The sequence below is a fragment of the Pipistrellus kuhlii genome, unplaced genomic scaffold, assembly GCF_014108245.1.
Source record: "Pipistrellus kuhlii isolate mPipKuh1 unplaced genomic scaffold, mPipKuh1.p scaffold_m20_p_3, whole genome shotgun sequence".
NCBI lineage: Eukaryota > Metazoa > Chordata > Mammalia > Chiroptera > Vespertilionidae > Pipistrellus > Pipistrellus kuhlii.
In genome coordinates, this window is record NW_023425529.1 from 53,368,173 (window position 1) to 53,944,888 (window position 576,716).

Consider the following 576,716-nt stretch of genomic DNA (forward strand, 5'->3'; position numbering starts at 1 on the left):
AACAGTGTGCTAGTTCTGAGTAGAGGGATTAAGTGTGATTGCTTGATTCAACATGGTTTGCTGCTCCTGTCGTCTGCCATGAAAGAGCAGCATGTGAAGTGAGAGGAGCTCTCTCAGTCCTCAGGCACAGACAGCTGGTTATATATAGATGAAAATGGTGTTAAACAAGGTCTCTCACAGTTGTAGAATTAGAAGTCTTGGCTTATGGACTAAGGAATTCACCTTAGAGTGAATTTCATGCTACAATAAGCAAATATAGATGTTTTGCTTTCAAAGGAGCAGAAAGTGAGCCCCATTTATTCATAACTGAAAGTGTCAAGTTAATTTAATAAGTAGCAAGTAGGATGGGAGAACCAATATAAATAGGACTCATTAAGGAAAATATTACCATTCAATCAATTCTAATGGGCTTTTTCATACTCCAAGGAGCTTAAGGGACTGGATTATTCCTATGAAATTTTGGAGAAACATAAATCAAACGGATTGAAATTTTATATTTTCAAAACAACTTTGAGTAAAGACCAAATATCTATGTAAATCAATTAGATTGAGTTGTATTTGGCTCAGTGGTCAGGCAATAAATTGCTTTGTTTACAACACTAATTTATGTGTGAGAAGATGGCTTTAAGCTTAGAGTGATTAATGTTTCCATAAGTTGCTAGATAATAGTCTGGTTTTGTTTCAAATTTAGGAGAATATGGAAGAAGGATGGAAGTTCTTCTCAAGAGCACTTAATCTGAGCTTCATTGGAAAATGAGAATTGAACAGAGCAATACTTACTTGTTCCCATGAAGAAATCATATGACATTCAGCAGGTGCCTGTTGGCATTTGGTCGTGACGACATGATGGCATCACGGCCATGGGGTTTTTATAATAGAGATAGCCAAGACATGGAAGAAATCCAAGAACCTATCACTAGATGACTGGGAAAAGATGTAATACATATATACAATGGAATATTACTTGGCCATAAAAAAGAATGGATTTTTTTTCATTTGCACCAACATGGATGGACCAAGAGGGTATTATATTAAGTGAAATAAGACAGAGAAAGACAAATACCATATGATTTCACTTATACGTGGAATCTAAAGAACAAAATGAACACACAAACAAAATTGAAACGTCCATACAGATACAGAGAGCAGATTGATAGTTGCTATAGGGGAGGAATATTGGGGAGCAGGGCAGGAAAGGTGAATGAATTAAGAAGTACAAATTGGTATTTATGAAATAGTTACAGGAATATTAAGTACAGCATAGGGAATACAGTCAATAATATTGTGGTAACTATATTATTAGGTGGGTACTGGCAATATCAGGGGACCACTTTGTGAAATATATGATTATCTGGCATAATAGTATATGCTATAAGCCTAAAATTAATACAAAATAATATTGAATGTAAACAGTAATTGAAAAATAATAAAATAACACATTATGCTTCAGATTTAGAAAAAGTTTAAATACAATTTCTGACCTTACTTTTGACAGAGATATTTAAAGGAATTAATGCATATTTATTGATTCTAACAATGCCTCACTACTACAGCATCATCAAGGAAAAAATGATTTCTTTACATGAATTTACATTCATCTTATTCTGTGGTCTCAGAGTCATGTTCTTGCATTTGCATTCACAATCTTTCTTCTCCTTTGGCACATAGTTCTTCCTTTCAGTTTCCAGTGTGCCTCCTGCAGTAGGTTTCCTCAAATTGCCTTCTAATTTCCTACTTCTTATTTCCTAAGGGCTAGGAAATCAGTTGAAAAACTGTTTAAATTGCATATAAATGGAGAATGAATAAGCTCTGAAAAAGCATCTGTGCCTCTCTCAGAAGTTAAATATAGTAACTTTACTGCTTGGATTAAATTATCATCTCTGGCTGCTCAGAAAATTTTATTCAGGAATTCCTACCATTAGATTGCATCCCAAAAGACTGAGCTACTAAAATAAGTGATTTTTCACCTGAGAAAAGTTTTGCCATATGGACATAATGCCTGTATCAACTTGGTTGCTCAATGCTACAGAAATTCTAGGTTAGAAAGCTGGATTGTAGCCGAAACCGGTTTGGCTCAGTGGATGGAACGTCAGTCTGCGGACTGAGGGGTCCCGGATTCGATTCCAGTCAAGGGCATGTACCTTGGTTGCGGGCACATCCCCAGTGGGGGATGTGCAGGAGGCAGCTGATCGATGTTTCTCTCTCATCGATGTTTCTAAATCTCTATCCCTCTCTCTTCTGCTCTGTAAAAAATCAATAAAATATATTTTTAAAAAAAGAAAGCTGGATTGTACAAATATGTCATTATGATGTTATTACAACAAAATAAATTTTAGAGATTGTTTAAACATCTATAAATAAAAAATGGTTAAATAAATTATGTCCCATTCACACACTGGATATTCATAGCTTTAAAATACATTTATTAGATATAACATGAGAAAGCATTTTTATTGTCAAATAAAGCTAAGAGTGATGACTTAAAATAGCATATGACTTAGCTAATCTTTACTGAACACGTGCATTGTTCCAAGTCCTTTATTTACAGGAGCATCTCAACTATGGGGGGACGTGTACTTGAAAACTGGGACTAAAAGTTTACCAAAAATGTTAGCTGGTGATTGTCTCCAATTGATATAATCTTGTTTTATATAATGAGCATGTATTATACTAATGAGGAAAATATTTGTATTTGTAGGTTGACTATCTTTTTAAGAAAATCATACAAAACAATAGCAGAGCAGATTTTTATCTCAGTTCCCCTTGACCTATGACACAAAGATCCAAAGCAGACAAGCTCCAGGTTTCTTACATATGTTTGGCAATCCCACAGTAGCTAATCAGCAAAAGTATGTCCTTATATTATTCTATCTCCTCTATAGCCAGGTGCAGTGTTAATTCAAAAGACCCATTTCAAATGGCTGGCACTGACAAACATACACATACTCAAACATGTACTCATTGCAGCTATGAGTATCCACTCTTTGGTTTCCTGGTTATGAACTTCGGTTTCCTATGTTATGAACTTTTTATTCCCTAGCAACTTTCAAGTATATAATATAGTGTTGTTACCTGTAAACTTCTGAGAAGGCTTGTTCACACTGACGTTTGAAGGAGGAATCATTTATAACAAAGGAAGGGCCACTAGTCTGAGGCCAAAGAGATGAAAGAAATCATCTCAGGGAAAATATATATATTTATATAAATAATGAACAGGTATATGTTGGTTCTATAAACCTGCCATTCTGCATAACCTTCATTCCCTATTCATCCCATGTCCATCTCTAATGCCAACAATGATGCTAGGAAACAGGCTGATTGCAGCCTTCTGTTAATGGACCAGGTTGATAATCCCACTCAATCAATCTTAACTCGGAGAACCATTTAACCATTGTATGCCTTCTGATTTCTTGCAATCAGAAGTGCCATTGTTGCAATGAAGTATTCTTGCCAAAAATCAAACTGATTCTGTTCTCCTTTTGGGTACATTTGAAATTTGCTATAGCAAAAAGTTTTTAAGGAATATTGGTGGGTTGGCTGAAATCCTAGGAAGGCTCAAAACAAAGTTGCCAGCAACAGAAATAATGGAGTGGGACTCTTTCAGTAGGCAGTCTCTGCAACAAACATCACCTTGGAAATTACTTCAGTTCAGATTTTCAGCAGGAAAGAGTCCCACTCCATTATTTCTCCATAATTTCTCCCATAAGCCCTTCCTCTCTTTCTCACCTGGAAAACTACTATTCAATTTCAATACTTTGAAGCATTACTACGTCCAGGTATCCTACCTTGATTCCACCCCAAAAAGCAATATGACATGGTATTTAAGAACACGGTTCATGAGTTCAAACTGCTGGCTCTCTAACCTTTGTCAAGAAATTTAATCAATCTGTGCCTCATTTCCTCATGTATAAATTTGGGATAATTTCTCAAAGGACTACTAAGAAAATTGAACAAGATACTATACACAAGAATGGTTTGAAGTGTTCCTGGAATATCACAAGCACTCTATATATGTGAGCTATTTTCTTTATAAATTAAGTTAAATATCTTTGTTTTGTGGTTCCAGTCTTTCATGGTCTATCCAAATGTGTGGAAGTTGTACATTGCCTTACACAAGTCTTATCCATCTACCTTGTAGTTGGAAAACTACAAAGCTTAGAAGATTACTCTGACTCCCTTGGACCTAAGGCTTTACATGCAAGCTCTGCCCATGGACACACTTTGAAGAACAGAATTCAGCGGCAGGTCATCATCCAGACAATTCCAGGCAGTCTCTGCAACAAACATCACCTTGGAAATTACTTCAGTTCAGATTCCTCGGTATTGAAAGGCAATATGGTGAAGGCAGCAACATCTTGAGCCAATTCATAAAGGTAGAAGCTCTGGCAGCTATGAATATCCACTCTTAGGTTTCCTGGTGTCAATAGGCAAAAGCACTGTGGCAGTAGAGGTGACAGCCTTGACTTTGGCACAGCCTTTATGTGGCCTCAAGGGAAGTAGCTTTCCTGTAGGTCAGTTCCCTGTTGTTTTGAAGACGATCCACGAGACCCAGCCCAGAATCTGCCCTTCCTCCCTTCTCAAGCTTTTGTAGGCACCTAATTCCCTAATTTAAATTCCTTACTGCTTCAATTATCTTGGATGGTTTCTATTTTCTACCCTGGAGCCCTAACAATTTAACTGAACCCCGTATTAGCTGTCATTTCTCCCAACATAAACTTTGCAATCCAGTCAGGGAGCTTCAGTAATCTTAGACAAGCAGGTTAGCTAAGAAGATTATACAATTTAAGTAAATAGCAACATAAAATTCTGTAATTCTAAAGCTACTGAGGCCGAAACCGGTTTGGCTCAGTGGATAGAGCGTCGGCCTGCAGACTGAAAGGTCCCAGGTTCGATTTTGGTCAAGGGCATGTACCTTGGCTGCGGGCACATCCCCAGTTGGGGGTGTGCAGGAGGCAGCTGATCGATGTTTCTAACTCTCTATCCCTCTCAATTTCTCTCTGTAAAAAAATAAAATAAAATAAAATATAAAAAAATCAATAAAATATATATATTAAAGCTACTGAGGTTGTCATGAATTCTATGGGAAGTCTGAAAACGTATTCCTCCTCTGAGTCTTCTCCAAGGTGGCCTTTTCTTTTCTTTCTTTTTTTTTAATATATTTTATTGATTTTTTACAGAGAGGAAGAGAGAGAGAGATAGAGAGCTAGAAACGTCGATGAGAAACATCGACCAGCTGCCTCTTGCACACCCCCTACTGGCGATGTGCCCGCAACCAATGTACATGCCCTTGACCAGAATCGAGCCTGGGATCTTTTCGTCCGTAGGCTGACCCTCTACCACTGAGCCAAACCAGCTTCAGCCGAGCTGGCCTTTTCATTGCACCAGCCACTCTGAACTCTGTGGGCACCAACATGTTTCAGTAGAAACCTTCCTGTGAGGAAATAACCTTAACTCAATCTCTCCATACTCTGTGCTATTTAAAAAATAAAAAATAAAAATTTTAAGTAGCATCTGATAGGTTCAGGGTCTTATGAAAATTTTTGTGAAACATCACAAGTTTTTTCTAACTCCCTCTTTAATGAACACTAAAGGTTAAGCATGAATCCAAGATGCTGACCTGATAAGCAACTTGAGTAGATAAGCTGTGACCTCAAAATTGTCTCTATCTCTGACACTGAACCCCTGACATGGGAAAATCCCAATATTCCAATTCTCTTTTCTCTGAATCCCAGTTCATTCCTAAGAAGCATCTTAGTCATGATGCCCATGTGTGTGGAGGCCAGTGTATTTGTTTTCTATTGCTGCTGTAACAAATTACCACAAATGTGGTGGCTTAACACCCATTTATTAGCTCACAGTAATGGAGATCAGAATTCCAGAGTGACTCTTGTGGAGACTTTGAAGGAGAATTCACCACCAGGCTCATTCAGTTGCTGACATAATTGTTCCCATTTCCTTGCTGGCTGTCAGCCAGGGGTCCCTCTCAGCTCCTAGAGGGTGCCTGCTGTCCTTGGCTCATTCCCCCTCCTTCAATGCCACCAACAGCATTCCCAATCCTAATGACTTCTGTTGAATCTCTCTAATTTCCTCTTTTGCCTTCCTCTTATGGCTTAAGGGCTCATGTGACTCCATTGTTCTCTAGGTAGCTAGAACATCCAGGAATCTTCCTATTTTAATGTCAGATGATTAGCAATCATATCTGCAAAGTTCCCTTTTGCCACATGAGGTGATATATTCATAGACTCAAGGATTAGAGATTATGGAATATTCTTAGGGATCTAATTCTGTCCACCAGCATCAGCATTGTCAGAGACTGAGGCTTTCCAGCTGGAGTACCTGCTCACAGAGCATTCATGGAACCAGGAAGGAAGGCGGAGAGCTCTCTATCCACAGGTCCACTTCAAAAACCTGGGGATAAAACTTGTTTGGTAAATCTTAAATCACTGCCAAAAATAAATGTACTAGCATAATTTCCTTTTCAGTATCTTATCAAAAAATGTGGAAGCTAGTTTGGTCATATGCAAATTATAATTACAAGGTCAATATTCTAGAATCTAGATAATGCGTTCCTTTGTTTTGACAGTGTGTGACTATGGGTGACAATCAGACTAATGTGAATTTTTGTGGCTCTGTGTGTATATGTGTAGAGTCAATGTAATCTTGAGCTTAGGGAACTCAAATATTTTATAGTAGGCAGTAAGTCTGCCTGAACTCTTTACCCCAAATTAAATAATTATTTTTATGATCATGAACAGTAAACAACTCTACTTTTTGCTCCAGAGGAATACACCATCTCCACCTTCCAAGGCTGTTTGCTATATATAAAAAAAATAATAATAATAGTCCAGAACACATATGATCAATAGTTTGGGAAAAAAAATAGTCCAGAACAAATATGGTCAATGCCTTTGCTTATAAGACAGGTAAAAACATGAGAGACCCATGGAGGTCTTATAAAAGAGAAAGAAAGAATGAGAGAGAGGGAAGGATAAAGGATAGAGTTCAGCATTTGAAGGATTTTTAAAAATGTATTCCAAAGGTAACAAATTACCTCTATAGGTAAATGTTGTTTAAATTAAACTAGTTTAATTTTTTATTTAAATTCTTTATTATTTAAAGTATTATGTAAGTCTCCTTTCCCCTCCTCCCCCCATTGACCTCTCCCTGGCCACTCCCAACCCCTAGCATATACCCTCATCCTTTCTCCCACCCCATCTGTGTCCATTGGTTTTGCTCATATGCATGCATACAAGTCCTTTGGTTAACCTCTTACCCCTCACCCCCTGCCTTCCCTCATAGGTTGGACAGTCTGTTTGATGCTTCTATGACTCTAGTTCTATTTTGGTTCCTCAATTTATGTTGTTCATTATATTCCACAAATGAGTGAGATTGTATGCTATTTATCTTCCTCTGACTGGCTTATTTTACTTAGCATAATGGTATCCAGTTCCATCCATGTTGTTGCAAATGATAAGAATTCCTTTTTTTTACAGTAGCGTAGTATTCCATTGTGTAGATGTACAACAGTTTTCTTTTCTTTTCTGTTTTCTTTTTTTTTCAGGGGAGAGTGCAAACGCAGTCCCCCACTACCACAAATTATGCAGTCGAGTTTCCCACATTTGGGGAAATTGCAAGGGTCAGCACATCCAGAGTGCAATGGATAAGCCTCGCCCTGGGAAAACCACCTTCGTGATCATGGTGTCTCATCTGCCAGCTAAGTATGTACAACAGTTTTCTAATACACTCATCTACTGATGGGCACTTAGGCTATTTCCAAATCTTAGCTATGGTAAATTGTGCTGCTATGAATATAGGGGTGCATATATCCTTTTTGATTTGTGTTTCCGTTTTTGTTTTTTTTTTGGTTGGTTTTTTTGTTTTGTTTTGTTTTGTTTTGGTATATATTCCCAGAAGTGGAATTACTGGAGCAAATGGAAGTTCCATTTTTAATTTTTTAAGGAAACACCATACACTAGTCTGCACTTCCATCAACAATGCAAGAGAGTTTCTTTTTCTCCACATCATCTCCAGCACTTGTCATTTGTTGAATTGTTGATAATAGCCATTCTGACAGACGTGAGATGGTACCTCACTGACATTTTATTTGCAACTCTCGAATGATTAGTGACTTTGAGCATGTTTTCATATGTCTCCCAGCCTTCTGTAATGTCTTCTTTCAAAAAGTGTCATAATATTTAGGTTCTTTGCTCATTTTTTGATTGGATTGTTTATCTTCCTTTTGTTAAGTTGTATGAGTTCCCTATAAATTTTGGAAATTAAACCCTTATGGAAGATAACATTGGCAAATATGTTCTCCCATACAGTGGGCTTTCTTGTTGTTGTTTTTTGTTTTGTTTTTCGATGGTTTCTTTTGCTGTACAGAAGCTTTTTATTTTGATGTAGTACATTTGTTTATTTTCTCCTTAGTTTTCATTGCCCTAGGAGCTGTATCAAAAAGATATTGCTGTAATAAATGTCTGCTATTATATTTTGCTGCCTGTGGCTTTTTCTAGTATTTTTATGGTTTCCCATCTTATGTTTAAGTCCTTTATCCATTTGGAGTTTATTTTTGTGTATGGTGTAAGTTGCTGGTCTAGTTTAATTTTTTTTTGCATGTATCTGTCCAATTTTCCCAGCACCATTTATTAAAGAGACTGTCCTGATTCCATTATATGCTCTTGCCTTCTTTGTCAAATATTAATTGAACATAATGGCTTGGGTTGAACTCTGGGTTCTCTGATCTGTTTCATTGGTCTATATGTTTGTTCTTGTGCCAGTACCAGGAAGTTTTGAGAACAGGAGCTATGTAGTATAGCTTGATTTCTGGTATTGTGATCCCTCCAACTTTGTTCTTCTTTCTCAAGATTGCTTTAGCTATTCGGGATCTTTTGTTGTTGTTCCATATGAATTTTTGGATAGTTTGTTCTAGGTTTGAAGTATGCCTATGTTTTTGTTTTTAATATATTTTTTTATTTATTTCAGAGAGGAAGGGAGAGGGAGAGAGAGATAGAAACATCAATGATGACAGAGAATCATTGATCCCCTACCTCCTGCATGGCCCCTCTTGGGGATCGAGCCCACAACCCGGGCATGTGCCCTCCCAGGGAATCAAACTGTGACCTCCTGGTTCATAAGTCAATGCTCAGCCATGAAGCCACACCAGTGGGGCTGTAAGACACTTTTAGTAGGCATATAAAAAAGATAAGGACCACGTAGAGTGCTTGGTGGCAGAGCCAGAGAAATCTTTCTTCTTTTCAATTATCATTATTATTCTATCTTGCCCTCCAGGTTGGAGTAACCTGGGAAACATTTTTTACTTATAGAAAAGTGGCCTCATTTCTGAATGCCGATATCTCTAATGACCAAGTTAGAATTACTTGTGAAATTCTTCCCCCTTCCACAAGCAAATACTGCCGATTCTTTGGTACAGAAACATGCAGATTTTATGTGTAATAAAATTTTAATGTGATCATTATATTAAATATATGTGAAAATTCTAATATTTGTTGTAGTCATATAGTTAAAATTCTACCTACATCTCCCTCCTCAGTTCACTGTCTTTAAATACAGCTTCCCTTCTGCCTTTTAAAATAACTCATCTTAACAGCATTGTTTTATTCAAAAATTTTCAGGGGGCTTTCTTTGAATAACTCCATTTCTATTCACTAACAATTTTCTTTTTTTCTAAATTAAAAAGCTACAATCTCAGAGGAAAGAGTACAAACCCAATTATAAAGATTATATACATTTCTTTCATCAAAATCCTCAACATTTATTTTAATCACAAGATAACTTTCATGCCTATAGTATTTTTAGTTTAAACTGGCAAACTGGCCTGTAGTTTTCAGATATTGTTTTTCTTGGCTGACTGTTTTATACATCTTTCACATAGTTCCATACATACTTGTGGAACTATAAATTATACCACAAACTGTTTATCAAAATTTTCTCATAGTACCTACTTATTTTTTTATTTGAGAGAGAAAAAGGAAGAATAGGAAACAGTGCTTGTGAAAGAGAGAGAGAAAAAAATATCAATTTGTTGTTCCATTTATTTATGCATTAATTGATTGATTCCTGCATGTGCCCTGACCAAGGATGAAACCCATAACCTTGGCATATAAGGATGTTGCTCCAACCAACTGAACTACCCAGCCAGGGCTCTCCTTGTAACTTTTAAGGCATAAGCAAGGACAGTCCTATCAGAGACGACTGAGTTGGCTGTGCTGGTGTTACCACGGTGTCAGGGACATTGCCACAAGGAAAGTCCATTTGAGCAGAAACTATTTGCTCATAGCTGGGACCATCACTAAAAATAGTGATAAGCACATAGTCATTGTCCAGTTCTTATTTGTTGAATGTCTAAATGAGTGCTTAAGAGAATCTACCCGATTCCTGCTACCTTTAGGATAAAGACAAAATTCTTCCTTGTTGAGTCCTTAGCTCTCAATGGCCTCTCTATCTATATCTCTTGAGAGACCACTATTTTCTATCCTATGAAGCACAATTGCTTTGCCCAGGACAATTCTTGGACATTCCAGGTCACATTTACAAAGAATCTCTTGCTTGACTACAAAAATAGGCAAAGAGCCATATTGTAGATAGATTTTATTGGATTAATTTTCTAAAAGCAAACTCATTCCCCATTGTTGTCAGACACTTCTCCAAACATCATTGTATTAGTACCGGGAAGCTGAGGTAACGAGTAATTCTAAAATCTTTAGTGGCCTGTAGAACCTGAGTTTAGTTTTACTCACTCACAGCATATGCCCACAGATGATCAACAGTGGGCCCTGTGCCACCCTCAGTCCAGCAACACCCACACTGAGGGAACAGAAAAACTGCCAGAACATGCCAGTCACATGACAAATGAAAAAGAGAGAATGGCAGAGAACATCTTGGTCCTAAACTTCTGCTCAACATTATATTAGCCAATGCAATTTATATGGTCACACCTGAAATCAATCAGCAGGACAAGAATGTATAATTCTCCTCTAAGGAGGGGATGCAAATATTGGTAAACAGTAGTGCATTCTACCACCACATGTACTGAAAACCAGAATGTAGAACATCAAATCAGTCATTTTATGGCAACTGGGTCTAAACCCAAGTCATCCTCACCAAGACTAGGAAAAAATATCAAAATATACCAAAGCATATATTTTATTGTTTATTTTAATAATTGGAGAAATATAGACTAAAAGAGTTCTTTTCACTAAAAAACAAAAAAAAAAACAAACAAAAAAAACAAACTTACAGCCCTAGATGGTTTGGCTCAGCGGATAGAACATCAGCCTGCAGACTGAAGGGTTCTAGATTCAATTCTAGCCCATGACCAGGTAGCAAGCTCAATCCTAAGGAGGAGGCCTGCAGGAGGCAGCCGATCAATGATGATTCCTTCTCATCATTGATGTTTCCATCTCTCTCTGTTTCCCTCTCTCTCTCTCTCTCTCTCTCTCTCTCTCTCTCTCTCTCTCTCTCCCTCCCTCCCTCCCTCCCTCCCTCCCTCCTTCCCTCCCTCCTTTTCTCTCTGAGATCAATAAAAATAAAAAGTGCTGCCGAAACCGGTTTGGCTCAATGGATAGAGCGTCGGCTTGGGGACTGAAGGGTCCCAGGTTTGATTCCGGTCAAGGACATATCCCCAGTAGGGGGTGTGCAAGAGGCAGCTGATCGATGACTCTCTCTCATCGATGTTTCTAACTCTGTATCTCTCTCTCCCTTCCTCTCTGTACAAAATCAATAAAATATATTAAATAAATAAATAAATAAACAAACAAAGTGCTATTTTTTAAAAATTTCCAAAAAACATTATAAAATTAATTAAAATAGTTGCAGATTTCTCCCAAACCACTAGAGAACACAAAAGCAAATTAAAGGAAATTCATATAGCCCTGACCAATGTGGCTTCATTGGTGAGATGCTGTCCTGTGTACCAAAAGGTCACTTGTTCAATTCCCAGTCAAGGTCAAGGCATATATCCAAGTTGTGGTTTCAATCCCCAGTTGGGTGCATATAGGAAGTAACCAATCAATGTTTCTCTCTTTCTCTCTCTCTCTCCCACATCCCTTCGTTGATATTTCTATCTCTCCCTCTCTCTGAAATCAATAAAACATGATTTTTACAACAGAAAATTCATATAGCAAAATATTTTTATATACTTTTATTGATTTCAGAGAGAGGGAGAGATGGAAACATCAATGATTACAGAAAACCATTGATCAGGAGTCTCCTGCACATCCTGCAAAAAGTTTCAAACAAAGGTTGCTGGCCAAGCTAAGGAAAATCTTTCAAAGTGGTTAACATATTTCTTGAGTATTACTGAAATCCTGATAAACTTAGAAAAGAATTTTGGCCAGGTATCACAAGAAATTTGTACTTGTGAACTTGTAATAAATATGTACTGTTTTTAGGCAACAAACTGAAGGCATCAGAGTTTATCAATTACAGACCCTAATGATTGATAGTTCTTTTTTTTTTGTAGACAGGGAAGAAAATTTCACCAAATATGTAATATCTGATTATTAGTATCTGATATTGTTAAGCAAACAAACAACAACAAAACACAGGATGAGATGAGGAACAAGGGCCCAGCTACTATAAAATGTCAAGAACATAGAACTAAGAACAGATGCAGCACAGTCACTAACAAAATACACAGCTGGGGTCAAGTCACCTCTGAACTTAAATTTCCTTCCAGTCATAACATTTTCCTTATCAAATTATCTATGAGGTCAGTTTGGAAAAGTAAATTTTTTCTAATGAAGGGGATGGAAACTTTATCAAAAAAATTAAGGACTTTGCATCAGGGCAGAGAGTTGAATCAGTCAGGGCACAGCAACTGAAGGCTCTAATGGCCTATTCCACACCTGACCCACTCGCTCTCTGTCTGCCAAGATTTGCCTTCAAGTTGAACAGTACTGGACACAATTGACAAAAAATAAATAAAAATAAAAATAAAAAATTGTAGCCCAACTTCACAAGGCCTGACATAGAAAGTTTATTGGCAACATTCCATTTGACCAGCTCTATTTGACAAAAGACTGCACACCTATGCGCTTTCAAGTTACATCATAGAAATAAAAGGAGACTTTTAAAAATATCTTTCTTTATGGTAAGATAGACATCATAAAGTTCCCCATTCTAACCATTTCTCACTGGCATTAATCTAAGGTGATCAGATTTTAACATTGGTAAAGTGGGACACCATTGACCGGGGAGGGGAGTGTTCTTGATTAAAAATTTGGTCTATATGAAGCCACAAACATTTTCAGAGCCAAAGCCGGTTTGGCTCAGTGGTAGAGTGTCGGTCTGCAGGATGAAAGGTCCCAGGTTCGATTCCGGTCAAGGACATGTACATTGGTTGCGGGCATATCCCCAGTAGGGGGTGTGCAAGAGGCAGCTGGTTGATATTTCTCTCTCATCAACGTTTCTAGCTCTCTCTCTCTCTCCCTTCCTCTCTGTAAAAAATCAATAAAAATATATTTTTTTATTTTTTTCATAGAATGCAAAAATAGTATTGTAATATATTTTTTAAATGTCAACATAAGTACAATTTACAAATATAATAAATAAAAAATTATGTATAGTATTATTTTATTCTTTGGCATATTTCTCATTTGAGTGAATTTTTTTTTAGTAGATTGCTCTCTTTGTTTAAAAGATCATGAAATTTTTTACAAGAATTTGTAAAATTATATTTCACTCATAAAATGGCTTTCAAAGTCTCAACACTTATGATTTTTCTGATGTCCACACTTTACTGTAGAAAAAAACGCATTCAGTTGCAGCATTAGTTCCTGGTAAGGACAGCGCATATTCCACAATTCTAACAACTGATCAACAATGCGAACTTTGATAAGCAGTTCTTGATAATCAGTTCTCAACAATTATTTGTTATTATTAAAGTTTAACATTATAAAATTAACAAAAATAATATAAAACTCATATCCTGGCTAAATAACCACATGGCTGCCGAAAGCTGTATATTCACTTCCCATTCTCCTGCTGTTCCCTCGTTTGTTGTGCATTCTTTCCAAAAATCTGGACTTTTTTAAAACGCCGTGGGATGCGGGACAAATTGTTAAAAATCGGGACTGTCCCACCAAAAATGGGACGTCTGGTCACCTTACATTAATCACATTCACAATGTTTGCCTCTGTCACCATTTAATTTTTTTAATGAACATTTATATTCATTCATCTGCCACTGCTGCAGGCTCTATGCTAGACTCTGGGGATTACATGTTCAAAATTGACATGATCTGTGCCTTCTCACGGCCTTCAAGGACCACAGTGGGTGCTGTCTTCATGCCCAGGGGAAGATGAGCAGGGTTGTAAGGCACAGTGGATGCACCGCAGAAGTCACGTGGAGGAATGGGCGATTTTCCAAAGCCCAATCAGGAATCAGAGTTGGCAGGTCTCAGGGCCCAGAAGGGGCGGGGCCTGTAAGAGGGCGGGGCGGAAAGCTATGGGCGGGGCTTGGGAGACGCGGGGGCGGGGATGAGGGCGGGGCTTGGGCCGGGCTTGGACTCAGGCGGGAGGGAGGGATGGGCTGTGGGCGGGGCCTGGGGGGGCCTGGGGCCTGGGCGGGGCCTGGCCGGGGCGTCAGGGCCGCGGGCCGCAGGTGCCGGCGGCACTGGGCCTGGGCCTGGGCCTGCACCGGGTGCCCCTCGGGCCGCGCGGCCCTGAGTGGCGGCATCTCCCCGGCCCGGCCCGGTCCGGTCCGGGCGGCGGCCTGGCAGGAAGCCTGAGTGGGATGCGGCTGACGCGGAAGCGGCTGTGCTCGTTTCTCATCGCCCTGTACTGCCTCTTCTCCCTGTACGCCGCCTACCACGTCTTTTTCGGGCGCCGCCAACGGTCACCGGCTGCGTCTTCGCGGGGCCTCCGGAAGGGGGCGGCCCCGGCGCGGGAGGGGCGCGGCCGAGGTAGGACCCGGACCTGCGGCCTCAGTCCCGGGCGCGCGCCCGGACGCGGGGTCCCGGGGCGGAGGGGGCCGGGCGGAGCACGCCGCGAGGCCGGTCCCGCTCCGGGTCTAGCCCGGGGCCCCGCCTGCGCTTTTGCTCCAGCTTTGCGGGCCCCGGGCGCGGGATGTGGGGGGGGAGGGGGGTGCACCAAGACCTCATTCCCGCCGGAATCCCACACGCTGCCCCCCATCGCCACCCTCAAAGCCGACAGACCCGCTCACCTTTGAAACTTGTCTTAAATGTCCAAGACGCGGTCACAGTGTTGCCGGGAATGCCGCTGGGCTCAATGCATCTACTCAATATTTCCACATTGAAACCGGGAGCCTTCCCGAAGGCCAGGGCGCTTTCCCTCCAAATCCTGGTCCCTGGCCTGTAGGGTGACCTATACCAGGGTCGGACAGACATTCATCTCGCCTCTTTTTTTTTCTCGGAATTTTGCACAAGAGTATGCAAAAGTGTTGGACACTTTATTCGAAGTCAAATTTTTATGGATAGGCTACGTATAGACAATCAAGAGTTGCAAAAGTTATAAGTTGTAACTTGATACATAGTGCCCACTTACTTTAGAAGGTTTTTGTTTGGGAGTGATAATTTTGTGTGTTGGGGTTCAATTTTATCTCTAAGATCTTTCATCATAAAGGATTGATAGAAATTAGATTCTAATTCCTTTTTGTAATGTGTATATTTAACCAGTTCAAATTGAGTTCGCCTCCTTGAAAAGCTGAAGTTAGGATGAAATTATAACTCGTTAACATCTAATTTGAATGGCTTGAATTTAACTACAAATCCAGCTCTGCCTTACTAATATAAACACTGCTACTGTTTTTAAAACACAGAACCATCTACTTTGGGAAGTGAAGAATGGAATCCTTGGGAAGAAGATGAAAAAAATGAGCAACAACACAGATTTAAAACTAGTCTCCAAATATTAAATAAATCCATGAAAGAGAAAACAGACTTCCAAGTACAAATCTGGGGCAAAGCTGCCATTGGTAAGTTAATGTGTACAACCAAGATATGTAAAAAGCATCAGAAAATGTACCTTATTAATATTAAATTCAATTCATTTTAATGCATTTATAGTTTATTTCTTCATTTGTTCAAGGTATGATGCATTTTTTCAGGTTTTTCCCCCAATATTTTATTTCTCCTGTTAGGCAATATCTGTGTAAATACACTCATTCTATTGTTGGTCTTTAGTTGAGCACAGGTTGATTTGTCTACATGACAAAGAATGGGTCATGTAGACATTATTTTAGTTATTTTGAATCTAATAAGCACAAAGTAGCAGATGTGTTTTACCAAATTTTACTTTCATTAACCTATTCCCCAGGCACGGTAATAGCATATCAGTTATAGATATTCCCATTTAAAAAGGGAGAAAATGGTAGTAATATTGAGTCACTGGTCCAAACAATATTGAAATTCAACCAAGAAAACTCCATTAGTTTCAAGGCCTGGGAATAATCCGTGGCTTAAGTTTTGCTTCTGGCCCTTCAGCTCTGGCTTTGAAGTCATTCTTCCTTTTTCATGAAGGTTAGCAAGTGTTTTCAGATCAGTAGTTTTACAGTCTGTTTCTTGAAGATAGTATTTTGGAAGTCCAGCCACCTCCTTTCATTTCAACTTCTCTGAGTCTCTTTTAGTCCAAGCTGCCAGTGTTTCTGCTGATATAACATTTTCCAGAACCTTGTGGGTCTCCTGTGTATGTCATGAGGACTTGCTGCGTTAGAAAAGAGCTTCTCCACAGCTTTCCTGGACAGCCCATCTCCATTTCTGGCTTCTGCTAAGATTACTGAAGGAGATTCATAAAGTATGCGTACAATATCTTCAAAGAGCTCTCTACATGACTAAATAGAATGATCTTTTATATTCTGAGGCTCTAGCCTAAAGATATCAAGTCATATCCTTGGCGTTCTCTCAAGAGCATGCTTTCCTGACAGTGAATCTCCTAAATTTTCACCTCTTTTGCAATCTGCGTAAGCTGAGAATTTCCTAAATCATCCAGTCCTGGTTCATTTTTACTTAACAGTTTTTCCCTCAATCTCTCTTTCTCATGTTTTATTATAATCAGTAAGAAGAAACTGGGCCACAGCATCAACATTTTGCTTAGATATTTGCTTGGATATTTGCTTCAGCTAAATATCCACATTTATTGTTTACAAGTTCTGCTTTCCACATAACTGCAGGACACAACTCAGCTAAGCTTCCTGCTGCTTGCTATACATAATATGCCACTTGACAAAGAGATACATTCTGAGAAATGCCATTAAGTTATTTCATCCGTGTGTAAACATCATAGAGTATACTTACCCAAACCTAGATGGTATATCCTACTACTGTAAATAGATGTGCTATACTTTTCTATGACTGGCAGCACAGTAAGTTTGTTTACACCAGCATCACCACAAATTCACGAGTAATGCATTGTACTATGACTTGATGACATTGCTAGGCATAGGAATTTTTTTTTAAATATATTTATTGATTTTTTACAGAGAGGGTGAGAGAGGGATAGATAGTTAGAAACATGGATGAGAGAGAAACATCAATCAGCTGCCTCCTGCACACCCTCTTCTGGGGATGTGCCCGCAACCACGGCACATGCCCTTGACCGGAATCGAACCTGGGACCTTTCAATCCGCAAGCTGACACTCTATCCACTGAGCCAAACCGGTTTCGGCAGGCATAGGAATTTTTTAGCTCCATTATAATCTTACAAGAGGCCTGGTACATGAATTCATGCATGAGTGGGATCCCTCAGCCTGGCTGGCTATCAGGGCTGTCTAGCCCAGTCCCAATCTGCGCCAATTGGGGCCAGCCAGTCAGGAAGAAGGGCCACAGGAGATTGGCCAACCCCAGGAAGTTGGCTGTGGGAGCACAGAGTATCAAGGGGAAGTTCCTCTGTTGAGTATCTGCCCCCTGGTGGTCAGTGTGCGTCATAGTGACCAGTCCAACCAGTTGTTCAGTCTTTCTGTCACTTAGGCTTTTACTAGGTGTACTGGTTAATAATGTGGATTTTTTTTCAATAGATGGAGTCACACATATGTTAATATGTATGCGACTTGATATGTATGCTGTTATGTTGTATTGATAGCAAGTTTCAAAACTTCAAATGTCAAATTTGCTGAAGGTGTTAACATCATAGAGATTTTACATTTAAAAATGTAGAATTTCATGCCAAAAAAGTATTTGCAGGAAGTTATAATTCATTACTTTATTTTGAAGAAAAGTGCTGCTGAATACTTTGAGAAGCTTATGGTGAACATGCTCCATCTCAAGATACTTGTGAATACTGGTTTAAATGCTTTAAAAGTGATGATTTCTGCCAGGTCCGGTTTGGCTCAGTGGATAGAGCGTCGGCCTGCGGACTGAAAGATCTTGGGTTCGATTCCGGTCAAGGGCATGTACCTTGGTTGCGGGCACATCCCCAGTAGGGGGTGTGCAAGAGGCAGCTGGTTGATGATTCTCTCTCATCGATGTTTCTAACTCTCTATCCCTCTCTCTTCCTCTCTGTAAAAAATCAATAAAATATATATATTTTTTTAAAAAGTGATGATTTCTAAGTGAAAGACAAAGAACATCCAGGTCAACAAAAAGTTTGAAGACCAACAGTTACAAATTATTGGATGAAGATGCGTGTCAAACTCAAAAACAACTTGCAGAAAGATTAAACTTTGTTCAGCAAAATTTCCAATAGTTTACAGGCAATGGGAAAGATTTTAAAGGCAGGAAAATGGGTGCCACATCAACTGACAAAAGACAAATAGAAAACCGAAAAATCATCAGTAAAATGTTGCTTCAACAGTACGAAAAAAAGGTGTTTTTTTTTGCATTGAATTGTGACTGGCGATGAAAAATGGATTTATTTTGAGAATCCCAAATGCAGAAAATCATGGGTTGATCCAGGTCAACCATCAACATCGACTGCAAGACCAAATTGCTTTGGAAGAAGACAATGCTCTGCGTTTGGTGGGATCAGGAAGGTGTGGTGTATTACGAGCTTCTAAAGAAACCATTAATACTGATCGCAAAAAAAAAAAAAAAAAATACTGATCGCTACCGACAACAAGTAATCAATTTGAACCATGCTTTGATCGTGAAATGACCAGAAAGTTCCAGAAGACACAGCAAAGTAATTTTGCTTCATGTGGACGCACCATCACACACTTTAAAACCAGTTAAAGACACGTTAAAAGATCTTGCTTGGCAAATATTAACCCACCCACTGTATTCACCAGACCTTGCTCCAGATTACCACTTGTTCTGATCGATGGCACACGCACTTTCTGAGCAGCACTTCAAAACATATGAAGAAATGGAAAATTGGGTCTCTGAATGGTTTGCCTCAAAACAAGGAAAGTTCTATTGGAGCTATATCCACAAATTACCTGAAAGATGGGGAAATGTGTAGTTAGCAATGGACATTACTTTGAATAAAACACTTCTGATGTTTCTCTTGAAATTATCGTGTTTTCTTTGATTACAAAATCTACATTATTAACCGGTACACATAGTATATACACTGAGTGGCCAGATTATTCTGATCTCTGAACATATAATAATCTGGCCATTCAGTGTATATCCTATATAATAAAAGGCTAATATGCAAATTGTCCCCTTGACCAGGAGCGTGACCAGTAGGCAGGCCAGCCAACCACCCATGTCCCCTCCCCCTGGCCAGGCTGGCCGGACCCCACCCATGCACGAATTCATGCTCTACACACACACACACACACACACACACACACACACACACACTGAGTGGCCAGATTATTATGCATTCAGAGATCTTAATAATCTGGCCACTCAGTGTATATATAGATGGGACCACCATCCAATATGCAGTCCATCATTGACAGAAATGTTGTCATGGGGAGTATGATTATATAACAAATGCTTGTCTACTTTTCTCTATTTTAATAACCTGATTTCATTTCCTGAACCCCACCAACAGCACTTTTAATGTACATATTTCTACCAACAGTATGCTTATGATTTAGGTATCCCTTAAGATGATAGGTTTTTTCCTACAGTGCTCCCAACTTTTTCTGAGTTCTCGCTAGCAGAGTCAGTAACATCCATATTTCTGCCTACAATTTGTTCAAGGCAATTTAATCTAGTCTTTTAAAATCATACTCCTCAAAATTCTTTTAGCTTCTTTCCATTACCTAATTCCAAAGCTTCTTCCAGAATTTTAAATGTGTTACATTATACTCCATTTACAGGTACTAATCCTATATAATAAAGATATAATATGCAAATTGACCATCACACCCTCACACAAGATGGCTGCCTCCATGTGGTCACAAGATAGTCACCACAAGATGACCGGCAGGGGAGGGCAGTTGTGGGCAATCAGGCCAGCAGGGTAGGGCAATTGGGGGCAACCAGGCCAGCAGGGGAGGGCAGTTGGGGGTGCCTAGGCTTGCAGGGGAGGGCAATAAGGGTGACTGGGCCAGCAGAGGAGGGCAGTTGGCGGGGGGGGGGGGGGGGGGGGGGGGGGAACCAGGCCTACAGGGGAGGGCAGTTGGGAGCGACCAGGCCAGCAGGGGAGGGAAGTTGGGGGCAACCATGTCAGCAGGGGAGGGCAGTTGGGGAAGACTGGGCTGGCAGGGGAGGGCAGTTGGGGAAGACTGGGCTGGCAGGGGAGGGTAGTTAGAGGCAATTGAGCTGGTAGGGGAGCAGTTAGGCATCAGTCAGGCTGTCAGGGAAGTGATTAGGGGGTGATTATACTGGCAGGCAGAAGCATTTAGGGGCAATCAGGCAGGCAGGCAGGTGAGCGGTTGGGAGCCAGTAGTCCCAAATTGTGAGAGGGGTGTCCGAGGGGTCCCAGATTAGAGAGGGTGCAGGCTGGACTGAGGGATACCCCCTACCCAATCCAGTGCATGAATTTCATGCACCAGGCCTCTAGTAATATATAACTACATAATCTCTAGTTTCCTATAGCTGCTATGACCTATTACCAAAAATCTATTTTCCTAATCAAATAAAATAGAAGAGCAGAACTTATTCGTATTCCACATACTAGAGTAGATCAGACAGTAAATGGTTTTGTTTATGTAATTACTAGGTTTGTATCTCTGGGAGCATATTTTTGAAGGCATACTTGATCCTACTGATGTGACCGCTCAATGGAGAGAAGGAAATTCAATTGTAGGAAGAACACATTACAGGTATTAATTTTACAACATTAACCTTTGCTTGTTTGCCATATTACGTTTTATGTAAATACTAGAAGAAAAATAAGACAAAACTATATCATAGAAAATATTTCCATTTCAACTTGTTAAGAATAGAGAAATCTCACCCAACCAGTGTGGCTCAGTGGTTGAGCCTCGACCTATGAACTTCACTGAAAATACTAAAATTGTTTTTTACTTTAAATAAAATCAATGTATTGTTAAGACATTTTAGAGCTTTTATTTTTATAAAACTTTTAATTTTAACTGCATGTTTTGTAAAGATTTTTAATAGACAAGATTTAATTTAGAAAAATTTTGATAATTTTATCATATGAAAGAATGCTATTTTCTATTAGATAATTGCTTTTATTGCAATAAAAAAATAATTATTTTAAAATGCTTATTTCCTGTAAAAATGATATTATTAAGAGAAAATTTTTAACCAAAGATTCTGTTTTCTATTAGGATTCCATTTCTTAGAGAAATCAAGAGGAAAAAATCTCATTTCTATTATAATTGAATTTTCAGTGCATTCTTTTTTATTTTATATTCACTTGGAAAGCAGTTTAATTGCATGAATCTTTTCAAAGTAATCATTCTTGAAAAGTAAATAGATTTTTGTTGTTTGTTTTTTAATATATTTCTATTGATTGCAGAGAGGAAGGGAGAGGGGGAGAGAGGTAGAAACATCAGTGATGAGAGAGAATCATTTTTTGGCTGCCTCCTGTACGCCTCCTACTGGGGATCCAGCCTGCAACCCAGACGCATACCTTTGACTGGAATTGAACCTAGGACCTTTCAGTCCAAAGGCCAATACTCTATCCAGTGAGCCAAACCAGCTATGGATGTAAACAGGTTTTTCATATCATCCTTGGTAATGATTGTTTTTCTTTTCATCTTCTGGCTTTTATTGATCTAATCCCATTTAAGAGTTTATTATATATATATATATATATATAGTCCTAAATTTACAATAGCTGAATTTGGGTGTTTGAAAGTAAATTAGTATTATGCATGTAAATCAAATATTTGTTATTTTAAAAAGTAAATGTGTTATCATTATTAGTGTAATAGTTCTACCCATAATATGTAGAATTTTCAGAAAAAGTCTTAAAAAAAATTCTTAGAAAAGTTATTATATACTGTTACTATAATGATAGCAAAGGATTTGAGCAAACAGCATTAATTCCCAAAAGAAAATCTACCCTTCTGAAATTTTTACCTGACATTTTATATTATGATCAAATAGCAATGCTATTTTCTCTTAGGATTTAAGAAAACCATGTATCCGCCGAAACCGGTTTGGCTCAGTGGATAGAACGTTGGCCTGCAGACTGAAGGGTCCCAGGTTCAATTCCGGTCAAAGGCATGTACCTTGGTTGCGGGCCCATCCCCAGTAGGGGGTGTGCAAGAGGCAGCTGATCGATGATTCTCTCTCATTGATGTTTCTAACTCTCTATCCCTCTCTCTCCTTTTCTGTAAAAAATCAATAAAACATATTAAAAAAAAGAAAAAAAGAAAGAAAGAAAACCATGTATTCAAAGAAGTTCACTACTGTGGCAGATTTTTAAAAACAAGTTATTCAAATTTTAAGCTCACTAAAAGTAGTATGCCTAATTTATCCAGAATTAATAAACTTTTTTCTTTTTTATTAAATTTATTGATGTGATGTTGGCTAACAAAATTATGTAGCTTTCAAAACACATTTCTATAATACACGATCTGTATATTGCATAGTGTGCCCACCATCCAGAGTCAAATCATCTTCTGTCACCATACATTTGACCCCCCCTTATTCTTTACTACGTATACCCTTCCCTCTGTTACCACCATATGTTGTCTGTGTCTGAGTTTTTGTTTGTTTTTCTTGTTTGTTCATTTGTAGCTTTCAGTTTATATCCTACATATGAATGAAATCATATGGATTTTAAGTTTTTTGGTCTGGTTTATTTTGCTAAATTCATAAACTTTTATGAAATTGCAAGTTTTGATATTGGTTTCTAGAGAATCCAAGATGGCTGCTCGGGTAGGCAACTAGCCGCAGCCGCACACAACAATTTCAACAAAATACAACTAAAATATAAAATGAACATTACCCAGAACTACTGGAAAGTCGACTGACTGGAAATTCTACAAGAAGCAAGGAGAAAACCAGAAGGAAGCGCGGAGGAGCTGTAAAAGCCCAAGGTACGGAGACACACGGCGCACGCGGAGAGGACAGAGCCGGAGAGGAGGGAGGCCGAGTGCCTGGCTGGCGGTCCCAAGCGGGCAGGAGAGAAAAGCTCCGACTGTGCTGGGCCCAGCTCCAACTGCTCTGAACCCCAATTCTAGGCCAGACCCCGGGGACCCAGGCTCATCCATAGGGAGCCAGGCTGTAAGGCGGGACTCCGGGGAAGCGGCGAAAGGAGGTCCCGGAGGCGCGCACACTGCGCGCAGAGAAGGGCCGGCCAGCTGTGCCGCGGGATTGCCCTGACGGGAAGGAGACAGGGGCTCCAGACTGCTCTGAACGCCACCTTCAATCCCACTACCAACTGAACTGAACCCCAATACTGGACTCATTGGGGGAGAGCATAGACAGTTTGGCAGCAGGCGAAAATCGAGGGCACCTTTCTCTCAGAGGCACTGGCAACAAGTACTGAAGGACCCTGAGTCTCAGGAGTCGCATAGGGCGGGGCTGACGGAAGCCAAGGCTATAGGCTCCACCCTGAAACCCCGCCCCATCAGGAAAGCTGCCTGCGAAAATGCCTAAACCAAATAGATCACAAAGGAAAGAAATGGAGGACAAAAAGCAACTGGATATAGAGTTCAAAACCACACTTATAAGATTGTTCAAGAATCTCCTAGAAAAGGCCGATAAGATAAACAAGACCTATGAGGATATGAAAAGGGATCAACTAGAAATAAATAAGGGATCAACAAGAAATAAAGAATACATTGTCTGAAATAAAAAATATTTTATGGAGTCCTAAAAACAGAATGGAAGATCGCAAGAATCAAGTCAAAGATTTGGAACATAAAGAGCCAGAAGACACTCCTCCGCAGACGCAAGAAGGCCAGAGAATCCAGAAAGTTGAAGATAATGTAAGAAACCTCTGGGACAACTTCAAGCGAACCAACATCAGAATTATGGGGGTCCCAGAAGATGAGAGAGAACAAGATATTGAAAACATACTGAAAGAAATAGTGACAGAAAACTTTCCCCACCTGGTGAAAGAATTAGACTTACAAGTCCAGGAAGCGCACAGAACTCCAAACAAAAGGAATCCAAAGAGGACCACACCAAGACAAATCATAATTAAGATTCCAAGAGCAAAAGACAAAGAGAGAATATTAAAAGAAGCAAGAGCAAAGAAGGTAGTTACCTATAAAGGAGCACCTATACGATTGTCAGCTGATTTCTCAACAGAAACCATGCAGGCCAGACGGGAAGGGCAAGAAATATTCAAGGTGATGAATAGCAAGAACCTACAGCCAAAGATAATCTATCCAGCAAAGCTATCACTCAGATTCGAAGGTCAGATAAAGAGCTTCACTAATAAAAAAAAGCTAAAGGAGTTCATCACCACCAAACCAGAATTATATGAATTGCTGAAGGGGGTTCTTTCAGAAGAGAAAGTAAATAAAGATAAAAATTATGAACAACAAATACGTAACTATCAACAAGTGAATCTAAAAACCAAGGAAACTAAAAAAAAAATCTGAGGAACAATATTAACTGTTGAATATAATAGAATCAGAGGTATGGAAGAGGAGTGAACTGTTTATTCTTGGGGAAAAGGGGAGAGGGGGATGTGGGAAGAGACTGAACATAAACTGTGCACCTATGGATGAGGACAATGGGGGGTGGGGAAAGGGCAGAGGGTGGAGTGAGAAGGGGGGAAAGGAACATTTGTAATAATATGAACAATAAAAATTTATTAAAAATAATAATAATTAAAAAAAAGAAATTGCAAGTTTTGAGTTGAGTTAAGCTGCAGGGGTTATATATTAAATGTTTCAACACTTTCATCCTTATTTGACCAAAAGTGCATCTGAAGTAATGGGTCACCTTGAAGAAATAAATGGAAAGCGTTTCTACAATAACTACTATCAGGTTACTTGTAAATATCTGTAATGTAGTTTGTTTAAATAAATCTTTTCATTTACAAAGAGTTTTGTCATTTACTTTTAGCCTCACAACAATTTCGAGGCAGAAGTACAAAGAATATCATTAGTGTTCCAGGGTTGATCAGGCTCATGAATGCCGGTTTTTACCAGTTCATAGGCCCCAAAAATGTAGTCCAGGATACCAGGCAACTCAGAATGGACTAGAACTGCCAGTCCACATGCTTGTATTGATGTGACCACATTCTTCCATATAGGCAAGCTACAGTTGACACCCAATTAAATATGAAATCAAGATATGGGATTTAACAATGGGCAGTACTTCTGTTATTGGGGAATTGGGGTGCCCCCTTTCCCCACTGGATGCTGGAGATGGAGTCCTTATGATATCTCAAGAAAAAGAATTTTCTGAGACTCGCACAGGAAGATGAGTGATTTTTATTTGCGTGGAATTGCATTACTGGGTTTCCAAAGACCCATTTTCCTTTGTTCCATCATAGAAGATGTGCAGCTGGGTTTCAGTAGAGCTAAAAGCAAAGTCAGTGGCCAGTTTCCATTCCATGATGCAGCCGGGTCCACTTCAGCATCAGGCTACATACAGTTCATTAGTCCATTGTATGTGAGGCTCCACAAAGCCATGGGCCATGTGGGCGAGTGGAGGAAGCATCAATCAAGAGCACAAAGGAACCAAGAGAGAGAACTTCCTTCAGGGAATTAAGCACCCCAGATCTTATCCTGCTTGCAGTGGCCACACCCACTCTGGCCAATGACCTCTGTTCCCAGGTGTAAGCATCTCTGCTAGTCCCCGAGCATTACTGGGCATGTGTCTATTCTTCCCTTTGCTGGACCCCTGGGAAGTGTAAAGTTGTAGCCTCATGGCGAAGCTGCCAAAATGACATCCCTATAATATTTGGCCTTCCCTTTGCTCCTTTCCCATTACTAATAGCTAGACTAATTACAGTGGTGTCACTTCCAAACTGTGTTTCAGAAGGAAATAAGTGACTCATTATTCACCAATGAGTCAGTAACATAGTCTGTCTCAACATATGAATACATAAATACGTTTGGGCACCCTGAACTTCTGAGTCAGCCTCATGGAGCTCTCACCTCTGGGCAGTGGAGCCGTGTGGTTGAGGTGTAGTAAGTACATAGACTTTGCAGCCAAAATATCTCAGCTCAAATTCCAGTTTACTTATTATTAGCTATCTGACATTGAGGAGGTTTCTTCTCTCTGTGCCTGGATTTCTTTAAGTTTAAAATAAGACAAATAGTAATTTCTACTTCACTAGATTGTGTTGAACATTATAAATGCATTAAAAGATGTATAGTTGCCCCAGCTGGTTTGGGTCAGTAGATAGAGCATCAGCCTGTGGACTGTCCCAGGTTTGACTCAGATCAAGGGCACATGCCTGGGTTGTGGGCTCAATCCTCAGTAGGGGGCGTGCAAGAGGCAGCTGATCAATGATTCTCTCTAGTCGTTTCTGTCTCTCCTCCTATCCTCTCTGAAATCAATAAAAAATATATAATTAAAAAAAAAAGATGTATGGTCTCTGGCACATAATAATCACTATATAAGTCTTGTTTTTAAAAAATATTTAAATAGATACTGCAACATCTCCCTCCCTTTCAGTTCTTTTTCTGTGCTTCCATTACTGTCTACTATTTCTCCATCATGTACCTCCCCACAAATACCTTATTAATATATTCTTTATATTAATATATTCAAGTAGGTTGCAAGCTAGCCTGGAATCTATTCTGTCTCTTGAAGGAACTTTGCCTGTCTCTACTCATATCTATCACATGTTGATTTATGGTTTGAAATCTTCAGGCAACTTTAGTTTTAATTTTTAAGGTGGAATCTTATTTCTGCTCATCATGGACTTTGCTTATCCCCAAAAGACTCCCTTCCAAATCCTGTAATTTCCATGTGTAGACATTATCATAATATATGTAGAAATTTCTATTCATTTGATAAGACAAAAGCCAGATGTTAACTCGTTATCAATATTCAATTCTAATATTTTCAATAAGCATTTGTCACTTATAAAAAAAAAGTTGAATTTATTTCCAAAGATCATGATAGAATAAAATATGTCTGATCCTATTTTTTTAGAATTTCCAGATATTGCTACTGTAAGAAGGCAGCAAGCTCAGTACCTATCACAGTTAGTGCAACATTCAACTTGTAGATTTTATATAAAATGATTTAAAATTTCTGGTTGTTCTCTTTTTCCTTTGTGTCTTGTTTTGTTGTTATAGCTTCATCACTGGTCCAGCTGTAGTTCCGGGGTACTTCTCCGTTGATGTGAATAATGTGGTACTCATTTTAAATGGAAGAGAAAAAGCAAAGGTCTTTTTTGCCACCCAGTGGTTACTTTATGTACAAAATTTAGTACAAACTCAAAAACTCCACCATGTTGCTGTTGTTTTGCTTGGAAATGAACATTGTAACAACGACTGGATCGACCAGTTCCTCAAAAGAAATGGGGGGTTTGTGGAGCTGCTGTTCATCATATATGACAGCCCCTGGGTTAATGACACGGATGTTTTCCAGTGGCCTTTAGGAGTAGCAACGTAAGTACAAAATATTAGGCATGTTTCTAGGCTTTAAGACCTGAGTTTCAGAACCAAGGCGATTGTGTTTTAGATTTACAATAAATGTAGTTCTTTTAAGATCATTGAGGCCAGGTACAATTTTTCAATGGGAAAAAATATAGTTTGGTCTCCTGCTTCAACAACAATTATGATGTTTTTAGAGTATTTTCACCTTTTATGAGGGAGGCAGATGAATTACATTTTTGCGTTTCAAAATCACAAGGCATGGGATGAATTTTTAAGTTTTCAACAGTTCCTTAAAGAAAGGTTAGCAGAGGGTGGCAGACAAGCAGACCCTCTTAAAGCCATTATTGTAGAATCTCTATAATTACTAGTTAAAAAAACCACAACACAGCACTACTTTTCTTTAAAGGCAATATTAAATCAGGACCACACTGTACCCTTGGGCTTGGAAGCATTATAATATGCTCAGATCTGCCACTGAGATTGGTTGAATTTGCACGTTTCTATTAAAAAGAAGAATTAATTAATAACTAAGGTTTCTCAGAATGTCATATATAAACTCTTTAACATGGAAAACTTATCCAACCTGAGCATCGACCCATGAGCCAGAAGGCCACAGTTCGATCCTGGTCAGGACACATGGGCAGGTTGTTGGGTTGATCCCCAGTAGGGGGTGTGCAGGAAGCAGTCAATCAGTTATTCTCTCTCATCATTGTTTCTATCCCTCTCGCCCTCTCTCTTCCTCTCTCTGAAATCAACTAAAAACAAAACAAAACACGTGAAAACACTTTTTATCTTTATGTTAATAGAGGGTTTTGTTTTTAATTAAAAGTTAAGTTTGCTTTAAGATGAATTGCTTCTGTACATAAACTTCTCTATGGCAGGGATTTTGTCTCTCTCTCTCTCTTTTTTTTTTTTTTTCATTACTTTATCTGCAGAACCTAAAATAGTGCCTGCACAAAGTAGGCACTTAGTAAATCATTGCTGAATGGGTGAATTATGAAAAAGTTCACTAACATGATGTATGAATCAAATATTTATTGTACAAGATGTGGCCTTAGACTGCTGCCTAGTTGGCTATACGAATATTACCAGAGCAGCACATTAATAAGGCAGAATCCCTAGCTTACCACTACAGTATTCTGATTCAGTAGATTTGGGGTAGGATCAGACAAAAAGGTTATATTAAGTACTAGAGGCCTGGTGTACAAAATTCATGCACGGAGATAGGATGTGTCCCTCAGCCCAGCCTGCACCCTCTCCAATCTGGGACCCCTCGAGTGATGTCAGACTAAATGGGCAGTCTGACATCCCTCTCACAATCCAGGACTGCTGGCTCCCAATCCTTCGCCTGCCTGCCTTCCTGATTGCCCCTAACCACTTCTGCCTGCCAGCCTGATCACCCCTAACCACTCCCCTGCCAGCCTGATTGACACCTAACCGCTCCCCTGCCGGCCTGGTCACCCTTAACTGTCCTCCCCTGCTTGCCTGGTGACCCCTTACTGCCCTCACTTGCCAGCCCCTAACCGCCCTCCCTTGCCAGCCTGGTTGCCCCTAACTGCCCTCCTCTGCAGGCCTGCCCCCCCCCCCAAATGCCCTCCCCTGCAGGCTTGATTGCCCACAACTGCCCTCCCCTGCTGGCCATCTTGTGGTGGCCATCTTGTGTCCACATGGGGGTGGCCATCTTTGACCACATGGGGGCAGCAATCTTGTGTTTTGGAGTGATAGTCAATTTGCATATTACCTCTTTATTATATAGGATAGCCAAGGGATAGATCTGAAAAATCTATCCCTTGAGTAGAGCCTATATTTATAAAATGTTTTGAAGCCAAAAAAATATAATACTTTTTCACAGTAGTGCTAGCTAACTTATTAATACAGAATGGGATGGAATCTCTGTAATTCTGATAATGTTGAACTAGGCCAGTAGTTCTGTTTTAAATCAGTGGTTCTCAACCAGAAGTAGTTTTACTCGCTACCCCCTATCCCAGGAGACATTTGGCAATGTCTGGAAACCTTTTTGGTTGTTACAAGAGAGGGAAGAGAGGTGATACTGACATCTGGTGAACAGAGAGAAGCCAGGGATGTACCCTATAATGTAGAAGACAGCTTCCGCGACAAATAAGTGTCTGGCCCCGAATAGCAGAAATGCTGAGGTTGGGAAACCTGTTGTAGACTGTTATATAAAGCTTTGCTCTTACATGAAGGTTGTATTTCAGGCACACAGTTTGATTTCTGTTATAATACTTCCAAATGCCCATAAAATGGGCCAGTTGCATTAGGTCTCTCCTGTATGGCGCACAAGTTTTTTTGTTTGTTTTTTGGTTTGTTTTGGTTTGTTTTTAATCTACCTAAAGCTTTTGAAATGGGAGCTCTTTGCTCTAGCAATATGTATTCTATCACCTGGCTAAAGCACTCGTTAAATCATGATCGTTATGAATATGAAAGATTATTTATAATTATAAGGTCTTGAATTCAACCTGCCTTACATGTGTAATAGAAGTTGAAGAATATATTGCCGAAACCGGTTTGGCTCAGTGGTAGAGCGTCGGTCTGTGGACTGAAAGGTCCCAGGTTCGATTCCGGTCAGGGGCATGTACATTAGTTGCAGGTACATCCCCGGTAGGGGGTGTGCAAGAGGCAGTTGGTCGGGGTTCCTCTCTCATCGACATTTCTAGCTCTCTATCTCTCTCCCTTCCTCTCTGTAAAAAATCAATAATATATATATATATATATATATATATATATATATATATATATATAAATTCTTTAAGAAAAAAAAGTTGAGGAATATAAAAAACAAAGCCCTTTGACCCACAGTCTCTATTGCAGTTTTGTAAAAGTGTCATTGTGAGAATCCTCTTTTTTTAAGTCAGTAGATTTAAGGACTTTTCAAAAGTAAGCATGGAAAATAACAATGTGGGTTCAGAAAGGCATTCTAAATCTCTTCTTTCTATATCATCATGCTAAGATGTTGGATTATGGGAATTGTGCCAATTCTGTTGTCATATATTGTTAACTCGCGTGTACTTGTTTTTATAGGTACAGGAATTTCCCTGTGGTGGAGGCAAGTTGGTCAATGCTGTATAATGAAAGGCCCTACTTATGTAATTTCCTAGGAACTATTTATGCAAATTCATCCAGACAAGCACTCATGAGCATTTTGAAACAAGGTGGAATTGATAAGCTCTGTTGGGTCTCAGTAAGAGAACAGTAAGTTCTGTGTTTACTTGATTCATTCATGTTGTTCTCCCATCTAAGATTTGCTTTATGTGGCAGCATAGGTTTCCAAAGAGACACAAAGAGACAGGGTTAACTCCACTTCTATTTGTCTTCCCCATGGAGATAGATTGGTAATTGAAGCTGTGAAGAACTTGGGTTGTACACGTTTAAAACAGGGAGGATCTGGGTGGATCTCCTATAGCTATAGTTCACCTTGAAGAAGAACACTAGTAGCTGTCATATGCAATATCAGTTGTTTGGGTTTCCTCAGTCATATTTGTTAGGCAGACTTGACACACATTGTTTAGGGAATGTGCCATAAGGCCTCAGGTCATCCCTGAGTTGTTCTTCAAACCAGCTCAATTGTTCCATTATGGGCCTGGAGCACTCCTTCCACCTCAGAAACCTGACAGCACCCAAGGACAGGGCCTACTTACTGTTCTTCAGATCCCCAGATCTAACACAGGGCCCTGCATAGAGTAGGCCAGGATAAAGGGGCAGCGGATGGATGGATGCACACATTGATTTAATAGGGTTGACTTTCTTCCATTGTTTTACCTGGTAATTACGAACAGATGTTCGTGGAGTGAAAGAAAAAATTTTGGAATTGTTTTGTTTGTAAAAGATCAAATGGAGTTTTGCATGTGTGAAGCAGTCACCAGAGAATGAATGTCCTTCTAGAGCTAGAAATGCATTCATTGTAGCAGATACTCTCTTCTAGAAAGCATAACTCCTAATCCCATTATTTGTGTAACCATAATATATCCATTCAGTCAACAAGCATTTATCAAGCAACTGCTATGTGCCAAAAGCTGTTTTAGCCACGAAAAAAATAGTCACAGGTACCCTCTTAAGACTTAGATGCTTTTTGGAGGGCACAAGTCAGTAAAATATATTATAGATGAGAAATGCCATGTTTAAAAAAAAAAAAAAAAAAAAAAAGTTGAGCAGAGAAGCGATATAGAGAGGATGAGGGATCAGGAGTGGGGAATTTGCTGGTGTAGAGTGGCCAAAGAAAGAAAGCACTAGCTAGGAGGTTACATTTAAACTCAGCCATGAAGAAGGTACAGGGTGAGCCTCGTGTCTATTTGGTAAAAGAGTAGTTCAGGCCGAGGGAGGGCAAATGTGAGGGCCTAAGGAGGAGCCATGCTTACCATGGTTGAGAACAAGGGACTGTGTGCCTGGAATGGAACGAGTGAGGGCAGGGTAAAATGGCTAAAGTTTTTGGTGGGAATAAAATTATTCTTGTAATTCTTCTCATACCATTGGGCCAGGAGGTCAAGACAGTGTCCTCCTTGCTTCCCATTGCTGCTTCCAGACCCTTCTCCCCTTTCCCTTCTTAAAACCTCCAATTTTTGAATCTCACTCCAGCAGACAAAAACATCCATTACGTTTACTCTTGGAAGTCATATTTACTCTTGGGTTTATCTCCTTAATTCTTTGAAGAGTTTAGGTCCTGCCACACTCTCTCTGACGTTACTCCAGACTCACTTTTGGTGACTCCCACATCTTCGTGGATGGTCCTTCCATCACCTTGGTCTTACAGTTCTTTTACCTCCTCTCTTCCATGATCTGGTCTCCACGTGACCACGTGTTCACTATCAAGGTCCTTTCCTAGACCTTATCCTACACATACTGCTGCTTCTCCATGATCTCAAGTTCCAGCATCTCTCTCCATAACCGCCATTTCCTGTCAGGCCAGCTCATTCTCTGTAATAATCTCCTACACTTTAGCTGGGACTTACAACCCATGGTTCCTACTCCCTTTTCGTTGTCCTTTGCTCACCTCATACCTTTACTTGCTTCTTTACCCCACTTAAATGTCATAGTCAATCATGGTTAGATATTGACTATGATTGTTCTGCAACCAAACACTTAGAGGAAGCTGCCAATCAATCTCACTTTTAATATATGCCCTTGATCCTCAAGTGTCCAACAGTCATCCATTTCCCTTGTCTCTGTATTCTTCCACTCTCCGAGAGGACGTTTCTTAACTTGTTCTCTCTTCCAAACCAAACTACCTTATGATATCATTGCTCATTTTACTGAGAACAGTCAGGAGAGAACATCTAGCTTTGAATTGGCCTCTCAGCTTCTACCCTTGCCTCTGGATAGTCTGTTAATACAACAGCCAGATTGATTCTGACACAACACAGGTCAGGTCAGTCACCCCTCTGATCCATACCTGTAAGACAGGATTCTCTGACCTCATCCTTCCCCCATAGCCACTCTGCTTCAGGCTTCCTTGGGTTCATTGGACATGCCACACACACGCTATCTCATGGCCTTTACACTTTATTTGCACTCTGTTCCCCCAGATATTTGCATGTTTTGTTCTTTCATTTCCAGCTCCGTGCTCAAGTGTCCCTGTAATGAGACATGCCCCTGATCACCTATTTAAAATCGCATCACTGCCCCCTCAGAAATTTCTCCCTCACTCTGCTTCATTTTTCCTCACAGTATTTAACACCTTCTAAGTAGTTTACTGACTTTGCATGGTTGCTATCTGTCTCTATCACTAGATCTAGATTATAAGCTCCAAGGGGCAGGAATTAGGAGGGTGAGATAGAGAGAGATGACCTTGGCAGAAAATATTGGCTGGATTAACATCCATTCAGAAATTTTATGATGACCACTGGATTTAAAAAATGTGTAGCTGTAAACGTTTCAAATTCTTAAATATTTTCAAGGAATATATTGGGTAAGATTTTCTTTATCTGTTTTGCCTGTCATCTCTATAATAGTTTGCCATTGCCTATAACTGACATTAAAAGGTCAAATCACCCAGTTGGTGTGGATCAGTGAATCTAGAGGTCACTGGTTCTGTTCTAGAACAGGGCACATGCCCTGGTTGCAGGCTCGATCCCCTGTAGAGGTATGCAGGGGGCAGCCTATTGATGTTTTTCTCTCATCGTTGTTTCTATCTCTCTATCCTTCTCACTTCCTCTCTCTATTAAAATCAATAAAAACTTTTTTTTAAGTAAAACCTTTCCCCCCAACCTCCACAAAAGATATGCTTAGTAAAGTGAAAACTACCGCTGTTTTTCTGATTTTCCAGGTGGCAGCCTCAGGAAACAAATGAAAGCCTTAAGAATTATCAAGAAGCTTTGCTTCAGAGCGACCTCACTCTGTGCCCAGTAGGGGTAAACACGGAATGTTATAGGATATATGAGGCTTGCTCCTATGGCTCCGTTCCTGTGGTGGAAGATGTCATGACAGCTGGCAGCTGTGGAAATACATCTGTTTCCCAGAATGCTCCTCTGCAGTTACTCAAGTCCATGGGCGCTCCCTTTATCTTTATTAAGAACTGGAAGGAACTTCCTGCTATTCTAGAAAAAGAGAAAACTATGACTTTACAGGAAAAAATTCAAAGAAGAAAAATGTTACTTCACTGGTATCAACACTTCAAAACAGAGCTAAAAACGAAATTTACTAATATTTTAGAAAGTTCATTTTTAATGAACAATAAAGGTTAACTATTAATTATCCTTTTGAGCCAAGATCTGATTTTTAAATGATTTCTGACATTGTGAGTGTGAGTGTGTGTGTGTGTGTGTGTGTGTGTGTGACTTTATTTATAAATGTTCTTCAAGGTGCCCTTGTAGACCCTAGATTATGTCTGTCACGCTTGATCAAGTGCTCCCTTGCTGGGCCACTCCTGAAAATGAAGCTGAAATGTTCTTCAGCTCCCTTTTATAAAGATGAATGACTCAGTATTTATTAACTCTTCTCACCCATTAAACCCACTCTAGGGGAGCAGCATTGTAAAGTGGAAACACTGGGCTTTGGAGTCAGACAACCTGAGTTAAAACCTTGCCTCTGCACCTATCAGGAGACCTTGAGGAAGCCACCTAATTGCTCTGTGACTTGGTTTCTTTTGATGTAAAATGGAGATAATGGTACCTTGTAGAGTAAGTTGTAAATATGAAATGAAATAATATATGAAGAACCTAATATATGCAGTGAACTCTAAATAAATAGTAATTTCTGATTTCTTTTTTATTCCTTATTAGTTGGGGTTAAATTTAAATATCGCATGCTCTTTTACATATTTGGGAGTAATCATATGTCATGTTGGAAATGTATGTGGGCAAGTCTTGTGGAGTTAGACTTCTAGATGACTCACGTATTGTTGGATCATGTGGAGGTGGGTGCCTGGATGCAGAAATTGGTCATAATCTATACAAAACATGGACTGGGGACATCAGAACCAAAAAATCAGTACCTGGACTCTACGGAAGTTGCCACTGAAGGCCGGAGAAAGACTGGCCGGCTCAGAAGAGCGCTTCATGCAGAGGCTGCCTGAGGCCCTTGCAGAGCAGTGGCTTTGATTGAGGCTGATGAGTGGTCTTTATCTTCAGGTCCTTGGGCTTCTGAGAGGATGCAGGGGAACATGGGCTCAGTCTGTTACTTTGCCTGGCTTTTTATTTTTCCAGAAATTCTGTGGCTTAATTTCTGTGAAACCAGGGCCTTAACATCATTGCTAATAAGGCTTTTTATTTGTTTTGTTTGTTTCCTCATTTTATGAATGGCCATAGATATTCCATAGGTATAAGTTCCCCCAGACTTTCATGGACCCAGAGCTCACACAGGGGACTCCACATCACCAGAAGGTCTGGCAGTCTGGGTATGAAAGGCCTTACCCTAACATCATATTGAAGAATTGTTGTGGCCACCATAACCCTGTTCAGTTCTGAGGGAACCGTCCCTGCTAAGCACACCACAGGTAGAGAACCACTTTATACTATGTATGTGTCTGTCCTTTTTTCTGACCCACTTCAGGTGACAGCTATGGACGCTTTATTCAGGCTACCCTGTCAGTAGGCTACCAGATGACCCTGAACATTAGTATCAAAAAGTAATAACTGGCCGAAACCAGTTTGGCTCAGTGGTAGAGCGTTGGCCTGCGGACTGAAAGGTCCCAGGTTCGATTCCGGTCAAGGGTATGTACACTGGTTGTGGGCACATCCCCAATAGAGGTTGTGAAAGAGGCAGCTAGTCGATGTTTCTCTTTCATCGATGTTTCTAGCTCTCTATCTCTCTCCCTTCCTTTCTATAAAAAATCAATAAAATATATATTTTTTTAAAAAAGTAATAACTGAGGCAGATAGCTAGTTCAAGGCCTTTGTAAACTAGAAAAATACCCATGGGAACCTGTGAGTCAGCTGCAGGAGCAGAAACTGAAAGGATGCAATAATAGGAGCTATAAGGTGGAGTTGGGCTGTGAGAGAAGCAAAGATGCTAAGGACAAGCTCAAGTAGAGAATCTGCCCAGAGCTGTTGGGATGGTTCCTCTGGGTTTCAGCTCCAACACCTGTGAACTTAGAGATGCTTTTTTATCTTAGAGATGCTTCGTGTATCTTCAGAATTATCTCCTTTCTTTAACCTTCACCCCTCTTTGCTCCTGGTTACTTGAGCTGACTTCTAAACCAAAAGAGTCTACCAACACTACAACCAAATGCTTCATCCCTGAGTCCCCCATTTGTCTTCCATGAAGAGGAGCTGCCAGGTCCAAGGTTAGAACACAGTTCTCCTGTGAGTAGGTCAAAAGTCTCTGTACTATATTTCACCAGCAAGACTGGATCATCTTTCTCTTTACCTGGCACTTGCTGTTGCCCCTAATGCTTTCAAAGCCTGCTTTCTGCATTGATGTGTTTATTGGCAGCAAAGCCTTCGGAATGTCAAGATCATGCATGTTAATCTATATAACTAACACTGCATTCATTACCTTCTTCCTCCAAAACACACACACACAAACCTATTTGCTCTCACACCTCCTTAATCTTAGTAAATGGTGTCAGTAACCATGCTGTTTCTTAAACTGGAGTCTGTGAATTCCTATTTCTTCCATTCCACCCCTCCAAGTAGTCACCAAAATCTGTACTTTACTGCTTTCCAAATCCATATTTGGTTTAGGCAAATTTTCTAAATAAAATAATCTTTTTTCAGGTAGCAAATTACTACAAAAATAATGTCATTAAAATTAATTCCACATTTAGGAAAATACGAAATATTGTTTAGAAAACCTACTTGTGAGATAGATTACTAATCAATAAAGTAACCTGAGATTGAAAGCTATATGTGGCATACAAAACTTCTGAAATATCGAACTTAATATGGTATCAGTAATTTCTAACATAGCCCTTATCACAAAAAGCAAAATTCTTTGTTTTATGTATTGGGACAGATGTTAACTAGACTTATTGTGGTGGTAATTTTCCAGTATATACAGATACCAAATTATTATGTTGTACACCTAAAGGTAATGCAATGTTATGTCAGGTATGCCTCAATAAAAAGAATTATTTCTACTCTAAGTCCTCCATAAATATGGAACTACTTGAATGTCTGAGAATTAGTTTTCACAAACATCACAAATTATTGTTTAGTCGTTAATTATATTTGTGGCCAAAAAAACTAATTACAATACCATCGTAAGGGCTATAATTATTTAAGTCAATTAGAAAAAAAAAAATGTATCTTTGGGTTTGATACACTCCACTGGCAGAATTTTCTGTAGCAGAAATACAGATGTTTTTAAAGTTACCAATTGAAAGGAAACTGTTCCTGCTTTGTGATGGCGATCTCTGTCCGGAGCCCTGCATTTATGTAAGGGAAGCTGCCGCCAAGGCAGCCGCCCAGGGAAATTATGGTCTGGGCTCTTCAACCGTCAGGATGTATCATTGTTGAAATCATTTTATTACAGTGATTATTATGTGTCTTCTTTTACTGTTAAGAGAACTTAAAAAAAAAAATAAAGTAGCAAAGTTTGTCTGTAGCTGAAGGTGCTATGTAAGGTGATGGCTTCTGCCATTCTGGTGAGTTACTTGGTGTTCCTGGGTCTCTCCCATTCATGTCATTAAGGTTTTTCTCTGCTAATTTGTTTTTCTCCTGCTAATCTTTCTCATGTTGATTTAATTACTAGGCCATCCAGAAAACCTTCAAGGGAAGAGGATAATTTGTCCTTCCTGGACATCCTCCTGATGGGGGTCCAGAACAAGTTGTCTTCTATGCCTCGATCTCTCTTCCTATCCCTGGACTTCACCTGCATGTGGGGTCTCTGACTCTCACGTATGTGAGTCCCCATACATACGTATGTATTAAATGTAGTTGTTTTCTATTGCTGATCTGTCTAATATCTATTCGATAATTAGATCAGCCAGGAGAACCTTGAAGGTTAAGGAAAGTTTGGTCCTCCCGCTATATGATAAAATTTATCTAGGTACAGTGGAACCTCAGTTCTTAAACTTAATTTGGTCGAGAAGGTTCTTTGAAAACAGAAGCATTTTTCCCCTTTAGGAATAATGTAAATTGAATTAATCCATTCCAGACCCCCAAACAATTCCCTGTTTTAACCTTGCTTATATACAGCACATGTCTAATGTATTGTTTAATCCATAAGCACTTTAAAAACAAAAAGGACATGAAATTTACAAAAAGGAAATGTACAGTGAAAAATTAAAATTTAATTTAAGGATCAAAAAAAAAAAACCACAAAAATATTCACAGCACAAGTTCCTGAGACGTTATAAGCAGTAAACGGCCTCATACTCCAGCATTCTCTCCTTTGTTTGCTGCCTGAGAGATGAGTGACTGATCATACAGGTATCAGCACGGAAGAGTTACCTGGTTGAGAAGCTAATTGTTTGAGATGGGAGACCTTAGAAAACCGAGGTTTGACTGTAGCTATAAAAGGTAAAAAATATGGAGGGGAGGGAGAAAGGAAAGATAAGTAGGAAGAAGAGGAAGGAGGAGTGGAAAGTAAGGAATATGGACTGGTATAATAAAGTTTGTGATTTTTGCTGAATCAACTTCATTTTGGAGGAAAAATGCTTCAGGGAACTAGGTAAGTACTGTATCAGGATTGTGGACAGAAAAAGAGGTTCTATGTAAAGTAAGGTGACCAGATGTTCCGCTTTTGGCGGGACAGTCCCGATTTTTAACAATTTATCCCACGTCACTCGGCATTTTAAAAAAGTCCCGATTTTTGGAAAGAATGCATGACAAGCTAGGGAACGGTGGGAGAACGGGAAGGGAATATACAGTTTTCGGCAGCCATGTGGCTATTTAGCCAGGATATGAGTTTTATATTATTTTTGTTAATTTTATAATGTTAAACTTTAATAATAACAAATAATTGTTGAGAACTGATTATTGAGAACTACTTATCAAAGTTCACGTTGTTGATTAGTTGTTAGAATTCAACCACCATTGTTTGGACTTAATGAACAATGGCATTTTTTGGGATTGGCAACGACGAAAACATTTTGTAACTGTTTCTCAGACGATACACATTGTACTGCGTGCTAGTAAGCTAGTTAAACAAATGATGTCATTACAAATCAGCTATTCAGATAATTTAGGTAAGTAATTTATGTATTTATTTCATAAATACATAAATTTTCTTCAATTTAGCAGACAGTACTCGTATTATTTATATTTTATAGTGGCAGCAAAAAGTCTAGCGCCAGCCTTGAAAGTGACACGACTATGCATAATTTTTTTTATTTATTATATTTGTAAATTGTACTTATATTGAAATTTTAAAAATATATTACAATACTATGTTTGCGTTCTATGAAAATTTTTGTTGCTCCATATAGACCAAATTTTTAATCAAGAACCTCTCCCTCCCCCGGCCAGTCAATGGTGTCCCGCTTTACCAATGTTAAAATCTGGTCATCTTGCTGAAACCGGTTTGGCTCAATGGATAGAGTGTCGGCTTGGGGACTGAAAGGTCCTGGGTTCGATTCCGGTGAAGGGCATGTACCTTGGTTGCGGGCATATCTCTAGTGGGGAGTGTGCAAGAGGCAGCTGATTGATGACTCTCTCTCATCGATGTTTCTGACTCTATCTCTCTCCCTGCCTCTCTGTACAAAATCAATAAAATATATTTTTTTAAAAATCTAGTCATCTTAGATGCAAAGAGACAGAAGCTCAGTTAAGGTAAAGATTGACCTTTGTAGGGAAGATACTGGCCTAGGACATGACTAACCACCGTAAACTGCTTTTAGTTTAAGAATTGTAATATTATACCATTCTTTACGGTTATTTTAGGTCTCTGAGATTGCAAGGTTGCCCCCCCCCCCCGCCCCCCACCCCCACCCCCGCAGCTTGTCAGATTAGCATGTGGCCCTTTTTTGTCCATACTGATCAGGGCACATACTAGATTGTGGCTTCAGCTCAATCTGGGCGAATTCTGAAGGCAGCCGTTGATGTATCAGTATCTCTCTCACATCCATGTTTCTTCCCCTCCCTCCCTGGAAAAAAAAAAAAGGAAAAAAAAATCTTTACAGGTTTGGACATGCCAAAATAAGAAACTCACACCTAGAGAATTTTTGTGAGTTTATTTGAATCAAACTGTTGACTGTTGCCAAGAAATAAAATCTCAACAGATTGAGAAAATGCTCCAGAGAATGGCCATTTGCACCTAATTTTTGTACATTACAATCAAAAAGAGCAAATATAAGTGGGTTACATGAAGTCCATTGGTGATTGATTAGGGAGATAATTGAAAACCTAGCAGGGGAAACCTCTGGGATTGGAAAAAAGTAGAAGGATACATCTTTCACGTGGGTGGGTACAGGATAGTTCACAGTCAACAATTAACACCATAAAAATAACAATGAAAGGATTTGTAGTCTCTGCTCCTGTGTGTGGACTGTGCCCTAGGGGTCTGGGAAAGGGGAAGTAGCCCTGACATTCCTAAGGGATGTTATCATAGGTGCAAAAGACAATAGACCGCCGGAGAAGGCTGGAGAAGGTAGCTAGGAGATGCTGTATCAGCCACCGCAGCCTTAAAACAAAGTTTGTGTCTCTTTGGACTTTAAAATTGTTCCTGTGCAGCTTATTTCATTTTTGTTTAATCAAATAAACAAGACAGGTAAAGACTGATTTTTGTCAGGGAAGATTCTGGCCTAGGATTTGACTACCTGCTACAAATTGCTTTTAGTTAAAGTTTTTATTTCGTACCATTCTTTGTGGTTACTTTAGGTCAATGAGTTTGCAAGGCCCCACACAGGCCTCCCCTGAACTTGTCACAGCATGTAGCTTTTTTGTCCACAGATGTTTCTTACCTAGACAGGATTAAAAAATAGATAATATAAGGAAAAGACATCGTTAAGGGTAAATTATTAATTTATAGCAACATTTTAAAATACTTTATAGGGGGATTTCTGTCACACAGACTTAGAAGAAGAGAAGGAAAACAAGCCAAGTAGAAATACAGGAACAAAATTTTAATTGTAATATGCAGTGGAAGATGGACATTCACTGCAATTTCGGCTTTGTCCAGGAGAGGGAGCTGCGAAACCACAAATGCTACCGTAGTAGTGTCATGGTTTCCTGAGTTTTCCTTTGTTATTTCTCAACTGAGGAAAAGGGGACAGCAGGGAGCTGGGGGAAAGAATGCTGTTGAATTTTAGATAGAGAAGTCTTCTGAGTGAGCGATTGTCTCCCACACTGCAGCAAGAATCAGGCCGAAGCCGTTCATTCTTAAACGAACCAGCTAGAATCCAGAATGTGTTCATTGTTTAACGAAAGATGGGTTTGTGTTTTTGAAGTTTGCACAATCAGAAACCTAAAAAGAAGGTCATTTTTTGCAAAAGAGCAGTGTTCGAGTTTCTCAGTACTTCAATCGCTTTTAAATTCTTAATGACAAAAGACAAACGTGAGTACTTACATTTTATTAGATATAATGCATTCATTAGTTTCCTCCTGTAAATTTCACTTGTTTCTGAAGTTAAAGAAGTCCTGCTTAAACACCCAGCAAGGCCTGTGGGGACCCAATAACAAGCTCACATGCGCACATCCTGTGCAAGTGAGGTCTGCCTGCTATATTGTTTCCCATCACCAGACAATTCAAGGAAGGGGGATGACAAACAGCCTGTAAACACGTCCATCCTTGCTAGTGCTAGAAATCAGGAAAATGCAAGTTGAAATGAAAAGGAGATACAGTTTAGATTTATCATATTGGTAAAAATTTTAAAGTATTTAGGCACCTTCATGTACAGTGGAAGAGTTGAAACTGTTACCATCACAACACAGAGCAATTTAGCACATAAAATACAGTTAAGGATGCGTATACCCTGCAGTCCAGCAATTCCGTCCCCCTTACATTGAAAACCTGGCTGCACATTACACTCCCTATCAGGACAGATTGGCAGAGGAACACACAGGAGATTCGATGATAGAACAATCCTATTTCTTTTGGAAAAAGAAAGAATGAAATACAAAGCAAATATAGCAACATTCGATTTGATAAATTTTAGTAAATGCAAACATGGGTGTTTATTTTGTTATTCTCTCTGCTTTCTGTATGCGTGGAATAGTAAGTTAATCGTTTAAACTCGACCCATCCTGCACCCTCTCGCAATCTGGGGTGAGGCCCTCTGCCCCAAGTGCAGGAATTTTGTGCACCGGGCCTCTAGTTTAAAATAAAATGAATGCATGGAATTCCATTACACTGTCTCAGTAGGGTGCCAGGTAAGTTGACCAATCCTGGTGAAATTTTATAGCAGTGGACTTGACCTCTTTAGTTCCTTGGGGCTAACAGAAAACCCACAGGACTTAGGAGTCCAAAGACCTGCATTCAAGGGACTTCTACTATCTTGACAGCCATACACAAGTCCCTTCACCTACACTTTTCTGTAACAGGTACCGGTAGTTTGGGGTTTGTTTTGTTTTGTTTTGTTTGTTTTGTATTTTTATGGAGGTAACATTGGTTAATAACATCCTATAAGTTTCAGGTACACAACATTATAATTTGACTAGAGGCAGGTACCTCTGTCTGGCCTGCATCCTCTTATAATCTGGGACCCCTTGGGGGATGTCAGAGAGTCAGTTTCGGCCCGATCGGGCTTCTAGTCTATATATATAAAAGCTTAAGCTATGATGCACACTGACCCAGACCTTGCTGATAGTCCCTGACAGCCCTATATGGTTCACCCACATCCTGGTCCCAGACAGGAAGGAGGAGGGACCCTGATTCCTTGCAGAATCAGCCATTGGTTAGATTGCTGCTGAGGCTAACCTCCCGTGGTCCTTCTCCCTGGCTGGCCACTGCCGCGCCCCCCCCCCCCCAACTTCCCCGCATCAGCCCTGATCACTGAATTTGTGCACTGGGCCTCTAGTGCGTATATAAGATCTTTGGTTAATCTTTTCTCGACCTCCCCCATCCCCCTTCCCTCTGAGATTCATCGGTCTGTTCCATGTTTCCATGCCTGTGGTTTCTGCTCCTACATTGAGCATCTACCCCTTGGTGATTAATGTACATCATAGCTACCAGATGGTCAGATGGTGGGCCAGTCAGCTGGTTGGCCAATTGCTTAGGCTTTTATATACATAGATATCTGTGTATATCAGCTTGCTCACCACCACAAAAGTCTAGTTTCTACCCATCACTATATATTTGACCCTCTTTATCCATATGGAACCTGAGAAAGTGTTAAACTAGCTGCCACATCCTATATAATAAAAGGCTAATATGTAAATCAACTGAACAGTGGAATGCCCAGTCTCTGTGACACACACTAATCACCAGGGGGCAGATGCTCAATGCAGGAGCTGCAGTGCTAAGAACTCCTGTGGGAAGCGGGCCTAACCCAGCAGGCAGACACCCCCTGAGGGGTCCTGGACTGGGAGAGGGCACAGGCTGAGCTGAGGGAACCCCCCCCTTCTGTTCATGAATGTCATGCACCGGCCTCTAATTAGGCATTAAATAAAAATACATTTTAAAAAAAGAAAGGAAAAGTTTGGTAGATGCAACTTACATGGTAATGAGGTCTTGGGTGATAATTATAGTATTATGCATCGTAAGTATATATGGTACACACAATATATGTGTATGTGACTTTTTTTAATTAGATGCATTTAAAAATATATTTTATTGACTTTTAGAGAGGGGAGCTTTGGCCTGCAACCCGGCCATGTGCCCTGACTAGGAATGGAATCGGCCATGATGTAATTTGAAAAGCATATTTCCTGAGTTGCTAATGCCACCCCTGGCAATGGGGCTTCATATTTATTCCCTAGCGCTGTGTCCATTAGCACTTGCTTTGTGGAAAATGCCAGAAAACCTATTTCAAACCAGTTTAAAGAAAGACATCAACAACACAGAGGAAAAAATATCCACAGTTGAGGATTTAAACAAACAAACAACAAACAAAAGACCTAATCCATAAAAGTTCAAATTTATACCAAACCATTAGAACAAATGATAATCACTTTCCAGAGCGATTTACAAAAAAGCTTCACCTTAAATAGTAAATGTCTCCCTTCTATTTAAATGGAGTTCTATTTACCAACCTTAGCTTCTCTGGCTCCCTCCCCAGGAGCAGAGCTATATGTAAGCTGAGAAATAACTATATTCAGACAGGTGACAAAACCAGGCAGCCTGCAAATGTGTGCTGCCAAAGTATAACGCCACGAAGGGGAGGATCCGTCATTCATTTCCTAAAATAGAAGCATTAGCGATACATCGATTTCTTGGTATAGTAAATCTTTTTGTTGGAGTTGGCTCCGCTTACTAATCCATCTCTGATTCTGACAGCTGAGTTGCAGCTGCCATTTCCTGCCTAACTTTGGCTGTTTTCCTCTGAGTAATAATGCCATCTCTCTTCTTCTGTGTTGTTGTTGTTGATGTTGTTGTTTTGTATAAGTGATGGGATTTAATACTTTCCTCAGGATGAGCTCATTGAATATTCATATTCTGCTTATATCGTGAGGCAGCCACATGGGAAGTTGTAGTAGGATTTCCAAGCAAAAAATAGCAACTTGGATGAGGAGAGAGTTATGTGTGGGGGTATGGAGGTTGTGAATATGAGATTGAGCGCAGCACGTTCTATTTTAATACTGATTTGTACAAAATGGAACAGGTGATTTTAAGCAGTTGGTTAGAAATATTATAAAGTAGTTTTATTCAAAGAAAATGAAAGATATTTAAAAGCTCTAATTTATGCCGAAACCGGTTTGGCTCAGTGGATAGAGCGTCGGACGGCGGACTGAAAGGTCCCAGGTTCGATTTCAGTCAAGGACATCTACCTTGGTTGCGGGCACATCCCCGGTGGGGGGTGTGCAGGAGACAGGAGGCATCGATGTTTCTGTCCCATCGATGTTTCTAACTCTCTATTCCTCTCTCTTCCTCTCTGTAAAAAATTAATAAAATATATTTTTAAAAATAAAAAAATAAAAAAGTAAAAGCTCTGATTTATTTTCACTTTGAAGAATTTTCTTGAAAATCAGAGAAAAGATTTTTTGGGGGTGAGAGAGCTAAATAATACAATTTAATATATTTTATTCTTTTAAAATATATTTTATTGATTTTTTTTTTACAAAAAGGAAGAGACAGGGATAGAGAATTAGAAACATTGATGAGACAGAATCATCGATCAGCTTCCTCTTGCACACCCCCTACTGGGGATGTGCCCGCAACCCAGGTATTTGCCTTTGACCTGAATCGAACTTAGTACCTTTCAGTCCTTAGGCCAACGCTCTATCCACTGAGCCAAACCGGTTTTAGCTAATTTAATATATTTTAAATGTGGGTTGTTTTTTTTTTTAATTATTATTGATTTCATAGAGAGGAAGAGAGAGAGAGAAACATCAATGATAAGAGAATCATCGATCAGCTGCCCCCTGTACGCCCCCTACTGGGGATAGAGCCTGCAACCTGGGCATGTACCCTGACCAGGAATCGAAACTATTTCTGGTTCATTGGTCTGCACTCAACCTTTGAGCCACACCAACCATTGAGCTACAATTGAACATTTTACAAGGATCATCCATTGCCTTGTTTCCTTTGCTTTTTCTCTCCCTGTGACCTTGAGGTTTTCTACCTCTGTCTGTTCTATCTGTTCTCTCCTGCTTCTCTCCTATCTTTTGCTCCAGGGCCTCACTTAATCACACCCTTATTGTTATATCCCACCTTCTTCTCTGCCAGGAAAAGTGCCTCAGAATGAGATTGGCAAGATCCTTGGACAGCTTTTTTTTTTGCTTCTCTGATGCCAGGAAAGGGGAAATGGATATCTATGCGGTCCATTTCCACAAGCTGCTATTACATTATGGGCCAAGTTTTTTTTGTTGTTGTTGTTGTTGTTTTTTAAACAATGATGAATATTTCTTGATTTACCTGTTGACTACCTGGCAATTCACACTGGACTAATCCAATTTATGAGTGAGTAGGATTTGCTTAGATTTGGGCAGGGTTCAATTGATGTTCAGAAGTAGGTTTTTAATTGTTGAATTTTGTCCATACCAATTGTAGAGTGCGATGTTCTACCATTTTGTTAAATCCTATGACATTGCCCTCTCTTATGTTGAAAATGGTCAAATATCAGCAATGTCCGATAGTTTGACTTAATATAACCAAGTCTGAGCTCATACCACTCACCTCACAACAGCCAGTAAGTCGAGCGATGAGGGATTGGAATAAGGAAAGTGACTTTATTTGGAAAGCCAGAAAGCCAAAAAGATGGGAGCCCTAGTAATGCCTCAAGCCCATCTTAAGAAAGTAGAAAATTTGACCTTCTGTTATGTCTAGGGGAGGGGAAAACAGAAGAGGCAATAGATGTTTAGTGATCCAAGACATGTGGGCCCCAGTAGGGGTCCGAAGAAGACTGTGAAACTTCTTTGTTCTTAACCCATTGACTTTAGTCCTTGTAAGCCTGGTCAGGAGGTTCCTGCAAATCTTTGATAAACAAAGACTTTTGGACACACTGGTACTTCCTTTATCTCCTTGGGAGAGGCACTTTCTGGTAAGGGGCTATTTTTGTAAAACTCAAGCTGCAAGCAGAATTCCTCTAATGACTAGCATGTGTATGTCTAAGACTAAACAGAAGCTATTAACCCAAAAGCCATGGGAACAGGGCAAGCTTGAACAAGATGGAGTCAGAGGGGCGAAAATCACTCTATTACATTAATAGGTAATAAATATTTGTTTTGTTTTTTAAAAAAGTATATTTTATTGATTTTTTTTTTTTTTTTTTTTACAGAGAGGAAGAGAGGGGATAGAGAGTTACAAACATTGATGAGAGATAAACATCGATCAGCTGCCTCTTGCACACACCTCACTGGGGATGTGCCTGCAACCAGGGTACATGCCCTTGACCAGAATCGAACCTGGGACCTTTCAATTCACAGGCCGACGCTCTATCCACTGAGCCAAACTGGTTAGGGCGATAATAAATATGTGTTGATTAGAACTGAATAGGCCATAGAAATTATTCTATAAAAGATTTGAAGCAACGTGTAAGAAATGCAGACACAGTCAACTACAAATTCACTTAACACCAGACAAAGTCTCAATTAACATAGGAGGTTCACATAAGGAGATAAATAAAGACAGATAAACACACTGTAAGGTCCTCCAAGATGGCAAGGGTTTTGCTATAAACTTGGAAGTTAACTTGCTAAACCACAATGACAATGACAGAACATTTATGTAGCACTTATGTATGCAGCTTGGTGGCTAAGTGCTTGATACATACGAATTTTGCATTTTATTTCTACCACAAACCTCAAACCAATCTGGGTGATTATTATCTCCATTTTACAGATAAAAGGGTTAAAACAAAATTTTTATTATCTTGGAAGAGAAAACAGTTCAGTTTCTTAGAACTACATTAAATTGGGGGGGGGGGGAATGTTGACAGTGTCAACATTGCTTGAGTAAATGCAGAAAGTCTTTTGTAAGGATATGCTTTTAGTACCCTTGGCCTTGGGCAAAGATTCTGACTGAGAATCACCTGGGACTCCCCCTCACCCAAAACTCGGACCCTATGGGTCCTTGCTCCTCCGAGTGTGGTGTGTATTATCAGCAGGACTAGGTTCTGAGAAATGCAGGCTCTCAGGCCTCACTGCAGAAGGCACCAGGACCTTGTTTTACCTAGACTCCCAGGTGACTTGTGTGCACATTCATGTCGATAAGTGTGGCTCTACGTGTAGAGGAGGTCCTATGTGTCCGAATGCCAAACAGACTCCCCCGGTGATTCTCTTGTAGCGATTAGTGGTAAGACCGCACTTCATAGAACACTGGCCTCGGACATCAAAACAAAATGCAACCCAACTGCTCACAGTTGGAGAAGCCAAGCAAGGAGTTAAGGAGTCAAGACCACAGAAGACATGCGTGCACAATGGTTGCTCTATCCACTGGGCCAAACCAGCCAGGGCTGTATTTAACTTAAAAAATTTATTTAAATTATTTAGCGCTGGGCCAAAGTGAAAGTATAGTAAGATGGATGGTTTATTTTGTGGCTGCAAGCATCCCTACCTATTCCAGGATATCTGGTCAGATGGTATAGTATTTTCTATTTCTGGAAATTTGGGGTGGTCCAGGAAGAAAAATACTAGTTGACAGAATGGTTTAATATGTAGTAGGGATTCCACTGTGAATCTCTGCAAATTTCTCACAACATATCCCTTAAAAAGTAGAAGTGTGGTTGAGTGGTAAGCTTTAGGCCCGCAGGGGTCCTCAAACTTTTTAAAGTGGGGGCCAGATCACGGTCCCTCAGAGAGCTGGAGGGCCGGACTATATGAACTACTAATTCCTACTGTAACACCTCGGCTGCGCTCACTGCCCAAAAAACCTGGCGGGCCGGATCAGACTCCTCTTGGCCCGCCGGGCCGTAGTTTGAAGACCCCTGCAGGGGTAAAGTGCAAATAGCAGTCCCGGCTTTATAACTAAGAAAACGGCTACCACAAGGGGGAGCAAAGCCACAGAATTAGAATCACAGTTGCCAAAGTTGGATCACCTGGATCTCTGGATGTTAAGTCAAAACATTCTCCATATCCAGCTTTGTGAGGCAAAGAAAACTCTTAAATACGGAAAAGAGAACTTGACAAAGAGAAAACTGTGAAAGGATAATTGACATGTCGCCCTAGTCGGTTTGGCTCAGTGAATAGAGCATTGGCCTGCAGTCTGAAGGGTCCCTGGTTCGATTCTGGTCAAGGGCACATGCCTGGATTGCAGGCTTGATCCCCACCCAGTAGGGGGCATGCAGAAAGTAGCTGATCAATGATTCTCATCATTGATATTTCTATCTTTCTCCCTCTCACTTTTACTCTGAAATCAATAGAAATATATATATTAATATATTTGCCTTGCCAATTAGACTGAACGGCTGGACCAGAAGAGCTTCACCAAGGGAAAACTGTGAATCAGTCACACACATCTCACTGCAGACGCATTGCTTTCACATGCTTAAAGGGACTATCAGTTCATAGGAAGCAGAATGGAGAATTAGGAAAACCGACTTTGGAGGCAGTCTGCTATGGGCTGGAATTCTGGTCTCGGCAGGCCTTTCCACATTTACTGAACTTTCCAGATTCTCGTCTGCAAAATCAGAACAATGCTGTCCACCTTGTAGGGTTCTTGTGAGAAGGTATGCAAAATGCTCTGTATAGTGGATGAGACCCAGTCCTCAGCAACAATGTAATGGTAGCTTACCAATATTGACATTAACATTCAAGAAAAGTTATTGGCTGTTTATGGGACACCATAATGAAACAAAAGATAATTAAGATACTGTCCCTAAATTATTATCATTAATTTTTCATCTTCACCCAAGGGTATGCTTTTATTGGGTGGGGTTTGGGATGGGAATAGGGGGATGAGGACAATTATGTGATACCATAACCAATAAAGAAATTTTAAAAAAAGGTATGCTTTTAACGATTTTATTTTTATTTATTTTTAATAACTTTAGAAAAAGAGGAAGAGACAGAGTGAGAGAAAGGGAGGGAGAGAGAAACATTAATGTGAGAGCAATACATTAAGGCAACTATCCGGGGTTTGGACTTGCAACTTAAGTATGAGCCTTGACTGGTAATTGAACCTATAACCTCCCAGTTCATGGGACAACGCTCCAATCAACTGAGCCACACTGGCCAGGGTTTTCCCTTGGGTTTTAATAGCTTACTTTCAAAGACTAAAACTGAGATAATAATAAATTGCACTTCTCAGGTGTAAATATAAAGTAAATCCCAGCCCAGCTGGCATGGCTCAGGGGTTGAGCATCAGCCCATGAACCAAGAGAGTCATGGTTCGATTCGGGGTCAGGGCACTTGCCTGGGTTTCAGGCTCCATTCCCAGTGTGGGTTGTGCAGGAGGCAGCTGATCAATGATTGTCTCTCATCATTGATATTTCTAGTTCTCTACTCCTCTCTGAAATCAATAAAATATATTTAAATAAGTAAATTCCAGTGACACCATGGATGGCTGATATGAATCACATTTAGATTTGACTACATCATCGCACAGCAAGATGCTTACCGCCGGTCTCTTTCTCCCCATGGCCAACCTATCTTTCCACACTGCCAACAGTTATCTTTATAAACCACGTATGTGATCATGACACTTCGCTATTTAAAAGGCTCCCTGCCATCTGCAGAACTGTGTCCAAGAGCTAAGCACAGGAGGCTCTCCCAGCTGGCCCTGACCTTCCTCCCCAGCCTCTGCTTTGGATATTCTGGCTCTTCACCCTAAGCTCTTTCACAAGACAGTTACACATGAAATTAGGGCAGTCAGGGTTCCATAGTTAATCTCCTGTGTGCAAAATGAAAAATAACAAAACAACCCCCCCCCCCACACACAACAAACCTTAAATTTTAAAAATATTTTTCCTTACATTCTAGCCTGTTGTTATAAAATAAACAGATTTGCTTAAAAACACATTTTTAGCTCTAGCCGGTTTAGCTCAGTGGACAGAGCATCAGCCTATGGACTGAAGGGTCCCCTTTCTATTCTGGTCAAGGGCATGTACCCGGGTTGTGGGCTGGATCTCCAGTAGGGGGCAGGCGGGAGGCAGCTGGTCAATGATCCTCTTCATTGATATTTCTTTCTCCCTCTCCCTACCTCTCTGAAATCAATAAAAATATTTTAAAAAGATCACAGTTTTTAAAGCTGTGCAATTAAATACAACGTGATGATCAACTGAAACATTCATGCATATGAATATTTTTCAGCTCTCAGAGATCTGGTATTTTAGTGAAGGACATCTTGTAAGTCCATTGGCAGTTGTCTGGGTATGATACAACACCCCCTCCCCCTCCCCCCAATGCAACCCATAAACTCTCTGGGTTGACCAAACTACTTGCATTAAATCCTGTTCAAATACCATTTCTCGGTAAAGCCTTTCTCCCCAAATCTCTCTTCTCCTTCCTCAGGGCTCCCGAAGCCAGGAGTATTTCTCTCTTACAGCACATTGTGCCGCTGTAATTTTTTATTTATACCACAATAGATGTGAGATCCTTTAGGGCAGGGTCTGAACCACTGAGTCCCCCGCTCTTAGCTCGGCGTTTGGCCTGCAGGAAAAACTTTAAAATTTAGTTTGTCTCTGGATACATGAATGAATGATCACAGCCTAAAATTCCCTACACTCTTCAGATTTTGCAGGAAAAGTTTTCGTATTGGGCACGCCTTTGGATACATCACTTTGATAAATCAGGCCCATAATATTTGAGAAGTGATTTGAAAAGAGCCAGAAAAGGAGATTCTATCTATCTATCTATCTATCTATCTATCTATCTATCTATCTATCTATCATTTTCTGTCAAAAAGGCAGTGACCTCTTAGGTGTAACCCATTCCCACTCCCGGCTTTCCCACCATCCTAGCTCCCCGAGCTGCTGCTAGGAGGGGAGAGTATTGTGTTGAGATGGGGACTGAGGAGCTTCTCCTTCCTTTGATTTTTAAAAACCACGTCGTTCACCATCCAGTCTCGTTTTCCTACTGGTGCCCAGCATCTGGGAGCCACCTCCCTTCTGTCATGGAGCCCTCTAGCTCGGGATTTCTGCCACGGAGACTGAAGTGAGCCCCCTCCAGGTCCCCACTCACGGCGGCCAGAGAGGAGTCCCAGGTGGGGAAAGGGTTTCCCAGCTTCGGGAGCTGAGATCGCAGGGAGGGGCGAGGCCGGGGCGGGGCTGCGCTCGGCCCCGGGAGACATCCATCTTCCCTGCCCAGCCCGGCCTCCCCCCTCCCGGCGGGCGGGGACGGAGAACCGCAGGGGCGCCGCGCCGTCCCCTCCCACGAGCCGGCTCCGTCTCCCCGAGTCCCGCGCGGGCCGCCGGGCGACCGCCGCCCGCAGCTCCCTCGCCGGGAGCCGGGAGCCGGGACCGGGAGCCGCGGGCGCCGGCCCCTCCGCGGCCACCGGGGGCGCGGCTCCCCCGGCGCGCGTGCGGGTGCGGCCGGCGGCCTCCAGGGGGCAGCAGCGGAGCGGGGACGGGGAGAAGCGGCAGCGTCGGCGCCGGCGGCTGTGAAGGCAGAGGCCCCTCGTGGAGCCGGCTCCGGAGACCTCCACTCCGGCGGCGCTGCGCCCGGGACGCGTTGCAGCGGCGTCGCAGCCGGCCCCCCGCCTTCACCCGGACCCGCTGGGGCACAGCGATCTCCTTCGTCCGAGCGGCGGCGGCACCTTGGCGGACGGGCGCGCGGCGGGCGCGGCAGCAGCAGCATCCCCGCCCGGCGGGACCCCGCGCGCGGAGCCGGCGGCGGAGCAGGAAGGGAAGGAGGCTCGCTGCGCCCCGCGGGGCTCGCCTTCCCCGGGGCTCTCCCTCCCGCCCGCCCTCCCCCCCACCCCCGGGGCCTGCCCCCAGCGCCCGGTGCGGCTCTAACAATGGTGCGGAGCCCCGGCTCGAACCCTGCGTCCGCCCCGCGGCCGTAGAGGAAGTGGCCGGGCCCCGGGCGGGGTGGGCAGGGAGCCGCCCCCGCCGCGCGCTCGCTGCTGGAGTTGGTCTGCGCGCCCGGCCTCTCCGGCCCCCGACCCCGGGCACCCTCCGTCCGGAGCACCGACGGCTGCTCGAGCCGGGAGCATGGTGCCGGCGCCCGGGCTAATCTAGTCCTCGGTTCGCTCCTTTTCCCCCTCCCCCGCCTCTCCCGGACCGCCCGCCGGTGCTGCCTGGGGCTCCCGGCGCGTGGCCGCCCAGCCCTCCGCCTCTCCGAGGAGCCCGGCGTGCGACCGCCTGACCGAACTTGCCCATTGGAGGCAAACCCAGAACAGCTGGATAATGTCCACTCCGAGCAGATTCAAGAAGGACAAAGAGATCATAGCCGAGTATGAAAGTCAAGTCAAAGGTAAGGGTGGGAGCGGCCGCCGCGCTCCTTTTGTGTGCCTTCTTGTCATTGTGCTCGCGGGGAGTTGCGTGTCGAACTTGGGGTCTGCGTTTGGAGAGGGAGGTTGGGAGCGCCTGGCTGAGCCACCGGGAGGCTTGATCTCGTAACAGACAAACCCCAGCCCCGATCCCAGCCCCAATCCTGGCCCCGTCAGACTCACGGGAGCCGGACACCAGCGCGCTCCTCCTCACGGGCTTTAACTCAACCAGCGCCTTCAGCTGGGCAACTTCCATGGGCGGCGGGCAGCACCCGCGGCTCCTGCCCAGTTCTCACCATCATCATCATTATCCCTATTATTCTTTTAAAAGGATGCCATTGTCACTCCGCAGTTTTGTGTGTGTGTGTGTGTGTGTGTGTGTGTGTGTTTGTGTGTTTTAAGGAGTCATTTTCTGGAAGTCAGGACACCAAGTGGTCTAGAGCTTCGTTGAGTGCAGGCAGTTTTGACGTGGACACTGCTCACTCTTAATGTATTAGGGCGAGGCCCCCTTTTATCAAGCAACTCCCCGGAAGCCTGGCAGTTATGCCAAGCAAGGACTAGTTGGTAGACCTGACTCCTCCTTTTTTCCGAAGGGCCGGGATTCTCACTGCCATCTTTCACCCTCACACGGGAATGTTGCTTTATCATTTGCTGGAAGCCACTCGCGTGTAAAATGCAGATGTGAATGTTTAAGTACGCAGTGGGCATTTACCTTGTCAACGAATGAAGGAACCTAATAAAGGTTGAGGAAACATTTTTTTTTACGTGCTTTTGCGGTGTGAGAATATGTTTTCTCTCTAGAACAAGTATTTTGTGTTGCCGTTGAAGTGTTTCATTAACATAGATGTTTATTGTTGTTCCCCCCCACCCTCTTTGGTGGTCTCTCAGGGTAGCTCTCTCTATTGAGACAATGGATGGAGTGTGCAGGGACCTACTGCTCTTTGGAATATTCAATGCAAAGTTCATTAACATTGCTGTGTAGACACCTGTGTTTGTACAGCTACAGTCTTATGAAAGGCGTTCCTGTGCTCGCCTTGGGTGTGCTTTTGTGTGGCCAAGTTGTGAGAATGCCTGGAGTCCTGGGAAAGGCCCTCTCACCTGAGTGTGGGTCTGGACCGCACATCCTGACGCCAGGCACACGGAATGCCACCCCAGGAGCCAGGTTTCCTTCCTGCTGACCTCTGCAGCGGAGTTAAGCTAAACATGGCTGGGGAAGGTTTTTATCCGCTTGTAATGAAGATAATTTATACTTATAGGACCTGGCTCCATTGAACCTGGACATTTTATTAGCAGAGAAGTAATTATTTCTTTAGAGACAGGAAAACTTGGTAGTGAGTGACATCCTTTCTTTTCCTTTTTTAAAAAAAAATAAAAAAACATTTTTTTTTATTGGTTTCAGAGAGGAAGGAAGAGGGAGAGAGAGATAGAAACATCACTGATGAGAGAACCATTGATTGGCTGCCTCCTGCACCAGCCCGCCACCCTGGCATATGCCCCTGACCAGAATCGAACCTGGGACCCTTCAGTCGGCAGGCCCATGCTCTGTCCGCTGAGCAAAACCGGCTAGGGCGTCCTTTCTTTTCTTAATGAGTCCAACATAGCTTAAACTCTTTCATGCTACGGTAGAATGCCTGATCATAATCACCGTTCCTCTGTGTGGTGTTCCACGTGGCTCTTTGTGGCAGGTCCTGCATGGGTGGTGGTCTGGCCTTCCCGCTGCATGTATTTCTTAGTATTGGCTCAGTTATTTCTGCTCTAAGGCCATTTTCTCATCTGAAAAATATTCTCATGATTAACTTCTCTCAGAGTATGTGAATTCTATAGTTATATGGTTAGTTAATGCTTGAAGAGTATTACACCCTCTACATTAATTAAACAGCAATCAAATGGGAGGTGTTGCAGTGTTCAAAATGTGTATATCCAACTCAGTCCAAGGAAAAAATAAGAATGTGGTGGATTATTTTTGGAGCAAACTCTATCCCACTAGGGATCTTTCCTCTCGTCCCTTCAGCCCTCACTTACGCACACCCTGGAGTCCTCAGGCGGCTGTGTGGCTCTTTACTGCACTTGACCTGCCCTTCTCATGAGGACCTGTGAGCAGACTTGGATTACCTCTCCTGCAGTACTTGCGTATCTTCTGTCTAACCCAGATCATTATGTCCCTCTGCAAATACGGGAGTAGGGGAATACTGTGAAGTCCGACCATGCACACATTTAATGGCACAGATTCAGCTGTACGTGTATGCAAAACCAAGAGGAGAGCGGGAGAGAAATGATGGTGAAATAGTGCATGGGGCCCCCTGTTCTCAGTGAGAGTAGGTTCTGTGGTAAGGATAGCATGAGAGTCAGGACTCTGATTTTCCGTTTAATTTCCTGAGTCTTTTCAGGCTCAGTGTTCTTACCCTACTGGAGTGCTAATCCAGTGTTTAAAGATACAGTATGTGTTTTTGGGACAGCCAACTCTTTTAATTCTAGCCAGTTACTTCATGTGATGAAAAACAAAAGAAATGTGGCCTATCTATCGCTGGAGGAACACTTGGCTGTGTTGGCCTCATTAGGAGAAGATGAAGGTCTGTTCCCAGTGAATACTGATTCACACAGATACTGGTCTCTCCGGGTGAATCGGTATATGAGTGATTTCAAAAGTCTTTTTTTATTATGTGTGTTTTTTTTTTAACCTTCTGACTTAGAACTCTGGAGTATTGGTTTTTTTTTTTGTTTTTTTTTCTCCCTCATACTCTCTCATTTCCCTAAAAACAGTTGTATTTATTTCAGAATTTCTGATACAATATTTTGATCTACAGCACATGTGTCAAACACAAGGCCCGCGGGCCAAATCCGTCCCGCCAGGCCTTGCAATGTGGCCCGCACCACGCTGTCATCACTGCACTCCGCTGCGTTTCCATCACAATGACAGTTTATGACTGTTCAGTAAACCATTCGGCCCGCGATTTAGGCTGGATTTTAGATTTTGGCCCCTTCTCTGATTGAGTTCGACACCCCTAATCTACAGGAATGACTCCAGATGTGGGATTTTTGCCACTGTGGTGGTCTGCACATGTTTTGGGAACAGATTTTTGTTTTTTTTCTCAAGCATGAACAGAACTATCCTAGGTGATAATGTATATTTTTATGTGTAAGATTATAAATGTATCTAGTTAGATGTATCATATTGGGCAAGTCATGTAGCTTCTGTCTGAATTTTGATTTTCTTCTCTATAAGATAAGGCATTTGGACACTCATCCTACAGGTCCTTGAGTCTAATCAAAGATGTCATGTCAATTCATATTAATCACCTGGTAAAATTTTCATGTCATTTTGCATTTTCTCTCAGCTGCCATGTCTTGGGGAGAATTATCTTTGCTTTCACTTTTTTTCATAATGAATTCACAAACATTCCATATTGAGTGCTCAGGGAATTAAAATGTAATGCAATAGAGAATACACGAACATAATGAAACCATGTTCAGAAAAGTATAGCAGAATTTTAAGAGGAGAATTGGGAATCATACAAGTAAAGAATAGAATAGCTGTGGCTGGTGTGTTCAGTGGTTACAGTGTCGGCCCAGGGACTGGAGAGTTGCGGGTTTGAGTCCCAGTCAAGGGCAGGTACCTGGGTTAAAGATCCTATTCCTGTTCCTGGTCAGGGCATGTGTGGGAGGCAACTAATCCATGTGTCTTCCTCACATCAATGTTTCTTTCTTTTCTCTCTCTCTTCCTCCCCCTCCCTTCTCTCTCTAAAAAGAAAATTAAATAGGAAAAATATCCTCATTCCTCCATTGAGGATTAAAAAATTACATACACACACACACACACACACAAACACACATACTAAATAATAAAAGGCTAGTATGCAAATTGACCTAATGGCCAAATGACCAGTCGCTATGATGCACACTGACCACCAGGGGGCAGACGCTCAATGCATGAGCTGCCTCCTGATGGTCAGTATGCTCCTACAGGGGGAGCACTGCTCAGCTAGAAGCTCTGAGCTGGGCTCACATCTGGGGAGCACAGCAGCAGTGGCGGGATCCTCTCCTCGCTCTGCGGCAGCAGTTGGACATCTCCCAAAGGCTCCTGGACTGCGAGAAGGCGCAGGCCAGGCTGAGGGACCCCCGCCCCCAAGTACACAAATTTTGTTCATCGCCCCCTCTATCTATCTATCTATCTATCTATCTATCTATCTATCTATCTACCTACCTACCTACCTACTTACTGAGTGGCCAGATTATTATGACCACCCCATCAGTACTTTGTTGGACCACCTTTTGCCTTCAATACTGTGGCGATTCTTGGCATTGGCTCCACAAGATGTTGAAAGGTAATGAGAGGAATCTGACACCATGCCTGATGAATAGCACTGTCCAGTTCTGTGTGCTTTGATGGTTGTGGAACCAGCTGCCCGATGGCTCTTTTTAACTTCGTCCCACAAATGCTCAATTGGATTGAGATCTCATTATTGTGAGGGCCACCTAAGCAAGATAAAGTCTCCCTCATGTTCCTGAAACCACTCCTGCACAATATAAGCACCATGGCATGGCGCATTGTCTTGTTGGAAAAAGCCATCTCCATTGGGATAGGCCATCAACATGATAGGATGAACTTGATCAGCAACGATACTTAGGTATGTTGTGCTATTCAGAAGTTGTTCCATACAAATTAAAGGATCCAAATTATACCAGGGAACATTCCCCAGACCATAACACTGCCCCACCAGCTTGGAGGATTGTTCTCATGCATGTGGGGTGCATGCTTTTCATGCTGTTTCCACAAAATTCTCGCTCTGCCATCTGCATGATGCAACTGGAAACGTGATTCATTGGACCACATGACTTTTTTCCAATGCTTGACTGTCCAATCCTTGTGTTCCTGAGTGAATGGAGATGTTTTATCTTGGTAACTGCAGACAGTAAAGGTGTTCAAATAGGCCTTCAGCTTCCATATCCCATAGGATGCAGTGTATGGCTAATTTGCCTACACACGTCAGGTGGTCATAAAAATCTGGCCACTCGTTGTATATGATGCATAAAATGTTGCTCAACTTCCCAAAGATTTAGAATCCAGAGAAATTAATGTCTTGTTTGTTTAGGTCCTTAAAAAACATGACTGGATGCCGAGACCGGTTTGGCTCAATGGATAGAGCGTCGGCTTGGGGACTGAAGGGTCCCGGGTTTGATTCCGGTCAAGGGCATGTACCTTGGTTGCGGGCATATCCCCGATGGGGGGTGTGCAGGAGACAGGAGGCATCGATATTTTTCTCTCATCGATGTTTCTAACTCTCTCTCTCTCTCCCTTCCTCTCTGTACAAAATCAATAAAATATATATTTTTAAAAACCACATGACTGGAAAAGTGTATGAAATGCAAGCCATTGACTATGCTACTTATTAGCATCTCTGGCAGAAAGCTTAGCAGTGGGAAAAGATTGTTAACAACTGGCTCCCCAGAGATCTGGGGACTGTCTGTGGGTTTTAGTGATCTGTGCAATTTTTGAATTCTGTAGCCAAAATAGTGTGGAGCACATATAAAAAAAATATCAGTTTATGTATGGGAACCCAAAGTATCAAAAACCATTTCGAGAGGTGGAAAGCATGGATGGGAAGTTGTGTTTGCTTTTAATAATGCTAGTTGTTAGTTGCTAAGACTTGACAGCTATTATTCGCAGTCTTTTCCTAGGAATAATCTCATACTCCTCTATGTGCCACATGTTCAGGAAATGCCAAGAAAATCTGTTGTTCTTCGACTCCGCTGCCTTCTGGATTACAAACAGCCCATTTTGGTAGCAGATGGAACATGAGCAAATGCCAGTTCAGTCCGAAATGACCCAATGTCATGCAATAGGTTTTAACAGGGGGAAAAGAAGTACCATTATCATTTATATGGAATCTATGTGTACATCTAATGTTCTTGCATCTATGTGGAATAGAAAACAGCAATAATTTAAATGACGAGTTAAAACTTTATAGCTAGGAGGGACTTTAAACACTTTCTGTCCTACCCTCGTTTAAATTGTTGCTGTTTTCTGTTCCACATTATTCACGTGTAATTCTGAGGCACAATTACAGAGTTATATAGTAACTGCTAGGTACTGGAGCCCAGCTCACCTGCTTTTCAGTCACAGTGGCTTTCTTTTAGACAGTTTTAAAAATATATATATTTTATTGATTTTTTATAGAGAGAAAGAGAGAGGGATAGACCGATCGGCTGCCTCTTGCACACCCCCTACTGGGAACGTGCCTTCAACCAAGGTACATGCCCTTGACGGGAATCGAACCTGAGACCTTTCAGTCCTCAGGCCAACGCTCTATCCACTGAGCCAAACCGGTTTCGGCAGCAATGGTTTTCCTGTAGATCCCTCACCAAGTAGAGCAGAGGCAGGACACTTACCTACCTAGACTTTCTATTCATTGAAGGAATCATAGCTGGACCTAAGAGAGAATAGCAACTCTGGCCTGTTAGCAGCAGTTCATGAAATTGAGGAACTGTAAGTCCATTGTCTTTTCAACCAACATCATTTTAAGGAACCACAGTGCCCAGGCGCAGTGCCACAGGCTGGCCTTCAGATCCGGACAGACGGGTGAATATGCACAAAGGCAGCTTGCTTCGTATTTTGGTCAAGCTGATTGCAGTCATTGCAACACGCCCTCTTACGCTGCCCAGAAAACCTGACTAGTTAGATGGAGTTCAGAAAATATTAAGGAGTGGTTTTGGAGACACTTTTGAGCAGAAGCATGTCCTGTCACACAGCGAGGGTTGGGGGTAAACCTCAGCTCTGACCATGGAGATGGGTGCGCTCACTCCTGCGCTGTGCTGTGTGGTCTGGCTTAAGAGCCACACACTCTCAACGCTGGTTCCGACTGGAGAGTTTACTTTTGTGGATTGACCAGACCCTTATGTCATTCATGCAGCCTGTTTTCACGTCAATTCAGATATCTAAGAATCAGAATAAGGAAGTGGGAGGATGTCTGATCACTCCATCTGTTTTTGTTTTAGTAGTTTGAAGGCAGAAGTTGGGATTAGAGACAGTTACTGGAAGAGATTTTTTTTGTTTGTTTGGTTTTTTTTTGTTATTTGAAGGTGTTTTTGCTTGTTGGTCCTAGTTTCTTGTTTATTAAATATCCAGTTGATATCTCGAGATGAGGAAGAATGGAACATAGGGTTTAAGAGCAGAAACTTTGGTGTTAGCCATCCAGCCCTGCCCCTAATTAGATGTGCGACCTCCAAGAGTCAATGCCTTCATTTGTGAAATGGGGTGAATAATAGTACTTGCCTCCTTGTCTTTGTGAGGCTTCAGTGAGGTGATCTGTGGAAAGCATTTACAACAGGCTTCACACATAATAAACCGTCAATATAAATTAGGAATTGTTCTCTGTTTAATTTTGGTTTTCTTTACATCTCTGCTTTCATTACATTCTGAGTCCCACCTCCTTATAAGGTGGATTTTATTTTATTTTTTATTTTTATTTTATTTTTTAAAAAATATATATTTTATTGATTTTGTACAGAGAGGAAGGGAGAGAGATAGCTAGAAACATCGATGAGAGTCATCAATCAGCCGCCTCCTGCACACCCTTTACTGGGGACACGCCCGCAGCCAAGGTACATGCCCTTGACTGGAATAGAACTCGGGACCCTTCAGTCCCCAAGCCGACGCTCTATCCACTGAGCCAAACCGGTTCCGGCATAAGGCATTTTAAAAAAATCTTAGTACTAGAGGCCCATTGCATGAAGATTCGTGCAATAGGCCTTCCTTCCCCTGGCTGCTGGTCCCCGTTCTCCTCCAGCACCCTGGACCCAGGCCTTCGCTCTGGCCGCTGCCTTCCATCTTCGCCCCGGCCAGAGCCTTCAGTCTTCTCTGCTCCAGTCAGAGCGCCACTCCTGGAGCTCCCTCCACCCCCTGCCGTCCCCCTCATAGCAGGCATCCTGCCCCGCCCTGCCACTCCATGCCTGCATATGCAAATTAACCCACTTTGTTGGGTTAATTTGCATACTCACTCCTGATGGGCTGGTGGGCACTGTGGAGGTATGGTCAATTTGCATATTTTCCTTTTATTAGTGTATATAAGTAATAGAGCCTAAGAGCACATTTCCTAAGCCGCCATGTATAATATTTGCTTATAACTTGTTTTAAACTTTCTCTATATTTGTTCAGCAATGCTATACGGAAAATTGAAGCTTAATAAATGGATTTTACTTACCCATGGTGAAAACAATTCTCATGACATCAGATAAAGTCACTGACTTAATTTCATTGTCTTGAGAAAAAAGATTTTCTTTGAAAATCAATATAGAAATGAAATTTTCACTTATAACTGCTTATTTGCTTCTGCTTCATTAGAAAACACTTTGGCCAGGCTGGGGTGGGTCAGTGGTTCAGTGTCAGCAGATGAACCGGGAGGTCCTGATTCAATTCCCAGTCCGGGCACATGCCCAGGGTGCAGGCTCTATCCTCAGTAGGGGGTGAGCAGGAGGCAGCCGATCAATGATTCTCTGTTATCATTGTTTCTTTCTCCCCCTCTCTTCCTTTCTGAAATCAATAAAAAATATTTTTAAAAAGGATTTTTTCACCTTTATTGAGATATAATTGACATATAACCAATAGTACTTAGATATTAAAAGTTATCTATATACCCTGGCTGGGTAGCTCAGTTGGTGATTGCACGTTTAATCCCCAGTTAGGGCACATGAAAGAATCAATCAATGAATGCATAAATAAGTGGAACAATAAATCAATATTTCTCTCTCTTTCTCCGCCCCCCCACCCCAGTCCTTCCCACAGTCCTTCCTCTCTCTCAAAAAATCAATCAATCAAGAAAAATTTGAAAAATTACCTATGCATTTTCTGGTACAGGGCTTTATTAAACACTAGTGACTCTGTGCACGATTCATGCACATGGAAAGGAAATTAATTGGAAGGTGACCTCCAGGCAGGACTGGGTGAGACAGTCTGGACACACCCTGGAGCCAACCACCTGCTGGTCCCTCCCCTGGCAGCACACCTAGGGGGGCTCTGCAGCTCAAAGGACATCTGTGGAGTCCTGTGGTCTGGTGGAATCGTGTGGCCCCGCGAGGAATTGGGCTCCCTCCTCTCTGGTTCTGGGGTGCATTACCCGAGAACCACCACTGCCAAGTCATCGCAGCTCAGCAGCTCCTACATTGAGCATCTGCCCCCTGGTGGTCAGTGTGCGTCATACCTACTGGACGGTTGGACAGTCGGTCACTTAGCCTTTTGTGTACATAGATTATTGAATGAATAGAATAATAGTTTTGGATTGGTATTTCTTTATAGAGTTAAACAAATTAAAAGTTTAATTGGGGTCTTAAGAGATTCAAATACAAGAGACACATTCACGTAGCAACTCAAAATGCTCTCTGGAGAGAATAAGGAACAGCAGGTTTCATAAAGGCAGAACCCACAAAATGAAATTCTTTAATGCAAATGAAGGATTGCTGAACTAGATTAACAGGGATTGGTTAATTTCAATATGCAAACTGGGGAGGCGAAAACGACAAAAAGGAAGTAAAGCCCTAGCTGGTTTGGCTCGTGGGCTGAAGGATTGTGGGTTTGATTCTAGTCAAGGGCATGTATCCCGGTTGCTGGCCCTGATCTCTGGCTCTGGTCAGGGTGTGTGTGGGAGGCAACCAATCAGTGTGACTCTTTCACATTGATGTTTCTCTCTCTCTCCACCTCTCCTCTTCCCTTCCACTCTCTCTGAAAATCAACGGAAAAATATCCTTGGGCCCTAACTGGTTTGGCTCAGTGGATAGAGCATCGGTCTGCAGACTGAAAGGTCCCAGGTTCGATTCCGGTCAAGGGCATGTACCTTGGTTGCGGGCACATCCCCAGTAGGGGTTGTGCAGGAGACAGCTGATTGATGTTTCTAACTCTTTCTCTCCCTTCCTCTCTGTAAAAAAAATCAATAAAATATATTTTAGAAATATCCTTGGGCAAGGATTAACAACAACAACAAAAAGAGCGTAAAATCCATATATGTTCAGGTAGCAGTTGTTCCAAGATATTTATGGTTGGGCCCTGAGCTGAGTTTAGCAACAGTTTTTTAACAACTTAGCAGCAGCTCTGAGAACTGAGGCACAGGACGTGCGTAGGCCTCGCTTCCCTCGTAGCCTCCTGACTTCTGTTTTACGTAATTCACTTAGCAGTGCTTCTTCCATTTCATTTTTTATTGTCAATAGGATAAATTAACATGGTGGACATCCAGAATTATCTAGTGTGTTCAGTCAAGTATGGCCACAACATTAATTAGGTGGGGAATGGTTAACTAAATTCCACTGGGGAGTGGTTGACTAACTTGTGTACAGGGATCATTACGGAATCATTAACAATGGTTCTTGAAGAATGGGGAAGTATCTCACAAAAATTATTTTTTAGAAAAGAGACTATGGTTATGACAAGCTAAATGGACACACAGTGATGCCATCCATGGACATGCCTGCCCTACCCGGTGGTGGAGTTTCAGCCTGAGGAGGAAACCAAGTCAGACCTCAGTCTAATTTGTCATTTGACAAGTAAGAGAAAATGTCACTTCCCCCAACTCAGATGTCCCATGAAGCCAGACGTTTACAATAATCATAGCAGCATCCGGCAGTCACTGATTGCTAATGGTGTGCAGGTCACTGTGATGGCTGCATGGCGTGGCTGGAGGGCTTTCTATGTACACACCAAGCCTGAACGCAGAGCAGAAGGCAGGAGGAATTTCCGGTGAGTCCTCCTGCTTAGCATAGGTTGTACTTCCTGTATTTTCCAACCATGCTATACCCCCTGATGGGTTTCCTGGTTTAATGCAGGAATCTCACTTTGAGCTTCACCCTCCCTCAAGATGGGGTGGGGCAAGGAAAATCCAAGGAAAATTTAGTCTTGGGTTGAACCTCTTGATAAATGATTTGTCCACGGGACAATGTCAAGCTTTTTGTTTACTTACTACTCAGTGATACACTTTGGTTTTTCTTTCTTTTTGAGTTCAGCCAACAGAGTGTGTGTGTGTGTGTGTGTGTGTGTGTGTTAATATTTTGCTTTTGACATTTAAGTTTTTAATTCAGCTGAAGTTTGTTTTTCATGTTGTGAACCAGAGGTATATTTTTCATATGGATGAACAAATTTTTTTTAGTTCCATTTGCAAACCAGTCCCTTCTTTTAAGACGTGATCTTCTAGCTACTTGTATCCTGATCAAAATTTCGTATATGTATGAGTTTATCTCTGGACACTCTATTGTGTTTCATTGGTTAAGTTAAGATTCTTATGCCAATACTACATTATCTTAATTACTATAGTTTTCTATTAAGTCTTTATATCTGGTAGGCCAAATCTTCTTTCTTTATTCTCTTTCCGAAGTTTCTTTGTAATCTTGTTTTTTCCTTTTCCAAATACATTTTAGAATCAGGTTTTCCTTTCATGGAAAACCCATTGGCATTTTGATTGAGACTGCATGAAATTATAAATCAATTAGAAGAGAATTGGCATCTATATGATAATCTTCTTATCCATGGATATGAATATTTCTCTGTTTATTAATTTTTAAAATACCTTACTGTAAAGTTTTATATTCCTTATGTTTTTGTTATATATGTTATAATTAATTTTTATTGCTAATGATCTTGAGATTTTTTTAAAAGTTGTTTTTTAATTGTTTCTGATGTTCAGAAATGCAGTGTATTCTGCATATTGGTCTTATGCCCAACCACTTTGCTTTTCTATTATTATTTCTAATAATTAAACAAATATTTTTACTAAAACTTCTTTGCAAATAAAGACAATCATTTCATCCTTCCAAACATTTTGGCTTTATTTATTGTTATTTTTTACTTTATTTTTTATTTTTACCATAGGTAGAATTTTGAGTGCCAAGTTAAAAAAAAGTGGTGACATTGGCTTTTTTTTTTCTTTTTCTTTTACTTCTGGATTTAAAGGGAATTTTTTTAGGCTCTTCCCTTAAAGGATAATACTTGGTTTTGGTTTATAGATACTTTTTATAAGGTTAAGTAAAGTCTCTTGTACTTCACAGTGTTTTTTCTTTTTTAGTCTGTTAATACAATGAGTAATAGATATAGCTTTCCTAATATTAAACTATCTTTGCACTCCAGAATTAAACCTTTCTTCATTGTAATACACACACACACACACACACACACAGAATTAAACCTGTCTTTATTGTAATACACACACACATACATCCGCGTGCGTGCATGCACAATCATTTAGTTTGGCAATATTTAGTTTAATGTTTTTTGGTTTTTTTTTTATCTCTAAATTCTTGAATGAAATAGGTCTAGGGTTTTTCTTATTGATAATGTGTTCGGGTACATATCTAAGTTATATATGAGTATGTTGGAGAATATTGTTTCTCTTTCTGTTTTGTAGAAGATTTTGAAATTTTGAAATATTCTTTTTCTATTTGAATCTAGTTATTTTCTTTGTGTGAAGAACTTTTTAAAAATATACATATTTTATTGATTTTTTTATAGAGAGGAAGGGAGATGGATAGAGAGTTAGAAACATTGATCAGCTGCCTCTTGCACACTCCTTACTGGGTATGTGTCCACAATCAAGGTACATGTCCTTGACCGAAATTGAACCTGGCCGATGCTCTATCCACTGAGCCAAACTGGTTAGGGCTGTGTGAAGAATTTTTTAAACTGTTAATCAGGAGTTATTTATTTATTTTATTAGTTATAGGATTACTATTTATATTTCTTCTTCTTTGAAAAGTTGTATTTTCCAGAAATTTATTTGTATCTTTTCAAGTATATATTGACATAATATTGACAGTATTCTCTTTTTTTTTTTTTAAGTGGCTGATCTGTATTGAATTTAAAATATTTTAAAATATTTATTTCTGCCTTCTCTTGATGAATCTTAAAGGGGTTTGTCTATTTTTCTCTTTCTTTTGTTTCCTGCTCTTTACTACTACCTTCCTCATTTTCTTTTGGCTTATTGTTGTTTATTTTCTTAAGTTGGATACATAGTGCATTTATTTTTATGGGTTTTTTTTTTTTTTTGCTACTATAGAATGGTTTCTTCTTTAATCCATGAGGTATATATAATTATGCCTCTACATTTTTAATTTATCTTTAAAAATATATAATTACAATATAATTTTAGAGTAATAGCTTTTGAAATTAGTTGGAATTGTTTGCTCTTTTACTATTTTCTGGCGAAGTTTGTGTAAGGAATCATCTGAGTTGACTCAAGTGTTTAGCAGAACTCATCTGTAAAGTCATCTAGCTCTAGTGCTTTCCTTAGGAAAAGAATTATTGCTTGCAAATTTACAGGTTTTCTCATAAACTGATACAAAACTGTTTATAGTGTTCTTATATCTTTGTAATCTTTGCAGCATCTGCAGTTATGCCTCTTCTCTGTTAGTAACAATTGTGTGTGTGTGTGTCTTCTCCCTTCTTGATTGACCTTGCCAGATGTATGTTTATTAGTCTTTTCAATGAACTAGTTTTGCTTCATTGGTTTACTGTATTTTATATTTGTTTCCCTTTTCATTAGTTTATCCTCCCTATTCCCTTCCTTTAACAATTTTTAGCATTTTTTAAAAATATATATTTATATATATTTTTAAATATATTTTATTGATTTTGTACAGAGAGGAAGGGAGAGAGATAGTTAGAAACATCGATGAGAGAGAGACATCAATCAGCTGCCTCTTGCACCCCCCCCACTGAGGATATGCCTGCAACCAAGGTACATGCCCTTGACCGGAATCGAACCCGGGACCCTTCAGTCCCCAAGCCGACGCTCTATCCCTTGAGCCAAACCGGTCTCGGCTAAAATATATTTTTATTGATTTCACAGAGGAAGAGAGAGAGAAACATCAATGATGAGAGAGAGTCACTGATCAGCTGCCTCCTACACGCCCTCCACTGGGGATCGAGTTGGCAACCTGGGGAATGTGTCCTGACCTGGAATCAAACTGTCACCTTCTGGTTCATAGGTTGACACTCAACCATTGAGCCATACTGGCAGGGCTACATTCTACAAATTTTTGTGTTAATGTTTTTATCTTTCAGTTCTGTGCACTTTCAAGTTTACATTATGATTTTTTTTCTGTAACTCATGATCTTCTGAAAAGTGTGTTTTAAATTTTCTAGGTATATAGAGTTATTTCATTTATCCTTTTGTTACTGACTTAATAACATTGTCATTGTAGAATAGGGTCTGAATTTTTGAAAGCTTTCTCTTGACGTTTTTTTCCGACCATGCATGCTATTGAAAATTGTCAGCCTTCACCTTTCCCAGCCTTCCCCTCTCCCTTTCTTTGCTTTACATCTTCATCTCTCCGTAGCGCTTTTTCTCATTTGATCTCTTTTTTTACTGACTTTAGGGTCTTTTAAAATTCCTTATGTGAAAGCTGGTGATATGATTAAAATCATATTTTAAAAATATTTTATCCAACATTTTAGTTTCAACCAGAAGGGTCATGCAGGCATACCTATCTAAATTTACTATAGAAAGTAGAAGTCTGATATATTCAGAGGCATGGTGTGTGTGTGTGTGTGTGTGTGTGTGTGTTTAACCCATCAGTACATTACATTTTAAATAATTGAGATATAATTGACATATAACATTGTTAGTTTCAGGCATGTAACATAATGATTCAGTATTTGTAAGAATTGTGAAATGATCCCCACAATAGCCTAGTTAACATCCGTCACCACACATAGCTACAACTTAATTTTCTTGTGTTGAGGACTTTTAAGTCTACTTTCTTTAGCATCTTTCATACAGTTATTTTTAATTTATCCAACATTAAGTTCTGTACTAGCAAGAGAATCCTGTAAATTCAAGTTACCATGGGAAGAATAAGTGTTTTTTCATAAAGATAATGACAGGGATCTGGTCCTTGCCATCCAGAAATGATGTTTATAATCCAAGCTCTGTACACTGAGGAGGATACACAGACAAGAGAGCAAATAATGTTACACTGACACTTTTTTAGTTCTCTGTATATAGGTGTGTATGTGTCTGCACATGGAAAAATCCAGGATATGGACTTTAATGATGGGAATGTGTAATGAGGACCAGTGAAAACCTTTCATCGATGTGAGAATATCCAAACCTGTAGAGAATTTGTATGAGTTTATTTGAGCCAAACTGAGGTCCTGTGCCAGGGAGCAAGATCTCAAGTGACCCAGAGAGAGAACAGCAGTTTTGCAGCTTCTTTTATGCATTTGAAATTAAGGAGAGACTGTGAGGAGAAAAGCAAGTGTACCGGTTAATAATGTGGATTTTTTTTTCAATAGATGAAGTTACACATATGTTGATATATATGCGATTTGATATTTATGCTATTTTGTAGCATTGCTCCTTCAGATTAACACTTGTTTGGATGGATGGCACCCACACTTTCTGAGCAGCACTTCAAAACATATGAAAAAGTGGAAAATTGGGTCTTTGTATGGTCTGCCTCAAAACAAAGAAAAGTTCTGTTGGGACAGTACAAATTAACTGAAAGATGGGAAAATGTGTAGTTAGCAATGCACTTTTGATGTTTCTCTTGAAAATTATCATGTTTTCTTTGATTATAAAATTCACATTATTACAGATAATTTGGATTAATTATTAACCAGTTAATAGTGAGGATTAACTATTAACTGGTTAATATGGATTAATTATTACTGGTTAATAATGTGGTTAACTGTTAATAATGTGCATTAATTATTATTGGTTAATGCGGATTAACTGCAGTTAATAATGCAGACTAACTATTAACTTGTTAAAATGTGGATTAACTATTAACCGGTTAATAATGTGGATTTTGTGATCCAAAGAAAACACAAAATTATCTCTCGATAATTTCAAGAGAAAATCGAAAGTGCTTTATTCAAAGTAATGTCCATCGCTAGCTACACATTTCCCCAGCTTTCAGTTAATTTGTGGATACTGTCTCAATAGAACTTTTCTTGTTTTGAAACAAACCATTCAGAGACACAATTTTCCATTTCTTCATATGTTTTGAAGTGCTGCTCAGAAAGTGCGTGTTCCATCGATCAGAACAAGTGGTAATCTGAAGGAGCAAGTTCTGGTGAATACAGCAGGTGGGTTAATACTTCCCAGGCGAGATCTTTTAACGTGACTTTAACTGGTTTTGAAGTGTGTGATGGTGCGTTATCATGAAGCCATGTCTTCTGGACCATTCAAAGCATGGTTCAAATTGATTATTTGTTGTTGGTAGCGATCCATATTAACAGTTTCACCTGGCTTCAGAAGCTCATTATACACCACACCTTCCTGATCCCACCAAACGCAGAGCATTGTCTTCTTTCTGAAGCAATTTGGCCTTGCAGTCAATGTTGATGGTTGACCTGGATCAACCCATGATTTTGTGCATTTGGGATTCTCAAAATAAACCCATTTTTCATCACCAGTCACACTTCGATGCAAAATAGACTTTCTTTCATGCAACATTTTACTGATGACTTTTCGGTCTTTTGTTCAGTTGATGTGGCACTCATTTTCCTTCCTTTAAAATTTTTCCCATTGCTTGTAAATGATCGGAAAATGTTTGCTGAGCAATGTTTAATCTTTCTGCAAGTTGTTTTTGAGTTTACACGCATCTTCATCCAATAATGCTTGTAATTGTTGGTCTTCAAACTTTTTCAGTTGATCTGGACCTTCTTTGTCTTTCACATCGAAATTATCACTTTTAAAGTGTTTAAACCAGCGTTCACAAGTATCTTGAGATGAGCACATTCATCATAAGTTTCCCGAAGTATATGATAACTTTGAGCAGCACTTTTCTTCAAAATAAAGTAATGAATTCAACTTCCCACAAATGCTTTTTTTTTGGGGGGGGGGCACAAAATTCGACATTTTTAAGTGTGAAAATATCTATGATGTTAACACCTTCAGCAAATTTGACATATGAAGTTTTGAAGCTTGTTGTTAATACAACAAAAGAGCATACATATCAAATCGCATATATATCAACATATGTGTAACTCCATCTATTGAAAAAAAAATCCAAATTATTAACCTTATTAACCGGTAACAAAATTATGTACTTTTTAAGGGTTAATATCAAGGGTATTACTTCTTGTATTTCAAAGGTATGTTAATCTAGATGCACAAGAACAATGGCCAGGGCTGGCGTAAAGCTTTTCCCTAAAGAAGTTATAGGCCTGGAGCATGACAACCCTCCATGACCTTCCTGGTTAGGAATTTATGATCAGAGGTCATGCACCCTTTTTTTCTGTCCTCACTGATACAGGCAGAGCATGAAAATATGCACACCTCTCTGATTAACCTGAGATTCTGTTGGGACCTCTGGATGAGTCTGAATTTTCATTGTTGCAGGTGACAACTCTTTTTCTTGTGGCGATGGGCTTCTACCCTCTGACCCCTTGGGGTTCTGCTCCAGAGCTGCCTGCAGAGACTTACAGTCAGGGCTCCTGGAAGACACAGCCCCCTCCAGCCGCTCTGGCATCCCAGCAGAACAGCCGACCTGGCACAACAAAGCCCGTAGGAAGGTGCTCGCAGTTCTCCAAGTGCCTGATGTCCCAGTTTCTGGGTTTTCCTTTCTAACTCCTTCCTCCTCTGGTCCTGGAAGACCTCTGGACTTTTGCCCTTTGCTTTTATTATTCCGAAGGCGAGGCTTACAAAAACAGCTCCCTCCCTCTGACCTCCTGCAGGGCCGAGAGAACAATAGGTGTCTGCTTATCTTCAGTCAGACAATTTTCACCTCTGAGGAAGTTCAGATTTTAGACTGGCTGTGAAGTTAGCCTGTGTAAAAAATGGAATTAAGCTGCCCGACACTATTTCCCTTGGAGAGGGAGTAGGAAGAAGTCAGTCTGCCCTCTTGCTTTGCGTTTGTAATGGCGGTGTAGCATCTTCTGACACACAAGCTCTTCTGTGAGGATCAATGAGGATTTTTTTCTTGGGTTCATATTGGTTGTCCACGTGGAGTACAGTTCCGCCAAGTTATAATCCATAAGCACCATGAAAGAGTCAGAACTCTGAGCCAGAGGTGCGGTCATTGGTGGGGAGAGGAGTGCGTAGGTCCCAGGCTTAGAGGCGTGGCGCGGGGGTGGGGGGTGGGGGGTGAGGGGTGGGGGGGGGAGGAAGGGCCCCACAGAGGGTCTGGCTGACCCCTTGTTTCAATTGATTTTCCCTTATTTCTTCACTGTGCCCAGTTTTTTGTTTTTGTTTGTTTCTTAATATATTTCTATTGATTTCAGAGAGTAAGGGAGAGGGGGAGAGAGAGAAACACCAGTGAAGAGATCAATTGGCTGCCTTCTGCATGCCTTTTACTGGGGATGGATCCCACAACCTGGGCATTGTGCCCTTGGCTGAAATCGAACCTGGGACCCTTCAGTGTGCAGGCCGATGCTCTATCCACTGAGCCAGTGTTTCCCAAACTTTTGACATATGTGTACCCCTTCTATAATTTTCGTAACGCTGAGTACCCCTCGTACTCATGAGAACGTAGAATTAGGCGCAGCTAAGCACGGTGCAGTGCATATCCCCATCAAACTCTGGTGCAACGCGTGCCCCCACCGAACTCTTCCCGTACCCCTGGGGGTACGTGTACCACACTTTGGGAAACACTGAAAGCCAAACCGGCTAGGGCACTGTGCCCAATTCTCATCTTTCTTTTCATTACTATAGTGAACCCATTTCTTGCTACTAACAAGGCAAAGAAAACTGGTACTTTTTGAGAATTTAACAAAGAGAATTGTTAGCTTTTGCATTCCTTAGAAAATAATCTTCTGAGGGCACTATCTCCCTCATCCGTGGTCTGGCTCTCTCGTGGCCAATCGTGGTGTGGAAATAGAACACAGAAAATAACAGAAGTAAAATAATTCATAAAATTTATTTTATTATTATTTTATTTATTTATTTTTCATTTTTTAAAAAAATTATTAAGGTATTATATGTGTACTTATCTTATCAATTCTCCTCCACTCCTAAACATGCCCTCCCTCCCCAGAGAATTCATAAAATTTAAGTCATGTGCCTTTCTGAGTAGGTGATGTCCCACTCCTCAACTCCAGGATGTGAATTACCCCTTTGTTCAGCGCATCCACACTGCATACGCTCCCCACCCCATACTTACTTAGTAGCCATGAACTCTCACAGTGCTTGTGTATAAGGAACTCTTATTTTACTTAATAATGGCCCTAAGAGCATGAGTATTGATGCTGGCAATTTAGATATGCCAAAGGGAAGCCGTAAAGTGCTTCCTTTAAGTGAGAAGATAGGTATGCGTAGGAAATACCATAGTATCTGTAGGTCTGGGAACTCTTAGAGGTTTCCGGTGTCCACTGTGGGCTTGAACATGTCTCCTGAGGACGAAAGGGGTGCTGCTGTTCTTGCAAAAAAAGGAAGAGTAAATGAATGCTTTTTGAAATGGCTGCTCCATTTTAAGTGAACTTCTATTACAATTGTATTGAAAATGTTTGTGGGAACTCTCACATGTTTCACCAAAAGTGCACGTTTGAAGGATTTCCAGATACTTAATCTACAAATAAATATCTCCTGTGTGAAGCTGGGAACTCTACTGCCTACATTTTGTTTAGCGTTGTTGTCTTATCTGTCAAGCATCTCATTGTGAAATAATTTAATGAAATAACTTAATTAGACCGCTGGGGTCTGAATCCTGGCCCAGCCAGTTTCCAGCTACTTACCTGTGGACGAATGGCCAACTCTCACCCTGCCTGACTCTCCTGGCCTGTAAAATGGAGAGGAGAACAGTACTGACCTTCAGAGCATTGTTGAGACAACTGGTGTGTTGAATCCAAACAACTGCCTGGCACACAGTGATCGCTCAAAACAACAACAACAACAACAACAAATGTTAGTGTGTGAACTCCAGCTCTAGAAGCAATAATAACAAGCTTTAGGTTACAGAAGACTTAATAGCCAAGAGGAGCCTCTGGAGACATGAGAGCTAAATGTACTGTGGTGTCCTGGCCGGGGCCTGGGAACAGGAAAAGGATGGGTAAAAACGAAGGAAATCCGAATGAAGTAGGGGCTTTAGTTCATTTTTTAAAATACCGAGTAAGAGTAGGAAAATAAAACATGTTCTGTTTTAAAAAAATCTCACTCAGAACTTTTTTTTTTAATATATATTTCATTGATTTTTTACAGAGAGGAGGAGAGAGGGATGAGAGAGAAACATCGACCAGCTGTCTCCTGCACACCCCCTACCGGGAATGCACCCGTAACCAATGTACATGCCCTTGACTGGAATCGAACCTTCGACCCTTCAGTCCGCAGACCGACTCTCTACCACTGAGCCAGACCGGTTTCGGCTCACTCATAGAACTTTTATGGCTATAAAATACTTGCTGCTAAAGTACAAAATTGGTAAGGCAAAAATAGAAATTCTTGCCTCATCTGGGTGGCTCTGTTGGTTGGAGCATTGTCTTATACACCAAGAAGTTTTGGTTTTGATCCCTGCTTGGGGTGGGGGTGGGGGGGCAGCAACCGATTGACATTTCTCCCTCTTCCCTCCCTCTTTCTCTGTCCCTTCTTCTTTCTCTAAAATCAATAAACATATCCTCTCAGGTGAGGATTAAATAAAAAGGGACATTCTCAAATGGATTAGAGTATATTCTTCCAATGGCATCATTTCTATTTCAATGTAATATTTATATATTTACATACTGAACAAATGTGACCATTTGCAGAATAGTTACTATAGACTTTCTTTTTTAAAATATCTTTTATTTATTTCAGAGAGAGGGGAAGGGAGAGGGAGAGAGGTAGAAACATTGATGAGAGAGAAACTTAGAAGCGAAACATAGATCAGCCGTCTCCTGCATGCCCCCTACTGGGGATCGAGCTTGCAGTTCAGGCATGTGCCCTGAGCAGGAACTGAACCATCAACCTCTTGGTGCACAGAACAATGTCAACCAATTGAGCCACCCAGGGTGGGCTAGACTTTCTTTTTGCTCAACAATATATCACCTATACAGGCTGCATAGAACTGGTTCACAGAGCAGTGCTGTTCAGTAAACTATTACCAGGAGATAAGGTGAATCATGGTACTGCTTTCCTATCCAGAAAGGTTTACTGCAAAAGAATGTCAGCTAAGCTAAATAGTGCTTCCTGATGCGATGATTTAGGTTCTGGCACAAAACTCTTTATCTCATTGGGGATCTGTCCACAAATAGTTCACTGATCTTCCTTTGAGTGTTACATAGAGATCAGCCTTATCCCTTTCCTAGCGATTAGTGTTACTTGTTCTTTGTTGCTTTAGGGACAAGATTGTCCTTGTAATTCACCACGGGCCACCTGTGTACCTTAATCTTCATCAGTTTCCATGATTGGGCCTCCTGTAGGAAGGCAACATATGTGTGGAGGCTAATATTTTAGGTAAATCCAATGCAAAGTATGGTTTCAGTTGGAGCCTCAATCTTCTAACTTGAAAATGAGTATGATGATTGCACTTATTTTATAAGATTGCTGTGAGATTATAATGAGATTATACCTGTCAAGAACCTAGCATCTCTCTTGGCAAATAGAACTCAATAATAAAATTATTATAATAATAATTATTATTACTACTACTATACTATTACTAGAGGCCTGTGTATGGGATGTGTGCACTGGTGGGAGGCACGGCCTGCGGGGATTGGCCACTGTGGGAGCAGCTGTTCATCCCGGTCAGCTGAGCAGCGTTCCACTGTGTGAGCACACTGACCTCCAGGCGACAACTCCTGCATTGAGCGTCTGCCCCCTGATGGTCAGTGCGCATTCTGTCGACTGGTCAACTGGTCATTCCACTGTTCGGTCGCTGGGCTTTTATTACATAGGATTACTTACTACTACTTGAAGCTATTGTCTTAATTAGTGACAAGTTTTGTTCTTACAAAATTTAAAACTCATCTCCAGAGAGACTAAAATTTCCTAACACACTTTAAATCTTACAAAGCAAACACTAAAAATACGCATTTTAATGGTTCTTTATAAAGGCAACTGGAGACATCTAGCCAACCAACAGAAACTATACTTTTCTGAATTGTGTTGGTTGGCTTCCTATGACAGCCTCAAAGAGACACTTGGTTACAATTCCTTGCATCATTATTGTTAGCCTTGAGGGCTAATGAATTCCATGTGTATTACTGCAGCTGTAGATGTAGATTGTTTACCTTTAACCTGCACTAGTTGCTAATTCTGCACTAGTTGCTAGTTAAGGATTGCCAAAAAGAAGTCTATCTGCCAAACAACTGAAGATATTTTAGTTATTTCAGCCACTGTCAAAGGCATAATCCTGTCATGTGCTTCCGGAGAGAATATATATTGAATATATACACACACACACACATATGAAGTGTTTCTGCTCTCCCTTGGGGCATGGCAGCACCCTTCTTAAAGAACACCCAAGGTGGACACTCACTGCATGTCCTTGGCCAGCAGCTTACCAGTCTGCCAGTTATGTCACTCTGATGTTTCCTCTGTTCACCTACAGGTATTAGCTATGCTATTAAAGTCTTCATGATTGGTTGTTTTGGAGTTAAAATCTAATCTAATAATGAGTGAGTAAAAAGTTTGGGTCCAGACTGATACTTTTGACCTGATGCGGAATGCCTGGTTATAATGTAAATGTTGCTTGCAGTTATCCCTGTTACTGGTATAGTACCAGCAGCTGACGTTTTCAGTGGGTATCTCTTGAGGGAGTTCATATTGGTATCATTTTCGTATTTATAGGGAGAATGAAACTCAAAACTTAGAAATTGTTTCTCCAACATAAAAGGTACAGCCTCCAGGGTTCAAACCTGTGTTCCAGCCACCCTGCAGAGGCAGGTCAGGATGCTGCCTTATGAAAAGTTTAAATGGTTAGATTTTGTGTCAGTTACTCTCGTTAAACTTCCCCAAAGCTAGCAAGAATAATCACCATCTTTGCCTTAATAAAGAGTTTATATCCATTCAGATAAAAGTGCTTTTTGTTCAGCAATTGTGTGTGTACTGACATTAATTTTTTGCCTTATTATTTCAAAGGATTACTTGATGAGGAAACTCATGGTGGAGTTGCCTCTTTGTATGCAGTAGAAAGGGCTTTTGCTGAGGAAAAAGTCCTAAACTGGAACACTTGCTAAATTTAGTGCCCTGTTCCTGGGGGCAACAAAAATCATTGCCTTCCCCTTTGTTCCTCTCACTGAGAGGCCTCCGTGGTTCCCAAGGGAAGAAGCCCCTCCCGGTCTTGATTTCTTCTGGGAAAAGAAGTTGTATCTCTTCAGATAGTTCTCTAAATTTACTGAAGACTTGGCTTTTGGTTGCGGTTGTTTCTCTGTGAGTGGTGTTGGCACTTCTGGGAGAAAGAAACACCAGTGTCAGAGCCACCTGGAGGGATGATGGAAGCCACGTGCTGGGCCCCTCCCCAGGCCCTAGAATTTGCATTTCTTTCACCTTCCCAGGCAACGCTGGTGCCTCCCCACTCTTTGGGATCCATTGCAATAAAAATCAAAGCAGTTTTGTAACTTCCTCAAGTTAGCCAGAGTAGATGCAAAGTTTCCTCCCAGTTTTCCCAAGGTCTTTACTTTTCCTACAATTGCGCTCCATGGACATGAAATCATGGCAATTTGAGCTGAGATTGTAGAAAATGCACCCAGCCCCTGCTTCTAGCTTTGCTACCCTCCCTCGCCAGTGTGTTAGTTTCTCAAATTATAAAGAGCCTTTTCACATCATACCCGGGGAACCTGGAAACTAAAAGTGAGAACATGATGAACCCTTATGAAATAAAGGTTCATGTTCCCTGCACCTCTGCACATGCTTTAGAAGTAAGGAGAAAGGAGACAAGATAAGGTCCCCTTTTCAGGACCTCCTGTAGCACATCTCCATTTTCTTCTGTCACTACCGACTCTGAGGACGGGCCAGAGACCTGACACCTGCTGTGGAGCAGCCAGTGTGTGCTGTTTGTGGGTCATGGTTCATTTGAGTTAGTGGAAAGATGAGAGTTTTTCTGTAAATAGGTGATTCTATTATGCTTCATGAGAACTTGTATTTGATTTTTAAAAAAGAACCTTAGGTCCATTGACAGTTTATGAAATCCCTGTAGCAATAGTTGCAAGGGAATTGCAACTTATGTGAGGGTTAGGATCGCAAGTCAAACAATAAGGAGAAAAATTAAACAAAATTATATTCTTGAAAATCCCTAAGTCACCAGGCTAAGAAGAACTACATCCATGAAAGCTCAGAAGCCAAAAGTTAATTTACATTTCTCTTTGCTTAGAGCAGAGGCCTCACCCTTCCATATGGCAAGGTCTAGTTGAAAGAGCAAAAAGGATGTTGAGGACAATAAGACTTTCCCTTCATCCATCAGTCAGTCCCTTCCAAGAAAATATGGCCATGTAGTTAAATTCCAATAAATTAAATGTGCTTATAATGCGACTGCATTATATTGTTAAGATAATTGAAACATTTGATTCTGAGTTACTGGTTTAAATTCTTTTAAAGTCATGCAGGAATTAAATATGATCCTTTCATTCATTCAATAAACATCTATTGAATATCTCCTTTATGAAACTATAGACGCCCCCAGAGGCAGGTGTTTGCTTTTTTTTTTTTTTTTTTGGTTTTTTTTGTCACCTGCTTTGGCTTACAGGAGTTGCTCAGGCAGAGTTCATTGAATGAATAACTAATGAAGCACAGCTTGTGTCTTTTTATGTATTGTGCCTTAGTTTTCTTTTATTTTATTAATCCTCAAGGATATGTTATTCATTGATTCTAGAGAGAGATGAAGGGAGAGGGAGAAACATCGATGTGAGAGAGAAGCATCAATCAGTTGCCTTCCAGATACACCTCGATGAATTTGAATCCGCAGCCTGGGAATGTACCCTGACCAGGAATTGAACCTGCCACCCTTTGGTGCATGAGAGGACTAACCAACTGAGCCACACTGGCCAGAGCTCTTTTCCTACCGTTAGAGATGAAGAAGTAAAAAATTATTTGCTATACTACTATATTATGTTAGAGGTGTTTTAAATGTATGGGAATGTTGTGCAGGAAAAACATTAGTTCTGCCTGAGAGAGTATAGACTCATGGGAGAGACATTTGAGTTAGCCTTGATGGATGACTGAGAGTTCTCCTGGGAGGGAAAGGCTTTCCAGGTAAAGGAAAGTCTCCTTGAATGATTGTTTTTCCATTTTAGAAATTATTAGCTAAGTGTTTTAAATGCTTTGAGCTCATAGAGAGATAAGAATAGAAAGGTAATGCTGATAATAGCCAGTAGCTACTCTGGGCCTGGCAGAGTAACTATACTTTGCAGACATGCTTTTCTTTGCATCTCACAAGAAACATAAAGGTACCCTGTTTCCCCGAAAATAAGACAGTGTCTTATATTAATTTTTTCTCCCAAAGTTGCGCTAGATCTTATTTTCAGGGAATGACTTATCTTTTCATGCTCTAGGTCTTATTTTTGGAGGATGTCTTATTTTCGGGGAAACACGGTAGACACTGCTGATTCCATTTTCCAGATTAGAAAATTGAGAAAAATTTAATTTGCCAGAGATTACCACAGACATAGTTAGTGAGATGATCACCACGATATTTTATGTTCTTAGATGGCATTCAGATAGTTTAGACTGTCTTGAAGAGTGGTGATCCATGGAAAGTGATATGGTCAGAAGTGAGAGTAAGAAATCTGGAGTGCAGGGAGGCGAGTTTAAAAGATTTCTTATACTCTACAGTGACACTGAAGAACTTAGTTCTTGACCTTAAGGGTGGAAACATTCATAAGAGATATGAAGGAGACAGGAGTGATGGAATCAAAAGACTCACAGGAAAAAGAAGTGAATGATAAGTTTACAAAAGGGAGAACAAGATATATACAGTGATGTGCCGGAAGAAAAGATCATGTGGTCTCTTTGTTTTGGTCTCCTTGAAAACCTTTTTTTGTGTGTGTGTGTGTGTGTGTGTGTGTGTATATATATAATAACCAAAATATATTAGTACCATAGTACATGCACATAATTTATAAATACAGAAATGAAAACACATTGAGATTCTGCTCATTTTTTCTTTTTTTTTCTTTTTTTCTTTATGGGATATATCATCAAAAAAGTTTGGAACTGCCCTAGCCAGTTTGGCTCAGTGGATAGAGCATTGGCTTGCAGACCAAAGGGTCCCAGGTTTGATTCTGGTCAAGGAATGTACTTCGGTTGCAGACTCCTCCCCAGCTCGGGTCCTGGTTGGGGCGCTTGCAGAAGGCAACCAATCGATGTGTTTCTCTCACATCGATATTTCTCTCTGTCTTTCCCTCTCTCTTCCACCTTCTCTAAAAATCAATGGAAAATAGCCTTGGGTGAGGATTAAAAAAAAAAAAAAAGTTTGGAGCCTACTGATTCAGATGTATCCAAGAGCTGTGTCACCATCCAGAGGTACGTAAGCCACTGGGGCAAGAAAGATTGAATAGGTGAAGTGAAAAGATGACTGCCTGTAATTTTCCTTCTGCAGGTGATCCTCTTCCTTTTACTTTTCAGAATAACCAAAACATCTCTAAAGTTAGGATAAAGGGACCAAAAGGGAAAGGTATTTCTTTCCTGTGGGAAAGATTCTGGTCTAAGCTGTTCTTGGCATTGAAGAGTGTAGAAGTGGAATGGACATTGAGGCCATCCAATCCAATGCCTTCCCCATCCAGCATCTCAGACAAGTAGTCACCTTGCTTGAACCCTTTGGAAGGTAGGCAGCCCAATCTTTCACAAGGGGCAAATTGCTCCCCTGTATGCAGGCAGCTTCTACACATTTGTCCTTTTCCTCTCCCTTGAAATAGTTACAGAGCCAGTAACATCATACATGGTGTTTTGGAGTTGACTAAGCACACGTACGTGCAGAGTCACACTTGATGCTCATACTTCTTCTCTGGCGTGGACAGGTACGTGTTTGTTATGATTAAAGAAATGAGGCAGTGAAGATTAGAGTCCATGGAAGAGCATCTTAGTTGTTTTCCCCATAAACATAGGCCATACCCGATTTGCATGTTTTGTATAGGAGGCATTGCAACACTGGGAGCTTTCTGAATTGAGTTTCAGTTCTGGTTCTACCATTTTCCGATAACAAGAACTTGGGCCAGTTGTGTGTTGCCTTTGTGTACCTCAGTTTCCCCATCTATAAAATAGGGACACTGTTCTCCATCTCAGAGCAATGTCAGGAAGAATAAAATTAGATAACTCTTGTAAAACTATTGTCAAAGCTTAGCTTAGAATTAGATGTGCAACAAACATTAATTTACTTTTCCTATGTTATTTCAAATACGTTTTAAAAAATCTATATACATCATGATGTTTATCTTTAAACATTTAATTTTATATATGGAGATTATCCTGGTTCCTCCCCTCCCCCCAGCTATATTGAGGTATAACTGCCATAAAACATTGTGTATATTTAAGGTGTATGACACAATGACTTGATATATATTATGAAATGATTATCATAGTAATGTTAGATAACACATCCATTACTTCACATGTTAAAAGCTTTTATTGTGTGTGGTGAGAACATATAAGATCTATTGTCTTAGCAACTTTCAAGTATATAATATAGTGTCTATAATAATAAAAGTATAATATGCTAATTAGACTGGACAGCCACACTACCTTCTGGACGTCATTCTGAATGTTTTTCCAGATGAAACCAAAGCAGTGGGGGCCAAGGCAGAGGCAGTTAGGGATGATCAGGTAGGCAGGGGAGGGCAGTTAGGGGGCAATCAGGCAGGCAGGGGAAGGCGGTTAGGGGTGAACAGGCTAGTAGGGAAGCAGTTAGGGGTGATCAGGTCGGCAGGCAGAGGCGGTTAGGGATGATCAGACCAGCAGGGAAACAGTCAGAGGTGATCAGGTTGACAGGCAGAGGTGGTTATGGGCAACCAGGCAGGCAGGCAGCTGAGCAGTTAGGAGTTAGCGGTCCAGGATTGTGAGAGGGATGTCCTACTGCCAGCAGTTGGACATTCTCCAAGGGGTCATGGATTGGAGAGGGTGCAGGCCGGGCTGAGGGACCCCCTCCCCACATGCATTTTGTGCACAAGGCCGCTAGTTAACTATAATACAGTGTCATCATGCTATACATTAGTTCCTCAGAACTTATTCATCTTACAAATGGAAGTGTGTACCCTTTCACCAATATTTCCCTATTCTTCTCACACCTAGCCCCAGGCAACATCCATTCTAATACCTTATTTCTAAGAGTTTGAATTTTTAGGTCCCACATATCAGTGAGATCATACAGTACCTGCCCTTCTTCATTTGACTTATTTCACTTAGGATCATGACCTCACATCTATTCATGTTGTTGTAAATGGCAGAATTTCCTCCCTTTTTAATGGCTGGATAATGTTCTATTGTGTGTGTGTGTATCACATGTTCTTTATCCATTCATTGATGGACACAGGTTGTTTCCATGTCTTGGCTATCCTGAATAATGCTGCACTGAACATTGCATATGTGTGTCTTTGGAATGAAACATTTGAAGAAAAAGGATCCGTTACATTGGACTCTCTTCATTCCTTCATTCGTCTCATGTTCTGTCTGGAGAAAAAAAATAACATTTTTATTTTCATCCTGAGAAGCTGCCACTTCCTGGGGTTTTAAATATTGATAACGTGAAAGCACTCTGACCGCTGTAGCTCATGTTTAAGTGTATGCTTAGTCTGCCAAACTGTAAGCTTTCTGAGGCCTGGGGGCCAGGGAGGACTTTTCCCTGTTACTGGCACATAGCACTGTGCTTACTAGTATAATGACTCACTAGGTATGACTAACTGTATTAAATGTTATGTATTGCTATATCTGTTGAAATTTAGTGGATGTGGGTTTATTAATATACTAGTGGCCTGGTGCATGAAATTCATGCACTGGGGGAGGGAGGGAAGGGGAAGTTGTCCCTCAGCCCAGCCTGCACCCTTTCCAATCTGGGATCCCTTGGGGGATGTCTGACTGCTGGATATCCCTCTCACAATCCGGGACCACTGGCTCTTAACCATTCACCTGTCTGCCTGCTGATCGCCCCTAACCACCTCTGCCTGCTGGCCTTCTCACCCCCAACTGTCTCCCTTGCCAGACTGCTCACCTTCAACTGCCCCCCTGCTGACCTGCTCATCCCCAACTGCCCTCCCCTCCTGGCCTGATTGCCCCTAACCACTTTTGCCTCGGCCCCACCACCATGGCTTTATCTGGAAGGATATCCAGAAGGTCTCCTGATCTAATTAGCATATTACCTTTTTATTAGTATAGATCTTAGGAGATTACTGCTATATCTTTTAGCTCAGAAACACACACTTCAGATAAAATATGTAAATTCAGAAAAAAATGTTTAATGTACAGAATTATATTGAGTGCCTTTCTCTGCATAGAGACAGTGGAAGGGATTAAAATACTTCATTATCAAAGTTGACAGCACTTTGGACCTCCCTAGAATTTTTCCTCTTGAGGAATGCATGTTTTTATCGGTCCCCTAACACTCTGGGTGTGCGGGTGGTGCCATGAGCCCTAAGTAAACTTACGAATTCAGTCCAGGGTACATATGAGAGGCCTCATTTCCAGAATTCCATATCTCCTCTTCAGATTTAGCCAGTAGCATAGTTCTGCAAAGAAGTCTTTCCCCATCTCTTTAAAAAAAATTTCTCCCAGCAAGTTTAGCTATGTAGGGAGATTGTTATCTGTTGTATCTTTTTTTTTTTTTTTTTTTTTTAATCAACTTCCTGGGCTCTTGAGGGATATTAAGCAGAGAAGAATTCAAGACCAGACATAGAGTGGGTGAGGGTATCTCTCCGGATGTGACTTTGACTTTTTTCCAAAAGTTGTAGTGAATCATTTGGGAATGATGCATTATGCACTCTGTGTATTTTTTTCTCTCCGTGGTAGAGTTGCTTGTGTATCTTAATTTTTGTACTGGCCAGTTCTTCTCTGTCGCAAATGCTTCTTTCTTCATTTTAGTCACTATTTCCAAATTCCATTTTTCTGTGTGCTGAATCACAGGTCTTTCAATTTTCTTCTGCCGTTTTGGCATTTAGGTGCCTCAACATTAATTGAATTGAGAAAAAAGTCCTAATGTCCTGAGTTTGGCACAAAGTGTCCGCATTAGGGGGCTCCACAGTTACTGACTTTTCCTTAAGTTCCAGAAAAATATGTCTGATATTTGCCACTTTAGCTTTTCTAAATATTAATGCTATTTAATGTAACTAAATTGTTTTTAGAAAACATGGCACATAGCACCGTAGCCACGAGGGGTTTGCTGCGCAGAGGACCACACCCAATGAGATGGGATAGGACTTCTCATTGGGAACTTTTTGTTGTTGTTGTTAATCCTCAACATATTTTTTCAGTTGATTTTTTAAAGAGAGTGGAAGGGAGGGAGAGAGATAGAGAGAAACATCTATGTGAGAGAGACAAATCGATTTGTTGCCTTCTACATGTGCCCCAACCAGGCGCCAGGGATTGAGCCTGCAATGAAGGTACATGCTTTATTATTATTATTATTATTATTATTATTATTGGGAGAGGGAGAGAGAGATAGAAACAACAATGATGAGAGATAATCATTGATTGGCTGCCTCCTGCACACCCCCTACTGGGGATCGAGCCTGCAACCCAGGCATGTTCACAAGTGGACTAGAGACCTTGTGCATGGAATTGAACCCAGGATCCTTTAGTCAGCAGGCTGATATTCTGTCTGCTGAGCCAAACCAGCTAGGGCTGGTTGCCTCTCTTAAGTGCCCCAACTGCAACCCAGGTATCAAACCCAAGACCCTTCGGTTCTCACCCTGACACTCTAGTCCAGTGGTGAGCAAGCTGCGATTCTCGAGCCACTTGCAGCTCTTTGGCCCCTTGAGTGTGGCTCTTCCACAAAATACCACGCACGGGTGCGCATGTACATTGTGATTGAAACTTCGTGGCCCATGAGCAAAAGATGGTTTTCGGCTCTCAAAAGAAATTTCAATCATTGTACTGTTGGTATTTGGCTCTGTTGACTAATAAGTTTGCTGACCACTGCTCTAGCCACTGAGCCAAACTGGCCAGGCCTTATTATTGATTTTTAGAGAGGAGAAGAAGAGAGAGAAATAGAAGGAAACATCAATTGGTTGTTTCCTGTACACACCCTGACAGAGTGTTGAACCTGCAAGCTGTGTATGTGCCCTGACTTAGAATCTAACCTCTGCCACCTTTTGATTCATGGGATGACACTCCAATCAACTGAGTCACAACAGCCAGGGCTTCATAGTTTTCTTCTTTTTTTTTTTTAATGCTTTTATTGATTTTTAGAGAGAGAGGAAGGGTAGAAACATCAATGATGAGCGAGAATCACTGATCAGCTGCCTCCTGCATCCTCCCTACTGGAGATCTAACACATAACCCAGTCATGTACCCTGATGGGAATCCAACCATGGGTCAACACTTAACCACTGAGCTACGCTGGCTAAGCCATAATAGTTTTCTTTTTAAAAAATTATGTCATATGAATATCTAAGAAGTAAATCAGTTATGGCATGTACAAGTGTTGAAATATTATGGGACCATTACAATTTTAACTGAAAAGTATTCAAAGACGAGAAACTATTCAAGTCATACCATTAAGTGTGTCGGGGGAGGGGAATATATGGTGAATAAAATACCTTTTACATCAGAATATTACAATTGTTATTTCTGAGTAAATGAAACAGGTGACTTAAAAATCTTCTTTGCGTAGTTCTGTATTTTTCAATTTTCTTGTAACAAGTATGCACTACATTGATGATTAAATGAATGAGTACATATAAAGCACTAGGATGATCCTGGTCTCATAGCAAGCTCTCAGATCCAAGCTTTTACTATTGCTGTGAGGTTTACTTTTATAAGAAAACTAGTGGCCAGGTGCATGAAATTCGTGCACTGGTGGTGGTGGTGGTGGTGGGGGGGGGGGGGAGGTTGTCCCTCAGCCCAGCCTGCACTCTGCTCCAATCTGGGACCCCTCAGGGGATAACCAGCACTCAGACATCCCTCTCACAATCCAGAACTGCTGGCTCCTAACTGCTCACCTGCCTGCCTGATTGCCCCTAACTGCCTCTGCCTGCCAGCCTGATTGTCCCTAACTGCTCCCCTGCTGGTTTGATTGCCCCTAACCACCTCTGCTTCAGGCCTGTATCCGGGACCCAGGATTCCCTCCTCTAGCTGACCACAGGCACCTGGGATCGGGATCCACGCTTCCTTCCCTCTGGTCAACCCTAGGCGCCCAGGCCAGCTGCAGCTGCAAGGGATGGTGGGCAGGTAGCTTTGACTGGGCTACAGCCTCAAATGCTGGTGCCGGGGACCATAGGGTGGGTGGCTTCTTTGTCTGTCAGGCCACAGCCAGCCACAGGTGCTGGTATCTGGACCGCAGATGGGCGGCTTCTCTGTGTTCCCTGGGATGCAGTGTGGGCGACTTCTCCAGCTGGCTGCAGCCTGGGATCATGGGCCAGGCGGCTTCTTCATCTCCCAGGCTGCAGCCAGCCTCAGGTGCTGATGCCTGACTTCTCCAACTCCCATTGGCCTGGAGTGGTTGGAGGTTGGGGCTGCTGCCATATTTTCAGGTTATTTTGCATACTCACTTTGATTGGCTGTTGAGCATAAGGGAGTGATGGTAATTTGCATGTTTCTCTTTTATTAGTGTAGATTATTTTTTCAGCTTACTCTAATTGAACTTAATTGTTTGTTGAATCACCTCTTTAAATCTGCCCTCCATTGGCTGTGGTCCATAAGTTATATTCAATAAACAATTGTTTAGACCCTCAAAGATCAGATTTTTAAATGTTTTCTGTTATTTTGGTTTTTTAGCAGGAAGGTCACCAGTAAGAAAGCTGTTAAAAATTCTCAGTTAGGTCCCAACTGGTTTGGCTCAGCGGGGCCAGGCCAAGGTGGTTGTAAGTAGGGGCCCTGATAACCCCGCTGGTCACCCCACAGATTGTCCCTGATCGCCGGCCAGTGCAGGAATTTTGGGCCCTTCGTGATTCCATAAAAGGACATAATTTAAGTCTGTGGTTGGTTACAAGTTGTAACATGTGAAGTTCCTCTGTAACATACAATGTTTTTTAATTGTAGATAGTCACTTCCCAAGGCTGCTGATCACTATGAGGGAGTAATGAAGTTGAGCAAGAATTACCAGCTGCTGTTTATGAAAGCAGCTGATAAAACGAACTTAATGAAAGTAATGTGCTGACAGCAGTGTTTGTTCTTTGAAGCATAATAATTATTTTAAAAATCTTATTTATTGATTTTAGAGAGAGAGTGGAAGAGGGGAGAGAGAAAGAGAAAGCATTGATTTGTGGTTGCTTCTTGTATGTGTCCTGACCAGGGATCGAACCCGCAACCTTGGCAAATGGGGACAATACTCTAACCAACTGAATTCCCCAGCCAGGGTATCTTTCTAAGGCAGAATATATCTAAAGTGTACCAGAGGAAATAAGAATAATGTGCTTTAAAAAAAAAAAAAAGTGCCTTTATTTATTTTTAAAAAATATTTTGTATTGATTTCAGAGGGGAAGGGAGAGGAAGAGAGAGTTAGAAACATCAATGATGAGAGAGTATCACTGATCTGCTGCCTCTTGCATGTCCCCTACTGGGGACTGAGCCCTCAACATAGGCATATGCCCTGACTGGGAATCAAACCCAGGACCTCCTGGTTCATAGGTCAACACTCAACTATTGAGTCATGCCGGCTGGGCAAAATGTGTCATTATTTGTATGAAAGGAATATAAAAGTTTGAAGAACCCTTTCCTTTATCAGAGGTAAAGCTGGAGAAATGGCATAATGGAAAGTAACTATTATTTTGGAAATAGAAGTAATTCAGAAATATGAACTCAGAAAACAGGCACCTGGAGGAATTTTAAATATCATGAACTATAGACCTTGTGAACTTCAAAAGACCTTAAAATTTTAATGGTTTTTGGAATCTCAGAAATGGTGTTGAAATACCCTAACATAGGAAAGAATAATCAGGGGAGGTCGAAGGAGGTAATTTGGAGATAAATGGTGATGGAAGGAGTCTTGACTTGGAGTGGGGAACACCCACAAGTTGAATTAAAGAAATAAAAGAATAATCAGGAAGGTTAAGGCAATCAGAGCCTCATAGCCTGTTATGGGAAGTAGCATTTGGCAAAGCCTACGAAGCTACTGTAAATGAATGTTAATCTCATTTTATCAGCACTTGTATTATACTTATTATGTAACTGGAATATTTTTATGAACCTATAAATATGTTTAATAGTGAAATTACAGTGTTTATGAAACTCAGATTCCAAAAAGCATACAACCCTTTGATGTAGAAGAATTATGTTTAAATACTACAAAATTCAAGATGTTTCTACCATTTAGCAGTAGTCTGTATCCTATGGGACAAGTATTTCTGGTTAAAATGCTGTGGCAAACAGAATGAGTGACATATGTCAAAACGGGCGACGAAGAAAAATGTGATTCAGTTAATTTATTATTTATGCAAAAATAGATAACCAATTTCACTTTTTAGGAGCAAATACAGTTTACTCTATTTTCTCACTAGAGTTTACATCATTTTGGTTTCTGTGTCCCTATCTGCTTAGAAATTATCAATAGTTATGACCCATTTTTAAAAATATATAAACCCAGCTTTGTAATTGAACATCTCATCCTAAAGGAGCAGTAATGTTGAAAATGAAAATAATGGATGGGAATGCCTCTTTAATTTCGTAATCTCTACTTATTTCGTGTGCGTGTGTTTTGGGAAAGCTTGAATCTGTGCCAATGCTTGCTTGCTTCTTTGCAAACATGAACCCACAATAAAAGTATTCTTCCCTTTGGTAGGATTTAAATGCCTGTTGTTCTTCTGGAAAGTATAATCTAATAGGAAAGTACAGTTCATATTAGACCAACAACGGCAACAAAAAAAGCCTGTAATTAAGCTGTGTCTCAGTCATATTTTTCCCCTGTCTTTTGTTGAAACAGAAACATGAATTCATTTAAGTAAATAAAAGTTTCCAAGGGGTGCAACATTGTTTTTTAAAGGTTATAGTAATGTTACAAATATCTGGTTACTTCATTTTGATTCTCTAAAATATTAACAAATTCTCCTTTTAAAAAAAATTTGGGTGTATCTGGTTACTTTTCATTTTGAGGTTAACTTGAATTAATTTCAGTTAATTTGAATATTGCTGTCCTTTGTGGACACGACAGAGAAGTGATTAGGAGGGTGAGAGTGATGAAAATAAATTCTAGATCTAGCACTCCCTTAGCTTAGTCACCATCATCCTAATCAGTGGCCTCACTTTCGTGGGGTTGTTGGGGGGATTACTGAAATCCTCACACATATTTGGAAAGTGCTAGGACTGTATATGCCTGGAGTCGTTGACGGTTCTCATGCCGAGCCCCCTTTTGTTGTGAGTTACTTTCTTTCTTTTTTATTTTAATTTCTTATAAATTTTATTGATTTTTTAATAGAGAGAAAGTAAGAGGGATAGAGTATAAGAAACATTGATGGGAGAGAAACATTGATTAACTGCCTCCTGCACACCCCCCCCACTGGGGATGTGCCCGCAACCAAGGTACATGCCCTTGATTAGAATCGAACCCGGGACCTTTCAGTTCGCAGGCTGACGCTCTATCCACTGAGCCAAACCAGTTAGGGTGTGAGTTACTTTCTTTAAAACCCTTTGCCTTTCCACCATCCCCATTTGGGAGAACTAGCTTGTTGGTACCCTCTCCTTTAAAAAGTTGACAAAGAAACATAAATCTGGAAGGCAAGTTGGCTTTCTTTGTCTAATGACAATGTTAAAGGAGTTTTGATAAATAAGATGCTTGGGCCTAATGCCTAAAATGAGATTGGGGCTCATATTACTGATTCATTGTCTGTGCTGTTGCTCACCTTATTGGTATAGTACAGGAGTTGACAAACTTTTTTTTTTTTTTTTTTTTTTTTTTTTGCTAAGGGCCAGGAAGTAAAGATGTTAGCCTTTGTAGGTCTTTTTCACAACTTACTCTGCTCTGTCAGAGCCGCTAAGCCCAGCCACAGAGAAGATGTACGTTAATGGGCATGGCTACCTTTAGTGAAGCTGTGTTTATGAAAACTGGCTGTACGCTGGATTTGGCCTATGGACTGTAGTTTGCCAACCCTGATGCAGATAATTGAGACTTTTGGTGTTTTCTTTTTATAATTAGAGATCAAGTTTTGCCTTCAAAGTTGTAGCAATTCATTACTTAGTTAGTGAACAGTCGAACTCCAGGTCAAACTCTCAGTTGAGGGGACAATTTGCATAGTAGGCTTTTATTACATAGGATATTTGAATTTAGAGAGACAGGAAGTGAGAGGAATAGAGAGAAACATCATTGGGCTGCCTTCTGCACACCCCCTACCAGGGATGAGCCCACAACCTGGTTGTGTGCCCTGACCTGGAATTGAACCAGTGACCTCTTGCTTCATGGGTATCTAGCCACACTGGCTAGACAAAGCTACATGCTTTTTAAAAAGATGTTTTGTTATTTTGTACTAGAGTCCTGCTGCATGAAGAGATTCATGCAATAGGCCTTCCTTCTCTTGGCTTCCAGCACCGGTTTTCCTCCGGCACCCAGGACCCAGGCCTTCGATCTGGCCAGGGTCTGCCCTCTTTGCTGCAGACTCTAATTGGAGTCTGCCATCTTCATCTTCATTGCAGACTCCGGAGCCTGCAGTCTTCATCTTCGCTGTGGCCTGAGTGCTGCTCCTGTAGATCCCTTCACTTCCTGCCCTCCCTCTCATAGCAGGTGTCCTGCCCCGCCTGGCCACTCAGTGCCTGGAACAACTGGGCAGCCGTAATCTTTGGCCTTCTAATTTGCATATTCCCTCCTGATTGGCTGGTGGGTATAGTGGAGTGATGGTCAATTGCATGTTTCTCTCTTATTAGTGTAGATTTTTTTTGTTCATACCCAAAATTACTTGGAGCTATGCCTCTCAAACAATTTGTGCTGGAAGACTACTTTTTTCTAATCTGTCATGGACTAATGCATTTAAAATATATAATAAATAGTCGCCACTTATCCACTGGGGATATGTCCCAAGACTCCCCATGTGGAGATCTGAGACCATGGATAGCATTGAACCCTCTATATACTGTTTACTCCTATACATACAGACCTATGACCAAGTTTAATTTATAAATTAGGCACAGTAAGAGATTAATAACTAAGAATAAATAGAACAATTATAACAATGTACTGTAATAGAAGTTATGTGTACGCGGTCTCTTTCCCTACTAACTGACCTGATAACTAAGACGGCTACTAAGTGACTGAGGGGCGGGGATCCTGTTCAGTGTGGATATGCTGAACAAAGAGATGAGTCCCTTCCCAGGCCGCACGGAGCAGGACAACGTGAGATCTGATCACACTGCTAAGAATGGCACGCGACTTAAAAGCTGTTAATTTCTGGAATTTTTCATCTAATATTTCTAGATCACACATCGCAGGTAACTGCAGAAAGTGAAACCTTGGATAAGGAGGGAACTACTGTAAACGACTTTTATTACAAAGATAAAATAAAGACAAACAGAACACATAAAGCCCCATTTTCTTTTTTATGAGACCCAGCAAACACATAAAGCTTCTACATGCTTACTCTAATGTCCCCACTTATTTCTTTGGGAATCGGTGGTACGCAGTCTGCTGACGGCTGATGGTCCACCAGCCACACTTGCAGGAGCACTGGTTTAGGGGGAAGCCAGTTCATGGGAGTCCTTTAAAGTCCCCACATCCGTCACCTCTTGAATAGACTTAGTCACTAAGTTTATTAGGCTGCCCCTTCTTAAAGTTAGTCACCAACTGCAAGTGAATTATTTACTGAACCAAATTCATGTTCGACCCAGCCCCACTCCCCTGCTAGTACCAGATGGTTTGGCTTAAGGTAACTCATAGGGAGTAGGCCTTGATCCTCTGCTGTGGACCAGGGTAACCCTGAGCTGAGAGTCCCAGTGGCTGGAGTGCTGACTCTGAGAGTGCAGCCCTCCCAGAGAGTGGGTGTGGGAATCTTAGGCCCTCAGCTTCCCCTCCATTCTCTGTGATCTCACCGCACCTCCCATTGTCTCTATTAAACCATACATTATACTGCCTTTTTTCCCCTGACCTCCCCATCCCCCTACAAAATTGTGGACTTTACAAGGATAGAAATTATTTTATTCTTTTGGCTCCCTGGCTCTCGGCACTCCCTGGATGCATCTTGCGAAAGTATTGATGTGTGAAGGAACGAGTGGGTGATGCTATCCAGGCCTCTCACCAGCCTGACATCCTTTATCTCCATGCTCTTCACTTTGCTAGGGTCCCTCTCAAGAACATAACCAGGTTGGGAGGGGCGAGGGAGGAGGACGGGTTCCCTCCGGAACAACACATGGCTGTCAACACTTCTACAATTCCCATAATCAAAAGAGCATGCACCGTGTGTTTTGGGAAGTCGACTTTTTCTCGTCCCTCAATTTTTTTTTTGATACTGATTGTGTAATAGCAAGACAGCTAACAGCTGTCACATGGACTCTCTGGAAACTATCAAGGCCACACCTTACCTTAGCTGAAATTCAATGGCATGGAGCTCTTGAGATTATAGATAGTGATTTTTTGGAGTAAACACAATGGTGTGTGAACATATGACTGGGCTGGAATGTATCACAAGTGATTGTGTGTGATATTAAGGATCATTGACACATAACAATAAGCCATTTAAGGATATTTTCTTTTACGTATATGGAATACCGTCACTCTATGATGGGGCTGGAAAGGGGTATTAGAATTTCATTTGCATGATTACAATCATTTTCGAGGAAAAAAGAACTTAACCAAAAATAAGTTGCTAGCCTATAGAGTTAGATTAAGGTTTTGGCAGTTAGTTATGTTTTTATTTGTTGACCAGTGAAGTTCATAGCATATTGACTAGAGGCTGGCTTTGGATCAGGATGCTTGGGTTTTCATCCCAGCTGTCTGACCGAGTTCAAGTTCTGTGACCTCTTTGCGCCTCACTTCCTGTATTTGTAAAATGGGGGTAATAATAGTATGGAGGCATAGGTTGGAGGCAGAGGTTATTGTGAAGACTAAATGCGCTAATCATGTAAAGCACTTAGTGGTGCCAATATTTCTTTAGCACTCATTATTGCCACTTAATGTGTGTAGGTTTTTTGTTGGTGTGGAAACACATTTGAAAAGAAATAGCCCTTGGAGTACCCATGGCAGTTGTCTTTGAAAACTACTCTTATGTGCAGAGTGACTGGTTTAACATGTAACCATCTTATATACAGTAATTTATTCCTCTGGAATCCTTTTTGAAATAAAAGTTACTTTTAACCTTTGTACATTGAACATCAAGATGATTTAAGCTTATTAAAATAAATTACTAAAACCCTAGCAAAAACAAGAAGCAAACCATATTAAACAAAATTGTAATTCAGTGGACTATAATGAGAAAATATGATGAAAATTAGCAGCATAGAAAAGAAATGAAAAATTGAACACTGAGTTGTATAGACAGCATGAACATAATTAAATTTTGTAGTTTAAGATGAATAGATAAGTAATAGCTATAGTATAATATTGGGATTAAGGACGGCTCTTTTTTTCCTTTGCACTTTCCAAAGTTTATGCTGCTGAAACGTTTTTATAATTTTAAAGACCAAACATCTGTTATTCACTCTCATTGCTCAAAATGATAGACATTAAAAAAATTATATTGGGTCCCAGTAAGTCTTTTAGTATAGCTAGCAAATTTATTAAACTAACTTACAAAATGTTTGTTAAAATCAAGAAACTGCTTTGTAAATTAAGTAACTTCCTGGTTGACTCAGAACAAACAAGTTTATGTTTAGGTACCCCCATGCTAATTAGATAGCTAATACAGACTCCAGACAGTTCCTTCAAAACTCTCAGTCCAGGACATTTTGCAGACATTTCATAAAGGAACTTCTCAAGGCCAGTGGGAAGCCAGCAGCAGAAACTTCCTCTGTGATGCATTCAGGGGATCTCCAGAGATCATCGCCGGTTCCTGAATCGGGCAAGGAGATATGTATCCAGTTTCCACCCGGGAAAGTGCAGATCTGGTTCATCATGTGATCACTTCTCCTTCACAGGCAGCCTGCCAGCCTGCCAGGCGACATCTGCCCCACAGGCCGTGCGGACCCACCTGCCATCGCCTTTATTCCCATGGGTAGGGGGCAGGCCAGCCGGGACCTTTCCCATTTAACCCTGAATGTCTTCATTTTCATGACGTTTTCAGAGCAGAATGAAAGACTCAGCAGGCAAAGGGTGGTGTGACTGAACCCAGGTCAGTGTCTTCAATTGCAGGACTGTTTCTTGGTTACAAATGGGGCTGCCCTTTGTCCATCTGAGGCTGTTCCCGGAGCTTCTCTTAGAGCAGAACACATTGTCCTAGTATCAGGCTGGATCCTGGTCAGGGCACATACAAGAACCAACCAGAGAGGGAATGAGTAAGTGGAACAACAAATCGATGCCTCTCTCAAATCAACCAATAAAAAATGTTTTAAAGTAAACAGAACCAAAAAGTGCCAACGCAGGTGGTAAGAACTTTAGAGAACTATATCTATGCTATGAGCAATTCCTCATTTGCTAAAAACCAAGTATGCATTAGTTTTCGAATACTGTAGAATATATGTGCACACATCATAGATGAAAACCTACCTATCTGTCAAGTATTTTCTCAGGAAATTGTCTTCTGTTTCCCTTGGAAACAAACATTCTCATGTAAAATAGTTTGTGTTGTTCCCCCCCCACCCCAAGTCCATTGTCGTATCTTCAATATCTGTTGTACTTACTATGGAATGATTGCCTGTGAGGTCTTGGGTAGCCAGCAAAGCGTCTCTCTCACCTGATAAATTCAAACATCCTCTAGGACAGGTAAGGCAAAATAATAAAAATCAATAAGCATATATTGAAAAAGCTTAGGAGCTGCCTTATCTGAAGGACCTGGGTGAATTTCAGCTATACATTTTTATTTTATTTTATTTTTTTAGAATATGTTTTTATTGATTTCAGAGACGAAGGGAGAGGGAGAGAGAGATAGAAACATCAATGATGAGAGAGGATCATTGATTGGCTGCCTCCTGCATGCCCTACACCGGGGATTGAGCCCACAACCGAGGCCTGTGCCCTGACCAGGAGTTGAACTGTGACCTCCTTCCTGATTCATACATCGACGGTCAACCACTGAGCCACACTGGCTGGGTTATTTTTCTTATTTTTTAATGGAATATCCTATGTGGTAGATTCTGACAGGTATTTCATTGCAAATGCTTTTATTCTTATGAGGTCTTCATAGATGGAAATGTTTCACACACACACACTCATGCACTGACTAAAAGTAGATGACATTCTGCATATACAAAATTGTCAAACTTGGTAAAAATGCTTCTAATACCAGAATATGCCTGGAGGCTGACAGTCCTACCCAGGGCTTGCTCACCATCCAGCGAGGCATGCCTCTGTTTTGACATTTCCTATGGAGGGAAATGTTTTTGAATATATACAGTAAGCACTATGGAGAGCATTAGCCACTGGGATTTTTACATGTAATAGTTGAATACCATTGTTTGGTTTGATTCCTATATTATTTGAGTGAATTTTTAAAATCGACTACTGTGTATGGAGGTCAGCGGGGACCGTTCACCTTTGTCCTTCTCCTGCGCTGTGGAGAGCCATTGGCAGGAAGAAGCACGTTTTCCTATTTCAGAGGTTCCTGGTTCCTGAACTGTCCATGGATAACGCATTGTGGAGGGAATAGTGTCTGGCTCATTAGGTTCAAATTTGCCTCTTACGTTTTCTAGAATGTATAATGTAATGAGAATAATTTAAGCTATCTTTCATTAAAAACTGTCTAAGATTTATAGCAAGCTGCAGTTTGAACAGAAGTAAAAACAGGTCTCTAAGAGGGTGTTTTTTAATTTAATTTAATTTAATTAATTTATTTTTTACTAATATAAATAATTCAAAAATACTTAGAAGAGAAAAATGCCAAATGACATCAAGGGCCTTTCCACATGTTAGGATTTTAACCAGTGGGGTCTCATGAAGGCCCATGGACTCCCCAGAAAGTAGCTCACTTTTTCTGCATGGGGGTATTTAGAGGCGGGGGGAGGGACAGCCTATGAAGAGGGCTAGGAAGCCCTAATGGGAAGCCAGCATGTGGTGGAGGTGGCAGGCAGGGGTTACCCGCTCTTTTTGGAGGAGAGAGAACAAGAGGAAAACCTTTTCCATAAATGAGCCATTTGGATCCCTTGGTTGTCGAAGCTGACCATGGAGAGGAGAGAGGAGGAAAAAGCTTGGCAGCCAGGAGAAACTCTGAGGGGAACGATGTGAGACCCTCCTGCCTGACAAGGAGTAGCAGGCAGTGCCTGCGGATGGGAGCGGGTGTGCCACCTGGGTCCTCTGGTGTCCTCACTCGTGTTGTCTCAGGTCTGCAGCCTCACCCGTCTCATGAGCGTTTATTCCCGGAACAGAGGCTGCTTTGTTCCCAGCTCTTTCCCTCTTGGCTCATCTTGTCACCGGCTTTAGAACTCTCCTCCTCTTGCTCTGAGTCGTGATCTGTGGGTCTCTCAGGTAGTAGTAGCCTGAGAAGCTCTACTTCTTCTTGACAAAGTTCAGTCATTTCCCTTCCCTTCCCTCCCCTCCCCTCCCCTCCCCTCCCCTCCCCTCCCCTCCCCTCCCCCCCTTTTTTTTAAAAATATATATTTCTTTATTGATTTCAGAGAGGAAAGAAGAAGGAAAGAGAGATAGAAACATAAATGATGAGAATCATTGATTGGCTGCCTCCTGCACACCCCCTACTGGGGATCGAGCCCCCAACCCAGGCTTGTGCCCTTGGCCGGAATCGAACCTGAGACCCTTCAGTCCGCAGGCCAATGCTCTGTCCACTGAGCCAAGCCGGCTAGGGTTCTTTTTTTTTTTCTTTTTCTTTTTTTTCTTGAAGATCTTTTTGACCAAGAAAATAACTCTATTTTGTTTCGGGGAGTGGGCAGGTATCTGGTCTCGGAACTTCTGGAATTGCTTCTTGGTGCTGGCGGCCTTGGTGACATTGAAGTGCCGTGTGTGTGTGTGTGTGTGTGTGTGTGTGTGTGTGTGTGTGTGTGTTTTCCTTCCTGGGCATACAGTATGGGAAGTGTATCGCACCTGATTTTCAAAACCTTGATAAGTATTTTGTTTAGCTCTTTAAAGCTGCAGCTTACCCTATCTTTGGATCCTGTCTCGAAGGTGGGCTTGGGAAGAGGCGGAGCTGGTATTACAGGACGTGTTCCTGAGGAGAGGCAGACGCTGTGAAAACAGACACACTCAGGTGCCTCATTTCCCTGCAAAATGGCTGCTGTGGTTGAAACTAAGTTGGTAGGTAGAGACTTCAGCGCATTTAATTAAAAGTACTGCGCTAAAGAAATTGTAGCAATTATATATTATTAACCTAAGTGGTGCCGTGGCTTTGAAGTTGTCTGCCGTGGCCCATTATTTTCCTTGACTGCGTGCCACCGCGATGGAGCGGGGCTGTGTGGTTGTGCAGAGTGCACGGAGAAGATGGGCAGCACAGCGAACCCAAGCACACAACCGGGACCTTTGGGACTCTGCACTGTCTGTCGGAGCTGTTGCTGAGCGAATCCGGTCTGCTGCTGCCGTGGTTATTTTGACTGTGTTATACTGTTTTCCCTGCCCACTCCCCCATCCAGGCCTTGTTTTGCTAACTGGAAAATGCATGTGTATATCAACTGAAAACAGGATGTCATTTCTGGGCTTCAAGGGAGAAGTGTGTAAGATGAAATGAATGAAGGAGGAGATGGAAGATTTGAGAACAGTGCTGAGTCTATTATAAGAAAACCAGGCAAGGTGAACGTAGGGGTTATAAGTCACTGTGTGTGTGGGGAGCAGCAAGGAGGTGGGGGAGTTTTCTGGCCAAGCTGAGATCAAAATGTGCTTTTTGGTAATAACAGCTCTGCAAGTTGTCCAGGGTTTCAGCGAAAGGAATACAATAAGGTTCTAGATCTGATTGTGTCATTTTAATCTGTGCTCAGCTACACTTATTAAATAGGCTTATTGAGTGCCCAGGACCTACTGGGCAGCTAAAAATGGCTAGGAATCATTGGGCCAACCCCTTCAATTCTACGGAAAGAAAACTGAAACGGGGGCTAATGGACCTGCCTCAGGTTCAGGGCTCCGTCCTCCAAGCCTGACCCCACTTCAGATGCCACCTGTTTGTCTTTGGGGGTCCTCTAGGCTTCTCATCCACCAGCTACAACTTTGAAGTTCCCACATCCCTCCCCTTAGGTTCAATCATTTGCTGGGTGGCTCTCAGGAAAACAGTTTACTGACTGGATTGCCAGGTTACTGCGAGGCGATGCAGCTCAGGAACACCTGATGGAAGAGGTGCTCAGGGCCAGGGTGAGGGGAAGGGAGAGGAGCTCACACACGCCCTCCAGATGCGCCACCCTCTCAGGACCTCCACGTCTTCCCCGACTAGGAATCCCTTCAAACCTTTCCTCCTGGGTTTCCATGGAGGCGGCATCGCAGAGGCACAATGGATTACATCCCTGGCCATCGGTGACATTAATCCTCCAGCCCCTCTCCGGTCCCCAGAGGTGTGGGGCGGAGGCTGAACGTTGTTCCAACCCTCGGATCTAAGGGTTGGTTTCCTGACCACCAGTCCCTAAAGTCCCCTCCTGAACCTGATACAGGAGTGGTTAAAAGGGGCTCGTTTTGAATAACAAAAGACACTCCTTTCACCTTTGTTTTTTTTAATCACTTCACAATCTTCAAGAGTTTTATAAGCTCTGTTCCAGGAACTATGGAATAGATTCTTATCATAAATCTATGATAAAGAGGACCCTGGGAAAGGAAGCCAAAGCCTGTTGCCCTCAGGTGATCAATTATAGGGATAGTGAGAAGTCCCGCTAGTCACTAGTAGCCCCTGGTCACTACCTATTTAGATGTCACAGTGGTCCAGGGAGCCATTTACATCCAGTTGGCCAGAAGCCCAGGTGACAAGCTGGCCTTGCAATTGGCTTCTTGTAGAACTGAACCTTTAACCTGTGGGATCTGATGCTGTCTCTAGGTAGATAGTTGAGTATTTAAAGATGAATAAAAGTTATTTTAAAATAAGCCTACTTAAAAATTCAGTTCCTCAGTCATACAGCCACATTTAGATCGGGTTGGCCAGCACCATGCCAGTTATTTACTATGAATCTGGGTGTGGACTTCAAAGACCTGAATCTGAACTCCACATTCACTGTTCGCCCTGTTTCATAAGCTGTAAGGTAAAAGGAGGTTGCATATCCCACAATGCCTGTGAAATGCTTCTTGTGACACCAGAAGTGCCTACTACGTAAAGGCAGGATTTGGGGTTGTTAACTTGATTACTATTGAAAAATATTAGCCCTGGAAGGTCTTTGCCTCTTTGCTTGCTTCCTGGGGAACTCAGGGTCTGGATGGTATCCCAGGATAATGGGTAAGACCGTGAGCTCTGTTTGCTCTTCCAGCTCTGCCAAACATACTGAGTGATGATGGCAATTATCACCTGTTTTCTTGTCAATAAACAGTACAATAAAAGGACCTATGCCATAGAGTTACTGAGGAGGTTAAATTATATAGAACCCACATTACCGTATTTTCCCGAAAATAAGACATCCCCTGAAAATAAGACCTAGTGCAACTTTGGGAGAAAAAATTAATATAAGACACTGTCTTATTTTCGGGGAAGCAGGGTACTTATTTTAGTGCTCAGAACTTAGTTAATGCTCAGTAACTTGTTATAAATAATAGGATGATGACATTGAGAACTTAGTAGAGAGAACACATTGCAGAATATTCTACTTGAATTATCTGGTAAGAGTACAAAGTCTGTCTAGATATTTAGCACTCAAGGAGAGAAGATGTGACATTAGAAGTTTTGTGATTTATAAGAGATGGGATTTCTCACTATCCCTATAATTGATCAATTGAGGGCAGTAGGCTTCTGCTTCCTTTTCCGTGTTCCTCTTTCCTCTGCACAGTCTCAAAGGCAAATAGATGCCTAAGAGAAATAAGCAGGCAATGCCCATGCATAAAGCCTACTGTGTGAGAGACTGTGGAGAAAGAAAAGGACTGCAACAAACTGGAGTGTGTGTGTGTGTGTGTGTGTGTGTGTGTGTGTGTGTGTGTGTATTTGAGGCCTGGTGAAATTCGTGCACGGAAGCGGGGGCGGGCATGTGTCCCTCAGCCCAGCCTGCACCATCTCTAATCTGGGATTCCTCTCACAATCCAAAACTGCTGGCTCCCATCCACTCGCCTGCCTGCCTTCCTGATTGCTCCTAACACTTCTTGCCTGCCAGCCTAATCACCCCTAACCACTCCCCTGTCACCCTGATAGATGCCTAACTGCTCCCTTGCCACCCTGATCACTCCTAACTGCCCTCCCCTGCAGGCTTGGTCCCTCCCAATTGCCCTCCCCTGAAGGCCTAGTCCCTCCCAACTGCTCTCTGCTGGTCTGATCACCCACAACTGCCCTCCCCTGCTGGCCATCTTGTGTCCACATGGGGGCAACCATCTTTGAGCACATGGGGGTGGCCATCTTGTGTGTTAGAGTGATGGTCAATTTGCATATTAGCAGCTTATTATATAGGATACCTGTCCGAGTGGCCTAAATCCTCTGCTAAGCTTCAGCTCCCTACTACAGTGAAGGAATGGAGGGCTAGGAAATCTAGATGTGGATATGAAATCTCCATATTTCCAGTATGGGCTCACATTTTATTTCAGACTCTGTACACACTAGATAGACTCTGTCGAGGTAAGAAACATTCAAAACCTATAAAGAATTTTTATAAGAGTTTATTTGAGTCAAAAATCATGACAATTGCTGGGAAGGAAGCAAGATCTCAAATGCTTCAGTTTCTTTCATGCACTTGAAATTAGGGAGGGGTTGTTATGCACAGAATAGTTAACAGGATGAGCTACTCTCTTGAGGGCAGTCACCCTTTAGAAGGAAGGTCCTGAAAAGAGGCATCGCAAGGGTGTGTTTACCTAGATGCACATAAACAATGGACAGGCCTTAAGCTTAAGGTGAAGATAAACCTTTTACTATCCATAACCTGCCAGTTAGGAATTGATGATCAGATCACCATCTACTTTGGGTTAGATTTATTACAGACACACATACATACACACACACTCCCCCCCCCCCCATAGGAATTAGGATAATATGTTCCTTAATAATACGTACAGCCAGATTTAGGGGAGGTAATAGTATGAGGACCAAGGCTACTTGAGCAGTGTTTAGGAGAATAACATTTGGACATGCAAACTGTGGTCTCAACGTTACTATTGCTGTATGATTCATGGCTTGGTTACTTGTAACAAAGGGATAGTTTCACTCTTATCAATGAAATCTGTGTACTGTCTATGGTACAAGGTGAAAACAATTAAAAGGAATTCAGTGAGCCTTCTATTTAGGCAGTAGCTCTTGAGCATGCTCTCAAGAGTTCCTTTGCTAATAACCCCAATTTACCTTGCCTGCTCTTTCAGATGACTTAAAATAGCACGATTTCCCCGTCTTCTTGAAATGGTGGTGCTTCTTCACTTAGTAAAAACGTTTCTGCATTACATTTCACTTAATTGCATTTTCATGGGTTTTTAAAATCCTGAGCCTCAGATTCACCTTGGGAATACAGTTAACTCAGACAAACCTTCTGGGGGATTTTGTTTGGTTAGCATTTGGATTTTAGATTTTTATTTCCCCCTCGATGTTTTTCAAATGTATTTCTAGATTAATTAATATAGGGATTAGCGAACAATAGGGCACAGAAGGCCTACTCATCAAAGCTGAACGTATTTCAAACACTCAGTAAGAGAAAGGAAGGCTTGGGTATGTGGGACGGTGGTGTCTCATCCTCGGCACAGCTGCTCCGCTGTGATAAGGGAGCAGAACTCAGTATGTGCTGAGCCAACCAGAGTTTATCCTGCAGACTATTGAGGGACCAGAGGAAGAACTTCCTGCAAAATACAGCTGGTGTTGGCCTTTAAAGCGTTGCAACCTGAAAAGCTGCGATGCATCCTTGCAGGGGGGAATCTAACAGGATTTCCTGTGCTGGAAGCGAAGCTTATTGGAAGTCTTTTAATTCATTCACATGAGTGGAGACCAATATGGCTGTTAAGAGCTTCGTTTTGCACTTATGAAATCTAATCTACTATAGTCAGCTTGGTACGTGCTATTTCTAATGTACAAGAAAATGGTGCATTCTGTGTTCATTCTAAACATAGTATGATCTCGAATGGGAACATTTTCCTTGAACATTTCATATATTTCTTCTCGTAATTTAAAAATGTAATTCTGCCTCCTAAAATGGACTTTTCATCGGGCACTTCAGTCTCTGTGCCAGTATGGGACACTTCCTCAAATTAAAACTTAAATCATGTTGAGTTTTAAACTGGATATGTTGCTAAGACTTTGAAAATATTCACATTACATAAATGGTATAGAACTGAAATAGACACCAAAAATTATAATTCAATTAGAATAATCTTACCTAATAATAGACAAACATGTAAATTGACCGGACCATCGCTATGCCTATAATCAATCAGAGCGACTATGCAAATTAATCCCCAAAAAGATGGCAGTTAATTTGCATATGTAAGCGCCCAGGGCCTGTGTCCCAGGAACATCCTGGCACCCAGGTCACTGTGAGGTAAGGCCTGGGCAGGAGCGGACCCCCTGCCATTGATAGCAGGGAACTGGGGGTTGCTTCAGCCTAATGCAGGAGCAGACCCCTTGGGATTGGCAGGGAGCTGGGGGTCCCCTTGGGCCTGGTGCAGGAACGGACACCCTGCGATCAATTGGAGGCTTTCGGCGGAGGCTTTCGGCCTGGTGCAGGAGCGGACCCCCTGCGATAGATTGCAGGGAGCTGGGGGTTGCTTCAGCCTGGTGCAGGAGCGGACCCCACTGGTCCCCTTGCAGTTCCTATTACACATGTCGTGTGACTAAGTTCTGACAATCCTGATGTAAACAGAAATGATGTGTGCAACTTCTGTGGTGGGTCCTTAGAAGGACTGTGCTCTCCTCTTTCCCCTTTCTATAGTTGGGATGCAGATGTGATGGCATGAACTGAAGCTGTGTCTTCAGGACCATGAGCCAGAAGCCAGGTACTGAGGATAGAAAGGAGAAAGATTGAAGAAGCAGGTTTTGTTTGCTCCAGCCCAGGTTGGCAGGAAGTGCCTGGCACTTCCCTGATCACTTGGCTAATAGATCATGGTAGGCTTTCTAAAATATCTATTTTTGACCAAGTCATATGGTTACATGTACAGTCACACATCGCTTGAGGATCTGAGGGTCCCTGCTTTTGCCCCTGGTTCTGGGTTTTTAACATAAGTGACAATTCTGATACTGTTAGTGTCTTACTAAGGGGCTGTCCAAAGAATTCTGATACTGTATCATATCTTTGAAAGTTGCTAAGAGACTAGATATAGAAGTTCTCATCCTAAGAAAAAAACAATTGTAACTGTGTATAGTGATGGGTTGAACTAAACTTATTGTGTTGATCATTTTGCAATACTTTACATACAAATATCAAATCATTGTTTTAAACTAATGAAATTAATACATGCCAGTTGTATCTCAATTTGAAAAAGAATTCTGAAGCATGCTATGTTCAATTACAAAACAAAGTGATATGATCCTTTATCAGAGTCCAGCTTCTCTGATAAATGAGCTATCATTCTCATTGAGTGAATGAGAGCTGGGCAAAGAGGAGTCCCTGTGAGGGAAGAGTAGGTGGTCTGACTATCTCAGTAAAGGACCAGCATCTTTGGAAAAAGCGAAATAGATGTACCAGAGCTCACGCAGTTTTCATACTGGGGAGTCTAAAAGCTCTACTCAAGCCAAAACCGGTTTGGCTCAGTGGTAGAGCGTCGGTCTGCGGACTGAAAGATCCCAGGTTCGATTCCAGTCAAGGGCATGTACATTAGTTGCGGGCACATGCCCGGAAGGGGGTGTGCAAGAGGCAACTGGTTGGTGTTTCTCTCTCATCGATGTTTCTAGCTCCCTATCTCTCTCCCTTCCTCTCTGTAAAAAATCAATAAAATATATTAAAATAAATAAATAAATAAATAAATAAATAAATGCTCTACTCAAATACCAGCTTTGATTTATACGCAGCTCTAAACTAGCAAGTCTAGTAAGTCTGCTTCCTAATTCACAGAACAATGAAGCGAGTGGATGGGAAAGGGAAAGGGCGCTTTGCTCTGTAAGCAGGCCCAGGGACAGAAGTGAGAAGTCACAGCAGACAGGATGACAACACAGGAAGGACTTAAGCCACAGCAGCCTGGGACAGACACTCCCTCATACCTCCGTAAGCCCTTTTGCTGTATTGGAACGATAGCACAGCAACATGTAATGCTTCGTGCTTATAGAGATGAGCCTGAGTCATCAACCTTGTGTGCTCCGTATTGTGTAAAAGATGGGAATCAATCCCGATGCATGGAGGAATGGTGACTTGCCCTGAAACTACAGGGAAGACTGACAGATTCAACTGCGTCCACAGGAGTAACTCCCACACGCAGAAGAAATCAAGCAAAAGAGAACAAGGCCAACAACCAACGGGGAAAACTAGTTTTCCTATTTGTGACAGGCAGACGGTTAATATTATAACCTAGAGAGGGGTCCAGAGTTTTCACTCGAAGAAGGGCTAGTCCATGCAGCTGATAAGTTAAAAAAAAAATTAAAAAGTAAAAAGTTTGTACAAAGGTAGTAGAACTAATGCTACTTTAAAAAACATGTGTTTTTACATTTAAATATGATAATAAGCCCTGGCCAGAAGGCTCAGCTGGTTGGAGTATCATCCCCCATACTGAAGGGTTGCAGGTTTGATTCCTAGTCAGGCTGCATGTGGGAGACAGCCAGCTGATATTTCTCCCTCACACCGCTCTCTCTCTTCCCCCCTCCCCTTCCTCTCGCTCTAAAACTCAATGAAAACATGTCAGGTGAGGATAATAAAAACTCAAAAAAATTTTTTTTTATTATCCTCACATAATAAGCACATATGAGGATAAATTAAAATATAACAGAAAGGTATAGGACTTTGTATAAGACATTCTAGGAAGATTGTCAGCAAATGAGTATGTGACATTTCTGATTCTTTGTTTGTTTTGTCTTTTTGTGTGTACGTGCCAAAGGGATAAAAATGTTTAGGGCCCCAGGAAACGTTGCGAAGACCATCTTATACCATTGTGGCAATTTTTCTCAATTACCCTGTAGAATTTGTGAGAGCATTCTCCAAGGCCCCAAATTCTGTGGAAGTTTTAATTTAAACACTTAAGACGTTTTGTCTCTGATATTAAAAAATGCTGTATTTTGGATTAGATTATGAAGAGCCCCCTGACAGATTGTTACTTCATATTTACTTTAAAAAAAAAACAAAAAACTTTATTTAGGTATGTCACCATAAAATTCACCCGTTATAAGTCTATGTTTCTGTGACTTCTGTAAATGAATATAGTTGTACAACCATCACTCCAGTCTAGGTTTAAAATATGTCCATTACCCCCAAAGTTGTTCCATTACATTTTTGTGTAGTTAATCCTTGGCCCCACCTCCAGCCTTATGCAACCCACTGATCTGCTGCCTGTCTGTGTATAAATTTGCCTTTTCTAGCTGAAACTGGTTTGGCTCAGTGGATAGAGCATCGGCCTGTGGACTAAAAGGTCCTGGATTCGATTCCGGTCAAGGGCATGTACCTTGGTTGTGGACACATCCCCAGTAGGGAGTGTGCAAGAGGCAGCTGATCGATGATTCTCTCTCATTGATGTTTCTAACTCTCTATCCCACTCTCTTCCTCTCTGTAAAAAATTAATAAAATACAATATATATATTTTTAAAAATTTGCCTTTTCTAGACATTTCTTGTACATGGAATCAAACAGCATGTGTTGTTTTACATCTGGCTTCTTTCATATCATGTTTCTGTAGTATGGGTCCGTGGTTCGTTTCTTTTCATTGCCGAGTGGTGTTCCATTGTATGGATTTCACATTTTGTTACCCAGTCACCCTTTCATGGGCATGGGACTGTTTCCATCACATTTAATTTCTGTGTTTACAATCAAATTGGTACCAATAACCATCATAAGGCTAAAGTTATGACACATTTTCTTAATCTGAGTATTATTTCCCAGGATTTCTTAGTATTAAAAGGGTCCATCCATCATTCACATTTAAAGAAACACAGTTTAGCTATATACCGTATTTTTCGGACCATAAGACGCACTTTTTTCCCCCCAGAAGTGGGGGGAAAAAGTCCCTGCGTCTTATGGTCCAAATATAGCCTACACATATACTTTTTAAAAAAAGTTCTTTTACTTGCCCGGCTCTGTGTGGTCTCTGTGCGCTTGCCCGGCTCTAAAATGGTTCTAAATGCGGCTGTTTACTTTACAGGATTGATTACATGTGTTTATGACTGTGATGTTGGGTTTTAATGCACATAAAATATTTTAGGACACTATTTGTTTCAGAATCTTTTTTTCTTCATTTCCCTTCTCTAAAAACTGGTGCGTTTTATGGTCCGGAGCGTCTTATGGTCCGAAAAATACGGTAATATGTATAAGCAGCATCTTAGTAATATCTTAGTGACTGGGGACCCCCCCCCCCCAAAAGTGTTAGATAAAACAAAATTTATATTTCTTTGCACGGTTTGCTTAAACTCATTGTGAACACTATGTCTTGGGTTCATTCGGCCTAGTAAAGTTAGAACAAGTTGTTACAGTAACCTATCAGTATCATTAAGTGGGTCCTTAAAGGAATAATTATTCTGTATCTGTTCTTCAAATGAAATTAGTTTATATATTGCACTTTACTTCAGTAAACCTCAGGGTACTTGTATCTGTTCCCTGAATATCTAAAAAAAAAAAAAAGCAATCTCCTCGCAACACACTGACTTGTGGTAACATATCAATAATAGGCTTTGGGGGAATTAATTTATTGGAATTCTAATAATGGGAGACAAAATTGAAGAGAGTTGAGCAACCAGGATCCAGGGTAGCTCTGTGGAACAAAATTATAAGAAATCAAGGACACTGTCTCTGGGATGCTGACATTCAAATAATTCAACTCCAAGTGCTTCAGTCCTGGTGTGACTCTGCTCAAATCAGATTCCTGGGCGACTGGGCTCTGTTTATCCCTGAGGGGCTGAGCATGGAGCGTAGACCCATTTTGAGGAAATACCAAGCTCCCACACTTTTCTTTTTCCTCTCTTCTTTTCTAGGGCCTTACCTTTGACACATCTTCACTATTTTTAAAAGGTTCTCTTATATTTATCTTTCTCTGGCTTATTTCGCTTAGCATAACGCTCTCCATTTCCATCTATGCTGTTGCAAATGGTAAGAATTACTTCTTTTTTACAGCAGCGTAGAATTCCATTATGTAGATGTACAACAGTTTCCTAATCCACTCATCTGCTGATGGGCACTTAGGCTGCTTCCAAATCTTAGCTATGGTGAATTGTGCCGCTAAGAACATTGGGGTGCATCTATCCTTCCTGATGGGTGTTTCTAGTTTCTTGGGATATATTCCTAGAGGTGGGATTACTGAGTCAAATGGGAGTTCCATTTTTAGTTTTTTGAGGAAACACCATACTGTTCTCCACAGTGGCTGCACCAGTCTGCATTCCCACCAGCAGTTCAAGAGGGTTCCTTTTTCTCTGCATCCTCGTCAGCACTTGTCGTTTGTTGATTTGTTGATGATAGCCATTCTGACAGGTGTGAGATGGTACTTCATGATCTCACTCATTTGTGGAATATAATGAACAACAGGAACTGATGAACAAAAACAGAACCAGAGACATAGAAGCAATGAACAGACTGTACAACCTCTGAGGGAAGGCAGGAGATGAGGGGGTAAGAGATCAACCAAAGGACTTGTATGCATGCATATGAGCATAACTAAAGGACACAGTTTGTAGCGGGGGAGGGCTTATGCTTGGGGGTGGAGGTGGCCAGGGAGAAAAGGAGACTCATATAATACTTTAAATAATAAAGAATTTTTAAAAAAAGTTCTCTGTTAACCCACCTTGATTATCAAACTAGTTCCTGCCCCAGCAACTGGATTTCAGAGTGACTGGGAGTTTCCCATGGGGTTGAAACAAAGCCACTCGCTCACTCGCCTGCCACCAGCTGAAATCACATGCCTCCGAGCCTCAGCTTTTCAGCGTTTGTGCTCCTTTCTCTTTCTTTCTAGTTGTAAAACTTCCACTCAGCCAACTTTCCCGTGGTTCTGGGTGATAGATGTTCTGTCTTTTAGTTGTAGTTTTGAAATTGTTGTGCACAGCAGCAGTTTAGTTGGTTACCTTTGCCACCATCTTGGTTTCTCTCCTCACTTTATTTTTTTTAAAATATATTTTTATTGATTTCAGAGAGGAAGGGCAAGGAGAGAGAGATAGAAACATTAGGGATGAGAGAGAATCATTGATCAGCTGCCGTCTGCATGTCCCTTCCTGGGGATTGAACCTGCGACCTGGACACGTGCCCTTGACCAGAATTGAACCTAGAACCTTTCAGTCCTCAGGCTGATGCTCTATCCACTGAGAAAAACCAGCCGGAGCATCTTTTTATTTTTCTTGATGGTGTTCTGGGAGACATAAAAGTTTTTACTTTTTTTAATTTTTATTTTTTTATGATGAAGTCCAATTTACCTATTTTTTCTATTGTCACCTTGTTTATGGTGCCATATCTAAGAAACCATCACCAAAAGTAGTATTTATTTGTATTTTCTCTTTTAAGAGTTTCATGGTTTTAGCTCTTATGTTTAGACTTATGATCTATTTTGTGTTATTTTTTTTTTAAGGTGTGAGGCAGAAGTTCAAATTTATTCTTTTCAAAGTACATATTCAGTTGTCTAGCACATTTGTTGAAAACTGTTTTTTCCCCATTGAATTTTCTTGTCATCCCTGTTGGAATTCAATGAGATGTAAACAAAGGGGTTTATATTTGGATTCTTCCTTCCATTCCATTCATTGATGTATACATTTCTCCTTCTGCCAGCTTTGTAGTAAGTTTTGAAGCGTAAGTCCTCCAACTTTGGTCTTTTTTGTTTTTTTTATGATTTGTTTGTTTGATTGCCACCCTGCATGGCTTCCATTCCCATATGAATTTTAGGATTGTCAATTTTTGCAAAAAATTAAACTAGCAGAGACTTTGATAAGGATTGCTTTGAATCTGTAGGTCAATTTGGAGATTGTCTCCTTAACAATATTAAGTCTTTGGATCTATGAACATGAGATGTCTTCTCACTAATTTGGATCTTTAATAGTGTTCAGCAGTGTTTTATAGTTTCCACTGTACAAGTATTGTACTTGTTTTGTTTAATAATTTTTCCTAAATATTTTAATGTTGTGAATGGGATTTTGTTTTCTGATTGTTCATTGTAAATGTATAGAATTAAAATTGATTCTTATTTATATTGATCTTTTATCCTTCCACATAGCTGAAATTATTCTACTTCTCTTTTTAACTACATTAACTCTACAACAACAATCTAATAAAACCCAATAGCATTCATTTATGCATTTATAATATCAACCACAATTAATTGAACTGCTGTGAAATTTATGAGGGCATAAGTGGGTTTGAGCCTTGTCCTCCAGGATCTTAACTTTCTTACAGGCAGACATAGCCCTCCATTTGAAGGCCACCTGATGGCCTGACCTTCATCCTGTCTTAATTGTTTGCGTTTTTCCTTTTCCTACAATAAATTCCATATGTGTCCTTTCTGATCTGAGATATTTTTGACTCTGTGGCTGCCCCAGTCAAATATAGCACTCCTGTGTTCCTACTGTCATTTGTACTTGGCCCCATTTCAGAAATTATACTACTATCCTGGACATTTCTGGGTGTCTGTGTGCTCATGGACATGGCCTTTGTTCTTCCCATTTACTATTTGCTTGTAAGAGTGTGTATAAGGCAGGGTTCTCTAGAGAAACAGAACCAATAGGATATGGAGCAGGCCAGCAGTCTGGAAACATGGGAAGGAACTGGTGCTGCAGTCCTGAGGCAGAATTCCTTCTCTCTGGGAAACCTTAGTTTTTGCACCTACGGCCTACGTGATCGAGGCCCATCTACATCATGGAGAGTAATCTCCTTTACTTAAAGCCAACTAATTATAGACATTAACCACATCGAAAGAGGACACTCACAGCAACAATGAGATTAGTGTTAGATTAAGTTCTTGGGGTACACAGCCTATCCAAGTTGACACAAAATTAGCCATCCGTGTGTAAATTCCTATGTCTTCTGTTTATCTTTTATTTACACTGGGGAGTCAAATGCAATGCTAATAATTAATAGATGTTTTATAAAGGCTTGATTGCATGATTGAATGACCTGAACAAGGTTAAGTTCAGAATCTAGCTTGCAGACTTGAGACAGGTAATTTTGGCAAGTTTATGCTGCTTGGCAGGTGTTTGGTATTGTCTTAGAGAGTTAGCAGGAAATTGTTTTCTTCAATCTCTGGCAGACCAATTATTTTAACTAAATATATTTATGCCTTCTGTGTTCTTTCCTACCTCAAGGTCACTGAAATACAAATACTTTTTAATGTTCTTTGGTTGACTCTCCTTCTAACTGTTTGTGACTGTTGAACTTCGCATTCAGATGAACACAGGTCAGCACAATTCCTTGCCCATCTTCTCCGGGTCCGTTTGTACTTGCAAGCATTGACATGCCACTCCGTGTATTCCTCTCTCCACAGGGAGAGTAACATGGGGTATTGCGAAACACAGTGGAGTCATGCTACAGTGTTGTTAAGAAAGAAAAATTCTGGCCTTACAGAAATATTTTAGCAAAATTAAGAGCCTAAAACAAAATGAAAGTGTCCTGCCCGGCCGGTGGGCTCAGTGATTAGAGCATCAGCCTGCACACCAAAGGGTTGAGGTTTCAATTCTCAGTCAGGGGCACCTACTTGAGTTGCAGGTTCGTTCCCCAGCCCCAGTCAGGGCACATGTGGGAGGCAACTAATTGAGGTGTTTCTCTCACATCGACATTTCTCTCTCCCTCTCTCTCCTCTCCCTCCCTCCCTTCCATTCTCTAAAAGTCAATGGAAAAAATATCCTCAGGTGAGGATTAACTACCCCCTCTCCCCCCCAAATGGAGAGGTTGTTGGTCATGGTTATAGATACCACAGTAATATTTTTGCTTGTCTCTGTGTGTGTGTGTGTGCGTGTGTGTGTGTGTGTGTTTAAATATGTTTATTACTATCAGGAGCCTGCATGGGGTGGTGGTCCCAACCAGTGCTGAGCTCAGGATCTGAGTGGTCTGTGAGGGGTTGATGGTGGCTGGGAAACCGGAAGGAAAGGGGTGGGTCTGGAGGCCAGCTCCAAGGGCCCCTCACATATACTAGTACTTAGGGGAGCGGCTAAAGGACTCATGCAGGCTAATGCCATGCTGACAGCAAGACTAAGAACTTCTTGGAAACCTAGCTGCCCATCACAGTTGATGTCCAGCTTCTTCATCATGCGGTCAGGGACCCCGGGGTCCTCTGGTTCTTTGTGAAGGCAGCAGTTCTGTCTTCCTGAGGTCCCGGACTTCATTCTTGGAGGAAGTGCACTGCCACTGTCCTGTCCAGCATGCCTCTTGGCGGAGCTGAGCGAGGCACCCAGGCTGCGAGCGGGTGGCCCTTGAGCTCTCTCTTGTCCTTCATGTTCTCTCTGTGAGGAACGACAAAACCAATGGAAATTTTTGCTTTTAGGGGACAGTGCTGGTATTAACTTCTTGTAGGTCAGCCTTTTGGCCAGTGGGAGCAGTGGTGGGTCAGCCCATCCTGGTCTCCAAGGCCTCCTCCATGGTGGAAGAGATCTAATATTTGTCCTGAAGCTACAGGGTGAAGATGTACTAGTACCATAGAAGTCTTAGGAGAACAGAGGTGAAAGGAGTAGGACTCAGAAGCAGTAAACTGACAATAAAGTTAAAGTATAAGAAAAGAAAAAAAGCTTTGCCTTAGATGGCTTGGCTCAGTAGGTAGGGTATTGGCCTGCGGACTGAAGGGTCCCGGGTTCGATTTCGTTCAAGGGCATGTGCCTGGGTTGCAGGTTCCATCCCAGTGTGGGGCATGCAGGAGGCAGGCAATCACCAATTCTCTGACATCATTGATGTATCCATCTCTCTCTCCCTCTCCCTTCCTCTCTAAAATCAATAAAAAATATTAATGGAAACGAATGACAGTCATTAATTGAGGCCCAAGTTAAAAACAAAAAAAGGAAAAGAAAAGAAAAGCTTACTAATATTATCTAAGATACTAAAGGCCTATTGAATGTCTATGCCATCTTTAAGGTGGCCCCTAGAACACTGCGGCCTCTTACGTTTTTTTCTTGTTTCCCTACTGATGTGCCAGCAACATCTAAGGTGGCCTTGGTTCTATCTCTGGAATTTGTGCTGATCCTGGCAGCTTCTGTGCCGCAGTGTGTTGAGGTGGTGTTTTGTCTAGACTCCGATGCCTTAGGCTGATCTTTTTGAAAAGACCACTAGATTTGGCTGCTGCAGGCTCCACAGCTGCTAAATTAAGATAAACTCTTACATTCCTGACCCCAAATTACTACATCCCCTCTGTGTGAAGTGGCACCGGGAGGCTTATTCTAGGATCCTCAGTTGTTGTCCAGATCTCCGTGAACTCCAGACAACCGTCCGGCCTTTACAATCTTGGAGCATCACCCTGATTACTTTACATTTCTCAGAGGTGCTACATGTTTTAAATAACGCCTGCATAAACAGTCTTGTCTCATTCCGGTTTCCTTTTAATAACCCAAAACTACTGGCTTCTAATTTTAGGAAGAACGAAGGAAGGATCCGGACAGAAAATAAGCTCTTCTCTATTGATTTTCCTCAGTCATTTTACTCTGGAGACCTATCATTAGCTCTATTTTCTCCACCTGTAATACATGTTTAGGTGTTCACTGATGTTGGAGAAATAGTGGGTGATGCACATGGTTAGAATTAGGGAGCCTTCTTCGTCCTAAGTTTAGAAACTTATGTGAAAGACTCAGGTGGTGGTGGAGAAGAACAATATTATCCATCCGTCCAATTTTATTTCCTTTTACTTTTAATGATATTAATAACTTGGTGACACTTATCAATCACTTACAGTTTGTCAGGTACTGTTATGAGTGCTTTACTTGTATTGATTCACTTAAGCTCACACTGTGGTAACCGTGTGAGGCAGAACTGCCACTGTCTCTCCTTTAGAGCAGAGGAAACTGGTGGGGTAAGTAAATTATCCAAGGTCATGAGCAAGTAAAAGCAGCACTAGAGAGAGCCCACACTCTCTACCACTGTGCCCATATGCAAGAAGAGAGAGAAAAATAAAAACAAAGAAATACAAGGGAGACTCTAACTCTACCCCTTCACATCTGAAAACTCTCTCTAGGCCTGGCACAATGGGAATTTTTCTCCAGTGTTTTAGAGTTAGCCCAACCCTACAACGCCAGCTCTAAGAAAAAGGAACTCATCTATATATATATAAAAGCCTAAGCAACCTTCCGACCATTTGACCATCTGACTGGTAGCTGTGACGCACAATGACCACCAGGGGGTAGATGCTCAGCCGAGCTACTTGGCAGCTGCGGATCTTGGGTGATGCACCCAGAACCAGAGAGGAGGGAGCCCGATTCCGGGGTGCATCATCCGAGAATTGCCCTCTCACAATCTGGGACCCCTCAGGGATGTCGGAGAGCTGATCTCTGTAAGCAAGACCTAGGGACCCTACTGGTGCATGAATCCATGCACTGTGCCTCTAATATAACTATAAAGGGGTATTTAATGAGTTCCACCCAGAGGGATTAAGTTCACTGGTGATTGTCACTGGAGTTGTTTTTATAATACTATTTTGAATACTCAGCGAGGGTATCAGCTGCTTTCTTTTTTCATTCCTCTGTATGAAATTTCACCAAATGGGGTGCATATTCTACTTCTAAGACTCTCCCTAACTGGCCCCTTCCCTTCCCTCACTATTTAATTATATAGAAGTTCTTGCTTTTCTTACCTCTATTCTTTCTAGATAGATAGATAGATAGATAGATAGATAGATAGATAGAAAACTTTTATTTATTTTTTAAAAATTTTCTCATGTTCAAAAACATATTTTACAAAAGTATGAGTCTGTGAAGGATTTAAATTTTTTTAAAAAACTAGCTCTTCACCAGGAGTAGTTGAGAAGTACTTGTCATTTTTCTTCCCTGTCCCTGTGCTAGGCTATCGGCACCTTCGGGGCAAGGTTCATCTTTCTATGAACAGTATTTTCCTGGCAACACTAATGAATTTGGCACGAAGAACAGTGAAACTGCAGTTCTCATGGAACTGTCCTTCATACGGCACTTGTCCCTTTGTAAAGACTTAATTATGCTTTTGCCCTTGTACTTCTGTCAGACTTTGCCCTTGTACTTCTGTCAGACTGTACTTGTCTGTTTATGGTTCTTTCTTTTTCACTAAATCCTTAAAGGTGGTTAAGACAGGTCTGAATCACATATACATCTCAAATGCCAGCCATAGTGCCCGATACAGAATGAGTGTTCATTCAGTGTTGATTTAATGAACACATGAATGAGTTCTAGCTGTTTATTTTAATGGCTTTGGTGACCCAACTTGATTCATCAGCTTGCAGGCTCCACAGATTCCTGATGCTTTAATCCAAAATGTTAAGGCAACGTTTAAAACAGGCCAGAAGAATTCATTTCTAATGTATAACTAATAACCACTTATAAAGTCGACGACATTTCAACATTGCTATAAATAAAAACTACTAGCTTAAATTTAGGTAGAGCTATTTTCCCCCCACATGAACAAACTGAGATTTGCATGCTTTTATGATAACTTGCACTAATAAAAGGTCTTTGTATCCTGTTGCCACTGATTCACATGATTATAATCCTGCTGCCTAGGCATTCCCTCCCTTGAAGATTTAAATTTTAGTGTTGTTGTTTTTTTGTCCTTGAGTTGCTCCTCTTTTAAAAAACATGATAGCTAAACAAACAAACAAACAAAAAAACCCTACAAATTTCTGTTTAAAAACCATTTCCTAGGATCCATTCACTATTTTTTTTCCTTCTAGACGTGTTTCCTGTTCTGCAGATTTACTTAATTAGGGCTGTGAAAATGCCCTGAAGGATCTATTTTTTAAATTTGCATTTGAATTCTAGCTTTCAGGAAAGCATTAACCTTGCTGGGATTGTTTTTGGATGTTGCACTTCACCTTTTCCCTGGTCCTTAGGCAGCCCCCTACCTAGATTTTGTTTTAGTTTACAGCATGTCACATTCTTTTTCCTCTGATGCATTTATAAGAAATAGCCATCACAAAACAAAAATTTGAGGTATTTGAAATATGAGTAATGCATGTAGAATAAAATATATGTACATTTACCGGTGGTGAGGGCCTTGGGGGAGGGGGAAGGAAGGGAGAGGACTGGAAGAGGTTAATGGGGGAGGGGAGGAGGACCTATGTAATACTTTCAGCAATAAAGATACTTTAAAAGTATATTTACATTAACTAGTCAAAAGGAGAAATAGAAAAAGTTGCAGCCATCTAAAAATTAATCTTGAGATACTCCAAGCCAATAGCTTATTAAGAAGAATCCGCCAGGTTGGGTATTTTTACGGTGAGGGTTCAGTGTCTCCCCCTGCAGATCAGTGTTTTTGAAGAAGAGGCGGTGGGCAGGGTGGGCTGCCATATGAAGCATTTCCTTTCAGGGAACCAGAAAACGAAAATATAAATGCACTGTCAAATGCTGGCATCCAAGTAAACGCATTTCCAGAGGAACGGATAGAACCGGGATATTCTGTTAGAGTGGAGTATGATGCGAAACCAAAGATTATAAGCAGGTTGTATTCCTAAAGAAGGAAACTATGTGTGAGGGGAAACCAGCCAATAAAGAGGAGGACAGCGAATAAAGGCAGCGATCCACATTTTGAAGATTTCAGCCGGGGACACCGAGTGGGCATAGCAACCATCTCCAAGGAGACCTGTGGAAATGTGAAACATGCCGAGGTCACACAGGCGCCCAGGGAAATTCCATATTGATGAACAGCTTCTGGGTGGGTCTTTCTCTCTTCGCCTTCGATGCCTCCCGCCTTTTACGCAGCATTTATTGGGAGAAGAAAGGAAAGCCAAATGTGATTTGCTCCGAAGAGAAAAAGTGACTCTCAGCACAGAAACTCTGCTCCAAACATTGTGAGCAGCCTTTCACTAAACGTCAAAGAGGCTGTTCAGACACTTGGATATTAATGAAGCCAGAAGTCCCACGGATGAAATGCAGGCTTTGGTCCTAGCTGGTGGTGATGGTTATTGTTTTATTGAAAAAGATGCAAGGGTAGATCCCAGGGCTGGAAGCCACGCTCCCGAAGTGGTTCTCCGTGAGCCCTTCATTACTAACTAGGCAGGGTCCCTTTCTTTCCTAACCTCCCATCCCGGGGCTCTGCCAGGGCGGATGGTGAGAGAGGACATGCCGCCCACCAGGAGCAATGGTTTCCATAATGGTTCCTTCAGTCAGAAGACATTTACTGCTTGTCGGCAGCAGCCCAGCCAGCGTTATGTCAGACGCTGGGAAAGCAAATGTCGCAGTGGTGTCAAGATGCTAAAAGTTTAAAGGGGAGATGGGCAAAGTAAAATAAAGAGGAGACCAGTGATTACAGGGTATGGGGAATGTGCTCAGGGTGTACTGAGCCTAGAGGGGCTGGAAGGAGATGACAGGGGATGTGTTACTCAGGGAGAAATTCCAAGAGTAAGGAGTGGCTTTGTTGGGCTTGGGGTGAACCCATGAACCCAGAGGTTACTGGTTTGATTCCCTGTCAGGGTACATGCTGGGGTTGCAGGCTTGATCCCCAGTAGGATGTGCAGAAGGCAGCTGATCAATGACTCTCTCTCATCGTTGATATTTTTGTTTCTCCCTCTCCTTTCCTCTCTCTGAAATCAATAATATACAGTGATACATATATACATATATACATACATATATATTCATATATATATACACACCAATGTGTGTGTGTATGCAGTTTGGATGATGTAAAAATCTTGGATCATGAGACAAGTCTGGGAATTGCAAGCAGGCCAGTAGACTTAATGAGTAGACAGGATGTAGGATGTGGGATGTGACAATAATCAAGTACCTCTTCCTCTGCTCCTTCCCCACCTTCCTCCTCCTCTAGTCCCTCTTGGTAAATTCTGGAGATACAGCAGTTTGAACTGGAGAGAGAGGTGCTTGATCAAAACTGGAGGTCAGGCCATTGGGAGCTGCTGACTCCCTTGGGATTTCCGCTCTGGTCTCATTCGCTTGGCAAGGTCAGTTTACATATAGAAGTCACATGTACATTGTCAGGGCTCTCACTTACGGGATTAGTTAAATTGTATGCTTCATATCTATCCCATGGAATAGTTTTGCAGATTCAATGAGCAAATAATGTGTAAAACACTTAGAATAAGCACTGCCTGATATACAGTATGCACTACATAAAGGTTTGTGACTGTTGTTAGGAGTCATTATTAGGATTCGTCTCAGATTCTTCCACGTCACTGGAACCTCTGGGATGCCCTGTGTATCTGCAGCCTGAACAGAGCTGGCGCTGAAGGGCCCAGAGCTCTCCAGAGGCTATTGTGTGTCTAGAGGGAGGGCTGGCATGGACCTTTGGCTGTAGTCCAGATAGAAAACGCGGGTGACTTAACTGAAAGGTTCATCTTTATTGGGAGTGTGCTGGGAACGCTGGGAGCCCACAGCACTGCAGAGTTTGGTCCTTCTGAGGCAGAGATGTTGCTATAGTGATTTTCAGAAGGGACCACACGGGTTTCACAGCAACAAAGGCCCCTGGGTTTTGATACTATAAAATAATGGAATCATTTACGATGTGAAGGACAGACTTTGCTTTTTGGTTTTGGTTTGATTTGGTTTGGTTTGGTTTTGAAGGGATGTATTATGGCTGACAGTGAAAATCTCTTCTCAAGAATTGCTAGTTACTGTTTGAATCTCACCTCCACTGCAGAACCAGCTCAGTCCCAAGTTGAAAACAGTTTACAATAAGCCTGCTTTTTAGAATTCTCGGACACACAGACTTCCGAGGTAGTTGTGAAGCGTTAGCAGGATGACGTGTCTACAGTTCTTTGTCATAGAGAAAACCTTCAATAAATGGCAGGTGCTATTTTTACTCTTCTTGTCTGGCTGGTCTCCTAAACTGGTGGCTAGGGCAGATGCAAATTATACAATATTATGGCATCTTCACTGGAAGTCCAGTGGTTACACGATTTCCCTAGCATACCTCTTTAGTTTGACCAAACTGCAGAAATTATAGGATTCCAAATTGGTCCACATTTTAAAATTGGGTGTGGAGGAGAGCGGTCCTAGAAAACTGCCCAAAGCCCCAATCAGGTGGCTCCATTGGTTGGAGCGTTGTCCCATACACCAAAAGGTCGCCGTTTTCAATTTCCAGTCAGGGCACATACCGAGGTTGCGAGTTCAAGCTCCGGTTGGAGTACATACCAGAGGCCGCCAATTGATGTTTCCTCTCCCTCCCTTCTTCTCTCTCTAAAATCAATAAAGACATATCCTCAGGTGAGAGTAAGGAAAGAAAAAGTGCCTAAAGAATTCAAATTGTTCACAGTCATCAAAAAAAATAAATAAAGTCCTTTATGGGGAAAATTATGTTATTATTGCATCATCATCATCATAATGTGCTGAAGGAAGTGCTAACTTTTTTCTTTAGTCATCATAAACACCCCATGACCCTGTTGGATAGAGGAGGAAATTTATACCCAATGAAGTTAAGTAACTCACTCAAGGTCACCCACCTAAGAAGACAGACTGGAGTCTGGATTTGACTCCAGAGTCCAAGCACTAAACCTTTTCTGTTCTGTTGCTTTGATTGTGCTGCCTGGGCCATCTACTCATTCATTCATTCATTCATTCATTCCATAAATATTCACTGTGTGCACCAGGTATTCTTCTAGGGGACACTATGGTGGACAAGAATGTCAGACTCCACAGTTATGGAGTTTACATTCTGGTGGGAGAGACTTAAACAAGGAAATGAGTGTGTGTGTTATGTGTGCATATGTACATATAGACCTTTGGGAGTAATGTATGCTATGAAGAGAAAGTCCTGAGAAGAGGTACATTTGTTATTTTATATAGTCAGGGGAAAAGTGAAATGTTAAAAAAAATATCCCTCATCTTGGTTCAATGTTACTTTTATTTAATGTGTATTACCTAATATTTACTATATGCATGCTAACATGTTTGTAAATTACATTATGAACCATAGCCCTAGCCGGTTTGGCTCGGTGGATAGAGCATCAGCCTGCGAACTGAAGGGTCCCAGGTTGGATTCTGGTCAAGGGCACATGCCTAGGTTGTGGGCTTGATCTTCAGTGGGGGGCATGCAGGAGGCAGCCAATCAATGATTCTCTCTCATCATTGATGTTTATATCTCATTCTCCCTCTTTCTTTGTCTCTGAATTCAATAAAAAAATATTAAAAGAAAATTATGAACCATAATGGCCTATGAATTTGCCATCTAAGCACTGAGCATTACCAATTTTGTTTCATCTTCTAGTGCCTTGGCCTATCTCACCCACCTGCCTATCTTGTGCAGTGACCACTTACATTTTTTGTTAATTCTCTTGTCTTTTATTAGGGGAAAAAAGTGTTTATCATTTATGAATATATGCATGAATACTAAATATATTGTTTTGTCTTGCCCTATAAAAACAGTATCATCGTCCCACATTTTGTATGTATCTGTAGTTCATTCATTTTAACAGCTGATTTATGGTCTGTGGGATAAATGTGCAAAGCCAATCAATTCATTGCCCCGTTTTCCAGCTTTTTGTTCTTTGATCAGTGCTGCTAAACATTCTTGTGTGTGCCTCTTGGTGCACATGTACATAAGTTTCTCCAGGACATTCTTGGGAGTGGAATTGCTAGATCAATGTCCAACTTCACATGATAATACCAATTTGTTTTCCAAAGGGGTGCTACCAATTTACATTGCCACCCAGAAGTGATTAAGCATTCCAGTTGAGTCAGTGGTTGTTAGGAGACATCTTAATTCTTAGTTCCTTATCAAGGTAGAGTACGCCTCCAGGATTATACCCCAGACTTACTTTTCCAGCATCCATTCCCACCATTCCTTAAGTTATCCATCCCATTCCAGAATTACCCTGCTGTTTGCAGTTGCCACAAGTTAGATCAAGTGACCCTCAAGTGACCTGCTCTGTGCTTCTGTAACATTCTGGGCATACAGTGCATGCAGTCCATGGGCCGATGCTGTATCCATGGAGCCAAACCAGTTAGGGCTGTCATTTGTTTTTTTATACTCCCAGTAGTATAGACCTTGGTACAGAATAGGGTCTCAGTCCAATGCTGATGAATGAGTGAATGAATGAATGAATGAATGAACTTGTAGTCAACCATAGGAGTAGGCCTGTTTGGTTACTAAAAGGGGGCATATACCCTAGACTGGCCATTTGATCTATACTTTTCTGAAGACTAATGTGATAATCAAGAATTTCTTCTGTATTCTATTCTGTCTGTATCTACTCCTTCTTCATGTCCTAGAGATTTCCTTTGCTCTAGGCTGTGGAATTAAACTTCAGTGAGTTCCTCTTTGGAAAGTAGATGGACTAGGGAAACGCATAGGATAACTGGAGAGCCGCAGAGCATTTGATGGCAGATGCTCTGAGACATCTGCTCTGTGTTTCCTGAGGACTCACTAGTGGCCCAGGAAAAGAACTTTGTCACCTTTCTTTGTAATTCTCACCACCTAAGTCTGAAATTATATTAATATATTGGCCAATCCAGAAATCAAAATGCTAAGAGAGAGATAAAAATATAAATGATGAGAGAGAATCATTGATTGATTGGCTGCTTCTCATATGCCCCACACTGGGGATTGAGCCCCTGCCCCAACTGGGAATTGAATTGTGACCTCCTGGTTTATAGGTAGATGACAATCAACCACCGAGCCATGGCTGGGCATCATTAATTTTTTAGAGTGAAAGGAGGGGGAGTGACACAGAGAGAGAAATAGCAATTGGTCGCTTCCCACATGCATCCCGGACAAGGGCCCATGATGGAGCCTGCAAGGTTCACCGTTGACCAGAATTGAACCAGCGACCCTTCAGTCTGAGGGCCAATGTTCTAATCACTGAGCCAGATCAGCTAGGGCTCTCTCAGTATTTTTAACCAGTCTTAAAGAAATTTCATGTGATTTTATACTAAGGAACTAAAAATTTGAGGTTATAAGCTACGTGTACATGAGAAAGGTGATATTTAAAAAAAATATATTTTTTTTTATTGATTTTTTACAGAAAGGAAGGGAGAGGGAGAGAGAGTTAGAAACATTGATGAGAGAGAAACATTGACCAGCTGCCTCTTGCACACACACCCCCCCTCCCCCCACCGGGGATGTGCCCGCAACCAATGTACTACATGCCCTTGACCGGAATCGAACCGGGGACCTTTCAGTCCGCAGACCGATGCTCTACCACTGAGCCAAACCGGTTTCAGCAAGAAAGGTGATATTTAATGGCCTTGTTCTGTCTCTCTAATCAAAATCATCTATTTCCAAATGCACATTTTAAATTTCTTCATTGCATAATATAATCCAGATAATTTTCTCTCTCATTAGACTAAATAAGACACTATAAAAAGAGTCTCCTTTGAGTTTCTTGGTTTTATATACGTATACAAGATTGTCAAATTTTGTTAACTTCAGGAAGAAGTCACTTGAGAAAATACTGCATGGCTCTTAAGGAATTTAATTAATTGGTAACTTGAATACTCGAACTACATAAGACATTTTTAAAATTTGATATGTGAAAAAAAAAAAGGTGTGAGCTCTACCAAACCTTTTTATCGCCATGCTATTTTACTTCTGAGGTTCTTCGATTTATTACATTATTCTGATTACACCTGAGAGAAAGTGGGTGTCTTCCTTTTTTTGGTCTGAGTTATAAATGAATTGGGCTTCTAAAAGGCACTCCCCTACCCCAACCTTTGACCAAGAGTTAAATAGATCCCAAATTCTCTATTAACTACTCATGGTTATGCTGTGTTCTCTGATTCTATATTTTAATAAATCCTCTAATTTAGGCATGGCACAAGCAAAAAAATTTTTTTTCTAAGTGCCAGGATCTAAAAAAAGTGCCAGTAGTCACCGGTTTATTGTATGACTTTAAAACTGAATATGTGTAGTCATTCTGATAACAAGCGTACAGGGCTGAGTAAATTTATACCTTTAATGAAGAGTGGGGTTCTTGACTTCATCCTTTTTGGCCTGTGTGACCTCTTACTGAGGATCCAGGAGGGAGCCCTTCGGGAGCTCCCAATGGGGACACCTTCTTTGAATGTTACCTGGTTGCTGTGTGGCTTGGTCCTTGAGAACCAACTTGTTTGAGGATGTGAACCTTATCAAATGTGTGAACGCCTCCAAGAGACTTCTCACCTTTAGGCGCTGTCTTCCCAGAGCTTGGCATATATAATACTAGTCGTGCTGAGATGATACATATTTGCCAAGTGCCTGATTGGAATAAGAACGAACTATTTTAAAACTTTTGTTTAAAAAATGAGTTCACAACTTGAGCCAAGTCGTGCCATCTGGTCGAAGGCTATTTATAGTTCCTAAGTGGTGTCCTTTTAGCATGGTACAGGAGGGTGACTGTCACTGCACTTGACGTTATCCATAATTATGTGTCCATAATGCTTAAAAGAGCAGATGCTTTAAAGTAGGTGTGATTTGTTGCCTGGATCTTGATTTAGCAGCAGACGCTCTTTTTTAGAATGAGTGGCCTGCCTTCTGTAGCCTAGGGATCAGCGATAGTCTGCCTTTGGTACGTAGCACACCAGCATTCATATCCAAGGTGAATCCGGTGCTGACTTCACTCTGGTATGAACTATTTGCTTCTAACATCACGACTTAGGCTCTCATCCTAGGCAATTGAATGCTAGGCCTTTACATTTTTATTTCATGGTCATTTGGAAAAATAAATGAGATATAGAGCATCTGAATGTTGATGAGTTTTAAGTTACATTAGAAGAAGAAAAATGGCTAATAGTTCATCCATTAAAAATCTTCATTGTTAAAATTACACCAATTAGGAAGATCTATCTGGTGTGCATTTTACTGCAGATGAATTATCTCTGGGAGAATTAGGCCAACTCTACTGTTAAGAGCCTGGGGTTTGCAGCTGGATTGCCTCGAAGCACATCCTGGCTCTTCCCATTCGTCGTCTCCAGGACCTTCGGGGAATTGACGAAGTGCTTCAGTTTCCTCGTCTGTCAAATGTGACTGAAACTAGAACTTACCTTAAAAGGTTGTTTTGAGAATTAAATGAATTTTGTTAGGGCTCTTGGGTTCTTGTTAAATAAAATTTAAAAATAAAACACTTCATAATACCTCAAGCTTTTCATCCCTAGCTGCACCTGAGAGCCACCTGGGGAGATTTCTAAAAATAACAATATCTGGGCTGTGTTCCAGGGGTTCTGATAGGTAGCTAAAGTTAAAAACTACAGCAATATGTTAGTTTCAAAAACACAGTAGGTTTAGATGAGTAACACTCTGCATTATAACAGTATTCTGAATTTCCACTAATTATGGCACTATGTAACAGGGAGACTCTGTTTGCTTCATTTCCAATAGCATTGGGAAACCTCAGAGAAAACAAAAAAAGATCAGTTTAATAATGAACTTCCATAAGAATGATTGAATTTTCACTTTATTGTATTGCCAAGGAGAAATAACAGAAAATTCTAACATTCAAAGGGAGCTCTGAGACCACCTCTTTTTTGTTCAAATAATTTTTTCTTTCTTTCTGAGAGTGAACATTTTATATACCTAAAGCGCACGAGGAAGGAAAGCTGTGTCCAAAGGTAAGATGATAAAGCATAGACACTTTAAAACACCCCAAATGCAAATTGGGAGGAGGTTGGCCTCTCTATTCAGCAGAGCTCTGTAAATGTTAGGTGTCACCTCTTCTCTCGTTTTAGTTGTGAATGCAGACAGTGTTGGGGGAACCAGATTCATTTGAGAAAATAAGTTATATCAACTTTTTAATGTCTCTGAAGAAAGAAACCAAAGTACCTCACTTCTGTTGGAAGTGACTGATTGAGTTGTTCAGGATTGTATTAATGGAAAAGATAATCATAGTCTTTGGGATAAGAAGGGGAATTCAAGTGTCGAGAGTGTCACTGAAAGCCACATATGGCACAGACAAGCAATTTCAGATAGTATTATAATGCTATTTTTATATCTGAAGATGAATATAGCCAGAGTTTTTGCATAAATGTCTAATTGGTTTCTATTTCCATTTTTGTTTATGGTCACATGCATCAAACAATTTAATCCAATGCATTTGTATAGCCAGTGTGTCTCCACCTTCCACCATCATTTTTATTTTATCTTCACCCCAGGATTTGTTTATTGACTGGGGATCGAACCCACCCTAACTGGGAATCAAATCTGTGATCCTTCAGTGCATGGGACGAGGCTCCAACCAACTGAGCCACCCAGCCAGGCCCCCATCATTGTGGTTTTTTTTGTTTGTTTTGTTGTGTGTGTGTGTGTGTGTGTGTTTTGTCTGTGTGTGTGTGTGTGTGTGTGTGTGTGTGTGTGTGTGTGTGGAAAAGAACCCAGTCTTGTAGAGGAAATCTCATAACTTTTGCAGTGTGTTTCTTCATCAATAATGAGGTAATGTTGGTAGTATTTATTTTTGTAAAAGTTTTTGGTAGATGATTCACATTTGTACTGTGTCTGGGTTGACTCAAAAATTCATCATGAATGGGTAATCACCCTAGGCTTTGATTTCTGCATCCTGAAAATGGATTAAGATGGCTTTAATTTTGACCAAACATTTTTTTCTTACGTTTTTGTCTATCTCCATGCATTATTATTTCAAGCTTAAGTTGCTCTTTAGTGCTCTGTAGTCTGGGATTCTCCCACGATCTAAGCACAGACCTCTCTGTGCACTCAATAAGTATCTGTAGACTGACGGACTCCTGGACATCTTGAAGACAGTAATTGCAGTAAGTTAATTAATGGAGGTAAAAGGGGATTTGAGGGCCCACCGTAGACACTGCATGTCCCTTTCCACCTGAACGTTCAGATTGTACTGCTTATTTTCATGCATTTCCTGAGGGGGCCCACAACATCCTCTGGCATTTTGAACTTACTATCTCACACCCAAGTTTTCCCAGTAACCATTTTAACCTAAGTTCCTTGTGTTAAAGTTCAGACTTGTTTGTTTCTGTTTGATTAGTGAAGATGGAGTATAATAGACAGGCAAAAAAGAGAATGGTGAGACCAGAGGCTTTGTCGTTGGGGATTGCTTTTGGGACAAAAGCCTTAATGTAAGGATACACAGCAGGATGGGCCCTGAGCCAGGCCTTGAGGAGTAGGTTTCTTCAACTCACATATTACTTTTGCAGCAGACGGTCTCCTCAGTGATGGTTTCTTCAACTCACATATTATACATGTTCATGGGGAAAACTTCAGAAATAACAATGATGGTTTCTTCAACTCACATATTACTTTTGCAGCAGACGGTCTCCGCAGTCGTATCTTCCTTTCTCATGAACCTTCCTATGAACCTTCTCAGCAGTGTCCTTGGCTCTGCACCAGCCTGTGAGCATCACGAGAGCCGGGTGTGCCTTTGTCGTGCACACCAGTCAGTCACTGGGGGCTGGCATACAGTCTGGCTCATAGTAGGTGCTCAGTAACTTATTTGTTAAGTAAAAACAAGCCTATGATCTCCTATGGAAGTTTTGAGCAATGGGAGACTTATCATATGGATCTTATGCCATATAAAATTGTGCCTTAAACCAAGAAAACCTTGTCAGCAAAATCAGAGGCCAAAAAGCAGATGCATTAGATTATTTATTTTTATAAGACTTATGCTATATTTCCTTAAAATAGTCACTTATTCCAATGTTTTGAAAGCGTGGTTTAAGTGTATACAAACACTGCTTTACACAGAAGTGTCAGTGCACTTACTTCTTTTGAAGTGAATTATCTGAGAATCATGCTTCCTAAAATTATATTTATCCTACCTAATGCATGTCATATCTTTAAATGGAAAAAAATAGCTTAAATTATTAATATAAAAGAAATTGCTAAACATCAGAGAAATTATGCAATACTTTCTGGTCTAAACACAACATTAACTCACAGAAGACACTGTATTTTATTGCCAGAAAATTTAATAATCTTTCTTATAAGTCTTGGTTTAAAAAAAAAAAAAAAGCATCTGAAAAGTTACTATACATGTTTTGGAATGCTGTTTTATTAAATCTTCCTTCTTAATTTCCCAAAGAAAATGAACAGCTTATCTCAACATTGATTGAACTAGCAAGTGTCTTTTGAGATTCCTTAACGGTATGGGAGTTTAAATTTTAAATTGAAAAGCCGGGAAAATGTATATAAAAAAGGAGACATTCCTCTCATGTGTAAACACACATAAATAGAAAAAAGGAGAAAAGGGTGGAAGATATTCTGAACTATTAATAATGGTTACCTCTCATGCTGAAACTAGGAGTGATTTTTGTTTGTATATTTCTGAAGTTTTCCCCATGAACATGTATAACTGGCATAATTTTATTTAAAATGTTTTTAGAAAAGAAACTGTGTAACAGTGTGCAGTGATGCCGAATGAGGTACGGATGGAAAGGGCCCTCTGCGTAGGCAGGCGTCCTCAAACTTTTTAAAGTGGGGGCCAGATCACGGTCCCTCAGAGAGCTGGAGGGCCGGACTATATGAACTACTAATTCCTACTGTAACACCTCGGCTGCGCTCACTGCCCAAAAAACCTGGCGGCCGGATCAGACTCCTCTGCGGGCCGCATGTGGCCCGCGGGCCGTAGTTTGAAGACGCCTGTAGGGGAATGAACTCACAGGGGCTTGGGCAGCCAGGATACACAGCAGGATGGGCCCTGAGCCAGGCCTTGAGGAGTAGGTAGTACAATAACAATGATGGTTTCTTCAACTCACATATTACTTTTGCAGCAGACGGTCTCCTCAGTCGTATCTTCCTTTCTCATTTTGTTCCGTTATTGGGGTTCCTTTCCAGTGGTCGGGAACTGGTTCAAGGTTGGACCTGTGGCCCAGCGTTGGCCGGGAAGATGGGGAAAGGAACATTTTTAAAAATATATATATTTTATTGATTTTTTACAGAGAGGAAGGGAGAAAGAGGGATAGATAGTTAGAAACATCGATGAGAGAGAAACATCGATCAGCACACCCCCTACTGGGGATGTGATTGCAACCAAGATACATGCCCTTGACCAGAATCGAACCCGGGACCTCTCAGTCCGCAGGCAGACACTCTATCCACTGAGCCAAACCGGTTTCAGCAGGAACATTTTTTTCAGACACTAAAAGAGAAGATCCTTTATGACCTGTGCCCTTTGTCTGATCTCGTCTGGCACCTGTAGCTGCCGAAGAAGAGGAACCTCCTGCAGCCACAAGGGGAACCATACTCAGGACAGTAGAATGCAGGGCTAGGAGGAACCAGGGTCATCAGCACCGTTATTCAGCTGCTGTGCTTCGGCAGAACTAGTTTCTTCTTCTCTATTTATAGGTATATACCTTTATACCTTAATTCATGTCCTGTTGTTTAGAGCCAGTTTGAACTGGGCTGAAAGCATCCTCACTGATACAACAATTCTACAATTTCGCAACCCTGTTCAGATCCAATATTGATTTTCTTATGAACTCTGTGAAGTAGATAAGATAGTATTAGTCAGGGTTCTCCTGATAAACAGAACCAATAGGGTGTGCGTGTGTGTGTTTGAGTGTGGAGAGAAAGAGAGGGAGGGAGGGAGGGAGGGAGGGAGGGAGGGAGGGAGGGAGGGAGGGAGAGAGAGAGAGATCAGTTGATTTAAGGAATTGGCTCACATGATTGTGGAGGCTTGGTGGGTGCAAAATGACACAATTCCTCCTTGTTCAAAGGATATTGGTCTTTTTTTTGTTTTTGTTTGTTTGTTTATTTGTTTTAAGGCCTTCAACTGATTGTTTGAGGCCCACCCACACTATGGAGGATATAATCTGATTTATGCGGAGTTCATTAATTTCAGTGCTAATCTCATCCAAGGAATATCTCACAAAAACATCCAGAATAATGCTTGACTAGATATTTGGGTACCCTGGCCTAGTCAAACTGAAACAGACAATTAATCATAATTATTCCCATATACAGATGATGTCGCTAAAGTTAAGTGGCTATAACTTGCCTAAGATTTCAAATCCAAGTTAGCTAATTTTAAATCTTTCTTCCTTCTCTGTGCTCTTTCAAGTGAAAACGCATCTTCATGCAGATGAAGGGATGTGGTGCTTATAACCAGTCCGTCAGTTCTGAATTAAGTGCCTGCTCTTGCCAAGCCACATTCTAGGAGCCAAAATGGAGGCAGAGGAGGGAAAAACAACCAGGAGAGCGGGAGAAGGTGCTTGGATTCGGCTCAGGGAGTCTCGCATTGGCTTTAGTGGATGATACTCATTGATGGTTAGTGATTACTTGGTCAGAAAGTTCATCATAAACCATCAGGCTAAATAATTCTTATAAAAGTGGGAAAAGCTGTGATGTTGATGACAACGTCCCAAAATCCGGAATCATATAGAACAAAGAAAGGAGGAGGATCTTTAAAAGTCCTTTCATCTTGTTGACAGTTTCTCAGTTGTTACATATAATTTGCATATAATCTATCACTTAAAATAAAGGAATCCAGAAACCACCAAGAACTTCTTTTTAGTGTGGGTACTTTAGTATTATCACACTTGAAAATAAATTTATCATTATTTTATGCATTACATATTGTAAATCAAACTTGTCCGTGACATCAGTGCCCCATATGGACGATTAATTAAAGCTGGGATGATGAATTTGCATAGTTTGCTATGCTCTTCAAATACTGATTTCACTGAGGATTAAGACACGAAAGTCCTGCCCTAACAGGTTTGGCTCAGTGGATAGAGCGTCAATCTTTCGCCTGAAAGGTCCTAGGTTCGATTCCAGTCAAGGGCGTGTACCTTGTTTTCGGGCACATCCCCAGTGGGGAGTGTGCAGGAGGCCGCTGACCGATATTTCTCTCTCATTGTTGTTTCTAACTCTCTATCCCTCTCCCTTCCTCTCTGTAAAAAATAAATTTAAAAGAAAGGGGGGGGGGGAGGCAATTATATGTGTACAAAGATATGTACACATATAATACTTAAAAAAAAAAAAAGACAGGAAAGTCCTGACATTTTGATTACTCTGTGTATAGGGACCTTTAGCATGAGAACACATACAGCCTTTTGAAGCTTCTTAATGAGATGTATAGGGAGCTTGCCTAAAACCTTTCTCCCTCACTAATCTATACTAATAAAAGGGTAATATGCTAATTAGACCGGACATCTTCCCGACAAGCCACGGTGGCAGGGGTCAAGGCAGAGGCGGTTAGAGGTGATTAGGCCGGGAAGGGGGAGCAATTGGGGGGTGGGGGCGATAAGTCCGGCAGTTGGGAGTAGTTAGGGGCGATCAGGCCAGCACGCAGAGGCAGTTAGGGGTGATTAGGTTGGCAGGCAGGCAACCCAGTTAGGAGCCAGCGGTCCTGGGTTGCGAGAGGCAGTCGGACATCCCCCAAGGGGTCCTGGATTGGAGAGGGTGCAGGCTGTGCTTGGGGACCTCCCCACCCCCTGGCAACAGATTTCATGCACCAGGCCTCTAATTACCAATAAAGTGAGTGCACTCTAAATGGAAAGCCACAGCACTTTCTTCTTCTATATTTTCTTCACGCACATCAGCAGACTTTGCTTTGCCCAGTGTTAAGCGCCCGTTTACAGTGTGTGAAAACAGCACACTGTTTCTGGAAGCATCCTTAGGCACAGTGAGCCTGGCCTATGTATGCAATGACCTTCCCACACAGCAGCTGGCAGCTGGGGTTACCAGGTCAGCCAAAAAGTAAGTTAAGTGTTCTGCACATGAGCACATTAGCACACATGTGCACTAAGCAACGTGTAACCGTTTCCAGAGGGGGACACCAAATGCTTCCTGTTGAGAGGAGTGCACCCGGCGGATTGAAAGCTGGCCGAGTGGCCTGGGAAGACCACTTCTTAAAGGAACCAGGGCGCGGCGGCCATGCACAAGAGGGAAGAGGGGAAGCTGCAGGGCCTGGGGGGGGGGGGGGGGGGGGGAGCCTGTCTTTTAACAAGTGTTTGGATGCCTACGCCCCACTCGGTGCCTTCTCTGCTTCTAAATTTAAATGCTTACATTTTAGTCAGTTCGCATTTCACTTCTCTTCGAGTCACATAAATTATGTAGGACCCTTTAAGAGCCCTTGCAGATGGGGACTAGCAGGTGCCACCCTAGTTGGCGGTGGAACCTGCCAGGCTTTAAGAGGGGTCTGGCTGTCCTCACCTGTCACCTGCTACGGCTGAGCCAGAGTGTGTTCTTACTTCCTGGTTTCTTGTGTCCTGAAGCTTGAACCCTCTTACACCCTCCATCCCATCCTCATGAGAAATGGAGTAGAAAAGAGTACTTGATTGCTTTCTCTATTCCTCCTTTTCTTCCCTTTCTGGGTTATGTTGTCAAAATAGAAATGATGACTTGGGCAGTTGAACAGCTAGAGGGTGGTGTTAATTATTATGCTATTTGTGAACATATGGAAATAGAGTGAAACAATATATATATATATTTTGCCACATTGGCACTTTCTGCTTCTGTTTGTGAAAATTCTTTTAGAAATGTATTGTGTTTTTCTCAGCTTGTCTTTCATGTGAAAGAATGTGCTTCTCAATTTAATCTGAGTAAAATACAATTTTTTATTTTATTTTATTGAGTTTTTACAGAGAGGAAGGGAGAGAGAGAGAGAGAGCCAGAAACGTCGATGAGAGAGAAACATCGACCAGTTGACTCTTGCACATCCCCCCCCTGGGGATGTGCCCACAACCAAGGTACGTGCCCTTGACCGGAATCGAACTTGGGACCTTTGAGTCCACAGGCTGACGCTCTATCCACTGAGCCAAACCAGTTTCGGCTACAATTCTTTTTAAAATGTAAAACATCTTATGAACTGAGCTTTCAATTAATTGTCAGGAGGAAGTATATCCTCAGGGAATCAGTACGAGAGGGCCAGTCCCCAAGACGGATCTCCGACTCTCGGGGTGACCGTGTAAAGTAGAGCAATAACACGTGCCCTCCCTCCTCCAGGGGTTCCCAATGAGAACACCTGGACGCACGCGTGTGCAGAAGTGTGCTCCTCAGGAGGGCAGCTGTGAGTGTGAGTATTTATAATCTCTTTCTGTTCCAGAAAGGGCATAAGGGAGTTTGCAAGAATCTGTAAGTACAACAGAACAAAGATTAAATGGAAGAAAACCTAGAACAAAGGAGGAAAAAAGAAGGCATACGAGGGAGCTAGAAACGAGTGAAGAAAAATGCACCCCATACTGCCCTGAGCGCCGAACCCTTTATTCAGAGCACCGTGAAGTGAAAAACATGTTGTTTCTCAGCAGAATAATTGTTCTTAGTGTTGAGATAGCATTTTCTCCCTGGAGTGCTCACAGAGAAACTCTAATTATGTTAACTGCCTGACATCATGACCTGGGAAGGTAGCTTAATGGCTCTTACACTTTTATTTCCTTTCCGTGAAGCAGAGAGAATGAATTTTTTAAAAGATCGGTTAAGGCCCTGCAACTCGCAAGCCCAACGAGTGTGTTCTTTTCCCTCCTAATCACTTTTTCGTCTAGAAAGCGAAACTTTCTTTTTCTCTCTCTCTCTCTTCCCTTATGTCTTCCTATGAAGGTACACTCTCCTCTCACCCTCCTTTCCAGCCTTCCTTTTTGCTGTTGCCAGTGTTTTCATAGAGAAGGACTTACAGCCCTTCCTCCCAACATGACATCCTGATACTGTCAGACTTGTCTTTCTCAGACAGTTTGCTTATCTATTTTTTCTACTAAAAAAAAAAAGCTAAGCCCAAGAGCTAGAGCCAAAGAGGGCTGTGAGTCCCGGAGGAAGGGAGGAAGGAGAGGGGGTGGGCTGTGTCACGGGGTGGGAGCTCAGTCTGGAATCGAAGTCTGTCAGGAAACAGAAGGCAGCTTTTACATTTCCTTCACTTCCAGGATGGCTGAGGATTCTGCCTGGAAGCCGGGCTTTTTTGTTTAAAATGTAGGCCACAAGGAAAACTGCCTCTGGTAGGGCAGCTGAATGGCTAATTGTTCTTAATTGTGTTCCTCTTTGCTCAGCCGACCACTAACTACAGTATCAGCTTAAAGACAGTGTTTAGGGGAATTGTTTGGGCCTCCACTTGTTTCTTACATCCCTGTGTTTTCGTCCGTGGAGGCGGCACGCCTCCAAGTGTCACCGTGAAGGCCCACGTGGGCACCTGTGTCTTGTGCACAGTCGGCATATGGAGAGCGGAGGCTGCGGAACCCGTCATCATGGCAATAGTCGTCCCCACCTTCAGGGACCTGAGAAGAGGCGGTTTTCCCCTAGTTGTGGGCTGGGGTTGTTTTTTCCAGATGTGCTCCAGAGACTATCAGAAGCTTAATGGACTCTGAATGGGAGCGATGCTTTGAAATCGTGTAGTGTTGCAGGTCTATGAAAGTTAAGTTCATGATGGCGAATAAGATATTTGGTGCGGAGTTAATGCCTGATAAATACACCTGAGATTGCTCAGCTTTCTTTCCTTCAAACACCTTTTCACCTGCTCTTTGCAGTTTTGTTGCTTGGTTCATCTGCTGAGATTAACTATAATTTTTTGTGTTTCTGGTTGGATTAAAAAAAAAAAAAGGAATGGCTGTTAGCTCTTGTTGCCATTCAGTAATTATTTGAAGTAATTATTCTTTTTTTTTTTTTTTAATATGAAACGCTTCACACATTTGCGTGTCATCCTCGCTTAGGGGCCGTGCGAATCTTCTCTGTATCATTCCAGTTTTAGTACATGTGCTGTCGAAGTGAGCACAGTAATTATTCTTTTTAAACCGGAGACCTAGATGATAGGGCGTTTGTGGTCAAAATAAATTAGTCAGGCCCGTTGGGTTTGACTGTCAGCTGGACTAGTAACTTATCTTGAGAATGTCTATGCTGATCTGTAGCTAACACAACAAGCTAAATAATTAAGGGGTGAAACTCGTGGTTTTCTTTAAAATTATAACTGGGCTTTCACTTCAGAATTCTACCTAGATTTCATCGAATCTGGCCCTTGACAGTCAAATGTGTGAACATCCTTTGCAAAATCCTCCATGTGGCCCAGTTTTTTCACAGAGAAGGACTCACAGCCCTTCTTCCCGGCATACCAGTTCTACAGAAGAGCAAAAGAGTTCATTCCTCTGAGTAAAAAGCTCCTTTGTGGCATATTAGTCTTTTTTTTTTTTTTGGGGGGGGGGGGTCTAATATCTAACATTTTGCTGAAAATAATTGAGTGCTATTCCCTGGGGCATTGATGCAAATGAGCCTGGATTCCATTCACTGAATGACCCCACCTGGTTGTGATTTCTGAGCTTTTCTGTCTGCTTTTCATAGGAATGTTATGTAGTATTTTCTTATTATGTTATCTTTCCTAGTTGGCAATTCTTGACTCCTATTGCTTCCATTACAGGGTATTAGAATTTTGTGTAAAATAAGAGTAAATGTATGTTAACAATGACCTTAGGGGAACTTCTTCGAATAAAGAACATGACATTCTGTACACTTATAATCACTCCATCAATTCTGCAGGGCTTCTCCCTCTTTCAGCTCTCTATATTTGCACTCCAGTAAGAAAAAACTGAAGGGAGCCTTGTTGAAAAAATCCTCTAGGGCCCTTCTCCATGGTATAATGACCAGATAATTCTGTAAGAAAAAACACCTATTGTAGCTCTTTAGTTACTAGAAAGGACAAGCTTGAGAATAACTGTACACACTATAACTTATAGGTAGACTTTCTAAGCAATTGAATGACTGAAGGGCATAGATGTCTAAGTAAAGTATATCATTGTGAGTTACACTTTTATTACCTTTTATTCCAAGCCATCTCAAATTATTTGGGAGATTTGGTAATAGTTTGATGGATAAGATGGCATTCTTTTTTCTTGCTCATTGCTTCAAAATTCCACACAGGTGTTATTTTAGTCCTAACGGGACCGTTGGTGATTTTGCTGGTTGGCTCAACTGGGCTGGATCTGCAGAAGAGGCTTTTTCACAAAGAGTGTCACAGTTCCTCACTAGCTGCCTTGGCAAACATCTTAATGAGCCATTATTAGCATCACTGAAACTTGCCATTGAGCATTATCAGTCCGGTTGTTCTTGCTTCTTTCTTTCCCTCTGAGCCTGCCCTCTCTCCTGTCCTCCGAACCTCCCCACATTGCATCCCATCTGTTTCTTCGTCTCATTTCCTTCATCTCCCAGCATGCACTCTTCCCATTGTCCATCCATTTGTTATTGTCCTTAGCACAAAGCCCGGCCTATAAAAGAACTCATTAGATAGATAGATAGATTGTTTTTATGAATACATCTAAAAATTATTTTAGCCAGCTTCCAATAAAAGCATTACAATATGAAAGGGCGGGGGGGGGGGGGGGGGGAGCCCTTCAAAGTAACTGGGGGAATGAGAGGGACCAGAAAATCTAGGCTAACTTGAGTCACTACAATGAGTCTCAAATTTAATTCTGTGGTTTCTCGAAGTTTTCAGAAAGGGAAGTGCGATGAGTTATGCATCACTCATTGTCGGGTGGAAGGAAGCGTGCCAAGGCATCAGGAGGAGCAGTTTTTTTCTAAGTGCTTCTTTCTATCTCTATGGTTGCTCACCCAACAAAATAATTGACAGTCTCTTAGTAGTTTTACAATAAGCTGCCGAAGTTTTCTCAGTTAAAAAAAAAGAAAGTATTGAGCATCCAGTATGTGCAAGGCACTGTACCAATACTGATCATACAAAGATGAGAAAGAAATACACGGCTCGCCATCTTTCATTATATCCTGTGAAGTGAGTTAATAGTAAAGATAATTAACATTCAACTGACCTGGTGGTATGTGCCTGGCTCCTAAGTGTATAACACGTACTAACATTCATTCTTAGAACATCCTATTGTACTGTTCTTTCTCTATTGTACAGTAAAGGAAACTGGGGCCCAGGGAGGTTAAATAATTTGTCCCAGATTCAGTAGCCTGTGCCTGACAATAGGTGGGGTTTGAATCGAAGTAAAGCTGACTAGTTCCTGAGCTCACATTTTTAGCCATTATCCTGTCCGACTTCTCTAGAGGTATAAGGAAAGGAAGAGAAACAGATTTGTGGAGGCTGGAAGAAGATGGAGATGATTGGCTCGGAATACGTGAATTTGAGTTGCCTGAATGTATCAGAAATGTGGATGTCTATGGGCTATGGGGTACCCAGATCTGCAGCTGGGCAGAGAGATCTGGGTCAACATTTAAGTGATTTTTAGGTGCCAACCGCACATGGTTGGTGTATGAAGCCATAAGGAGAATGTCTATGAAATGTATGAGATGAACACATTTTAAAAAGCTACTCCTAGAAACAAAGGTCCGAGAACATAAATTATAGTTCAGTAAAGGCATAACTACCCGGACTTAACGTAATATGATATAAAGACATGTAACCCTCTGGCAATTGGATGGGCGTATACATGTTAGGTGCTATGGTTAAGCTCGGCTCATAAGCAGGAAGGAGTGGTAAGCATGTTTCTCATTTTTGTAATAGCTGGCCATGTTTGAGACACACATACCTCAGGTCTTGCAATTATTTCCAAGAAGATGCTCTTATTCCCATCTTACAGCTGAGGAAACTGAGGCCAGAAAATTAAGTAGCGTGCCAAGGTTGCTCAGGTGTAAGTGGCAGAGCTCGGGTTGAAAGCCGGAGCTTTGCGACTGCCCCTGACGCATGGAGTTGAGCCATAGGAACAGGCAGGGGTGTGACGCTTTGCTAGGAAGACAGTTGGGTTCGTCTCATACCCCAGCCAAGGGCCTCAAGTTGCTTCTGACAGTGCATGGACGAAATAGCCCGATCCAAACCGATTTTGAGCACTAGTGTTCCACCGCTCATCCTGTGAGAGAACCCTAGGACAGCTATAGCAATGGAAATTTTGCTTGGAAGCAGGTGCGTGCTAGGTAAGTGAGCCGCCCAGTATCCCCAGCTCCTTCTCCTGCCCCCCAGCTGTGGTCCTACCCAGGCACTGAGCAGTCTCCCAGGTAGGCTGCATCCTCCTCCCTGACTGCAGTGACGTGGCCGGGCCACCGATCCACATCTCAGTTACTCAGGCACAAACGATGACTTCCTGGTAGAGCCCTCAGGAAGGCCCCCCCCGCCCACCCCAGGAAACAAAACAAACGGAGCCCTTCCTATTCCCCTATTTTGACATCCTCTTTCTGCTCTCGCCCCCCCCCCCCCCCCCCCCCCCCAATCCCAAGAAGGACAGCAGAAATTTGGATTCAGGACTTTTACGTTTAACTCTTTATTGCCATTAATATTCATGGATGATTCTTGAGGGACAAATGCCTCTCCTCCGTTCCCCTTTGTCGTTTCTGTATCCAGCTAAGTTTCCAAGAGTTGGCTTCTCCCTGCTGCTTTTTCTGTTCCGCTTCTCAGCTGGCTCAGCTATGGACCCCACAGCTTCAGAGTGTCCTTGTCCTCATTATTCCTCCAAGGGTGTCTGAGTGTTGTCACTCTGTAGTGTGCACACTCTTAGCTTTGTGGGCTTTGCTGTTATTGTCTGTCCATATCACAATGAACTTTACTTTTGTTTTCCATTGAAAATGGTGCTTTCTGGAATGGTTCTCCTTGTTCTCTGACCAACTTGAACATCTTTCCCGTCCATCTTGAATCCTTTTTTCAGCTTTCTCTATCATGCCGCTTTGGGGGAGCTGTCTCTGTTCGCGCTGGCTGGGAAACAGGTGGTTTCTTGGGCAGTGCTTTGGGAACAGCTCCCGTTAAGAAGCATGCAGGGATCCCACAGGGAGCTCAGGAGCTGGGGTGTCCTGAGGGAGGGGGCTGGATCTTGGGTGAGGTGGCTCCCCTCAGCCAACCACAAGGACCGGAGAGGAAATCAGCTGTGAGCCGTCCACAGCCAACACCCCTGGCGAATGGAGGAGGGGGCACTTCCGTTCCGGAGCAGGAACCTGAGCAGACGCACAGCATCCTCTGCAGCAGCCTTTCCGTCTGGTCACCACAGCGTGGTCTCTTCAAGGCGCTGACATCTCTTCTGCAGAAGTATCTGGGCGATAAAAGCCTTTTCAACTAAAAATACCTGGGACCGGTTTAGCTCAATGGATAGAGCGTCGGCTTGGGGACTGAAGGTACCCGGGTTCGATTCCAGTCAAGGGCATGTACCTTGGTTTCGGGCATATCCCCAGTAGGGGGTGTGCAAGAGGCAACTGATCGATGACTCTCTCTCATCGATGTTTCTAACTCTCTATCTCTCTCCCTTCCTCTCTATACAAAATCAATAAAATATATTAAAAAAAAAAAAATACCTCCTATCTTCTTTCGCCCTAAACTGCATTATGAACGAGAGGTCTTTGTAATGAACAGTAAAAACAAGCCAGCATAATAATGGGGAATGTCTCATTTTCATTTTCTCCTTGATACTAGTATTGTCACCATCCTCATTTTGGCCTTCGTTACTTCTATTTGGATTCATGGAATGGCTTCTTTAAAACTTTTTTTTTTTTACAGTTTTATTGACATATACAATAATTGACATGCAATATACTGCACATATTTAAAATATATAATTTGATGAGTTCTTGCATGCCTCTGACATTATTAAGATAGTGAGCCACCCCTATATTTTGTTATGCTCCTTTGTAATTCTTCCTTTGGTATCCCTCCTAGCTCTGCCTGCTCCAGGCAACCACTGATCTGCTTTCTGTCACTAGATTAGTTTGAATTTTCTAGAATTTTCTATAAATGAAATCATGCAGTCTTTTTTTTTTTTTTTTTTTTTTTTTTGAGGGAGGTTCTGACTTTTTCTCTTGGCATAATCATTTTGCGATTCATCCATGCTGTTGTGTATATCAGTAGTTACTTTCTTCTAATTGTTGTATAGTATTCCATTGTTCTTCCACTGGCCTAGTTGATGGACATTTAATTGTTTCCACTTTTGACAACTACAAGTAAAGATGCCATGAACATTCGTGTAGACGTTGTTATGTGGACAACCACTTTCACTTGTCTTGGGTACTTAGGAATGGAATGGCTGGGTCACATGGTAGGTCTGTATTTGACTTTATAAGAAACCACCAAACTATTTTCCAAAATCCGGGCACCACTGTACAATCTTTGCATTTGCTCTGCATCATCACTGACACTTGGTATTTTCAGTTTTAGCCAGTCAAGTGTGCAGTTGTATTTAATTGTGGTTTTAAAATGCATTTCTTTAATCCAGGGTCACTAAAGTTTTTCTCTTGTGTTTTTTTTTTTAAAGTTGTATGTTTTTAGCTCTCACAATTGAAGCCTTGGGCCTGTTGTGACTTAATTTGGTTTATGGTGTTAAGGGCTTAAGTTTTTTTTTTTTTTTTTTTTTTTTTTTTTTTTTAATGTAGATACTTGTTGTTCCAGCAGTATTTGTTGAAAAGATTTTTCTTTACCCATTAAAGATTTTTTTGAAAAATGAGTGGCTGAGAGTTTTATAATGAATGGCTTTGAATTTTATCAAATGATTTTTTTCCTACATCTATTAAGATGGTAATGGTTTTTCTACTTGATTCTATAGATGTCACCTTAGCAATATAAGGAGTTATTTCAACTGAAAGTACTACTTGGTTCATTTTGCCCTAAATTGCATAAAGAGATGGAGATCTTCCTAATGTAAAACCAAGAACTACTAGCACAATGAAGAAGACCTGGGTACCACTTTCTCCTTTAGGTACCATTATCTCTATCCATCTGGTTGCCTCTTGCACACACCCTGACCGGGCATCAAACCCACAACCTGTATGTGCCCTGACCAGGAATCAAATCTGCAATCTTTCGGTGTACAGGGCCATGCTCCAACCAACTGAGTCACCCCACCAGGGTACCATCCTAATTTTGGCCTTAATCACCTCTAATTCAGATGAGTGGATTAGCTTCTTTTCCTTTTTTTTTTTTAAATAGACTTTATTAGAGTGACATTGGTTAATAAAATTATATAGGTCCAAGGTGTACAATTCTATAATACAATACATTATCCATATATTGTATTGTGTGTTCACTACCCCAAGTCTTTTTCCACCACCATTTATCATCCACTCTTTACCCTCTCCTGCCTGCCCCACCCCCATTTCCCTCTGGTAATGACCATACTGTTGTCTGTCTATGAGGTTTTCTTTGTGTTTTGTTTTTTTAAAAAAAATATATTTTTATTGATTTCAGAGAGGAAGGGAGAGGGAGAGAGAGAAAGAAACATCAATGATGAGAGAAAAATCATTGATTGCCTGCCTCCTGCACACTTCATACGACTGATACAGCCCGCAATCTGGGCATGTGTCTTGACCAGGAATCAAACCGTGACCTCCTGATTCATAGGTCAATGCTCACCCACTGAGCCATGCTGGCTGGGCTGGTTTTGCTGCTGTTGTTGTTGGTGTTATTTTTATGGTTTATTCCCTTCACCTTTTTCACTCAGCCCCCTTCCTCCTCCTCTCTGAGTAGACTAGTTTCTTAACTGTTCTTTTCTCTCTCTCTCTCTTCTTCCTCTTTCTGTCACGAACTGGGAAAAATTTTCCTAAAGGACATCTCTAGTCATGGTGTTAGTTGTTCTCATGACAAAAACGATCACTGGCTGCTCATTATCCTCAGAATAAGGTTTATCTAACCAGCAGGTAGGTCAGTGTCTTCCACAGAACATCTCTCTCTAGGGATAGTCCATGCCTACCCTTCTTGATCCAATCTAAATGCCTTCACTTCCCACATCTGTGATCTTATACATTAGGATCGTGGTCGGCAAACTGCGACTCTCGAGTCACATGCGGCTCTTTGGCCCCTTATATGTGGCTCTTCCACAAAATACCATGGCCTGGGCGAGTCTATTTTGAAGAAATGGCGTTAGAAGAAGTTTACGTTTAAAAAATTTGACTCTCAAAAGAAATTTCAATCTTACTGTTGATATTTGGCTCTGTTGACTGAGTTTGCCGACCACTGCCTTAGGCCACTCATTACACTGTGTTTTATTTTTTTTCTTTTCTGTTTCTGTTTCATATTTTCCACAAGATTGTAGCCACTGAATGTACAAGCTATGCTGTGTTTATTTTTGTATACCCATAGTACCTCCCTGATATAGTGCCTTGTGTGTGGCAGGCATTTTGCATGTGTTTATTGAATGAATAAATGAACATAATTTATGAAATTTCCTCAAATACATATTTAATACCAACTAAGAGAATACAAATGGAGGATTTTTTTCATTTCCACTTTTGTAAATAATAATTCTATAATAGTTGCTCGGTTGGTAGTTTTTGCCATTGGTTTTTAGGAAACCTAGAGTCTTGGATCATAAATTTTCATTTAAAAGGATATAACATATTTCAGAAATACGATGGGTCACATACACAGAATTTTATGACTTTGAAACAGTTTACAGTGTGTAAAGAACTCATAGTTACTGACAGTTTATTTTTCTGACCATTACCAGAGTAATCGAATTATCCTTTGGGAGAAAAAAGAAGAAAGGAATCCAAACTAGCACTCACCAAAAAAATCCCCTTCACTCTGATACTGATTGTTTTGAATTTCATAATTCTACAATAGAAGAGTTAAACTTGAAAATGTATCTTTAAACAATGGAGCCTCTGTTTCCCACCAAAAGGCAGTGATTGTGTTGAGCATTTTAACTGGTTATCAGACCTCAGGCTGCCGGTTTGAAGAGTGAACTTTGGCAATAGGAACTTGGCTCTCAACCCTGTTTTGCAGCTGGCTAGAATGTGAATAAACTTCCTATGAGAGAGAGGCATGTCTTCTCAATGGAGGAAAGGAATAAAGCCCTCAGCCTACCTTTCCCCCTTCTGTCTGCCTGCCCTGAGCCCCTGCTTACCTTTTTTGAAAGCATCTTCAGGTACCAGAGAGATGTCTTTAGGTCCTCAAAAACTTAGAAAAGAACTAGACGATTATTTCTACCTTGTAATCCTCATCTTGAAAGATATATTCTTTTTTTTTAAATGTCCCCCCCCCCCCCCAATATATTTTCATTGATTTCAGAGAGGAAGGGAGAGGAAAGAAATATGGAAATATCAATGATGAGAGGGAATCATTGATTGGTTGCTACCTGCATGCCCCCCAACTGGGGATCAAGCCCACAACTCGGGCTTGTGCCCCTGACTGGAATTGAACCCGGGACTCAGTCTGCAGGCCGACGCTCTATCTACTGAGTTAGGGCTGAAAGATTTATTCTTTGTGAAATCCTGTATCAAGAATGTAGTTTTCGCCCTAACCGGTTTTGCTCAGTGGATAGAGCGTCAGTCTGCGGACTGGAAAGTCTCAGGTTCGATTACGGTCAAGGGCATGTATCTTGGTTGCAGGCACATTCCCAGTGGGCGGTGTGCAGGAGGCAGCTGATCAATGTTTCTCTCTCATCCATGTTTCTAATTCTCTATCCCTCTCCCTTCCTCTCTGTAAAAAAAAATCAATAATATATATATATATATATATATATATATATATATATATATATATAATTTTTTTTTTTAAGTAGTTTCCTTTCTGACTTCTCCCTCTTCAAGGAGTTGTGCAAATACTGCAGCCTTTGTGCTTTGTGGAACTCAACCATGTCTTCTTGACTTTCGTTGGGTCCCATCGTTGTTTCCCTGCATGATAATGGCTTTCATGCACAGCTCATGCTTCCTCGGGTGACCCTGTCACAGCTCACAGCAGGCGGTACTTTGGGCAGCCTCCTGTTAGTCTCAAAACGGTTTCTCCTTTTGAAACCCTCCATGGCCTTCCTTCAGCTCAAGGCTCAGCATCTTTGCCAAAGTCTTTGAGTTTTCCAGTGTGGTGGTGATAAAAGCGGCACAAACCTTCACAGTCCTTAGAATTATTTGACATTATATGGATGTAATAGAAACGTTTAAAATGTGCTGGAAGCCTTACCCTGGATTTATCATTTCAAACAATGAACCACTTCTGAATATTTTTTGGCTATTTTATATTTTTTTGTCTTAAAAATTTTCATCATGACTCACAGAATTGATTTCACGACCTACTAACGGGTTACATGTGTAATGTGCGAAACATTGATATAGAGGCATGTTCCACTGTGGTATTGGTAGCATGAGTACGTCTGCCTGGTGACCAGATAAACTGGCTGATGTGTTAGGCTGTTGGCTGGTACAGGCACTTTCTTGAAGTGGTGGGTACATATCTTATACATATCGTCATTCCTGATTTTTTTTTCATGGGGGAGGGTTGTTTTGTTTGTTTTTAAACACACAAACAAACAAGGACCTGCTTACTGATTTGAAAGAGAGAGAAGGAGACACACAGAGAGAAACATCAATCAATTGCCTGCCATAGGCACCCCAATGGGGGATGGAACCCGCATCTTTTCAGTGTATGAGATGATGCTTCAGTCACTTGAGCCACTTGGCCAGGGCTCGTGGGGAGATTTTTTAAGAGAGCCAGTTATGGCCTGATTTAGTGAGGCTCCAACAAGGTTTCCATGGCTAGGTCAACTATCAGGTTGGGGCTGGTGAATGTTTTTAGTACTTTCTTCTAACGCATTCCTCACCTCCAGCCCATCGCTGTGAGCCACATGTCTTGACCAGAGATTCTGCTCAAAACCCCTTCCCACCCCCATTTCCCACATAACACCACTCCTGAATATTCTTTCCACCGTATCATCTCCTCTAGAATGACCTCCTGCCTATCCTGCATCCCCATCTTTTGAGTCTGCAGTAGGTGCCTCACATCTGTGTTTTCTTACCCTTCCTATTTGGTGCTGTCACCTACTTAACTGACTGTAGGACAATGATCTGCTGGGTTTTGTTGTTGTTTTAAGTAGGTGAGCTCCTGGAGATCAGGGAGGAGCCCGGAATAACCCCATTCTTTCTTTTATCTCAGATGTGTTGTCTGAGTACCTGACACACAGAATTTAATTCATGTTTGGGAATGGGCCAGTCCATAAACCACTGCCCTCACCTGTGTGCTGGGTTAATAATACGCCCCAGCAGCCCCAGCAGTGAACCTGACCTGAAAAAACAGTTCTGTTTATCAGAATCCATATAGTCATCTTCTCCAATTTGGGCAGATATTTTTAAGAGCATTTGTACGTTTTATCTACAGATCCAGATTGAACTTGAAAAGAAAGCTTCTCCACCATGCCTCTTCATTTTATTGGGATTTAATTTTTTTTATTTATTTTTTTTTTTTGCCTGCTTTTCAGAATGTTTATACTGATGGTATGAAGATGAACTTCCTCAACGTTACAGACACTTGAAGCTCCCAATTTTCTCATTTAAAGGCTTTGGGGAGGGGGTGGTGTTCTTTGTTGGACTCAGTAACTGACAAGTTGTGTAACTATAGAGATTATGAAAACATTTTAGGTTTTAGAAATAGAAAATACCTTTATTCAGTGGATCAGATTTTCTTTTTGTAGGTTATGTGTGATTTAGCCAATTACATCACATGCAAGTGGGAGTGGTGAGGGGGCAGCCGCTAACCCATTTGTCTCATGCAGAAAATGATCTGGCTACTGTTCCTCTTGGTGCCTTGATTCTTTTTATCTTTAAAGTGAGTATAGTCACTATTTTCAAGGTGGTTTTAATACATGAGGTGCTGTATGTCAAGTAGTCACATTGTTTTAATATGTGAGGAGGTAATTGTCTAGTGCAAATGTTAGTACTTTTTCTTCCTTCCTTTCTTTTTAAATACCTGCTTTAGCTAGACTTTGATGCCCATAGTCAGCTCTAAGGGACTTAATGAATGCCTACTGAATTGAATAAGTTAAAAATGTAACTTTAAGAGAAACTTCATTGAGAAGTAAAATCAGATCAGTTGGTAGAAAGGATGTCAATTCTGCATGTTGGTTTTCTTGTTGTTGGAGAGAGACCTGAAACTGAGTATTGGTGTTAAAATAATGAGCTACTCCTGGTCATTTGAGTTGGGGTAAGAGAAAAAAAACAACCCCAAGATTAGAATGCTAGCAAGTTCATTTGACTGTTAGTTTACCTAGATCCATTTACTTAAAATTCTTTGAAGCTGTGCAGTGCTAATTATAAATCACAGCCCTGAAAGAACTTTTTATTCTCCATCTAAAAAAGGCAGAAGAAAAGCTAAGATAGTGGGCTTCTATAAAAACTCTTCCCAAAAGTGAACGTGTGCTTTGGGGTTTGTTATGACTGAGCCCTGGATGGTGTGGCATGACTATGACAAGTTACTGATGTCTGTTAGCCCCATTTGCATGACCTAGTAATGATTCATATTCTTAGGCAACATAGGTTTGTAAGAAATGGGAACCACTAAAAATAGGGTATTTTGCAAACATGCAATGTGCTTTGAAGTGTTTGATAATAAAAGTTTAACTATAGACAAGAAAATTAACCAGAAATCACTCTTGAATACCAGAAAATTCAGTTGTTAAAATTCTTTGTAAGATGTAGGGGGTGGATAAATAAACTGTGGTACATCCAGACAATGGAATATTTATTACTCAGCACTAAAAAGAAGTGAGCTATCGAGCTGTGTAAAAACATGAAGGAACCTTAAATGCACATTGCTAAGTGAAGAAGCCAATCTAAGAAGGCTATGTCCTATATGAATTCAACTATAGTATTCTAGAAAAGGCAAAACTATGGAAGTAAGAAAAAATCAGTGATGACCAGGGATTGAGTCAGGAGAAGGGTGAATAGGCAGAGCACAGAGGGTTTTTAGGGCAGTGAAAATACTCTGTATGATAGCATAATGGTGGATACATGCCACTACACATTTCTCAGACCCCTAGAATGTACACACTAAGAGGGAACCCTATTGCGAACTATGGACTTTGCATCATTATGTCAGTGTAGGGTCATTGATTCTAACCGCTGTACCACTTGATGAGTGAAGTTGATAATGGGAGAAGCTGGGCGTGCGTGAGGGCAAGGGATATAGGAAATGTCTCTTCTTCCTGTTCAATTTTTCTGTGAACTTAAAACTGCTCTAAAAAAGTAAAGTTAAAAAAGTTTTTATAACAGCTATATGGAGATATAATTTCAATGCCATACACTTCACCATTTACACTGTATAATTCATTGGTTTTTAGTATATTTGGAGTTATGTAACCATTACTACACATTTTCATCATCCCTAAAAGAAAGCCTGTACCCATTTGTCATCATTTCTGATTCCTACTACCGCCGCCTGTGGCCCCATTAATCTACTTTGTCTCATAGATTTGCCTATATTGGACAATTCATTTGAATGCAATCATATAATACAAAGGTGGGCAAAAGCAGGGTTTTCACTTTCTTTGGTCGTTTTTTAAATTACCAGCCACCATTACTACCTAAAGGATAAATTATAAGTAAGATTATAAATAACAATACTATGAAGAAGTCAAATAATAGAAATAAATAATGTAATAATAAATAATAATACAAGAATAAACTCTGTGTGTGCATACTGACAACTGTAAATCTACTTTTGCTCAGAAAAGTCCCTGTGGCCTGCTCCGTACCCGGATCAGTTAGGGAATGGTGGGAGCCCATGGCCTACCTATTGTTCAGCAGATAGCCAGCTGCCTGGAGTTCAAATCCTCAATGATAATGGGGTCTGGCAAAATATTGTGCCTTCAGCTTTTCATAGCAGCATTATTCAAAATAACCCAAAAGTAAAAGCAACGAAAATATCTACCAACTGATGAATGGACAAATAAAATGTGTATTCGTACTATGAAATATTACTGGAAATAAGAAGGAATGTAGTGTTGGTACATGCACTCACATGGACGAACTGGGAAAACATGCTAAGCAGAAGCAGCCAGATGAAAAGGGCGTGGTAGGCCAGGGGCCACCAAGGTGCCCCTCCCTGGTCTAGGTAAGGAGCGGGCCCTGGTGGCTTCTCTGGGCTTCTAACTTGTTGGCAAAACTCAAGCGTGTCAGTCTGCTGCTCAGGTGTAGACCTCAGGCAGGAAAGCGCATGCACAGGAGAAAATGCCCACGGGCCCACGGAGAGCCCGTGACTGAGGCTGTGGAAGAATGTGCAGAAGACCTGACCCTCCAGTGATGGAGGAGGCAGACCTAGGGCATAGCACAGCCAGGCCGGGGCCCACATACTGAGAGCCTGTGTTAGCTTGTGTAGAAACAAAGTAGATTCGTGCTCATTCCTGCCTCCCCGCCTCCCCCAGTCTCGTGCTGAGAAAGAAAAGCCATATGGGAACTGAGAGTGAGCATATGGGTGTGAGGTAAAACAAACGGGCGGGGAGGGACGGGGCTGCAGTGCCGTCTGCTTGTCTTTGTTGCTTGTCTGCTGGCTTCTCCGTGTGTTCTTTTTCCTCACGTCACTTTTCTTCGGGAAGGTTTACTGGGGAAGCGATGCAGGGTTTAATCTTGAATGAGACATGGGATGTAACAAAATCTCCAGAAATGGTTTCTTAGTTAGAAATTGCATCTCCATTCTACATGACTCAGCGGACTCTGGTTCTTGGAAAATAATAAACACAAGGGCCAGTGTGAATCCCCACGAGGACAAAGGAGATGGCACCCACAGACGCTGCCCTAATGGCAATGAGGGTGCTGCCTCGGGAAGGGAGGGCACCCAGCTTGAGTCTTTAGAGCTTGCCTTCCTTAATAGCTCCAGATTTATGCCAGGACAGTATGGGGACTAAGTTTTCCCAAAACATCACTCCAGGGGTTCAGAACATGCTCGGTAGAGGTAAGGTGAGTGGCAGCTAAAACTATTACAGCCCTTCGATTCCTTCTCAGGAGCTCTGAAAAGCCCCAGAAAGCTATGCTTGCCCCGTTCCCGGTGCTCAGTGCCACCTTCCCTCTGTGCAGACACGCTCCGCTGCCTTGATTGGTGCCTCGGTTCACTCCCCATCATTCCCCATCACTCTCCTCTCACGCCCCTGAAGGCTGGGAAATTAGAGCCCTCCTCACCAGAAGGCTGCATCCCACACTTGCTCTTGATGATGAGATTGTTAAGCATTGCTGGCTGGGCTTTGCAGTGCCCATTAACTATGATTGATCATCCTTGTTGAATGACTTGACTTCATGAGCAACTTCACTGCGTGCTTAATAAGGCGAAGTAGAGTCCAGAGGATATCATTTTTAAAATACTGTTGATGGACAGTGAAGATTAGCATTTAATTGCTTTCCTTGGGAAGTCGGGTTTGCACATAGGAGGCCGATGGGCCCAATTGTGTTACCTCGGTAACCTGTATCTGCAAGTTGCTTACCTGACTTCTGCCTGTGTAACCTTTTTGAAAAACACAACTAGGAGTTTGAATCTACTCCTAAACATCACACACCACACCTTACTATAGATAGGCCTTATCAAGAGGATGTTGATTTTTCTAAAATAATTTTGTATATCTAAGCTCTGTCTTCTTGTCCTTAGTCTCCTCTTTCTTTCCCTGTGTATTAGACTGATGGGGTATCTATCTATTCATGAAGTTGTCCACTTATCTACAACATTTTTTACACCCGTTTTTTATGAGGAAGTCACTTGAGCCCAGAAGAGGGTCAGTAACTTGCCCAGGGTCACGTAGGTATTTAGTGACTGAGTTGGGAATCGCATTCAGGCCTTCCCAGTTTATCCCTCCCACTAGCCCTGTGGTCGGCACACTGCAGCTTGCGAGCCACATGAGGCTCTTTGGCCCCTTGCGTGTGGCTCTTCCACAAAATACCACGGCCTGGGCGAAGTGGCGTTAGAAGAAGTTTAAGTTTAAAAATTTTGGCTCTCAAAAGAAATTTCAATTGTTGTACTGTTGATATTTGGCTCTGTTGACTAATGAGCTTGCCGACCACTGCTTTAGCCTAATGAACAGGATTGTGAATAAGGCAGTAGGGGTTGGAAAATCGAAATGGAGATAACCTAGAGAGCTTTACTTACCTATTAATGAAATATTTGGAAAGATATACAACAAAATGTTATTCAAATTATTCATTTGGTGATAGAAAGTCGTGTTTTTTTTAAATTGCATTTTCTAACATTTTATCATTTACATGTCTGTTTTTGTAGCAATAAATCGTTATTTTTAAATTTAAACAACCATTCATGTTTTTTAAAATAGTGAATTGCACCATATTAACAGATGTGTTTCTAAGATGATCGTATTTCCCCTCCCCCTTCTTTCTACTTTCCTAATCTAAAATTAGTGTTTGCCTGAATGATGGAGAAAATAAAAGTGCACTTTTAATAGGCGTAATCACCACCCCCAAGTGGAATCTACAGTGCATTAGAACTCACAAAGTATGGATTCTTGAGAAATGTGTGAAGATGTTATGGGACCAATAGATGTAATAATAATATAAATAACAATAGGTTCCATTTTTTAATGTGAGGGTCAATTTAAATTTCTTAAGTGTATTTTCTAATTTAACCCTCCTAACAACTGAGTGAGGATTAGCTTTTTCAATGGAAAACAAAATCTTGATCATACCCGTGTTTCCCCAAAAATAAGACATCCTCCGAAAATAAGACCTAGCGCATGGAAAGATAAGACATTCCCTGAAAATAAGACCTAGCGCAACTTTGGGAGAAAAAATTAATATAAGACACTGTCTTATTTTCGGAGAAAAAGGGTAGTAACAAAGGAAATTGTCACCTATTCTCAACTGAGGGAACAAAGCTATCCACAAAATTTATGCACACGTTGGCGTTGGGCCAAGTTTTATAATCTATTAGCTGCCATGCAAACCTTAACTACGGTATACTGCCTTCCCCCTCTGCCCCCCCAACTCTCTCTTAATTGGGCAAAGTTGGGGGTGGAGGGAAATGTGGATGGTTTTGATTGAATATCTTTTTCTTGCTTTATGCTTAGGGTACAGTTATCAATACAGTTATTGAATGAAAACAGGTGGTGATACTGAAACCTGGTTTTGTACCACTTCAAGTGTGGAGGTTATGGGTGGGTAAGCCCGTTCCTTTTGTAGTGGGTAATGAACTTGGCAACTGCTTTTCTTCTGGCCTTAGGTTCCCATAGGGGTTAGGAAACCTTCTTAGGTTAGTTTTGAAGGAAGTTTCATATTTGAGTATTCATAACTGCTTTCCCATAGCTATGAAGTAATTCTGTATTTACTTCTCATGAGTTGCCGTATAGCCCTGGGCTTTTGATTGGTTGGCTTTGTTCAATCTCTTGAGTGCACTTAGTCATACAAAGTACTCTTTTGGAACTTTGCTATTTAATTTAAAAAGTATTTGTGACTTCTTTGCAGCGGGGGAGGGATGTTCCTGTTTATTCACCTTTGTAGAAAAGCAATTAGTATTAGTCATAGTGTTGGCATCTGATGCATTTTTGTTGAACCAATGGATGAGTTCTTGTTTCAGTTCAAGGAGACTCTTTTAAGGGTCAGAGTTGCCTGATGGGAGCAGAGGCTGCTCTTGGGAGAGAGCTAGTAAACTCTGGGCAGGCATGGGCTTGGGCAGTGTGATCACCAGACAACAGATAGGACTAAATGATGCCTAAGGCTTATGGTAAATGTGAGATTCTGTGGTTCTCTGTTTCTCTAACATGTGTCCCAAGAGGAGAGCTAGGAAGGGAACATTGGAACCACAGACTAAGCCGTGAAGCTGTCGATAGCCGTGCTGGCTGACGGGACTTGGACAGCACTGGGAGCAGAGTGCTTTTCTGATTCCTCGAGTCAGCATGGACAGTTCTCACGTTGAGAAACAATTCCAATGAAATTGGGCTTCAGATCATCTTCCAGATTCAGTGTGAGTCCGGGAGAGGATGGTGAGGAGGTGAAACTGTTCTAGTATTTTCCATTCCGAGAAAGTCACTGAGTAGTAGGAGAAGTTTAGAGTAAGTCAAGCCATTGGCATCCAGGTTACAAATAAGTTCACTTAAAAGCCAGGAGCTAGCCCTGGCTGGGCGCCTCCGTTGGTTGGAATGTCCTACCACCCACACCAAAAGGTTGCTCTTTCGATTCCCGGTCAGGCACATATCCAGGTTGTGGGTTTGATTTACAATCAGGATATATACAGGAAGCAGCTGATCGATGTTTCTCTACACCCTCCTCTTTCTCTCTTTCTGAAAAATCAATAAAAACATATCCCCAGGTGAGGATTTTTTTTTTTAAACAGGAAATAATATAACTCACTAAATATGTCACTTTAAGTAATTTTGATTGGTTTTCCACACACTATTTATATTGCTGCCTCGTTCATGAGCTCCCCCAAATTGTCATTGGTTTCAATTTTGTTTCAATATTTTATCTTATTTAATTGCTGATATTAAAAAAAAACAACAACCTGTAGATTAATCAAATTATCCAGATTTCTGATGTGTCCATTTAAAGAAGAAAAAAAAAAAATCAGTTTTGGCATAATTACACCAGGCTTCCTACATAGAAGCGGTGATCTGGAGCTTGGTGGCTGGATGTCACTGACTTAAGAACAGACATTATCGTCCCTCATTCTTTTATTCTCTGCTTCATTCACTCATGGGGCTTGTCTGGCCTCTGAGGGCATTTGAGTTTACTCTCGATATAATGCTCGTATGCAGGGCTGAAGATAAGACTAAAAGTAGCCATCATGGCAGCCTCAGGATGGGACTGTTGAATAATATAAAGTGCTTTGTTGGATCCGGGCACGGTGTTCTGACGTTGGGATGATCCAGCCAGCCAACCCTGTCACCCGATTGAAGAAGAAAACCAGGGCGCTCCGGAGAGCTCTGGTCCGGGAGCCGCCGGCGCCCTGCACACCGTCGCCCGCCTAGGCCCAGGGTTACTTGGCACCTGTGCCGGAGAAGGAGCCAGGAGAGTGGCAGGGGCTCAATGGCATCCATTCAGCAGCTTTCTGAATGCCGGCAGCCAAGAGACCGTCAGCTGTGCCTGCGAGGAGTGTGGGTGCCCGCCAGGAACATCTAAACTTCAAAGGGGGGAAAATTGTAGTACTGTGGGCGAAGGGGGAAAGCGTTTGGTCCTGTTGAATTGGGGATCATTTTTACAAAGAAGAAAGATGGTGCAAAGGATTTCGGGGAGGACTCTATACCTGTTTTTAGTCACCTTTCCACTCGACCCCGGAGGTGCCAAAATAATTAAAATGCTCGAGGAGCTGCAACATCTAACCATGGAAATAGAGGGAAAACAAAGGATTTCTACTGTTTGGTCTCAGAGTTACATAGAATTAGACTTCTGTGAAAGAAGCAAATTCCATTAAAATTGAAGTCACACATTTATGACCAATTTTGATTTCCGTGGGGTGGGGGTGGGGGAATCTTACGATTCTGAGCATCCTATACTTTGGTCCTAATAGGAAGAAGAAATTGTGCTTTCTGTTGTTCTTGACATTTTATTTTCGTGCTGGCCCAGGCCTGAGGCTGGTGTCTGGACTTTGTTAAGAAGCAGAATGTGCCCTTCAGCAATCTAAGAGCCTGCAGACAAGCGCGAGTAGACCAAAGCATTCCCACACCAGGTGCCCAGGTCTGAGGCAGTGACTTCCCGAAGACCTTCGTCACTCACTGCGCATGGGTTTCATTTCCTTCTCCAGCCCCCTTTCCCACACAGCCCTCCTTTCCCCTCTCTCATTGCTCTTGCTTTCCCTGATTCTTTGCTTTGTTTTCCCATCAAGCTGTATTTCCCTTTACCCTATTCTTGGTCCCACCTTCTCTCTTTCCCACAGTCTATCGGCCCATCGCCTTCCTAACAGAGCGGGTACACAGTGTGGGCAGAGAGCTGCAGGGAAAATATTCCATTAAAAGCCAGTGTTCAGCCCTGGCCTGCGTGGTTCAGTGGTTAAAGTGTCCGCCTGTGAACTAGAGGGTCTCAGGTGGGATTCCCGGTCAAGGGCACGTAACCTGATGGTAGGTTCGATTCCTCCCTCCCTTCCTCTCCCCTTCCCCGGCCCGAGTTGGTGTTCCTGCCCCACCCTCCTGCTGATCCAAGATCCAGTCGTTAAACTTCACCTTGTAACAACTATTTGCATATTACATCTTTATTATCGATATATAGGACACCCACACATATATAAAATACATGGTTGACTTTTTAAAATTAACATCTTGTCAAGGATTTTGTGGGCTAAAGCCTAGAAGGTGTGTGTTCTGTGCTGTAGACTGTATTGTGCTTTTCCGTGGTGTCGATGCTGAAGAAACATGGCTAACGGGACTGCTGTCCGCTCCTGAGCCAGGGCTTTAGTTCACTTGGAGCCAGAGGTCATTGGAGCTCTCATTTATTCAACTGTAGGAAGTTAAATCAAATAAGTTGCCAAAGTCTATAATGGAAGTCTAAAGAAAGTGAAGGGAAATAATTGGTGCTTCCTTTGTTGTTTTCCTAGATGAAGGTCTTCTCTTATGGTAGAAGTAGACATGTAAAATATACCTTCGATTGAGGGATGTTTAAAACATTACGATATTCAATGCACGTAACCAAAGAGGACATTGTGTATGGGAGAAACCTTGTAGGGCTGGTTGCCCACGGACCACGCGGAGCAAAGGATGAAGAGGTAGTGGAGGGGCAGCGGGCTGCAGGGAGAGGGGAAAGGAAAAGCATTTTATGGTATAGCGAATTTGGGTCCGAAGTCCATATATGCATAACTAAGCATTTTGATAACTCGGTATCTTTACTGAAGCAAACATTTATCAGAGATAGCTATTGACTATCATGTGCTATGTGAACATTTAGAGACATGATCTTTGTTTTTGAGGCACTAATTTGTAACCTGTGTAGTTCCAAGTGTTGCAGTAATTATAACATAATAGCAATAGTACAATAATGATTTTAAAACAAAAGCAGTTGACCTAATTATAGTTTCTCTGACTTAAGCCATAGCATCATGACATTCAGGAAATACTAGGGAATTGACATTAGCATTTAGCTAGTTAAATAAAAAAAAAATTTAAATCTTTTTTTTTTTTGGGGGGGGGGTGATGATTCTTTTGGCTTTTTTTATGTTAAATGGTAGAAATACAGTAATTGTTTTTCTAAATGATGCTAGACACAGCACTTACACTTTTATTTGGTACATTAGCAGTTATACAATATATAGTACTCTAACAAATGACTAGAAGGCTGGGCCTGGGTCACTTGGCTTGCTCTCTGTTGTTACTCTGTTTGTAGCTGTTGAGCATTATAATTTTGTATCATGGACTTTGGAGTCAAATGCACCTAAATAGGAATTCAAGCTTTAGTACGTATTAATCGTATAACTTTGGACAAAACAGTCTCTCTGTGCTTCAGTTTTCTCATCTATGGTATGGAGACACTGCGAAACAGGATTGCTTTGCTGTAAGGATGAAATGAGCTAAGATGTACCAAGTGCTGATCCCAGGATCGGGAGCCTAGTAGGCACTCTGTGAATATTCTCCCGTTATATGCCAATGGTAAATTGCTTGTGAGGTTAAACTGTATTCCAGTGCACACTTTCAAATTGTAATTACTGCAACAAAGGGAGCAGCCTGTCTTTGAAAAAGCTTCCATTTGCAATTAACTTCAGTACAAAAGATTTAAACTGGTTTAAAAGCTTCCCATTCTTAAAACTTACTCAGAGAAAAATGTGCTGGATTTTGTATTTACTCCATGAGACTTTGTGTCGCATTAGATCGGGACAGAAGGTCAGCGTTGAGAGGATGCCTGGAACCGTTGTCAGTAACACAGCCATTCTAAAATGTAAATCTTTGTACTCTGTACAGATCAATGCCTCCCACACACTGTCCTTTTCCTTTAGTGAAAATCAATCCGCTAATAGGGTCTTAAATGTCCTTGCTTAATTACGGGGAAGTTAATGACATCCTGCCTCTGGTGCACTCTAAATAAAAGCGGTTTAGTGAATCTTCCAGATCTGTACTTTCTTAAACTGGCCTTTCCTGCGGTGTAGATAAACTGCGATCATTGATCACCTTAATTTATTGTCTTTTATCCTGGCCAGCTTTCATCTGGGGGGGGGGGGGGGGGGGAGTGCATATTTGTTTTCCATACTTTACCCGAACTTGTTGTCCAGGCCAGTGGTCGGCAAATTGCGGCTCGTGAGCCACATGTGGCTCTTTGGCCCCTTGAGTGTGGCTTTTTCATAAAATATCACGGCCTGGGCGAGTCTGTTTTGAAGAAGTGACATTAGAAGAAGTTTTTAAAAAATTTCTCTCAAAAGAAATTTCAGCTGTACTATTGATATTTGGCTCTGTTGACTAATGAGTTTGCCGACCACTAGGCCAAAATATAAGATTTGGCTTTTAAAAGCGATGAAAACTGATGCTTTTGTAGCAAGCTTTTATTCTAAAATAACGCCGAGGTTAACATCATTTCAAATGGAGACATTATAATGAAAACTTAGATAGGAAAATGGATACAACCTCTCTTTAAATGCCAGGAATGTGCACGTGCCTTCACTTTCATTTCTAAAACAGTGAGGATTAGGGGTGCCGAGAGCACAGTTTCTTACCTTAGTTTAACGATGCTCCCCACAAATAGGCCCATCGTCCCTGGAGTTCTAGGATGAGGCCATGCTTTTGAGCTTAGAATGGAAACAGCCTGGTGTCATACATATCTGTGCTCTCGAGTTTGCTTAAGGTACTGGTGATTTCCTCGTACAAAGGCAGAGAAAGACTTTCAGGGTTTATATTTTCCACGAGGCACCTGGAAGGTTACACCAGGTCTGGCCACCATTCTAAACTCCCTTCCCCAGGGCCTCACTCTTTGGGGCCAGGGTGTCGAAAACAACAATTTTAGTTTATTTAAGGAACTACATTTTCATTCCCCACATTGGCACAGCCTTCCAAATCTTACGTATCTTTTTTTTTTAAAATATATTTTATTGATTTTTTACAGAGAGGAATGGAGAGATAGAGAGCTAGAAACATCGATGAGAGAGAAACAACGACCAGCTGCCTCTTGCACACCCCCTACCGGGGGATGTGCCCCCTACTAACGTACGTGCCCCTGACCGGAATCGAACCTGGGACCTTTCAGTCCACTGAGCCAAACCGGTTTCGGCAAATCTTACGTATCTTTTAAAGGTAGAGCAGGGCCAACCCCTTGAAAGCTATTACTGGTGACGACCCTCGTTGGCCTTTGATCTTTCCTTTTCCGAAAGTCCTTTCACTTGCGTAGCTAATGCATGAAATCTAGGACTGTTTTCTTTTTTTCATTGCACGTTCTGTGGTAATTGACCGGTTCCGTGCTTTGCCTGACGGGGAAGCCTTTTCGTATCTCATCTCATGGCCTTTGGGAGGGGAACGTGGCAGCTACGCAGTTTAGAAACATGAGTTCTGCAGCGATATTTGCTCCTCCAAGGTCTCACTTCTAACTGAAACTGGTGTCCTGATACTCTGTTTTCCTTCCCTTGCTTGCTTTGGGCAAAAGTCTTGTCTTCTCATCAAGCCTGCTAACTCTTCCAGACCTTTCCGGATGGAACTCCCCATTTCAGATTCCACTTAGGAGGAACTGAGATGCCAGTTCACCCCTATCCTGGAAGGGCAGTGTCCTATAGATGAGTCTTCCTTCCTTTTTTCTTCCCTTCCTCCCATCTCTCCTCCCTCTCTCCCTCCCTCCCTCCTTCCCTTCCTTTCCTTCCTTCCCTTTATTGTCTTTATTGGGGTGACATTAGTTAATAGAATTATAGAGGTTTCAGGAGTACAATTCTATAATACATCATCTGTATATTGTGTGTTCACCACCCAAAAGTCAAGTCTCCTTCAATTACCATTTATCCCCGCTTCATCCTTACCGCCCCCCCCCTTTTCCATCTGGAATCACCACACTGTTGCCCATGAGGGGTGTGTGTTGGGTTTTTTGTTTAATCTCCTCGCCTTTTCCACCCAGTCCCCCGACCCTCTCCTCTTTGATAGCTGTCAGCCTGTTCTCTGTATCCTTGAATCTATAATTCTGTTTCTGTTTTGTTTGTTAGTTAATGTTGTTCATTCACATTTCCAATTTTAGATTTTTAAATGGTCATTGGAAAAAGTAAAATAAAACGGTTGAACAGGTGAAATGAATTTCAATAATATGTTTTACATAATCCAATATGTCTAAAATTTTTTATTCCAATATTAATTGACCATGGTCCCCCACCCCCACCCCCACCCACGCCAACACCCTCCCCTACCCTGTACCTCTCATTGCTCCTTGACTTTCATACCTTACCTAGAGGCCCGATACATGAAATCTGTACAAGAGTATATAGGCCTTCCTTCCCCCGGCTATTGGCACCGGCTTCCTCTGGTCACTGGCAGGCACCCAGGACCCGGGCTTCCCTTGCAGCCCCAGCTTCGTCCAGAAGGTCATCTGGAAGGACGTCCTGTCTAATTAGCATATTATGCTTTAATTAGTATAGATATTAGTATAGATATCCTTCATGTCACTAGCTCTCACTATCTGTTTCCATTGCCTGTCCCTTCACTGGGGATGAAGCTCATGACGTTCAGCCTGTTGTTTATAGCTGCTAGTAAGCAGTCTGGCACAAGGAAATACCCAATAAATATTTCTCATATGAAAGCCTACTGATACTAGCAATAAACCATCTCCATCTGTTTCCCAGTGGTTTGCAGATGACAGCATGCTTTTCACGTGTACCTCTCAGCAGTCCTTGTGCGTTTACAGGATGAAGTGTGGAGAGGATAAGTGACTTTCCACATCCCATGACTTGAGAGAGGTGCCTTTGTAACTCCAACCTGGGTCTGTTGGGCTCAGACTTCTAGGGAAATGAATACTTAGCCTTGGCTTATTCAGTCCGTTCACTAAAAAAAAGTCACAGCTCACTTTTATGGAGAATATTTCAAAAAAGTCTGCACCTGGTGTTTAATTAGTGGGTGTTAGGTTGTGTATGTTTTCACAGGAGCAAAGAGCATGTGAACAATTGATGGAACCAGTTCTTTAAGAGAAGAAGAACCCAATGAGACTCTTCACGGCTAGAGCCTCACTGGGTTCTTCTCTTAGAGGCATTCCAGTGGTTCTCATCTGTCTGTTGGGAAAAATTCCCAATAGTCTATGGATAAAGGTACTGATGCATCCAAACAGAATGTAGACTTTTTCTTTTTTATGTCATAAAGAACATCTGACCCAACAAGACTATGAGATAATTGAGATGGTTTGTGATGATTTAAAATGTTGTCTTTATTTGGTAGATAATCATAGGTGTCACACTCAAGCTATCAATTTTATATCCCAGTCCTGGGCATTCAGTAATTTTTAGAGAAACAGCCCAGTCTGAACTCAGTTTCTCCCCCTCCCCTCTGCCTCCCCCTCCCCCTCCCTCTTCCTCTTCTTACTGGGGATCTAGCCTGCAACCTGAGCATGTGTCCTTGACTAGAATCAAACCTGGGACACTTCAGTCAGAGGGCCAAGGTTCTTTCCAGCTAGGGCTGGACTCAGCCTTTCCATGAAATATGCATCATTCTGTGGTCTCACAGACGTTTATTTTAAGAATTAAGACTACTCTTCATTAGAGCAATAGCAAGAAATGCCTTCATTTCTTTCTTTTGTAGGCACTTTGATTTTGTTTGGTATTAGTCAGTGGTTTTACAGCTTAGAGGAACTACTTCAATTTTTAATGTTTTTTTTACAAATTAATTGAGTAGTTTGAAAGCACACTTTTTAAAAAAAATATATATTTTATTGATTTTTTACAGAGAAGAAGGGAGAGAGATAGAGAGCTAGAAACGTCGATAAGAGAGAAACATCAACCAGCTGCCTCTTGCACACCCCCTACTGGGGATATGCCCGCAACCAATGTACATGCCCTTGACCGGAATCGAACCTGGGACCTTTCAGTCCGCAGACCGACGCTCTACCACTGAGCCAAACTGGATTCGGCTGAAAGCACACTTTTTGTGTATTATTCTTGTTGGATTATTGATGTTGATTAATTCTGTGGTGATGTTCTAGTAGAACAGAAATGAAATAATAGTCATTTAAAAAAACCAGTAAATTTTAGCCTTGTTAAAAAGACCATTATCATTATTATTATTTAGTAGATCCTGCCCTAGATTTAAGTAATGACTGATTAAAGCTTGCTCAGAAATGTCATTTTTCTCCATAAAAGAGATTGCCCTGTTTTTTGCAGTTGGGATCATGGTGAAAGCCCCTCCTAATGTTTTATTCGGTAAATCTTTTGTATGTAGCATTAGAAATTGTAATGAGTAATGTATAAATAATGCTGGCCAATAAATAAATAAATGTACTGTTCTAGCTTATAAATAAATTCAGGAAGAAATAAAAATAATCAAGTATCCTGGCCAGGTTGGAGTGTCATCCCCATATAGCAAACGGTTGTGGGTTCGATCACCAGTCAGGGCACATATCTAGGTTGTGGGTTCAATCCCTGCTCAGATGTGTACGGGAAGCAACCAATTAATGTTTTTCTCTCACATTTTCTTCCTTCCTTCCTTCCTTCCTTCCTTCCTTCCTTCCTTCCTTCCTTTCTTTCTTTTCCTCCCTCCCTCCCTCCCTCCCTCCTTCCTTCCCTCCCTCCCTCCCTTCCTTCCTTCAGTCCTTCTTTTTTTCCTTCCTCCCTTCTCTCTCTAAAAATCAAAAAAATGTGTCCTCGGGTAAGGATCTACACTAATAAAAGAGAAAGATGCAAATTGACCGTACTTCTGTGACATCCACCAGCTGATCAGGAGTGAGTATACAAATTAACTCAACAAAATGGCAGATTAATTTGCATATGCAGACATGGAGCAAAGACTGAAGGCTCGACTGCCACTGGAGCCAAGCCTGAGACTGAAGGTTTGACTCCACTGCGGCCCAGGTCCCAAGTGCCGGAGGAAAACTGGTGCCAGCAGCCAGGGGAAGGAAGGCCTATTGCATGAATCTTCTTGCCACGGGCCTCTAGTTAAATATTATAATAATGATGATGCAAGAGCCATTTTATGAAGACACCATTTTAAAGTGCTTGCCTCATGCATCGTCTAATTTGATAAAAGCCTGAAAAGTACTAGCCATGGGAATATGAGGAGTTATTTTGTGGTTACTAGTATCATTCTCAGAAATGTCCCAAAAGCTGAAATTTTATGGAATTGTGATACTACAGTATTTCTCTATATTACTTCTGTATTGAGATATAATATATATCTTCCAACTTGCAGTTCCCTGGATTGTAGTACATTGACAGTTTAATAGCCACCACCACAGTCAGTTTGAGAACATCTTCATCATCCCGAAAAGAAACCTCGCACCCTTAGCAATCACCTCCCATCTCCCCCAATTCCATCAGCTCTGGTCAACAGCTAATCTGCTTTCTGTTTCTCTGGATTCGTATATTCTAGGCATTTCACACTAAGGGAATCACTGTGGTCTTTTGTGATTAGCTTCATTCACTGTGCTTATATTTTCAAAGTTAGTTCGTGCTGTACCATGAATCAGTACTTCATTTCTTTTTATAGCCACATTTTTTAAAAATCTCTTCACTAGTTGATGGACAGTTAGTTTTTCCCCCACTTCTCAGCTGGTGTGAATAATGCTGCTGTAAATGTTTGTATACACGTTTTTGTGAGAAGATATGGTTTCATTTTCCATGGATTTGCTGAGTCTATATTAACCCAACAATCACCTTTTAAGGAACTGCCAGATTGCTTTCCAAAGGGGCGGCACCGTTGTACATTCCCACCAGCCGTAAATGAATGCGGGTTCCACTGTCTTTGCATCCTCGCCAACCCTTGTTCCCGCCTGTCTTGTTGATGATGGCCATCATCCTCACGGAGGTGATAGGCTACCTCACTGTGCGTTTGGTTTGCATCTTCCTGACGGCAGTGCTGTGTAGCCACTTTTCCGGTGCTGTTGGCTGTCTGTATATCTTCTTGGGAGAAATGGCTCTTGTTGAGAGCCTTTGCCTGCTTTCTAAGTTGGGTCATCTGTATTAGGTAAGAGGTTTATATATATCCTGTGTGTTACATGCCATTGAGTCGGCTCTGCCTCTGGTGGCACTGTGGTGACAGATGCCCATAACGTCCTGTCCTCACCGGCCCTGCCCAGCTCCGTACATTCACGCCTGTGGCTTCTTGTATGGAGTCTGCCCCTCTCAGAACCGATCTTCCTCTTTTCCTACGACCTTGTGTTCTTCCCAGCATTGCCTTTCCCAAAGAACCCCGCCCTCTCCTGCCATGCCCAGACCAGAGCAGCTTCAGTTTGGTCGTGTCTGCCTCCAGGCTTCGTTCGCTCCAGGGCCCACGTGCTTATCTTTCTGGCTGTCTATGGGATCCACAGAGCTCACCTCCAACACCTTATTTCAGATGGATCCATTTTTTTCTTATTCTGGGCACATGTTGCTTATTAGATGCATGATTTGCAATCATCGTCTCCACGCTATGGGTTGTATTCCACTCTCTTGGTGGTTACAGCTGTGTACGTTGTAACTTATCTCCTGGGCCATCGGGTCTTTCAAGCTTGTCCACTGTCTGGGCAGCTCCTCTTTCCTAACTTCCTGGGGCATCCCTTTATCGCTGCACTGAGCTCAGCCTGCTGATACTATCAGCTGAGGATGTGCCTTCCCCACTGAAGGAAGCTGCATCTTACAAATTTTTGTAACTCCGGTGCCTAGGGCTCTGCCTAACACAAAATAGGAATGCAACAAGGGCTTGGTCAACTAAATTAACTCGAACCTTGTGTCTGAAAAAACAGATGCAGGTCAATATGAATCCAAGAAAGCTAATCGAGTAGGCCCGGCAAGAGTGTCCTTAAATCTGTTGGAGGGAGGAAAACTGAGGTTCCTTCCACAGAAAGAGGCTCACAGGTTTTTCCAGAAGTCACCACTAACTGTGATGCTTTCTTCCATTGTAGCCCTAATGACTCTGTGGTCCCTGGGCTGACAGAGGTGCGATGCTCTGTGGCCCCAGTGGTCCCAGCGCGGGGATCCATGGTGCGCCACGGCTGCTTCGGTACGTGCTGAGCAGTGGACCGACACTTCCGTGACCATTGACTGACTTTACTCGTTTACTTTTTTTTTTTTTAATCAATCTTTATTGTTCATATTATTACAAAGGTTCCTCATTTCTTCCCCCCTCCACCAGGTTCCCACCCCACCCTCTGCCCCCTCCCCACCCCCCATTGTCCTCATCCATAGGTGCACAGATTATGTTCAGTCTCTTCCTCCCCCCACCACTCCCCCTTTCCCCGAGAACAGTCAGTTCACTCCTCTCCCATATCGCCGACTCTACTACAATCTCGTTTACTTTTAAACCCTTTCGTGCTGTCATTGGGTTAGCTCAGCTCTAGTGAGGTCGTTCTCATAACGCCGCACTGTGTGTGCAGGGAGGTGACCTACTGCACTGCGCTGCCTCGTGGCTCTGGTGTGGTGTAAGGAATCCCAAGTTTTTCTCTTCCTAACGAGGCATTTTGATGGCAGCACTTTCATATTGATTATTTTTCCTTATGGTCTTTTCGGTCACTCGTCCTGAACTTTTCCTAAATGAAAGATGTACTCAACTTCATTCTCCTTCTCCAGTTTGGGGAGCGTATTTTATTTTCTCTCAGCGTGATTCTGAGACCTGCCCCTCCACATGTTCACTATTGCACATACTCCCATGGAGTAAAAAGGCTCTCCCTGCAGAATGAGGGTGAGGTTTAACCTGCTTGCAGACATTCTTCCTTCTCAGAGCTGCCCAGTTCTTGATTTTGAACCCCGAAGGCAGCACGTCAGAGACTCTCTCAGAATTTAAGACAGAAGAAGGAAGCCATTTAGTTTTTGTGTACTTCTGCTGAGATCTGACCTCTCAGCCCCTGTTATTTCTTATTTGGCTCTAAGGCAGCTTAAACATGAACACACACACACACACACACACACACTCACAGAACTAGTTGACAGCCTAAGCCAATGGATTTATTTTCTCTTAGCACAGCAAGATGTGCTAAAATAACTAAACCTTGAAAGCCTTGCTGGGATTCCTGAATGAGAAATTCTCCTACCTTTTATTTTTTTTTCTTATTCTTTTCCTTTATGAAGCAAAAATAGTTCTGTGTCCGTGGGTGAAGGAGCTTGGCAGACGTGATTATAATAATGTATTGAAAAACACTTACTTTGATTGACTAAAAACCAGATGCTGTTCGCAGTAGTTAAAAGCCTGTAATAATGTCTTCACCACACTTCCATGAGATGAATAAGAGGACCCCCCAAACTAGACGTGGAGAAGCTAAGAGAGGACACGTGAGAAATACTCCCCCATCTCCCGCCAAGGTTCCCATGAAACAGCGTTGCCTGGAACATAACCTGATTGGGGTAGAGACTTGCTTCATAATTATTGTGTCTTCTCTGCCAGGATGTAGGCCTGGCGCACCACAGCTGCTCCAGGCAGGTTGCATGGGTGGGAGGCGGGCAGAAATGTTCTCTTCATCTGACTGACAGACCAGGTTAGAGGTCCTAGGGCGCCACTTACTAGCTGAAGTCCTGAGGTAGTATCGTTAGCCCCCCTAAAGGTCAGCTTCTAGTATTTGTAAAATGGGGATAGACGAGTATGGAACTTTAATAAAATGTCAAGTCGTATTTCATGAATATTAGTTATTAATAAATTGGGCAAATTTTCCAACTCCCTATTCAGAACTTGACTGCCCTGCTGTTAATGAGCTTGATTAAACATGGGCAAATGTGCACATATATACCATCAGCTCAGTCATTCTCTATTTAAAAATGATAGACATCGAGGAGGTGTTATTTGGACACGGGTTTTTATTAACTCCACTGAATTAAACTCAGCTCTCACTGGGAAAGATGAAATGAAGTCTTTCCAGAATGAGTATTCTTATCTTTGGAGGCCAGCCCTGGATCTTAGAACAAAAACAAATCAGTCGTTATTAGTTACTGTATCTCATTTTCCAAAACACATGCTTCATTGTTGCAATCATTGACAGATAGTTTTACACGACACATTTCTGCCATTGTCTTCTTGCTAAATCACTAAATGACCAACCTTCGTGTTCCTGATGTATCAAAAGTGTCAAAAGATTCATTTTAGGATTATGTGTCAAGAAGGCTGTGCGTCTGAACACTGTGTAACAGTGAAGAGCCCTTGACGAATGCAATAATAAAGCGGGATCCGAGGATTGCCCCGTTATGAATGATTTGGATGTAGAGAGAGAAATTATTTTTAGGCACAGCATCCCTACAAACCCTGAAGCTATGTGTTTTACAAACTGGAAATTTATGCACTAAATAAAAATTACCAGATGTCAGTGTCGGTGCGTGCCAACTGGCAAGTGTGTGGTGGTTCAGCGTCTGGGAGAAATGATGATCACTTCTCTGCCATTCAAACTCAGGAGGGGTGGTTGAGGTAAAATGCTGCTGAAAAAATTACAGTGTGCTCAGCTACCCGAAGATCTCACATGTTACGAATTGTTATCTGAAAGGCTTTAAATTTCCCCCCTCATGACTCCTTGCGTGTTTGTGGCATTGCAAATGTAACCCATGTTCCTGTTCTAATTTTATTATATTCTTTCCAGATGCTTGCCTCATTCTCTTAAAGGGTCAGCAGATACGTTATTGAAAGAACCGACCTGGACACAGCAAGTCTCATAGAGGTCCAATTCAGAGCTAAATGCACGACAGGATTAATTAATTACTTGTATCTTGCACATACCAGCCTACCTCAGTAATATCCGTGACATCATCAAATGGGTTCTCTTCTCTCTTTAGAGATTCGAGCTCAACTGGTAGAACAACAAAAATGCCTGGAGCAGCAGACAGAGATGCGAGTTCAGCTTCTGCAGGACCTGCAAGATTTCTTCCGGAAAAAAGCCGAAATCGAGACGGAATATTCTCGGAACCTAGAGAAGTTAGCAGAAAGGTTCATGGCAAAAACAAGAAGCACTAAGGATCATCAGCAGTACAAGTAAGAGAGACCTGACTCAGATTCACCTTTCCAAGGCCATCGCCTACCTTTTTAATACCCTTGTTCGTTTTAAGATTTTCCCTTTTAGTCTGATAAGCTGCTGATTGGCATAATCCCATAGGTTAAAACAACCGCCTACATTTATGAGCATTAGTTTATCACGTTTTAAATTAATAGTATTCTCTTCACAGTTTTCTCTTTCCAATAAATATATAGTTTTGGGTAACTATATGTTCAAGAAGAACATAAAGTTCATATTTTTTTTTATAAACATCTCGATTACAGGAAACTAGAGCTGATATCTACCACAGGTGGATATTTGAATGAACAAATTTTAAATAACTGATTGTTCAAGCAAATACTTCAGCATTTCTGCAGTGATTTTATAAAAAAATGAGCAATAATGCCAGCCAGTGTGGGTCAGTGGTGGAACACGGACCTGTGAACCAGAAGGTCAGGGTTCAGTTCCCAGTCAGGGCACATGCCCAGATTGCAGGCTTGGTTCCCAGTGGGAATGTGCAGGAGGCAGTCATTCAGTGATTCTCATCATTGATGTTTCTATCTCTCTCTCCCTCTCCCTTCCTCTCTGAAATCAATAAAAAAATATATATTTTTTAAATTGCAATGACCATAAACATGATGGGGGAGAAGGGGAGGACTAAATTTAAGAATGAGGCAAGTATTCTTTCCAGATGCTTGCCTCATTCTCTTAAAGGGTCAGCAGATACCTTATTGAAAGAACCGACCTGCACGTTCCCACTGGGAACCAAGCCTGCAACCTGGGCATGTGCCCTGACTGGGAACTGAACCCTGACCTTCTGGTTCACAGGTCCATGTTCCACAACTGAGCCACACTGGCTGGCATTATTGCTCATTTTTATATAAAATCACTGCAGAAATGCTGAAGTATTTGCTTGAACAATCAGTTATTTAAAATGTGTTCATTCAAATATCCACCTGTGGTAGATATCAGCTCTAGTTTCCTGTAATCGAGATGTTTATAAAAAATATGAACTTTATGTTCTTCTTGAACATATATTTTTATATTGTTAAAGAACAATATTATGTTCTTCTTGAACCCAAAACTGTATATTTATTGGAAAGAGAAAACTGTGAAGAGAATACTATTAATTTAAAACATGATAAACTAATGCTCAAATTTAGTCCTCCCCTTCTCCCCCATCATGTTTATGGTCTCATTGCAACTTAGACAGACTTAAACCAAGTCTTGTAAATATGCTATGATTAAGTGTAATGAAACTTCATCTTAATTATGCTTCATTTGTTTAAAGAATACCTACTGGTTTTTCTGGTCATGGAATTTACTTCCTAAGACATCCTAGAGGCAAAGCGAGATAAGTATGCAGACAACTACAGTAGAGCATACAAGTGCTATGACAGGGTAATCGCAGGATGGCATGGGCCCACCTGGTGGGAATCCGTCCTGTATGAGGGTGGAGGAGGAGGAGGTGAAGGAAAGGTCCCAGAAGAAGTAATACATAAGTGGCTACCTGAGGGACTAGGTGGCAGGTAAGAGATGGGAGCAGGCTTCCCAGAAGAGGAACGTCATGTAGAAGGGATGGGGTGGGGGTGGGGGTTGGGGGTGGAGAGCGGGACAGCTTTGAGAACAGGAAGTAACCCGGTGGCTACCAGTGTACATTGTGCCAGATCGTGGAGGAGATCACACTGGACAATTGGATTTCATCCTGAGGGCATGAGCAGCCTCCGGGAGTTTTAAGGAGCAGGATGACCAGCCCAGACCTGCTCTTTAGAATGATATCCAGGACCAGGTGGGATTGTGCACTGGAGGACGCTGTGGGTGAGAGCGGGAGACCTTGTAGGAGCATGAACAAGCCGCCCTGCGGGAAGAAGCAGACTTGTTTCGGAGGCGTGAGGCAGACAGCACAGCCTTTCAATTCTGGAAACTCAGGGGCTAGATAATCTGACAAATACTTCTGCCACAAAACTCCCAGAAATTCTGCTTAAAATATAATAGACATTCTTTTAAATTTATAACCAACACATTGGAAGGTAAGGGAAATTTCCAGGAGCCAGAAAAAGAAAAGGGAACTAAAAACCAAATTGGCAGTTGTATCCACTCTGTAATATTTTTAAAATATATTTTTATTGATTTCACAGAGGAAGGGAGAGGGAGAGAGATACAAACAGTGATGGGAGAGAATCAGTGAGCGGCTGCCTCCTGCACACCCCACACCAGGAATCGAGCCTGCAACCTGGGCTTGTGCCCTGACCGGAAATTGAATCATGACCCCCTGGTTCTGGGTCAATGCTCAACCACCGAGCCACACAGGTCGGGCTGAATCCACTCTTTAGTCCCACATGGGGATAGAAGATGAGACCCAACAAGGTAAAGAGTTGGAACTGAGGGCTTCCCCACCACCAAGCTTACCACATTGTGTCCCAGTCTGAAATCAGGACCAGTAAAACGATCTCAGTGAAATGGTAAAACAGAAAACCCATAAGTCTCACACACACACACACACACACACACACACACACACACATACACACGGCAACAACAAGGCCTATCTGCTCAGCTGGCTCGGGATTGGAGGGTGATTCAGAGATGCCTATGTTTGCCTTCACCATGGGCTTTGCAGTTCCATTTTACACCCCTCTGTGGCTTTGGCTCCTATCACATGTGTCAAACACAAGGCCCGCGGGCCAAATCCGTCCCGCCAGGCCTTGCAATGTGGCCCGCACAGCGCTGTCATCACTGCACTCCGCTGCATTTCCATCACAATGACAGTTTATGACTGTTCAGTAAACCATTCGGCCCGCGATTTAGGCTGGATTTTAGATTTTGGCCCCTTCTCTGATTGAGTTCAACACCCCTATCCTACATAAAAAGTTGGGCAGAAACTGTCCCTGGGGTACTTTTGCAGAAGCAAATGAAAAACTACTCCACGCCGAAGCCAGTTTGGCTTAGTGGTAGAGCATCGGTCTGTGAACTGAAAGGTCCCAGGTTCGATTCCGGTCAAGGGCATGTACATTGGTTGCAGGCACATCCCTGGTAGGAGGTGTGCAAGAGGCAGCTGGTCGATGTTTCTCTCTCATCGAACTTTCTAGCTCTCTATCTCTCTCCCTTCCTCTCTATAAAAATCAATAAAATATATTTAAAAAAAAAGAAAAACTACTCCACACAGGGAATCCCCCATCCCCTACCCCTGCCGCCCTTTGGATGTGTTGCGCTAGAATAGAAATAAATTTTAGTGATGGTTTCCAGGGCAAACAAATGTCAAATGTATCTGACGGAGACTAGAGCTAGAAAGAGGAGACTGGAGCCAGTACTGCATTCACATTTATAGGAACTGTCCTTTTTTGAAGTAAATGTAAAGAAGAGAGCTCATTCATCCATTCAATAAAAATTTTAAATTGATTTTTAGAGAGAAAGGGAGATGGGGAGAGAGAGAGAAGCATCCATGTGAGAGGGAAACATCCATCAGCTGCCTTCTGCACACTCCCTACCAGGGATCAAGCCCTAAACCCCAGCATGTGCCCTGACCGGGAATTGAACCAATGACCTCCAGCCAGCTGAGCCACACCAGCAAGGGCTCAGTAAATGCTTTTGAATGACACCTCTGTGTGCTGTCCTGGGTAATTAGTTGTCAATTGAAAACAGGTAACAGGAGAGTACCATAGTAGAGAGCTATTATTTTTTGTTTCTCCTGGTTTGTTCATTAGTTTTCTTCAAAAGAAAACTAGTAAGCAACTTGGAATTTTGTTTGACTTGAGAACATTTATTTTTTAACAAATATGGGACTGAAGATAGATGGATAATGTCTACAGAAAGGATGAATCAGGATTAGGAAAAACTCAGACAGTCTTTATGAAAGAATCAAGACAGGTAATCCTTTTACCATATATGTAAGTTGAGACACTGTGCTGTACACCTTAAACTTATACAGTGGTGTATGGTAATTATATGTCAATAAAACTTGGGGACAGGTAGTCATAGAGGCCTCATTTGACATGCTGACTCTACTGTGTGCCTTTGGTAAAGCTGCTTAACTTCTCTGAGCCTTTTCCCCTAACTTATACATTGAGACTTTATGACCATGAAATGAGACACAAAGTTCTTGATATGATTGACAGCTGGCATAGGGTCTACACACAACCTTTTCTCTCCTCTTCACCAAGCAAACATTAAACATTTAGCACTGTAACCCAACCCATCATTTAAGCTGGACTTCAGAGTCTAGGTCCTATTCAGTTTGGGGATGTTTACAGTGCAGGACAGAGATTTTCAACCGGTATGCTGCAAGAATTTAAAAACATGCAATACCTGTTTAGTCAGGGAATTGATCTTAGGTTGTCAAATTTAAAAACAATGACAACAACCAACGCAACAATAGCTGTCCTATGTGAATGAATCAAAGTGATAGCTATTTTTTTTTTTTTTTGTGTGCCACAGAGTTTTAGTAACTGGTTTATGTGTGCCACGAGAGGAAAAAGGTTGAAAACCGCTGGTGTAGGACAATCCTTGGCCTAACTTTGCCCCTGAATAGTGCAAAGACCATGAGTTGGATCAGTCTGCCCGGTTCAGGCTCTCTGACACCAGCTTTGGTCTTCAGCACATCCCTGCACCTTGCTAAGCTCCGGTTCTGTCAGTGATAGAGGAGGCAGAGAGAATCTCTGCCTTAAATGGTAGTGTAAGGATTCAGTAGAGTTAGTCTGTGTAAAGCCTTCAGATCAGCTCTGGGTAAAAAGAGCTGGCTTCATATAGCACTTACTATAGATAGAAGTTCTCAGGGGTTTCTTCCCTTAGACCCATTCTTACCTCTACCTCCTACTTCGTCTTTTTTCTAGAGATGGTTTTAGTAAGTCCTGTTATTTTACCCATTCTGCAAATGAAGTAGTGGTGACATGTTACATAGTTTGGCCAAGATCATATAGCTAGTAAGTGGTAGTTCTGGGACCTGAACCTAGTCCGGCGGTCGCCAACCTTTCGGACCTCATGGGCCACCAGTGCTCTGCAGACCACCGGTGGGCGACCGCTGACCTGGCCAGTGTGGATCCATATTCCATGCTTTCTTTTTTGTTTTGTTGTTAATCCTCACTAGAGGGTATTTTTTTTTCCATTGGTTTTTACTTTTATTTTTAAATATATATATATTTTATTGACTTTTTTACAGAGAGGAAGAGAGAGGGATAGAGAGCTAGAAACATCGATGAGAGAGAAACATCGATCAGCCTCCTCTTGCACACCCCCTACTGGAAATGTGCCCATAACCAAGATACATGCCCTTGACCAGAATCGAACCTGGGACCTTTGAGTCTGCAGGTCGACGCTCTATCCACTGAGCCAAACCGGTTTTGGCTTCCATTGGTTTTTAGAGAGAGAGGAAGGAAGGGAGAAAAAAGAGAGAGAAACATTGATGAGATAGAGACACGCTGATTGGTTTCTTCTGGCACGCACCCTGACTAAGACCAGGGTTCGAACCTGCAACCCAGGTACATGCTCTTGACTGAGAATCAAACTAGCGACCCTTCCGTGTATGGGCAGATGCTCTAACCACTGAGAAAAACCAGCCAGAGCCATATTCCATGCCCTTGATGTGTGCACTGCTTTTTATAGTAGGTGCTTAGTAAATGATAGCTGCTATTGTTATTACTACTTTGTTATTATTAAGGCTATGCCACGTGTTTATTCAGTGAATGAAGTAATATTTAAAGCTTGCTATAGGCAGGGCATTGAGGGAACAAAAGAAAAGTATGAAATGTCCTCAAATGTTCTTCAATATAAAGAATATACATAGACGTTAATATGATGCGGTAACCTTTTCCTCTGGGCTGGGTGGATAGAGATTGCCAGTAGAATGGCTCTCCACTGGACTGAGCACTTGAGGGAAAATCGGGGTTCTCCAGGTGGGGAGCAACTCTCCGTGTGCCAAGTGGGAGAATGGGTGGCCGCTCTCGGGGGTGTAAGTTCTCAGGGGTTTCTTCCCTTAGACCCATTCTTACCTCTACCTCCTACTTCGTCTTTTTTCTAGAGATGGTTTTGACTAAATGCAGTGTACAGTCCTGAATCTGAGGGGCTTATTGACAGAAAGAGCTGACCTAACGATTTCTTTCCTAATAGTCAGAGTTATCAATGATCACGAATAATGGGAGGATAACATTTCTGATAAAAGGGCACTTACGTCCCTGAGTTAGGGTAAACATTCTATGCCATTTTGCCATTTAATAGTTAGATTTTGATGTCAAGACAAACCAAAACAAACAAACACATAATTGTGGTACTTTGATTTTTTTTTTTTTTCCAGCAGTAATATCCTAACGGGTCCCTCTTTTTGTTCAGAGTTTTTCTTTAAGATTTTTTTACAAGTCTTCTTTCATGGTGTATGTTTTACTTTTAGCTTTATTATCTAGAATAAACAAGGAGGAGTTAGAAATCTGAAGCTGTTGAAACAGGACGTGTGACAAGCTACATGCCAGCAAACTTCGTGGTTCTTTTCACGAGCCTTGAGACAACACTACAAAGTTCTGGCTCTTTCGGGGAGGCTGGAGGTTCTGTATCAGGGGATTAATAAATCACCCTCACATTTATGTTCCATGGAAAGCATACCTAGCCAAATCGCTTTTCCAACAACAGCCTGAACACTCAAAGCAGACTTTGTGTGCCGGGGCAAACCACAGTCTGGGAGACAGTAGTCTATAGATTTTTATGTAAACATGAGCTGCTTTCTTCAATGGAGGGTTTAAAGCCCAAGGCCTGCCTGAGTGCCCTGTATGGTAGGGTCCCATGGCCCTTGTTGGGGGAATAGGTTTTGACCCATGATTATGGTCCAAGTTTTTTCCTCGAGCCTAGGAAATCGCTGTCTCTGTGCCATCACAGTCTGGGAGGCTGCTCTGTAAGCCGTGGAGTGTCCTGGGATGAGCAACACCCAGCGTAAAAGAACAGTGACCAAACCCACCTCTCTCGTGGCTCCTAGTTTGCCTTGGGATCTTCCCTCAGGAAGGGAGGGGAAGGGAGGGGAGGAAGAGGGAGGGGGTGGGGGAGACTCAATTTGCTATTCCACTTATTTATGCATTTTGCTTCTTGTATGAATCCTAACCGGTTTGGCTCAGTGGATAGAGCATAGGCCTGTGGACTGAAGGGTCCCAGGTTCGATTCCAGTCAAGGACATGTACCTTGGTTGCGGGCACATCCCCACGGGGGGGGGGGGGGGGGGAGGTGCAGCTTTGAAATGGATGGTAACCCTGTCTTTTCTTCACTTCGTAGGAAAGACCAGAACTTGTTGTCTCCAGTGAACTGCTGGTATTTGCTCCTGAACCAAGTGAGGAGAGAAAGCAAAGACCACGCAACCTTGAGTGATATCTACCTGAACAACGTGATTATGCGCTTCATGCAGATCAGCGAGGATTCCACCAGGATGTTTAAAAAGGTACCCTCCCCCGTCAATCCTGCCGGACTGTGCTTTCCCATAACCGCTCTGCCCATAGCCACAACTGAGGAGGGGCTGGTCCTTGATTCCTTAACTGGGCTCAATAAATATTAAGTAAAAAAAAAAAAAAAAAGTAATAATAAATGTGTTCCTATTCTAATTAAAAGTGAAGTCTGAGCAAGCATACGTGTAGAGTAAAATCACTGAGTCCGTGACTAAACAATGTGAGCACATTTTTGAAATGAGGTGTGTCTGCCAGTTGCACCTCTGCCCTCAGAGGCGGGCCGCCTGCAGCTATGGAAAACCAAACCAGAGAGGAAGAGCTTCTGACACGGTGTTCTGCGCTCACACCCGACCGGAGACTTGTGAGGAACGAGATAACCAGATGTGCTGCCCTCCCGGGAAAACGTTATCACAGTTTCTCCTCACTCCCACCGGGACAGCCGCGGAGGCGGTGATGGAGGGACATAAAAAAATTCCCACCGGGCACAGAAAATTCTGTCCCTTGCATGCCGGCTAGCTTCCTCCTTCCCAAATCCATTTTTAAAAAAAGAAGAAGAAACTGCACTTTTAAGTCTTCTTATCATCACTACTAGTCTCAGCCAGATCTCAGCAATTTAAAAAAAATTTTTTTGGACATTTTTGTGGAGAACGATCACAAAATTGGACTCTTTCCTTTGTGGAGAATGCAGCCACTTGCCCAGGAAGACTAGCTTTTAGTTTGTGTGTTTGTAAGACAGGGGACTGCCCCTGCCCCCACCTCAGCTCTGCACGAGGGTACAGTTGCCTATGCCAATGTCTGTACCTCTATTCAGTAAGTCATTATTGGTTTCAGAAAGTGGGGAGAGAACCAACTTGTGGATTAATGGCATATTTATGTTTCAAAGGGGCGCCGTGGAACAAAGATGCAGTGTTAGGCAGGCCAGCTGGAAAACTTCTCAGTCATGTTTGATGTATCCATAGTAGGTTTCAGTTCTGACCTAGAAATGTAACTTAGCAAACCCCAAGTCCTCTTTTGCTCTAGTAATTTGGGGGGTGGCGGGGGAGGGGGGTTCAAACAAAGGAGAAATGTGAACAATTTAGAACTAAGAGCGTATTCATTAACAAGACGATAAATGCAAGGATATCCCATGCATCTTTAAAAGTAGAGATTTCCAAACAAGTAGTTTGGACGGAGACATGAGCGTGAAGGAGATTTCTCCTGCATCAGCCCTTTCAGCCAAGACCTCATGCGGTCAATGTTTGGTTTCTGTTTTTGTTTTTGAGCATCTTCTAGGAGCAGGAGATAGCGTGAGGTCTTGGAGAGGCTCTATAGATGAAGAAAACACTAGTCCTCGCGTTCAAGGAAGTCACAGTGTGTCCAGATTTGGGTGGCGCTGTATGCGTTGCCATCATGGGGGTGCTGGCAACCATTCAGCCACGGCCTCTGGAACCAGCACCTCAATGGAGCCCATTTATTTATCCGTTTAATTAAACATCTTTAATATGTCTGGCTGGGGAAGCAGAGTTCAAAGACATGTCCCTGCCTGCAGGGAACCCATTACCATCATGAACAGTTCCCCTCCTAAAGGGATGCTCGACTGCAGAGCTTGGAAGGAAGGTCTTCCCAGGGAAGGACACCCTTGCGGTGAGGTCTGCAGGAGAAGGAGGTTGTGGTCAAGCAGACAAGGACAGTGACCTGTTCCCGGGGAAGCAAGAGCATGGCATGTCCTGGGAAAGGAGAGTCATATAAAAAGAGACTTTGTATGTCTTTCTAAGGTGTTAGGATTTGTATTTTGGAAATCAAAGTCAAGGCCTTGATAAAGTCGATAGAAACCTAGAGCTGAGAGTCGAATGGACCTGGATGTGAATGCTAGCTCTTCTGATTACTTGCCGTAGGAGCTCTTGAGGTGATTCCAGAGGCCCACTCTCTGAGGGAGCAGGGTGGGGGGAGAGGCTGAGCCTGCAGAAGTGCTGGAGCTGGGGTGCCCTGAGGGGGTTGTCTCATTTTTTGTCCCATATCCAGGCAAAGGGCCTCATCTTTACTTGGCATCATTGGATTTGCCTCAGAGAAGGGCTGAGTAATCTTGTGGGGAGGCAACTCCCTTTTGTGGAGGGTAAGTCCTAGACAGGGATCAGCTATGGGTCTCAACAGCCAGCAGCTAGTATTCCCAGTAGTAGTGAGAATCAGTTTCCGGCTCTTGAAGAAAAGGTCTGAAGGACATATAGTCAACACACACACACACACACACACACACTTGCTTGTTTGCTACTTCGAAGTTTCTTCTTATCCAGATCTTTTGACTCTGGGAGTCAAAAGAATTACAGTCCTTGGAACTGCGGATTTATAGATGCCGGGTCCCCTTAGCATTTAGTGGGTGAATGAATGGCCTTCTCCTGACCATTGCTGACCACTGGAAAGTTAACAGTCATTACAATTACAGATATCAAACCCTACCTTCCTCCAGTGAACCCAGCAGACTACACACACACCTTCCCATGTACACTGAGTGGCCAGATTATTATGATCTCTGAACACATAATAATCTGGTCACTCAGTGTATATCCCATATACCGTGTTTCCCCGAAAATAAGACATCCTCCGAAAATAAGACCTACTTACAGATTTCCTGCTGAGTGAAATATAAGGCATCCCCGAAAATAAGGTCCCCCTAGACTAAACATGAGAGATTTGGTCCACTGATTCTGAAAGAAATGGAGTCACAAAAAATTCACCAGGAAATTTAGGAATTGGATTGTTATGATGATGTTCCAGAAGATGATGACATGATTGTCATTGAATAAATGAGTAAATTCTTGATACTGTAGGATTCACAGTTTGTCTGGTTTGTGTTGACAACTACCGTACTACCGTACCATATACAGGTAATAAATTTCTTTTATTTTCGTTTAACAATAAATGTGTACCGTATTCTTCTTCATGGAAAAATAAGACATCCCCTGAAAATAAGACCTAGCACATCTTTGGGAGCAAAAATTAATATAAGACACTGTCTTATTTTCGGGGAAACAGGGTAATAAAAGGCTAATATGCAAATCGTCCCCTCCACCAGGAGTTTGACCAGCAGGCAGGCCGGCCAACCACCCATGTCCCCTCCCCCTGACCAGGCTGGCTGGGCTCCACCCATGCATGAATTCATGCACCGGGATACACACACGCACACTGAATGGCCAGATTATTATGTGTTCAGAGATCATCATAATCATAATAATCTGGCCATTCAGTGTATATTACTAATAGAAAAGGAAGAAAGGGAGATGGAGTGCAAAAGGGAAGGAGGACTAGAGGTCATTGAAAAGTCAGGTCAACCCCCGAGGACACATCTGTTTTTTGGAAGAGCAGGAAGCCAGACCCCTACCTATCAAGTCCCCAGATCTTCAGGTCCCTTTAGGTGAAAAAGCAAACTCATCACCAGCCTTCCCGTTTTCCTGTTCTTTTTCCAGTGTGTGATTCTGTCATACGGAGAAAACTTGTCAGATCCCGTTGGAAGTGACCTTTAGAACTGATAGGGAGTCCTTAGTGAGCACATTGCTGTTCTTCTTGGGAAAGGATTTAAGACTTCCTCATTTCTCAAAAATCTTTATGGATCTTTGGCTAGATGCTGGGTTCAGCCTCTTACACAGCTATATCTTATTCAGTTCAGTCAGAGAGAATCATATACCAAACTGTAGAGTCAAATAAGAGTTCAGAGCACATCATTCTTGGAGTGTTTTGGGGGCCAAATGAGTATAATAATGAAGAAGGCACAGATAGGAATACCTAATTCTACGCATAGGTATAGGGAACAGCTTCAAGACCAGTTGTAGAAATAGTTGCCTCCATTTGCTAGAAGGTTTTCAACAGATAGAAAAAGTGAAGCTTTTTTTAAAAAAAAAATTGACACACACACAAACACACACACACACACTAGAGGCCAGTGCATAAAAATTCATGCACAGGTAGGGTTCCTAGGCCTGGCTGGTGATCAGGGCTGGTCTGTGGGGCAATCAGGGATCCCCTCACTGGCACCCGCCTTGGCTGGCCTGGGGCCTACAGGCTGGGGACAGCTCCTGTGTTGAGCATCTGTCCCCAGATAGTTAGTGCACATCATAGCAACTGGTTGTTTCTCAGGTCGTTCTGCCATTCGGTCTATTTGCATATTAGTCTTTTATTATATAGGATTTCTTTATTGATTTCAGAGAGGAAGGAAGAGGGAGAGAGACAGAAACATCAAAGATGAGAGATAACATTGATTGGCTGCCTTCTGCATGCCCCCTACTGGGGATTGAGCCTGCAACCTAGGCATGTGCCCTTGGCTGGAATTGAACCTGGGACTCTTCAGTCCACAGGCCAATGCTCTATTCATTGAGACAAACTAGCTAGGGCAAAAGTGAAGCTTTTTAAAAACAAAAGCAATACCCAGCTATTTAAATATCAATTATTTCTGATTTAGACCTGTAGAGTTGTATGTAAAACTTGTTGGTCAGAATAACATAGCGATTCATCTTTTAAACTCTGAAGTCAGATATTGTGGGTGTGATTATGGTACATGAGAAGCCACTTAGTCCAGTGTCTGGACTTAATACGTCCTAACTAATTTCTAGCTATTATCTCTATTGAGCACATGTCCACACACCAGCAATAACTATGTAATGTGAGATTACACTACACATCATACTAAGTGTGTCCTCATTCTAAGGAGAGGACAGCCCCCTGTGGTAATCACATCCAGATCATCACAGGGTATTGGTATATCACTTACATTGTGACATCCCAAACCGTATTTGTAATTGGACTTTGAGAACTACCCTCACAAAGGGTAGTTGCTTGTAGATGAATTAAAATTTTGGGCCTCACATTTCAACAATTAGTGGGAAATCAGTGAATCACCTAACAAAAACCTGTTGGCCAACACCCCCCAGTGCCTTTCAATTTCCCCCAAAGCTATTTCACAGGGGGAGCCTTCACTTTGAGGCTTCATTGATTTCTTGATTCGTTCAATCATAATAGTTATTCAGTTCCAGACCCTTCGTTATGTATGGAAAGGGAGGGATTCTGCCTTTTTTAATACTCTCGGGTCCTGCTTTGCCATTTTAGGAGAAGGTCAAATTGGAGACTCCTTGTACACAGGGGTTTCACTACCAACTCCCCCTTCTCTCCCTCAGAACCAGGATTAATGGGGTGCCTCCTGCCCAGTTTTCCAGCCCTGCCTCCTGGCGTGATGAGGCTCTGCTGCCTTCTTTCCATGACTCATGCTGAAGAAAAAGAGAGCTTTCTGCATCTGGTTTGGTGCCACGGCCAGAAAATGTGCAGTTCATGTGCTACACACACACACACGAAGTAACTCATGTCAGCAGTCACAGTTGCAAGAAAGACTGCAGCCAGCTTGCAGTAATCACTTTATTTAAGCACCTCATCACATGATCTCATTTACCAACTTTAGGAATGTTAGTAGAAGTATATAGTTTAGAGGGAGCAACATAAAGTGGTAGTATTTGAATGTTACATTATCTCTGTGTGTTTTCAATTATCCTGAAGGCTGACATTTCCCCGTGGGTTGTTTTCAGATTATTAATGTTTTTGTCTTTCCTTGGTTTGCATACACATGTGTACAAGTATAACTTATTTTGCTTTTCACCAATAACAATGCTATCTGCATACTACCACTTACTGAATTTTAAGTGTACACCAGCCAATTTTTTTTTTTCAAATTTAAAGATTTTACTTTTCAGTATACAAAAGTAGTATTGCTTTTCAAAGTCAAACATAACCTGTCAAAATATTTTTGGTTTCTTAAAAGGACAGACTGATTTATCTTTGAATTAAAAACTTCACCTGAGTTCTTTGTTGTTTTCTCTTTGGTCACAATTCATATTTAGATGCTTTTCCAGCTGGCCGAGGCTCTCTGAGGAGCCAGAGCTCAGAGCACAGCCTCTTCTCTAGGCAGCCCCGGTGGCTTCCCCCAACCAATGTTTAATATATATACTGTTGACAGTATTACAGATGTCCCCCATTTCCCCCGCTTTATCTCCCTCTGCCAAGCCCTACTCCCCTGCCCCCAGGCCTTCACCACCCTACTGTCCAAGCCCATGGGCTATGCATATAAGTATATAAGTTCTTTGATTTATCTCTTCTTGTCTCCTCTTCCCCATCACCACACACACACTGAGATATATCAGTCTGTTTCATGTCTCCATATCTTTGTTCTTATTTTGTGAGTCCATTCATTTTGTTCATTAGATTCCACAAATAAGTCTTTCTCTGATTGGCTGTGCTCTGCATGTTTTACACGTTGTGCCATGCATCTCATAGCTCCCTAAGGAACAGATATTATAATCCACCTATCAGGGACAAGGAAGCAAAAGGCTCAGAGAGATATATTGTAGAGCCAGCCTAACTGGTGTATATTCTTCTCTTTGCACATATGTCTTAGACATGATTTAGACAGTTACTGTGATTCTTGGTATTTTTGATGGTAACTAGAGATGTTACTCAATGTATAAGTCGGGATTTCAGAGAATTGGGGCACTGTGGTTCTTGGCCCTATTTATTTCTTAGGAAAATCCTGAAGAATGATAGCTCTGGATAAGACAGTAAACTCTGTCAGTCATCTGAGTTGTAGGTGGGGATTCGAAGAGGCGGAGACTGGCCCACACCACTGAGAATTACTCCACTTAGGCATAAATGCCATAGGTTATGAGATTCAGACTCACAGGAATTAAATTAACCTACTTTCGTCTTGATGATTATGTGGCCTAATTTGAAAGGAAGCATGACTGATTACTAGTGAGATTTGGAAATTTGTAGTCACCTTTTATTTTGCTCAAAGTCAATCATATTTTACTTAAATACCCCACCCCAATAAGAAAGAAAACAGACATTTTTTTTTGGGGGGGGGGGGGGGGGGGGGGGGACGCCCAATGCTGTGTTTCCAATTGGATCATTTAAAATAAATTAATATTTAGAAAGATGCTTTAATATAATATTAGTAAAAGATACTAGTCTATTTGAGATCTCTACGTCTGACCTTTATTGAAGGGAAGATCCATATGTTTTGAAAACTATTAATCTATATGTGAAAGAAAAAGAGCCTATTTTTTTAAAATATATAAATATATAGTCATTGTACAAATGTAGAAAATACTAAAAAATGTAAAAATGGAAATAAGAATTACCCACATTGGCACTACTTACTATAAATATTTTGGGCTATTTTCAATATTTATATAATAAACCTATAGTATACAAACATTACATACATAGGTATCTTACAAAATTGAGATTTCATTGCGTATAACTTGGGAACCAGTCCCTTTCATGTAAAATATTGTTAGTGTTCCCATGTCTGGAAACAGTCTTTTAAAATGGGATACTTCATCCCTGCATAATGTTTTAATATCTGCACAGCCAAGTTATTTTCCTGTTGTTTGGACATCTAAATCTTTCACACATCTGTGATTTTCTTATTTTTATGCTACATCGCTTGAAGTAGAATTATTAGGTCAGAGGGTAGCATTAGGATTTCATGCTTTTGATGAAATTCTTACCTTTTGCCTTTCTGGAATAAATTTGGTCATGGCTGTGATTTACCAATGAGTGTCTATCCCCTGAACAAGTCAAGTGAGTATTTTATTATTTTAGCAGAGAGGTAGCCCGTGTGATTTAGTATGCTGATGCCACAGTAGTAAATAATATAACAGGAGGAACTTTTCCAAAGCATTTTAGTGCAGTGTAGCAGAAGAATTAAATGGTATGCTGGTGGCCTCCAGAGACAGCTTAATTATTGATGGGGCCTGGGAAAAAAAAAGTGAGAATAGTTCGAGCTACCACTACTAGCCTGTTCCCTTGAGTTTTATTGATCCCATGACTAGCTCATTTTTCTAGAAATAAATCAAAACCACACTCATGTCTTACAATGCTGTAGGTTTCTGAAATGTTTTAGAAAATATTTTTACTTTGTATTTATGAATTGCTTATCAGGATGGCTGGCACATAGGAAGAGCTTTATAAGTAGCAGTTGTTGGTGCTGCTGATCTTACATTTGCATTGTTACCGCTATTGCTTAGTGACAGCAGGACCTGTGTGACTTACCTGGGTATAAATGAGCTGGTGAGCGACTAGAGAAGAGCATGCACTGCTGGTTCGGAAGCGTGATTAGACTTAAAGGGGACACTAAGCAGATGATACATGTGTGTCGCCTTGGAGAGTGCTATCATTTTTAAAAACCCGATGTCAGCTAAGTTGACATTTTGTCCTGCAGCATAATGTGGTAGTACCAGCATGCATGTTAGTAGTTGAATTCATAATTACATTGAGAATAGTTGTGCAAAAGCTATTGAAACTTATTTATGGTAAAAATAAATAAATAAATAAAATAAAAATCTAGTAGTATATGGGCCAAAACTATTTTAAATGGGTATCTGTGCTATTTTAATTCTCTTCTGCTTGTTTATCTGATGTTTTACCTTGGACATATTATATAGACATACAAGAAAGCAATTATTTATTGTAAACTAAAAACTTGGCCGAGTACACTAGTCAGTGTTTACTGTAAAGAAGTGGGGAAACTATACCCATTAACTGATTCAGCCCCAAATGCTTTTTATTAATGGAGAAGTAGCCTATTCTCCAGGCACACTTGAAAATTATACATTGTGTATGTAGTGTTAGGATGATCAAAATGAAGGGGAAAAATCATAGTATCAGGGAGCTTCTGAGCAAGGTGGCAGTTTGCACATGAGCTCCAACTGCCTTTCCTCCCAAGTTGTCTTTGAAATGACTAATCAGATCTATTTTAATATATATATATATAAAAGGCTAAGTGACTGACCGACCGGCTGTTACATATGACATGCACTGATCACCAGGAGGCAGATGCTCAATGCAGGAGCTGCCGAGCTGTGGTGACTTGGCAGCAGCGGTTCTCAGGTGACACTCCCTGGAACCAGAGAGGAGGGACCTGATTCCTTGAGGGTCCATGCGATTCTATCTTTGGTCATGGGTTATGCTGTTGCTGGGGCACTGTCAGCCCGAATCTGGTTTACTGGTGAGCTGTGGTAATTAATTTCCTTTCAATGTGCACAAATCCGTGCACCAGGCCACTAGTATATAAATAGGAAAAGCTGGAACCGACCCTTTCACTTCAAGCAGATCCTAATACTCCTTTGCTCATTCTATTGGATCCCACCTCACTCTGAGTTGAAGTCTATAACCCTGTCCCCTTTTTCTATCTTTAGTTTCCTCTATAGCACTATTCCTTTCTGACATATTGTATATTTATTTAGTGTTTGTTCACTTGCTATTTCCCCTCAAATTAGATGTAAGTTCCTGAGGGAAAAGACCTACTCTTGTGCACTGAAACAGTGACTGACACATAGCGATACTTAGCAAATATTTATCGAATGAATACATAGTGAATATTTATAACTATATTAGAAATCAGAGATGCGTATGATCAACGTAACAGAAAGTCCAAGGCATTTTATCAAGATCCAGTGCGGACAGGGCTGGACTTAAGCAACACTGTCATGTGCTGTCTGCTTCCTAAAAGAGAGAAGTCAGAAAAGGGTTGTCCCAGGAAACCCAAAAGTACTAGGGAGATTACAGAGAGTGTAAAGTTTTAAAAAGCAAGTTCATAAAGTTTTTTCTAACTCCTGGGCTCACCCCTGAGCTGTACAGGTTGGGTCTGATCGTTAGCAGTATACCTACCCATGACTTTGAGAACTGAACTAATGGATAGACCATTTCGTGGGTTTTAGACTGGCCACTGGATGGTGCATATGCAAGACAGATCCAAATAATGCTATAATAGTGTTGGAAACAGAACTGACATATAAACCACAACCCATTAAAGTCTGGTCAGAATTTGCAACCTGAATCCAACTAGGTCGATTCCCTGATAAAACAAAAATACCAACATTCAACATAAGGTTTAAACAAGACCCAGATTCTCAAAACATAATATTCAAAATATCAGAATACAATCTAAGAGTACTCAGTATACAAAGAACCAGGAAAACCTCAACTCACATGGGAGAAGACGAGCAGCAGAAACCAATTCTGAATGACATAAATGTTGGAATGTTATCTAACAAGGACCTTTATAACAACTATGATAAAAATGTTCCAAAAAGTAAGGACAGGCACTCTTGAAATGAATGGAAAGATAGAAAGTCTCATTAAAGAAATGGAAGATATAGCCGAGACTGGTTTGGCTCAATGGATAGAGCGTCGGCTTGGGGACTGAAGGGTCCCAGGTTCGATTCCGGTCAAGGGCATGTACCTTGGTTGCGGGCACATCCCCAGAGGCAGCTGATTGATGACTCTCTCATCGATGTTTCTAACTCTCTATCTCTCTCCCTTCCTCTCTGTACAAAATCAATTAAAAAAAATTAAGAAATGGAAAATATAAACAAATGGAAATTTTAGAACTGAAAAATACAGTAATCAAAATGAAAAAAAAAGCAAAACTACTCACCAAATGGATTCAATAGCAGAATAGAGATAACAGAAGGAAGAATCTGATGAAATTCTGTTAATATTAAAATAGAAATTATCCGCCGTAACCGGTTTGGCTCAGTGGATAAAGCATCTGCCTGTGGACTGAAAGGTCCCAGGTTCGATTCTGGTCAAAGGACATGTGCCTTGGTTGCGGGCATATCCCCAGTGGAGGGTGTGCAGGAGGCACCTGATCGGTGACACTCTCTTATCGATGTTTCTAACTCTCTATCCCTCTCTCTTTCTCTCTGTAAAAAAATAAATAAATAAATAAATAAATAAATAAATAAAATATATTAAAAAAAAAAAAGATAGAAATTATCCATGCTGGATAACAGAGAAAAAAAAGATTGAAAATAATAATTAGTGCCTCAGTAACCTTTGGATAATACCAAAAGTCTGACATTTATGTCAATAGAGTTCCTAAAGGAGAGGGATAGGAGAAAGAGTGTGTGCAGGAAAAAATATATATTTGAAAAAGTAATTGCAAGAAAACTTCCCAAATTTGGCAAATAAGATAAACATACATATTCAAGAATGTCATCAAAACCCAAACTAGATGAATCCAAAGAAGTTCATACCTAGACACATTATAATCATATAAAAAAATAAACATAAAAATATACTGAAAGCAGCTAGAGGAAAATAGATGCATTAATTGTGGGAGAACAACAATTAGATGAATGTGGGTTTCTCTATGCACTAAATGCCAGTAGCAGCTTACTGACTGTGCCAATCAAAAACATCTTTAGATATTAACAAATATCCCTGGGAGTTGCAGAGGGAATTGGCCTTCATTGAAAACTATTGATTCAAATTGATCCTCTAGTCTCCTAAACAGATTTTTTAAAAGACTTGATTTTTTAATTTGATTTTTTTAAGTTACCTGGATTACAATTCTAGAGTAAACGAACAAACATCAGTTTACTAATGGAGCAGGACAAAAGGCCAGTTCCTTATTTGCCATAAAGAGGAGTAAAAATGTACTGTTCACCAGGCTTATTTAGGTTCAGTTATTTATAAAAGATCAGGACTTAATAAAGTTCCTTTTCAAAGAGCCATAGACACTGAATCCTCACCCACTGTCCTCATCCAAGGAGGAAATTGCAGTCTTAAGGAAAGAACTGATGAGGAGAAAACATTACAACCATGTGTCTAGGTGTCTGCACTTGAGAACAGAGTTTACAGCAACCTGAGAACAGTATTCAGGTTGCTAGCCAAGGTTTCTTACCAGTTGAAGACTCTGTTTGCTTCCACATGGTAGGATTCTAATAGATTTTCAGCAACTGCAATAAATGCCATATTAAGAGATACTGCACATATAACAAATATTTGAATTAAGGAGCATGTGCGATATCTTGAATTATAGCAGCCCAAAAATATTCAATTATAAGGAGATACCAAATACGGCTGTCAGATTGACTTTAGTACCATTATTAAATAAGTAAATAGAAACAGATATTTTACCAACTAAATTCTTTGTGAGGTTAATGTAAGAACTTCTAAGAACAAAAACTTTTGCCACAGTATATGTGAACTATTTAGATTGAGAAAAACCAGTGATGTTTAATAATTGATAGTAAATAAGTACATGTACCATTTTCACTTTTTAAAATTTGATCATTTCAATGGAACAGAGAATCATAATTGGCTAATTCTTGGGCTTGAATAAACATGCCCATAAAAATTTCATCTCTTTAGGTCTAAAGATGGAGATTGCAAGGATTGACTAAAATAATTATCTTTTATTATTTGGCAGGCTATATAATAAAAGCCAAATATGCTAAGTGTCGGGTCATCCAGTCATCCGTTCAACCAATCAAAGTGTAATATGCTAATGATATGTTAAGGCTGCTCCACCACTCACTATGACGTACACTGACCCATCAGGGGGCAGACAGTCAACCAGTCACTATGATGTGCACTGACCAACAGGGGGGCAGACGCTCCAACCTGTAGGTTAGCTTGCTGCTGGGGTCCGGCCAATTGGAACTAAGCAAGATGGGTCGAACACACCCTAGAGCCCTCCCACGGTCCCTCCCCAGATGGCCAACCTGGGCTGGCAGGCAGAAATAGTTAGGGGCAATCAGGCAAGCAGGCAGGCAGGCGGGGGGCCCTCCTTATCACCCCCCCTTGCCCCACAGATTGGCCCTGATCACTGGCCAGGCCTAGGGACCTTACCCATGCATGAATTTCGTGCACTGGGCCTCTAGTATCTTAATATTTCCATTGAAGAGTCATGACAAATCCACTATAACTTCTTTTCCATCCGTTTTCACTTTTTTCCTCTGTACCTTACTGAAACCAGCTTCCTTTCCAAAACAGAGTAAGCATTCCATTTAATTATTCATTCAACAAACCTTTATTATCATTATGTGGCAGGAACATACAGTGATGAGTGGTTAACATCACACATGTAAAGACAAATTCTTAATTGGCATCCAAAGGAGCTTATAATTAAGTTAGTGGTTAAAAGAAAAGAACTGCATTATAAATTCATTTTATAATTGCATTATAAATTGCTAACTGTTCTTACAGAGATAGGACCCAAGACCACACGAGCACAGAGGAGCGAATAAGGTACTCCTAGGAAAATGGAGACAGGCTTCACAGAGAGAGGAACATTTGATTAAAGTCTTAAATCTTGGTGAGATTTTGCAGAGGAATTAGGGGAAGTGCATCTTTCTATACAGAGAGAACAGTAAAGAAGCGATCTTGGGGTTCTGAGAGGATGGGTATAGGTGGGGCTCTTGGGGACCCCATGTATTGACCTGATAACAGTATTGAGTTGTAGAGACATGTCGCCCGGACTAAAAGCTCACTCAGTTATGCAGCTGGCTGGGGTTAGGAGTGTAGCCTGTAGCATGAGGAAATAGATTTACATGTGGGATAACCGCTCTCTGAGATCCAGAAAGGATGGATCCAGGTTGGGGAGGTGCAGCAACAATTATGATGATCAGTTTGAGGATCTAATCAACAAAGGAAGCCAAGGGAGATTTTTAAGCCGGGATATGGCATAATCAGCCTTGTTTTTCTAAAGCATTGTGAAGAGTAAATGGTTCAGGGGGAAGGGGTTGGGAGGTGGGAAGATTAACCGAATAATTTATTTGCACTGGGGTGGGGGCAGCAGCGGGGAGGATGGAGTCAATGGGGGAAAAAGGGGGGCATCTATAATACTTTCAACAATAAAGATATATTTTAAAAAAGAGTAAATTGGAATTGGAAGAAATTGGTCTTGGGGAACTTGGTGAAGAAGCTGCTGCATAATAATCTGTTTATTTTTGTTCTATTGTGAATTATGGCCAGAGAGCAGATCCATATTTGCAGTGATAACTGTCTTCCAAAGTCTTCATCCATGTAAATTAAGGATGAATCGAATATTGTTGCTCTTTTATAAAAGGTCTTTGGCAGTTTAATACCAGAACATTGCTAGTCAGTCCATCCTAATCAGATTTTCTTAAGGCTTCTACTCCTTTAGCGGATGGCTCTTTAGCTTAATGGAAAAAGAAGAGGATTGTAATAATTCCAAGATTCCCGGGTTTGCAGTGACTGTACAGACAGGTTTGGCTGCCTCCACAAAGCAGGGCAATTGTAAGTGATGGAAAGTCGCTAGGAGGTGTGTCTTGCCTCCTGATCCTCCCAAGATTTTAGCCCCCACCCCCTGACGTGTAAAGTGCCCTTTTAATGTCACTAGCTACCAGACAATGAACAATTGTCTGGGGAGCAAGGATAATTCTCTCTCATTTCTTTAAACTGACATATAAGGAATAGTTGAAGGTTCTGGGAATGTTTAGGGCAGAGAAAGAAAGCCTTAGCTAGGACACAATAGCTGCCTCAAGTATTTGAACACCTGTCATAGAGAAGATGGCTTAGATTAACCAGCTCTGTGAGTCTGCAGGAGGTAAGCCCAATTAGGAAGACCTAACATTACTGTGTCTGGAGTCAGCCAGGGCCAGCTCAGAATTAGAGTTCTGCTTGGTTGTATCTTTGCCGTGTTCTCTGGGATGGATGTCACATGACCCTCCTTGGTATAGTACCTCAAACACAGTTAAGTATTTTTGCATAAATTTAAGTACAAATTGTCTTAAATTATGATACAGTGACTATCTTAGTCATGCTGACTTGAAAGTTGATACGAATAGACTATTGCATCAGTATTTAGAAAAACAAAGGGTGACTTCATGTGATGAAACAAAGTATGACTTATGGGAAATATTTTTTCTGTTCCTTAGGCTACCTTTACTTAAACCCATTGTTAATTCTGTAGACCAATTAACCAGTTCTGGAATGGTATTATTAGTATTAGGCTAAATATAATTCTTTAAAGAAGTTTTAACCTATTTATTAGTTTATTAATTTTCAGATTTGACTCACAAGTTATATATAGAAATTTTACTTGGATTAAATCGAATAAGCTCAAATCAGACTGTATTGAAATTGTTTTGTTACTTCTCCCACTAGACCAGTGGTCGGCAAACTGCGGCTCACGAGCCACATGCGGCTCTTTGGCCCCTTGAGTGTGGCTCTTCCACAAAATACCATGGCCTGGGCGAGTCTATTTTGAAGAAGTGGCATTAGAAGAAGTTTAAATTTTAAAAAATTTGGCTCTCTAAAGAAATTTCAATCATTGTAATGTTAATATTTGGCTCTGTTTACTAATGAGTTTGCTGACCACTGCACTAAAGTATAAGGCCATTTTTCTATCTTTGGCACCTAGAAGGTACTCATAAAAACCAATAGAATGAATGAGGAAATGCATGAATGAGTGCATAAATGAATGAACTTTTATCAGTATCTGAAAGACTCTTTGCCTTTTGCTTACTAATTCAATGGATGACTTATAAATGAGCAAACCTCTGACTTATTGATTTGTTTTTGTTGTAAATAGTTCCTGGATTTTTGTTACCGCTGTGCTATAAAGATCTAAGTCATGGGTTTCTACACAATGTGGTCTAGTTTGCTTCACCACAGACTATTCTCATGGTCCCAGCTAACCGTGCCATGGATGTAACGTGTGGTCACCCTGGGGAGCAGTGTAGCTAAGACCCTCAGAAGAGACAAAGACTTTCGTGATAAAAACTAAACTCAGTTTCATCTCCTAAAGCAGCGATTCTCAATCTTTTTCATCTTGAGGCACACATAAACTAATTACTAAAATTCTGTGACACACTAAAAATATATATTTTTACCCACCTGCCAAAAACAAACAAATAAGAAAGGTATAATAATTTTCATTCATTCGCACTGGACAGCTGTTGTGTTTCCTTTTGTCATTTTTTAATTTCATAACATAAGGGAAAACGAGATCAGTGTCCCTGACTAAATTGGCAGGGATTACATGTTTTAAAAATCCTTGTGCACACCAGTTGAAAATCTTCCTCTATACTAAAGCAGACATGTTATTATGGTAATATTAAGAAATTGTCAATAAAGGTGAGTTGTCAAAATTTTGTAAAGTTTAACATATTGAAAATTGATCTAGAAATATACACTGAGTGGCCAGATTATTATGACCTTTGAATGCATAATAATCTGGCCACTGAGAGAGAGAGAGAGAGAGAAAATTATATATATATATATATATATATATATATATATATATATATATATATCCCGGTGCATGAATTCGTGCATGGGTGGGGTCCAGCCAGCCTGGCCAGGGGAAGGGGACATGGGCGGTTGGCCGGCCTGCCTGCTGGTTGAACTCCTGGTTGAGGTGACAATTTGCATATTAGCCTTTTATTATATAGAGTGGCCAGATTATTACACATTCAGAGATCATACTAATATGGCCACTCCGTGTTTTTCTGATATTTTAAATTATATTACAGTCTGAACCAGAGTTTCATAACACATTCTGAGTTTAACTGGGTAGGTAGTGTACATCAGCCACTGTGTAAGCCTAAGTGATTATCCATTTAGTAATACTGAAAAAGTATTTCCTAACTAACCACCATTTTGAGTAGAGGCATACCTTGTGCTTCTTAAAGAGTTAAGGAAATGTATACTGGAAATGAAAATAGTGGTGTCACCTGCTTTATCCCCTGTAGGATTTTAAATTTCAGTCTTGGGTTCCGGAACATGTCTGTCCCAGTGCTATCTGTCCCTGGGAGGTTCTGAGTGACGTTGGTGTGTGTGACTTTGCACCTTTCCAATTGTCTGCTCGCCCGCTGCACACAGCAGCGGCAGGCCTTCACACAGGGACGCCACCCGCCACATCTGCCTCGCTGTTCCTTCAGTGAATGTTCTAGGAGATGTCCCAGATATTTCCTTTAAGATTAAGTTTTGTCTCTTTTCAAAAATGAAGTTCTGGTTCTCTTGTGTGTATGGCTCTTTATCATTTTCCCACGTTTTCTAGTCGAGTGGGGTTTTGCCTGAAGGGATGTTGATTATTTTTCTTCTTGGGAATGAAGTAGATCATGAGGCTAATTCCATGGGCTGATATTTAGTTGTCTCTTTTAATAAGTACAAAGTCTTGACCCTGGACAGATAGAAGGGAGGTGTGCAGGACACTGTACATATTAGCCAGAGGCTTGGCTCAGGCCACTGAAGCCCAGCCTTCTCCGTTAGGCGTTTTGGAGGACACTGGTGACTCTGCTTTCAGAGTTTACATGAATGAAGGGGAGCTGGTATTATAAAGACACATGAACATGAGCTTTGGACTTAAAAGCACGCACCCTGGGGAAGTATGAGGCCTGATCCTTTTATCCAGAACTTACTCCTGAAACAGACCAAGGGTGAGACACTAAAATCATTCGAAACCCTCTCATTAAATAGTTAATCTGTTTTATGTTTTTCTCCCTACTCCCCGCATGACTCAGCAGAATGTTAGGATTCCTTGACTGGTCCTCACAATAGATTCACTTTGAAAAAAAACACTCTGTCAGAGCCCAGGCACCCTCTGAATTGGTCATTTAATTCAACCACCTAGATGGCTTGATGGATGGCTCAGTGCAGTCTCACTGGCTGCATTATTGTGCTCTGCGCTCTGCCTTCCTTTCTCTCCGCTGGGAGGTTCCAGGGAGCAAGCCTGCAGGCCTCCGGGAAGAGAGATGCTGGCCAAGGCTCTGTAGAGTAAGCTGTTTGGGCACGTCTGGCTCCTAGGTGAGACTGGGAACCTAGAAGGCAAAAGCCACACCTTCCTCACAGACATCGGTGGCGCGCCCGGGGTGCTGGCACCAGAGCAGGCCCTGGGAATAGGAAGGTGCCAGGGATGTACTCCTGGCTCTCAAAGAAACGCTGTTTATGAAGAGGGAAATGTGGGGAGCATCCTCATCACGAGTAGCATCAGTTTAACACTCACGGTGAGCCAGGCTTTGTGTTAGATGTTTCTTAAGGACCACCCTTGTGAAGCTGTAACATAGGGCTATTGGCACCCCCATGTTGCCATTGAAATAATGGAGATCTCACAAAATCATTTAACCGACACACAGACCGTAACAAGATCATTTTAAAACAGGCAGTTCGACTTTAAAGTTTAAACTCTTAACCACTAAATTATATAGCCTAGGAGTGGTGATAGATGAATGAAGATATTATGACATCATAGAGAAGGGAAGATATAATGTTTTTTATTTTGGATTCAAGGCAATGTTAAAAAAAAGTGTTCACAGAGTAACATGTAGGATCATCAAAACAAGGCAAGAGAAGGAGAGTCCAGGCGGAGGCGACGGCTTGGGGACAGCACAGGGTCCTGCCAGGTTCTGACCAAAGCACAGTAGTTAGAGGAAATGATGCGTAACCCCAAAAAATTGAACTCCAGCCCCAGTCGGTGTGCTTAGTGGTTAGAGCCATGACCCATGCATAGCAGGGTCAGGGGTTCAATTCCCGTTCAAGGGCATGCGTACCTCTACTGCAGGTTCAATCCCCAGCCCCAATCTGGACATCTGCAGGAGTCAACTAATTGATATCACTCCCTCCTTCCCTCCCTTTTCCTCCTTTCTTTCCACTATCTAAAAATCAATGGAAAAAATATCCTCAGGTGAGAATTAACCAAATAAATAAATAAATAAATAATGTGAACTCCAGTCTGAAAAAAATATAGCAAGAGTTTGATGGGTTTTAATAAGAGGAAGGGCATAATTAGATCCTTATTTATTAAATTGTAATGACATACAGAATAGAGCCTTGGATGAGCCCCCAATAGTGACTTCAGTGACACTGTTGTCCTGGAGCAATATCATCTTACTGTAATTCTTTTTAAAATCTTGTAATATGTATTAAGCATCTTTTAAAAGCCAATATTTTTAGCCTAGTAATTTCATGTCTGGGAATTTATGTTAAAGAAACAACACAGAATACATAATAAGCCTTTAGACCAGCATTGGTGGTCATAGTTCAGAGTGTTAAAACATACTAATGAAATGGAATGAATAAGTAAATAATTGAATGATTGGTGGGAAAGAATGGGAATATTGGAAAACAAAATAAAAGAGTGGTTAATATACATTCACTGGGTAGTTATTATGAATTCAGTTATAATGATGGTCTTGAAAATTTTTATGGTAACTGAAAAAAAAGTAGAAAAGATACTTTATTATTATAGAATGATTCCAACTCATACCTATCCTATATAATAAAGAGGTAATATGCAAATTGACCATCATGCCCGTGCACAAGGTGGCCACCCCCATGTGGTCACAAGATGGCTGCCACAAGATAGCTGGCAGGTAAGGGCAGTTAGGGCAATCAGGCCAGCAGGGTAGGGCAGTTGGGGGGCAAACGGACTGGCAGCAGAGGGCAGTTGGGGGCAATCAAGCTAGTATGGAAGTGGTTAGGAGGAGATCAGGCTGGACAGGCAGGTAGGCAAGCAGTTGGGAGCCAGCAGTCCCAGATTGTGAGAAAGATCCCATATTGGAGAGGGTGCAGGCTGGGCTAAGGGACCCCCCCTACACCCAGTGTGCAAATTTTATGCACCGGGCCTCTAGTGTTTACATAACAAACTTAAGAACTACAACCAATTATAATGGTGGGGTTTTGTTCTTCTGTTCTCTATTTTCTCAATATTCTTCAATATACCTAATTCATTTGTATAATAGGAAAAGGTAAAACTTCTGGACTATTAATTTTGCACTTATGTTTGAGGCATCAGATAGATCAAAGTGACAATAAATGGGAAACAGTTAGAGACAGGCTTGGTATTCAACTCTGGGTTTACCGATCGGAGATATTCAATGAGTGTCAGCTGAATGGAAGTTCTAACCATTTTTCTTTCTTTTGGGTAAAAACCCTATTAAAATGCATTAGAAGTTTTACCATCATTTGAACAAGGCTTATATTAATGGGGGGAGAATAAGGAGGGGGAACTCTTTCCTTTTTCAACTCCATTCCTGAAGCCGTTAAAGGGACTCTCCTTTCATGCAAAAGGAAATTCAATCGGCCAATCTCAAGTAACATAGAAATACTTTATTTCAAACATGTATCATTTCATAAAGTTACTTTTTCATGTTGCACAAAGAGAACATTGACCGCTGGTCTTAATGCCAGTATCGTTTTTCTTCTGTAGCAGTTCTTACTCAAGGGCCCAGGGTCTGCTCCCACTGTTTTCAAATTCAATGAAATAGAACCCAGAGGCATATTTAGCCTATTGAATTTTGATGAATTTTGAACTCTTGAACCGTTTGATTATCCAGATATTTTCTAACGAGTCCATTAGTCTGGTGTACCAGCATACTAACTGTGTGCCTCGGCGGTGTGTATTGGTTTAAGATTGCTTCTTTGGGGCTGCAGAGTAGTATTTAGAAGAAAGGGTTGTTTTTCTTTTCTTTTTTTTAATATATATTTTATTGATTTTGTACAGAGGAAGGGAGAGAGATAGAGAGTTAGAAACATCGATGAGAGAGAGTCATCGATCAGCTGCCTCTTGCACACCCCCCACCGGGGATATGCCCACGACCAAGGCACATGCCCTTGACCGGAATTGAACCCAGGACCCCTCAGTCCCCAAGCCGACGCTCTATCCATTGAGCCAAACCGGTCTCGGCTAGGGTTGTTTTTCACTGTAATAAACTGGAAACATGCTTCAAGTCTGGGTGGGGGCAGCATGAGATGGTCCTTGTGTTGTTTCTGTGCCATGAGGACAGGGACCATGACCCAGCACTCAGCTCCTCTGTGGTCTCTTTCACTAGTTGTAAACTGTATATCGTATCACAGGGGATTGAGGGGTGTGAAACACGAAAGTGACAATAAACAGTCAGCAACTAGAAATAGGCTTGCCATTCAGCTCTGGGTTTATTCATTTCCTAGTGGACATTGGATTAGTTCATCCAATACCACTAGTAGTAGGACCACCGAAGTGGAACTTAGGTGAGTTTAGTGTACGATATGGCAAGGAAGCAGGGATGTAAGAAAACACCCGAGGGCTGGAACACATTTGGTGCCCCTCCAAATCAGGAGTCACTCAGAGGGGGATCTAAAGGCCAGAGCGAGGGCCTTCAAAATCAAATCAGCCCGTATCTGCTAAGCACTTCCTACGGGAAAGGCTATGGAATTAAAGACCCATAGAGACCAAAAGAAAAAGAAAAGCACATGTGGCCTTTTCACGCAAGGGAGTTGCCGTTATAAACAGTGTCTGGGGGGAGGACTAAATCATGATAACCTTATGGGATGTTTACTGTGTTGGGTACCGCTCTGTGTGCTGTGTAAGTGCCATCTGGTGAATGCTGTCACCAACCCTACCAGACAGGTGCAAGGACTGTGTTTACTTTCTAGATCTGGAAACGGAGGCCCAAGGGAATCCAGAGTCTGCGAGACTTCAGCCCCAGGCCTTCTGACTCCAGTCCTTTTAAGCATTATGCTCTATTGCCTCCCACACACATTTTTGTCTTTCCAGACCTCTGGGGGAAGGGGGAAGAAAAATGTCAGAGTATGTTGGGCAGAGCACAGCTTGTCTGTGACAGATCCCTTCCACCTGATCCCTGGCACTCTGGTAAAATTGGAATTAGACAGAGAATCTCCTTGTTTGTTCTAAGATATTTGGCCTAGGATGGCTTTGGAGGGCTCTTATCATGCAAACCTGTCTTTAATCTGATCCGAAATATTCTTGACTTGGGGCGAAGTGGACCTAAGGGATGATTTTTGTTTGGTTTCTAAAGACTTAGCCCAGAAATATTTTCTTTCTGGACTTGCTGTCAGAAATAAGGTCAGCTGAGCAGAGTTACTGGCTGGCCTTGGATCCCGTTAGAGAGTTCTGAATTGGTGGCTGGGATCCTTGAATTGAAATCTGATATTAAAATAACACCCAGCTCAAGTCATAGAAGAGTGTGGTGTAATATATATGGTCAGAAGAAAACAAGAGGTAGGAAAAATAAAATGAGTTTCATTTGGTTTCTTTGCTCACTGGGGACTTCCTTTTCACTCCTGAGTGATTCTTAACCCACCTCTTCACATATCAGAGGCACAGCCAGCACACAACCTCTGACACCCACCTAGAGATTTTGGAGGAGCTGTTGGAGCTTGAAAAACAGCAGCACTCCTCATCACGAACAAAACTGAGCTTCTCAAAGTCAGGTACTGCTCTGATGTCGTCTCCCCACACCCTGTTATCTTCCAAGAATTTTTACTTCATCACATTTGGCCCCTTTTGAGGAAGGTCGGACCCCGTGGCCTGGGGCTTACAGCTGGACCATTTCATCGCCGTCCTCGTGTTGCCTTAAGAGTGATCTGTGGGCCTTTGCTCTCTCCCCTCTCTCTGGGGCCAGCTTTCAGCAATTACAGGAACTCCGTCAGCTATTACAGAAACACAGTAGTTCAGCTCCTTTATGCATTCCCTTAGCCAGTGTTTATTGGAAGCTTCCCACGTGCCCGAGCCTGCCCCGGACAAGGGTGAGAGTGAAGGCCTCCTTAAATTCCATACCTACGTGTCTCACTTGCTTCATCCTACTCCTGGCCTTGTGCCCAAGTGTGGCATAGGACACCTGGCTCGCTGATCTGATAAAGGCATGGCTTTTACCCCCCCATGCCAACAGTCCTGCGACAGACTGTCAATGAACCAGTGGATGTTGTTACTGTCTCAAACTGTAAATTAAACCATTCTACACATTTTTTCCCACTTTAAGGACCTGACTTAAAGAATGAACCCAAAACAGAAAAGAAAAAAGAAAAAATCCACACAATTTGGATATTTGATTTCCTTTACAATTGCTTACAGATTTGGCTGGAAAAGAATATCAAGATATACCTTTACCAAATTCTCAGAATTAACCTAGGGAAGACTGTTTTAAATGCTGTTATTCATTAACTGAGTAGAAGAGTAAAACTGTTCTTTTTTGCTTTAATAAAAGTAATTATAATAATCACAGAGGTGAAAGTAAGTCAACTATAAGTGGTCATACCATCTCATTGCTAAAGTGCTTTCTTAAAATGATAATCAGTCATATATGGCGGGGTCTCTCTTTTCCACATCCAGCACGGAAAGAGAGATGAGCCGGTTCTGAATAGAGGTGGCTGGGGATTGAAAATAAAAGAAAGAGACCAGACATGAAGAGAGAGAAAGCTGGGAGTCGGGTGGGACGCCCTCCTCTCTGATGGAGGGACAGGGACCCAGAGCAGATGCAGCAAGTTTATTTTATACCCCCAAATACCAGGGGGTTTCACAGAACTTAGGATCAAAGGAGCTTATTTGCATTCTTGAGTAGGCCGGAGCATTCCTGGTGCTTGACTGGATTTACATATCAAAGTCACACTCCCCGACACCTGGGCAAAGGTAGGAGTCAGTGCTGATATTACTCTTGCCTTTTTGGCAAAGCGTGTTCCCAGGGTGTGGCTTTGCCTGTCACCTTGGTTTCAGCTGACAATAATTAAGGAAATGCCCATATGCCTTCCCAGGTGCTGTCTACAGTCAGGTAGTTATTTTGAAAAGGGAAAATGAACTTCCTTTTTGATTTCTAACTTAGCTTTTTTTTGGAATCACACCACAAAACTCCTTTGTGGCAATATTAAGATGGGAGACAGGATGTGGGAATGCACTTTTATTGACCAGTTTTGTAACTCAACTTCTAAGCAAGCATGATGCTTCTTCCCTCTGCTTACCTTTTCTCTTTCTTCTTGATAAAGTCTGATTTGGATGTTGGGAAAGCCATTCAGACTGTACAATCACTTGTTTGCCTCTGTCCAGCCTGTGTTGACCTTTTGGTGCATATATTATATTTAGTATTTAGAAAGGTCCTTCTCTTATTCTAGTCAGTGGACTTTTTAAGATGTAAATAATTTAGAAACAAGTTTCTACTACATTTTAAAATATTCTTTCTTAATTTCTTCTTAATTACAGAGCAAAGAGATTGCATTTCAACTTCATGAGGATTTAATGAAGGTTCTTAATGAGCTGTATACGGTAAGCACATAATCTTTCTTCTTTTGCGAGACTCTTTGGTTTAGAATTATGGTTTGCAGCAATACTGCTTTTATTAGAACTCTTTCCAAGCTAGGGTGTTGACAGATGCTTGTCTGGTTGAAATGATGAACCAAATGGATAGATGCACACTACTATATTCTTTCCCCATTCCCTGCCATTTTGGGCATTCAGGTAAATATGTATATGCAGTTATCACACTTTAAGAAACTAGATTATAGGTGTTTCAATATGACATGTTTTTAATTGGTTAGATCTTATGTGATCTGTACATTTTTTTCAATTCCAAATATTTTGTTACCATTCTTAAATTAACCATTCTGGCATTTGAGAAATTTAGAGTTGCTTTATTCTGGTGCTTTAATTATTTTTTTCATTTCAGTGAAATTGCTTAGGACTTACTATATTAAAATTAATTTTGGGGGAGGTCTCTCTCTTTTTTTTAATTGATCTCTCAGAGAGAGGAAGAGGGGGAGAGAGAGAGAGAAACACTGATGTGAGAGAAACATCTATCGGCTGCTTCCAGCATGTGCCCTTACTAGGGATCAAACTGGAAACCTGGTATGTAACCCTGACTGGGAATTGAACCTGCCACCATTTGGTATATGGACTCTGTGCCAACCAACTGAGCCATTGCAGCCAGGGCAAGAGGTCAATAATTTGCTTTTCTGAATTTAAACTTTATTCAGGCTGTTGTATATAACTCAAAATTATTTTAAGAAAAACCAAAGTCAATGAGGTTACAAGTTAGAATTAGTCATATGCCTATGTAAATTTGTTTTACATTTAATGATCATACTATTAAATGCAAATTCCCTTTGGAGGAATTTGATGAGTTTTTATTTTATAACACATAATTGCTTAATGAGAAATGAACAATAATAATCTGGTTTAACTATAGATATTTGCATTTGCATTGCAAAAGATTATTTGAATTTTTCTTAACAGGCGAATTAAACCTGAAGCTTAGTATTAAAATGTTTCTTGATTTACAATTTCTTTTGTTCCTAAAAAGCCATGTGTATAAAATACAGTTTGGGGAATTAAATTGTTTGTAATGCTCCATTGATACTTTCTAATGAAAAGAACCCATAGTTTTAAACTTTTATTAAATTGGTGCTGTTCTTATAAAACTCACTTTCCAAATTTTTATGTGATACATTTATATTTTGTGGCATATGTGTTAGTTCCTCCTTCAGTATTTAGATACAAAAATTTTATATACAAAATCCTCTTGTTATAAGGTCATATTCATATTAAAAAATAACTAATGAAGTAGGGTTTATTGTAAAGGCCATTTATTAGCCTGTGATTTATTAATTTCTAACAACCTATGGCATCAACCATTTCTATCATAGAAACTCTGGATATGAAATTTAAAAGTTAAATGAGCATTGCGAGTCTGAGACCTCCAGAAAGGAAACCGTACGTCATCTTCCATTGAACTATTTTAAGATGAGGGCTTCGTGGCACTTTTACAGGATTCCCTTTGTTTGGGCATTGTTTAAAAAAAAAAAAATGTTGGTGGTTGTCATAGCAATCAGAGTCAAGAGCCTGATGATTATGGTCTGAAATTAGCAGTACTAGTCAAAACAGTGGTGGCCAAGATAAACTTGATCGTTGAATATGAGAAATCAGTAAACTGTTATGAAAATTTTATCTTCGTGAAAGATGTGTATAGTGAAATTTTTCCTGGATTCAGCCTATGAAGTGGACTCAGACATTTAGCAAACTGCTTGGTTGAATCAAGTCAGCTGACACCTCCTCAGAGCTCTCATCAGGATTAGTCTGAAAGCCTGAGGGAGCCAGGTCTTAGAAATGGCCACCAGAGTTTGAATGACCCTGTCAGAGTCATTGACCTCTCAAAATCAATTAAGGAATTAAAGGAGAGAGGAGACAAGCAATGAGTAGTTATTGTTGTTTTCTTCTTTTAATCCTCATCCGAGGATATTTTTCCTATTGGTTTTTAGAAAATGGAAGGGAAGAGAGAAGAGAGAGAGAAACATTGATCCAGAGAGACACATCAACTGGTTGCCTCCTGCATACGCCTAGACTGGACTGTGAATCAAAACCTGTAATCCAGGTAGATACCCTTGATTGGGAATTGAACTCTTGACCAATTTTCTTGGACCAAGGGCTGACACTCTTAACCATTAGCCACACTGGTCAGGGCAGCAATGACTTTTTATTTATTTATTTATTTATTTATTTATTTTTTAAAAATATATTTTATTGATTTTTCACAGAGAGGAAGAGAGAGGGATAGAGAGCTAGAAACATCGATGAGAGAGAATCATCAATCAGCTGCCTCTTGCACACCCCCCACTGGGTATGTGCCCGCAATCAAGGTACATGCCCTTGACCTGAATCAAACCCGGAACCTTTCAGTCCGCAGGCCAACACTCTATCCACTGAGCCAAACCGGTCCCGGCAGCAATGACTTTTTAATTAGGTACACTATAGAGCACTTTCAGTTCTTAAAAAATATTTTTTTTTACTTTATCTAGAGTGCATGCTCAGCTGAGGTCAGAGGTCATGTTTTGCAGGCGAAAGACCTTCATATTACACACACACACACACACACACACACACACACACACATCTTTTACTAAAAAAGATGATGCTTGGTTTCTCTGACACTTTATGTTTGGATATACAAATACTGTCTTGTTCAAATGAAATCTATCCAATATACATACTCAGTTTACATTCAGAAAGTAAGAAAAGGTGAGAAGTATTTGATCAGTGAGCCAGGAGTTGGGGAAATGTAGTTTAGGTTCTTTATACAACTACTGACTTGTCATGAACAAATAATCTTCTGATTTGCACCATACCTAGAATTTTGTATAACCTATATATATATGTATATGTATATACCGTGTTTCTCCAAAAATAAGACATCCTCCAAAAATAAGACCTACTTACAGGTTTCCTTCTGAGTGAATATAAGGCATCTCCCCGAAAATAAGGCCTCCTAGGCTAAACATGAGAGATTTGGTCCACTGATTCTGAAAGAAATGGAATCACAAGAAATTCACCAGGAAATTTAGGAATTGGATTGTTATGATGATGTTCCAGAAGATGATGACATGATTGTCATTGAATAAATGAGTAAATTCTTGATACTGTAGGATTCACAGTTTGTCTGGTTTGTGTTGACAACTACCGTACTACCGTACCGTATACAGGTAATAAATTTCTTTTATTTTCATTTGACAATAAATGTGTATCGTATTCTTCTTCATGGAAAAATAAGACATCCCCTGAAAATAAGACCTAGCGCATCTTTGGGAGCAAAAATTAATATAAGACACTGTCTTATTTTCGGGGAAACAGGGTATATATGCAAATTATATGCCTAACATGCAAATTACCCCCAGGGGAGTTCAACCGGGAGACTGATCATTTACTATAGTGGACCACCAGGGGGCACTGATGACCAGGGGGCAGTACAGAATGAAGGGAGGCTCCAGCTGGCAGCCAGAAGGCCCCGATTTGCCCTGATCACTGGCCAGGCCTAGGACCCTACCCATGCACGAATTTTGTGCACCAGGCCTCTAGTCTATAATAATAAAAGTGTAATATGCAAATGGACCAAACAGCCAAACATCAGAACGACCATCTAGATTAGGGGTGTCGAACTCAATCAGAGAAGGGGCCAAAATCTAAAATCCAGCCTAAATCGCGGGCCGAATGGTTTACTGAACAGTCATAAACTGTCATTGTGATGGAAACGCAGCGGAGTGCAGTGATGACAGCGCGGTGCGGACCACATTGCAAGGCCTGGCGGGACGGATTTGGCCCGCGGGCCTTGTGTTTGACACATGTGATCTAGATGATCTTGCAGATGAAGCCTGGGCTGTGAGGGCCGATGCAGCTGGGGCCACGAGGGCCTTACCCTTGCGTGAATTTCGTGCATCAGGCCTCTAGTGATGTATTAGTGATTTCTGAATGACAGGTGTAAAGTAAGTAGTTTCGAGGAATTGAGGATGCTGTTTAATTGCCTTTTCAGTCCGATATTCACTCCTTTTCTTCTCTTCATCTTGGATACTCCTTGGGAATTGACTGTGAACATTCTGAGTATATGGCCTTCCTTATCCCAGGGGAGAGCTTGGTACTGCATTAGAGTCGACCGTAGTGTGGACTTCTTTACCCCAAAATATTTCTCCCAGAGGTCTGCTTATCATGCCATATATTATGCCAGAAAGCTTCAACTTACGTAAAATGTAAACGGCCAGGAAGAACTGGAAGAGATCCTTTAGTGTCATTATACTAGTACCTTAGTGTGGACCAGATTTTTCAGATTCTCTGAGCACAGGTTGTGCACAGCAGGCATCAAGATGTGGCCTTCTGAGCAGGGAAGATGGGGTGGTGGCAGCAGAGAGCCAACTGGAAGAGGAAGGAAGGTTTTCGGTACTTTTGCCTCAGTCTTGCCTTTATTTGCAGAAACAAGGCCTCCAAATGGTTTCAAGCCTCCATTTCAATTCATAGACCGCCAGAGTCGTCAGCCACATCAGTTAGGATTATTTTGTCTTTGAGTGATAGGAACTCAAAATAACAGTATAAACAAAAGAGAGGCTTATAGTGTCTCTTGCATAAAAGAAGTCCAGACCCCCAGGCTGGTCAGGAGGTTACAGAAAACCATCCGAGATCAGGCTCGTCCCAAGCCACTGTTCAGAGAAACCTAATTGTAACCTCTGTACTTATAACTCAGGTTCATTGTTAGAGCTCCACCCAGGACATCTGCATGCCTGAAATGGAGAAAGGAAAGAAGGCCGGGGCCTCTGTCTCTTCAGGAGACTTACTGAAAGTCTCATGTAGCACTTTCACCTACGCCTCATTGGCCAGAACTTAAAACATGATTCCACCAGGCTTTTAGCTAGCTGTCCAGATCATTACTCACCAGTTACAAATTGGGGATTCTGTTAATTTGAGAGAGAAGGGGAGGTATTTGTAAGTAACAAGCCATGCCTGTCAGTGTAACTAAATTTAAACAGGCTTATTATGTATGTGCTAGTCATTGTGTTTGCCTTATCTTATGCAGTCCTCACAGTATCTCTATGAGGTAGTTACTATCATTATTCCCACTGTACAGAAAAAGAAACTAAGGCTCAGAGAGGATTGCCCCAAGTTGCACAGTAAGTAGTAGAATGGGAGCTCAAGTCCAGGTCCAGAGCCCATTGCATTAGTTGCCTTAACAAAAGCGTAGGTAAAAAATTGAATACTATGTGCTTTGCTGGCAACCTGAGTGCTTAGAAATGTTGTTTTAAATGATTCTCACAGATGGAACTCATTGGGCTAAGAAGTCAAAGGTGAACCAAGATCCTCAGACTCTTTCTGGGTCTAATTCACTCGTTAACTTCTTTTGGGTTTAACTTTTGAAAGAGAATCAAAGTAGGATTAAGCAAATAGGGAGATCACTATGCTAAAAGAGACAAAAATGACTGGACTGGCAGTCAGCAAACTTGTGTTTGAATTTCAGATCACTTTGGCTAAGTGGGGAGCTGTGTCAATCTGTGTTCTCCATAATCAAGGGGATGGAAACATATTTATCTATACTAATAAAAGAGAAATATGTAAATTGACTGTCAGTTTGTGACACCCACAGCCAATCAGGAATGAGTATGTAAATTAACCTGATAAAGATAGTGGCGGCCCTGCCCCCAGCTGCTCCAGGCCTCTGGGCACCACACCTCCTCAGGGTCTCCCTGTTGCACTCCACACCTGTCAGCCATCCTTGCAGCCTCCCTGTGGCCCAGCCCCCAGCCTCAGAGGCAACCCTCTGGTGCCTGAGGTCATAGCTCCTGGTGTCTGGCATCTCCCTCTACCCCACTCCTGCTCCGCTGCCTAGTAAACAAAACCCTAGCGTTGAAAGGCCCCTCAGGTACAGATGTACACAGGAGCTCACTCAGTGTACAGTTAGCCCGCCCTGGGAACCCCAGGCCAGCTAAGAGGTGATGGTGGCAGCCGTGGCCGTAGCTGTGGCACAGGCAGCTCAGCTTTGTTTTGAATAGGTGAAAGAGGCCACCTACACAGTCACCCAAATTATCAGATCTCCCTTCTCCCTATCTCGCCAAATCAGGAGGGGTGCAGCAATGGGCGTGGAGGGAAGGCGGGTGGACAGGAGGCGGAGGGTGGAGGAAGTGGGCCAGTTGCATCCCACTTTTACAATGGGAAAGTGAAATGCACTAACACACCCAACCTCTCCAGTCCTCTCTGCCTGCCTTCTGTTCCCCTCCCCCCCAGCTCTTCCCCTCCTCGCCTCATCGGGAGCACCAGTGCTGCACAGAGGAACTTTCCAGAGAAGGAGGGTGAAGAGGAAGCAGTGCTGGAGCATGCAAGGCTTGCCGTCACCACCGCCACTGCACAGACTGCTAGAGCGAGCCTGTTGCATGCCAGCAGCAAGGGGAAGGAAGGCCTGTTCTTGCATGACTTTTCGTGCATCGGGTTTCTAGTACATTATATAAATACTTATATTTACATACATATGTGGAGAGAGATGCAGTTAACAGCTGGAGGGCTAGATTATAGTTCCAATTCTAGTCCAAAGGCCTAGAAAAAAGCCAGAAGAGCCAATGGTGTAAGTTTGAGCATCAGTGCAAATCCAAAGCAGGAGATTCCCCGGTCTCCCCTCACAGAGTCAGGCAGCGAGAGCACATTCTCTTCTTCTCAGCCTTTTTGCTCCTTCAGCCCCTCAATAGATTGGATGAGGCTCATCCACATTGTTACAAAGACTATTTACTCAACAAACATTTTTTTAATCCGTGCTACTATGCCAGGGACTTTGAGATGTTCTGGGGATAAGGCTGTGAATAAAAACAGACCATATACTTCCTCTCACGACATTTATATTCTAGAGAGGAGAAACAGTGAAGAAGCAAATGTATAGTGTGACAGGTATATGTACTAAGAGAAAAAAAGAAAGCTGAGTTACTATCCTATATAATAAAAGGGTAATATGCAAATATACCAAATGGCAGAACAACCGAACAACCAATCAAAGCGTAATATGTTAATGATATGCTAAGGCTGCTCAGCCGGCTCGCTATGATATGTACTGATCACCAGACAATTGACTGGTGGACCAGTTATGACATGCACTAACCACCGGGGGACAGATTCTCTGACCTCTAGGTTAGCTTGCTGCTGGGGCCCAGCCGATTGGGACTGAGCAAGATGGGCCTTACATGCCCTGGAGCCCTCCCACAGTCCCTCCCCTGCCCAATCATGCAGTGGTGGGGTCCCTCAGCCTGGCCTGTGCCCTCTTGTAATCTAGAACCCCTCAGGGGGATGTCAGAGAGCTGGTTTCAGCCAGAACCCGCAGGCCACTCCCCTTGGGAGGGCACCAACGCAGGGCTCATGGCTGATTAGCACTGCTGAGGCAGCATGAGCCTCTTCTGATTGGAACTGGTTGAGCTTGAGCCTGAGGCAGGCACAGTGGGGCCAGGATGAGCAGGAGCAGCAGGTAGGAGCTGCAGGCAGCGTTGGACTGCGGGTTTTGGCTCGATCCCTGCAGGCTACCCAAAGGGACCCCACCCATGCACGAATTCGTGCACCGGGCCTCTTGTAGATGATAAAGCAGTCAGAACAGTGCCAGACACATAGAAGCTTAATGAATGTTAGGAGTCAGCGTCATCTTTGTCATCGGGTGGGGATGGGGGGGAGTGGTAGCAGCTGCTCCTTTGCCTGTCAGGTCAGGGATGACACTGACAATGATCACATATGTGTGTGTGGCTTTTCCTCACAGTGGGTGTATATTACAGAATGAAAAAGGAAAGTAACTCCCCCTAAGCAAAACCAGTCAATAGTAAACGTGAACAGTGATTGGGTTAGTGGGGACGTAAATACTACAGAAAAATGGTGACACAAAAGGTTAGAGGAAAGAGGCAAAACAAAATTAGCTTTCCTCGGTCTTAACGGGCCCATCATAAAACAGTGGTGTAAAGTGCTAAGCCTGTCCCCTAATACCAAAATTGCAAAAGGTTATGGTGGATTTTTGTAGTTATTTGACCTATATTAATGTTTCTTTCCTCTGTCTAGGCTTTGCAGTATTAATTTCAGCATTAAAAAAAAAAAAAAAAAAAGCAAATTCTAACAGAGATGAACATAGACATCATGATAGATCCACATGAAATTGCTAATTATGTGTAATTGATTATCACACTTGCTGTATATCAGTGACAGACATGGCTAAGCCACAGTCAAGAGCTAATCCATTCTCAAGTTCCGTTAAATTGAGAGGAGAAAGCTGAGGGGATGACGATTTTTCCAACCCTTGCAGGGAGTCAGGACACTATCCCCATTCCTTTCTCTCAGCAGCCCTATGAGGCAGGTATTCCTAATCCAATAATAACATGTGGGACCTGGGACTCAGAATAATTAGCTCAGGCACGCACAGACAGTAAATAAATGCTCTGAAATCTCAACCCAGTTCCTGCCCTGAGGCCCATCACCTCCCCCCTGGGCAACTGCCTTGGAAAAGGATGTGCGAGGCCAGTGGGGGGAGGAAGGGTGGAACCTGACCTAACAGAGAAGACTCAAACTGCCTGTTCTGACGGACACTTGTCAGAACCATTGATATGGGTGACAAAAACGGCAAACCCAAATGGCCTTGCACACTCGGTTTTTATTGTAGGGTATGTCCCTTTGGGCTGCCTCTTTAAAACAAAATCTCATTGAGCTCTAATGTTATGTGTGTCAACACCACCTGCTTAGCTGTGTGTTCATGCACCGTGATCACTGCTAAGCATCCATGACCGGATACTCCATTCACCCTTGTTTTTTTTCTTCCTCCTGAGCTCTCACTCCGATCTGTCTAACCAAGTTTGACACCTAGAGAATGGCAGCTGTCACAGTACGGAGCCAGGGCTGCCGAGCATCTTGTACAGGAGTTATTTGGAAAAGGTGGTTGCCGAGGGCACTCGGTGTCTCTGGCCTTTGTGTATCTTTGATACACATTTCTCTTTTAAAAATGATAAAATAAAAAGCCAATTATTTTTTAGAGGAGATGGGAGGGAAGGCACTGTTTATTATTTCAAGCCCTTCCCTGCAAACCCCGCCTCGGAGGACCGAAGAAAGCTTTTTTGGCTGGCGTTGTGGGCCTCCCCAGACCCGGAGTTAATGCATTCTTCCGGAAGGCAGAAACATGCCCGAGGCAAGGTGGAGGAGCCATTCCGAGAGAGCCCACGGTACTTGCCACCCCCCCATCTGAAGATTTGTCTCTGAGCCTCAAAGAGGTTTTTTATTTTAATATTTTGGTTAAGTAGCTATTTTAGCTCAAGGGCATTTTAAGTATTTGAAGTATATATTTCTGTAGTGAAAATGAAAATTCATTCCTTTGAGATGGACTACAAAGAGGTCTGGGTCTTAGAACAAAACACTGAACAAAGAGAAAGAAGGCATCAAGGATATGTAAAAAAGCGCCCAAATTAAAAACCTCTTTGGAATGCCTCCGTTCTCTGTGATGCCTCCTGGAAAACTTTGTTAAAAAGCACTCTCTTCAGAGATCTCGGGCTGATGAAGTGTTTCCCTATAGCCTTTCCCTGGCTTTAGTACTGGACACTCAGGTGGAAAGAAAGAGAGGTGTTGGGGTCATAGGACTCAGCCAACTTCTGGGTTCGGATCCTGGTGTTGACAGTAGGTTAGCTAATTTATCCTGGCTTCATCTTCCTGCCAAAATGATTGGGACTAATAAAGTTCCCGTTGCAAGGATCTGTGAGGACAACTGTTTGGTTAAAAACTGTGTGTGAAGATGTCTCGTAGGACACCCTGCTCGTTAATGAGGCCAGGTGCCCCCCAGCTCCTGCTCGGAATTTTCATCTTCTCTCAGACCTTTGAGAATTTGCTCTGATTGGTGTTTATGAACTACAAATAAGACTGTCTTTGAAAAGAAGTGAACAGTACGTAATGAAAAATCTTTATTTGGTTTAGATATGAAAAATAAAGTGTTAGAAAGTATAGTTTAGTAAAAACAAAAAATTTCTATAGAATGTTCCATATCAAGAGTCCTTCTCAAAGGATATAGTATCCAAACTATTAGATTCTGAACTACAGATTCTGAGCTTTTAAATTATTAGAATGCTTTAATAACAAACATCTTAATCAGGATGTTTTTTTAATTGGGCAGTTAAAAGACAGCATTGTTATACACACACACACACACACACACACACACAGACACTCACGCACGCATGCACACGAGGCCCAGTGCATGGGGGGGCGGAGGGGGGCGCCTCAGTCCAGGCTGCACCTTCTCCAGTCTGGGACCCCTTGGGGGATGTCCGACTGCCTGTGGGATCAGGCCTAAACTGGCAGTTGGACATCCCTCTCACAATCTGGGACTGCTTGCTCCTAACCACTTGCCTGCCTGCCAGCCTGATTGCTCCCCAACCACTCCCCTGCGGCTTGGTCGCCCCCAACTGCCCTCCCCTGCTGGCCTGATTGCCCCCAACTGCCTTCCTCTGCAGGCCTGACCACCCACAACTGCCCTCCCCTGCTGTGACCCACCTCCTCCACACAAGGTGGCAGAAACACTGGGACCAGCCTCCTCCATGCTGCACAGAGCCTTGAGACCCCCCAGGCCTTACTGCGCAGATCGGCCGCTGGGCCCTGCTTCTGCTTTGCATGCGGCCATCTTGTGGTGGCCATCTTGTGATGATGTCACAAGTGAGGGCACAAGGACCACCTAGGCTTTTATTAGTATAGATATATGTGGTAATATTTAGGTACTAAAATAGTCAGGTACTATTCTAATATTCAGGTACTTTGCACATAATTCTTTAAGTTCTTCCAACAGCCCTTACGGGGTAGTTGAGACACAGAGAGGTTGAGTACCTTGCCTGAGGTCACATAGCTAGGAAGTGTCAGACCAGGCAGAACTCTCTTTTTATGGGTAATTATTACATAAGGCAGACCATTTTGTACCAACAGGGAGGTCCAGGGAGAGGGCTTTGGAGATCCAAAGAGACAAATTAATTCCACATTGAGGATTGAGAAAAATTCCGAGGAAAGGGTCTGAAAATGGACAGGATTTCAGTAATAGGAGAGACAGAAGGGTTGGGGGGGGGGGGGGGGTAGGCTTTGCAAGCTAAAGGAGCAAAGTGAGCCAAGTCATACAATTAGGAAGAACACAAGGCATATTCACAGAATTTCCCCCTGCAGCCATATCTAGAGAGAAAGGAAAAATCAGGAGTTGAAAGATTTCAGGTGAATACCAAAATGAGATGATTAAGAACACAGGTATCAAAAAATGGTTGTACACCTACTCCAAAGCAGTTTGAAAACAAAAAGTTTTCTTGCACAACTTAATAGCTCCCCCCCCCCTTCTCCTCCTCCTCCTTCTCCTCTTCTTCTTCCTCCTCCCCTTCCTCCATAAATGCAGTGACAAGTATTGGATTTGAGGCTTAGGGTATATGAGTCAAATTCCAAATAATTTTTCATGGAAAGAAAAGGATTCCACACCACATTTTTCATTTTAGTTGATGCTGCAATTGTAAGGGTTGTGGGGCTTTTAAGATTTCAAACATCTTGTATACTCTGCTTAAATATTTCAGATGCTGAAGCTTATAACCCATTTATCTAATGCACGTGTCAAACACAAGGCCCGCGGGCCAAATCCGTCCCGCCAGGCCTTGCAATGTGGCCCGCACCACGCTGTCATCACTGCACTCCGCTGCGTTTCCATCACAATGACAGTTTATGACTGTTCAGTAAACCATTCGGCCTGCGATTTAGGCTGGATTTTAGATTTTGGCCCCTTCTCTGATTGAGTTCGACACCCCTAATAATGCATACATGTAATATTGAAGACGTGACAGATTTCCCTGAAAAGAAGTAAATATTTAAAACCGCAGGTGACTGAAACTCTAGTAAATTCATTGGCCTTTCATTATACATGTGCTTTCCCCTCGACGTTGCCAACTCCTTGCTACTCCGCCGCTTTCCGTGTGGCCTGGTTAATATGTATTCATGGGCCAACTCTCGGGTATTTTTTCAGTAGATTAAACTTGCATCTCAGTGCCTCCGCAGACTTTTCTGAAAAGCCTTTTGGAAATAAGGACTTTCTCGCATGACCTTCTCTCTCACTGACTTTCTCTGTCGACTTGTTGGGCAAGGATTAAGTCTCTTTGCAGCTCCGTTTCTTTGATCCGTAAAACAAAAGCCATCCCTCGGCTCTCCGCTTCCAGGTGTACGAGAATAAACAAGCGGGCACCACAGGGCTCAGACTTACTGTGGCTTAAGAGACACGGTCGAAGGGAAGGGTGTTTTAGTCATTGTGCTGGCACTGGGTGTGTGCCAGTCAGCACTGCAGGTGCCTGACATGTGTACTAGTAGGTACTGTTCGAATTTCTCATTAGAGGTGAGAAAACAATGGGACATGTTAAAAGGCAAAACAAGGATTTGAACCCAGGCGGAAAGGTTCCTGAGCTTAATTAAGCATTAGAGCTTTTCGGAAATGGAACAGGTTATGATTTTAAGACAGTCCCCCACCCCCAACCCCACCCTATTCTTCTTCTTCCCCTTCTTCTTCTTCTTCTTCGTCGTCGTCGTCTTCTTCTTCTTCTTCTTCTTCTTCTTCTTCTTCTTCTTCTTCTTCCTCTTCTTCTCCTCCTCCTCCTCCTCCTCTTCCTCCTCCTCCTCCTTCTTCTTTTTTTTTTTTTTTAATATTTTTTATTGATTTTTTTACAGAGAGGAAGGGAGAGGGATAGAGAGTTAGAAACATCGACGAGATAGAAACATCGACCAGCTGCCTCCTGCACACCCCCTACTGGGGATGTGCCCAAAACTAAGGTACATGCCCTTGACCAGAATCAAACCTGGGACCTTTCAGTCCACAGGCCGACGCTCTATCCACTGAGCCAAACCGGTTTTGGCCTCACCCTCTTCTTCAGAGGGTGACTGGGCAGCAGGTACATGGAGAGGGGCTTGATTTGTGAGGGGCTAGCATTTATGGAATTCAGTTATTCGGCATCTGTCCCAAATCTCCGAACCTGTTCCCTGTCCAGTGAACGGGAAGCACTACAGGCACTGTTGCCTCCACTCCAACGTTGTTCTGGGGTCATCTCTGTTGCATCCAAGTAATGCACCAAATGCTGGGAGGCGCCTTTCAACAGATACACACACGTATAGGTGCTATCAGTGTAGCTGGTGAGCTATTTCTGCACATGGTGTGGGGTGCTGGGTCAGGTAGAGATCTCCACAGCTCTGTGCAAGCAGAGGGCGACCCTGGGGCCAGGGGCGGCGAGGTGTAGGGGCTCCCTGGTGAAGCTGACACGTAAACTCAGTGATAGAGGAAGGGTGAAGGACATTCCAGAAAGAGGAGAGCACAGCTACACAAAACCACATGTCTGAGCAGAAACTCCATGCACTTCGATATTGTCAGATACCAGCAAATTGCTGATAGGAAAATAGGGAGCGTATCAAGCCAGGCTTTCTGAAAAGCCTCTGCCCACTTTCTCTTTGCCCTAACTGAAAGCAAAGGATTCGAGAGATAGAAAAGGGAAATACCTTTTGCCAAATCAGAATTTCCTAGGTAAAATGATATTTATTTCATATTAGAAATAGCTGACAATGGTGAAGTGGGCAGAGATTACACTAAATTGCTCGTTACTCTCATTAGAAATTACCCTTAGGAACTAATGAACTAATGTAAACCAATAAGGAATGAAATATAATTGGATTCCTAGTAATAGAATGTAATAGAATCAAGTAGGACAAGGTCTATTTGTAATACACAGTAGGGGGCTGCAGAAATTCTGCTGATTATGTATGTTTGTCGGGAGTTCAATAGAGAAAAACAAAGCCAGTAACCCCCTGTCTGTGACTCAAAGACTTCATTTAGAAATTGCCTCTAGTCACCGCTGGAAATAGAGCTAGCACCGATTAAAATTAATAAATATAGATGACTTACATTACAAATAGAAACATTTTATTTTGAATAAAGCATAAAACAGTTTATCCTCTAAATTAGTAATTTCTCATTAAATAATTTTATTATAGTCACAAAATCTTATGAAACTAATTGCAATTTATATTGCCATTTAAAAATTATTGTTCCATCCAGCATTTTGAAAACGATGACTAATGTCCTGCTTTAACTTAAATATAACGGTCAAAATAAAAGGTGTATTAAATCCATAGGTGTGTCCACCATGCACCTACAAAATTGTTCCTGGGTTCTCCTCCATAATGAGCACTTGATGATTGATTAGTGATCAGTTTGGGAGCTAATTAAAGTCACTACAGTGGCCGAAACCGGTTTGGCTCAATGGATAGAGCGTCGGTCTGTGGACTGAAAGGTCCCAGGTTCGATTCCGGTCAAGGGCATGTACCGTGGTTGCGGGCACATCCCCAGTAGGAGGTGTGCAAGAGGCAGCTGGTCGATGATTCTCTCTCATCGATGTTTCTAACTCTCTATCCCTCTTCCTTCCTCTCTGTAAAAAATCAATAAAATACATATTTTTTTAAAAAGTCACTACAGTGATCGATCTCCCAGTTTCAGGTTCAGCAACATAACAGTGAGTTCATTTCTAGATATTTTCTGTGCAGCAAAGCAGATGAGCTCTGGCCTAGGAGCCCATCGTGGATTCTCGGAGGAACTTCATATCCTCACCATGGATGAGGCAGCTTGTGTACTCCTTGCTGCCTCTGGTCCACAGAATCAGAAGTGAATTAGTATGATTTTTGGCTTTTCCTTTTGGTTGAAATTTATCGTCCACTTGTCCTAGCTAGTTTGGCTCAGTGGATAGAGCGCTGGCCTACAGCCTGAAGGATCCTGTGTTTGGTTCCAGTTGTGGGCTTGATCCCCAGGAGGGGGGCGTGCAGGAGGCAGCTGATCAATGATTCTCTCTCATCATTGATGTTTCTGTCTCTCTCTCCCTATCCCTTCCTCTCTAAAATCAAGCTAAAGGAGTTCATCACCACCAAACCAGTATTATATGAAATGCTGAAAGGTATTCTTTAAGAAGAGGAAGAAGAAGAAAAAAGATAAAAATTATGATCAACAAATACGTATATATCAACAAGAGAATCTAAAAATCAAGTGAATTAAAAATTTGAGCAACAGAATAAACTGGTGAATATAATAGAATCAGGGGCAAAGAAAGGGAGTGGATTGATAATTATCAGGGGGGGTGGGGGGTGGGGGGTGCAGGAAGAGACTGGATTAAAATCGTACACCTGTGGATGAGGACAATGTGGTTGGGGCGGGGGGGTAGGTAAGGGCAGAGGGTGGGACAGGAACCGGGTGGAAGGGAGCTATGGGGGGTGGGGGAAGGGGAAACAATTGTAATAATCTGAGCAATAAAGATTTATTTAAAAATAAATAAATAAATAAATAAATAAATAAATAATAAGTTTTTAAAAAAAATTTTATCGTCCACTTACCCTAACACTGAAAAAAATCAACCCTTTTAGTCACTGAGAAGTACATTACATATTTTTCCCCTGAAAGTAAATGCTTATGGTATTTAGTTGTTGCCAGATTATTACCCGAAATCATGGACTCACAGGTTTTCAGAGGAAGGGCCTGAGAGGTCTTTAAGGGGAGAGAGCTGTGGGCCAGCAGAGTTCAGGAAGCCTTGTTGCGAGGTCCCGGGCGGGGCAGTGTCGGTGGAAGCTCTCACGCTGGGGTATCCAGGACACGATGCTCCTTCCACTAACGCTGGCTCTTGAAGAGGAAGAAGAAAACAGTAAATCTCCAACAGAAAACAAATACAGGAATGATACTATAGATTATTTTTTCAGATAAACCAGTGGTTGGCAAATTGCGGCTCGCAAGCCACATGCAGCTTTTTGGCCCCTTGAGTGTGGCTCTTCCACAAAATACCATGGCCTGGGCGAGTCTATTTTGAAGAAGTGGCGTTAGAAGTTTAAGTTTAAAAAATTTGGCTGTCAAAAGAAATTTCAATCGTTGTACTGTTGATATTTGGCTCTGTTGACTAATGAGTTTGCTGACCACTGAGATAGACTGCTAAATGCCATCCTACCTTATTTCCTCTGAGCTTCATCAGATATTCTTTTTAAAAAATATATTTTTTATTGGTTCCAGATAGAAAGGGAGAGGGAGAAAAACCAATGATGAAAGAGAATCATTGACCGGTTGCCTCCCACAACCCTGCCCACCCTCCCCACTGGGGATGGAGCCCGCAACCCGGACATGTGCCCTGACGGGGAATCGAACCAGGACCTCCTGATTCATAAGTCAGTGCTCAATAATTGAGCCACACCAGCCAAGCAAATGCTCCTTTTTTAGAGGGATCTCTTCAAATTCTCCAGGAAAGAAGCCTTCTAGTTACACAATCAGTTTTCTCTTCTGTCCTCGAGCCTCTAGTTTGTACTTTCTCTTTCATTCCACACAAAAGTGTTTGAGGTGTACAGTTAGATTTATTGCATCCCTAATTTTGGTCCTGTAGGGAGAACTTACGTTGTCATGGTACCTCTAATAGATGAGGCTCACTGCTGAGGGTCAGAAAGTCTGAGGTTATAAAGCTATTTTGCAACAAAACTAAGACCAAAATTCACGTTTATTGAATTTCATAGACCTACACTCTTTCCATTAAAATGTTGTTCTGAAACAAAATCTTTAGCCCTGAACCAAACAGGTTTTCATTAACCATAGTTTCTCCCTTTGCATGTGTTCTCTGTTTTTCCCTTTGTTCTCTTTATTCTCTGCATCTCTGTTGCTGTCATTTGGTAGGTTGGCAGTCCCTAGTCAGCAGGGTCCAGAATCCCAGACAATGCCTTTTGTTCAGAGCATTTGTTTGGATCATAAATGATGATAAATTCGGACTGTCACACTGATTTCATTTCAATGAAATCACAACATACCTCAGATTTCCTTTGATAAGCTAGCTTTAAAGACAGTATCTCATGCTGCTTGTTTGTTCATCTTGATCTGTTTGCTCAATCTCAAGATCTTTGCTAAAATTCTTGACATCCACGTAAGTGGAAAATATTGCTAATTTCTTTCCCTTCACCTCTATTAGAAATGACCACCTTCCCAGTCATGGACAAATCATTACCCATTAGTAAAATGAATTATTTCATGGTACTTTTTTCAAATATCAGTAGTAGACACTTACTGTGCACTTATTGTCAAGCTCTTTTTCTGTGTCCTTTATATATCTTGACACCCAGTTCATCTTCCCAGCTACCCTATACAGTGGCTAATATTGTTATACTGACTTCACAGTGAGGAAATGGAAGCACAGAAAGGTCAAGTTACTTGCCTAAGATCCCACAGCAAAGTAACCACAGAGGTATGACTTGAACCCAAGCAGTCTGTTGTGTGAGTCTGAGCTCTTAGCCACCAGTGCACTACTTCTCAAAGTGAACTTTCCTGTAAATGTTCCTTTGCAAATATACTTAAGTTTTGTAAGTTCTGTTTTCATTGACTTATAGAGAGCCATATGAATCTATTTAGAGGAGGTGGGTTATGAAAATTCATCATCATGACCATCCTACTGACCACTCATCACCTCAGGAATCAGCAGCTTTTCCAGCCCTGGTGCTGCAAATGAGAATAAAAGTGGGGGAGGTGGAGGGAAGACAGGGTGGAGACTGAGAGATCCATCATAGGTTCTGACAGAGTGACATTAATGTTGAGGGTTGGCCTCTCCTATCTTTATATAAATAAAACATAGGCTCCCTGCAAATCTTCTCCCCCAAGTAAGCTCCCAGACTTAAATATAAGCTGATAGAAAAAAAGCCTAGGGATTCTTCTCCACCTGCCTCCCATTCAGCCTTCCCTGAAGTCAGTGACTGCCCCTTCCCACCTCCTGTTTGTCTCCCAGGAAGAGCAGGGTAGGGATTTCACCTCCCGCGCCTGGTTTATGGGGACTCGCTACCTGAGATGAATACATGAGATCAATATAAACTGCTCCCTGAAACCTGGGCGAATGTCCACTTAATTTTACAGGAACTGTCAGCAGGCATCCAAAGGGTGCTAATTACTAGGTGTACCTTGCAGACAGGTTAGCAAGGCCTCTTCAAAGCGTGAATTCAGGTCGTGTTTCATGAGCATGTAGGTATCTGCTCAGCCAGCTCCTAGGCACCCCTCCCTGGTATGTTAGAGATTCGCTCCCTCCCTGGTATGTTAGAGTTTCGCTAGCCTGTGATGCCACATGAAATAGCAGGAAGGGCCTCCATCTCCTCCGCTTCCGCTGTCCATTGGTCCTTTCTCCCAGCAGCTTTGCCTTTGGGAGACAGTGGCCTGTGCTCCTCGCTCAGAGCCTGGATATGAAGCCAGGGAGCCTGGCCCCAGAGCCTGGAGGCTTATTTCTATGTCCTACCTTAGAAACTGTCAAGAACGACAGTTACCCGTCCTGGGATGTGCTTCCGTGCATTCCATCATTTGATCCCGACTTTAGCTCAGAGGAACTGGGGCTCAAGAAAATTAAGAAACGTGTCCAGCTGGTCAGCAGCAGCATCAGAACTCAAATCCAGGATTCATCCTCAAGGTTGGCTCCGTACAGTGAAGAGCAAGACGGCCCAAGGTTGCAGGTGTAAGCTCCCAGCAGACCGCACTATGAGTGCTCTCCTAAGGCAGCTGCTGCGCACCACCTCTGCCTCAGCCCCCAGAGACACGGCGTGGCAGAGGCCCTAACCTGGAGGGAGGGGCTGGGGCTGTGGGCCCCTGGAGGGGCCAGGCTCCTTGCAGAGAAGCCCACTGGGGCCCAGCGGGGGCGGGGGGAGGGCGGGGAGAGATGGACCATGCTCTCACCACGAACCTGAGAGTTTCGTGGGAAAGGCCAGGAATGGGTTTCCAAGGTTGTTGGCCTCAACCCGATGGTTTTGTGAGTCTGGGACTTGGAGAAATTCAGTTACAGTTAGAGCCCTTTATGTATAGATTGTAGAGAAGAGATCTTTATCCCAGGTTGTTGATATTTAAGGAAACCCAAAGAATGTAGTTTCTCAGAAGAGCTTTTAGTGATTGATGGGTTTAGTAAAACAGTAGTAGGCTATGTATGGAATTAGGAAATGCTGTCACTGACATACTGCTTTTCACCTCCCTCACCACACTTTTTTTTTTTTTTTTGAAGGGCCATAAATTCCAGTACTAACTATATTTCACAAATGATTTAGAACTATTTATCATCCCAGCAATCCAGTCTCAGGTATTCCTTGGTGGTAGAGAAGAACAATGCCAGGTACATGCTAGTAATATTAGTAGATATTTGTTAGATGAGAGGACAAGCTGACTGTAAAATGGATTCCTCTCCTTCATTTGTTGCTCACCAAATGCCCTTTATATCCCTACTGTGTATAAGGGAATATTAAGGATCTGAAGGCACCTAAGATGTTACTGGTGCCCTACCTGGATTTGCAGTCTGTAATACAGAACGGTACACCAATACCTGTGACCCGGGGCACAGAGTCTCAGTGCAGTCTGTATGCAGGTCTTGGTGGCCAGGAATACAAGGTCACGCTGGCTGACGAACCAGGGAAAACACTTAGCAACAGGTGAGGTGTGAGCTTGTCTTGGAGGGTGAGTCACAATGTTCCCCGGAGGAGTCTGAGGGGAAGGCACCCCAGGCAGTGGGATTGGCTTGGGAGAGGACACAGAAGCAGGAAAGTGCAGCATCGAGCGATTGACTCAGGCAGTACACGGAGTGCCTCTTGGGCTGGTGTGGGGACCAGACTGTGAGGGCGCCTAAGCCGCATGGCAGAGGGAGTCGCGTCAAGTTTAAGGTCAGAGAAAGGGAGAGCAGAGACAGGCCCTGGAGCTGTCATTCTAGACTAGGGGTGTCGAACTCAATCAGAGAAGGGGCCAAAATCTAAAATCCAGCCTAAATCGAGGGCCGAATGGTTTACTGAACAGTCATAAACTGTCATTGTGATGGAAACGCAGCGGAGTGCAGTGATGACAGCACGGTGCGGGCCACATTGCAAGGCCTGGCGGGACAGATTTGGCCCGCGGGCCTTGTGTTTGACACATGTGTTCTAGACCCTCGTTCTTACCTCCCATCCCCTCTTCTTCCACTCTGAGGCCCTGTACACCCATCCTGCCTATCTTCACCAGACTGTCACTAAGATACTGCTCTGACCATTCTATTTACACCTCTGTGTGTTCGCAAACCCCTGTAGGATAAATTCAACACTTCTTAACTGGGGCTTCATGCCTCTCCTGATCTTCTCCAAGCCAGTTACCCCCGTTTTATCCTTCAGCTCACTTACCCAACCATCCACTTTTTACCACGTCCTCGGACCCCCTTCTCTGCCTCTTGGTCTCCTCGTGCCCGCCTCACTGATATGGGCCCACCCTGTACCTTTGCCGATACTGTCCTTCCAGCCTGAGCGCCCTCCGTCTGTGTCCATGAGAATCTCCAAGGCCCATTTTTTTAATCTCCACAAATTTAAACTTATAGCAGATGGAAACCAAGTCTTTATTTTTATATCCAAATGTTGAATGAATGAATGAATGAATGAATGAATACTTACCTTCCATTCCTTCTTTTTCTCAATTCCTGAATATAAACAAATGTAACTCTATCCCCCAGGGAATGGGGCCTTCCATTTGTAGAATGCTTTAGCCTTCCCAAAGGGTATGTATGGCCTACCGGTCCAGACCAGCCTGGAGCCTGGTTGCCAGAGTCCCAGCCATGGCTTTGCCAGTTACAGCCATGTGACCTCGGGAACGTTACTTACCTCACCGGTGAAATGGGGAGGTAAAGGTACCTACCTGATAAAGAACCTTTAGAAGGACTAAATAAAATACTTTTTTTGTAACATGCTTAGAACAATCTCTGGCACCATAGTGAGCATTATATAATTTTTATTTAGCGAAGTATATACATGTTTCACATATGTACATATATTTATGGTATAGATGGTATACATATACACACATATATGGGGAGTACTCAGTCAGGTTTAAGTTACACACACACACACACACACACACACACACACACACAGGGATGCACAATTGGGTATCCACAGAAACCTTGTAAGATGAGCAAAGTGTTAAATAACTTCCCCACCCCTGGTACCTGGTAGATCCATTTCTGGAACCACACGTGGTGACTGATGGATCCTTCACTGGAATCACACCTGGTAACTGGTAGATCCGTTCCTGGAGCCATGCTTTCTAACTTCCGAACCAGGAGTCAAAAAGTAAAATTTATAGCTTTCCTCCACTGATCTTTGCCAACACATGTTTTTTCCAATACATAATGATCTCTTGGTGCTGAATATTGAAATTCACTATGGATATTTTAATTATACTGATTTGAAGTACAAGAGTAGTGTCAGATGTAGTATATTGGTCTGTCAGGATTGCAACCTCACAAAGAAATCCGTGATACGGTCACCTTCCTCTTGGCTATATTCTTCCTGCACTTAAGGAAAGATGGAGCGAAAGGATAAATTGAATGTGTTCAACAGAGAATTATGCCTGAAGTGTTAGTGCAGAAGGTTTCAGAGAAGAAGCTGTGCTATCGGAGCACATTTAAATGGAGCTACGCCGATCATGCCATTGGGTATGCAGAGGCTTGTGTTTGCCTTAGACTGATGGAGAAGCTGTGGTTTTCTCTGCCATGTGCATTCAACATGCATCTTTGAAAAAATAAAAGCATTCTTTTACTTCTCCGGAAAAAGGGACTGTCAGTTATTTTACTTTAAATACAAAACACATTTAACTTCTGTCAACAGTTCACTTTTTCAATAATACAGTTTGTATTTGCACTCATTACGTACAATTAGAGTTCTCAAAGAAGCTCTTAGTGTTTTTCTCCCCCAACTTCTAAACTCATTCATTGTAACTGTTAACATTTTAGAGAATCTTAGAAACCCTCCGATTGGGGAACGGAACAAAGAAACTCCCTTTCTGTACATTGCCATTGAACTGCTTCAAGAATCCTCCGCTATTGTGCTGGACCACCTAACGATGCGCTGGTTACACCCTTCTCTTGCTCATTAGGTCAGACTCCAGTGTTTCCCTTTTAACCCAGGCCAGCTGATGAGGAATGCCATGCTGGCAGCCAGTTCCATTTGTGCAAATTACCTGCTTACACTGGTCCTCAGCATCTAAACAAAGCAAGAGTGGGGAGATCCGTTCTTTTCTTTGTGATGTATTTTTAAAAAAGACTTCTCAGGTACCCACAGTCTGGGATGCCTTTTCATCCAGCTTTGATGGGAGTCACGTGTCCTCATTTCTTCTTTGCTGTCTATGAGCAAGAAGAATGCAGACAGCTGAGCAACGTGGTGTGTGTGTGTGTGTGTGTGTGTGTGTGTGTGTGTGTGTGTGTGTTGTGTCAGAGAGAGGGGGGCGGGGAGAGATTGTGTTTTTTTTTCCACCCTCTTAGTTAAAGATGTAACTGGAATCAGCACCCAGTGGTGTGTGGGTTTGCTTCGGGCAGGGAGGACAAACAGAGCCAAGCCTGGAAATGCGAGGTGTGGGGCCCATTCAGTGACCTCGCTGTTTGCCCAGCTGCAGGGTGACTCCCTTTTCATTCCTCAGCTGCCCAGCTGCTTCCTAACACTATTTTATTTTCCTTTTAAACTGAAGTAGCCAATCACACTTCCCCAACAGGCCTGATAATTACTAAAAACAGACCACTTGGCAGTTGCACGCAGCCCAGGACAAGCTGCCACGGTTTATAGACGAGCACTTGGTTTGTTCTTGGTCAGCAGTGCCTGTCACAGAATTTGCTCACACCAGGTTTTATGAAAAGAAATAAAGGTCATTCATTAACCCCATGTTTTACTCTTTAAAATAGTCGTCTTGAGAATGTATATTAAGTGAAGCCATTAAAAATGCTGGTTTTTCTCCTTTTTTTATTTTTTTATTTTTTATTTTTTTATATATAATCCACAAAGGCAGCAATTTTATAAGGTTTGACCTAAGTAAATGCATCTATTCCAGCGGTGCTTCTGGTAACCAAACTAGTTTATAACTCATCTTTAAATGAGAAAACTCAAGTTCCTTACTTCAAAGCATTACATTAATCTCAACTTCTTAACAACTGTGCCGTAACTATTAAATGGTCTCTGGTTATTTATAAATGAAATAATATTTTGAAATTAAAATATGTTTGAGCCTAAACTAAAACTATGTTTTGTAGTTTGACAAGTAGATTTTTAAGCAGTAAAACTTAGTAAGGGCTGTACTAATTTGGAGTTTTTTATAAATCCAAGGTTAGGCTAAAATTTATTCATGAATAATGGTTTATTGTGCAAATTAATAATGCTGAGGAGATTTTAGAGCAACACTTGTAAGCTTAAGGGAACTTCTCAAGTACACTGACAGCCTGTATAAGACTCTCAGTCATTTTTTCATCAAGGCCTGTCTCCTCAGTGCCTCTTCCTGGCAGGTGAACTTAATTTGCATGTTTCTGTTTTCTTTAGGTAGAAACAATATTCCATAATTCATCTATTTTACTAACAATCTGAAAGTTGGAAGGTGATATTCTTAACATATGTGTCATATAATTGTTTCCATTTACTTCCTAAGTTACAAACAGACATTCTTTTAACAATTTGGATCACTTTTTTTTGCAGGTGATGAAAACATACCATATGTATCATGCGGAGAGCATCAGTGCAGAGAGCAAGCTGAAAGAGGCCGAGAAACAAGAAGAAAAGCAAATTGGGAGATCCGGCGATCCAGTCTTTCATATTAGACTAGAGGAGAGACACCAGCGGCGAAGCTCTGTAAAGAAAATCGAAAAAATGAAAGAAAAGGTAAGTGAAAACAGATTGCCATGTCTTTCTGTCCTCACTTGAGATGACTTATCGTCCTCACTTGAGGTGACAAACTGAAGAACATTAATGCAATAGCTGATAGACACAGATTGTAAATTATCGAGAAATACATGAATTTCCTCCCATGGGAATACAGAATGTTTAAGGAACATAAAAATCATGTAATAACAGCTGGACATCATTTAGTGGTGAATGCCAAGTATTCAATACACAATGTAGAGGACTTGAATAGTAACAAAAGAGATTTCATTGCAAATGGGCCTAAGGCCCAAATACATTGTTGTTATTCCCCATAACTGGGTAATTTTAGTTTGTTATTTAAGTCAGATTTGAAATGTACTTTACTCAAAAGACTTCGAAGGTTATTTGTAGATGTAGAATAAATTGTTTAGATTAATAAAAATTCATGTGTGTTTCTGTGTCTTGTTTGAAAATGACTTTCTTATTTTTCTCGATGCCTGGATCTTCATTGGCAGAGACAAGCAAAGTATTCAGAAAATAAGCTAAAATCGATTAAGGCACGGAATGAATACCTCCTGACCCTCGAAGCAACCAACGCCTCTGTTTTCAAGTATTATATTCATGATCTCTCAGATTTAATTGATGTAAGTACTTGTAGTTTTTGTGTTTTCCACATTAAGATGAAATTAACAATAACTGTATTTCATTGATTCTAAAACACCATCATGTATTAAAACTGTTATGTTACATAATAGTCAGAAAAAAATACATTGCTAATTAAACCATACATAATACTAAGACACTTTCAATTGTCAGATGACTCTGAAAAAAGATGCATGCTAAAACATGAAAAACAACTTAGACCCTACCGGTTTGGGTCAGTGGATAGAGCGCCAGCCTGTGGACTGAAGCATCCCAGGTTCGATTCCAGTCAAAGGCACATGCCCAGTGGGGGTCAAGCAGGAGGCAGCTGATCAATGATTCCCTCTCATCATTGATGTTTCTCTCTCCCTCTTCCTTCCTCTCTGCAACCAATAAAAGTATATTTAAAAAAACAACAACAAACAAAGTAGTAGGTTCTGTGAAGCTGAGTGCTTGGTCAACTCAGTTAGGAAGGGGAGCCAGTCATTTTAAAATTACGTAATTTTACAGTTAGGAATACAGTCCTTACTGCATTCATTGATTCAAAACATGCTTATTGGGGCCCTCCTATTGTGAGATGCTGAGGTGTTGAGAAGCCCTGAACAGTTCTTACCCTCTGGAATTTAAGTGGAAAAGGCAGATGCTAAGCAAATTATGACATAAATGATTGCTTTACTATAGTTGTGATAAAATACTGTGTAACAAAATAGTGTGCATAAACCACTTTTATAGATTTAGCTAACTCTCTATACTTTTTACTCTTGGAATCTGATATAGAAAAGCACCAATGGGCTCATTCAGAACTCTGTGAGCCTGTACCCACTGTTAGTGATTATTGCCATTATTCCCCTACTTTAACCTTCTGCATTATTTATTCTTTCATCCAGAAAATGGTACTGAGTATGCTAACAGTATTGTGCTAACACTGTAGAGGAGACTGCAAAGATGAAACAGAAGAAAATCCTGTGTCCAAAAATGCCAATAGTTGCAAATAAAAAAGGGATGTGTCATAAGAAAAGCACAGATAAAGTAATAGAGGTTCAGAGAGTTATCTGCAGGAACTTTATTCATATATTGCTTTGTAATGATTGGATTGAACATCAAATGATATTAGGAAATTATGTTCTAGTGGCCCAGTGCACGAAATTCATGCACATTAAAAGGGGATTAATTAGAGGAAATAATTTAATATTGCTATTTGCCCTCTCTCTTTAATAGAAGTGTCAGAGATGAAAATAAATTAGTAAGCCGAGACCGGTTTGGCTCAACGGATAGAGTGTCGGCTTGGAGACTGAAGGGTCCCGGGTTCGATTCCGGTCAAGGGCATGTACCTTGGTTGCGGGCATATCCCCAGTAGGGGGTGTGCAAGAGGCAGCCGATCAATGACTCTCTCTCATCAATGTTTCTAACTCTATCTCCCTCCCTTCCTTTCTGTACAAAATCAATAAAATATATTTTAAAAAAAAAGAAAAGAAAAGAAAAGAAAATAAATTAGTAAAATGTATATGAAAACCTTCCTCTTGTGAGAGTTTGGGGCACACCACGGGACCCAGAGTCAAGTCCCTGCCCAAACACATGCACCTCAAAATTATGTTAGACCCAGACTTGTCCTCCCCTCTCCCCCAATTGGGCTAGATCCAGACCCGGCCAGTCCCACCCTAGTCAAGCCCTGCTGGGCAGGGGGTGTAACCTCAAGTACCTTGGCCCGGTGCCAGGACGGGGGGGGGGGGGGGGGGGGGGGGGGGGGACAGGGATGGACGGACGTGGCCTGAGGTCCCCCAGCCGAGACTGGGGTAGGGGGTGTGCCTTGAGATCCCCCATCAAACCCCACCAGATGGGGGACGTGGATTAATCCCCTGTCAAGCTCCGCTGGGGGGTGGAGGGGGAGGCGCGCGCGCACAGTCTTAGGTCCCCCATCAAGCCACACTGGGTGGGGGGTGTAGCCTGAGTTCCCCCGACCCAGCACTGGGGTTGCACCCTGAGGTCCCCTGTCAAGCCCTAGTGGGTGGGGAGCATGGCCTGAGGTCCTGTGTCAAGCCTCGCCAGGCAGGGGGGCGCATCCTCGGGCCCCCTGGCCTGGTGCCAGAGTGGGGGGTGTGGCCTGCGGTCCCCTGTCAAGCCCCACGGGGGTGGGGGTGGGTGTAGCCTCAGGTCCCAGCTGACTGCTCATTAAGGCTCGTGATGGGAATTTGGCTTCAGCTGTGGGTGATGGAGTGATGATCAATTAGCATATTCCTTCTTTATTAGATATGATAGCTTACAGAAGGGGTGGGGAACATCGGCCTGAGGGCCATATAAGGCCTGAGAAATCATTTGGTCTGGCCCTGCCAAGGCATTTGGGGTGAGTTAGTTAAATGTTTGACCAAATATAGCAGGCTAATTTATAAGTTGATAATTTTGTCTTGCCCAAAAATGATGTTATAAATATCCAAATGGCCCTTGGCAGAAAAAAAGATTCCCCACCCCTGGCTTACAGTGCCATAGTTTAGACATGCAGTAAAGTTAAAGCAACTTTATTTTATGGTGAATTTAAAGCTCATGTATTTACCAATTATTTTAGAGCCATAGTTTAGGAATTTTACAAAGGAATTGTTGAGGGAGGAAATTATTCTTTAGTTCATTAACACTCTGATATGACTTTTTCTTTGTCTTGAAACTAATTTTATCCCACAATATCATAATCTCTTTAAACTGAACCATTTAGTAATAAATTAAACCAGGGAAACTTTTTTTCTCTTTTGCTGTAAGTATTTCAATCAAGTAACTAATCATTTAATAGTTTTAAATATTGAAACTTTAAAAAATATATATTTATTGATTTCAGGGAGGAAGAGAGGGGGGAGGGAGAGAGAGAAACATGATGAGAAAGAATCATTGATCAGTTACCCCCTAATGGGGATTAAGTTTGCAACCCAGGCATGTGCCCTGAATAGGAATCAAACCGTGACCTCCTGGTTCATAGGTCAACGCTCAACCACTGAGCAACACTGTCCAGGCAATATAGAAACTTTAAAAAAATATTTATTTTCTTCTAACACCGATGAAATAAAAAAAAAAAACATTTTTTTTTCTGTTAGACTGCAGCCAGATTGCCTAATAAAAGTGAAGGATTTTTTTTTTATTTTCAGACTTAGATCTGTACAGATTCTGCAAAGTATATGGAATAGAGAAGAACTAATTATACTTTGCTTGCTTTGTTTTTAGGGCTTATCTAAGTAGTGGTCAGAGTATGTGGCTAAACCCAGTTCACCTTAACATGAGTGGAAGTCTCCATGTATTGAAAAGAACTTAGTACTATTCTGGACATTGGTTATCCAATAATGTGCAAAACAAAATCCCTATTTTCATGGAGTTATTATGCTAGATCATAAATGAATCAAATGACACACACATACACACACACACACACACACACACACACACAGTAGTGACAGTTTTATGAATAAAAATAAAACAAAGCTATAGGAGTGCTGCTTTTGATGTCATGGTCAAGAAAAGCCTGATAGTTGAGCCGAGAATTGAGCTGGAGAGCCGTGTGGCTCTCTGGGGAAGGACTCTCTATACAGAGGGATTGCCAGGGCTGCAGGTGGGGAGGCAGAGGTGTTTGGGCCAGCTCAAGATGAGGAGGGATATAGCAAAGGAGCCGGTACAGCAGGAGCTGAGTAGTGAGGAGAGAAGGGAAGGAGAGGAGGCAAGCTGAAGCCCTATCACTGAGCGTCTTTTCAGCAGGGAAAGGGGTTTAGATGTTGGTCTAAGTGTGACGGGAAGCCATTGAGGGGTTCTCAGCAGAAAGTGGCATCACCTGGTTTACATTTTAAAGACTCACTCTGTCATCTGGGTGGAAAATAGACTGAGGCGAGTAAGGAAGACAGGAGTGAAAATTGAGCAATATGTAAGGTCCAGGCCAGAGGTGCTGCTGCCTTAGACTGGGGTGGCAGTGGTGCATCTGTGAGAAGTGGATTCAGTTACGCTGGAGATAGAGCTCATAGGAATTCGATATAATGAGTGAAACAGAGGGTTCAGGTCCTGAGTAAATAGGTTAATTAATGGTAACTTTTACCAAGATGGGGACCCTGGGAGAAGCAGGGTGAAGGTAGGGAGCAGGCGGTTTGTCAGTAAGACTGAGATACCCACTGGGCATCTGTGTGGAGATGTAGAGCAGCATTCTCAACATTATTGTGATACAAATAACACATCGGGATTATATGAGAATTGCCATCATTGTCATGGATGTTGTATCGAGCTCTTCCTAAGTAACAGGCAGGTTTCTAAGCATAATCTCATCTAATCGTTGCAACCTCGTGAGGTCAATGCTATTTTTTCCATTTTATAGATAAAAGAACTGAGGCTTACCTGGGCTAGATAGCTTGCCTAAGATGGCACAGCTAAAGAAATGGTAGGTTTCAAATTCAGACATTTTAACTGCAGATCTGATGGTCTCTGATATAGATATAAGTAACAGTTAAATATACCAAGTAATTGTCAATTAAAAAAAATGGAACTTTTGAAATTTAAAATATGAGCAGTTCTCAAATAATACAACTTATATATTAATTTTAAAAGAAATGGAACAAAATTGGTTCATCATCATATTTAACTGAAATTGCATACTCTCTTGGCTAAAGTTATGCATTTGTTGACTTTTAGGGCAATCAGATGTGAATATGTACACTCTAAAATGGCTGCTTACTTAGTAGGAATTCAATTTGCATATATAGTGGTGATCCCAAAAACCATTAAACTTGCCCCTTCCTGATGAAAAAGAAGCAGACTGATTATTATCCAAAGGCTTCTAGAGTCCTTTTTGCTTTGTGAGTTTATTTTAGTAAATACCTTTTATACATCTAATAATTACTAAAAGAGTTGTTATACCTCTAGTGAGAAAAAGTCAAGACAGGTTTTTAATGCCTAGCATTTTATATGTGAATTGACATGAAAGATACTACATATCTTCATTAAACTAAAGCATTATAAATAATCAGAGTTCAGGTTGAGACTCTTTTTATATACACCTCTAGTTTCCCTTGGTTTCTATTCATGTCAATAGCTGTCTCATATAAATCTTGGGATAGACCATGATTTATGGATTTATTAATATAAAAATAAAGTCATAATTTTCCATGGACTTTGTATTTAGAAACTAGCCTTTTATCATTACAGATACAGTTTATGTACATTGTAGCAAACTGGGAAATACTTCAAGCAAAAATAAAGTGGTCACATTTTTAACCCCCCTTCCAAGATCATCACTGTTAAAGTACAGATTTTTTCTATGTGTCCACATTTGCATTGAAAATGTATGTGTAGACACATCAGAGAGTATGAAATTATATTTTACAAACAGCTTCTTAATCTACTTTTTTCGATCATTGATCTTCATCTTTCCATTTCAGAAAAATCTCAACTAGTAACTAGACCATATCCCCATTTATGATCCCAAAAATGTTTCACAGCTGGTATGTCTAGACTAGACCCAATTTAGGACCACACATTGCATCTGAGTGATGTGTTCCTTCAGTCTTTTTTATAATCTAGCCAAGTCCCCTGTTAAAGAGACATGGACAATTATTTCTTAGAACACCCTAGCTTTTGGATTTATTACCTGTGGTATCATTTAGCCTGTTTCTTAGTCTCCCATACTTTCAGAGTTATATAAAAGGCTGGATGAATTCAAGTTAAGCACTTTGCACCGGAATACATTTTAAGTGATGATGCTACATCTTACATAGATATGTAGCAACAGCTGTTTAACCTATCAGTGTGATGCTAAAATTGATCACTGCTGTTGGGTGATATGACTCATTACTCCATTATAAAGTTAAATTTTCCCCCTTGCAGCAAATAATGAATATCCTAAAACCTCTTTAATTTTGGATCTTATTAAATGGGAAATCTGCAAATTAACTTCTGAGCTATAAAGAAAGCAAAATGCTCTCTTAAAGTACAAATTAATCACAAAAATTAAGAGGAATAGTAATTTTTAAATATTTTCAGTTACTTCAGATTATCAATTTATATTTGTACTTTGACATCCTCTTTAATGGAAGCCTCTTTATTAATTACTTCAGGTCTAAAAACTTCAATAATTCAACACTTTGATACACTAGTCAAAGTGTTTTCTTTATATTTGGAGGTGTGCTGATGGTTGTTGTTTTTTAACATTTAATAATTCCAATTTTTACATGTTCTGATAAATTTCATTTTTCCTACCAATATTAGTTTGAATTAGTAAGGTTCTCTTGCGCTCTCTGAGAAATAGCCATCAATGTAGAAACATTCTATTTCTAAACAGTGGTTATTGAATCTCTACTGGAATTTATTTTTAATAATTTTTTAATTTTTCATTGTGCCTTATGGTGATCAATAAATGAATGTTATGATGAACTCTATCACTGACACCACTTTTATAAACTAAATATATGCACTGCCTGATAAATTCTAAATTAAAAGTATTAGCTATCAGACCTGTAAAGTTTATTGATATTGAGGGTAATATACTAAAGAAAATGAAGGCTTAATTGTTAAATGAGTATTTACTCTTTCCTTTGTGTGGAAATATTTGAGTAGAGTATACCAAGCAAGGTTTAGACAGTTCAGGGTACTCCAGACAGAATTGTGTCTAGGAAAAAGGAGGGGTTGTGATTGGGAATATGTATGTTTTGCATTTGTCTGTAAGTATGGTATATTTTATATAACATGGGGCAAAAGTAGGTTTACAGTTGTTTGTAGGAAAATAATACAAGAATAAGCCGTGTTTCGCTTGCTGACAACTGTGAATCTACTTTTATCTCACCATGTATTTAAAAAAGAAAAGGCTGGGGTTTTTTTTTTTTTTTTAATGATAAAAGCATGCCTTAAATATTTTAATCTAAAGTATACCATTATACTTGAACCTACCAGTCTTTTAATATTATGTAAGGAGTTCTGAGTTTTCTTCATATGTACTAACTACATCTATCATGTATTATCTATGAGTTCTAATTTTGAGTTCTTTAAAGTAGAATACATTATAATACTCCAGGTATTTATAATGTTTTTCACAATCTTGCACAATTGGAATACCTTTGCCTAATCTAAGTAATTTTGTTTACTCTTGTCTTTCCAACAATTCCATTCTCACTTTTTATCAGCTTACTTAGCATTATAATTAAATTTTGAGTGGCACAAATGTTGTACAGTTGACTTTTGGAAGCATACAGAGCAGAAATATTGGGGCAGAAATGTATCGGAATAATTAGAGAGGGCCTTTAGCTGTGTGTGTTCACAGTAGGTGGGCATTGTTCAGTGTACTTCAGAGCAGGGGCTCACAAAGTTTCTTTTTTAAGGGCCAGATACTAAATATTTTAGGCTTTGTAGGCCATATGCCTCTGTCCCAACTTAACTCTAGTAGTAAGCAAATGGCTGTGGTTGTGTTGCCGTCAGACTTCATTTACCGTATTTTTCGGACCATAAGACGCTCCGGACCATAAGACGCACCAGTTTTTAGAGAAGGGAAATGAAGAAAAAAAGATTCTGAAACAAATAGTGTCCTAAAATATTTTATGTGCACTAAAACCCAACATCACAGTCATAAACACATGTAATCAACCCTGTAAAGTAAACAGCAGCATTTAGAACCATTTTAGAACCGGGCAAGCACACAGAGACCACACAGAGCCGGGCAAGTAAAAAAAAACTTTTTTTTTAAAGTATATGTGTAGGCTATATTTGGACCATAAGACGCAGGGACTTTTCCCCCCCACTTCTGGGGGAAAAAAAGTGCGTCTTATGGTCCGAAAAATACGGTACCTTGTCAGGCCGTGGGATGGATTTGGCTCACAGGCTTGCTGGCCTCTGCTTTACAGAATGAACTGAGTATTAGTTAGTCCAGAATGTCACGTAAGCACAAAACTATTTTAAGATGCCTTCTCCTCTGTCTCAGAAGAAGGTTCTAAGTAAATTTAGTTTGTAGAGTAACAATCTCTTAGTTTGGAATCAGGTGGGAAGTGGAACCAAGTTAATTTCACCTTAAGCATTTTTGATATATTCTTCTTTAAAAAAATAAGTATGAATTGCAAGAAATATGTTGCTTATATTCACCAAAAGAAATTTAATTGGTTTGGGAGAATAAAGGTATAATTATAGGGGAAAATAGATTGTAGTTTTGTAAATAGTAAATTTTACATCTGTGACCATTAATAGCCACACTATTAAGTGCAAAAGAGACTAGCTAATTATTCTGTAAGAACTAAGATTTATTACAACCAGAAGAGAAATCATACGGGCACCAATTATTTATAATTTATTGCTGAGATTTTCAAGTAAGTATGATTTGCAAAGAAGAAAGAAGGGAGAATACAAGTCTTAATGTTTGGAATCTCTGATCTGTGATCAAATCCACCACGCTGTATATGTGGAATTCTTAAAACAACTGGTTTTAAGATTGCAGAACTGGTAATATATAACTTCTTACAGTCTAGTTCCACACCTAACAGCCCTCAAAAGGCATTCAGAAAAACAAAGTCCTCGACAGTAAAATTCTATTTGTGCTCTGTCCCAGACACTTATCCAGAAATAATGAAATATTTGTCATTCTTACAAGACAGCATCACAGTCTCCAGTCACTCCCTGTAAAAGTGGGATATTGCCATAGGATAATCCCCTAATGCAGCTCATTTTCTTGGTAGCGATATCTGCCATGTGTTTTGTTAGCCATTTATTCAAAATGAAATTGAAATTAGATTACATCATATGCCACATGCCATGTTTATCTTATCATTTCTAAATAATCAGCTGTCCTAAAGCTTTTCTAAAACCTTATCCTTTTGTCTCTAGAGACCTGTGTTTAATCAAAAAACAAACTTAGTCAGAATTTAGGTTTTCTTAATTAGTTTGACTTTCCCCCCCCATACATAATGGCATGAGGATTTATCCATGAACGCCTGCCAAATTGTAACACTATAGTCCCCATTAGGCCTGAACTCTTTTAGGAAGATCATAAAGATGTTAAATGGATGAGGATGGTATAGTTGACATATAAATTGATTATGCATGTTTTTTATCCCTTTGTGATAGAAAGGGTATTTAAAGACTGACCTGATTGGGTGGTTGAAGGAGATGGCTTTTAGAGTTTCTAACAATGAAAACTTCCTACTGGGTTCCGCCAGCAGCACAGGCTGTTCCTCCTCAGTCTGTCGTCCTTGCTCTCCCTTCGTGGCTGGACGTCTGAATGTGGAAAGTTGTCTAAGGCATCATCTTTGCCTTTTTTTCTCTTAAGTACCATCTGACACGTCCTAGATTTTCAGTTCCTTGATCATCTTCTTGGGCTTGAGATTTGTGTATCCATCTGCCTTCTGGACATCTCTAACCAGATGTCGAATGTCATCTTGAACATGTCAACTCTCAAGGCAACTTTTTATATTTATTTGCCCCTATCATTGTCATCGTCGTTCTCCACACACACAACTTTTTCTTATTTACTTTTTGACACCTCAGAAAATGGCACCACTTTCTACCCATTGAACAAGCCAAAAATCCAGTTCTCCCATTCCCCACATATAAATGCACCCCACAAATTTTGTCCTATCTACCTCCTAACTATCCCAATCCTCGCTGTTTCTCACCACCTTATTCAGAATTTAGATTTTCTTAATTAGTTTGACTTTCCTCCCTTACATAATGGTATGGAGATTTATCCATCCATGTACGCCTGCCAAATTGTAATACTGTAGTCCCCAGTATTACTATTCTTTTAGACAAAAACCTCTTCATCTCTCACCTGCACTTAGGAAGCAGTTTCCACTAAGACCTTCCAATCAATAATCCATTCTTTTCCCAAGCAGCCAAAGCATTGAAATAGATCAATCAGCCTGTCAATCCCTATTTCAATCTTTCCAGAGGCCTGCTATTGCCCTTAGAATAAAATCCAAACTAGTCACCAAGACCCTGTGTGGACTGCCACTCACCTGCCACTCAGTGTCTGGTCCTGCAGCTTACCCCAAACACCAGGCTTCCTGTTCCCCAGACCCACTAAGCTTTTTCTTGCTGGGGACTTTCTACCTTTGTCTAGGGCAGTCTTTGTTTTTTTGTGTTTTTTTTTTTTCTTTTCCTTTTTTTCTTTTTCTTAATATATTTTTATTTGAGAGAGGAAGGGAGAGGGAGAGGGAGAGAGAGATAGAAGTGTCAATGATGAGAGAGAATCATTGATCAGCTGCTTCCTGCATGCCCCCTACTAGGGATCAAGCTGGCAATCTGGGCATGTGCCCTGACCAGGAATCGAACCTGGACCCTTCAGTTTGCAGGCTGACGCTCTATCCAATGAGCCAAACCAGCTAGGGCTAGGACAGTCTTGTTTTCCAGAGCTTTGCAGGAGCAATTTCTTTTTCATTCATGTTGCACCTGCCATGAGAGCAGCATGCTCCCCAGCATTCCCTGTTCCCGACTTTTCTCCATAGCATTTACCACCTGACCTGTATTTACTTGGGCTTGCTTTGTTTGTTATCTCTCCTCTTGTGATTTAGTTCAGGGTAGTTACAGAGATTTGGCCTGGGGGGAAATGAGACCATGGGATGCCTTGGGAGCTCCTGTGGGTGAGTGGGAGCTGTATTCGGTAACAAATGGTTATTCAGCCTCAGTTCTTCTTCTGTTTCCTACTTTGTATTCATTCCTATCATACAGATGGATGTACTATTTTGACCTTTTTGTTGTTCAAGAGAAACTCAAGACATGTTTTGTTAGCAGCAACAGGAATTCAGTTGTCAGCTCTTTATGGACCATCAGGAACTCAGCCATGAAAGCAGGTGTGTAAGAGTTGCCTGTAACCCAGCTGGCATGGCTCAGTGCTTGAGCATCGACCTATGTACCAGGAGGTCATGGTTCGATTCTTGGTCAGGACACATGCCTGGGTTGTGGGCTTGATCCCCAATATGGCAGGAGGCAGGCAATCAATGATTCTCTCTCATCATTGAAGTTTCTCTCTCCCTCTCCCTTCCTTTCTAAAATCAATAAACAAATAAAATTTTTAAAAAGTTGCCTGAAAGGCCAAAACCGGTTTGGCTCAGTGGATAGAGCATCAGCCTGCGGACTGAAAGGTCCCAGGTTCGATTCCAGTCAAGGGCATGTACCTTAGTTGTGGGCACATCCCCAGTAGGGGGTGTGCAAGAGGCAGCTGATCGATGATTCTCTCTCATCGATGTTTCTAACTCTCTATCCCTCTCTCTTCCTCTCTGTAAAAAATCAATAAAATATATTTTTTTAAAAAGTTGCCTGAAGACATTTATGCATCCAGTGATGTCCTTCGAGATGCCTGTCTCTCACAAAAATGTGTTTGTGATTTCTAGGGTGAGGTACTGACTAGCTAGAAAGATGGTCCTTTCCAAGCTACCCATGCTCATGTAAAAGCTGTTTTTGCAATTCAGTGTGCTTGGGTTGCACTATTTTTCACAAAGATTCGAAATAAGGGGTAGACCGAGTCTTTAATCCAATACCCATGACTGGAATGGTCACAGTCAAGCTTACTAAAAACCAGAGAGAGGGGCCCAGGAAAAAAGGTCATGCATGGAAGCCTCTGAGACGAAGGCAGGAGTGATAAAGTTCAGGAAGAATACTGCACAAGAGTTCCTTCCCTGCCTATTCTCATGACCACTGCGAAATGCTGGAGTTACACAGGAGTTAGCAGCTGTCTTCTAGGCACTTCCAGGGCTGCCCTGCAAATGACCGTGGCTCCTGCTGTCCTGGAAACAGGTATGCAGGACTTGATTTCCATGGAGTTCCATTCACATAACTTCCAGCTTGGACCAAGCTTTAACTCCACTGAAGCTTCTCATGATGTAAAAAAAAAAAAAAAAAAAAAAAAAAAAAGTTAGCTCCCAGGACAGCTGTGGTCCAGTTTTACCTGATGTCATACCCACAAAGTAGACTTCAGCTGACCTCCCAGCCTTTGGAAATAGTTATCACAGTCTTCAACACCTGGATTTCATCTTCTTTTTTGATGCTAATTACAACCTTTTCACCTAAGGAAATTAGCCTATTTTGGTGAGTTAGACTAATATCTAATGGAATCTATCTTGGCAGCTCTCAGGATATTTAAATAAAAAATACAGCCATCTGAATCCAACAATCTTTCCCTAGTTTTGATCTATAATTTTATGTATCCACTCACAGTTTAAAAAACAAAACAAAACACATACACACAATGCTTTTGTCTTCATGAACTATTTTATTGGTTTCTTATGTATTTTCATCATTAAATGTGCTTGGGTTATAACTCAACTCTGTGCAGAAGCCGGCTTTCCATATCATCATTAATAATTCATAAGCTCCATAGAATTACTTGAGGTCTTTTTAACCAAGTATTTTCAATCTTAACATATTCAGTGTTGTTTTAGCTTCTAGTTTAGAAACAAGATAACTCTGTCACAGACTCTGCTATCTCAGGCGACCCCGAATAAGAGTTTTATCCCTGTTTCTTACTTCTTTTGATGTCCAGAATGCTTGCAAAATCTAGATCAGTGAAAACACCGAATATGGGACATAACAAAACCATGCCAATTAAGTGACCGGACAGACTGATAGCACTGTAGGGGTCAGGGAAGAAAACTTTCCCTCAAAGCTCATCACAGAAACCTCCGGAGGGGAGCAGTCGAAGTCGGGAGGACACCTGGCAAGGCCCCTGGATCAGTTACTAAGCCACGCGCATGCTTCTCCCCGGCCTGTTAGGATGCAAAGTGAAGTCAAGGTCTGTGACTGGGTCCAGACCTAGCAGATCGGCCCGCTGACCTGAATGTGGAAACACGGGGGCTTTTGTCATCTTGACGGTTACTCCAAAATAAGGCAGGCTTGGAATTTTGAGGGATGAACTGTTCCTCCTGGGAATAATGAAAGCTTACTATGTATTTTTCAGAGCTCTACCTCAATTGGGTAGTTGTGGTTGGATCTTTCTTTTTTTCTCTCTCCTTTGTTCTTTTTCTCTTCCTCTTTTTTAAATTGAAGAGAGACTTGGCTTTTGTAGGGAGAGGTGGAAGGGCTTTTCTCTGGCTTGTTTCTCCCTTCTCAATATCAGTTTTTCTCTTGATGCCAATTGGGCTCAGAACTCATACAGTACAGCCACTTATGTGTGATGCTTCATTATAATCAAGTTGAATTTTTTCCCTGCAGAATAGTGGGGTGTTTGGAAGCACTGGCACATCTCATGATGAGGCCATTTCCTTACAGATTCGTGCTTTCAGAAGACGAGGTTTTATTGAAATACAGAATTTTCAGTCTCTCTGATGTGTATAACACTGCTACAAAGAGCCTTTATGGATTTTTGAGGAGCAAGAGGGATAAAAGCAGCCTTTGCTCATCTCGGGCTAGAATTTAGAATTTTTTAATTAACCGAAAATATTCTCTGTGTGTGAGTGCAGCTGATGCCACTGGACATGTATTAATGATGAGACGGATTGCTGCATCCCGCAACTGCCTTTTGCTTGTGCTTGTCGTTGTGATGTGGCCGCTACTTTCTGCTCTTTTAAATCAAGTAAACCTTTCATCAAGTCGATTCTCTTGCCTGCCAGGAGAAGCAGCACCCCGAAAGCACAGCTTGCGTCAGTACCGTGCTCCTCGGACTTCACTGTGCATGGGAATCTCCTGCGGGTTGTCTTTTTAACTTCAGATCCCAATTCAGTAGGTCAGGGGTGAGGCCCAAGAATCTGCGTTTTCTAACAAGAGATGCTGATGCTGCTGGTCCACAGACCAACTTTGAGTAACAAGATTTTATTTATTTTTTTAATTATTATTTTTTTGTCTTTAGCCTTTAAAAATCTATATATTATTGAATTTTTACAGAGAGGAAGGGAAAGGGATAGTTAGAAACATTGATGAGAGAGAAACATCGATCAGCTGCCTCCTGCACATCCCTCACTGGGGATGTGCCCGAAACCAAGGCACATGCCCCTGACCGGAATCGAACCTGGGACCCTTCAGTCCTCAGGCCGATGCTCTATCCACTGAGCCGAACCTGTTAAAGCTGTCTTTAGCCTTTTGCATTTAGCCGAGTTACATGATTTTAGAATATATTTATGTAAAAATTTCAAATTGAATAATGTTACAGTTGGACGGAGAGGGTGGAATGAAATGCACTGGTATTTCTAAGGCCAGGTCCGTGATTGGATGTGGACCTTCGTGAAGGCAGATCAGATCGGGCGGCTCGTGTCCTGGTGGGAGCATCCTGTATACAAAGGAGGTTTCCTTTGTGTCTCTCTGCTACTCTTAACAGCAAATTAACGAGCAGCTTACATTTGAATTCCTTGAGAAGGGAGATTTTTTTTTTTTTACTGTTTTCCAGTCTTCATATTTCTGGAGCCTATTGAATTCCCAGGCACCCAGTAGATGACCAATTAGTGAGTTGAATTCAATCAAGTTGAATTGATTGAACTTTATTAGAACAATATAAGGATGATCTGGTTTTGTATCCCTAAAACCACTTGTTTTATCTTTTAAATATTTATATTACTTTTATGTACAAATGTAAATTCTGTCAGTAATTTATAACTGATCTTGTACAGCGCTATATATAGTTTTAAAATTACATTCTCTTGAAATGCAACATGAAAAAGTAAATGTAAAAACAAGTTAATGGTAGTGAAGATTCAAGAATCCTAAAGCCCTTTTATTCCCAGGACTACAAAACAAAATTATAACTCTAATAAAAGGACTTTAGCAACCATTTGTTATAATTTAATAATTTTATTCTAGGGCCCTAGCTGGTTTGGCTCAGTGGATAGAGTATTGGCCTGTGGACTGAAGGGTCCCAGGTTCGATTCCAGTCAAGGGCATGTACCTTGGTTGCAGGCTTCTCCCTAGCCTGGGCCCTGGGTTCATGTAGGAGGCAACCAAAAATCTCACATCAATATTTCTGTCTTTCCTTCTCTCTTCCACTCTCTAAAATCAATGGGAAAATACCCTTGGGTGAGAATTTCTTTTTTAAATAATTTTATTCTAAGGATAATAAATAAGGCATTCCCAGGCTCTTTGTGCAGATTGAAACCTGTTCTCCTTTCTGAAAGAGTACAGATTATTACTGAGTCTTCAGTAAATTGTACAAATCCAAAATATTACTGTTAGCAGGTTTGTATTCTAGAAGGACTCCCATAACTCATTGTAGTGACCTCTGTATGGCTGGGCAAACTCGAGTGCTATTTTTTCATTATTTCCTTTCAATGTTTGGTTTTGCTTTTATTTTGTAACACCTTTATTGGGATATTATCCACATGGTATGCAGTTTACTCATTAAAAATGTACAATTGACTCTTGGTAAATTCACAAAGTTGTGTGTCCATCACCACAGTTAACTTTAGAATATTTTCATCGCTCCAAAAAGCGGTTTTACACTCCTTAGCCATTACTCCCCAATTCCTCCATCCCCTAGCCTCAGGCAACTATGAATCTACCTCTGTCTCTATGGATTAACTATTGTGGATCTTTAATATAAGTGGAATCATAATGTGAGGTCTTTTGTGACTTCTTTCACTTTGCTTATCAGTTCTTCATTTCTTCCTATGGCTGAACAATATTTCATTTTGTGCATTAATTTATGGACTCTTCGGTTGTTTCTACTCTTCAGCTGTAATAATAATGCTGTCATAAGCATTAAAGTACAGTTTTTGTGTGAAAATATGTTTTGTTTTGTTTTGCTTTGTTTTGTTTTGTTTTGTTTTGTTATACATCCCTAGAAATGGAATTGCCAAGTAATATGTTAACTCTGTTTCATCTTGTGATGAACTATGAGACTCTTGCAAAGTGGCTGCAGCATTTTACATTTCCATCACGGTGTATAAGGATTCCAGTTTCTCCTGCCCAGTAGTTGTTGTTTGTCTTTTATTGGAGCCATCCTGAGTGTGAGGTGGTATCTCTCTATTGTTTTCCTTTGCACTTCCCTGCTGACTAATGATGTTGAGCATTTTTTCATATGCTTGTGACCCTATGTAGATCTTTTTTGAAAGATACCTATTCAGCTTTATTACCCACTTTTTAAATTGGGCTATTTGTCTTTTTATTATTGAGCTGTAAGAGTTCTTTATATATTCTAGATACAAATTCCTTATCAGATATATGATTTGCAAGGAAAATTATTTTCTCATTCTGTGGATTACCTTTTTACTTGATCATGCCCTTTAAAATACAAAAGTCTTCAAATTTGATTAAGTCCAATGTGTTTGTTCTTTCCTTTTGTGGCTTGTGCTTTTGGTGCCAGAGCCAAGAAACCCACGCCTAATGAAAGGAAGATCATGAAGTTTTACTCCTATGTTTTTTTTCTGGGAATTTAATAGCTGTAGCTGTCACATTTAGGTCTTTGATCTTTTTTTTAATTAATTGTTGTATACAGTGTTTTTAAAATTTTTTTTTCTAATTACAGTTTACATTCAGTATTATTTTGTATTAGTTTCAGGTGTACAGGTTAGAACAGTGGTTGGAAAACTGCGGCTCGTGAGCCACATGTGGCTCTTTGGCTTCTTGAGTGTGGCTCTTCCACAAAATGCCACACCCTGGGCGAGTCTATTTTGAAGAAGTGGCTTTAGAAGAAGTTAAAGTTTTAAAAAATTGGCTCTCAAGAGAAATTTCAATCGTTGTACTGTTGGTATTTGGCTCTGTTGGCTAATGAGTTTGCCGACCCCTGGGTTAGACAATCGTATACTTACAAAGGGTACCCCTTGATATTCTCAGCACCCACCTGGCACCATACATGGTTATTACAATGTTATTGTCTGTATTTCTTATGCTATACTGTACATCACTGTGACTCTTTTGTAACTACCGATGCACTTCTCAGTCCCTTCATATGGTGTTCTTCTCATTTTTAAGTGCTGTGACCTTGGCTACCACGCAAGTCTGAACAGAGCCCTCAGAACGTATCTCTCGGCGGAGTACAACCTTGAGACCTCCAGACACGAAGGCTTAGACATTATTGAGAATGCAGTCGACAATTTGGAGCCCAGGAATGATAAGCAGAGATTCATGGAGATGTACCCTGCTGCCTTCTGCCCTCCAATGAAGTTTGAGTTTCAGTCTCACATGGGTGATGAGGTCGGTAATTATTCCAAAACTGATGAATTGTCTCTTCACTCACAGTACTCCATCTACTGTCACTCAACAGTTGTAACAATTTCCAGTTGTTTTCTCTCTCCTGCCTTTGTATGGGATCTTAGCATAGTATTATCTCAGATCAGCCATGACTACCGCCTTTTAAAGCAAGAATTAACCATGGCCTAAAGAGGTCAAACAAATGTAGGTACGAGCTCTGTTTGGTGTAAGCACTAAACTGTCCCACGAGAGTTAGAGAGTGCTTCCTCCACTCCCAGACATTCAAATTTAAATTCAAAACGAAACATTTTGCAGGCCCAGTAGAATCTATCTGAAGATTTCTTGTCATCCTGATTTAAAGACCCCACTCATGAAGAAAAATAATTGTAAAGGGTAAAAATAAGACAGTGGAAAAATGCAAAACAATCCTATTTTCCCAGAGGAAAAAAATCCCATTTAAACCCTTTATGAGTTACAGAGGTATATTTTACTGTCTGTGGAGGGGAAAACAAGAAGAACCAATTAATGGAGCATGTTAGGTAACACTTGATATCCCGGCTGTGCAAAACAATACTTATAGATGGAAAATACAACTTTAATTTATTGTGGTGACAGTATGTTTTTAAAAGTAGATGTAATTATAATACCCATAGCAGATTTCTTTAGTGCCATAATTTTTTTCCTGAAGTACCTAATGTTAAGACTTATAAGATATGTATGTTGATTATGTGTATACCTGCTATATTTCTTATCTAATTTTATTTTCACTTGATTTGACATAGTGAATCACTTTATTAGAAAAGGTAAGTATGTTTAAAACCAATAGAAAGTGAATTTGACATGCGAATGGCTTATGCTTGCCACTCGCATAACCAGAGTTATGTTTCTCCAAGGGATGCTGTCTTAACTTTTCAGTTATGGATGTGATAAACATGCAGGGTGGGGCAGACTTACAATGGTGAGTACATGAAATAGTTTATTCTTGTATTATTACTCATCAATTGTAGTATTATTTTTCATATGAACAACTGTAAGCCTACTTTTGCCCCACCCTATAGAATGATAAAATATTATGGACAAGTGACTTCAATTGGGTTACTAGTTTTTACCTTTTTAAAACTATTATTATTTTAATAGTGAGTCTGTTGCCTTTTTTTAATGGCCAGTGCTGCAAGGGAACAGTAATCCCTATGATGTTTCAGAGACTCCATGAAAGAAAGCCCTCATCTGCTGAGAGTATTTCTTTTTCTTTTCCTTTCCTTTTCTTATTTCTAAAACAAGAAAGAGGAGAAGAAATTGTTTCTGACAGGATTTTAATATGATTAAAATATCCTAATTTTGACCTTATTCATAATTGAGATCATGGCCAGAATATCTTTCTGACAAAGCCCAAGATAAGTGGCCTCTTCAAGTTCATGGTGAATCACGTGATTTGGCTGGTGCTGGCAGGACAAGCCATGATTGAAAGATACTAATAATAGCTATTCACATTTTTTGAGGTTTTGCTTTTCCAGGCAGTGTTCTACGTGATTGATGTACATTATCTCATTTCATCCCTACAACAACCCTGTGGCACAGCCACTCTTATTATCCCCATTTTACAGAGAAGAAAACTGAGGTTTAGTAGCTTTCCCCAGTCACCCAGCTGACTGGAACCAGTAGGCTCTGCTCCCACCCCAGTGTTGCCCTTATGGTCCATTTGGATCATCCTTCCCACTCTGCCTTCTGCTCTCTTCCCGAGTCATTAAGAATTCCGCGGCTGAGGCATCAGCAGCAGGGCTCTGTCTCCAACAACTGCCCCGTTCTTAGAGCGATGCTGCCTCCAGCTGCTCCCTTTCCAGTCACATCCAGGCCAAGCAGCTGCATTCTGCTCTTTCCACTTACGTAACTGGTTCATATTCAAAACTGAGGTTTTGAGGAGGCTGTAAAAAGTAAATATGTAACTAGAATGGGGATCAGCGTGATTCACGGAGCATTTAAACGGGAGAGCCACGCTCTGGAGGCTGGCTCTGTGTAACTGTGGCTTCTGATTCCCCACCAGGTGTGTCAGGTCAGCGCGCAGCAGCCGGTCCAGGCGGAGCTCATGCTCAGGTACCAGCAGCTGCAGTCCCGACTGGCCACTCTCAAAATCGAGAACGAGGAGGTGAGCATGGTTCTGCCCCACGGGTAATCTGAATGCCAAAGTCAGCTGAAAGGCATTTTCACCTGGCCTAGGCATATTTAACATTCTAAATGCAATCTCTTCATCATGTATTGTCAGCTAAATCAGGGTTCCTAAGATGCTCTTTGTAGAGGATAAATGCAGATTCTGTGTTCTAACCAGAGATGAATACTTTACTAGAGTTTGTAATTCAACTCAAACTTATCGATACTTGATAGGTTATCAAATTCAACATGTGTTCAAGAATATACAGTCTGGCATGGAACTTTTGACTGGCGTGTTCATTTCATCATAACTTTTGAAATTAATTTTTTAATGATTTTGATGTGCTGTTGATTTTTGGGACTGGACATGGCATTATTGCTATACGTAGTACAAAAGTCATATTTTAAAATAATATTTGAATGAGAATTAAAAAAACTATTTATTTGCTGACATCAGTGAATTCAAATGGATAGAACATAAATGTGAATTACAAATTCATGTAGAGCCAGAAAGCAGTTGTACAAGTCAGCTGTCTGATTCTGAAATTAATTTATTTGGATCCACGTTTTCCTTAAATAAAAATATGAACCCCAAATGTTTCTTGTATAATCTTGGCTCTCAGCTATAATTTATAGGGACAAACCAGACTTACTCAATAGAAGTTTTCTTGTTGATCAAGTTTGCAGTAACTGCAGTGAAAACCTATGTTCAGATGATTATCAGGAATCTCTTTCCGTCACTTCATGTGTGTTGGTAGGAGTTTCCTCCCCATCCCGCCCCTCCTTACCCTCCTTAGCTCTCTTATTGGGAGAGCTAGGACTACACGGTCCCTACTTCTTGCCATCTCACCCATTCCAGCATTTTAATCTCTGAAATAGATCCTTTATTGGCCTGCCTTGTCATGAATACTTCCATCCAGCAAATGGGATTCTCACTGGTCATCCTAGATATTGTGCCCACTCATAAAGCCCTTTGATTGACAGCCCCATCAGAAATATCTATTCCTAGAAACAATTCCCATAAATAGAGAATATGGAACAGAAAATAAAAATAAAATAAAACAATAATTCACCTTGATAAAGTGAATTGTCAAAATCCACTTTAGTACTCTCTTCTATTTCAATCCCACTGGGACGTTTTGAGCTATGTGACTGTGTTCGTTTCAGTTAAAAAAAGGATGACGTGTTTGAAGACCAGTACAGTTGGGTCAAAACCCATTGCAACTTCCTGGCTTCCATTCTTTCTAGGAGAGCCCAGCCACCCCTCAAACATGTGTATTTAAATGAAGCCAATGTGTTAAGACTTCGGTTTCTGTGTCACATCCCACACACAAGCCTTTCCAGGGGAAAGCTGTTGCTTCCCTTGAGGTGTTTGAGAGCTTAGGCCTTAGGGTTTGAGTGAGACATCACAAAAGGCTCAACTAATACAGTCTATGGATCCTGTATTATTGAATTTACAGTGTGTAGGTGACTTCCACTTTTTTTTTTTTCATGCGTGTCCTCCTGCTGTTTTATTTGGAAACATTCTCTAAGCTCTAGGAAAATAGTGTGTTTTGCACAAGGCCAAAACTGGCAGCCCACAGACCTGTTTCATTTGGCTCCCGCAGTTCTGGCCTGTTACCCGCAGGGTAGACTGGTGGCTCTGGCCCTGCACTGCCTCATGACAGGAAGAGCTGGGTTATTTGAATTTCCCTTTGCCAGCTCCTGATTTTCATATGCTGGACTAGTCCATTTATATTACCTGTCTGGCCTCCACAGGCCCTGAGTTCCTAATGTTTAATGATGTCCCTTTGGGCATAATTTGGAGAAACCCAGTATCCTTATATACTAAAAAGGCAGGTAGCACTTTCTGAGACATAATTGTTATAAATTTATTATAGAAACAAATGAACTGGATTGTTCGGATATTTCTTTGTTGTTTGTTTGTTAATCCTTACCCAAGGATATTTTTTCCCATTGATTTTTTTAGAAAGAGTGGGAGGGAAGGAGGGAAGGAGACAGAGAGAGAGAGAGAGAGAGAGAGGTGAAAGAGACATATCAGTTGGTTGCCTCCTGCACACAATGCTACGGGGCCAGGGATCAAAACTCTAACCACTTGAGCATCATCCGCCAGGGCTGTCCTGTCCTGATATTTCTTGTGAGCATGACTAGTAGTTTACAATTTGTTAAGTATGGAACAATTCACTTTAGTCAATTCCCAATTTGTAAAAACTAAATTGGATTTTTTGAGAAATAAATTGGATCTTAGGCAATCAGTAGATTCCCATAGGAATAGGAGGAGGAACATGTTCCAACGTATTTCAAGGTTCCCTGAGTGAGCCTTTTTCCCCAGAGCAGTTTGCTTATCGCTCAGGTTCTCCTTGGGGATGAGCCAAAGGTGAAGCTGAAGTCGTGTGATAAGAGTTGTGATACTGTGGGTCAGTTCATTTCAGTACAAAAAGTATTTATTGAGCAACTTCTACATTCCACATATTTTGCCAGATGTGCAGCGTACAGAGATGAGTAAGTCACAGTTAGCATATTTCTAGCATGAGAGCCAGGCTGTAAGGAGTCATTCATATAATGTGAAAAATAAGAGACAAAACTTGGGAACAGCATAGCAATCCTTGCTGATTTGGAGTCCTGCAGAGCACCTGTGTCTACCATAAATAAAGAATTTGCCTCTGATCTTCCACTGATAGGACAGAAAACCAACACATTGGTATCAAATCGAAATAGTCAAGTAAAGAAGCATGTATAATTATATGTAGGTAATTCTCTGCCTCTGTACAAAAATAGACACACTCATCAAGTCCAAATTTTACTACAAATAGTTCAGTTAACTAAAAATAATTACGATGGCCTGTAAAAAGATCCAAATTGGGAGAGAATTTCACCCAACTTTATAAAAGAATGGACAGTGAAGCTAAGTGAATTCATTAACCTTTTCATCAAATCTTAAGCAACAACAAGTAGTGAGTACCACTTGAAACTGTATGGAGCCTTCTTAGAAGGGTTTCTTTGCTAAAAGCCCTGTGGCCATATTAATTTTGTTGGCTGTGCAAGTGCTTGATTTTTTTTTTAATTAGTTGCTATCATTTAGAAATTGCAAATTTTTAATAAAAACATTGAGTTTCAGCATCTAAAAACTTAGGAAGTCTTGTTATACTAGATCTACATTTCTGCAGGATGATCATCTGCTTGAACTGAGCAATAGATGCTTCCTTAGACACAGAGCATGTACATGCTTCTTGTTTGCCATGCTCCCCACTCAGCCCAGTTTCCTCGCTTTCATTACTTGCTTGGCCCTTGAAGATATTTGAGTTTCCAGCACCTGCCTTAAAGAAGAGAGAGCAGTAAGCATTTGTGACATGACCTCAGTATAGTTGTAAATAGTAAAAGTTGAAAGAAAGGGTTTGAGCCGAAGCCGGTTTGGCTCAGTGGTAGAGCGTCGGTCTGCAGACTGAAAGGTCCGAGGTTCGATTCCAGGCAAGGGCATGTACCTTGGTTGCGGGCACATCCCCGGTAAGGGGTGTGCAAGAGGCAGCTGGTCGATGTTTCTCTCTCATCGAACTTTCTAGCTCTCTATCTCTCTCCCTTCCTCTCTATAAAAATCAATAAAATATATTTTATAAAAAAAAAAAAAAGAAAAAAAAAAGAAAGAAAGGGTTTGAGAAGGACTTGGCTAATTTGGTGGTGGTGGCAGATTCAGAATAGATTGTGCCATTAATTGTCACTTCACAACTTTACATTTGCCGGTCAAACCTTTAAAATGAGCTTTCTGTGTCATTATGCTGCACGCTGTGTCACTGTAAAGTGATTCCCACGTCCAGTCAGCCAATCAACAAATATTAGTGTCCACCATGTGTTTGTTATGCACAGAGAAACAGAGCAGAAACTACTTTATTCCCAATATTTTGTTTTCTTTTTCTTACTTCAAAAGTATAATTTTGTATCTGAAACATTAATAAATATTACTCTAAAAGATAAACTTTATTTTTTATTATTTTAATTTTTGAAATCTTTATTGTTGACAGTGTTACATGTGTTCTCTCCCCCCCCCCCCCCCCCCATGACTAAGGTGACCAGACGTCCCGCTTTTGGCGGGACAGTCCCAATTTTTAACAATTTGTCCCGTGGTGTTTTTATTTTATTTATATTTTTTAATATATTTTATTGATTTTTTACAGAGAGGAAGGGAGAGAGATAGAGAGCTAGAAACATCGATGAGAGAGAAAGATCGACCAGCTGCCTCTTGCACACCCCCTACCGGGGATGTGCCCGCAACCAAGGTACATGCCCTTGACCGGAATCGAACCTGGGACCTTTCAGTCCGCAGACCAACACTACCACTGAGCCAAACCAGTTTAGGCCCCGTGGCGTTTTTAAAAAGTCCCAATTTTTGGCAAAAAAAAAAAACACCGCAGGACAAATTGGTAAAAATCGGGACTGTCCCGCCAAAAGTGGGACGTCTTGTCACCTTACCATTGACCCTTTCTAGCCTGCACCTACCCCACAGCCACCCACCCCCACCCCAGGCCTTCCCCACCCTATTGTCTGTGACCATGGATTATGCATATAAGTTCTTTGGTTTAAAAAGATAACACTAAAAGCAACCTAAATGTAAATGATCATTTTACCTTTCTCCCTATAAACACTTTCCAAACTCTTTCCAATCTCATGTTTCTTCAAATTTACTCTTAACCTTGGTCATGAGGATTTCAGTTTAAGGGTCATTCCTGTCGTTCCTTTCACAGCTAGCCTCTGGCATAGTTCCCACAGATTGCATTTCCCTGTTCTTAGAATTCTTCTTTCCTACCTTATCTATAGACAGCGAAGAAAAGGAAGATGAATTGCATAACTCGAGAAATTATGCCTTTCATATTTTTAGCACAGTCTTAGTTTTAAGTAGCTCGTCCCATTTTCAGACCATCTGTCCCAATATTTGGTCCAGAAAAATCAAGTTTTATGAGCATGTCACGTCTGTGCTATGACTAAAACCTCACATATAAATGAGTCTCTCCTACGTCATACTAGTAGATTTATCCCTTGGAAGGAATGGAAAAGACAAAAGCCTGTGATTCCTTAATTAACTCACAACAAGGTTTAATGAAGTGAGAGCCCCATGTAAATGTCCTTAGCATCACTTAAAATCTTTACAAGGGAGCATTTCACAGACTACTCCCAAAAATATATTCCTTTCATAGGATATTTTCACCCATAATGAAAGCAGTTTTAGGCAAACATTTGAGACAAATTTTATGGCATGGGTAATTGAGGAAAAGTAAGATATATTTTGGTTATAATGTAGAAAAATCACATTTCCCTCCAAATTTTCCCACAGTACCAGTGACTACAGCAGAATCTCAAGTCATGTAAGTCAGTGACCAAACCCTTAAAGGCAATTGTCAGGTTCTTTGGAGACTTGATATAAGATGTGGAGCTTGATAACCACTGGGTCATAATTGCTGTTCCTGATGGTTTATGTGGCTTTCACTTCATTTTTACTTATTTAAGTAGCTCTTGCCTGTATCCTTCTAGTTCATTTAGTGAGCACATCCAATAAGTTTTTTATTTCAGTCATTGTATTTTATTTCAGTTCTAACATTTCCCTTTGTTTCTTTTTTATATCATGTTTTTCTCCTAAGATTTCTTTCCATTCGTTTCAAGAGTTGTAACATTTACTTTTCAGAGAATATTTAATAGCTTTTTAAAAGTCTTTGCCTGGCCAGTGTGACTCAACAGTTGAGCGTCCACATGTGAACCTGGAGGTCGGAAAAGGCCCAAGTAAAAGACAACTGCCACTTATTCTTTAGATGACAGCATCATCCTGGCCAAAATGGAAAACAGGATCAACTGTCTTTCCCTGAAAACCCATATTTTTAGAAGAAGTATATAAAATGTATAGGTATGCATAGTGTCAACTAAGCTTCAACTCACTGAAGGGAGGGCCTTGACCCAGAAGAATACCAAACGGAGTGAGGAAAGTTTCTAGAAAGACTGAATGTGAGTCACGTGGTAGGGTACCCCAAAGCAAATAGCAGGGCCATCATGGCTGTAAGCAAAGGAACCCCACCTTCCTGGGTGTGCTGAACGTTTCTTTGGCATCTGAGGATTTGAAAGGAGGAGGATTTCAGCTCGTTCAACGAACTTTTTGGATAGTCTGCTCTGTTCCCAGGCAGCGTGCTAGTGAGCAAACAGAAAGATTTGCAGGCTGTTTCTGACCTCACGTTGCTCCCCTTACAGATGGAAAACATAGTCCTCTAAACAGCATGGTAGGTGATTATTTATCATAATTGTTGACATTTTGCTCTTCAGACCACGCCGAGTATCATGTCCACCCGGATGGGTCACTAAATCCGAGTCAGGGTGGACCGCAGGAAACCAAGCTTTCTGAGACACAGCTGAAAGCAGGATGTTGTTCAGAGATGTGGCAATGAGGATGATTTCTTCTTTGGATTGAGTTGTATCATTGCTGTTAATGAACTCTGTTTCAAAAGTCAGGAGTGCTTGGTATTTGTAAGCATCCCCTTAAAGGCAAATACATGAATGATTAATGTGAATTCCTCTGGGATGGAGGGAGACCCCTCCCCAACAGCTTGGGGGGAGCTAAAAATTGGGCTGTTTCTCCAGCATAGACAAGGTCACTAGCATCTCTACCCCCTGTTAGGGGAACCAGGAGCAAGGGAAATCCGTGGCAAGATGCTTAGACTCTGTTCCTGCCTTCTGTGGCCTGTGCTGGCAGGAAGTTTTGCACTGTAATTAACTCTGACATTTATCCAATTTCTCTGTGTGTACATGTGTATATGGTCTCTTCCTGCTGCTTTTTAATACATCTGAAATGATACAGTACCGTAATTGACATACATCCAAGGTCAGTGATGGCAAGCAGTAAGTAGAGAGGTGGGGAAGGGAACGGAGGCAGTTCTGGGGGTCACCTTCACAGATGGATTGATGAGTGGTAAAGGATGAGTAGGCCTGCACCAGGTGCAAGGTGCAAGCACAATGCTATAACACAGCCATTTTCAACCAGTGTGCCGTAAGAATTTTTAAAATATGCAGTACCTATTTAGTCAGGGTCACTGACCTCTTTTCCCTTAGATTGTGAAAGTAAAAAATGACAATAGCCAACATAACAATAGCCATATGGTGTGAATGAATAAAAATTATACCTTTTTTTGGTCAGATCGGCAAAAAATATGTTTTTTTGGTGTGCCACAGAACTTTAGTCATTAGCTTATGTGTGCCATGAGATGAAAAAGATTGAAAATCGCTGCTATCAGATAGTGTGGCATGTGTTCAGTTGTGTTCCCCAAAATTCATACGTTGACACATAATTCATAATATGACCTTATTTGAAGATGGGGTCACTAGGGTGGTGCCTAATCCAATAAAACTGTGTCCTTATAAAAAGGGGAAATTTGAACACAGAAGCAGAGAGGTGGGGAAGAGACAGAGAAGATGGCCATCCTTTAGCCACGGAGGCCGCCTTGGGACAGGTCTCTCGCTCACAGCCCTCTGAAAGAGCCAAGCCTGCTGACTCCTTGATCTCAGACTTCTGGCCTCCAAACTTGTGAGGTGATGAGCTTCTGCTGTGTTAGCCACACAGCCGGTGGTGCTTTACGGCAGCCCTAGGAATCTAATGCAGTGTGTTTGGAGAGTAAAACCACCAAGGCAACTTTCTGTTTTCTCCAACGATTGCAATGTTTGGGGTGGGGAGAGGCAAAAGAGCAAGTCCACAGAGGTCGCCTCTTCTCCCCCATCATTGGTTTGATTACTGTCTCAGAGTCCTTGCCACCTGGGCACGCCTCCACTGCAGTGCATTCTTTGGCTCCTTTGTCATTCCTTTCCACGTTTCCTGGCCTCTCCTTCCACTAGACCCAACTGTGTTTGTCCTGCTGCTAATGGGGAGTCATTACAAGCCTCTTATTATCTCTTTCATATTTGCCTCATTATATTCCCCCTTGTGACTTATTAACATGGCTTGTGTTATTCTTCGTCAAGAATATCCTGTGGGATCATATGTAGTCCCAGCCATCGTGTCTGCTGCTTTCTGTCTCATCTTTTATTTTTCCTGACGATTCCACGTTGAATCGGAACGCTCTTGCTTCTGAGGAAGAATTGAGATGAAAAAGAAAACAGTGTTGTTGACAATGACAAGGAATTACATGGCGGCTGCTGGGTCCACCGTAGGGTCTATAGTACGTGAGCATGTTACCAAGAGCTCGGGTGGGCATGGAGTCTGTCTGGCCCCTAGGCAGATGGTACTTCAAGACTTTAGTCAGTCTGGTAGTGGGACAAGAGTCTCTCCATCAGGGTCCACAGTTGGTCCACAGACAGCAGGTCTGTTACCAGGTTCTTGAGTAGGTATGGCACCTGCCAAGCCACTGGACATGTCCTGGTGGGCAGGATTAGCCTCAGACCACAGCTGAGCACAGCAGGAACTGTCATGGGTCCACTTGGGTCCTCAGCCAGGGCCAAGGTCTGCAGGCCTGTCTCCTGGAGCACATATAGGTCTGCCTCCCCCAAGGGCCTGGGTGGGCAAGACTGCTCCTGGAGCACTGCTGAGAAGGATTAGCTCCAGGTTACAGGGCTGCTTCAATATCTGAAGTTGGACTAAGGGGTGGTGGGCCTGCCTCTTGGTGTATGAATGGGCTTTTCTTTTGTTGGGTCCCCAGGCAGGCCTCATAAGTCATTGCTAAGAGGTATTGACACCAAGTTACAGAGCCGCTTCATTATCCACCATTGGACTTAAGTTGGCAGACCTGCCTTGAGATTACAGACGGAAGTGCCTCCCGCCTGGAACCTTGACAAGCTGAACTGCTTCTGGACTGTAGCTGAGCTTGTCTGGAGCCAAGATACAGAGCTACTTCAAGATCTCCAGTCCGAGTGAGGTTGGAGGACCTTTTTCTGGAGCCATGGTTGGCCATGTCCCCCCTCGGTGGATAGGACTACTCCTGGTCTGAGGCTGGGAGGGCATAGAGCTGAGTTACAGAGCCACTTCAAGATCTGCTGTTGGACCAGAGTCAACAGGTCTGCTTCCAAGAGCATGGACAACTGAGATCAAGGAGTCAGAAGGCTTGGTTCTTTCTGAAGGCTGTGAGCGAGAGACCTGTCCCAAGCGGCCTCCTTGGCTGGAGGATGGCCATCTTCTCTGTCTCCACATTGTCTTCTATGCTTGTGTGTCCAAATTCCCCCTCTTTATAAGGACACAGTTTTATTGGATTAGGCACTACCCCTCTGGCAAGACCCTGGGCAGAGAAGGACAGCTCCCTGGCCAGGGCTAAAAACGACTAGATGTGTGTCAAGGTCAGCAGGCCTCTTACCTAAGGCACAGGTGGTGTGACTCCGCCTGGGTTCCGTAGCGGATGATGCTGGTGGTAGGACGAAAGCCCAGCAAAACTTTAGCTGTGTTCACAGGGGTACAGGTCTGTTTCTTGGTCTGTAACCAGGATTACCATTGGCAAGCCTACCATCTGGGCACAGACCTGCTTTTCTCATATCAGTCCTTCTCAATCTTGGCTCCACCAAGGTTTTGCAAGACCTCCCCCAAATGCACTTTTGTCCATGGATGGCTGCCAAATGGTTGTGGAAAGATATGAATGGGGGACCTCCAATTTTGCTATCTTGCTGATGTCAACTCCAGGAACTTTTTAAAAAATTGTTATTGTTGAAATTATGGTATATGTACACTTTTTATGATCCATATCAGAAATAAAATCCAGTGATTCTTAAATATTAGTTCCCCTAATGGTTTGAAAAAATAAACAAACATTCTTTCTGATTGATAATCACACCAAGATTTCAAATAACCCTACAAAAAATGTCCAGCAAAAATAATTAGGCACATGAGGAGGAAACAAAACATGATTGCCAGACATATCAGACAATAGAGACATAAATGTAGACAAACTGTAGAAACTCCACAAATATTGGGATTTTTAGAAACAAACTAAAAAAGAGCTGGTTACTCTGTTCAAGTAGATGAAAACTACCGTATTTTCCAGCGTATAAGATGACCCCCTAATTTACAGTTAAAACATAGGTTTAGGCCTATATTCGCTGTATAAGACATGAGTTCTAGTAAAAAGCCTGCTCAGATTGGCCAGAGTCAGAGAGGCGGTCTATTAAAAAAAAGAACTGGTGTTGCCTCGGAAGTAGGGGGTAGTCTTATACAGCGAATATAGGCCTAAACCTATGTTTTAACTGTAAAATTAGTGGGTCGTCTCATACACCGGAAAATACTAAGCTTAGATTTCAACAGGGAACAATAACCTATAAACAGTGAAATAACTAACACATTTGGAAATGAAACACTTAGAAGTTCTAAAACTGAGAAATATAGTAACCCAAATTAATAAATCAGAGGATGGTTTTAACAGTAGGTTAGACACAGCCGAAGAGTAAATTATCAAAGTGGAAGACAAATCAGTAGAAAATAATCAAAATACAGCATGGACTAACAAAAGGTAGAAAATATGAAGAGAAAGATAAGCAGTATAGAGAATACAATAATGTTTAGCATACTAATTAAACACTCAAAATGAAAAATGATAAAAAAAATAAATCAGAGAAAATATTTGCAAAGATGAAGGCTAAAATTTTATCAGGGAATATGAAAACATCACACAATTCAAGAAGCCCCCAAAATTCCAGGTACAATATATTTTTTAAATCCTTACATAGAGACATCATGATGGAACTAATAAAAGCAGCTGGATAAAGAAAAGCAAAGTTTATTCAAAATAGTGATAGCCTGACAGCAAGCTTCTCATTCAGCAGGAACACAGAAACCACAAGAAAGTACAGTGATATGTTTGATGTATTGAAAATAAATAACTGCCAACTAGGAAAAATATCTTTCATAAATGAAGATGAAATAAAAGATATTTTCACATCAACAAAAACCGTTCACCACCAGCATCCTGGAATAAATTTCTAAAGAAAGGATGCTCTTAAAAACATAGTGAGTAAGGATCAAAGAATATAAAATATATGGATAAAGCCAAATGGGCACTGACCATACATGACAACTAATATCTTACATTTAAATATATATATAAATGTTTACATATATCCTCTTATACTACATTACAAAAATAGCATATAATTCAGGAGAAGTTAATGGAGATAGATGTTGTCAACTCTGTCACTGGGGAAAAGGGTAAAGCTATCAATTTGTGTTAAACATTGATAAGCAAAACTGGAGTACAGCCTAACTGTGGAAGATACATGTGGAGGTAGATTTAAAAGCTCCTAGAAGATAACAGAACAGTATCTTCATGGCCATGAGATAGGAAAGATATTTCTTAAATAAGGACACAAAACACATAAATCATAAAGGGAAGGATTGGTGAAATGATTATAATAATAAAAGCATAATATGCTAATCAGACAACTCTGGGGCTGTGAGGGAAGCCCTGATCCCAGATGCCTGCTGATGGCCAGAGGGAAGACGATGCCGGGGAGGGGGGGGGGGGGGGGGGGCTACTCTCTCTTTTTTTTTTTTTTTTTTTTTTTGGTTTTTTTTTTAGGAAGGGCTATTTTTGCACGAATTTTGTGAATCAGGCCTCTAGTATTGAAATAAAAGACCATTCATTGGGGCACTATAAAAAGTTAAAAGCCAAGGCACAGTATAGTAAAAGATATTTACAACACATATAACTAATAAAAGACTCATATCTATTTACAAATAAGTAAGAAAAATACTCATAACCCACAGAAAATTGAACAAGAGATTTGAACAAAGTGTTTTCGAGAGAGGACATCCAAATTGCCTTAAATATATAATATGCTCAATCTCAGGCACCAGAAAAATGCATGTTGAAACCACAACGAGATACCACTATGCAACCAACACAGTGGTTTAAATTTTAGAAGCAGGCAATACCAACTCTTGAGGATGTGGAGAAACAGGAAGTCTCCTACCTTGCTGGTGGGAATATCAGTTAGAACAATAATTTTGGAAAACAGTCTGGCACACCTTATAAGCGATTTTACTCACATATGTATGGTCCAACAAAAACATTTTATAGCAACATTAATCGTAATGGCCCAAAACTAGAAGTAAGTCATCTGCCAACAGTAAAAGGGATGAATTATGGTGTATTCTTATAGTGAGTATTCAATGAAATACTGTACTCACAAGAAATGAATAAGTCAACTACATAAAGTTGAACAAAAGAAGCAAGATAAAAATCATAAATTCTGTAGGATTCCATTTACATGAAGCACAAAAAAGAAAAACTGATATCTGATATTAGAAATCAGGATAGTGGCTACCTTTAGAGAAGACAAAAGGTTGTGTGATGGTTGGGAGAAGCCAAAAACATTAATAATATACTCTTATTTCTTTATCTGAGTGGTGGTCATATAAGTGTTTATTTTGTGATATTCATCAAACCATACACTTACAGTCTGTGTATTTTTAAAAACATTTTTATTATTGGCCGAAGCCGGTTTGGCTCAGTGGTACAGCATTGGTCTGCGGACTGAAAGGTCCCAGGTTCGATTCCGGTCGAGGGCATGTATATTGGTTGCTGGCACATCCCTGGTAGAGGGTGTACAAGAGGAAGCTGGTCAATGTTTCTCTCTCATCAATGTTTCTAGCTCTCTCTCTCCCTTCCTTTCTGTAAAAAATCAATAAAATATATTTTTTTAAAAATTTTTATTATTGATTTCAGAGAAGGGAGAGAGAGAAACATCAATGATGAGAAGGAATCATTGATTGGCTACCTCCTGCACACTCCCTACTCTTGCAGCCCAGTCATGTGCCCTGATCAGGAACTGAACTGTGACCTCCTGGTTTATAAGTCGACTCTCAACCACAGAGCCATGCCGGCCAGGCTGTGCATTTTTCTATATGTAGTTTTACTTCAATTAAAAAATATATTTTTAATAAAGATAATTAACAAAAAACTAAAAATGGTACTCCCATTGGACCCAGTAATCCCACTTCTAGGAATATATCCCAAGAAACTAGCAACACCAATCAGAAATGATATATGCACCCCTATGTTCATAGCAGCACAATTTACAATACCTAAGATTTGGAAACAGCCCAAGTGCCCATCAGCAGATGAGTGGGTTTAAAAACTGTGGCAAGACTATACTTTCAGGGATCATTTCTATAGTTCTTAAAAACTGTGGCACCATCTATACAATGGAATACTATGCTGTTGTAAAAAATAAGGAGTTGTTATCATTTGCAACAGCATGGATGGAAGTGGAGAGCATTATGCTAAGTAAAATAAGCCAGTCAGAGAAAGATAAATATCACATGATCTCTCTTGTTTGTGGAATATAATGAACAATATAAACTGATAAACGAAAACAGAACCAGAGACAGAGAAGCACTGATCATAAAACATCAGAGGGAAGGTAGGGGAGCGTGAGGGGAAGGGGGAGAGATCAACCAAAGGACTTGTATGCATGTATATAAGCCTAACCAATGGATGCAAACACCAGGGTGCAAGAGTGTGTGTGTGGGGGGGGGGGGGGGCGCGCAGTGGAGGGATAAGGAGACGTATGTAATACCTTAATCAATAAAGAGAGAGAAAACTGTAATTGAGTGAGCACCCTATGATATGTGAGATTATAAGGACTCACGCATAAAGTGATGTCCTCAGGATAATTTTTAAGAAAACCTTTCCTTTATATTGGTGATATGAGGTATTGTTTACCTGACTCCCCTAATAGACTTTGAACCTCTTGGGGCAGGTCCTGTGTCCTCATTTCTGCCGACAGAGTGGATTCTCACTGCATATTTGTGGGATTCACGAAATTATATACAAATGTGAGAAATATGTTTCTGTTCCCAGGTCAAGAAAACAACCGAAGCCACCTTGCAGACGATACAAGATATGGTCACCATCGAAGACTACGATGTTTCTGAATGCTTCCAACACAGCCGCTCCACGGAGTCCGTGAAGTCCACCGTCTCTGAGACCTACCTGAGCAAGCCCAGCATCGCCAAGAGAAGAGCGAACCAGCAGGAGACCGAGCAGTTCTACTTCATGGTGCGTCTGTTACAGGGGCGGGGACCTTTTTTCTGCCAAGGGCCATTTGGATATTTATAACATCATTCCATGGCCATACAATATTATCAATTTAAAAATTAGCCTGCTGTCTTCGGCCAAACATTTAATTACCTCATCCCTAATGCCTGGGCAGGACCAGACCCAATCGTTTCGCAGGCCTTCTACAGTCCTTGGCCAGACCTTTCCCACCCATCTATTGCTTCCCAAGCCACCCTTGGAGCTCAGCTCTGGGATCCCCACACACTGCTTCTGGAGTTCCATCAGAACCTCCTAGGTTCTTTATTAAAATAAGGGCCTCTGCCTACCCTCAAAAGTTTCTGATTTAATCCATCTGGGATAGGGTTTAGGAGTTAGTACTTTTTCAAAGCTCCTCAGGTAATTCTGTTCTACAGATACATTTAAAGAGGACTAAACTAAAACAGAACTTTTAAACTTTGATGGAAACACATGTCACCAGGAGAACTTATTTTTTTTTAATATATATTTTATTGATTTTTTTACAAAGAGGAAGAGAGAGGGATAGAGAGTTAGAAACATCAATGAGAGAGAATCAGCAATCACCTGCCTCTTGCACACACCCCACTGGGGATGTGCCCGCAACCAACGTACATGCCTTGACGGGAATTGAACCTGGGATCCTTCAGTCTGCAGGCTGACACTCTATCCACTGAGCCAAACCGGTTTCGGCACCAGGAGAACTTATTAAAATGTAGGTTCTGGGGGCGATAGGTCAGGGGAGGAGGGACCTGAGGGTCTGCACCTCGAACAGGCTCCCAGCAGACACACTGTGTGTAGCAAGGTTCTAGGATCTACAAGATAAAAGCAGCTGGATTCTAGATAGCCTATGGGATGTCCCTTGAGATGGACTATATTTTTAATATATTTTTATTGATTTCAGAGAGGGAGAGAGAGATAGAAACATCAATGAGGAGAATCATTAATTGGCTGCCTCCTGCACACCTCACATTTGGGATCAAGCCTGCAACATAGGCATGTGCCCTTGACTGGGAATCAAACCTGGGACTCTTTAGTCTGCAGGCTGATGCTCTATCTACTGAGCAAGACTGGCGAGAGCTTGACATTTAAAAAATATATATTTTATTGATTTTTTTTTTCAGAGAGGAAAGGAGAGGAAGAGAGAGCTAGAAACATTGATCAGCTGCCTCCTGTCCCCCTACTGGGGATGTGCCCACAACCAAGATACATGCCCTTGACTAGAACCAAACCTGGGACCCTTCAGTCCGCAGACCGACACTCTATTCACTGAGCCAAACCAGTTAGGGCTTGAATATTTTTTTAAAGTTAAAAATTGCTCTTTCCTTTTCCAGAAACTCAGAGAATATTTGGAAGGCAGTAATCTCATCACCAAACTTCAAGCCAAGCATGACCTGTTGCAGAGGACCCTCGGAGAAGGTCAGTTATCTGAAGGAGATGGGAAGGTGACGTGGGTTATATATTGTGTCGTGTATGCGTCCCATGATGTGTGTGGATGGGGGATTTGTGCTTTAAGAAGCGGAGGACACCGCTTTTTAGATTTGCCTTTGTCTGTTTCTGGATTTACCAAGTTCTCCCTGGAACTGTTTTCTTTGTGAGCGTGGTGCTAACCTTGAGGAAGAACAGGGAAATGTAGGGAGGGCTGAATAGCCACCACTGAGCTCCTGGGGGAGGACCTTCAGAGCACACTGCTCCTATCAGTAGAGAAGTCGGAAGGAGGTGCATTGGCCTCCACCTGTGACCCCCCCTCATCCCCCTCCTCCCACATCTTTTCCACCCCTCCAGCCCCGCCCCATATGTTTTATTGGGCAATATTTTTGTCCCATTGAATGCCTTTTTGGACTCTAGAAACCAGTAAAACCAGTTCGGGTGACTTTTTCTTTCTGTAGCCATTGGTTTTAGTTAAGACATAACCTAGCTAAATGTATTGTTCTATTTGATAATAGCAAAAAACATAATAGTTATCACTTATAAGGCTTTCTGTGTCAGGCATTGTTCTGAGCTGCATATTTTACTGGATACTATAAACTTCAAATGAGAAAAGTGGGGAGGGGGGAATTATAGGCAAAGGGAACTATATAAATGTTGGCTGTTTTTCTATCTTCAGGAAATTTAAAAGGAAAAAAAATAAATATAAGCAAAGCTCCTGTCTTAAGTGCCTCGTAGTCTGTAACTTGAATTACCTTTTATTCACACTAGATCTTGCTAGAAATTACAAAGAGTGAAAGAGAATATGTATGGAAGTGGAAAATGAGGGGACTGGGTTGTGGGAGTAACTCAGGACAAAAACAGATTACTCCTGTTTGATGTAAACTCTTGCCTCCTACCGTTCTAGAAACTTCCTTACCCATGAAGAAGTATATCACCTTATTTCCTTGTTTTCCCCAAAGGACCTATTATCCTCGGGGAATTAGTACATGGAAAAAGGTCATCATGACCTACGGCTCCTTTATTACACGTAGGACGCCAGACTCTAAGCTACAAGGCCAATTTCACTTGGAAAAAAAATGACATTTATACTACTAAAAACTGTCTTAAAAAAATAAAATAACCAAACACAATATATGAACTTTCATTTGATTCTGAATTTAAAAGCAAAAGTTATAAATGGCATTTTCAAGACAATTTGGGAAATTTAAAGATAGACAGTTAAATGGTATTATTGAATTAATATTAATTTTCTTATACATGGTGGTATGGTTATGACGGACAAGTATCTTATTCTTTAAAAAATGCTTGCTCAGTGTCATAATGCCTGCAACTTTCCAAATGGTTCAGGAGAGAGAAAGAGAGAGAGAGCTCAATAAGGCCAATGTGACAGAAGGTTAACAATGGGAAATCTAAGTGAAAGAAACGTGAATGTTCCCCGTACTAGTCTTTCAGCTCTTCTGTAACAGAGGTTTCAACTTTAAAAAAAAAATAGACCTTTTTATCCTTTGAATTCTTCTGCCTCAGCAACTGTGTCCCAGTTTTTCCTCTTTTCCTCTTCCTAGCATCAGCCCTTTTCTCCCCTCCACCTTTTACAACTGCCTGATATTTCACTGCTGCCCCAAGGTTGGCTGCCAGACCCAACGTATAGATTTATCGTAAGTGTAGATGGATATTTAGGCACAGAGCCCTTCCCTGCAGGACTGGTACCACTTCAGAAATTGTGAGCTGGAGGGAATTAAGCATAGGGTGAATTCATTCTTGGCACCACATGCAAACATATGTGTTAACACACTTGGGATCTCATTCTGAAACTTTGATGGAACTCGTTCTTCACAGATCCCCTTCTGTTCCGGGAGAGAGAGCCCCACTGGTTAATATTATTTGACATGCCGTTATTAGCCAGGGCTGTATTTTAGCCAATGTGCTAAATCTACGCTCCAGATTCTCTGTAGCTGCTGAACAGTGTACTGTGTGAACTCTAAGCCAGGATTTCTTGCCCTTGGAATTTCTTTCAGTAGTTTCCAGGGTCGGAGTGACACAAGCTGTGTGCAGGTGTCCCAGGCCTTATCGGACTAAACTTGTTCTGCATGTGAAACTGGACGGTTCCCACCCAGTGGCAGCAGACACCCTGGTCTCCGCCCGCCGGTGGCAGACCTCTCTGCTCCCGGGCCTGCCCCGCGTGAAGGCCTGGCAGCACCCCAGTTGTCGGTCACTGCCTGGGGCTGACACTGGCAGCTTTGCCCAGAGGAAAACTGGGCACAAAGAGCCCACACCACCTTTTAGCCAGCCACTGTGAGCCTGCTGGCTTTTCAGGCGAGCCCTGTTCGTGTTAATAGGCTGACACCAGAGGACACGAGGAGAGTCTGTGGCGCCTGTCCATGGTGAGATAATTCACCGGCAAGCCCTTCTGGAGGAATCCGAGGCTCGGTTTGGCTAAGTGAAGTTAGTAGCACAAGATCAGACGGTGTGCCTGGGGACAGCCCTGACTTTTTATACAGAAATCACATCTCTCAATTATACCAGCCTCACTGCTCCAGAAACTTCGTCGTAAAAACAAATAGAGCCTGACCCAGGATTTAGCAGTTGATCGTACACGGCCGAAACTGTAACTACAGACATGTGTTTGGCCTGTCTTACCGCTCGCTTTTGGCAGGCTACCCGTGGCCGCATACGTCCTTTGATTTACAACATTTCTGAGCAGCTACATTGAGCTCTTAAAGGGGCACCATCGAAATTCAGAATTCCAAGTCTTTGAAAGCGATTGGGATAGAAAGAAGCATCGTGAGTTGTTAAGACCGAAGTCGTTGTCATCTTCTTTATCCTTCAGCAAACCCGTAACATCCTTTTGTGACATCATTTGTTTTCCAGTTGGAGAAGTTCAGCTGAGCCCAGTCAGTGAACACAGAAACCTTTTTCGTTTTTAGTAATGAGCCTTCGTGTTCACGTTGGCTTCTTAGTCTGAATTAAGGGGACGCACATATCGGTGCGATGTTTGCAAAGCACAGGAAGTCGGACTGGAAGCTGTCCTATGTTATATTATTTCCGGTTTCTGACAAAGGAATCACGTAGGTTATCTTCACACAATTCCTTGTCTTTAAGCAGGGGTACAAACATACTTTCAAAGAGAAGATGATTGTTAAGGAATTGACTTTCAGAAAAGCAGTGATTAATATTAAGGAAGAACTATCAGAAGATGGTGGTTAAGGAATTGATTTTCAGAAAAGCCCTGCAGTGATTGAAGGAAGAAAGGGGACTGGGAAGGAATGCCAGGAGTCCTGGTCAGTCATTCATTAGGGACCTCCGTTCTGTTTGAGTTGTGTGCATGTTAAATATTTTATTTCATTGGTGTTTTAAAACCTCAAATTGCCACCAAACTGCATTTTAGTTTTCCCTTATATTCTGTGAAGGAAAAAACACACTTGGGCATGGAGAATCATTTACCTCCAAATTCTCAAGTGAAAATGTGAGAATGCACAAATTAGGTGTCCATATCAAAAAGAGGATAGCCCTGAGTCTTTTTTATTTTATTTTTTCTCCAGATGGCCTATATTAGGGGGGAGGGGGAATAAGCTGTCTGTTCTTTTTAATAATTAAGTAACCTTCCAGAGGAAATGATTGACATAGAATCTTCTGACCACTGGAAGCTTTCACACTTCTCTGGGAAGCTGGTTCTTCTAAGATTGTGCGTTATTGATCTACTAATGATGATGCTGATTAAAAAATAAAACCTCATTCATCAGTTGAGACACACTCTGTACCATTCGCCAAAGAAAATGGATGTGGTGGTTGCGGTTACTCTGTGAAGGCTAGTGCTTGCAAAGCTTGCTCATGGTTCATTAATCAAAATGCATCTTTCACAGATTTTTAATTTTTTATCTCGTACCATTAACCATAGATGGATGGAGCCAAATGATTTTAAGCCATTTTATATAGGATCTTTTTCTAACTCCAGAGAACATTTGGTTGGGATATTTTAACAAGAATAGCAAAGTATTTATTAAACTTATTTCATAATTTTGTTAAATTTATCAGACCTTCGGTATCTGATATTTAGCCATATGGAGCAGATGGAAGTGTAAGGCATAATCCATGCTTTTCTTCTGTGGTCTTTCAAAGTATTTGCCAGAAGGAAGAAAAGACTTACTAATAATACTACTACCTACTCAATAACATTGTTTTGAAAGTTGTGAATTAATACAGCACCAAAATAAATGGTAGCTATCACTGCTGTTTTTATTATTGTTACTACAATAGATAGTTTGTATTATCCTTTTATATTATAGTAGAGTAGGCAACATGGCAGAATACAGGATAGCACAAGCCAGATACTTCCTCAGCCCTTTCCTCATTCTAATGACTCACCCTGGGTGATCTTGGCTAGTCCCATAGCCCCAGCACAACATAAGTGATAGTGACTCTCAAATTTGAATCACCAGCCCTGCCTGCTCCCTGAACTTGAAGTCTGTGTAGCCAGCTTCGTGCTGAAGGATATCTCATAGATGCCACGGCTCACTATCTGCCATCCCCACTTCCTGAGAGACCTTCTCCCACTTTCAAAGAGCTTTAATTATTCTAGAGTTCTCTTTTCTTTTCTCCCCCCAAAGTAGCAGAAGGCCGGAGAAGGAAGGGACTTACGTTAAATGGGAGCAGAGGGAAATCTAATTCTTTTCCATACCCTTCACCCCCCTCCAAATCATGGCTAAAACCTGATTCTGCCAACAGTGGCCTGGATCTGTATTGAGAAAGGTATTTTCTGATATTAAGTGTCGCTTCTTGTTTAGTAAACGGATATTAATGAAAAACGTTGTATTTACTTAGTTATTGAAAAGCAGATAATTGAGTGAAAGTCTTTTGCAGCCTGGGAGTGTTCGTTTACCATTCCCAATGAGCCAGCTTTTTTTGTCTGCTGTTGTTACACTGGCCCTGCCCTCAGGTCTGACTCACTGGGCTCACCTGTTTGTGCTACAACAACATGACCATCCTCTGCCAAGCTGTTTGAGGACCATATCATCGTTTTGCAAACAAAACCAGTTGAATGGTTCACTTTCCCACACCCCTTTCCTACGGCTCCGCCCTAACTGTAAAAAAGAGCAGACAGCAACCATAGACACATTCAGACGTGACATTAGCACAGTTTGTAGGAACACCACAAATATATAGAGCTGTTATTTAAAACGAGTCACAAAGTCTGAATGTATGAGAAGAACCTCACGTTTTAAATAACGGAGGACTTTTCACTTGCAAGTTGGTGGAATGTAGCATAATTTAACGTCCTTCTACTTTAATATCTGCAAATGTCATTTCTGATTAGAAAATGCAATGCCTCGCCCCGATTTCATAATATAGAAAGAATACCAATTTAATCTAAAGGAAATTGAGTTCTCCCAATCCTGTGTGACCCCTACATCTCCCCTTATGAGGTGACAATCAAGCCAGAGGGAATAACTAACATTCTGGGATATGTTTTATTTGTATTTCATCCTTGAACTTATAGTTAGGATCAAGTAGCCACTTCTCATTTAAGTAAATAAATAGCCCTGCCTCAAATTGCCAAGTAAAACATGTTTCTTCAATCTATAGATTTTTTTAAATTTTATGTATAGATCTTATGAAATATTTACTTTGAATTATTTGCCTATCACTATATGCAACCTTCATGTTTTCTGCCATAAATGGTGTAAGTTATTAAAAACTTAAAATTTTAAAATAGTGGACAGATGATACAAAACATTGCCAAATGCATCCCACAGATTCCATTTCATTTACTTCCTTTGATTTTTTTTTTTTTTTCTTTCTTGCAGGTCATAGAGCTGAGTATATGACTACAAGGTAGGAAATCATTTTATCATAACTCATGTTGTGTCTCACTCACTTTTCTCTTTAACAAGAAGCAGCCATTTAAATGCAAGAATGAACATAGTGTGTTAATGACCGTGGGAGATAGTCTGGGCTTGACAAAACCCAGTAATGTGAAGTGTTTGAGGTTCTCACAAAACAGGATCTGCTCTGGCAGACCCGAAGATTTCCCAGAGGAACCATAAAGCTCTTTAATGAGCAGACTCAGGAAAAGAGACCTCGATTGAATGGGTTTGTTCTATCTAATCAGAACACTTACAAGTTTCTAGAAAAAGTCCAAGAAGACTTTTGATAATTTAATTAACAGGCAATACTATATGCATATCTACTGTGTTAGCAAATAGGAAGTCTGATTAGTTGCATCCTGTGCCTGCTTTCCCTCATTTTGGACAAAAATCAGAGCTATATTCAGGACTCTTAGGATGTGAACTCTCTACCGCTTTTTGGTTGACGTGAAAGATTTAACTTCGAATGCCTATAACCATATTTCCTTTCCATTCTTTCTTTTCAATTCATGGGAGGATTTTTTTTAAAATATATTTTATTGAGTTTTTACAGAGAGGAAGAAAGAGGGATAGAAAGTTAGAAACATCGATGAGAGAGAAACATCGACCAGCTGCCTCTTGCACACCCCCTACCGGGAATGTGCCTGCAACCAATGTACATGCCCATGACCGGAATCGAACCTGGGACCTTTCAGTCTGTAGGCCCACACTCTATCCACTGAGCCAAACCGGTTTCGACCATGGGAGGATTTTGAAACTAGTGCTGAGAAAGAAAAGCCTTTTTGGAAGCTGATTCTGACTTGAGTTGGGGAACGTTTATGGCAGCTTTTATTTTTCTGTGACCACATTTGCACAACAGCCAAATGACACATCAAGGTGACACTTTTGAAGTGTGAGGCACTCAGGACACCGGTGTGCCTGTTGCAGTCATTGGCAAGTCAATTTCAAGGCTCTGTAACATTCCCACTGGGTCATTTATTCAAAAGGAAGAGCCCTCTGACTTTTTGGGGAACCAATTCCGAAGATACAGCTACTGACTTGTCAAAACTTGACAAAAACACTGAGGTTTTTCTTCCCTATAGCAGTGACAAAGAGGAACGGTACCTCTACAGAATAATGTGTGGCTTAGGGAATTTTTTTTTTTTTTAATCTCTCGGCACTATCAACCTCTTACCTGTTGTTTCTAAATTATAATTAATGTAAGGCACTTCAGGAATTTTTTTCAAAAAGGAAGGAATGCAAGCATAGTAATTTTCAGTGAGAACCGGACTTACTGAGTGGACTAGACACTCACATCCCCCTGACGGGCGCCTTCTCTCCTCCACGGAGGCAGCCGCAGAGGCAGCCAGGTTGTCAGGAAGGTGTGTGGTGAGCACACACCCAGAACGAGTCCGACAGGGTTGAAGGGCCCTGGCTCGGAGCAGTCTGCCCGATACGCCCCCTCGGCCCTGGGAAGTGGCTTTGATAAGCTCTCGGGCAGATTGTTTTCATTTTCAAATTGCTTTCACAGCGTTGGTATCTCCACGTTTGCCTCACTTTGGGACTGTTAAGGGAGGTGATTTTTCAGGCGTTTGGTGGAAAACTCAAAAGGCATCCCTGTATGAGCCCCAGCACGGGTCACCCTGCACCTCCCGGTCGTGCGGGAACGGTTGTCCGGTGCCCCTGGGGGCTGTGGCTCCAGCGACGCGTTTGCTTGTCCCGTGAATCAGTGGCCAAACCAAAGGAGCCTGTGTTCCGTGTCGTCTCAGCTTGGTCAGCTGCTCCAGGTGTCCTCAGAGGTGAAGCGCTGTTGGGCTTTGTAATAGCCACGCCTCCTAGTTTTTTATTCTGATGCTTTGATGTCTTGGACTCTTGCTGGCTCTGAAGGGACTGCCCCTCTGAGGGTCAGCCAGTTCCTGGCGATAGTAAAGGGCTTGCTTGCTAGCGTGTGCCGTTTGCATACAAACCAACCAATCCAGAGCCCGTGCCCACAGCTACTTCCTTCATGAAGCTTTGACATCAGAGTCACTCTTTTTCCTCCCACTCACCCGAAGGCCAGGAACCAGACAACCAGGGACCATTCCCAGGCCCCGTAGCACCACCCCCTCCCCAATTATTCAAACTAGCCCATCCTAAACCTGTTCGCCCTGCCTCGTCTGTTCCTCCCACAGGAACCACAGCAAAGGCTTCTGCCCACATTCCCCCGCCTCGCTCTGCCTCCAACCAGCCCAGGTGCCCCAGGTGGGCGGCCCCTCCTCTGAGAACTGGGAAGAGTAGAAATTGGCTTTTCAGTGGCAGTTGTCTTCCGTTCTGTTGGGCTCACCAAACCTCAATAGAAATAGAGTCTGCATTTTAAAACACTCCCAAAATACTGAGAGGCATGGATGAAATGAAGCTCGTGGGGTTAAATTCTTTGGTGGGCCGCATTGTCTTTTTAAATCTACCAGATCCTTTCCTCTGTGGATGGCACAGGAGTCAGTGTATAAAAGAGATTTCAGAAGTTTCAGGGGCGGCAGATTATGACATGCTGCCTAGTAGGGAGCATCCCTGTTTGCTTCTGGACATCTGCCCCTTTCACCTCTCAAGCACTGTGGGGCTCAGGTTACTGCTGCTGATGGCAGTGGTGATATCTTAGGAAGCCTGATGGGCTTCCACGTAAATCCCCAAGGGTTTTCTGTCCAAACTGGCCTCCCTAACCAGTGGTCAGCAAACTGCGGCTCCCGAGCCACCATGTGGCTCTTTGGCCCCTTGAGTATGGCTCTTCCACGAAATACCACATGCATGCACGCCCGTACAGTGCGATTGAAACTTCGTGGCCCGTGTGCAGAAGTCAGTTTTCGGCTCTCAAAAGAAATTTCCATCATTGTACCGTTGAAATTTGGCTCTGTTGACTAATGAGTTTGCCAACCACTGTCCTAAACCTTTATGAGCTCAAATTCTTCCTAAAGAGTTTGCCTCATGAAGGGCTTTACCTGATTTCCAGGTGTGAAGTACATCCTCATAGAAGCCTCCCACCAAAAAGTTCACATTGGAATGTCCACAGAGAGAGGTCTAGGGACGCTTCTGTATTTCACTCAGCACCGTTGTAGAAGTTGAGTCGGACAATCCTGGGCCTCTTTGCTCTAAAGCACATGTGTCAAACACAAGGCCCACGGGCCAAATCCGTCCCGCCAGGCCTTGCAATGTGGCCCGCACCGCGCTGTCATCACTGCACTCTGCTGCGTTTCCATCACAATGACAGTTTATGACTGTTCAGTAAACCATTCGGCCTGCAATTTAGGCTGGATTTTAGATTTTGGCCCCTTCTCTGATTGAGTTCGACACCCCTACTCTAAAGGAAGAGGACAGAAAAGGTTCCCTCACCCATCACAGAGCAAGATGCTACAAGGTGTCTTAAGAGGGTAGATGGTGCCCTGGGGTGCCCACGCCAGAGAGACTGGCTTATCCGCCAGAGCACAGACTGTGGGGGGAGATGGAGGGAGTCCAGAACAGAAAGAACTGGTGCATCCTAACACTCTGCACATATCTAGGTGGGAGACAGTGTGCTTTAAGGAAACAACAGTTCACACGAGTGTGTGCACCCCTTCCCAAGGAAGAGCATTGAAACCCAACTCTATCTTTTCCCTCGTGATCCATTAACGGCTACTTTTGCATGAAGTCAAATCCCATGATACCTGAGGGCTATTGAACAGATACGATGTTATGTGCCTCGAAGCATTATGTTGTAACTAAAAATGTGATATTTCATTGCTCATGTTGGGATTTATCAGAGCCTTAATTTTTATGACCTGTCATGCCTTCTGTGTGACTTATAAGCTGCACAAGACAAATCACAAATCTTGGTTTGTGACACTGGCCCAAATAGTTCTCAATTCCATTTGGGGATGCTTATCTTTTTTTTTCTTTTCCATTTATTACTATTTTAGAGAGAGAGAGGCAGGGAGAAGGGGAGAGAAGGAGGGGGGAGGAATACATTATGAGAGAGAAACGTACCTCAGTTGCCTTCCATGCGTACCCTGATCAGGGATCAAACCCGAAACCTGTGTATGTGCCTGGACTGGGAATGGAACCCTCAACCACCTCTCAGTGTATGGGAGGACACGAGACTGAGCCACTGAGGTACACCAGCCAGGGAGATGCTTACCGTGTTTAAACAAACCAGGAAGCAGATGTGGACTACGACACGCGAGAAAAGCATGGTCTGGATGAATAGCTTGTATAGTTGGTGGTACATAAGTAAAAGCAAATACATAGGAAAGGGGAAGGACTCTTTTCCCCAAGGGTGGGGGTGGAGAAGGAACACAGAATTCCTGTGTTTTATAATTTTGACGTGACCTATGGGTGTTTCGTTCGTTGTTTGATTTCTGCCATGCTCAGTAATTATATTCCCTTCCCTCAGGCCTCCAAATGTTCCCCCTAAGCCCCAGAAACACAGGAAGTCCAGACCCCGCTCACAGTATAATGCTAAGTTGTTTAATGGGGATTTGGAAACATTCGTCAAGGTACTGGCACCAGCCATCTGGGTGGCTGATCTCCATGCTTCTCACTATAATGGTCTCGGCCTCTCATACACGGAGGCAGGTCATTATGTCCAAGTCTGTCCTGGGGCTCTTTGCTTTCCCAGAAAAATCAATATAATATTTCCTGAAGTCAGAGAGAAAAGAATATTTGGTTTGAGTGCCTTCAGAAGAAGAAATAAATGTGGGTGTTATTGTGCTGGCAAAAAGAGAAAGCCTCTTTTAAAAAAAAAAGAAAGAAATTTTTTTTTGTACAAAAAGAAAAAGAGCTACCTGATAAAATGTTTTGTTTTTTACTCGTGCAAATAAGGTGGCACAAAATATCAAAGTCCCTTGTCAGGGTAGCTCTGCAGCTCAGCAAGAGTTCTGATTTCCCGTGACTTGAGGAATTCATTATATTGGATGAATTGTAAGACCCTGTGGTCTGTATCTTGTATCTCTGCCGTGTTTACTCTGTCTTCTTTTTTCATCCTGTATTTCTGGCAATGCTTCTAGCCGAGGACGAAGGAACTCGCACGCGAGACACCAGGTATAGTGCTAGAGGGAGGTGAGGGCGCAGCCTCTTTCGCCCGCGGTGTCCTTTTCCAATCATCGTCATGCTTGGCTTTCATCGGGCTTTTTAAGGTCTTTAAAAGAAAAACGTTTGCCGCTGGAAATTAGACAGGCTTCTAATATAAGGTGACCAGACGTCCCGCTTTTGGCGGGACAGTGCCGATTTTTACTAATTTTGGTAAAAATCGGGATGTCTGGTCACCTTATTCTAATTGGCTTTGCTTAGAAAGGCATGGTAGAAATCAGACACTGATTTAAGAAGAATAGTCTTCTCTGGTAAAACTGGATAAACTCATCGTTTTCATATTGTGTAATTTGGCAAACAGACCAAATTTGAGTCCCTGGACTTTTATGATAAGGAGTCAATATTCAATACCAAATGCACACTTCATACCGGATTATGGACCCCCGTGTGAAATAGACAAAAAATAAAATAACTTTATATAGGAAACTACATCATTGATAATCTCCCTTAATAATATGTTACACCTATCTTATCTTCTTTAAAATCAGATCTTTTATTGACTGTGAACACTAATGACTTTTAAACATTTGTGCGCACATGTGACTCATGTATGGACAGAAAGATATGTGCATGCATGGCCTTAAGCATTAGCCCTAACCATGGAATGACGTGATAGGCCACCGGACACCTAAACAGTAATCACAAATGCACTGCCATCGCCTTATACCCAGAAGAGCCCTATTGGCTCTAATTTAATATAAAATTATTTTCAGGTTTGATTATCTGGTTTCCCAGGCTTGTTATAAGTGGGGGTCAGTTAGCTGGAGAGAGGGACTGGTCCACTGGGATCACTGAGATGGGCAGCCGGACGGCCTGGCAGAGAGAGAGGATGCAGGGAAGCTCAGGAAAGCACATGGATGCTTCTGTTCCATCAGATAGCACAGCGTGAGAATGACTGCCGAAGTTGAGAGAAAAGCACAGGGTGTATTTTTTTAAAATATATTTTATTGATTTTTCATAGATAGGAAGAGAGAGGGTTAGAGAGTAAGAAACATCAATGAGAGAGAATCATCGATCAGCTGCCTCTTGCACACCCCCTACTGGGGATGTGCCTGCAACCAAGGTACATGCCCTTGACCGGAATCGAACCTGGGACCTTTCAGTCTGCAGGCCGACGCTCTATCCACTGAGCCAAACCAGTTTCGGCCAGACTGTATTTTTTAAAGATTTTTCATTAAGAACAATGAAAGGAAACCGAATGTAGGTACTCGAGAAGGAGTAAACTGGTTATCCTGGGACGTTCACTATGTACGCCCTTCGCTGTCCCAGAGGGCGCACTAAAGAATCTTTGGGAACAGCAGTAGCACAGTACACACAGCGGTCTCTGCGCTTCTGAAAAGTGCTCCATCACCGGGATCCCCGCAATACCACCACGAGGCAACAAGAGCAAAACCATTTCTCCTCTCTGTGCCCTGGGAACACAGGGACACAAAGGGATTCCTTTGAATGGGAGGTGGAACACAGCTCACTTCTTGAAAAGTATGCCACCAAAGCAGCTGGCATCCACAAAATTAAAACACACGTTATATTTCTACTCCAGAATTCATTATACCTGAATGAAGTACTGATAACAGCTAAAAGGATAGCAATTACTTGAGTAAATGTAACCACACGGAAAAAATAGGTGTTAAGTAATAAGACATTTTTGTTTGGCAGGATTTTAGTGCAAACATTTTTCTTTTAATAACCTTCTATTCTTTGTGTTTTCTTCTTGTTTTAACACTCAGTTCAGCAGAGATGCAAACTAATATTCTCCTATTATCACTTACATTTAGATATTTGTTGCTTTTTTACAATGTTACATGTGTTGTTCATATAAAGGTTTCTTCCTCTAAAACACACTTTTGTATCTTAAAGAAAAAATCCCCTCACCTACTCAGAAGGTTTTGATATAATCATGTTGTTATTCTTGTGTCAGCTAGTCCACACCAAAAAAGAGTTTGCACTCTTAAGGACCTTCTTTAAGAAATTAAAGAAGTTTACATTCCTAAAAAATAGAATGAACTCTTAGAGAAACTTAATAGAAGCTCCAGAAGCCATGGAACCAATAGCTGGTTTATACAGATTGTCTTAAAACCTGAAGTAAAACTACTCCTCAAGCGGTGCGTTGCCCATTCTAGGAATAGTAACCAGTTTCAATTGCTGAACCACATTATTCCTAATCCTTCCCCTGAGACTTAATTGGAAAGGTTAGTGGATTCCGAATTGTTCTCATCTATTAAGACAGCCAAATTCTCCTTGTGTTTCATAATACAATTCCTCATGAATTTAGTACCTAATGTCAGCTAATCATTTCGAACCTCCATGTGTCCTTTAAGATCTAAGTTCTGAAAGAGCAGAGTCCAAAGTACATGAAAAACAACTCCCCCATCACTAACCTGTGACGACGTGGAGTGCGGGGCCTGGGTCCACGTTTAACGGTGACCTTGCAGCTCCTTCCTCTCACTTGTCATCTGTTCCATGTTTTAAAACATTCCTAACACATGTGTTCAGCAGAGATGGGGGGGGGGGGGGGGGAGACATGGCCAAAAAATACTCCTTCCTAAGAAAAGAAGTCTACTGGGATATGCATTTGTGTCATTAAAAAAAAAAAAAAAAAAACTAAAAAAAAACACCTTAAATCATGGAAAAAGCATCAATTAAAAAAAAATCAGTCAGGATGAGTACGTTCTGGTGCAAACGAAATAAACACATTGCCCGTTATAAGCACCTGTACAGCAGTTGTCATGTCATGCATCTGGGAATATGGAGCCTCTCGGGATGTCCTGGAGAGGACCCTGGAAGACCGAAAGGCTGTGCTTGGTGTCTAGTTTGCACGGTTCTCTTTAAGTCCGTTAGATTACCTGCATCAACAGCCTTTTAAAAAGTGAGTGGCTCATAGATTCATTTTGGTATGTGAGCCTACGTGCGAGTAGAAGAGATGCACAGCAGTGTCGAGCTGAAGCAGGATTGCTTTAAAGGCATTTTATTTGGTTTGCTCCAGAATGGAAACATACCTTTGATTAATTTTAATGTTGGCCCTTGGGTACTATTTTCGGGGTGTGGTGGGGGGGGCGTGGAAATGATCATCTTTCAGATGATCAATGCCGTGCCCTCCTTGTAGTTGAACTATGAGCGTTATGATGATGTGTGATTTACGCCTCTCCTGTGCCGTTAACTGGTTTCTACCTCTTTACGCAGGACTCGGGGCAGATCATCCCCCTCATTGTGGAAAGTTGTATTCGGTTCATCAATCTCTATGGTAAGCCATGAACTGTGGAATTCTTACTTTTAAAAATAACCACTGGGAATAGTTCAGTAAATGTGTCTTTCCGCTGAGTATTCAATTGGTGGGAAAGAGGGGACCTGGAGGCTGTAAGGGGACCTTTCACTCTGTTTCCCCCCGTTCTCTTTAGGTCTTCAGCACCAGGGGATCTTCCGAGTGTCCGGTTCCCAGGTGGAAGTCAATGACATTAAAAATTCGTTTGAGAGAGGTAATTGCAAGTCATGGGAAAAGCCATCATTTTCTGGAGAGCGAGGTGGCATACGCCCTCTGTATACCTTCGAAACCTTTCTCTTTGCATTTATTTCCTTTTGGAAATTGAAGTAAGAATCTATGTAGGGCAGTTAAGAAATGAGAGCCATGTGATCTTGCATAAGGCTTTGTCACTGAGCATTGGAGAGCGTGTGAGGCTGTCCTGGGTGAGAACTGGCAGTGATCATCCTGGGCACGTGTGTCCAGGGGCGCAGGAGGGGCCCTGGAAGCTGGCGAGGACGGCCCTGGGCCTGGCAAGCAGGTGTTTGAGGTTCATGTCCATTTCCTTGTTGGGAACTCTTTCCTTCCATCCCCACGCTCCTAGTGGTACCTTATTGCTGTCCACAGTTAGCTGTCACTTAAGTCCTACTAAGCTGTTCATTAGCTCATTATGATTAGCAAAACCATACTCTTCTGTGTCAGGCAGACCTAGAATCCAGTCAGACTTCCCATTTACTAATGTGGGCCAAGTTACTCCACTCTTACTTTGGCCTCGGTTTCCTCATCTGCAAAAATGCCAGGGTTGGTGTTGAGGATTAGGTGTCATCCATGAGAATGCCCAGCTCTTTAGCGATGGCTCTGGGTTATTAACGCTCTCCAGTTACAGCGATCTGGACGCACCTGCCCCTTCCTTCCTCTGCACGGAAGCCAGGCGGGGAATGCAGAGGGAGGGGCATGGTGGCATGGAGACCGGGCTGCTTTCTCTCCCGGCCCCGTGTCCCCTGGCCCAGGCTTGGCAGAGAGCCCTTGAAATTCTGAAACCTTGGTTGGAGAGTAAACGTGGAGCCAGATTGCTTTCCTGTTTCAAATTCTCAGGATGTGCAGAGCGGAGAAGCCTCCGCTGTCGGCAGCTCAGGGTTCCAGGTCTCGAACGTGGACCACGTTCAGGAGAAGCTGAAACGTAGTAAAGCCGCGGGTTCCCATGCCAGCCGCACAGGCATCATTAGCTTTCCCTGGCGATTCCCCTGATGTCTGTTATTTGTTTGTGACCTTTCTGGGTGAGGCTTTGTCACACTGGATACAAAATATATATTTTGGTACATTTTTGTTCGGTGATTTCCACCGAGGAGCAGAGAAAAGGGATATGTCCCAGAAACTGCCTCAAGAGGGGGAAAAAAAAAACAAATACAAGTTAAAATGCAGTGTGCAATTATTGTGAACTTTAGAAGAGAAAAGCAGTCTTGTGAATAAAAGGCAGAATTCGATTTAAGACTGCATGATATTATGCTGAGTTTGAGGATTTTATCTCAATTTCTCAGGGAGGTGGACTAGCCAGGACACTAAGCTAGTAGTTTTGAACTCTGCTAACCATACAGAAATAATATAATTTCATATTTGTGACATATATATATATTTTTTAATTTCCACTTTCCATACACATTAGGGCACATTTTCAAATCCCACTGTCTGATTTCAAAATCTTCCACTGCTCACGGCAGCTTCCAAATATGCTGGGAGCACCACCTCGCCACTTTGATAAACACTTATTAATTTAATTACAGGTGTCCACAGTCGGGGGGGGGGGGGAGGGGGGAGGAGGAGGAGAGACCTTGTAATATTTTTTATACATTTTGCTGATCCAGTAGGACAGCCAGACAGCCCTGAATTACCTCTTTTTCCCAGTGGGTTAAGAGTATAGTATTTGAATTCATGTCAAAACTAAGATTACAGATTTTTAGCCTCAAAAAGAAAAGAGAAAAAAAAAACTTGGGTAAAATTTCAAATCCCACAATATTTTATTTTTGGATTTTGGTAGCTTGAAAGGGATTATTTGGTAGCAAAAGATTTTTTAAAAACCTTTATTTTTAGTCCACTATTTCTAACTTAATCATGGGGTGGTATCTCTAAACCGTCTCTTTTTAGTACCGTATAATCGTTCATAAAGTATAATTAAAAGATACATGTCTATATAGAAGTCTGTGTGTGTGTGTGTGTAGAAGAAAAAGAAACACTGCCTATCACTAATTTTTATTTTATTTTTTTTAGGTGAAAACCCCTTGGCCGATGACCAGAGTAACCACGATATTAACTCAGTTGCTGGCGTTCTGAAGCTCTATTTCCGTGGGCTGGAAAACCCCCTCTTTCCTAAGGAAAGATTTAATGATCTGATTTCATGTATCAGTAAGTGGACTTGATTTTTCGGGTCTTTTCCCACCAGAACTGTCTCACTACCCGGTTTCCTGGAAGAGGCAGTGGCCCCTCTCCGCATGTCCTCCCCGCCCCACCACTGCCCCGTTACCACCAGACTGCTGAGGCCATCTGTTTTCTTTCTGGATGCAGCATGAGTCACCCTCCCAGCTGTGGCCTCGCCCTTCGCTGAGTGGGCTTTGCTCCTGAACTTGCTCAGGCTCCGCAGAGCCCACGAGCTTCCCACTGAGAGCCCGGAATAAAGCGGAGAGGCAGGTTCCAACGGCTGAGGGAGAGGACAAAGTTATAAGCATGGAGCTATCACTTCTTCCTGGCGTTTGGTACTTTGTCTTCTCCACCAATCTGAGGGGTGGGGTAATTTATCCATCTTGGATGTTACTTCAGGAAATAAGGTAAACTGAGCCCCGGCCGGTGGCTCCGTGGTTAGAGCACCTGCCCGCGCACTGAAGGGCACATACTTGGGTTGCGGGGGTTCATTCCCCGGCCCCTGTCGGGCACGTCGGGAGGCAACGGATCAAAGTCTCCCTCCCCCTCCTCTCCCTCTTCCTTCTTCCCTTCCAGTCTGCCTGAAAGCTATGGAAAGATATCCTCTGGTGAGGACTAAAAAAATATATATATTTTTTTTAATTTTTAAAAGAAGATAAACTGAGATAAATGATCATCATCACAGTGCCGGGGCGCCAGGTGGCAGTTATCTGCCGGTGGGCCCCGGCTCCCAGGCCACATTGCGCTGGGACGGTGGGCGATGCGTTAGGAAGCTAGTAGTCGTCAGCAGAGTGACGTCTGCTGTTTTCCTCAATGGGGGCTTCGGACACTGCAGGAGGGAAGGTGAACATAATGTCAGGAATCGGGTGTTAACTGCACGTGAGTTCCATACGTCTAAAAGTGCAGCGCCCCCTTAAGTCCGTTTTCCCCGGGCAAGGGTCTAGGGCCGGCGTACATCACACAGTGAGGGCTTTGGCACGTACCAAGCTTTACTCTAATGAGGAAACCTCCTCCCTCAGCTTTCCAGCTCCACACCTGAGTCAGCAAGTCCTGTTGACTTTGCCTCAAGAAATGTTTCTACTCGGCCCCTTCCCCATCCTTCCCGCCATATTCCCCCTGAAGCTGCTGTTAGGGTCTCTCACTTCTGGGTTTTGCCCTCTCTCCACATCTTTCCATGTTTCATGTTGCAGCTAGACGTAAAAAGACAAACTGGGTGACATCACTGCCCCCGCCTCCTGTTTAAAAACCCATTTTAATATTTCCCACCTAAAAAAGAAACTCCTTAGTATGGGAAGTTCTTAGAATAAAATTCTTTCTCTATCTGATCTCTCTCTCTCTCTCTCTACTTCTGGGCTTTCATCTCCTGTCGCCCTGCCCTGTCTGCTTTGTATTTCCACCATAGCAAAGGGCAGGCATACTGGGCCATTCCTTACCTCTGCGCCTCTGCCCCTACTGCTTCGCCGGCTGCCCCTGAGAGCCGTCCACATCTGCTACAAAAGCCTCGGCTGGACTGGCTCTCCTGCCAGACACCCCCAAAGCGGAATCTGTCACTTTCTCCTCTGTCAGTGTTCCCCTGTGTACCTCTATCTAACACCCCTTTCTCCCTCTACTAGAGAGAGAGCTCAGGGAAAATAGAATGTAGGCTCTGGACTCAAACAGGCTAGGACCAAATCGTAGGTCCTAATTGCTCACCTAACGCTATGTGACTTTAGACAGGTTTCTTAATCTCTCTGCACTTCAGCTCCCTAGCTATAAAATAGGGAGAATATTAGGTCACAGGTCATTGGGTTGTGAGAATCAAGTGAGTTAATGCATGTAAAGTGCCAAGAACGGTGCCTGGCAGTTTGTTCAATGAAATGCCTATAGTTAAGCTCCAGAGGATTGTGAGGTTTTGATGGATCATTCCATTTTGTAGTTTTCAACATTTGGCATAGTTCTATTCCAGGCACATAGTAAGTGTATAATGCACAGTTGTTAAATTGCACTTAAATGAAGATTCAGTTCACTCCTTGATGGGTGAGTGGGGTGCAGTGTTTGTGCATGTTTGGGGTACAAGGAAGAAACATTTACTGAACCCGGAAGTGTGTGCTGGTAAATGTTCGACACCCAGCCAGGGATGAGCGGGGTGCTCTCATTCATAGAATTTGCTGATTTCCATGGTATAAATCAGCTCACTGTGGCTGATTGCAAGCTATCAATGAGACATCACTGATCAAAATTAGGAAGAGTGCACAATAACATGCCATTAGATGGTGTTTCAACCACACAGATACAGTAGACAAAAAACCCCCCACAAAAAACAAACAAACAAACAAAAAAAATAAGTGAAGAGTCAAAATTCCACCCAAATTCTTTTGTTGGCATCCATACCTGAAGTCCTGGCTCTCGTTGGGTATGAATTCCCCAGTCCTAATTACCATCACCCCTACCCCCATGCCGTCTGGTGTCTTCTGTGGTATTCAGAAGTGTGTCCGTGTGTCCGCTCCAAGGCCCTCGCACAGTCTGAGTCATCTCCGTGGGCCTCTGACCCAGCTGGAAAGAACTGGGAAGGAGGTGTCATTCTTCTGGAATTCTTCTTTGGCCATGTCCAAAGATTGCCCTCACATCCCAGCCAGAAAGTTTAAATCTGGAAAAATAATAAGCCGTCTACGAATGCTTAGAGGTTTTTTAGGCACATACATCACATCAGCGTCTATACACATACCAGTTGGCAGAGCAATAGCTACACTGTCGGTTACTATTATACAATTATTTCATGCTTCCATTGGACGAGAAGAAATACTATTTCATTGTGGTTATTAAAAGTTGATGCCGTTGAGTCAAAATTATCTACATTCAAATCCTAGCTTTACCACTTGACAGCTTTGTAACATTGGACAGAGGTTAAGACTTAATCTCATTAAATATCTGTTTCTTTATTTCTTAGAGTCTTATGGAGAATAAATGGAGCAATTCGTAGAAAGTTATAGAGTGTTTAGCATCCTGTCTGGTACATAGGAAGCCTCAATAAGTATTGCTAGCTATCATCATTACAGCTGTTACAACAACTACTACTATAAATTTGGGTCACATATGCCAATACTTGGGTTAGCCACTTACCAGTTTGTCTGTTCTCTTAAAAGGTTGTTGGTGGTGGTGGTGGTTGTTTTTAACATAATTACTAAATGCATTTGAAAATGATGTTAGTATAACAGAAGTTGTGTTGGTTCCAGCATGATTTTGCCCAGCACATTAAATGTTTTGTAACAAAGACAAGTTTTCTACAATGTAAGAGTTAAGCTTAGCAAACTATGAAGACTAAGGGGAAAAAATGAGGGATCTCGAATATCTTTCTTTCCTGCAAGCGGTGCCTTATATGAAATGCTGCAAGTGCAAACAAATACACTGCAAAAACATTTACCCCTGTGATCATTAAAACAATGGAGGGAATTAATGAAAATCAATGGATTAGTAATCCTTGGATTAAATTTCATGAAAATAATCTCCATGGAAAACCAAAACCGGCCGGGACCGGTTTGGCTCAATGGATAGAGCGTCGGCTTGGGGACTGAAAGGTCCCGGGTTCGATTCCTGTCAAGGGCATGTACCTTGGTTGCGGGCATATCCCCAGTAGGGGGTGTGCAAGAGGCAGCTGATCGATGACTCTCTCTCATCGATGTTTCTGACTCTCTATCTCTCTTCCTTCCTCTCTGTACAAAATCAATAAAAATATATTAAAAAAAGAAAAAAAAAGAAAACCAAAACCGTCCAGGACCTTCATCTCAAAAAAGCAGAAGCCCTGGAGTTCAAGTCGATAAGGATGCGACACGCACCAGTACAGACTTCACTGTGCTAGCAGTTTAAATAGTATTGTTAATGTTTTGGATAGTGCTCTAGTTACAAACTTTTGCAGCTATTAACAATCTTTTACCTAAGTTCTGTTATTTTTAGTGTACAGTTTTGCAGAATATGATATTTTCAAGAATATGGGAGGGCACTACATAGTTTAACCCCTTTTCTTCCTACATGTAGTCTCTTGAAAAGAAGGGATTTCTGACTATTATTGATTTATCTCTAGGTAAGCATTTTTTTCCCTTGCCATTATGACCATGATGCATCTGTAGTTTTCTTAGATTTTTAGTGGAATCTTTGAGAATGGTATAACATGTCCATCATCATATCCTCTCATCGGTGTTACATACTTTTGACAATTTGAACCATTGATTCAGTGCCTACAATGTGCAGGCACTTTATTTTTGCATCCACAAGGCTGAAAATCTAGTGGGGGAGATTGGTATGTGATAGAGGCACAAAGATTTAGGAATTGGCAGGGGAGAGAGGGCTCTCATGGAGATCAGAGGTTGTTCATGTCATGTTCTCCTGGCATTACTATAATTGGGTTTGACTTCCCCTAATAAGGCAATTGCATGTGACAGTTACTTTGTATAGAAAAATCTTCCTTTTCATCTTTCTAAGAGTTGCATAAACCTCTAGAATACTTCCTACTTTTTATTTACCTATTTTGGGATTGTTTGGGGAAAGGCTTTTTTATGGTGAGTTATCATTATGCCACGTTTTTGCCCCTCAATACCACATTCTTTGGAAGCATATAGTATGTGTAGTAAGAGAACTGGTCTTTGCATTTTTATTTTTTTTTACAATGAACACTATTCTTTCTTCAATTCACTGCAAAAAAAAAAAAAAAAAAAAAAAAAAATTATTGCTTACCTGAAGACCTGGTGAACTCAAATGCAATGTAAATTTGAAGTGACTAACTGTAGTATCTCAGTTTCTCACCCAAAAGTTGATTTATTTTTTTTTTAAACCATCTACTTTGTGAATGGTTTTGGGAATGCTCCCAATGGTGCCCACACAGCCTGGGCCGCTTCTAGAGTGTGAGTTGTGGCTCTGCGATGCTCCAGGGCCAGAGTCCAAGTGCCTGGCTTTCCAAGAGCTCCCGGGGCCATTTGTGGCCTCTGCTGGCTGCCTCGGGCTGCGAGCCCAGAGGGAATGCTTGCCTTCCACTTTACATTGTGTGTTAGTGCTTAGGGGGCTGCTCTGGACACAGGGAAGCATTTTTAGGGAGTAACTGTTTAACTTTCACAAAGCCAAATGTCGTCATAGTCGACTGCTTGAAAAACACACAAAAGCACAAAGAGGAAAGGACTGCCATGCCCAACGCCACCTCCCAACGAGAATCATCCGTGTGGAGGCTCCTCATTGCATTTCCTTCAGCTCTCTTTCTGTTCCTGGGCACACGCAACTTTCTTCAAAGCCAAAGTAGAACTATACTGTCCATTGTGCTCAGAATCTATCTTCTCTTTGACTTTTTTATTATACAGAATTTCAAGCACCTACAAAAGGGTACAGAACAACCTAATGAGCCCCAGGATAAGTGGTCACCTAGATTTAACCACCTTCATGTAGGTAAAACAATCCCACCTACAACCCTTTCATCGTTCCACTGACATCATATCACTTCACCTGTATGTATCTCTAGTCAGGAAGATTCTTTTCTCATCTTTATATGTACAACTTAGCCACAATGCCATTATTATACCTAAAAAGTAACAATGAGTCATTGAAATTATCACATAGCCAGTCAGTATTTAAAAAACACACACAACTGTTTATTGTGCTATTAATATGTGGTCACTGTAGGTATATTAGAAAATAAACTAGAAAAACAAATTACCTGAATTCCTCTACACAAAGATAACTACATTTGCCTTTTTAATGGCTTTCCAGATTTTTTTCTGTATATACACCTATATTTTTAAAACCAGCTTCTCAAGATATAGCTCTCATATATAGTTCATCCATTAAAGTGTATAATACAATAGTTTTTAGCATATTCACAGATGATGCACCCATCACTACAATCAATTTTAGAACATTTTCATGACTCCAAAAAGAAATCCCAATTGGAAAACACTTCCCATTTACTTTTAACCACCACTACCCTCAGAAGTAGACAGCTACTTACTATCTATAAATTCACCTATTTCGGCCATTTCCTAGAAATGGAGTTATACAATATGTGGTCTTTAGTGACTGGCTTCATTCACTTAGCATAATGTCTTAAGGTTCCTTCATGATGTAGCATGTATCAATACTCTATTGTCACATTATATGGGCATGTCACAACCACATACTTTTAATAAAAGTTGTGTCATATCAAGTGGCTGCTAATAGATGTGAGATTTCTTTTTGAAGATTCTAAAATTGATTAATGTAATGATTAATCAATTGTGAATATACTAAAAACCATTAAATTGTATACTTTAAATGTATGAACTATATGATATGTAAATTATATCTCAAGAAATCTATCATTAAAATTTTTATCATACTGCCTAGGTGGCATGGCTTAGTGGTTGAGTGTCAACCTATGAACCAGGAGGTCACAGTTCGATTCCTGGTCAGGGTACATGCCTGGATAACAGGCTCAATCCCCAGTAGGGGGCAGGAGGCGGCCGATCAATGATTCTTTCATCATAGGTGTTTCTATTCCTTCTCCCTTCCTCCCTCTCTAAAACCAATGAAAACATAGTTTTTAAAAATTTATCATACTATTTTTCCTCTTTGTAAACCACCTATTAAATTTAATGATATCATTAACATTCTCATATCTGTAAATACGTTTTAAAATATAAATTGAAGTGGCCATGGAGTGGTTTTTATTTAATTTAACAAATCCTTTAGTTTTAGAAATTTAGATTGTTTCCACTGATTTCGCAATTACACAAAATACTATGATGAGCCTTTTAGTGCACAAATCAGTTTGCTCATTTCTAATTGTTTCATGAAAACTTTTGAATTCTTTTCCTGGTCCTCTAGTATATGTTTTTGTTACTTTAAATTTGTTTGATGCCTTATAACAGTTTTCTTTTACCCCCCAAAATATTTTCTAGGCTTAGTATCTGAACTGAATAAGTAAAGCTTCCTAGGCTAAGACTCAGTTTCTTCATACGAACCTTAATATGATAATTCAGCAGAAGGAAAAACATTATGTATATATTTCTACAGTGTTGCTATTTAACTAAGAAAGAACACCGTGGCTTAATTCACAGAAGTCGATCTCCGAATAGTTAATTAGAGAGAAGTCACTAGCATTTCCTTTCCTACCTAGAAGAGCCACTGGTAACTCACCTCTAGGATAAGATACATACAGATGTACTAGACCAATGGTCGGCAAACTGCGGCTCGCAAGCCACTGACCTAGACTCTCAATTCCAATAATTACAGGCTGTTGTTGTTCCTTGTGATTAAGCCCCTATCCCAGTGGCCGGCAAACTCAGTCAACAGAGCAGCAAACCGCAGCTCAAGAGCTGCAGTTTGCCAACCACTGTACTAGACTCTCTGGTTTTTTCCCCTTTTCCTGTTATTCACACACATCACTGTTATACTCACACAATTGATGAATTCCTAGGCATTATTAGAACCTAACAATACACATAACTGCCCTGGGACTGTTCAGTTCACCTTGAATATTGCTTCATGGACTGTGGAGCTCAGAAATCTTTGCGTGCTGGCTCTTCAATAAACCATTCCACATGTGGCCATCGGTTTCCTTTTTTGTCTTTATACTTAAAGATTAATTTGCATCTTGTGATTTATTCTTTGTTTTCTGGCAAACCAATACTTTTGCAAATAGTGCCACAGAAGACCTGGTGTTTCAAATAACACTAGTTTGAACTTTTTTGCCATTTTCTGAAGTAATCTGTGCTTTATGGGGAATGTTTCACACAAATGTACATGGAGCTGTCAAACCCCTGGGCTGGGAAGTTGGGATTTCAATGTAGAGCCTTGCCATGCTATTGTATAAAAAAAAGAATATAAATTAGCCTGTGGAGCTGGGAGCATGTGACCAAGATTGGAAGAATGCCACTTTTACCTAATTACATAAGATCTGAATTGTGGAGACAAAGCCCAGCATAAAAGAAATCCAAGTGAAATACTGGTTTTCCTCACTGACACCTTTTCTAGGGGGAAGATCCATCGCTTCACGCAGCTTAAAATTATGAAAGACTGAATTGCCACACGCGCAGCCAGCGAGGAATGCACTCTGATTAAGAGTGTCCATAGCAGCCATAAATTTTGACCCGGTAACTGGACTCAGGAGAGTAAATGAGTCATTTGTGCGGAGCAGGACTGCTGTGGGATGCATGCTGCAAGCCTGCTCAGCAAGCAGTCAGGTGACGTTTGAGTCCCGCTCACAGCCAGCGCTGTCCGAGGCCTCTGGGACAGACAGATGTGCTGCTACTTGAGGAATGCCAGCAATTCTGCTGTGCCTTGATTTATGTATACTGTAGCTGCAGAGAATGTATGCCTGACTCTGTTTCATTTAGTCTTTTTGGTGTCACTTTTTTTTTTTTTTCCATTCCTGTGGCTTTTCTCTCCTGAAATCTTTCATTTGCATCTCACAGCACCCCCTCCCGATCTGTGTGTGTGTGTGTGTGTGTGTGTGTGTGAGAGAGAGAGAGAGAGAGAGAGAGAGAGAGAGAGAGAGAGAGAGAGAGAGAGAGAGAGGCACAAAATATACATAGCAAAAATTTACTGCTTTAACCATTTTTAAGTGTACAGTTTAGGGGCATTAAACCATTCATCTCCAGAACTTTTTCATTTTCCCAGATTTGAAACGTACCCAGTAAGCAATAACTTCCCATTCCTCCTTTCCCCTAATCTCTGCCAGGCACCATTTTGCTTTCTGTCTCTATGAATTGTAACTATTCTAGATGCCTCATAGAAGTCAAATCATACAATATTTCTCTTTATTTCTGGATTATTACACTTAGCATAATGTCTTCAAGGTTAAGGTTTATCCAATTTATAGTGTATATCAGAATTCCATTTCTTTTTTAAGGCTGAATATTTTATTGAGTGCCTATACCATTTGTCCATGAATGAACATATAGGTTATTTCCAGCTCTTGGGTATTATGAATAACTAGGGGGTCTTTGCACAAATTCTTGCACCTTGAAAGGAACTTTGGGTCTCGAGGCTGCAGTGGGCACAGGGGCAGGTCTCAGCCCATCCTCCGCGCCCCACCTGGCCCCACTTGTACCTGCCGATGGCTTGGAGCAATTAGGACCGGAGCCATCAATGGGTGCGAGCAGCGACTGCTGCCCTGATCACCACTCAGGAGTAGGCAGAGGTGGAGAAGCTCTCAGGGACAATCAGGGCCAACAGCACAAGCTCACACCTGCTGACAGCACCGAGCAATCTGCCTGGTGCTGGGCATCAGCAATGGGTTCGAGCAGCAGTGGGTGCAAGTGGGCCATTGCCGGCAGTGGTATGAAAGGCGGCTGCTGGCCCCGATCACCCCTCAGGAGCAGGAGAAGGTGGAGAAGCCCTGTGGGGCAATTGGGGCCAGTAGCCACCCCTCACACCCACTGACAGTGCCAAGAGATTGGCGCCAGCGCCAGCAGTAGGTGCAAGTGGAGCCCGCACCAGCAGCAGGTGTGAGTGCTGGGCGGGACCATGGCATGCAGGAGCAAAGAATTTTCAGTACCCACCAGAGGCTTGCCCTGATGATAGCAATCGGCGCCTGTCCTTGGCCTGACACCACCCCCCTCACCTGCTCCACCATTCTGCTGCAGCTGTCACCCACCATGTTCCGCATGCGCCCCCTGATGGTCAGCGCATGTCATAGTGACAGGTTGTTCGATTGTTCCACTGTTTGGATTTTATATAGATAGACTAGATCAGGCGTCCTCAAACTTTTTAAAGTGGGGGCCAGATCACGGTCCCTCAGAGAGCTGGAGGGCTGGACTATATGAACTACTAATTCCTACTGTAACACCTCGGCTGCGCTCACTGCCCAAAAAACCTGGCGGGCCGGATCAGACTCCTCTGCGGGCCGCATGTGGCCCGCGGGCCGTAGTTTGAAGACGCCTGGACTAGATGCCCAGTGCATGAATTCATGCACCAGTGGGGTCCCTCGGCCTGGCCTACAGGATCAGGCCAAAACCGACTCTTCGATGTCCCCCAAGGGGACCTAGATTTCAAGAGGGTGCAGGCCAGGCCAAGGGACCCCACTGATGCATGATCAGAGCCAGGGAGGGATATGGGAGGTTGGCCAGATGGGGAGGGGCTGCGGGAGGGCTCCAGGGCATGTCCTGCCCATCTCACTAAGTCCCAATCAGCCAGATCCCAGCAGCAAGCTAACTTATCGGTTGGAGCATCTGCCCCTGGTGGTCATTGCACATCATAGCAATTGGTCAACCAGTTGACTGTCTGCCCCTAGTGGTCAGTGCAGGTCAGAGTGAGCAGTTGAGTGGCCTTAGCATATCATTAGCATATTATGCTTTGATTGATTGAATGGATAACCGGACACATAGCATATTAGACTCTTATTATATAGGATGCTGCTATGGAATTGGTATGTAAATATCTTTTGCCATATTCTTTTTTCTTAATATTTTTTTATTGATTTCAGAGAGGAAGGGAGAGGGAGAGAGAGATAGAAACATCAGTGATGCGAGAGAATCATTGATTGGCTGCCTCCTGCATACCCCCCACTGGGTATAGAGCCCACAACCCAGGCATGTGCCCTTGACCAGAATTGAACCTGGGGCCCTTCAGTCTGCAGGCCAATGCTCTATGCACTGAGACAAAACACTAGGGCACCCTAATTCTTTTAAAATAAAATTTGTAACTGTCTTTATGGATAGGAAAACTAAGTTTAGAACTGAGTTATTGAAACCAAAGAATCTTGAATTAACATTAAGCTCCTTGGTAGTAATACCTGTATCTTCTTCTAGCCTGACAATTACTTGCACCTTATGGGATTTGACAAAGATTAAAGATTAATAATATATTAAGAGTGGTTCCTTTTGTATTCTTTCTTTTCTTTACCTCAAAAACCTCAAATTCAGCTTTCAGCTGCTAAAACCATCTCTCTCACTGATAGCTGACTATAACCATACACTTGGAGAAACAGTAGACTTAACTCTTTAAAAAAATATAGATAGATAGATAGATAGATAGATATAGATAGATATATATATAGATTTCAGAGAAGGAGGAAGAAAGAGATAGAAACATCAATGATGAGAGAGAATCATTGATTGGCTGCCTCCAGCACATGCCCCACTAGGGATTGAGCCCACAACTCGGGCATGTTTCCTGACCGGGAATGGAACCATGACCTCCTGGTTCATAGATCGATGCCCAATCACTGGGCTATGCTGGCCAAGCTAGACTTAACTCTTGAAACACCCCCAGGTCTTCAATAAACAACAGCAGAAGTGTTTTATTGTTGTTATTTTGTTTTTATTGTGACCCATTTTTGGCTCTCTGTATGGCTGAAAGTAAGCAGAAGTTATTGCCAATCAGGGGACCATTAATGGGACAATTAATCTTTATTACTTATTATTTACATAAATATGTTACACTTTGTGAGTGTTTGGGTTTGAATCATGAATGTAAAATCATTTCTGCACACACAATCTTTAATGACCAAGGAAATAAATGCTAGTAAATCTCAATGTTTACTTTTAAGAATGGGTCATCGTATTTATATATAATTTCACCTTTGAGTGATTTTGCTTGTTTGTTGAGATAGACTTTCTAGATACAGGAGTGCTAATTGTCTTTGTATCTTTAACTGAGAGGAGCAACAGCAGTAATAATCAGTTATTTCAAGTAATAACCTTTTAACCATTTAATTTTGGATATGAAACAATAATATAGCTATATCTAAGTATGTAGCATTTATAGATGCAAAATTATCCCTTATTAAACTCTCAGTGAGTTGCAAATTACTTCATCTGTAGGTATTTCATCTCCTCACTGTACAATATGGGTTTACCAAGTGGCCCGTGAAGTTGTCATGGAAGACAGACAGATCACTCCAGGATGTGTTATGATCCTACTGGGATGCTGGAATTGTTGCTAACTTAATTATTGAGTTCTTGTGGCCTCAGTAAATTTATGTACCAGTTTAATAACTTTTTAAAAGCCTCTTATTCTCTCTTTTCTGGAAGAAAATCAAGAACATTGTCTGGGAAGTATATTAAACAAAGTACTTAAATTTAATAGATGTGCCCCTAACCTAATCTGTTTATAATGTTATTTTTTTTAATATATTTTATTGATTTTGTACAGAGAGGAAGGGAGAGAAATAGCAAGCTAGAAACATCTATGAGAGAGAGTCATCGATCAGCTGCCTCCTGCACACCCCCTACTGGGGATGTGCCCGCAACCAAGGTACATGCCCTTGACCGGAATCGAACCCAGGGCCCCTCAGTCCCCAAGCCGACGCTCTATCCACTGAGCCAAACCGGTTTCGGCTATAATGTTATTTTTTTCCCCTTCATTTTGAAATACTTTGCAAATGAAAAGGTAGGATATACGTGCATTTATTTCCATATTACTGAAATCACACTATTATTAACTATAGATTTATGTTGAAAATGTTCAAGTGTTATAGGAATGTTAATTGGATGAGTATGTTTTACTTACCATCTGGTTCAAGTTTCTGAAATTCCATTTTCTAAAAGAAGACAGCAACAATTCCAGCTATGGCATACTCAAAATGGGAATGAAAGTAATTTGTCCCAAGGATACAGATAAATTATTGTTTTTGCAAACACCTCCGTGGCTAAATTAGAATATTCCTAATACATTTCTCACCTTTTCAGCCATACAGAGAGGAAAATAGAATGCCTGGGTAAACTACTGGTTTGATAAGTGGAAAGTAGCTGGGTCAGCATCTGAGGTTCCAGGGACCTGAGCTTGGCATGAGTGATTAGGCAGTGCTTCTCAGCCCTGGCTGCAGGAAGACTCTTGGGCATCAGCATTTTTAAACATCTCCCAGGTGATTCCATGTTAAGGTTGAGAACCACTGCTTTAGAAGGATTGGAGTAGGAAATTGCATTAGGAGAGTATTAAATGGTCCAAGTTTGTAATAATAATGTTTTCAACTAAGACTTTTCAGTGAGATAATCAGAGGGTAGAAACAACAAGGTTTATGTCCCACACAAGTGAGAAAATGAATGAAGCAAAGATACCATCTTCATAAGAGTCGTGGTCCTAACCTTGAGACTGGGTGAGGTTGCCATTGAAGAGAACCAAGTAGAGATCCTTGAGGGGAAAAGGTTAAAAACCTGGCAAGTGGGGGGAGAATCAATTTGATATCCTATTAGAAGCTAAAGCCTGAGGTTTTCAAGTGGACTACATCTCAAGATCAATTAAGAATAAGTGCAGTAATATGAAATTATAGTAAGCTCTTAAAAATATTTTTGAAATAGCATTGAAATATTTTTCTCAAATGTATGCTTATTGGGTATTTTCAAAGCATCTTTATAAAGATACTTTGAAATCCAAGAAAGACAACCAGACATATGAAGATAAATTAGGTTCTATCCCAGCTCCATGCCTCCAGCCAGCTGACCCTGGGTAAGCCACGTACCCAGTTCTCATTTTACTAATCCAGTAATCGGGGATGACAATACATGCCACACCCACTCCACAGTATTGTTTTCCACATTAAATCAGATAACAAATGTGAAAATGTGGTTTAAAATGTGAATCATTAGGCAGATAATTGATTATTAATAATAACCATTTTGCTGCTGATCGTAAGCACTTTAGTATTGAGAAGCTTTGGACAATTTGTATTCCTGGAAAGAGATAAAATGATACTAGGAAATCCCAGGTACCCATCTCCTCAGATATCTCACTGTCGTCCAGGGAAGGCAGGGTAAGGAAATGAATAGTTATGTCAATTCTATGAAAGCAGGAATCCTATCACTAGTGTACTCCTCATGTCTAACTCGGTGCTTGAAACCTAGCAGGCTCTCCTAAAATATTTTGTTTAAAAAATGTATGAAATAATATAAATCAAGGTAAAAGTCATATAAATAAAATAGTGTGGTGGTTTGGGGAGACGGTATTGCCTGAATCATAGTAATTTACAGACAAATATATGAGGGATCATGAATAATGGGGGAAAGGAGACTGTCCCCCAAAGCTACTTTATTTAACATGGAGCAAAAAAGGTACTGAAACCATATCAGATGCAAAATCTAGAAATAGCAAGGGAAAAATGATTTCTTAAATCTAGAAGACTCCAGGTTGCTCAAGGCCAAGACCATGAAAATCAGGGGAAGCAGTTATGGGTCGGAGTAGAAGCCTTCAGAAATGGGGTTACACTCAGGATGGTTGCTTATGCACTGTATTGATTATGACTACATCTCCCCCAAGGACAAGGGACTGCCTCTGTCTGGATGTGAAGTGTGTTCTGCTCTCCGTGCGGCGGGTGAAAGGATCCTGACCGTGTCCTCTTCTCTCTGCAGGAGTAGATAATCTCTATGAGAGGGCGCTTCACATCCGCAAACTCCTCCTGACCTTGCCCCGGTCGGTCCTCATAGTGATGAGGTACCTCTTTGCCTTCCTCAATCAGTAAGTACCGTAGTGCCCTGCCAAGATGCCCATCTGAATTCTCTTGGCACAGCTCTGAATGCTGCCTTTGTTTCTGGGTTCTGTAAAACGTACATTGGGTTTCATTTATCAGCAGTCAAACGTGATTGAGGATGGACTGAAGGTACATTTTTTTTTCCTCAGCAGATCAAGGCCGATGTATGACAGATGAAAGATGCAGAAACTATGGTCATAAATGCAAAAATATACAAATAGCACTAAAAAGAGCACTTTTCAGTGATATCATGAATGTTTTTGTCAAAATGGTATAAACCACCTGCTCATTGCAAAAAAATTTTGTAATGTTTTAATGTGGTGGTGGAGGAAGAAGGGGAATTATAGATGAGTCTTACACACAGATCCAAAAAGGAATTTCTTCAAATTCAATACAATGAGACCTTGTCATGCAAAAGATATTTCTAAAACCTCTTTTTAAACATGTAGAAGATAGAAGTCTTAAAAATCACTGCATTGTTTTCAAAGAAACTTTTACTTTTAATTTAAGCAACTTGATTTTTAGTGTGTTGCTTCCTGCTACCTGAGCTCCATTATGAGAACATCTTCCCCAAGTCATATGGAGGAATCCTCTTGCTATTCAGTGTTTCAGATGAGCGATTAGAAACAAAGAAATCCAGGAGGAGGTGACTTGGGGAATGGCCTTCTCTTTCTGGCATGGGTTCTCCCTTCTTAAAATTGGGAAATTTCCTCTTCTCTGTTTCACTGGAGGTTTTAAGTTCTCACAAGCCATGGGGATTTTTTACAACCCTGTTGACTATTCCTGAAATCATACCTATTCGGTTGAGCCTAGAAACCAAGTATTGCACAATAGGGAAATGCTGGCAGGGAACCATACAGAATGGAACTACAACAGCCACCAGTGACAATAGGATCCCACTTGTACAGGAGTCACCACTAAAAATAAGCAGTATAGGTATAGACTAGGTTTAGGTTAAATAGATGCCATACATTTTTACCTTTAAATAGCCTACTCAGTCTAATCACCATTTTGTACACCTGAAACTAATATAATATTGTGTGTAAACTGTAACTGAAAAAAAAATTTTTTTAGATATATTTTATTGATTTTTTACAGAGAGGAAGGGAGAGAGATAGTTAGAAACATCAATGAGAGAGAAACATCGATCAGCTGCCTCCTGCACACCCCCCAGTGGAAATGTGCCTGCAACCAAGGTACATGCCCTTGACCGGAATCGACAAGGAACCCTTCAGTCTGCAGGCCGACGCTCTATCCACTGAGCCAAACCGGTTAGGGCTCCACCTATACTTTTTAAAATATAAAATCAAAACGTGGAAAAATAACATTTTTTGCTTTTCAAGCCTGTACTGAATTAAAGACCCAGGACAATGAACTGTGGCCCTGCCCATTGAGCTTACGTGTATCTTTTGAAAATTAAACCATTCTTACTCTGACTCTCACTTCTTCCGGCATCCATTTTCAAGACGATCTGTAACATGATCGTGGCTGTTATTGTGAACTCTCTTTTTTTTTTGAGACCATGTTTGAGGAATGGCAGAAGGGAAAGACATATGTTAGCTGAGGAAATTATGCTTTTGTGTTTTCTACTGTCTAGGGCTATCTTATTTCCAAAAAAGGGTAAAGTATCATGTCATGTGGTTTCCCCATTTCTTTGTGCCTGTCACCATCTCACAAAGGTAGTTGAGTATCTTCTTTCTCCTTCCATTTGTCATCTGTTCACCTGGATTTTACATTTCCTTTCAAGACCGACACTTTATACACTGCCAGATAGCATCTCCAGGCTCTCCCTGGGACAGTCAGTACCTTGCTCCTGTGGTGGAGGCACAGCGATCGAGAGCTGGCTTCCTTGGGGTCGTATATCCATTGATGAAATTTAGAAACTAGTGCTAGACGACCGGAAGCCTCCCCCACGCTTGTAGTTTCCCAGCTTTCGGTGGAAGGAGAGAACTGAGGATTCTTTTCCCCTTGTCTTCATCCAGTGTTGGTCGTCTTACCCAAAAGCAAATTACAGGGGTGGCGTTGTCTGCTTTCTTTCAGTGGTTACAGAGAATTAGGTGCTTTGTTTTCCTCGGGGCTTTCCTCAAGATTTATAGGAGAAAACTGAAATCTGAGATGTTTTTGAGTAGTGGGAGGGCAATTTTAAAAAAAATAGCCATAAAAAATACCCATAAAGCTTTATGGAGATTGCTACTGCCCTTCCCAGGCTTACGTGAGCAGCATTTACAGCCTGACCACAGTGTTTGCAAATGAAACTCACTCACTTGATTTCAGTTTCCACTGTAGAAGAGATGATCTTGACTCTCTTGTGGCTTTGAAAAATGCCTCTTCAGTAAGGGGACTTGTATTACCCTTTCAGTTTCTGTCTCGTTGAAGGGTTATAAGTCACCCTGACTTTCTTTAGCGTTTGCTAAGCCAACTTAAATTAGGATGGAATATCATTTTCATCTAATAATAAAAACCAAAAAAAAAATATTTTAGATTCCTATTTTCAGAATATGTAATATCTTACTAAACATTCATCTTCTTCCCCCCCCCCCCCCTTGTTCTTTTATAACTCCTTCCTTGCTTCCTTTCGAAGTCTTTCACAATACAGTGATGAGAACATGATGGACCCTTATAACCTGGCCATTTGCTTTGGCCCAACGTTGATGCCCGTCCCGGAAATACAGGATCAAGTGTCCTGCCAGGCTCATGTGAATGAAATTGTCAAAACCATCATCATCCACCACGAGACTATCTTCCCGGATGCTAAAGAGCTGGACGGGCCCGTTTATGAGAAATGTATGGCTGGAGACGACTACTGGTGAGTTAAAGAATGTTTAGTCCTTCCTCCCCTGGAAAAACTATGGAAGAATAGGGATCAACTTTTTAAGAAAAGGAATTGCCCATAAATTGCCAATGCTTCCAACAAACAGAAAAGAAGCGGCAGTAGGAACACTTGAGATAAATTAGAATGGCAAGACCCATGACAACACTGGCTCCTTCTTATAGAAAGTCATTCCTTTTCCCCAAGGATGGCATATTTTTAGATATATCCACCCTATCGTGGCTTTTGTAGAGAATAATGGTTTTGATATTATATAGAACTATGTTAATTTCTACTAGTACATCAAGAAAAGATAACTGTTTGAATGGATAGATCTTATTTTCATTCTGCAATAGTTTTAATTCTATATAAAGTGGTTTCTCATTTTTTAAAGGAGCTTTATTAATCAAATGTTTTTTTTTCATTCTTATTTTTTTAAATATATTTTATTGACTTTAGAGCAAGGGAGAGAGAGAAACATTGATGTGAGAGCGAAACATCAATCCGTTGCCTTCTGTACACACCCAACCAGGGACCATGCTCAGAACCTGATGATGTGCCCTGACCAGGAATCGAACCAGCAACCTTTTGGTGCACAGGATGACATCCAACCAACTGAGGCACACTGGCCAGGGCCATTCTTACTTAATATTATCCTAACTAACTGTAATAGTGGTTATTTTTAGCAAATTATTTACATTAATATATTGTTGGAATAATAATTTTTTTATTTTACTTATTTTTACTTGAGTTTATTGGGATGACATTGGTTATTAAAAATCAATAGGTTTCAAGTTTACAATTCTATCACGCATCATCTGTATATTGCATTGTGCATTTACCACCCAAAGTCAGGTCTTCTTTTATCACCATTTAATCCTCCCTATACACTCTTCTACCATCCCTTACCCCCCTATCCCTCTGGTAATATGCATGCTGTCAGGATAGCAGTTTTTTTATAAACAACTTTCAGCGAAGCAGTGAAAATGAGGGAGATATAGTCAATTGAATAATACCAATGCTAGAACACCCTAAGTGGTTTATGTTTATAATTTGATATATGAGCCCCAACTTGTAAGATATTGTATATGATCAATGGAAGTAGCTTGATTCCTTGAATTTCCCCCCCCCCCCACCTCTCCTCAGGGCATATGATCTCTCTTACTCCTCACAGTCACTCTACCAAATAAGTTAAGAGAGACCAAGGAGCTTGTCCAATGACTGGTAGCAACTGGAGACAGCCCACTGGAGACAGGTCTGTCTGATTCCAAACCCACACAAGTCCTCCCCCTTCACAGCTGCTCCCAGCCTCACTCGGAAACCCCCCGCGCAGCTCTCATGCAGGGATGGCTGGAAATAGACGTGTCTGAGCCTTCATTTTCGACCCTCTCTGTTTCCCCTTGCCTTCCCAGGGATTAAGCAGAAATAGAATAAGTAGCTGAAAGATCTTAAGTAACTAAAACTACACTTATTTTTTACTTAAACCACAATGTGATCTTAAACCACAGTATGGTCATATGCCTAAAGAAAACCCAGAGTTGACTCTTTCCAGAAGCACTGCTTTCTAAATTAACCACAAAGGATGATACATGCCAGTTCTATTGTATATCCAGCAATTTTACACATGAAATTCAATTCAGAAATATTTACTTTACCCCTCACTTAACTATGTACAAGGAACTGCCTGAGCTTGGCGCTGAGAAGATGAAGGAATAAGCATGTAGATGTCTGATCAGTATTATTGGATTTTCTGTACTTTTTGTGGTTGCTGCTTTCTTACAGAATAAAATCCCCATAATAAAGAGTCTTGCAGCAGTAACATGTGCTTATGTTCTTCTCCTGTACGTAGTGTTCTCCGTGGGCATTGCTCATTCTAAACTGAAAGTCAATAAGACAGCAGTTACCCTTGTTACTCAACATCAGCAATAGAAATGGGCTTTTGCAGCAAAAAGTCACGTTTGTATTTGTGTCCAGTGCTTATTTCATTTATCAGCATGCTTGTGAGGAGAGGTGATGGTAGTGTTAAAGGTGAGTTTTTGGTTTGTTTGTTTTTTTGTTTAGTTGATTTTAGAGAGGAAGGGAGAGGGAGAGACAGAAATAGAAACATTAATGATGAGAGAGGATCATTGATCGGCTGTCTTCCACACACATTACTCTGGGGATTGAGCCCGCAACCTGGGCATGTGCTCTGACTGGGAATTGAACCGTGACCTCCTGGTTCATAGGTTGACACTCAACCATTGAGCCACACCGGCCGAGCCAGGGTGAGTTTTTGAAAGGATAAAATCATAACTCTCACACAAATATACAAAGAACATCTGTGAAGAAAAGATAGGAAAAAAAATACAATTAATTCAAAGCAGAAATCAAAGAGCCATTTATTAATATGTGGTAAGGAGTGTTGAAATGAATTTGCAAAAACGGGTGCATTCATAGGGCAAATATCCCATGAGAACTTGACACGTTTTCATTTCTGTGGATAAGAGTTACTTAGAAGGCTGCAAGTTTCCTACAGTTAGCTTTGTCTCTGCAGAGCAGTAAAACAACCTCTGTGTCCCGCCCGAAGGGACGCACACTGCCGAGGGGCCAGATGGTCCCTGGAGGCCCCAGCATTCCACTGAGAGGCTGTCCAGTAACACTGGCCATCCCAAGCCTTATATGTTTCCTTACAGTAGCAATTGTTCATTTTTGAAATTCCTTCCACTTTGGTTTCACATGAATTCCTATTTCCGCTCCACAGCGACAGCCCCTACAGTGAGCACGGTACCTTGGAGGAAGTGGATCAGGATGCTGGTACCGAGACGCACACCAGTGAGGACGGTATGCTATAAAACTAGTCTTAGGTCCTTTTTAAGAACGGCTCATATTAAGAATTCAGGAGAAAAAAATAATTTTTATAAAGTAAGTGTAGAGTATGAAGAATAACCTGCAGTGAACACTCATGGAACCACCAAGTTTCAGAAAAAAAAGGCATCGTTACCCTTGTTCTCCCCTAATGCCTTTGCCATCCTCACCCCCAAGGGCAGCCTCCATTCGTCTGTGTGTTTAAATGGTTTGTTGTTTCATTTTCTCTTTTATTGAACTTCTCTAAATGGAAGCATACTGTACATTTTCCCCATTTTTTTCTACTCAGTAATAATGTTCCAGAGATTTATCCACATTGTTGCATGTAGTTATAATCATTTAATTCACTACTGTATAATATTTCATTGTGCTTATATATTTTGTTATTGGTCACCGCACAAACTCATGCACCAGTAGCTCTCTGCGGGGCCTGGTCGCTCCACGCGGGCTGCCCAGAGGCTCTCCACAGCCCAGAGGCCCATCCATGGCCAGGCGCAGAATGCTTGCCTTGTCGCTAGGGCAACGATGCAAGCATTCCACCAGGCCGCTCACGCTGCCCACTCTCAGTGGCCACCTGCCCCCCTCTCCCCCCAGGACTGGGGGACTCCGGCAGGGCTGAGAGGACTGGGCACTGCCATCTTGTCACTATGGGTGCTGCCATCTTTGTGATGGAATGACAGTTAATTTGCATATTTCCTTTTATTAGATAGGCTATATGGGGTGTTCTTTTTTTTTTTTTTTTTTTGCCATTAAAAACAATGCTGCAATGAATATTTTGAGTATGCATCCCACTGCAAATGTAAAGGCGTTTCTCAGATGTACACACCTAGGAATAAGCTTATGAAAATCATTGTAATGGTGTACACGTCCCTCAGCCTTTCAGTTGTGTGTATATTCATCAACACTTGATTTTATCAACTATTGTCATCTTTGCCAATATTGTCGATGTGAAATTGTATCTCCTTGTGATTTAAATCGTATTTATCTGCTTTACTGGTGGAGATGTTTTAGACTACAGTCTGTTCATAGAAAATTGGTGCATAGGGAGGCCAGCAGACCAGGAGATTGCCATTGACGATACGTTGTTTCTCACAGCTCCCACAAGGAAGGAGCACAGCACCCTTGGGTGGCCACAGCATAAAGGGCCAGGGTCTGTCAGGAGGCAGGAGAGGGAGCAACTGGGCAGGAACCTTTGTTTCGGTTTCCACAAGAGCAGGAGAGGCTAGCTAAGCAGGTTGGAACAATTTCAGCAGGCTCTGGGGCAGCTCTTTCTCCGTGTACCTGGCCGGAGGTGATGAGGACACGGGGGGGGGGGGGGGGGGGGGGGGGGGGGGGGGGGGGGCGCAGCCTGTGAGAATCCTGGAGAGGAGCTGGTTGGGGGTGGGCTGTGGATCGGAAGGATTGTATTGGGAAGGCACACTCCAGGTGTAGGAATTGGCTGACCTGGGAAGCACAGTCCCTCCAGGGCCAACAAGGCCCAGATGTCTGAATACAGAAAATAAGAAACATGGTTAATACAGATATAGTCATTTTATATGTTTAGATTTCTTTCTGTGTGAAATTCCTATCAAGTCTTTTGCGCATTAAGGCCCCATTGGTCCACTATTAGTTTCTCTGGGCTTTTAAAATGTATTTAGTTTAGTTTGGCTTTGGTATTTTTCTTATTTGTGAGTGTTTCTTATTTGTAAGAGTTCATTACGGTTCTGAAACAGGTCTTTTACTGGGTCTATATTTTACAAATACCTTCTGCTCTGTAGCTTGTCTTTCATGTGCTTCTTATATCTTTTACTAAAGAAAGGGTCTTAATTGTAAAGGAGTTAGAAGTTTTTTTCACTTTGTGTCTCCTTTAAGAATATCCTTCTGTACCCTGAAGTAATGAAGAGAATTCTCCCATACGCTCTTTTAAATCTTTTCAGGTTTTGTTTTTCACAAAAGCTTAAATTAACCAGGCAGAGAAAATGCCCTCAGGACAAACTCTGACTCACATTTTCTAGTGTTCTGTTTACTTCACTGGATTCCCACTTTTATTGAGTTTTTGGTCTTTAGTATTCCTTAGTATTATGACGGCTCCAATGTCATCTCAAAGTGTTGTTTTTTCAATCCAACATTCGTTTTTAAATATATTTTTTATTGATTCCAATGAGGAAGGGAGAGAGAGAGAGAGAGATAGAAACATCAATGACGAGAGAGAATCGTTGACCCGCTGCCTCCTGCACACCCTCCTATTGGGGATGGAGCCCGCAACCCAGGCATGTGCCCTGACCTGGAATCGAACCAGTGGCCTCCTGGTTCACAGGTGGTTGCTCAACCACTGAGCCACTCAAGCCAGGCTCAATACATTTTTTAGTTGACTTCAACAGGAGGGTAATCAGGGTGTCTAGTGTGTCTACGCTCTGCTATAAAAGGAAAATTTCTTCGTGTTTTTAAAAGGAGGATGAGTTGACATTTTCAGAGCTTAAGTTAGAAGATATTCTTTCACATGAGAGCTTTTGAAAGTCTCTGAACCCTACCTCTGCTACCATTTATTCTTTTGTCTGGAGTTTCTTTGTTGCTCTATATGATTCATTCCTTTTTCATTGATGGCTTTTCTCTGAGTGTTTCCTTGCTCTCCCCGTGGCAGAAGACAAAGCCGCAGCCATCCCTCTTTCAAACATCACCCTCTCCTCTGTGCCATCTGTCTGCTGTTCTTACCTCTTGACTGTAAAAGAAAAGCTTTGCTGAGGGCCCTGTGTCTTAGATAACATTTTGATTATGTTCTTCTGATTTTGTTAAAGAAAAGCATTGTTTATAAAGGTCAGACACCCTGCCCCACAGCCAGCCCCTAAAGTCCTGTAGCTAAATTAATTGGAGTATTGATTATCTTTTTTATTGCTCAGATATTTATTTTCCTTTCTTTGTCATGGAATGACTAGAGAGAACAGCTTTTGTTTCCAAAAAGAGAGGCTGTAACAGAACAAAACTGTCGTCTGCAAGGGCAGCGGGTAACAGATCAAGGAGGAAAAGTGGCAGGGACAGCGAAGGCCCAATGAGAAAGTGTGATGTACTAGCATTATAAAATTAGAAGAAATATAAATATTCTACTGAATTTTTCCCCTTTGCACAAAATTACAGCAGCCAAGCATAAAAATGAAGCTATCATAGTACACTCTTATTGTTATTGATAGTGGCAGCATTCTTCGGTCTCTGCCCAACATTAAAGGGCCATGTTACCCTCTGCGAAAGGCATGTGGTGGGTTGCCATGCCCTGAGATTGATTTGCTCTGCAATGACTAGACAAAGATGTGTATAAATAGCTTATGATTGACACTTGACTGTGAAATGACTCTTATGGGAGCAGAAAGATCCAAAATAATGAAATTGCTCAGAATTACTAGCAGGGTAACCAATAAAATGTACTTCTGATTCATCTGGTTATTCTTTCATAACCTCTCCACATTTGAACTAAACAAGCAAAAACTGGTGGTCCTGTTGCTAGTTGTTTCAAAAAGTAAAAAGAAGAGATTATGAGCACAGAGGTTATGATTATGAAATTATGAAAAATATGTGTATATCTATTAAATAGTCTTAAATAGTCTTTGGCCAGTGTTGACGTGTATGATTGAGTGGCATTCAAGAACATTAATGGTTCTCTCTTCATTTCCCATTGATAAGTACGTGGATTGTACACTGTGATATGGGCTGGTATCGTTCCTTCTTTTTCTAATAAAACAAAATTTTAACACATGGGGTGCTCACATAAGAATTTATAAATTACATGTCATGAAGTTTTTTTTAATGAATTGACATGTCTTCATTCTTCCATGGGTATGTTTATTTGTATCCCTACACCATGGACATGTTTATTTCTGCCCCCTAGGGAGAACTGAAGTAAAAAAAAAATTGGTATCTGTCATCTCAGATCAACCAGCATTTTTTCTGTGTCTGCAAATTTAGAACAAACTAAAAAGCTCACTCTTTGAATATAAGGTTATATTCCTCCTCTATGATGCAGACTGGTAGGTATTTAATAAAGTTGCAATTGATATTGTTTTAATAAAGAAAATATAATTTTTGGATGGAATACCAGAGTGTTAACATATGATCTAAAGTTACAGTCAGTTTTTAAATGGTTAACTGTTGTTTTTAAATTATTTTTATACCTACTTTGCTGAAAAGTATACTACATGCAGACTATAGTGCAGAATGAAATATTATTCTCCTTAGACATTATCTACTAGCAAAGAGATGGGGCATTTTTTGTCTTTATTTTAAACTAGAGGCCCGATGCATGAAATCCATGCACGTGTATGGTCCCTAGGCCTGGCCAGCAATCAGGGCCGATTGGGGCCTTCCCCAGCTGCTACCCTGTTTCCCCGAAAATAAGACAGTGTCTTATATTAATTTTTGCTCCCAAAGATGCGCTAGGTCTTATTTTCAGGGGATGTCTTATTTTTCCATGAAGAAGAATATGGTACACATTTATTGTTAAATGAAAATAAAGGACATTTATTACCATATTTTATGGCATATAAGACGACCCCCCCTAATTTTACAGTTAAAACATAAGTTTAGGCCTATATTCGCTGTATAAGACTACCCCCCACTTCCAAGGCAACACCAGTTCTTTTTTTTAATAGACTGCCTCTCTGACTCTGGCCAATCTGAGCAGGCTTTTTTTCGTTTCAAAGGTCATCTTATACGCCGGAAAATACGGTACCTGTATACGGTACGGTAGTACGGTAGCTGTCAACACAAACCAGACAAACTGTGGATCCTACAGTATCAAGAATTTACTCATTTATTCAATGACAATCATGTCATCATCTTTTGGAACATCATCATAACAATCCAATTCCTAAATTTCCTGGTGAATTTCTTGTGACTCCATTTCTTTCAGAATCAGTGGACCAAATCTCTCATGTTTAGCCTAGGGGGGCCTAATGTTTGGGGGGGAGGAGGGGTGCCTTATATTTCACTCAGAAGGAAACCTGTAAGTAAGGATGTCTTATTTTTGGGGAAACACAGTAGCTGCGGGCCTGGGCCTTCCTTCATTCCATGCTGCCCCCTGGTGGTCAGCATGCATCATAGCGAGCGATCAAACTCCCCATCTCTTGGTGGAACTCCTGAGGGGACATTTTGCTCATTAGCCTTTTATATATATAGATGTATAGCCCAGCCAGTGTGGCTCAGTGGTTGAGTGTCAACAGGAGGTTACAGTTTGATTCCTAGTCAGGACACATGCCTGGGTTGCTGGGTCGTTTCTCAGTAAAGGGTGTACAGGAGGCAGCCAATCAATGATTCTCTCTCATCGTTGATGTTTTTATTTCTCTCTCCCTCCCTTTCTCTCTGTAATCAATAAAAATATATTTAAAATAAATTAAATTAAATATATAGTTGAAATTCACCCAAGCCCTTCAGATAAGGCAGATCCTAGCTTTTTTAATATGTTTATTGGTTTTCATTATTTGCTTTACCTGTCCTAAAGAGTGTTTGAATTTATCAAGTGAGAAAGAAGCTTAGCTGGCTACCCAAGGACCTCTTAGGCAGTTATTCCATATAAATACAACAGATATTGAAGATACTACAGTGGACTTTGGGGGGAAAAATAAACTATTTTATTTTTTTAATAAGTTTTTATTGTTCATATTATTACAGATGTTCCTTTTCTCCTCCCCCCCTTGCTCTCCTCCACCAGGTTCCCACCCCACCCTCTGCGCTTTTCCCATCCCCCATTGTCCTCATCCATAGGTGCACAGTTTATGTTGTCTCTTCCCACATCCCCCTCTCCCCTTTTCCCCAAGAATCGTCAGTTCACTCCCCTTCCATACCTCTGATTCTATTATGTTCAACAGTTAATATTGTTCCTCAGATTTTTTTTTAAATTTCCTTGGTTTTTAGATTCGCTTGTTGATAGTTACGTATTTGTTGTTCATAATTTTTATCTTTATTTACTTTCTCTTCTGAAAGAATCCCCTTCAGCAATTCATATAATTCTGGTTTGGTGGTGATGAACTCCTTTAGCTTTTTTTTAATTAGTGAAGCTCTTTATCTGACCTTCGATTCTGAGTGATAGCTTTGCTGGATAGATTATCTTTGGCTGTAGGTTCTTGCTATTCATCACCTTGAATATTTCTTGCCATTCCCATCTGGCCTGCATGGTTTCTATTGAGAAGTCAGCTGACAATCGTATAGGTGCTCCTTTATAACTACCTGCTTTGCTCTTGCTGCTTTTAATATTCTCTCTTTGTCTTTTGCTCTTGGAAGTTTAATTATGATTTGTCTTGGTGTCGTCCTCTTTGGATTCCTTTTGTTTGGAGTTCTGTGCGCTTCCTGGACTTGTAAGTCTAATTCTTTTACCAGGTGGGGGAAGTTTTCTGTCACTATTTCTTTCAGTATGTTTTCGATATCTTGCTCTCTCTCATCTTCTGGGACCCCCATAATTCTGATGTTGGTTCGCTTGAAGTTGTCCCAGAGGTTTCTTACATTATCTTCAATTTTCTGGATTCTCTTGCCTTCTAGCTTCTGTGGAGGAGTGTCTTCTGGCTCTTTATGTTCCAAATCTTTGACTTGATTCTTGCGATCTTCCATTCTGTTTTTAGGACTCTGTAAAATATTTTTATTTCAGACAATGTATTCTTTATTTCTTGTTGATCCCTTATCATTTCTTGTTGATTCCTTATTAATTCTAGTTGACCCCTTTTCACATCCTCATAGGTCTTATCGATCTTTTCTAGGAAATTCTTGAAAAACTTTATAAGTTTAGATTTGAACTCTATATTCAGTCGCTTTTTGTCCTCCATTTCTTTCGTTTGTGATCTATTTCGTCTTGGCATTTTCGCAGTTTTCCTGATGGGGCGGGGTTTCAGGGTGGAGCCTACAGCTTTGGCTTCTGTCAGCCCCGCCCTGTGCGGCTCCTGAGTCTCAGGTCCTTCAGTACTCGTTGCAAGGGCCTCTGAGAGAAAGGTGCCCTCGATTTTCGCCTGCTACCAAACAGTCTAGACTCTCCCCCAATGAGCCCAGTATTGGTGTTCAGTTCATTTGGAAGCGGAGTTGGAGGTGGCGTTCAGAGCAGTCTAGAGCCCCTGTCTCCTTCCAGCCAGGGCAATCCCGCGGCACAGCCGACCGTCCCTTCTCTGCACGTAATGTGCACGCCTCCGGGACCTCCTTTCACTGCTTCCCCCAGGTTCCGCCTTACAGCCCAGCTCCCTCTGTTTGAGCCTGGGTCCCCGGGGTCTGACCTAGAACTGGGATTCAGAGCAGTCGGAACTGAGGCCCAGCACAGTCGGAGCTTTTATCTCCTTCCCGCTAGGGAACGCCAGCCAGGCACTCAGCCTCCCTCCTCTTCGGCTTCGTCCTCTCTGCGCGCTGCGTGTCTCTGTAACTTAGGCTTTTACAGCTCCTCCGCTCTTCCTTCTGGTTTTCTCCTTGCTTCTCATTGTAGAATTTCCAGTCAGTCGACTTTCCTGTAGTTCTGGGTAATGTCCATTTTTTATTTTAGTTGTATTTTATTGAAATTGTTGTGTGCGGCTGCGGCTAGGTGTTTACCTGTGCAGCCATCTTGGATAAAAAATAAACTATTTTAAATGAGAAGGATTGTTTCCAAGGGAAACTGAAGACAATTTCCTGAGAAAACATTTGACAGATAGGTTTTAATCTGTTATGTGTGCACATATATTTGAGTATTTGGAAACTAATGCATACTCAGTTTTTAGCAAATGAGGATTGCTCATAGCATAGATATACAATAGTTCTCTAAGTATGTACCACCTGTATTGGCCCTTTTTATAATAGTTCTGTTTACTTTAAATATTTTTATTCATTGATTTGAGAGAGAAATCAATTTGCTGTCCCACTTATTCATACACTCACTGGTTGGTTCTTGTATGTGCCCTGACTAGGATCAAACCTGTAACTTTGGTGTATCAGGATAATTCTCTAACCAAATGAGCTACCAGCCAGGGCCAGTACTGTTTATCACTGATTAGCAGGGAAGAGGATGAGGTGCTGTTGGGAGAGAAGGAAGATCACAATAAGCCAAATTACCAAAAGCACCTGATATGGTTGTTTAATTTAATTTGTCTGCTTATTTGCCTTCAATATTTGTGGTCAGAATTAGGCCAGAGCTGAAATTCCTATTCTAGACCCAGAATTCAATACGTTTTTCAAACTTTTTATTTTGAAATTATTGTAGATTTACATATTATTGTAAGAAATAATACAAAGATTCCAAATACCCTTCAACCAGTCTCCTGCCACAATAACTGCTTATATAAGTAATACCACAACTAGGAAATTGACATTGATACAATCTATTCACCATATTCACATTTTACCAGTTTTACGTGCCCTCATTTGCGTATGTATTTACTTGGTTCACTTTTATCACATGTATAGATTTGTGTGACCACAATGACAGTCAAGAACAGTTCCATCCCAAGGATGCCTTATGCTGCCCCTTACAGCCATTTCCTCCTGTCACCTACCCAACCCCAACCTCTGGCAACCATTAATCTAGTCTCCATCTTGATAGTATATCATTTCAAGTAGGCTAAACAAATGGAATTATACAGTATCTAACCTTTTGAGATTGGCTTTTTTACTCACTATTATTCCCTTGAATACCCTTTTATCTCTAAAAAAATACAGTTTTTTTATTCTGGTCTTTTAATGTCAGTACAGGACAGTCTTCAGTTATGCTTATTTCATGGGTAATAGTCAGAATTTGTTACTAATACTGGAGAACACAAAGTTGTCTTTACATTTGATGGTAGTTTGAAGATCTGATAATACTAAAAAAAAAAGTAGATGAGGAAACTCAATGTATTCAAGTAGTATTTAATGTGGCAATTTTTGTAAACTTGATTTAAAAAAAAAAATAAGCACATAAAACATAAACTTCCTGGTGTTCTGGGTTAGCGATTCTCACACGTTATAAGTGGGATTAATGTGTTGCAAGGGAACTCCATCAATGTCAAAATTATATTGGAGTTGTTGTGGAGGATATTACAACTCCTGGAGAGATCTTATATATCATACTGCAAAGTTTAAACTATTTTTTATTAAACTGTCATTATAGCTCTAGTAAGAGGCTGTGGAAATTAAGATCTAATGTTCAATTTTTCTTTGCCTGAAAGACTGTTGACAGCCAAAGAATGTTTTTCTGTATCTCTTTTAGCATCTCCCTTTCTCTTTCCTGATGATTTGTTTATTTTCTTGTTCTGTCTGGATATGAAAGCCGCCTTCCTTATTTCTAAGGCCTAACCCAGACCTTTCAGAGAGTGTATGATGCCTTTCAACAACCCCGTCCTTCACCGCTTCCTGTGTGTTCTCTGTAGAATGTGAGCCGATAGAAGCCATCGCCAAGTTCGACTACGCTGGGCGGTCCGCCAGAGAGCTGTCCTTCAAGAAGGGGGCCTCCCTGCTGCTGTACCACCGCGCGTCCGAGGACTGGTGGGAAGGCAGGCACAACGGCATCGACGGGCTGGTGCCTCACCAGTACATTGTGGTGCAGGACATGTGAGTAGCCCAGCCTCTCAGACCCCAAGAGGGGACTGCAGCTTCTGCTCTCCCGGTGACCTTGGCCTTGTGGGACAAGAGCAGGAGGGCTTGCAGCACTAGCACTTCTGAGCTGGCAGTGCTTCCCCTGCTCGTGGGCTCTGATAACAGAGCTGCCGGCCAGCAGGTTTTCATTCCTCAGAATCCACCCGGAGGCTGGGAGCAAGGATTAGTGAGAGACGCTTTTTGGAGCCTCCCGTTTCCTAGAACCTGAGCAGAGAAAGATGTTTATGCGCTGAGTGGCACTGCGGAGTCCAGAAGCAGCGGTGCTCTTTTTTTGGGTATCTGCCACCGTTTCAGTTCCAGGTTCCCAAGAGAGAAGGCGCTGGCTTCTCTCAAGTTTAAATAGTATCATCTCCTGGCTTTTTCTTCTTTTTTTTCCTTTTTTTCATTTTGCTGCTGAGAAAGCTCTAATTTCAAAATTATTTTAAAAGATGGAAAGATGGTCAGATTAAGTGAAAGAAACAGGTTACAGAGTGAGATGTACGGTTTAATTTCTATTTTGTGAACACGTTACTTCACAATGCAGCACCAATTTAAGAGCAGCTTTTCAAGGAAAAGAGAAATATACCACATAAAATGTATAAAGTGAATACATGAGTCAGCCTAATTTTAGAAGTGTTAAAATGTGTACCTCAGAACCCAAGAAATATGTGTATACTAGAGGCCCAGTGCACAAAATTCATGCACTGATAGAGTCCCTAGTGGCTGCCAGCTGCCAGCCAGGGCCTCCCTCCCTTCCCCTGGGCCAGCCCTGCTCCCTGGTCAAACTCCTGGACGACCTTTCTGTCAAGGGGAAAATTTGCATACTATGCTTTTATTATATAGGATATAGATATCAGTCATATGCATCTAAAGTATATAAGCATAAGCATCCATAATGTACAGTAAATACTATATACATATACAGGGTGGGGCAAAAGTAGGTTTACACTTGTGAGTATGCAAAATACAGTTTATTATCTTATTATTTCTAACTACTGGCCTGGTGCATGAAATTCATGCATGGGGGGAAGGAGGAAGGGGGGTGGGAGGTGTCTCTCAGCTCAGCCTGCACCCTCTCCAATTTGGGATCCCTCTCATAATCCAGGACCACTGGCTCCTAACCGCTCACCTGCCTACCTGCCTTATCACCCCTAACCACTCTCCTGCCAGCAGATTGACACCTAACTGCTACCCTGCCAGCCTGATCACCCACAACTACCCTCCCCTTCCAGCCCAATCACCCTCAACTGCCCTCCCTTTTATGCCTGATCACCCACAACTGCCCTCCCCTGCCAGCCCGATCGCTCCCAACTGCCCTTCCCTGATGCTACCTGCCTCCTCCATCAGGACCTGCCTCTTCCACACCACATTGAGCCAGGTCTCACTGCATGGAGCAGCCACCAGGCTCTGCCTCCCGCTGTGTGTGTGTCCATCTTGTGACAATGTCATGCATGAGGGCCACTAGGCTTTTATTAGTATGGATTATATTATTTTCCATATGAACAACTATAACCCACTTTTGCCTCACCCTGTATGTGCACACACTCATAGGCATGTATCCCAGGCATTACAAAAAGTATGGAAGGATAGTTTTTAAAATACTGACAATAGTTGTCTCTGGATGTTATATTATGGGTGATTGTTATTTGTGTATCTGAATTTTCCACTTTTTCTGCAATGAAATTGTATTGTTTTTATAATGAAAAGAAAAAGTTATGTTAATAAGAGACTTACATACATAACTGCCATCACTTTTTTTTTTTTTTTTTTTTGGTGTGTGTGTGTTTGTGTGTGTGTCCTATTCATCTAGCAAAACATCCTCACTGTTGATTCTCGTTACTTCAGGGATGATACATTTTCAGACACACTGAGCCAAAAAGCTGACAGCGAGGCCAGCAGCGGGCCAGTGACTGAAGATAAGTCGTCATCCAAGGACATGAACTCCCCTACAGACCGGCATTCGGATGGGTATTTAGCCAGGTGGGTGGAGCCTGGTAGTCAGGCTCCTGAGCCTCCACTTCCCCTGGGGCCATGCAGAGCCACAGTGCCCTCTGCAGTGTTACCCAGGGTAGTGAGCTCTCCTTCTCTCTCTCTCTCTCTCTCTCTCTCTCTCTCTCTCTCTCTCTCTCTCTCTCTCTCTCTCTCTCTCTCTCTCTCTCTCTCTCTGTGTGTGTGTGTGTGTATGTCTAGACAAAGAAAAAGAGGAGAGCCACCCCCTGCAGGAAGGCGTCCTGGCAGAACCAGCGATGGCCATTGTCCCCTCCACCCCCCACATGCTCTTTCCAACTCCTCAGTGGATCTGGGGTCCCCAAACCTGTCCAGCCACCCCCGGGGCCTGCTGCAGAACCGTGGCCTCAACAACGACAGTCCGGAGAGGAGGCGCCGGCCAGGCCATGGCAGCCTGACCAACATCAGCCGGCACGACTCCCTCAGGAAGATTGATAGCCCTCCTATTCGAAGGTCCACGTCATCGGGGCAGTACTCAGGCTTCAGTGACCACAAGCCGCTGGACCCCGAGGTGATCGCTCAGGTGAGATGCTTTTAATGGAATGGTGCACGTTCCGTGCCTGGAGTGTAAAGGTTTGCAGGGTTTACTTTTTTTGTAGCCCTGTATTTTGTATAGAACCAACTAATGAACACAGGAAGGAAATTAGCCCGTTCTTTACTGTAAGGCCTGCCTATGGGCCTCTGGAACAACCATGTGTTACTGGAAGGACCCAAGGACATTAGGTTTATATAGATTTAAACAGTCATGGCAGAAATGTAGGACCCAGGGCATTCAAATGCATCATTGCTCCATAGCCAGGAAAATTCTGCAGAGGAGAATAATGAGGAAGGACTAGCCCTCCCACATCTGAAAGCATGCTGGAGACAGTAAAACAGACAAGTGGATGGAACAGAACGGAGAGCCCAGAAACAGAAATGTTTTGGTATAGGATAAAGGTGATACTTTCTTCTCAAGAAGTGATGAATTAGTTAATGATGAGAAGTGATGGTTAGCTGTTTGGAGAACAGCAGGTCTGGGTACTGGGTCACTCCTGAGTACATGCATATCTTCACTTTTTCCTAATGATTAGAATTGACAAAGTCAAAGGACCTGTAAAAGAATAATTTAATTTGCCCTAGCAGGTTTGGCTCAGTGGATAGAGTGTCGGCCTGTGAACTAAAGGGTCCCAGGTTCGATTCTGGTCAAGGGCATATGCCTGGGTTGCGGGCTTGATCCCCAGTAGGGGGCGTGCAGGAGGCAGCCAGTCAATGATTCTCTCTCATCACTGAAGTTTCTATCTCTTTCTCCTCTCCCTTCCTCTCTGAAATCAATAAAAATATTTTCTTTAAAAGTTCATTTATTTTCCCATAATTCCACCATACTCCCCCTTTGTTCTTTTTGCAACACAGTCATTAAAAAATGTGTGTGTGGCCAGTGACAAAGGAGGTGAATAAATTCAGGCTTTGCCATTTGCGTAATCTAAAGCGACTTCCAGCTATCACTGAAGCTTAAAACTAAATAGATCAAAAAAGAAAGTGAATGAGAAATGAAGAGACAAATATGGGGACCTATTAAAGATGTATTATTTTTCATAACAAGTGCCCAAGGAAACCTGCACTGATGTGACAGATTTCCAAGATATTTTCCGTGCTCTAACTAAAAATAACTTTGGGTTGCAGATTAGATTGTATAAGGAGTTTAATGTGTTTTTAAAACGTTGAACCAATGTTAAGTGCACAACGATCTTTCAGCAAAAATCAAAAAGATTTTTGCCCTCTTGGTTTTTTCTATTTGAAGAGCTCTCTGTGCAGGGCCTTTTGAGGCCTGTTTGGAGCTGGTGAGTGGCATTTGACTACAGCGCAGTAATGATCGGGAAAGCCGTAACATCACTGCTTACAATGAGCAGGTGAAAAGGATTTGAGTTAGAGAGGCAGGGAATCGGGAGCTTGGGGGTGGGAAGACCTGCTAAGGTCTGTTTAACCCTTCTGCTTCTAGAGACAGGAAATCCTTTCATTGCAGATCATAACAACAGAAACTCAGCAGATAAACAAGGCTCTCTTCCTTCTCTCTGGGGCAAATACTTGTTACAAAAACAAATCCATATGCTTAGCATCAAATGGAAGTCACATATGAAAATAATTACTGGCAAAGTGATGTCATCCTCACAAAATGGCTTCCAGCTGTGTCCTTTATTTATCTTTCCATCTCTTACCTCCAGATTTTCCCATGAGGACAATGAAGCCTGCCATCATGATGTTCATACAAATATATATACAAGAATTTGCATATATATATATATATATATATATATATATATATATATGTGTGTGTGTGTGTGTGTGTGTGTGTGTGCAAATTCTTTTATTAAACCAATCAGTAGGGGTTTTTTTTAACTACAATATCCATATGTGATTATCATGTTTTGGTTTATTCATTCAGTGGAGCACTTACAGTATGCCAAGTCCTATGCTAGGCTTAATGGACACAAAGTTAAATCAATAGCCTGGAGATGCTTACCGCGCAGTGAGGGGGGTGTGGAAATCAGTCAGCCCTGTGCGTTGCCAGAGGGTTGTGCTCCAGGTGAGTGGAAGAAGAGGTCTCTCCGTCAGACCAGAGCAGGGGTCCTCCGTTCACCCTCCTCACACAGCACTCGACCTTCTGAGTGTGTGCATGGTAGCAACACAGTTCAGTAAAATATATTCACGTTGCTGTGAAACAGATCTCTAGACCTTCTTCATCTTGTAAAACTGAAACTGTCCACCCGCTGAACAACAGCTCCCCTTTGGCCCATCCCCCCCAGCCCCTGGCCGCCACCATTCTGTTTTCTGCATAGTCAGTGAGGGTGACTGCCTTATGTAAATGGAGTCACACAGTAGTTGTCTTTTTGTGATGGGCTTATTTCACTTAACACAGTGTCCTCAGGGATCATCCATGTTATAGCATGTGGAAGGATTTTCTTCCTCTTTAAGGCCAAATAATATTCTGTTGTTTGTGTATACCACATTTTGCATATCCATTAATGGAGCACATTCCTCGTTTCTGAAACAAGTATTTTGTAATTCCCCCTTTACTATCTGAAAATGAATTCATAGATGGCATACCTAATTTAAAAATACATATAAACCTCTGAATATAATGTAAAGGAAATAAATGTATTTTAGTTAATGCTTAACTAGAAGACAAATGAAATAGGGAGATGCTTTTACCAGTGTGTAGAATTACCATAAATACAGTTAAAAATGCAGTGATGGAAAAGTATTGAGTTAGTCTTAACTCAAATTCCATGAAAAGTGCTTCCGTTAGTGATGTGATTTTTCTGAAATGGTGGACAACCCTTGGTCTGATCCAATAAAAAACAAAGCATAATATACATGATCACTTATTCCTGGAAAACTTAGCACCATTAAAAAAATATTTTGTGGCCCTAGCTGTTTTAGCTCAGTGGATAGAGCATCAGCCTACTGACTGAAGGGTCCTGAGTTTAATTCCAGTCAAGGGCACATGCCTGGGTTGTGGGCTCAATCCTGAGTAGGAGGCATGCAGGAGGCAGCCGATCAATAATTCTCATCATTGATGCTTCTATCTCTCTCTCCCTCCCTCTCTAAAATAAATAAAAAATATATTTTTAAAAATATACATTTTGTATCTATATATAAGAAAGAATTGGGTTGTAGGCTCGGGTTATTACAAATGCTGGCCTGTTTGCTTGGAAGTGAAATTATGTGTTTCTGTGTGTGAATATTTATTATCAGTTCTCTCTCTCTTTCTAATGATTTTACAACAGGATATTGAAGAGACGATGAACACTGCTTTGAATGAACTCCGAGAACTGGAGCGACAGAGTACGGCAAAGCACGCCCCCGATGTGGTGCTGGATACCTTAGAACAAGTGAAAAACGCGCCTACTCCCGCCACTTCCACAGAATCTCTCAGCCCTTTGCACAACGTTGCCCTCAGGAGCTCCGAGCCTCAGATTCGACGAAGCACGAGCTCCTCCAGTGACACGATGAGTACTTTCAAACCTATGGTGGCCCCCAGAATGGGCGTGCAGCTGAAGCCCCCAGCCCTACGGCCAAAGCCTGCTGTTCTTCCAAAAACAAACCCTACCATAGGACCCGCGCCTGCCTCCCAGGGCCCTGCAGACAAGTCGTGCACAATGTGAAAACCACTGGGCAAGGTCCTCCGGGGAGGTGATTTAAAAAAAAAAAGAAAATGGATTCGTAACAAGTCACGATCCATAACTTTCCTTAGTTTTGTGCTTAGAACTGGAGATCTTCTGGCTTTCCTATGTTCTCGAACGTAATGTCTGAGACTAGCTAAATTAACACGGGCATTTGTATTTTGTAGTTTCTTTCTTTTTTTCTTTTTTTTTTAAATAACTGGACATATGTCATTTAAAGACAATAGACTCACTTAGACTTACTTGAAAATTCAATGCTGCACCATTTGTAACAAAGGCAACAGCACTCCGCTCTCCGCATTGTGTAGCGCTTCAGGGGTAGAGCAGCCCTGATGCCTCCCAACCTTTGTTCCAGGCTTTGGAGTGTAACCAGTGCTGGTCTGTGGCATTTGGGGAAATGGCCAAAGGGTGGGGATGGCATTGTTTGGTAGCTGACAGTGAGCACCTGTGGTTCCATGGAGGGGGACAGGGTTTGGCTCATGCTGAAGACTTTCAGGTGTCACAGCGGGATGGACATTCCCAGTGAGACCTTCAGCTCACAGCCTGAAGGATGGGATGGTTGTCTCTTTCATAGTCAGTCATTTCCCTGGGTCCAGGTTAATGGCTCAGCGGAAGAGGGTAGAGCCTCTGTAGTTACTGCTTGACCTGAAACCTGGGAGAGGGGAGTGCCAGTTCTCCAGAGTTATCGCTGTGACTCCTTCCACGCGCCTGACCAGGCCCCAGAAGATTTCCAGCTCCAGCTTTCCCATTCACAAAGGACCAGAGCTGTCTAGTCTTCAAGACTATCTGGTTACACTACTCCACAAACTACTTCCAAGATCTGTGGTTTGGTTGCTGCCTGGAAAATATTCCCAGCTCCGCTGAATTCCATCTCTGGAAATGGAGAAAGCAAGCAGCACACCAGTGCTTGGTTCACTCGGCCTTCTCTTCTCCAGACCAAATGGCCTTGGTTCCTTTAAACATGCTGCAGAGAACAGACGATCCTGAATTGAATCCCCAACTTTCCTCTCCTTCTGTCTCTTTGAGCCAACCTAGAACTGGCCGCGGTACTGGAGTAAGCCCCGTGCTGGCCACGGTGGGAGAATTTCCTCCTGGTTCCAGGACCACTTCCTCCTGATTTTATATCCTGGAACCAGGACTTTTTTTTTTTCTTTTTCCTTTTCCTTTCTCATATGGTCTCTACATAATCCCCATAGTCACCTAGTCCATGAGGGGCCCTCTGACAAGTTTTCTTCAGCCCATTTTTATGCTATAGTTCCCTCTATCTTAAAACAGTTGCTTTGAATTAATTTGCTTTTACAAAGGTACAAATCACCACCCCCCAACCAGCAGCAGCTTATATCACCTATAAGCATATGAGCATTTTATCTGTTCCATCATTGAACTTCCTATGAGGAGACCCTTGTTTTTTATAATAAATGGATGGCCAGAACCCACCCCTCTGGACCACCATTGATTTCCTCTAAGTGTGGTTTCAAACTGGTAGCCAATCGCATGCCCACCTAAGAAGTACACACATGGACCTCATCAGCCCACTGGTGACTGCCTCGTGAAGGGAAGAATGAGGAAATGACTAAAACCAAGATCATGACTGAGCTCTACCTCAGTTTGCCAGTCTAATCATTCTAATGCAAACAGAGATTAAATTAATGAGATACTTTCCTTCCAAAGTCACACTCTGGTTGCTTGCCTACAGCCTAATTTCACAATTGTTTTGAATAGTGAATTTCCCCCCCAGTATTTCCAAGAATAGTAAGCTTTTAAACCTCTTCATTTTCAGAACCATCTGGGTGTTTTGTTTTGTTTTGTTTTGTTTTGGGGCGGGGAGGCCCATTTTGAAAGAGACCAAGCTCAGCATCTTGTCCAATCCTCTCCCCATTTCCCTTGAGCTCTAGTGGTCCTTTAGCACCTAGGACACGTGGACACACCCAGGACCACTCTTTGAATAGCATTAACCCTTTTAAACAATCTTCTCGAGCCCCCGAGGAAACTTAAACTTTGCTGAATAGTCTCCTGATTCTTTCTGGATTCCACTTCGGCTGCTGATTCTCTGTCACTCTGGGGAAACAGAAGCAACGAATAAAGGTGGGAACAACCGAGGAGGGAGGGGAAATGTTAAACCTTTTAGAAATTAAAATAAAAAGGATTCTTAAAAACCATTTTTCATCTTCAGTGGAAGTGCAAGATGATAACAAAGGGCATCGAAAGGTGTTTGGATTCATTGTTTGGCAGGGGGAGGAGAGGGGCCTCTCTTATAAGCTTTAACTATGGCTTTTCAGATCTTACTCCAAGCTTCATTCTCCAGACTTCCCCCTGGCGGTCCTCCCGTGTCCCCTCGCTGTGTGCCCCGGTGAGGAGTGGGGATCGCCCTTCTGCCCTCGGCTGCTGGGGATGGCAGAGGACATGCTGCTCTGGACCCTCGCAGCCTTCGAGACTGTGCCTTCCAGGAAACGGCTCCTAACACTATCCCGTCCCTTCCTCACTCTGCCTCTTCCGGAGCCTACATCCCTGCTGTCACCCTGAGGCACTTTCCCCCCAATTCCAGGGAAGGATGTGACTCCGAGTAAGAACTCAATAGGGATTGGCCTGTCCTTACTTTGTTCAGTAAAAGTCTTCAGATTCCAGGGGGAAGACAGAGTGGCCACCACAACGTATCCAAACTACCACCCTAAGGTAAGCTCAGTAAAAGCCTCAGCAGTGAGAGAGACTTCACCCGGTACCGGCCTGCCTTATAGCCTCAGGGCAGCACACTGCGGGGAGGTGGCAGGCACAGGAGTGAGGAAAGAAAATGAGTCCTGAGATGTTCTGCCTGCAGTTTCAAGGATTGTAGTCCTCATGTGCAGTTTGGGAAGAGTGTTGTTTTGATGATGGGGGATGGTGGTTCTACAAAGATTACCTGACTCCGCGTACACAAGACTATGTATCCTCAGCTGATATCACTGTATGTTCACGTCCCCTCCACGGAACTCACCCAACTACATTTGCCAAGCTGGCCTTCGGTTTGGGTCAGGGTGTGGGTTAGCATAGACAGAAAGGTACTTAGTACATATTTGGCCCTTTGTAGAGCTCCATGTTCATGTTCAGTGTCACCGCTATTGTTCCATTGCATGTTTCCTCACATGTGATCTGACTGTGGCACCCCTTGAGCCTCCATAGAATCACAACCGTGCCCCACCGAGCCTACTGCAATGAGCATGAAAGTTATCAATGGATATAGAGCCCCGAGGGTCAGATTGTATCAGTTCCGTTTTCTGTCTTTTTGTACTTCTGCCATTTCCAAAAACGGGCTTATAATTTAATCAAGGAGACGAAGGAAGTGGGGAGTGCCATTTTGGGGGGATGCCATAGCCCCTGGGGTCTACAAACTGAAGAAACTTGAATCTGATCATTACAGCCTCAAATAAGAATTAAGAGCCCATGGGTCCGTCGAGGGTGTAGAAGACTTCACATTTGGGGTGATACAGTAGCGAGAGGCCATGAACGCAGGAAATGCACTTGGGACTGAGTCTTGCTCTGAGTTACCCACCTCAGAAGCCCCGAGCCACGAGCGGCTTTAAAGGGAAGGCTCTATCCATGTGTGCATAGAGCGCCCAGGGAGTCACCCCCCTGAACTGGGAACCCCACCACCAGCTGGGCTGAGGGCGGGGGGGGGGGGGGGGGGAGGCTGGGTGCAGGGCGGGTGGCACAGCTTTGTCCAGATCCATAGAACAAACTGGAAATGGAGCTTTTACTTACCCTAGTATACTTCTTAAACAATAGTCTACGTGGTATAATCAAGAAGGGTACCTGTATCTTTAAATTACGTAGGGAATTTTGTATGTTTAAGTAACTGTACTGGGTTCCATAATGCTTAGAGAAACTGTTTAGTAAAAGAAAATATATAAACCGTGCATTTGTGAATGCCCCCTTAGAGCGTTCATCCGAGTTGAGTGTGTTGTGTGACGGTTGTCAGAGCTGTTTATAGTGAGTGGCTGTGGGGCGGGAGAGACCGCTACTTACCAGGGGCTCCAGGGCAGCCCCTGCCCACTTAAGGAAATCAGTGTTGTCCTTTCCTGTCCATTTGGTCAATTGCAGTACTGGTAGCTTCCTGCTTGTGACTGTTACCTAATTGTGTCAATGTACATCTGTAGTATGTACATGTGAAAGTGCCTTTCTATGTTAGGAGTTTTAGCCTGGCTCTTCACTGTTGCCCCGCCCTCCTCCCCATCTTCTCCCCCCGCCCCCACCCACCACCTCCAATTTTTACTGCCTCCTTGCGTGTTGAAACTTCCTCCACTCTCTCCCAGCTCCTCCATCCCCACCTTCCTGTGCCTCGAGTGCTCAGTGTTGTCCCCTCTTGCATCCTTGTCATCAGACCCTCATTTTCCTTGTGACTGTGACTGTGCCTTCCCCACGGTAACTCTCCCCCCCTGCGCCCTCCCTTCCCACCCTCCCCTCTCCACACCCTGCCACCTGCCACCCACACCGCCTGTTTGCCTTTGCTCTCTGTGCTGCCTCTTGCTTTTCTTTACATTCTCTTGGCTCTGAGGTGTACGTGAAGGGGGATGCTTTTACAGGTCTGGGAGAACAAAAAAAAAAAAAAAAAATGTTTTGTTCTGTTGTGACAATGCACTTTTATGTATAGTACTGTACATTTTGGCATGTACCATTCCAGGCTTCCGTATAAAGTCAGGTCTGTTCTTCACGGTGTACCTTTATAATAAATAAGATAGTTCTGGCTGCCTTTGTCTGCTTCCGATTTGGTATGATTCTCCGTGGTGTTTTCATTCCTTTCCTTTTTTTTTTGCCCCCCTAATCACCGTTGACCCTCCCCCCCAAGAGAGCTGAGTTGCATTAAATAATGTGAAACTATCTTTTTTTTTTTAAGTTATCTCTTTTCATTTTTGTTTGTGAATTTGGAATGAGGCTTTCTGCACAGACCCATGACCACGAGGCCAGGTTTTCAGAGTGACAGTTGGAGAGACTCCTGTGTAGATGAGGCAAAGTCTCATCTACTTGGGAGAGTCTTAATGCAGAGGCTGAGAGCACAGCCCTAAGCACTCACCAGCTGGAAGTCTTTTTTTTTTTTTTTTTTATGTGCCGATTTTATTTTTTTATTCCTTATTGTCTTTCCTACCCATTTATCCCCTCCTCCAGCTTCACATTGTTGTCCATGAGTTCTCTCTCTTTATTATTCTTTTTTGCTCAATCCCTCCAGCCTCCTTGAAATCTTTTTCTTAAGGACCCTGGCATAGTAAACCTTGTCAAGTTTAGTTTCAGTTGAATAAACTGAAATGCAATCCTTAGGTATAGACTATGTTTAGAATTCCCCAATGTATTGATATTGGTACTTTTTTTCTCAAACTAAAAAAAAACAAAACACAAACACAAAAAAAAAAAAAACTAACTCTTGGAGACTTAGCAATACATCATAAATAGTTTTATAAAACTGTATCAGCAATGTGCTGGATTGAATATTGATTAGAGTTTTGGAGTAAAACATAACATGTAAATCAACGGGTAAAAACTTCATTGATGTTAAAATACATACAGAAAATTACACAAATCATTGGTACAACAGTTTTCACAAAGTAAAACAGTAATACAATATTTTCACCACCTGGATCAAGAAATAACACATTATCTGCATCCCAGAAGCTAAGCTTGTGCCTCTCCCAAGTTCATCAATATCCTGATGAATAACAGGTTGGGTTTCCCCTGTCATTATAACTTTTTTTTAATTGATTGATTTGAAAAAGACAGAAATAGAGAAACATTGATTTGTTGTTCCACTAATTTATTCATTCAGTGATCGATTCTTATGTCCTGATGGGATGGAACCAGCAACCATAGTGTTAATTGGAAGGATGCTCTAACCCAGTGGTCGGCAAACTGCAGCTCTTGAGCCACGGTTTGTCGCTCTGTTGACTAATGAGTTTGCCAACCACTGGCCTAGACTCTAAATTCCAATAATTACAGGCTGTTGTTGTTCCTTGTGATTAAGCCCTAACCAACTGAGCTAACTGGCGAAGGCCTCATTATAACCTGTTTATAAATAGACTCACAGCATGTTGATATGAGATGGCTTCTTTTGTTGAAATTTATGCCTGATAATTGTCCACCTGATATTTAACAGTAGGGTTTTTTTTCCACTTTCACTGCTATATAGAATTCTATTACAGTAGCATGCTTGGTGTTATATTTATTTTAGTATTCCTGATTAAACTTTGGGTATGGTATTGAAATGTGAACAAGTAAATGAACAAAAAGTAAAGTAAAGCCCACCTCTTAAAGGACATGTTTTCCCAAAACATGATGGAATGACTTGGGACAAAGCCATTGACTGGAAGGCCTACCTGAAAGCAGGTAGGACCAGAAAGATGGAGCTTGAGGCTGCCACACAGGAACAAACGCCCAAGTGATACAGGATGGTTCCCAGAAAGATGCCGCTGCCCTGCACCTCCCTCACTGCCACCCTCAGGTCTGAGCCTCCGCCCCCCAAGTGCAGCTACATCCCCCCTCATGAATTAGAGTCCATGGGCGTGTGTCTGCTTGTCAACTCCCGCTGTTTGTACACCAGCCAACCCTGGAAGAATATGAGAAGGCAGGGAAAAAGAATTTTCTGCCTTCTGCCTTGGGTACCTGGGACTCCTGGAGTGGAAAATTCCCCAAGCTTGATCTAAAGTCCCAAAAAGTTCCTGGGAGCCAAAAACCAGCAATTTTCATCCCACCGGCCATATATTCCCATTTGGGTTTTGAAAAATATGGTCAATGTATCTTTGGGAAATAATCAGGGTGAGGTTTATCATTCTCCAGTAGCCTTTTTACCTCTTCCTACATAGTACATAGAAATGTGCCTTCTGCAATAATAAATATAAATAAAAGAAACAGCCAGACTTGGCCAATGTGGCTCAGTGATTGAGCATCATCTAATGAACCAGAAGATCAGGATTCAATTTCCGGTCAGGGCACACGTCCAGGTTTCAGGCTTCAAACCCAGTGGAGGAATGTGCAGGAGGTAGCCGATCAATGATTCTCTCATCATTGGTGTTCCTATCTCTTCCTCTCCCTCTCTGAAATCAATTAAAATTTATTTTTTTAAAAAGAAACAGTCAGTTTATCAAGTTTCGTTCTTCACATGAGTTGCTGGAGAGAGCTAGGACTTGGCTAAATATCAAGGGAGTGTGTGTGTGCACGCGTGCGTGTGTGTCCTGATGTTACCTCTTTTATTCCCTTTAACATGTGGGTTTATGTCTTTTTTTATGCCCTTTATTGTCATTTAGAGAGCTATTGGGAGGCAGCAGAGAGGTAAATGTCTGTCTTCAGATCACCACCTTTAAACTCTAAAGTTTCTCCTTTAGCCTCCTAACAAAATCCTTCCTGGATAAATCAGGCAGAGTTGGTTTCTGGTGCTTGCAACTGAAAGACCTAATCTGTGCACATACTGAGAGAATTTTCTTCCTAATACAGGTATCCCCCATTTTCCCAAAACTTATGTTACACCACTTCACTTTTATGAGAGACCTACATTAGTACCTGTTTTTGCTAACTGAAAGTGCAGGAGGCAACCAATTGATGTGTTTCTCTTACATCGATATTTCTCTCTGTCTATCCTCTCACTTCTACTCTCTCTAAAAGTCAATGGAAAAATATCCTTGGATGATAAAGCAAAGTAGTAAAAAATAAATAAAGATGAAAAAAAATGAGGAAAACTTGTTTAGCATGGTGTGAAGCAAAATACATGACCACAAGTGCTTATTGAATGTATAGAACACTTGGCCAAAATGAATAAGTAAAATGACCATAATAGTTCATAAGTTTTGACTTGGAAAAATAAAAAGTTATAATGTAGCTTGTTGGGAATGAGAGCTTGTTAAGAAGAAAAGATAGTAAGTCCCCAATGACCTATGTGAGAAAAAAGAGGTTCAGATGTATCTGATCATGTGCCCAAAGAAAATCACCAGCGGGCTCTGGGAATAACTTGCATTAAATAAATATTTCAAAATAGGAATTCATATGTAGGTCAAATGCAGGCCACGAGTTTTAAAAGTCTACTGGAATTGAAAAATATATTTAGAATGAAGATATTATAATTGAGTTTTGACAATTCAGTATGATGGAAAACTTTCTATAAAATAATTACCAGGAAGCTCTAGACATGAAAATATTGGTCACAATAAAGAGAGAAGGCAATATTAAGCCACCCAATTTGATGGTGCAGTTCATCCTTATTGCACTCTTAGAATTAGCCGAAACCAGTTTGGCTCAGTGGTAGAGCATTGGTCTGCGGACTGAAAGGTCCCAGGTTCGATTCCGGTCAAGGGCATGTACATTGGTTGCGGGCACATCCCCAATAGGGGGTGTGCAAGAGGCAGCTGATCAATGATTCTCTCTCATCGATGTTTCTAGCTCTCTATCTCTCTCCCTACTTCTCTGTAAAAAATCAATAAAATATATTTTAAAAATAAATAAATTGCCTGAGTCCAAACCCCCAGCTGCCAGTCACAGTAGAATTTCCAAAGGCCCATCGATGCCCTTCCAGCTTCTCATTCCTCCCCTAGAGGTTCCTTCTTGTTTTATGTATCTTGGGGGCTTCAGAGGTTGTCTGGCTCCATCCAGTATCAATACACAGCATGGCAGAGAGGCCACTACAGCTGAGTAGCTGCTGGCCTTTGAGAGTTATGCCCAAAGCACAGCACTGAACAAAGTCCCTGCTGCCAGAGCAGACCCAGGGCAGAGACAGCAGTGTCCTCCCAAGTAGCAAATCCAAAATGGGCAGCACTGACACCGACAGACGCACGTGGCACTGGACTGAGACATCCTAACAACTGAGGAGTGCATCAGCATTTCAGTGAAAATGCATATCCCATTACTGGGTCTGGTACCTTCCCCCTTGGCATTGATTTGGTGGTGATTAACTGTTATTTTGTTCAACTGTCAGGACAGAAGAAATTATTTTCTTATTTCCACCTATTCCCAGGGAAAGTCCTAGAGAGTTGAGAGTAGACTTAAAATATAATGACTTGAAATTATGCAAAAGATATATTAAGTTAACATTATATATATAACTTATATATATAAGTTAACTTTTCTACCAGTATTTGTCGCTTTGTCATTATATCATGGCTATGGAAACCAAAGGAAAGGACTGTGTGTGATCAAGTCAAAATCAGCTCCCTACAAACTGGAGAATTTGGGTCAAATGATAAAAACATCTGCATGCAGCTGGAGACAAGATCGAAATCGAACTCAGAATGGTTCTAGGCCTTCACGACAGGCATCCTTTTCCTTTATTTTTAACGTGCGTGATACGGATCTGTGGTGTGACTTAGCTCTTAGCACCTCACAAGTCTACCTGCCTTCTATCCCCTGGGCATCTACGGTTTTCTTAGATCTTTGCTGAGAAGAGGCTTTAAGGATGGATGTTTATGTTGCACTTAGGATTCAGTCTGCTCTGTTGAGCAAGACAGACAATTAAAGACTTTTTTAAAAAGCCGTCAATAATCTTCTAAAATGGACAGCACATCACCTCATTCCCCACTTAAACCCCCTAGGATGATTTCCCATGCCACTTGGAATAAAATCCAAACTCCCAACCTGGGTCAACATGATCCGGCTTCTGCCAAACCCGTCTACCCCCTCTTGTTCTGTCCCCCTCATGACATACTGGCAGTTTTGTGTCCCTCCTACATGCTGAGCTGGTTTCTGCCTCAGACCTTTACCTAGCTCCCTCAACCTAGAGCGATCTTCCCTCAGATTTTCATCTTTATCAGAAAGATGGTCCCTTTCTGATATTCAGCTTGCTACTCAAATGTCAGCTCTGCAGAGTTAACAGCCTGGATACCGACTGAGCAGGTGCAGGGCAATTTGGCAACAGTGACCCAAATCTCAAACATATATTCCCTTGGCCCAGTAATCCCACCTCTACAAAGTTATCCTACAGATGCAGTCACACGCAGGGAAATGATATATGCATCGAGTTATTCATTGCAATATCTGGATAACAAAAGACTGCAGACAAACTCAATGTTTATTAACAGGGGGCAGGTTAGATAAATTATAGAAAATTCATATACTGGACTATTACTTTATAGCTATACAAAAGAATGGGGAGGATCTCCAAGTCCTCACATAGGAACTCTCTAAGATATGCAATTATGTAAAAAGCAAAGTGCAAAGCAGTGTATGTGGTATACTACCATCTGTGTAAGGAGGACTTAACATAAGAATATATGCTTCTATTTGCTTGTTTATATCAAAAAACTCTGTAAGGATAAAAAAAAAAACAACAACAACACTATTTACAGAGGTTGCCTAGGCAGATAGTGGTGAATAGGGGACTGAAATGGTGGAAAGGAGACTTTCGGGGAATACTTTTTAATACATTTTCGTGTCTGGTTCATGTGACTATATTACCTTTCTAAAATTAAATACATGTAACATTGCTTTTATTCTGCAGAAAAATAAAACAGCACTTTCCCAATACCCTCTTTATTCCATTACCCTGCTTTATTTTCTTCATATAGCATTTATCACTATATAACAGGATATAAAAATGGAAGCTCCATTGAAGGAACAAAACATCATATTCTAATGTACGAAAACAAATCAACATGCAAATTTTCAAAGGATTTTCACTAAAAGTTGGCGAATACCAGCTGGAGCAGTATTCTGGAGCAGACTGGAGCACATGTAGACTGGAGCAGAGTGAAAAGTTGAGAAACAGAGGACCTGAAACCAAAATTTGATGGCACTGTATGAGCCCTTGAATGCAGACAAGCCTAAAACGAAATACTGTAAAACCCTGGATCCACCACTGTGTATGTTAGGAGAATGACCTCTGAAGAGGATTTCTGGAGAGAAGTGTGTGTGCTAGACAGGAGGTGCCTGGTCCTCACCTCAACTCCCGTGAGTAGGGCATCAATGGAAACCCCCGAAAAGGTTGACATATGTCCCCCACAGTTAAGGGATGCAATGAAGTGGGTTGACTGCCTTGTGAGATTGTCAGGGTGAGGCACAGCCAGGCTGGGTAGGTGCTGGTGGAGGAGGTGACAAGGTGGTGGCAGCAGGGCCAGCTGTACTCCCAGAGCTTGGCAGGACCAGGGATGCTTGATGTGGGCCACGCTCTTTGCAAAAGAGAAGGCGGAGCTTGTGGCATCTGATGTCTTGGTCCCAGGATTGCCTGGAGGCAAGAGCAGAACCCTGAAAACATGGAGCTGGATTCCTAAGTGCTGAGGAAGCAGTAAACAAACAGCCAGAAGAGAGATCCCAGCTGGAGCTGGGAAGGAGAATGCAAAATTGCATTACATTTTTAAGTTTATATTATTTATATCATGGGGCTTGAAATGATAAGTGACTGAATCAAGGATGTGTTTATAACGTGAAGTGGTCATGGGATTTTTATTGCCTCATTGTGGCCAGTGTAAGTGCCATGAAAGAGGGAAGCAGGGCAGAGAGTGGCAAGAGGTACTGCTCTGAGTTGGGGGTCGTGGAAAGATGCTTTGAACAAAGACTTAGTGAGGTGAGAAGACAAACCACACTGACATCTACGCTACTTCTAAGAATTTCCTAAGCAGAGAGAGCAGGTCCAGAGGCCCTGAGTGGGGAGCAAGCTTAAAATGTTTGAGGAACAGCGGGAACCCAGCGTAGACTGGAGCAGAGTGAAAAGTTGAGAAATAGAGGACCTGAAGCAGGAAAGCGATCCCAGGGCTCACGCAGGGCTTGTGTTCCATCGTGAGGAAGTGCATTTTCTCCTCAGGGGTAGAGAAGATGTGTATATAGGGTGGCGAGTTGACACACATGAGTTGAATGTGTAAATGGTAGAAGAACCTAATCCTGCCCACTCACTTTTTTATTCCTCTCCCAAGAGTAAATGATTTGAGGGTGGGCACATGGCCCAAAATGAGCCAAGTTAGGATCCACCTTGGAGCACAGGTTTTACTTATAGAAAATAGTTTCTCTCTTTTCCCGGAGGTGACTAAGCTAAGAGCCTGCCTGAGAACAGTGCCAACAGAGAGGAAAAAAGACATGGGGTGGGGGTCGGGGGGGGGGGGGGGAGGGGAGGCAATGGGAACCAAAATTTGATGGCACTGTATGAGCCCTTGAATGCAGACAAGCCTAAAACTAAATACTGTATAACCCTGGATTCACCAGGTTCATACGTCGATACCTTTCCTTTTTTTTTTTTTTTTTTAACTCAAGGTAGTTTCAGCTGAGTTTCTATCTCTAGCAAGAGTTCAGAATACTAGAGGCCCAGTGCATGAAATTCATGCACTCAGGGAAGGAGGTCCCTCAGCCTGACCTGTGCCCTCTCTCAGTCTGACAGCCCTTGGGGGAAATCCTTAGTGCTGTCATAGAGGTGAGAGAGGCTCCTACCACCACCACTGTGCTCACCAGCCATGAGCCTGGCTCAGGTCTTCATGCTGAGTAGTGCTTCCCCTGTGGGAGTTCACTGACCACCAGGGAGCAGCTCCTGCATTCAGCGTATGCCCCCTGGTGGTCAGTGCACATCATATGAACTGGTCGTTCCACTGTTTGGTCAATTTGCATGTTAGCCTTTTATTATATAGAATATGGAGGAGAGAGATAGAATGTCATTGAGGTTGGAAAACCAGCAGATGCCTAGTCAACCTAAGAAAGGGCTTTGGGCCCTCATTGGCACTCTCCAATTCCTACTCCACTTTGAGCATTTGTGCTTCCCCATGTTACTTGCATAATTTACTTTTAAAATCCAGGGATAGAGGAATTAATGATTTCCAAAGTCTCTGCCAGATCTGTGATTTTCAGAATGACCTGTATTCTTGCATGGTTATTATTGTATCTAATTCAAGCTAATGTTGGTGCTGTTCTTTTCTTTGCAAGAGAAAAGCATGGAAAGTGAGAGATTCTTTTTTTTTATTCCAGTAAACACTTTCCTCCCACTTCAGTTACTTACTGTCATTTGGACCACAGACCGCCTCAAGATCACCTGGGATATTTGTGTATAATACAAACTCAGGCTCCACCCAACACGCCAATAGGTCTGGAATGGCGTCCAGGAACCTACGTTTTATAAACTCTCTAGGGAATTTTCCTGCACAATAGAGCTCAAAATCATTTTCATAAACAACATGTAAAAATTCTATAGTCTCAAACTTTCAATATAAAAAAAAAAACACCCAAAAGTTTTTTCCTCAGAGTTCATGTCCATATACCAAAAGTAATCACAAAAAATCAAGAGGTCCATAAAGTCAGATTTGTTCCAAAATATTATCTCTAAATTCCCTCATCAACCCCAAATTGAGCCAATGGGTTTATATTAGAGAGCCTCAAAAAAATGAGCAGCTAAATTAGTTTATTGTGAACAGTCAAGAAAAAGCTTCATCACATCTATGTAGTATGTGAACAACATACGTTTCCCATTGATGACCCATATGGTGGACTCTAAGCAAAGAGGAACGAAAGCTCCATCTGCACCAAGAGGGAGGAAGAGCCAGGCTTGCTCTTTTCCATGGCACCTCAGAACCAGTCGACTGCCTCAGGCTGAAGCTGGGCATCTCTTCCCCAGCCCCTGGCTGTCAGACACTCATTGAAGGGAACGATGAATGAAACTCTGTACCTTACAGGCACAGAAGTTGCTGCTGCTGCTCTGGGTGAAGAATGGAAGGGTCACGTGGTTCGACTCAGTAGTGAGAAGGACAAACAAGGTTCCCCATGAAGCAGGTGTCCTGACCCATGCCCGTGCCCGCCTGCCACTGAGTCAGGAGCATTTCTGTTGTAGACCAAGAGGACTGTGGAAAGAAAGTGCAAATCTGTTTGGAGCTGCATGGTAGATGCCAGTCTCAGTGTTCTCAACTTGGTCATTATGAGGGGAGAAAGGGGAGAAAAATTTTCCTGGTCTCACTGATACTACTGTGTCTTGTGGCCAGGGCTCAAAAGAGCTAACAGAATCCACAAACATTTCTCTCTCTCTCTCTCTCTCTCTCTCTCTCTCTCTCTCTCTCTCTCTCTCTCTCTCTCTCTCTCTCTCTCTCTCTCTCTTTCTCTCTCTCTCTCTCTCTCTCTTAAGAAGATGATGTCTGCCAATATGTTGTAAGAAAGCCCCAAACTAAGAAGGTAAGAAAGCTAGGATCAAAGCACCTGAGATTCAGCGTCTTATTTCTCCACAGGTCCTGAAGCACAAATGTTGGAGTACTAGTTGTATTGCCCTGAAGAAACAATGTTACTAAGAAAAGTGTGGCCAAAACCGGTTTGGCTCAGTGGATAGAGCATCAGCCTGCAGACTGAAGGGTCCCAGGTTCGATTCTGGTCAAGGGCATGTACCTTGGTTGTGGGCACATCCCCAGTGGGGAGTGTGCAGGAGGCAGCTGATCGATGTTTCTCTCTCATCAATGTTTCTGACGATCCCTCTCCCTTCCTCTCTGTAAAAAATCAATAAGATATTTTTAAAAAAAACAAATAAAAGCGTGGAAGAGGACACAGAATATGCTAAACTTTTGGCTAAGAGAATGAAGGCAACAAAAGAAACGATTGCCAACAGACGTAGGCTGTCCTCTCTGAGAGCTTCTACCTCTGAGTCCAAAGTGAGATTTTCTAAGAGTAACAAATAAATAAGGACAGACATTTAAAAAACAAAATAAAACAAACAAACAAAACACAAACAGCTAGGCATTGCTGCCTCTCAAAAGAATTTCGTCAAATGAGGACATCAGTGAGGAATAGGTGATAGGGTTGAATCGATAAAAGTCTCCTTTATATTATGTGCACTCTAAAGAGTGGAACTCACAGAAGCGATGTAGAATGGTGATCGCCAGGGGCTGGCAGGGGGAGGAAATGGGGAGACATTGGTCAAAGGGTACAAATTTTCAGTTATAATGTACAGCACAGTGGCTATAGTTTAATTTATTACACACTTGAAATTTGCTAAATGAATAGATATTAAATGTTCTCACCACAAAAAACACACACACAAACAAACAAATAAAAAAAACGGGGGACTATGTGAGGAGATAGATATGTTACTTAGCTTGACTTTGGTAATCATTTCACAATGGATCCATTTATCAAATCATCACATTGTACATCTTAAAAATATATGATTTTTATTTATCAATTTTACCTCAGTAAAGCTGGGGAGAAGGGTCTCCTTTATCACTTACAGTCCATTATATTTATTTTTTAAATATATTTTATTGATTTCAGAAAGGAAGGGAGAGGGAGAGAGAGACAAAAACATCAATGATGAGAGAGAATCATTGATCTGCTGCCTCCTGCATGCCTCACACTGGGGATTGAGCCTGCAAGGTGTGCCCTTGACTGGGAATCAAACCCTGACCTCCTGGGTTCCTAGGTCAATGCTCAACCACACCGGCCAGACCCATTATATTGAGTTTGACCCTATTTTACTTTATAATTGTACTTCCACATGCCATTGCTAAATTTGAGACTATTTTGGAGGAATCCCACAGCATCTGGCAAAAACCTTTTTGGGGTGGTAAAAAGAAACCCCACTTCTGCAGTGTCATTCTTTAATATGAGCCATAAAAGGCTGTGCAGGGGGTGTCTATTCTCATCACAGAGCTGAAAAGACTTAAGCATTGTGATCTGAGGATAAGAGAAGATAATATAAATCCTGAACTGTATCAGAGAGTTTGAAAATGAGCCCCTTTTAAAAGTACAACACCATATAGTCAAGTTTTAAGAAAAGAAGGGAGTACAGGGCTTAATAAATGCACCTCCTTTAAAGAAACTGATCCCCAAAATTTCCATTTCATTGCCATGACAACTAGTACTGCATCATTGCCATAGTAACCGGCTGAATAGCATTCATCTGAAGAGAAGCTCCCTTATTGAGGGACCAACGGAAGCCATTAGGAGCCACACAACACTGCTGGAAAAGGCTGTTCTGCAATCACGTTGACCTATTTCTGGCCTTCCAATGTGTTTCAGTTCCCCAACATGATTCCCCAAAACCAAGTGTGGATTTTTGGAATAAGACAATTTTAAGAAGTGTGTAATAATTGTTCTTCCACATGTCATTGCTGAATTTGAGACCATTTGTTTTCTACTTTTCCAGAAGCATGGGGATATATGACAGCCACACCCTTCACCAGGCCTTGCTGTTTAATTATGACACCCCTTGTGTTACAGCGACAAGGCACGCTAGCCGCATCTAAAACCAGATGTTGGTTGCTGGTGACAAGTTGTCTTATTTATTTATTTATTTTCCCAACTATTCAGAACCCACACATCCCACCACCTCCCATATTGGGTTTTCATACTCAGAATATCCCCCTGCACTAGTCAACACAAGGCCAGACTCCAGACAACTAGCAGCAGCCCCTATACTCCAGACCCCACTGGAATTGTTCAAAGCAGCCAACCCTAAGCCTGCGTAACCTGCCTTGTCCATTCCTCCTCGGGGAAGCCAAAATAGAAGCTCTTGCCCCCATTTCCCCCCTCACTTCCTCTGCCTCCTGACCAACCCTGGTGCTTCCCCAAGTGGCCCTGTGTGGCATACTGTGCCTCCTCTTCCTTTTTTTCTTGATTTTCTTTTTGTTATTTTAGTACATAGCTATGAATGAAATCCTCCAATGCAGTGGGAAGGGACAATACAGCACCGTGGGTAAGGGCCTGGCTGTTACATTCAGCCCGCACAGGTTTGAGTCCCAGCTCTGTTATGCAGAGATGCTCCGTTCCTCACTTTACTTATCTGTGACATGGGGATTATGATTGTATAACCTCAGAGAATTGTTGTGAGAATTCAATGACTTAGCATTGGGGCGGGGGGGGGGGGGGGGGGGCGCGGAGGTTGTTTGTTTTTGTTTTTCCTATATTGTGCACCGTTTCTTTTCCTCTTGCCCCTAAATTCTCTTTTCTCCATTCTCCCACCACACTTCCCTTTGGCCAATAGACATATGGAAAGATGTTCAGTCATCAACTTGTTCTCTACGTCTATGGGACTGTTTCCGTTTTGCTTTGTTTATTCATTTGTTTTGTTTTTAAGATTCTACATATAAGTGAAATCATATGGCATTTATCTTTCTCTGTCTTATTTCATTTAGCACAATATCCTCTAGAAAGATCCACCCATGTTGTCACAAATGGCAAGATTTTGTTATTTTTTTATTGCTGAACTAGAGGCCCGGTGTACGAAATTTGTGTGTGGGTATAGTCCCTAGGTCTGGCCTGCAACCAGGGCCATCTTCCCCAGCTGCCCACAGCTGGCTCCACCCCCCACTGCCACCCACCCCCGGTTCCCCATTCAACATCAGGTGATCGGTGCTTGACGGCCAGGGGAAGGGACCAAGAGGTGGTCAGTGCACATCATAGTGACTGGTCCAGTGGTCATTCTGGCCATTCTGCCATTAGGGTCAATTTGCATGTTACCCTTTTATTATATAGAATAAAGGTGCATGGGTGGGGCCAGTTGTCCAGCCTTGAAGAGGGTCCTGGATCGGGGTCGGGGGGAAAATAGAATTGCTGGACATTATGGCAGTTCTATTTTTAATTTTTTGAGGTAACTCCACACTGTTTTCCGTAGTGGCTGCATCAGTCTGAATTCCCACCAACAACACATGAGGGTTCTCCTTTCTCCACATCCTTGCCAGCACTTGTTTATTGATGTATGGATAATAAACATTCTGACACGGGTGCATTGATATCTCATTGTGGTTGTAATTTGCATTTCCTTGATGATTAGCAATGTTGAACATCTTTTCATATGTCTCTTGGCCATCTGTATGTCCTCTTTAGAGAAATATCAATTCAAGTCCTTTGCCCATTTTTAAATTGAAATTTTTTTTAAATTTTTTTTATTTTTTGGTGTTAAATTGTATGAGTTCCTTTTTTTTTTTTTTTAATGTTAATTCCTTATTGGATGTATTGTGAATATCTTCTCCCATTCAGTAGGTTGTCTTTTTTGTCTTGTTGATAGTTTCTTTCACTGTGAAAACTCTTTTAGTTTCTTTGTTTAATTTTTTTGTTGTTGCCCTTGCCAAAGGAGACTGCACAGGTTTGAGTATTCAAAAAGATATAGCTAAGATACAGGGGTCCTCAAACTTTTTAAAGTGGGGGCCAGATCACGGTCCCTCAGAGAGCTGGAGGGCCGGACTATATGAACTACTAATTCCTACTGTAACACCTCGGCTGCGCTCACTGCCCAAAAAACCTGGCGGGCCGGATCAGACTCCTCTGCGGGCCGCATGTGGCCCGCGGGCCGCAGTTTGAAGACGCCTGGTACTAAGAACAATGTCAGCGTCTAAGCCTAGAGCAGGTGAGCAGGGGTGCCAGACGGGGGCAGAGCTCTATTGCTGTCATCAGGGCGAGCCTCTGGTGGTTACTGAAGATTCTTTGCTCCAGTGTGGTGCCATTCCACCTGGCCTTTGCATCTGCTGCCAGCACCAGCTCCACTCACACTCACTGCCAGCGCCTGGCACCGGCCCCGATCACCTGACGCTGTCAGTGGATTCGAGCAGCGGCTGCCAGCCCCAATTGCCCCTGAGGGCTTCTCCACCTCTCCCTGCTCCTGAGGGGCAATCAGGTTCGCAGCCACCGCTCGCACCCACTGCTGGTGACAGCTCCAATAACTCAATGCCATCGGTAGGTACAAGTGGGCCCTGCGCCATCAGCAGGTGGGCATGGTGGTGGCAGGAACGGGGCTGCTGGCGGACAGGGGGCTGGGGGCCTTAATGGGAGGGGCCGGATGGGGGTGCAGAGGATGGGCTGAGACCCACCCCTGAGCCCACTGCAGCCTTTGGGCCCACAGCTCCTTTCAAGGTGCACGAATTCATGCATCGGGCCCCTAGTTATTTTATAAAGCTGGTTTAATGGTGAACCCTTTGAGTTTTTGCTTGCACAGAAAACTCTTTATCTCTCCTTCACATCTGAATGATAACCTTGCTAGATAAATTATTCTAGGTTGTAGGTTCCTTTCTTTCAGCACTTTAAAGATGTGCTTTCACTCCCTTCTGGCTTGTAATTTTGCTGAGAAATCAGCTGCTAGCCTTATGGGGTTTCCACTTGCTTTCTTCAGGATTGTCTCTTTAACTTTTGCCATTTTAATTACAATATATCTTGGTGTGAGTCTCTTCTGGTTCATCTTGTTTGGAACTCTGTGCTTCCTGGATCTGGATGTCTTTCCTTTCCCAGGTTAGGAAAGTTTTCAAACATTATTTCTTTGTACAAAGTTTCTGTTCCTTTCTCTCCTTCTTCTCCTTATGGAGCCCTAAAATGCGAATGTTAGTGTTTTTGATGTTATCCCAGAGGTCTCCTGAACTATCCTCATTTTTAAAAAAATTCTTTTTCCTGTTCTGATTGCTTAATTTCCACTAGTCTCTCTTCCAGGCCACTGACCCATCCTTTTGTATTAGCTAACCTGGTGTTGATTTCTTCTCATGTATATTTCATTTCAGTTCTTGTATTCAGGTCTGCTTGGTTCTCTACTATCCTTTCTCTTTGTTGAAATTTTCCCTAAATTCCTCTATTCCACTCTCACTTCCTTAGGGCTTTGTTATGGGGATTTTCCTTGTTCATTCATTTGAGAAAGATATTCTCCTGTCACTTTATTTTGTTTGATGTTTGGTGTTTGTTTCTATGAATTAGAAAAAACAGTTATCTTTTCCAGTCTTTAAAATGTGGTCTTATGTAAAAGCAGCCTCTATGTGTGCCAGCTGGGTTTTGCAGGCCAGTAGGAGCTGAGCAGGTGCTTCAGGCATCCAGGGCACTGGCCTACCAAACCAGAGTGGCCCCAGGTGGGAAGCTCAGGTGTGTTTAATAATGCCTTACGGATCCTGCCTCTTTCCTTATTTCCGCAGGGTGAGAGGGGCTCAGTCTGCGGCGAACTTACAGGTAGGTCAGAGCCCCTGAACAGAACCCCCACCCACCCTATGGGAGTTGCAGGGGAGGGAAATAATGGTGTTTCCCAGGACCTCTGACCTCAGAGAATGTCCACAGTCCCTGGAGAGCTCCCACGGCTCTCCAGTCTTCTCTACACAGTCTCTTTCGTTTGTTGTAGCGAAAGTGGTCCTGAGTAGGTTTTATGTGCCTGGTACTTTTGAAAAGCATGTTGGAGTAGAGCAGGCACTTATGGTGCATGGGACACTGGCCTAGGGGTTGGAGTGGCTCCTGGAAGGGAGGCTGAAAGGGTGTGGTGACTGTCCTGTTCCTGCTTGCTTCCTTTGTGAGGGGGAAAAGGCTCCTGGCAATGTAGCTGGGGATGCATGAGATTTGCAGATAGGCTAAGCACCTGAGTAGAGCTCTGGGGGCCCTATTGGGGGGTGGGGGTGGGGGGATGACACTTAATGATGCTCACTGGCTTCCCCAGTCAGGAGAGTTCTCGCAACTCCCAAGGGCTTCTGCAAGCTCCCCAGCCTTCTATTCTATATTTTGTCTCTTTCCCCCCTTTGCTGATCAGAAGCTGTTCATTCAGCCCTCAGCTGTCTTATGGGAGTAGCTAGCTGCTCTCTCTATCGGGGTGCTATATTCGAGTTTGCTCAGGGGAGGGGATGAGTTCAATGTTCTCCTAGCCACCACCATCTTGGACCTCCTGCCTCCTTTATGTAATGAGGCCACTGGGAAGCTCACCTGCAAGGAACCTTTAAGGGTTGGGTGGGGGAGCAGGTTGACACACTTCTGTAAAGTAACAGAGAGGGGAGGATTCAGGCACGCGACAGCACTCTTATTTATATACGCGCCTAAACTACGGCTTACAATGCAAACACGCCTTCTTAACATGCTGTCCTTTCAAAAAAGTTGTTAAGTTTTTAAAAGAAAACATTTCCACCTGATATGCTTGCTTGGTGCTTGTTCAGCGAACACTGCTTATGTATTTCTGAAGCATTTCTAGATTGATCTTGGGAGCAGAGATACCTGGGAAATCTATTCTTGGATCCCCCATTGCTAGGTGTGTATTGTTGGGAAACTTCCTTGATATTTCCCAGCTCTGGGCTCCCATAAAATATGTACAGAGGCCCTACCTGTGGGCAGTGTTAATGGTTCTAAAGCGAGGAGCTTGAAAATGCAATCTAGTTAGAAGGTAGGAAGTCAGGGGAGAAAGGGAGGGAACTTGTCCTGAAACTGGGTTTGCACATACACCTGAATATTACAGCTCAATGAAAATCACTTTCTCCAGACCCCTTTATTAATTCAGCAAATATTTCAGAGCACCTGCTACCTGGGACACACTTCCAGGTGCTTGAGATATGTTAAGTGAACAGACAATTAGCCCTGCCCTTGTGGAGCTTTCGTTTATGTTTTACAGATGGTGGAGACAATGGCAAAGGTCTAGACTAGGGGTGTCGAACTCAATCAGAGAAGGGGCCAAAATCTAAAATCCAGCGTAAATTGCGGGCCGAATGGTTTACTGAACAGTCATAAACTGTCATTGTGATGGAAACGCAGCGGAGTGCAGTGATGACAGCGTGGTGCGGGCCACATTGCAAGGCCTGGCGGGACGAATTTGGCCCGCGGGCCTTGTGTTTGACACATGTGGTCTAGACCCAAGAGCAGAAGTATTTTGTGTGGGATGATGGGCATTATGAGAGAGCTCCAAGCCAAGCATTTCTTTGCACTGGCACTCAATGCGTGTTATGTCCGAGCCACTGGGCTAAAGGCTGGATATACAAAGCTTAGCAAAACAGGTTCGTCCCCTGCCCTCAGGAAGTCTACAGAACAGAGAGGGAGGAAGCCACTCAGGAATGTGTGGCCATCTGCTTGTAGCAGAGATCAGGGCTCTGAAGAAAAGAAGCCCCAGAGTCCTCAGCTAAAGGAGATTGAGCCAGTTGGACCAAGAAAGATCCAGCTTCCAGAGGAAGTGATGATTGAGATGAGGCCTGGAGGACAAAGGAATGAGAGAGGTGACGGAGTGGAGGATAAGAAAGAGCATATGAGACAGACAGCACAGGGAGTCCAGAGGCCCAAAGAAAGCTAGGGAAGAATGCATGAGATGAGGCTGGGCAGGAGGGCAGGGCTGCACACCCCTGACCACACTCAAACTGCAGGATGTACCTTAGGTCAGCAATGTTCAATTCTTTTCATCTCATGGCACACATAAACTAATTAGAGGCCCGGTGTACAAAATTCATGCCGGGTAGGGTCCCTAGGCTTGACCAGTGATTAGAGCCTATGGGGGCCTTCCAGCTGCCAGCTGGGGCCTTCCTTCATTCTACTCTGCCCCCTGGTGGTCAGCGCACATCATAGTGAGCAATCAAACTCCCAGTCTCCTGGTCAAACTCCCAAGGGGACACTTTGCATATTAGCCTTTTATATTGATATATATAGATTACTAAAATTCTGCAGCACACCAAAACACACACACACACACACACACACACACACACACACACACACATATATATATATATATATATATATATATATATATATATATATTGCCCATTCATTCATACAGGGTGGCTATTGTTGAATTGGCTGTTATCATTTTTTTTATTTGACAATATAAGGGAAAAGAGGTCAATGCCCCTGACTAAATGATCAAGTATTGCATATTTTTAAAATTCTTGTAGCATACGGGTTGAAAATCACCATTTTAGATCATTAATCATGTACTAAGTCAGACTATACTGTTCAGTTTCATATGATTATACTTTAAATCTCCACATGAAAACAATTATTTTCTTTCTGGTTGGGAATTATAGTAAAGGGAATTTGGTTTGGGATTAGAATGCAGAGGATTTTTTATCAATCCTCGAGCGCCGTCTGTACCCCCAACACGAGGTGAGAAGAGATATGAACACACAGCCACTCGGTCCTCACAGTCTAAGTCGCACACACAGAAGTATACAAATTCATCTAGGCTATTCGGAAAGCGACCAAAGAAAATGGTGCATGTGTGGGCAGCCTTCACCTGAACACTTGCATCTGGCTGAGCTGAGGACTTTAAATTGCAGCGTCCCTGAGTACTGAACAGGATAAAGTCCTTTTAGGAATTTTAGGTTCTGGTGTCAGATAAAGGCAGATTCAGTCCTTGCTTTGCTCCCTTCTTAGCTGTATAACTTTGGGCAAGTTACCTAACTACTCCATACCTCAGTTCCTACTCTTATACCCCAAAACAGGATTTATTAGTGTCTTACCATCTATGACGGTTGGAAGATGAAGCTAAAGCACATAAAGTGTTTCTCATAGTGCCTGGCACATAGGAAGCACTCAGCAAACATTAGTTACCATTGTAAGCCCACCATCTTAGGGAATGAGGGGTTCAAAGCTCTGCCAAATTACCTGGCAGGGTGCCACTGCGAACACCAGGGTTTACGCTCACATCTGTTCAGAAAATTTCAGTTTTCCTCTCCTAGGAAAGAATTTAGTGATAGTAGTTTCCTATGTTGCCACAATAGGAGGATAAATTCATTTGAAATGTACATATGAGAACAGAAACTGACGCAAGGCTAGTACCGAAGGAACAGATGTAATGCACACAAAAAATAAGGAAAAAGATTAGGACTGTGCCTCATAGGGGAAAACATTTAATAACTCCTAACATGAGCCCTTCAACACAGCTGGGCCAGGGTTTACCTTCCAAAGGAAACCCTCCGACCCAAGATGAGGAATAATACACAGAATGATTAGTATTAAATGACTGCCTTCCGTCTCCTCAAAGCCATTTAGAACCGGAAAGCACTACCTAGAAATGTTTATCACTGCTGCTGTTAGTATAATTAATATTTTGCTTTTATAGTCATCATGCGAATGTGACAGAATAACTCAGATTCCACAATTCATACAAGCAGAGCAGGTAGCGGCAGACCTCAGCTGAGATCTCGGAACATGGTTCTTCTGCCAAATAGATAGGATTCAAAGCTGAGGAACGATTTCCTCAGCATTTTCCATTTGGAAGGAACCCTGAGGATCAACCTCTAACCTACACGAGTGCTATCCTTGTCACTGGATTAACATGGGGAAGGATGCCCTGGCCGGGGTATCATCCTGTGCACCAAAAGATGGCTGGTTTGGTTTCCACCCGGGGCACACGCTCAGACTGTTGGCTCAGTCCCCAGAAGGGGGTGTGCAGGAGGCACATCTTCTCACAACTGTGTTTTATCTCTCCCTCTCCTTTCCTCTCTTTCTAAAAAATCATTTTAAAAAGGCTTTAAAATGGGGAAAGGAAAGGAAGAGGGAGAGAGCAAGAAGGAAGAAAATGAGAAAAAGAGAGAATATGAAAAATTAAGTAGTATAGGGATGAAATCAGAATCCTGTAGTTCAACACCTACCCAATTCTGTATCTCCTCTGACTTCAAACTATTGATACTCAATGGGTAGGAGGCTTGGTCAGGCATAGATAAGTCATCCTGTACTAAAGGCCACAGTGGGTTCATTGTATCTTCAACAATAACTACAGAGTACTCCATGGAAGCCTTTGTAGAAAATTCAGACCCTCCCCAGGGATGGGACCTATACAACATTCTCACCAGTGGCCTGGATGAGGCCATATACTATGCAATTACCATGGGCCAGTGGACATCTTTGTGAAATTTTGCTGGAAGGCCCAGTCTGTAACCTACTTTGTTAAAACTTTTATAATCAGGATGAAGGGTATTTAAACACAAGTTTGAACTGTGCAGGTCAATTGAAAAATGTCTCATGTAATGTTGATTCACGTAATGCAAACCTGTGTTATTCAAGGGTCAACTCTATAAGACATGTCTAGTAGTCTGATGAGTGAAAGAAGACACCTATACCTTCATGGAGATTTAAACTTAGAGCATTCCCAGTAGGACAAATAGTTTAGGAGACAGGAAGCCCAGGTGGGGACCAGCCACATTGTTCCCAATCACCATAAAACAAAGCAGAAAGCTAAATGCCACCAGAGCACTGTGAACAATTAGGACAAGAGTCCTTAAAGGGGAAGAAACTCCTGATTGAGGTGACAGGGAAAATATAGAGCACGTGTGTCAAACACAAGGCCCGCGGGCCAAATCCGTCCCGCCAGGCCTTGCAATGTGGCCCTTACCGCGCTGTCATCACTGCACTCCGCTGCGTTTCCATCACAATGACAGTTTATGACTGTTCAGTAAACCATTCGGCCCGCGATTTAGGCTGGATTTTAGATTTTGGCCCCTTCTCTGATTGAGTTCGACACCCCTAATATAGAGGGTGATTTCCCTGGGTTTAGCGAGGCACAGAATTTTGGTAGATAAAGATGGCATGATGTAATAACCTATTCTAGATCAGAGGTTTTCAATGAATAGATACTGGGCCTGCAACATTCATAACACCTGAGAACTTGTTAGAAATGCAAATTCCAGGGTCTGCCCTTGACCCGCTGAATCAGCAATGAATTTTAACAATCTGTGTTTACCATCCACATGATTCTGACACATACTCTACTTTGAGAATCTGTGATCCAGATTTAAGACTCTCAACATGGGGTCAAGAATGTGAATGAGGGGGGAAAATATATCTTTATTTTTACTAACCTATAATAAAATTTAGCATTTTCTTCCATTGTGAGTGCAGACAAACTACTATGATAGTTATTAGAATCAATGCTAGATCTTACTATTTATAAATGCATTAATAAAGGACACATATAACATCATAGACTTTTATAACAATATTTCAGCATAATAGGTTTTCTTGGTAATTTTATATCATAATTATATGCATTAAAAACATCCTGAGAAAGTGCCCATTGGCTTCACAGATTATCCAAGAGAGTCCATCATTAAAAAGCTATTAAGAACCCCTAAACTAAAAGGATTCTAGACAAAGAAAATTGAGCAAAGGCTAAGAGGTGAGAAAATACAGGGTAGGGCAAGACTTCTATTTTGATTGACATGTAAGGAAACAGTGGAAAAGAAAAAAGTCTGAACTTGATTATCAGAACTGCACTTTTATCAGCAGAGTCTGGGAAGCTATTTCATCAGGATTTTTTAAGAAGGGGGAAAGGGTCAGAGCAGAAGAAACCCAATCAAATCAGGATTTTAAAATAATTGCCGGGTAAGGGCAAGAAGAATGGACTGGAATACAAAGAAGCAGAAGGGGAGAGACTAATTTCTAACCCAGGCTTGACTAATGAACAAAATGACAACGAAAACAAAAGAAGGAATTGAATACAAAAGTGCTCAGAAGATTGAACACTGAGTATGACAGAGAGAGGAATCAAAGATGACTCGGAAATTGTAAGCAAGGGTCTCTGGAACAGGGGTTACACCAAGAAAACATCAGGCAGCCACGGAGTGTAAGGAGAGTGCTGATCTGCCTACAGGTCATCTAGGTGGAAACACTCAGTATTGACGTAGGGCATGGTACTAACCTTCAAAAGTGTTCACTCCCAATTCATCCTTCTAAACACTTCAAGCAACGTAAGCCCTTTTTGATAATACTGGAAGGGGACATGATTCTCTGGTCAAACCAAACAATTCTCAGTAAGAGCATCAGGATTACAGTCATTTGTGAATGGTTCTGAGTCAGTGGAAGCTCACCACACACTCACCAGATGAGGAGAGAGTTTGGAATTTCTTGGTCAAAATGCAATGCAGATGACAGTAGCTTCTGACTCATCTCTTGAGCCAATACCTGTCTCTACAGGCACAGGAATTAAAGCCCCAAATTTTAACACACAAAAACAGTTATTTTTATAATAACTCGCGCACTGCTCAGCTTTCTGCTGTCCCAAGAAACCGGCCAGGACAGGAAGGAAGCCAGGGCTGTGTGCTGTGTTTGAGCACTGCCCTCTACTGGCCAGTTCCGAGTCCCTCTCACTCGCAACCTTTTGACAGCCAAACGAAAGATTTTGCAATTATGTATGCTGTTTTGGATGGAGGCTCAGAAAGTTCAGATCCCAAGAAGGTCCCAAAATTGTGTCAGAAATCTACTAGATTTAAAACCAAAATAAAATAATGCAGAAATGGTATCAATATCATTAGGAAACTATAGCATTATCTCACAGTGCATTTTTGACACTCCTTAAGTGTTTGTTATCTCCAGATAATAAAGATAAAGGATGCTTTCAATGTGGTGTATATGATGTGGTAACAAACAGAAGAGGCAAAGATATTTAGAAATTTAATAGTTGTGCCCACAGAATGGAATAGGGAAATAAAAGCCTTGAAAATATATCTTTTTAAAATGAACACTAATCACCTTTGTTAGGCAGTGAATAGAAAGTGAGTTTCACAGTAAGTTAATAAAAATATTTATTTGTTACATCTACCTCAAAACTAAGAAAAGCAGACTGGTGACATTTTGTCTTTCTTGCCATTATTGCCTTCCTCTGTAATCAATATATATGGATGATAAACATAAGTCACCATCACCATCTGATAAGTCAGAAAGCCCTGCTCAGACGTACAATTAAGGAGGGCTTTGTTAAAAATGAAAGGACACAGTGCTGTTCCTCTCTTCCTAAAACTTAAGGAACAGAAATAGGAAGAAACTATTGTTTATGCTGACATGTAGCTTAGATGTCAGATGTCCTTTCCCCCTCCTTTGAAATCTCTCTCCTCCCTAACCCCTAAAAATAATTTTTTTTTAAAATCTACTTAAGTTACTAAAGGGCTCATAGGGGAGAGAGGAGAGGTTGACATTGCAACCCCTCAGCTAACATTCTGAAAGACCTCCTCTTAGGCATTTTTCTCTGCTTGCCAAGGGTACTAAGGGTCTGTATAACTCTATCAGGCAGGGTACAGTCTCTATTACATCCAGTAAATCCCTTCTCTCCCCTCCCCAGCACATCCCAATTCTTCCTCCAGGGAAGCAAAAGGACAACCCTGCTGGTAACCAGACCAATTCTATTCCAAGTATCTTCTCAAACTATTTCTTCCAAATATTTACTACTTTCCCCAAGAAAATTTTATTACTGGAAACTTAGTGATTGACAATTTTCCAATACTGTTTCAATTCTCACTTGTAGCTAGTTGAAGTTTGACAATTCTATACAATTTTGTTATATATCCTATCTAATAAAAGATTAATATGCAAATTGACCATCACTCCAACACACAAGATGGCTGCCCCCAAGTGATCAAAGATGGCTGCCCCCATGTGGACACCAAATGGCCTCCACAAGACGGCCAGCAGTGGAGGGCAGTTGGGAGGGACCAGGCCTGCAGGGAAGGGCAGTTAGGGGTGACCAGGTTGGCGGAGGAGGGAAGTTGGGGGCAACCGGGCCAGAGGGGAGGGTAGTTGGGGGGAACCAGGCCTGCAAGGGAGGGCAGTTAGGGGGTGAACATGCTGGTAGGCAGAAGCGGTTAGGGGCAATCAGGAAGGCAGGCAGGCAAGCGGTTGGGAGCCAGCAGTCCTGGATTGTGAGAGGGATGTCTGACTGCAGGTTTAGGCCCCCACTGGGATCAGGTCTAAATGGGCAGTCGGACATCCCTTGAAGGGTCCCAGATTAGAGAGGGTATAGGCTGGGCTCAGGAACACCCCCCCCCCCATGCACAAATTTTGTGCACCAGGCCTCTAGAGTAGGGGTGTCGAACTCAATCAGAGAAGGGGCCAAAATCTAAAATCCAGCCTAAATCGCAGGCCAAATGGTTTACTGAACAGTCATAAACTGTCATTGTGATGGAAACGCAGCGGAGTGCAGTGATGACAGCGCGGTGCGGGCCACATTGCAAGGCCTGGCGGGACGGATTTGGCCCGCAGGCCTTGTGTTTGACACATGTGCTCTAGAGTATGTGTGTGTGTGTGTGTGTGTGTGTGTGTGTGTGTGTGTGTAATTTGATTTTAGAGAGGAATTGAGAGGAAGAGATATAGAAACATCAATGATGAGAGCAAATCATCGATCAGCCACCTCCTGCAAGCCCCCCACTGTGGATCAAGCATGCAACCTGGGCATATGCCATGACTTGGAATCGAACTGTGACCTCCTAGTTCATAGGTCAATGCTCAACCATTGAGCCACACCAGCTGGGCAATTCTATACATTTTTTTGAAGCTCAGTATCTCTTTAGTGGCTGTGGACCCCATTTTATTGGAAGTTACTTCCCTGAGGTCAGAGTCAAGAAACTTCTCTTCCTTTCCTCAGTATCATCCATCTCTTTAAAAAGCAAGACTAGTATACAGGAAAACATTATTGCTGCTGGAGATGTGTGTTAGGTTTAAAACTAAAATAACATTTGAAAGATGCATGAAGGATCACCTTCTCAAGCTTTTCAAGGACAACTGTACTTGGTAAGCCAGATAGTTTCAAACACAGGTCTCATAAACTGGCCTTGTTACTGAAAAGCACAGCTGAAAGAGTTATGCAAATAAGTCATGGTGTCTGCATTAATGATTACAGTATGACTCCACATTAAGTGGGCCATATACAATTTGGTCAAAAAGGTTAGCTGGCATGTCCAGACCTCACCAAGGGGAGTGTAACGTGAGCTCACATTATTTATTAAAACCCATTTTAAGAAATCTTCAACTCCCCCATCCTGCTTAACTGCAGGAATTCCACCATCTTGACAAATTCTTCTTCTCACTCTCGGAAGTCAGGATGTCACCCCAGTTGTCTGCAGTGTCAGCCGCAGGTCTGTCTTCTCACAATCCATGCCCTCTGTGCACAGGCTTCCCCCTGCTCTGCGGCAAACACCCCCTGCAATTCCTGAACTCCATCTCCCTCCAGCTACCACTACCTATTCCCGTTCTGCTTCTTCCCCAGCAAAGGCAGAGCCTTCTTTTAATCATCTGATGTCAGTGCTCAGCCTAACTGCAATCTTTTAGCAGAGACTTCTCTTCAGAGAAGTTCAGGGAAATGGAAGGGGGAATTGTGCTACCAAGAACACCTCAAAGCTGTGATGGATGTGGCTACTTGCAACCCAGATGCACCTCTAAGCCTCTCATAGTAAGTGCTCTTCAGACTGGGCTTCTTTTTTTAAAATATATTTTATTGATTTTTTTACAGAGAGGAGGGGAGAAAGATAGAGAGCTAGAAACATCGATGAGAGAGAAACATCAACCAGCTGCCTCTTGCACACCCCCTACCGGGGATGTGCCCGCAACCAATGTACATGCCCTTGACCGGAATCGAACCTGGGACCTTTCAGTCCACAGACCGACGTTCTACCACTGAGCCAAACCGGGCTTCTTATACCTGGGGTATATGACCATTTCCCAGAGGTCCAAGAATGAGGACCATTATAATGAAATCCATTTCAGATCCTCAACTTCCATGTGCATTCGTTCCAAAACGAGTCTCTCAGCAATGTAGGCTACTTCTTTCTACCTTCTCCTTTAATAAACGCCCTTCTACTAGATAAAAACAAACTCACTTCTCACCCATACGTTCACATGGTACATAAAGAAACAATTTCCCATGTTTCTCATGTTTCTGCAGGTCTTGAGAGCAAGGCAGTAAAAAGCCCTTAGTTCTAGACTATCTTTCAAGGATGTTTACATCATTGCAAGCAACCTTGGAACAAAGTGTCTCCCTCTTTCTGGAGCAATGAGCTGTTTACTGCTTACTGTTATGGGTTGAATCATGTTCCCCACCCCCCAACCCCCACCCCAGAGATGTTGAAGTGCTAATCCCCAGAACCTCAGGATGTGACTTTATTTGGAAACAGGGTCATTGCAGATGTACTAAGTTAATATGAGGTCATATTGGAGTAGGCGAGGCCTGGTGTCCCGATAAGATAAACACATGAAGTCAGACACTCAGAGAGGATGCCATGTGATGGCATAGGCAGAGACTAGAGTTATGCAACTGTAAGGAACACCAAAACTTGCCATTAAACCATCATAGCTAGGAAGGAAAGGAAAAATTCCCCTACAGGTTTCAGAAGGAAGATGGCCCTGCTAACACCCTGATTCATACTTGTAGCCTACAGACCTGAAAGACAGTAACATTTCTGTTGTTTCGAGCTACCCAAATTGTGGTAGTTTATTATGGCAGCCTAAGAAACTTGCTGTCCAGAATAATAATGTCTCCCACAAGCAAATAGAAGGCATACTTACCATTATAAAACATTTGGGTTTCCTAAGATCACAATTCCTTTACTGAAATGCAACCTATTGTATGTGCAGGCATCCCTCTGAGGCCATCCATATTGACCCCTAAGGTCTTGAGGCTCAGAGAACCAGTGCAAAAATACCGATATTCTGGTATTATTGCAGGATATAAAAATCTCTGCCTACCAAACATTTAGATAATTTCTTTGATCAAGTCACCATAAACACTGTACCTATTCATTTCATTGAAAGATGTATTTCAAATAAATTTTCTAATACATATGCCATTTGGTTATTAAACTCTTGAAATTTTATGAAACAGAAAGAACATATAGCATATATAGTATATTAATTTAGTATGTGTTATGTTATATTTAATGCTGAGAAGTAGTTAAAAGGGTGATAAATACTTTTAAGCAAAACAATTCATATTAGGATAAAATTCTATGGAGAAGTAGAATAGAATTCAATGAACAAGAGAAATGATAAAATATCTTCAATTGTTACAAATCTTAAGATAATTTTAAATACTGAAAATGCTGGCTATCAATTCTCTATTATACTAAGATTTCACTGGATATATATATATTTAAAAGAGCAACTAACATTTGGATTTAAAATGTCAATATGTGTAATACTGGAGTATATAAAATGTTTTCTTTTGAAACTATTTAAATATAATTATAATGAGCCGAAGCTGATTTGGCTCAGTGGTAGAGCGTCGGTCTGTGGACTGAAAGGTCCCAGGTTCGATTCTGGTCAAGGGCACGTACATTGGTTGCGGGCACATCCCCAGTAGGGGGTGTGCAAGAGGCAGCTGGTCGATGTTTCTCTCTCATCGATGTTTCTAGCTCTCTATCTCTCTCCCCTCCTCTCTGTAAAAAATCAATAAAATATATTTTTAAAAATATATATAATTATAATGATTTCAGATTTTAAAAAGAAAATCCAGTGAAGTATCATGATTTTTCCAAAGTTGGTAGAGAGGTATGCAAGTAAACGAGTTTGAAGAGTACTCATTGGCTTTCTATTTACAGCTCTCTGAGCTCCTGGCCTGCCCAGAGCTCACCTCATGACCAGCACCAAGCAGGCAGGCCCATGATTGTCTTGGTTGACCGTTGTATCACCACCCTCAGCATAGTTGATGTCAAATGGATGTTGAATACCATAAAGTGTCATTCATATACTCTATCTGCTTCTGCTTTGGGGATTTCTCTAACACGGGGCTGGGTGACTGAGACTAAGAACAAGGGGGAAAGGGGTGTCCTACATTGCCATTTCTCATCAGGTGAAAAATAAAATGCCAGTTAAGTCTAGGCCTAATCTAGAAGTTTGACCAGCTAGGTCACTATAAACCTCAGATCAAATGATTTTCAAATTTAACTGGATTCTGGAATTTCTCTATAGTTTTTTTATATCGGCAAAAGCAGAATCCGACCCCATAGGGACAAAGTTAACCAAGGTCTCAGTGACCATCTTTCTCTACTAGGTCAACGTCAAGGGTGACCCTGTCATTGCCACTGCACGTCTAATTGCATGTCTAATTGCATAGCCCCCTTTAGAGTGCACCCCAAAGCAGTTGTCTCCCATTACCCTCCCTGAGGTAAGTCATCACTCAGAATCCTATTCCCAGGTTCTAACATTAGGCAGGGGCTACCAACATGGAAACCCATTGTGTCTCTGTTTTCTAGCATTGATATCTGACGCATACCACGTGGTTTTAAATTTTAAGTATCTCAGAAACAGACTTTATCATCAAAACCAAGTTGGCGTTAGCTGTTTTGTTCAGTGGGTAGCGTTGGCCTGCGGACTGAAGGGTCCCAGGTTCTTTCCAGCCAAGGGCCTGTGCCTGGATTGTGGGCTCGATTTCCCCCAGTAGGGGGCATGCAGGAGGCAGCCAATCAATTATTCTCTCTCATCATTGATGTTTCTTTCTATCCCTCTCCCTTCCTCTCTGAAATCAAATAAAAAATATATTTTTTAAAAAACAAAACTCCAGGTTGAAAAAATCTGGAGACAACTCAAAAATCTGGAGACAACTTGCATTAATGAAACCTTGCTGATTTACACAATATCAAGGGCCGTCTCCAAAGGCAGAAGTGCACATCAAGTCTAGTTCTTCGGATTCATTTCCTCTGGAGAAGCAGCTTAGAATTATTCAGGCTTGGCTCAGTGGAAGGGTCCAGGTTTGATTCTGGCCAAGGGCATGTACCCTAGTTGTGGACACATACCCAGTAGGGGGTGTGCAGGAGGCAGCCGATCTGTTTCTCTCTCATCCATGTTTCCAACTCTATCCATTTCCCTTCCTCTCTGTAAAAAAATCAATAAAAAATATTTTAAAAAAATTATTCAGGCAAAGGGCCATGAAATAACTGCATTGCTAACAGAAACCTGGTAGAAAAAGTAGAGGGAGACCAGATACTCTACCTATAGGGCTTTCTCTGGGAGTCATGTGGCATGTTTTTCCTTTCGCAGATAAGAAAATATCTATTTTGTTAAAAGGAAAACAATCAGGAGGTAATGTGATGTTTTTATACAGATGAATTATAGCAAATAGACTAAGAAAGATCTTCGGCTTAATATACATAGTGGCCCTGCTTGGCTGTAGTTGGCTGAAAGTTTTGGGTGCTCATTAAGTGGATGAGCTTAATTGTGGCAATATGGAAGAACCTTCCCCCTCTATGTATTCCTGTTGCTGACTGAAAAAGATAAACTAGCTGTAAAACCATCAAAATAAATGCTTTCAGATGCTGCTTTCCAAAACTGGGTCAGAGTCCACGGGAGAATGTCCTGGCTCCCTGGGGTATGGGAAAGAGGTGACTAATGTGAAATTGGAGAGGAAGATATTAGAAATTAGGTGAGGGAGGGAGATAAAGGAGGGAAGGGAGAAAAGGAGGGGGAAAGTGGAGAAAATAGTCAAGAGTAATTAAAATTCACCACGAAGAAGAAATAAGGGAAGGTCATAGTATTTTCCTCCATTTACAAGGAGGAAAAAATGGCTGCTTCATTGCAAATTTAAGGTGAAATCTAAGAGGTGGAAATGCTCATAAATTTATATACATTAAAAACAACAACAACAACAACAAAACCTCCCTGATGTCTCTGGAAGGTGTGAAGGAACTAACTCATTATTTTTAAAACTGGCATAAGAATCAAGCATTTATCCAGCCACTCCTATATGAAATATTTTTCAAGGTAACCAAATAGAGGTTTCTCCATTTCACCATTTTGATCTTGGTAATGCCAGATACTAGCTGCCTCCTAATAAAATGCACAACACTAATACTATAAAACTCAACTAAACCAAACCTGATCAGACCTCTTGATCTAACTCCAAATATGAAATGGGGGGAGTAGAAATACATGTTAAATGATGGTTTGAGGATACCATCAGCAAAATCCTGACTGTAAAAAAAACCACACACACACAAACACAGGAAAAGTGAACTAAACACTTCAATCAAAAAGGCAGAGATTGTCATATTGGGGAGCACAGAGTTGGTTACTGCTCTTTTTAATCAGTCTTCTCTCTTTAGCTCATACTATAGACACTTTAAAAATAAAGATACAAATAGATAAATGGAGGATAGAAAAAACATACCATGCAAACACACCATGCAAATAGCAAGCACAAGCAAGCTGGAATGATCATTTAAAAATGGACTTCAAAGCAAAGAGTAGTGATGGAGAAAAAGCAGCAAATTTTGTAAGTGATTTATACATGAGAAAGACAGAAAAATCATAAATGTGTGCCAACCTAATAAAAAGGCTTCAAAATACAAAAACTGACAAGATATAAAGGGAAAATTCACAATCGCAGTTGGAGACTTTAACACATCTCTCTCAGGAATTCACAGACAAAAACAAAATAAAACAAAACAAAACAGTTTGAATATAGAAGGACTGAAGTGATGCACCAACCAAAAAGATTTGGGAACAAAGAACCACAAAGATTCTAAGTTAAGAAGAGTGGGTGGGTTGCTTGGGCATTTATCTGCCTCCTCTTCTACACTAGCTTAGTGCTGTTCAAACTTATGACTAAGCCCAGGTCTGTCACAGACCCAAAGAGAAAAACGAAACAGGAGAGGCCTCGAGTTTAAGGAAAGAGCGGTCCATCTTTTATTGATACAGCTTTCAAACCCAAGTATGTTTTCTGAGCCTTTTTCACACTCTATGATCTCATTCCGTTCTTACATACGTAGTCTTTGGAAAAGAGCCCACATTTCCTTATCCCCATTTTACAGATGAGGAAGTCAAGTTCATAGGCTGACTTGTCAAAGAAACAAAACTGCAATTTTGCTGCCGGATCTAAGGGTGAACACAGTATTTTAAACTTCATCTGAGTGACTTTCCTGGGAGTGCAGTGAATTACCAACTATTTTCTTTCTTGAAAGTAGATTTTCTCCACTATGTCCAAATGTGCAAAGTGATTATGTAAAAGATTTTGGCTCCTCAGTTAAGAATTGGGCTCTATTTTCACACACTCCCTAAAAGACAGTCAGTGGATCACGCAACACTCCTTTGATGGACGCACAAACTCAGTGTTGACCACATTCTAGATTACCCATAAGAATCGATCAAGTTGTGGTTTAGAAACAAATTTCAAAATAAGCAGTCTATGGAAAATATCAGGTTTACTCTTCCAATTAGCAAAACATACACTTTACAGATCACTTCATTTCTGCATTTAGAGGACACATCTCAGAGTAAAATGACTTTGTTTCTCGGCCTAAACCAAAATATGTTCAAAAATAAATATACAATTCAAATATGTTCTAGGCGAGAATTTAAATACTGTATGTTGGTTTATTTACACTCTTCTCCATGTTATAATGAAGCATATTTTAAGGCTAATGGTGGTTTTATCTAGAGAAAAAAAAAAGGACATGCATACTAAGGAATGTTTTTCAGCTTCTTAGCAAAGCACAAAAGGGAGGGAAAATGATTTAACTTTTTAGTTCCAATTGTTTTCAATGTTTTATGTAAGGTCAAAGTTGTACAGTCTGTTCAGATTTTTATAGAACCTGAGTGAATAAAATGCAGAGGTAAATCACTACTTTCTATTTAAAGCAAACTGGCTTTTTACAAATCATATGACTTTTATTTATTTTTTTAAAAAGGGAAAAAGAAAGAAAAGAAAGCACATGTTCTCCCCAGAAAATAGGTCAGTGGGTTCTTCCTCCAAGTAGTCCATCCTCAGGGGGCCTCCTCTGGACTCAGACGGGCTCCTCTAATCTCGACAAGGGCTGCCGGCTTGTCCGCTGTGGTCGCTCTGAGCAGTCATGGGAAACAGGACTGACTGGACTATTACTGTACATGACACACAAGCTTCGAAGGAAATATCAAATAATAACTCAATTACTCGTTGTGGCTTATTTTTATTCTGAATCAAGAAGCTGGAGGTGAAGGTCTCCACAGCCCCGTTATGCCTTCTTCCTCCTGAACACATACCGAAGAAAAGGGTTAAGGCAGCGTGTGTTAAATGTAGCACTACTTCTAAAAATATCTGGAGGAGACAGACATGAATCCCAAGTTCAGATGTGCTTAAGTACTTACTGGGTTGATTACACAAGTGTGAAGAGGTCCTTTGAATGCACAATCATTTTTAGCAAGTGCGGCGATTCCATTTTGATTTTATAAAAGTAGGCTAAGTCACATGAATGTTTAAGAGTGACTGAAAAACCAAGACTACATGCTTTTTCAGCCTAAAAATAACCAAGGGTGGAGCCGAATGGGAACATACATTTCAGCAGAAAGGTGATAAACAGAAAGCCAAGCAGATATTATGTGAAAATATCCCACATAACGGCTTATGCTGACTTTGAAGCAGAGGGAAACATTCAAACTTTATAAGGGTAAAAACAAATGCAGTTAGGTGTGTAGATCTCCCCAAAAGAACCCATGGCTATTAAAGTTGCTATAGGGTCTTCTGAACTGGTTTACCTTCAACTTTAATAACTGGCAGGCATTGCTCACCAAGACTCTAATTTTGGCATCAAAAATATTCATTTGTAGATCAGAATCATAAAACTAGTAACTTCATGTTAACTGGCTAGTTTATGAGATAGGAAACATATCATCCTTTAATTCTAAAATGGCCATTTAATATCTTATCCCAATTACTCATCTGGGTGGGAGGGGAAAGGAGAGGGTGTTTGGAATGGCATTAGAACACAATGTTTGGAATATAAAACATGTCTGGAAAGAAACATCTGGAAAGAAACACCAAAGGTTAATAAATATTCAGTCTACATAAAAAACAGGAAAACAGGAGAAAATACTGAGAGTACTTTGCTGTACCAAGGAGATACACTGTAACCTAGATTACTCTTTGGACACTTTACTCAATTGGCCTTAATTGCATATAAAGTGTGTGACACAAGTATGGAGGCTCTGCCTTTAATTTCGCTCTGAAAAGAAGCATGAGTGGATCGAAACCCTAGTCACAGGCCATTAGATCATTAGAGCAATTAAAAACACAGTTTCTTCTCTTGAGAACCTTTCGCACAGATAGCCTGCTAACCTTTGGATCCGGGTTTCAGACTTGCAAAAACCTTGGGGTTCTTAAGGGCCAGGGAGAGCTCATTGAGGAAGGAGATAAAGTGGGAGTCTCTCTCAGATTTCTTTGACTCAAAAATGACGACGATGGTGAAGTGGGGCTCCGGGCGGGTTAGGAAGTAGGTGCTCTGCACTTTATCGTCGTAGAAGTGAACCACTTTCTCCAGGCTGTTCAGGTCGGAGGCGCGGTCCGTCATGATCATGATGACGTTGGGCCAGTGCATGACAGGCCTGTCGCTGGGCAGGGACACGACGGCGGGATACTGGTCCACACCCTTGGGGGCCTCTCTGTAGGAGTGGGGGTGGTGATAGCCGTGACCCTGAAAGCTCTCAGACCCTCGGTTATCGAAGATTAAAGACACGTTGGCGGCATCATATTTCCTGATGAAGCTGGAAATCTTCCCAAACAGGTCCGGGTTGGCTTTCGCAGTCAACGTTTTCATTTCTGAAGCAGTCGTTTGTCGGCTCAGTGCCTCGTGAAAGTAGAAACTAAATTTGGCAAGAAGCATGTTTTTGAGTTTCATCAGCCAAAGGAAAAGGTGTGGGGGCTGAACAGCCTTCTGAGACTGCCCTCCGAACAGGTGTTTCTTGGTCTCCCGCTGCTTCTCAAAGATCTGGCCCCAGGTCTGCAGCTTGGTGTGAGCACTGTGCAAGTTAACCAGAGACGGCAGGAACTTCCACTCCGAGACCTGAGCCTGGGCTCTCAGGAGATGACTCAGGACATCGACTTCCAGCTGGAAACTGCTCTCCAAAGGGCTGAGGATTGGGTGGTGAAATCTGAAGGGGGAAGGGAAATTAATAGAAATAAGTGGAAATAGTACTCCATGTTGACGTTTTCTGTACTCAAGAGAAATGTGGTCAGATAAATATTACTTTTGGGGACAGGGAAGGAAAAACGGAAGGATCCCATGTTCACTTATTTAAAAAATTCATTCTGGCCCTTGCTGGTGTGGCTCTGTTGGATGAGGCTCATCCGTGCACTGAGAGGTCACCAGTTTGATTCCCTGTTGGGGCTCATGCCTGGGTTGCAGGAGGTGTGCAGGAGGCAGTTGATTGATGTTGCTTTCTCCCTCTCCCTCTCTCTTTAAATACATCAATAAGAACATGTTTTTAAAAAATTCATTCTGACATAACTTTACCATTTCAGAATTATGTCATCATCATATTTTCCTAGGGCCGTGGTCGGCAAACTGCAGCTCGCGAGCCACATGCAGCTCTTTGGCCCCTTGAGTATGGCTCTTCCACAAAATACCATGGCCTGGGCGAGTCTATTTTGAAGTAGCGGCATTAGAAGAAGTTTAAGTTGTAAAAGTTTAAATTCAAAAGAAATTTCAATAATTGTACTATTGATGTTTGGCTCTGTTGACTAATGAGTTTGCCGACCACTGTCTAGGGCAATGGATGATGTTTAAAAAAAATGAGAGTAGCAGCTTCCTTCTTTTCAACTACAGGGAAATTAAATTAGCTATCATTCTCAACTTATTTTATTTATTCTGGTAACTGTATAACGAACATTATCATCAAAACAAGGCATCTTCCTTTCAGGATGTGGTCCTAAAGAGGTGCAAGTAATGAAAGGTCACTAAAACATCTCTTGACTATGTACATAATATGCTAAACTTAATGTTCACAGTAACTCTATAAGTATTATTAAGCCTGTTTTTCAGAAAAGAGTATAGACTATAAACCTATTCCTGAAACCTAATATATAATCAAAAATGTTTATTAAAGGAATAGAACATTTACCTGAAAGCCTTCATTCAATCCTAGTTCCCAAATTCCCTTTATATTTAATCACAGTTAAAAATAAAATGATAGCTAAACAAAAAATATCTAATAGTTCAGTCATTTTCCATTTATCTTAGGGTAGAATCTAAAATCCTTAAAAAGGCTTGAGTAATTTGGTCCCTTATTAGCTTGACCCGAATTCCCATTCTCTTCACTAGAGAAATAGTGACATTAAGTAAATAATTAGAAATGCAATGAGACCATAAAGAAGGTCAAGGTAGTAGGGTGGTTTTATTTCTACTAATTCTAGACAAATGTTTAAAAATTTTTTTATCCATGATCTACAGTAAGAAGTACACTTTATATTGTGACTAAGTACACACCACACACATATACAAATAAAAGGCTTTTGTTTTTTAACTTCTTATTTACCCTTGTTATGTCTAGTGTACTCTTGATATTTAATAACTAGAGGCCTGGTGCACAAATTCGTGTACCGGTGCAGCCTGGCCTGCAGGGATCAGCTGAAACTGGCTTTCCGACATCCCCTGAGGGATCCTAGATTGCCGTTTTCGGGTGACACACCCTAGAATTGGGCTTCCTTCTCTCTGGTTCCAGGTGTGTCACCCAAGAACCGCAGCTGCCAAGTCACTGCAGCTTGGCAGCTCCCTTGTTGAGCATCTGCCCCCTGGTGGTCATTGTATGTCATAGCTACCAGTCAGATGGTCGGATGGTCACTTAGGTTTTTATATATACAGATATGTATACTTTTAACTGAATTACTATACACTAAATTAATTTTATGACTCAAGATTTGCTACCTGTTGTTTGTAAAACATAGTCTACTTTACCTGGAGTAACAATATTGAGGGGGAAGATAGGATGAGAGAGTATCCTCTCTCCTTGCAGAGGGGGAAATGGGCAGACCCTGAGGTCCATGAGAGTGTGACCCTTTTTCATCAACACTTTTTTCTGTGCTTCAGGTCTCCTCTTCAGTCACTTCCTTAGAAATGCCTTCTCTGTCTACCCCCCACCAGTTATATCCTCTCGTTTCTGAATACCCGTCTTCCTCTTTAGTAACTTAAGCATATAATTTATCAGATAACCTGGAACATATGGTTACCTTTGCTTTGAGCTCCTTTCTGAGGGGAAGTAAAACCTGCCTACTTTTTCTATGCTTTTATCTACAACACGTGGTACATAGTAAAATTCAGTGTATATGCCAATTGTGTTAAGAACTGAACCCTAGTTTCTATCCCATTGATTCTGCTTATGATCTAAGTGAAGCTCTGTAACAACGAAATAGAATGGCTAAGGAGATCATCTCTGTATGGAATCTCTACTTAGAGCTTTCTTGCTCATTTTGTTTGTTTGTTTTGTTTTTTGTGGTTTTTTTTTGTTTGTTTGTTTTTTTTCCTGAGAAGCACCAAGGATATTCAGTGTCTGCCGAGCCTGGTGCACCCCCCTTCTCAAGGTGCCTACATCAAGCCCTTACATTCTTCCTAAAGATCCAAAGCATCTGCCAAAGTTGCAGGAATCTGCATAGCAAGTGACCCATTCGAAAGGTATGGACAGAATGGAGCATTTACTGAGCACTAGGCAATTCAGGAGATGATTTATAGGCCCGAGCCCATGGCATTTCACTGCTTCACTGTCAAGGATTCAGAAGCCTCTTACACAGCTGTTTTGGCCCCCGTTGAAAGGGGAGATGCTAGTTATCAATTAAATAATTAGGGGGAAAATTATCACAAGTATATATAGGGTTTTTTAAAAATGTATTTACACACTAATTAAAGGAATTATGGTTAAGAGAGCCATACTAGGTTGGACATTATAAAATCAGAACTGATTGTCATGTGATCAACAGGATGTAGTTACACCACCACAACAACAATATTTTGTTTTTTTTCTATTACTTGCATTTTACATTCAAGATAGGGAAGCTACAAACATAGGTGGAGGAGCTAGTCTAATAATATACTCAAAGAATCAGAAAGATAAAACAGATCTCAAGTCCTCTATCTACAATAGCTCAGATGCTTAAGTAATTAACTAATTTGGACTATTCAAACATGACATGCTTCTGAATAATCACTAAGAAAGTCTAACACAGACACACAAAATCTTTGAATTGTAAGAAATGCTCCCATGCCCTTAGCCTAAAGGCTAAGGCCCCTTAACACTTACAGAGCATTAAGCATCTCAAGATTCTATAACTGTGGATATCAGGAAAATTTACCAAGGAACTAGGAACACAGCAAGACCACTAATAACAGAAAATGGCATGAGATTGGAGAAAATGCTACCACAAATAATACTCTGTTATTTTTCTACTTCAAGTTGGAAATCATTATATCCCCAATGTTCTCCTTGAAAGAACATGAATTATCTTATAAACCTGCAGGAAAAAAATTCTGAACAAGTATAAATATATACTAAAAGTGCTTAAATGCTCAACATTTATTAGGATGCATATGAATATTGAAGCTATTTTTCAGTTTTAAGAAGAGCTAAAAATACATGTTAAAATTATTCTGCCAAGACTTTGAGATTAGCATTATGATGTATCATTTCATTTCCATTCTGTAGTGTTCTTCATACCTATTCACAACCCACACTATAGGGCAGCAATTTGCAACTTTTTCATTTCATGGCACATATAAACTAATTACTGAAATTCTGTGGCACACCAAAAAATACATATTTTTCTGAGTTGACCAAAAAAAAGGTATAATTTGATTTATTCACACCAGATGGCTGTTGTGATTTTTTAAAATTTGACAAGCTAAGAGAAAAGAGATCAGTGCCCCCAACTAAACAGCCAGGTATTGCATGTTTTAAAAGTTCTTGCAGCATACTGGTAGAAAACTGCTTCTATAGCGGGATCTGTTAAATTGTAATCCAAAAATATACATCTCAGCTATGGCAACAAGCTTGAATGAGTCTGAATACAGAATAAATTGAAAACTATTTGCATAGAACATCTGCTTTTTAAAAAGCCCTGGCCAGGTACTCAGTTGGTTAGAGCATAGTCCCAATAAGCCAGGATTGTAGGTTCGATCACCAGTCAGGACACATACGAAAATCGACCAATGAGTGCATAAATAAGTGGAACAACAAATTCTCCCTCCCCCCCCCCCCCCCCCCGCCTCCCTCTCTCTCTCTCTTTCTCTCTCTCTCTCTCCATATATATATATATATATATATATATATATATATATATATATATATATATGTATGTATAAAATCAGTTTTTTTAAAGGCCAGAAAAAGAGGGTGTACATGCACAAATGCATTCCTTCCTCTGTAAATCCCTATAAAGGAGTTTCTTCCGAAACAAGCCATGCATATGAGGAGTCAGAAGCCTGATTGAAAATAAATCTGCAGCACAACAATGTGAATGTACTAAGTGCCACAAAACTGCATATTTAAAAATGGTTAAAATGCTAAATTTTGTTACAATATTTTATCACAATAAAAAAAATACCCTGTAATATCCTCTCATTTAAAACTATTAATTTACTAGTTTTTAGATGAATTAGCCAGAAGTTTTCCCTGCAGGACCCTCCATACAAGAAGGATGTATTTATAACAGATACACATTTGTTTAGAAGGAGCAATTCCTTTGGTTGAAAGATTGTACAGGAGATGGGATTTGAGCTGAGCCATAAAGCTTAAAGAGCAGGTAGGATTAAAAAATAAAAATAAAAGGAGCAGGCTATGTGACGATGAGGGCTTACATTTCTGGTCCCAATCTGTAACCACCGCTGATTCCACACCCTTTGCCACGTGATTCTGGAGCTTCTCCCACCAGAAGAGGAGTGTCTTTTCCCCACCCTGGACTATGGATGCACTGCGCCATGTGGCTTCTGTTGGCCAAAGAGATATTAACGTAGGGGTGTCGAACTCAATCAGAGAAGGGGCCAAAATCTAAAATCCAGCCTAAATCGCAGGCCGAATGGTTTACTGAACAGTCATAAACTGTCATTGTGATGGAAACGCAGCGGAGTGCAGTGATGACAGCGCGGTGCGGGCCACATTGCAAGGCCTGGCGGGACAGATTTGGCCCGCGGGCCTTGTGTTTGACACATGTGTATTAACGGATCTGATGAAGACAAAGGCTTAACATGAGCCTGGCTGGCTTGTTCTTTTGCACTTTGGCCATGGCCACTGAATAGCTGATCCCGCTCTAACCTCGGCTCAGAATAAGCCAAGCCTAGTTAGAACAGGGTTAAGCTACCCAGCTAAGCTTACCCAGCTAAGGTTAACCCAGCTACGCAACTCTCAAAATAGACCTAGCCTGTGTGAATTTTGGGGTGGTGATTATACAGAATGACTGTGGCAATAGCTAAATGACGAATGATAGAACAATGTGATGGGATTCAGAACACGCTTCTCAAAAATATGGTACATGCCTTTGAGTCAGTTCTGATTCTTGGCAACCCTACAATGAGTGATGTCCACAACATCCTGTCTTCCAATACCTCTGTTGGGCTCTTATGGACTCATTCCTAAGGCTTCTTTTATGGAGTCATTCCATCTCATAATTGGTCTTCCTTTTTACCTGCTGCTTTCTATTTATCTCAGCATCACTGTCTTTTCCAAAGAACCCAGCCTTCTCATGATGTGCCTGAAGTAGGATGGCTTCAGTTTTGTTATTTTTGCCTACCTCGACGTTCCAAGCTTAATTTTCTCTGATACCTATTAGTTAGTCTTTCTGGTTGCCCAAGGTATCTGTAGAGCTCTCCTTCAACACTATATTCCAAATGGATTAATTTTTTTTCTCTTCCTCATTGTCCAACCTTTACATTTGTATATAGTAAATCAGAATGTGAGGGTGTGGGATACTCTTAGCCTTATCTAATGATACATCTTTGCTCTTGATGATCTTTCCTTCTGATTAGCCTTTTGATTTATTCGATACAGTCTCCATTTAAATTGATGACTGAGCTAAGATAAGAAGAATCTTTAACTATTTCTATACTGAATGAATCTGAAAAAACCACATGCCCAGGAAGGACTTCAGACCCTTTCCTGATTCAGGTCATAAAAGTCTCAAGTGAAAGGTGCCATCCTCATTCCCTGAGTAAAGAAGCCTCCTTATTTCCAAAGACTAAGGGACACAGAGAGGAAGCTGAATGAACAGGCCTGCTGTTACCCCCGTTTACTACACTTAGCTCTCACACTTTTTTCATCCTAGTACATTTTTCCACGACTCACCATTCAAATCTATTGATAGTACAAAAACACATAAGTTAAACAGCTTCTTTGGGTCTTCATTTCTTATGAAGGCTTCCCTGTCATGTAAAATTTATATTCAAAACCTTTGTTTGCTTTTCTCTTATTAATCTGTCTTTTATGTGTTTTTAAAATATATACTATATTTATTGATTTCAGAGAGGAAAGGAGAGGGAGAGAGAAATAGAAACATCAATGATGAGAATGACTGATTGGATGCCTCCTGCACAACCCCCCCCCCCCCCCCCCCCCCGCACACACACACACTGGGGATCGTGCATGTGCCCTTGACCAGAATCGAACCTGAGACCCTTCAATCCGCAGGCCAATGCTCTATCCACTGAGCCAAACCAGTAAGGCAATCTGTCTTTTGTTAAAGGGACCACTTAGAAGGTTAGAGAAAAAGGATATTTTGCCACCTCTACAAATTCGAGGACATTCTAAGCAAAGTAAATAATATGAACCAATGTAGGAAATGGTTAAAGATTTCTGAGGCTTCTTCCTCTTTACTAAAAGTCTGGCTGCAATTCGAGGCATTTGATGGGCTTTAGATGAATTTGAAAAGGTAGGCTGGGCAAGATCACTAAAGGCCTTCGTCTGCACAGTGAAGATGAGGCATGTCAAGTGTCTAGAGTAGAAGGCATCTCACAGAAACTGCCCTCTTATTGGCTTTGCTTAGAAAATTTTCAGTGAGGGATAATTAACCCTGTTGAACTAAACACATAATTGTTTCATTAAAGTCTTATCATCCATCACAAATCTTTTTCTGAAGGAAAAAAAGGGGATAAAGACTAAACAAATTACAGTTCTGCCTTTGGTGAGAATTCTGCCATTTGAAGCTTTCAGATAAAAAATGCAAACAAAAGTTTTATGAAACTAAAAAAAGGTTCTTTAAATTCTAGCTATAAAATTATCATTAAAGAATAATAAAAATCACTGAATGGTGTGTTATTCCCATACCAGAGGGACTTTTAAAAGCTCTCTAATGTATGAATAATTGTTGCCTTCTTTAAAAGCATTATTTCTTAAAATCTATATTCTTAATTTAGGAGAGTAAATATTAATTTGCATTAAATCTACCAGTTTTGTTTTGACCACAAAACAAAACAAAATTAGCCAGAATTTTATTTTATGCTCACTGTATGGAACAGGTAAATAAAGTCAAAACAAATTCTACAGACTCAAAAAACATTTCATTGATGCTTCCTTGGAGAGAAACCCAGTTCTATTTTTCCTTAAGAGTATTCAAGGAATAGTAGACACTCTCATCTTAAAAAAGCCAAGTTCATGTTTTTTCTTCGAGGAGCACATAAAAACTCTTATATGAGTAATGTTAATTATTCGATTTGAAAGGCAGCATCATAAATGACTGTGATTCTTAAACAAGATTTGTATTTGTATAATAATGTAATGTTTACCAAAAGAGGAAACCTTTAACATCTTTCTACTCTTACACACTGGCTTACAGAGAAAAAAAAACAAACATGCTTTCCATTCATCTCTAAAAGCAGTCTGGACATGTCAGGACCAGAGGTTTAGACTCCATGCTATATATCATGCTTGTTAATTTTTTAATACAAAAGCAGTCCATGGTTTAAAACATGAAAAATTCACACAATTTTTTATAAATGTTCTGACATAAATCAGATATATTGGGGCAAGTAAGCATTCCCTAAAAGATAAATTGGGTCCTTTGGGGAAAAGATTAACTCGTTCAATACTATAGCAAAATATGAATTATTCCTCTAGAACACTGGCACCATAAAAGAAATGTGCTTGGTATAGCACAGATGCCAAATCAAAAAAACTGTAAAAAAAAGGATGTTATTCCCAGCCACGGGCAGATCATGTTTATTTATACCTAAAATAGTCCCACTTGCAAAAGAAAATCAATATATTATACAGGATTTCTATTTTTTAGAATTTAATTAAGAAATGTTATGTTGTTCAAATTAACCCATAGCCTCTAATGTATATAGTTTTCAGGCTAGTATGTGATTGTGATCAGTAATTCCCTAATAATTAGAGAAAGGTAGCAAGGGTGGAAGATGAAGACTGCTGATGAAAACATCCATTGACCATGCATGGTATTGCAACCCAGTTCCATTTGGTTCCATCAGCATCCAATCAGAAGGCTGCTGGGCACAGCCAAGTGCTGCCCTTGGAGTTTCAAAAATGCAATCCAGGCCTTTGCAGAAAATGGGAGAAATTTGCAAGCCTCTGAGAAGAGGGATGTTTCAAAGAACATTAAAACATGATAGGAGGTCACAAATTTAATACAATAAAAACGAAAACAGCCGAATCATGCATCACACACATGCACACATATACTCATGCACACTTATCTGTAAGGTTCCATACTCTGTGTATCCTAGTGTTGGCATCTTTCTACTTTTCCAAACAATTATTTTTCATGCAGACTATATATTAGTATCACAGGGAACTTTTAAAACATACACATTTCAGGGCACCCAATCCAGAATCATTAAATTTTACCCTCTTAGGGAAAGAAAGGAGGGGCCCAGGAATTAGTATTTTCTTAAGCTCCGAGATGAGTGAGCAAACCACTCTCACATTTGCTTTAGCAATCACCACATGAGATCTCTTCCCTTTGAGAATCATTATCTCCAACTGTACTTAAGTTTTTGGTTTTCAAATAATTACTTTATTTAAATAAGTATTTACATATGTAAATCAGATTTGAGAAATAAACATTTACAAACAGAAAATTTGTACACATGTAAATCTCTCTATATAAAAGCCTAAGTGACCATTAAGAGTGAACAACTGGTCGACCAGTCTCTATGACATGCAATGACCACCGGGGGGCAGATGCTCAATGCAGGAGCTGCCCCTGGTGGCCAGTGCACTCCCACAGCAGCTGATCGATGTTTCTCTCTCATCGATGTTTCTAACTCTCTATTCCTCTCTATTCCTCTCTCTTCCTCTCTGTAAAAAAAATCAATAAAATATATATTTTTAAATGTGTATATTTACATACATGGACTATTGGCATGACAGGAAGAGCTTGCTAACATTTATTGCTTCTTATGAAGGGAATTAAGTAGCTAAAGGACAGGGGGGAACAGGTAGACTTTTCACTATGAATTCTTTTGTGCTTCATAAATTTTGATCCATGTTCATGTATTACCTATTAAAATTAATAAAAAGAAAATTTAGAATATATCATAAGTTCAGAAATACAAGACAATAAAAATAACAATTATGGAGAAAATTTTGGGGACAATTGAGGAAATCTGCATATGGACTCTATATTAGATGATGGCGGAAAACAGTGTTAACTTTTTTGTGTGGAAACTATGTTATAGTTTTATATGGTTCTTAGAAGACGCAACAGAATATTCAGGAGTGAAATGGCATGATGTTCACATTTGACTTCCAAACAACTCAGGAAAATAAAATTATATGCTGAGAGAAATAAAGTGTGGCAAAATTTTAATATCAGTGAATCTAGAAAAATAAATCTCATTGTACAATTTATTTTAGTAAAAGTTTTACTGGTATTTAATTCATATATGTAGCATATACCCTTTAAATTCTAAAATTCAATGGTTTTAATATAGTCAGAGTTGTATAACCATCACCACTATATAATTTTAGAACAGTTTCATGGCCCCCAAAAGAAACCATATATACATTAGCAGTCACTCCCCATTCTCCTTCCTGTCCTCCAACTCCTAGCAACCAGTTTTTGTGTCTATGAATTTGTAATCTACTTCCTGTGTCTATGACTTTGCCTATTCTGGACATCTATACCCTATATCAGGCGTCCTCAAACTTTTTAAAGTGGGGGCCAGATCACGGTCCCTCAGAGAGCTGGAGGGCCGGACTATATGAACTACTAATTCCTACTGTAACACCTCGGCTGCGCTCACTGCCCAAAAAACCTGGCGGGCCGGATCAGACTCCTCTGCGGGCCGCATGTGGCCCGCGGGCCGTAGTTTGAAGACGCCTGCCCTATATAATAAAAGACTAGTATATAAATTGTCCCCTCAATGAAGAGTTCCAATGGGAGTTCAACCAGAAGGCAGGGCTAGCCGGCCAACTGTCTGCAGCCCCTCCCCCAGCCAACCCTGCTCCCAATCAGCCTCGCCCCACCCTATGGGGGGAGGGGGAGTTGGCAAGCCAACCTCCCACTAGCCCCATCTGCCCTTACCCCACCCATGCATGAATTCATGCACTGGGCTTCTAGTCCTATCTAATAAACTATGCAAATTGATTGTCATTCCAACACACAAGATGGCCACCATAAGATGGCCAGCAGGGGAGGGCAGTTGGGAGGGACCAGGCCAGCAGGGGAGGGCAGTTGTGGGTGATCAGGCCAGCAGGGGAGGGTAGATGTGGGGGACCCAGGCCTGCAGGGAAGAGTATTTGGGGGGCGGGGGGAGACCAGGTCTGCATGAGAGAGCAGTTAGGGGTGACCAGCCTTGCAGGGGAAGGCAGTTGGGGAGATCCAGACCTGCAGGGGAGAACAGTTGGTGGCGACCAGGCCTGCAGGAGAGGGCAGCTAGGGGCAACCAGGCCTACCGGGGAAGGAAGTTGGGGGCAACCAGGCCTGCAGGGAAGGGCAGTTGGGGGGGACCTAGGCCTGCAGGGGAGAGCAGTTGGGGGGGGGGGGGAAACCAGGCCCACCAGGGAGGGCAGTTATGGGTAACCAGGCCTGCAGAGGAGGACAGTTTGGGGGGACCCAGGCCTGCAGGGGAGGGAAGTTGCAGGGGGACCAGGCCAGCAGGGAAGAGCAGTTAGGGGCAATGAGGCTCGCAGGGGAGGGGAGTTAGGAGTGACTGGGTTGGCAGGGAAGGGCAGTTGGGGGGGGGACCAGGCTGGCAGGGGAGGGCAGTTAGGGGCAATTGGGCTGGCAGGGGAGCAGTTAAGCATTAATCAGGTTAGTAGGGGAGTGGTTAGGGGGTGACCAGGCTAGCAGGCAGAAGTAGTTAGGGGCAATCAGGAAGACAGGCAGGTAGGAGAGCAGTTGGGAGCCAACAGTCTTGGATTGTGAGAGGGATCCCAGATTGGAGAGGGAACATGGCTAAGGGACATGTTCCCCTGTGCATGAATTTCATGCACCAGATCTCTAGTCTACAGTAATAAAAGAGAAAGATGCAAATTGACTGTCCCTTCACAACACCTATCAGCCAATCAGGAGTGAGTATGCAATTTAACCCAACAAAGATGGTGGATTAATTTGCTACACAGGCACCAAGCGACCAGGGGCGTTCCGCACTGCTCCAGGCCTCTAGGCAGTGTGGGAAGGCGGAAAGGTTGCTCTGGGCCAGAGCAAAGGCAAAAAGGCGACTCATGGCCAGAGCGAAGGCAGTGCTGGCAGCCAGGGGAAGGAAGGCTCATTCTTGCACAAATCTTTGTGCATCGGGCCTCTAGTATAATAATAAAAGCATAATATGCTAAGTAGACTAGACAGCCAAATGACCTTCTGAACAAAGCCGGAGCTGTGAGTGCCAAGGCAAGTCACCATGGCTGCAAAGGCCAACCCCCTGGCATGAATTTCGTGCATCAGGCCTCTAGTTTAACATAAATGGAATGATGCAATATGTAATCTTTTATACTGGCTTCCATGTAACACAATTTTACTAGGTTCATCCATGTTCTAGCATGTAGTATTTCATCCCTTTTATTTGCCGAATAATACCCCACTGTATGAATATGCCACATTTATTCATTTATTGATAGGTATTTGGGTTGTTTCCACCTTTTGGCTATTACCAATAATACTGCTATGAACATTCCTGTAAAAGTTTTTATGTGCGGGCATATGTTCTCATTTTGTATTTTTCATTGGGCATATATATACCCAGGAATGGGATTTACTGGTCATATTACAATTCTATATCATCATCCTATTTTTGCAACTTTTCTGGATGAGTAAAAATTTCAAAATTTAAAAAAAATCTAGGAAAAAACTTTATAAAGAAAGAATAAAAACATGATAATATATTAACCAACTATTTGTGCTCAGAGGAAAGATGCACATTACATGATTTTGCCCAGTATATAACCCTTATTCTTCGCAAGAAGAATAGTAAGTGCTTAGAAGTTAGTAAGTGCTTACAATGTTTTCCATCTTACTATGACAGGAGACTATTACTTCATAATCTTACTTTGTCTTATTATTTATTCAAGAAATAAAAATAGATCTTCTTTATTGACTTGCAAAATGATCAACAGAGATGAATTATTTACCTGGACTGGATAAAGAGCATTTTACTATTGATACAAGCAATAATGTATATAGACAGAATAGGGACTTTGGGGTCACAGAGGAGGGGGGTTCAAGATAAGTTGCATGGCCCTGGGCATGCTTAACTTCTCTGAGACTCCATAAAAGAACTATCTACACCTGTATCTCAAAGCAGATATCATATAAGAGTATTACACAGTGCCTGACATAACAGTAGTTTTTCAATATTTTCCTTCAAAATAGTTACATAAAGCCGAAACCGGTTTGGCTCAGCGGTAGAGCGTCGGTCTGTGGACTGAAAGGTCCTGGGTTCCATTCTGGCAAGGGCATGTACATTGGTTGCGGGCACATCCCCAGTAGGGGGTGTGCAAGAGGCAGCTGGTCAATGTTTCTCTCTCATCGAAGTTTCTAGCTCTCTATCTCTCTCCTTTCCTCTCTGTAAAAAATCAATAAAATATATTAAAAAAAATAGTTACATACAAATATTTCCCCGTTTCCCTGCAAGCTTAAAAATCAATTGCTGCTGTATAACAGAAACATTGATATGTTAGTTTTGAAACCAAAAAACAAGTCTACTTCTCCATACAGATGACCTCCAATTGTTTTCTGTTTCTGCCTTTTCACCTGAGCTCTAGATTCCCATTTCCAACTACCTAATGAAACTCTTCCTGAAAATATACTAGCAACTCAGGCTCAACTTGCTCTAAATTTTGCTCATTCCTTCTACCAGGTAAGCCAGCAACCTCTTGACTTTTCAATTCTGTAAATAATATTATCATTAAAGGTGCAAAACCTCCAAATCACCTTTGACATCAACTTCTCATTACTCTCACTATCCTGTTGCCAAGACTTGTTGACTTTTCTCAACCTCATCTCCTTTTCCACTGTCTTGCAACCATGAGGCCCTACCACTCGGATCAGACTACCATACTAGCCTGCTGAACTAACCTTCCCTCCTGTGATCACTCCCTTTACCATCCCATCCCACCCACCAGTGCCATAGTAATCAGTTTAAGATAAAGATGGGAACACATCACTCCCATCTTCAAAAATCTTTCATGGTTCCCCACTACTTATCAACTATTCACTTATTAATTCAACAAACACCTTTTGAGCACCTATATGTGCTAGGCTCTGTTCAAAGTGCTGAAGACAAAGAAGCTGCCATGGAGCTCACATCCTAGTTGTGAGAAAAGAAAACACACCCTGAGCCAATAACAGTAATTTCAGATGGCAAGAATGTGAAGAAAATAAATCAGGGGAACAGAAGAGTGACTAAGGGTAGGATAGAAGAGAAGGCTTCCCTGACATTTGAACTAAGACTTAACTGACTGAGTAGATAGCTAGGACAAGAGGAAGAGAGACCAGCAGGTACCTCACTCTGAGGCCCTTCAGGATTCTGAACTCATCTTCTCATCTCAAAGCATCTTCTTTCCTACCTTTGCTTTCAAAACCCTACCTGCCCTTAAAAGTTATCTGTGATTCTACCGTTTCCCTGAAAATAAGACAGTGTCTTATATTAATTTTTTCTCCCCAAGTTGCGCTAGGTCTTATTTTCAGGGGATGTCTTATTTTTCCATGCGCTAGGTCTTATTTTCGGAGGATGTCTTATTTTCGGGGAAACACAGTACTTATTCCTTGAAATCTTTTAATCCCCCCATTTTGCCTCACTTCCCCAGACCATTAATCAGATAAGTATTATCCTTCATTTGGGAATATAAGTTAACATATTTACCTTTCTCTTTTAGGCAAGCCATATAGGAAGTCATATATCCGAAAGAGGGGTATCCTTCAAAGTAATCACTAAGCCAAGAGCAATTATATTAACACGTTACGTAGTAGGTACATGAGAGGAATAAGTGGATAACTCACCAAGGGCATTTATTCAAATAGTGGTTTGTTAAAAAATCCCATTATTTTATAGATAACTAGAGGCCCAATACATGAATTAAGCAAAGGTGGGGTCCGGCTGGCAGGGGAGAGGGGACATGGGAGGTTGGCTGGCCAGCCCTGCCCCTGATGGGGTGGGGGAACTGATCAGGGGCAGGGTCAACCAGGAGGAGGGGCTGCAGGAGGTTGGCCGGCCAGCCCACCCTCTGGTTGAACTCCTAGTTGAACTCCTGGTCGAAGGGACAATTTGCCTATTAGCCTTCAATTATAACGGATTCTTTTTTAGTTGTATAAACTCTTTTTATAATACATCTTTTAAGATTTATTTCATTATTGGTCTTTCACTATTGCTTAGAGAAGTACCCATCCAGGATGGTGTTAAGTAAGCCCAAAGAAGGTGCCAAATGCATACTTGTCAATTAATTAATCTATGCAAAATGCAGTAGAGCTATTCTCCTTTTGTTTTTTTTATCACAGATCTTTGTAAGAGTTTGGGGGGAAACTGAGGGTCTGCGTGGGGTCCAGAGGCTGCCACATCCTATCCCTCCCTCCTTCTTCACCTACACTGACCTGGAGCTGTATTTCTTGAGGATGGTGTCTAAAAGGCCAACGAGCTCTTCAGCATTGATGAACTTCTGTGTGCTGAGGGTGTACATCTTCTCATAGAAGTCCGCGATCTCCATCCGCGCCTGAACGAAGAAGCAGAGCTGCTCTGACAGGTGGGAAAGGAGTTCTTCCACGTGAGGAGCGGTCCCTCCCAGGCTGCCCCGGCCCGTCACCACCTTCTTCAGCTCGTTATGCAGGGAAGTATAGATAGTGCGGATGGAGTCCTTCCTGCTGAAGAAAGACTGGCCCCCTGGTAGGCAAATGACATAAGCACATGACAGGTAAGGAAGAGAAAGCCGAAGTACAAAATACCTCTCAGCATTCAAAAGGAAAGGATCTGAACTGCTGAGCTCAGTGAGTTTACATCTACCATATTCTCTAACTTTTATGCGTGGGATTTAAATATTTTGAGGTTGATAATTTCACTGAAGAGTAATAAGTTAAATGAATGCCTGGTACCACTCATTAGTGTCGCAAAGAACCTATGATTGGTTTCCTTACCCACACACCAATTCCCAACCACCCCACTTTAATGAGGATTCAGATTCATCTCAGAGAATAATTATCCTAGATCTAAAAAGCCCTCCTTCCACATAAATATATTTGAAACAAATGAGAACACCCAATTATGAAAAACTGTTGTTATTCCTAGTAAATCAGCAAATTTTATTTCTGCTTTAGAGTTATATTTTCCTCTGCATCTCATCTTTTTTTTTTTAATGTTTTTTATTTATTTTTAAAAAGTATCATTATTCTTATTTTTAATCCTCACCTGAGGATATATATATATATATTTTAATATATTTTATTGATTTTGTACAGAGAGGAAGGGAGAGAGACAGAGAGTTAGAAACATCGATCAGAGAAACATTGATCAGCTGCCTCTTGCACACCCCCCACTGGGGATATGCCCGCAACCAAGGTACATGCCCTATACCGGAATCGAACCCTGGTCCCGTCAGTCCCTAAGCCGACGCTCTATCCATTGAGCCAAACCGGTCTCGGCTGCATCTCATCTTTTAATCTTATCTTTCAAACCAGAGAATGGAAAGTACACATAGATCTCCCTCGTATAAGAACACAGACTACTGGCTCTCAGGGGGAAAAAGAACAGCTTAGTACTCTTAACCAAGTTGACAATACAGGTTTTAATAAGCAGCATGTTGTGAATTACTAAGAGCAACAAGCAATTATAAATAACTGCTACTGTAACTCAGGGGTTCCAAAGGAAATCAGCAAAATATAAGACCAAATATATCCTTTCAACAATCAAAAAGGATCAAATGGCATAGATAAAATTTCTTTACTTCTATATTAATACATAATCAACTACCGTATTTTTCGGACCATAAGACGCACCGGACCATAAGACGCACCAGTTTTTAGAGAAGGGAAATGAAGAAAAAAAGATTCTGAAACAAATAGTGTCCTAAAATATTTTATGTGCATTAAAACCCAACATCACAGTCATAAACACATGTAATCAACCCTGTAAAGTAAACAGCAGCATTTAGAACCATTTTAGAGCCGGGCAAGCACACAGAGACCACACAGAGCCGGGCAAGTAAAAAAACTTTTTTTTTAAAGTATATGTGTAGGCTATATTTGGACCATAAGACACAGGGACTTTTCCCCCCCACTTCTGGGGGGGAAAAAGTGCGTCTTATGGTCCGAAAAATACGGTATATTTCTGAAAATTATAAAGCCAGCTTCACAAATGTTGCCTTAAGCAATTCTGCTAACCATCAAAGGGTCAGAAGCAAGACATTAGGAAAATGAAGAGAAACAGGGCAAGTTTAAAACTGCAATTCTTAGAAAATATTAAAAAAAACTCAGAAATGGGTAATGTTTTAAATTTTCTATTGATATACACAAAAGGATTTTATGTGTGAATTTATTACTATTCTAAGATATCAGTTAGGACTGAAAATTAGATACCAAGGCAGTTGTAAAAATATCCTCTTAATGAATGAAAGATTACACAAAGTTGTTTTTAATTCATTGTCCAGCTTATGATTTAAGAAATGAATCTGGGCTTCTAGTCAAGAAGGTGGTGTAGGTAAATGTATTATTGTATCCTCCCACAACCACATCAAAATTACAACTAAACTACAGAACAACCATTATTTAGAACCACCGGAATCTCACTGAACTAAGAATATAAAGGAGAGACCACACTAAGATGGGTAGGAGGGACGGAGTCCAGGCTGGTCCCACACTCACATGTGCTGGATAAAAATCAGGCGGGATATCTCAGCTGCAGAGATCTCCCCTGAGGAGTGAGGAGTCCCAGCTTCACACCATGCTCACCAGCCCAGGGTTCCATTGCCAGGAAGGGAGGTCCCCATACTTTCTGATTGTAAAAACCAGCAGGGATTGAGGCTGAGGGTGTACATATTGAGACAGAAGGTTGCTGGAGTCCCAGGCAGTTCCTCTCAAAGAGCCCTCTCCCAGACTTGGACTCACTCTCTCTGAGTTCTACCCCTGGGGCAGCATCTGGAAAGGCACCAGGAATATACGAGGAGAAACTAAATTGTATGGCATCAGCACGAGAGCTGGAAGGGGCAACTTTCTCCCAGAGACAAGTGCTGGCAGAGGCCATTGTTTATTTTCTGAGCCCTCCCCCACCAGAGCCAGCAGGAGGGTGCCATATCTGAGTCTCCATCAACCTTGCTCACACTGTTCGCCCGGTCCTAGTGATTCCCTGAGATTCTCCCCCACCCGAGCTGTTTCCAGTGACTTTTCCATATGGCCTGTCTTGGCTCAGGCTTTAGACTTTCCTATATAATCTCTCACAACAGCATCTGGCCTCAGTCTGCCCCATACCTCTCACTAAGTGGCTCTGGGCCCAGTGCTAGCAGCAGCTGTCCTTGTTGAAAAGTTGGCCTTGCCTGCACACCTCCAAGCCCAGCACTAGTAGCAGCCATCTGCAGATGGCTTTGTAGCTCATGCTGGATGGTCCCTGGCAGAACTCAGGCCAGCAGTTGACCTTGGCTTGCAACTCCAGGGAGGCTCCACACCCAGTGGACAGCTTCAGACCACATTGAAACACCATCCACAAGCATCACACTCAAGGGGCAGACTCAGCAGATGCCAGAGGTAAGCTCTGATCTATGAAGTGGGCCCTTGCACAGCTGATCCTCTACAGGGGTGGGTTGATCAAAGCCAGTCCTTGCAGCTAATTGGCCTGGGGGTAAATCCCTCCCGTTGATGGGGGGTGGGGATAGGAGGACACACACTGTGAATGCCCACCTTGGTTGAACACAGAAAAATGAACAGTTTCATGGCAGTGAAAATGTAAAAAAACAAGTGATGAGCCCTTGGCCAGGTTTTTGTTTTCGATGACCTTAAATCTACTTTAACTCTCCTTTTATCAGAAGATAAAACAGAAGGATTCTGAATTGAAAAAATAGTTTAAGTCCCAGAATGCTATTAGTTGAAGGTGAGGATGTGGGTGGATATTAAATCACTTTTTTAGGCCTATGGTATTTTATCTCCTCCCCCCTCAAAAACAGGAAAGGAAAGGAAAGAAAAGGAAGGCAGGAAGAAAGAATAAGTGAATCTTATAGCCCTTACTACAATGGTAACCACCTTGTCCCAGTTTATCAATGACTTTCCAGATTTTAGCACTGAAAATGTTATTCTTGATAAATACTTCCTTAGTCCCATGACCAAGGAACCCCATCAGTCCTAGGCAAATCTAGAAGGTTGGTCACCCTATTTACTATTGGTTCCACAGACAAACAACTAGCACTTAAAAACCATCTTCTCCAATTTATTGCTTAAACAGACTGACTAACATTCACATCATTTCTCCTAACAGCAGCGAAATCCATAGGTACAGGTGGATTGAACCAGACACCAACATCCCATTCAGGACTGTTCCTTCCATGCCCACACTTAGTTCAGCTTTGCAGATTTTATAAAGTGACGGTACAGAATAAAGAGACCTCTGTGCCAAGGTCTAGGACAAAATTTCTTAGGTTAGGAAGGTAATAAGACTATCATGTAAGACCTAAAAGCTCTGACGGTCTGACCAACTTGGTTCTAAATCCCAGCTTCCATACTTGAAAGCTGTGTGATGTGGGAATGACTTAGCTACTTTGAACCTTGGTTATTGTTTTAAAATGCAAAATTAGTAATAAAGCTGCTAAGAAGGTAAATTAAGTAACATTTGGTATATAATGTATTTAATATATATTTAATCATGCTAACTCTTTCCCTTCCACTTATAACTGATATAAGAAAACGCTCAATACTGCATAATTGGGCCTCTGAAACTCTATGGTAAACTGGGAGTTTCAAGTCCTGTAAAAAGAATAGCTATCTATTTGACAGAGCTAGGTGACCTCAACTCTGTACTCACTTCCAGTGTTAAACAGTGTGGCCTTCTTTCATCAGATTATCCTTACCTAGCGGAGTTAAGCATGACATGAAAGCAAAGAATATCTTTAAAAGCTTATCAATAAACATAAATTACTAGTATGTGAAAACCAGTAAAGTAACACTTATAAGGAAGGGACAGACCACCAATGCCATTTCTTTATCCAGCCCTCTCTTCTCAAAGCTCTCCGGAGCACAATCCTATTTACTGACTAGCCTGGTTAGGAATATCCAATGAGGATTAGCCTTCCAGAGACACCAGAATTCTTTCTCTTTTCAATTTTTTTTAATTTACAAAATATGAATATTTTAATGTATGAGTGCTCATTATTTCTCAAAATTTCAACAGTCTATCTCACACATGAAATTTCAGGGTATAAGTATATTCAAGGCGCGTGTAAAACATCTAATTGGGTATTTTATTCTACAACTTCTTAATAATTTTTAAATGTCAGTTCTCAAGTTAAGTAATTTTCTACCACACTAAATTCCAGCAATCAGAGGTTGAGGAAACTCCAGGAATGAAACAAAGGGGACAAAAGTATGACTTTCTATAATCCTCCACAAGCACTGAGTCACTGATCCTTCCAAACATACTCCCTTGAAAGGGAAGAGAAGGCTCCAAGATAAGGGCTCCACCCAGAGTTTTTCACAAGTGAGCCAAGGCCAGAACAGAAAGCTCCTGCCGGGTCTGTCCTTTGTCCAAAAGACATTTATAATCAGGATTCACTGCTAAGGTCGCCAATAAACCAGTTACCGAGCGAGGTCAAAAGGACTCACTTTTTTGAACCATGTTTTAAAAATACATATAAACTTTTTGTTTTGCTTTTTAAAGAAAACCATAGAGCCCTAGCTGGTTTGGCTCAGAGCATAGAGCAACAGCCAGTGAACTGAAGGGTCCCGGGTTCAATTCTGGTCAAGCCTGGGTTTCGGGTGTGGAGCATGCCGATCAATGAGTCTCTCATCATTGATTTTTCTATCTCTTTCTCCCTCTCTGAAATCAATAAAAATATATATTGATTAGCAAAGTAGTTAAAGAACGTGAGAATGTATCAAATGGCAACACAATTTTTTTAAGAAAATGGAGAGTTGGGGATATACAGATGGCCAGGAGACATATGAAAAAATGCTCAACGGTCATTGATCATCAAAGAGATGCAAATTAAAACAACAGTGAAGTATCACCTCACACCCATAAGAATGGCTACCATCAACAAATGACAAGCGCTGACGAGAATGTGCAGAAAAGCTAAGATCTGGAAACAGCCCACATGTCCATCAGTAGATGAGTGGATAAAAAAGTTGTGGTATTTAATAGAATACCATGCAGCAGTAAAAAAAGGCTCTCTTACCCTTTGAGACAGCAAGGAGGAACCTGGAGAGTATTATGCTAAGTGAAGTAAGCCAATTAGAGAAAGATAAGTATCTTATGATCTCATTCATATGTGTAATCTAATGAATGAATTAAACTGATGAACAAAACAGATCCAGAGGCAGAGAAGAATAGAATAGACTGTAGAATCTCAGAGGGGAAGGGAGGAAGGGTGGGTAGATGGGAAGATACCAACCGAAGAACTTGTTGCAGGCATACATGCATAACCCATGGACATAGAAAATAGGGCGGTGAAGGGGGGACGAGGGGAGTTCTAGAAGAGGTCAATGGAGGAAACAAGGGGACATATATAATTCTTTCAACCATAAAGATTAAAAGAAAATGGAGAGTCAACCCAATAATCATGAAATCGTACTGTTTAAGCATGTTGATATCACAAACATTCCAATACCAAAAAACTGTAAGGTATTTACAAAGTTAAAATTGACATCTGGAACCTACACATTTACTATACAAGTGAATAAAAGTGACAGGTCACCTGGGAGGCTGAACAGTGCCTGGCCATGTTTCCCAGTATAAAATGCTCTGTGGGTCAATTTCAAGGCATAGTGCTCAAGCTCACCCATGCAAGGTGGGGTGGGGTGCCCGCAGAACCAATCACAGAATATGGCCTACTTCCCAGAACCCAAGCGGGAGACAACGATGGTCTTCCCATGATCTTAGACACAGGACAGCCAGTATGTTTACCTAAAACCAGGCACATACAACTTAACCTGGAGTAGCAAACTTTTTAACTGGATGCTCTCAGATTATATACAAAATTGTATTACATATGTTATTTTTCTGGGGAATAAGTCCACAGATTCAATGAAATTCTCATCGATAAGCTTAGAAAATTAAGAATCATGGCATTGGGGTCAATCTCCACACTCCGTGAAGAGGGAGGATCTATAAACAATAAAACTGCCAGAAAATTACCTACCTTCAATGTTACAGTCAAAATCCTCCCCATTTACATACATATGTAAATCATGATACATGTAAAATTTTTAAATAAATCATGGATACAAATACAATCTGACAGTTTAAAAGCAGGCATCCTGTCACTTACTCACAACTGCATGTACACAATTTGCCAATATGTAAAAAAGGGGATTAATAACACTGCAACAGCAATTGAAATCTGTAAGAAGTACCACTGTAAAAAGGGAAAGAAAAAATGTACAAGGTGAAACTATCTAACCGGTTTTTGCCAATGAGTTGACATACTAAATAAGTTATTATTTGAATAGCTAAGGCAGAAGTTAAGATCTCAGAAAGACTTGCTCCTTTACTGTTTACTGAAAGTAAGATGTACATCATGGGCACCTTCAGGCAATATAAGGAAACTGGGGGTGGAGGGGAAAATGGAATCTGCACTCATTTCTATTCTATATTTATGGGTCCTCTGTTCATTCCAGAACCTGTGCCTCTGACAATTAAATGTTCTAAAATAGGCCAAAGAACTAAAACAACTCTAAAAGCTCCGTGATTCATATTCATTATTGATAATTATAAGTAGTAATATCTTGTATGCATAGGCTTTGGCATTTACATATATTACTTCCTTCTGATCTACTTATATTGTTTCTGCTAGTTTAAACGAATTGAATGTGCTCTTGCATCTTATTTTCAGGGGTGAGATTTTATCATGAGATGACAAGAGTGTTTACTATTTTCCCTGTAAATCCCCTCTTGCTAAGTTAGTGTTAGGCATATTTCTTGCCTTTCCGGCCCAGTATTCATTTACGTCTTCGTTCATTAGATATTTATTGAAGGACTACGAAAAGAGAGGAGGCCTCCACCTTTAACTCTCAGGGGCCTTAACCTTAATAAGCCAGACAATTGTGTTCATTAACTTTAACTAGGTTGGTATTAGCAACTTTTTGCTCCCCTGGCGGCAGTGTCACTGCTTAGGAGAGCGAGGACAGAGTTTGCTTAACTTCTCACTGATGGCACCAATCCATGCACTGGGCAAAACAGATACATCCATCGGTTTGGGACTCAGCCTGGCAAAAATCTATCCGCAGCGGCGGCCGGTGGGCGGGGTTTGTGGCAGCAGAGGGAGGGAAGGAAGGGGACCGTGGGAGATCTGGGAGCGCCGAGGAGGACCTGCAACTAGAGGAGTGACAGACACGGGGAACCCTAGGCACTGCGGACAGGGGACTAGACCCCCTTTCCTTCCTCCTCAATGGTCACGGGGGGAAGCGGGGCGGAGGTACCTAGTTTCTGCCCCAGGTAGGTGAGGCCGTGATAGACCTTCTCGGCTGCGGCCAGGTGGGCCAAGGCTGCCAGCAGCGACAGCCAGCTGCCCCCCGCGCTCTTGTTGGCCTCTCGCTCCTTCTCCACATTGTCCTTGGCCTTGTCGTAAGAGAAGACGCCCAGGTGAGAGAAGAACGTCTCCAGCACAGCCTGTTCCACCGGGACCGGGGCCGCCAGCGGGATAGACTCCCCCATGCGAGCCGCGCTCCAGCTCCACCCACGTGGCTCGGCTCTCCCTCGCACTTCCGGGTTCTCCAGCGACGTGCGCGCCGCGTGCGTGCGTGCGCGTGGCCGCCGCCGCCAGCGGCGGGCTGGGGCGCGCGCTGCCGCCGGGGCCGCGCCTGGGCCTCGGAGGGCGCGGGTGAGGGCCCGGGAAGGAGGCGGCGGCCCCTCAGCTCCTGAGCAGCTCCGGTGCTTCGGGCCCCGCAGCTCTGAGTATTCGGACCCTCAGGGCAGAGCGCGAAGTGCCCAACTAGCGGCTCCGCGGAGCTGACCGCGTTCCGAGGTGAGCTGAGGAGGCCCCTCCCGGGACACCGCGTCAGTGTTGGTGACGTCACGTTTGCATGACGTCAGTGGTCCTTGCCCTAGCATCTGGCCTGGGTTCTCCGGGGGGCCTCAGGGGCGGGGCGAGGTTGTGAAGCTGGTGGCTGGAACTGTGCTCACTCCCAGGCAGTCCTCATAGCTTTTAAACCAACTCACGTAAGTGGTTTGCAGATGAGAAGATTTATATATTTTTTAAAATATTTTTTATTGATTTTTTTTACAGAGAGGAAGGGATGGGAGAGAATCACTGACCAGCTGCCTCCTGCACACACACCCCTCCCCCCATGTGCCCACAACCAAGGCACATGCCCTTGACCTGAATCCAACCAGGGACCTTTCAGTCCACAGGCCGAAGCTCTATCCACTGAGCCAAACCGGTTTCAGCTAGAAAGTTTATATCTTATAACCATGTCTGATTTTCACCCAATCACAAACCATGGGTTAATTGCCACCTGCATCCCGTTCTAGTCATCGGAGGTTCGTGCTAACAGCTTCCAAGCAGAGCTTCTCTTCAGCTTGCCCATACTACCCAAACTGCAGGTCTCGAAATGGAGAGTAAATTAATGTAACGTCTGTGGAAAGATCTGAACTGGTGCACTTTGTCATTCAGGTTAATTGCAGATTCTTTTGACATTTAACGAACACCATACATCCAGCCCATAGGCTCACTGCTCACTACCTTCGTTTTTTTCCCTTCTCCTTCTTTGCACATGCTTTTTTAATGCTACTTCATCACACTATAGTTTTGCATGTCTCTTCTCCCTTTTAAGTGATAACCCCCCTAAGGCAGAATATAGGGTTCTCTCACCTTTATTATCTTTTCATTAAGGATAATAAGTACAGTGATGTTTATTGAACAAATGAGGGAATTCTCTATTTTGATTTTTTTTTTCAAACTAAAGCTATTTTTCTATTACTACAAACCATTTGACAATTCAGTGTTTAATGCAAATCCCATAGCTTATTTTTTTAAATATATTTTATTGATTTTTTTACAGAGAGGAAGAGAGAGGGATAGAGAGTTAGAAACATCAATGAGAGAGAATCATCGATCAGTTGCCTCTTGCACACCCCCTACTGGGGATATGCCCGCAACCAAGGTACATGCCCTTGACCGGAATCGAACCCAGGACCTTTCAGTCCGCAGACCAACGCTCTATCCATTGAGCCAAACCGGTTTCGGCCCATAGCCTAATTTTAATGAATATATATTGGGTCGGCAACTAAGTAATTGCGGATTTTTTAAAGAAAATCAAAGACAATTTTTTTATGGAACTAAATAACTTTATTCTGTAATGTATTGCCCATTTTGATCAATGACCTTTTGCCATCTTTCAGGCAGCATCATAATCCCACGTTCAAAAAACTTCTGGTTTTATTAGCAAAAAACTGAATCAGGTACGATTTGACATCATCATCATTATTGAAATTTTTACCATTCAAGGAGTTTTGTAAAGATCGAAACAAAAAGTAATCAGATGGTGCAAGGTCAGGACTATATGGTGGATGTGGCAAAACATCCCAACCAAGCTCCATTAATTTTTGCCGAGTGACCAAAGATGTGTGTGGCCTTGCATTGTCATGATGGAATACAACACCTTTTCGATTTGTCAATTCGGGCCACTTTTCTTTAACTGCATTGTTTAATTTCGTTAGTTGTTCAATGTAGACATCAGAATTGATCATTTGGTTGGGTGGTAAGAGTTCAAAGTAGACAATTCCTTTGTAATCCCACCAAACTGATAACAAAACCTTCTTTTGATGAATATCAGCTTTTGATGTTTGAGTTGGTTCACCTGGCCTGCTCTACGATCTTTTCCGCTTGATATTGTTGTAAATAACCCATTTTTCATCGCCAGTTATCAGTCGTTTTAAAAATGGATCATTTTCATTATGTTTCTTTAGCAAATCACAGCTGCTAATGCGTTGCGTTAACTGTGATTCTTTCAGTTCGTGAGGAACCCATGTATCGAGTTTTTGAACATAGCCAAGTTGTTTTAAGTGATTTTCAATGCATGTATGTGATACATGAAGCTTCTCTGCAATCTCACGTGTTGTACTGTGACAGTCCGAATTGATTATTGCTTTGATTAGGGCGTCATCAACTTCAACTGGACGACCAGAGCGTTTTTCATCTTTGAGTGAAAAATCACCAGAACGAAATTTGGCAAACCAATTTTGACACTGCCGTTCTTTTAAGGCTTCGTCACCATAAACAGCACATAACTTTTTATGAGCTTGGGATGCGTTTTTCCCTTTGCGGAAATAAAAAAGCAAAATATGACAAAAATGTTCCTTTTGATTTTCCATTTTTCAACGAACGCCAAACAAAAACTACAAAACAGATCAAAAAACTTTTTTTACTGATTAACAGCTGAATAGCCAACTATCAAATAACAAAATGTGTTTTACATTTGTACTACGTCTGCAAACCTAAAAATTCAACTGAAGCCATATATGTGTGAAACCGGCAATTACTTAGCTGCCTACCCAATAGTTCACTTATTCTCTGCTCTCAAGAATATAATTGGATATGATCAACTCTGTTAACTGTGATACAAGGCAGAATTTTATGTTATAAAGGTGAAAAAGGAGGCAGCAATCATTGGGGGGTAGGTAAGGGGAGAGAGAATGGAAGCTTCCTAGAAGGGAATATGATGGTCTTAATAGTAGGAGCCAGTAATAAAAAATTTAAAAAGGTATACTGTTAGCACAAAAACCCACAGGCAATGGAAGAGTTATAAAGCTCATAAGCATACCCAAGTAATATAAGAATTCCTCAGATAGTAAAGGTGGCATCATAAATCAGTGGGGAAAGAAAAATTGATTCAATTAATAGTGAAGAAGACATGATTATGAAAAAGAAAACTTTACCCTGCATTCTGCAATGAAAAATAATTATATGTTTAAAAAAACAAAACCGAAAATTACAAAAAATAAAATTGAAAATTTAATTGATCTAGGGATACAAAAGAACCTTTTATTTATAAAAATTGGAAGAAATTACAAAGGAAGAGATTGGCCTGACTATATAAAAATATCAAGAAAATGCTATATATTGTACTAGCCCTGCCAGTGTGGCTCAGTTGGTTGAGCATCATCCTGTGCACTATAAGGTTACAGGTTTGATTCCCAGTCAGGGCACATGCCCAGGTTTGAAGTTTAGTCCCAGTAAATGGGAGGCAGCCAAACGATCAATGTTTCTCACATTGATGTTCCTCTCTCTCTCTCCCATTCCCTCTCCCTTCCACTCTCTCTAAAAAAATAAAAACAATAGAAAACTATTTTTTAATGCTATACCAACTTGGGAGAAAATATTTGTAACACGTCAGACAAATATTTAATATGCTCAACATATCAAGATCTAGTGATCATAGCAGGTTAAACTATTCTATTTTTCACCTATCAGATTTTTTAAAACTTTCTTATAAGTGCTGATAAACATGCAGTGAGTCTGTACTTATCTATTGCAGATGGTGTGTAACTTAATCTGAACTTTCTGGAAAACATTTGACAATACAGTATTTATTAAGATTAAATGAGTGTACATATACGGTGTCTAGAACAGTGTTTAGGACAAAGTAGATGACCTAAATAAGTATCAGTAATACCTATCATTGTTACTATTATTGTCATTAGTATTGTATCTTTTAATCAACAGAGCATCTAGAATAAGACTTTGAACTTAATGGATGTTTGCTAAATATTTGATTGGCTGATTCTTCTTGTCTCCTAAGAATTTTATAGGAAAAGATATACAGTTTATGACATGTCAAATTGTTAAAACATTAAAGTTATAAAGCAAGAACTTACCTTGAATAATCATATGGTTCAGCCCATAAGCAGGATACTTTGTACAGTGGCGATAAATGTCTGTTATTGATAATATGTTACCTATATGATTCCTGCATATCAAAAAACTTAGTGGCTTCAAACAATAAAAATAATCTCTCAATTTCTGTGAGTAAGGAATTAAAGAGTGGCTCAATTGGGCATTTCCGTTTCACTTTCTCATAAAATTGTAGTCAGATGCTGTCCTCTGAAGACTTGTTTGGAACTGGAGAATCCATTTACAAGGTGGCTCTCTCACATGTCTGAAAAGTTGATTTATCAGAAATTTCTATAGAGAAAAAAATTCTATTTACTAACAATACTATAGAATATTAAATAGTCACTTAAGCACCTAACTTCCAACTAAATGATTTTCCTATTGCAAATAAAACAGTCTTGGTTAAAAAAAAAACACACACTTTTATTTTTCATTTAATTAACTCTCATTTTGTTTTTCTACTCATCTAAATATAATGTGATTTTGAAATCATGATTAGGGGATTATACTGCATGAGTTGAGGAACTAATCCAAACTTTAAGATCTATTCTCTGACCATTGCCTAGTATTTTTAAATATATTTTTATTGATTTTTTTACAGAGAGGAAGAGAGAGGGACAGGGAGTTAGAAACATTGATGAGAGAGAAACATTGATCAGCTGCCTCCTGCACAACCCCTACTGGGGATGTGCCCACAACCAAGGTACATGCCCCTGACGGGGATCGAACCCAGGACCTCTCAGTCCACAGGCCAACGCTCTATCCACTGAGCCAAACCAGTTTTGGCCATTGCCTAGTATTGATATAGAGCTGCATTGTCCAGTATAGTAGCCACTAGCAGTATGTGGCTATTTACATTTAAATACATTGAAACTAAATAAAATTTAAAATTTGGTTCTTCATTTGCACTAGGCACATTTCAAATGTGGCTAGAGGCTACTATATTGGATGGCATAGACACTGAAATTTTTATCATCTTAGAAAATTCTATTGGGCAGTGCTGGAGGAAAAAATGTCATAAAACAGAATTTCACAGATAAAACAAAATAAGTCAAAATGAACAGAAAAGATATGTTATTATTTTAATTCTATTTCATACTTTCTTGACAATCTCTACATTTATGTTTTTCTCTTTAAGATATTTTATATGTAGAAAACATATTTTGAAATAAAAATAATTATAGCTAAATTTGCTGAATACTTAATAAATTCCAGGAATTGTGCTTACTACTTTACATAAATTAATTCACTGAATCCTTAGGACAATGCTATGTTCATTATGGAAAATTTGGAAAACATTTAACAGAGAGAGAACCAACCTTAATCCCCAAACCAGAGATAATCACTGTTGACATTTCTGGTGGATGCTGTAAGTGTGCGGCCCAGATCCCAAGATATAGCTGCCAGGAATGTTGGCTGCTGATGGCTCACAGTTGAATTTCTCTCCAAAATTGCCTTCTGTGAAAGAAAATACCTCGCTCGGGGTTATATGCCCTCCCTGGGGGCAAGCCAAATCCAATGTCTGGTCAATTGTGGAGGTACAAAGGCCTGGGTTCTCAATTGGGACAGTCTGGGACATCCAGCTTTAGAACTTCCATGGGACTGATTAAAGTCTCTGTGGCAACTGCCCTGCAGTTTATTTTCTCCCTCTGCCCAATCCTGCCTCCGTACAGATACTGTTGCTGAGAGCACTCTCCATAAGGCACCTACCTGCATGCAAATCTCTGACTCAAAGTGTGTTTTCTGGAAAATCCAACCTAAGTCGACATTTTCAGAATGTAAGTTCCAGTTGTTGTTGTTTGCACATATCTGTTTACATTTTTTAAATCGATCTAAATGTATTCCACTCCAACAAATTTGATTTTTTAAAATCTATTGTTTTATATGTTTTAGTTGACAGCCTTTTATGAATAATTTTGAATGCAACTGCATGTTCTTCTATACCACAGTTTAACAGGAATCATAGGGCAGTCCATCTTGTATTCTTAGATATTTTTCTGTTTCCTGGATTTCACTGTGGCAGACTCTAAAACTCAGTAGACCAACAGAATTCCCTGCCTTTAGGATGGGAAAAAATAAATATTCCTATTTATTTCATTTTCTTAGCTTCATTAACAATCCAGGGTGGTGTAAATCCCAGCCATTGGGAAATAATAAAGATTTCTGAGACTGAGGGGTAAGTTCCAAGAAATTTTGCCTTCCTGAATTAAATGGGACAGCCAAAACTGGTATCATCTCTTCTTTCCTGTCTTCTTTTACTTTCTTTTCTTTTCTTTTCTTTTCTTTTCTTTTCTCTTTTCTTTTCTTTTCTTTTCTCTTTTCTTTTCTTTTCTGCTTTCTAATGAATGAGATAGCTAGAGCTGTATTAATCATCTTTCATTTATGAGAGAAAAGTTAAGAAAATTAAAGGCACCAAAACCGGTTTGGCTCAGTGGATAGAGCATTGGCCTGCGGACTGAAAGGTCCCAGGTTCAATTCCGGTCAAGGGCATGTACCTTGGTTGCGGGCAAATCCTCACTAGGGGGTGTGCAGGAGGCAGCTGATTGATGTCTCTTGCTCATCAATGTTTCTAGCTCTTCCTATTTCTTCCTCTCTGTAAAAAAATCAATAAAATAAAAAAAAAAATATATATATATATATATATATATATATATATATATATATATTTTTTTTTTTTTTTTTTTTTTTTTAAAGAAAAGGTTTTTGGCTTGGAGATTGTTGAGCATTTAAATCAATGCCAGCAACCACCAATTTCTGAACTTCTTATTATAATTAGAAAAGTAATTATTGAACCTACTTGTGCTTGGGTTTTCTGTTTTTTACAGCTAACGTCGGTTGTAAATGTCACTGTTGTTGAAATTTATGATTAGAAGAAATGCAGTGGTGAACATCATTGTACATAAATACTTAAATAACAACTTAACATTAAAGTTAGTGAAGAAGAGAGTAGAATCCTGCATTTCCAGCATTTCTTCTTTTTGACCATATGCAGCTCTGTCCTTACCTTAACTTTCCCATTATCTTTTCCTTGTGGGGATCAGAATAGTAGTTCATATGAAGCTTCCTATATTCTTCTAAAAGACAAGTAGTTAGAAGAGAAAATAGATCTTTTCTAAATCAGAATCTTATCTCTTCAAATAGGATTTTTTTTCAAATGCATCATGCCATTGTATTCATTATCCAATAATACAGAAATCAGCAAGTTGGGTTTCTGTGTGTATTTTTTAGAGCTGGTATTGTGTATATGAATTAACTGTATGTTTGGGAATCATTAAGGTCTCTAGGGTTGGAATATTTTATCACTTCAAAATAAATATGGAGAATCCAAGAAGCTGCACTGAGCTAACATTGGAAGTAAAAAGGAGCAGGGTTAAATTGAAAAAATAGCTATTGAAATTGTGTTTGATTTCAGCTTTCTGGTGGTAGGCACTTGACAATGCAAAACCTGAATCTGGTGAGCCTACCTCCATGACTCCTACTTACACACCAGTCATGAGTCAGGTGCTGGTTCCTGGTTCAAAGTAAAAGCAAGCAGATGCTCTTCAGTATTCTAGGGAATCAGAGTACATAAGATACGAAGTGTCCAAAATAAAGATGCTCTGGCTCATTTCCACTAGCATCTTTAGGGTAGAAGATGATTTGAGATCTAGTCAGATTGTCTGCAAGTTGCTCCAGAATAAATTTCCATTTGTGAGCACAGACTAAAACTGGATTGGCATCAGCAACAGAGTGGAAAAGCAACTTAAGGAAATCCTCTAGTTGAAAAGGGTTCATATTCAGAATATACTTTTAGAGAACTCCTAACTCAACAACAAAAAATAAACCCAGAGTTAAAAATGGGCAAAGAAAATACTGTGCAAATGGTTGACAGCCATATATAAAAAGCTGTTCAACATCACTAATCATAGGGAAATGCAATCCAAAACCACAATGAGATATCACTTCACACTCATTAGAATAACTATAATAAAAAATACCAGAAAATAACAAATGTTGACAAAGATGTGGAGAAATTAGAAACCTTGAGCACTGTTGGTAAGTATGTAAAATGGTACAGACCCTGTGGAAAACAGTGTGATGGTTTCTCAAAAAATTAAAAATAGAAATATCATATGATTTAGCAATCCCACTTCTGGGTATATATGCAAAAGAATTGAAAGCAGGATTTTGGAGAGATATTTATACATCCGTGTTCATAACAGCACTATTTATGATAGCTAAGAGGTTGGAAGCAACCCAAATGTCCATAAAAAGCTGAGTGGATAAAGAAAATGATGTATATACAAAAAATGGAATATTATTCAACCTTACAAAGGAAGGAAGGAAGGAAGGAAGGAAATACTATTACAGGTTTACAACATGGATTTTGAGAACATTGTCCTAAGTGAAAGAATCCAGTTTCAAAAGACAAATACTTGTTGGTGATTTTTGTTTGTTTGTTTGTTTGTTTTATGTGAGGTATCTAGAGTAGTCATATTTATAGACAGAATGTAAAATGGTGGTTTGCCAGGGGGCAGAAGGTGGCGGGGAGAGGGAAATGAGGAATTGTTATTTAAGGAATATAGACTTTCATTTTTAGCAAGATGAAAATGTTCTGTAGATGTTTGCACAACAAAGTAAAACACACACACACACACACACACTTCATGCTGACCAGGAGGAAAAGGACATTAAGATTATAAGTTGCCCACAAAGCTGAAAACATTTACTATCTTGGTCCATTACAGAAAAAGTTTGCTGACCCCTGCAAACTGTATTATTCATGGCACATTGGGCATTTTTGTAACCTGTTGGTATATTAAGTACAAGGTATAGGAACCACTCACATCATTTTAAGGAAAAATGAATTTAATACAAGGAATCAGGAGCTTAGAAAATCCCTGGAAAGGCTAAAGGAAGGGTCACTTAGCGGGGCCTCCAGAAATGATTCCTAGGACCAGACTGCTGGACTGGTCTCCTGGGGCAGCTGCTACCTCTGCAATAATTGGGGGACTCCACTGGTAGTGTTGAGATCAGCAACATACCTCTAGCTGTGGCCTAAGGACCAGGAAGCCACTGCATTATCCTAGACTGATAATGCTATAAAACAGCCCAGTGTGTCCACTCTGACTTTGCCAACAGAAACAAAGCAGATGACTCCAGCCTAAGATCCGCCTTCCATGTGCTTCTAATTGGCATAAACAGAACCCTACTGCAGGGAGATGGGGGAAATGTGGGTTTTCTTTGTTTAGCCCCTGCAGTATCAGAAAGCACACTATGGGTTTTGGAATGGACGCTGAGAGCCAGTTCAGAGCATCCACCATAACTGGTGTGTGGCTTTAGGTTCTTTCCACCTCTTGTCATCATTGGCCAACTCCTTATTTTTTTATTTGAAAAACTTTCTCTGCCACTCCCTTTCCTACCTCCATCCGACCTTCTTGGATGGATTGACCTTTTGTGAGTTTCCATTTCCCCTAACCACTCTACCTGCCTGCCTCATTGCCCCTAACCACTCTCCTGCCTGCCTGATTCGACCCTAACCCCTCTGCCTGAACCTAACCTCTCTTCCTACCCTCTCCCTCCCCGCTTCCCTCTGGATTCTTCCTCTGCTAGACTGCAAGGTCCTTGAAAGCAGAAACTCAGTTTTACTTGACATTGTGTAGGTAATCAATATATATATTTGTTTCTATCTTATAACATCCTAAATAGAAGCTCTCCTATTATCTTTGCTCCATACTCTTTTATGCTGATATCTGTATATAGTGAAAGCTCAGTAACTATTAACTTTCTGGCTTTCTTTTTGATATGGCAAAGAAAAGGACCTCCAGTACTCTATAATTGTGTCCTTATCTGACTCTCTGTATACCTAAATTAGTTCGATTAATACTATGGAACAGCTAATATGTCAACAGTGTCTCTATATATACGCATACACACTCAAATGTGTGTATATAAAATCTTCACAACTATCCTATTAGGTAGACACTATTTTTATTCCCATGTTGTAGATTAAGAAACTGGAGTTTGAAGAAGGTAAGTAGCTTACCTACTGTTACACTGTAAGAAATAAAACTAGGACTCACATAGAGGACTGGCTAATACCAAAATTTATACTCTTAACCATTATGATGATGATGATTGTGATAATAGTTACAGGTGATGGTTCCAGACACTGCTAGGCATCTTACATGTGTATCTCCAGCTATATACTTCCTTGCATAGAATTGGTGCTTGATAGTTATTACATCCTAGAGGCCTAGTGCATGGATTCATGCACTGGTGAGGTCCCTCCACCTGGCCTGCACCCTCTCCCAATCCGGGACCCCTCAGAGGATGTCAGACTGCCGGTTTGGGCCTGATCCCCACAGACTAGGCTGAGGGACCCCACCGGTGCACGAATTCGTGCACTAGGCTGGTTTTGGCCCAATCCCCATAGACTAGGTGAAGGGACTCCACTAGAATCTATGCACTGGGCCTCTAGTATGCATATAAGATATTTAGTTAATCTCTTCCTACCTTCCCCCTTTCCCCTTTGCCTCTGAGATTCATCAGTCTATTCAATGTTTCCATGACCGTGTGTTGAACATGTGCACCCTGGTGGTCAATGCACATCATAGCTACCAGTTGAATGGTTGAATGGTCACTTAGGCTTTTATATAGAGAGACTAAAACCCTGATGCATGAAGATTCATGTAAGAATGGGCCTTCCTTTCCCTGGCTGCCGGCATTGCCTTTCTGCTCCAGCACCAGAGCTGCCTCTTTCTGCTCTGGCCCCACCTTCCCATACTGCCCAAAGGCCCTGAGAGGTTGGGGTGATGCCAAACGCCTGTATTGTCACCATGGTGACAACGCAAGCATCCCGCCAAGGGCTGCTTGGCACTTGTAAATGCAAATTAACCCGCCATATTTGTTGGGTTAATTTGCATACTCCTGATTAGCTGGTGGTATCTCGAAGGTACAGTCAATTTCTCTTTTATTAGTGTAGACTAGAGGACGGTGCACTAAATTTGTGCATGGTGGGGAGGTCTGCACCCTCTAGCAATCCAGGATGCTTTGGGGATGTCCAACTGCCAGTTTAGGCCCAATCTCACATCCTCTCGCAAGCCGGGACTGAGGCTCCTAACCGCTCACCTGCCTGCCTGCCTGATGGCCCCTAACCACCTCTGCCTGCCTGCCTGATCACCCCTACCCACTCTTTCCTGCCTGCCTAATCGCCCCTAATTGTCTCCGCCTCAGCCCCCGTCACCATGGCTTTGTCTGGAAGGACATCTGGAAGACATCAGGTCTATCCTAATTAGCATATTACCCTTTTATTACTATACACGAGGAGCCCAGTGCATGAATTCATGCACCTTGAAAGGAACTGTGGGCCACGAGGCTGCACTGGGCACAAGGGCGGGTCTCAGCCCATCTTTCATGTCTCCACCCAGCCCCTCCAGCCATGTTCCCCAGTTCCCTGTTTGCTGGCAGCCCCACTCCCACCACTGCCACTCCCACACGCTGACAGTGCCAGCCCCACTCACACCCGAAGAGTGCAGAACAATTGGTGCTGACACCATCAGCAGGTGCAAGCAGTGGCTGCTGCCCTGATAGCCCCTCTGGAACAGGGAGAGGTGGAGAAGCCCTGGAAGCCCTGAAGGGCGATCAGGGCTGGCAGCTGCCGCATGCACCTGCTGACTGCGCCAAGCAATTGGGGCCGGCGCGGGGCACCAGCAGCAAGTTTGAGTGGTAGCTCTGGCACTGATAACAGGTGTGAGTGCCTGGCAGGACCATGGTGTGTGGGAGCAACGGATTTTCAGTAAGCACCAGAGGCTCGCCTTAATGACTACAACTGGTGCCCTGCCTTGGTCTGATGCCCCAGCTCACCTGCTCCACCATCCTGCCATGGCCAATGCCCACCATGTTCCAGGCTCTGCTGCTGCTGCCAACACTCACCATGTTCTGCACATGCCCCCTGGTGGTCAGCACATGTCATAGCGACCGGTTGTTTAGTTGTTCGGTTCAGTTTGGTGTTACGCCATTCGGTCTATTTGTATATTAGGGTTTTATATACATAAATGGTAAGGGAGACAAAGCTCTTGATACCTGTGGTCTCTTCTTGTCTCTGCTACTAATTCACTGTGTAACCTCAGGTAACTACTGACCCTGTGGAGTTCCAGTTTTCTCTTAAAATCAGTGCATGAGCTTAAAAATAATTCTCGTTCTAAAATGTTAGATGTCTGTGAATGAATTCTACTTTGCTTTTTATTCTGTAATTATTTCCATATACCAAAAGTTTCCTCACCATTTAAATACTTAGTTCCTATGGAATCTTGATTTTGTTTAATTTTGTTTTATCACATTTTTCATGTTACCTAGACCATTGCTCTGCATAGTATATAACTATATATAGATATATACATTGAGGTGAGTCCAAGGGGAAATATCCATCTTCACAAGAAGCTGTGCTTATTGCCATATTGCCTGCCTTTGGAGATGACATTCAACTGTGATTTAGGGCTGCCTCACAGAATTCAGCAATCAGCACCTTTGGAAACTTTCCTATAGTCAGAGATAAGATTCTTATCCTTAAAGCAGAGCTGTGGTCACTGTTCAAGCATCTACCCCTGTGACTGAATGCAGAAAGGTTTCTTTTAGGAAAATTATGCTATGTGCATGTAAAAGGGTCTTGGCCTATGGATAATGCCATATACTGTAGGGAGTTACCTACAGGGAACCAGTTTTTATTCTGTCCCCTATCTCTTATAAGGCAATCTGAAAATCACAAATCATTTTGTAGCTTTTCTGAATCTTTGAGGAATCACACTGTAGACAATAAAGTTTTAAAAAAGGAAGTAGAATTATCCCAAACATATGAATTATAAACAATGCTTAATATTTCTGAAACTTTGACTTGTAGTTCAGACAGTCTCAAGAAAATATCTGCCATAAAGAAGGAGAATTAAATTAAAAAGCATAGGAACAGGGAAAGAAAATAACTTTTAAAAATAGCTATTTTTAGTTGCTAGTTTATACCAGGTGCAGATTTTTTAATCAAAGAAAACATCATAATTTCAAGAGAAACATCAAAAATGCTTTATTCAAAGTAAAGTCCATTGCTAGCTATACATTTTCCTCATCTTTCAGGTAATTTGTGGATACCGTCCCAATAGAATTTTTCTTGTTTTGAGGCAAACCATTCAGAGACCCAATTTTCCATTTCTTCGTATGTTTTGAAGTGTTGCTCAGAAAGTGCATGTGCCATCAATCGGAATAAGTGGTAATCTGAAGAAGCAAGGTCTAGTGGATACATCGGGTGGGTTAATACTTCCCAGGCAGGATCTTTTAACGTGTCTTTAACTGGTTTTGAAGTGTGTGATGGTGCGTTATCATGAAGCAAAATTACTTTGCCGTGTCTTCTGGCACATTCTGGTAGTTTCATGATCAAAGGTTCAAATTGATTGTTTGTTGTCGGTAGTGATCAGTACTAATGGTTTCACCTGGTTTTAGAAGCTCATAATACACCACACCTTCCTGACCCCACCAAACGCAGAGCATTGTCTTCTTTCCGAAGCGATTTGGCCTTGCAGTCGATGTTGATGGTTGACCTGGATCAACCCATGAGTTTGTGCACTTGGGATTCTCAAAATAAATCCACTTTTCATTGCCAGTCACAATTCGATACAAAAAAGACTTTCTTTTGGGCTGTTGAAGCAACATTTTACTGATGACTTTTCGGTTTTCCATTTGTCTTTTGTTCAGTTGATGTGGCACCCATTTTCCATTCTTTAATATCTTTCCCATTGCTTGTAAACGATTGGAAATTGTTTGCTGAGCAATGTTTAATCTTTCTGCAAGTTGTTTTTGAGTTTTGACATGCATCTTCATTCAATAATGCTTGTAATTGTGGATCTTCACACTTTTTCAGTTGATCTGGATGTTCTTTGTCTTTCACATCAAAATCATCACTTTTAAAGCGTTTAAACCAGCATTCATACATACCTTGAGATGGAACATGTTCACCATAAGTTTCCCAAAGTATATTATAACTTTGAACAGCACTTTTCTTCAAAATAAAGTAAGGAATTAAAACTTCCCACAAATGCTCTTTTTTGGCACAAAATTAAACATTTTTAAGCATAAAAATATCTATGATGTTAACACCTTCAGCAAATTTGACATACGAATTTTTGAAGCTTGCTGTCAATACAACAAAATAGCATACATATCAAATTGCATATATATCCAGCTATTGAAGAAAAAAATCTGTATTATTAACCGGTACACCAGGTATTCTGGGGGAATAGCAAAATTTACCTCTGGGGTAAATGAAACTTTTAAATGAAGAGAGGGGAAAAAAAAAAAAAAAAGATGGGCCTTTTGGCATTGTAAGTTAGTCCATATGGGGAAGGATTTGACAACAAGAATTTTCTTGCTTGGAATAATAAAATTATAGAGCTTTTGGACCTGAAGAACTCAGAAAAGAGATGGAGAAGAGAAGGCCTGAGCAAAATGACAGCAGCAGGTCCTGAGGAGAGAATACAGTGAGAAATTTCCAATGTTGAAAAAGGCCAAAGAGCTTTGGATACTTATATACCTTCTCTGCACTATATTATTATTCCCAGACTTTCAATAATAGTCTGTTATAAACAACCACTTGTAAATAATGGTGCTTGGGGAATAAATGAAGAGAGGAGACAAAGAAAACCACAAGAGAGACAAAAATAGGAATTTAGACTAAGAGGTGGTGAAGAATTCCTTCTTGGCCTTGGGGTAACCTTGAGGAATCATATCTGTATTAAACAACTGGATAAACTTAGATGCCTGGAACACTTGAGGCCATTCTGTACTACACCTGAAAGGTTAAAGCCAATCCCCAAGCAATGGGAAAACCCCCAAACTCTGTGTGGTCAGCATGGATGGGTCCACATGCTCTTGGTTCAGTTTTCTGGGTTCTTGAATACAGAGTATCCACATAGAAAATTGGAGACCAGTATTAAGAATTATTCATCTGACTGGAGAAACTGCACATTTAAAAGCAGCAACAATGAAACAGAACACCATAACCTGTTCACATGTGGATCTATGCATTTCTTAGTAACTGTCACCATGGTAGCAAGGCAGTTAGACAAGAGTGACTTCTTGGCACAATACATACAACAGAGAGAGATAACAGCTAATCACGAACTGTCATACCTTTTTTTATTTAATTGTGTTGATCCTACATCACTGACTATTAGCCCGGGACACTTCTTTCCTTAATAGCATCAAGCACAGTGTTAGGCATATATCAGGTGTGTGTGTGTATGTATATATATATATATATATATATATATATATATATATATATACACACACACACATACACACACACACACACACACACACACACATTTAATTTAGTCCACCAGAATATTTACAAATATTCTGGTGGACTAAATTAAATAAATGTTATTTCTGCTATGTCTTCTTTTTTAAGCTATAGAGAGAGTCACTCAGCAGAATTTTTTAAAATTTCTTTATTGATTAAGGTATCACATATTTGTCCTCAACTTCCCATTCCAATCCCCCTCCCACTCATGTCACCCCACTATTCTCCTTGACCACTGGTGGTTAGGCTTATATGTGTGCATGTAAGTCCTTTGGTTGATCTCTCCCTTTTATCCCCACCCTCCCTTTGAGGTCCAACAGTCTGACCCATGGCTCCTTATCTCTGTGTCTGTTCTTGTTCATCTGTCTATGTTGTTCACCATTTCCCCTAGATGAGTGAGATCATGTCCTACTGCAAATATACTTAAAAGAATCAAAAACCAGACAAGCAATAATCGTTATGCTGAAAGGCATATGAATCAGCCTGGGCCACCAGTTCTTTTGAGACCCAATTTCAATGTCAAACAGTTTCTTATGTGTACATGTCAGCAATGATATTTCAGTTCTGGATGGTGGGCACACCCAGCAGAAATTTGATTTTTAAAAAATGGCTCCTACATGCAGTGTTTCCCAAAGTGTGGTACGCGTACCCCCACGGGTACAGGAAGAGTTTGGTGGGGGTACGTGTTGCACCGGAGTTTGGTGGGGATATGCACTGCACCGTGCTTAGCTGCGCCTAATTCTACGTACTCATGAGTATGAGGGGTACTCAGCGTTTCGAAAACTATAGAAGGGGTACACATATGTCAAAAGTTTGAGAAACACTGGTCTAGGGGATCAGAACTAAGCCATGTTCCTGACTGTATTGGCCCAATGTGGATTTCAGATTGAGGGGGTGGAAGGACAGGGATTAGGTACCCTAAGACACTCTATTATTAGAAGAATTACATGTGAGTGGTAGTGGAAGAATAGATAAATTCTTTTCATCCGTGAGGCCATCCCAAGGCTCAGAAGCTTTGTGTAAGGACTTTAGGTGCTGTTTCTTGGGTGCTAAGACAAGTCAATAGTTCTGGAGTGTTTAATATCATGTCTGAGTTAAAAACCCTAAGGACAGGGAGTTCACAGATTCAGCCTTCAAAATGAGGAAGCTTTTTAAGCTCCAAACCCTCACCTTTTACACAGTTACACTGAGCCTGGGAAGCCTCCTTAGTATAACTTCTTGAGTTAATGATCATCTTTTATTATAGCCTTTCCCCTAATATAGTCTTACATTTCATTTAAATTGTACTCTTATATAATTGATCTCCATTTCAATTACTTCATTTTTATTTGTAATTTCACATTTGTTTTTATAGTCTTTCAATGAAGACACACCCTCTTTATTTCAATGGCCATAGTGCCCATATTTGCCACTTAAAACCTGGATCTGTAGTTTCAACAGATCCACCAAGTGCGCCACCTCCAGGTGATGGATTGATATTCTAATCACGTTCAAGGCAAGGCTGAAAACAGCTCAAGAATTTGTCTTTGGAATTCTTTAACAGTAGCTTCCAGTTGATAAAGCCCAAATTTGTCCAGTCTGGTGGATCAGCCGCTAAAACATGATGATCATGATCTCACCCTCACTGGGACAAACCAAGCAGGACTGGCCTCTGGTGGAACACGCTGCGGAAGTCACTGTTCCCAGAGAGGAACAGGTTAAGTCTTTCCAAACCTGCTAAAGAATTTGACCTAGTTCCTTGAAGCGGGAGTGTAACTTGAAAGTGTAATTGGTCTCAAATGTTTCCTTCTTCCTCAAAATTATTTTTGAACCCCTGTGAGACAGAGAGAAGGCATCTCTCTTCTCGTGGGACTCAGACCACCACTATTGATAAGATTGATACGGTCACTGAAATTTGGGGCACAGACAATTTATGTGATTTCATTTTATCAAAAGAGTGTTTAGGTTTCTAGTTGTGAAAGTCTATGAATGCACAGATGATGTGGTTATAACACTCAAGTTTCCTATCCATATTTTTGCCAGAGTGTTTAGCACAGTGTCAGGCACAGATAGATGCTCAGTGAATGTTTGTTGAATGAATGGAAAGCTCTTTACAATTAATTCCTACCTACTTTTCCAGTTTTATTTTCTATGTGCCCCCCCCTCTTCATATATTGAATAGTTTAGTTTACACTCTGGAAAAATAGCTACTCAGTTTCCTAAACACCTCTCCTGCTTTCCCACTTCTGTACCTTTGCTGTTGTCATACCCACTGCCCGGAATGATCTTCTCTCATATCCCAGACTATGAAAATGCTACTGTTTTCTCATCTCAAATGCTACTTCCTTCATGAAATTTTTACTGATTATCTCAAGAAAAGATAAGCCCTTTCTCCTAAATCTCATAAAAATTTGAACTTCTTGCTTATTTATTATCAACTACCTTATACGATAATTATTTTTGTGGTTAACTTATTCCCGTTGATTGATGTATCTTCTTGAAGATAGGCACTGGTTCTTATTCATCTTTACAGTGACTAGCACACAGTAGATACTCATTAATTATCAGTAGTCAGTTTTGCTAATGTTATACTATGAACCCCAGCAAATTATCATTTTTTTAAATAAAATTTAAATGTCCTCATACATAGACATTATTTAAACTCTAGAAATAGAATGAAATCGACCCTTTTGTCAACATTTTCTTTTTAGTTAATTCTGCAGGGGATTGAAGACTCAGTAAAACTCTCCTTTGTATTTTAAATGATCATGGGCTTGTTTTGTTCTTTTAGTGACATCATTAGCATGAGTACAAGTCTTTTTTTTAAATATATATATATTTTATTGGTTTTTCACAGAGAGGAAGGGAGAGGGATAGAGAGTTAGAAACATCAATGAGAGAGAAACATCAATTAGCTGCCAAGATACATGCCCCTGATCGGAATCGAACCTGGGACCTTTCAGTCCACAGGCCAACGCTCTATCCCTTGAGCCAAACCAGTTTTGGCATGAGTACAAGTCTTATCTTTTGCTCCTCAGATCTTTTGAGTATTCTTTCCCTTAAATATGTATGTGTCCTTAAATTCTTAATTCGTGTGATCATTCATTGCTGTCATCTTGCCTGCCTTAATAAAAGGTGGCATTTCCATCCATTCATCATTTGCATATGAGGCAAAGGTCTTCATGGGGACCCTTGGGGCTGTGCTTTCCACATATTATTAAACATTTCTTTCCACAAATGACCTCTTCTTGACACTTAATGATAAAATTAACTATTGTCTTCCATTAAAAAAAAAAAAATTGCCATCATCACCTGCAAGGCATTCTCTTTGAGAGGAGAGGGAGCACAAATTGTCTCAGAATTGAGCCTGGAATGAATTGAGAAACTTACCTCTTGAAAGCAGAAGCACTGCTATGTGCTTTAATTCCTAAAACTTCTAGCCCTCCTGAGGGAAGTTTGTAATATCTCATTTGGGAGATTCTAAGACAAACGATATAAAGAGGTAGACAAAATTGCCCTTTACAAAATTGGGGATAATCTTTATTCTGACCAGTGAGTGGATAGCAGTCTTAGATTACAACGTTCAAGTCTCTTGAAAGCATTTTTCCTAAAATAAATGTGCCTCCCAGCCAAGCCCTCACCAGTCTTTATTTTAACTGAAATTCTCTCTTTTCATCATGCTCCTCTTATAATACAGCTCTGATTCTGCCTATTTTCTTCTGTATCACTCTCTCTCATCTTTCCTCCTTTTCTAATCATATCTTGGTCTATCTTTTTTTTAATTCTTTTTATTCTAATTTACATCATAATATTTAGTCATAAAATACTTTCCATTTTTAAAGTAATTTTATGATTGTCTTGACGATTCATCTTTTTCAAAACATCAATTTAAAAAAAATTGATTTTGGAGAGAGAGGGAAAGGAAGAGGGAGAACGATGGGAACATTGTTTGGCTGCCTCTTGCAACCCCCCTACTGGGATTTGAGCCCACAACCCCAGCACGTGCCCTGCCTGGGAATGGACTGGTGACCTCTCAGTGCATTGGACAACACTCAACCAATGGAGGGAACCACATCTAATGGAAGGAAATGTCAATTTCTTTTCTTTTTTTGATATATATTTTATTAATTTTTTTTTTTTTTTTTTTTTTTTTTTTTTTTTTTTTTTTTGCAGAGAGGAAAAGAGAGGGATAAAAAGTTGGAAACATTGATGAGAGAAAAACATCTATCAGCTGCCTCTTGCACACCCCCTACTGGGAATATGCCCACAACCAAGGTACATACCCTTGACCAGAATTGAACCTGGGACCTTTCAGTCCGCAGGCCAATGCTCTATCCCCTGAGCCAAACTGGTTTCGGCTCAGTTTCTTATTGATACATGAAAAGTATCTGAGTTTAAATTTCAGTGTCTATAAATAAAGTGTTATTGGAATATAGCCACTCCCATTCATTATGTTTTGTGTTTGGCTGCCTTTCTCACTATAACAGAGTTGAATGGTTGTAACAGAGACCATATGGCCTGCAGAGCCTAAAATATTTTTCCTATCTGGTCATTTATAAGAAAAGTATACCAACCCCTGGACTACAACATAGTTGGATGAAACTACAAAGGATCTAGGATAGGAAGGAGGAAATATCACTGCCCAATGGAAATGGATTTTTTAAAAATAAAAACAGAAAACAATCAGGCAGAACAAAGGAGCAAATCAGGATGGTAGGGAACTTACACCACCATATTGTCACCTGAATCATTATCATAAGATCCTTCCAAATTTGGACTCTCCCCATCTTATAAGTTTCTCCCAGAGTTCTATTTGTGACCTACTGCTCTGATCATACAGTGTTCATCAGAAACCTCCATGGGTTTCCCCCTACCTGCAGACCTGAGTCAGGACCACTGAGCTAAGGTTCTGCATGTTCTGACTGCATCTAGGTTTTCCAGGACTCATCTTTGACAGAACCAGACACCCAGCCTGAATTTCAGGATTCTGTGCTTCAACTCATACTTTCTATAGTACTGGGAATGCTTTTTTCTCTTTGTCAAGTCCTAGACACACTTTATTATTGTTATCGTGAAATATTTCACACATACAAAAAAGTAAAGAGAATAATATAGGACTATCTACGCACTCACCACCAAGCTTTTTCAGATCTTATCACTTTGCCACATTCTTTAGTTTTAACAAAGTATTACAGACTTAGATATTTAAAAAATTTCTAAGTAGGCCTCCTAATGCACCCAATCAGAATTAAACTCTTCTTCCTGTGATTTCCTGTAACACTTTCTTTGTACCTCTACCATTTGACCTATTCTGCTCTTGTAAAATACTGTTTTTGATTATTCCTTATGATTATCATTCCTAGAGTGGATTCTTTTAGATAGTTGGAAGAAAAGACATTTAAAATGTTTTCAATTGTGTTTATTTTAAAATGTACATTAGAAATATGTACAAACAAGTATTTAAGAACCTATAGCTACAACATCAACTCCATGATTTCCCAGGTATTCTTTAGAATATGGCTATTATAGAGATACTAGAGGCCCAATGCACAAAATTCATGCAAGAGTAGGCCTTCCTTCCCCCAGCTACCGGCACTGGCTTCCCTCCGGCCGCTGGCACCCAGTACTCTGGCTTCCCTCACAGAGGGAGGCCCGCCCACTCACTGCAGCCTGCTGGTCAGTGGCCCAGGCAAACGTGGAACAATTGTCAGGCCCCCGACCAATCGCATCGCACCTGCCTTGGCTGGCCTGGCACCGGTGGGTGTCATAGCGTGGTCCTGGATGGTTGTTCTGCTGTTCAGCTGTTCAGTTGATTTGCATATTATGCTTTTATAACATAGGATTAGAAAATTAGAGTAAATAATATTAGAAAAAATAACCTATCTAATAAAGAGGGAATATGCAAATTGACCATCACCCCACACCAAAGATGGCAGTGCCCACAGCCAATAAGGAGGGAATATGTAAATTTAGGGTCACTCCATGACAAAGGAGGTGGCAGCCAGGCCAGGACGCTTGCGTCGGAGGGCCTGTGGTCAGTGTGCAGGTGCGCAGGCACGGAGCCGCTGGGACAGTGGGCCGGCAGAGGGCGGCCAGTACTCCCCACATGGCCGCTGTGGCAGCTGTGAGTGCTCTAAGCGGAGCCTGCTGGCTGGCAGAGCTGAAGTAGTGCCTGCAGGCCATCAGCACTGAGGAGTGGCTGCGCAAGTCCCGCCTCCTGGCCCAGAAGGTGTTCGATCACAGGGACAGCCACCGTGGTGGGCCAGATTGATGTCCACCTGGCCATGCCATGGGGGGTTGCGGATCTGTGCAGCCACAGGCCTCTGGTGCGTGCATCCTCTACCCCCCCACCAACCCCCAGCGTGTGAACATTCACCAGCTTGCCGTCACCCACGCACGCCTGCAATAGTCCCAGACAATGGCTTGTACAAGTTCCTTCCTCCCTCCCCCAAGCCTTCCACTGCACTTCTCTCAACCCCAGAATGCCTACATCCCCCACAGGATGTGCGTGTGTCCCCTCAGGAACATTTATGTCCTTTGGAGAGTGTCTGAATGTTCTGGGTGCTGAGGGTGGGTGCCTGTGAGATGACAGTGAGAGGGCAGAGTGGTGATGCCCTGTTCCTGCAGAGGCCAGTGCAGCGACGAGATCACCTCCATGGGGTTAATGCAGGTGCTGAGGCAGGAGCAGGTGCGGACAGACACACCTGGTGGGTGCAGGGGCCCTCGCTGAGATGCCTTTAGTCAGCGTTCAAGATTAGAAATCCAGAGGAGTCCTGTCCTCTCAGTGAAACAGTGGGATAGTCAGGGCAACTGAAGAAAGGAATGTGCACTTTGGGTACTGGCACCCATGAGCGAAGGCTGCTCTGACTAAGCCTCGCTCACTTGGAGCCTAGAGCACTCCTACAGGGTACTGGGTGGCAGAACGTGCTTTTCTGAGTTAATGAGAGAAAACATTGATTCTCCAGCTGCCCATGAAGGTGGAAAGTGAAGTGAGGAGATATGCAGGGAGTGAGCGAGGTTTCCTATCTGGGGGTTCCAAATCCGCCGTTGGTTCCTTTCACCGCTGGCTAGAGATATACAGGATGTGCCCCCCAAATGTATACACACTTTGAATACCTACTAATTCCAATGGATTTAAGCATGGAAAGAAAGAAACAACAATGGGCCTGTCATCTGTGAAAAGTGTGGGCACAAAACCGGCAGTCAGACATTCCCAGAGGTGTCCTGGATTGGAGAGGGTGCAACCCCCCCCCCCCCCAATGCATGAATTTTGTGCACCAGGCCTCTAGTTAAGTAAATAAAAATACAGATGACATGACAAAATTTGGTTATACTTAAAATAATTTAGCTTATAAAACTTAGCTTATTAGAACAGGTGTCCAACTTTCATTATGTTTGTATACCCTAAGTATCCAACTAACTCAGAAGAGATGTTTACTGAATTGATTTTTATCTGGGACAGTGAGATCCTTGAAAATCATATGGAACCTTCTAAACCTTCTGACAGACCACTTTTAAGACACTGAATACCCCTGACACATATGCCAGGGACAGATGGTGCGATTTTTCCCCCTTCTCCCTTTTTTGTCTGTGATGACAAGGTGTCCCAGTGGGGCTTGATAAATATGAAATAATGCTAATCATAGTCATCTTCTGAAGGCATGAGGAACCAAGTTTGCCATAATCCCCTTATCTTTTTTACCAATATCAGCAGTTTCAAAATTTAGTTTGCTAATTTGATCCAATACACACACACATACTTTTCCTACTACTACTTTATGTATTTCTTAGAGAAATATTTTCAGTCTCCTTAAAATCACTATTTTATGGTATAATATCTTCATTATTCACCCTGAGCTATGTCATCATATTGGCAACTGAATTTGGTCTTGAGACTTGGTAGTGAGGGATCATGTTGCTATGTAGCAACCAATGCACAATGTTAGCCAAATTATGTCACAGTTACAAAACTGCTGTCCTGTTTTCCAGCTTTTTGGAGTACATGTAACCCTTTCAGAAGTTTTGCTCCTCCTACCTTAAAATGACCTTATATATTCTCAGATATCAGAGGGTCCTAATTATGGTGAAATCTTTCACTTTATTTCCTTTCTTTTAAGTCTGTGTTTTTGGGCAGTGTTTTGAGAGTGTTGGAGTGGGGAGGGGAACCCCTGAGGCCTCTGAGTCACAAAGGAAGATTAGATCATGGCTGAAGGTTGGTTTAATCCCCGAAGTTTCACTCATATTGGACCAGAGAAGCTTCGGTCAAAGGCTTTAACTTCTTTGTTTCCTAACTCCTACCGCTAAGTTACAGTTCTTTCCCGATCTTAAAACTCCATGCCAGTCCTGGCTTGTAACCAAAGTATTGTACATAACCTTACATTTTATCATACAAATGAGGACATGTCAAAAAATGAAATACAGTACTGGGAGGGGGGGGGAGAGACATAAACCACCCAGGGAAACAGTGATGTAAAAACACCATACTTACAACATTTTGAACCCCTTATCTTATAGCAGAACCTATCAAAGGAGAGTCTCGATTTCAACTTGAAAGTCTGTGGAGCTTCTTAGCAAATATAAGGTTTTGTTTTCATTTTAATGAAATGCCTGTGTTTTTATGCATTGTTTACATTGATCCATTATTTATCTTCAAGTGGAAGAACTTTAATTGTCCCTGGCCAAAAAGAGAACAGAAACGGAAGTCACATAGTGAACGTCAAAGATCAGCATGGCCTGTAAATGAAGACATGTAGTATTGCTGAAAGAGAAAAGTGAACTGTGATAGCAGAGGGTACGGAACTCAGGAGTCTGTGTTGTACATCCTACCATAATCATTTTGCAAGAGGAGGTGCAGTTTCAGCAAAATGTCATGCATGACATTAGTGATATTAATTTGCACTTAATTTTATCAACTTTTAAATTATAAATGTGTATTGATTTTTTAGAGCATAAGGATCTTTCTTACGCCAAAATTTATGTTAGTACATATTAAAGAAGCACGATAAAATATTCTGCAGGAATTTTAAAACTTTAAGATTAATCAGTGCAGATTAGAGCAAACTTTAGCTTTCATTCCTTTGTCTTCCTAATACAGCTATGCCCTCTGGTGGTTGTAGTTGCTAACAGAAGTGAAATACTCTATTCCCTTTATAAATGTGTCCTTTCAAAATTCATTTGTAGGTCAGGGTGCAGAAGAAAGAATAATTTCCTCATAGAAACCATGTTACAAATAATGGCAGGTATTGCAAGATAACTCACAGAAACTCCTGTGTCCCTTGATCTAAACCCTCCTTCTCATTCCTCCACAAACCAAACCAATCACCATACCTGCAGTCAGTGCCGCCACCACTACTGCTCTGTTGCCATTACCACCAGAAGTAGAAAGAAGAGGGGAGGGGTTAGTGCTTTGAAATCCAGCACCTTTATTTATAGGCACAACTTGTGCCCTGAAACTCCACACCTCTTCTGGGGCCTTCAAAAGAATAGACCACCTAGAACAGTGGTTCTCAACCTTTCTAATGCTGCGACCCTTTAATACAGGGTCTTATTAGAAACCAGGATTACTTGGAATCATTGTGATTTAATACAGTTCCTCATGTTGTGCTGACCTCCAACCATAAAATTATTTTTGTTGCTACTTCCTAACTAATTTTACTACTGTTATGAATCATAATGTAAATATCTGTGTTTCCAATGGTCTTGGGCTCTACAGCAGTGGTTCTCAACCTGTGGGTCAATATTTACCGCTAGCTAGTAGAGGAGTGGATTAAAAAATTGGTACGAGGTGCCTCATTAGCGCAGTAGGTAGTGCGTCAGTCTCATAAAAAACTGGTACATATGCACAACGGAATACTATGCTCCCATAAAAAAGAAGGAATACTTACTATTTGCAACAGCATAGATGGAACTGGAAACCATTATGCTAAGCTAAATAAACCAGTCAGAGAAAGATAAATGTCACATGTTCTCACTCATTTATGGAATATAATGAATAACATAAACTGATGAACTAAAACAGATCCAGAGACAGAGAAGCATCAATCAGATCATCAAAACTCAGAGGAAAGGTAGGGGAGGGTGGGGGAAAGGGAGAGATCAACCAAAGGACTTGTATGCATGTATATAAGTCTAACCAATGGACACAGATAACAGGGGAGTGAGGGCATGAGTGGTTGGAGGGCAATGAGGGGATAAGGACACATATGTAATATCAATCAATAAAGAAAATTTTAAAAAGCACACTTCGGGCAACAAACCACAGTCCCACTCTAGAGCCTGCATGTCACTAGCCCAAGACACTGCTTAGGAGCTGAGGCAGAGCTGAGTTGATTCTCTCATTGTTATTCTGTAGGTTCTAACATTCACCAGTCGTCAACCCGTTGTCCATCATTTGTCCAGTTTGAAGTGTTGCTTGCCTGTGTCCCAGAATTTTCATATTTCTGATTATCAATTGGAGATAATCTTCTACTAACAGCCCAGGATACTCATAAACACTATTTTGTTGTCCTTTCTGTCCCCAGATTGAAGAGTAGAAGACTTGTAGTCCTTGATGGGTGATGGTGGAGAGGGCGTGGACACTCTGTAGGGTGATGCTGGTGATACCAGTTTGGTCTAAAGAAAGCAGGATTACTTGGAATCATTGTGATTGATTGAGCCAGGATGGCAGCGGAATGCATTCCTCTGTTACAGAGTGTTAGAAGTGTTTGGAGTGTTAAGCAGAGAATACTAGAGCTGGGAGAGAGCTTGGAGAACTTCTATTACCAGTATTCCACTTAGCAAGGAGGCCCGGAAAGGGTACCTGACTTGTTCAAGGTCAGATAGCTGGTTAATGGCTCAGGCTGAACCATAAATAAAATGTCCTGAGTGAGTTTAGTTGTTTCTACTGCACAGCACAGGCAAATCTGGCTTGGGAGCTCATTCTTTGGAGGTAGATTTCTCTCTGATACTCCTTCAGGTCATGCTAAGTTGAATGGAGGGTCCATCTCCTAAGTTCTTAGAAGAGCAAATTCAACAACAGCTCACAGTGATTCCAAAATTTTGTTTTGGATTAAGTTAGTTTATTGCCATAAGATACAGTAAAGATGTTTTTTTAATAGTTGGTAGAGCATAACTGCTTGTAGACAATTTCCCTTTCACAGAGACTCTGTGGTCTGCTCATATTCGCACACAGTGGCAAATGCATTTAACTTTGTTGAAGAAAGTCCAAGTTTCTTTTTTCATGATAAATGAGGAACGGATGTTTCTTGTGCCTGCGTTCTTCTGCTCATTCTTCCATGAATATGTCACTAGATTGTTTACAGGTGGAGAATGAGGATGTCATCCTATTGCTCGCATTTCTCTAATCATCACTTAGTAATTGACACTCCCCACATCCATTTATCTTTGGACATTGCAGTGGTTCCATGCTACCCACCATTATTACTCTGACAAAACCTGTCAGGTTGCACTAGATTCTCCATTTGCTCTCCATGGGCTTCTGTTCTCTTTACAGTATTTTATGTCTTTAGGAACTTTCTAAAGGTAAACACTAGTTTTTAGCACCACTTTATGTACGTCACTGTATCCAAATTTCTTTTGTGTGACAGATAAAAAATGTTAAAGACTTCTCTTAGGGATTGATGAAACCTTCAAATAAAATCTTTGTGTCTGGGACACAGGGATAGCCAGGTACTAAATAAATAAAGAAGTGCTTCTCATAAATATTGATTTCCAATGAACATTTTATACTCAATTTTTAACATTTCACACATTGTTTCTGTTCAACCAATTTCAGGACTTCATGAAAAAGTTGAGTGGTCGGCTGGGTAATAGGATAACACAAGGGGAGCCTTTTTTCCAAAGCTGGCATGTGAATAAAGTACCTGCAATCATAAAAAGAAACAAAATAGAGGGCTTTAAAAACAAGAATTTTCACACTGGTCACATCAGAATGTACACATTCACTGGTCTAGGGTTATTGGGTGTGGGAGTATCGATCATGAGACTCAGCCAGCATCCTTTACCCTCCAACCTCCCCCCTTTGTGACCCCGAAGATCTCTGATATGTGTGCCTTTCAGCTCATTGAGCACTTTACTTCTGCCAAGGAGCTGAACTTCATTAATAATGTACCAGACACCGAAGCCAGGACTGCCCTCACCACAGTGTGAACTGAGGCCCTGCTTCTTGTTTTCTCAGCCAATATTCAGTGGGGAGTTGAAATGGAAGCCAAAGCTGTGGTGACCACTAAGGCTAAGTTAAAGAGAGGAGAGTAGGAGTCCTCCCCAGGGCCTCAGTAAAAGTATAGGGCCAGGGAATAGACAACAGGAACAAAACTTTTAGCCATTTCCTGGGATGGCTTAAAGAATTGGTTCTTAATCCTGGATGAACAGTAGAGTTATCTAGAGGGTGTTTTTGTTCGTTTCACTTGTTTTTGAATGTCTATGCCCGGACCCCACATCAATAGTTGAGCTCCGGCCAACTATTGTCATGGAAAATTATGACACTGTTGTTTGCCAGTACTTCTGATTTTCAAAAGAAATTTTTAAAAATTGGGTTATGTAATATATGCCACAACACGGATGAATCTTAAAAACATTATGCTAAGTGAAAGAAACCAGGTACAAAAATTTATATATTGAAAGAGACCATTGATATGCAATGTCCAGAATAGGCAAATCCTACTTTGAGACAGGAAATACATTTGTGGCTGTCAGGTTCTGTGGGAGGGGATAATAGGATATGACTGCTTCATGGATACTAGGTTTCTTTGGGGATGATGAAAATGTTCTGCAATTAGATAGTGATGATGGTTGCACAACATTGCAAAATGTATTAAAAGCCACTAAATTGCACACTTAAAAATGGTGAATTTCAAGATATATGAATTTTACCTAAAAAAAAAAAAAGTGAGGAAAAAATTGGGTTGAGTGGACCAACTCAGAGCAGGCCAAACAAAACCCTTTTATGGAGCCAGAGTGGAACCTATATTGTAAAACCACATTGAGAAGGAAAAAAAACAGGAACCACAGATGGGGCTAAATTTTCTTGAAAGCCAATCTAAGGCTGCAGTGTATACCTCCACATCTTTTATGTCTCTGCAAACTGGTGGCAAAGCTGTGCCTACTGCACCCTTTTCATCTTAAGTCTGACACGGCCTGGTATTTTTCCTTGATAGGTGCTGATGCAGGGCTGTACAGCTTTGCCAGCCTATAAATAGAAGTAGGAACCCCTGAGGTGCAGAACAAGCTGGCTGATGAAACCAATGCTTGCTACTACTGCTCTTTCCTACTGCTTTGTTACTGAGAGTAAGAGGGGTAAGTGAAACAAAAAGCAAACAAACAAACAAATACACACACAAACACACACACACACACACACACACACACACAAAAACCAACTACTAATTGTTTCTTCTTTATCCATTCCCTTCCAATGATTCAGTTGAATTCACAATCCATAATTTTTCATCCCCTTCAGCAAGGTTTGTTACTCTTAATTCTCACAGCCTGTTACAATCATTACAACTTCCTTGAGATGCTAGCTGCAGTAAAGACAATGAATAAGAAACAGAAAGTTGGATGTTTCACTAGTCTTTTCTGACCTGGGACTATATTTCAGGTGGCAATGATTCTTAGAGGTCCCTCAAATCCTGCCTTACGACCGATCAAAATGAAATATAAAAAACAAAAATAGGATTAGTTGGCCGTGTGGCAGTTTTGCGTGAAGATTAGAAACGAATGGATTTTAACTGCAGATTATTGTAGAATCAGACTTCTTACCTGAATTCTTCTCTGTAGTTATCCCTAATATACTCAGCTAAAGTCTTGCTGTACTGCAGGCAGCTCTTGAGGACATAAAACTGCTGGTACAGCAGAACTGCTTGGCTGGGACTTAACAGTTGAAATGAAGCCGAGAGCCCCTTCACCACCTGTTCCACAATACTGGCCACAAAAGTAACCTAGACAAGGAAAATGTGGTTACACGTAGGCGGCATGCCACCCAGAGAGCACCCATTTCAGCTGGAGCCTCAACTAGAAATCTAGGCTGAAGCCCACACCACCCTTATGCCAATGCCCTTGCACTATTTCTCACTGAAATGGTACTCAGAGCATAAGACTATAGACCAGTTGGGTTTACCAGTTGCCTTCCTACAGGCAGAATCAGAACGAGTGCTGACTGTCAAGGACATTTGGCTCCAACGTGGAGAGAGAGCACCGGAAGCAGAGGGTAAACAGAAGGGGAACTTGGAAAGGTCTGTGGCCTCCTGCAGTAGGGATGATGGTTTCTATTTTACTGTTAAAAGTAAGTGGCTGTGACTTACTTTTAACAGTAAAAGAAGGTTCTACAAGGCAATGGTTCTCAAAATTTAGTATGCATAAAAAAATCACCCAGGCAACTCACTAAACAAGCAGAATCCTGGGCTTCACCTCCAGATATTTATCATAAACAATTCTGATGGATTTGTTCCCTGGACCACACATTGAGAAACACTAAGTGAAAATGCAAAGAAAACGGGGCTTGGGCTTGACACAAGCAAGTGATGTTGATGTCACTGTTAGCTGGGGTTTTCATCAAACCTCACTATGTTATTATTTCTTAGGAGGGAATTACAGTGGGAAAAGTAGCAATAGTGTGATTTTATTGGATTTCTGCTTCTCACACACACAAAAAGCAAAGCTGTCATTCACAAAAGAACCAAATGTTTAAAAAATAAGAACAGTGGGTTCTACAAGTGTTGTTATAATTTTTGGGGGGGTTGGGTTGCATTTTCAAACTACTAACCACAAATGTAGGCTACTATAAAAAACAGAAAAAAAATGATGGTGCCCTTTCAAGCTCCAACCTGCAAGTCACTCTGCACGCCCATTAGTAGTATCAATAAATGTGTCACCTTTTCTGCTGATGTTGCTGCTGGCCCTTTCTAAGTGAGTTTTCCAGATCCATTTGCACATATCTACTAAATATTGTGTCAGGCAAACACAGATTGAGGTTAGAGAGTCAGGAGCAGTGGGACAAAGCAATGCCCATTTGGGGATTAAATTTTTAACTTCTTCAGCAGCTTGCTTTAGCCAAGTGAGAGAATCAGTCAGAACTGACTGACTGTGCTGGTGTACTCAATGATCCCTACAGTTTTCTTGCTTGTAAATTTTCCTCACATGATCTATTTCTGCCTGTACTCTTTAGAACTGGGTTAATATGGAGGCTTTCAACAGTGTTCATAGTTTTTGTTTGTTTTTGTTTGTTTGTTTGTTTTTTGTTGTTTTGTTGTTTTTTTTGCTATTCTTTATTCTGACATGTTTTATGGTCACGGACTGGCCTCATACTCAACTCAATTCCTTTGGTGAACGAACCAACCCTAGCAGTTGATAAAGAAAGCTTTCCTGTTGAGTGGAGTCCTTAGGACTCCAAATTTCACACTTCGAGTCAGATGATAGAGTTTGCAGTCACAGCACAGAAAAAGTGTCTTGCATCTTGCACATATGAGCTGCTGTTGCTGTGAATGACTATAACTCTGACACTCTTCAATGTGGCCCTGAGACTGGTTAGGGTCTGGTGCTGCTAAAGGAGCCAAGGGATGGGCTCAATCCCTCTATAAGGCAATTGGCTGTACTACTGACAAATGTAGCCTCCTCTGGCTCCAGACAGACTTTTGTCACAGGGATCTGGCATGAGAATCTAGATTCCCTGGGACAGACTTAACATCACTCTAGAACAACAACAGTTCAAAGCAGGAGCCTACTGATGGTCAGTGGAGGCATGTTTGTATACAGAAAGAGAACATATTACCTCATGTCAAATCCTCCTTTAGCAATGAAAATTTAGTTTGTTCTTTTACCTTTTGAAGAGATTTCCAATTAAATGCCTATCCATATTCTGATTGAATGTATACATGCATGACTAAAGGGAAAGCTAAGTTTGGAGAGATGAGAAGAGATTAAGAAATAAAGCCTTTATTTGAATTAATTAAATATATCACTCGAGGATATGGTTTTATTGATTTTTTTTTTCAGAGAGAGAAAGAAAATCATCAATGTGAGAGGGAAACATCGATTTGTTGCCTTCCCTATGTGCCAAGCCAGGTACTGAACCCACAACCTAGGTATGTGCCCTAATGGGGAATCAAACCCGTCACCTATTGGTGTATAGAAGACACTCCAATCAACTGAGCCACCTGGCCAGAGCCAGCAGACATTTTATTGATCGCCTATTACATGCCTAGCTTAACTCTTATCCTCATGGCACTTGGAGTCTGCTGAGGGAGAATGACATATCCACCATGATAGCCTAGGTTATTCTGTGGTAACAAATCTCACAAAATACCAATGCTTTGCTTAAAACAACAAAGGCTTATTGCTTGCTCATACTTTGCATCCCTACTGGGTGGTAGGGGGTTCTGCTCATTGTAGTTACTAAGGACCATCTGGAATGCTGCCAGTCACCATGCCAGAAGGAAAAAGAATGCAGGGAAGCATGCACTGCTCCTAAACCTTCTGTCAAGAAGTGACACTTCTGTTCACATTCCATTGGCAAAAGCAGGAGCAGAGACCCACCTAACTTCAGGTGGAGTGGGAAGTACAATCCTGGAATCTTGTGTCTAGAAGCAGAGAGAGCCAGAATGTGTATAGGCACTAATGGCTACAATAGGAAAGAAACAAATAACACAAACAAATGTGAAATTCAACAGTGACAAGTCCTGTGGAGGAAGGGAAGAAGGACCTGGTGTGTCTACGTGTGCCTATAATGGGGGAATCTGACTTAAAGGTCAGAGATCATCCACCCACTCCACTCAGGAAGGGGTACTGAGGCCTGAAGGATAAGTAGGAGTTAACTAGGTGGGGAAGGGAGGGAAAAGCATTTCAGACAGAGGGATAGGAAAGGTCCTATGATGGAGGTGGCGATCTTAGGGTTGGGCAGTGAGTAAGAGACCCAAATAGCTGGGAGAGTGAGGGATTAGATGAGGCTGTAGGGCCATAACATGCACACCTTGTAAGACATAATAAGGAGTTCAGTCTTTATTCATTATGTCATTTTGAGAGATTTAAAGCAAGGGATGACATAATCAGATTTTTATTATGAATAGATCCCTCTGACTAATCTGATGGAAGGATAGGGACAGACTATGTGGATGTGATTGTAGTGTTAAGGAGAGAGTGACAGTATGGACTAGGCTGGTGACTGCTGAGACAGATGCCCAGATATTGCAGTCATATTCACCAACTCCTACTTATTATTTAGATAAATGTTCATTTTTTTCACTTAATTACACAGCCAGTATTTTCATATTGTTTTATACATATATCTTGGGATTTTTCATCAAATAAAGATCCCAATTAACATGTTGTTTCAGTACCTTAAACATTCAGGCCCCAAGTATAAAAACATTTTATTTTAATTAAGTAATAAAATCATCAGACATATATTTTCTCCCTGTTTTACAAACTTGACCACTTATAGAGAAAATGTGTGTTTTATTAATGAAGCACAAGAGCATCTGTTTAATAGCCTTGGGTGGTTTTGTTTTTACTTCTAGATACTTACTATGGGGGGATGACTTTGCAGCAAGGACATCATCCAGCTAATAGCAAATTTGGTTGACCCCAATCCAAGATTTCCCTAAAAGATGCATGGAAATAAACCCAGTTATATTCATGGGCCCAAGTTGTGCCTAAAGGAACACTCATTCTCAAGTATATTTTATCCATATTTAATTAAATATTTTAAGTCAGTATTAAAGAAAATAAGCTAGGTGAGTGCTTAAGAAAAATAGTAATACATCCAAGTTAGCCAATTTTGGAGAACATCTCTAATAAAAGCATTTTACAGGTATATTATTAATCATGTGATATATAATCATATACATAAATAGTTGTATGATATATACTAATCACAAAATATAATATATATAATAAAAATACATATATTATACCTGCTGAAAGACAAGAAGTATCTCATATAAAAGTGCTGTAGCTGAATCTGTATATTCCAGGATAAGCTTCTGTAACTAGAATTTTAAATAATAATTAATGCAATATCATTGGCAGAACCAGAAAGTGGTCATTTCTCCTAGATCCTTTTAGGTACTTATAAAAAATTTTCTTAATTTAAAATACAATTAGTGTGGCCAAATTCCCTGTTTCATTTGGTTTAGTCATTCTCAAAAGAGTGGCTCTCAAAAAGACAACACATTTAATAGTGGCTAAGAAAGTGGGTTAGGGAAAGAAGATACAATGGCCCACAGAAAACTAATGCCAAAAAAAAAAAAAATGCACACTTCCTTTGCAAAATCATTCAGATCAACAATCCTACTTCTTTTCAAAATAGTATAAATATGCTCCCCAGAGTTTAGAGAAGAGAATCTCAGAAATTTAAGCTTATGTGCAACTTGAACTATAACTCCTTCTGTAGTATGGGTAAATATAGTGCTTAGAGACATATATTTTCCAAACAGTGTTGAGGCTATCTTTTAGCCCATAGGCCACTTGGTGCATGAGAACTGTTTGGGCATGCTATAGGCCAACACATTTTCCCTGACAGTAATCTTTGTCAAGAAGAGCAATAGTTTGAAATCACTCTTTCTTATAGACCTTGGAACAAAAATGTATATATGATCTGCTCATGGCCACAGTAATAGCCCAGGACGAAAGGTCAGCAAGTCCAAAAACAGGAAACTGAGACCTACCTATTCTTCTCATTAGATATTTTGGAAATACCATAGCCAAAGCAGATCAGTTAACTCCAAACCAAACTACTTATTTTCCCTTTCAATCTATTCTTCTTATTGTAATTCTTATCTGACAACCAGGCCAGAATCTAAGTCATCTAATCTTCATACTTTATTTCCATATAAACCCAATTCAGTTTCCCCCAAATGTCTGGAATTTAGTCTCTTTATAACTGGATCCCTTTTATTTCTTCATTCATTTATTCAATAGATATGCATCAGACTCTGTCCTGGGTGTTGGGGATACAATGGAGACTAACAAAGACATGGTGCCTACCATACAGAATAAACAACCTAATGGGGAACATACATCAATCTAATAAATAAATAAATGCATAGTGGCAAACCGAGGTAAGGGCTATTAAAGAAAGATACAGGAAGTTAGGAGAGCTCTAAAAAGAAAGCCTAGTACCATTTGGGGATCAAGGAAAGCTTCCTTCGGCCCATATCATCCCTCACTTGGATTACTAACCTAATTTCTATCTTTATCCTATCTTTATTCTTTATCTCTAATCCACTCACTCCACTGTTGAAAATGGTATTCTAGATGCTCCATATATAATCTATAATAATATGTTCATGTTATATTTGACTAATCTCTGTTTCTCCAACGAGATGATAAACTAATGAGGTCATAGACTGTGTTCATTTTGCTTCTTATTTGGACCCTATTGTCTAGTACACTGTTTAGCTAATTGATTCTCAAATATTTACTTAGTGGATGAGTGAATTTAAGAGTTGTCTAAAACATAATTCTGATTATATGTATAAGAACTATCTAATCATGTCCCATTTTTCCAAAAAATTCTGTGTTGATCTGAATAAAATAAACAAATAATAAGATGATTTATTCTATCAGAATAAGTACTTTCTATCAATTTTGTTTCAAATGTTTTAGTAAAACCTTAGAAGAATAAGCAGCTCTTGTTGAATTTACACTACTTAGATAAGGAAATGGCAAACTCAGGCAAGAGAGGTAACCTAAAATCTCTAAGACAGTGCTTTTATACCCAATAGACCCCTTCCTCCAGAATTATATATACATACATATTTTGTATAGAGACAAACAGATTTATCTAATGTCTATAGAATGCTAATTACTTTTTTACTATACATACCAGATATGTACTAGTATACTAAGGAAATTATTCATATAAATTGGATATATTAATGTTGACAAAATAACTAACAAAGTTTTGAGGTTAATGAGAAAATATTCTTTGATTTAATTATATGTCTACATTCTGCAATATCACAATCCATATTAGAAGACAAGAAGCCAGGGACTTTATATGTTATATTTAATTTATCCCAAAATACTCATCTCACCTCAGCATCCAAAGTCGTCTCTACTAAAATTGAATCGGCCACCACATGGATATCAAACACAGGACAAGATTTTGGAATTTGAGGCTTGCTAATTAAAATTACCAAGAGATTAAATAATGTTCCCCTAAAAAAATAAATAAAAGGCAATTAATGAGTAAAGTCTGAAGAGGGAAACAATGCAGCCAAGTTTGCAGACACTGAATAGAATTATATTTAAAAATACAAAGCATTGCAGACCATTCTTCACTGAGCTTTTGCATCCTTGGACATGTAGACAAATGTCTAGAGATAAGACATTTAAATGAAAATATAATTTCTTGATCTTTTGGCTCAGAATAAGTACAGTTCTAGAAGTTCAGATAACTTGGAAAGCTCAGAAAATCTGGATTTAAAGGGAAGTTGGGTGATGTCAATTCTAGCAGTATTTTCCAAAGGATTTTTTGTTTGTTTGTTTGTTTGTTTGTTTTTGTTTTATTTTTTACAGAGAGGAAGAGAGAGGGATAGAGAGTTAGAAACATCGATGAGAGAGAATCATTGATCAGCTGCCTCTTGCACACCCCCTACTGGGGATGTGCCCGCAACCAAGGTACATGACCTTGACCAGAATTGAACCCGAGACCTTTTGTCTCTATCCACTGAGCCAAACCGGTTTCAGCTCCAAAGGGTTTTTTATGGATTAACTAGAAGCCCGGTGCATGAAATTTGTGCATGGGAGTGAGGAGTTTCTCCCCCCACACCCCCCAACAGCCCAGCCTGTACCCTCTCTAATCCAGGACCCCTTGGGGGATGCCTGACTACTGGCAGTCGGACATCCCTTTTGCAATCCGGGACTGCTGGCTCCTAACTACTCACCTGTGGCTCTGCCTGATTGCCCCTAACCACTCTGCATGCCGGCCTTCTTGCCCCCGACTTCCCCCTCTTGCTGGCCTGCTTGCCCACAACTGGTCCCCCCCGCTGGCCCCCTCTGCCTCAGCCCCGCCATCATGGCTTTGTCCGGAAAGACGTCTAAAAGGTCTCCCGGTGTAATTAGCATATTACCCTTTTATTAATGTAGATAATTTCAGGCAACATTATAGTAAATAGGTTGTGTTCAAAAGAGGAATGAGAAATACTTGATTTAACCAAGTTCACTGGATATCTTTACTACAGAACTTCTCAGAGGCTTTAATATGCTAATGTATGTGCCCTGTATATCTCCAGGACAAAGAAACAGTCTAAAGCATCTTTTAAAAATGTTTCTATTTCAGAGAGACGAAGGGAGAGGGACAGATGGACACATCTATCGGCTGCCTCTTGTATGTTCCCTGTGGGAATCGAGCCCACAACCCAGGCATGTGCCCTGACTGGTACGTGGGATAATGACAACCACCTGAGCCATGCCGGCAGGGCTGAAGCATTTCTTTAAAAATGCTCGTTCGATCACAAGCTGTTTTATTCTAAAATTCTTTTTTAGAGAAAGCATTTCAGAGGGTTTACTGAAGACCACTGGCTATTAATAAAACTAATATTAAGCCCTGGCCAGGTTGCTCAGTTGGCTGTCATCCTATACATCAAAAGGTTGTGCAGGTTTGATTTCTGGTTGGGGCACATTCAGGAGGCAACCAATCAATGTTTCCTTCTCTGTCTCTCTCCCTCTCTCCTTTCCTCTCTCTAAAATAAATAAATATATCCTCGGGTGAGGATAAAAAATAATAAAAATTAAACATTAGACCTGTTGCTTTCAAATTCAGTGTACTGTCCACTAATGTACAGTAATAAATATCTTAAAATAGAGGCCCAGTGCACGAATTCGTGCACCTTAAAAGGAACTGTGGACCACAATGCTACAGTAGGTACAGGGGCGGGTCTCGGCCCACCCTCCGCAACCTCACCTGGCAACTCCTGCTGTGGCTCTGCTCCCATCACTGTCACTCCCACGTGCTGATGATACTGGCCCTGCTTGCACCCATTGATGGTATGGGGTAAGTGGGGCTAGCACCAGCAGTGGATGCTAGTGGGGTGGGTGGGAGTCCAGGGGGGGTTTGGAAGGAATGGGAGAAGGTGAAGAAGTCCTCAAGGGCTATTAGGGCCTGCAGTCGCCACTCGCACCCACTGATGGTGCAGAGTGATCAGGACCGGTGCTGGGCCACAGGTGCAAGCAGGGCTGGCATGGCAGTGGGTGTAAGCAGGGTCAGCACCCGCAGCAGATGTGCCTGGCAGGACTGCAGCATGCAGGAGCAAAGAATTTTTAGTAACCATCAGAGGTTCTCCACCTCACCCCGCCTTGATCTGACACCCAGCTCACCTGCTCCATCATCCCACCTCGGCTAATGCCTGCCATGTTCTGCACATGCCCCCTTGTGGTCAGTGCACATCATAGCAACCGATTGTCTGGTTGTTCGGTTGTTTCGGTTGTTCTGCCAATTGGTCTATTTGCATATTAGCTTTTATATATTATATAGGATGTTATTACATGTTTGAATAGTGTACCATGTGATTCAAAAATAAAAAGAAAAAAATTATAATTCAAACTGAAGATCCTGAGGTGCTGGGTTAACAACACCATCTTCATATGTGTTGTACAACCCATGTGTCCTTGAACAGGAGCTGAAAGCAGATGACTAGAAATACAGTTGACCAACTGATGACAAGATCAGAGTAGCTTTGACAGGTAGGAGTAATAAAAACATTTCAAATAGGATTGTATAAAAATTCTCTATAACCATAAGCTTTCCTTTAATAATGGACTAAAGAAAACTATAAACAATCCCTGTTTAGTAATAGTTGAGGCTTCCTGTTCTTTTTATAGTCATTGAAATCATTACTATGATTAGAAGTTCATGATTAACAACAATTATAATAGAAATTTAGTTCCTGCCCTAACCAATTTGGCTCAGTGAATAGAGTGTCAGCCTGCAGACTAAAGGGTCCTAGTTTCAATTCCAGTCAAGGGCATGTATCTTGGTTGTAGGCACATCCCCAGTAGGGGATGTGCTGGAGGCAGCTGATCGATGTTTCTCTCTATCCCTCCCCTTCCTGTCTATAAAAAAAAGTCAATAAAATATATTTTTAAAAATTAATTCCCCCTCTACCACTTTCCCCAACTCAAAAAAACAACAACAACAAACAGATCTAGTTCTCTTATCTGCAAAAGAAGAATCATGTAGGTTAGCATACTTCTCAAAAAAAGCAGGACATGTCCAATAAGATATTTGCTTACGTTTTATTCAGCTATTTAAAAATGGCCAATCTTCATGCAGCATGGCCTCCTCATCAGGCCCATCAACTCCAGGGCCAGTGGGACCATTGGCAGCTTCAAATTTAAAAAAAAATCCAGCCCAGGAAGATAGCCATCGTGTTGCCCCCTCCTCCTTCCCTCCAGCATTTTGGTGAGGCCAAGGAGGAGGCCCCCAAGAAAGATGGTCAGCCCAAGGGGGAAGAGGCAAGAATGGGCAAGGCCAGGAAGGCCCCCCAACATCCAGACAAGGCCACAAAGACTGCTCTTGGTGCCAGTGGGCCCATAGGAAGCCAAAGGTTAGAGTCAAAGAAGGACAGCCCATCAGATGCCAAGGCCTACAGGAAAACCAAAGCTAGGACTCAAGTTCAAAACCCACAGTCACCAAGGGTGAAAATGGTGTGACTTCCCCAGCGAAAAAGAAGCTAGGGAACAAGTTCCTTAAAGAGGCCACTGCCCAGGGTGCTAGGAGAGGGTTGAGATCCAAGGCTGCTGCTGCTGCTACTAAGGACAATGAGTCCAAGATGGTACCCAAACCACTGATCAGGAAGACAGCGGTCCCCAAGGGCCCAAGAAGGCCTGGCATGTCCACCAAGGCCTCATCACCAAAAGAATCCAGTATGAAGGCAGAAGCCAAGAGCTAGAGGCAGGGTGGAGAGCCACTAAGACTCAGAGTTTTTATTCCCACCAAAAATATCACTTTATTAATTTTACTGTAACCTATTTATCTACAAAGACTTCTTCCCCCTCACAAAATAAGTATATAAATGCCCAATCTTACTTTTAGAAGACCCTTCCAAAACTAGCAAAACACTCCATTACACCATTTCGAAGCTTTTCCTGATATTAAGTTTGAACTGACAGTCCATTCAGTTATATTTAATTACAGTATTTTATTTTCAGCCACAGCTTCTCTTCAAAGTATCACATTTCTAAGGCTAATGCTCAGATTCTGGTTCACATGCTGTGATAATATATCACTTCAATCAAACAATACTGAAACATGAAAGCATTGTGGTGCATTTCAAGAAGAATACAAGGAAGTGGGGTTGAACTAATAAAATCTCTACTTATGAAAAAATAGAGGAAAATATTGAAATGATTCAATGCTTTTTTTATTTGCTCAAATGGAACTTAATTTGTAATCTTCTCTTCCTGCCAATTCAATTTAAAATCCACTAGGCCAATAGTAGATAGAAGAAATTTTCATCAAAGTGGTATTTTCATCCTGAAGATAAAGACTTACAGGAATGAAAAAATAGTGCCAACATTTGATACTTTCACTGTTTAAATTGTTATTATTTCCAATGTAAGAATTTTGAATGTACTATATTTTAAAATACAGACTTCAAAAGGCAAATGCAGCCTGGCCAGTGTGGCTCAGCGGTTGAGTGTCAACCTAGCAATCAAGAGGTCTCCCGTTTGATTCCCGGTCAGAGCATATGCCCAGGTTTCGGGCTCCATGCCCAATGGGTGGCATGCAGGAGGCAGCCGAATGATGATGTTTCTCTCTCATATATGTTTCTATCTATCCCTCTCTCTCTAAAAATCAATGAAGAAAAAATTCATAGTCTCAGATTTCAGTGTATAAAAGACAGAATTCTTAGATGCCTCCCAAGATTTCTGCCCTCTTGTATGTACACAGTATGTACACAGTATATAACTCCTCCCACTTAAATTTGGGCAGGACTTATAAATATGTTAGAGTATTACAATTATGATTATATTTTGTTAGATGAAAAAGGTGAATGGATTTTGCCTATTTTATTAAGGTTCCTAATTAGTTGACTTGAGTTAAGCAAAGGAAGATTATCCTGGATAGAACTGATCTAATCAGGTGAACTGTTTAAAAGGGAGCTTAGCCCTTTCCTGAGCTCAGAGATATTCTCCTGCCAAGAAGCAAGCCAACATGAGGATGCAGAGAAAAAGGAACCACCCTTCACTGCTGGTGGGAATGCAGACTGGTGCAGCCACTGTGGAGAACACTATGGAGTTTCCTCAAAAAACTAAAAATGGAGCTCCCATTTGACACAGTGATCCCACTTCTAGGAATTTATCCAAAGAAAACAGAAACACCAATCAGAAAGGATATATGGACCCCTGTGTTCATAGCACAATTCAAGCTGAGATTTGGAAACAGCCTAAGTGCCCATCAACAGATGAGTGGATTAGAAAACTGTGGTACATCTACACAATGGAATTTTATGCTGTGATAAAAACGAAGGAATTCTACCATTTGCAACAGCATGGATGGAACTGGAGAGCATTATGCTAAGGGAAATAAGCCAGTCAGAGAAAGATAAGTATCATATGATCTCACTCATTTGTGGAATATAATGAACAACACAGCTGATGAACAAAAATAGAACCAGAGCCGGGACCGGTTTGGCTCAGTGGATAGAGCGTCGGCCTGCGGACTGAAGGGTCCCGGGTTCGATTCCGGTCAAGGGCATGTACCTTGGTTGCGGGCACATCCCTGGTAGGGGGTGTGCAAGAGGCAGCTTGTCGATGTTTCTCTCTCATCGACGTTTCTAACTCTCTGTCCCTCTCAATTCCTCTCTGTGTAAAATCAATAAAATATATTTAAAAAAAAAATAGAACCAGAGACATAGAAGCATCGAACAGATTGTCCAACCTATGAGGGAAGGTGTGTGTGTGTGTGTGTGTGTGTGTGTGTGTGTGTGTGTGTGTAAGAGATCAACCAAAGGACTTGTATGCATGCATATGCACATAACCAATTGACACAGACAATAGGGGGGTGAGGACATGTGTTGGGGGTGGGGACGACCAGGGAGAGGTCAATGAGGGGAAAAGGAGACTTATGTAATACTTTAAACAATAAAGATTTTTTTTTTTAAAGGAAAAAGAGGTTTAAAAATAGAAGCAAGCCATCATGAGTTTATAGCTGTAAGGAAATGTATTGTGCCAACGACCACCCACATGATTTTGGAAGAGAACCCCAAGCTTCATATGAGATTGCACCCCCTGCTGACACCTTGATTTCAGCCTTGTGAAACTCTGAGCAGAGAATCCAACTAAACTATGCCAAGACTTTCTGATCCACAGAAACTGGGATAGAAAATTTATCGTTTTAAGCCACTGAGTTTGTTACAGAGCAATAGAAGACTAATACAGTAATATTAGATATTTACTCTACTAGCAATGCTATGGGTAACATGACTGAACCCTCTGCAGATCAATATTGGCTGAGAAGTTAGTGTTACAGCCACACTCTGTTATAGCAATATATATTGCTATAATATATATTGAAAAGCATTAGTCATCTAAGGAAAGAAACGATATAGCAGGGCTAATGTGCTCAAACCAAATGTAAGACAGAACAATTAAAATACAACACTTTATAGTATAAGTTGGTAAGAGTGAGTGTGTGTGTGTTTTTCAACTTGAATAGAGAAAGATAGGGACCAAAAGGTACACAAAAAGAGCAACATGATTTAGCAATAATTTCAGTGCGGGAGAAAACAGAAGTATTTGAAATGATCTTGAGTTTCCATCTTGGAGATAGGGGAAATGGTAGTACCACCAGCTGCATTAAGAAATATACAGAGTAAAGAACAAGAGTATATTTTCCAGGGGTCAACAAACTAGCCTGGAGGCCAAATGGTCCAGATGCTGTTTTTGTAAATAAGATGTTATTGCAACATAGCTATGGCCATTCATTTATGTGTATTGTCTGTGACTGCTTTTGTACTACTGTAACAGAGTTGAGTAATTGCAACAGAAATTATATGGCCAAACCAGCAGTCAGACATTCCTTTCACAATCCTGGACCACTGGCTCCTAATTGCTCACCTGCCTGCCTACTTGCCTAGTCACCCCTAACTTCCCCCTCCCTGCCAGTCTGGTCGCTCTTAATTGGCCCCACCACCACCACTACCACCAGTCTGGTAACCTCTTACTGCCCCACCCCCCCAACCTGGCCGCTCCACGCAGCCTGCTTGTTCATTCATTTGGCAGTCCCTCACTAACCCCCTGCTGGCCTGGTCATCCCAGGCAACCTGCTTGTTCAATTGTTTAGTTATCTCTTACCCCCCCCCCCCTGCTGGTCTGGTCACCCCATGCAGCCTGCTGCTGAGTCCCTCACTAACTCACCCCCCTTCTTCCCGGGCCGCCCCCACCCCCCACAGCCTGGTCGTAAGTAGCCATCTTTGTGAGGGTGTGAGGGTCAATTTGCATATTACCACTTTATTATTAGGATTATTATATAAGATGGTAATAAATCCAACATCATTCACTCCAAGGTCACATAATTATATATTAAATGAAGCTACCATAACTTCTGCCTTTGCAATGTAATTTTTCTGTTTTGTGGATATGAGGGTACTCTGGAAAATTCTAGTAGAGAACCCCCTGGCTTTTAATGTACTGTGGGTCATTGCTCTTTTTCAAGCCCATCAGACAATGACAAAAGATAAAATTATGCTAAGAAAATCTTTATGTTCTTAATATGATAATACAGAGAGACAGAGAGAACTCAGCATGTGCCAATAATCTGTTCATAGAATAAAGTAGAGAGACAAGAGTTTAATATATTTACAAGGGGATAAAAAGAGAAGTTATAGAGCTATGAGTTTTGGAAGAATTCAACAGAGTAGTTAATGGGTTACAACTACAAGGTCCTAATATTTTCTAAGAAACCTTACTTCTTAGCTGCCAATGTGTTCATACGTGATGGCTCAGTTTCTGTTTCTCTGAACATCAGTCCCAGTGTCTGTATAATTTCAATGCATGCCCTAGAAAACATAGAGAAAACAAACAAACATGGAAATGGCATGATTTCAATACAAATGTAAAATTCCACAAAGTCAGTAATCCTTAACAGAACTGCACTCAGGTACCTATGTGGAAAAAAGTACAGTACAGGAAGGAAAGTCTATATATCAAATTGCCAACCCTCGTTGAGTGCCTATTCTATGATTGCTACATAGTAAGCACTCAAAAATATTTGCTGAATGCATGAATATCTGGATTAAAAATCATTTTTATATTTTTGTGCATTTCCCAAAATTTTTATAATAATTATGCACTACTTTTAAAAAATAATTTAACTTTTTCAAGTAGATAATATTTGGCTCAGAATTTCAAAGGCAAAAAATATATATACAATAAAAAGTGTCTTTCCTCCAGAGCACCCAATTTTTCCTCTTTAGGACAGCCAATATTTCTAGTTTCTTGTGTAATCTTTCTTTTAAAATTAGAACAAAAGGAATGCTATTTTATAAATCCTATGTGAAGCAAAACTTACAGCACCATTAGTCATTAAAGCAGTATACATTTTGTCTAGTGCCTTCCATTTATCTTTAACACCTAGGGAAAAATAATATGTGTGATTATCCAGTTAGTACTTACACAAGCTCATCAGCTCTTTGGCTTTTATTTTGAAGTGCATCTTTATCCCTAGACTCTGGTAAGTACTCTTGAAGTTTGTTCACTAGGAAATAGAAAAGGTCACTGGTCTGTGAAAGCAAGCAGGAAATATGATGAAGTTACAGTATCTATTGGTCAAACTCTCCATGCCTACATAATAATAAAAAGAAGAAAAAATTATTTCTTCGTTGACCAGGAAGTGAGTTAAAATAAATCTCGTTAATACTAGCATAACTTGCACTGAAAACATACTTTTACTTATAATCAGGAGACAGTTGTCCTGGTGAACAGAGCAAGAGCTGAAGTCTAGAGAGAGTGATGCTGGGAGATGCCTTCTAGACTTGATTCGACCATTGATATTGAAGAGTATCCAGAAGTAAGTGATAATCTCAGGCAAGTCATTTAGTTACCTTAGAATATTAACTGGGGGCTACTTTAATTCTTGTCTTTCAAAAGTAATTTGCCCTTTGTGAATATATAATGAAATCAAGGCTAGATAAGTTCTCATTTAGAAATGTTTACTGTTACAAAAACAAATGTAGAGCATGCGTGTAGCCTATGAAGATGCCCAGCATGACATTAATACTTCTGTTAATGCATTGGAAATGTACATTGCCATTCCTGCCAACATAAACACTGGAGTATGGTGAGGGAAGCATTTTTCTGTCTCCTATCCGGTCTCATGAGATAAATCAAGCATGAAAATAAGCACTGGCCCATGAAATCAGGCAAGTTGGTACTAATGAGAAATGTAATGTTTCTCTTTTCTGTTTCTCTATTGTTCAATATTTCCCCAGAACTTTTTTTAAAACTAGTGACAACTTAGATTCTTTGCTTAGACAGGGCTATGTGTGCCCTTGTTGAGATTATATGGCGTGGGAAGAGGCTGAGGATGACAGGTGAAGAGAGGGATAGAGAGGAGGAACAAGATGGTCACCAGGCTCATCAGAAGTGCTTGGGCTTACCCAGAGCCCTGATAGATTAGCATAGTGTGGTAGTTTTACACACAGACTCTGGGACCAGGTTCTTGAGTTCAAATCCCAGCTCTGCCACTGATGAGCTGAATGACATTTGGCAACTTTCGGGTATACTCTGTGACTCAGTTTCTTCATCTCTACCATAGGCTTAATAATGTCCCCTATGGAATTGATATTAAGATTAAATAAGATAATATTTATAAAACCTGTATAGTAGCTAGCATATCATAAGTGCTTAATAAATATCTGTTACTATCATCTCCCACTTGATCACTGGTTCAGGAATTTTCACTCCCACTTGATCACTGGTTCAGGAATTCTTACCTACCTGTAACAACATGAAAAAAATCTCAAAAATATTATGCCAAAGAAGCCAGACACAAAATACAATTTTGTGTACAATTCCGTGTAAGTGGCATCCTAGGACAGGCAAAACTAATCTGTAGTTACAAAAAACACAATAGTTGCCTGAGGCTAGGGTTGGGAAGAAATGACTGCCAAAGGGCACATGTCACCTTTTGGGGTGATAAAAATGTCCTAAATCTTGAGTGGGATGGTCAGCTGGGACAGTTGGTCACCCTACAGTGGGCAAACCAGAATAGTTGCTCATCCTACATGTGGAACATTTAGGATCTAAGGAATGGCCAGGACTGTCCTGTATGGTTGGGGAGTCTGTGCACATCACAACTGCTCATGAAATGGTGGCAACTATGAATAGGGCCACTGTCGAGAATGGGCCTCATTCGCACCAGCACCAGCACTAACCAGGACTTCTCAATACCTTCTCAGTACCTTTCACCCAAAGCTTCAGGTGAAAATGAAACTGAGCAAGTCTTATAGGGTAAGTCTGTAAACTTGCTGAATGAGAGCTAGGTTGTTTTAACTCAAAACAATCAAAAGTAATTTTTTAATGTATATTTTTGTTGTAGGGAAACCTTCATATAAAACTTCTTCAATTAACTTTCTCATCTCACTGTCTCTACTCATATATCTCATAGGCCAGAAGCTTGCCCCTCCTGGTTACTCTTTTCTTTGATTCTGTAAACCCGATTTATACAAGTTACTATCTTTTTGCTACCACTCTTCCCATCTATGCCACCCCAACACACACATACATTAATTACATCACATTTCCCGGGTTAAGGCACAATTACATTAAATTTAGTCAGCATTGTAAAATACAGCATTAAAACACAAGGTGACATTTTTTACACAGTATTTTACTTGATCCTTGAATATGCTGCATTTGGTAAACAGGTGAAACACATTTTAAAGGTTAAAAATAAAACACCTACTTTCCAGAAAAGCCTTTTAAGAATGTAGTTTTTCTGGGCTGCTACTTTAAGTTCTGTAATTAAACAAACTATCTTCCTCAAAGTATTGTCTTTAAGAAAAAGTTCAGATTTAAGTTGACTGAAGTGCTTGATTTTCTCTTCAGATCTACAGAAACATAAGGAAACTTTACATGTAAAAAATGATAAGAGACAGCAGTTAAGGAATACCAATTATTTTTTCCTATTTAGGATATTTTATTTTTATTTTTCAAAAACAGTTGACATTCAATATTACTTTATACTAGAGATCCAATGCACAAAATTTGTGCAAGGGGCTTGGCCCTTGCAGCCACAGTGGCTTGCCTCAGCCCTCACAGCCCCAGCTTCATCTGAAAGGACATCCAGTCTAATTAGCATATTATATATTTTTTATTATTATAGATTATTATAGATTAATTTCAAGTATACAGCACAGTGGTTAGACATTTATATAACTTACAAAGTGATTTCTCTGATAAGTCTAGTACTCACCTGGCACAACACATAATTGTTACAATATTATTGACTATTGAAGAGAAAACCAAGATGGCAGCCTAGGTTAGCACCTAAACTGCCGCCTCGCACAACAATTTCAAAACAACAACTAAAAGACAGAATGAACATCATCCAAAACCACAGGAAAGCTGGCTTAGTGGGAAAATCTACAATTAGAAAAAAGGAAAGAGGCTCCTGGATCAGGGGAGCCACAAAGCGCTGAGGTAGGGAGACGTTCATTCGCAGAGAGGGAGGGCAGCCGAGTCCCTGGCTGGCGGGAGGGGAAAGGAAGCCCCCGACTGCACTGCACCCCAATTCTGACTGCACTGCACCCCAACCCCGGCCAAAACCCTGTGGACCCAGGCTCATACGAGTGGAGTCTGGACTGTAGAGAAAGGCACCTGGAGACTTGGAGACTGGGAGACTGGGGGAGCTGGGAGCTGCAGCGGGCAGGGTCTAGAGTCGTGCGTGAGTGAGTGCGCACAGAGAGGTTTGACTGCGGAGGTTGCCGCAGCCTCTCCATAGCGAAAGGAGTCAGAAGCTCCAGACTACAGAGACCCAACCCAATTCTGGGTGAGCCCCTGGGGCACCCACACTCTTGGAGGGGAAATCTGGACTATCAGGTGGAAACTCAGGGGATCCTTGGAAGGCAGAGGTCTGAGGCCCGTGCACAAGGGCAGGACTGACGGGAAGCCAAGACTGTTGGCTCAGCCCTGAGACTCCGCCCCATCCAAGCTGAGCACAGAGGCTTTTGCAATTTTGCAAGTCTGATCCTATAAGACTGTCTCCAATATAGAAGGTATCCCGGAGTAGACACAGCTGATACTCATATCCAATTGGCCTGGAGGTCAATTCCTCCCAGTGATAGCAACAACAATCAAGACTTAACTACAATAAGGCTGTTCGCACAGTCCACAAAGAGGAGCACCAAGAGTGTCTACCTCAGGTAAGGGGAGGCTGACTCACTGGGCCATATAGGACACCAAACACACAAAGCCATTCTACCAACTCAGGGAAGCAGCGAAAATGCCAAGACAAGGAAATAGATCTCAAACAAAAAAAAAATGGAGGAGAACCAAAGTCTGGATATAGAGTTCAAAACCACACTTATAAGGTTTTTTAAGAATTTCCTAGAAAAGGCTGATAATTTTTTTAAAATATATATTTTATTGATTTTTGTACAGAGAGGAAGGGAGAGAGATAGAGAGTTAGAAACATCGATGAGAGAGAGTCATCGATCAGCTGAAAGGCTGATAAATTTAACGAGACCCTCAAGGATATGAAAAAGGACCAACTAGCACTGACTGAAATAAAAAATATTATTACAGAGGCCCAACAGCAGACTAGAGAAACACAAGAATCAAGTAAAAAATTTGGAATACAAAGAGGCAAAGGACACTCCTTCACAGAAGCAAGAAGAGAAGAGAATCCAGAAAGTTGAAGATAGTGTAAGAAGCCTCTGGGACAACTTCAAACTTACCAACATCCGAATTATGGGGGTGCAAGATACTGAAAACCTATTTGAAGAAATAATGTCATAAAACTTCCCCCACCTGGTAAAAGAAATATACTTACAAGTCCAGGAAGCACATAGAACCCCAAATAAAAGGAATCCAAAGAGGACCACACCAAGACACATCATAATTAAAATGCCAAGGGCAAAAGACAAAGAGAGAATTTTACAAGCAACAAGAGAAAAAGTTATTTACGTACAAGGGAGCACCCATACGACTATTAGCTGATTTCTCAAAAGAAACTATGCAGGCCAGAAGGGAGTGGCAAGAAATATTCAAAGTGATGAATAGTGAGAACCTACAACCAAGATTACTCTACCCAGCAAAGCTATAATTCAGAATTGAAGGGCAGATAAAGAGCTTCACAGATAAGAAAAAGCTAAAGGAGTTCATCATCACCAAACCAGTATTATATGAGATGCTGAAAGGTATTCTTTAAGAAGAGGAAGAGGAAGAAAAAAAGATTAAAATTATGATAAACAAATACATATATCTCCATAAGTGAATTTAAAAATCAAGTGAATTAAAAATCTGAGGAACAGAATAAACTGGTGAAAATAATAGAATTAGGAGCAAAGAAAGGGAGTGGATTGATAATTATCAGGGGGAAAGAGGTGTTGGGGGGTGTGGGAAGAGATTGGACAAAAGTCTTACACCTATGGATGAGGACAATGTTGGGGCGGGGAGGGAGGTAAGGGCAGAGGGTGGGGTGGGAACCAGGTGGAAGGGAGCTATGGGGGGAAAAGCAGAAACAATTGTAATAACCTGAGCAATAAAGATTTATTAAATTAAAAAAAGAAAAGCATAAAATATATATATATATTATTGACTATTATTTTCCCTATGCCGTAGGGATTCAGACTTCCAGCCCTAGCTGTTTTGGCTCAGTGGATAGAGCATCATTCTGAGGACCAAAGGATCCCAGGTTTGGTTCTGGTCAAGGGCATGTGCCTTAATTGCAGGCTCCTCCTCAGACTAATGGTCGGGGCTTGTGCAGGAGGCAACCAACCAATGTTTCTACTCTCTTTCCCTCTCTCTTCCACTCTTCCTAAAAAAATCAATAGAAAAATATCCTCGGGTGAGGATTAACAAAAGAAAAAAACCAACCAAACAAACAAACAAAAAAAAGTTTTTTCAGACTTCCTGAAAAACAGTTTATTTTCTAGTGGAGATACAGGAAGGTAAATAATCATTAAAAATTCAGTGATAGCCATAATAGAGGCAGAAGAATATGATTATAAGCATCAGGGGCAGCTCAGACAAATTAATTGGAATCCTAGATCTGCCCCTACTCAGCTAGGTAATAACCATAGACAAGTTACCTGGTCTGTCTGTGCCTCAATTTCCTCATCTATAAAATGAGGGTAATAATAGAATCTGTCTCATTATGCTGTTTTGATACTTTACCACATGTGCTTAGCATACTGTGTTTAATAAATAGTTTCTAAATAAAGTAGGAATGAGCTCTGAGATTTTATTTTCCTACATATACATTTCTAATTACTGCTACATTGCATTCAAAGAATAACTGTAAAATCCCTCTGTCCTCTGAGAACTCCAAAACCAGCGGAAATGTAGTTTTCACAAATAAATGAGCTTAGAAAAGCAAAATCTCAGAAAAAATACAGTATCAGCAAAATTATCTTGAAGTTGGTTTTCTAGTCTTTTCCAGTAGGGGAATCAGCAATTTGCAAAGATCCTTGGGAAAAAAACCATTTTTATCCTTTGGCACCTATGATAATAGATTGTTATACTAAAGTATTTTTTTTTCAAAAGATCAGAACAGATTTCATAAGAAAAAGCACATTAATCTCTTTATACTAAAAATCAATGCATATATAAATTAAGGTCATATGCTTTATAATTTTTCAAATTAGATTCAAGAATCTATATTTCTACAGAGGAGTTATATATAGTCAGTTTCTTGGAACATTCAGAGAACTTTTGCTTTTACATAGATGACAAACTTCCTTTGGCTTATTTAAATAAGAAAAAGTCAGTACCAGAAGACTCCATTATTCAGTTGAGGACTAAAGGGAAATTATATTCATGTTAACAAATATTCTATATTTTCATCAGCTAAAAAACAAATTCATCCAAACAATGTGGCAAAAAGAATTATTGATCTAATGATAAGCTCTATTTTGTCTATATTTTTCATGTTTTCAGACATATAATAAAAATGAAATCTTATAGCCCTAGCAAGTTTGCTCAGTGGTTAGACCTGCAGACTGAAGGGTCCAGGGTTCAATTCTGGTCAAGGGCAGGTACCTAGGTTGCAGGCTGGATTCCCAGCCCTGGCTGGGGTATATGCTGGAGGCAACCAATCAATATGTCTCTCTCACATCGATGTTTCTCTCACTTTCTCCCCCTACCACCCTCTCTAAAAACCAATAGGAAAAATATCCTTGGGTGAAGATTAACAAAAATAAATAAATAAATAAATAAATAAATAATCCCAGAAACACTGTGTATATGTTTACAATGGTCAGGTTACAGAACTCACACTTGTGGTAGAGTTCTAATTTAAAAACCTAAAGAATATTTATTTCTTTTCAACTGAAGGTGCTTTGCAGGCAAAGACCATTTCTTGTGTGTCTTGTGCATATAGTATATTCCAGAGAGTGCATTTTAAATCACTGCATTTTAAATATGTTGCCATCACAAATCAACTTTGTAAGAAATATACTTTTCCTGAGTCAAGATAGTGGCCAAAGTCTCCTTCTTGCCATCAGGGATAAGTTTCAAGCCATTCATATACAAAGTTAGAGCCCATTTTAATGTGCAATTAGCTTTAAATCACTGTAAGTAAACACCAAAATTAAAACTAATACTCTTTTAGACTAACATATGAAAACATGTTGATATCCTCTAAGCTATCTCTATGACCATCTTTTTACAAAAGAAATCACAAACGTTACGTTATTTAACACCTACTTATAAAACAAACATTTTCTTACAATATCATGATTACCACACTCAACAAAATTATCAATAACTCTTTGGTACTGGGTACTATCTAATACCCAGTCTTGTATTAAAATGTCCTCTATTACCTAAAAGATATTATTTTATATTCTGTTTGTTAAACCTAAGATCTAAATAAGATACTTGTATGTGCTTCTAATGGAGTTCAATGCATTTTTATTTCTGTGTGGAGGTGCTAAAATTTGTATATATTTATTGCATTTCAACCATCTCATTCATTGTTTCTTCCGATACCCAAATTGTCCCATTTTGGCTATCAGGAGTATCTTCATGTGGACTCATGTGTTCTTTGGGGTCCCGTTACCCTTTGCATTCTGGCACAGGCTATTTCAGACTCATGTTGTGTATTTCCTCCTCCAGACCTAGAATTTGTTATTCCTGTAATTTGTTGGTTCCTTCAGTGGGAAATGAACATGTACCTTTTAAAATTAACTTATTTTTAACTCATTCATATGACCCCCTAGTAAACATCATTATTGTAGACCTTTCATAACTTGCCCTTGACTTAAACTTAATATCAAAATCGTTAACGACATCAGTTCACTAAGTGTTTTCTATGTGCAGAGCACTGTTTTAAGTAAGAAAAATACAAATGTTAATAATATGTACTGCTTGCTTTCTAAGGTCTCACAATTACTGGCAGAGCCTTCACGTCACAAGTCACTACTTCAATATAAGGATATCTGTGACAACAACCTAATATTGAATAGAACTATGAAATCTGGGTAAAACCCACACTTCTTAGCCTTGAATATAAAGCCCTTTATGATCTGGTCCTTGCCTCTATCTTACCTTATCTCATTCATTCATTCAATCAATCATTCATTCTCTGAAGGCTTATTGGCAGCCTCTATGTGCCAGTGATCAGGTCCCTGCCCTTAAGGAGCACATTGCATGATAGGGCAGCACATAATCAAACAGGCAACCATAATACCGACTGGTAAATGCTACATGAAGTATAAGCACAGGATGTTATGGAGCCCCCCCCCCTTTTTAATATATTTTATTGATTTTTTTACAGAGAGGAAGAGAGAGGAATAGAGAGTTAGAAACATTGATGAGAGAGAGAATCATCAATCAGCTGCCTCTTGCAAACCCCCTACTGGGGATGTGCCCGCAACCAAGGTACATGCCCTTGACCGGAATCGAACTGGGGACCCTTCAGTCCACAGGCTGACACTCTATCCACTGAGCCAAACCAGTTTCGGCTTTCCTCTTCCCCCAACCCCCTCCCCCCATTGATTTTTAAAGAGAGTTGACGGGAAGAAGGGCGGGAGAAAAACTTTGATATGAGAGAGACAAAAAGATTGGTTGCTTCCCACATAAACAGGGAACCTTCTGAGAACTGTGAGTTTATTTGGGTCAGGAGCTTAAGGTAGGAGTGGGGAGGACACAATAGTGGAGGAGGAAAAAAATGAAGAGAGACATGAGGAAGATCGGCATTAAAGATTTTAGAACCTTCTCCTACGGGCAATGGGGAGTCATTCAAAGGCTTTAAGGGAGGAGTCCACATGATCAGATTTGTGCTTCTGAAAGAGTCTCCTGTTGCAATGGAGAAGGTATAGAAAGGGCTAAGACAGAAGGCAGAGGCCAGCTAGGAAAATATTAGGAGACCAGGCTGGGTCCAAGGGTGTGACAGTGGAAAAAAGTGAATGTTACCCAGATATATCAAAGCATAATAAATCATACGATGATTGGCTAGATGTGGGTGATAGTGAAGGGAGGAGAAAAGGTAAAGGTGACATCCAGGTTTAAGTGATCTGGGGGTAAAAACATCATACCCCGTGTTAGGAAACAAGAGGAAAGTTAGGTTCCAGAAGGAAGATGCCGAGTTTTGTTTTGAATATGCTGACTTTAAGGAACCTACAAGAGGTGATGTCCAGTGGGTAATAGTGTTTGCAGGCCTAAAATTTAGGACAGGAGTTGAGGTAGAGACTCAATGTAATGTCAGCAACATAGAGTTAGGAGAAGCATAGCAGAGAACACTCCTCCAGGGAACTCTATCATATCACCACTCCTTACCTGTATGGCTTTTGACCTCCAATAGCAAGACCGAGCTCACTAACATATAGGGGATCTTGTAAAAGAGTAGCTTTCTGAAAGAGGAAGAAAGTGAAAATAGTTAGAAATTTTGTTTACTGAAAATCACTTCCCCCTATTTTTAGTCAATATCATAGATCTATTCTTTAATGCCTTCTACAGTACGTGATTTGTTTATATAATTCATTCCAGTGTTTGATAATACCACAGGGGATATTTTCCTTATATAAAATTTTGAAATTTTAAATACAATTTTAGTTTACTTATTATATTGTAAAATAAACAGATCCAGTCACTTTGGTACAGTATTCAGTACATATAACATACAAAATATTTATCAATTACTGTTTATGTTATGAGTAAGGCATCCTGTCAACAGTAGGCTATTAATAGTTAACTTTTGAGGGTGTCAAAAGTTATATTGGGTTCAATTCCTGCTTGAGAGGTATACAAAATGTTACAGAAAACTGGTGAAGAACCAAGCAATACTTAGAAAGATGGAGTTACATTTATTACGCCTGGGTCCAGAGGAAAATGTCTCTCAAATTCTGGGCCCCAACATGGAGGAATTTTTCCTATTTATATGTTTTTACCTTTTTTTTCTCCCAAATATGGGATGTTTCTGGCCCCCTTTGCAAGTTCTTAAAGAGCCCCTATGTGCTGGGGCCTTGAGACCACAACCAAAAGGCCTGGCCTGGTGCCAGCACTGATAATTTCGTCCGGAGAAGGTTTAATGACCTCTCTGGAATGGGAATAGTCTTATTTTCCTTATTATTTAAGCAAGCAAGCATTTACAGAAGCCAAATAGCAGGGTTAAAATTTCAAGCAACAGTTTTTATATAAGATGGATGCTTCAGAAAGGCAACCAACCGATATCTCTTTCTCTCTCCCCCTTCCTCTGTTTCTAAAAGTCAGTAAAAATATATCATTGGCTGAGGATTTTTTTTTTCTTTTTTTTTTTTTTACAGATTTGGGTGAGGATTTTTATAAAAATATCTTTTTTTAAAATGCAAAAATGGCCGAGACCGGTTTGGCTCAATGGATAGAGCGTCGGCTTGGGGACTGAAAGGTCCCGGGTTCGATTCCGGTCAAGGGCATGTACCTTGGTTGCGGGCATATCCCCAGTAGGGGGTGTGCAAGAGGCAGCTGATCGATGACTCTCTCATCGATGTTTCTAACTCTCTATCTCTCTCCCTTCCTCTCTGTACAAAATCAATAAAATATATTAAAAAAAAGAAAAGAAAAGAAAATCACCTATCAAAATTAAACAGTACAGAAATGTATAATGTAAGACACAAAAGTTCCTAGTCTCTCCCCACTTCTATCCTGCTATTCAAAGTACCTTGCTATTATCAGTTTGGTTTATATTTTTTTGGCATATAAAAGCATACTAGCCCTAGCTGGTTTGGCTCAGTGGTGAGAGTGTCAGCCTGCCGACTGAAGGGTCCCGGGTTTGATTCCAGTCAAGGGCACATGCCTGGGTTGTGGGCTCAATCCCCAGTATAGAGTGTGCAGGAGGCAGCCGATCAATGATTCTCTCTCATCATTGATGTTTTTATTTCTCACTCCCTCTCCCTTCCTCTCTGAAATGAACAAAAATAATAATAATAAGAGCATACTAATTATAATGTGTACATATAAATATTAGATGATATATTTTTATAATATATATTTAATATTAGCTAAATTATATCACATATATTGATCTGGGGCTGTTTTTTCCACCTAATACATGGTAGAGTTTTTTTGTGTCTGTGTATGTAGGTTTACTTCAATCTTTTAAAATGATTTCCTAGCATTCCATAGCACAGTTATACAATAATTTTTAACTAATCCCCTGTTAATGAGGTTATTTTTTCCTCAGATCTTTATTGTTATCATTTTCCATTTATTCTGGGTCCTCAAAGCAAAAGGTCAGGTAGTGTTCAATAAGTTCTCTGATCTTTTATTTATGTTGAGGCTTAACAGACAGATTACTTCAGAAGAAATTTCTGAAATGTTCCTGATTTGCTACTCCAAACAAGCAGAGTATGTGCTTTTTCTTTTCTTTCTTTTTTTTAATCCTCACCGGAAGATATTGTCCATTGGTTGTTAAACAGGATGGAAGGGAGGGGGTAAGGGGAAAGAGAAAAAAAAAGAAAACACATTCATGTGAAAGTGACACATCAATTGGTTGCCTTCCACATACACCCTGACCAGACTGAGTTCAAACCTGTAACCCAGGTACATGCCCTTGAATGGGAATCAAACCCACAACCGTATGGTGGGCAGGCCAACGCTCTAGCCACTGAGCCATGCCAAGCAGGGCAATATGTGTTTTTTCTTACAACTTTGTCCTTGCTCTAAGTATTTTTTTGGGGGGGAGGGGGGCCAGGGGGATAATTGCTGGACATATGGTAAGCCTATTTTTAATTTTTTAGGAACCTTCACACTGTTTTCCATACTGGTTATAACAACTTACATTCCCACAAGAGTGCACCATGGTTCCCTTTTTCCACATCCTTACCAACATTTATCTTATCTTTTTTATGAAAGCTGTTCTAACAGATATGAGTTTGATATCTTGTTGTGACTTTTTATTTGTCCTTTCCTAATGATTATTGATGTTGAACATCTTTTTGTGTACCTGTTGGTCAGTTGTATATCTTCTTTGGAAAAATGTCTATTCATGTCCTTTGCCCAATTTTTAAGTGGATTAAGTTGTATGAGTCCCTTATACATTTTGCAGTTGAGCTGTATAAGTTCCTATACATTTTGTTTATCCACTCCTTATCAACATATGGTTTGAAGATATTTTCTTCCATTCCACAGGTTGACCTTTTATTTATCCTTTTCCTTGCTGCTTTCAAAATTCTCATTTCCTTTGGCCTTTTTCTGTTTGTTTTTATTTTAAAATCTTATTGTTAAAACTATTATAGATGTGCTCTAAGTTTAAAAAAAGAAAAAAAAAAGGAAAAAAAAAGCTAATTTCTTCCTTTCCAAATGTTTATGCTTGCCTTAAATCTAGAATTTTAATTTGGAAATATCCCTTAGTTCTTTAGCTTTCTAGTAGCTATCTTCACAATATATAAAGGGCAAAGAATTGTCACATTTTATTTTTTTAAATTTATTAAATTTATTGGGGTAACATTGGTCAACATGAACATATATGTTTCAAGCACATTTCATTTTTGAAGAATTTGAGATGTAAAACAACCCAAATGTAATTATTTTTAGTCAAAGTTACAAATATAATGGGTTACCAAAGGAGACTCAACTCTTTGGAAACTCTTAAAATCCAAGTGAGTGTTAATTTCTAATTGGATTATTTAGGTTAATTTTAACCTAAAATGTAGAGTTAAAATGTCCATTCCTTTTCCCAGGAGCATTTCCCTGCTTCAAAATGAAAGATCATTCTAGATCTCAAGGCATAGGAGATAAGTTAACTAAGATAAGTCTGACTGATTGGATTTTTTTTATTTCCTAAAACTTATGAAGATATCACTAAGACTAACTGCCTGATGAGAAAATTCAACAATGTCACAAAAAGGCACAACTTTTAAATGTTTATATCGAATTAATATTTTATTCTTACAAAAGTGAATGCTAACGTGACTCATCATTTATGTATGAAATATTTACTTATTCATTTTCCATCCTTCAAAGGATAGAACATTATTTTTAATATTACTTTATAGTACTCACCAAGTAATAAACCTCCACCCAGAGGCTTTATTTCAGTAGTCACAGAAAGAAAGAAAAAATCAGTGTCTGGTTTCGAATCCTAGCTCTAGACCAGTGGTGCAAACTTGCATATATCAATACCTTAATTTTCTTATCTATAAAATGAGAATAAAAGACCTACATCATAAGGTTGCTATCAGACTGAATGGGTTAATATACAGAAAGCATCAGGCATGGGTACCGACATGGCCTCAAACGACCACCATACTCAACAAGCAACTCAAAGCTATGTGGCAGGCCTTCCAGCCTCAGCAGCAATCCATAGGGCTGCTTCCCAGAAGAGCAATCTGCCCAAAAGACAGCAGAGCTATGGTGACTACAGCCAGTCAGGGGACACTCCAGGCTATGGCCAGAGCACCTATGGTTCTTATATAAGGACAAACCCAGAACAGCTAAGGCACTCGGTCAGCTCCCCAGGGATATGGCTCAACTGCTGGCTGTGGCAGTGGCCAGAGTTCTCATCGTATGGACAGCAGTTCTACCCTGGCTGTGGCCAGCAGCCGGCTCCTAGCAGCAGCTTGGGAAATTACAGCAGCATTTCTCAGAGCAGCAACTATGGCAGCCCCAGAGTGGGACGACGGTCAGCAGTCAGGCTATGGTGGATCACAACCTAGCTGTGGTGCACAGCAAAGCTCCCATAATCCTCTTCAGGGCTATGGACAGCAGAACCAGTACAAGAGTAGCAGTGGAGGTGGCAGAGGGGGTGGGTAGTAGAGGTAACTGTCGCCAAGATCAGCTCCCCATGAGTGGTGGCAGCAGTGGCAGTTGTTATCGGAATCAGGACCAGAGTGATGGTGGTGGCAGTGCTACCGGAGAGACCAGCAGGACTATGGGGGATGAGGTCATAGCAATAGCAGCAGTTACCACTGCAGCAAAGTGGCTATGAACCAGAGGTCATGGAGGTGGCCACGGAGGTGGCGTGGGTGGACATGACCGTGCTGGCTTCCATAAGTGTGGTGGGCTTCAGGACCAAGGAACACACAATGATTCTGAACAGAATAATTCAGACAACAGCAGCTTCTTTGTGCAAGGCATGGGTGAGATTACAAAAAGAAAACAGAACAGCCATGACTAATCTGTACACAGACAGGGAAACCAGCAAGATGAAGGGAGAGGCAATAGCATCACCTACTTTCTGCTTAGGCAGTTGTCGACTGGTGTGATGGTAAAGAATTCTCTGGGAATCCCTGTCGAGGTCCCATTTGCTGCTCAGGGAGCAGATTTCAGTCAGGGTGGTGGCAGTGGTCGTGGAGGGCGAGGAGGACCCATGGGCCATGGAGACTATGGAGGTGATGGCAGTGGTGGGGGAGGACTCCCCAGTGGAGGTGGCGGCGATGAAGGATAGCAGCGAGCTGGAGATTGGAAGTGTCCTAATCCTACATGTGAGAGTCTGAACTCCTCTTGGAAGAATGAATGCAACCATGTAAGGCCCCTAAACTAGATGGCCCAGGACAGGAACCAGGATGCTTTCTGGTGGGGGTAGCTATGGAGTTGGTCGCCGTGGTAGCAGAGGAGGCTATGATTAGGGCAGCTGTCTAGACCGAAGAAGGGGGCTCTGAGGTGGCCAGTGTCCGAGATTACTTCAAGCAGATTGGCCTTGGCAAGATGGACTCCAGGGGTAACCACAGACAGGATTGCAGAAATGCCATATCAGCCTGACTTCTGAGGTTCTGGAACAGGTTTTCTCCTATACGTGTTGTGACTCTCATTATTTTATAACCTTCCAACTCCTGACCACACATGGGGTTTTTGTGACAGACTATGTAATTATAACCATATATCTGGTTCCCATTAAACACCATTGTTTTAAAGGAAGGGAAGGAAGGAGGAAAAAAGGAGGAAAGGAGGGAGGGAAAGAGGGAGGGAAAGATCAGAACAGTTCCTACTGGATAGTAACAATACATGTTAATTATTGTTACTGTTTTTCTTATCAGAAGACTATAAATTGGTCTATTTGACTTGTCCCAATCATGCCTCTGCTGCAGAATTAAAAAGTCATATTTAAAACTAAGAGTTAGTCAATTCAGGGAAGTCTTTTTTTTTTTTTAAGCCAATTAAGTTTTGGTTTTTCTTCTAGAACAGATGAGACCTTCTTTTAATAGACACAGATTTCCCACTTTATGATTCATTTACATTCTTCATTTGGAAAAAGCTGTTTAAAAATTTAGAGAGAAAATTTAAATATTTAACATTTAATTTAAACATTGAACATCCTAACTGTGCTATGAAGGAGAGAAAATAAGAGTTTTTTTGAAATTTTTCACAATTTATAGCCATTTATAAAAACCCCTGTTTCCTAGGAGTGAAAACAGCCTTTCATATTTTTTTAATATTCTTATGTTAAAAGATCAGTAATAAAAATTATATATCACTGAAAAGAATCATGTTACTTTTTTATTAAATTTCTTATTTTTAAACTGAGCCTGATGTAATAAAAAGATCCCTAAATGAGAGTCTGACTCTGCCCCCAAACTTACTGTGTAATCTTGAGAAGTCACTTATGGTTGCGCTTCCATTCCTGCATTTAAAAAGGACACAGACTAGGTGGTTTCCATAAAATTATCCTATCTTATAAATGACTCCCATCAACCTACTTTCAATAGCACAGCCAAGAAACACAAAAGCATATTGGCAATGCTGACCTTTATCTGAGCTTCTGTGCTCTGTGAAAGCAGAAGTGGTGGAGAAACCACCCCAGCTAAGTGCAAAAGACCACCCTGCTCACACACATCCCGAGATAAGACCTGTCTCCTTCCGCATGATTCTCGTGGGACTCGCTGATGACTCGCTTATTTGCCTGCCCCTATGAAACTCAGGTCTCTCTCCTTTTCTTTAGGACAGACGCTTCTCATTAATGAGCATTTTCCCTATTGCAATCGCTGAAATAAATTCACTTCCTTAATTGTCCAGGGCATTTTGTCTTTCACAACATTATTAAATTCCAAGGTTAAATTTCCCAAACGGGAAGGTAGAGCAGGGTGTAAAAAACAGTACTGAAGTCAAGGTGAACCTATGAGGACACTTACTATAATATAATTGTTCCATGAACTTTTTAAGTGCAGAAATATTGATGACGTTGTGGAGATAATGTACAAATGAAGTTCTGACTCTTTTTTCTCTAGGTTTGGGTTACTTTGCAAAAGGGAGGCGGCAGAGGAGGAATTTCCTAAGTAAAGCTCATTTCCGTTCCCATTGCACTTAAAAAAGCTTTTACTTAGAGAGTCTTTGTGATCTGGAAGTCCCCTGGGTCCTTTTGTGTTTGTGGTACAAGATGGCACGCTGACAGCCTGGCCAGTGGCTGCTGTGGACTGACAGCTCCTCCTGGAGGGCGTAGGTAGGGGTCGACCGGTGCTTTGACCTTGAAGGGACAGCTTCTTGAGGTCTGAAGGAGGACAGAGAGTTGAGTCCTTGGACAGTGTGCTGCTCTCTTGGTGGTTCCTGTCAGGTAGAATTTAGCATTAAACGTGATATTTAGAATTGAATAGGAAGGGAACAGGAGACACCAGTGCCCCAACTATAGCAGCTTATGAATGTTTGTTTCATAAAATCTTACTTGCTTACACACAGGGGAGATATGGCACAATTCTGCAGTATACTTTTCTGCTTTCAGAAATAAAACTCTACCCAATGTCATTTAAAGAAATACTTTCTATATCTAAAGAATTGTGCCTGTCCTCCACGAAGTCCAGTATTCCCATTGAAAGGACTTTTCGTTCTACTTCTAAAACCTGGTTTTTCTTTCACTCTGCATTTCTAATGGATCCTATAAAGAAAAAACAATTCATATGGAGATATAAAGAGAGATTTTTAAAATGGTGTTTTGGTTCATATCTTGCTAATACTCTTCTGATATTAACAATAACATCCCCAACACCTCAGTACTTTCTTCAGAATTAATCCTTTGCCTTCCCTGTTCTCTCCAGCTCATTGCGACCCATTTCTACTCTGCTGCCCAAGAAAGCAAGTAATAGAGGCTTAGAAGTTGCAGAGTATGCTGAGGTCTAAGTTCCCATCCTGGCTGTGCCACTCAGTGGGTCTGTGACTTTGCTTGACCTAAGCCTCAAGTCCCTCATTTTTAAAATAGGAACAATAACAGTACCAACCTCACAGAGTTTCTATGAAAATGAAATAAGAAAATATAAATGCTATGTGTCTCTAATACTGGAAATAGTAAATGCTAGGTATTAATATTATCCTATATTGCCTTAAATTGCTGCTTTATCATTTTATATTAAAGTGTCTTTGTCTCACTTACAAAATGGTAACTGCTATGTAAGTGGAAAGTCATTTAGTTTTTATTCATTCCTAAATTAATTTTAAACAGGTATAAAGTTCATCATTATCTGTATAGTGCTATGAACTGTGCCAAGTTCCAACCATCTGCTCCCTCCCTCACTGACTTTGCATGTGCGCCGGTGTGTACACACAGGAACAGACACACACATAGGGCCACTCAAATTCCATCCCCCTTTAACAGCCATCATTATCTTACATTGCCCTTTCTTCATATGGTTCTATTATGTAACCATGTTAGCAAATCATCTAAGTACATAAGGTGCTCACACTAAGGTTTTCAGTTAAAGGAATCTATGTCTAGCCCTGAAATAGATGACACATACTCCAGTCCTCTTTGAAATGACAGCTTTTCTTTTTATTCTTGCAGATAATATTTTCTAAAAATTTCGCCATGGAAATTGAAGAGAGTTAATTAACTGGTGCCTACATTATGTTAGATAATGTTATGAAAATATGTTACAATGTTCATGTCAGGCACATTATAGGTTTCATGTAAGAATTCAGCAACATGATTTCATGTAGTTATAGAAAGTCTCACTTAAATCAGCTCTTATTTACGCAGGTGTATGAAAAAAAATCTATTGTTTGGGGGACTTAAAGAGGGTTCCTATAAAGGATTATTGTCTTGGCAGCATAAATGAAAATGCCACGGTCATTACTGCTTCACTAGTGAAAGAAGCCAACTCCTAAAACAAAACTGTATCCTTCATTTGAAATTCAATAACGCCCTTCATTACTAGTTTGATTAAAAAACAGTTCATTACTAAGTCAGAGTTCTAGAACCTTGAATTTGCACTTGTCAACCTCATATTTATAAAACTAAGTTGCTAAAAGTCAAGTGTTTTTCTAATGAGCTGATTATGTATCTCCAGGGAGAAAACAGTCACAAAGGGGGGGAAAAGATGAGAGAAATGGGAAAGAGAACTCCAAAATCAAAAGTATGCACAAATCATTTCTCTCCTTTTTCCCTCTGCATCAAAGACAGATAAACTCTTTGAGGCTGAAAATGTCAGGTTAAAAGTCACAATCCAAAAAGCAACAGGCAGAATTAATTGAACAGCTTCAGAAAAACATATTAGGTGCAAGTTCAGCTAAGAATAAAAAGTACATATAGACTATCATATTGATTCTATCAAGAAAAAAAGGTAAATTAGGGGGGAAATGATTGATTTAAGAAACTCTTTAAAAGAATAAGAAAGTAGTTCAATAATATGAAAATGGAGTTTAGTTCGTGGAGAGCTAAAAACATATCAAGTTGAAATAGATAATTAGATTAACATGTTAAAATGTAAGAAAACATGTTGATGGATTAGAGATATATTATGGGTGAAGAACTCAGGAGTCTCAACAATCCAGGAGTAAACTGACTTCCTCGCCCAGGAATTCCCAGACCTTGGTAGCTAGCTCACAGGAGCATCTAGAAAGCTTCCAAAACCAGATTACTGAGTCCCATCTCTCGTATTCGTGCCTAGGGTGGAGTTCAGGAGTCTGACCTCTCCATGAGCCCTAGAGAGATTCTGATGCAAGGCCAGGCTTGAAGAAAACTTGAATTTTTGCCGTTATTGCAGGTGGGCTTTGTTCCCACACTCCAAAAGCTTTGGGTTGTCTCCTCACATTACCTAACCCGCAGGCTGCTGAGAGCACAAGCTAATCTCAGAGTAACACCACGTTGGGAAGCAGCAACAGTGACCCAGATTTCAGCTTATTCAAGCAAGTTCAAGCTCCATAGCCAATCTAGCCTCAAACAGCAGGAGTGCTTGGAGAAATGAGCTCTCCTACTGAATTGACTCCCTAATCTTGTTTTGGATACTCCACTTTGTTAAGAAAGTTTTCTAACCGAAGCCGGTTTGGCTCAGTGGTAGAGCGTCGGTCTGCGGACTGAAAGGGTCCCGGGTTCGATTCCGGTCAAGGGCATGTACCTTGGTTGTGGGCACATCCCCAGTAGGGGGTGTGCAAGAGGCAGCTGATCGATGACTCTCTCTCACCGATGTTTCTAACTCTCTATTTCTCTCCCTTTCTCTCTGTACAAAATCAATAAAATATATTAAAAAAAAAAAAAAAGAAAGTTTTCTAAAAGTGTTTTGATTTAATCTTTTTGTAAAAGGCAGACTAGTAAGCATACATGACTCTTTGATAATTGGGGTCCTTCTCAGCTTCAGGGTTCTCTTCATCACAGTCTGGAACTGGAGTTGGTGAGTTGAATTGGAACAGCAGACTTCCAAACTCAGAGACCGAGGAGAGGGGGCATTCATGCCCCTCACTCCCTAAGATCTCCAATAGCCACCACCCCCTCTCCAAGCAAGCTACCACGACAAATTTATATGCATACTAGATAAAAATAGTGCATCTAGGGGAGATCCAAGATGGCTGTGCCCAGGTGAACACCTAGCCGCAGCTGCATACAACAATTCCAATAAAATACAACTAAAATATAAAACGGACATTGCCCAGAACTACAGGAAGGTTGACTGACTGGAAATTCTACAGCAAGAAGCAAGGAGAAAACCAGAAGGAGGCGGAGGAGCTGGAAAAGCCCAAGGTACGGAGACGCGGCGCGCAGAGAGGACGGAGCCGGAGAGGAGGTAGGCAGAGTGCCTGGCGGGCATTCCCTAGCGGGAAGGAGATAAAACTCCGACTGTGCTGGGCCCCCGACTGCTCTGAACCCCCGACTGCTCTGAACCCCAGTTCTAGGCCAGACCCCGGGGACTCAGGCTCAGCCATAGGGAGCCGGGCTGTAAGGCAGAACCCCGGGGAAGTGGCGGCGGAACTGAACCCCTATACCGGGCTCATTGTGGGAGAGCATAGACTGTTTGGCAGCAGGCGAAAATCGAGGGCACCTTTCTCTCAGAGGCGCCAGCAGCGAGCACTGAAGGACCCGCATAGGACAGGGCTGACAGAAGCCAAAGCTGCAGGCTCCACCCTGAAACCCCGTCCCATCTGTAACTGCAAATTGCGACAACAAAATAGATCACAAAAGAAAGAAATGGAGGACAAAAAGCGTCTGGATATAGAGTTCAAATCTACGCTTATAAGGTTTTTCAAGAATTTCCTAGAAAAGATGGATAAGGCCTATGAGGATATGAAAAGAGATCAACTAGAATTAATAAGGAGTCAACAAGAAATGATAAGGGATCAACAAGAAATAAAGAATACATTGTCTGAAATAAAAAATATTTTACAGAGTCCTAAAACCAGAAGGGAAGATTGCAAGAATCAAGTCAAAGATTTGGAACATAAAGAGCCAGAAGACACTCCTCCACAGAAGCTAGAAGGCAAGAGAATCCAGAAAATTGAAGATAATGTAAGAAACCTCTGGGACAACCTCAAGAGAACCAACATCAGAATTATGGGGGTCCCAGAAGATGAGAGAGATCAAGATATCAAAAACATACTGAAAGAAATAGTGACAGAAAACTTCCCCCACCTGGTGAAAGAATTAGACTTACAAGTCCAGGAAGCGCACAGAACTCCAAACAAAAGGAATCCAAAGAGGACCACACCGAGACACATCATTATTAAAATTCCAAGAGCAAAAGACAAAGAGAGAATATTAAAAGAAGCAAGAGCAAAGAAGGTAGTAACCTATAAAGGAGCACCTATACGATTGTCAGCTGACTTCTCAACAGAAACCATGCAGGCCAGAAGGGAATGGCAAGAAATATTCGAGGTGATGAATAGCAAGAACCTACAGCCAAAAATAATCTACCCAGCAAAGCTATCACTCAGAATCGAAGGCCAGATAAAGAGCTTCACTAATAAAAAAAAAAAAAGCTAAAGGAGTTTATCACCGCCAAACCAGAATTATATGAATTGCTGAAGGGGATTCTTTCAGAAGAGAAAGTAAACAAAGATAAAAATTATGAACAACAAATATGTAACTATCAACAAGTGAATCTAAAAACCAAGGAAATTAAAAAAATCTGATGAACAATATTAACTGTTGAATATAATAGAATCAGAGGTATGGAAGGGGAGTGAACTGATGATTCTTGGGGAAAAGGGAAGAAGGGGGCGTGGGAAGAGACTAAACATAAACTGTGCACCTATGGATGAGGACAGTGGGGAGAGGGGAAAGGACAGAGGGTGGGGTGGGAACCTGGTGGAGGAGAGCAATGGTGGGGGGGGGAAAAAGGAACATTTGTAATAATATGAACAATAAAAACTTTAAAAAAAAAAAAAAAGTGCATCTATGCTACCAAAGGAAAAAGAGCTTCAAGACACTCCAAGTAAACATACATTCTAAGTACATGAGTCATCTGATTCCCCTCTTTTATGAATTATCTTCTATTGAAATTCTGGAACTATCACTGGCTCTAGGAAGGATCTAAAACCGGTCCAAATCCTTTTCCATATATATTGATATGTGCTTAAAATTCTGCTAGTTTTCTTCTACTTCAGGTCAAGATGTAATAACATCTTGACCTGAAGTAGAAAACTGAAACAACCTAAAACTAGGAAAATACAATGAAGAAAGAAAAAAAAAACAAAACAGCTTTTAAGACACTGGACATCAGTCAACATAAGAGGGTGAGCTCTGAGTAGTGGGAAACAAGGTGAGAACTAACAGTTGCCCCAATGTACTAACTTGAAAATGTTTCCAGGCCATGGTGTAGCAAGGAGTGATAGTTAATAATTGTGGTCATGGTTTCACTGGCATATGTATAAGAAAAGAATGTATCAAATTGTGTAGTTTAAATATTACAGTTTATTATGTGTCAAAGCCCTGGTCAGGTAGCTCAGTTGGTTAGAGCATCCTCCTGATATGCCAAGGTTGTGGGTTTGATCCCCAGTCAGGGCACATACAAGAAGTAACCAGTGAATGCACGAATAAGTGAAACAACAAATTGATCTCTCTCTCTCCTCTCTCTCTCTCTCTCTCTTTTTCTCTCTCCCTCCCTCTCTTCCTCCCTCCTTCTCCCCTCTCAAAAATCAATCAATAAAAAAATTTAGAGATATATATTATGTTAAAACAATTCTGTTAAAACAAAATTCTACTAATAGAGCTTTCCTTAAGCTTCTGGCTTTGGTGCCAATTAAAATGGAAATCCCAGGGAAGGGGGAACCAGTTTAAATTTGTATTATTAAGTCATCATATTGTGGTGTCAATCAAAACCCAAGTACAGAATTGTATAGGGAGAGCAAGGACGTGGACTAGGGAAGGCTAGAATTCAATGAGAAGAGAGTAAGAGCACAAGACAGGAAATGCAGACAAACTTTGCAAGTGTGTTGTCAGCTAGAAACAACAGGGGTAGTTTTGCTGGAAAGTGTGCTGCTGTGTTCTAGTTGCCACAAAGATGGGGAGTATTACTAGCATTTAGTGGGCAAGGGCCAGAGAAGCCAAGTCCTACACCGTGTGGGACTGTTCTGCACAGAAGGAAGAGTCCCACTCAAAATGCCAACAGCACTGAGAAACCCTAGTGGGAGGAATGTGGTTACACAGACTGTGTCCTTTCAACAATACCAGCATTACAAAGAGGTCTTGGGGTGCTCTGGATGGCTTGCAATGCGAAACAGAACACTTACGCACCAACCTTTCTTAGCCAGTAAGATTTTCTGATGTTTCAGATTCCAATATAATCAAAACCTCCAAAGCCTTGAAAACCCTGACATGAATACAGAGACCATTTTTAAAGCTAACTCCTTAAACCCTAAAAACCTGTAAGAAAATTACAGTTGCTATTATATAACCAACTTTCTCATCCAGAATAGTTGGATGTAAAGTTAAAATGGTGTAAAGTAAATTGTTGATATATTCCCAGTAGAGAAAAAAAAAAAAAAAAAAGATTCTTCCTAAACCAAAAATCAATTTTTGGTGAGAAAGGAAGTTATAATAATGAAATCTAGATTTAGAAGGACCTTGTAGGTCATCTAGACAAAACAGTGAGAGAAGGTGAGGGTGAGGGACCCAGTGGACCAAGGCCGCTTCTCGGCAGCTAGGGTCCCGCACAGCGTGGTGTACCACAGGTTTGTGAGTGCTCCCCACCCGGAGTTCACTTTTCCTTTGCCGAATTTTGCAGTGTTTTTCTACCCTGTCTTTCAAGGCTTCAACCCCCATTAATTTTCCACATGTATCTCTCGACTCACAGCTGTTAGAATGCTGTGCTCCCCTCCTCCTTCTAATGTCTAGATACTGACTGTGTAACAGAATCACACTCGGAGTTATGAAGCTTAGGAAGTTCCGGGCTTCTTCCCACTGTGCAGACTGGAATTTCAAAGCCAGATGAGCTTCTCCACCAGATGAGGCCCTCACCCTTAACCTGTGCAAACCAGTACCGGGCTTGATCCCTCCTGACGTCCTTATTTCTCTGAAAGGCTTCGCCTTGCAGTCACCCCAGCTTGAAACCACCGTGGCTTATCTCTCCATCTCTCCTATGTTCCTTAAACCAACCAGCAGTCTTGTAGCTTTTACTTCCCCAATCTCTCGTCCACCCCTTTTTCTTTATTCCCACTACTACTAGCCCAATTCAGATTCTTATTGCTTCCCACCAGCCTTTGGTTTCTCCCTGCTTCAGTCCATGTTCAGCACAACTTGGTTATCAGGTTATTTTCTGTAAAAGTGATTTTTATCATGTTCTCTGCCTCAGAACTTTCAATAGTTTCCTCATGTCCTATGAAACGACATGTAAAAATTTCCCCTGGATTTGTAAGACCTTCCAAAATACGTGCCCAATTTTACCTCCTAACTTTATATTTAGTAATCATGGTGTATTTTTAAGTCACACTAGGCTGCTTATCTTTCCTAATACATATTCCATTTTTCCCTGCCTCAATCTTAGCTTCTGCTGTTCTCTTCAACTGCAATAACTCCACCTCCATTTGCAATATCCTTCACCAACTGTCATCTGGCATTTTGATTCTTCTCAGAACTGAACATAATCATTCCCCTCTTTAAATTTCTTTAACAATTTACTCAAACTCATTGATGATATGTAGCATGTATCCATTGTATTATCTTTATTTATGCAAATATCATGTATCCCGGTTAGAATCAGCTTCTCAAAGACAGGAACTATGTGCTCAATAAATGTTATTTAATTATAATCAATTATTCATTTTTTGGCATTTATATAATCTGTTGAAATGAGAAAATTATACTTTACTATTTAACTAAGCTGATTTGCATTTACCTTCTTCATTATTATATATATGAGATAAACAGAACTCCAATGCCATTAGTAGAGAAAAAGCATTTTTTAAAAATTGAAATGGGAAATAAGTTTTGATTATCAAGTTAAAAACATACTCCAAACAACAACCTCACCTGACAGAGGATTCATCCAGACTTTTAGGCTCTTTGCCTCTCCATAAGACAGGGCCATTATTATCTTCCTTGACTAAAAGGAAAGAAAAGTTATTTGGTAGTTAATTACATAATTTGATTGAGTTTATAAAGAAGATGTAGTCACTGATTCCAAGAATACTCATAAATTCTCACAAAAACTTACAAGTACAAAATTATAAGCTGGGCACCATGTTAAAACAAAAAGAGCTTTGGCTTTGACATTAAAGTCTGTTTGGTTAAATTCAGCACACCTTACAAGTTACTTTATTCCTCTAACCTCAATATCTTCAGTAAAAATGAGGATGATTATTCTGTGAACGAAAATGGGATAATATGATGCCTGGCAGAGTAAGTATGCAATAAACATTAGCTGAATTTAAAGTAAAACTCAAAGAACCAATTATAACTTACAACAAGAAAACTGTCATTTCCTCTCCATTATGTGAGTATATTTTGTTTGTTTATTTTGAGGGATAAATAATAATATCTAATAAATAATAAAAGTAATCTCTAATAATAATATATAATAACTAGAGACCCTGTGCACGGATTATGCACCAGAAGGGGGCCTCGGCCTGGCCTGCAGGGATTGGGCTGAAACTGGCAGTCGGACATTCCTCATGGGGTCCCAGATTGCGAGAGGGTGCAGGCCAGGCCAAGGGACCCACCACTGGACCGGTTTCGGCGTGATCCCCACAGGCCAGGGCAAATGACGCCACCGGTGTACGAATCCATATGCGGGGCATCTAGTATGCATATAAGATCTTTTTAAAAAAAATAAATCTTTATTGTTCAGATTATTACAGGTGTTCCTCTTTTTTCTTTCTCCATAGCTCCCCTCCACTCAATTTCCCACCCCACCCTATGCCCTTACCCCCTACTATTGTCTTCATCCATAGGTTTAAGACTTTTGTCTAATCTCTTCCCACACCGCTCAGACCCCCTTCCCCCTGAGAATTATCAGTCCACTCCCTTTCTATGTCCCTGGTTATATTCACCAGTTCATTCTGTTCTTCAGACTTTTTGTTCACATGATTTTTAGATTCACTTGTTGGTAGGTATGTATTTGATGTCTTTTTGTTGTTCATAATTTTTATCTATCTTTTTTTTCTTCTTCCTCTTCTTAAAGAATATCCTTCAGCATTTCATGTAATCCTGGTTTGGTGTTGATGAACTCCTTTAGCTTTTTCTTGTCTGTGAAGCTCTTTGTCTGACCTTCAATTCTAAATGATAGCTTTGCTGGGTAGAGCAATCTTGGTTGTGGGTTCTTGCTGTTGAATATTTCTTGCACTCCCTTCTGGCCTGCATAGTTTTCGTTGAGAAATCAGCTGACATTCCTATGGGTATTCCCTTGTAGGTAACTAACTGTTTTTCTCTTGCTGCTTTCAAGATTCTCTTTATCTTTTGCCCTTGGCACTTTAATTATGCTGTGTCTCAGTGTGATCCTCTTTGGATTCCTCTTGTTTGGGATTCTGTGTGTTTCCTGAACTTGTAAGTCTATTTCTTTCACCAGGTGGGGAAAGTTTTCTGTCATTATTTCTTCTATTAGGTTTTTAATATTTGTGCTCTCTCTTCTTCTGGCACCCCCAAAATTTGGATGTTGGTACACTTAAAGTTGTCCAGAGGCTCCTTACATTATTTCATAATTTTGGGTCCTTTTTTCTTTTTGTTTTTCTGGTTGGGTGTTTTTTGTTTCCTCATATTTCAGATCTTTGATTTGATTCTTGGGGTACTTTGATCTACAGTTGAGTTTCTGTAAATTCTTTATTTCAGACAGTGTATTCTTAATTTCTGACTGGTCCTTTTCCATTTTTTTTTTTTTTTTTTTGGCATTCTCATTAAGGTCTTTGAAGATCTTATCAAGTTTCTCAGCAGTTTTTAGAAGATTCTTGAGTTACTTTATAAATGTGATCCTGAACTCCATGTCGTCCCATAGTTTGCTTTCCTCCATTGCCCCCTTTTGTGACATGCCTGTGTCTCCACATATTGGCTGCTTCCCTGTATTGATGGAGTGGATTTGTGTGGTAGGTGACCCACAAGGGCCAGTAGCTCAGCTTCCCCAATCACCTGAGGTGGACTGTCTTGGTACACCCCTTTGTGGGCTGAGTGCAAAGTCTTGGTGTAGTTAAGCCTTCATTGTTGTTGGTACCCTTGGAGGAATTGTCCTCCAGGCCAATTGGCTGTGGGGACCCGCTGTGTTTATAATGGAAGAACTGCTGCGCTGGACACACGCTTATGGTGCAGGCCTTGTTTCAGTGGGGGGTTGGTGCTCACTGAGTCTACCTCTTGAATGTGTCAGTTATGGATGTGAGGAATTGAAATCTCACACTGACCAGTAGATACGCGGGCTTCTGGATCTCCAATGGGGTGCAGGTCAGCTAATGTCTGAGATCACCCTGCAGGAGCTACAGCAAAAGCTACAGTACTCTCCTCCCTGCTTGGGATTTGTAGATTATGGAGCTGTCTGAACCTGTTTGCAAGTTAGCAGTGATAGTGAAGACCATTTATATGCAAAAACCGCTGCTTAAAGCTTGGGTGTGTTTGTAGATTGTGTGGGACAGAGTCTCAGGGCATCACTAGGGTAGGGCGTGGCAAACAGCAATGGCTGGCAGTGAGCCATCTCGCATTTCACGCCCCAGCACAGCAAACAATTATTTTTGTGCGCAGCTCTGCAAGCAAGCCACCCTCACTTTCCGACCTGATGCCAGACAGTCCAGCTTCTCCCTGTAGGAGTTTGGGTCTCACGTGTCTCCCCTTCAGGTTGAAGAAAGCAACGCCGCCTCCAGCTGGAATCCGCTGCCAGCCCATATCGTGCATCCCCATCCCTCAGTTTTTCAGTGTCTGTGCACTGAATGCTCCCCTCTCTTTCAGTCTGGTTGTAGAACTCCCACTCAGCCTGCCTTCCCATGGCCCTGGGGGATAGACATTTTTGTCTTTTAGCTGTAGTTTTGAAATTGTTGTGCACGGCCGCAGTTTAGGTGTGTTTACCTACACTGCCATCTTGGGTTCTTGAATATATAAGATCTTTGGTTAATCTCTTCCCACTCTCCCACCGACCCCCTTCCCTCTGAGATTTATCATTCTGTTCCATGTTTCTTTTTTTTTCTCTCTCAAGAATTTACTCATTTATTCAATGACAATCATGTCCACATCTTTTTTTTTTAAATCAATCTTTATTGTTCATATTATTACAAAGGTTCCTCATTTTTTCCCCCTTCCACCAGGTTCCCATCCCATCCTCTGCCCCCTACCAACCCCCCCATTGTCCTCATCCATAGGTGCACAGTTTATGTTCAGTCTCTTCCTCCCTTCCTTTCCCCAAGAACAGTCAGTCCACTCCCCTCCCATATCACCGACTCTACTACAATGAACCACTATTACTGTTCATCAGGTTTTTCAATCTCCTTTTTGTTGTTGTTGTTGTTGTTGTTGTTGTTTAAATTAATAAACTTTTACACTTCTAAGAATAAATTTTAAAATCTAATAATTTTAAACCTTGTTTTTTTTCTGCCCTGGGAATTGAGAGCAAACTTGTTTACATGTAAACTTGCCCTTAGGCTATCAAAAGGTGTAGCCATTCAAGTGTAAACATAGCTGCTGGTTGGAATTGGATTACCTGTTCTGGGTGGGAAGGGCTTGTCATTCCTTTTCTCCATTAAAATTAAAGTGTTGCCGGGACCGGTTTAGCTCAATGGATAGAGCATTGGCTTGGGGACTGAAGGGACCCGGGTTCGATTCCGGTCAAGGGCATGTACCTTGGTTGCGAGCATATCCCCAGTAGGGGGTGTGCAAGAGGCAACTGATCGATGACTCTCTCTCATCGATGTTTCTAACTCTCTATCTCTCTCCCTTCCTCTCTGTACAAAATCAATAAAATATATTTTTTTAAAAATTAAGGTGTTAGCTTTAAAACCTCTTTTTGGCAAGAGACCTTAAACTTTCAGAACTTTAAATTTTTCAGATAGTAAATCAGTTACTTAGCATTTTCTCAAATCAATAATACCTCCACATGCCCAGGGATACACTTCACACAAAAGACATTTCCAAATAGATCAACCAACCTCATCCAGGCCCCACACAAGGCACTCACAGATCAACACCCCAGCGCTATACTAATTCAACACATTCAGATCTAAGTCTTCCTCATTTGATTCAACAGACTCTCAAGTTCCCCCAAAAGTTTCCAGCCATGTCTGAGAGGCAGCCTTGGGGCGGAGGCAGGTGAGGAGCAAGCTGTTCCAGGCCTGGCTGCTCCGGGCCTGGCCTCTGTTGCTCTGGTCCGTTCCACAACCAGCTGCTCTGGGTCTGGCCACTGCCGCTCCCAACCTGGCTGCTCCGGGCGTGGTTGCTGCTATTCCGGGCCTGGCCGCACCCGACCCGGCTGCTCTAGGCCCGGCTGCTCTGGGCCTGGCCGCTCCCAGCCTAGCTGCTGCTGCTCTGTGCCTGGCTGCTCCCAACCCGGCTGCTCTGGGCCCAGCTGCCCCGGGCCCAGCCGCTCTGAGCCTGGCAGCTCCCAGCCTGGATGCTCCGGGCTTGGCTGCTTATGTTCTGGGTCTGGCTGCTCCCGACCCGGCTGCTCTGGGCCCGGCTTCTCCGGGCCCGGCCACTCCGGGCCTGGGTGTTCCTGGACTGGCCACCCTGGGCTTGGCCGCCTCTGCCTCAGGCCTGGCTGCCACTGCCCCAGGTCTGGCTGCTCCAGGCCTGGCTGTTGCTGCTCTGGTTCTGACTGCTGCTGCTCTGGGGCCTGGCTGTTGCTGCTCCAGGCCTGGCTGCCACTGCCTTGTGCCTGGCCACTATAGGCCTGGCCGCCGCTGTAATGCATTTATGTTGCAATGTTGGCTGCTGAGTTGAGTTCTGACTTAGTCTTCGATTTTTCAAGATCTTCTTTATATTCTTTCTTAAATAATTTTACTATCTTTTGCTCTCACTTGATTTCTTCACATTGAAAACTTATTCGGTTTCTTCCTCCTTGTCCTGGAAGCTCAGCAGGTTGGCCTGTGGCACCCCTTTGTTCTCCGCGGGCTCCTGCACTGCTTCAGCCTGTTTCAGGGGTCAGCGCCGCCTAGGAAGCAGCCCCCGGCCTCGGCTACGTGGCCCACGCTCAGCGGTCGAAGGCCCAGGGGCACTCCCCCCCACCCCAAAGGCCCAGGGGCACTTCCCCCCCCCCCCCGGGGGCCCCGTTGCCCGGCTCCTTGCTGGAGCCCGGCTGGCAGGTGTCCGGCAGGGGCTCCTGCTCCTAGTCGCGTTCCTCCAGTCTGGAGCTTTTTTTCTCCTTCTCTCCAGGGCAATCCCGCATCATTCCTTCCCTTGCGCACAATGTGCACGACTCTGGGGGCTCGGCCTTTCGCCGCTCTCCCAGGACTCCACTTCACAGCCCCGTCTCCCTCTGCTTGAGCCTGGGTCCCCAGGGATTGGCCTAGAACTGGAGTTCAGAGCAGTCGGGAGTGGGGCTCAGCACCGCCGGAGGTTTTGTTTCTTCCCTCCAGGGCAATCCAGCATCAGAGTTGCGCAGCATGTCTCCGTACCTTAGGATTTTTTGGCTCCTCTGATTTTCCTTCTGGTTTTTCTCTTTCCTTCTTGTTGTAGAATTTTCAGTCAGCCGACTACCTGTAGCTCTGGGCAATGTCCACTCTACATTTTAGTTGTATTCCATTGAAATTGTTGTGTGCTGCTGCAGTTAGGTGTCTACCTGAGCAGCCATCTTGGATCCTCCTCCTGTTCCATGTTTCCATGCTTGTCAAACGGTTGGGTGGTCAGTTAGGCTTTTATATGTATAGATCAGTGGTCGGCAAACCACAGCTCATGAGCTGCATGTGGCTTGCGAGCTGCAGTTTGCCGACCACTGATATAGAAAATAGTATCTCATTGTATCTGACAAGAACTGAATTTACATTTCCATAAGCTTCTGCAAGCGGTCAGCATTAGCCACACCTTTTGACTCCCACAGAAACTCAATGTCCCCTCTCTGACAACCTCCCTGTCCTTATAGAAGAGGAAGCTGAGTCAAGGATGCACAAGCCATCCTTACAGCAAGGGAGGGAAAGAGGGAAAGCCCTTGCTCCCACACAGAATTCCTCTCAGGGATTTCCCTGGCTCTGTTACACGTTTCCTTTCTTGGCTTGCTTGCTTCCCTTTCCTCCTCCCTCCCTTTTTTTCCAGTTTATTTTTTTCTTTTGAGATTAAACTTACATCAAATGAAATGCAAAATCTTAAGTATACTTTCACTGCGTTTGACTCATTTTCCGTTTGAACTGCTCTGTGTAACTCTTGTCTTTCACTTCTGTGGGTCTGAGAGAAGCTCAAGGCACCTCCATGCCCGAGAGAAAGAACCCTCTCGCAGTGGAGTACCAAGGATGATGCTGGATGGCATCTGTAGGAAGATGGAGGGTGCAGGACACTAAGGCTTGCTCTGGTCTAGACCTAGGAGGTCAGCACAGCCCCCTTGATGTCCAGCATAGCTTATCCGAATTGAAAACCACCTGGGAATCTGAGGCAGTGGGTTTAATGGTAAAAAAAAAAAAAAAAAAAAAAAAAAAAAAAAGTGTTCTTCAGGAACCTGCAGCTGCTGGAGGTGACTTTGGAGAGGATCAGGGTTCTAGTGGTCATCTGTCATTTTGTCTTCCCAGGACCTTCCTTTTTTGAGGAATTGTCCTCTTCCTATAGTTACCACAGGTGCCGGTCCCGACTGCTACAGCTCCTTCCATAAAACTAATGGTGATTAAGCTTCCGTGCCTCTCACTTGCATGAGTTCCTTCTCTCCTCTTAGGAGAGACCCTAACCATGTGTTCAAATGTTTGTACAAAATGTACAAAGGAAACACCTTTTAATCACCATCATTTAAGACCACAGGCACTTCCACTTCAGTTTCTCTTCAGTGTCACTTCCCCTTGTGGGAAGTAGCCACAGGCACTTTGTGATTTCTTCTGCCCAGGTTTCTTTGGAGTGCTGCAGTCATTGTACATGGTGTTTTAACTCTTTCTTAAAGAGGGATCTGCAAATTGTATGAGTTTTAATCCCTACAAAACCCAGATCCAAACCCCTGCCCTAGCCATAGCGGAATGGTCTAAGGGTGCACTTTTAATCCAAACTGGTCGATCAATGTGTCCCCCTAGACTCGTGACCTTTGGACTTGAGAGGCAGAGGTAGGAGTCTTTTAAGCTGACTGGATCCTAAAAGATGGTGTTCCCCAACATGCTAGTAAGGCCCCTGGTTCTTAGTCTTCCATTATTTGGCCCTTCTGTTCCCCTTTCAATCCCCTAAGCAATTTCAAAATCCTTCTGAGGGATTCCCTTTGGCATTTAGAGAGGCAGAATCCATTTTTTTCTACTTGCAAACTAAGAACCTTTACAATACATAACTGTTTAAGACCCCACTTGTCAAAGACACTTCTAAGAGTAGGCATTTCACAAATACAGGTACTAAATGTGACAGACTTTATGCCTCTGATTGGTGCTGGAATTAAGGAGAACATAGCACACGTGGCCCAGAGGTCAGACAGGTTGGAGCCTATCTCTTGCTTCAGGACCACATATTACATGTTTAGGAGGAGCCACAGGGGTCCCAGCTACACAGCAGTACCTACCCAGGGAACAAGCTGCTTAGAGGAGAACTAGCAACATAGAGCACATCCCTGATGGTATGCTGGGAAGCCTTAGAGACCACTAAGGCTTCTCTATTAGGAAGCAGTACTACCTAAACAACTACCTGAACAACAACAAGCTTTAAGTTGTCTTAAACCTGATCTCATCCAAGTTCACTAACCAAACTTGAACTTGCTCTTTTTGGTATGAGGTCATTAAAATGTTGCTACCAAACAACTATGTTATCAATGTACCTACCTGTCTCTATGATAGCTTTAATTAAAAAAAAATTTTTTTTTAAATATAATTTTATTGATTTCAGAGAGGAAGGGAGAGGGAAAGAGAAATGGAAACATCAATGATGAGAATCTTTGATCGGCTGCCTCCTGCACGCCCCCTACTGGGGATTGAGCCCACAACCCGGGCATGTGCCCTTGAACAGAAACAAATCCAGGACCCTTCAGTCAGCAGGCCGAGTTGTAGGTGCACAATCCACTGAGCCAGACCAGCCAAGGCTAGCTTTAAATTCTAATTTGTAACAGCGGTGTGGAGAATCTCAGGTTCATCTGTGCACTCCACTGAAAAACGAAGTATGGCCCGAAGTCTGTCTCTACGGCTGATGGAATGCCTGGTCTCCTGGTCTTCTGCCAATGACTAGAAGTTGGCAGGTATAAGGCAACAGTGACAAGAGAGCCTGACTACAGGTGATAGATAATAGAGTTATCAGCCAAGGTCTTCTCTAGTGTGCACACACAAGCCGACACTCTTCTTAGTAGCTTATGTCTGAAGTCCTTCAGCCATTTAGCACAGTGTATATCTGATGGCATGTTCAGTAATGCTGGTCGGCTGAGAGACAGTTTTAGAAGCAACATTGCAAAAAGAATGCATCTGCTTTCTTAACTGCAGGAGGGTCGATTATATTTTTCAAACTCTATCTCTGTGCCGAGCTTATGTAAAAGTCACACACTAAACCTGAGAGACTTATCAGTGCTCTGTTATTTTAGTTTTATCCCACATCAGTGGTTTTAGAAAATAGCTGTTTTAGATTTAAAATAAAAATTATAGCCGAAACCGGTTTGGCTCAGTGGTAGAGCGTTGGTCTGCGGACTGAAAGGTCCCAGGTTCGATTCTGGTCAAGGGCATGTACATTGGTTGCGCAATTGGGTGTGCAAGAGGCAGCTGGTCGATGTGTCTCTCTCATCGACGTTTCTAGCTCTCTATCCCTCTCCCTTACTCTCTGTGGAAAATCAATAAAATATATATATTTTTTAAATTATACACACACACACACACACACACGTACAATTCAAAGTGTTAACAGTGGCCCCTATAAGCACACGTGTATACGATTGAGAAAAGCCTCTTTTTCTCAGAATCTCCCAAAAAAAAAAAATGGGCCTAATAAGGAATCCCGCTAAAAATGTGATCAGGAAACTGAGAATTTTTATGATAAATCACTTGTAATTTTGAGCTTCCTCTGTTAAGATAACCCAGTTATCTGGAGTGTGAGCACTTTTGCCACATGGCACAAATATTCCCCAGGCTTCCACCCAAGAGGTTTGGAGTCCGTCCTAATCATGGTCTTTAGCTAATGCCCCGTAGGCTATGTGTGCTGCTTCTCTAGGCAGGACGTCACCACGAACACCGAAGACTTCCGTGCTGGCTACTGTCAAACAGATGGGCAGACAGGTGGGAGCCTCTCTCTTGCTTCAGGACCACATGTTTCAGCGTGTCTGGGAGAGCCACAGGTCCTGTGTGCACAGCAGCACCTGCCCAGGGAACAGGCGCCGGGGAGAGCAGGAACACAGAGTGCTACTGTCGGCAGGCTCCAGAGGGGGAGCAGTCTTATCCTCTACTGTGTGTTGTGTGACTCCCTGTGACAGTGGCAGTTTCACGTTTTCAGAAGTCATTGTGTAAAAGTGCCAGATGGGACCTTTTGAGATGAAAGTAAAAAAAAAACAGTTGGGCCGAGGCCGGTTTGGCTCAGTGGTAGAGTGTCCGTCTGCGGACTGAAGGGTCCCAGGTTCGATTCCAGTCAGGGGCAGGTGCATTGGTTGCGGGCACATCCCCGGTGGGGGGTGTGCAAGAGGCAACTGGTCAGTGTTTCTCTCTCATCGACGTTTCTAGCTCTCTATCTCTCTCCCTTCCTCTCTGTAAAAAAATCAATAAAATATATTTTTTTAAAAACAGTTGGGAAGGGGTATAATTCTATAGATAACCATGTGCATGATCATCAGATAAGTGTGGTGTGTTTTTTTTAATTCTTCACTTCTTTTAACATAATTTGCAAAGTTTCTAGGAATTTAAAGTTCATAGAATTTCTACCTGCAATTTGCTACTTTAATGTGTGTTTTTGTCTTATAAATGTTGGAAGGGGGGAAAAACAAACAAACACAAGAATCATGGTACTGTGGACAAGGATAAATATTCATTTAAGGCAAACAACACCAGTTAGATATCCTGTTAGTGTGACAAGAGACCTGGTGAGTACCCAGGGATTTAATAAGGCTACTAATTACAACTTCTGTACACAGTTGCTATGCCATAGAGTGTCAGCATGGAAAAGTGTCCATCCATGTACAAGCATTGGACGGTTTTCTCATATTTTGTACCTATTCAGTACTCGAAGAGGCTGTGAATCTGACTTGGAGTCTGATGAAGAGGGAATGGGCTGGTCTAGCTCCTCTGGGTGGATGCCAGAAATGGAAGGGCCTATCCAGGAGCCACTTTGGACTTTATTCTTCCCTCTCATTCTATGCTACAGATGAGATCTTAACTGCTTTCCTGCTGTGTGCCCTGCCCTGCCCACATTATTTCATATAATACAACAATCATATGAATATAATAACAAAGAAAGAAAACTGAGGCTCACAATAGTTAAGTGACTTGAGAAGGTCACACAACCAGGAAAGGTGAGAGCTAAAGATTCAAGTCTAGGCTTAGCTGAATCCAAACTCCATGCTCTTTTTCTCTGCTTTTTACCAGCTACCAATTATGGGGATCAATACCCTAAAGGGTTTCTTTATATTCGTGGATGGATATATATATCATGAAAGTAAGCAGGGTAATGCCGTACTATATTTCTATTTTATTTTTATCCATCCATCTTTCAATTTTTAGAACTAATCCACAAGAAACATTTAGGTAAAGTACAAAATGTGAAACTTAAAAGCAGGGCAGCTTTGGTTGAGCCAGGTGAGCACAGGGAGTCCTAACTCCTTATCCTCCCCTTCCCACCCCACCCTATTGTGGAGTTTCTAGATCTCCTTGGGTACTACAAGAAAACCACCTGCATCAGTGGCAGTACACCCTCAACACAAAATCTAAAGGTGATTTTTCATCTTTTTATGAATGTATGTTTCACTATTGGGTGAATAGATTCCCAACAAATGTTTTTGAATGAAGAGTGAATGCTGGTATTAACCATAATAAGCCATAATTGTCAGGGCAGGACCTTGGCCTCTCTTGCTGTTGAGAGGGAGCACAAAGATAACTATCAGCACTTCTCCCTAAGCCAGGGATACAATCTTCCAGTTACCCCTGCACTTCTTCACTCGGTTTCCTGTTAAAATCTATCCTATCTAATAAAGAGGGAATATGCTAATTAACCATCACACCCCCACAAAGATGGAGGCACCCATAGCCAATAAGGAGGGAATATGCTAATTGACCTCCACACCCTCAAAAATGGAGGTGCCTACAGCGACAAGATGGCAGCACCCAGTCCCCCCAGCCCCATGGGGCAGCAGGCATGGCACGGCTGGGCCCACTCCCAGGCAGGTCTGGCCACTCTAGAGTCCCCCAGTCCCTTCAGCCCCCCCCCCCCCCCCCCCCCCCCCGCAGCCTTCCAGGGCCTGCCCGAGGAATAACCAACAACTGAACAAGCAGGCTGTGTGGGGCAACCAGGCCAGTGGGGGGGCCTGTGAAGGGTGATCAGGCTGGCAGGGGAGCAGTTGGGGGTGATTAGGGAGGAGGCAGTGAGGGGTGACTAGGCTAGTGGGGGGGAAGTTGGGCGCAACCTAGCTGGCAGCAGGGGGCAGTCAGGGGCAAACAGGACGGCAGGGTGGTTAGTGAGGAACAACCAAACAACTGAACAAGCAGGGGTGACCAGGCCAACGGGAGGGGGGCTGTGAGGGGCAATTAGGCTGGCAGGGGGCAGTTGGGGGCGACCTGGCTGGCAGTGGGGGGCAGTTAGGGGTGACCAGGATGGCAGGGTGGGGCAGTTAGGAGTGATTAGGCTGGTGTGGGGGGAAGTTAGGGGAGACCAGGCAGGTAGACAGGTGAGCAACTAGGAGCCAGTTGTCCAGGATTGTGAGGGGGATGTCTAACTGCTGGTCTAGACTTGCATTTGGACATCCCCCAAGGGGTCCCAGATTGAAGAGGATGCAGGCTGGGTTGAGGTTATTCCCCCAACCCTGTGCATGAATTTCATGCATCGGGCCTCTAGTGGTGTTAATAAGATTATTAAAATCAAAGAGGAACTGACTACATAGAATCCAGATTCTAACTCATTCTGTTTTTTAAAACACCAATATTTAGTAAACATCCTTCTTTCTCTCATTTTTTTTCTATTTTTCTTTTCCAGGCTTCCCTCCCTCCCCCATTCCTCTCCATTCTTTTCCTTCTTTCCTTCCTTTCAACATATCTTATTCATGGCACACTACGCCCTGGCACTATGCTGTTGTAATGGATTGGTCAGCTCCTCCTCAACGTCAAGAACATTATCTTCTCAACACCTCAAATCAAAATTGTAATGAAATGTCACTTCACCCCTGTTAAGATGATCTCGGGTTATAAGAAAGGAAAAAGATAAGTCTTGGTAAGGAAGTGCACTGGTGGTGAGAATGTACAGCCATTCTGGAAACCAGTATGGAAGTCCCTCAAAAAAATAAAATAAACTACCATATGATTCAGTAGTCCACTTCTGGATATATATGCAAAAGAAATAAAATCATTATCTCAAAGACATATCTGCACTCCAAGTTCACAGCAGCATTTATATTGATAGTAGCTAAGACATGGAAACAATCTAAGTATTCAGCAACAGGTAAATGGATAAAGAAGATACACACACACATACACATACACACATACACGCACACACACACACACACAGAGCAATATTATTCAGCCTTTGAAAAGAAGGAATACTGTCCTTTGTGACAACATAGATGAACCTGGAAGCCATTATGTTAAGTGAAATAAACCACAGAAATACAAATACTGTATAATCTCACTTACATGGAATCTTAAAAAGGCAAATTTTTAGTAATAGAGAATAGAACGATGGTTTGGGGGTGGGGGGAAATGGTAGATGTTGGTCAAAGGGAACAAACTTTCAGTTATAAGCTAGAGGCCCAGTGCACAAATTCGTGCACCAGTGGGGTCCCTCAGCCTGGCCTGCAGGATTGGGCCAAAACTAGCTCTGTGACATCCCCTGAGGGGTCGTAGATTGCAAGGGGCACAGGCCAAGCCGAGGGTCCCCTACCTATGCACAGTCGGGGCCAGGAAGGGATGTGGGAAGTTGACTAGCTGGAAGGACTGCAGGAAGACTCCAGGGCATTGCAGCCCATCTCGCTCAGTCCTGATATGCCAGGCCCCAGCAGCAAACTAACCTACCAGTCGGAGCGTCTACCCCCTAGTGGTCAGTGCACATCAAAATAAGCTGTTGAGTGGCCTTAGTATATCATTAGCATATTATGCTTTGGTTGAATGGATGACCAAACGACTAGACAGTTAGCATATTAGGCTTTTATTATATAGCTTAATATAATAAAAGCCTAATATGGTTAGAGACCAAAATGTCCAACATGGTAACTGTAGTTAAAAATAATGTACTGTGTACTTGAAATTTGCAAAGAAAGTATATCTCAAGATTTCTCACTACACACACACACACACACACACACACACACACACAACTATGTGAGATGATGGATATCTTAATTATCCTGATTGTGGTATCATTTCACAATGTATATGTATATCAAAACATAACACTGTATACCTTAAATATACAAAACTTTTATTTGTCAATCATACTCCAATAAAGTTCAGTAGAAATAAAAGAACATTATCTTTTTTGCCTCAAAAAAAAAATGTATCTTTTCTTGTGTAACTTTAAGAAGTATATTACATACCTTTCTTGTGGTTAGTATTGGCATGGTGAAATGGTAATAAGAATTTCCTGACATCTTTTGACTTTTCACATTCTTTTTTCAAAACAGTTGAATAGATGATCCTTATGTGTTGGTTGATTTCTCTATCTTGTGGACTCAAAAATTCTGGGTAATCATCAATCTGGAAAAAAAAAATGAGTTAACTGAAGACAAATACAACTGCTATGTTTTCTGGAATAAGAAATCCCCAAAGCTTAGGGCAACTTTAAACTTCATTCTTTATTTTTATTTTTTCCCTGGTAAATCTTTCTTCTTTTTGTTGTTAGGTTTCCCAATTCTCCTCTATTTGTTTTAGTCCTCATTAAAAGTGTGCTCAGCAACAGAACCCAGAAACTTTTTACAAACTATTTACTTAGGATTGCTAAGTAAATAGTAACAGTGTTTTTGTTTGTTAAAATATATTGCCCCACTTCCATTTTGAAGAAGAAAAAAAAAGATTTTTTTTTTAAAGTTCTAAAAAATTTTTTAATTAATTTGGCTTAAACTATAATTTTTCCAGGTAGGAGATAATATCCATTTGTAGGAACAGACTATAAAGATTCTGTAGCCGAAACCGGTTTGGCTCAGTGGTAGAGCGTCGGTCTGCAGACTGAAAGGTCCTAGGTTCGATTCCGGTCAAGGACATGTACATTGGTTGCGGGCACATCCCCAGTGTGTGTGTGTGTGGGGGGGGGGGGGTTGCAGGAGGCAGCTGGTCAATGTTTCTCTCTTATTGACGTTTCTAGCTCTCTTTCAATGGATCTCAGCAAGGGAGCTGCTCTGCTACATACAAAACCCCGACCCAGAAGCAGGATTCTATGCACGGTTTAGTACCAGGGGCTGATGGGGGCTGGCCGGCCAAGAGAGGTTGGCTGTGGGAGTGCACTGACCGGGGCAGCTCCTGTGTTGAGCATCTAGCCCCAGTCATCAGTGTGCATCACAGCGACTGGTCGACTGTTGTTAGGTTGTATCAGTCACTTATGCTTTTATATATATAGATACTCACAACAAATCTATGAGGTAATTAGCTATTATTTACCCCATTTTGCCATGAGGAAACTGAGGTTCAGAAGTTGACTTCACAAAACCAGTAAATGGTGAAACTAGAATGAGTAGGCAAGGGCAGTTTTTCCAAAGCCAATTTTACAAAAAACAGCTAAGATTTTAAAATGCAACCCTACTAGTGGTTAGAGGAGGGGATTTTGTCTAGGAGTGATAAAGAAGTCTTTCTTCTGAAAACACAAGGTTGGAATCCAAACAGTAATCAAGCAGCTGGATTCATTAGGTCAGAGTTTCAGTCAAATTATGCTAATTCCTTTATGTGGGTGGAACTAGAGCCAGACCTCTTTTTAGCTGCTATAATCATTGAATTTGGTTAGCTTTGCCATTTAAGACATATTTTTCTTAAATACACTAAGGGGGCCTTCAGATAAAGAAGTCGTGTAAATTTTTCTGTACTCATTCGCATGGAAATGCCCATGCTATGCTATAGAATAAAAATAAAAGATTACAAAATAGTGCATGGAATATAGAACACAGTTTGGAATGTTGTACAACAAATTTTTGCATAGAGCACAGTTTGGAATATTGCACAACAAATTTGTGTTTTTGTGTGTGTGTGTGTGTGTGTGTGTGCGTGTGTGTGGTTAATTGTGGTGATCTGTAGATGATGGGATTTGCTAAAAGGTAAACTGAAACATTAAAAATTGTGAATTTGAGCAAAAATCTATTTAAAATGAGCAGTATTCAATGTAGCAGACAGAGAAAAGAGCTCCAAGGATCTCTACAAAATGAAAGACTTTTATAGGCCACGAGAGTGGGAACAAGGACATTATACCAGGCAAAAATAGTAGGTTGGTTATTGCAAGTTTCCTTCCTTTTAGGGGATGGCAGGGGCCCATCAGGCAGATTATCTAAGTGCTGATGAGTTTGTAATAGAGTGAAACGCGTGGTCTCTCTTTCTCTGCATCTTGGTCAGCTTCTAACCATTAGAGGAATTCTACTTGCAGCTTGAGGTTTACAATAACATCCCCTCCCATGTCACTCGTTTGACATAAAAGAAGCCTGAACTCTGTGCTTTGGTAAGATGGATTTGAGACCCCTCTGAGACTCCCGTCTTCTCAGTTGGTGCCTTCTCAGTCAATAAGCCTTTCTTTTCTTCAGCTCTGACGTTTAGAGTTTTGGCCCTTTAAAGCATCAGGCACATGGACTTTGGACCAGTAACAAGGTGATTCCTGACTGACTAGCTTAAGATTCCATTTCTGGGAGAGCTGAAACTAATTACATCTCAAGTTGGCAATGCGGAGTTTTTGAAGCCTGCTGTCTTATTTGTAACATAATCTAAGTATATAGCTTTAATTTTTAATTCTATGATAAATACAGGTGTTTGGCTGATTTTTTTTTACTGGATTTTTTTATTATTAAAAAATACATTATTGGGATACTGGGCAATACTGGAGTAAGGTTTGAGGATTACATAGTAGAGATATATCAGTTAATTTCCTGATTTTTCACTTGATCTTCATCAGAGGATATGTTTATTGAATTTAAGAGAGAAAGGAAGGAAAAGTGAGAGAAAGAGAAATATGGATATAAGAGAGAAACTGATTGGTTGCCTCCTGTCTGGGAATTAAACCTGCAACCTAGGTATGTGCCCTGACCAGGAATAAAATCTGAGACCTTTTGGTTTATAGGACAACTCTCCCACCAACTGAGCACACTGGCCAGAGCATTTCCTGATTTTAAGAAATAATTTGTTACTTTTCAATTGCAGTTGACATACAATATTATACTAGTTGTAGGTGCACAACCCAGAGATTAGATGTTTAGATCACTTACTAAGTGATCTCCAATAAATTTAGTACCCATCTGGCATCATACATAGTTTTTACAATATTGTGACTATACTAGAGACCCAGTGCATGAGATTCATGTACTCGGGGGCTGCGGGGAGGCAGGGGACCCTCAGCCCGAACTGCACACTCTTGCAGTCTGGGAGCCCTTGGGGGATGTCCAACTGGCCAGCAGTCCATCCTTAGCACTCCCGCCACAGCCGCTGCAATCACTACACTCACCAGCTGTGAGCCCAGCTTCTGGCTGAGCGGCACTCCCCCTGTGGGAAGGCACTGACCACCAGGGAGCAGCTCCTGCATTGAGAGTCTGCCCCTCGGTGGTCAGTGCACACTACAGGGACTGGTCATTCTACTGTTCAATTTGCATATTAGCCTTTTATTATATAGGATTCACTATGCTATACTTTACATCCCCATGACTATTTTGTAACCACCAATTTGCTTTTCTTATTAACTTATCCTTTTTCACCCAGCCCCCAAACCATTTTCTCTCTGGCAACCCTCGTCTGTTCTGTCTCTATGAGTCTGTTTCTGTTTGTTTTCTCATTTATATTGTCCTTATATTCTACATATAAGTGGAATCATATGGCATTTGTCTTTCTCTGACTTATTTCACTCAGCACAATACCCTCTAGGGCCATCCATGTTATTGCAAATGGTAAGATTTTGTCCTTTTTTATTGCCAAGTAATATTCCATTGCATGTATCTACCACATCTTCTTTATTTATTTGACTATTGATGAGCACTTAGGTTGCTTCCATATCTTGGCTATTGCTAAGTAATGCCGCAGTGAATATATAGGTGCATATGTCTTTTCGAATTAGTGTTTGGGGTTTCTTCAGGTAAATACCCAGAAGTTGAATTACTGGGTCCTTCTTTGTCTCTTGTTATATAGCCTTTGTTTTAAAGTCTATTTTGTCTGGTGTAAGTATTGCTACCCCAGCTTTTTGTTTGTTTCCATCCCTTTACTTTCAATCTTTGTGTCTTTTCATCTGAAGTGGGTCACTTGTAGACAGCATATGTATGGCTCTTGTTTTATTTGTTTGTTTATTTACTGTGTGTAAACAACAAAATGGTATTTCTCGCAGTTCTGGAGGCAGTCAGTCCAAGATTGGAGTGCTGACACATTTGGATGATATTTTTAAAAATATTTCACTCCTGGCTGGTGTAGCTCAGTTGGGCATTGTCCCAGGCACCGAAAGTTTGCCGGTTTAATTCCCAGTTAGGGTACATGTCTGCGTTGCAGGCTCGATTCCCAGTAGTGAGTATGCGGTGGTAGCCGATGGATATTTTGCTCTCACATAAATGTTTCTCTCTGTGTCCCTCCCTCTCCCTTCATCTCTAAAAATTAATAGAATAAAATTAATAGAAATAATAATAAAAAATAAAAGACATTTCAACTGGTGGTCCTGGAATCTCATAGTCATAAACACAAATATGTACATTCTTCTCTAAAAACTTATCACCAGAGAGTTCAATGGAGAGAGGACCAGGCCTGCAAGGGAGGGCAGTTGGAAGTGATCAACCCTGCAGGGGAGGGCAGTTAGGGGTGACCAGGCCTGCAGGGGAGGGAAGTTGGGGGCAAACAGGCTGGCAGGGGAGCAGTTAGACATCAATCAGTCTGGCATGGGAATGATCAGACTGGCAGGCAGAAGCAGTTAGGGGCAATCTGGAAGGCAGGCAGGTAAGCAATTGTGTGCCAGCAGTCCTGGATTATGAGAGGGATATCCCAGATTGTAGAGGGTGCAGGCTGGGCTGAGGGACACCCCTTAGTCCCCATGCACAAATTTCATGCACCAAGCCTCTATTCTAATATGATTTTGAAGACAGTATGTTTACAGTGTTTATTTTATTTATTTATTTTGACGTATGAAAATTTATTACTACTGTGATTTCACCATCAAAACTTAGGATATTTGTCTTTCCTTCTTGCCTTTGTATAAGGCCAAGAGAGACACATTGGCTACTTTGACAACCTTAAAGCGAACTCTAGGAATGTCACCAACAGAATGACCTTTGCGACCAAATCCAGCAACCAAAACTTCATCAGTTTCCTCAATGAAATTCAAACAACCATCACTGGGTATAAAGGCTGTGATTTTTTTTGCCATTCTTGATCAGCTGGACCCTGACACACTTCCTGATAGCAGAATTTGGCTGTTTGACTTCAACCCCTACTTTTTCCAACACGATCCCCTTTGCATGGGAAGCGCCTCCGAAAGGGTTGGCCTTCAGGGCTGTGCCCAAACGGGCCTTCTTGTACTGTTTGTCATGCCACTTCTGATCCCACCGGTGGCTGCGGAGCTTCCGGCCAGTACGGAGACCGCGACACTTGCCCATCCTGCCGGCGCCACGGGCCTGAGCAAAAGATGTTTACCGTGTTTTAAAAGGTATGTTTACCGTGTTTTAAAAGGTAGATCTATGCACATTATCAGGCCTCCATCACTGCAAGGGAGGTGGTAGATGGTTACACTGATGGCTGTCACACAGCCAAGGGGACTTCTCTGCTTCTGAAAAACAGGGGCTCTCGTTTTTTATACATTCTCATGAATTGGCCACCTACAGAGTTTCTATCAAAGGCTTGATATAAAAAAGGAACCATGAAAGAGAATCTCAGACTAAGAAAGCCTAAAAAGTGAACTTAACATAAATTAATGTACAAAGATCAGGATTAAAATCACTTGGAAATCAGATTTCTGAGTTACAAGGTACTAGTGTCCTAAAGGACAGCCATCAGACAGATAACAATCTAATTAACTAATTAAATTATTCTAATTAAATTCTTACAGTCCAGTTCATTGTTTTCTTTCCTAATTACTAGTTACCTTATGACCAAACTAGGTCATCACAGACAACATCTTGACAGAATTTGGAATGTTGGGAAAACATTATAAGCCAGCAGTCATGGAATCTGGTTTGTAGTCTGGCCTCCACTATTAACTAGCAGTGTGACTGGTCAAGTTACTTCATCCCTTTTGGCTTTAGTTTCCTAATGTGTAACCTGTTATAGTCTCTTTGTTGGTTCAATGAAAAATAAATTATGAGATACTCAAAAGCAGGTACCATTTTTAAAATTCATGTGTGTATTTATTGTCCCTGGTAATTCAAAACATTGGTAATATCTAATATCTGTTCAAAAGATCTGTACAGTATAGAAAGAAGAAAAACATAAATCAGAGGAAAAGTCAAAAGGAAAAAACTGAAGGCATACCTCATGTACTGGCTTCAATTTGGAGATGATTTTACTTAATGAGACATTAGGTAGCAGATGTAAGGCCCAAAAAGAGCTAAACTGTGGGATATCTTTCAACTTCCATGGTTCTTTCAAGTCCTAACTTCCTGTCTTACCATCAAACTCTAATTCTATAGTCTCCAACAAAGAGAGGAAAGCAAGTAATAATTCACTCAAATTGCAATTTAATAAATTACCTGTTCCAAGAGTATTCCAGAGAGAAGCTGAGTAAGGACCAATGGCAAACCCAAAGAATTCGATCTACTGATAAAATGGCCAATGAATATATGCAGATATTTTGAATGGATTTCCCTCAAATGAAACCATAAGTTTATACTGAAGTAGAAGCTATTTTTACATTTGCTTCTACTTCAGTATAAACTTATGGTTTATACTTGCATTTGGCAAATCCTTCCACTGTCATAATTTAAAAAAACTCATTGCAGTCTTAACCAGATGTATGTGTTTTTCCCCATTATGCTCTACCTGAGCTATAACATGCCATTCTCTAAGGAAGTCTGAGTAGTTGAGCTGTTTTTAAAATATATATTTATTGATTTTTTTACAGAGAGGAAGGGAGAGGGATAGAGATTAGAAACATCGATGAGAGAGAAACATCAACCAGCCGCCTCCTGCACACCCCCCACCGGGGATGTGCCCGCAACCAATGTACATGCCCTTGACTGGAATTGAACCTGGGACCTTTCAGTCCACAGGCCGACGCTCTATCCACTGAGCCAAACCGGTTTTGGCTAGATGAGCTATTTTTATAATCTATGAATATTGCTGGCATGAATGATCCACCCACATATTCCAAAAGGAACTAGCAGTTTTAAAATTGGGCACTGTTTCATCATAATACTGGAGAGTCAATAGACAATTTCAGTGTTAGGCTTGGAAACCATTGCCTAAGAGCCAAGAGTCACAGCTAAGAAAGACTACAAGAAAAAAGCTTTCAGCCGAAACTGGTTTGGCTCAGTGGATAGAGCGTCAGCCTGCGGACTGAAGGATCCTGGGTTCAATCCCAGTCAAGGGCACGTACCTTGGTTGCAGGTACATCCCCAGTAGGGGGTGTACAACAGGCAGCTGATTGATGATTCTCTCTCATCGATGTTTCTAATTCTCTACCCTTCTCTATAAAAAAATCAATAAAATATATTTTTAAAATAAATAAATAAATAAAAATAAATAAGCAAAATAAAATAAATAAGAAAGCTTTCAAGGCTTGGTCCTGTGAAAAGGATGCTACTCCTACTTGGGTCTTTTCAGCCAAACCTGTTCCTTAAACCTCATGAGCAACAGCAATGTTAACAGTCTCAGCTCTGAGAGACAATGACCTTGAATACAGAGATGGTGTTTGAGAATGAAAACAGTGTTAATAGCCCTGGCTGGTGTGGCTTAATTGGTTGGAGCTTCTTGCCGTGCACTGAAAGGTCCCGGGTTCGCTTCCTGGTCAGGTGTATATGGGAGGCAACTGATTATTGTTTCTCTCTTACATCCATGTTTCTCTCTCACCTTCTCTCTTCTCTCTCTAAAAAATCAATTTAAAGTGAGTTAAGTTGTTAAGACTTTTTTAAAAAGCTTTTTTAAGTTAAAAAAAATAAAAATTTAAAATAAAATGTGTTTATAGCTTCATCCCCTCCTTCTACAGCTGGAAGGCCAGCAGTTGCTATGTGCATAGTGGTTTTATCAATAGAATGCTGGCCCTGAGGTCGAAAGACCTAAGTTTACATTTCAATTCAGGTGTTTGCTGAATACAGGGCCTTGTGCAAGGATTTACCCTTTCTTGGCCACGGTTTTCTTATAAAAAAAAAGATAATGTCACCTTCCTTATAGAATAAGATTAAATGAAATAAGCCACTTAAAGTGTTTAGCGCTGGAGGGTGGGATGACAGGAGCAGGCTGGAAGAGTTTACGGGGTGGGGGAAAAGGAGGACTTATGTAACACTTTCAACAATAAAGATTTGTTTAAAAGAGAATTATCTAATAACTTTTAAAAAATGAAGTGTTTGATACAAGGCTGGAACATGGCATAGACCCAAGAGATACCTGTTATAAGTAATGATCTTTGATTGTTCATAGGAACCTCAGTAATGCAATACTGAGCCAGATCATGGTCCACTCATTCCAGTATTTGTCTCTGATAGTGGCAGCAAGGGACATTTGGGGAGAGAAGAGAATGCTCTTTTTTGTTATTACTTCAAATGATTAAAAGTTTATCTGAAAATATTCCTAACATCTTTGACTTTGACTAACTAAAAATAATGTCATCATGCATGTATCTATATCATTTTGTTGTTGTTAATCCTTATCCAAGAATATTTTGCCATTGATATTTAGAGAGTGGGAGGGAGGGGGAGAGACAGAGAAAGAAACATCGATATGACAGAGACACATCGATTGGTTACTCCCCTGACCAGGGCCGGAGCCTGCAACCGAGATACATGCCCCTGACCAGAACCAAACTCGGGACCTTTCAGTTCAAGATTCGATGTTCTGTCCGTTGAGCTAAACCAGACAGGGCTCTATATCATTTTTAACTATATTTGTATTTGCAACTGGAACTGACTTTCTTATATTAAAATACTACATTCAAAAAGCAGGAGGATAACCTTTATATCTTGTGTTTTTTTTAATATTTTTTAACAAGTCCGTATTTACCTTATTGTTTAGTCTTTTTTAAATTTATTTCAAAGAGGAATGGAGAGAGAGAGAGAGAGAGAGAGAGAGAGAGAGAGAGAGAGAGAGAGAGATCAACGATGAAAATCGTTGATCAGCTGCCTCCTGCACACCCCCTACTGCGGATCAAGCCCGAAACCTGGGCATGTGCCCTGACTGAGAATGGAACCAGGGACACTTCAGCCCACAGGCCAATGTTTATCCACTGAACCAAACCAGCTAGGGAGTTAGTAGTCTTGGATTCAAAGTTTTGATTCAGATTTCCCCTATCAGCTTTAATTTCAGAGAATTAAAGAGCTCTAACTTTCAGCAGTTGATTATCTAATTTCTAGTTTATTCAGTTCAATTCATATTATGGATGTTTTTTTAGTTCCTACTGCAAAGTACAAAATTGAACATAAAAAATATACAATGGTGTTTCTGTTTCAAAGAGCTTAGAGTTTTCTGGATAATAATGAAAACTATGTATCGAGGCCGCTGTAGCCTTGAGATTAAGAACACTGACTCTTGGGCCAGGCTACTTGGGTACAAATTCTGATTCTGCCTTTTTTTTTTTTTTTTTTATGACCTTGGGCAAAAAAATGCTTAAATTCTCTGTACTTTGGGTTCTTTATCTGTTAAACAGCTAACAACATTATCTAGGATTGTTAAAAGGATAAAGAAGTTCCAAATTAAGCACTTAGAATAGCAGCTGGGTGGTATATAGTAAGTACTCAATAAAATGGCAACAATTTAAAGTAGGCATTAGAGCTGTTCACCAATATTCCTGTTCTCTCTCCCAGACAGCAGGATGCACACATAATAGGATCATTTTTGCCTGCCCCCTTTTAAGTGACTCTGGCTAATGAAATGTGAGAAGAAGTGACGTGTGTTACCTCAGGGTTGAAGCTTAAACCCAGGATATAATTTGCCGAGCTAATCCTCCCCTGCCATGGTGATTAAGCAAGCTGGTGCTGAGACACACCCTCTGATGCGAAGACCTGTGATTAAGTATCACACATCTTGTGATGAATACAGCCCCTTGCTAATCCACCAGAGACAAGTAGCTTGAATAAGACAATGCTGTATAAAATCACCGAGACTTTGTGGTTGTTTGTTGTATATCTTTGACCAAATACACTATCATTCCATCCCCTGGGGATATCAAAGTGAATCAAACTGATGAAAAACCTGCGCTCTTGTGGTTTCTCAATACAATATCCAAACTACTCTATGCAAGCACACTATTAAGAAAAAGCCAAAATGACTGATAAGAGTTTACTACTTCTTTCTGCCTCCTACAGTGAGAGCTTAGACATGTTACAAATGAGTCAAAATTAAAACAGAAAGCTAAAGACGCATCCATAAAATGGTCTCATCTTACGTAACTCTTATCACTTCTCAAAATGCAAGATTAACAACACAGGGATCACATCATACAAGCACAAAACGAGTGTGATGGAGCTGAACCTGAGCATCAGGAGACCTGTGAGGATTTAGTGGCTCTGCCCAGTGCGATGAGTTGTCCTTCTTTATGGGGTCCCTCAGTAATTGGAAATAATGAAATATCGTCTCCCTTCCCAGGAGACAAACTGTATGGTAGACATGAGTGTCCACTCATTCATGTATTAATTCTTGCAAGTGACAATTATGGACCATCTCTGTGTGTCAGAGAATACAGTTCATAGTGACACAGGGACAAACAAGACAGACAGGTCCTGCTCTCATGCAGCCTACAGGTATTATGGGAGACAGATAATAGACCATCGCAAAGGTTAATCTCATAATGCTGGTAGTGATAAGTGCTTTCAAACAAACAGATACGGTCAGTGTGACAGGAGAATGGTACTTTGGATTAGGTGGTCCTGGCAGGCACCCCTGTGGAGGTGATGCTGACTTTGGAAACAGGATAGACAAGAAAGAATCAATCCTCTGAGGACCTGGGAAAAGTGTGCCAGGTAGGATGGACAGTACAAAGGCACTGCGGCATGGTAGAAGAGCATAAAGAGCCTATAGAAGTGGTAAGAGGTCAGAAAGAGATGGAGGGGGTCAATTCTCAGAGGCTTCTGTAAGCAATAAGGAATTGGCAAGCTCCTGGAGTCTCTGAAGCAGAAAAGTGACATAATTCAATTCATAATGTATGCTTAAGAATGCTCTTTGGAGAGGAATCAAGCTGGAGGCAATTTCAATAGTCTAGATAAGGGACTGGACAACTGGCACCAGAAAAAGGTTTAAGAAAGGTCATTGGAAGACAAGTGACAAGGTTTAGAACATGCGACCCCAAAATATGGCACCTTGGCACACTGAATATTTTAAGCTGAAGGGATCTGAGAAATAGGCAGATGCAGGAAAGTCTCTCTGATCTTCCCACTCGCATGGGAGAGGTGTCCTCCCTTTACCCCAAGGAAAGAAACAGCCTCTCTATGAGGCAGGGGTGCCTGGAGGAATCCAAACAACAGGCCTTGCTAAGCTTCCCCCAGTTTAACACCCTTGGCTCATACCTCTTTTTGACCTATCACATTTTTCTATGACTCTTCATTCCTCATCAAATTTAGGCTTACACTCGGCTGGTGTGGCTCAGTAGTTAAGCATTGACCTATGATCCAGGAGGTTATGATTTGATTCCCAGGCAGGGCACATGCCCAGGTGGCAGGCTTGGTCCCCAGTGTGGGATGTGCAGGAGGCAGCTGATCAAGGATTTTCTCTCTCATCATTGATGCTTCTATCTCTCTCTCCCTCTCTCTTCCTCTCTGGAATCCATAAAAATATATATTTTTTAAATGTACAGATTTAACTTTCTTCAGGTCTTCATTTCCTTATAAAGTCTCTCATGTCATATAATATTTATATTAAATACATTTGTATGGTTTTATCCTATTAATCTGTCTTTGCCAGTTTAGGGGCCTAGCCAGGAACCCTAGAGGGCTGAGGAAAACTTTTTCCTCCTTTACACAAGACAAAAGGATATACTAGTGTGGAAGTTCCTTTCGCAATTAAGACTAGAACTAATGTATGATCAGCAATTCCTCTTCTGGATATTTACCCAAAAAATATGAAAACACTTATTTGTAAAGATATATGTACCTCCATGTTCATTACAGCTTTATTTACAACTAGAGACCTGGTGCATGAAATTCGTGCGTGGGGATGGGGGGTGTCCCTCAGCCCACCCTGTACCCTCTCCTATCTGGGACCCCTCAAAGGATGTCCAACTGCCCACTGGGATCGGGCCTAAATAGGCAGTTGGACATTCCTCTCACAATCCAGGACTGGTGGCTCCCAACTGCTCGCCTGCCTGCCTTCCTGATTGCTCCTAACCACGTCTGCCTGCCAGCCTGATCACCCCCTAACTATTCCCCTGCCAGCCTGATTGACACCTAACTGCCCCCCTTCCGGCCAGATTGCCCCTAATAACTCTCCCCTACCAAACTGGTCACCCCTCACTTCCCTCCCCTGCTGGCCTGGTTGCCCCTAATAGTCCTCCCCTGTAGGCCTGATTGCCCACAACTGCCCTCCCCTGCTGGCCATCTTGTGTCCACATGGGGGTGGCCACCTTGTGTGTTGTGGTGATGGTAAATTTGCATATTAATCTATTGTATATTATATAGGATAGCCAAGACATGGAAAAAACCTAAGAGTCAGTGGATGAATGGGTAAAGAAAATGTGTTATATATACAATGGAATACTACTCAGCCATAAAAAAAGATTAAATACTGCCATTTGTAACAATAGGGATAGATCTTGAGGGTAATATGCTAAATGAAATGCTAGACAGACAAGGGCAAATATTCTACATATTCTCATACACAGAATATGAGATAAAAAAGTAACAAATGGCCGGGACTGGTTTAGCTCAATGGATAGAGCGTCGGCTTGGGGACTGAAGGGACCCGGGTTCGATTCCAGTCAAGGGCATGTACCTTGGTTGCGGGCATATCCCCAGTAGGGGGTGTGCAAGAGGCAACTGATCGATGACTCTCTCTCATTGATGTTTCTAACTCTCTATCTCTATCCCTTCCTCTCTGTACAAAATCAATAAAATATATTTAAAAAAAAAAAAAAAAGTAACAAATGAACTAACAAAATAAATAAAAACAAACTCCAATACAGACATCAGAATGGTGGTTACCAAAAGGAAAGGAAGGTGGGAGGAGAGTGAATTGGGTGAAGGAAGTCAAATATATGGTAAAAATAGGAAACCAGACATAGGGTTGTGAGCACACAATGGCATATACAGATAGAAAATTATAATACTGTATGCCTAAAATTTAAATAATGCTATTAACCAATGTTACCTCAATACATTTTTTAAAAAAGAGGATATACTGGTATGTTAGATGTGGGAGTAAGAGAAAGACAGAGTTAAAGATGATGGAAGATGTTACTTTCTAAAATAGGGAAAGCTGAGGGATGAACATGGTTTGGGGTAAAGATGGGAACTCTTTTTTAATGTGTTAAATTTGTCAAACCTACTGGGTAGATTTTCAAAAACAGTAAATGAGATCATGTGTTTTAAAACACCTAATATATTATAAATGCTCAAAAACAGTTATTTTCTTTCCAAATTTCCTAAATCTCCTAAAGCTAAGTGTCCTAATTTGGAAAGGGGATGATACTAGTAATAATATGAATCTTACATATGGGGAGCCTTGATTGACTTAATATATGTGAATAAAGGCTATTATAACTAACTTGTATGCAGTTCTTATCATACTTTTGTTAATTTACTCCTTCCAGCACCTCTGTAAGGTCCTGTTATCTCCATTTCACCAAAGAGGAAGTGAGGCACAAAATAGAGGTGAAAAAACTTGACCAGGTAAGTCTACACTGATAGAATGCAAAAGCTGAATAAATGTATTCTAAAATACCCAGATGTCTACTGCAGACAATAAATTCAGAAAGAGAAGAGACAGATTATGTTGAATATTGAACAAATATTTATTGAGCATTTCATCTGTGCCAGACGGTGGTCTAGGAACCAGAGACATAGCAATGAACAAAACAGACCAAATGCCTGCTAACCTGGACTCAGCCAAGAAAATGCAATTAGCCTAGAAAATGTGTAGGATCTTGCCCTAGTCAGTTTTGCTCAGTGGATAGAGCGTTGGCCCCAAAGTGTGAAGGGTTCACCCAGTTCAATTCCATTCAAGGGTGAGTACCTCAGTTGCAGGCTCAATCCCCAGCCCAGTCAGAGGATGTGTGGGAGACAACCAATCGATATGCCTCTCTCACATCAATGTTTCTCTCAGTGTGTCTCTCATCTTCCCTTCCACTCTCTCTAAAAATCAATGGGAGGGCAATGGAAACTAAAGAGAAAATAAACAAATGGGACTACATCAAAATAAAAAGCTTTTGAATAGCAAAAGAAACCATCAACAAAACAACAAGAAAGCCCACTGTATGGGAGAACATATTTGCAAATGTTATCACTGATAAAGGTTTAATCTCCAACATTTACAGGGAACTCATACAACTTAATAAAAGGAAGATAAATGATCCAATAAAAAATGGGCAACGGACCTAAATAGAAACTTTTTGAAAGAAGACAGAAGGAAGGCCAAGAGACATATGAAAACATGCTCAAAGTCACTAATAATCCAAGAGATGCAACTCAAAACGACAACGCAGTACCATCTCACATCTGTCAGAATGGCTATCATCAACAAATCAACAAACAACAAGTGCTGGCAAGGATGCGGAGAACCCTCGTGCACTGCTGGTGGGGATGCAAACTGGTGCAGCCACTGTGGAGAACAGTATGGAGTTTCCTCAAAAACCTAAAAATGGAACTCCCATTTGACCCAGTGATCCCAATTCTAGAAATATATCCCAAGAAATCAGAAACACCAATCAGAAAAGATATATGCACCCCTATGTTCATAGCAGCACAATTTACAATAGCTAAGATTTGGAAACAGCCTAAATGCCCATCAACAGATGAGTATATTAGAAAACTGTGGTACATCTACACGATGGAATACTAAGCTGCTATAAAAATTAAGAATTCTTACCATTGGCAGCAGCATGGATGGATCTGGACAGCATTATGTTAAGTGAAATAAGCCAGGCAATGAAATAAAAATGCCACATGATCTCATTCACTTATGGAAAATAGTGGGAAGGCTGAGGAGGAGGGAGGGAGGTAAGAGATCAACCAAAGGACTTGTATACATGCATATAAGCATAAACAATGGACACAAGACACTGGGGGGTAAGGGCATGTGTGGGAGTTGGGGGGGGGGGGGCGCCAGGGGGAGATATGCCCCCCCCCAACTCCCAATGTAATACCTTAATCAATTTTAAAAAATGGAAAGAATCAATGGGTAAATGTCCTCTGGTGAGGATTAAGCAAAAAGAGAAAATGTGTACAATCTGAATACAGAAAGGGGGAAAGCAGGGATCACAATTGGCAAATTACAGTGGTCCCTTCAGCATTGCCTGTAATCTGTCCAAGCTAAGAATGTGTTTTAGATTTTTAAAAGGAGGAGGAGGAGGAGGAAGAGAAGAAAAAGGAAGTGCAGGAGGCAGGTTGTGAATATGGGGATCTGAACTACCTTGAGGGAGGAGGACATAAAATATACACTGCAGGCAAACAAGACAGACTGTAAAAGGCGCATTTGTTACCTCTTCGAGAGGCCGCGGAGCCTGGGGTGGCTGAGAGTAGATGCTCCGTGAGGGGGCAGTGGTGAAAGGACAAGAAGAAAGAAAGGCAACACGTTGGAGGCAAGGGCTGCTGGAGTTGGTTCTTTTTTTTTTTTTTTTTTTTCTCTGTAGCTGTTAGGAAGGAACCCTTAGGAAACTCGCAGACTGTTCTAGATATTTGGTTCTCACACTTTCACAATGTGTCTAATCTTAGAAGCACTTAAAGAATAGCGTTTTAGCCAAAACCGGATTAGCTCAATGGATAGAGCGTCGGCTTGGGGACTGAAGGGACCCCCGGGTTCGAGGGTTCGATTCCGGTCAGGGGCACGTACCTTGGTTGCGGGCATATCCCCAGTAGGGGGTGTGCAAGAGGCAACTGATCGATGACTCTCTCTCATCGATGTTTCTAACTCTCTGTCTCTCTCTTTTCCTCTCTGTACAAAATCAATAAAATATATATTTTTTTAAAAAGAATAGCGTTTTGATGCATACAAGAGCAGAACTCTAGGGAATAATTTTAAAAGTAACTCTTAAGGAAAATGTAGGCCTTTTATATTGATAAAAGCTCTGCAACCTTAGAAACTTTTTTTTTCTCCTTTTTTAGGAGATGAAGCATAGCATAGGCCTCCTGAGATCTCCAAGTGCAATTTAAGCTGGTCTTTGATGCAAAGGAAATATCACTTATACCAAATCCAAGTTCGGGTCTTTTGTTAGTGTGGATAGGAGGACAACTACATGAGATATAAATCAGAAATCAGGAAAATTCTATACACTGTAGTATTAAGTAAGGGCCCAGTGTTCATGGGAGAATGACAGTCAATTACATCTATGGTTATTAATTGATACCAGGTAAAATAATTCTGTAACACCTGTTTGTACATACTATCCTATGGAGGTTAGTATAGCCACTGAACTATAATAATAACCCTAGAACTCTTTTATTAAAACTCAGAAAAATAGATTTTTGAGGAATTTGTGCTTAGCGTGATTACATTTATTTCTCACTGGTACAATATTTTTTTAAAATAATTACCCACTTTAAAACACTGTAATAGGGAAAACTACTGTATTACAATAATTTCCTGTTGCTTCTATAATACGTTACCACAATCTTGGTGGTATTAAACCACACAACTTTTTTCTCTTACAGTTCTGGAGTACAGAAGTCTGAAATGGGTCTCACTGGGCTAAAATCAAGGTGTCAGCAGGCCCACATTTCTTCCGCAGGCACAAAATTCCTAGCCTTTTCCTTGGACTGTGGCCCCTTTCCACCTTCAAAACTAGTAAGTCTTTCTCATGCTATATCACTCTGCCACTGACTCCTTTCTGCCTCACTTTTCCACTTTTAAGGACTTTGTGATTACCTTGAACCCACCCAGATAATCCAAAATAATCTCCCTATTTTAAAAAAAATGTTCTATTTTTTAATATTTTTATTGATTTCAGAGAGGAGGGATGAGAGAGAGAGAGAGAGAGAGAGAGAGAGAGAGAGAGAGAGAGAGAGAGAAACATCAATGATGAGAGATAATCATTGACCGGCTGCCTCCTGCATGCCCCCCACTGGGGATCAAGCCTGCAGCCTAGGCATGTGCCCCTGACTGGAATTGAACCTGGGACCTTTCAGTCCTCAGGCAGAAGTCCTATCCATTGAGCCAAACCAGCTAGGGCATAATCTCCCTATTTTAAAGTGAGCTAATTAGTAAACAACCTCAACTCCATCTGCAACCTTAGTCCCCTTTGCCATTAATGATGTAATGTAACATATCCACAGATTTCAGGGATATCTCTTGGGAGCCATTAACCAGCCTACCCCAATTTTAACCAACGTTAAACTCTGTTGTGCCAGACTGACATTTGATCAACCGTGCTCAAATCTTATATTTGTCCAGCTTCTTTACAGACATTCCACATTCTTCTCTAGGCTTGAAATTTTGTACCTAAAATATGACCAAATAAATTGGTAAGCCTTTTTGTAGGATTCTTCCTAACTTTTACTTTAAAAAACAAACAAACGAATTAATTTGCTCTGATAGTATCCCACAGAGGTCTTTTAAGTAGAAGAAAAAAAAAAAAAAGGATGTTTTCATTAATTTTGTTCTCTTCTTACAGACTATTCCAAGCAAGCTCTGATTCTCTTGGCAAAACAGCCCCATCAAGAGTCTCACCAGCCGCTTCCCTTGGGAACACAGACTCAGACAAGGGGGGGATGGGGGAGAGACAAGGCTAGACACTTGTCCCCAGTGGAAAAAGAACACACCTGGAAAGCAGCTCTGACAAAGGGAGCCAAGACGGGGAAAACCGTAATTGGAGAAGAGAGACTGCTTCCAATCTGCTGCTGGTTGACAAGGTAAGTCTACTCCTGGAGCAAAAGGGACACAGTAGCAGCACAATAAAAACTGGGGCAGGGTGCGGCTCTGCTAGATTGTATCTCCTGCGGGGGAGGGGGACCCGCTGTGATGGCAGTCCCACTGAGAACGTGTTTCCATTGTGACCTGAGCCCAGTGTGGCTCAAGGGTTCCGCCTGAGAGTGCCAAGCATCCTGTGCACACCTATCTCACTGATGCACTCATTCATTAAAGCTGAACACCTAGCATGCTCTAAATGCTGGAGATTTAAAAAAAAAAAAAAAAAAGTGAACAAGGCATAATAGCACTTAACACAATGCATTTATCTGCATTGGTGCTGGCTTTCTGTCTCTAGGAAGGAACCCTCCTTCATCTTTGCATCCTCACTGTGTAGCACAGCGCCTGGCACAAGCTGGGTGTATAATGAACGAAGGAGTCCCTTTACACTGCATTTTTTATACTAGGCCAGATTCTCAAATATGTAGCCCTATTGGGGGTGCGAGTGGGGTTTGACAGGTAACACATCTTTATTTTTTTTCCTTTATTTTTTTTATTATTGATTATGGTATCACATAATTATCCTCATACCCCCATTCCCATCCCAAACCCCTCCCTACATATGCCCCCACCCCCCTGGTGTCCAGGGCCACTGGCTAGGCCCCTTTGCATGTGTACACAAGTCCTTTGGTTGATTTCTTCCCCTTACCCCCACCCTCCCCTACTTTCCCTCTGAGGTTTGAGAGTCTGATGCTGCTTCTCTTTCTCTAGGTCTGTTTTTGTTCATCCATTAAGTTGTTCATTATTTCCCCTAGGTGTGTGAGATCATGTCATCCAAGAAATACCCTTGTAAGAACCTAAACCGAGACAAGCCATTGTTGTTATGCTGAGAGGCAAATCAATCAGTCTGAAGTGAATTTCTTTTTGTAACACATCTCTATACGGAATGTATGTAGCAATCCAGTGTCCCTGTGTGGCTGCTAGTACTGAAGTAAGTTAAACAGTTCGGGAGTCCAGGGAGGAAAGGGGAGGCAAGAAAGGAATTGCTTCCCGTGTGGAGGGGGCTGGAAGTGGGAGGGGGGGGGCAAGAAAGGGATTCTCAGGCACTCGACTGCCCTCCCGTGCTCCTCACCAGGTCAATGGCCACGACGTCCCGCAGCGCCACAACCTGTCGGATGGACTTGGGCGGGTTCTCGGTCAGGTAGATGAGCCGGTCGCTGAGGACCAAGTACTTGAAGGCGTGCTTCTCCGAATCGGACACCACGATGCACGGCTCATAGGCGCGGATGGCATCGTAGACCTCGGGCGCCAGGTGCCGGCGCAGGAACGCGTCCAGGCGGCTATTGGTCCGCGCGGGGAAGCCGGACCCCGCGGGGCTGGCCATGCGGGGCGCCCGCGGCCGGGCCGAGTGGCGGGGACAGCGGACGCCTCTGCCCGCCTGCCCGGCCCCGCCTCGGCGCCGCCCTCGGTGGAACCCGCGCGCGCCACAAAGCGGCCGGCCTCCCGGTTGCCACGTGCGCCGCGCCCCTCGCCCCTCGGGCCCAGGGAGCGGGGGTTGGGGAGGGGAGGGGGACTTAGGTGCTGGATTCCTGAGGCTGGTTCCCCGGAGCTCTCCGCCCGGCCCCCCATTCCCCTCCAATCCTCGTCTGAACCTCGGACTCCGGAACAACAGAGGGCGGGGTGAGAAGCAGGTCCTTCCACTTGGCGGCTTCGTGGACCCTCCGCCCAGCCTCCCCACACAACGGGCCACCCAGCTATTGTGGACCTTGCCAGTCCTTACAAATTGTACCGAAGCAGCAGTTTTTTGGTTTTTTGGTTTTTTTCTAAATGTATTTTATTGATTTTTTTATTTACAGAGAGGAAGAGAGAGGGATAGAGATTCAGAAACATCGATGAGAGAGAAACACCAATCAGCTGCCTCCTGCACACCCCCCACCGGGGTTGTGCCTGCAACCAAGGTACATGCCCTTGACCGGAATTGAACGCGAGACCCTCCAGTCCGCAGGCCAAGGCTCTATCCACTGAGCCAAACTGGTCTCAGCTGAAGCAGCAGTTTTAATCTGGTTTTCTGTTAAAAATTTGGACAAGATAGAACTTACCAATTTATTTTTTATATATATAAGCAAAAACAATCCTAGATCCCTATTAAGGCCCATCAGAAAGATTTAGCATTTGATTATAACATTGCTAGCAATAGCTCTCTAATCTTAATGGGTATAAACGTAGGTCTTCTCTCTCCAGGTGGCTAAAAGCTCTCAGAGAGAAAAGAATCCTATCATGATTGGGAGTAGTGAAGGCTTCCTAATGGATATACTTGTGGTCTTGATGCCCAGGACAAGGCCTTGGGGACAGTCAGACCTCAATCTATATAGGATGAATGAGTGGGGCCTACATCTTGAAAAAATTGAAAAAATAGGTTTAGGAATGCTGATTGCTCAGCCTTGAGGCTGCAGGGTAGTAAAAGTACTGCTTAGATTTAACAGAAGAGGAATACATTATAAATTAGGTTAGAGAGATGAGAAGTAGAAACTTGCTCCCCATAATCCTACCATTTCTCCAACTACCCGCAGCCCAGAATCAAATTATATCTTCTTTATTGCAAACTATATTCTCCTTTCCCTCCTATACTGTATGTTGTAAGCAATTTCAAATTCTTTACGGAAAGAGAGCATATATACATTACAACGTATACTCAGATATTGTACACTAAATCCCTATTAAAGGGAACAAGAAGAAATACTTGGTGGTGGCAGAGCAAGTCTGAGGAACTCAATTGCAGCAAAGAAATAGGAACACGATTCCTTTTATTGGAGAGACTGTATTTGGTGAGTAAAGAGAGCAGTGCCACCTGCTGACAAAATCGTGAAGAACCCAGCAATTAAAGTTTTCTCAGAATCTGATCCTACATCTGACTCTTCAGAACATAATAGCTGGATGAAAAGTGAGCTCCCAGGACATGGCTCCTCCCTCTAAAATCAGGACTATTCCCTATCTGAACCACGCTAGGCAGGGTTAGTAACCTCAGACCAACAAAAGGCAAAGGCCACCGAAGCTGGTTTGGCTCAGTGGTAGAGCATTGGTCTACAGACTGAAGGGTCCCAGGTTCGATTCCGGTCAAGGGCATGTACATTGGTTGCGGGCACATCCCCGGTAGGGGGTGTGCAAGAGGCAGCTGGCCGATGTTTCTTTCTCATCAACGTTTCTAGCTATCTCTCTCCCTTCCTCTCTGTAAAAAAAAAAAAATCAATAAAATATATTTAAAAAAAAAAAAAAAAAGGCAAAGGCCCTTCACCTGTGCCAAAGAGCCACGCCTCACAAGAGTTGTTGACAGGGAAATGGCTGACAGAGGTGGAATGTGAGCCCCATGTTTGGGAAAGGGCCTCACTCCAAGCTGTTATTGGGTGTCTCTCAGGCTTCCTACTCCAAACCCAGGACCAAGAGAAACAGAATGTCTGGACATTCCAGAAAAGACAGCATACCTGATCTATCTGCCAACAAGCCCATCCAGAATGAGCTTTTGGTGACAAGGGTACCAGGTTAACAAAAGTTAATATGAAGCACCAGAAGAAGGGAATCTAACAAAGGGGTTGATGGCTAATGACCTAAGTTAAAACTTCTAACTTGGTGGCACAGAAAAGGCAGTGCCATGGTTCCTAGGCACTCACTGTTCTGCACTGTTGCCAAAGTAACAGCAAAGTCCAGATTCTAGGAAGGGGGTTTAATATAAGAGAAAGATCCCTGGATTTGGAGTCAGAAGAATTGGATTAGAGTACTAACCCTTTGGAAAGGTATTTATAATGTTGAGCCTCAGTTTTATCATCCTTAAAATGAAACTACTAATATTTGCCCTGCCAACCAAAGAGTTGGTGTGAGGAGCAAAGGCAACGAATGTGAATTCTAAAAGCTCTATAGACATGTAAAGAATCCCTTATTTTTTTGTAAACTTCATGTGAATAGTTAACATAAATACACCTGAGGTGGACACTTCTTATCTTCTAAGTGTCCAAACTCAAGAAGCATTTGGTACATATCTCATATAATAAAAGGCTAATATGCAAATTGACCAGTGGAACAACGAGTTGTTTTGATGCACACTGACCACTAGGGGGGCAGAAGCTCAATGCAGGAACTGCCCCCTCGTTGTCAGTGCACTCCCGCAGGGGGAGGGCTGCTCAGCCAGAAGCCCTGAGTTGGGCTCATGGCTGGCAAGCTCAGCAGTGGTGGCAGGAGTCTCTCCCCCCTCTGTAGCAGAGCTAAGGATGTCTGGCTTAAGCACACTCCTCTAAGGACATCCCCTGAGGGCTCCCAGAGTTAGAGAGGGCACAGATCAGGCTGAGGGACCCCAGCCATATGCACGTTGGGGGCAACCAGGCCAGCAGGGGAGGGCCATGAAGAGGCAACCAGGCAGGCAGGCAGAGGAGGGTAAGGTTGCTCAGGCAGGCAGGGGAGCAGTTAGGGACATTTCTGACAGGGGCTTCTCACGTACTCTCATTTACACAAATTGAATCAACAGTAATGAGGAAGTTCCTGGCCTGTTTTTCGACCAATGGACTAAGACCCATTCCCTCAATAAGAACTGCTCTGTAATGACTAGGCAGGAGACATATTACTGATTAATTAGGACTTCGAAACTTGGGCCAATCAGAAGTGTGCAAATTTGGGTATCTCATTACATAATAAGGACCTAATTGGGAACCTGGCTTGGAACTTTCTCTATGAAAAGCGACCTCCCTCTTGTTGATGCATTTCTGGTCAAAGGCATATGTGGGGTTGTGACGTGATCCCCAGTAAGGAGCCTATGGATGTTGCATTCTCACATCAATATGTCTCTCTTCCTCTCACTTCCTCTCTCTAAAAATCAATAAATTACTCTCTCTTTAAAAAAAAAAAAAATCCCCTTTCTCTCAGCAGAACACAATTTAGGTTACTCCTTGAATCAGTGTCTCCAGGCTGCAGCTCCTTTTGCTCAAATGCTTTTTATTCTTCATTACAGTCTAAAATTAATTTTGGTTTACATCTAGAATTAGGAGTAGAGTTCTAGCCTACCATGTAGTAGCTGTGTGACTTAGGATAAGCTACTTAACATAGACCCACCTTGGTTTCCTTATCTATAAATTAAAATGATGGGGACCGGTTTGCTCAATGGATAGAGTGTCGGCTTGGGGACTGAAGGGTCCCGGGTTCGATTCCGGTCAAGGGCATGTACCTTGGTTGCGGGCATATCCCCAGTAGGGGGTGTGCAAGAGGCAGCTGATCGATGACTCTCTCCCTTCCTCTCTGTATAAAAATCAATAAAATATATTTTTTTTAAAAATGATGTTGATGATGATACCAGTTCCATCCTTACAAGACTAAGAGGAACAAATCAGAAAAGATATCTGAAGGCATGTTGCACACCATAATGAAATATATGTGAGATATATATATATATATATATATATATATCACACATATTTTATATATATATGAAACACTTATATATATAACAATAATAGAGTAATATGCAAATTTAACCATCACTCTGCTACACAAGCTACACCCACCAGCCAATCAGAGCAAGTATGCAAATTAATCCAACAAAGATGGTGGTTAATTTGCATTCAAAGAGGGAGGGAAGAGTGAACTCTGAAGACAGCATAGAAGGAAGAGGGAGGCAAAGTGGAAAGCTAGGCAGTAGCGGCTGCGGAGGGAAAGCACTGGCAGCGCGGGGCGGGGTGAGGTGCACAGCAGCCATGCGCTGCTGTCCGAAGCAGCAGGTCGGGTGGGCAGGGCAGGGCGCACAGCACAGAGGCACAGTGGGGCAGGTGGGGCGTGCCTTGCCTCTCTCCCCACCCTGCTCGCCTCAGCGGTGGGAGAGGTGGAGGTGGGAGAGGTAGGAGTGGCGGGAGGGAACTCAGCAGGCAGAGGCTTTAAGCTTGGGAAGGGGCCGAACCTGTGATCACAGGGGCAGGGGGTCCCCTTCCCAAGACTAAAGCCTGGGGCAGAGGCTTTAGGCGTGGGGAGGGGCTGAGCTTGGGATTGGAGGGAAGGGGAAAATATTAATGGAAACATCCTCAGGTGAGGATAAAAAGAAAAATAAAGAAAGAAATGTCATATCCACCCTAACTGGTTTGGCTCATTGGATAGAATATCAGCCTGCAGACTCAAGGGTCCCAGGTTTGATTCTGGACAAGGGCATGTACCTTGGTTGCAGGCACATACCCAGTAGGGAGTGTGCAGGAGACAGCTGATCGATGTTTCTCTCTCATCAATGTTTCTAACTCTTTCCCTCTCCCTTCCTCTGTAAAAAATCAATGAAATATATTTGAAAAAAAAAGAAAAAGAAATGTCATATCCTATGAAAGACACATCTTGAAAATGCTTAAAGGAAGTTGACATTTTTTCATGGTGAAGGGACTGGAGTCCATGTTGATGAAAACACCTTGGAGGCTGTGCTGACTGGCAATGGCTGCAGTAGTGGGGTGATGGGGCTGGTACCTTCCCCTGATCAGCCCAGTCACCTCAAGCAAAGGGAGACCAGACTGCAGCTTAGGTCCACTCCCAATGGGGAGCGGGCGTAAGCCATCCATAGGACGTACCCTGAGTATGTGAGAGAGGGCAGGATGGGCTGATGGACCTCTCCCCAGTGCATGAATTTTGTGCACCAGGCCCCTAGAATATATATAAAAGGCTAATATGCAAAGTATCCCAACAAAGTTCATCTGGGAGAATGGGACTAAAATCACTTGCTATGACATCCGCTGACCATCGGGGGGTGGCACAGAACAAAGGAAGGCCCTGGCCAGTCTGCAGCCAGCAGCCAACAGATGGGGAAGGAAGGCCCCAATCAGCTTTGATCATCGGCCAGGCCTAGTGTCCCTACCCATGCATGAATTTCATGCACCAGGCCTCTAGTCTATCAAAATAATTTCAAGTACTCTGGCAACTCAAAGAAAGGAAGACACAGAAGAAGGACAAAGTTTAATTGTTTTCTTTTAAAAAAATGTTTTTTATTGATTTATAGAGTAGGGGAGAGGGAGAGATAGAAACATCAATAGGCTGCCTCCTGTATAGCCCTACTGAGGACTGAGCCTGCAACCCAGGGATGTGCTCCGACTGGGAATAAAACTGTGACCTACTGGTTTGTGGGTTGATATTCAACCACTGAGCCAAGCCACGGCTGCTGGGTGAACACAGTTTTATTGTTATAAGAAGAAGACTGATTTAGTACTATAATTCTATAGTGTCATTATTGTCAATGGACCTTCATATGAAAGACAGAGGTTAGGAGCACAGGTTCTAGAGTGAGACTATGGGTTTGAATCTGTCAACTGAAAAATAATATTGGTATTTTGTCACCAAAAATGATTTATTGGGGTGGGAGGGAAGAAAGGGTTGCACCCCAGTGCATGCAGACATAGCAATCCACATTCATACTCTGACCTGTTTGCCAAGAGGAAGTTAGAATCAAAGAACTTTATTATAAACATAGAGTTCTTCCTGTAGGGTTCTAACCATTCCATAGAGTGTGAGAACTTCCCCAAGCCCCAGTTCCTTCCATAGATCCTTCCCACTGATTATGTTTGCTTAAAGTTGCAGTTAGTCTTTACCAAATCCCAGCTCTGCTACCTAACTTTTATGCACTTCAATTTCTTCATCTATTAAATGGAGATAATGATAGTACCTACCTTATAGAGTTGTTATGAGGATTAATGTCTGAACACTTAGAACTGCTTCTGGTACTTAATGCTCAAAAATTTTGACAATTCAAAAATAAATAAATAAATAAATTAATTAAATAAATGGCAATTAAACCTAAAAAATTTTACAATTCATACATAAAAATATGCTTTCAGTTAAAATAATGACAGTGTTATTTGTCAACATTTTAATAGCTGGCATTTTATATTAGTCTGAGATTAGAAACTGTCCTTCATGGACCAGGTAACCCGAATAGGGGATGGTCAAATTTAATATCCCTTTCAGGTCCTCTTCAGTTGGATTTCAAGTGCTTTCTTATTTGTTCTGTAATCATGTGAGTTTATGAAATTGAAAGACATTTTTATAAACCTAGGTTCAATGTTACTAGATAAATTGTAGATAAGCTGTTAGTGTGTCAGGACATTTAATATGTGAAGTATGTTAAATATGAATTTACAAGTGAAAAGGACAAATAAAATACTTATTTGACAGGATAAGGCATTGCAATATATTGACCGTATTCAAGACTTCAGAGCCACTCAGTATTGGGCCTCCATAGTCCATAGTCGACCTACATAGCTAATGTAAGAATCTATGCAAGTATTCACTTATTGAATTATAACTACAAGCTGGCACTGTACTAGACTCTGAGGATACACTGAAATAGGGATAGGAATTCTAATCTGACATTCTGAGAAAGAAAATTATAAACTGATGCAAAAGCTGTTCAAGATACTCTATATATCAAAAGTCTGGTACAGTGTCACTAAAATGTAGCTGTTCAATTGCTACAGTAATTTTATTCTACTTCTTTTTCTATTCCCCCTTCCCATGTTTTGTTTGTTCTTTACTGTAGTCCCAATGACTGCAACCTAGTCTATATTCAGCACGTATGGAATAGTCAACAATGAAACTTAAGTATCAAGCATTTATTGCATGAGGTTGTAGTCCTCACAACAACCTCGAAGTTAGTACTTGAATCATCCTCATTTTACAGATTACTAAACAGGTTATTTAACGTGCTTGAAACTAAGGTCGACAACCAGTGAAGAGGAAGCTAGGATTTATTATACATCTGTGCAGCTTGAGCCTATACTGCCTCGATGCATCATTAACAAATTGGTGAATGGTGCTCGCTATGGCAGCACATATACTAATATTGGAAAGATACAGAGAAGATTAGCATGGCCCCTGCGCAAGGATGACACGCAAATTCGTGAAGCGTTCCATATTAAAAACAAAACACAACACACACACACGCACACACACACACACACACACAAATCGGTGAATGCATAAGCTAAGTAACAGTACCATGGAAGGAACCTAGGAGTAGGACTTCCTAAGAACGCTCTTTTTCATGAATGACAAATATTATGTTTAAAGTGAAATTTAAGCCAAAACCGGTTTGGCTCAATGGATAGAGCGTCGGCTTGGGGACTGAAGGGACCCGGGTTCGATTCCGGTCAAGGGCATGTACCTTGGTTGCGGACATATCCCCAGTAGGGGGTGTGCAAGAGGCAGCTGATCAATGACTCTCTCTCATCGATGTTTCTAACTCTATCTCTCTCCCTTCCTCTCTGTACAAAACCAATAAAATATATATTTAAAATGTTCACTGCTTATCGGAATAACGTGGGGCAATTAAATCTCGATAATCTGATCATCTATTTACCAATCATCTGACGAAATCGCCTATATTTCGCGCTGAGCGCACTCCACTCGTAGTTTGAACTGGAGCAGAAGGAACGAGAGTCAGCACCTCGGGTAGGTTTCAGGCCGAACGCCTCATCCCGACGCGCACCACACGCTCAGGCCACCCCGCCTCCAGGCCAGCGCCCCGGAAGCTCCGCGCGCACGTTGCATGCTGGGAGTTGTAGGCTCCCGGCGCCGGCCCGCGGGCTGCGGTCCGCCTTCTTCCATGAGGCTGCTGCTGTCTCCGGCCCGCGCGGCACGAACGCGGGGAACGCGCTCCGCGCTGACTCAGCGGGGGCGGCGGCGTTAGCCAGTCCCTCGCACTCTTTCCCTTCCTGGGCCGCCGGCCCCGCCCGCCTGCTTTTGCTAGCTTAGCCGGCCCGGCGCCACGCGAGAGGAGGCACCAGCGGGCGCGGAGCGGCGAGAGGCGCTTGGCCCCGGCCATCCCGGTCCCCGGCGTTAGCGCTGCGGCCGTGGCGGAGAAGGACGGCCCAGACGCGGGCCGCTCCTCCGCCCCCTGCGTGCGGCCCCGCTCCGCCTCGTTCACCGGCCCCCTGGAGAAGCGGCGGGGACGCGGGATGGAGAGATAGGGAAGGTGACTTGGCTCGGGGGCGGAGGGGCCGGGAGGCTGCGTGGAAGTTGGCTGGGAGGAGCGGCGCGGGGTGCGGGTTGCGGGGTGCGGGCCGGGCCCCTCCGCGGCGCTGCGCCCGGCGCCTGGCCGACCGGGCGGGGGTGGTACCGGCTGCGGCCGCCGCGGAGCGCGTCCCGAGTGCGTGGCTGCGGCTTGCCGGGTGTTTCATCACCCGAATTGCCACGAGGCTTCCTTGGGGGAAAGATGGGGATGAGGCCGAATCGCTGGTGGCCCCCAATTTCATTAATAAAAGTGACCAAGCCCGTCTGTAATAGTTGCAGCGTGTCTCACTTGCAGAGGACTTAAAACTTGATTGCCCTCCCCCCCACCTCAGGACAAAAAAAAAAAGAGAGAGAGAGCGCAAAGTGTTATTTTTGTGTAATAATTTGCCAGCAGAGACACGCCATTTCTTCCCGTCCCTTCCTCACAATTCTGCAGGAGCGATATTTTCTGTAACCAGAAGAAAAAGGGGAAAGGGGGGAAGGAGTACTTTTTTGAAGTGCTAATTAGTTTTTACTGGGAGGTGGAAGTTACGTTTTATTAAAGCGACATGTCAGCGTGGTGTCAGAGCTGGAAAGAGTCGGTGTGCTAGTATGTGAGCAGTCTTCAGTAGGCGTGGAGAAATTGTTTTCATAATTGTTTGGTTCTTGATTTCATAGCTACCCAGGAGAAGCGAGGGCTTGTTATTTTAACTATGTTGCTTACCTTTCTCCAGAACATTGGGTAGATTCGTAATGGAAGTGCTTATCGGGTTGTAACAAAAGTTTAAACGTGCAAGACCGTGCCACGTTAGAGCATGTGTTCGTGCACAGCGTCCTTAAAGGGGGCGGGGGGATTGTCACCTTTCGCACAGGTGGTAACTTTTCGGGTGTTTGCACACAATACATAGTTTACTATGTTTCCTTGCACATTGATTATTATCCAAGTGCCATCTTTATGAAGTATTCTTTCTGTACTGACAACTGTAACAAGTTTAAGTTTCCTTAGGTAGTTTTATTTGCCATGTTTTATCTTAGGACCTCTTGCTTCTTCCCTAGGTAAATTCAAAGGAACATATGCCAAATTCAAGGAATCTTTATATATATAAAAAATCAATTATATATATATATATATATCTTAACATATATGAAAATCAATAATATATATTATTGGTTTTTTACAAAGAGGGATAGAGAGCTAGAAATATTGATGAGAGAAACATCAACCAGCTGCCTCCTGCACATCCCCTACCGGGGATGTGCCCGCAACCAACGTGCATGCCCTTGACCGGAATCGAACCTGGGACCTTTCAGTTCAAAGACCGAAGCTCTATCCACTAAGCTAAACCGGTTTCGGCAAAATAATTTTTTTTTTCTCCCCCAAGGAATCTTATATACTTCTGGCATTATGATTTCTAGAAACTCAGTTTGTCTTTTATATCTGTATGCACTTTTCAGAGGAATTAGCAAATCTTGTCATTGTTGGCGGAAAGGGTGATGGTGAAATGTGGAGGGAGGGGAACCGCTGCCTTTGTGTTTTCCCATCTGTTCAAAATGCCAGCTTCCTAGTATGATACGATAAATCCAGAATTTTCCAAGAAGTTCCCATACCCCATGCGCGGGGCTCTGAATTGTAAATAACCAATTGAAGGCCCAGGCATGCTTTACCTCATTGAAGTTTTTTCACTGTGAGGAGGTGCACTTTTCCCCGTTTTGTAGAAAGGGCTCTTTGGGGTCTGCTAGCTGTCACTTGGCCCCAGTTTGAAAATGACAAGATTGGAATACAAATCCAGGTTTTTCCAAATACAAAAGACTGTCAGTCCTTGCCCCTTAAGGCTAATGAGAAAGCTAATCAGCAAGCAGTGACAATCAGCACTTAGGAGGGGCAGTTAATCCAGTTTGGGAGAGTTAGACAATAGGGATCAAAGACATGATCTTTAAAGACGTGACTTTTAAGCTGAGTTCTGAAGGACAGGGTTAACCAAGTAACCTGGAAAGAGCAGTGTGTGCAAAGATGAAAGGCAGAATATCACTGGCCTTTGGGGTGAGGGTGCCAGTTGGTGAGGAGTCATTCACAAGTGTTTGAATCTTGATCCTGAGGGCAGAGAGAAGCTGCCAGTATGTCAGTAACCTTAGAGAGGGGCCTGGGCTGTCTTCTTCCAGGCTCTCGGCACATATTTGTCATTGGATTCCGGCAGGCCCAGGGGAAAACAGAAGAGTAGGGGACCTCTAACCTGGATCTGATCCTGGCCTCACCATTCCTTAGACTCTGAAGCTTAGAGGCCGCTTCCACCGCCCTCCCTTATCCTCCTGCCTCTTTAGGCTCTCATCTTCTTTTGTTATGATAATTAAACCAAACTCCAAAAAGCCTTTTATTGGGAGTAGCAAGGCCTGGTCTACCTATCGATATCTCACAGGTCTTGAGAGAATAAATGTGCCTTTTACATTATTTAAAGTTTGTTTCTTGTTTCCTCAAACATTCATTCTATCAAAAACCAAGTTGTCTTTTGGGGTTTATCATTTTCTTATTTGAGAATGTTAAGACACTAATTTATGAAAAAGTCATTGCTTTCTGGAGACTTAAAAATATTCTTAAAGATAGTATTTGTCAATTTTTATAGCTATTAAAAAACACTTTTTGAAATACATTTCTAAAATTGACTGGGAAGAGCAGTGATCTGAAAAAGGCAGGTCAGCCATTGTTCAAAAGCTAAATTGCCAGGTTTTCACTCCTATTTCTTCTCTTCGCATTTGACTTCTCTTGAAGTACTTGTAGACACTCCAATAAGGGTATTGAACTCTGAGGTCACTACTTAGCCAGGCAATCTAATCTTTTTTTTAAGGTTGTGATATTGATAAAAGGAAGTAGGCAAATTATTAAAATTAGCATAATCTGGATTTGTCACTTTTTTCATATAGTTGCACAATTGCATTTTTAAGTATGTACTGAAGATAGTACATAACATTTCATAAATTAGATGCTTTTATTTCAAGTAGAAAAAAATTCTTTTCTATACTTTATTGATGATCTTGAAAGAAGAAAATTTGAGAACTTTAATGGCATACTTTGAATTTTTAGAAATTAAACATTTGTGGAATATTTAGCAGGCTCATTTTTTTGAGACACTAGGTTTTTTTATAATTTGGATAATTTCAAAAGAAGCTTTTTAAAAACACTTAAGTGTCTTTGCATAATGTTACTTGTTATATTCTGGATAAACATCTATTTATATTAAGTATTGTTTTCTTTCCTTTTTTTTGTGTGTGTGTGTGTGTGTGTGTCCAGATGTTTGTGGATTCTTCTGTTGGATTAGAGGGCACGTCTGTTGTAACCAGAAAACCCCAAGTATAGCAGCAGGGATGGATGAACAGGCTCTTTTAGGGCTAAATCCAAATGCTGATTCAGACTTCCGACAAAGGGTAAGTTAAGTTTGCTTAATTTTTAAAACCATGTTACCACAGGTTTGCATTAGAGGACTTGAATACAAAATACATCTGATGATACAGGTTTAATTTGGGTAGAAATGAATAGAGATAATATAATTTGAGGTATCTGAATATATTCTGAATACAGAAACACTGAGGGTTGTGATTTATTTTCTGTTAAGTTGCCTCAACAAGTGTTAAAATCTCATGGGATTCAAGGTAGGTGTTTATGTCACATTGCTAATCATTGGTAATTACTTTACAATGTTTTTAAAAAAAAAATTTATATTATATTTTATTGATTTTGTACAGAGAGGAAGGGAGAGAGAGAGAGTTAGAAACATCAATGAGAGAGAGTCATCGATCAGCTGCCTCTTGCACACCCCCTACTGGGGATATGCCCGCAACCAAGGTACATGCCCTTGACCGGAATCAAACCCGGGTCCCTTCAGTCCCCAAGCCGATGCTCTATCCATTGAGCCAAACCGGTTTCGGCTTACTTTACAATTTTAATACAAAGGATTAGTTAAGGGACTTTCCATAGTAGCAGACATGCATATTTTATTTTCCCAGTGCATGGCTTGGTCTTCACAAGTTTAACCCTTACATTAGTGATATTTAACATCCTTGTTATTTAGTCCAGGCAGACATGTAAATGAGTAGCTATGATATGCCATATCCTAGCTTAAAGTGATCATATGACAAGGAATCCAATAATGCTCGGATATTTGGGTCAACATTAACAATGAAACATAATGTAGTCTACACCTATAATTATGACTATAGTTAGATGATAAAAGAAACATCTAAAGAACAAGCCTATAATTAAATATTTAAAGGTGTGGGCAGTTTGAAGTTTAGGATAAGTGGAAGGAGAGGCATTTTCTTTCTTCATTCTACTCATAGGAAAGGATATCCTATCTAATAAAGAGGGAATATGCTAATTGCAGTCACACCCTCAAAGATGGCGGCACCCTGTTCCCTCAGCCCCCCAGCCTCCCAGGGCCAGCCTCTGATGGCGGCTTCCCACCCAGTGCCAAAAGCGCTGGCAAGCCTCAGACAGTGGCTGCCCAGCTGATGCCTGAGGTGTAGGCAGGCCTCAGATGGCAGCTGCCCAGCCACCCGGCCGGCCGAGGCTTGCGCTGCCAGCAGTGGCAGCAGCAGAGGTGTGATGGGATGTTACCTTCCCCTGATCGTCGGGTCGCCTCCCACCCTTGAGTGCTCTCGGACTGTGAGAGGGGGCAGGCCGGGCTGAGGGACCCCTCTTCCAGTGCATGTACGGGCCTCTAGTCTTTTATAATTTTAAATGAGGTTAATAATCTCACTAAATGTTAGCACTTTTAGTTGTGCTTTTAAGCAGGAATTTTTTAAAATGTGAATTTTTTTTTTTATTTTTTTTTTAATTAGAGAGAGAGAAAGGGAGAAAAAGAGAGAGAGACATCAATGAAACAAACATCAATGGGCTACCTCCTGCACAGCCACCTAGTGGGGATTGAGCCTGCAAGCGGGGCATGTGCCCTGACCAACAATCAAACAAACCTCTCCGTACAGGAAGCAACACTCAACCAACTGAGCCACACTGGCCAGGGCTAAGCAGAAATTTTCTTAAGTAGTAAAAAAAATTTAAGGTACTTTCTATCTTAGCGCCTGTGCATGCCTCTGCTGTTAAGTGATCAGCCCTAAGCTAGAGGGAAATAACAGGAATTGAGATTTAAATAACTAGCTAACTACAAGATATCCAACTGGTTAGGACATGAAAAGACATTAAAAGTCTATGTCTTGTTTATGCAGACAAATACTTGTTTTCGTAGGAGTTTAAGCTGCCCTTCTTTAAACCCTTAGTCACATAGTTGAAGTATCCTGGATGTTTACCTGATTCTGGCTTGATATTGCATGGTTATTGTAATAAAAGCTTTAAGAGTTTTCGTTATTAGCCTTCTGTGTTATTCTTTTAGGTTCCTTTTTGAAAAACTTTTTATATATATATATATATTTTTTAAATTAAATTCCACCATCTATCAGATTTTTTAAAAAGTCCCACGATTACCCAGTTGGTATTGCTCAGTGGTTGAGCATCCACCCGTGATCCAAGAGGTCACAGTTCAATTCCCTGTCAGGGCACATACCTGGGTTGTGGGCTCCATCCCCAATGGGAGGTGTGCAGGAGGCAGCAGATCAGTGATTCATCATTGATATTTCTATCTCTCTATCCTTCTCCCTTCCTCTCGCAGATGTTATTTAAAAAATATTTTTTTTAAAAGTCATGATTTTCTTTTCAGAAAAGTAAAACCAAGAAATTGTTAGTGTTTTTAATATATGGAAGTTACGCTTTTCGTCAATAAAAATGGGTTCTGTCAATCAGGCATATGTGGTCTAGGCTTCATTTGATATCACATTCAGCCAGCCTGAGTAACAGGATGGAAATGGAGAAGTCTTAAGGAAAAATGAGTTCTGATAGCCCCGATGTTAGAGTTCAGTAGTGGGGATCTAATTCAGCTTGGTGGTAAGGAAATGACTGCCAACCCACATTCTCAGTTCTAGTTCTCTGTTTTCTGCATGGGCAATAAAAGGAGCTGATTTATCTCTGTTGGCACTGAGAGACAATAGGCCCTCAGAAAGAAGGTATAAGATAGAAGAACAACATGATAAAAGCTTTGACTTGTTCGTCATTGCCAGAAAAAAAATTTTTAATGCTATTAACAGGAATTTAGAATGCAAAGACTAGTTTAAAACTGAAAACTTTCTAGTTATCGGTTCACTTTTTAATGTGTGAATAAAATATCTTTCTTTGGCTTAAAACTTGCCTTTATTTCAAGAGTGGTATGTCAGTAACAGTTCTACCAGCTGAATTCACCCTCCTTTTTTTTTTGATAAGTGGTAATGCAACTTACATGATTAACTTCCACCTTATCACCGGCCCTGGCCTTTGAGATATTTGTAAAGGAAACCCTAGATTTTATGAAATATTGTTAAATGAAAAGTGAGCTAGATTCTTTTGCAGCTGCTTAGATTCCTATATTCGTAGTTCCTAAAGATATTATTTATACTTTAGATAGTATTTGGTGATCTTCATCTACTCACCTTCATTACTTTGGTTCTCTGTTAACTGAAACCACGAATGAAAACTCATTTCCTCATTCATGCAGTTACATAATACAGGAGATTATCACCTAAAAAGCAGGGGTTTTTTGCTTTTTTTTTTTTTTAAACCTTTAATCCAAAGGAATAATTTTGACCCAGTATATATGTAGATACATAAATGTATGTAAATAAATACATATAAACATTATAACTAAAACAAGTTACACAAAATAGTAGTTATTCTTGCTAAGTGCAGTGCACTCTGGTATTTTTATTGTTTCATTTTTACAACTTCTATAGTAAACTGATAAAATTATTTTTAACACTAGTGGGGCACAAACATTTTCAAGATGATGTATTATAATTATATACTTGAAACTGATATAATTTTATTAACCAGTGTCACCCCAATAAATTTAACAAAAATAAATAAAAATATTGACTAATCAAAATTAGGTTTTACTAAAGCTTAATATTCCTTCTAATTAATTTCAAGGATTGTATCAGTATGTAAGTACTTTAAAGTCATCTATCACTGGCCCTGGCCAGTGTGGCCCAGTTAGTTGGGCATTGTCCTATGCTCAAAAAGGTTGCCAGCTAGATTCCCAGGCAGGGCACTGTGAGCTTTACCACCGGGGATCATGCAGGAGGCAACAGAACTATGTTGCACTCTCTTGTCCATATTTCTCTCCCTCCCTCTCCCTTTCTCTCTAAAAATCAGTAAACTACTTTTTACCACCTTAAGCAGTCAGTCACCGGTGACTGACACTATGCTTTCTGTCCGGAAGACAAAACAAGCTGGGCGCTTAACATGTTAAAAAAAAATCATCTAGCAATGTTTCTAGTGTATGTGTAAATTTTTGGCTGTTTGAGATACTTTTCATAAGTTGCTCAGATTACTATTTGTCCATTGTCATATGTGAAACCTGCATCTGTCATTGATGCCATTTACAGCATGGAAGAGTGGCAGAAGTCACTCCCCATTTCCCAACAGTGGGATAGAGGCACATGGACTTAGTGCTCTTAGAACAAGGCCCTGAATGCATACACTTACTCTTAGAAGAAGGCCTTGAATGCATGAATAGAGGGATGATAAATGATTTAGCTATTTCCTAAAGCTTTGACCTTTTCAATTATTTGAGTACTTTTTCAAAATTCATATCATACAATTGTACTCTGATTTTAATCTCACATTTTAGGGAACTTACATGATATAGTTGAATTGAAACAGTCTTTTTAATTAAACCAAATGGCATACAATATGTTTTATCTTTTATAGTCACCTCTTTAATGACTTATTTGCTATGAAATAGGAAAACACCCTTTATATATCATTTTACTTGCATTTGATGAGTACTTGTATGTTTTACTTTTTTATAAATATATATAGAGAGATATTTTTTAGAAGTAGGAGTCTATTTTCTTTTAATAGATATTTATTTATTTATTTATTTATTTTTATTGATTTTGTATAGAGAGGAAGGGAGAGAGATAGAGAGTTAGAAACATCGATGAGAGAGAGTCATCGATCAGCTGCCTCTTGCACACCCCCTACTGGGGATATGCCCGCAACCAAGGTACCTGCCCTTGACGGGAATCGAACCCGGGTCCCTTCAGTCCCCAAGCCGACGCTCTATTTCGTCTGTATGTTTTACTTCTTGAGCCTCCTAACAATCCAGTGAGGTCTGAAGGACTTTTTTATGTTATTTCCTTTGCTGTGAGGAAACAGGTTCGACATTCTAACTGATGGATTTGTTTCCTATTTAATCTTTTTTCTAAAGTCATTAAGTGGCACAAATTCAGAAGCCCCAATGCAAAGTTTCAGCTACTTTTTTTTAGATTCACTGATTTATTACCGGTTTATGATTCACAGAATATTTGTTTAGTGTTGACAGGGCATTAGAATTGACATTACAAAAGCATTTCTGCTTTTCCTCTTCCAGGCCCTGGCCTATTTTGAGCAATTAAAGATCTCCCCAGATGCCTGGCAGGTGTGTGCAGAGGCTCTGGCCCAGAGGACATACAGGTAACTAAGACAAAATTTTCATGATTCTTACAATTTAAATTTCTGTGAACTTGACAGGATTCAAATTTACCTGTGTTTGGAGAATGCTTTCATAAAAACATTTTATGACCTGTGTTTTGGGAAATCATTTAGTGTAGAAATGAGAAAAATAGTAAATTAATAATTTGGCCCTTCCAGGATTGACTTTTCAGTAGAACTATCCTTTGCTTCATGTTGTGCACCTGACAGCATATCCGGACTAGAATGTAGTACATTAAAACTTCCTTATTTCCTTTTATAAAAAATATATTTTTATTGATTTTAGAGAGGAAGGGAGAGGGAGATAGATATAGAAACATCAGTGATGAGAGAGAATCATCAATTGGCTGCCTCCTGCACACCACCTATAGGGGATCAAGCCTGCAACCTGGGCATGTGCCCTTGGCCAGAATCGAACCTGGGACCCTTCAGTCCGTAGACCGATGCTCTATCTACTGAGCCAAACTGGCTAGGGCAAAATTTCCTTATTTTCTTATGATGTGAGTGATAGTTGGTTTTCTAAAGAGTTGGTAAAAGAGGTAATCAAATTATAATCTTAATTTTTTATTTTAGTTTAAAGTATGTAAGCATTCAATTACCAATCTTTATTTAAAATATGGAACTCTTCACAAATTTGTGTGTCATCATTATGCAGGGACCATGCTAATCTCTCTATTGTTCATATATATATATATATATATATATATATATATATATATTTTTTTTTTTTAATATATTTTTATTGATGTTTAGAGAGAGGAAGGGAGAGGGATAGAGAGAAACATCAACAAGAGAGGAAGTTATCAATTGGCTGCCTCCTATATGGCCCCCACTGGGGATCAAACCCAAAACCTGGGCATATGCCCTGACTGGGAATCAAACCTGAGATTTCTGGTTCTTTGGTCAATATACAACCGCTGAACCACACCAGCCGGGCTGTATTGTTCCAATTTTAGTAAAAGAGCTGCTGAATCAAGCACTCACTTACCAATCTTGATGTTGGACCGAGGTCTTTTCTTTGTGTACATGCTACTAGCACTCACTTTGTCATTCTTACGTTGATCAAACCCATAATCCATCCTGTGGAATAATGACTGCAGGTTCCTGAACTTCTTGGTTATTTATCCCCCTCCCTCCAAGCCTTGTGGTTATCTAACCCACATTACATGTATTTCCCCTGCAATGTGACTTCCTATGAACTCTTTTGAAAGCTTTCAACTTGATTTTTACAAAAATAAGAACTCGTATCATGCTCATTAGTTTATATAATAGTTCATTAAATTACTTAATTACAAAAGAGGTGCAGCTGGCATAGTGAGACATCGGGAAACAATGGACCCGCTATAAGCAAACAACTTGCTTCTGTGAGTAGTTGTTCCTGGAGGCTAGTGATGACTCCTAGCGGAGTTTTCCGCATGCTGTGGGTATTAGTTACTACATTTTTACAGACAAAACCAAGTGTTCCAGTTTATTGAAAAAATTGCTTTTCAGAACATACATAAATCTTAGACTAAATAAAGACCAGCTTTTTTTTTTTTTTTTTTTTTTTTTTTTTTTTAACAGAGAAAAAGGGAAAGGGAGAGAGAGTTAGAAACATCGATCAGCTGCCTCCTGCACACGCAGCACTGGGAACGTGCCTGCAACCAGGGTACACACCCTTGACCGGAATCAAACCTGGGACCTTTAGTCCACAGGCCGACACTCTGTCCACTGAACCAAACCGGTTTTGGCAAGGTCCAGCTGTTAATTAAAAGCTTCTTATAGTTTACTTTTTGAATGGAAAATTTAAGTCTTCTATACTTAGTTTAAGGCTTCAATATCATCCATGATAAGGATAAAAACCCTAAGATATTAGAAGAGGTGCTAACTAAACCTAACTTTAAAAAACTCTTAAAAGATTGTTTCAGCCCCGGCCAGGTGGTTAAGTTGGTTAGAGCATCATCCCATATACCAAAAGATGTCAGTTTTGATCCCTGGTTGGGGCGATAACAAGAGGCAATCAATTGATGTTTCTCACATTGATATTTCTTTCCCTCCTTCGCTCATCTCTCTCAAAGTCAGTGAAAACATATTTTCGGGTAAGGATTTAAAAAAAACACACAAGCTGAAATCGGTTTGGCTCAGTGGTAGAGCATCGGTCTGCAGACTCGAAGGTCCCAGGTTCGATTCCGGTCAAGGGCATGTACATTGGTTGCGGGCACATCCCCAGTAGGAGGTGTGCAAGAGGCAGCTGGTCGATGTTTCTCTCTCATCAGTGTTTCTAGCTCTCTATCTCTCTCCCTTCCTCTCTGTAAGAAAATCAATAAAATAAAAAAAAATAAAATAAAACACACAAAAGGAGCCGGAACCGGTTTGGCTCAGTGGATAGAGTATTGGCCTGCAGACTGAAAGGTCCCAGGTTCAATTCCAGTCAAGGGCATGTACCTTGGTTGCAGACACATCCCCAGTAGGGGGTGTGCAGGAGGCAGCTGATCAATGTTTTCCTCTCGTTGATGTTTCTAACTCTCTATCCCTCTCTCTTCCTCTCTGTAAAAAAATCAATAAAATGTTAAAAAAAAAAAAAAAGATTGTTTTATTTATTTGATTAATTCATGTTGTCTAAATAAAGATAACATCTCCATTCTTGTAGTGACCAGTTAGCTTTATATATGAAAAATTTTTCCTATGACTAATCCTGGCTCAAACTAACGATCTTGGATGAATAGATTGTTCTTCACTAAAGGGGCTTTCTCAGAGTTTGTAGCTAGCTCACTGCAACTCTGGCTTACCCCAAGAGAGACAAGTGAAAGTCAATAATTGATGGATACTGATTTTTGCTCTCCTTTTGTAAGGGCAATATATTTGTACCTTGGTTTTCTGTTTGACTTTTGAGGCTAGACTGCCAGTCAGGTGATACCGATTGTTTGGATTTGGCTGCAATAGAACTGCCTGCGGTTGAATTTTAAGTATGACTTTGATAAACAATTCTGATTTAACAGTCTCTGGCAGTTCTATCATTTGTCATTTTAACACCTCACCTTTATGAGTTGTTCCAGGAATTGTAACATCTGGAATTTAGGGTGTGTGTCGTCTGTTTGCAAAGTACTATACTTAAGATGTATTTTAATTTGTTTGGTTGTTCTGCTTGCCAGATTTGGTGGAAATGTTGAATATTGTATAATATTTAAAATGCTCTTAGTATTTTAAACAAATAGATAAGAATGTAATAAATGAGATCAGTAAGTAAAAAGCAAGCCAAATGTCTACTTTGAGAAACTTTTAAACTATTTTATTACCAAATATTTTATCTTTGATTTGTTTTCCCCAATTCATATTCTGCTTATTTTCTTTTTTCTTTTTTTCCTAGTGATGATCACATCAAGTTTTTCTGCTTTCAAGTTTTAGAACATCAAGTTAAATATAAGTAAGTCTTTTTCTCACTGCATAACTGAAGTTTGTGTAGGCTGTTTTTTAAAAATTAGTTTTTCCGCCGAGACCGGTTTGGCTCAATGGATAGAGCGTCGGCTTGGGGACTGAAGGGTCCCAGGTTTGATTCCGGTCAAGGGCATGTACCTTGGTTGCGGGCATATCCCCAGTAGGGGGTGTGCAAGAGGCTGCTGATCGATGACTCTCTCTCATCGATGTTTCTAACTCTCTATCTCTCTTCATTCCTCTCTGTACAAAATCAATAAAATATATTTTTAAAAAATTAGTTTTTCCCTTTTTAGGAAATCATAATACAGGTTGTAATTTAACAGTGAATGTGACATCCAGTTTATAGCTGTATTTTGATTTGACCCAAAGTGTTTTAATAATACCGAATTTGTTGGTTACATATAAATATCCAAAATTTTACAGGGAAACCAATAGGTTTCCAGTTTCTCTGAAAATATCAGAAGATGTAGCAACACCAGCCTGTGCTTTACATGGCAGCTCTCTGTTCGACTTGAGTGGCAGCATGGGCACTTGTATTCAGAAGCCCTGCTTTAATTAAGTGAAAACAATGAGTCCTAGCTCAGAGGGCCCTTCGTTTGTGTATTGATTTATTCTGTAAACCACAGATCTCAGAAGATGGACTTACTTCCATTTGAAAAACTTGTGTAGCTGCCGTTTTTTTCTACGTGAACCTACCACAAATTAAACTGATAACAATATTGATGCTTCATCTGCCACTCCCACACCTATCCTTTTTCCTTAAAGCAAGTGATGAGAGAGAGGCATTATCAATTTATTTTAGAGAACTTCAGATAATTGAGTGCTATACAAATTTTCCTTTTCAAATATATAAGAGGTTTTTATTTTTTAAAACTGCAGACACCAAATATAGCCATTATTATTTTTCTTATCTATTTTGAACAGATATTCAGAACTAACTACTGTTCAACAGCAACTAATTAGGGAGACGCTCATATCTTGGCTTCAAGCTCAGGTAAAATTGTAATTTCATTTAGTACCTCAAATTTGCCAGGTATTTAAACTTTTATTTTTGCAAGCATTTGCAACTTTATGTTAAAAATGTGGATCATTTACCCTCCATTTCATCCTGTTGCTTTCTTAGAAAATACTGGTTTTGAAGATCATGGGTAGATGAAAGCTTAGCAATAATTTTAAGCTGTATGAATAACTGAAACATTATGGAAACTTTGGTTTTAAAAGGTATTTTTTTGTTGTTTTTTTACTGCTTGACAAAAGTGGCTTTTCTGTTCACTCTTAAAGGTGAGCTCCCTCCTAAGGGGAAGTAAAGTACAGCATAGGAAATATAGTCAATAATCCTATATAACAAAGAGGTAATATACAAATTCATCCTCACGTCCTCACAAGATGGCTGCCTGTGACCAGGCAGCCAGGGGGGTTAGTGACGGATGACCAAATGATTGAATAGCAGGCTGGGTAGGGCAACCAGGCCATTAGGGGGGCAGAGAGGGGCAACCAGGCAGGCAGGCAGGTGAGCAATTAGGAGCCAGCAGTCCAGGATTGTGAGAAGGATATCCGACTGCCGGTTTAGGCCCGATCCCTGGGATAAGGCTAAACTGGCAGTCAGACATCATACCACAAGGGGTACCGGATTGGAGTGGGTGCAGGCTGGGCTGAGGAGACATCACCACCGTCCCCCTGCACAAATTTTGTGCACAGAGCCTCTAGTATTGTAATAACTATGTATGGTGCCAGTTGGGTACTAGACTAATCAAGGGGAATCACTTTGTAAATTACATGAATGTCTACTATGCCATACACCTGAAGTTAAATAAAATTGAATGTCAACTGTAATTGAAGCTTCTTTTTTAATGATAAAAAATGAAAAAGAAAAAGAAACACACATAAAAATTAGTCCTCCTGGACATCCTCTTCACAAAGACCCCATTTCAAAATGGCCAATCAAGTTCTTAATTCATAGTATGTTCTTATTTGTTAATTTGGTTGATATATATATATAGATAGGTAGCAGTTGTATTGTTGGAAATTTTGTTTTCCTATAAAGAGCAAGCAGCTAGAAGAAAAATAATTGAATTTTTTCCCTCAGAAAATTAATAGGAACTGATAAACTATGCCTGAAACTTTTCTCTAAATGTGTCAGAATGGAAAAAATAAAGTTTGAGACAAGAAATAACCATTAGCACCTTTGTTCATTTGGTTATTCCCCATTTGCTCAGTTGCTTAAATATTATACTTTGGTCATTTTCAAGCATATTTGTTGCACAGCTAATCTATACCATGTTGAGGTTTGATGTTTTTTTTTTGCCTATTAATGATAAATAGAAAAACCAAGTGTTTGAAACTTCAATTTACATTTAATTTTACGGACTGTTTCTCTTATTGTCAGATGCTGAATCCTCAACCAGAGAAGACTTTTATACGAAATAAAGCAGCCCAAGTCTTCGCCTTGCTTTTTGTTACAGAATATCTCACTAAATGGCCCAAGTTTTTTTTTGACATCCTCTCAGTAGTGGACCTAAATCCAAGGGGAGTAGATCTGTACCTTCGAATCCTCATGGCTATTGATTCTGAGTTGGTGGATCGTGATGTAGTGCATACATCAGAGGCAAGTAACTTCTCATTAGTTTTTAGGTTTTGTTTTTTTTCTTTACTTTTATTTATTGATATGAGAGAGAGAGAGCAACATCAATTTATTATCCCACTTATCTATGCATTCTTTGATTGCTTTTTATGTATGTCCTGACCAGTCTTTGAACCCACAACCTTGACATATTGGGACACAGTTGAACCAACTGAGCTACTCAGTCAGGGCCTAATTTTTAGTTTTTAATATGTATTTTTTAGGAGATAATGGGCATATAATAAAAGGAGCATAAGTCTTATTTTTTAGATAAAGTTTTTAAAGAATAATTATAAAGAATAATTAAAGGGAGAGGGATAGAGAGTTAGAAACATCGATTTACTCAGCATTTTGAATTTTGTCTTACAAAGGAACTTAAATTTCCCCCCCCAAGTAGGTTAAAATTAAAATATTTAGATTTTTTTTTTAAACTAGGTAAGTACTTTCTCCTGTGAATTTGTAGGGATGTGATCTATATTTACTACTGCTGTGTAGTCACTGACTGAGGAAGAAGCATTGCTTATGAATCAATGCTGGGTTCTTCTGTATTCTCGGTCACATAGCTCATTGCCTTTTATAGTTCGTGACCTGATATAATCTTTTTTTTAATTGATTAATTTTAAAGAGGGGGTAAAAGGGGAGGAAAGAGAGAGGAAGAAACATTGATTCATTGTTCCACTTATTTGTGCCTTCATTGGTTCATTCTTGTATGTGCCCTCACCGGAGATCAAACCCACAACCTTGGTATATTGGGACAACACTCTAACCAACTAAGCTACTGTCCAGGGCTTTGTCTCCTTATAAAGAACAAAACAGAAATAGCTTAATTCAAGTGTTTATAATAACTTTAAATTCAATGTATGTCAAGCATTTATAAAGGTTACTTTCATGCATTTAATTTATTGCCATTTTCTCTAACTTAAACATCATGTTTGTATAATATTGAGCAATATTTAATTACTTAAGATTTCTAAGTAATGTTTATTTATAGTTTATGTTTAATAGATCAAGTTTGGCACAGAGGAATAGAATGGAAAGAGGAAATAGAAGGAATCACCGGGTATGATTTTAGAGCTGATAAATAGGAAATGTGTTGAAAGTCTGGAAGTTTAGGGGTGAGGTAATCTGTGCAACTATTCAGATGTCAAACATTATTTTGCAAGGTTCTCTGCTTTGATTGCATATAAGGTGTTTTGTTTTGTTTTGTTTTGTTTTGTTTTGTTTTGTTTTTAGGAGGCTCGTAGAAATACTCTAATAAAAGATACCATGAGGGAACAGTGCATTCCAAACTTGGTGGAATCATGGTACCAAATCCTGCAAAATTATCAGTATACTAATTCGGAAGTGACATGTCAGTGCCTTGAAGTAGTTGGGGCTTATGTATCTTGGATAGACTTATCCCTTATAGCCAATGATAGGTAAGTATAAGTCTATTTTTAAAATATTAGCCAGCAAAATACATCAGTTTGAAAACAACCATTTTATTCCATTGTCAGGTTTATAAATATGCTGCTAGGTCATATGTCAATAGAAGTTCTACGGGAGGAAGCATGCGACTGTTTATTTGAAATTGTAAATAAAGGAATGGATCCGGTTGATAAAATGAAACTAGTAGAATCTTTGTGTCAAGTATTGCAGTCTGCTGGGTTTTTCATCATTGACCAGGTCAGTAAATTTATATATAAAGTTTTTTAAATTGTTAGAACAAACTTTCTATAGAATAGGTAGTAATACAGATTAGGTAGTAATTTAAATTACTTTTTCTTCCTTTTTTTTTTTAATCTTTATTGTTCATATTATTATAAAGATTCCTCATTTTTCCCCCCCCACCAGGTTCCCACCCCACCTTCCGCCCCCTCCCCATCCCCCATTGTCCTCATCCATAGGTGCACAGTTTATGTTCAGTCTCTTCCTCCCTCTCTTTCCCCGATAGTAAATCCCTTTTCAGATAGTAAATCAGTTACTTAGCATTTTCTCATATCAATAATACCTCCACATGCCCAATGATACACTTCACACAAAAGACATTTCCAAATAGGTCAACCAGCCTCATCCAGGCCCCACCCAAGGCACTCACAGATCAACACCCCAGCCCAATACTAACTCAACACATCCAGATCTAAGCCTTCATCACTTGATTCAGCAGACCCTCAAGTTCCCACAAAAGTTTCCAGCCATGTCTGAGAGGCAGCCATGGGGGAGGGGCAGGCGAGGAGCGAGCTGTTCCGGGCCTGGCTGCTCTGGGCCTGGCCTCTGTTGCTCTGGTTCGTTCCACAACCAGCTGCTCCGGGTCTGGTCACTGCCGATCCTGACCTAGTTGCTCTGGACTTGGCTGCTGCTGCTCCGGGCCTGGCCGCACCCGACCCGGCTGCTCTGGGCCTGGCTGCTCTGGGCCTGGCCGCTCCCAGCCTGGCATCTGCTGCTCCGGGCCTGGCTGCTCCCAGCCTGGCAGCCGCTTCTTCAGGCCTGGCCGCTCCCAGCCTGGCAGCCGCTTCTCCGGGCCTGGCCGCTCCCAGCCTGGCAGCAGCTGCTCCGGGCCTGGTCGCACCCGACCCGGCTGCTCCGGGCCTGGCCGCTCCTAGCCTGGCAGCCGCTTCTCCAGGCCTGGCCGCTCCCAGCCTGGCAGTGGCTGCTCCGGGCCTGGCCGCACCCGATCTGGCTGCCCCAGGCCTGGCCACTCCCAGCCTGGCAGCCACTGCTCCGAGCCTGGCCGCACCCGACCCGGCTGCTCCGGGCCTGGCCGCTCCCAGCCTGGCAGCCACTGCTCCGGGCCTGGCCGCTCCCAGCCTGGCAGCTGCTGCTCTGGGCCTGGCCGCACCCAACCCGGCTGCTCTGGGCCCGGCTGCCCCGGGCCCAGCCGCTCCGAGTCTGGCCACTCCCAGCCTGGATGCTCCAGGCTTGGCTACTGCTGTTCTGGGCCTGGCTGCTCCGGGTCTGGGTGTTCCTGGACTGGCCACCCTGGGCTTGGCCGCCTCTGCCTCAGGCCTGGCTGCCACTGCCCCAGGTCTGGCTGCTCCAGTGCTGGCTGTTGATGCTCTGGTTCTGGCTGCTGCTGCTCTGGGGCCTGGCCGTTGCTGCTCTGGGCCCGGCTGCCACTGCCTTGTGCCAGGCCACTCTAGGCCTGGCCGCCGCTGTTCCAACATTCTGTCCTTTTTTTTTTAAACGCATTTATGTTGCAATGTTGGCTGGTGAGTTGAGTTCTGACTTAGACTTTGATTTTTCAAGATCTTCGTTGTATTCTTTCTTAAGTAATTTTACTATCTTTTGCTCTCACTTGATTTCTTCACATTGAGAACTTCTTTGGTTTCTTCCTCCTTGCCCTGGGAGCTCAGCAGGTTGGCCTGTGGCACCCCTTTGTTCTCCGCGGGCTCCTGCGCTGCTTCAGCCTGTTTCAGGGGTCGGCGCCGCCCATGAAGCAGCCCCCGGCCTTGGCTCTGTGGCCCGCGCTCAGCGGTCGAAGGCTCAGGGGCACCCCCCCCAGGGGCCCCATTGCCCGGCTCCCTGCCGGCGCCCGGCTGGCTGGTGCCCGGCTGGCCAGTGTCCGGCAGGGGCTCCTGCTCCTTGTCGTGTTCCTCCAGTCTGAAGCTTTTTTTTCTCTTTCCCGCTAGGGGAGTCTAGGATCAGAGTCAACAGACTGTCCTCTGCATGCAGTGTGCGCGACTCTGGGGGCTCCGCTTTTCGCCGCTCCCCTGGGATTCCGCCTCACAGCCCCGTCTCCTCCTGCCTGAGCCTGGGTCTACAGGGTCTGGCCTAGGACTCTGGTTCAGAGCAGTCGAAACTGGGGCCCAACACGGCCGGGGCTCCTGTTTCCTTCCCTCCAGGGCAATCCCGCATCAGAGTCAACATTCCTTCCCTTGCAAGCAATGTGCGCGACTCCGGGGGCTCAGCCTTTCGCCGCTCTCCCAGGACTCCACCTCACAGCCCCGTCTCCCTCTGCTTGAGCTTGGGTCTCCAGGGATTGGCCTAGAACTGGGGTTCAGAGCAGTCCAGACTGAGGCTCAGCGCCGCCGGAGGCTTTGTTTCTTCCGGCTAGGGTAATCCAGCATCAGAGTCAACATTCAGTCCTCTGCGCGCAATGTGCGCGCGACTCTGGGGGCCCTGCTTTTCGCTGCTCCCCTGGGATTCCGCCTCACAGCCCCGTCTCCCCCTGCCGGAGCCTGGGTCCCCAGGGTCTGGCCCATAACTGGGGCTCAGCGCTGCCGGTTTGGGGGTTCAGCCCAGGCTGGGGGTTTTATTTCCTTCCTGCTAGGGAACGCCAGCAGCACCCAGCCCTCTCCTCCTCTCCGGCTGTGACCTTTCCGCGCACGTGCGTGCGAGCGCGCAACATGTCTCCGTACCTTAGGCTTTTTTTCAGCTCCTCTGATTTTCCTTCTGGTTTTCTCTTTCCTTCTTGTTGTAGAATTTTCAGTCAGTCGACTACCTGTAGCTCTGGGCAATGTCCACTCTACATTTTAGTTGTATTCTTGTTGTGTGCTACTGCGGTTAGATGTCTACCCGAGCAGCCATCTTGGATCCTCTCTCTTCCTTTTTTTTTTTTTTTTTTTTTTAATGTTGGAAACTCCCCTTGAGATTATAATAATAAAACACTGCATCGTGAAAGCCATAATATTTCTGTAGCGTTTGTTTTAGGCAATGGATTATACCAGTTCTCAAACTTGAAAATCTGGGATGGTACCTTTGATTGTTTATTTCTAACAAAGTCCTGGGTGATGCTGATACTACTGGTCCACAAACCATACTTGTAGCAAGAGACGATATTTACATGACAGTGCATTTTGACCAAAATTAGACTTGGTTATAATTGTTCATTTTCATCGTACTTTTTTTTTTTTTTATAATATATTTTATTGATTTTTCACAGAGAGGAAGGGAGAGGGATAGAGAGTTAGAAACATCGATGAGAGAGAAACATCAACCAGTTGCCTCTTGCACACCCCCCACCGGGGATGTGCCCGCAACCAAGGTACATGCCGTTGACCGGAATCGAACCTGGGACCTTTGAGTCCGCAGGCCGACGCTCTATCCACTGAGCCAAACCGGTTTCGGCTTCATCATACTTTTGACTACTTATTTGAGTTGTTAGAATTTAATTCCAACAGTTTTGAGTGTGGTAAATTATTAATTTAGATGCATAATTGATAAGTTTTAATTTTAATTTTTCCTATGATAGTGATAAAAAATTACTAAGAAATCATTTTGCTGATATGTTATTAGCATAGCTCTAGTGTTTTCCTTGCTGACAAACAGTATTGTTTTCTTATACTGCTAATAATTGGTTTATTTAGTCCCCGGTAAAAGACCTAAAATAATGAAATTAAAAATATATTCCTATAGGAGAATATTATAAGGATAATTAATGAAAAATTTTTGAGTTGTGGCTCTAACTGATATGACTTTAGGTAGGTAATTGTAATAGCAGTATCTCTTTGCAGCAATAGTTGAGGCTCAAATTAAACAGTATCAAAAAGGACTGTTGTAAGTTGTTACACATACTTTTACTTTATTATAGCATATTTACTGAATTCAGTAGTTAGAAGATTCAAAAACCTTGCGTCCCTATTTTTAAGCTTTTATAAAGCCAGCAATGTTTACAGTGCTATCATTGTTAAAAACAGTTGCTTTAGCCCTGGCTGGTGTGGCTCTGTTGGTTGAGTGTAGTTCCATGCACTAAAAGGTTGCCAGTTTGATTCCCGGTCAGAGCACATGCCCAGGTTGTAGGGTTTTGGGCATGTTTTGTTTTGTTTTAATATATTTTATTGATTTTAGAGAGGAAGGGAGAGGAAGAGGAAAAGAGAGAGAACCATCAATTGATTGGCTGCCTCCTGCATGATCAGGGATCTAGCCCACAACCTGGGCATATGCCCTGACTGGAAATCAAACTGTGACCTCCCAGTTTATAGATCAAGGCTCAATCACTGAGCTACACAGGCCAGGCTGTGGGTATTTTTTTTAAGTTGCTTTAAAGAGTACTAGTGTATAATAATGGTAGAAGAATTCAAATTCTGAAAATTTCCCAGTCAAAAAGTTAGAATTGTTAAATGTCTAATGTTAGTTTAAAATTGAATCCTATACTTGACACTTGATTTATTCTAAAGCTTAAAGTTTTTCCTCTTACTCTTAGGTGTGTGATTTTATTTATTTTATTTTATTTTATTTTATTATTTTTTAAATATATTTTATTGATTTTTCACAGAGAGGAATTGAGAGGGATAGAGAGTTAGAAACGTCGATGAGGGAGAAACATCGACCAACTGCCTCTTGCACCCCCCTCCCCCCACTGGGGATGTGCCCGCAACCAATGTACATGCCCTTGACCGGAATCGAATCCCGGGACCCTTCATTCCCCAGGCTGACGCTCTTCCACTGAGCCAAACCAGCTTCGGCAGGTGTGTGATTTTAAATTGAGGACTGTCGATTCCTTTCAGGAAGAAGATGTCGACTTCCTTGCCAGATTTTCTAAACTGGTAAATGGAATGGGACAGTCATTGATAGTTAGCTGGACTAAATTAATTAAGAATGGGGATATCAAGAATGCTCAAGAGGCACTACAAGCTATTGAAACAAAAGTGGCGCTGATGTTGCAGCTACTAATTCATGAGGATGATGATATCTCATCTAACATTATTGGATTTTGTTATGATTATCTTCATATTTTGAAACAAGTAAGTCTTTATTTTAACTTTTTGTCCAGTAGATAATATAGAAGAGTCACAAAGAATTGGAAAATAACAGGAAAATGAAAATAGCCCTAATTTTAACACCTAATGACATTTACTGTTAAATATTAAAGTATTTCCTTTTTCTTTTTAAACCTTTAGCCAGAAAACAGATTTCCAAGTTCTAAAATTCATAAGACTAATAATAGCTTCAGAATTAATGATAGGTTTAGGTTACTTTTTAAAAATTTTTGGATCATATTTAATTCTAAATACAGTAAATATGTTGTTAAACATAGTTTATTACATTAATTAAATATAAATAATCTTTGTATAATTAAAATTTTCCCCCAGAGAATTATTTTCAATAAGAACTTAAAATGTTGAGGGTATTAGCCTTTTTAAGAATTAGTAACTTCTCATTACAACATTAGATGAGAGAATCAGTCTTATTTTATTTATATTGGATTAGTTTAATCAAGTCAAGCTTAAAATAATTTTCTTTCTACACTGAGTTTAGCTTCTGTTTGTATAAATATAACATGTCTCTATGCATACTTTTAGACATTTTTGGCAACGGGGAAAGGTATGAGGAAAGTTCAGGTCACTATTGGTAATCTTGCTGTGTATCTCATAATGGCTTCTTAAGCCTTTTTTGCCTTGTTAAAAACAAGGCAAGATCATACTTTACTGTCCTATAAACGACTTCTTTGCTGAAAACATTATAAGTATCTTTAAAAATCAAATTTATTTATATGTCTTCGCCTGCATATCAAGTTATTTACTAGAAATGGAATTGCTAGATCTTAGGTACATTTTAAATACAGGATGGGACAAAAGTAGGTTTCCAGTTGTGAGTACGCAGAACACAGAATTTATTCTTACGTTATTATTTATTATCGTATTATTTCCCATATGAACAGCTGTAAATGTACTTTGCCCCACCCTGTACAGAAAGGAGCTGCCAAACTTCCCTCCAGAAAAGTTGTGTGCATGTTTTTAAAAATGTTAATCTATTAGAAAAATATTCTGATGAGTAAGTATAACTTTAGGAAACCTAATAAATTATTGCTTACTTTTTAACAGCTTTCAGTGCTCTCGGATCAGCAAAAAGCTAATGTAGAGGTAACTGACTTCTTTTTGCTTCTTTTAAACTGCCTTTAAATATAGCTTAACTTCTAATTTTATGAAATTAAAAGAAGACTGACAAAAGGCATTTTATTCTTAATTATAGGCAATCATGTTGGCCGTAATGAAAAAATTGACTTATGATGAGGAATATAACTTTGAAAATGAGGTAAGAATTTTGCATTGAGGAGAAATCAGTTTTAATTTCATTGATTACTTACATCATGTTAATATTTCAAGTTTTGATATTTTAGAGTCCTTTAAAACAAGCTCTATTTTAAAAATTAGCCTGATTATATTAACTTCAACTTTAAGTAGAATTAATGGAAGCCTCATAATCCTTCACATTTGGTATTTTTTTAAAAAAACATTTCATAGCATTGATCTTCATAAAATATTGACAATATTTTTGGTGATCTTATCTTTATATTTAACAAGAGTGGTAAATTGAGGCCCAGTTGGTGGACCTCAGATTATAAATGTGTATGGGAGAGTGGGAATGAGGTATTTAACAGCCTGGACTTGCTGTGATTAGAAGTCTTGTCTAGGATTGCTAGAGAGTCAGCTTCCCATCAAACACAATGTCATCAGGTGCTTTCTAGTAAATCAGTCACGATGTAATACCGTTTAGTTGTGTGCTAGTGTCCTATTTCTTTCTTTGGGCATTCAAAAACTTTGGACTATTAAAGGATAATGGTGATGATAACCAACACACTGTGTATTTAAAGTGCCAGGCTCATTAAGGTAATAGCTTCTATCATACAATACTACAGTTTTTACAGTGGTAATTGTAATAGCAGTATAAATAAGGTGCTGAAGTACTCACAAAAACCCAATGTGAACCTCTTCTGACTAGATTTTTAACCATAATTTTCTTCCTGTACTGTTTCTTGTTCTGGCTTTCAAGATCTAGGGCTATGTTCAGAAGCACTTATTTGTGAGCAGGAGGGGAAGGTTTAAGCCTCATAAGTTTTCATGTATACCTGAATATTGATGAAATAAATGAAAGTATTAAATTTGTAAGTGCAGAAAACTAACGACAGTTCACCTTGACATGAGTTTTATGGTCTTTTATGTTTTTAAAATGAGAATTTTAAAATCCATCATAGGGTGAAGATGAAGCCATGTTTGTAGAATATAGGAAACAACTGAAGTTATTGTTGGACAGGCTTGCTCAAGTCTCACCAGAATTACTGCTGGCTTCTGTTCGTAGAGTTTTTAGTTCTACACTGCAGTAAGTTTGTTATTGTTTTGGTAACAAGTCATCTCTTTCCTTTTCTCCCTGTGTTGATTTACTATTTTATTAATCTGTGTGACTTATTAAGATTTTATGTGTAGAGTCTAAGACAGTGCACTTATCATCTTGATTTTTCTTGATCTTTGAGAGGAAACACTGCTCTTTAGAACATAAATAATAAAATGGATAGCATCAGTTATTTCTACTTTTTGGTATACATTATATTGCCTGGCAAAGTTAACAATATCTGCCCTAGCTGGTTTGACTCAGTGGATAAGGCATCAGCTAGTGGACTGAAGGGTCTCATATTCGATTCTGATCAAGGGCACATGCCCGGGTTATGGGCCAGATCCCCAGTGAGGGGGGAGGGGGGCGTGCATATGCTGGAGACAGCTAATCAATGACTCTCATCATTGATGTTTCTATCTCTCTCCCTCTCCTTCCTCTCTGAAATCAATAAAAATATATTTTTTAAAAATTAACAGTATCTATGATTCCTTAACAATTTAAAAGGCTTTTGTTGGTGTCTTTTTATCCTTTGCATCACTAATTTTGTATAGAAAGTGTTTGTTCAGATCTCAGTAACATTATGCCTTGTTAGGAATTGGCAGACTACACGATTTATGGAAGTTGAAGTAGCAATAAGATTGCTGTATATGTTGGCAGAAGCTCTTCCAGTATCTCATGGTGCTCACTTCTCGGGTGATGTTTCAAAAGCTAGTGCTTTGCAGGATATGATGAGAACTGTAAGTATACTGAAAATAATTTATTTGAACATAATTTTCTGTTTTCGCTATAAGCTAATGGGAGTTTCTTGTTAGAGTTTGGTATCTGCTAAGAGGGGCATTTTGATGTTACAATAAATAAGGATAAATTTCTTAACTTTTGCTCCAGTTGGTAACATCAGGAGTTAGTTCCTATCAGCATACATCTGTGACTTTGGAGTTCTTCGAAACTGTTGTTAGATATGAAAAGTTTTTCACAGTTGAACCTCAACACATTCCATGTGTACTGGTAAGTAAATATTTTACTTACTCTCAAGTTTTATTATTTTCCCATGTATTTCATTCAGCTAATGAGCAGATAGTATTCTATTTTTCTTTTATAACTTCTTCCACAGCCAGAGGTTCTCAAAAACTCCTTTGTTTGTTTATTCTCAGAAACTCTTGAATGCACTGACACTAATCCCTCTTCCATTAAAAAATTTCTGTCTAATCAGTCACCCAAAATAAGTCCTCTGGGACCTATTCGTGTGTTAAGCAGTTTCCTTGTTATATATAGTATCTGGTTCCTGCCTTCTAGAAGCTAAGAAAAAAATGTTTGATATGGATAAAAGTGTTTCACAACAGTAGCAGCAGGAGTTTTAAATAAGTGCAGCAAGAGTAAAAATGTCTGTTTCTTTAGATGGCTTTCTTAGATCACAGAGGGCTGCGGCATTCCAGTGCAAAAGTACGGAGCAGAACTGCTTACCTGTTTTCTAGATTTGTCAAGTCTCTCAAGTAAGTACGAAATTTCAGCTGTTGTGTTTTATTCTTATATTTAGGATTATTAAATAGAACATATAAATTATCTTCTAAGAGCCTGTGATAGATTTGGTTCTTTCTGTTGTAGGGCATTTTTTTAAAGTATTCCTTTTTTGGATCATGATCTTAGGATTTCTTTTCATTCTCATTAATTTAGTTCATTTATTAAAAAGTGAGTTGTTTGCATATTTGTATATGTGACATTGATCACTAATAACATTATGTAATTAATTAGCCAACAGTTTTATTGCTATGCATCAGTACTATATGGCTTCTTTGAAATTCTAAACAATGTATTTATTGGGAATACATATTTAACCTAACCTGTTTTATATTTTTTATTAGTACTAGTTTTTGGCATGAAAACGTTTCATTCTTAGGCTTATAAGGTTGTAATTTTTAAAAATCATCATTAGTTTTAATCACATATAACTAGCTTAGAACTGAAAAATTTTTTTCTGCCTTAATGGAGGGATTTAGTATTTTTAGAAACTTTTCAAGCACTATTACTTATGTTATTGTGATTTTCCTTTTTGCTTTTATTCAGTAAACAAATGAATCCTTTTATTGAGGATATTCTGAATAGAATACAAGATTTATTAGAGCTTTCTCCACCTGTAAGTATCTATTCTTACAAATTACAGATTTTTAGCACTAATACTTTCATGGGCTTTTTTTAGATGCGGGTGGTGTATGCAAGGGTTAGTTCTGTTTACTAACATGGTTGAGATAGCTATAATAATAAAAGCCTAATGTGCTAATTAGACCAGACATCCTTCTGGATGTCCTTCCAGACGCTGCAGCCGCGGGATTGAGGAATCCGCTATGGCTGTGAGGGAGGGATCCAGGCAGCCGCCTGTGGCTGCGAAGGCCTGCTCTTGCACATATTTCATGCATTGGGGCTCTAGTAGTAAATAAAACAGTAATAGAAGTAGAAAAGAAGCAAGAATTAATGGACAGATTTGACAATGTGAGAAATAATCTGCTTTCTCTATGCTGTTAAATGTTGATGAAGTGTATTATGGAGAAGGAACAATTCAGTTTACAAATTATTTAATAGTATGATCATATTGGGCCTTCTCAGTGACATCTACTATTAGAAGCTTTTCTGTGTTTAATTTTTCAGGCTTAGAATAAAAAAAAAATTTGATGCTGGATATTTTTAATATTTTGGTGTCCATTTCACTAGAAAGATTTAATTTGGGGTACTTCGTAAGCACATCTTGATGGATAGTAGTACATGTTTTTGTTTAAAAAAAATACTGACGTTGACTCAATTTTTTTCCACTTTGAAAAAATATTACTAGAGCTGCCATTTAAAAAGTGTTGAACAAAAATAATACTTTTGTGTGTTTTTTTAAGTAAATACCAGCACTTAGGGTACACAGCTTATGTAATTTCACTGCATGAAAGGTTAGTAGTGGATTATGTGGTTAAATTATCTTTGCCTACACACTAGAAAAGCTGATATATTAAAGTACTTCACCCGGTTATTGCCAGTTTTCTTTGGCAGTTCACAGTGACCCAGTTTTTGGGTACCTTATATTTCTGTAGCTTTTATCTTTGTATTCTCAACTCCTCTGGCATTGATTAGTTTTAGTGGTACTTAAAAAGTGCTTTAGTTATTTCTAAATTGGAAATTTTTTTTTTCAAGAAATGAGAACTTTTTTTTATAATAAAACTATGACATAATTTATCTGATTTTACACAAGGTTTTATATATTTCTTAATAGGGAGCTTGAGTATTGGACCTAAAAGGGCCTCTGATATTTCCCCACACTCCTCTTGGCCTCCCCTACTGCATAAAAAAATAACAAAACTCAATAAAAGTGACCCATATGTGGGATGCCTTCTTATGCCTGAATGAGATCTGATTTTTATTTGCAGTCTTATTTTCTTTCTTTTTTTTCTTTTTTTTAAAATATATTTTATTGATTTTTTACAGAGAGGAAGGGAGAGAGATAGAGAGCCAGAAATGTCGATGAGAGAGAAACATCAACCAGCCGCCTCCTGCATACCCCCTACCGGGGATGTGCCCGCAACCAATGTACATGCCCTTGACCGGAATCAAACCTGGCACCTTTCAGTCTGCAGACCGACGCTCTACCACTGAGCCAAACCGATTTCGGCTGCAGTCTTATTTTCAAACATTTTAAAGTAACAAGTGTTGTGAATGTGCATATGTATTTATTGTGTGGTTTTGGTTGTTATTCAACTCTTAAACACTATTAACTTGTGTGGCCTTTGTACTAACGTTCTAAGTACCTTTGAACATCTGATTTTTAGCCACCTAACAATCTTACAAATAAGAGTTTTACAAGAGAAAACAAAGTAGAAGGTTACTAATTATCTCATGACTATTTGCAAAGTCTTGAAAAGGGAAGAATTAGATCCACAATCTCTTTACCTCTACTTCAGTTTTCTTTCTGTTACATCGTCTTGGGAGAAAATTTGTTTTTATAAGCACTCAGCCTACTTTTTAATAATGAGTGGATGTCATAGATTACGTCTCCTCTCACTTTTGCTCTTACTTTGCTTAAACGAGTGGACCTAAATACAGAAAAACTTCAGTGAGACTAAATTTTATTTTAGGAGAATGGTTACCAGTCTTTGTTGAGCAGCGATGATCAACTATTTATTTATGAGACAGCTGGAGTGCTGATAGTTAATAGTGAATACCCCGCAGAACGGAAGCAAGCGTTAATGAGGAATCTGTTGACTCCACTAATGGAAAAGTTTAAAATTTTGTTAGAAAAATTGATGCTGGCACAAGATGAAGAAAGGCAGGCATCTCTAGCAGACTGTCTCAACCATGCTGTTGGATTTGCCAGGTGAGTTAAAACTATTAAGTCAGTGTCTCTACACAGAAAGGACCATTTATTTGTCTGCATCTTTTAGAATTGGGCACATATCCAAGATCCCATCAGTGTTTCCCAAACTTTTGACATATGTGTACCCCTTCTATAATTTTCGTAACGCTGAGTACCCCTCGTAGGTGCAGCTAAGTATGGTGCAGTGCATATCCCCACCAAACCCCAGTGCAATGTGTACTCCCACCAAACTCTTCCTGTACCCCTAGAGTAGGGGTGTCGAACTCAATCAGAAAAGGGGCCAAAATCTAAAATCCAGCCTAAATCGCGGGCTGAATGGTTTACTGAACAGTCATAAACTGTCATTGTGATGGAAACGCAGCGGAGTGCAGAGATGACAGCGCGGTGCGGGCCACATTGCAAGGCCTGGCGGGACGGATTTGGCCCGTGGGCCTTGTGTTTGACACATGTGCCCTAGAGGGTACACGTACCACACTTTGGGCAACATTGGTCTAGAGAATTATCTAAGCTTTCTTTTCTAAACCTAGTGAATTAGAAGACTTAGCTGAAGAAATGAATAGATTACATAACAATTCTGCATTTCTGTCTTGACAACTGAGTCCTTAACTTTGACTTCTTTGATGTACATTGATTAAGGGGATTAGCTAAAGTGTTTATATATCAACTAGAGGCCCATTGCACAAAGATTCGTGCAATAGGCCTTCCTTCCCCTAGCTGCTGGCACAGGTATTCCTCCAGCACCTGGGACCCAGGTCTTCACTCTGGCCGAAGCCTTCAGTCTTCACTCCAGCCGGACATCCACTCCTGTAGCTCCCTCCGCCTCCCGCCCTTCCCCTAATAGCAGGCATCCCACCTGGCTGCTCTGCGCCAACATGTGCTGCCCAGAGGCATGGAGCAGCTGGGGGGTGGGGTTAATTTGCATTTCTCACTCCTGGGTGTCACGAAGTGACAGTCAATTTGCATGTTTCTTTTTTATTAGTGTAGATTACTAATTGGGAAATCTTGGTGTTCAGTTTTGGTATCTTAAAGAGAAGGTCCTGAGACTTCTTTTTACCTGTTGCATTCTGTTCTGAAGACCACCCAAACTGCTGTTTCTTTCTCTCTACCCATAACGTTTATTGGCAAACAATAACAGCATATAGTAAGTTTTAGTGATTGCTTATTATAAGCTATAGAAAGAAGTTACTCTATGGAATATTTCAATGTAAAAGTTAATATTAGAGAGTTACAGAAATAACTTGATTCTAAAGATTGTTTTCCAAATTTAAATGGGTAGTTTACAGATTATGTAGTAGGAAAGCCGCGTCATAGTAAGTATATTTCCCCCCTCTTTTCTGCATATTTTATCAGTAGGATTTTAATAAACCATTTAGATGGATTCAGATTAGAGGGTTTATAGTAACTACATCTCATTCATTTAGAATTGTCTTACCAGTTTTATAATTTATAATTTGTCATGCATTGTTTTTTTACATCATACACTTTTAAAGAATAGAGTTAAAAATAGTTGCCTTATTTTACTTATCTAGTCGGACCAGCAAAGCTTTCAGTAACAAGCAGACTGTGAAACAATGTGGCTGTTCCGAAGTTTATCTGGACTGTTTACAGACATTCTTGCCAGCTCTGAGTTGTCCCTTACAAAAGGATATTCTCAGAAGTGGAGTTCGCACTTTCCTTCATCGCATGATAATTTGCCTAGAGGAAGAAGTTCTTCCGTTCATCCCATCTGCCTCAGAACACATGCTGAAAGATTGTGAAGCAAAAGACCTTCAGGAGTTCATTCCTCTTATCAACCAGATTACAGCCAAATTTAAGGTACTACATATATTAATATTACATTGTTCCCCAAAAGTATATACATTCACTTTGAATAATTATAAAGGCAGTGCTTATTCAAATATATTTTATTTTCTAAATTGAGCTATCAGTTGTATATTTTGAGGGGAAACCCTACATTTTGACATTTGCCCCGTTGGTTTGTTTTTGTAAATAAGAGTTACTTGTGGGCATGGATTGTGTATTTTTGTCATCCCTAATAATACTCCCTGACACATAGGACATGTTTAATAGATGTTTTAATAAAAACATAGATACATAATCTGTTTTGTGTAGCAGAAGAAAATAATTACTCTCCTGTTTTAGAAAAATAAAAACAGTATTGTGTACTACCTGTCTAAAAAGGTAAATAAAAAACATTGTATAATTTTTCTTTTAAGATTTACTCTTAGCAAACTTTTCAAATATGCAATAAAGGATTATTAAGCTTCGTAACAATTTTCTTACTAGTTTCTAAAGTAGTAGTAATATTTCTTATGTTCAGATACAGGTATCTCCATTTTTACAACAAATGTTCATGCCTCTACTTCATGCAATTTTTGAAGTGTTGCTTCGACCAGCAGAAGAAAATGATCAGTCTGCTGCTTTAGAGAAGCAAATGTTGCGGAGGAGTTACTTTGCTTTCCTGCAAACAGTCACAGGCAGTGGAATGAGCGAAGTCATAGCAAATCAAGGTGGGGATGTGCGTGATGCCTAAATTGTCTGCTGACGTCTTTGTCACAATTATGCATCTATGTGAGCAAGAGCTAATTAAAGTAGACAGTAAACTTTTGGAGTGCTGTTGTATATGGACCCCTACGATGACTGCTCATTGTTTCAAGGAGGAAATTACTTTCAAGTTGAGGGCCTTAAAACTAATTGGTATTCAGTTCCCTTTTTCCTAAAGCAGTATTCTTTAATTGGTTCTTTGGTAACAACAGCATGGTTGTTACTGCCAGAATTGCCTTGACAATTGAGTTTTACTGATCAATTTGCCATTTTCAAATTAAAAATAAATGAGACAGTATAGATCAGTATAGATAATTTTGCAATATAGGAAATCCAGTGGGTAAGAAAACAAGGGAATAGTGATTTTTCAACATTTTATGCTTAAAATTAAGGAGTACAGTTAATAAAATGAGGGAACTTACCAACTCTGTAAATGCTTTTGTCTGGTTACTATATATGCAATGAGAGCTTCAGGTTGCCGTTCCAGTTCTTAAAGTCAAGGCTTTCTTTTCTTTTTCAGGTGTAGAGAATGTAGAAAGAATTCTAGTTACTGTGATTCAAGGAGCAGTCGAATATCCAGATCCAATTGCACAGAAAACATGCTTTATCATCCTTTCCAAGTTGGTAGAACTCTGGGGTAAGATAATTTTTTTAGGCTTTATTCCCTAGCCTGTTTCCTAAGACTCTCAGAAATGAAATGGAACCCTAGCCCTCAAAATAGACAATTTCCCCCAATGATAAATTATAACTGGCTTTCTTTTTATACAAGATGAAAATTTGAATTGTCTTGACAGGTGGTAAAGATGGACCAGTGGGGTTTGCTGACTTTGTTTATAAGCACATTGTCCCTGCATGTTTCCTAGCACCTTTAAAACAAACCTTTGACCTGGCAGATGCACAAACAGTATTGGTAAGCATCCAGGAATTTTTGTTTACCTTGTGTAGATCTTATGTTTTTTAACTCCAAATTGCTTCTTCAATACCAGGTTGATTTTATTTGGTTTCATTGCTTTTTTTTCTTCTTCTAATTTAGTAATTTCAAATTAGGATTCACTTTTAAGAGATTGACGATACCTCTGGAACTTTTGTAGATTCTTACTAAATCCCAAATACTAAAATTGACTATATAAAATCCAGCTCCTACAATTTTAATAACCAAGACTTTCTAGGACCATGAAAGGGCACATACTACCAATAGTCTTTAAAGTTTTATTCTTTTCATATTACTGCTTTCATTCTAAAACTGGTGCTTAATGTTTTTTTTCTCACTATTAAGAGTAACTTTCTCTTCCTTGAATGATGGTTTTCCCAAATCTCATCTTCAGTATGCTTAGTGTTAAGCAGTTGCCTTTTACTCACTTCCCCACAGCCAAGTAAAAGCTAGATTTCAAAATTATAATTCACTACATTGAGACAGCATTTTTGTGTTTTTATATTTTCTATTCAACCTACTTATTCCATCCTTTCCTGCCTTCTTTCTTTAAAGGGTAATGATTTGTGGTCAGGGAAGTAAAAAGAGAAGTTTGATAACCAAGAATTAACTATAACCAATAACCAAGAATTAACTATATTAAATTCTTAAACTTGTTTATACAGGCTTTATCTGAGTGTGCAGTGACACTGAAAACAATTCATCTCAAGCGGGTAAGCTTTGAACCCCATGCTTGTTCATTTTCATATTTACATGTATATATTGTTATGGTTTTAATTGTGTTTGACTTCTTTTCTTTTTTTTGAAAGCTGTATCTTTTTTTTTTTTTTTTTTTTTTCTCTAATGATTTTATTGATTTTCAGAGGGGACGGGAGAGGGAAAGAGAGAAACATCAATGATGAGAGAGAATCATTGATCGGCTGCCTCCTGCACACCCCACCCCCTCAGTTCAGGCAGAACTGAAATTAATGAACTTTAATATAAGAAAGAGCTTTCTCCCGGCCAGTGGTTGAGTGTTAATCCATAAACCAGGAGATCATAATTCAGTTCTGGTCAAGGCACATGCTGGGGTTGCAGGCTGATTCGCCCCATGTGGGCTGTACAGAAGGCAGCTAACAGATGTTATGCTCTCAAATCAATGTTTCTCCCTTTACCTTTCTCAATAAAATAAGGTAAATAAAATCCTATCTAATAAAAGGATAATATACAAATTAACTGTCACTCTGCCCAGTCCCCTCAGCCTCGCTGGAGCCCCAGTCTGGGGCGGGGGGGTGGGGGTGGGGGGCTGCTGCTGAGAACGGGCAGCATGAGCAGTCTGGCAAATACTTGTTCCATTGCTGCAGTGACATCCCGGCCATGGAGGGCCTCTGGGGGCTGGAGGGCGGCCCCGCAGAGCGCACGCCCAGAGAGGAGATGGCGGCTTGCTTGCAGCCTCCGTGGCCAATCACCGGCCCTGAGAGGCAAGGGCAGACCTGCCCACAGCCTCCGAAGCCATTTGCAGGCCCGGAGTAAAATGTTGACAGCAAGTCCTTTCAGTATAATTGGGGCATTAGAGGCCCACAGAATGATCATTTCCTTTCCTATGAAACACATACTCTGACACATTATTTACAATTAAATAAGTTACATATATTTTGACATTTTACAGCCCTGGTAAGTTACATATAATGATCAGCAAAGTGAGAAGATGAAAAGAATTTTTAGGCTTTTAAAAATGTAACTAATTTCTGTTTAGAAGGAAGACACACCAATTCAAAAAATGGTTTTATTGTCCTTTAGGACATTAGCCAGATTGTATCTAACTTAGCATTTTTACTTCAGGCTTTCATCTTTGGCAATCTTACTTGAATGGTGTTATCATCCTGACAATCCCTTCACTGAGTTAAACAGAACTTTTGCATCTGCTATTATGTATTTGAATAAGAATTATGTATTTAATACATGCAAAATTTTGTTTTGACACAATAAAACAAAAGATCATTTGATTCTTCCCTGGAACACAGAGAAGCGCAAACTTGAATCATTGGTATGGGTTAGGTTAATTTTCCAAATACTGTTAATAAAATTCATGTAGGGATCTTCACAGAGCCACGAATTCTCTCTTTCAGCCTACATATTCAGCATCTCCAAGGAGGAGGCCTATTATTCTGTGTTTTGTCTTGTTTTTTAATACTCACCATAGGATATTTTTTCACTGCTTTTTGAGAGCGTGGACCAGAGGGAGAGGGAGAGGGCCCGCTCACGGCTGAGGGCAGGCCCTCGCCAGCAGTCCTGCCTCTGCACATCAGCTGCAGAGGAAACACCTTTTCTGACTGCTCATTGGCTAAGCTCTGGGTACGCCACTCACAGTGTTCTTGGTAACTTGCATGATAAGAATCTAAGAAGGTGATCTAGGGTTTTCCCACCTCACTCCTGGAGGAAAAAAATGAAGGTCCACTGTTGGAGGGGCTAAGAAATGTTATATCTTACCCTAGCTGGTTTGGCTTAGTGGGTAGAGCCCCAGCTTGCTGACCGCAGGTCCGGGTTCGATTCTGGTCAAGGGCATGTACCTGGGTTGCAGGCTCCTTTCTGGCTGGGGCCCAGGTCAGGGCTCATGCAGGAGGCAACCAATTGTAGTGTCCCTCTCACATTGATGTTTCTCTGTCTTTCCCTCTCTCTTCCACACTCTCTAAAAATCAATGGGAAAATATTCTCAGGTGAGGATTAAAAAGAAAAGAAAGAAATGTCATATCCTATGAAAGAGACATCTTGAAAATGCCTAAAGAAAGTTGTCACTTTTTTCATGGTGAAGGGACTGGAGTCTGTTGATGAAAACACCTTGGGGGCTGCAGCGGCCAGCAGTGGCAGCAGGGTGATGGGGGTGGCACCTTCCCTGATTAGCCAGATTGTGTCCTGAAGAGGGAGGCCTCCTGCAGGGAGTGGGCCTAAGCCGTCAGTAGGACATCCCCTGAGGGCTCCTGGACTGTGAGAAGGGACCCCACCCCCACCCCAGTGCACGAATTTTGTGCATGGGGCCTCTAGTAATAAAATATTTTTTTTAATTCTCCCTTATTTATAGATCTTCGAATCAGGAGAGACCCATGCATAATAGCTTAATGGGATGGGTTAAGTAAGCTCTTTAAAAATTTTATACATATATATATTAAGTGTAATATTATGGAATTAAAAAAGAAGGAACAACTTGGCCTCTGAGAGCAATATTAAGAAAGCCATTAGAAAGAGGCAGTTTTTACATTTTTTTCTGACAGACCTTAAATATAGATTCATTGGACTATAGGAGGAACTGGCATTCCGGGCATAGTTAAGTAGTGTATGGAGACATAAGACATCACATAGTAGATTTGGTAGAAAATAGTGTTAACATGTTTAAAGTATGATGGCAGAAGTAATAAATAAAAGCTGAAATGGGACTAGGTGTGCTCTATGTGTGAAAGGTTGGGTTATAATTTAGGATAGCTAAATCAGAAAATAATGTTCAGAGGACAGTTTAGAATATGGTCTGAACCAGTTAGGACTAAATACTGATTTTGGAGAAAGTCTCTTAGAAGTGAGCCTTCTAAGACCAGGACAGAAAACCTTGGCTAAAGCTAGAGTTAGGGGAAACTAGAAGTAGAACCAAAGTTGTAAAAGCTAAAGGAAGAGAGTCACAAAAGAGCAGATGGGTTGAACATCATTGGATGCTAGAGAATCAGGATGACAAAAAAACAATAAGTGATATTTACAGTTCAGAAGTATTATCTTGTCCTTAGAAGCTCTCGTTTAGACACACAGAATTGAATCATATGGAATATTATATTTGAAGATGTTTTGCTTTGTTTTATTTTTTTCATTTATTCACTGACTGACTTCCTCTTAAGGTAGAAGTTTACTTTTTCTGATTTAAAAGGTAAAACAAGTATGCTGTGTTTTTAAGTGATAACAGTGGGGTTGTATGAGATGATGAGCAGTTCATGAGAAGTTAAGTTTAGGGAGAATAGACTGCAGAAAGAGGTGAGAAACTTTCAGTAAAACGTTACCTCCTCTCAATTAGGAATGGCCTTCCTTTGAAGACTAAATTGTGACCGAGGTCCATTGGGTTAGAGGGCCCAGGAATCAAGGAAGAAGAAACATAGATAAATCCTTTGGTTCAGGAGCAGTAACACTGAACTAGAAATGAGGTGTCAATGCAGGGAGAAGTGTATTGAGGAAAGATGGATTGATTTAATTTTGATAACTGTTACTTTCAGTTGGACCAGGTTGAAGTCAGTCAGATTCACATTTAAAAGTGAAGTTTAGCTTTTTTTACTTTTGGATTTATTACATTTGCTTGAGGCCTCTCTCGCAGAAACACATTGTTATAGGATAACTGCTTTCAAATTGTATCCTGAGTTTCTTTATAGTGTCTAAGAAGCAGTGGGGGAGCCAGGGGCTAGTTTGTGGAAATTTTCTCTCTTCCCTTCACCAAACTTAACCCCAAATTGCCCCAGAAAACTACTGTTACAGTTTTTAGCACCTAGAAGTACTAGAAGATAGCAGTATAGAGCAAGTCAGGTAACCTGATTTTAGTACAGTTTTAATCAGCAGACTGGGCAAATAATCCTATATTTCTGGGTTTTGGTTGCCTCATCTGGCTACTAAATTCTTTTTCCTTATTTTGTGAGCAGAAAAAGGAAGTTATGTTTTTACTTATATTACGTCCTAGCCTATCATTTTGATCTTTCTTGCTTGTATTTTAGTTTCTAAAGATAGTCATTACTGTGGTACTGCCCTAGAGTCCACCCAGTGGTGGATTGAACAGGAGCACTTCTGTTTGCTGTTTCCTTTCAGTGCATAGAAGACATGATGACCTCCTGAATTTAAAAGAATATTTGTTCAATTTTTAGCACTACATAACACTTACTGTTTTATAGTAAATACTAAAGTGCTTTTTAAAAGCTTTACATTTCTAAACTCATCCAACCCTCCAACAACTCCATTTTTTTTAAGATAGGGAACTGAGGCTCAGAGAAGTTAAGTAACTTGCCCAATTATCAGAAATTTGTCAGAGCCAGTCTTCAAAACAAAGCAGACTCTGGTTTTAGAGTCTGTTCTTAATCACAGTACTGTATTGTGTTTAAAGTATACATATGTTGCTCCCAGTTTCTCTTAAAGCATTACTGATGTCAAGGAAGAAAATAATTTAGTTATTACCATCTTTTCGTTTTCAGGGCCCAGAATGTGTTCAGTATCTTCAACAAGAATACCTACCTTCCTTGCAAGTAGCTCCAGAGATAATTCAAGTAAGAGCTGCACTAGCAGATTTTCCTCTTAATTTAATTAAATAAATATGACTATAATTCAAACTAAATTTTGATCCAAGAAAGCCAAACTGCATTCAAGTTGATGTTCTACTGTGTATAGGATAGCAAGAGTCCAAACTTGGGAGAGGGAGGTGGCTCTGAAATTGAATAGGAAAAATATTTTCACTAACCTTTAATAGAAATTTGATCTGTCATTGTGTATGTGACTAATCACAGAAGTATTCACATTGCTGTGACTCTGTCACCAATAAGAAAATCACAGATATTTTCTGTATCACTAGTTTCAAGGTCTCAAAATATTACTTACACTCATTAGTAGTTTGAAATTAGGAGTTAAAATATGCCACTAGAACTTATTACTGAGTGTTTTATTCTACCACATGTCAAAAAAATTTTTATAACCATAATTCATTATTAGTTTCCTTTGTAATCCCATGTGTTAAAAATCGTTCTCAAAGGAGTCCAAAGGGGACCAAGGCCCACAAATCTGTTCTGAAGGTTTATGTCAGATAGTTTATTTTATATGTGCTTACTTCGTAAATCTGAAACTATATTTTGAGGTAAGGGGTTGGAACGCTATTTCACTTTTGCACTGTTACAGAATAATTTTTAATGGCTTTTAGTTATTTTCTTGGCATATAGTTTATCCAGACTGCTTGTACGATAGCACATAGATCTGATAAGGTGTCAAAGTTTTGGTTAAAACTAGTTCAAATCTCTTGTGTAGAATCTCTTGTATAAACCATATAAAACAATGGTTTATAATGCTATTTTATAAGAAGCATTGAAAAAATTGAGTGAAAAATCAGATCTCACATAAGAGTAATCGGCCAACTCATTTTTAATGAATTTTTGTTCTCTATAACACATCTTTAACTCTATAGATATTAATCAACTTTTTCAGTTATTACTTGTAAGCTAATATTTTATTAAAACAATAAACTACTAGTTACTCGTGATCTTAATGCTCATGAAAATAGAAATATGTCATTTGATTTTGAGTAGCTAATATTATCCAGATTGCTGACTGAAACAAAATTATATTACTATCTAATAATTTGATTATGAAGGATAACGACTTGGTCTGGCTTTGCTCAGTTACTAACTAGGTAAGAATGGCCATATCAGTGTAGTTTTTATTAAATAGATAGGAGAACCTTATTCTCAAAAGTGAAAGCAGCTGTCTGACAAGTATTAGATTTGAAAATACTATATAAACATGGTTGGTGAGGAACTGTTCAGATTAATTTTTACAAGTTACAAATATTATAGATTTGAAGCAGTGCAAATGTCCATTCGTAGGTAAATGGATAACAGATTATTATTCAGCCTTAAAAAAGAGAAATGCTGTCATATGCTACAACTTGGACAAACCTTTGACGTTATGCTAAGTGAAATAAGCCAGTCTCAGAAAAACAAGTACTACAAAATTCTAATTATATTGAAGTACCTATTGTCATAGTCTTAAAACAGAAAATAGAATGGTGATAGCCAGGGGCTTGGGTGTGTGGGGAGTTGCATTGTGCATATGGTTAACACTGCTATACTGTACACCTAAAAATGCTTAAGATGGTAAGCTTTATGTTTTCAATCACAATTTTAAAACAATGCTATGGATTTATATTATTATGAATGTAATACAAATAGATTGATTCTGTTCTTTCCTCCCTTCTGGCCCCCCAGGAGTTTTGTCAAGCTCTTCAGCAGCCTGATGCTAAAGTTTTTAAAAACTACTTAAAGGTAGGTATTTGAAAAACTTACATATCTTCATATAATTAGGAAATGTTTTGGAGCTAAGAGAGAATATATATTACTAGTGGTCCAATGTACGAATTCATGCACATTGAAAGGAAATTAATTAGAAGAAATATTTTAATACCGCTATTTGCCCTTTCTCTATAATAGAAATGTCAGAGATTAAAGAAAATTAGTAAAATGTATATGAAAATAATATATAAATTGATTAATAAACAATAACATGATATAACAAAGATGATATAAAAAGAAAAAAAACATGATATAAAAACTACATTGATAAGAACAATGACTGATAAATTGATTAAACTTATTCTATCACTGAGGCAGGGTCAGATGGGGACAAATCAGTTTTTGGAATCAGAGCAACATCTCCTCTGCAAATCCTGTTAATACTTTAGCTTCGATTATGTTACGCTGCAATCTTTTGATAATAAATCTAGTATCATTACAAAGACCCCCATTTACCATTAAGATTTCTCTGTGGCATGATGATTACACCTACTTTTGATTCTAATCTATGACATGGCATTCCCGAAGGAATAATACTTTTAAGAAATTCGATGGAAAATTTTTCCTTTTCAGCATCACTCGCTGAATCTAGCATTATTGTATAAAGACTCACACTGTCGTCTCTGAGTCTTAATGCAATATCCATTCCCCAGCCTTTTTCACCATGTGGTAAAAGAATAGGATACATCATTGCATCTAATGTAAGAAACAAGATACTAATTTGTTTCAGTTTAGTGGCATTCGGATTATTGGGATCTGGTTTGCAATGAATTAGCAAGTCCCTTTCAAAAGGAGGTCCTCCAATCTTTGTTTTTGAATAGACGGCAACTTTTTACGTGGGGAGAATTATACCTACCTTGATCATTATTACGATCATATTTAATTGCCATTGTTACTTCCCTGCCACGCCACCGCTTTCTTTCAGCTTCAGGATGTCAACAAAAACAACCAAATTCACAATTGACGATGACAGATCGAAACAAATGCAATTGGCTCCAGCGAGCACTTTCTATGTATCACATATGCACAAGCCAACTTAGCCTTTTATAGATATAGAACAATCTTGCTTAATTAGACCTGCTTTATGATTAAACTTTTTCCAGCCCAGTGAAGCATCCCAACTACTCTTTCAGGTAATTGTCAGAAACACAGCAGTAAATATCAACACAAAGCATATTATTATTGTAGATCATGCAGGGAGAGCAAAGGGCAAAATTTTTAACTGCAGCAGTGTTTGACTATATTCTGCACAGTGAGAAAACCTGAAGTCATTTTCAAGGTCCACCATTTCTTTCAGTTGGGTCAAGTTTCTAAGCTTTCTAAATCTCTGTTTTTCCCCCCCCGGCTAATGAAAATAAAATAGGATTTCACCAAGTCTCCTATCTTCCTGTTCTAGGACTTCTGTGAGGATCAAATGAAATGAGGCACACTTCATAAACATTTAGTTATAATGTAAAGTGTTTCCACCTGGCTATAAAGCAAGTCTGTGCTCCTGAGCTGAAGAAACTGCAAGGAGGCTCGTCCATAGGGAGAGGAAGCCAGGTGTTGCCACTTGACATCATTACCCGAACTGTCGGACACTTAGCATACTAGCCTTTTATATAGATAGGATACTGTAGTTTGTTTTGTTTTTTAGTCCTCACCCAAGGATATATTTTAATTGATTAGAGAGAGAGACGTGAGGGAGACAGACAGAAACATCCATCTGTTGCCTCCCTTACAGTCTGCTCCCCAACTGGAGTTGAACACACCACCCTTTTGTGCACAGGGTGACTCTCCAACCAACTGAGCCACAGCAGCCAGGCAGGCTGTAGTTTGACCAACTATTATTTTGGCATCTCTTTGCTCTAAAACATGCTTCTAAAAATCTATAGTTATGGATGTTATACTTTAGAGTCTTCTGTGAAACCCCTGTCAACTGAACATAAGATCATAGAGAGTTGGGTAAGACACTGAATATGTATGTGCCTGAGCATTTGGTATGAAAATGCCAGTTTTATTTTACAGTTTCATGATGTAATGAAATAGGATCAAGTAATGTTTAAGAACAGTTGCCCATATGGAGTTGAACGGAAGTATCTAAAAATATAAAAACAGAAGTATGAGTATGAGTTACTTGGTTGTATCCTATCTTGAAACTTGAGTTGTAAAACAGACAAAAAAGTAGAGTCCTCAGATTTGGCCAGCAAGGCTCTTTATACATTGTATAGCAATCACTGAATTTTTAAAAACCCTCCACATCGGGAAGAAGTGCTATATGTTTATTTGGTATTCTGTTTATAATTAAATTCTTGAGACAGCACTATCTTGCTTTCACCTAAGTATTCCTTCAGTACTTCCTGACTGCTTTTTATGTAACAGGTACTATGCCAACTGCTGCAAATACCAATATGAGTGACTTTCCCTGCCCTTAAGGAGCTCCTGGGCTGGAGGAGGAATTGTTCTTTATTTTTTATTTATTAACTGTTCTTTATCAAATTTGAGGACAAAGCACATGCTAAATGTTTTGGTAGCAGGTAATTTAATGCACGGCTGCGTGGTTCTTTTGCCCAAGTCCAGTCAAGAGGCTTTATAAGTCAAGGGGCTTTGCAGAGTTTAAGTATCCTATCCTTTGGCTTTGGTTCTAAACTCTTCCCGTGCCAGTTTTTCCCCAGTAGCAGTAGTAGTAGCAGTAGTAGTAGTTTGTCAGCTTAAACTGACAAAAGGACTTGTGAGAAGAATGTTGAGAATTACTGTTTATCATCACGGATCCTCCTGCTCCCATTTCCCCATAAAAGCAAAGTGCCTGTGAAGATAACCTATCAAATAACTGATGAATCAAACTGCATTCAAGGATTCAAAAAATTGTAACTATTAAAGGGGTCTGTAACAGCAGATATGTGTACATTGTAGCAGTTTTTGCTCCAAACATAATTTATTCCAAGCAGCATTTATAAAATGTCTCTCTCCCAAGTCCAACTTCTCTATATTGATAGCATTAAGTCATTGGTAGCATTATTCTTCTAGTTTGAAAAAATGAAGTTCCTTCTTTCATGCCTACTCCCTTCATGCTAATGGGTCCTCAGATCCTTTGCAGATTCTTCCTCCTCACTCACTTGCTGTCCCTTCCTTGCTATCTGGGATAGGCTTGTTAACTTACTGATCGCCCTTCCCTATTCTCACCAAGCAGGTCTTCTTGACAACACTGAATAGACTCCTGAAATTCATTCCCCTAATTCAAAACTTTCACAGCCTGCTGTTGACTAAAAATACATTCATATTTCTTAGTTTGGTATTCAGTGTTTTTTCATATATATATTTAAAATATATTTTTATTGATTTCAGAGAGGATGAGAGAGAAACATCAATAATGAGAGAGAATCATTGATCTGCTGCCTCATGCACACCCCTACTGGGGATCAATCCTGCAACCCCAGGCATGTGTCCTGACCAGGAATCGAACCATGACCTCCTGGTTCATAGGTTGACTCTCAAACACTGAGCCACACCACCTGGGCTAAAAGTATTTTTTTTTAAGTATTTTTTTAAATTGATTTTAAAGGGGCAGGGGAGAGAGAAACATCAATTTGTTGTTCCATTTTATCTATGCATTCATTGGTTGATTCTTATATGTGCCCTGACTGGTGTTTGAACTTGCAACCTAGGCCTATCAGGACAACACTCTTAACCGTCTCAGCTTCCGGTACTTTTTAATAATCAAATAAATAATAAATTTCTTAAGGGATAACAACTGCTATCTGTAGCTTTGACTTGTTTCTTCCTCGAGATTTAATTTCTCAGCATTAATTTTGATAGTAGTGCCAGTCAGCAAAATGTATTAAAAGCATGTTTTCCTCTGATCACTTGACTCTCATAGCATTAGTGAAATACTTTATTTCAAGTAGTTTCCCTACTTAATATTGTCACCATAAGTTATCTATAGACTTTTTCAAATTGTCCAAAAGACAAAGTTCTTAACTTGTATTGTGTTGAATTTATGTGAAATGTTTTAAATATCTACTGAATTTTTAAATACATTTTTATTGATTTGAGAGACAGAGAAACATTGATGTGAGACAGAAATATCGATCTGTTGCCTCCCGAGTTTAGCTAATCGATCCAGGGATCGAGCCTGCATGCTGGGTTTGTGCCTTAACCGGGAATTAAGCCAGCGACCGTTAGTGCATGGATAACGCTCAATCAACTGAGCCACATCGGCCAAGGCAGTATCTGCTGAATTTTATAGAAGAGTAAATAGCACTCAGCAACTTAGAGCCATTCTTCAAGTGAAAGGTGGTATTTTGGAGATCAATACTGACTGTATCAATACTTTATTTGCAGGTGTTCTTCCAGAGAGCAAGGCCCTAAGAACTGGATCTCCCTGTGCCTACTTCATGATCAGGATTTATGATCAGAAATTCCAGTTAATAATTTATAAAGAAGCAGTTTTGTGTGCCATTCACACTGGTCTTTTTAACTTGGCGCTGAGCTTATTACAGTATATGTATTGGGATTTTTCTGTAAAATGTGTGTAATTTTCCCTAAATACGGGTATGTAACAACAAGAGAAGTTGCTTGCATGCCGATTTAAATTGTTCTATATAAAAAAGCTGTTAAAAGATACAGCAGAGTTATTCTACTACCATTTTATCTTTACTTGAAACTTTAAGTCCTTTAAAGACCATAGTAGGAAAACTGTACTTTTTTAAATTGCGAAATATAAAATGTTTGAAATTTTAAATTTTCTTTTATCTGTGCAGACTTAAAGTATGGGGTGGGATACAACAGATCAAAACTAATTTTTTTGTAGATAGCCATTACATTTCTTTAAAATGTTTCGATGCCAATAAGTATTCTACAAAAAAGAATGGTTTCATAAATTAACTGATTTAAGAGTAGGTACTGGTGTTACACATTTTTTTATAAAAAATAAATAAAATAAAATTTACATAGTGAATCTACCAAGTCTTTTTTGGAATTATTATAAATACTTTAGCCTTATTTTCTCATTTTATCTTTCTGTCACTTCCCATTTAAAGGATTGCACATATGAGCTTTTAGGTGGTTTATTTTATTATGTTCCTAAAAAGCTATATGCAACTTAGTTCTATTAAATAGAATCTTTTTTTTTTAATATATTTTATTGATTTTTTTTTAGAGAGGAGGGGAGAGAGATAGTTAGAAACATTGATGAGAGAGAGTCATCGATCAGCTGCCTCTTGCACACCCCCTACTGGGGATGTGCCTGCAACCAAGGTACATGCCCTTGACCGGGATCGAACCCGGGACCATTCAGTCCACAGGCTGACACTCTATCCACTGAGCCAAACCGGTTTCGGCTAAATAGAATCTTTTTTAAATGCCCTACAAGAGGCCCGTGTGATTCTGTTGACAGAATTAAAAATCCAATTTTTTTCTACCTCTTTTATTGGATCTACGTAGGCACAATATACCTGTGTGTTTGGTGCTTGTAATTACAGTAGTTGTTGCTCATTTATTATAGTTAGTAGAAGTACCTTCCCCTGTTTTCTTCCATTTTTATTCATGACGGCAAGAAGGCAAGAGGGAAAACAATAGCAGTAGTATTGGAAAATTACAGAAAGAGGGACAACCTTGAGTAGCAGAATTACTGTACTTAAGTTTAAATTCTAAAATTCTAAGTAAAATTTTAGGGGATGGTTGGGTGTTTCTGTGGGGGTTTTGTTTGTTTGTTTATTTGTTTTTACCTTTGGCCAATATGGTCCCAAGGGATCTTATGGATGAGCTTCAGTGGTCTATAAATTCCCTAAAATTGTATTCTAAATTGTGCACATAGACCTTTTTCTGGGGTTAATTCCAGAAGTGATTTTAAACATTTCCCTTATGTTACAGAATAAACATACTGAACTAAGTTGACTGAATTGTAAAACTAGATCAATAGAATGTATATTATACTTCAATAAGGATTTTTTAAAAATAGATGATTAAAAGCTGAGTGCTTTGTTTATAAGTCCCCTTGTACTTTGGGAAAGAATATTGCACCTGTTGCAATAATACTAATTGTTCAAAGTGTGCTAATGAGTAGCATAGCATAGTGGTCAAGAGCACAGATTTAGGATCCAGATAACAGTTCATTTAAGTAGGTTCAAATGACAGTTCTGCCAGTAACTGCTTTTTGAACCTTAAGCAAGTTCTCTCTCCACAGTTTCCCCTTGTGCAAAATGAGAGAAATAATGGTAGCTACCTCATAACTAAAAACTGATTAAGTTAAACATGAAAAGAGATTATTGCAATACCTGCCCACGAAGGCTTGATACAAGCTATGGTTACTGAACTATTCCACATATGTAAAGATGACACCTGCTCCTTCCCTGGCTTTTTAAAGCCCTTCAAAGATTCACATGTGTTCAGAGCTAAGAGAAATAAGACATGGCAAGTAAGAGTGTAATAGAAATGAAACTTCATGTTATATAACCATATAGAATTCCTATCTTCATTCCTTGAAGTTTCCCAGGGCACTTTATGTAGAGTGCCATAGTAATTAGGAAACTGTTCAATCATGAATTACCTTATTTGTATTGCACTTCATTTCCAAAAACAAGCACTCAAATAATTGTCACAAGGGTGAATCTCACCTGTTTACAGGTGAGGTAACATCGAGGCAAAAAGCTTAGTGATTTGTGTGACTTGACTATGGAACCAAAAGAATTTTTTATTCTGTGCCTAACAGTTTTATTTAAATCCTAAAGTAAATGCTTACACTGGTTCACAAGTGGCTTGACCTTTAAGAAAACACTGGTATTTCAAAATGTATCAATTACTGTGTGGTAAATGTGTGAATAAAAAGCTTGAGCTCAGCTCATCACTTCTCCCATAAACTTTGAGCTATGGGCTTTACTGTTGCAAGGAACTTTGACAGGTCCTTAGCATTAGCTATGGGAGAACTGGTTGGAATTGTATGCAGTGAATAGATTTGTTGTTAGAATGACTCCACCGCTTAAACATTGTTTAAAAGTCTAATAAAGTAACTTCCTTTGTAACAACGGATCACAGTGGGCTTTTGTTAAGTTGTGTATATAAAACAAAACACAAACACACTTGTTTAAAGTTCAGTATTTGGCAGGAAGAGCTGGAACAGCAGCCCCAGGTCTGTTCCATTCAAAAACCTTTGGTCTAAACCACTTTTGTCGCTGTTTCCCGTTTCTTGCTGTTCTCTTTTGGCAAGCTCTGGGTCAGCAGGGCTGTCAGTCGGCAGAAGGGATGGCTAGCTGCCTGAGACCTTGGCAGCACGGATACTGCTGGGCCTGATTGTAGTCCATAAAAAGCTCTCTAATATGGTCATTTTCCCAAAATTCCGCTTAAAAGAGGGACTTATAAGAGCTTATTTACATAAATACTTTCACGAGTGAATAATTAAGAAGCAATCGCCTAGCTCCACTGCAACCAACGTGGTCTTGAAAACAGATACTATCTATCCTTTCGGGCTCCGGTGTTGCCCAGTGAGAGCCCCCCAGGTGCCCAGCATTCTGCACACCTGTCAGTTGATGGTTACAATGAGGACTTCCGCTCTGTCTTCCCCGCTGTCGCCCCGCGCCGCACCCTGCTCTCCAGGACGGGGCGGGGTTCGCGATTACGGGGATCTGAATCATTGTGCAGGGCTCCCCGGTTTCACCCTCAGCAGAAGGGGTGTCGCGCTGCGGACACCCCCAGCTTCTCCACTCTCCCCCCCTTACCCCCCCACTAGAGACGGCTGGCGAACCCACCGCGCGGCAGCTTCCAAGGCTGAGGCCGGACCCTGGGGCGTGCGCACGCGCACACGCGCGCGCGCCGGCCCTCGGTCACGTGGCCCCCGGACCGGGTTGGCGAAGCCGGAAGTGTCCTGAGGCGCTGGGAGGCCGCGGGAGCCCGCTGGCGGTGGCGCGGAGGCGACCGGGCGCGGTGAGTGGGGTGGCTGCGGGCGGGGGGGCCGCGGCGCGGGGGGAAGGGGCCACGCCGCGCAGCACGGGCCTCGCGGAGGGTCCCCGCCCTCCGTGGGGAACCGGGGTGCTGAGTCAGAGCGGGGGCGGGGCGGGCGCCCCCAGGAGCCCCGCGCGGCCCGAGGCGGACTCCCCGCTTCGCGTCCCCCGGCCGAGCGGACGCCGCCCCCGGGGGTCTGGGGCGTGTGAGTCCCGGAGGAAGGGTCGGCTCCCTCCATCTAGACTCCCGGCCCTTCCGCCCCGGGCCCTCCGGGTGCTGGCGATGTCGGGCACCGAGAAAAGAGGATGTGTTAGTGGACCAGGCTGGGCCCTGGCGCCCCGGAGAGACGACGCCCCCTTCGCTTGCACTTGGACCGGCCGCTCTGAGCCCCGGGTCCTAGCATTGGCGAGGTCGGCCGTGGTTCAGTGGATTGATTTATTTTTGTCAGAGGATGAGAAAGATGTTGCATTTTAGGTTTTAGTGATGATAACGAGGGGGTTAACTCACGGGAAGCTAGAAGCTGAAGACGTTTTTCATATACAGACACGTAATTAATGGATAATGCAAAGCTTCCCCTCTGGGGAAATGGCTGTAGGTTTGTTTTCCAGTCCGCTTCCCAGGTATTTTTTGTTCACTAAGTGGCCTCAAACTAAGTTCTTCTCCCCAGGAATTGTCAAAAGGCATAACCAAAGAACGACCTTTTCCACTTGAGAATGCTGAATAAATACCTGTTTAACATGTGTCACGAGGTGGGAGAGTTTGGAAAACCTGGAACTGCCCATTTCGTGGTGTTTTTTTTTTGTTTGTTTTTTTTTTGATGGACAAATGCTAACTTTCGTTTCCGATGGTATATCAGGAAGTACACGTAAGGCAGGGTCAGCAAGAACAGACTTGTTGAGTGCCTGCCTGTCCTGTGTCAAAATTTTGGGAACATTTATACAGCAAGCACCTTGTGGGTGTGCTGCGTCACCTATTAGCATGCTATTAATGGTGGGGTTTTTGGAAGCTATTTTTAGAAGACATTTCCCCAGATCACTGTAAAACCATGGGTTTATAGCTGTGAACAGAGAGCAGAGATCTTAGCTGATAAACGTGTTTTATATTATCCACTAGGTACAGATAGGTACCTAGTGACACTGTTGGCCGTTTACAGTTATCTCAAACAGCCAAGTTAATTAGGGGAGGTTTTCGTTATTTAAAAATATTATTGAAAAGACATTTGAGAAGTTTATCAGTATCACCCCAGTAGATCACACGTTTCTTATTTGTTAAAAGGAAATCTTATTTTTATTGCTTATTTTTAATAAACTGCTGAATATAATATTCCTTATCTGAATTAGATGGCTGGTAAAATTACATAAATATATCTTAGCATATCAAAGATTGCTGAAATTTAGACCCCTGGCCATTCTTTAAGTTTCTAATTCTACTTGGAATATTGGCAGTCATTAATTCATCACTAACTACCTAGTCCCGTGGTCGGCAAACTGCGGCTCTCGAGCCACATGTGGCTCTTTGGCCCCTTGAGTGTGGCTCTTCCACAAAATACCGCGGCCTGGGCAAGTCTATTTTGAAGAAGTGGCATTAGAAGAAGTTTAAGTTTAAAGAATTTGGCTCTCAAAAGAAATTTCAATCATTGTACTGCTGATTTTGTCTCTGTTGACTAATGAGTTTGCCAACCACTGACCTAGTCTATTCTAACTCCAATGGATATATATTATATTTTAATTTGACAGGGGGGCGGGAAGGAGAGAGGCGGAGAAACCTTGATTTGTTGTTTCAGTTATTTATGCATTCATTGGTTGATTCTTGTATGATGGGGAACATGCAACCTTGACATATTGGGGTGATGCTTTAACCAACCAAGCTACCCAGCCAGAGTTCTACAAAGGAATATTAAGATCTGTTTTAATCTGACATTACAGCAGGTTTAAGTTTAAGGTGATTTGGTGAGACTAGTGTTTATGCTTTTTAGCATACCTTTTTTTTCTAACATGAAGGTCAAATAATTTTAGTATTCTTATATGCTTTTTAGTATTAAAGGACAGTGTTAAAAAAGGGATAATGCTTTTTTCCAGTACTAGATAGAGATGATGTTTTTTTTTAAATAGACTTTACTTTTTAGAGCAATTTTAGGCTCACAGCAAATTTGAGCAGAAAAAACAGATTTTCCATATATTTCCTGTCCCCGCACATGCATAGTTTCCTTTTGCTTATTTTTTAAGATTTAATAATATACATTTGACATATCTATATTTATATACTTGCAGGTTAGGAAAACTACCCTTTAATTTCAGAAAAGTTATTCATCTTTCGGCAATAGTCATTTTTGCACCTTTCCATTGTGATTGTCAGGCTCTGTGTAGATGGAATTTTAAGTTATGTAAATGTAATGCAGAGTCAGCAATTTTTTTCATTAGTGTTGCACTGCCCTTGAAGGAAACAAAGTAATATATTGTTATATTTTACATTATTGCGTTATTTTGAAACACTTTAAATATAATTCTTCATTGTTTAATCTTTAAAAACATTTGAAGAAGTGGCCAATATCACTCTCATTGACAAAGACAAAGTTAGAAAGGAAATAGATGTTTTTTTCAACCTTTTGATAAGTAAATATATAATATGTCATTGGCTAGTTTTATTCAGAACCCACACAACACTTTGCCTTTACTATTGTTGGAAACTTAGATTTCACTTTGAACTGTTTATACACCTCAATTTAGCTATAAATAAGGGGTGATCTTACTTGAGACTACAAGTAGCTAACATTTGTTTCTTAAATGTAGTAGTCCCTTAAAACAAATATGCACATTTTTTCTTTCCTTTTAGTATAACAAAGTGGATCGCCTGACCAAGCCGAGATGCAGAGCACTTCTAATCATCTGTGGCTTTTATCTGATATTTTAGGCCAAGGAGCTACTGCAAATGTCTTTCGTGGAAGACATAAGGTTGGTACAGAGAAAATTGTGAAGGTTTTAATAATTTTACTAGAGGCCCGGTACATGAAATACATGCATGGGGGCAGGAAGGGGCCCTCAGCCTGGCCTGGATCTTCTCCAATCTGGGACCCTTCGGGGGATGTCTGACTCCCATTGGGCCTAAACCGGCAGTCGGACATCCCTCTCGCAATCTGGTACTGTTGGCTCCTAATCATTCGCCTGCCTGCCTGATCGCCCCTAACCACTTTGCCTGTCTACTTGATCACTCCTAACCCCTCTGCCTGCCTGCCTGATCGCCCCTAACCACTTTGCCTGTCTACTTGATCACTCCTAACCCCTCTGCCTGCCTGCCTGCCTGATCACCCCAACCACTCTGCCTACCTGATGCACCTAACTGCTCCCCTGCCTGCCTGATCACCCCTAACTGCCCTCCCCTGCTGGTCTGATCATCCCTAATTGTCCTCCCCTGTCAGCCTGATCACCCCTAACTGCCCTCCCCTGCCATCCTGATCACTCCTAACTGCCCTCCCCTGCTGGTCTGATCATCCCTAATTGTCCTCCCCTGTCAGCCTGATCACCCCTAACTGCCCTCCCCTGCCAACCTGATCACTCCTAACTGCCCTCCCCTGATGGCCTGATCACTCCTAACTGCCCTCCCCTGCCGACTTGATCTCCCCTAACTGTCCTCCCCTGCCAGCCTGATCGTCCCTAACTGCTCTCCCCTGCTGGCCTTATCGCCCCTAACTGTCTCTGCTTCGGCTGCTGCCACCATGGCTTTGTCCAGAAGGACATCTAAAAGATGTCCAGTCTAATTAGCATATTGCCCTTTTATTAGTATAGATATGTACTCTTCTAAGAAGCACACTTGCACTAAAATGTGAGACTTGGTGTTTTTGTTATACTCAAGAGTACCTTTGTGATTTTATAAGGTATAGCTTATGTTAGAGGCAGTGCTTTCTACTCAGTGGTGACAGAAGTTATATGTTGGGTAACAGAGAAAAACAGGAAGGTGGCTGAAAAAAGTGACTAGGGAGATATGTTATGCCTTTTTAATCTTTCCCCACCTAGCCCTCCGAAGGTTGTGCATGATCTCACTAACAGAAGTTCAGTGCGGCAGTGATGTGGGGTGGGGGTATTAGGGAAGGCAGATCTGTAGTTAGGAGGGCAAACAAACACATTAATAGACACATTGATATGTGTCAGACACATTTATATGGGTCAGGCACTGCAGTGGACCTAGTGAATATAACTACAAATAATGTGCAATTCCTGCCCCCAAAGAGTTTTGGGGTCAGTAGCAAGGTAGCTTTGGAATCGATGCAAATTTGAAACTGATGAAGTGATAGAAAATGATGGAGATTGGGTGACGCATATTAAAGGTCTTGGCACTAGCATGGCCGGTGTGGCTCAGTGTTTGAGATATTGAGTCATGAACCAGGAGGTCACCTTTCGATTCCCAGAGAATAGCTTGCAGGAAGCAGGAGAGGGCTTGCAGGAGGCAGCTGACAGATTATTCTCTCTCATCATTGGTGTTTCTCTCTCCCTGTCCCTTCCTCTCTAAAAATCAATAAAAACGTGTTAAAAATAATAAAAATAAAGTACTTGGAACAAATAGCATTTCTTATAATCCAGTCCTCTTTCTTTACTTAGATTACATATTCAATGTCCTTTATTTAAGTGCCTATACATAGTAGGCACTCTGTAAATGTTGAATGAAAGAACGAATGATAGAAACCAGTTTGACTCAGTAGATAGAGCATCGGCCTGCGGACTGAAGGGTCCCGGGTTTGATCCTGGTCAAGGGCATGTACCTGGGCTGCGGGCACATACCCAGTCGGGGGTGTACAGGAGGCAGCTGATCTATGTTTCTCTATCCTTGATGTTTCTAACTCTCTATCCCTCTCCACTCCTTTCTGTAAGAAATCAATAAAATATATTAAGAACGAACGAACGAATGGGTGGATGGATGAATGAATGAGGAAAGATTAGACGAGGACAACCTGAAGGTCTTCAAAGGAAACAAAAATATACTTTATCCAATACAGTTTGAAAGCCAAAAGTAAGGATTTGAGAGACATAAGAATTGACTTAAAAGATTGCTAAGACCCAGTTTAGTATTCACTCTCTAATAGTCTTCCCAGGGATGTGTTTTAAGAAACCATGTTCTCGCCAAAACCGGTTTGGCTCAGTGGATAGAGCGTTGGTCTGTGGACTGAAAGGTCCCAGGTTTGATTCTGGTCAAGGGCGTGTACATTGGTTGCAGGCACATCCCCGGTAGGGGGTGTGCAGGATTGAGCTGGTCGATGATTCTCTCTCATCGATGTTTCTAGCTCTCTATCTCTCTCCTTTCCTCTCTGAAAAATCAATAAAATATATTTTTAGAAAAAAAGAAACCATGTTCTCAGTGACATTAATTTCAAGGGTTTAGGACTAGAACCAAAAAAATCCAGTCTGCCCTTAATAAACATTTAAGAATTTTAACAATATTAGCTAAACTCTTTTATGTTATTGCTTAGAATGATCAGGCAATTTATTATTCTGTTATAATTATCTTCTTAATTTGTCTCTTTTTCATCAAGTTACCTTTAGCTACTGTGTGTGGATTAGTGTGTGTGTGTGTGTGTGTGTGTGTGTGTGTGTGTGTGTACAACATATAATAACCATGATGAAGTTGAAGGGAAGAGAGCTGGGAGAAGGATGTGTTGATTTGCACATGTGTGTACAGCAAGTCCTTGAATAATGCGGTTTTTGCTATAATATTTATGAGGTGCAGTAGGAACTTAACTGTTGTTTATATCAGTTACCCTATGGTAAAATTGGTTTAATTATACATCATTTCCCTTTAAGTCACAGAACCTATCGATGATGTTAAATGAGAACTTACTGTATATGTATATAGGCACATAGATCTCTAAATATTCACGTATGTTTTGACTTACAGACAGTGAATGATAAATGTGCAGTTGAATAAAGGGAAAATTGTACATTCCATTGCATAACACAGGTGCAATGTAGACTACAGAAAATACTGGCCTTGGTCACAGAGGGTATAATACATTGCAGCATTGTATTATTTTTCCTGCTCATGCCTTTGTTAAGATTCACCTAATCTTAGACTAAGTTTGAGACAAGTATCCTTAAGAAAAATCTCTGCTGAATGGTATAGATTTGGCAATGTCCTTACCATGACTGAACCAACATATAGTTGACCAACATATAGTTCAGTTTTTCAATTTTCATATGTCTGAAAATGTCATTGGCCCTCTGGAAAAAATATGTGTGCATTTAGTGGGAAGTGAGGGAAGCTTCACATCACATCACATAGATGGTCACTGAATAGTGATCCTGGAGAGTGAGATTGTGAAGGAGTTAAATGGTTTTAAGAAAAAAATCATGTGATTCTGAGGGGAGGGGAGGAGTGTTATAACTGTAAATGAAGAAGTGTGGAAACTGTAGAGAGGGCTTCAGAGCAGGAGCAGCTCAGAGAGCCATGAAATACCTTTAGGCAAGGGTGCTTGAACTCCAAGGTCAAAGAGGGAAGTTCAACCTTGGACTATGGGGAAAGTAATATTAAACTCAAAGAATCTGGACTGATCACCAAGGAGAGGCTTTCAGATAGATTAGAGAGAGTGGAAGAGATGAGAGGGTTTGGAAGAGAGCCTTTAAGTAAGGTTAATATGAAGAACTTGAGAATGTAATGTTTATCTAAAATTCAGCATTTGTTTTGTATTTCTAAGATTCCCTCTCAAGTATAGCTGTGCATTGTAACTCTGTGTGATCTACTGTATAGCAAGCCATAAGAGTGAGAGCAGGGTGCTACATAGGCAGGAAAAGGAAATGTGTTTGATCCTCTAGAGATGATGTGTGAAACCAACAATCTTCCCTACTCAAAGGTAAAGTTGCAGAGGCAGCAGTGGTGCAATCCAGTGAGCATAGTCTACTTTAACCTTACTCTCCAACTCCTACTTTTGCACACTCTTATACACACACATTATTGTAGCTAGGGAATATTTCTTAAAAGTTAATTGCATTACTTTGAGATTCTTACTAAAAATTTCATATGTGGACTATAGTTTTCAATCTTTTTTTCCTGGTTTAATTAGGTTAAAATTATTAGGCCCTGATCAAACTCTTGTTTCACTTTCTGTTTCTTATCTAAAATGTACTTTCACGTTTGGTACTGTCAGAGCTCTTATTTTCTGATATATAAATGCCTATCTTTGCCACATGTATCATAAAGGAAGCGTTTAATATGAAAGAAAGTAGTCTTTTCTACTTTCCAAAGCATATAATTTGAAAGAAATATTGAATAATTGATTGACTTAGTGTAGCTTTAAAAAAAATCAGGAGCCCTACCTATGTTTAAAAATATTTAGGTTTGCTATAGCTAGTTCTAATGGTACCTTTTTATCTTCTTTATAATATTATAAATAAGTAAGACCTTTCTCTCTCTTTTTTTTTTTTTAGAAAACTGGTGACTTATATGCTATCAAAGTGTTTAATAACATAAGCTTCCTTCGTCCAGTAGATGTTCAAATGAGAGAATTTGAAGTGTTAAAAAAACTCAATCACAAAAATATTGTCAAATTATTTGCTATTGAAGAGGAGGTAAGTACTCAAGTTTTAGTTAATCTTCTCATGTTTGTTATAGTTGTTATAATTTAGAAGAAATAGCCTAATAATGTTTTATAGGCATGTTTGGGGGTTTTTTAATGGTGCAAATTAGAGTTGATACAATTCAATATTCTATTCTCAAAGATTCTTGAATAGCCCGGCTCAAGTGGCTCAATTGGTTGAGCATTGTCCCATGTTCCGAAAGGTTGCTGGTTTGATTCCCAGTCAGGGCACATACCTAGGTTTCAGGTTCAATCCCCAATTGGGGCATGTACAGAAGGCAACCGATTAATGTTTCTCTCTCTCACCCATGTTTCTCTCTCTCCCTTCTCAGGTGAGGATTCAAAATATTAATTTAAAAGATAAAGATAAAAATTAAAAAAGAAAGGTTCTTGATTAGCTGTAACAATGGAAATGAAGTATGGAATCAGGAAAAGTAGTATAAAAAGTAAAAGAGTATAGAATATTGTTACCATATTACTAAAATAAAAAAAAGAAAGAAACTAAGTTAAATTGACATAATTCTAAAGGGAATAAAGAGAAAGTCAAACAATAGTAAGGTGGCTTTGTAAAGGAATAAAAATCTTAAGAATCCAGGGACTAATATGTGAAGTCCATTATAAAAGAATTGATTTTAGGGGGAAACAGTGAAAATAAGGATGTTATTAGGATAATTATCTAGAAATAATGGAAATAGAAATCTATTTTAATCCCTGTATACATGGGTAGTCAATAAATTACACCTTTTGAAAAACAATTTAGAGGTTTATACTCCTTATAATAGTCGTTTTATTTTTTGCCATTACTTCTTAAAAAGTAATTAAAAATTAAATTATAATTTTATGCACAAAGATGTTCATTGCTGCCCTGGTTATAATAAAAAAAGGTTCAGTAGGTTAGAATGTGTGATGGAGAGTTACTCGGAGTTAGGCACACTCCAGGTTGAAAACATAACCTTCCAGACTTCCAAATCTGTTCAAGACTTTGGACACCAGCTACCGAGAGTTTGACAAACTGCCCAGTCAGTGAAAACAGTGCTCATTCAGACACAAGTTTCATGTTCAGGCACCCCCAGGACTACCTTCACTTCAGACCATCTGGCTACACATATGGGGCTTCCCATGGCTGTCCTCGGATTTGGTAATTTGTTAGTGTTAAATGACACAGAACTCAGAAAAGCTCTAATACTTACAATTAGAGTTTTATTGTAGCAAAAGAATACAAATTAGAACTAGCCAAAACAAGGGATCCATAGGGTGGAATTTGGGAGGGCTTCAGTGTGACTCCTCCTTGTCCTCAGGAACACATTAAGTTGACAGGATACACAGAATATTGCCAACCTTAGAAGCTCACCTGAGCCTTTTTTATTCAAAATTTTAGTTGGAGCTCAATCACCTTCTTTTTGCATGGCTAACCTTTACTCTCCAGGCCTTCCCAAAGGTTCAGAGTAATACTTTAGTCTCTATTTCCTCTGGAAGTTCGAAAGGATATGCATGACCTAAAACCGCCACTGTAAATCACATTGTTAGGTTGTCGTATGGCCAAAGCCTCCAGAGAAACAAAGACAACTAATAGCAGACAGGACATTCCAGAGGCCTGGTGAGTAGCCAAGGACAAAGGCCAGACCTCTTTTGGTTAATTCTTTACTACACAGCAACTAAGCATTAATGAAGAAAAAAGATATTTACCAAAGCTTTAATCACCTGGGAACTTTTTTATGTATCTTGTTATGGTTAGAAAATCAGGACTAAAAATACATATACAGTATGATCTTGATATATATATATATATACAGTATGATATATAGTGTTAGGTATCTATAATATGATTTGATGCATAGAAGAAAGACAGAAAATGCATAGAATATTAACATAATTATCTCTGGGTTATAGAATTACGGGTATTTTTCAAATTTTCAACAATCAACATAGTTTATTATTTAAAAACAAATTTTAAAAAATTATTTCTCTCTTGAAACAGAGAACATTTTGATTGTTGCCAGATAAGAAGTGAGGTTGGGGAAATGGCTGAAAAAGGTGAAGGGATTAAGAAGTACACATAGGTAGTTACACAGTAGGCATGGGGATGTAAAGTACAGGATAGGGAATATAGTCAATAATCCTATGTAATAAGAGAGGAATATGCTAATTATCTGTTACACCCTGAGGCGTAACAACCAACTACATAAGGACCAGACCAGGGATCTGCAGGAAGGTTGGGCAGCAAACTACAAGTGGGCAGCCTGGAGCTCCAGGAGGGGGCAGAGCAGCAAGCTATGATGGGGGAAAGGGAGTGCTACAGGAGAGTGGAGTTACTAGTATTGTAATAATTATGTATAATGGTGTCAGATGGGTACAAGATTTATCAGGGTGATGACTTTGTAAGTTATATAAATGTCTAATTGAATTGTACACCTGAAACTAATATAATACTGTATACAAACTAATTGAAAAATAAAAAATTCTTTAAAAATAAATAAAAAATTTTCTCTTATAAACTACTCAATAGTAGAGAAATTTAAAATGTTTTATAAAAGTATTTTGGAGCTATGTAGAAAAATTATAAAAGAAAGAACTTAAAAATTGAAAATAAATATTGGGTTTTAAGCCTCTTTTACATTTTTAAGTTTCTGAAATAGCATATATCTTATAATCATTGTGTATATGAAATTAGATAATATTTTTTCTCTGCACAGCTGTTATTAAATTGATATATCTTATAGTCAATGATACATTAGAATCAAGGTTTAAAACAAATCAGCAGCTCAGATGAAAATGAGCAGATTAGAGGTTTGCTGGAAGAGGAACTGGTCAGCTATTCTGCCACTTGTTTTTAAGGCTAGAACTTCATTCTTTGAAGTAAAAGTTTTCTTCATAAGAAAAACTTCAAGTGTTTTAAGAGGTTTGTTAAAAGAGCTAATGTCCTACATGTACTATTATGTATAAGAAATTAAAGATAACTTTAAAAGAACCATTCTAAAATCAGAGCAATAATTCTGCAATTCAGATTTAGCCAGCTTTCACTGTGGCTTGATTGTCTTCAAAAACAAATTCTATTTTAATAGGAATTTATAAGATGTTAATTCTTATATATGTGCAGCTAACAAATATTTAATAAATTCCAGGTAAAGTAATTCAAAGTACCTTCATTGTAGCAAATCCCACATTTAAATAAAATCAGATTAAGTACTGTCATATAGTAAAAACAGTTTTTATATTGAGTTTCAATCAGTGATTTATTTTTTGCAGACAACAACAAGACATAAAGTACTTATTATGGAATTTTGTCCATGCGGGAGTTTATACACTGTTTTAGAAGAGCCATCTAATGCCTATGGACTACCAGAGTCTGAATTTTTAATTGTTTTGCGAGATGTGGGTATGTTTTTTTATATGATTTTATGTATATTTATATATATATAATTTGATGACATAAATTTTTTTTGCATTAAAAACTATAGACTTTTATGCCATGCTTTCTTAGATATGATACAAAAAGAAAAAAAAATAGATGATTAGGACTTTATCAATATAAAAAACTTTAGTGTTTCAAATGACATCATCAATTAAATGAAAAGTCAACCCATAGAATGAGAGCAAATATTTGCAAATCTTTTATCTGGTAAGGAATTTTTACTCTGACAACTCAACAATAAAAAAGTCAAATAATCCAGTTTAAAAATGGGCAAAGAATTTGATAGACATGTTTCCAAAGATGATATACAACAAGCAAACAAGCACATAAAAAGATGCTCATGATAATTAGTCATTAGGAAAATGAAAATCAAAATCCCCCAAAATTACCACTTCATATCCACTAAGATGGCTAAAATAAAAAAGACCACAAAACAAGTGGTGGAAGATGTGCAGAATTTGGGACCTTTATATACTGCTAGTGGGGTTGTAAAATGGCACAGCCACTTGGGAAAACAGTCCAGCAGTTTTTCAAAAGGTTGAATATAAAATTACTATATGACTTAACAATTTCATTGCTATGTGTTTACCTAAAAGAATTAAAAACATATCCACACAAAAACTTGTTCACCAATATTCATAATAGCCAAAAAATGGAAACAACCATTTGATAAATAGATAAGCAAAATGTGGTATATCCATACAATGGAATATTATTTGTTTATGAAAAGAAATGCAGCCGGGACAGGTTTGGCTCAATGGATAGGGCGTCGGCTTGGGGACTGAAGGGTCCCGGGTTTGATTCCGGTCAAGGGCATGTACCTTGGTTGCGGGCATATCCCCAGTGGGGGGTGTGCAAGAGGCAGCTGATCGATGACTCTCTCTCATCGATGTTTCTAGCTCTCTCTCTCTCTCTCCCTTCCTCTCTGTATAAAATCAATAAAATATGTTAAAAAAAGAAAAAGAAAAGAAAAGAAATGCAGCCCTGCCCAGTGTGGCTAATTTGTTTGAAGTTATGTATTGGATTCCCAGTCAGGGCTTGTGTGGGAGGCAGCCATTTGTCCGTCTGTTTGTCTGTCTTTCTTTCCCTCCCTCCCTCCTTCTCTCACTTCCTCCTTCCTCTCTCTGAAATCATTTTTAAAAAGAAAGAAATGCGGTAGTGATACATGTTTTAATAAGATGTGCCTTGAAAAGTTATGCTAAGTGAAAGAAGCCAGACACAGCAGGCCACAATATTTATATGATTTTATTTATATGAACTATCCAGAATAGGCCAAATCCATAGAAACAGCAGATTAGTGGTTGCCAGCGGTTTGAAGGGAGGGCATAGTTGAGAAGTGAGTAATGGTTTTGGGATCTCTTTTTGGCATAATGAAAATGTTCTGAAATTAATGGTGATGGTTACACACTCTGTGGCTGTAGCTATATTAAAAGCCACTGAATTGTGTATTTTAAAAAGGATGAATTTTATGATATGTGAATTTCATTCAATAAAGCTGTTATTAAAAAAATATGACAACCAAAAGGAGTAATATCTTGGAAAGAAATGAATCAATATTTGAGTGGGAAAAGCTCAGTGATAAATAAATAAAAGTATAAAGTTGGTGGGAATTTTTTTTCCTTTTAATTGATTTTAAAAGAAGAGAGAGGGAAACATTGATCGGTTGCCTCCCTCAGGAACCCTGACCAGGGATTGAACCCACAACCTCACTATGTTCCTTGAGCGGGAATCAAACCCCCCCACCTTTTGGTGTACAAGACGATGCTCCAACCAACTGAGCCACACCTGCCAGGGCTAGTGGGAATTGAACTTGACACTGAACGCAGTGTGGAGACAACCATTTAGATGAGGATAAAATAAGAGAGAAACAATATACACTACAGCCAGTTTAATCAAATAGAAGTTATAGATGATTGATGCCTTCCTAGGTATACTGGTAGCCCTGAGTTTTCATAATTAAATGATACCCCAAACTTATGTTCATGTTATATTTGGACATTATCTATCTGCTGTCAGATATTTCAAACTATCACTCAGTGACACTGCTTGTCCACCAAAACAACTTAATTTCAGCAATATAGCCACCTTTACTCTTATCAAAAAAAGGAATAATGCCAAAACTGGTTTGGCTCAGTGGTAGAGCGTCGGTCTGCGGACTGAAGGGTCCTGGGTTCGATTCTAGTCAGGGGCGTGTACATTGGTTGCGGGCACATCCCTGGTGGGGGGGGTGCAGGAGGCAGCTGGCCGATGTTTCTCTCTCATCAACGTTTCTAGCTCTCTATCCCTCTCTCCTCCTCTCTGTAAAAAATCAATAAAATATATATTTTTTAAAGGAATAAGGCCATATGAGAAATATATTTTTATGACTACAAGTGTGACACCTTGAGTCTCTAATACTTTTTACTATTTTATGTAGTGAGTCCAATTTACTTTTTTGTGGAATTATTTCTCTAAGATAAAAGATATGTGAAACTGTAGTGAAAGATTAATCTTTTTTGGGAATTTCATTTTAATTTATTGGGATAGCTGGCTAATAACAAACAAGTTTCAGGTAGAAGTAAGTTTTGGGTATATAATTGTGTAGCACATCACTATATATTGCTGTGTGCTCAACATCCAGTCTAGTCTCCTTTAATCATCATATATTTGACCCTCTTAGCCCTCTTCATCCTCCCCTTACCTCCCTTTCTCTTTGGAATCCAGCCTTCTATTAGCTGTGTCTATGAGTTTTATTTGTTCACTGTTTTATATCCCACATATGCATAAAATCATATGGTTCTTGTCCTTTTCTACCTGACTTATTTCTCTTATGGTAGTTTTAAGATCATCCATGTTGTCACAAAATGGCAGTATTTCATCATTGTTTTATGGCTAAGTAATAATCCATTTCATATATTGATATTTATAACTGCTTTATTTAATCATTGATAGAGGGACACTTAGATTGTTTCCAAGTCTCAACTATGTGCAATAATACTATAATAAACATAGAGGTACATATTTATTTATGAAATAAGTGTTTTCAAAGTTTGGGGATAGATACTTAGAAGATGGATTGCTGGGACATATGGTAGCTCTACTCTTAATTTTTTTTTTAATTTTTTTTTTTTTTTGCAAACTTTATCCTGTTTTCATAGTAGCTATACTATTTTACATTCCCATGCGCAGTGTGGGAGGATTCTCTTTTCTCCACATCCTTTCTAATACTTGTTATTTCTTGTCTTATTGATGATAGCCATTCTAACAGGATTGAGGTGGCATCTCATCCTGGTTTTGATTTGCATTTCCCTTATAAGCAGTGAAGTTGAGCATCTTTTCATATGTTGGTTGGCCAGCTATGTGTCTTTTTGGGAAAACTTGTCTGTTTAGGCCTCTGCCCTTTTTTCAATTCCTCACCCGAGGATATGTTTTTATTGATTTCAAAGAGAGAGGAAGGGAGGGAGAGAGAGAAACATTCATTGGTTGCCTCCTATATATTCCCAGACAGGATCAAACCTGAAACTTAGCTATGAGCCCTGATCAGGAATCAAACCTGTAGCAACCAAACAGCCCCCCAGCCAGGGCCATCTGCCCATTTTTTAATCAGGTTGTTGTTTTTTTTTGGTTGTTGAGTTGTGTGAGTTCTTTATATATTTTGGATTTTAGCCTTTTATTGGAGGTATTGTTTAAAATGTCTTCTCCCATTCTGTTGGCTGCACTTTTGTTTTGTTGATGGTTTCTTCTGCAGTGCAGGAAATCTTTATTCTAAAGTTTAGTCAGATTGCCCAGATTTAAAACCAAAAGTAATTCGGGAAGTTATATGCTTAAAGATCATTTTTTCCCATTTCTCTGATGGTATTAAATGGAGACTGGACTCTTTCTTAAACGATCCTTATCATTCTGAAGCCTTTTATGACTCAAGCATGAGATAACAAAATACTGCTACCACCTATTCTTTGACTAAAATGACATGGGGCTGACTTACAGAAAAACTTACATTGAGTGAATACGAATGAATTATATTGATGAATTTGACATGCACAGATATAAACATAGACAACTACATTATTATTATTACCTTTGTTTTATATTTATTGTTGAAGTGGGTGGAATGAATCATCTTCGAGAAAACGGCATAGTGCACCGTGATATCAAGCCAGGAAATATCATGCGTGTTATAGGGGAAGACGGACAATCTGTATACAAACTCACCGATTTTGGTGCAGCTAGAGAATTAGAAGATGATGAGCAGTTTGTTTCTTTGTATGGCACAGAAGAATATTTGGTAAGTCATGCCTTACTAATGTTATTTAAAGATGCTGAATATATTGTAAATATGGGTAGTCAACCAATTACTATACAATGTGTTTTGTAACTTTTAGGACAAAGATTAAAATTTTCTAATCTGATGAATATGGTGTGTATTGAGGAAATCAGAGATTTGTTTCTAAGGGTGCTTTCATTTTTCTGTTAAAAATTCTTACAAGTTTTATAACACTCTTAAATTGTTTAATTTTACTAATGCGATGGATTTTTAGTAAAAGGAAAGCTATCTGTTCACTCCAGAAGCACCTAGGTGGTAAAGGCTTCCTTTTTTGGATCAGAATAGCTAATAGAGTACAAGCTTGTTATAATCATATTCCCTGTAGAGCAAAATTCATTATAATTCTGAAGCAGAATAATCTATTTGGGGAAACTAGTTATTGAAAGACAGAGAGGACCATTGTTAGAAACATATACACAAAAATGAAATGCCTTTGAAAATGTCTAATTTGAAAGTGTAGAAAACTAGAAAAGCTCTATTTATATAGGTGTGTTTGTGTGGGGTTGGTGACCATTTGAACACTTAAGAAAATAATGTTTTTTGCTCTTTTAAGAAAATATTAAAAGTAAGTACATTTAACACATAATCAGGAAATTTATATGTAGCTATTACTAATTTTTCATGGCTCTGAGTTTTCTCTCAAAAGTCTTAGAATCTGTGACTTTTTACAGTTGGATTCTGCTATTTTAATTTTATAACAAGAATAAAGTCTGTGGCCCTAACCAGTTTGGATCAGTGGATAGAGTCCCCAGTTTGACTCCCGTCAATCATACATGCCTGGGTTGCAGGCTCGTTCCCCAGTGTGGGGTGTGCAGGAAGCAGCCGATCAATGATTCTCTCTCATTGATGTTTGTATCTCTCCCTTTCTCTTCCTCTCTGAAATCAATTAAAATATATTTTTAAAAAGGAATTTAATATTTTAACTGTAGACATTATTAGCTTTTTATTTTTAAAAATATATTTTTATTGATTTCAGAGAGGAAGGGAGAGAGAGAGAGATAGAAACATCAATGATGAGAGAGAACTATTGATCACCTGCCTCCTAAATGCCCCTACTGACCGGAATTGAACCCAGGACCTTTAGTCCGCAGGTGGATGCTCTATCCACCTAGCCAAACCAGCTAGGGCTTAAATTCTTTAAAAAAGAAAAAGAAAAGAAAAAAAAAGAATAAGAATAAAGTCTAACCATGATGGCTCCACAGTGCAGATGGAAAAGTTAGTCTTTGATAAGAGCAGTTCCATTGTAACTGGAAATTAGATGTAGAGTATAGGTAGGTTGGTATTTGGTAAAAGGTATAAAAGAGAGTTGGTCCTCTGATTACTTCCATTTCCTCATTGACGAATGCAATGAGGTCATGAAAATTGAGGGTCAAATGAGGTAGGGTTGGAAGTTTGAGGAGAGGAAGACTTGAAACAGTCTTTTAGAGAGAAATTATTAGGAAAATATAGTAAAATTTCTAAGCATTATTGAATACCTATTTTTTGTGTAATGTATTATCATATAACACAAGTTAGTTTTTTCTTTCTTTTTTTAAGCATCCTGATATGTATGAGAGGGCAGTACTAAGAAAAGATCATCAGAAGAAATATGGAGCAACAGTTGATCTTTGGAGCATCGGGGTAACTTTTTACCATGCAGCTACTGGGTCACTGCCATTTAGGCCATTTGAAGGGCCACGTAGGAATAAGGAGGTGATGTAAGTGATTTCTCCATCTAAATGTAAAGATAATTTTTTAAATGTATCTTTATATTATTTTATGTCATCAAATATTAGAGATGTATGCTAGTGAAAATTGATTTAGCCATCATTTCTGGATTTACTAGTAAGCTATTTGCAGCCTTACAAAATTTATAGGCATAATTTTTTATATTGTTTTTAAATATCTTATAGACTATAAATGATATCCAGTCCATCATTAAAAATATACTGCTTTTTGGATTTTCTTTCAGTACACTATTTATTTACTTCTTTTTATGCACTTATTAAGGTTTTTCCTTCATATAACTGAAAAAAAAATAGTAATCTGTGTGCTCTAATCATTACCAGATCTAAAAGAAACACAGTTCTTACCCTGAACTGATTTGATTTCTTTTTCCATTTCAATGTTTCATTGACCCTCACTTTAACACACAAAACATAAAATTGTGCCTAACAGTTAATCATGCTTTTATTGTCAGAGATAGGTTTTAAAGAAATATCAACATTTCTCGCTGCCCCCAAAATGGATTAAATAAAACTGTGGCACTCCCTAATAAAGAAAAAATAAAACTCAAAAGTAATTGGGAATACCTAATGATTTTGTCTGACTACCGTGTGGATAGATATACTGTTAGAATAATTTCTTTATTTGTAAAGTATTTCAACTTTTTAGCAACACTCTTGCTAATAAACATTCAGAGGTACCTGAAGTAGAAATAATGGCTCTGCTACGTCACATTATAGCAGTATTAGTCCCTTTTATGTATCTCATTTATGTGTTATAAATGTATTTATTTATGGAGCTTACCAAAATTCATTAAGCTTTTTCAAGAATTTGTAAGCATTTCCTTAAGAATTCTACCATTCATTGTATTTCCTTCTCTTTTCTTACATTAATCTCACATATTTCTACTTATTTGTCCACAATCAGATCATTCTTATGTGAATGCAACTTATTTTCCCTTCTTTCCTGAAAAGAAATCCTGACTGCATCTGCTGAGAAAGCAGCAAGCAGTCCAAATTAGTTGTGCTGGCTTTACTTAAAAAAATAAAAAATAAAAAATAAATGTTTATTATTGATTTGAGAGAGAAGAGGGAGGGAGAGAGAAACATGGATCTGTTGCCTCCTGTATGCACCCTGACCAGAGATCAAACCTGCAACCTGGGACATCCAGCTTTTTCTTCAGTTTAACTTTATTTTTATCACCTTCATCAAGAATCAAATTAAATTTGACTTTTAGCCCAGCCAGTGGGGCTTCATCTCTAGTGGGGGATGTGCAGGAGGTAACCAATCAGTATTTCTATTTCTCTATCCCTCTCCCTCCCTCTCTCTAAAATCAATAAAAATATTTTTTTAAGACATAAAAATTAAATTTTACTTTTAATTTTATATACACACATATTCCTATCTGTGTATGCAAAGAATCTTTTGGGTACTGTGCTAGGTATAATTTTTTTTTTTTTTTTTTATAGAATGCTGTTGTTTGTTCTGCAGGGATTTCATAGTCCAATTGACTGTGTTTTGGGCTAATATGGTGATCTAGAAACATTCTGTAACATAACTTTTGTGTTTGCTCAATTTTTTTCAGATGGAAAAATTAATATTTTGTTGTGAGCATTCTGAGATCCCAAATGAAAATTAGTTATGGCATATGTAAAATAGCCATACAACTACTATTCTACTTCAGTCAGTCAGATTTAAAGTATTTTGATTGTTTTATGGATCCTGTGAACTCAATCACAAAATTTCGTCTAGTACCTCATTATAGGTGCACCTGAGGGAAATACTATTGCAAAGCCCATTGATAGGCTATGTAATAATGAACTGCTTATTTTATTCTGCTTTTATTCCTCCCTAGGTATAAAATAATTACTGGAAAGCCTTCTGGTGCAATATCTGGAGTACAGAAAGCAGAAAATGGACCAATCGATTGGAGTGGAGACATGCCTATTTCTTGTAGTCTTTCTCGGTGAGTATATATTTCCTCTTTTGCAATTTGGTGTTTGGAATATTAATTAACTAAAATCACAAATACTTGAGTGTAGCTTATCATTGTTGTTTGTTTTATTATATGTTATTAAAGCATATGCTTTGATTTGTGATTTTTGTCTTTGTGGTGATATAAAAATTATATATATAATGTATAATGTATAAATAATTTTGCCAGACCTATGTGAGGACATACATTTTTTTAAGATTGCTTGGAATTCTGTGCAATGTGGGAAACCAGGTTATGGCCTTGGTGTCTTTTGCCTTAATTTCCATATTGCCAGATCACAAATAGTGGTATATTGATAAGAGTAACTAGAATTCTAAAAGAACAGACACTCAAGAAGTTTAATATATCCCCATTTTTAAAGAGTATTCATATTACTCAAAAGGTGAGAAGTAGCCGAAACCAGTTTGGCTCAGTGGATAGAGCGTTGGCCTGGGGACTGAAAGGTCCTGGGTTCAATTCTGGTCAAAGGCATGTACCTTGGTTTCGGGTACATCCCCAGTAAGGGGCATGCAAGAGGCAGCTGGTCGATATTTCTCTCTCATGGATGTTTCTAACTATCCCTCTCTCTTCCTCTCTGTAAAAAAATCAATAAAATATATATATATATATATATTTTTTTTTAAAGTGAGAAGTAATAGTTTTCAACTTACATCGTTTCAAATGTTCATATGGATTTAATTTAGCAGCAGAACTATATATATATATATATATATATATATATATATATATATATATATATTCTCAGATATGAATTCTGTTACCACAAAGAAAGATTTAAAGTAAAATAAATTTAAAGTAAATGCCTTGGCTGGTTTGGGTCAGTGGTAAGAGCATGGCCTGTGGACTGAAGGGTCCCAGGTTTGATCTGGTCAAGGACACATATCTCAGTTGTGGGCTCCATTTCAGCTCTGGTCGGGGCACAGTGCAGGAGGCAGCCAATCGATGTGCCTCTCTCACATCAATGTTTTTCTCTCTGTGTCTCTCCTCCTCCCTTCCATTCTCTCTAAAAGTGAATGGAAAAAATATCCTCAGGTAAGAATTAACAACAACAACAAAAAAAGTAGAGAGTAAATTATTTTAGGTTTTACTCTGGAAATAAAGCCAAGACATTCATCAATATGTAGAATTTGTTATTAATAAATTAACTGCCATTTTTCCTGAGTGTGATAATTGTATATTCCACAAGTGAACACACACATGATTTACTATTATAATTTGTGGGTTCTTTTTGTATGATTTTTAACATATAAATCTATATATGTATTCAATATTTATATAGCATAAGCTAATAAAACATTACTTCTCATTTATGATCCCTTCAATTCACTCAGATCTGCTTTTATCTGCTTTCTCCTTCCCTCCAGCAGGCTCTTTCCTGAGAGCCACAGGAAGGCTGCTCACATTCCCAGACTCACATTCTCACAGCTTTGAAAACTCGGTGGGGGATAAAGGATTTTCTTTCCTGGTAGTTTTAGCAAAGATTTTTGGCGTTGATTCACATTTAACTAACTTATATGCTACCACCTGACCACCTCTAACTAATCATACCAAACCTGGCTTTTTAAATTATTATTATTGATTTCAAAGAGGAAGGGAGAGGGAGAAATAGAAACATCAATGATGAGAGAGAATCATTGATTGGCTGCCTCCTGCACACTCCCTACTGGGGATGGAGCCTGCAACCCAGGCATGTGCCCTTGACTGGACTATCCACTGAGCCAAACGAGCTAGGGCCAAACCTGGCTTTTATACTCATCTTTGCACAGGGATTAGAGTTAGGGAATAGAGAGGTGTAGATTCTCTTACAAAAGGAGGAAATATATATATATATATATTAGGCAAAAATTTTAAATGTTCACTACATATTTTGAAAATTGTTCACAGTCAAGAATATATTTTTAAAACTATTTGAAATTCCATAATTGAGAATCTTTTTGAGAGTATTTTATAATTCAGAGAAAGAATAACGTCCTGTTCATTTTTTAATATATACTTTATTAGTCAAAAGTTATTCATAATTGAATTGGCACTAATTGATTGCTAGTTGATTATAGTAATTTTACTGCTTAAAGAAGTGTCAATGTAAGAAACTAATTTGAGCCAAACTGATCACATATGCTGAGGAGCAGGATCTCAAAGGCTCTGGAGAATGGTAGCTTTCCAGTTTATTTTATACACTAGAATCAAAGGAGAAGACCTCAGGAGAGTGCATGAAATCCATTGGTGAGAGATTAAGGAAGTGGGAGAAAGCATAGCAGAGAAATCTCTAGGATTGGATAAAAGACAAAATGGAGAAACACATTCTTTCTTTACACTTATGGGTACAGGATATTTAATAGTTAACATTTACAGCATGTAGAGATGGCATGCAGGGAACAAAATAACAGTGAGGGGGTCATGTGTTCTGGTGCCCGCAGTAGTGGCTTCAAGAGTGGGAAAACAGCCGAAACCGGTTTGGCTCAGTGGTAGAGCGTCGGTCTGCTGACTGAAAGGTCCCAGGTTCGATTCTGGTCAAGGGCATGTACCTGGGTTGCGGGCACATCCCCATTAGGGGGTGTACAAAAGGCAGCTGGTCGATGTTTCTCTCTTTTCACTTTCTCTCTGTGAAAAATCAATAAAATATATTTTAAAAAAAAAAAAAAAGTGGGAAAACAAAATTACCGTACTCTGACATTTCAAAGGTATGGTATCCTAGAGATGCATAAGAACAAAAGACAAAGTTCACTTAAGGTAAAGTTAATTTTTGCTATGGAAGCTATAGGCCTGCGATGTGACTACTCGCTATGATTTTCCCAGTTAGAAATTTGTGGTCAGGCCATCCTTTGTGGTTATTTCTCTTGGTCCCTAAGTTTGCCAGGCCTGCCATGTGCTCCCACTGAGCTTGCCAGCTTTATTGCATAGCCCCTTTTCATTCACAGAAGTATACTATAAAAGGCATATAAATTCAGCCTTTAAAATTATATATTCCAGTGCCATATTAATAGGACATTAAAAAATAAAGAATGACAGGCCAGTATGACTCTGGTTGACTAAGGTCACTAGTTCGATTCCCCATCAGGGCTCATGCCCGGGTTTCAAGCTTGATCCCAACCAGACGGTGTGCAGGAGTCAGCCAGTCCATGTTGATGTTTCTCAAGGTGTTTCTACCCCTTCCCCTTCCTCTCTTAAAAAAAAAAAATCAATAAAAAACAAAGGACATTATAAACCTTGAAATTAAACAATTATCTTACCTTCATGATCACCTGATTCAAATCAATTGATTTCACCTGGATGGTTTTGTATATACAGTGTTAAAATGTGTTTGGAAAAGTGAGGAAACTTGGGAATGAGAGAATCAAAGAAAATAACCAATAAAAGATAAATTAACATAAAAATACCATAATCCCTGATTTATTGATGAGTAATAAACTAAGGTTTCCTTGCTTTTTGAAAAGTTGGCAGATTTTTAAAAACTTTGGTCTAATCTAATAACAGTTCCTTTGATTTAATAGTAAATATTATGATTTTGTACCTAGATAAAATACACATTCATTCAAATTTTTTTAATACTTTTTTAGGGGTCTTCAAGTTCTACTTACCCCGGTCCTGGCAAACATCCTTGAGGCTGATCAGGAAAAGTGTTGGGGTTTTGACCAGTTTTTTGCAGAAACTAGTGATATACTTCACCGGATGATAATTCATGTTTTCTCGCTACAACAAATGACAGCTCATAAGATTTATATTCATAGCTATAATACGTAAGTACCTCTTTATGTTTTCTTCCTAGATGATAATGTTGTTATATAATAATCTTCATAAATTAGGAGAAAAAATAGAAAAGATACCTCAACTTCACCAGAGGCACCCACTTCCCACTTAGAGAATAACATTTAAGTGCTTAGTAAATTCCTTTTGGAATAAAGGACTCATCTTCTAAGATTTATAGTAAATTAACTTGGTCTTAAACTGCAAGTTTTTCAAGAATATTTTTGTTTGTATGTCTTCTCAAATTATATAATCCCATAACCATAAATAACACCTATCAATAAATAGGCCAGGTTTCATTAAAGTATTGCCCTGTCATATAAAAAAATATTAAAGCACATGTCTTAAATATAGTTAGTGTAGATATTGTTTGTATATGTGGCACAAAACCCTTATTGGGTGCTGGAGAAATAATTTACCATGTCATAAAAAAAATCTGTGTGATAAAACTGCACATAAGTAAATGCACACACACTTACATGTAACACTGAGGAAATCTGAGTAAGATAGGTGGGTCAGCATCAACAGTATCAACATCCTGGTTGTATTGTACTATATTATATGCAAGATGTTACCATTGGGAGAAACTGTGTGAAGGGCATATATGTAGCCTCTCTCTATTATTTCCTACAACTACATATAAATCACCAGTGATCTCCATATAATTTTTTAAGTGAAGGGAAAAAATTGCACCCATTTTATATGCCTTGGTTTTTGTTTTGACAGACTCAAAATAGCAATTTTAATGTCTCATAAAACTCAAAAAGAGACTTTTACTGGTAATTTATTAATAACATTTAATTAAATAAAATATTTTAGATATTTATATCTATGTCTAATATAAACATATTAAACAATATTATAACATTAAAGTATAATATGCACCTTTGTTTTGGTACTTAATAGCCTGAATAAAGTATTATAGTTAGGTGTTGGCCACAATTTCATTTTAAAAGTCTATTGAGGATAAAAAGCTCAACCAAGACCAGTCAGTGTGACTCAGTGGTTGAATGTTGACCTATGAACCAGGAGATCGTAGTTCAATTTCTGATCAGGGCATTTGCCCGGGTTGTGGGCTTGATTCACAATATGGGGTGTGTGGAGGCAGCAGATCAGTGATTCTCTCTCATCATTGATGTTTATATCTCTCCCTCTCCCTTCCTCTCTGAAAATGATAAAAATGTTCATATATATACACACACACACACACACACATATATAATCCTAGATGTGTGTGTGTATATATATATATATATATAATCCTAGATGCAAAAATTTTTAACAATTTTTCCTGCGTCCCACAGCATTTTTAAAAAGTCCCAATTTTTGGAAAGATTGGAAAGATTCTTTCCAAAAATCGGGACTTTTTTAAAAAACTGCAGGACGAGGGGAAAAATTATTAAAAATCGGGACTGTCCCACTAAAAGCCGGATGATCTGGTCACACACACTCTCTCTCTCTCTCTCTCTCTCTCTCTCTCACACACACACAAACACACACTCTCTCTCTCTCTCTCTCTCTCTCTCTCTCTCTCTCACACACACACACACACACACACACACACTCACCCAAGCCTGAGCTAATCTTAGCAAAGGCATGTGAGGGAGACAAATCGTAACATTGCTGCTGAAACGGTTTTTTTGATTTCATGAATCTATTTTGAGAGAATCTAGCTTTTTCCAAAAAACATTTTGAAAATACCTGGTTTTATTAATGAGTTAACAAATATGTAATGAAGTTGTAAGTACTGTTTTCAGTTCTTTATATATTAGTCCTCACAACAAATTTGTGAGGTGGGTCCTGTTATTCCCATTTTACACATGAGGAAACCAAGCAGAGGAGTAACTGAAAGTAACTCAGCAAATAAATGGAATAACTGGAATTCAAACTCAGTCTGATTTCAGAGCCATTGCTCTTAAACTCTGCTATGTTGGCTCCCCATTATTAAATATTAAGAACCCTGTGTATTGTGCATACTCAGTATATGTATGCAAGCAGAAATATTTTAGAATTGCTGTGTAGACAATGTAGATTAAATTGTTAGTTTAATAGACTTCGTAGTGTTCGCATCAACAAAGTAGGGTTTCTGTGGACTGGTTCTGATCTGAAGTACCACTAGAAATGCATGTTGTATTCAGTCATTTTAAAAAAGACTTCATCTCTTTATCTCAGTTATGTTGTCTTTTTGGATTTTTCTCACACAGTGCTACTGTATTTCATGAACTGGTGTTTAAACAAACCAAAATTGTTTCTGCAAATCAAGAACTTATATATGAAGGACGCCGCTTAGTTCTAGAACCTGGAAGACTAGTACAGCATTTCCCTAAAACTACTGAGGAAAATCCGATCTTTGTAGTAAGCCGGGAACCTCTGAATACCATAGGATTGAAATATGAAAAAAGTAAGTTGGGATTTTTCTTGTTCTTATTAGCCATTAAAAAAACTAACACTTGCCGAAACCGGTTTGGCTCAGCAGTAGAGCGTCAGTCTGCGGACTGAAAGGTCCCAGGTTCGATTCCGGTCAGGGGCATGTGCCTTGGTTGCGGGCACATCCCCAGTAGGGGTTGTGCAGGAGGCGGCTGGTCAATGTTTCTCTCTCATTAATGTTTCTGGCTCTCTATCTCTCTTCCTTCATCTCTGTAAGAAAATCAATAAAATATATATTTTAAAAAAAAACAAAAAAAAACAACACTGGCCCTGGCCAGTTGCTCAGTGGTTAGAGTATCAGCCTTCACACCAGAAGGTCACAGGTTCGATTCCTGTTCAAGGGCACCTACCTGGGTAACAGATTCATCCCCCACCCTGGTCAGAGCTTCTGCTGGAGGCAACCAATTGATGTGTCTTTCACATCGATGTTTCTCCCTCTCTCTTCCCCCCTCCCCATCTCTCTGAAAAAAAAGAAAGAAAAATCAATGGAAAAATATCCTTGGTTAGGATTAACAAAACAAAAAAACCTGTAAAAATTATTCATAAAGTTGATTGATGGTGACATTATTGTCGACCTTTCATAAACATTAAAATTTTATAAATTAGTTGAACAAAATTAGTAAAATTTAAAAGTCTTGTAGGTGAAATACAGTTTGATATTAAATATTTTGTTTCATAAAGTGGTAATTTGTCATATGTTTCACTGTAGCTTTCTGCTTTTAGTATTTTACTCATATTTAAAATAACCTTTTGTACCATAAATTTCAGCAAATATTTCTTGTGCCTAATGTGAATGGGACACTTTGCCAGGCTTTAGGGTCTAAGAAAAATTAGATCTGCATTTTGGAGTCTTTTTAATTATTAACTGTTGAAAAAAAACTATCCAGATTTTTACATTTCTATTTGGATTTTGGGATTTTATTTCAGCTTAGAGGCATTGAGCTGGTTGTGTTGGAATATATTTAAGAAAAAAATTAAATTCCTTAGAAATATTGTAGGTAATTTGTTACAGGATGAGCAGCATTGTTTCAAGTGCTGTTGTTCTTTTAAACATGTTTTTATGACTTTTATTTTCTTTTAGGAATAAAGAGGGAGGGAGAAAGAGAGACATAGATCTGCTGCCTCTTGCATGCCCCCTACTAGGGATTGAGCCCAAAACCTGGACTTGTGCCCTGACCTGGAACTGAACCTGCCACCACTTGGTTCATGGGAGGATGCTCAACCCCTGAGCCACATCAGCCAGACTGTTATTGTTTTTTAAGCAGGGAAAGAACATTATAGTTTTTCACTATATTTAATTTGATTTAAAGGTTAATGTTGAAGTTAGAGGTTACTATATGAAGGATACAATAATTTACTCAAAATTCTCTATTTCTGATTTTTAACTACTTCATTTAATATTTCAGTTTCTCTCCCTAAAGTACATCCACGTTATGACTTAGATGGAGATGCTAGCATGGCTAAGGTTAGTATTTATTTATTTATTTTCCTTTTATTTATCTTTTTTTTTTTAAATAAATCTTTATTGTTCATATTATTACAAATGTTCCTCTTCCCCCCGCCCCTCCATTGCTCTCCTCCACCAGGTTCCCACCCCACCCTCTGCCCTTTTCTCACCCCATTGTCCTAATCTATAGGTGCACAGTGTATGTTCAGTTTCTTCCCACATCCCCCTATCCCCTTTTCCCCAAGAATCGTCAGTTCACTCCCCTTCCATACCTCTGATTCTATTATATTCAACAGTTAATATTGTTCATCAGATTTTTGTTTTTTAATTTCCTTGGTTTTTAGATTCACTTGTTGATAGTTATGTATTTGTTGTTCATAATTTTTATCTTTATTTATTTTCTCTTCCGAAAGAACCCCCTTCAGCAATTCCTATAATTCTAGTTTGGTGGTGATGAATTCCTTTAGCTTTTTTTTTATTAGTGAAGCTCTTTATCTGGCCTTCGATTCTGAGTGATAGCTTTGCTGGATAGATTATCTTTGGCTGTAGGTTCTTACTATTCATCACCTTGAATATTTCTTGCCATTCTCGTCTGGCCTGCATGGTTTCTGTTGAGAAATCAGCTGACAATCGTATTGGTGCTCCTTTATAGGTAACTACCTGCTTTACTCTTGATGCTTTTAATATTCTCTCTTTGTCTTTTGCTCTTGGAATTTTAATTATGATTTGTCTTGGTGTGGTCTTCTTTGGATTCCTTTTGTTTGGAGTTCTGTGCGCTTCCTGGACTTGTAAGTCTAATTCTTTCACCAGGTGGGGGAAGTTTTCTGTCACTATTTCTTTCAGTATGTTTTCGATATCTTGCTCTCTCTCATCTTCTAGGACCCCCATAATTCTGATGTTGGTTCGCTTGAAGTTGTCCCAGAGGTTTCTTACATTATCTTCAATTTTCTGGATTCTCTTGCCTTCTTGCTTCTGCGGAGGAGTGTCTTCTGGCTCTTTTATGTTCCAAATCTTTGACTTGGTTCTTGAGATCTTCCATTCTGTTTTTAGGATTCTATATAATATTTTTTATTTCAGACAATGTATTCTTTATTTCTTGTTGATCCCTTATTATTTCTTGTTGATCCCTTATTATTTCTAGTTGATCCCTTTTCATAACCTCATAAGTCTCGTTTATTTATCGGCCTTTTCTAGGAGATTCTTGAACAACCTTATAAGTGTAGTTTTGAACTCTATATCCAGTCGCTTTTTGTCCTCCATTTCTTTCATTTGTGATCCATTTCGTTGTCTTGGCATTTTCGTAGCTTCCCTGATAGGGCGGGGTTTCAGGGTGGAGCCTACAGGCTTGGCTTCCGTCAGCCACGCCCTATGCGGCTCAGTAATCCCCAGGGTCCTTCAGTACTCGCTGCCAGCACCTCTGAGAGAAAGGTGCCCTGGAGTTTCGCCTACTACCAAACAGTCTAGGCTCTTCCCCAATGAACCCGGAACTGAGGTTCGGTTCAGTTGGAGGTGGGGTTGGAGATGGCTTTCAGAGCAGACTGGGGCTTTTGTCTCCTTCCTGCCAGGGCAATCCCACGGCACAGCCAACCGTCCCTTCTCTGCCCGCACTGTGCCCGCCTCTGGGACCTCCTTTCGCCGCTCCCCCGGGGTTCTGCATCGCAGCCCAGCTCCCTCTGTTTGAGCTTGGGTCCCCGGGGTCTGGCCTAGAACTGGGCTTCAGAACAGTCGGAACTGGGGCCCAGCACAGTTGGAGCTTTTATCTCCTTCCTGCTAGGGAACACCAGCCAGGCACTCAGCCGCCCCCTGCTCTCCTGCTTCATCCTCTCCGTGCGCGCCGCATGTCTCCGTACCTTAGGCTTTTACAGCTCCTCCGTGCTTCCTTCTGGTTTTCTCCTTGCTTCTTGTTGTAGAATTTCCAGTCAGTCAACTTTCCTGTAGTTCTGGGTAATGTCCATTTTATATTTTAATTGTATTTTATTGAAATTGTTGTGTGCGGCTGCTGCTAGGTGTTTACCTGTGCAGCCATCTTGGATTCTCTCTAAGGTTAGTATTTAATTAAATTACTATATAAACATCTGAGTTCAAATTATCTTATCAATAGTGGAAGCAATAAAATGTATTTTTTATATATATATGTGTGTGTGTGTGTGTGTGTGTGTGTGTGTGTATATATATATATATATATATATATATATGGCTATTTGATTTAGGAAATCATTCACTAAATTGTTACCCATTGCAAATTATTTTGTGTTCTTTCTTTTTGACTTTATAGTCTTTTTTTAATTCACAGAAAACTTTCTCAGTGGAGGCAGTGCATGTTTAACATTATCATAGCATTAAGGATGAAATATTCATTGCAGTTATATCTATTCTTAGTTTTTAAAAATTGGTATTTAATTGTGTTTTTAAAAATATGTTTGAAAATTTTTATGTAAAAGATTTCCTTACCCTGTACCATAGTTAGCACCAGATAATAACATTTTGCATTTCTTCTTTAGGCAATTACAGGAGTTGTGTGTTATGCCTGTAGAATTGCCAGTACCTTGCTGCTTTATCAGGAATTGATGCGAAAGGGGATACGATGGTTGATGTAAGTAACAAGTGGAAGTTTAAAAGTTGATCTTCACATAGACCTCACTAAATAACTGTTAACCACCCCATTTCTTCAGACTAGTTTGGGTCAGCTGTTTGATTTTATTATAATATTTTGTTTCACATTTAGTTTATAAAACATTTAGCAGCTATTTTATTCATTTGATGTTTATAATAACCATGTGAGACAAGATATTGATATCTGAGTTTGAAAATTTATACTACATTTACTATGTGATGGCAAATGAATTCCTTTTCTGAGGACCTTAACTTAGCTGTCATTTTATTGTCTTGGAAGACTTAGTCATCATTGTAATCCAGTACAACCTGTACTTCCAGGGTTTTTGTCCTCAGAATATTCCTCTATTTCCTGCCTTTTTCCTAAGTAAAGTATATACCCAGCTTTAAAAACAACAACACAACATTATTGAAATATAATTCACATGCTATAAAATGTACCCATTTTTTTTAAATGTGCACTTCAGTGATTTTTATATATTCAGAGTTGTGCAGTCATCACCCCTAATTTTTGTCACCACAAAAAGAAACCTGCACCCATCCACTCCCCACTTTTGTTATAACCTCCTAGCCCTAGGCTGCCACTAGTATACTTTCAGTTGTTGTAGATTTGCCTGTTCTCATTTTATAAATGAAAGCATATGCTATGAGCACACACTCACCTTGATAAGCAATTTAAAAGCTAATTTTTGTTTTTTACTAAGTCACTTAACATAGTTATTCTGGGTCAACATACTGCTCATCTAGTTCAGTATGTTCCCCCTAAAAGTGACACTAGGAAATGTTTGGAAAATGACCCGTTTTTAACTTTTCATGATTTGTAGATATCATCTTTGCTTCTGGTAGAAATGGGGAATAAATGGTGTCTTTTAAGAATCATAACTAGTTCTATACAACATCATTTGAAGTTTTTGAATGTTACATACCCACAGTAATGGCCTCATGTTCTCTGGGCTCCTAGTGTTCTTCAGTTTAAATGCATTTAACAGCTTCTGTGTGCCCACCTAATACCTAGCCTTCCCTTCTTGCAAAAACATGTATAAAGCATGTCATCGTTCTTGTTCTGCTGCTGCTTCTAAGGAGGAAAAGGGCTCTTTTTTCCCCTTTTACTTTATGTTTAATCCAAAATGTGTGCATATATATATGTTCATTAGCCTGTGTTTTTCTCTTTTCATTAAGAAGCCTCTTTGCTTTGACTAAGTAGTTTCTGGAGAAATATAAGTGTTGACTCCATTTGTCTTCACAGTATTGTTACTAACAGCTCTCGTTTCTCTTGCCCTTGTTACCTACTCTAATCACTGCTCCCTGAAGCTTTTACTTCTTTCACTTTTGAGCTTTTAGTTTATTAAGTCATGAGAAAATAGTTTTAATGTAGACCACTGTTGGTAAACTTCTTTTTCAGTTAGTAAGGTCTCTTTGTTTTTATAACCTTTAAACATGCAAATACTATTCTTAGTAAAAACGAGCGTCAGGTCTTAGTTTGTTGACCCTTGATTTAAACAAATGCCCTTCAATTATATTATTTACTGCTAGTAGCCTATTGTGCGATATTGCATGCAGTAGGCTGGGAACCGCAGCCCTGCTTCTATGGGAGCCCAAAGCCGGGCGGCTTCTGCAGAAGGCAGAAGCGAGCATGGGCTCTGGGAGGGAGCCCTGCTGCTTCCGTGGGAGGTGGGCCTGCTTCTCCTTGTCTACGGAGGCTGCAGGCCAGCCTCCCTGTCCCTCAGAGACCCTCTGCAGCCGGGGCTTCTTAGCGGCAGCTCCCCCAGGACTGGGGGACTCTGGTGAGATTGAAGGGACTGGGTGCCCCCATCTTGTGGCGGAATGATGGTTAATTTGCATATTACCCTTTTATTAGATAGAATGTCATGCTGCTTCTTGAGAGGTTATCTTAATTTAAAGTAGAAATTGAACAGCAGTCTACTATGAGTAGTAAAAATTCTGGTCGTATATAATGTAATGCTATTCAGCTTATTTCTTTTTATTGTAGATTAGTTTTTATTTTTAATCTATTAATGCTTTGGGTTTCTAAATTGTTAACCTAATATGTAGTAATGGTTTATGCCCTAGATATGTATAAGACTCAAATAAATGCTTTTAATAATAAAAAGTGAATTGGCTCTCATAATATATCAAGACGGTTAAGAAATTTGAACAGGACAGCAATGTAATTAGTGGCAGGCAAGAGAAAACAAATAATTCCTTCGATATACTAATGAGAATATTTTTTTAGAGAATTAATTAAAGATGATTATAATGAAACTGTTCACAAAAAGACAGAAGTTGTGATCACATTGGAATTCTGCCTCAGAAGCATTCAAAGTATGAAAGTGTGAGTAGGTTATTTCCTTAACTAATGGTTGTTAAAATGTTAAATATTGTTACATTTTGTTTAATTTGTTTAATTATCCTTGACACATATTGCATGCTATGCAAATGTTTGTATTAAGGCACTACCATAGTCTTAAGTTTCTACCTCACAATGGCAGAAAAATATCCGGTTGTCTCAGTAAGAAATGAACACCATCTCTGTTAGCATTTCTCATTCCCTTTGTTAGGGAAAAGATAATCTGAGCCAGAAACATCTCCTGTTAAACCTTGCAAAGCAGATGCTCTGAATAGGAAAATAAAAAACCTGCAATCAACAAAGGAAATAGGAAGAAGTATTCTAGAATTGTAGTTTTGTAGTATTTTTAGAATTTGGTGTTTACTTTGGTAAGCTTATCCCTGAGAATGATTTTTAAAACAGAATATTTTTAAATTTCCCTCTTCATAAGCTATACTATTTGTACTGCATAGGAAACAGAATTTACTATTGACCACTATTAATTCTGGCATAAGACTATATGAAATTTAAGTTGTCTTATATTTTATCTCTTAACCTACAAGTTTATAAGTAGAAGTATATAAAATTCCTTCTTTACAAAGACATCAAGTTTTCTTAAAATCTATTGCTTAGTAAATTTTGTATTCAGAATTTTATTCTTAAATTATGATGATAATGACTCAAATGTAATTTATAAAAATTCTTTTTTAGATTAAAAATCTGTATATTCATATACTCATTTAATTTTTCCATACTTGGTTTTCACACAGATATGAAAAGTTGTTGAAAAACAATCTAGAAGCAACAGACTTAAATGAAATTTCAGACATACAGACCAAATTGTTAAGAGTAAGTATTTACAAAATGGTAACAATCATAGGCTCATAATCAATTTCTTTGCTGGTAAGAATAAATCTAAATTTTGCCAGAGAGATGATGTACCTAAAGGATACCTAAAGTATTCTTTTCCTGTTTTTAGGAACTATTTATAATATTTAAATACCCTTTCTGCCATGCAATTCTTTTCTTTTTTTAAAAAAAGTTTCTTTATTGATTAAGGTATCACATATTTGTCCTCAACCCCCTATTCCAACACACACACACACACCCCCCCCCACTAATGTCCCCACCTCCCTATTGTCCTTGACCACTGGTTAGGCTCATATGTATGTACATAAGTCCTTTGGTTGACCTCTCCCTTTTATCCCCATCCTCCCTTTGAGGTCCAACAGTCTGACCCATGGCTCTTTATCTCTGAGTCTGATCTTGTTCATCCATCTATGTTGTTCACCATTTCCCCTAGATGAGTGAGATCATGTCCTACTGGAAATATACTTATAAGAATAAAAAAATGAGACAAGCAATAATCGTTATGCTGAAAGGCATATGAATCAGTCTGTAGAGAGTCTGCCATGCAATTCTTTACGGTGTTTCCAAATGCCTGCTTTGCTTTAAGCCCATTTCTCTCTCCCTTTCTTCCTGTCTCTCTTGAAAATTGATAATGTTCTTATGGTGCTGCTATGGCAGTTAAAGCAAGCTCATAAATGTAATTTAACAAACAGAGTACTTAACTTGCTTAGAATTAGATGCAAGTTAGGAAAATAACAGATTTTTTTCTAAAATAAAAAGTAAGGAAAGAAAAATTTAGGTTCCTAAAGGCAGGAATCATTTCTTTACCTAAAGAAATTAGGACAAAAGTCTCTCTTCTACTGAAAAATATAGTAGCATTTCAGGTAGTTTCTGGATCTCTTATTATAATGTGTTATAAAAGAACTGATTACTAACCCCAGGATTACCTTGCTATTCTTGGCTGGTGACTTAAGCAAGGCCTTTAATTCTTTACTTCCTTATTTTCTTTTTCTTTAAAATATGCAGTTTCTTATCCTGTTGTGCCAATTAAATGAGATAAATAAAAATGCTATACTCCTGCAAACTTTTAGCATTTGAAGTATTCTTTCATGAAATGGATGTTTAAAAGGAAAAAGAACTTGATACAGTACCCCTTTTCTCTTTTCAAGCTTAGGCTGATTTTTAGTTTTGTTTTGTTTTTCCCTTCAATTTTATGTTCTAGGACAGTGATTTTGAAAATATGAGTCATGAACAATTAGTAGGTTGTAAGTTGTTAAGTGTGTTGCAGTCAGTTAAGTGTGTTAAATGGAATGGAATAGAAAGTGTTAGCATGCATCACATATGATAAAGAAATTACTGTTTCAAGAAACTCAGTTCAGTTACACACACACACACACACACACACATTTAAGTGATACAGAGTTAAAGTAAAGTGAATGTCATGGTCAAAAAAAAATTTTTAATCATATAGAATAAAGCAAATAAAAGTTAAGAAAAAAATTGTCTTCCCCAATATTTGCTTGTTTTTTAAATCTTTTTATAAATAAATCTTTATTGTTCATATTATTACAAATGTTCCTCTTTATTTTTCCCCTCCATTGCTCCCCTCCACCTGGTTCCCACCCCACCCTCTGCCCTTTCCCCACCCCCCATTGTCATCATCAATAGGTGTACAGTTTATGTTCAGTCTCTTCCCACACACCCTACACCCCTTTTCCCTGAGAATAGTCAGTTCACTCCCTTTCCATACCTCTGATTCTATTATATTCAACAGTTAATATTGTTCATCAGATTTTTAAAAAAATATATTTTATTGAGTTTTTACAGAGAGGAAGGGCAAGAGATAGAGAGCTAAAAACGTCGATGAGAGAGAAACATTGACGAGCTGCCTCTTGCACACCCCCTACGGGGGATGTGCCCGCAACCAAGGTACATACCCTTGACTGGAATCGAACCCGGGACCTTTCAGTCCCCAAGCCGAAGCTCTATCCATTGAGCCAAACCAGTTTTGGCCTCCTTTAGATTTTTTTTATTAGTGAAGCTCTTCCTCGCCCAGAACTGGGGTTCACTGCAGTCGGAGCTGGGGCTCAGCATAGTCCGGAGCTTTTGTCTCTTCCCGCTAGGGCAATCTAACAGCACAGTCAACAATCCGTCCTCTGCCCACAATGTGCGTGACTCCGGGGCTCTGCCTTTAGCCGTTCCCCTGAACTTCTGCCTTACAGCCCAGATTCCCTTTGTATGTGTCTGGGGTTCAGTGCTGTCGGATCTGGGGTTCAGCACAGTCCAGAGCTTTTATCTCCTTCCCGTTAGGGAACGCCAGCCAGGCACTCAGCCGCCCCTCCTCTCCAGTTCTATCCTCTCCGAGCACGCAATGTGTCTCCGTACCTTAGGCTTTTAAAGCTCCTCTGATTTTCCTTCTGGTTTTCTCTTTCCTTCTCATTGTAGAATTTCCAGTCAGTCGCCTTTCCTGTAGTTCTGGTTAATGTCCACTTTATATTTTAGTTGTATTTTTTGAAATTGTTGTGTGAGGCTGTAGCTAGGTGTTTACCTGTGCAGCCTTCTTGGATTCTCTCTCCATTTGACATCTTTAATTCCGTAGTTGTAGGACTTCCATTCAGCCACATTTCAGGCATTCTATAGTTTATTTGTATTTGTTATGTGGTTGTAAGAAAAATCGTTCCACATTTACCTGTGCCACCATCTTAACTGGAAGCACCAGCAATCCATGTTTTAACAAGCCTTCCATAAGATTTGGATGCTGCTAAAGTTTGACAAGCATTATTTTAGCTCTCTTTTTATAAATTATTAAATGATCATTACCCTGTGAGCAGACAATTCTTATTTTTTGTATAATACTATTAAAAAGCATTTTTCGCCGGGACCGGTTTGGCTCAGTGGGTAGAGCGTCGGCCTGCAGACTGAAAGGTCCCGGGTTCGATTCCGGTCAAGGGCATGTACCTTGGTTGCGGGTGCATCCCCAGTAGGGGGTGTGCAAGAGGCAGCTGATCGATGATTCTCTCTCATCGATGTTTCTAACTCTCTATCCCTCTCTCTTCCTCTCTGTGAAAAATCAATAAAATATATTTAAAAAATTATAAAAAATAAAAAGCATTTTCCAGTTTTGGGGTTTTTTTGTAAAACTATCTTTTTATAGACATAATATTGTAGCCAATGAATTTATTATTATTTTTAGACGTATAGCCATAATAATAATTATGGATATAATAATTACTATTATTATCTCCGTAGTGTTGGTTTTTTTTAGGTTGCTTGACATTTTCACACTTCTATGTAATGCTGTAAAAAGAAATAACTTTATCCATAAACTATTTTCCATATTTTAGAATATAAGGTACTTAAAGCATATTAGTATACTTAACATATTCTTTTTTTATTTATTTATTATTTTTTTAATTAAGGTATTATATGTGTACATATCTTACATTGCCCCCCCCCACTCCCATACATGCCCGCCCTCCCCAGAGTTTTTCGTCCATTGGTTATGCTTATATACATGCATACAAGTCCTTCGATTGATCTCTTATCTCCCCCATATCTCCATATCCTCCCTTCTATAACTTGACAGTCTGTTTGTTGCTTTACTGTCTCTGTATCTACTTAACATATTCTTAATATTAATGTTAAAGAAGACATAAAGCAAGGAAAGCAAGACATCTATTTAACCATAAAACTTAAGATTTCTGTATGTTAAAAAAATGTTAAAAAGCAAATTGAGAAAATATGGTAAAAGGTTTTTTAAATAAAAATACCTCAATCAAATTGATTAGGAAAACATTAAATCTGCAGTTAAAAGACAAAGAACATTTAGAAATTATTTTAAAGATCAATAGACCTAATGAAACTCTTGTAAAAAGATGTTTACAATAATAACAGCAAAATGTGTATATATAACAGAAAGGTAATGTTTGTGTCTTTCAAATTAGTCAGGTTTAATCAGATTTTTTCGGTTCAACAGGTGGGGCCCCAAAGTGTGCATTTGTAGCATGTTCCTGTGTGAGCTGAGGCTGCTGGTCCAGTACTGACAAGAGTGCAGTAGAAAGGGCATGACTGTTTGTTGCTAGTGGCAGTGTAAACCACCACTGAAAACTTTTTTTGAAAAGCAGTAGTATGTGTCAGAATTCTTAATAGTTAGATATGTTTATTCTTTAAGTCTGGCCTTTATCCTTTCTTTAAGAATTTTACAAATGCTTAGTTCTGTGGTAGGTAAATGATAAATACTAAGCTTAAAGTGGACAGGATCTTAAATGAGATTTCTTTTCATTTTCTATTTTAAAAGGCATTATATATATTTTTGGCATCTGAATATATAGGGCACAGTCTTGGCTACCTACATTTTATCCTTGGGGCTTAATTATTGAATAGAGTATTAACCATATTTTACAGATAAAGAAACAAGCTTAATTGAATGATTAAGTGTATTTGTATATTCTAACTTTGAATTTAAATAATCCATAAAGAAATATGATTAAGACTTTAGGCTCCATTGGCACTATGATTGTCACTTCTGATTTTTTGGTAATCTGGATCTGATCCATTGATTTTATTTAGCTTTCCTGTTCTCGGGGAACAATAGAAACCAGTCTTCAGGATATCGAAAGCAAATTATCTCCAGGTGGATTGCTGTCAGATACATGGGCCCATCAAGAAGGCACTCAACCAAAAGATAGACAGTAAGTTATAACTTTATTGGTAGTTTTCGCTCTTATTAATAATACACTTTTTCACATCGAGTCAGTTAATTTATTTGGGTTTTTCTTCCTTAAACAGTGTAGAAAAGCTACAAGTCCTGTTAAATTGGATCACAGAGATTTACTATCAATTCAAAAAAGACAAAGCAGAACGTAGTAAGTAAAATTTGCCATTTATTAATCTAATAAAATCAGCCCTACTTACTAGTTGTAATTCAGCTTATAGTGAAGAACAAATTTAGTATATTTATAAAGGTGGCTGCTTAAGTTATTTTTCAGAAATGTGATTTTGTCAGACATTAAATGTACTAAAATTATTTTTAAAACCAACCTTTTGGATATTTCAAACCAGGGGTCATGAACTCCACAACCTCTAGAGGCCGGCACATAGCAAGAATAAAATTGGCCGGTAGAGACTGAGGAGAGCTGGAGAGGAGACACCCCAACCAAAGGGGAGAGTCACTAGTTAAATTCACCTGATTTATTGCCCAGTCTCTCTATGTCTCAAATAGAGCTAGAAAAACAGGTTTTATTTGAAATAATCTGTTTTTAAATGTTGACAGCTAATACTCCTTTTTAATGTTAACACCTTACAGACCAAACGAAAGCACTTGTGGCCTGTATCTAACTCATGGGTCACGAGCTAGTGACACCTGTTTTAAACTCTTAGATTTTTTAAAAGTAATCTCAAAAGAAACAATACTGTGTGTGATTTTATGATTGTACATTTACAAAAGTAATATATTTTTTTACTTTTAGGATTAGCTTATAATGAAGAACAGATCCACAAATTTGATAAGTAAGTGTCCAGATTATGTTTAATAATTATTTTCAATTATGTTATTTATGTAATTCTTCTTAAATGTTAAATTAATTACAATTTAAAATACGTTTTAATCTTGGCTCTACACAATTATTACTGTGTGCACATATCTGAGGCTCACTTATCTAGCTCCAGATTGAGAGGAGCTGAGGTGAGAGAAAAGAGCAGGCTTCTCCTGCCTCAAGTGCTTCTATTGCATAAGGGCGGATAATGGAAAACATAGGCGAGTACAGACTTAACTACCTTCTTTTTTCTTTTAATATTTTTATTGATTTCAGAGAGGAAGGAAGAGGGAGAGAGAGAAAGAAACATCAGTGATGAGTGAGAATCATGGATTGGCTGCCTCCTGCAAGACCCCCACTGGGGATTGAGCCCACAACCCGGGCATGTGCCCTGACCAGAATTAGACCTGGGACCTTTCAGTTTGCAGGTCAATGCTCTGTCCACTGAGCCAAACTGGTTAGGGCTTAACTACCTTCTTAACCTTAATTCAATAAATTTTTTTTTTTTTACCATTCTCCCTTCTCATTCTCCTTCTCTTGCTGCTATAATGTCTGTTAGAAACATTTGGCCTTTGTACAATAAATATTCTAAAGTCAAAACTTTCAGGAAACAGATTTTACATATTGGAAAATTTTTAAATATTGGAAATAGAAACAGTGATATTGGTTTAAGCCTCTGATTATTTCTAAATTCTAGGCAAAAACTGTATTACCATGCAACAAAAGCAATGACCCACTTCACAGATGAATGTGTTAAAAAGTACGAGACATTTTTGGATAAGTCAGAAGAATGGATGAGGTAGGTAAACTATTTGGGGGCAATGAGTGATTGGTTGTATAATACACATTTTAATGTATATTATATATTTTATGTAGGAATAATATTTCATTAGATTGCTTATTAATTGATTCTTTTTGGTTTTCAGAAAGATGCTTCATCTTAAAAAGCAGTTGTTATCCCTAACTAATCAGTGTTTAGATATTGAAGAAGAAATATCAAAGTATCAAGACTATACTAATGAGGTACAGCTATCAAAGTATTTAGGGGGAAAGTACCTTTTTTCCTATTAGAAAAAAATGGAAATAAATTCTTTTTCGTTTACATTTTATTATGAATGAGAAGGGAGAAATAGCATATAATATGCATGTATCAGCTCTACTTGCCTGTTTGTGGGATATAGAGATATATATTTTTTAATCCTCTCATGAGGATATGTTTTTATTGATAGAGAGAAGCTTCAACGTGAGAGAGAAACATTGATCAGTTGCCTCCCATAGGCACCCCGATCAGGGATCGAGCCCACCACCTTTTGGTTTACAGGATAACACTTCAACCAACTAACCCACCCAGCCAAGTCTGTGGTATATATTTTGAGCCAAGTTTTAAGAACTTAGATGTTTTACAGTTGAAAACATCTGGTATACTATTATTTTATCATCCATAACAAAAGATTTTTTTTAAAACAGTATTCAAGTATTATATCACTGATGGTTTTGTAATTAAAATGTAAGACTATAAATAGCTTATTAAAGCCTATACTATTTGATCTAAGATCTGTAGTAAGTATTTTGTTCTGTGATTGATGTGGGATTTTTTTTTTTTAGTTACAAGAAACTTTGCCTCAGAAAATGTTTGCAGCCTCCAGTGGAATCAAACATACCATGACTCCAATTTATCCATGTTCTAACACATTAGTAGAAATGACTCTTGGGTAAGAAATTTATTATTTGATAACTATAATATTTCCATTTGTTTTTGTTTTCGTTTGTGATCTTGATCTTATATATTGAAATTTTTTATATTTGTTGTGAATATGTTTGTAAATATTATCTAGTGACTAGTTTAAGCTACAGAACTGAAACATAATATAAATACAATTCTAAAATATTTGCATACTTTTTTGGGCAGATATGCTTATATATCTTTATTTTGTATGTATAGTATGAAGAAATTAAAAGAAGAAATGGAAGGGGTGGTTAAAGAACTTGCTGAAAATAACCATATTTTAGAAAGGTGAGCTAATGCAGGTATCATTCTGCCTGTGATTTTATATGCAGTCAAGTACATACATGTCTATACCTGTATCTCTCTGTCTTCCTATATTGATAGATTAGGTAGTGGGAAAGCGATATAAAATCAGGACCCTTATGTTTGGTGACTTCATGCCTTTTGATTTGTTTGGATAAAACTGTGTCAACTATGATTGATTCCATTTTCTAGAAGCACTGGTTAATAGAATTATTTATTTGCTTATTTGAATCAGTTTGTGGTAATTATTTCATATATACTGTTTTCTCATTAGAATTATTTTCCATTTTGGAATAAAAAAATTTTTTGCATATTATTTTTTATAAAATTTTCTCATTAGAATTATAATTTTCAATTTTAGAATCAGACTTGCTTATAAGATGCCAGCACCCTGATTGGTACTGGGTAACTTGCAGAGCTCTCTGCAAATCTTTGAGGAGTTGGGTGAAAATGTCTAAACTCTTGTTATCTAAAAGGTCAAATTTAAATTCATATTTGAGTTCAAAGAATATAATAGTCCACCCCCAGCCTACTCATCCAACTATATTTTTCACTAGACCCCAAAATGACAAATCTGTGCTTGCTTTGGCAGCACATATACCAAAAATAGCAGTCTGATGCTTATTTAGCAGAGATGCTTTTTATCTTTATTTTGGTTCCATTCCTCACGGTCCTTTTAGTATGTCACACTTACACTCAACTCCACATCTTTGCTTATGAATCCCACCACACCAAAAAGAAGTTATTCAGTTCTTCCTAATGCTTTCTGGATTACCCCACTCTGTTTTCTCTTAACAAGTTCTTCCCAAGCCACTGAATTGTGTTTTTCATATATTTATAATAATACCACTGTGTTTCAGTAAGAAATAAAGTAGTTCACAGTTGCTCAAACTCTTTATTCCCCTGAAAAGTATTCTGTAGTCTGCGTTAAAATGTTAGGGGCCAAATAAATGAATCTTTTGATGATGCCTTTTTTCTTCTGTTTTTAGATTTGGCTCTTTAACCATGGATGGTGGCCTTCGCAATGTTGACTGTCTTTAGTTTTCTAAGAAGTTTGAGAAAAGTTTCACTTTGCACAAGAAAATAATGCTGAGGCATTAAACGAATGCTTCTATAGTGGTCTCTTGTTTCTACAATTCAGCATTTGATGTGGTCGTGTAAATATGTATAATATTGTAAATACTTAAAAAATATATAAATTTTTGGCTGCTGTTAAGATGTAATTTTATCTTTTAACATTTATAATTATATGAGGGCATTTGACCTCAATGAGCACTAGAAGAAAGCCATGACAGCTGTGTTGAGATATTGATCATCATCTCTTCTGTGAAAGGCTGGATCAGATATCTCTGACTGCCTTACTGGAACATTTTTAAATGGAACCAAAATTGGCATCCTTACAAATCAGAAGACTGATGACACTTTTGTAAGTGCTAGAATGGAGAGGTGGCTTCTATGGTGGGGAGCAGAACCGAACCACTGTTTTCAAGGATCACAATTTTTTTGAGAAGGATAAAGTGGCATTATTTTATTTTACAAGGTGCCAGACTCTAGTTATCCTCATATCTTTTTACTTTCAGATAAATTATTGAGCAAAATTTTTAAGCAATTATTAAAAGCTATTCATTTTTATTTAGGCCATGAGTTTAAAATTGTCGTAAATATTTTAGGATCATTTGAACTCTTTTAAGCTGTAATTCTTTAATTCTGCTTACTACTTCATGGGAAAAAAATCAATAAATTTCTCAGTTTTAATGTAAAGAATTTGTATTTTTCTGTGTATACGTTTGAGAACCAAAAAAAATAGTATTTTTAAAGAAATACGAGTAGTGATGGTAAATTAGTCTCAGACAATTGGATGTAGGGATGGTTTTGTTTCTCTTCTAAACCCACTGAGTTCTTTCATAAATTTATGCTGCACAAATCCTACGGTGAAATTCCCTGAAAAAACCTACCCAGAGTTTTAAACTAAAGGATTATGCTAAGCAAGAAATGATTTTGTCCAACCAAGATTTATGTGGTTTTTATTTTCAATATATCAGATTATTGAAGTGTGATTATATACAATCCGTATGTCACTGATAAAGATATCATGTCCTAAACCTACCGTGTTTCCCCGAAAATAAAACATCTTCCGAAAATAAAACCTACTTACAGGTTTCCTTCTGAGTGAAATATAAGGCATCCCTCCGAAAATAAGGCCCCCCTAGGCTCTGTCTCAGAATGAAAATTAATTTACTGTAAACTGGTCACTAGGGCCACCCCGACTGGCGTCTAGCAACCAGTGATGTTACACGGAGTCCTGATGTCACTGCTGTGTGGAGGCAGAGCGGAGGTCGAAGTGAGCAGTGAGCGCGGGGCAGGAGAGAGGAGAGACTTTTCGCAGATGCGTGTAAAAGAAGGATTAGAGCGGACGAGATGCAGCGAAGGTGGTGAGTGCTGGTCTGTCTCTGGTCACACTACCTGATGCTCGTGGCCGCCTTCATGATGACTGAAGGTTCTCAGTCAGTGGCAGACCCTGCTCCAGCCCAGATCCAGGCCCCAGCAAGCCCAGTGACAGTCCCCAGGCAGGCCCCAGGAGGTAAATGTCTGATAAAGGGGTAGGGGGATGTCTGGTGAAGGTGTTCAGAGGCACAGGAGTGGGGGGAGGGGGATCACTTAAAATGACAAGGGGGGGTTCAGAGAGGGCAATCAAAATGACACAGGAGGATCAAAAGGGGTTACTAAAATGGTAATCCCCCCTCTGATTCTCCTGTGCAATTTTGATTCCTCCCTCTGATACTCCCTGTGTCATTTTAAGTGATCCCCCTCCCCCCACCTTGATACCTCAATTCCTTTTTTCCCCCCAAGAAATGAGCACAAAAAGAAAAAGCTACTCCATGGAGTACAAGAAAGGAATCGTGGAAGACTTGGGGCCAAATTCTTACTGCTTTCTGCAAAGAGAAGATATTGAGTATCCAATTGGTCCAAAAATAGTGAGCAGAATATGGTAACCTCATTGAACAAGTGAACAAGGGAAGTGCTAAAAAGCGCAAGTGTGGATCAGGTCAGCAACCATTATTTTCCGAGCTGGAAGACCTGATCTGTGAATGGGTTGTTGACAGGAGTGCAGAGGCTTTGGTTGTGAATAGGGCTCAAATTCAAGAATTTGCCCTTGCAGTGGCACCACAGTTTGACATAACCTCCAAAGACTTCAAAGCATCACTACACTGGCTGGATAATTTCCTTCAACGAAGTGAACTGTCTTTAAGAAGATCTACAACATTGTTTAGGTTGGAAGATACTCAAGTTATTAAGGGAGCACTTGCATTCAAGTCCTTTATTGATGATGCTGACTTCTCTAAATACAATCTTTCCAACATGATTGCTGTGGATGAAACTGCAGTGTTTATGGGCCAATCATCTCAAACAACAATTGAACAGCGGGGTGCCTCCTTAGTGTACATTCCCTCCACTGCTTACAAAAGTGCACGTGTTTACTGTTTTTTGGCAATTCGTCTGGATGGCACTAAAATCCCACCTTTAATCATTTCTAAGGGCAAGAAGGAAAAGATTGAACATGTTTTGGGCATTTTTATTCTTGAAACTGAAAAAGCCTGAGCCACACAAGCAGTTATAAGGAAGTGGGTCGATTTAATGCTGCCGCTTGTTATGCGAGGGAGCCAAAGAGGTCTGCTAGTCTGGGATGCAGCCAGCACTCACCGCACTAAAGACATGAAGACATTTCTTAACGAAAGAAAAATAGATCAGATAATGATTCCTGCAGGAATGACGGCCTATCTCCAGACTCGATATTGCAATAAACAAGCCATTCAAAGACAATTTGCGCATGGAAATTAATGACTACATTGAAAATAGAATGGAGAGAAATCAGCATGGAAACTGTGAAACCTAAACTGCAAGAAGTTGTGACTTGGGTGAAGAATTCATAGGAGAAAATCACTGACAGTTGCATTGCAAATGCACTGCGAGCAGGCTACTTTGGCAAGAAGTACTCATTTAAAGACAGTGCTATTGCAAACATGAGAGATTTGGTCCACTGATTCTGAAAGAAATGGAGTCACAGGAAATTCAGGAATTGGATTGTTATGATGATGTTCCAGAAGATGACATGATTGTCATTGAATAAATGAGTAAATTCTTGATACTGTAGGATTCACAGTTTGTCTGGTTTGTGTTGACAACTACCATACTACCATCCCGTATACAGGTAATAAATTTCACTTATTTTCATTTAACAATAAATGTGTACCGTATTCTTCATGGAAAAATAAGACATCCCCTGAAAATAAGACCTAGCGCATCTTTGGGAGCAGAAATTAATATAAGACACTGTCTTGTTTTCGGGGAAACAGGGTAGAGAGTAAATTTGACTGCCATGAACATTGGACAACTAAAAGTGGATTAGGATTTTATTTGAAATTTCATATTGATTATTATTGTGGTAAGGAATTTTAAATGTCATATAAGAACATTATAGAAATAAATGCCTGGGTTAAATGACTTATATGAACACATTTATCCCCTGTCAAATATACCTTTTTCAGAGAGTGGAGTGAAGGGGTATTTAATCCCTCTTGATTTTAATTTTCAGTTTGACCAACTAACATGTATGCCTCTAATTGTATGATTTAAATGATCATATCACTGAAAATTAGATAAAATTTTGCTTAAATTATGTGATCAGTTAATATATTCACAGATAGTTTTTATTTCAGTGCCTCAGAAAAAAACATTAATAAATCCTTGTGGTAGGGATTATATTTTCATAAATTGATAGGTAAGAACAGTTCTATTCCACATTAGTATTGTTTAATATTTACTGTTTTATTCCCCAGGTTAAAAAATCAAAATTCAACTAATACCTTAACTTATTAATTTACGAATTGGGCAGCATCTCATCTAGCAAGCAGAGAGATGCTCTAAGGTAGGGGTGTCGAACTCAATCAGAGAAGGGGCCAAAATCTAAAATCCAGCCTAAATCGAGGGCCGAATGGTTTACTGAACAGTCATAAACTGTCATTGTGATGGAAACGCAGCGGAGTGCAGTGATGACAGCGCGGTGCGGGCCACATTGCAAGGCCTGGCGGGACGGATTTGGCCCGCGGGCCTTGTGTTTGACACATGTGCTCTAAGGAGTTACCCAAAATGAAAGGTTTTTATAGAAACTGAATGGGGCAAGGAGTCATCAGCAAAAGAAAAATGAAGGCTGTGTGAGGATAGCAATGAGGTCATGGTGATGACAGCTTCCCGCTGAGCCGTGGTGTTTCTATTGGCTGGGCTTATTGCTGGGCAAGAAGAAACCTTCCTGCTGAGGTAGATAGAACCTTAGATACTCTTCCTGTTGGAGGTAATTGATGAATAGTTGTCTGAGGGAAAATTGAGAAAAAATAAAGCAGTTTGAAGGTGAGGTTATATTAACAGCCATAGATAGCCGAAACCGGTTTGGCTCAGTGGATAGAGTGTCGGTCTGCGAACTGAAAGGTCCCAGGTTCGATTCTGGTCAAGGGCATGTACCTTGGTTGCAGGCACATCCCCAGTAGGGGGCGTGCAAGAGGCAGTTGATCGATGTTTCTTTCTCATTGATGTTTCTAACTCGCTATCCCTCTCCCTCTCTGTAAAAAATCAAAATATGTATGTTTTTAAAAAGCCATGGCTATTTCTATAATCCAGTTTTCTGCCTATCCCTGGGGACTCTTGCTTCAGAGAAGTTTTCTTATATGACAGAAAGAAATATTTAGCTAAAAAAAAGAAAAAAACAAAACCCGTCTTTTCAATGAACCTTAATTTGCTTGTGGAATTAAAATACCTCAGAGTAGCTGAAACTGGTTCGGCTCAGTGAATAGAGCGTCCGTCTGCGGACTGAAAGGTCCCAGGTTTGATTCTGGTCAAGGGCATGTACCTTGGTTGCAGGCACATCCCCAGTAGGGGGCGTGCAGGAGGCAGCTGATTGATGTTTCTCTCTCAAGCTCTCTATCCCTCTCTGTAAAAAATCAATATATATTATAAATAAATAAATAAATAAATAAATAAATAAAATACCTCAGAATAAAAAAAAGAATAAGTTAATCACATTGAGTTCCCCTTTCCTTCCCTAGAAAACTAGAAAGGTCAATGGACCTTATATTTCTTTTGTTCAAGTCAATTTATATAGCTTATTTTTAAAATATATTTTTATTGATTTCAGAGGAAGGGAGAGGGACAGAGAAAGAGAAATGTCAATGATGACAGAGAATCATTGATCACCTGCCTCCTGCAGGCCCCCTACTGGAGATTGAGCCTACAATCTGGGTGTGTGCCCTGACCAGAAATCTAACCATGGCCTTCTGGTTCATAGGTTGATGCTCAACCACTGAGCCACACTGACCATACCATGTAGCATATTTTAGTTAGGGATTGATGTGAGATTTCAAAGTACCTTAAATATGCTATTGCATAAAGCTCTGAATTTTCTATCCAGTCTTGCCTTACTAGAAGGTGAAAGGGTGAGAGGAGAAGGAATTGCAGGGAGTAACAAACTCCAACTCAGTGTCTAAAGCACCTTCTACAGGGCCCAGCTTTCACCTTTGTTCTCTGCGGGTGGGAGAAGGGTTGGACAAATGACTTAGACAAAGGTAAGCAAGTTCTTTTACCTCATAATGTTTCATCTTGCAACTGAATTAAAATTATCATTATGGTTTTTTTTTACACCCTAGCTCTACATCTTGTCAGAGATTATCAAACATAATCTGATGATGTGATAGGTGATCCAGCAGCAGATTCTCCTTTAATTAACACTGTAATGACTGATCTCTAATCACCAAGGGAAGTATCTAACAAATGTATTAAATGTAAGAGCGAGAAAGAGGCCATATTTAGCTATAAGCCCTAAATTTTAGGCTTCTACATATCAGGATGAGCATTGTTGCATATGTTACTGACTCCAAAGCACTTTTGGGTTCTCAGTAATCATCCTGGTCATGTAATTTTGATGGCAAGGCCATTGCTTTCACAGCCCAGCTTTTCATTCCTTTTTCCAAATCATTACTAATCACCAATTACACATAGCTGTTAATTTTTAAAAATATTTTCTCATTCCTTCTTATCATGGCTTATAAGACAACCAAACTCTCTCTCAGAATGGTCAGAAAACACAAGCTAGAATATTAGTGGTTACCTGGCAAGAAGTGAGGAGGACTGGCTGAAGGTCCATGAGGGTTAATGGAAATGTGTTGTTTTCATTGAGATGGTGGTTACATGGGGGAGTGTGTGTGTGTGTGTGTGTGTGTGTGTGTGTGTGTGTATGATAACTCATCCGACTAAAAATACGTGCATTTTATTGTATGTAAACTACACTGAAAGGAAGTTAATCTAAATATGTATATAGATAATGCTCTGAAGAACTTTAAGAGCAGCATTGTGGTGCAAAGCATAGGCTGGATCCAATGGCCTAGTTCCCAATCCCAGCCCCGCTGCCTTCCGTGTGGGACTTGGCCAGGTTGTCAGTCTCCCTCTGAAATGGGGCTAATAGTACCTTCCCTGTGGGATTATTCATGAGGATTACATGAGCTGATAGAAATAATGCATTTAGATCGGAATCTGACACAATAAGTACTGAATATATTTTAGTGTCTATTTTTAGTCATAATAGTGTGTTCAAGAAAGCTGCTTTTTTAAAAGGAAAAAAGAAAAAGGTATTAATATTTTATCCTTTTAAGCAAAAAAAGGCTATAGGTTCCCAGACTGGGAGCCTGGATATTAGATGTTAAATGTGATTGAAGTATTTCTGTCCCCTGGATTTCTGTTACTGTTCTTGCGAGATAAAAATATTGAGGTCATTACTGAAAAGAGAACACTGAAAAAAGAAAAAAGGAAACCAACATGACTGAAATTGGAGGTGTTGGTGTAGCCTCAGGAGAGTCCGCATTAAGTCTCAGGAAGATGGAATGTGAGTCCATCCTCAAAAGCAAAAATAGACAAGTGGGACTACATCAAACTAAAAAGCTTCTGCACAGCAAAGAAAATCATCAGTAGGGTAAAAAGGCTACGGAGTGGGAGAAAATGCTCACAAACCATATATCTGATAAGGGACTAATTTTCAAAATAGATAAGGAACTCTTATAACTCAATAGCAAAAAAAAAAAACACCACAAAACTGAATAGCTTATTTTTAAAATGAGTAAAGGACTTGAACAGATTTTTCTCCAAAGAAGACATATAAATGGCTAACAGGTACATGAAAAAATACTCAATATCCCTGATTAGCAGGGAAATGCAAATCAAAACCAAAATGAGGTATCACATCACACCTGTCAGGATGGCTGTTATAAAAAGACAAGTGTTGGTGCGGAAGAGGAGAAATTGGAGCCCATGTACTCTTGGTGAGCATTCAAAATCGTGCAGTCACTATGGAAAACAGTATGAAAGTACCTCAAAAAAATAACTGACCCAGCGATAGGACCCAGTAATCCTACTTCTGGGTATTTGTCCAAAAGAATTGAAATCAGAATCTCAAAGAGAGATCAGCACTTCCATATTCACAATAATCAAGATGTGGAAACAACCTAAGTGTCCGTCAACAGATGAATGGATATTTTTTTTTAAATGTAGAATATTATTCAGCCTTTAAAAAGCAGGAAATCCTGCAATACGATGAGCCTTGAGGATATCATGCTAAGTGAAATAATAGTCACAAAAAGACACATGCTGTATGACTCCACTTGTGTGGGCTATCTAAAATAGCCAAACTCATAGAAGCAAAGAAGAGAGTGGTAGTTGCCAGGATCAATGGGTATGAAACTTCATTTATGCAAGGTTAATAAATCCTAGATAACTACTGTACAACATTGTCCCTTTAGGTAACTGTACTGTATGTACACAAAATATTTTAAGAGGATCTCATGTTAAATGTTCTTATCACACTAGAATCAATACTTTTTAAAAAGTTTATGAGCTCAGAAAGAACTTTTACCATTTGCAACAGCATGGATGGACCTGGAGAGCATTATGTTAAAGCGAAATAAGCCCATTGGAGAAAGATATCACATGATCTCACTCATGTGTGGAATATAATAAACAACATAAATTGATGAACAAAATTAGATCCAGAGACATAGAAGCATCAAACATATCGTCAAACCTCAGCGGGAAGGCTGAGGTTGGGAGCAAGGGCGGGGGGACGGGAGGTAAGTGATTAACCAAAGAACTTGTATGGTATGCATACATATAAGCATAACCAATGGGCACAGACAGTAGTGAAAATAGGTAAATCTGCCTAGGCCAACATTAAAGAAAGTGTTAATTTTGAAAGCCCTAACCTGATCCTCTGATACAAAAGTTACGTGCGGATCATATAACATGCACAAAGGAAGAGAGAGCATCGCAGGTAATATTTTTCTCCCTCCGTGTGTCTATGCTGTTGTTTTCCAAAGTTTCATCATGCTCATTACCATTCATTGCACCCTATACTGCAACATCGCAAGTGTCATTGTTCCCATCCCACTTTCTTTTAACCAAAGAAGGAATCCAAGAGAGTCAGAGGCTCAGAGGATAAAAAAGGCTTAACAACTTGCCCAGTCGTGCAGCTGAGGGGGCTCAGTCAGGGGAAGTGAATTTGAATTTCTGCTCTGCCTGAGTGTGAGCTGCCACCCATCTTCAGAACTCCCTTAGGCCTCTTCCCCCAAATAGTGGGAGTGGAGCCCTTCTGCTTGCTGGTTGATATATTCCTATAAGAAAGGGGGAGCCGAAACCAGTTTGGCTCAGAGCGTCGGCCTATGGACTGAAAGGTCCCAGGTTCGATTCTGGTTTGATTCTGGTCAAAGGCATGTACCTTGGTTGTGGGCACATCCCCAGTAGGCAGCTAATCGATGATTCTCATCGATGTTTCTAACTCTCTATCCCTCTCTCTTCCTCTCTGTAAAAAATCAATAAAATATATATATATATAAAAAGGGGGGGGGGGAGGGGAGTCTGTGCCAGTTCACAAAGTCCAACTTGTGAAGCTTCCAATTTTTACTTCCACTCTTGTAAATTCTTTTTTTACTTGATAAAGTTTTATTTTTCAAAATGTACAACTGTTGGAACCTGTTCTCCAGCAGCTGGTACATCCCCAGACTCGGTGTTTCTGGGGTAAAGTACTCGAGCTCTGCACTTTGAAACTAGCTGGGTAAGTCCTTTGCTAAGGAGGCCCTGAGGGCTGCGCTGGCCGAGGTCCCCCCAAGGCTTCGTTCGGTCTCAGAGACCGAAGCTATGCGCTTATCGCTGGGAACTTCCTCACACAGAGGGTGCATGCTGCTTTGTCAAACAGGATTAGGTTACTGAGCTTGTCCCAAACATTGTCTTTGGACCGTGTCTTCTCGTTGGCCTTGCCCCAGTCTTGTTCATGGGCTCTTTGTCTTTCTTGGCTGACCTTCCAGCATCTTTCTTCTTCTTGTTCTGGGGGGCGCATCGACACGCCAAGAGCAGCCCCTGCCACAGCAGCCTCAATAGCACGTCAGACAAAAAGCCACTTACAGCCCGGCCAGTGTGGCTCAGTGGGAGCACGAGCCTGGGCTGCAAGTTTGGGCCCATGTGGGAGGCAACTGATGGATGTGTCACATTGTTTTTCTCTCCCTCCTTCTCTCCCCCTCTCTCTCCCTCCCTCTCTCTAAAAATCAGTGGGACAGATATCCTTGGGTGAAGATTAACAACAACAAATAGCCACTTCTAAATTCTTTAGAAACGGCAGACTTTTTCTGGAACACCAGGAGGCATGAAAGTAAATGCCTTTGCAAATGCATTATGTTTCCCATGATCTGGAAAGTTCTGTCAAAGTAGAACACCTTTGAAAATACCAAAAAGTCTGTGTTACAGGACGGATATTGTCCAGGCTCAGAATGATCCTTTTCTCTTTTATTCAGAGCGTATAAAAGAAAAACAGAAATTCTGTTCTCCAGATGTCAAGTCTATTGTTCTCATCTCAGCTCCTGCTGGGGACATGGAAAGACGTTGCCAGGTAACGAGGCGCAGCGCAATGCCAGGCCTGTGATAGGATGTGCCGGGTGCTATTGCTGAAATATGGGGTTAGAATTTTTTAATCTTCCACCCTACTTCCTACTCCCACCCAGCCCAGTGTGCACATCAAAGAGTAAAAACATTCATGCACGAAGCACTTACTAAGTCTCTAGTCACTGGTCCCTCTGAGATGGTTTGGATGATCTGCTTCTTAGAGTGTTTTCTTAAAAAAAAAAATGTTTTTATTGATTTCAGAGAGAGGAAGGGAGAGGGAGAGAGAGATAGAAACATAAATGATAAGAGAATCATTGATCAGCTGCCACAGGGGAGCAACTGCAACTTGGGCATGTGCCCTGACCGGGAATCAAACCCTGACCTCGTGGTTCATAGGTTGATGCTTAATCACTGAGCCACACCGGCTGCGCTGCTTTCTCAGATTTTTCATACAACTTAGTATGAAAGCTGTGTGCTAAGAATGCGGACCCAAGAAATCAGGAGACTATGAGTCACCCCAACTTCCATTTCCACAATTATTCTCTTGGCTGTGATTTCCACAGCCACCCACCTATTTGGATTCAGCTAAAGAGGTTGGGGATACAGAAGGGGTTTTAGATGCAACTAAACCTAGGAAACTAATCCTGGCACCCAGCTTCCCAAGGGAAGGGAGATGGGAAAGGAGAGCCTCACTTCCGTTCCCCTCCCGCTACTTTGGGCTGCTGAGCCCCTCTGGGAATCCAGAAACAGATATTGCTTCTAGACCAGCTACGTTCCCAGATTGGAGGGGTGGGGGGTGGAGGTGGACAGGTTGGGGGAGTACTGATTCATTCCAGGACAAAGGAAGACGCCCACATTTTTCGAACCTCTGACCTATTCTCTAAATTTTTTTTCTGTCTGTTTGAAATAATGGGCTTTCTTGTACAGGCATTGCCTTGTGGATAAAGCTACCCCACCTCCCCGCTCTCCCCTCCCTCCCAGGTTACAAAAAACTCGCTCTGACTCCAGCAAGTGCTCTCTGCTGAGACCAGCTCCCAAGTTTGCGTATGAGCCAGGGCCACCTGTAGGCTAAGACGAAGTGGCTGAAGAAGGAAAACACAAAGGGCCACAGGGACAAATGTTTTTAACAAAGCGGTCTTCTCCACCTCGGCGGATGTGCCCCACACCCCAGCACCCGAGCTGATCAGGTGACCCATTCAGGGAGAACCGGGGAAGCTGGGGGTGGGAGGCGGGTCCCAAGTCCCACCCAGACTACACCTGTCACTTGCTGGCTGTTCTTACATTCAACCTTCCTTCCTTCCTCCATGCTCCCAGCTTCTCCCGGAGTGATGTTTCTAAATACCAGTGTGCTCACGCCCTTCCCAAGCCACTGCGGTTTAGTGGCTCCCTGTCGTTTACAGCTTTGGTTCTCAGCTGCTGTTCCATCCCCGCGCCATTCCCATACACAACACCCTCCCAGAACAGCCCTCATCACACTCAGTGATGGCAAGGTACAGGCCGCCAGGAGGGCGCCCACACTCCAGTGAGAACCACTGGCTTTTAAGGTGCAAACTCCTTTGTATGGCATTCAAGGCCCACGCCAATCCAGCCTGCGCAGCCCAGCTCATCTCCACCCACTTCCTGCCCCGCAGCCTCTGCATCGTTACATCCGCACCCACATCATGCTACCAGGCACCCTCAGATGTCAGTGAGAACACAGGCAGGACTTAAATGAACAAAAGGGGTTGCCGAAACCAGTTTGGCTCAGGGGATAGAGCGTTAGCTTGTGGATTGAAGGGTCCCAGGTTCGATTCCGGTCAAGGACATGTACCTTGATTGCAGGCACATCCTCAATGGGGGGTGTGCAGGAGCCAGCTGATCGATAATTCTCTTATCGATGTTTCTAGCTCCCTATCCCTCTCTATAAAAAAATCAATAAAATATATATTAAAAAGAAAAAAAATGAACAAAAGGGTCAAGTGCAAGGAAAACGGGAAACGGTGGGGACCTTGGCCAGCAGGAGAGCTCTTGTTCCAGCTCATCCTCTTTCACCAACTGGTGGGCACCAGGGATTAGAGTTCTGAAATATTTTCACTCACCTGCTCACCTAATTTGCTCCATGCCTATTGGGAAAGATTGGTACTTCTCTTGCAGTGCTTGTTGCCCATCTGTACTTTAAATTGAAGTTATTTGTGTACATTTCTTACCTGCTTTCTAGCCTGTGGGCTTGAGGGAAATAAAACCAGAAGGCAGCATCCTCGGAAAGTGAGGGTCCTCTGAAAGCATCCTCACCCTTTCCCCCTCTGTCCCCTCTCTCTTGTTAGCGGGTCCGACTAGCAACACCATGTCCTCTCTGCCTCTTTGTGGCGTCACACCAGTTCGTTCACTTCTTCCTCAGCCTTTTCAGGCCCCACACTCTCAGCCCCCGTGTGTCATTGAGCCCTGGCTGCGAACGGGGAGTGAGCTGGCAGGTGGCAGTGGTGAGCGTGGGTGAGATTGTGCGTATGAGCTGTTTTGGCTCTACCCTGCATTTCTGCTGCTTTCCTGCCGTTCTCTGCTTTGGAGGGTTTTTTTATTCCTGTGGGGAAATCAGGAGCATAGAGAGCTACTGTCAGAATAGACTT

The 576,716-nt window shown here is 40.9% G+C and overlaps 6 protein-coding genes, 1 long non-coding RNA gene, 3 other non-coding genes and 4 pseudogenes across 18 annotated transcripts; 8 read left to right on the forward strand and 6 right to left on the reverse strand.

Annotated features, from left to right (window-relative positions):
- Positions 1-7,558: 7,558 nt before the first annotated feature.
- Positions 7,559-7,722, reverse strand: LOC118731117. The gene has a single exon (XR_004991809.1). It is a non-coding gene; the product is annotated as a U1 spliceosomal RNA (small nuclear RNA).
- Positions 7,723-14,576: 6,854 nt separating this feature from the next.
- On the forward strand, positions 14,577-34,517 carry RXYLT1 (ribitol xylosyltransferase 1). Of its 2 annotated transcripts, XM_036457533.2 has the most exons (6): positions 14,578-14,923; positions 15,799-15,954; positions 21,033-21,135; positions 27,508-27,822; positions 30,850-31,020; positions 34,088-34,517. In XM_036457533.2, the coding sequence occupies exons 1-6, from the start codon at positions 14,755-14,757 to the stop codon at positions 34,503-34,505; spliced, it is 1,332 nt and encodes a 443-aa protein (XP_036313426.1). In that variant the 5' UTR covers positions 14,578-14,754; the 3' UTR covers positions 34,506-34,517. The 2 variants fall into 2 exon arrangements, with proteins under 2 accessions (XP_045444167.1, XP_036313426.1); XM_045588211.1 differs by lacking the exon at positions 27,508-27,822 and having other exon boundaries at positions 14,577-14,923.
- Positions 34,518-52,117: 17,600 nt separating this feature from the next.
- On the forward strand, positions 52,118-310,034 carry SRGAP1 (SLIT-ROBO Rho GTPase activating protein 1). 2 transcript variants are annotated; one of them, XM_036456361.2, is made up of 22 exons: positions 52,118-53,090; positions 162,634-162,829; positions 170,076-170,238; positions 193,983-194,045; positions 217,563-217,745; positions 218,243-218,371; positions 235,188-235,409; positions 237,448-237,549; positions 251,351-251,548; positions 252,898-252,982; positions 258,796-258,823; positions 263,234-263,336; positions 267,109-267,169; positions 267,324-267,401; positions 269,429-269,563; positions 283,858-283,963; positions 286,558-286,782; positions 289,526-289,605; positions 298,944-299,124; positions 300,994-301,128; positions 301,339-301,678; positions 304,920-310,034. In XM_036456361.2, exons 1-22 carry the CDS (start codon positions 53,024-53,026, stop codon positions 305,295-305,297), a joined length of 3,258 nt encoding a protein of 1,085 aa, XP_036312254.1. In that variant the 5' UTR covers positions 52,118-53,023; the 3' UTR covers positions 305,298-310,034. The 2 variants fall into 2 exon arrangements, with proteins under 2 accessions (XP_036312254.1, XP_036312255.1); XM_036456362.2 differs by lacking the exon at positions 263,234-263,336 and adding an exon at positions 263,847-263,880 and having other exon boundaries at positions 52,120-53,090.
- LOC118730972 lies at positions 131,837-131,943 on the reverse strand. The gene has a single exon (XR_004991697.1). It is a non-coding gene; the product is annotated as a U6 spliceosomal RNA (small nuclear RNA).
- Positions 310,035-311,614: 1,580 nt separating the features above from the next.
- LOC123653144 lies at positions 311,615-319,501 on the forward strand (annotated as a pseudogene).
- Positions 319,502-340,262: 20,761 nt separating this feature from the next.
- KICS2 (KICSTOR subunit 2) lies at positions 340,263-366,748 on the reverse strand. Its single transcript, XM_036458869.2, is given in 5 exon segments — positions 340,263-343,502; positions 358,369-358,654; positions 362,771-362,790; positions 362,792-362,816; positions 366,382-366,748. Coding segments are annotated over 5 exon segments (1,383 nt in total). The 5' UTR covers positions 366,617-366,748; the 3' UTR covers positions 340,263-342,685.
- Positions 366,749-366,805: 57 nt separating this feature from the next.
- Positions 366,806-466,892, forward strand: LOC118730721. Of its 2 annotated transcripts, none has more exons than XR_004991591.2 (5): positions 366,806-366,926; positions 411,002-411,109; positions 462,581-462,659; positions 465,636-465,768; positions 466,595-466,892. It is a non-coding gene; the product is annotated as an uncharacterized LOC118730721 (long non-coding RNA). The 2 variants fall into 2 exon arrangements; XR_006742863.1 differs by lacking the exon at positions 366,806-366,926 and adding an exon at positions 395,260-395,394.
- CUNH12orf56 (chromosome unknown C12orf56 homolog) lies at positions 393,804-468,713 on the reverse strand. Its single transcript, XM_036458867.2, has 13 exons — positions 467,960-468,713; positions 449,082-449,241; positions 435,341-435,413; positions 426,810-427,221; positions 420,043-420,116; positions 413,006-413,150; positions 410,716-410,822; positions 410,010-410,099; positions 402,132-402,255; positions 400,008-400,082; positions 399,620-399,694; positions 395,860-396,038; positions 393,804-393,962 (listed from the first exon to the last, which is right to left on the reverse strand). Exons 1-13 carry the CDS (start codon positions 468,209-468,211, stop codon positions 393,836-393,838), a joined length of 1,893 nt encoding a protein of 630 aa, XP_036314760.1. The 5' UTR covers positions 468,212-468,713; the 3' UTR covers positions 393,804-393,835.
- On the forward strand, positions 423,214-425,586 carry LOC118730718 (annotated as a pseudogene).
- On the reverse strand, positions 453,821-454,319 carry LOC118730720 (annotated as a pseudogene).
- A 6,923-nt stretch (positions 468,714-475,636) lies between the features above and the next one.
- Positions 475,637-475,743, forward strand: LOC118730945. The gene has a single exon (XR_004991672.1). It is a non-coding gene; the product is annotated as a U6 spliceosomal RNA (small nuclear RNA).
- Positions 475,744-476,399: 656 nt separating this feature from the next.
- Positions 476,400-520,232, forward strand: XPOT (exportin for tRNA). Of its 5 annotated transcripts, none has more exons than XM_036458860.2 (25): positions 476,400-476,797; positions 480,098-480,231; positions 485,262-485,344; positions 488,709-488,765; positions 489,701-489,770; positions 491,163-491,381; positions 492,630-492,814; positions 492,893-493,061; positions 497,783-498,058; positions 499,139-499,177; positions 499,287-499,349; positions 500,290-500,414; positions 501,019-501,163; positions 501,312-501,431; positions 501,822-501,916; positions 502,488-502,557; positions 504,533-504,771; positions 506,301-506,586; positions 507,092-507,281; positions 507,836-507,952; positions 508,110-508,225; positions 508,912-508,959; positions 513,433-513,504; positions 515,209-515,265; positions 519,613-520,232. In XM_036458860.2, exons 2-25 carry the CDS (start codon positions 480,172-480,174, stop codon positions 519,637-519,639), a joined length of 2,928 nt encoding a protein of 975 aa, XP_036314753.1. In that variant the 5' UTR covers positions 476,400-476,797; positions 480,098-480,171; the 3' UTR covers positions 519,640-520,232. The 5 variants fall into 5 exon arrangements, with proteins under 5 accessions (XP_036314753.1, XP_036314754.1, XP_036314756.1 ...); XM_036458861.2 differs by having other exon boundaries at positions 476,401-476,797; positions 497,822-498,058; XM_036458862.2 differs by lacking the exons at positions 476,400-476,797; positions 480,098-480,231 and adding an exon at positions 487,420-487,440 and having other exon boundaries at positions 485,285-485,344.
- LOC118730995 lies at positions 485,973-486,073 on the reverse strand (annotated as a pseudogene).
- A 2,805-nt stretch (positions 520,233-523,037) lies between the features above and the next one.
- TBK1 (TANK binding kinase 1) lies at positions 523,038-564,909 on the forward strand. Of its 2 annotated transcripts, XM_036458865.2 has the most exons (21): positions 523,038-523,188; positions 526,039-526,157; positions 530,616-530,756; positions 534,011-534,140; positions 538,259-538,440; positions 540,016-540,176; positions 542,039-542,149; positions 545,737-545,916; positions 548,128-548,324; positions 549,757-549,815; positions 552,299-552,390; positions 554,644-554,742; positions 555,507-555,585; positions 560,155-560,276; positions 560,374-560,450; positions 561,054-561,093; positions 561,817-561,918; positions 562,046-562,142; positions 562,725-562,831; positions 563,062-563,133; positions 564,138-564,909. In XM_036458865.2, exons 2-21 carry the CDS (start codon positions 526,071-526,073, stop codon positions 564,187-564,189), a joined length of 2,187 nt encoding a protein of 728 aa, XP_036314758.1. In that variant the 5' UTR covers positions 523,038-523,188; positions 526,039-526,070; the 3' UTR covers positions 564,190-564,909. The 2 variants fall into 2 exon arrangements, with proteins under 2 accessions (XP_036314758.1, XP_036314759.1); XM_036458866.2 differs by lacking the exons at positions 523,038-523,188; positions 526,039-526,157; positions 534,011-534,140 and having other exon boundaries at positions 530,617-530,756.
- The last annotated feature ends 11,807 nt before the right edge of the window (positions 564,910-576,716 follow it).

Coding starts and splice junctions, on each gene's coding strand:
- XPOT (XM_036458860.2), top strand. CDS start 480,172: ATGGATGAACAGGCTCTTTTAGGGCTAAATCCAAATGCTGATTCAGAC. Junction 493,062..497,782: donor GGTTTTTCATCATTGACCAG/GTCAGTAAATTT, acceptor CAGCTTCGGCAG/GTGTGTGATTTTAAATTGAG. Junction 501,917..502,487: donor AGATTTGTCAAGTCTCTCAA/GTAAGTACGAAA, acceptor GCTTTTATTCAG/TAAACAAATGAATCCTTTTA.
- RXYLT1 (XM_036457533.2), top strand. CDS start 14,755: ATGCGGCTGACGCGGAAGCGGCTGTGCTCGTTTCTCATCGCCCTGTAC. Junction 15,955..21,032: donor CTGGGGCAAAGCTGCCATTG/GTAAGTTAATGT, acceptor TGTAATTACTAG/GTTTGTATCTCTGGGAGCAT. Junction 21,136..27,507: donor GTAGGAAGAACACATTACAG/GTATTAATTTTA, acceptor TTGTTGTTATAG/CTTCATCACTGGTCCAGCTG.
- TBK1 (XM_036458865.2), top strand. CDS start 526,071: ATGCAGAGCACTTCTAATCATCTGTGGCTTTTATCTGATATTTTAGGC. Junction 534,141..538,258: donor AATTGTTTTGCGAGATGTGG/GTATGTTTTTTT, acceptor TTATTGTTGAAG/TGGGTGGAATGAATCATCTT. Junction 538,441..540,015: donor ATGGCACAGAAGAATATTTG/GTAAGTCATGCC, acceptor TCTTTTTTTAAG/CATCCTGATATGTATGAGAG.
- SRGAP1 (XM_036456361.2), top strand. CDS start 53,024: ATGTCCACTCCGAGCAGATTCAAGAAGGACAAAGAGATCATAGCCGAG. Junction 267,402..269,428: donor TAAAAATTCGTTTGAGAGAG/GTAATTGCAAGT, acceptor TATTTTTTTTAG/GTGAAAACCCCTTGGCCGAT. Junction 289,606..298,943: donor GACGCACACCAGTGAGGACG/GTATGCTATAAA, acceptor TGTTCTCTGTAG/AATGTGAGCCGATAGAAGCC.
- CUNH12orf56 (XM_036458867.2), bottom strand. CDS start 468,211: ATGGCCAGCCCCGCGGGGTCCGGCTTCCCCGCGCGGACCAATAGCCGC. Junction 449,242..467,959: donor ACGTCGTGGCCATTGACCTG/GTGAGGAGCACG, acceptor TTTTTTTTCCAG/ATTGATGATTACCCAGAATT. Junction 402,256..410,009: donor AACACATTGGCAGCTAAGAA/GTAAGGTTTCTT, acceptor TTATTTTTTTAG/GGGAACATTATTTAATCTCT.